This window comes from Haliotis asinina, chromosome 5 (genome assembly GCF_037392515.1).
Source record: "Haliotis asinina isolate JCU_RB_2024 chromosome 5, JCU_Hal_asi_v2, whole genome shotgun sequence".
In the NCBI taxonomy this organism is placed as follows: domain Eukaryota; kingdom Metazoa; phylum Mollusca; class Gastropoda; order Lepetellida; family Haliotidae; genus Haliotis; species Haliotis asinina.
In genome coordinates, this window is record NC_090284.1 from 68,493,072 (window position 1) to 69,038,803 (window position 545,732).

At 39.6% G+C, this 545,732-nt stretch overlaps 12 protein-coding genes, 2 long non-coding RNA genes and 3 pseudogenes across 20 annotated transcripts; 11 read left to right on the forward strand and 6 right to left on the reverse strand.

The window, feature by feature from the left end:
- Positions 1 to 4,602: 4,602 nt before the first annotated feature.
- On the forward strand, positions 4,603 to 155,797 carry LOC137285129 (rap guanine nucleotide exchange factor 6-like). 3 transcript variants are annotated; one of them, XM_067817349.1, is made up of 33 exons: positions 4,603 to 4,689; positions 11,021 to 11,456; positions 34,543 to 34,670; positions 40,647 to 40,730; positions 123,047 to 123,122; positions 126,514 to 126,648; positions 131,641 to 131,874; positions 132,034 to 132,138; positions 132,266 to 132,456; positions 132,992 to 133,109; positions 133,320 to 133,424; positions 133,660 to 133,824; positions 134,501 to 134,608; positions 134,739 to 134,756; positions 135,594 to 135,797; positions 136,157 to 136,265; positions 136,542 to 136,788; positions 137,043 to 137,280; positions 137,507 to 137,571; positions 138,012 to 138,119; positions 141,911 to 142,145; positions 142,645 to 142,744; positions 143,034 to 143,161; positions 143,439 to 143,522; positions 143,842 to 143,988; positions 144,800 to 144,931; positions 145,276 to 145,375; positions 145,533 to 145,628; positions 146,383 to 146,604; positions 147,992 to 148,153; positions 149,192 to 149,308; positions 150,436 to 150,612; positions 152,180 to 155,797. In XM_067817349.1, exons 2-33 carry the CDS (start codon positions 11,388 to 11,390, stop codon positions 152,206 to 152,208), a joined length of 4,236 nt encoding a protein of 1,411 aa, XP_067673450.1. In that variant the 5' UTR covers positions 4,603 to 4,689; positions 11,021 to 11,387; the 3' UTR covers positions 152,209 to 155,797. The 3 variants fall into 3 exon arrangements, with proteins under 3 accessions (XP_067673450.1, XP_067673453.1, XP_067673451.1); XM_067817352.1 differs by lacking the exon at positions 146,383 to 146,604; XM_067817350.1 differs by lacking the exon at positions 134,739 to 134,756 and having other exon boundaries at positions 145,536 to 145,628.
- A 1,684-nt stretch (positions 155,798 to 157,481) lies between these two features.
- On the reverse strand, positions 157,482 to 188,996 carry LOC137285130 (phosphoinositide 3-kinase adapter protein 1-like). 5 transcript variants are annotated; one of them, XM_067817353.1, is made up of 16 exons: positions 188,878 to 188,996; positions 178,440 to 178,510; positions 176,970 to 177,529; positions 176,295 to 176,424; positions 175,551 to 175,796; positions 173,462 to 173,664; positions 172,766 to 172,853; positions 170,698 to 170,868; positions 169,593 to 169,646; positions 167,805 to 167,978; positions 167,020 to 167,186; positions 164,885 to 165,040; positions 164,645 to 164,723; positions 163,997 to 164,073; positions 162,748 to 162,816; positions 157,482 to 160,413 (listed from the first exon to the last, which is right to left on the reverse strand). In XM_067817353.1, the coding sequence occupies exons 3-16, from the start codon at positions 177,504 to 177,506 to the stop codon at positions 160,288 to 160,290; spliced, it is 2,277 nt and encodes a 758-aa protein (XP_067673454.1). In that variant the 5' UTR covers positions 177,507 to 177,529; positions 178,440 to 178,510; positions 188,878 to 188,996; the 3' UTR covers positions 157,482 to 160,287. The 5 variants fall into 5 exon arrangements, with proteins under 5 accessions (XP_067673454.1, XP_067673456.1, XP_067673457.1 ...); XM_067817355.1 differs by lacking the exon at positions 162,748 to 162,816 and having other exon boundaries at positions 188,878 to 188,989; XM_067817354.1 differs by lacking the exon at positions 169,593 to 169,646 and having other exon boundaries at positions 160,197 to 160,413; positions 188,878 to 188,989.
- Positions 178,228 to 198,946, forward strand: LOC137284001 (beta-1,3-galactosyltransferase 5-like). The gene is made up of 2 exons (XM_067815666.1): positions 178,228 to 178,319; positions 197,800 to 198,946. Exons 1-2 carry the CDS (start codon positions 178,228 to 178,230, stop codon positions 198,944 to 198,946), a joined length of 1,239 nt encoding a protein of 412 aa, XP_067671767.1.
- An 8,075-nt stretch (positions 198,947 to 207,021) lies between these two features.
- LOC137285131 (N-acetylneuraminate lyase-like) lies at positions 207,022 to 216,842 on the reverse strand. The gene is made up of 11 exons (XM_067817358.1): positions 216,751 to 216,842; positions 216,189 to 216,253; positions 215,232 to 215,302; positions 212,057 to 212,144; positions 211,777 to 211,834; positions 210,965 to 211,040; positions 209,762 to 209,854; positions 209,475 to 209,620; positions 209,091 to 209,216; positions 208,073 to 208,112; positions 207,022 to 207,960 (listed from the first exon to the last, which is right to left on the reverse strand). Exons 1-11 carry the CDS (start codon positions 216,754 to 216,756, stop codon positions 207,821 to 207,823), a joined length of 909 nt encoding a protein of 302 aa, XP_067673459.1. The 5' UTR covers positions 216,757 to 216,842; the 3' UTR covers positions 207,022 to 207,820.
- A 20,735-nt stretch (positions 216,843 to 237,577) lies between these two features.
- LOC137285132 (calmodulin-like) lies at positions 237,578 to 277,082 on the forward strand. Its single transcript, XM_067817359.1, has 5 exons — positions 237,578 to 238,204; positions 249,461 to 249,500; positions 263,155 to 263,298; positions 267,173 to 267,415; positions 276,474 to 277,082. Exons 1-5 carry the CDS (start codon positions 238,202 to 238,204, stop codon positions 276,521 to 276,523), a joined length of 480 nt encoding a protein of 159 aa, XP_067673460.1. The 5' UTR covers positions 237,578 to 238,201; the 3' UTR covers positions 276,524 to 277,082.
- Positions 277,083 to 294,329: 17,247 nt separating this feature from the next.
- On the reverse strand, positions 294,330 to 295,319 carry LOC137284002 (uncharacterized). The gene has a single exon (XM_067815667.1). It carries the CDS (start codon positions 295,317 to 295,319, stop codon positions 294,330 to 294,332), a length of 990 nt encoding a protein of 329 aa, XP_067671768.1.
- Positions 295,320 to 305,166: 9,847 nt separating this feature from the next.
- Positions 305,167 to 363,090, reverse strand: LOC137284127 (beta-1,3-galactosyl-O-glycosyl-glycoprotein beta-1,6-N-acetylglucosaminyltransferase-like). The gene is made up of 3 exons (XM_067815807.1): positions 362,324 to 363,090; positions 307,076 to 307,302; positions 305,167 to 305,462 (listed from the first exon to the last, which is right to left on the reverse strand). Exons 1-3 carry the CDS (start codon positions 363,088 to 363,090, stop codon positions 305,167 to 305,169), a joined length of 1,290 nt encoding a protein of 429 aa, XP_067671908.1.
- LOC137283245 (uncharacterized) lies at positions 335,698 to 337,137 on the forward strand. The gene has a single exon (XM_067814672.1). It carries the CDS (start codon positions 335,698 to 335,700, stop codon positions 337,135 to 337,137), a length of 1,440 nt encoding a protein of 479 aa, XP_067670773.1.
- Positions 351,523 to 353,777, forward strand: LOC137283247 (uncharacterized; annotated as a pseudogene).
- Positions 363,091 to 431,026: 67,936 nt separating the features above from the next.
- On the forward strand, positions 431,027 to 438,793 carry LOC137284392 (arrestin domain-containing protein 3-like). The gene is made up of 7 exons (XM_067816178.1): positions 431,027 to 431,339; positions 432,507 to 432,653; positions 434,330 to 434,556; positions 434,829 to 435,011; positions 435,294 to 435,476; positions 436,107 to 436,290; positions 436,921 to 438,793. The coding sequence occupies exons 1-7, from the start codon at positions 431,222 to 431,224 to the stop codon at positions 437,070 to 437,072; spliced, it is 1,194 nt and encodes a 397-aa protein (XP_067672279.1). The 5' UTR covers positions 431,027 to 431,221; the 3' UTR covers positions 437,073 to 438,793.
- Positions 438,794 to 462,909: 24,116 nt separating this feature from the next.
- LOC137284003 (arrestin domain-containing protein 2-like) lies at positions 462,910 to 469,269 on the reverse strand (annotated as a pseudogene).
- Positions 469,270 to 496,649: 27,380 nt separating this feature from the next.
- On the forward strand, positions 496,650 to 499,991 carry LOC137284124 (uncharacterized). Its single transcript, XM_067815805.1, has 5 exons — positions 496,650 to 497,045; positions 497,841 to 497,972; positions 498,113 to 498,217; positions 499,005 to 499,199; positions 499,381 to 499,991. Exons 1-5 carry the CDS (start codon positions 496,841 to 496,843, stop codon positions 499,455 to 499,457), a joined length of 714 nt encoding a protein of 237 aa, XP_067671906.1. The 5' UTR covers positions 496,650 to 496,840; the 3' UTR covers positions 499,458 to 499,991.
- A 3,028-nt stretch (positions 499,992 to 503,019) lies between these two features.
- On the reverse strand, positions 503,020 to 508,571 carry LOC137284125 (uncharacterized). Its single transcript, XR_010956885.1, has 3 exons — positions 507,456 to 508,571; positions 504,639 to 504,723; positions 503,020 to 504,136 (listed from the first exon to the last, which is right to left on the reverse strand). It is a non-coding gene; the product is annotated as an uncharacterized lncRNA (long non-coding RNA).
- A 4,102-nt stretch (positions 508,572 to 512,673) lies between these two features.
- On the forward strand, positions 512,674 to 515,535 carry LOC137284126 (uncharacterized). The gene is made up of 5 exons (XM_067815806.1): positions 512,674 to 513,092; positions 513,478 to 513,621; positions 513,917 to 514,015; positions 514,215 to 514,400; positions 514,809 to 515,535. Exons 1-5 carry the CDS (start codon positions 512,897 to 512,899, stop codon positions 514,859 to 514,861), a joined length of 678 nt encoding a protein of 225 aa, XP_067671907.1. The 5' UTR covers positions 512,674 to 512,896; the 3' UTR covers positions 514,862 to 515,535.
- Positions 515,536 to 517,327: 1,792 nt separating this feature from the next.
- LOC137284128 (uncharacterized) lies at positions 517,328 to 520,331 on the forward strand. The gene is made up of 4 exons (XR_010956886.1): positions 517,328 to 517,380; positions 518,764 to 518,910; positions 519,163 to 519,258; positions 519,861 to 520,331. It is a non-coding gene; the product is annotated as an uncharacterized lncRNA (long non-coding RNA).
- A 708-nt stretch (positions 520,332 to 521,039) lies between these two features.
- On the forward strand, positions 521,040 to 522,804 carry LOC137284132 (uncharacterized). The gene is made up of 5 exons (XM_067815816.1): positions 521,040 to 521,465; positions 521,701 to 521,856; positions 521,980 to 522,054; positions 522,236 to 522,361; positions 522,677 to 522,804. Exons 1-5 carry the CDS (start codon positions 521,237 to 521,239, stop codon positions 522,760 to 522,762), a joined length of 672 nt encoding a protein of 223 aa, XP_067671917.1. The 5' UTR covers positions 521,040 to 521,236; the 3' UTR covers positions 522,763 to 522,804.
- A 2,138-nt stretch (positions 522,805 to 524,942) lies between these two features.
- On the forward strand, positions 524,943 to 528,674 carry LOC137284004 (uncharacterized; annotated as a pseudogene).
- Positions 528,675 to 545,732: the final 17,058 nt, after the last annotated feature.

Sequence of the window (545,732 nt, forward strand, 5' to 3'; positions counted from 1 at the left end):
GTTGCATATAAGGTCTTTTGTTGTCTTTAATTGTTGTCTTTTATGATCTAATAATTGCCTTTTGCCTTTTAGACATTGGGTTCCCTGAAATATCCAGGAAATATTTCTTTTCATTGCATAGAAACCCACTAGAATACATTTTTATGCTTTGTTATTATCATGGGTTGTTTTTTCTTTTTAATCTGTGTGAATGTCCTCCAAGGTTGAAGCACTTCATGTAATTAACAGTCCACAGAATGTTTTAGAGAAATAGCTTCATTAGGTAAATCAATTTCATATTTGGGAAAAGACACATTTACTTGTTTAGTTTACTGGTTAGTTGTTCTCAAAAGGTAAATTACACATTTCTTGAAAATCACATCTTGAGATTCTGCTCTGTCAGTTTAAGCAACTTGTACATGGATCTCGGAGATTTACTTTGTCAGTTTAAGCAACTTGCCATTTATACATGGTCAGTCCATCCTGTCACTCTTGCACACTCAAGTAGTGTGTTTTTGAGTTGGTTTGACCACACTCAGCAATATTTCAATTATATGGCGGCAGTCTGTAAGGAATCAAATCTGGACCAGACAATCCAGTGATCAACACCACGGGCATCGATCTGCGCAATTGGGAACTGATGACATGTGTCAACCAAATCAGCGAACCTGACCACCCAATCCTAAGCATTCCCTTGGCTTAAGTCCCATCTCGAGTATGGATGGTTTCATTACCAGAGAAAAGCTGTCTGTAACCCAGTAAGAACACCAGCTTCAGGGGTCAGTCCTAAATGGGTGATGTAAGTTTAGTTGGGAGAAAACAATATGCCTTTCTAAGCCCAGTACGGAGAGGTCTACATTATCAGGTCCTTATTGTTCAGTTTTACACATTAAGATATAAATGCCACATAGAGGGCACAGTCAGGCTGGTAAGGCTCATCATCAGCTTAGGGCTCTTGCCCCTTCTACACAAGGCCAGGTAGTGAATATTATTGCATCATGAAAGGTGATGAGTAGTCAGTGCATAGGGTTTTGCAATAAACAGTACATTTTTAAACATGTACAGATATTCCCTTTTCTTTTTATGCAGCGATGTTTGTATAAGTTGCATGCCGGTATAAAATCATAAAATCATTCAGGATATGTCAAAGTTAAGATGCAGTTATCTCCCTTTGTAATACTGGTTTGTTTGTCTTTTTGTGTCTAAATAAACTAAACAAATAACATTGCTAGTGTGTTTAAATAAAACCACAACCTTTGCTCAATATACATTAGCATATATATGTATAATTACATATGAAACAGTTTCATTTCATACATTTATTTTTAAAGAAAATCAAAATAGGTTTATGATGCAGCTTATTTCCATTGAATTTATGGTAACAAGCCCATCAACTTTCAACTTTACAAGTTAACATGATTTTAATATTTCTATTTTTGACAGCATGATTCCGATAATCATGCATAAAAGATCTCAAAGAATAGTAATTAGAAGATAATAGATAGGGGAAAATGTCATTAAATAAGAAATTCTACACAGAATTGAACCAGATTGATATATACTGGACTTCTCATTTGATGTGCAAGATGCTAGCCTTCTGATGAACCAGTATGAGTCGCGACCTGACAAATGACCCCAGTTTGCATACATGGGAAGGCCCTCCAGAACATGCCATTTGAAAAATGAGTGAAACTGGTTGTTGCCTACAGCTTGACAAATTCAATTTCCTCATGCGAATCATGTCTGCTGGAAACATGTTAAACAGAAGTGGTATCAAGTTCATGCAACAATCAGCGTGTACTGCATGTGCTTAATCCCCGATCTACCTCATGTACCTGTAACAACCAAATGTATTCGTCTACATGTCCTGCCCCACCTACTTGTCACAAACATGTTTACTGCGCAGGCTGATCTAATATGCATGAAGCACTAGCATGAACTACCCAAGGGAAACACTCTAGGGTTTAGTACCTCGTTGTACCTTCCAGAACTCTGTCTAAATAAGGGACGTCAGAGCCCATCATTGACTATCTACATATAAAATGCAGCACATGTGGAACATAGTTATATGGTAAATAAAACTGACCTAGAACACAGATTTGAAAATATTGAATAATAACAATAACAAAGACATATTTATTTGTTGAACTGGCCTCCATTTCTTGAAAGGTAAATCACACATTTCCTCCTTCAGAGATTTTGGGACTAATTGCCTCTATGCAGGAAGAGTTTGCATCAGAAAGAGGAAAGAATTTGACATGGACGTCCATCAGATGTTTTGGGTGTGCTGCCACATAAGCATTTTGCTCATGCAAAGGTTTCAGATGGGTTCCTGTTGTTAGTTCATGATCAACTGGCTCATGGTGCGTGTGAAATTTTAAGTTGCTGAAGCTGATCTTGGAGGTTTTGCTCTGTCAGTCAGAGTTTGTCAGTCCATCCTGTCACTTTTGCACACTCCAGTAATGTATTTTTGAGTTGGTTTGACTAAGATATTCTTGGTCAGGTTCTGTGCATTCCCTTGGGGTAAGTCCCATCTCTAGTATGGCTGGTTTCATTACTGGAGGAAGGATGACTGGGCTGCGGAAGTGAAAGAAAATGTTCTTCTAAGCTGTACGCGACCCAGTAAGAAAACCAGCTTCGGGGGTCACTCCTAACTGGGTGATGTACATTTAGTTAGGAGAATACAATTTGCCTTTCTAAGCCCAGTACGGAGAGGTGTACATTATCAGGTCCTTATTGTTCAGTTTTGCACATTCAGATATAAATGCCACAGAGAGGGCACAGTCAGGCTGTTATGGCTCATTGTCAGCTTAGGGCCCTTGTTAGGGCCTAGTTAATGAATGTTATTGCATCATGAAAGGTAATGAGTAGTTCATAGGGTTTTGCATAAAACAACATGTTTTTTTAACATGTACAGATATTCCTTATTCTTTTTATGCACATGTTTGTGTAAGTTGTGCGTAGAGATCATAAAATCATTTTGTGATGTGTCAAAGTTAAGATGCAGTTGTCTCCCTTTGTAAAACTGGTTTGTCTTCATTTTTTGCATTATTAATTGCACAAATAACATTCTTATTACATTTGAATAAAACCACAACGTTTGTTAAAAATATTTTAGTATATGTAAATAATTACACATGAAACACTTTAATTTTATGTATTTATTTTTAAGGAAAATCACAATAGGTTCATGATGCAGCTTATTTCCGTTGAATGTATGGAAATAAGATAACCAATTCTTCACTCCACGTTTGTGTAAGGCCAAATTGGCCTAGGATGATTAGTAAATATTAAATTTTGGCAGCATGATACCGTTAATCATGCTTAAAACAAATAATGTTGATCTAGGGAGAACATAGGGGTGGAGGACTTGCCCTTTGCAACAGAGTATCTGACAAGTTAGAACTAGTATGATAATTACTGGACATTCGGGCTTGCCTTGAGTAAGCTTTATATACCCAACATACCCAAAGAAAACACTCCAGGGTTTTAGTACTCCATATGTAGTACCCTCCAGAACTCTGTCTAAATATAGCACATCATAGACCCCCATGGATTATCCACAATATACAATGCAGGACACTTGGAACATTGTTGTACAGTAAATAACACAGACATTAAACACATAATACAACAGATTTGAAAATACTGAATAATAACATTAAATGGGTTAGCTGTGAAAAGGAAACTGAAATAAGAATAATTCAAAATACTCTGAATTAGGGAATATTTTCCTGAGTATCATCAGTGTCTGCACATGCTATACTTCAATAATGGTGGCAAGAAAATGAAACTGAGCAAATTTAATCATCAAACTGAAGCACATGTGATACATGTGGTTTCAAGTTACAATAGTGATATCTACCAAATTTGGCTAATACTCCATTATTTGACATGGATAATGTTTGCAAACACATAAATGTACTTTTTCCAGTTCTTCCATATTATTAAGCCCCGAAATTTCCAACCAGTTGAGGAAACCTTGTTCTGTGTTTGTATTATCAAATAATATGAAGCACACATGTGGGGATTTTTGTTTCAAAGGATGTATACTACTCTGAGTGAGTGAGTGAGTGAGTGAGTGAGTGAGTGAGTGAGTGAGTGAGTGAGTGAGTGAGTGAGTGGGTTTTACGCCACACTCAGCCATATGCCACCTATATCCTGTTAGTCGCCTTTTACGACAAGCATAATCGCCTTTTTGTGGGCAGCATGGGTTGGTGATGACCTATTCTACCCCAGATCTTCAAGGGTCACACTACTAAGAAGTAATGGCTGGCTAGAATAGGAATATTATCAAATGCTTTCAACCACTGTCACCTAGTATTGAAATCCAAGATGCGTTTAATATTTCACAAATGAACCCTTAAAACAATTATGATTCTAATGCTATTATTTAACCATAGTTAAAACATTTGTTTAACCATAAATGATGTAATCTAAAATAAATCAAGAATTCTTCCTAAAAATCGGATTATTCATAGTTTTGTTTCAAAATATAATCGGGACGTACACTTACGATCGTCGGTCACTCTACCGAAGAAAGAATTAACTTTCTATTCGTCTCCCTACACGTGTGAAATCGATATGGGTCACAGTGACACAGGTGCGCCGGATGTGCGCCTCGCTTTGGCTGTAAACATGACAGGCCATCGAAATGGAGTGTGACACCTTGGTGACTTGGATGTACTGTTTTCAAAGATAACCTCTGAGGTAAAACTGTTTGTAAGTTATAGAAACTTGTTTTTGAATGCTTGTATTTTCAAACTATCCAACAAAATCGCTGATAAGCAATTTGCCGCTTTCACTGACCTAGAGGACGGTCGGAAAGTTCGTACCAGTCTCAGCTGTAGCTTTAGTCACAAATTGGTATTCCATTGCGTGATTGATATCATGAATTAATTATGACTGGGCTCCTAAAGATTCCTGTCTTTCGTTTTCTAGCTACTTCCTCTTTTCACTTAGGAGAATATTTCTCCTTGTAGCAACTGACAAATCTCTCTTTGTGTTCAACGATGTTGAAAAGGCGGAGGGCTCAGTCCTTTTAAACAAATTAAGTACGTTCACCATTCAAATAACATTGCCGATTCTGGTGTGAAGATTATTTTGACGTCGTTTTTCTCGATTCTTTGGAAGTTTTATCATTTCCACAATTGTAATGAATTGTAAGAGGGTAAGAGTCCCACTTATGTGAGTGTCAGGTTTAAATTATACGTAAAATTTTGTTTAAACACTGTATTCCCTCAATTCACACAATTGTTCTTAGCTTGCCATGCCCGCAACGTAAACTTTATATGTTTCTTGTACGATAGAAGGAAATGTGATTGATTTGGGGCTGCAATACTTGAAGGTTGTTTGTTTGTGGCATCAACCACTAGTTTGTCAGGGCTACAAATGATAACTTACAGACTGACTTATGTATGTGTTGCTTTATTCACCATTCACTCATTAACAGTGAATACATTTTATTATTTTTAAAATATATTTTACATTCAAAGAAGGTTCATTACAATGTATGAAGATATTGACACCTAGTCCAGCTGTTGATATTCTTGGTATGAAAAACATGGAAAATTCATCATCTTCTTAACTAGATGTCTCTCTAAAAGCATCAAATGATGTATTAACTTGGAGAATATAGGTCAAAAGTTAAATGTTTGATATGAAAAGATACAAATATGTGCAGCAAAATCACATCATGATGCACTATACTACAATATACTTATATAGGTGTTTATAGGTAATTAGTAATCAGTGACAGTAATTGACAATTATTTTTGTTATAAATATCTGGATATTAATAAATTAGACCAGTGTGTATAAGATCATTGTATGTCTCTTCAAATAGCTGTTTATGCTGCCTTATCATGCTTGTACAAGTCTGTCATACAGAGCCTGAAGCAATATATCCAAGAAAGCCAACACAAGTCCCGAACATTTGGCAAGTCTAGATTTCCACAGCTTTTGAAAATGATTTTTTAAGACATTGTGTCTACTTTACATAGATTGAACACTTAACCAGCAAACATCAAGGCCTCTGTCATGTTTAGTGCCTTCATACACAATGTATAAGCAGTTGTATCATCACTACATGATATGTCTGCTGGGTGGAAATTGATGAAAATCAAATCAGCTTCCTGACCCCTCTTGTGACATAATGGCCAGCTAAAGCTGATTGGTCTGTAGGTCAGAGCACCTTACTGTTGAGTTACTGCTGGGAGTAATTAACTGGCGTCTAGAGTGTATACAGGATGTGTATTGACTGCTGTCTGCACTGATATATGCAGGTGACAGCATACATGGGATTATCTGACTTCATGAAAGACAAACCAATTTTGACATCACAATATGTGCAGTGCGAACCGGTAGATGTATATTCTAATTTCTCTTCATATTTTCATCAGTAAGAGGTATCCACAGATATGTTCATAAGATTGCATTTAAGGCTGGTATTTGTAATCAGAGGTCATATTTGTTTGTTTTTGTCCTTTGGTATTCAGGTTGTTAAGGTGTTAAGAATTTACTGGAGTCACTACTTTGTTGTCATTGAAATGTAAAAACTTTCCTTGAAATTGTGCTTACCAGTCTTACAGGTTGTTTGAAGCACAAACCTGAAGTAGATAAACTGTATCATGAAGAGAAGTCCGACCAGGCTAACAATTAGTCTTTGAAATGAACATACTTTGCTGAAAAAAGTTCATAGTGAACAAAAATGATATAATGAAATGGAGCCCTTAGACTTTCTTCATTTCTTTAAGCTAAGGAAATTCTAGACTTGCTACATTTTCTAGACTTGCATGGGCTTTCTTGGATATATTTGCTTCAGGCTCTGTATGACAGACTAAAGTCCAACTAAACAGTGGGTTTTCATGTTCACCTACATGATATTTAAGGGCCCTAACAGGAAATATGAGGGTCATGTAATTTAATCAAATGGTGTAATGTTCTGTATTGTAAGATGAAATACTTCCTGTAATCACAGGACCTGGGTATTTCATGGCCAGCCTTTTTTATGGTGAATATTATTGTGCATACCTCTGAATTCAATGCATATTTTTTGTGTGTGTCTATTCTGCAAATATTTGTGTACTGGACCGTATTCCTGTGCTACATAAAACCCCTGTCATTAGGTTATCTACAACACAAACTCACAATAAGTTTACAGTCTTGGATTTGTACACTTTACATAAAACCAAACAAAGAATGCAGAAGTCTGAACAAGGCATTCCAGTAAGCAGACTGGTAGTGGTCACTGTTTTCAGACAAATGCATAAAAAGAAAGAATTGTTTTCTTTGTGCTGGAAAATACACGTTTCCTACTGAATGCCCATGTACAGTTTGGCAGCAGTGTATCTATGTCATGACTCTTCCATGGCTGGCTTGTGGTGCCTAGCTCAGCATCAAGTTGCATTTTCTTTGTCTCAACTTGGTCAGTGCTTCAGAGGTCTTTCTTTAATAGAAACATTACTGAAGATTCAAGTATGGCATTGAACATGTATACTTCCTTTTTGCTTTTCTCTTTGTTCATTTGATGTAGGGTACAATCTTAAGAAAATTTCTCCGTTTATGCTTTCTTGTCATTGTGAAAATAATATTTTTTCTTACTTTTGTTACTTGAAAATGCAAGACATCCTACATTAGTTGCTTGGGTCAGTGCTCATGGTGTCAAATACTGGAATATTGTTGAGTTATGTGTTAGACAGTAAAGAAACATATTTCTGTGCACAATGGTACTGAGTGAGTGAGTGAGTTCAGTTTTATGCCACACTCAGCAATATTTCAGCTATCTGGCGGCGTCTGTAAATATTTGCGTCTGGACCAGACAATCCAGTGATCAACAACATGAGCATCGATCTGTGCAGTTGGGAACCAATGACATTTGTCAACCAAGTCAGCGATTCTGACCACCCGATCCCATTTTTTCATGGATGTTATTGAAACTTGACATTTTAATGTATATGATTTTCTTATCAAAAACAGACATCAGGCTTTTATGGATAGACAACTTCTCTCTTGCAGTAGATACAACATTTTGGTGTACATTCTAACACTGTTATCAAGCGTTATCATTTTCTTGATAACAGTGTTAGAATCTACACCGAAATGTCACATCCACTGCAAGGAAGAAGTTGTCTATCCATAAAAGTCATCATCCTCATCATACCAACTTCTAAAATGCCACTTAAAGAAAACAGGCATTATAAACATGAATAAGGAAGTTATAGAAGCGACACACAGTCAGATGATGTAGAGGGTCAGTTAGATGCCACTATTTTGTGATTCATACAATATATTTACCCAGTTCTTTATCGTTATGGTGTGAATTTGATGTCCTGAAATTTGCATCAGCTTGTTTTTAGTACTTTTTATGTTTCATATTTAGGTTTTAATAGAATTTTATGTCTTGACAGAAATGCTTTTTTTCTGGAATTTTACAGTACTGATAATTCCAAACCTGAATAGTGGTAACATTCTGATAATTTGGTTTAAGCTATGAGACCCCTGCTTGTATCACACAGACCACTCAGAGTGTGCTGTCCAAGAAGTTACCAGCTCACAGTAATCCCCTTGTTATCATATTCTTTATGAATTCCATTTGGCCTCTATACATCCAGGGTTTTAAGCCATATTAAGGCTCAGTGTCATTCACAATAGTCAAGTAATGCTGGCAAAGAGCACTGACTAGGCTGTGTTGTTTGATGGACACCTTGATGGCCAGGAGAGACATCCTCACTCCTGTCTTTGTGCCTTCACAGCACAGACAATTGTTCAAATCAGCTTCTTGTATTGTTTTCCCCATCACCATGGTTACTGGGGAGATAATTAGAATAGAATTACTCCTCTCTATGGTATCCCTTGTTCTTGACCTTTGACCTTGCTAAATACATGTACATCAAGAGATGTTTTGGGGTTACACTGTGTTCTTGATTGAAGAGAGTTTCTCATTACTGGAGTTATCAATAGCTGTCTGTGAACGTTTTTAAAGATGAAAGGTTTTGTGAAAAACAGTTAATTGTTCATTCTGTGTGTTCAGTATCCTTGATAAGTATCGACAGTTAAATGATCTTACAGAACTAGTCCCTCAGAACTGACATAAGAAAATTGGTTTATGTTGTTTGTGACAGACTAGCTCAATGGAAGAACTGAGGCATGGTTTAGAAATAACTGCTGGACTTAAAGACAAAGTGTTATTACAGTGTTCAAAATGCCCTCTTGCCCTGGCCCTGATTTCTCAAAACAAACAGCCGTTTCTACTCAAATTTGAAACTGAGTTTTACAAATTGAAATGCCTGAATTTCTAACTAAACTGTATTTTTAAAACAAACTTAAGTAATCTATTCAAGCTCAAATTTTCTACTATGTTTGAGTTTCAAATCGATTTCAGTTCATTCTTAGAAATGCATTTACATGTGTTTTCTCAAATTTGAGTAAAATCTCTAACTTAAGTCAGAACTCAGTCGAAAGTTTGTATTTAGAAATGAGGGCTGGAACAGGATATTTTCAACACAGACTGCCAGATTGTCAAATTTACCTGCCCAACAGCGAGGTTAAAGTTTGTGTGTGAAGGTAATTATGGTGTCCTGGTTTTACAGCTAGAATATTAATTAAAGCAGTGGAAAAGTGAACTGAAACCAAACCAAAACTCTTCCCTGCAGTGTGACCAACAGGTGATATCACCTGACATTGTGCATGATGTTATCTAGGGTGTAGACTTGTTGTGTTATCATCATCTATCATTGACACAGTCTTTGTGATGTGACAGTTCTGACAGTCAGGCTGTATGACAAGTGATGCACGGATGGAACGTTCCTGTTTGAACGTAATGATATTGGAAACAGTTTGAAAGACTGAACGATATGTTTCATTATGACATTATGCACGAACATAATCTCATCGAACCGATTTTGAGAATAAGGCACATAAAAATGTTATCTGACCTCCCATGTCTATGGAAGGAGGGCAAAAGATGTGATTGTTACAAGAGAATATTTATGTTTTTCAGATTAAAAATACATGTAATTATGACAGAATTATGCTTGCCTGGTTGTTTAGTTTTATCAGAGACTGTATAACAGACGTTCTTGGTTTTATTCATCAAAGTTCTCATTTGTTGTCCCCATTTTCTGGTGTCCCCTGCCGTGATATCACTGGAATATTGCTAATAGCGGCATAAAACCAAACTCACTCACTCACTCACTCACTCACTCATTTGTTGTCAGCAACCTGAGAAGTGAAAAAGTTATTTTTAGTGGAAGATGACTTTTTTTCTGATGCTTGGTAAATTCTCAGTTCGGGTCATGCATGCAATAACTGACCAGTGTAAGGTACATAGCACAAAGCTCAAGGAAAGATGCAGAAATGTTTGCATCAGTTTGTAATGTGATGAATCAGGATCAGACACTATTGATTGATGAATCATTTAGTCTTCTGTATTTTCTGAAAGTTGTGCACTGAAACATTTTTTAATTTGTTTGGAGCCTTTGCGATTGTGGTTCCACATCTTGAACATAGTTAAAAACTTTGAGTTCTTGCTTTCTGGGAATATCTCTTACAAATATATACACAACAGATAATTCAACTGGAAACATGGTTTACCCGTGCTTGAAATCAATTTGCATATAAAGCTCCAGGACTCCTCTGTGGAAAATATAGTCCTAACTTTAGACATTTATCTTCATTTAATGATTAGATGTGTTGATGTTTTGCCTGAAATTCAAAGGAAAGTCTCCATGGATTTTAGTTTAAAATGTTTGAACAAAAATACATGTTCACCTTTGAGTCATTTTGAATGCGTGGTATTTTTTAGGATATAATGTAATTAACTAAAGACAAAACATCCAGAGTCCCTGCACAGTCTTATTGATGGTGCATATTAAAGAAATCACATTAATAATAGTGTTTGAAATGGCAAGCCTGAAAATTGCTGCAGTGATGTATGCAACTGTACTGCTGCCAACTCTATGCTAAGTGCTGCGTGTATCGATGCAATGTTCACAGCCTAACTAGCATGACATTCACAGTCTCTCATCTCTCCATCTCTCAGATACCCACAATGATGGCTGCAGACCGGACCAGCACTAGCAGACAGCGCCCAGCTCGGTACCAGGATGAAGTGGCTTCTGACCACTTCACTGCAGCAGTCTTCATGTAATGTGCTGCTTCGTATGATGCCATTTTTTACAAGGATTATTGGATATTACAATCGCGGAAAATGTGTCATGTGTTTCATTTGTGGGATGGCAGTCTCTTGCTGTGGAAGATGATCCGGATTACGTAAGCTGTGTAGAATAATTGATGAACTGTATTCCAAGACTTAACGAATATACCCTTGCCAAATGAGATGAGTGCTTGATTTCTACAATGTAGTTGGATTTTTTGAGGAGGACTTGGTGACTAGACAGCCAGCAACAATGTCGTCATACGGAGACAGGCAGTTTATCCTTTGTCTGAAGAAACATCCTTATCAAAGAAACGAACAGGTACTGTGTTGAATATTGTTAAACTAGATTTCTGATGACTTTCTTATAACAAGTTATCCTCACCGATTAAGTCATGTATTACCTGTATGAAATATCTTATAAAACATGGAAACATTTTTGACGAGGAAGGTTTACTCAAACGTGTTTATTATGGTGACAACACACTTATTTTGGTTTAGTGATAGAAATATCAATAAATTAACTCTCCTAATATGCACTATTCTTAAAATTTGTTGAAACAATGCCAGGTATATATTGTAGTGTGATGTATTTATTTATTTTGAAAGATATTTGAAGTGATAGTATAGAAGTAGGGTTGATTTATGTGTAAAATGCTGAAAAGATGATTTACACAACCTATATGTTCTTCAGCCTGTTGAATGTTATACTATGGGAACTGATAGACCAGCGGCCCCTCGTGCGTATGTTTCTCAATAAGTGTTTGTTAATGTTTAGCCTGTTACTATTTTGCAAACATTTTGAAGCAATGATTGAGACAAAAGAGGAGAATATAGGCTTGGAGGTAGGTGATTACAGAAAGCAGTGTAGGTATCGGAATATCTCCCCTGGGGGTCTCAGCTGGTGGAGTTCACGCTGTGATCAACACTATCTGTAGCAGATCAGAGCCAAGCGTTGCTACCTGTACACACTTCTCTCCTTGTTTTTGTATGTCTGGCTGAAATATTATGCTGTTGCATGCAAATTCTGCCTTTGAAACAACCATTCTGATATTCCAAGGACTGGGGATTACAATTAGGGCAGTAGAGTGGTTTTCCTTCAGACCTGGAACTACAAATTGAATTTCAACACCCTGATGCCCACTTGTATGTAGTTGCCCAGTAATTTGTCCTGATGTGTTAATCTTTCCAATGGGAGGCACTGTTAGAATGCTGCCCTGTTTAAAGTCATTAACAGAAGTAAGGCAGTTTAGTGATAGGTTTGGTATGATGTAGTCTGATGTGTTCTTGTTCTCATTAAAATACATGTATATATTTTTTGAATATTTAATATTAATTTCAACACATTTTGTTCTTTCTGTATAATAAATTGCTTTTCACACTGCTAAAGAAATTATGTCTCAGGCCCACCCTGTTACATTTCTGACTTTGTCAGCTTCACACTTGTGGGTTTTTCAACATTGGTACATGTGTGAGATCTGTACCTCATGGGGCTCTCCTTTCACATTAAGCTCACATGCTATGATGTAATTCTATCCTTATGTAACAGTATGTCTTTGCAAGGTCAGCCTTTCAACTTAGATGATGTGAACCTTGTATTGGTATGCATGAGAGGTTATTTTCATGAATGTATGTGTTCATATGACTATTTCAAACCTGTTTAATCATCAGACTCCCATACCTCCACTGTGACCAGTTATTTAAGCCAGACTCTCTGTCCATAAGGCATGGTGTTAATGTCAATCTTGGATTTGGACATGGGTACTTTATCACTGGCAGATTTGAAAATAAGCAAGACTGTTTTTAAATTGAGGACTAGCGACAGGTCCACGTAAGCTACAGCTTTTTACGTACCATTAAGATTATTGCAGCTCTGCAATAGATCAGTTTTGAAGTTTATTGGAAAAATATGATTTTTTCTAAGTCTGATAGGTTGTACAGTTCAGGGACAGATAGTTTTTCTACCAGCTTATATCATACTTGTAATATGATTCTCAGGTTACTTACCATGATTAGATATTGAGACATTTGTGAAGTTTGAAGGAAAGTTCAGTAAACAAGGCTGTTACTTGTAAGTAAAAAAACAACCATTCCAGAAAATGCTGAAAATGAGACACAGTGCTATAGTTTGAATGGCCGTGGTTTGTATTTTAGGTATGGGTCACATAAGAAATGTTATTTTTGATTAATTCTAGTGTATGTAAAGTCATTGTAAACTACTAAAAAGCTGACTTTAAGTTGACTTAACTTATCCTGTAATGGCCATTATCACTAAGCAATAGTAAAGTAAAAAACAGAATTTCATATTATATATGATTTTTGCAACTTTTGAAAGTGATTGTTTATTTATACATGTGACTCAATGATTTTTTTGAATGCCCATACAGAAGAGTTATATTCTTTGTTGTGAAGGATTGTTTCAGCTTTGCTCTTGTTACAGATCAGTCATTATATCTGCTTTAGGCTTTTTCTTCTGTTCATCAATGCCCATGATAGAAAGTCGTCAGTTTGTGTACTTATTGTATCATGAAAGCTTTCTTGTGTTAATACAAGAGAAAGGCTTAGTTAGCCATTGCAAACAGGTCTATGGAGGAGACAGGAAAGATAGGGATACCCCATGTTAGTGTAAACTCTAAGGGCTTCGGACTAAATGGCTATTCTTCTTTTAAATCAGCTGTATAGCTTTAAGCCAGATAGAGCTAACTTTAGGCAGGTTGACATTGCTTAACTGAATTGACACAGATTTGAAGTCAAATTTATAGAAACACACAGAAAGTCTTGAAATTCTTTTGATCATTTCGTCAAGTTTGGCGGTGCTCCTGTGTTCCCTTTCGATATAGATTTCTCAGAAAGCACGCCAGTCTTATGCTTTGGACAGTTTCATTGCTGTTTTTTCTTTAAAAAGGCTGCTTGTTTGAACTCTTCGTGTGTTTTGAGCTTGTGGTTTGGTTTAATCCTGCAGGGAAGGCTGGATCAATTTGTCTGGACATGTTAGATCTTGGTAGATGGAACCATTAGGTCATACGTTTTGAAGTGTGAGGCTTAAGTTGTTCGCTAATTAAATTGAAATTAGTGAGAATGAACTACAAAGCTAGATGAGAAAGTTGAACTGTTTCTGGTGATGGTTTGTAGAAGAGGTCAAAGCAAAATGACACCATAGCTTTAACTGACATTCCTTTGAAATAAGAACCAACTGTTATGTTTGTTTCTCAAGTTATTTCTGTCAAATATTAAACAATGAATCTCATTCCATTGGGTGAAATATTTGCAAAATTCATACGCCAGGCACCAGTGAAGTTTGTTATTGAAATGAGTCCAAGACTAATGCTTAGGCTCTGAATATACATAACTTTGATAAAAATGCATTTCTCTATTAAAATGGAAAACAGGAATCAGAGAGATGAGAATTCAAAACCATAGGAAATCGAGACTGCCTTCTAATGGTAGATAAGAAATGTGGTACGACCAATTGCTTTTGATAGATTTTGTGTAAATTTATCAATTTACTAAATGATGCTGGAGTGGGTATGATTTTATGCTGTTTTAGCAGTATTCCAGCAGTATCATGGCGGTGGACACCACAAATCTGGGTTTGATCGCCCTCATGGGTACAATATATATAGCCCATTTCTGGTGTACCCCGCTGTTACATTGCTGGAATATTGTGTAAAACAACTCACGGAACATTTGCAAAGTAATACTTTCAGATGGTGTCTACAATTTGAAAGATCTTTTGGAGCAAATGTTTCTATCACAGTAGAAGTTCAAATGCACCTGTCTAAGAATACAATTTTGTCAAGTCTCTTGAACCATGTAATGATAGGATCTGGATGATGCGTTGAGTTTGGAGGTGACTATCTTTTCATGCCCCTCATTATATTAGTGTCTTGTCAATTACATGGCAGTGTCAATGTCAGAGGTTTGATTGGGTTGCAAGTAGATAAGGTTGGTTAAGTCTATTGACACAAGTTGCCTTTGAGGTATCTATTACCAGTGGACTATTGTGAACCTGTCAATAAGGCAAATGTGTATCTTGTAAACTGTGACAGTATCTGTGTGTGTCTTTTGTTGAGGATTTGTCTGTTGCATTGCTCTTTAACCTTGAATATTGAAAGCCAAAAGATGATGGCCCTGTTGGAGGTTTACTGCATTGAATAAACCATTCTTCCACAGTCAAAAGGTAACAACTGCTGTTGGTTCTTCCTAAGAGTTTATATCATCTTGAATAAGCGTCAGCACACCTTTGAACAGCAGTTTTAGTAGGGTGTACATGTATATGTAACAGTGCCGGTGGTTTCTTTATCGGGATTTTATACAGTGGAAACAATGAAACTGTTAGAATGTATTACGTACAAGCCACTGATGTATTTCGTTACTTTTAGACCTGAAGGTCTTGCCATGGACCAAATAGTTTGAAGTAATGACCATTCTGTTTGAAACTGATTTCTGCCATGTCACTACAAATCAGCACTTGTTCAGCAGAATGGCTGTTTCCAGATATGAATGAGGATTAGCAGGAAGTATAAGGTATGGAGGTGACTATTGAAGGGGAAACGACTAATGTGATAGTGAGTGTCTATTGCAAGATGCTGGTGCGACTGATAATGTTGCAATAGTTTTTTTTCCCTTGAGTTGCCTCATTTGGAGTCATTTCACAAATGAATGTATAGTCTCTTTTAATAACAGACAAGAATCTTGAAACCCAGATCAGATGAATCGTTAAAACATGAAGTTATTTTTATTCACAATTTTATGCCGTATTTGCTGCCATGTTTGTTTAGGTGGCAACAGGGCAGATAACTCTAAATCAAAGCGAATGAATCTGGTATTTCCTGTATTTTGAGCTGTGCATTTATCAACAGAAGTCAATAACTATACTATCGATAGTCACATGTATTGTCAATGTATTAATAGTTTTTAGTTTCTGATTAATTGCTATCAGAGACTCAACAGCCATCGATAGGTTGATATCGTCGTTACAGCACAAGTCAAGATCAAGCTACTAAAGTTGCATGCTATTTGTTACAATTCTACCTTCGACAAGTCAGTATGTATAGTATGATGACTGAAGGTACAGGAACTCTGACAATTCTCATCATTTTGACATCAATGTCTTCGACAAAATCCGTAGATCCTGGATGCTCATGATGCTGCCTGAGCAAAGGTATGGGTGGTATTTTTTGGGAAAATGTGAAGCAAGTAGAATCAGTGGACATGTATATTCTATGCAGAATGAAGGGATATTGAAGTTCTGAAAGAATTTTGCACAACTGGTTGATCAGTTAAGGTGTGGAATCTTGAGATTTTAATACAATTAGAATATCTGATGCATGTAGAGTTTAAGCTGTCAGGGTCTGACTGGGATCATGGTTGAAAATATGCATCCATGGTTCTTGTAGAAGTTTTTAGAAGGTCAGTTCTTGTGTATAATTTGTGGTACAGTTACAGACTACTGGATACCTTATGTCATATCACCCTAACCCTAATGCAAACCCAAAATCTTACCCTAACTCTAAACCAAACCTGAACCCTAACCCCAAACCTTACCCTAACCCTAACCAAACATAGACTTGCTCGCTTTCAAAGATGGCAGGAGGTATCCTGTATGCTGTAATCTTGCCGAATTTGTTTTTAAAATGTGTCCCAATTACTCTTGCTTGTTAAGTTTTGACTTCTGTGACTTGACTGATCAAATGTTTGTTAAACAAAACTCCCTCATTCACAAAGTTTGGCTAACTATTGACTATTCAGCATCATTTTAGTGGAGGTGGGACAAGTGTCAGTTTGTACCAAGAGGGAAGGGGACCAAATTTTGGAAGCTACAACAAACTTTTGTCTTTTGGATGTAATGTTTGCTTTTTGCTGCAGAAATTGTTCTCATTGTGTGTGAGACTTTGATAATGTTTTGCAAGTTAACCGCAATCTATTGTCTCTTTATTTTAACTGATCAGTTAAAGATACTTTAGGATAGATGCTTTGAAATGTATGACAATCGTAAAATGTGTAAAACTGAAAAAGTTTAATGATTACCCTCTTTGTTCATGTTAATATAGTTAATCTGTCATGCCATCTTGAAATTATTATAGTGATATGATAAAACAATCAGCGTAAATATGTATGTAACTATGGAAACATAAGGGAATTGAAAGCTACCAATCATCTGGGAGTATGATGTTTCCAGTATTTTATCTTATTGCAAAAAATAACTGGAGGTATCCTTGCGTTCCACTGATTGAACTAGATCAAAACTCTCATTTAATTTTCAGAACCTTTCTTTTGTTACACTATTCCTAGTTTCTAGTGTTAATCTATTGTTATATAATTATAGGATATTTATATAGTGCACATATCAATGGAAGTCGTACATGCTCAAGGTGCTGAAATACTTTCCCCTCAATCATTGGATGTCAATCTCAACTGCACATCTACTCAAACGTATAAATGGGTTAGAAATTGTGTAATTTAGGAGAAAATTAATTTAATGATTTCCTTTTGTGTCGCCGATAAACAAAGCACTCAATCTGTTATAGTGTATCTATATATACTGCACATGTGTTTGATGATATTTTCATGAGAGGAAGTTCTTAGCCCTTGCAGGCTGTTACCTCATTATCCACATTTAATATATCCTGTTGTCATTCAAATCAATTACCCCTTGTGAAGTTTATATGTCAGGATGACGATCTGTAAAATTTCCGGAGTATTAGGTCACCAAGGTAACTCCTTACATGGATGTGACAGAGGTTCATGCAGCAACCGATGGGGACGTGTATAATACTGCTGTCTCTGTGTCGTGAGAAAGCTTTTGTCACTGAAAAACACAACCGAGATCAATGAGGTATTTTCCACACAGACATTGTGACTGTGCCACAAAGCTGGTGAATTGGTTGACAATGTTTGAGTTACACGTTGTCACTGCTGATTCGGAGCCATTAGCCGGAGTACACTGCACCTTCACTCTGTGTTGTGTTGAGTAATGACACTGTTGCAATTTAGTGTATGTGGAAAATAAAGGTTAGGCAGGGATAAGCTTTTTGACGTACAGGATTGATGCTGGTTCTAGGATACTCAGGAGAAAAGAGCTTGAATTTAGACAGTGTGGAGCTGGGCTAGGCGTGTTTGGCTCTCTGCTGTAGATGACCTGGTTATTTGCTGTTTAGGTCATGTTGATGTTATGCTGATGCCTGTGTTGGGAACAATGGGATTACTTACAGTGCTGTGTGGGTGTTAGTAAGCTTATTTTGGTTTTATAGCTGAAGCCTATTGTATTCAGTTGGTGCTAATGTTGGTACTGCTTATATTGGTTATGTGTATGTGTTACTACCAGTAGCATATATTGTGTGAGTGTGTGTGTGGTGGGGGTGGGGAGGGGGAGGGTAGCAGGAGGGTTGGCTGTGGGAATTGGTGTCAGTGATATCAGCAGTTGGCTTATTGAACTGAAAAAACACTGACTAGTAAAAAGAATTCACTGAGGAGTGACTGTTAAAAGTTCTTTTTTTTATTTGACTGTTTAAACTACTTTTACCTAAAGTTTCACCAAGGTATGAGCCTTCCTGGGAATAACAACTCGATTGTTTGTGGCACTTGAGTGTGTTAAATAGTTTTCTGTAAGATATTATTTTAAGCCACAATCTGAACATTTTAAAATTCTTACAGAATATTATAAGAGTTCTAATCTAGTATTACTAACCAGTGACTTGCAGCAATCTGTGTTTCCAAAGCAAATACAAACACTTTCCTTTTTATGGAATTGTTTTTTCCGTTTTTTGAAGGTAAAGACCTTCATTTTCCTGTTTTGTGTGAAAAGGAAAATCACGAACCGGAAGGTTTTTGAGCATGTTTAACATCGTCCCTGACACTTCAGGAACTTGATGTTGCATGTCTCCCAGATGGGCAAGCACTGTGGCCAGGTAAAATATGCATGCCTTGTCACCACCTACAAACAAACTCACTGTTGATTGCAGCCATCATTCTGATGTGTAGTTCACGTTCACCCAGTTACAACATGTAAGCTGACACATTCATTATGTTTTAAAAAAAAACACAATCATTTCCACATCCCTGACCTGTCTACCCTATTTTCAGCCAATGGATACACCCAGTGTGTTATTTAGTCTAGCTGAAGTTTACATAGAGTGGCCGAGGGTTGTCTGACACAGGGCAGGCAATGTGTCTGTAGGTCGAGACTGTGGGCCCTGTATTTGCCTAGTTGAGAGGAGAGATGTACAGACCTGGCTTTGTACACTGTATTTGATTAGGATCAGGAGACACCTGATAACGGCAGCTGAAAGAAGCTGTGACAAGGGATGTTGGTGTACACACCCAGAGTCTTGCGATGCTTTGTCCAGCATATCTACACTTATATCACTGTTGTTGCTTCAGGTGCTCGTACTTAGTGTGGGACCTAGTTCACACAGTTAAAGGTGTGAGGTGTGAGTATGCAGTCAGATGCCTTTTAGGTGTGCCAGCTTTGGATAGTCAGCATTCACAAAATTGTTGTTTGATGAAAGGTCTCCAAACGGACTTGTTTTCACTCTCATTTACCTTGGGAACTACCAAAACTGGAGAAACAGAATTTACTATGCTAAAAAAGATGCTACAGAAAGTGTTGTAATGTTATTCATTTATATAGAGGGTGTTATTTGGGATCAGTGTGGTTAACCCTCCTAAAAGTGCTCTTGATACTATCAAATGCTTTCATGTAATTCCAGTATACATGATGCAAGTAAGGAAAGTGAAAAGGAACTTATGAAATTTGTCAGTTGTAAATCCAGCTAGGGTCCATTCAGGTAGCAAACGTACTGTAAGTCCCCATGGTCCCTAGTATGGTGATCTACCTTCAGTTGTTGGCAATCTTTAGGCCATTTTTTTATTGTATTGTCCTCTGTAGTCAAACTGTTTTAGATTTAGTTACTAATCTTAAATGGATATCTGTGATATATACTAGTGGTTTTACTGTTCTTTGTCAACAGGGTTTTAGTTTCTTATATTCATTCATTCTATAATAAGTTCTCATTATTACTTGTTCTTGTCACGATATGGCTGCAATATTGCCGATGTGATGATAAATATTAACTCACTCACACTCACTCATTGTCAGTTATATTTATGTAATACGGTCAAGAGAATCAGCGTCATACATCGAGTAGAATTGATGTTTGCATCCACTCTTTCGCTTGAATCAGGGATTATTTTGGGAGTCTGTGTATACATAAAGTGTCAGTGGCAGGCAAATTTGGAAATAGGGTCATTATTTTGTTCCAAATGTGGTTGTTTTGAAGGCTCTTTCCTCAATTTGAGCTATTTATACACTGCTATAATGTAAAAAATTAGTATTAACGCCTCTTTCAATGTCCCTGATAAACAGTTACTTCTACAAGGCAGTAACACTTTTTATAACTTTATTAATAGGAATTATGAAATGTTTTAATTCATTGTGGCAATATGACTGACGTTTCCATCAGGCTTGAAAATATCTGCTTCTGAGCAGGTCAGGGGCATTTGGGTAGGCTATTGGTAAAGTGGTTGCCTGTCACATCGAAGATACAGGTTTGATTCCCCACATGGGTGCAATACAAATAGCCCTTTCCTGGCGTACCCCTGCCATGATATTGCTGGGATGTTGCTGGGATATTCACTCACCCACCCAGGTCTAGCTGAATCAGTATGACAATTTATCATGAAATATGTATGTAAAATTGTCATTGCATATTGATGACATTGCATATCGTAACTTAATTGAAATGTGTGCTTCAGTATGTTCAGAAAATGTCACCCCTGGAATATTTCACAGAACCAAGTATCATGATATAGTTGTGTCAGAATCACAGTGAAGGTGTTCAGGGTTGGAACAGGGCCCCAGCCTCTGAAGCTGGCTGTCAGAGAGATGCAGATAGATACGGTCAAGCTTTAGACTAACCCTTAGCCCCTGAATATACATGATTTTGATTGTGACAAATAGACAAATTTACATTGTAAAGGAGACTCAGTGACTTGGTAGGTTCAGGCCTGAACCTGGGAAAATCTAGACTTACTTCATGTAGGGTGTTAGCATTGCAGGAAAAGCTTGGCAGTGGGGAAAATACAGTGGAAGCTGTCAAACCCTGCATCTGTCCAATCCGGCAAGTTGGTATAAAATGTCAGTCCTGTCCATGACAAGTACATTTATCACCAGCTCTACAATCTGGCATGTAACCAGATCATTTCTCCAGTCACAATGAGTGCCGGTTTAGACAGCTTCCACTGTAACATGGTTCAGAGACTGTGAGACAGGCTAGGTCAGGCTTTGATGATAGCATGACCTTGTTCTCAGTTTGCAGGACTAGCTGGAATATTGCAAACAGAATGAGTTCATTCTGGTCCCCCCACTTCTGTCTTCCGTAGAGGTAACACAATATTGAATACCGGTATATTGTAATTATTGTTTAGATGATCAGTATTTTTTGTGAGTTCTCTAGAAATTGTTGTTTTTTTTATATATTTTGTTAATAATTTTGGTATATATTGATAACTCTTACCCTGCAGACTAACAATACCACATAAACATTGTTTTACCAAGAAGTCAGGTTAAGAAACTGCATGAATCAAGAAGGTCAGAGGCCCAGTGTTGTTATGGCGATGTCTTCAAACAAATGATGTCATCCAGTACCCAGTGAACAATGACAATTAGGCTGGAATAGCATAGCAACACATTTATCATGTAATGCTTTACTCATTAAGAACAAATGTTTCTTCACAGCTTCATTGCAGTTTCAATACCTCTTGCTAAAGTGACACTTTCTTCACCAGGTTTCAGAAATATGTGGGCTGGAAACTATTTGCTTTGAAATTGTGAGGTTTCAGTGGCCACCTGGCTTTATTGAAGACCTGTGCTTTCTAAATTGTGAAACACTTTAGATGCTTCCTTAATATGTTTTTAAAGAGTATTTTAAATCATGGTCGTAAAGTAAGACCTTTTCTGTGAAACTGGAATTGCCACCCTAAGTAGTGTCATGTTAATTCAAGCAGACCTTTCATCCTCTATATATTACTTTCATTCCTGTATGATGTAGTGGTTAGAGTGTTAACCCGAAGTGAAAAGGTCAGTGGTTTGATCCCCAAGCTGTTTCACTCATAGATATTGAATGATAGTACTTGTTGTCACCCTGCCTTGGACTCAGTAAATCAACAACAGGCACAGTTAGCACTCTGTGTTGGACCTTCCTCCACATTGCAGTATAAGTAAAATAAACTTGAGTGAGACTCCATTTTCCCACGTCTCTCCTCTCTTCCATCGACATGTATTAGTCCTTCCTGTCAGTGATTGATGATTTGATTCTGATTATTTCTAAAACTCATCATGTTATCATATGGCAAAATACAAAAATAATACCTAGGTGAGAATCATATGTCTTCATTGAGTTAACAGGCCTTGTCCAACTAGGAACTTAGTATTGACCTGTGAATGAACAAGTCATGCTGCGACCTCAACCCCCACAACAAATTTGACAGGTCACAACTGATAAAATACCGATTGATTGTGGTCTTTCAAGTGCGTGGACACACAGACTTTGGGCTGGAGTGTAAACAATAGGGCATTCCGGAAAATTACAACACATTGTCTGAGGGTGTTTTCCATATTCATAACCCTCACCTTGTTCTAAGGTTCCCATAAGCCCAACAATCGCTGGAGCCTACAGCATTCAGTCTGTTGACTGAACAGCTGATCCATTTTCATGATATGTGACTGTATAAATGCTTGGGAGATGTGGAAACATATTGACAGTGGCCTTGCTTCATCCACGATAGGTGCCTGCAAATATGTGTCCGCCTGGGGTTGCAGTGGCTCTTGTCCACAGTGGAGATTTGCCAATATCTGACAATTTGTGTGGCAACTTCTTTATTGTGGATAACAGTGTTTCGGAGTGTATGCTTGCTCCTTCATCAGGTGAAGGAACAAGCATACATTCTGAAATGTTGAGTTTTATCCACAATAAAAAAGTTGACATCCATAAATCTGGCATTTCTTATGCTTTCCACTTCTAATGCAGTTCAAAGATTTAACTTGTGTGGCACAGTTAATAATTTTGTTGGTGTGGATGTTCAGAGAAGGATATGTATACAGTTCAACTTTTGATCATGGAAATCAGATATACAGTTAACTTATGATCAATGATAAGTTATGATAATGCATAACGTTTGGGGAACTAATTATATAGCATTGGATACAGTCTCTGCCAACTGCTTTCCATTTTAGCATAACAAACTGTGGTTACAAAAATCTAGAATGGGTGGTCCCTTTGAGTTTGTTATAATTATAGTTTTCTGTATTCAGGGGTTCAAACACCCATCGCCTGACGCCCGGGACAAGTCAGTTTTCATTTCGGGCAATCAAATAATGGTATCTTACTTGTCCATGGACTACTAGATAATTTCCACTAATGGTTTCAAACAGCAAATAATCTTGGATTTCATTTCATTTCTGCCCATAATGAAGCTATTAAAGTTAGCACTAGTAATAAAGTAGAGCTAGTAGAGATTGCAATTTTCGATATATAGTCCAGTAAACATCAACATTACACATTGTTTCATAAAATCAGGGCAAGTGGAAAATTAGTCTTTCTTGACTTGGCCCTTGGCTTTTCAAAATATTTTTGAACCTCTGGTATTCTATTTACATCTATATATATCCTCTGAAAAGTAAGGGAATTTAATTATTATTTTACAGTTAACAAAATTGACAGATATATTGGAGTCAGTCAATGCAGATATGACAATAATGAATGTTTTGAGAGTGCATCACCTCTTGCACTTTCTTATGACCATTGTTGTTTGCAGAGTAGTCAATACTGAAAGAGGATTGGCATACAACATGAAATTTGCAAGTGAATGATTTTTCATTTCCATGGCTAGAACAAACACTAATAACTGTGTGATGCAAGATGCTTCTCAGAATTAATTGTCTACCATGATTTATCAACCCTCTTGAAAACCATCAAAATCAAAAAGGACACCCCATGCATGTGTGTGGGACTAATGCCGTGTGTACATGTATCCCATATGTTGTGTTTAGGGGTAGTGGTAGTGCATTCTTAAGATCTCTGTCTTTGATACATAATTTACCAATGAGAGTTTTTCTATATCATGGAAAGCTAAAAATTGTTCCCTCAAGAGTAGAGATGTATATCGTATAAATTCTTTTACCGTATATGTTGAGAAGAATCATTGTTGGTGGTATAGTTTAATGTGTTAGTGATGAACATGTGATAAACATTATGTAGATTCTATTTTTGGCAAGAATACAGAATGCCGAACACCTTCTACCATATTTGAAAGCAAGCAAGTTTACATTTGGCTTGGGTATGGGTGAGGGTTATGGCAAGATTTTGGGTTTGTGTTAGGGTTAGGGTGATGTGACATAAGGTTTCTGTTTTTCTGTAATATATACCCTATTTTGCAGTCGATATTTGGAGGTATCATTATTGACAATTGTGATTTATTTTGAAAGCTTTGAAACAAAGAGATTGATCATTATACATGTTACCCTCCGTCACTTGTGCGGAATCGTCCCTGGTTCTTGTCCGAGTATGAATATTCATTCACACAACCCTGTCATATTATGGTTTATGAGAAGTCTAGCCAATATTTGGCCATTGGGCTAATGTACAGACAAACAGATTCAGTAAAGAGACACAAGATATGCTTCACATTTAACCAGACACAACGGCAGATGATATAATGAGGTAGCTACTGCACTGTTTGCTATACTTTTGTCTACATTTACTAGCATATAATCCTCAGCAAGTCGAGACAACACACCTGATTCACATTAATGGTACTGAATCTATTCTAACAGAATTCCATCATCAATTCCACTATGTCAAGGTCTGCATATTTTGTACTTTGTTTTCGGTCCCATCTTTCTTGGCATCAAAAGAACATCAATGTTGTTCAGTAATCCCCCTGTCAGTAACACCTGTTGTTTTGACCATATCTTGTGTGCTGTGTTTCATGTCCTTGTAGTGCGCTAGCAATAAATACGTCGTTATTGAAATTCTTATGCTCCTTGCAGTCATGAGTGTATGTCCAAATGTTTGTTTTTTTTCAACTGATATATTTTTTTTTATGAATTTGTTTGGCTTTGCTGTCTTAAAAATGGCTTTTTTTAATGATGATATTTAACACACATTGTTTTAGTGATGACTCTAAAGAGAAGGATAATTGCAAGACTTGGCTTCAAACATGTCAAGGTGATTGTTTAGAAATCAGACTGGTGTAAGATGCTGTCAAACATTTATGATATCATTAAAGACATGACTTCCTTTCCTTGGTGTTAACCTAACCATATTACAACAAACAATCTCAGTGTGGCACTTGGTGATATATAAGTTCTCTGTGCTGGTAGCCTTGAGAGATGACAGTTGTTGGGTTACATTGGAAAACTGTAGCCTGTCATTGTACAAGTACTAGCAGACTAAGTGAGATCTGAAAGCAGCAAGATGTAGTTTGATGGATGACAATTTGATGGTGAGTGCTCAAGACGTTCATGAACATTTTGCAACAAGTAGCCGCTGTTGCTTGTTGATGCCGCAGTGGAACGTCTATTCTGATTTTGTGTACAGTTTGTGGAACCTCATGTTGATGAACCAGCCATCACATCACTTAGGTAATGCTAGGAACAGTTCACTCACTCATATTTGAGTCATTTATTAATATCAGTATTAATCTGAAAGTTTTAATGATTAATCTCAAGAATTCTTTTCATCAGATTGTAGAATAATGTTTTTTTTGTAATTTGCCTTAGCATGAAAATGATGGAAAACGTGTGGAATGATTTGAATCCTAAAGCAGCCCTTGTACATCACCTGCACTTCATCTCTACCTTTGTGATCAGTGTTGCATATGTCCATCGTGTGTTGTTTGGATGAATTATACTGTTAATGCCTCTGGCAAGGTTTTGTGTTTTCTCCATAAAGGGAGATGAGCTCAACAGTGTGCGAAATTTACATTGATCATGTGGTCCCTGACCAGTAAATATTCACGAGGACCACTGAATGATAAGTTTGCAGTGGTCCTGGAGGCTAGTGAATCTTGTTATGATAGTTCCATAAATCTGCAAATGTTATTTTGGGCCATTGAAGTACAGACAGGACCCCTAATTGTTGTCCACTGACTGGTCTTGTGGTTTAGTGGTCAATTTTCTTTTCCTGCCTCAATGCTTTTGTTGTCAAATATTTCAGTGGATTACTGTCCCTCCTTTGCAAAGAGTACAATGGCCAGACTTAGATCATTTTTTAATCAAAGAAACAGTTTGCTTGTATGCTCCAAACTGATAATATTCATTATTCTAGAACGTCAGAATGATGCAGCTGCAGTATATTTGGTTATGACACAAACCCCATTCACATGACCATCCCTAAGATGTCTATGTACAAATATCTGTGAGCCTCTTGATCTTAGTTTTGGATTTCCCAAAGTTTTTCTTTGGTCATGGCACTTTTGAGATAATTGGACCTGGTTTTACCTTTGTAGTGAAGCTTGTGCTACTTACACTAATCACAGTGTAGCTTGGTTGTCTGAGCTGGCTGATGATCCTGACTGGGGCAGCCATCAGGTGTTCTACTATAGTAAATAGATAAGTGGAGATTAGTCTAACCAGTTAGGAACTGCTTTGTAGTGTAAAGAACAAAGTTCATCTGTTGCCCAGCTTGGTGTAGCCTTGAGGAATGTACAGCAGACGTGGTTGCAACCATATTAATGTGTGTGATACATGAGTGGGCAGACGTTCTGATAGGAATCTTAATGATGACAAGATTGGAATGGGGATTTGGGTGAAGAATAGGTTTAGAGACAATGATGCTGGTTGAAGATTCGACTTACCACAGAACTGGTTGGTTATGACCTGCCTGATTGTTGACATGCCTCTGTCATGTGGTATGCTTGTCAACTTTCAGTCCTTGAGTCTGTGCACTAATAGCATATTGCTGGGATATTAAAGACTGCAGATGCTGCCAATTGCTATGCAGGGGCCCATTTTACAAAGCTCTCGTAGCTTAAGATCTTATAAGTTTCCTTGTAGCATCACTACCTCCTATACCGTAACACATTTCACTTTTGGCTCTCCTCCCATATTAAATTGACATCATAGCAATGGAATACTCATACTGTCACTGACCCCCACCTGTCACATCTACCTGACATTGACCCTAACCCAATCAGGGCCCCAATCTACATCAACCACCAGTACAAATTTCAACCTTAAGTCCATCACCCCTTTCTACCCCTCATGTTCCTCCTCTCTTCCCCATGTCAAGTTCATCTCCCATTCTCCCACCCCAAGCTCCTTCCTTCAATCCGAGGTCCCTATCCCACCCCTTCTCCAAGTTCCTCACCCCTACCCCCACCTCGAGTTCTTATTCCCTTCCTCCACCACCATCCCCACCCCAAGTTCCCCTCCATCCCTTCTCCCATCTTGAACTCCTTATCCGTTCTCCCACCTAAAGTTCTTCACCCTTTCTTTCCCCTTTCCCCCACACCTCGAGTTTTCAGCCCCTACCCTACACCCATCTTGTTCCTAACACATTCCCTACCCCCCACCTCGAGTTCCTCACCCCTTACCCCATACCCATATTGAGTTCCTCATTCCCCACCCCCTACCATGAGTTCCTCACCCCTTTCCTTCACCCCTACCTTGACTCGAGATCCTTACCCCTTCTTCCACCTGGAGTTTCTTTCCCCACCTCAAGTTGTCACCCTTCATACTATGCCTACCTCCCTAGTGCACCCCCACAGGATAAAAATTGAGGGTGTCCTTGCTAAGCACTGGTCGATAATATTGCAGACAATATTAGCTGTTGTTTGTCTGCATCAATGTTAACTGCTTGATCTATGTCAACTACATGCATGTTGTCATTGGCAGTTCCATCCAAATCACAAGGAGTCATGCCAGAATCTCCAATCCATCTCCAAGTGTACTCATCGACATCTCTGCAAAGTGCCAAATTTGAAACAAAATTGAATCCTGCACACTCAGCCTCTGTAATCTACTAATGGTTGCAATGCTGGAATGTTTTAGTATTTGCTGACCAGACAGCACAAATATTGAAATATTGGCAGCATTTTATGTTTTGATGGGGATAAAGGACTTGATTACATATGTAATGTTCTAAAGAGCAGAATCAGTCATGAATTAATGCCCTCAATTTCAGCCAGTTGCACCAATTTTTATTAAATCATAGCATGATTCATGGTAAATGGCTCATCAAGGAACTGTTTCCATATCACAAATGATATTTGTTTACTTCTAAAGTGAATAACGACTTGAAATACGCTTTCCAAGTTGACTTTCATCTTAGGAGAATATTTGATTTTTGAGAGGTGCCAATGGAAATCAATGCCAAGCCAATCAGGAAGTGTTGAAATGTGATTCTCATCTTTACACTGGTTGTTGGTTGTTTAACTTTATTCAGGGCAAAGCTAGTGTCAACAGCCAGGGCTAACATGCGCCATCCCCAAGCTGCAGTGACTTTAGGAGCTTCTGCATCATGTCCACACATGACGCAATGGACTTCTCAGATGTTGCACATTCTTTCAACTATGATGACTTTCAAGGTTAATTGGGGAGATGTTTTTGTGATTGTGATGTGGTTTTGCAATTCATGTCACTAAAATATTTGGAGGATAAAATGATTTTTGGGTACATTGTGGTTAGTGTTAGTTTTTAAACATAAAAAATTACATGGGGAAACAAAAACATTTTCCTTGCAAAATGTGCAATTTTAATGCTACGAAGAAACTGATACATATTGTTCAAGAAAGAAGTATTGAGGTGTTATAAATGTGTTTAAAAGATTTTACCTCAGGCATTCAAGTTAATATTAACAAATTAATATTACTTAAGGATTGACTGTGTATTTCTTTCGTTGCATTGAAGTATGAAACTAAAAACCAATGTGCAAACTGTATGAATCCACGTAGCGGATTCTTACAAAAGTTTGCACATTGGTTTTTAGTTTCATACTTCAATGCAACGAAAGAAATACAAAGTCAATCCTTATAATTAAATTCAGCAACAAATACTATACCCTGTCAACAATATTTTCTTTAAACATAATCATATTCATCGAAACAGATATCTTTGTTACCACCGATTAACATTTTCGGTGTAAGAATTCGGTAATGGCGTGACATGGCTCAGGTGATTCATTTACATAAAATGACACGCCTGCCAAACCATTAGCCAATCAGCATAGAGCACCCCCAAACAGCTGTCAATCAACCAAGCTAACATCGGTCGGCGAATCAGAGTGGAACAACTCAACGTGACGCGTCCCGGTATCGGCAAAGTTTCAAGTTCAAACGTTTGAATTACTACCTGCGAACGGAAAGAAACAGTTTGAAAAGTGAGAAATGGAAATGAAACCCGATGATATGAAGTTAGTGGAACTGAGATTGTTAGTGGCAGCAGTATTTGTGCAAGTAGAAAGAGGTTGTGATGTGACTGGGATTGCGATGCCATGAGCTGATGTTCCAACGTATGCATGCTCTTGTCGAGGCGTTGCAACGTTATTAACGTTCACGGATAATTTTGAGTTGTTTGTTTATGTTAACCACAATGCATCACTTCAGTGGTTACCCAAAGTTGATTAAGGTACCCGGGTACAAGGGAATTCCCTCGCTGTGTAAAGGTATTCCCCGTCGTTCCTCAGGTCCGAAAGTAGCCTGGTTCGGGGGGCGTGGCTTATTTTTTTCAGATTCATTGGGAAATGAAATCAAAAGAAATGCTCCCAGTTAACCAATCAGATTGCCAGAATTTTAATGAACACAATAAAAATTTAATTATACTGTCTTGAAGGTTGAGGTGTATTGGTTGAAGCTCAGTGAGTAAAAGTGACAATTCTGTATTTATATAAATGCCCATGGTATGGTTTCATAAGCATATGTTTATGACTCCCTATCAAATAGTGATGGTAACAGGTTTTTCAGGAAAGATAACCAGCCCCATCAGAGGCACCTTCACAAAAACATGCTGAGCCAAGTCAGTTGTTCACCTATAAAAACACAGGGAAGCTTGATGCATTACATTTGGAAATGTCATCTTCATGTCTTTCATAAACATTTTGAAAGCTTTACAGACACCGTGAATTGGGAACCACCTCTGTCTTGCTGACCACTCAGCATTCTCAAGGGTAACAGTGAAAAGGAAACCACATTTTCTAATTACAGTGTAACCAAAATCATTTTCTATTAAAAATGGCTCTTGTTTCCATGTCAAAAGCATACCATAATGTTTTCTCCGGAGGTGATATTTGGAGGAACCTAATTGAATGGTTAATAATCGATTCCAAAATTGATGATGTGACAGAATTGTGAATGTGATAAAGATATGGATGTTTGATCAATACATGATGGATGTATTTTCGATACATTTAGTGTAAAATCTTTTAATTTCATCTAAGATGAAACAGTCATTTTTCGTCAGTGAAAGTCAGCATTGCTGTAGTGTGGGTTTAGTGTTGCTGCAGCTGGTTAAATGATGCTGAAAGAATGAGTCGGCGACCTCACAGGTTTGCCATACAGAAAATTCAATTTGTTTTCAGTAAATGAATAGAAATGGTTCTTTGAGATTCCGATCAGTTCTTGTTAAGATTTATGGTTTGATGAAATGAAAGCAATAATTTGAAATGATCGTTTGAAGAGCAGGTTGTATTGACTTAAAGCTGGAATATCTGCCATGTCAAGTTATCCTTGAGCAGGGTGGCAATGGAAGAACCAAATTGTGATAGCAGGAAGAGGGCTGACTTGGTTATTGATTTCTAGACGCATTTCATTGAGGGATGAATGATTGCATACCAGAAATAGACCTTATTTCATAATTCTCATATTGTATAAGCATTGTAAGCGACCAAAGTTATCACATGTATCTGTTGTATTGAGATACTTTGGTACTGAGTTGCAGGAGCATGTCTGTGTGCAAGGTAACAAGGACAGACATAGTGTTCAGTGACAACAGAGTTGGATGGGTAGACAAATATAGACAGGCCCTGCCTGGTTTGGTAGATGAAGAAACTCAGTGTTTGAGAGACAAATATAGCCAGGCAGGGTAGATTGGTAGACCAAGAAACACATTGAAGGGTGTTGGGAAGACAAATATGGACAGGCCCTGCCTGGTTGGGTAGACCTAGAAACTCATTGAAAAGTGTTTGAGAAACAAATATATAGACAGGAAGGGTAGACTGATAGACCTAGAAACTCACTGAACACTGTCGGGTAAACAAATATAGACAGGCAGGGTTGATTGGTAGACCAAGAAACTCACTGAATGTTGGGTAGGCTTAGAAATAGTCAGATTTCTTAGGTTGACACTGAAAAATCAGTGAAGGTTTTGTAGTTGACATAGAACAGTTTTGGGGAAGACATGGAGATATATTTAGTAGAGATAGAGACAGTTTTTTTTTTGTGCTGGTTTTAGGTTCAGCATGGAGAAGGATGGTTTTAGGTCAAGCATGGATAGGGAAAGTCTTATGTTCAACAGGGGCAAGGACAGTTTTGAACTGAGCATTAAGAAGGAAGGTTTAGGACAGGGCTTGATGAAAGTTAGAAATGGAAAATGAAACTTTTAATTTGGGTTTGTAGAATGATGGTTTTAGTTTTCTGCATGGAGAAAGATGGTTTTAGTTTGGGCATGGAGAATGAAGGTTCAAGATTAGGCATCCAGAATTGATGTTTTGGTTTGGACTTGTCCAAAATATCTGATTGATCATCTCTGCTAACTTTCGTCACTATGTTGTCCTCAGTAGCAAAGTATACAACGCCTCAGACAGGCAGATTGTGTGTACATAAACTCAGTTTACATGCACAGGTTACATGGAAGGGGATTGGGCAAATGTGATTGGTGCTGTTTTTGGATGGGAGCTTATCTGGTGGATGAATGTTATTAGTGTGTTTACTAGCTTGCGTTACACTGTGATAGGCTGTATGGTTTTGAGTGGGTGCTAGCCGTGTGTTAAAGGGATTGATGTCAGCATGGCTTACGTTTCAAAGTATCACCCAAACCAGTATGTATAACTAACTCTGATGCAGAGTTGACGTTTGTACATGTGGTTGTCCTAAATATGAAGTTTTCCTTTTCTAAATACAAAGTATTTCCTGACCAGTGCTCCAAATTTGAAAGGGCTCCTCGTTGTAGACCTTGAGGTTTTTCATGGTAAGGGGGTTCGTATAGATATTGAAGGTTTTCATGTTAAGGGGGTTGTTATAGACCTTGAAGGTTTTCATGGTAAAGGGGTTCATATAGATCTTGAGGGTTTCCATGGTAAGGGGGTTGCTATAGACCTGAAGCATTTTATGGTAAGGGGGTTCCTGTAGATCTTGAGGGTTTCCATGGTAAGGGGGTTGCTATAGTTGAGTTGCATGAATGTTCAGTATTCAGCCCAGTTAGGACTTCTTCCTCCCTTGATTGATGACCGTGGTGTTGTGTTAACACTCTGGAATGACTTCACCTGACCTAACACAGCTTCATTGACTGCAGTGTAATCATGCTGGGTGCTTGTTTGCTTCAAGCATTCAGTATGCTCAGATGGTATGGTTTAACAGTGTCAACACTTATAAACGCTTTCATCAATAAAGTCAACATTTACTATCATAAATGCCCTGTTGGTCAGAATTGTTGACAGTGATTATGAAACTGCACAATTGCAATGATTTATGAAATATTCATTATCCCAACATATGGTGTATGAGCCTGTCTTAAATGTCCATCAACAACTTCTAGAGTGTTCATCAACATCTGTAGAGATAATAAAGGGCATGATGATAAATCAGGCATTTATGACCAATCAGCTGTTTAGATTCTCTTACCAGAAATAGTTCATATGATTACAGTATACGACAATTATAACTACAACAACATATGTACAAGTACTCCATGGGGCGTGTAGTATGATTTGTGTGTTTTTGCTGCACAAATTGAATAGCGGATAACAAAAATCTGACACAACAGACTGGATAATTGATTTATGTATTTTGTGTTACCCTGCTGTTGTTGATTGCTAAATAGCAACACTTTTCAGATGCTGTTTCAATGTTGTTACACTTGATGCATACAGGGAATTAGTTCGGTTTCCTTTATTGATATTTAATTATTTAGTTTTGTGGAGATTGCAATCAGTTGTAACATGAAAGCTGTAGGTGTATATGCCCCCTCGAGTTATCTCCCCTTGATTGTTCCACCAATCCAGCTCTGAGGTAGAGGGTAATGTGAAGCTGCAGAGCACTTGCAAATATTTACATATACCTAGCTAATTATCGTGTTGATTAGTTGTGTATGTATAGTGATTTTATATTTATTCAGTGTTTTGTTGTAGCAACTACTTTGGAAGTTTTCACAATGAGTAGCTGCCACCATAAAGATTTTCTGAATATCTTCATGCTTTTGATTCAGCATGTTCAAAGGATCATCTGATTGGGAACCTGTAGAGTTTTATAAAATTTGAATTTAAGACTTGCCTTGTATTATTTTATATTATTTATATAACATACAGGAATTGAAGTCTGAAAGACTTTGGCTTCAGAACAATTAGAAGACTTTGTGTTTCCATTCTGTCAATAAATTCTTTCAAATTTTATAGTCTGTACCAATATGGCAGTTTTTTAGGCCTAAACTGGACATTGCCACTGAGCAAGTATTTTGCATAGTACTCTTTGTATTAATTTAGCTGACAGCTTGATTTGATACTAGTCAGCAATTATTGGAGGTGTTTTTTGTGAAAGGTCAAACTTCCCTGTCAGGAAGTGCTGGTTTGTAGTAACATGTATAAGATGTGCATCTACATTGACATCAGTGTTAAACCATAGAACATATGTGTGATTACATTTCTTTGTGTGTTGTACACAATATGTTGACATGTACATGCTGTTAGGCACAGGGAGTTTTTTTTATCTCCATTGGAGACAAACAATACATCCCACATGGCTGCAAGAAAAGTTTGATTTTTATTATTTCGATGTTGCTGAAATGTTTCTTGAAGCAAAATCAAACAACAGAACTCAATATTTTTCATGAGTGATTAACCAACATACTAAAATTCTTCGTCATGCATGTCTTGATGTCAAGGGGGATACTATTCGCTGTGAATTGAATCCATTTTGGACTGCCAGAATCGTTGATCATAGATTGTAATTGCAGATTTTTCTAGACTATAATTCTTTGTTCACAAGCACATTACCCATGCTTACGCGTTTATGATTTCATATTTGCATTACTGACATTGGAAACTGACACGTAATATTACTGAAATATTTTCAAAGCAGATTTATACAACCTTGTCTTTCACACTTTACTGAAATTGTTCACATGCAATGATGATTTTTTCAAGACATATCCAAGACAGCAGGCATGTTTTATTGATCATTGTACTTTTGTATTCCAGGACTGCAACATCATCTATGCCTACCTCCATGGCATGGAGGCCCTGTCAACTCTACGTGAACCAGCACTCCGATCGCTCTGTCACACCGTCAGATATGAATTCCATGATGCAAATGATATACTATACTGGTATGTATATTTCAGCTGTGCATTTGTGATCAATCGTTTGTATTTTCTAGGGTAGAATTTTTAATGTTGATGTTAATGATGTTAATGTTCTTCAATAACTCATGTGTTGTATGAGGCCACTAATAGGATCAGATGGACGGGCACAGTGATATATTTCTTAATATCCCTGTTGTGTAGATTGATAATCATGATGTGAATCACTGAATTGTCTTGCATAGATTTGATTATTTACAGATTGCAATAATCAAGCTGTAAAATTGCTCTATGCACAACCAACCAAACAAGCAGTCAAATAAATGACTGTAAATAATCAACTATGCTTGTTGTAAGAGGCGACTAACGGGATTGGATGGTCGCTGACTTGGTTGACACATCTCATCGGTTCCCAGTTGTGCAGATCGATACTCATGTCGTTGATCACTGAATTGTTTGGTCCAGACTCGATTATTTACAGACCACCGCCATGGAGCTGGAATATTGCTGAGTGGGGTGTAAAAGTAAACTCATTCACTCACTCAATTACAGGCTGCCATGTAGTGGCGAGTGTATTGCTGACTAAAGGGTTACCTCCCTTAGGGACCCTTGGTTGTGTTGGTCCCCAGCAACCTGTACTGCTTGTAAGAGGCGACTTACAGATAGCATGGATCATTGTTCACAGTATCCATCACTGAATTGTTGGGATCTACAAACTGGTGGTACATTGCACAAATACTGCACTGTTAACGACACGTAAGCTTAAAACAACATTTACTCTTGCACACACATGATTTGCCAGACTGAAAAAAAACGTGGGTGTTCCCTGAAGGAGGACCAATTCACAGTGATCGACACTATCAGTATCCCAGAGTTTAGCTCCTAATGTCACAACACAGATTTTCTGTCAATAACCAGAGCTGGTTATCGCTGATCACGGAATGCAATAACTGAGTCCTGATAATAGGGCTATAAGTGGCTTGTGTGGCATGTAGCCAAATCAAGCTTTCTAGCCACCGCACAAACAATTAAGTGGAGTTGTTGACATCGAAACATCAACAGACAAATTAAGTTGGGGATGCTGCCAAGTAGGTTCCCAAAATAAACCTGGAAAGATAATCCGAGATTAGCCGTGCGTGTTCCTGGTAAAAGGAGACGGATCCTTCACCACATGGCAGTTCATTATCATTTCTAATTCATTATTGATGCTACATGATCTATGGCCATTTCCCCTTTTAAACGAGATGCAATATTCAGTGCACTTAACGACGTATTCAATATCATTATAAATTTGTCTCGGTGACAGGTAGAATGGCATCACACTCAAATGAACTTCAGGTATCATTGTATACATCAAGTAGATCAGGTGTAATTCGTGAAGTACTGAATCTGCTAATAGCATTGTTACTGTAAGCTTTAAAGAGATGTACGAGACGCCAAAGTGTGGATTCAATCCCACTCTGGAATCTATTCAGAGCATGGTGAAGATATTCCTGGTAACACAAAAACTCCCCTTGGCTGTTTCTCATATTTTGGTTCGAGAATAGAGGAATAACATGATCCCAGGTCTTTTATGACGTTTCTTACGCACATGTTGCACTGTTTGACGTGGGCCGTGAGCATGTGTATGACGAACTACAATGCACATGCACACATGCAGGGCACTGGGTATCAGCTGATAGTGGGATGCTACCTTTGAGCAGTTACTGACAGTATTTTGGTATAACAGAGGTGAAGAAACTGAAGAAAGGAGCAAGTTCATCTAAGACTACGAGTAATGTCTGACAGCTAGTTACATAGCCCAGCCTCATACATACGCATAACTTGCTTAGTTTGGTCTTCTGATAACTTGTGGTATTATGCATAGAGAATATATCTCGTGACGTGACACTGTTGATATTTGTATAAAGGTTATGAGGAAATGTTATTTGCAAGAAAAATAATTCAAAGATGCCTTTGCATTCCAGTAGAATTTAGGGTTTGAGGGTAGATTGTAGTAAAGTGGGTTCACTGGATTTGACAGAATTTTACCAGACAAATGGCAGTACATGAAAATGAAACTTCGTTTTGCCTCAAGTAATATATGTATATGAGAATTAGGCAGTCCTTGACTTGTTCATCATATGATTTTATCTGTTGTATACTGAATGTTGTATGTATTAAGTCTAATTAGAAACATGTAAGATGGGGGCTTCAGGCTACTGGCTAAAGAATAACAAGTAATATTCAAAAACAAACCCACATGGATCCATAGTATATGTTTGAGTGAAAAATGGCTAAAACTAAAAGTTGAAGTTTTGCATTTTCAGCAAAGAACCACTATGGACAGATGTGACAGCTGAAACTGTTTAGTGTGTGACTAACAGTCCTGTTGAACAGTTTGCTCCATGTGTGTTAGACTATTCTTGGTTCCTGGTGTAGCACACCATTTCTTCCCTCAGAGAATCTGCCCTGGGCCAAACTTTCCTTGGAGAAGATTTGTCTTAGGATATTCTTTCCCATGGAAGGTTTGGCCTAGGCTACAGTTTACCCGCCTAGACCAAAGTTTTCCCCGTTATTTTGTTATTTGTTTTGTGTTGTTTTCTGTGAAAAGGATGGAAATTCTGGCTTAGTGAGGCTACTTCTTCCCCACCTTTGGTTTTATGATTCAAAAAAAAGGGGGAGATTCTGGTCTAGCCATGCCATGTTGACATCTTTGATTGACATTCTAGAAGTTGGGTAGATGAAGGATGAGGACTGTTTTCATGGATATGCAACTTCTCTATTCTGTATAGGTGAGGTTTCGATATAGGTTCTAATGCCATCACTTGCTTCACAATGTGCCACAGTTGTTTCTTATATCAAAATAGCAAGACCACTTCTTCCCCAACCTTATTTTTTATATCAGAAGGGGGAGATTCTGGTGTAGCTAAGCCATTTCTTCCCCACCCTTATTTTTTATATTGACCCTTGTTTTTATATCAGATGGTCAGATTCTGGCCAAGCTAGGCTACTTCTGTCCCACAGTTGTTGTTATTTCAAAAGGAGGAGATTGTGGCCTAACTTGGCCACGTCTTTGCCACTGTTGCTCTTATGTCAAAAGGGGGAGAAAAAGTTAAAGTAAACATTAAACTGGCAGTATTTTGACTTCAGTGGTGTAGAGATTTGAGTGCATACAAGTTTGATTGGCATATATCTCTAAAACCATCCTGCTGCTGCCAACATTCCTATGAAGACACATTGCATGAGTTATTCAACTGGCCGAATAGTGTCACCAGAAAATTTTAACATGCAATTCCACATTGATGTGTATATAAGATGTAACATACACAGGTTGCTTGGTCTCTTATCATGCTGTTTATGATCTAGTATTTGCTCTATTTATGTATAAATATAATGGAACAATATCACATAAGCCTGTTTACTGATCTATAATCACTTTCGGTGAAGGAAATATGTTTCAGATATCTATGGGTCAAGTATACCCTTATCAAACTTTGTCTTTTTAATTTAGAAAAAGGCACTATAGTGGACTGATAAATAATACATTATTTGATATAGATATTGTGTTGTGTTCATGGGTTGATGTTTACATCTGCTTCCAGCTGTAATATGCCATATTTAAAGCCAAGAGTGAAGGAATAAAATTTTGAATGCATATGGACTTCCAAGTGAAAACTGGATATTTAGTTAAAGTTTCAAATATAGTAATGATTTTGAGATGAGCCAATTTGGATTATGTAGGAAAAAGTAAATTATTGAAAGATAAAGATAAGTAAATGATAATATAAAACAATAGTAATGACGTAATATGTAATAAAGTAAGGGTGAATTTTGTAACATTAAGTTGTGTTTGATAATTTGAAATTAGGGTTTGTATTTCAGTACCCATGTCACAGAGACACATATTGATTCAAAACTCAATTACTAATTTCCTGTTAAGCAAAAGGGCCTACTACATACATGACAATCAGGTTGATGTTTCACGCTTAAATGTTTGGTACCGATGGAAAGAAATATTCCATTTATCTTGCTCATATACCTTAAAAATATTTCCAGATTTAGTTTTCCATTAATACAGTATTGACAATGTCCAAACATACACATGAAAACAAGGCTGGGAAGAAATAGCCTAGCTGGGACGGAATCTTTCCCTTTTGATACTAAAACAAGGCTTGGAAAGAAGTAGCCTTGAAAGTTGATTTAAGGGTGGGGAAAGTTTGGCCTAGGCGAAAGTTATCATGGGGAAGATCATGTCTTGCGGGGTAGGGGTAGGGGTAGGGGTAGGGGTAGGGGAACTTTGGCCTAGGTGAAAGCTTCCACAGGAAAAGTTTGTCCAAGGTCAGAGTTTTCCCAGGGAAGGTTTGTTACATTGGTATCTTTCTCCAAGTTTCACATGTTAAATGTGTGAAGCTTGAAAGGCTAAGGTATTGTAGTTTGATCTTGACATGTCTTCCTAAATTTAAGGGATTATTTTTCAATTCACCTTATAGCCTTCAAAAGCTGTGGTAACCATGGTAGTGGTTAATGTTTTTTTTCATGTTTTGGAGCTGTGTCCAAATCATTGATTTATCAGCTAAACTGAACCTGGTGTTACACAAATTGTTATTACAAGATGCACTGCAATAATTGAATACTTGGGAGACTTTGTTTTTATGAAGTGTTGTCCTTGAAGCTGCATTTACTTGAAAGTCATTTGCAAGGACACATTCATGATCTGCATGGTGTGTGAGAGAGTTAGTCAAGATAATACAAGTGTTAGATGGAGAAAATTGATGATGTAAGTAACTCTGGAGGCGGTGTGACTTTGGCTTAAATGCTGGTAAATTTGTGTAAAGAACTCCCGGGATGAGATGCATTTTACTCCCAGACAATTTCTAGTGAATTCTTTTTGTAATCAGAGGGAAGTATGGAATTATATACCAGACCTTTAGCATGATAAAACATCTTGAGCAGTGCAAGACAGGCAGACTGGAGAGAGAGAGAGCAGCTGCCATAAATATTGTATGGAATGTTCAAGGCATTTGCGGTATAAATATACAAAGCCATTATGGGAATTCATTTTGGTTTCAGTCAGTGAATTGAGGTTGTGTTGAAAACTTCATGAAACTCTTTTATTGTGGTATTTTTTCTCATTATCTTACCTTTCCCTGAAAGCTTCCAAACTCACCACACAATTATATTAGTGGAATGACATTGAGCTCGAAACATATTTCTTCAACCATTACAAACACCTTCTGAAGTTTATAATAGTATCAAGCATGCAATGACCAGGCTATGTTGCCACTGTTGTCTAGTTACAGCCCACATCTAGACACTTCTACCATATCTAGACGGGCGGCAGCTGACATCATAGACTATATACTTCCAGACTTTTATGCCAGTATATATGGAAGTGGAGTGGGTTGTGTCTCTAGAACAAGTTCTTTCAGTAAACACGAAGGTGGAAACTTACTTATGCAAGCGATTGTAGTTTCCAATTGCATTTTGATGCACTTTAATATCCAAGTTAGATTCCATTGGATTTTTGCCGATCTCTAACACACAAAATCTTTCTTGCATATTTTGTTTCCTGAAGTTTGTGATGCATTTACTGCAGGTTTAGTTTCAACCAGAATGGGAATTGTCAGGATGAAACATAGCAGATCTAATATGCTAGAGTTGACAGATAATATGTAGAAAAATATATTGTGAAATCACTGTGTTTGGAGAATTTTCTAAATGAAGATGACTGCTTTTTTGTTTTGAACACCCTTCTTATGTCAGAATGGTGGTTTGCAATTTTCTCCGTTCATACTTGTTTATGTGGCCATTTATATGATAAGAGGACCAATATATAAAACGTGTCTTTAATACCAAAAGGAAAGTTACTGTTTTTAAAGCAGTGGAAAGATTTGATGTTGAAACACCCGTTACATGTTTTCCTCGATTTGCCTAAAGTAGGTACTTAGTTTGTAATCTCAGTTAAGTGTTGATCAGATCCTCATGCTTACACTGATAACTAACAGAAGCTGTGTGTTTCAGCCAAGGGGAGCTGGCCATCTGCTGGTACATCCTGCTGTCAGGGTCTGTGTTCATTGAGGGAGCCATGTTCCTGCCCAGAGCCAGGTAGGTGCTTCATTACACTGATGCTGTTGCTCCTGCAGGTGTTCATTGTTGTCTTCCGACCACTTGCTCTGATCATACAGACCTCCAACTCCTCCCAGCGACCATCATTGTCCCGTTTTACAATCCTCTTATAAGCTTGAGATTCGTAACTATTTTCGTACCATCCATACTTCCTATGTTAGAGTATATGGGGTACAAATGCTATGAGGAAGGTTATGAGATCTTAGGCTTATGAGAGGTTTGTGAAACAGGGCCAAGGGTCATATTTGTTCTAGTACTACTACAAGTAGGAGTTGTAGCTGATACTGAGCCTGAAGAAACAGCTAGGCATTCCTTCCAGCAACCATTTGCCTTGTGATAGTACCCAGTACCAGCAGTTGATACTGAGGAAATGGCTAGGCACTCCTTCTAGCGACCATTTGCCTTGTGATAGTACTCAGTACCAGCAGTTGATTCTGAGGAAATGGTTAGGCACTCCTTCCAGCGACCATTTGCCTTGTGATAGTACTCAGTACCAGCAGTTGATTCTGAGGAAATGGCTAGGCATTCCTTCCAGCGACCATTTGCCTTGTGGTAGTACTAATTATAACTAATTAGTTGCTGAGTCAGCGATACAACAGCGTTATGGGCCCTGAAAGTAAATGGTGCATGTGTCATGAAACTCGTAAACCTGCTGATGTGCAGGACTATATGCGGACATAATATCATATATTTCCAACAAGACATGCTTGTCACCCTGTTTACAGAATTAAGACGCAGTGAGATAGCCCAGTGGATATGTTTGCAGTCTTGTTTTCACTGATGATCAAGTTCAAATCAAAGCGTGATGTTATTCATTATCAGCAAAAGAGAGCTCTGATAAATGCAAGATGTTGTAAAAAGGGGGACAACTCTTATAACCTTATTTGAATTAGTGCTCATCTGAAAATTTGTGTCACGATTGAATGAATGAAGTTGCAGTATAATACCTTCAAATCTTGCCAGGTTTACCATACTGATGGAACCAATCGTTGGAGGATGCTATCATGTGCCTGTTAAATAGTCCATTCATGGTTACATGTTGCCGAATTGAATGTTTCTGGTAACAGAGAGTGGACGGTGATCTCTTATCAAGTTCAGGGGTCAGTGCATCTGTTAGTCCTTTGGCTTGTGGCCATCAGAAACAGCAAACTAGCTGTCATTAGAAGTCTGTGGTCCATGGTGTTCTGTCATGCAATTTTCAAATCCTGATTGTGTTTCTCCTCACAGCTGGTTAAAAGTACAGAGTACCGTTACATGTCATCATCGGATAGACAGCAAGCATTTTACGGAACACAACTTGATATACTGTAAACTAACACCTAGTCTCTGAAGAGAATACTTATTAAAAAAAAATCATAATAAAAGAAATACGATGTAATGAAAAGGATCCCAGAAGCTGTGGAAATCTGGACTTGCCACATTTTCTAGACTTGTTTTGGATTTCTTGAGTATGTGTACTTCAGGGTCTGTATGACCGACTAGATATGTTAATAAGTCAGTGTTCAGGTATAGATCCCTGCTTGATAATGATTTAAGGAGCTGTACCAATGCATTGCTACAATAGAAGTTGGCTTCCATAAATTGTGTCCTCTTTGTCATTTGTCAGTGTCTAAGCATTGACTGTTCAACAATTTATCATTCAGTTCTTTATTGGGTTGATGGTATGTTTCAGCCATCATATAATACTGATAAGGAAATGTGTATTTGCCAGTCATTTAATAGATTTGGCCAGCAGTAATCTTGGCTAGTTAAGGTTTTGGTTGGTCATTTACTTTACAATCTACATTGCAAGTTATACATTTATTGCATATTTTTCTTTGACATGTCACTATTTATGATATTTGTTGCTCTCAGAGCAGTTCAACGAATGTTTGGATAAACCTGACTTAGAGGCATCAAGGCATTTACCTCACATATATTGATGTGTTACTCAGGAAGTATCTGGCCTAAGCTTTATGTTTACATTTTCATAACAGGTATATTGTCATTTTACCTAGGTGTAACGTGTGAAGCCCAAGGTGTCATGACCATGTTACATAGCAGGAATGTTGCTTCAGTTATTTGAAACCCAATTCATTCTCACTGAAAAAATATTGCCAAAAGTGAATCAGATGGTATGTTTTAATTTCATTTTGTCAATTTTACTTGCCGCTGAAACTGTACAAGCATATCATGTCAAAGGAACATGTTTCATTAATGTTGCATCACTTGATGAGTTGTTTTAATCATGTTCCCTCTTATTGCCTCCAGTGATAAACGTTATTCTTAAGATGACGTCTTTGTAAGTTCACTCGCATCAGTTACCAGGATTTATTTGTAACACATCTTGAAAACTACAAGATTGTTAATGCCATGGACAAATGGCAGTTAAACGCTGAATAATTCCTTCATTGTTTTGACACTGTTATTGATGTGTGAAAAGAGGACCTGCCATCATGGCTACTTCCTGTATTTATAAACATAAAATATCGAAGTCGCCTCCAATCCCAAACATAAATGACATGGGAATTTGATAATAACGATGTCACATGTGTTTTTATATCTGTTTTCTACACTTGAGATCTTGTTACAAGAACTCGTTTGAATTACCAAAGTGTGTGTTAGCATGGCATCAAGCGTGAGTCATCGTGTCTCCAAGAGCTGAACCAGGCCACTGCTCTCTCTCCCTCTCATGTTATGAGACCCACATTGGTAATCTTAGCCTTGCTCCTCGGCCCAAGGCTCTATTGAGCATATAACTCACTCTCAGCTGTCAACGCATTAGCTGTGAGATCACCTACTTCAAACTCTTGTGCAAACATACATTAAAACCCTTTCTCAAATACATGATTATTTTTGCATTATTTGAAATGATTATAGTGTTTTATTTACTTTTTAAAGTATAGAGGCTAGCTGATAGTCTTGGGGGATTCCTGTAGCTGAAATTAGCTGGAGAATTTGATCGGAGCTGAGACAGTTTGGCTGAGAGGCCAATATGGCGGCCTTTGTGTTGGTATTTTTTGTCCTGATTTTGGTGATTTTCATTGAATTATTGAATGGTTTACGAATAAATTTTCATTACTGGGTGATTGAAATTGACTGCTTTGTTAGTAATTACATTATGTTTAATGTAAAATGATGATTTTTAGTTTCTTTAAAATGAATACTAATATCATTCCTCTTTTGGTTTTTATCAAGTTTAGGTTTGAGTAATACCCGAATTAGATCTTAATCATAGCATTATTCATTATGCTGAAAATAATATGTGAGTGATTATTATTCGTCTCAAGCAATAATCCCCACTTTGACTTGTCAGACCTTCACAGTGAGTGTATGGGAGAGAAAACAGCATAATTGGGATTGTTCCTGTCATCATGAGACTTGGCCATGGGTAGACTGAAATTGAAGATTGATGTTGGATTCAAAGTATATGATCAATAGATGCATGTAATTGGTTTATTTGTCTTCATCCATGTTTGTGACACTTGACATTGTAAATTTCCATGTTTGTATTCAATATTTATTGTTAGAACACTCGGTGCAGTAATGATGTTCTGTGTATTTGATGTTGACTTTTGCTTAATGGAGGCTAGACTGGACAGTCTGTTGACTGACATCGTGAACACTGATATTTGCAGGTAGAATATGATGAAACGGTCACCAAATCACAGTTCTCATTTATACAAGTTTCACAAACTGTTCTTGAAGGATTTTGTGTGACACTTTCTGCCGAAATGGAGCCTCAGTATACAGGTCTTGGATTGGAGTGGACACACATTTTTAAAGTGAATCTGTCATTGCCTCGTCCAATTAACTATTGTCATGAACCAAATCATATGTTCTTTACTTTTCAGTATTGTACATTTGGTAAAAGTCTTTCATTGTAAAGTCACTGTAGTTTCCAGTAGAATAAATATCCAGTATCCATAGTAGTGTAGGATGAGGTTGTCGCAGTGTTGACTCAGCTGACAGTATCTCATGATGTTGCATCATTGGTGTTCATAGTATCAACCATCAGTTCACAGGCTTGGGCAGGTTTTCAGTGGAAAAGAACATTGTTTATGTCCTCTTAGTCTGCAGATCATGTTAGAGTAGTTATGTGTAATATGTAGATTCTCTCTAGATTTTCCCTTGTCTTGGACTCTCAGACTAGTGGCCATGTCTATCCATAGATAGTCTGATATATGCAGGGATGGTAAACTGTATGTACAATACATGACCATGACAGTATTTGTTAGATAGGGGAATCGGTGGACATTGTAACACTTGAATCAAGATACCTCTAACTTTTCACTTTCAGGCCTAGATAAGGTTGTATCACGTCTCATGCTTACATTTGAACATTGTAATGATTGCAGCTTATCTAAACTTTGTTTAGTCCTATTTCTCTGCAGCAGTTTTGAATAAGACTGTGTTATCAGACTCATTGTAATTGTGAAAAGGTTGCTGGTAACACCATTCTGTGAACATGCTCCAGAGAGTCGTAAGTGTAACACTTCTGATACTATGTTTGATAACTTGTTTTTGAAAGACATTTTTGGGATTATGTTTTTCACATGAAACATATCATTTTCTTTGAGGGGATAGGTTTTATTTCAAGTCAACAATATCTCACTTTTGTAAAGAACAATGTCTGTGTCTCCTGGACAGGTCCTGTGTCCTGGAGTAACCTTGTGTGGTCCCTCCACTGGGGGTTAGACGGGACATATGGATGTGGTTCTACAGGGAGGGGACATGATGATGTGGTTCTATAGGGAGGGGACATGATGTGGCTGTACTGGGACAGGACATGATGATGTGGCTGTACAGTGAGGGGACATAATGTTGTGGCTGTACTGAGTGAGGGGACATGATGATGTGGCTGTACAGTGAGGGGACATGATGATGTGGCTGTACAGGGAGTGGACATGATGATGTGGCTGTACAGTGAGGGGACATGATGTTGTGGCTGTACTGAGGGAGAGGACATGATGATATGGCTGTACAGGGAGTGGACATGATGTTGTGGCTGTATAGGGAGTGGACATGATGTGGCTGTACAGGGAGGGGACATGATGATGTGGCTGTACAGGGAGGGGATGTGATGATGTGGCTGTACTGAGGGAGGGGACATGATGATGTGGCTGTACAGAGAGTGGACATGATGATGTGGCTGTACAGGGAGTGGACATCATGATGTGGCTGTAAAGGGAGTGGACATGATGATGTGGCTGTACAGGGAGGGGACATGATGATGTGGCTGTACAGGGAGGGGACGTGATGATGTGGCTGTACTGAGGGAGGGGACATGATGATGTGGCTGTACAGTGAGGGGACATGATGATGTGGCTGTACAGGGAGTGGACATGATGATGTGGCTGTACAGTGAGGGGACATGATGGTGTGGCTGTAAAGAGAGTGGACATGATGTTGTGGCTGTACATGGAGTGGACATGATGATGTGGCTGTACTGAGGGAGGGGACATGATGATGTGGCTGTACAGAGAGGGGACATGATGATGTGGCTGTACAGTGAGGGGACATGATGATGTGGCTGTACAGGGAGTGGACATGATGATGTGGCTGTAAAGGGAGTGGACATGATGATGTGGCTGTACAGTGAGTGGACATGATGATGTGGCTGTACAGAGAGTGGACATGATGATGTGGCTGTACAGTGAGGGGACATGATGGTGTGGCTGTAAAGGGAGTGGACATGATGATGTGGCTGTACAGTGAGGGGACATGATGATGTGGCTGTACAGTGAGTGGACATGATGATGTGGCTGTACAGGGAGTGGACATGATGATGTGGCTGTACAGGGAGTGGACATGATGATGTGGCTGTACAGTGAGGGGACATGATGGTGTGGCTGTAAAGGGAGTGGACATGATGATGTGGCTGTACATGGAGTGGACATGATGATGTGGCTGTACTGAGGGAGGGGACATGATGATGTGGCTGTACAGAGAGGGGACATGATGATGTGGCTGTACAGGGAGTGGACATGATGATGTGGCTGTACAGAGAGTGGACATGATGATGTGGCTGTACAGGGAGTGGACATGATGATGTGGCTGTACAGTGAGGGGACATGATGATGTGGCTGTACAGGGAGTGGACATGATGATGTGGCTGTACAGGGAGTGGACATGATGATGTGGCTGTACAGTGAGGGGACATGATGATGTGGCTGTACAGTGAGTGGACATGATGATGTGGCTGTACAGAGAGTGGACATGATGATGTGGCTGTACAGTGAGGGGACATGATGGTGTGGGTGTAAAGGGAGTGGACATGATGATGTGGCTATACAGTGAGGGGACATGATGATGTGGCTGTACAGGGAGTGGACATGATGATGTGGCTGTACAGGGAGTGGACATGATGATGTGGCTGTACAGTGAGGGGACATGATGGTGTGGCTGTAAAGGGAGTGGACATAATGTTGTGGCTGTACATGGAGTGGACATGATGATGTGGCTGTACAGTGAGGGGACATGATGGTGTGGCTGTAAAGGGAGTGGACATGATGTTGTAGCTGTACAAGGAGGGGACATGATGATGTGGCTGTACAGGGAGGAGACATGCTTCTTGTAGACCATGACCAGTACACCAATTGTAGACGGTAAACATCCATATGACAACATGAAAGATATGAATCCAGATTTTATGACATTGTTGCACTAACCCTGATGTATTTCACATAACATCTTGAGATAAAACACACCCACAACAAAAACATGACATTTGAATTTTGTTAGAGATGATTTTTCAGATCTTTTTAGAATGTTAAAGTCATAATACAAAACTGGCTTATCAGGCATATTTGGAATGATTTGGACAGTAAAATATAAAGTTATGGACGATATGAAGGAAAGTGGTTTCATCCGAGTTTATCCCTTGAAAGATTTGATTTGTTGGTTTGAGGTTTAGGTGAAGTATATTGCATGTATCTGCAGAGGTAAGTAGCTTAGCCAGACTCAGGTTGTGGAGGAAGTGTTTGGCCACCGTTACATGTGGTACACACAGATCACTTCGGTCCATTTCCTGACCATGTTGGTCTGGGCCTTACCCCAGATGTGAGGCGCAGTCACCACACATCTGTCTGTCACACTGTCCCATAACCACTTTATCTTACCTTCCACACATTCTGCATTTCAAAACCCAAAATTGAGCAAGTGGATGTTTCTTCAAGTTCTGGTTCTGAATCACCCATCTTGGGCTCCTTCAGTTTAGATGGAATTCCAAAATTCATAATTCAGAGACTAAACGTTAGTCCAGGTCCACAGGTACATGTGCACCCGTGAAGATCTTGGTTAGAATTGATCTTCAGCAGCCCATGCTTGTTGTAAGAGGTGACTAACAAGATCGGTTGGTTGGAGTTGCTGGCTTGGTTAACAGTCATTTCATCAGTTCCCAATTGCACAGATCGATGCCCATGCTGTCGATCTCTATATTGTCTGGTCCAGTCTGAATCATCTACAGACTTCCACCATTTAGCTGGAATATTGCTGAGTGTGGTGTTAAAGTAACTCCCTCACTCCCTCGCCATACTGTTGACGTAGGGTGTCACTCTGCTGTGGTATTGCTGGAAAATTTGCTTAAAACTATACTCACTCACTTACAGCAGGACGTTCTCAACACTTGCAGTCTTGGCCATTTAGCGGAGAGCCTGACAAGATAAAATTGAAACATGGTATCTACTTTTTCTGACTATAGTTGCTGTTACTGAGCCTGTTTGTTAAACCGTGTAATTCGTTTGTTGGGCTGGCTGGTGTGGATTCCCTCAGCCAGTTGCATGTCCAGTCTAGTGGTGAAGTGATGCAACCTATGTAAATGGAATATGTCATAATTGCATGATGTGTGTCATTGCCATGCCATGTAGCTTTGTGTCTTGATAATGTTAGAAGATACATTTTAATGTCGTTAATGTGCCATAATCCCTGAAAGAAATGTCCTGGGCCCTTATACAGACTTGACAAATAGATGCTTTGTAAAACCGTTCAATGGGAATAAATATTTTTTCAGAGATCAACTAGTGGGCAAACTTCGTAAGAATTATTTGCCCCTTCTACACTTTGACTGTCTTTCAAAAATTGATAATGCACTTAAAGAAATACAGAATTGTCATGCGAATGTCTGGTGTTCGGTTATGTGTTGAGAGAGCAACCTACCCTTAACAGGATACATGTATATTATAGTTAGCCCCAAAGGTCCTGTTATCCACGTTGGTGAAATGTGGTGCTGTGATGTGACATGGCTCAAATGTTGAAGAAGCTGTGTAAAACTATACTCACTCATTCTCTAACTTGCTTAGTTTGCATAGTAATCAAAACCAATTGTGATACAGAAATGTGATTACTTTTTCATGATGCAGTCTCTGTAGACACACGATGGTGACTGTTGCATCACATCAGCACTTCCTCACTGTCATGCTGAACAATGGACAACAGCTAGTCCCTGGAGTTACAGAATCAAAGCTCATACTTAAAAAAAAAAAAAATATGACCAGAGACATTCTGGACTTGATGCATTTTCTAGACTTGCGTAGGCTTTCTTGGATATATTTGCATCAGGGTCATTATGACAGACTAGCTGAACAACATTTTCAGAAGAAAAGGCCGTAGCTAAAGAGTGGCTGACAAAAATGTCTCATATTGTCAACATTGGACACCAAGCCCTTGACCTGGCCTGGTATCAGAGGTCAGTCCAGCAGCCATGGTAGAACTGATAGGCCCTGGGCACTCGTGTTGTGGACCAGACAGGTTCTAGTTGGTCAATATCAGTTCCCAATAGCGCAAATACTTGCCTATTAATTAGTGTCACAGTTGTAGATTAATTGGCATATGGAATTTGCCCTTTAGCTCTTGAATGTTTTCAGTCCACCGATTCATGTCAACATATAAACATTTATGACAGGTTTCTAGTTTTGTAATTGTAATGCTTTCCAGAATCAAGCCAGGAAAGTGTGTATTATTCTCAGTTTCACCTACTGGTGACTTCTAACTGATGATGCATTTTGCTGTATTAAATTTCATGTGTACAATTCCATCAGAACAGTCTTCATGAGATTAGCATAACCAGATACATGTTTTTGTCTAGACTAATGCTTAGTCTCTGGATATATTTAATTTTGACTGAAACAAACAAACTCATTATAATTGAAAAGGAGCCCATTGAAGAACAGCCTGAGGAAATCTAGACTTGTAAAGTGAGGTTGCATGGTTTATGTTGAGGTTCTGATGTACATTAAAACACGTCTCTCCAAGAAACTCATTACAATGTATGTTGGTTATGAAAAAACTATATACATGTATATTGGCTTGGCAATTCTATTTTCTTTGAAAGTTTGCAAGGTAACTTATTATTTCTGCATCAAAATTCACTTCTTGAAGTGTTCTTTGATACCAAAATAGACCAAGGTTGGACAAAGAGTGATTTCTTGTCAGTTGCAACATGCATTTGTGAGCACATTCTGCACAATTTTTGGAGCATTCCCCTGCCCAGCGTGTTGAGCATTCTCCCCAGTGGCTTGAACATACAAGTCTCAGTGGCCTTACAATGAATCGCTGTGATGAAGGATTATTCTCACAGTTTGGGCAATATTCAAGGCCAGGGAAAACTTGTACAAAATGTTCTGTAAACTCTCTGACCATCCGAGAAATGAAGAAATAGTTCTAGCTGTTCTCAGACACTTCTAAATCTTCCTATTGGATGTCAGGGAGTCTTCCTAAGTCCTATTTGAACATTTGTCACGTTTTGTTTGAGGCAGACTAGCAGTGGTTTGAGATGAGGATGAATTCTGTGGGATCCCAATTTGCCACACCTAAAAGTGATTGCTGAGAATGTTATAGTTGAGACTGGTATTGGGAACTGGTTGAAATCTCACAAATGATAATTGGTTCGTTACCAATGAGCAATCATGAAAAAAATTGGCATCATTTTTCAGATTTTCATCTTCAGGTTGTTTTTGCAGGCAAGTGTAATATGGTTCTGTGTTGTTACATTTAGAAACTGAGCAAATTGCATTTGCAAATTTCACATCCAATATAAAATTATGCAACTTTCTGCTTTAATGTGATGACTAACATATAAACATGAACTTCCTGTAGGCTTCAAGAAATATTCAATCATGACTTTTCAGTATGTGAAGTCAGTTATCAAACAATGAAATATGTTTTATGAGAAAATGTGATCAATGGTTTGGTTGTTTGGTCACTGCGACCAATCTTTGATTCTTTCAATGATTCAGAACACCACTAGTTGAGACATGGCGATATTTTGTATTCTTACCACTTTGTGTCTGGGATTCCCATCTCTTTAGGTATACATTGTATATGAGCGTTTATATGACTGCAAATAATATATGGATATATACCATAGAACATTTTTTGAACAGAATTCACCCAATTCTTTAAAATAACAACTCACAGCCTCCTAGTTGTGGGTGTTGTCAAACTTGTTTTCAGTTTCTTATGTGAAAATAAATGATCTTAATTGAAATGGATGGAGTTGAGTATGAGGAGAAAGACTATTTAATGTTAAGTAAAGGTGATTTTGTTGGTTGATGATTTTCTTATATTTTGCCATAACACTTGAGTTTTGTTTTTACATTCTAAGTCGCTTATCTGACAAACAAAACCTTTTCATTAATTTCAGCCATATTTTATTCTAATATGCTTTTCATAAAGCAACAGTCAATATTAGAAAGCCTGACTTCACCAAAAGACTTGTTAACAAAGGCTTGCTCATTTTCATACAGTTAAAAAAGCGGCATAAAACTAATCTCACTCACTCAAGCACTTAAAAACTCTAAAAGGATCTTTGCTTGTAATGTTTTTTATGTGTAAAAGATGTCCCTTATGACTCTTAAGCTAACAATTCAGGAGGCAATGAACACATGTAATTCACCCACTGTATATCATGTTAACATAAGAATATTGACAGCATCCTGTCAGCTGAATGTTTTACTTGTGGTTGTTTTTCAGGTGTAATCAATGAAACTCTGTTGTAAATGATGAGTGAAAATGACCTATTTATGTTTATATTTCATCAAGGCTGTCATTATAAAGGTTATCAGGGCAGACAGACCAGAAGTTGCTTGAGTTAGGATTAGAGTGCTTGATTTGGAAACTCCCAATTCTGGAGAAACTCAAGGTCCAACGATTTAGCAAGCTGATGTAATATGTTCCCCGTGTACTGCAACTTTATGGCACAGGGGCAGTGTTTGCCCTCTGTTGATTGTGGAAGATATTTTGTAACAAAATTCAAGATTCTGTTTTTAACTGTCACAGAACAAAACGATTACAAGTGTAGAATAGTTCACTTTTGTTATGGATATAATGGTTAGATTTTAAATATCTTCTTTAAATGAAGTTGCATTATGAATTATTCGGTTGGAACCAGTCACAAGTGGGTTTTGGACATCTCTAGGTATGCGATTTTTCAGAATAGTTTTAAGATGCCTATGAAAAGAAAAGCAAAAATTTGTATAAGAAATGTATAGGTACTGAATTTGTCCACACCACAAAAAAACCCAGATGATTGATAGGATGCTGTGTAAAGTATATATCTTTTTGTTCAAAGTTAATGTTGCATAGAAAGTTAAACAACTATCCCTTTGTCATAATTATGCTATGATTAGCTGATAGAGATGTGACAACTGCCATGAACTCATTTTGTTTTCACACATTTATTCTGACACATTATTTTGATAATATAAGTATGTGCCTGCACATCAATAGTGGGGATGACACAGGTAGACCTCAGCACACGTTAGTGGTACTTTCGATCGTACACCTCAGCATATTGTTAATGGGACTTTTTTAGTTACACCTCAGCACATTGTTAGTGGGATTTTTGTCGGCACATCAGCACACCATTTTAAGTGCAACACAGTTACATTAATGGCCATTTTTGATTATGGCAACATTTCCACATCGTTTACTTCCTTGTTCAAAGATTAATGAGGATGTCGTCAATTATGTAATTCAGAATTTCACTAATTATTTCTCTCTTCATTCACCTTCACGATTGTCACCTCTCTACTATAGCTCTGATTGTGATGTGAGGGTTTCAACATGTTTCCTGGCATCTAGCTATCTGTGTGTGCCAGTATCTAATCTTGCTACAGTTGATAGCCTAGGCAAATACAGGTTAGTCTGTTCCAACCAACACCTTCCTTCCGAGTGGCACCCTATTCAGGGAAGGCTTGATGAAGCACACATGGCTAAATGTTACTGTACCCCATCTGCAGGTAATGAAAACCACTGTGTGCAGGATATGCAATTTTGTCAGCAATTCATGTTACATGATTGTTTAGTGGGCTGGGTCAAATGGTTGCCAAGGACATTTTAAAATTGATGATTTTTTTTGGTAAGATTTTTCTTCATGTTGTGTTCAAAATTTTGTGAATACTGTTCAAGTCATGTAGCATAGTTTCAAAATACATAATTTGAGTCTTTTTCTAATGAGTGATGTAGAGTAGTTTTAATTATAAATAAATGCGTTTTGAAGTTGATTCTTGGGAAAGTACAATTTTCAATTAATGAACTTTTAGAAATCATCATGGGACTTCTATATGTCAGCTGTGATTGACATAGCCTTCATGTTGTAACACGTGACCAAAAAAATCATTCGGCTTATTCTGACCTCTTGCTTAATCCAAGTTCCTTCACACTGACTGGGAAGTGGAGCTCGGACATCCAGCAGAAAAAGGTGCATGTGGTAGTTTGTTAATTGACTTTCTGTTGCACAAATAAAGGCCTGTTATTTGCTCACATGACCCATGATGAGTTTACTGGAGACGAACTGTAGACGAACACCCCAGTACCTAGATTACAACACGACATGAGCTTAAGACGATATGTGTTTGTCGATGCTCAGTTTGAAGTTTGATGTAGCTTGGGGAAGTTTGCTGATCACGACACATATCTGTAGTGGCACTACCTTTTGAGGGTAACGACTGAGTCAACAGTCAGGGGTCGTTCCTCTCTTGAGTCAAGGGGCGCTTAAGATGAGATTAAAGGCGTGTATCTGGAAATCCTGTCCTAGCTTCATACTATGATAATTTGTCCATTCTAGTGTCTGGTGAAAAATGTATTCCTGGAGGTGTGAAATTTAAGAGGTTAAATCAAGCCTCTCTGAAATGTATTTGAAATGGACAACTCAATCGCTGGTACAATGATTGGACAATTGGAGCTGTTTTATTTGTGAAAGCATCGCCGTGTGTTTGAAATGGTGCCAGTCAGTCAACATTGAACAGAAGAGCAGCTCGTACTCGACCAAATGATCCATGCACTTTGTAGCCTCTAAGGGAACATGGTATTGTGCATTTCAGACTGGACATTCTACCAATAGACATGGAGAGAAATATCAGGATGCATACTGATATTACACCTGTATGATAATAGGGATGTGTATTTGATGAACGGTTGCAGAGATACAAAGTAGGGTGGACATGGATTATATGTGACACAAGTGTTTACTGGGATGAGATTTGAATCAATTATGTGAGGTTTGGAGCAGCAGGGATGAGGACCCAACATTTGCTCTGCACATTGTTGTCACATTTCAGCTCTTCCCTGCTATCTCTGTATTGAAGAGTGAAAAGGAACAGATTTGTGCACAAAGTGTCAAAGTTTCAAGGTTTGGGTTTTACGAGAGTGACAAACATGATGGATGGTGGCTTGCTCAAGTCAGAGCTCTGATGAATTCCTTACACTTTGTGCTTGTGAATATGACTGATAGAGGTGACAGCTTGGCACATTCTATGGAGGGCTTGAATACAAGTTTTAACACTTGAAATCTTGCCATACAGAATGCATGTTTGACTTGCTGGTGATTGTTTTGGAGAATGTTTATGATTTTTAAAACCACAGAATGTAACCCTGTTGTGATACTGATTCCTGTGAGGATTGCAAATGGTGGTTGTGATTGATGATCGGGGCTGCAGCTGACTCTGATTACATCAACATCACAGACTTCACAAAAACGTGCTGCATTTCCAGGAATATTGATTGTTGTCATGTTCAAGAACCTGACCTCATTAATAAGCCAATCAATTTGCCTGTTTGGAAGAAGTTTCCAGCCGGAACTGCTCCTTTAATGACAGAATCAGGTGGGAAAGCCAGAAATGACAAGTGACAGTAAGTGTGATGTCTGTTGCTGGTAACATGTGTTGTTTATCGGGGACAATAACTGTCATTGAGGAACACATGTATTATGAATGAAACTGAGAAGCCTGTGTATAGGTAGAGGTGCACACTGGATTCTTTATTCATTCATGAGATGAAAGGCTAGAGTGTGTATCAAGCAAGACTGATATAACCTTGACTATTCTTGTACAGTATTCTGTGTGGTATATTAACCTGAAAGGCACTGAACCTTAAAATGTGAATGTATTGGTGAATGAAGAGATTGAAGGTAGTGGAGCAAGAACAAGACTCTGAACATGGAACAGTGTCCAGAGATACCTGGAATTTGATCTGTTCTATCAGTTGTGTCTTTAATCAAGATCTTTGTACTCTTGGTCTGATGCCATCTTTCGAGATGAACTGGGACGAAGGAGTCTCCGAGGAGATTGTAGACATTATGTACAAGTACTGGTAGGTACATTAATAATGCATATTCATACATAACATGAGACATTGACAGTACATGCAGATTGTATATTGTATACCACTGATTATATAAACATGATTTGGTAGAAGCAGTAAGAACTGGAACTGATTGCTTGAGATACCACAACACTTTGACAGGTAAGAGTCATATCAAATAATTCTGTTTCACACATATGGTCCCTCCAGCCTTGCAGACATGCTGGTTTGTAACATGAATATGGAGATGTAAGATATCCAGGCATGTTTACAATCTGATACGGTTATTAGAGTGATTATTCCTGGAGATGTGAAGTGTTTTGTCAACAGGATGTGTCCCTATGCAGCAAGTATCAAATGTATGTCAACCAAAATCAGTGACACTGTAAACAAATCAGCAGTGTGTAGTCAATGACTGGTCTCTGGTTTGTGTGGGAGCATATGGCAGATATGCAGCTTACGCACAGATACCCTGGCATCCCCTAGCTGTGTGTATGGTGGATGAATTATGCAGCATGTTGACACATGTTTCACTTGTTTGATTAATGATGATTTTAATCTGTAAATCAAAGCTCATACATGTGTTTGGTTAATCAATCTTTCATTTACAAACAAAACTGGGATTACTGGAGGGGTGTGTGTGTGATGGGTCACATACCCCTTGAGCAATTTGATCAAAAGATTTGAAGTATGATAATTTACTGAGGGAAAAAAAGGGATCACATGAAAGCACTGTAGTGTTCCCTTAGTCTCTTCCAGGTTTCTTCACCAGCTACGCGATACAAAGCTAATTGTGAATAAACCTTTGGAAAAAAATCATTTTGTTTCTGGAGCATAACTCAGAAACAGCTCAATATTTTTAGACCAAACTTGATAGATATAGTAATCTCAGCCTATAGTTGTGCCTTTTGCTATTTACAGATTTTTGGCATTTATATTTTTTTTGTTTTTCCATGGAACATTTTGGTCTTAGTCTTATGGTGGGGTGGGCTTCGTTTCCGGAGCAGAACTCAAAAGCCGTTCAATATTTTGCTGCAAAACTTAGTAGATATATCAGTCAGAAGCTGAGATGGTGCCTTTTGCTATATATAGGATCTTGTGATGTATTATTTTCTCGGTTTCCATGGAAACGTTTTGGACATAGTCTCAAAATGGAGGGATGTACTTCGTTTTCAGAGCAAAACTTCAAAACCGTTGAATATTTTTCTGCAAAACTTAGTAGATATATCAGTCAGAAGCTGAAGTGGTGCCTTTTGCTATATATAGGATCTTGTGATGTATTATTTTCTTGGTTTCCATGGAAACGTTTCGGACATAGTCTCAAAATGGAGGGATGTACTTCGTTTCCGGAGCAGAACTCCAAAACTGTTGAATATTTTTCTGCAAAACTTAGTAGATATATCAGTCAGAAGCTGAAGTGGTGCCTTTTGCTATATATAGGATCTTGTGATGTATTATTTTCTCGGTTTCCATGGAAACGTTTTGGACATAGTCTCAAAATGGAGGGATGTACTTCGTTTCCGGAGCAGAACTCCAAAACTGTTGAATATTTTTCTGCAAAACTTAGTAGATATATCAGTCAGAAGCTGAAGTGGTGCCTTTTGCTATATATAGGATCTTGTGATGTATTATTTTCTCGGTTTCCATGGAAACGTTTTGGACATAGTCTCAAAATGGAGGGATGTACTTCGTTTCCGGAGCAGAACTCCAAAACTGTTGAATATTTTTCTGCAAAACTTAGTAGATATATCAGTCAGAAGCTGAAGTGGTGCCTTTTGCTATATATAGGATCTTGTGATGTATTATTTTCTTGGTTTCCATGGAAACGTTTCGGACATAGTCTCAAAATGGAGGGATGTACTTCGTTTCCGGAGCAGAACTCCAAAACTGTTGAATATTTTTCTGCAAAACTTAGTAGATGTATCAGTCAGAAGCTGAAGTGGTGCCTTTTGCTATATATAGGATCTTGTGATGTATTATTTTCTCGGTTTCCATGGAAACGTTTTGGACCTAGTCTGAAAAGTGAGGGGTGTGTTTCGTTTCCAGAGCAGAACTCAAAACTTCTTAATATGTGTTAGTAAAACTTTCTAGATATGTGTGGCAGATCCCAAAGTGGTGCCTTTTGGTTTTTAAAGGTTTTTGTGATGTATCATTTTCTTGGTTTCCATGGAAACGTTTCGGACTTAGTCTGGAGGGATGGGCTTCGTTCCCAGAGCACAGCTCGCAAACCATTTCATATCTTTCAACAGATCTTGGTAGATATATGAGACATCTTGAAATTGTGACTTTGCTGGTTACAGATATATGGCATTTATAATTTTCAGGAATATCATGGCAACAATTAACAAAACTTAGTCTGAAAAAACAATGAGAAACTCTCAGATTATTTGTCCTTTCAAACATGTGGGGGCTGGGGAGATTTGTCATCTTCTGATAACTCTTGTTATTTTATTTCCTCTAGATATTTAATATGAAAAGCCAATGAATTTATGTCACTTGCATCTTTAATTCCGAAATTATTGTAATTTGGTAACAACATTGTAGAAGCTGAACTTGTAATTGTATGTAAAAACAAATGAACTGTTTATTGTATGACACTGACATTGTATGTTTACATTCTGATATGTAGTTGATGATAAGTATTGAGTAGACATGATGTGCTCTACTTTTTGTGAACACCAGGTGTCATCACTATTGGAGAGGGATTCATAACACATGTTCATGATGTAATCTGCATATTAATTCAGCTCTACTTTCAGCAGAGAATTTTTGTGAGCATGGTAAGGAGTTCATGCTTATGAACATTTTTCAGTAAGTCTGTCCTCTTGTGCATCATTCTCATGAAAAATTATTCAGACATTATGCTTCTATAAGGGTTTTTCATTCTCATATGATGCTCATTTTGTATGAATGATAGCACACATCACTCAATTGAAAACGGTGTGTGTAACATCTATATGATCTTGGCATCAGTGTTTTAAATCTGGCAGCAAATTTCACATCACAGACACAGAAAGGTGTTCACAGTGATTCACTTTGTATGCCAAACAGTGAGACATATTTTTCCAGGAAAAACATTATTTTGGCTCCTCATTTCAACACACTAGACCCTCGTTATAACACTCTTGACCTAAGAAGGACTGTTTGCACATGCTCAGTTGGCCTTTCATGAAAACATGGGAGAACTTGGCAAGTTGTTGTACGGGATAGTGGGTGGCCACTGGTTTACATAGACTGTGAACCAAATGATAGGAAATCCATGTTACAGTGAGATTTGGGTGGTCGTAGCAGAGGACCATGTGCTTTGCTTAGCTTGCTGACAGTAACTATCTACCTGTGTTGTTACAGGGAGGGCCACAGGTGGAAAATGACGGGAGAGGCTCACCAGTTGGTTTAGATGTTACTTGTTTATTGTGACAGCTACTCTTGTATACTGTAAGCTTTTGTGTGAAAGTATATACAAATATTATGGCAGTGGTTTTGTTGTATGTCACGAAATGTTGGAGATGGTGTGTTGGGGGGAGGGTTGGGGGGATTTAAGTGTCTTCGTCTTGTGGACTTGGGTTACCTGAACATACAGTTGGATCTGTTGAATCATGAAGTCAAAGATTCACTGGGTGCAGGCATTAATGTAGAGACGTTGTGCATACATTTTCGCTAAGTAAAATGTCAATAAAGGTCTGCAATAGGGAGCTCTACTGTTTCTATTTCTATTGATGGAACTCACTTCGGAATCTTCTAGTCCCTCATAATCCCATTTCCGTTTTAAAAGGATAAGATTTTTTTTAAATTTACAGATTAACATATCATGGATTTGTGTATTTACCATCCATATTTTCGAATAGTTTGTTGTCCTCATACTTTTATCTAAGCCAGTTGATGAACAAAGGAATTCTTTTGCTGAATATTGAGAAAAATCATGTCTGTTAGAAAATAGGAATAGAATGCCTTCAGTGCCAATATGACCCATTTTTTCTGCTGTGATCTTGTGTTAAGACAAATAAATGAGTTAAAAAAATTAAGTTGAAAGAATGAAGTCAGTGTTAAATTTCAAAACGTGCAGTTAAAAGTGATAAAGAAATTGTGATGATGTCACTTCCCCTTACGCAAGTTGGACTTATAGTATTAAAATTCTTCTGTAGCAGAATATATATATACCGTTAGAATCACAAAGTTCATGAAACAAACCGTCTCATATCTTACAAGCTGCTACTTGGTGGCGATAACAGTTCTTAAACTTTGAAGAAGATACAAGAAAAATGCTTGAATATCAGTGAAGAAATCATCAAAGAGAAGATAAATCCGCAAGGTTGTGGGAGTACAGTGTGAATTATGAGTGTAATACATGAGAGCAACATTGTACACTGAACCATCACTGTATTACTATCTCATCTTCTTGCAGTGTATATTGGCAGAGATTTGCCCTGAGTCCTGTTTTTGAGGGTCCCTGGGACTCTTAAAATTCTGGGGTCCACAGACTACAAAATGGGGGTCACAGACACTTAAATATTATTATCAATACCATGTTATAATATTGTTGCAATTCAGTTACTGTTTTTGTATTGTGTATCATGATCATCACTGTATTTAAAACACAAATGGTACCATAATCTGGCAAGTAGCAGACTCAGTGATAACTTATTGTTACTTGATCAACATTTAAGAAAAAGTATTTGGACTTTTTCTGCATTCCTGTGGATGCGCTTATCTATATTGTTATGTCCATTGTCAATTTTTATGCGAATAGGAAGCAGGAATGTGTGTCCTGTAAATCCTTGTGTTGGGCTAGTGTTATGACTTATTGAAATAATTGAATACTTTTTAGAGGCACTTGATGAGTTTCAATATTTCAAGTTTTTCTTTGGCCTGATTATGTGAAATATGAAGTGATGAGACTTAATGGAATGTACTGACATGAAAGAAGTGTGAATAAGTCATGATTTTTTACATGAAAACATGATAAAATAAAGATATCATGTGAATAAATGTTCATATTATGAACAGAGGTGATATACAAGTAGGATATATAAATACTTTTCAGGCTTTGTTAGAATTAAGATATTTATTTGTGCCCAAACATAATAACTGAAAACCTTGACCTTATTTATTCTTAGGGGCATTTTGAGATAATCCTTCATGGCTGTTGGAGTGCAGGTGAAGTAGATGTACGTGTGACTAGGTTAGGTGCTAATTAGGGGTGCTCAAGGGGATGCAGGATGTGCTGTAGGGAAGGCTTAGGAAGAAGGATGTTGAATATGGTTGGATCATTTAGTCAGTTACAAAACTAGCTGCCATCATCAGGTATTGCATTGGGATAATTTTGTCGCTCATTTGTCACAGATGGGAGAATTGGTTTGAAAGTTGTCTTGTTGTATGACTGGCCATTATGTCTATGTGTAAGAAAAGCTGAAAGTACTGCAGTTGTTACACATTCACAACTTTGGTGTAACCCACCAGTATGGGTATGGTGACCCCCTCAAGCATGGTGTATGGGAAACCTTCCAGCATGGATATATGATACCCTCCAGTATGGATATGGTGAAACCCTCTAGTAAAGGTATGCGTAGGGTGAAACCCTGTAGCATGGATATGGTGAAACCGACCAGCATGGGTTGGGTGAAACCCAAATTGATGAAGCCCTTCGGCATGGGTATGGTGAAACCATCCAACATGAGTACCAGCATGGGTATATATATGGTGAAATCCTCTAGCAGTGGTATGGTCAAACCCTCTAGTAAAGGTATGGTGACCCCCTCAAGCATGCATTGGGTGAAACCCAAATTGATGAAACCCTCCGGCTTGGGTATGGTGAAACCATCCAACATGAGTACCAGCATGGGTATATATGGTGAAATCCTCTAGCAGTGGTATGGTCAAACCCTCTAGTAAAGGTATGGTGACCCCCTCAAGCATGCATTGGGTGAAACCCAAATTGATGAAACCCTCCGGCTTGGGTATGGTGAAACCATCCAACATGAGTACCAGCATGGGTATATATGGTGAAATCCTCTAGCAGTGGTATGGTCAAACCCTCTAGTAAAGGTATGGTGACCCCCTCAAGCATGCATTGGGTGAAACCCAAATTGATGAAACCCTCCGGCTTGGGTATGGTGAAACCATCCAACATGAGTACCATGGGTATGGTGGAAGACTCACATACTGACAAACAAGGAACATAATTGAGGCAAGCCAGGGTTGGAACTGACAGTCAAAAGTGGACACAACTCTGCACATCTGGTTCCCCCATACCCCCAATGAGTATACACCACTGTGTCAACTATTTCGTTTGGCATAGAGAGAGAACATATAATTGTGGGTTTGATTCTCTGTATGCCATGCTTTTGTTCCTCATGTGTATCATTCAAGTAATTACCTTAAACATGCATCACAAGGGTCTCACCTACCACTAGGCTGATATGCTGGAATACAATTTTAATATTGTCACAATTATTTTAAACCTGATTCATGCTCGAAATGGGTCAGATTGTACGTCTTCCAGGGGGATAGCAAAACATGGAACGAAAATATTTCAGAAAGTCCTTCATTTTAAAATGTTTTATTGAAATTCATGTTGTGATTTTAAACATAAGTGCCTTTTCACTTACGGTGTTAGTATTGATGGCATTCATTATTTAACAATGCATTGAGGGTCAGCTGTTTTTGTTCATGAAGGAAGTATAGCTGTTTTGTGGCATGGATTTTTTCAACAATCTGATAAGAGAAATAAATGCTTGGATTTCAAGCATTAACTACTTGTTAACAAATTTCATTCTCTCAAATATAATATTTTAATGAATCCCTCAAGGCACTTGTCAGATGTTAATATGGTTAGTTTATCATTGGGAAGTATGCATTTTGACTTTCAGTTCCAATCATTTACAGAACATGCATTCCTAAAATGCCTGCATGGGCTTGTTCATTTCATATCCATTGGTAGACATGATCAGGCTGGCAGATAGTGTCTTGGGAAGGTGAATATGCCACCATGTAGAGGGCAGCCATGGCTGATAACTGATGGTCTGTAATTGCCTTTCTCTCCACATCTACAGGAATGTTTGTTCAGTTAAATGAATGTGCATATACCTGTCAGTCACTTTGAGTGACAGCTGAAGCACCTGCATGTTACCTTTCTCTCTCACACATAAAGCCAGACATGTTGTGGCTCCTGTCATACTTACATGCTGTTTTTTTCTGAAAGTCAAATATATCATCAGAATTTTATGAATTTCTTAGAACAGATCAGATATGTGTGTTCTTTTTATGGATTGTCATAATCAATATAACAAGTAAGAGGGAGAAAAATATTTGAAAGCAGGTTGTCTTGGTTGATGGAATTAAAGAATTACACTTAAGTTTAGTCAAGACTTACGTAGATACTAAATTATCTTCAATTGGCACTTTTTTCTATCAAACATAAAATTTGTATTTTATTTTCACTACGTTTTTGCAAAGTCATCCTTAAAGAAATCATCTCTTTTTCCAAAATCATTGTGTATGCTTTTTGTGTTCTGTGAGTGTTTAAATATTTGTTTTTCTCTTTCAATCAATGGATGTTCTCTAGGGTGTATTAGACTTTTTCACTGAACATTGTACTCAAGCATTAACTCATATTTAGAAAGTCACAAGAATGTGTTACCATGGTTACTGGAGAGATACGATGGGAAATCACATACCATACATTATGGCATCTTGTGTGTTGGTATTTGACCTTTCAAGGTGTGTTCAGCACAGAGAAAAAAATCTTATTAATATAAGTAAATTGGAATAATTTGTGCCTCTAATTAAGTGCATGCATGTGTACATGCATGTGTACATGCATGTGTACATGCAGCAGTGTGCATCATTGTGTTGGCTAAACCATACCAAAAGATTCCCATAAAATGTCATTGTTAACACCCAGATTGTGGTGTTTATAATTCAACCGATTTTATAAACAGTTACAAATTATATGTTGTGACCTTTTGGAGTAATTCTTAATCATAATGAAAAATCAAGTAATATTTTCTTTTTAAATTTGTATGTATTTATTGAATGTGTTAAGGTTTCCTTTAAACCTTCTTTTAAAATGGTTCAGATTGGCCATTGTCTGTTTTGATTGGATGTTTAACAAAACCTTTCCAAGTAAATTGATTTACTGTTAATGTACATGGCTAGACATGATATACGAGGTAATATCACCAGGCTTGGTTATGTCCGTAGGTGTGGTTTCTAATATACAGTCAGGTATTCTGTGATGTAGATTGCGAGGGTAATCAATCATAGGTAAGGCACAAGTGTTTGAGGTATGCCAAGCACTGTGATTTTATGTCACTTTGTTGAGAGGTTTGTATAGAAGTTGTCAAATGTCTAGTTTCAGAGGTTTTATTGATGATCTATGGCTTGACATTAGTGGTAGCAAGTAGGAGAAGTGCAAATTAAAAATCTGCTTTGCTGCCTAAAAACTTGTATGTTGCTTGTGTTTGTCAATCTGCTTTTATAGAAGTGCATTACTCATAACATATCTTTTAGGATTTCAGATGTATAATCATTTAAATGTGTTTAAGATGTAACATCAGGGGGCTTCTACAAATGTTTAGCATTGAAACGTAAGCAAATAAATGAATTTAAATTCTGTTTCGCAATTTGTTTTCTTAGCAAAGGCTAGCATGAAATGTTCCCAGTTACTAGTTCAACAATACTTGAAGTTAAATTCAAGGGTTTGAAGGGTTTGCTTTCTGTCATTCCCAAACACATTTATTAGTGTCAAACAAACCTTTACTGTGTCAGTAGTTAATGAATAGCACTGATTCTTACTGTGTGTATGATCATAATATTGTCAGTAAATCCAATTTGGGCACAATTATTTTGTGTTTTGAGTTAGTAAGGTAAAGTGATTTTCTGATATCACTTCTTTTTACCAGTTGCTGATTATCAGACTGGGGTAATCAATATAATGAAAACTGCTGTAAGGCAACTTCAAGTTTAACAGATAAATGAGGTTGTTTGGTTTGAAAATTGTTTCAGCATTTTGGCTGTTATTGTGAGTTGAGAAAACGTGAGCAGGAAATTGTTTGTATTTATTAATTGTATATTTCTATATTATTCAAGCAAGAAACACTAACCTTTATGCTAGCACCTGGCATTGTCACTATGTGATAGTTAGTCATAATATTAGCACATGGCATTGTCACTATGTGATAGTTATTCATAAATGCATACACATAAAAACACTCAATTCTGTATTTAGCAGAGATTTCTTGGTACTGTGGACAGGTAAATCAATGTGATTGATTATTATCATGTGAAGATATGTGAAAAAAAATCATTTTAACAAATGAAATGTAAGATTCTTGAAGTTTAAAAGTTCAGGCAAGTTTACCCACATAGAAATTGGGTGTATTATATAGACATTAATATGTCTTTATTTAGGCCCATGTAATACACCCAATTTCTATGTTATTACAAAACTGACACATTGTAAGATCATTGTAAGGAAGTAAAATTAACAATTCAAGTCAAAATGAATACAAGAGCTATATTCTGCCAGTGTGGTCTCAAGTTATCTCTTCCCCATGATATGTACATAAAACAATAACAAAGCATACATGAGCTCCAGCTGTTCCTCCTGTTAATAACAGACCACCATGAAGACACGATGAGAACACTGAAACATTGCTTTCCCCAGCTATAACTTGACTTGAGATCCACCTGGATGACAGCACCTCATGACAGATGTTAGTTAGTTTGTGATGTAAGTGATATAAGAAGGAAGTCTTGGACAATTATTGGTTGAGGAAATGTATGGCCTTGTCTGTGGGATACGGAGACCACATCTTTATTACAAGATGAATAATTGCTGTCTGAATAGAATACTAAGTGTTTTCATATATTTGTCATCTTTCCTTACGTGCTGAAGATGTAGGCATACTATAATGAATGTGTGGATAACTGAAGATAATATGTTTTGCTGTCCAAACCCCAGGACATATAATTATGGATGTTGTGTCACAGTGCACAAGGATAGCATGATCTGATGTTTAGCCTTCCTTTTGCAGGGAATACTAAAATAGAACAGGGTTGGGGAGCCCTCTAGCTGTAAATGTGGCATTTTAGGCACAACAATAACTGCTCGTAAGTGAAGCTTGTCACATTACACCTCGCACCTGGGCTAAATCACTGATGTAAACACACACATGTGCCAGTCATACCGTAATTAATGCACTCACTGCCACTTGGGAACTTAAACTGAAAATAAGTTGATGCTTGTCAAGTTAAAGTAAATACACTGCAGTCTCGGCAAGCTGTTGTAGGGTGACAAGATGTGTGTATATGTATAGCATGGTTTATATGTTGGCATTTCATTCACTCTCTCTGGACTTACGGTCATGGTTTATTTGCAGACAATAAGAAGCATGCTTGGTTCATGCAGTGAATAGTATAAAATGTGTTCTTGATTCATTCAGTCAGCTGTACAAGACGCATTCTTGGTTCATTCACTAGATTATGCAAGAAGTTTTCTTGGTTCATTTAGTGAAATGAACAAGAAACACTCTTGGTTCATTCAGTGGACTGTACAAGAAGTTTTCTTCGATAATTCACTAGACTGTATAAAAAGTTTTCTTCGTCTCGATAGAGACTGTATGAGACTTTCTATACTAAGGTACAGCACTGTACAAGAAGCATTCATTCATTTCAGAATTGTTTTGCAGTATGGAGTAACCTGCTGATCATTAACATTGTTTTATGTAATTAATGAAGGGGAATCTGAGAAACCCTTTGTTCAAATGCTTACAGTCTTAAAGCTCTGTTATACAAGTACTGCCTGTTTCAAAATCTGGCTCAGCATTTGCCTTACCAACCCATCCCTTTACCAAATGGCGATTAACAGGATCTGGTGATCAGATTCATTTACTTGGCTGATGTCATTGAATTTCAATCACACTGATCAATGCTGAGGATGTCGATCACAGTGGAATTTGGCTGATCTTGACCATTTACAGAGCATTACTGAATGAGACATAAAGCATTAAACATTATAACAACTAAACCGTCATGCTTGTTTCACATATTGTTAAAGATATCTGTTGGTGAACTGCATGGTCCTGAATCGATTTAAAATCAAATACATCCTCTGAGATGGTCTTTTGTTGCATTAGGGCAGTGGGGTAGCCTAGTGGTTAAAGTGTTCATTCACCATGCCAATAATGGTACATTGAGTGAAGGACAAGTCAAATATTGCTGAAACATTGCAAAAGGCAGCTTAAGAACATACTCACTCACTCACTCACTCTTGTTGCACAGTAAGAATGTGAAATGTATTGAAAATGAAGGATTATGGAACTTACAGGATCTAATGCGGTACCTTTTTTGAGCCTTTGCTGTGTAAGGAGATAAGCATGTGTGTGTATGTTTAGTCAAGTCACTTGATACCGTTACCACAGGTATCCCTTTCTTGTCTTTTATCTGTACTGAAGTGTATTCCAAACACTTTATCGACAGCAAATCTAGTTGTTTGTTCCTACCAATGAATTGGCTGTTAAATAATCTGTTAAAGACTGATGAACACCACTGAACTATGGAATCCACTGAAATATCTGCTGCCAAGACATTGTTATCAAGGTTTATTGAAATCTGTGTCAGGATGATACATGTGAGGTGTATCACAAAGTATCAAGATGTGTTCCTCTTGTTCTGTCATTGCTTCCTAATACTAAGGCATACATGACATAGAACCATATATGTATCTCGTAATGGCAAGATATGAATGTGTGTGGCGTGATATTAAAACATGTGTCCCCAGGTTATTAGATATGCATGGTCAGCAGCGTCACTTCTGTGTGAAGTGTGTACAGTTGAAGTCATCCTGTATAAATCTGAAGTTGGGTTACCATGGTTTTGGATTGCATCATCGTGACAAACAGGTCGCGGCCAAAAGTTTACAAGTTCTTTTGACTCTGTGGCTTTCTTACCAAGTTGTTAGACTGTGACTGTCTTGGAACTTGTTAGTGGTAGTGAAATATGTCATGACCTGTTTGAATCACCCACAAACACTTAATAGCAACCCTTACATATTCTTCATTAAAATCAGCCATATAGATGGAATATTGTTCAGTGCCGCATGAAACTAAACTCACTTCATTAGGAGTTGAGTTTATGGATCTTTCGATAAGCATTGATCTTCTTAATGATGTTACTTTGCTTTTTCTGGTAGCAGCTCCTGCAGACAGAACAGACTGAGTCTCTATATCTCCAGACTACTGGTAGCTGATGTGGATATCAAGTGTGATGTAGAAATTCATTAGTGGGGAAGTTTAACACTATCAGCGTGTCACATTACAGTCATTGAGGTGTCAGTATTGGTTAATTGTGACCAAGGTGTGATTTGATTGGTTAATTGTTGTAAAGCTGTGAACTGATTTGTTAATCACATGTCAGATACTGAAGTCGACAGGATTAATGACCCACACCTTCAAGAAAAGGCCCTGTGTTCTAAATGTTCAAGCAGTTATTAAATGGAGAGGATTTATACAGCCTGTCAATCAGGATTGTAGTTATTTCTCTATGTACAGTGATGAGGAAAAAGGACTGTCCTGGAAGATGGACTATATGCTAGATCTGTCACCCTTGTGGTGATAATACGCCTCTGAATCATTTGTTTAATGACATCATGATCTGAAAATGAATAATCACCTGACACTGGAGCCTCTTGATTAACAATGACACAGTTTTCAAATTGATTAAAGAAACATACTGTTTCTTTTATGTCAAAGATACAACATTTTTTACTGAAATCATAGCTAAAATATCCCTAAAGCTGTGTGTTTCATGCATTTTACAAAAAAGCATCATAAATGACTGAGTTTTTAATCATTAATATCAATATTACAGTTGAACACTTTAATGTCAAAGATCTCCCACCACAAAAATATTTTAAGTAGTTAGAACAGAGAGTAATGGGATGTAACATCTATATCTTAAAGAATAGTGACCACATGTGACATGTACATTTTATAGCTTGAGAAAGGAACAGTTTTAAGTTTACCCCAAGAAATAAATTCAAGTTATATTTCTAAATAACTGCAAATGTATGAAAGTAAAATATCAAATTTTGGGTTCAGTTCTCATTGTGTTTCACTAATAATATATAATTAGATAGTTCTATGTGAAGGTCATCTCTTAAACAGCATTTTTTCTGTCATGAACCTTGTCATCCTGTTTGTTCCAAGATGGGAAGGAGTTGATCGTGTTTGACGATAAGTGACAAGAACATTTGTTGATCCCTTATTCAAACTATGCTAACAATCAGATGAACTGATGGACCATGTTTTCAAGCCCAGTGACCTGTCCCTCACAGGTATGAGTTAATATTTTGTGTGTAAATCACTGAAATGTGTGCTAAGATATAAGACCATGTCATCACTGTGTCCATGATGTGTTTGTTCAAACATCATCTCTGTTGGACCATATTGTCTCACACTATGGTTTTCTGCTGGGGTAGCACCAGGCAGGCATCAGTCTACGACTCAGCTGTTCCCTATCTCTGTAAGACCACCTCTCCATCATTCATACAGGCCTGCAGATGTTCAACTCCTTTTTTTACTCCCCAGTTTTAGAACAAAATCAATGACTCCTGAAAAGCCACAGCTTTGTCAACTTGACATTTGATTAGAGCTTTGATTTGTTTTCAATTTCATATATTTTTGAGGTGATTTAAAAAATGTTTCTGCTTGTCCAGCCTTTTCTTTCATGATTCCAACTGTATTATTTCAAGCATGGTCTTAGGATGAAAGTACATGAGACTGAAGTACAGCTGAGTGACTCTTGAATGCTCAAGTCTTAAGGCAATAGTGTATGACTCAAGGTGAAGTGTCTCATGAGATTATGGTGCATTTGATGGGTAGCAAAGTACTTCCACATGGTATCTTCAGTGTGAAGACATATAGAATCTCCAGACATATAATTTTCTAGTAGACATACTTTATGTTTAAATCCCATATAAAATGTCTTATTTGTAGCCATGTTTATTGAGGGAATGAAGTTAAGTGTTTCCTGTTTGTATTTTGTAGGTATGTGATATTGGAATATTCAGGTCTGTATTTGCTTTGAAGATAATTGGAGAAAGGTCAATATGAGCTTGATTTGTAGCATTATCAGAACATGGAATGAAAAGCGTCAACAAAATATGATTGTTCGTTTGTAAGCAACTGTGTAATGGATTATTTTAAGCCTGATTTGTATCTAATTTGTATATTTATGGAAATTCATGAAATGGATCCCAGACTTGGGAGTGATGCTTCATAAAAGTTATATCAATCTGTCATTATTTTTTGTGTGGGACACTGTTTCCTTAAATTGCAACTGACTACTTCTGGCTGAATGCTGCACCCTGCCTTGAACTAGACTAACACTTGGTCTCTGAATGTATATAATTTTTAAAGTAGCAAACAAACCCATTAAAATTGAAAAGGAACCGGTGTGAGACCTGAGATTCTGAACCTGAGGAAATCTAGACTTGCATAATTCCTATGTAACGTCTTACTTTATACAGTAGTAACCCTCTGGAATCTGTGGTCATTTCATCCGTAACCTACTGCCATATGCTGTTATATCCTATTGTAACCTACTGCCATGTCCTGTTGTTGCCTCTAGTACCCTGCCCTATCCTGTGTAACCCCTTACTTTATCCAGTTGTAACCTATAGTAGTAACCTACTGCCATATCTAGTTGTAACTTCCTGTAACCTATCCCATGTAACCTCTTACTTTTATCATATTATAACCTGTTGTAACCTACTGGCATATCCAGTAGTAACCTCCTGTAACCTATCCTGTCCCATGTAACCACTTATGATATCATGTTGTAATCTGCCATAACCATTAGTAGCCTACCCTATCCAATGTAACTTCATACTTTATCATGTTGTAATCTGCCATAACCTACTGCCATATCCATTAGTAGCCTACCCTATCCAATGTAACCTCATACTTTATCATGTTGTAATCTGCCATAACCTACTGCCATATCCATTATATCCATTAGTAGCCTACCCTATCCAATGTAACCTCATACTTTATCATGTTGTAATCTGCCATATCCATTAGTAGCCTACCCTGTCCAATGTAACCTCATACTTTATCATGTTGTAATCTGCCATAAGCTACTGCCATATCCATTAGTAGCCTACCTTATCCAATGTAACCTCATACTTTATCATATTGTAATCTGCCATAAGCTACTGCCATATCCATTAGTAGTCTACCCTATCCAATGTAACCTCATACTTTATCATGTTGTAATCTGCCATAAGCTACAGCCATATCCATTAGTAGCCTACCCTATCCAATGTAACCTCTTACTTTATCATGTTGTAATCTGCCATAACCTACTGCTATATCCAGTTGTAATCTACCCTATGCCATGTAAGCTCTTACTTTATCATGTTGTTATCTGCTGTAACCTACTGCCATATCCAGTAGTAACCTACCCTATGCCATGTAACCTCTTACTTTATAATGTTGTAATCTGCCATAACCTACTGCTATATCCAGTTGTAACCTACCCTATGCCATGTAAGCTCTTACTTTATCATGTTGTTATCTGCTGTAACCTACTGCCATATCCAGTAGTAACCTACCCTATCCCATGTAACCTTTTACTTTATCATACTGAAACCTGCTGTAACCTACTGCCCTAATCCTTGTCTCCTGCTGTGTATGTGTACAGCTCTAGCAAGTGACTGATGCTGCAATAATAGATGCTGAAAAGCCTGTGGACCGGGCTCACAGCTTGGGCCTAATGTTCAGTGGCAAAGCATTAATATTTCACAGTTTGTCCCTGAAATCACTGCTGGGGTAATACATTCCCACGCGTTGTACCTTGCATGTTTTGATGAGGGTGTTTTTTGTTGCACGGGTCATAAAAAATGTTGCATGTTTCCAAATAGCAGATACAGGAGTTTTCAGAGAGGAGAGAAATGAGGTTAAGAAACTTGATGATGACTCATATCTATTATTGGAGAGGGATACAGGAATTGTTTCAACAGACCTTGGTGTCTTGCATTTCTGTTGAATTCTGCTTTGGTGTTATATTTGGTACTTTGGTTCAGTCACAGAAACTGAATGTTAAGAACCTTTATATTTCTGTAAGTAAAGATTTTGCGAGGTGCAGCATTAAACATCAAAAAATCATTTATGAAAGTTGTTTCACTGTGAAAGAAAGGTTTCCAGAGAATGCTTCAACATTATCTAAAACGTTGAATAAATGTACATTGATAACAGTGGAAAGATGGGACCTTGATCAATGCGACATGTGAATGTAATTGACTGTGCTGTATGATGGAGGACTTATGGGGATGAAACTGTTAAAGTAAACACCATGTCAGCAAAGTTTTCTATTCCTATTTGCAAATATTTAGACTGTAACTGCTTTGTTTCACATGGTCAACCCCAAATCCTTGGTGGAGTAGCCTGGTGGTTTAAAGCATTGGTTCTTCACACCCATAACATGGATGTGTTTCCAGCGAAGCCTTTTTCTGGTGTCCCCTACCATTATGTTGCTGGAATAGTGTTATAAAGTGGCATAAAACTAAACTCACACTCATATAATGCAGAGAGATTAGTAAAATGCAGTATGAAGCAGGTTTACTTCAAGAAGGTAACTTGTCCTGACTAATTTTCCACTTGCCCTGATTTTGTGACACCATTCTTGATGTTAGTGTTCATTGGTTATTTATCGAAGAGTGATAATTTCACTCTCTATTAGCCCTACTTTATTATTATTGCGAAAGTTAGTAGCTTCATTATGAGCAGATATGAAATGAAATCCAAGATTATTTGCTGTTAAGTGGAAATTATCTAGTAGTCCATGGACAAGTAAAATACCATTATTTGATTGCCTGAAATGAAAACTGATTTTTCATGGGTGGTGGGATTTTTGAACTCCTGTAAAGAGCTTATCTTGCTTTGTGAGGTGTTAATTCTGTGTATCACGAGAAAGTGAGTTAGCTGATAAACATCAATTTGACCAGCTGTATGTGATCTGATTGGTTGTTAACTGGTTAAGGAACTGGTTGCCTACTGTTGTGAATCTGTCAGTGATTTGTCACCTTCCTGTTGTCACTGTGGATTACATCCTGATTTTCACATCTGTTGCCTGTCAGTTTCATGCAATCACAACTGTGTCTTCTCTGTTCATTAAGTTCGACTTTATTTAGGGATATCCTTGTTTGGAAACCTACAGGCAATCCTTGTTGTCATTGAAATTTCTTGAATTATAGTGTAGACATTCCCTCTGGATTATGGTAACTTTATTCCTGTGGTTCCATAAATACATGCAGAAAGGAACATGAAATTTTAAACACTAAGTCACAGTTGTTGCTAGTGTTATGCCTAACTTAGAACTGAATTATCTCCCTTGACCATGCTGTTACAGCAGTGTCTTTTTCTAAATCTTTCCACAGTTTGTTTGTATGGTCCATGTGCAAGATGTATAGAAGTGAAAGTGAAATGCTCTTAGAATATTTAAAGTGTTCTTCTTATTACTTTTTTTCTGCCCACTTTGCCTTTGAACGTGACACCTTTCTGTTCTGTTAAAGGCTGGGAAAGATTAATATGTTTGAAAAAAGATATGAATCTCTGTTCAGTAATCTGTCAAAATCCATTACCACAAATGTAGGATGTTCCATTAATGGCAAAGTTGACACATAAGGCCACACAGGCAGGTATACAACAACCATGGTGAATATCATTGTCAAGGTTTAAGGAGCCTCACCTTTATGTCCAGAGTTCTTTCCCTTCAGCTGTGCAAGGATCCACTGGTCCTGTAGTTTTCCAGGTTATGTGTCCAGGTTTGTTTGTACTCAGTCACAAGTACACAAGCTACATGTTTTAGTTAGTTAGTTAGTTAGTTAGTTAGTTAGTTAGTTAGTTAGTTAGTTAGTTAGTTAGTTAGTTAGTTAGTTAGTTAGTTTTGTTTAATTGGAAATTGTAAGAATAATTTCAACAAGATGGCACTGCAAAAATATTTTATCATTCAATAACTGGAAGTGATGACTTGTATATTTACTTATGACTTAGAGGTGTGATGATACAGAAAATTCACGATATGATATATATCGCAATATCTTGAAATGATGAAACGATTCTATCTTATGTTATGTTCTTTAGCACCATATATTTTGATATCAAGTAATAGTGTAAATATTGACATAACCATCAATTTCTAGTGATAATTAACAATTTGGAGGTCAACGATACGTATCACGATATGAAAAAAGGTATCAATATATTTATGATTTGACAAAGTGTCATGATTATCGATGCTACGATATATCATCACAGCTCTACTTTCGACTAAGATAAAAAGCAAAGTAATATGACCTTCTGTAGGTTTACTGGAGCAAGTAGTCATTTCCCCTCCACACACAGATGATGGCAGGGTATTTATTGTCCCAAGACAGGAGAGCACCATGAGATGGCTTGGAATTCACTACTGAGGTATGACTCAGTAGTTCTTTCTGTGTTCATCTCCTCATTCTTTGATGCCTGTTTTTACTCTACTAAGTATGATGGCATTCTATTTAGTTAGCATTTTCAAGACTCAGCAAAATTGTTTTCTCTTTGTCATTGGCCGGCCACTATAAAACATGTAAGACAAACACCATAATGATAATGAAACAACTTGATTACTTGTAAATGATTAATAGGTTTGAATGTATGTGGGAAATATTTGACCTTTGTAGCAAATAATGGTAATCTGGATATGTAAATTCCAAATGAAGATTATGTAAATATAGTCTGGTTCATAATTATTGAGAATTTTTCTTCTTACTTTGAGCTATCCTAACACCTCAACTGATTCACTGATACTTAAAACTAAGTAATGGTATAAGGGAGGTAACTCATCTTGGCCTACTGAGTATAGTACAATTAGAGTTACCTCCCCTGAATTTGTAGCAGACGTCATTTTCCTCAGCACTGTCAACAATGTCTGCTGAAGATAAAAGAAGGTTGATTTTTGAGTTGTGTAATCAAGAAATTGATGATGTAAATACATTGGCAGAGAGAACAGGAACTCCTCTTTCTACTGTGTATAGGATTAGGAAGAATTTTAAAGAGGGAAAGGATTTGGGGCATCAGAAAGGAGCAGGGAGACCCAGAAAATTGGACTTCTCAGATCGCGTCCGGCTGGGAATTTTAGCGTCTAAAAAGCAAAGGGCAAGCATCTCCAACATCAGGTATGAAATGATAGAAAGGGGATCAACAGTTGTATCAAAATCTACAGTTAGAAGAAATTTGATTGATCTTGGATGGGAGAAAAAGACTGGAATTCTTTCTCCTCTCATGAAACAAGAACATAAAGACAGGCGTGTTGAGTGGTGTTTGGCACATGAAAACTTTGACTGGGAAAATGTGATTTTTACTGATGAAAGCTCAATATGGGTATATCCCAATTATGTGAAAATATTGACAAAGTCTGCGTCAGCACCGTTGTATCGACGACCTAAATACAGCCCAAAGGTTCATGTATGGGGAGGGATATCCTTATCAGGAACGACCCCGCTGTGTGTGTTTGAGGGAAATCTGACAAGTCAACGCTACACTAACATATTAGATAATTTTCTGCTTCCAAGTGCACATGTGTTTTATGGAAATGACTGGATTTTGCAGCAAGATAATGATCCTAAACACACCGCAAAACATGCCAAGCAGTGGTTTCAGGAGAAAAATGTGACTGCATTACCATTTCCTGCATATAGTCCTGACTTAAATCCCATTGAGAACATTTGGGGGATGATGAAGGAATGTGTGAATCAAAAGGGGTTGACAAAAATTGAAGACATGAAGAGAGAAGTGGTCCGATACTGGGACAGCATAACTCACGAGACACTAACCTCTCTGATAGGAAGTATGCCTACCCGTCTTAGACTGTGCCGTGAAGCTCAAGGAGACTTGATAAAATATTAAATTGTTACCTACACAACATGAAAAGGTCAGTTCACTTTCACAATACATTCAATTTTATCTGATTTGTTCTCGTTTAATAATATGAAATGCTTTAGCTATTCTCAATAATTTTGAACCATACTGTATATCTTGCACATGCTCAACGGATAGCTTGTGGAGTCCAGACTGACAGCAGCACTGCTGAGGCAGGTGTGAAGAATCTCCAGTTCACTGACGTCATGGTGCCACAGTATTGAATTATGACATGTTGCGGATAACTGTATGTATGTGCTGGTCAGGTCTCCTCCTTAGAATGTCATCTGGCTCGTCACTTAGACAGTTAGATAATATCAGAAAGGTTGACATTAACATTGCCTGCATTTTGTGGTCACATCACAGTGTTAGATTTATGACTGAGGACATAAAGATTGTTTAGGCGTAATTCTTGTTATGAAGATTATTGGGTTCATAAACTAGTATTTTGGGAGTAATTAGGCATGATTCTAGTGATTTATGAGCAAATAATTTGTGTAAGAAGAGTTATGTTAATAGCTGACAGGAATATTTCCAAATTTGGCAGAAACAAGAAGTGGATAAATTTGTTGATTGCCTAGATCCCTGATTTGCAAGGGGATAACAATTAGAGTGGGATTATATCACAAAACTGTTGGAAAAAATGGCACAACTGTTGGAATGTTAAATAATCAGTTATGCAAATATGTTTGTTGCTTAAAACTAAACACAGCACCATTATTGTACTTTAAATAATCAGTGTGGTATGGGTATGACACTTTCATACACATACATAATGTTTTGGTACTTTATTCATCGCTTCCTGTCATGATAGAAATCTCAGTGGTTCCAGGTCCTAACAGGCTTGGGTGGTCAGGCACACTGACTTGGTTGACACATGTCATTGGTTCCCAATTACTCAGCTCCTACTGTTCATCACTGGATTGTCTGGTCCAGACTTGATTATTTACACACCACGGCCATATAGCTGTAATATTGCTGAGTGCAGCGTATCACTAAACTCACTCTGAGCACAATTGAAATACTAACTGCTGTTCTTGTTGTAGATCTATGCATTGAAGCTTAACACCTGAACTGAATTGTTAGGATACATTAACTATAGTAATGGCAAATGTTGGTGTCCTCTAACTTTGAGTAGAACACAAGACTTGGATTCTTTTGTGTTATACTGGGGTGTATGATGGCACAACCTCAGTTTCTATGAACACACCCTTTACCTGCATGCATGCATGTTCACATATTAACTTACTGACTGTTGCAAGTTATATTGATCTATTAGGGATAAAAGCTCTCATGCTGGTAGCCATGGCATCTTCAGTATACCATACATAATACATGAGATCATGTGAAGAAGGCAGCTGACAAAAATGAACTGATTTCTAGACATTACGAATATGAGTGTTTTGACAGGATGTTTGATGTCTGTCTGTCAGTCATAGGAACTAATGCAGTCGAGACTCATTATTGTGTGGTAAAATGTGGCCAAGTTGTGGCATTAATATCAAAAGTCAGTCCATCAGTTCTGTCTCTCTGTCTGTCTCACACATGATCTTTATTTGTTTACACACGATCTCCCTCACTCATGAAAAGTATTTTTAATGGAATTGTTTTCTATGGGGCCTCATCATGAAATTGTCATGTGTGAGATTATAACCATCAATTTGAAGAAAAATCTGTACAAGGCCCAGTCCAACATTCATCCTTTCACAGCCTTCCTGGGGTTTATCCAACAGAACTTAATAGACGAAGGATGTCCATTTCATGGTGACAGATACAGTGACTAAAGCCTAGAGAAGGAAGTGGGAAGTGCTGCAACAGATGCAGGATGTAGATATCACATGTAATCCACACCGTGACAGATCATCTTGCCTGTGAGTGTTAGATGGAATAATCATGGATATGGTTCTTATGACAGCTGTTTCTGTAATGGTATAAATAAGATCTCTCTGTCTCGGGACACTATTATACTGCACAAATTTCTTTGTTTACCAGGGAAAGAGGCAGTATTATTGTCTGTCTCACAGTCCCTGAACCACATTATTTTCCTGCATTATTATCAAGCCCTCTCACCATTGTTAAAACCCTAAATAAAGCAAGTCTAGATAGATTACCTCAGGTTCAGGCCTTGATTCTCTGGTCTCCGTAGTGCTCAGTTTTAATTTATATGGGTTAGTTTGTTACAATCAAAATCATATTTTCTGAAGCTAAGAATTAGTCTGGTAGTATGGAGGATTCTGAACTGGACTGTTTGTGAGCAGTGAGGCTGTTACTTGATTGTATTCATTGGTGTTCATAATATCAGACACTAGTTTGTCTTGCTCAGACATGTGGAATATTGGTGACCGCAGTGTAAGAAAACAGACAGAAGCAATTAAATGTTATTTCTGTGGGTATCGTTGGTTATCAGTAGTGATCTGTGTGTTGTGAAGGTGTAGACATTTAGACAGAATGCACAGTCGAAACACAAACCTGGTTACTTGTTAAGTAAGGATGATTGGACAGAGGTGTAATGGTTACAATGTGTTATCAAATTTCTAGTCACGCCATGTTTGTCAGATTTTGATCAGTTACTATTGATTGCCCTCCTACCCACTGTGACGTTACGCGGCAAGTGTTGTGGTCACGACAGGAGCTGGTCACCCTGCAGAGACTGACATGCCATCTCATCAAAGCCTATTTAGCCAGTGTTCCTCCTGGTAGCCCTCGTAATGTTCTTTACACCAAGCTTCATCTAGGTGTCTGTACATCCTCCTTGGCAGCTTCTGACACTACTGCAGGAAGCTAACATTCTGTCTATCCAACTTCATCTGGCTGTCAGTACATCTACCTTGGCAGGATCTGACACTACTGCAGGAAGCTAACATTCTGTCTATGCAACTTCATCTGGGTGTCAGTACATCTACCTTGGCAGGATCTGACACTACTGCAGGAAGCTAACATTCTGTCTATGCAACTTCATCTGGGTGTCAGTGCATCTACCTTGGCAGGATCTGACACTACTGCAGGAAGCTAACATTCTGTCTATGCAACTGCATCTGGGTGTCTGTACATCCACCTTGGCAGGATCTGATACCACTGCAGGAAGCTAACATTCTGTCCATCCAACTTCATCTGGGTGTCAGTACATACACCTTTGCAGGAACTGATACTACTGCAGGAAGCTATCACTCTGCCCACTAAGATTCATCTGGGTGTCTGTGTACATCCACCTTGGGAGGATCTGATGTCACTGCAGGAAGCTATCACTCTGTCTATCCTAATTTATTTGGGTGTCTCTGGAAGTCCACCGAGGTAGAATATGAAATCATCCTTGTAGAGTCCATGCTACTATGCATAGGTGGTTTGGACTTTCCTGAGAGCTTACTTAGTATCAAATCAAATTCATTTGGAGTGTTTAACATTTTAGCTGAGGTAGATTCTGAGAGTTGTGCTACAATTAAGACTAAAACTATGTCAATCGTGTGAGAATCTGATAATCTGGCTTGAACAGAATTCTTCTCACGTTTCTCTGGTAAATAAACAGAAAGAATCTTAAATTGGAGTAGCCATGCATGTTTAGGTATTCAGTGTTAAATTTAAGCTTGCTTGCTTGCAGTGAATCGAAGTATCAAGTTTAGGTAAGGGACACTGAATTGACCATGTGCGAAAGGTGTACTGATTGTTCAACCTATTGGTAGGTACATCTGAGGGTGAACCATCACAGAACACTGAATCGACATTCTGCAGGTATACCAATTGTTCAAGAGTGGACCTATGCCTGTTGAAGCTTGCGGTGTATTTGCTATGAAGCATCTGGAGGTTTCATACCCAGGAAGGAGGTAGACGCCCATGATAACTGACCACTGTACACAGGACTAGCTGCAGGGAGATGATACGTATTTAGTATTATAACCTGAGATAGGGATTTGTTTACACTGTCCAGCCAGTCCACTGTAGTGCTTGCATCCAATGTATCTTACAGTGAGTGGAGTATTTGTATTTGCTGTTGGGTTATAGGAATACGGGGTTATCAACTGTCCCACCCATGGTAGCATGGTTTGGTGAGGATGTGGAGATTGGAATTGAATGAAAGAAATGTGGTCTTGGTAACATGTCAACATACATCTAGTTTAGTGTTCACCTGCCACCTGCACACAGTTATTTGAGATGATTGAAATTTACATGTAATGAAAAATTTAAGACAAGATCCATAAAGTTTGGTCTTTCTATGAACACATACATAGCACCAATACATGGCAGAGAGTGACACTGTTAGGCAATGTTCAGGGCCACTATACACCTACAACAACCACACCCAGGCAGCTGGTTAGTTCAGTCCTACTTTGTAGCTTTGAGCTTGATAAACAAAAGAAACAGTGTTTCTCAGTTTGATTTATGCTTAACAATATTCAAGTGCAAGACCATCCCATCTTCTGTGTCATTATTGTCAAATCTATTTCTCACTATGCAAACATAGATCAGTTTTTCTGTATAACACAGGTATGTTTACCCAAAAACTTACCTTGTTTGTGCAGATATAAATTTAGCTTTCTGTGGCTAAGCACACTTGCAGACCAACACAAGTAAGTGAAATGTACTGCATATCATGTCTATGTCAATGTTTAATGACAAGCACATTTCATGGAGCACACTCGGTCATGTCTGACATCTTTGTTTACATATATCTGGTTGTAATACACATCATGTCTTTTCCTCACTGTTTAAAGATAGATAACAAAGAAGCATTAACATTGGGTTGTTTCAAGTTTGCAGGGTTAAGAACAAGAATAATTTCATGGAGAAACTCTATGACAGTTTGCTAATTACAGAGTAAGGGACAGCCTAACAATTTATGACAAGTTCAGACCGATTTTATTTCTTGTTTTACATATTCTTCTCCTCAGAAAATGTAAAGGCAGAAGGAGGGGAAAAATCACTAGTCAAAGTAATACTCCTTTTAAGAGTATTTTTCTTTTAGCAATTTATGATGGATATCTGTTGCTAAAAACATATTTCTTGTAAGTGTACATTTTTGGTCAATACAATCATTGGGATTGTATTTTTTTTATCAGGGATAATTACTTTTTATATTTTGTAATTATAATGAAAAAAAATGACAGACAGGATCCATAAAACATGAAATAAAATTGCTCAGGCCTAATAACTACAACCATTCTCTGAAATATTAACAGGGCAAGTGTAATACAAAGTGAGGTGAAATGAAAATTAATTATTTCCAGGAAGTTGCGTTTCTACAAGTGTACAATTTCAGAATGGTGTCAGAATCAGTGACAAATGAAGGATGGCCTAATATGTTCAGAACTAATATAGATGTCATGGACAAATCTGCACTGTGTTAATGTCAGAAATGAACTTGTAACAAACACCTTTATTTCTGAACATGCCCTAGCTGTATGACTTGTTTTGTATTGCTACTTCATGTAGAATCCCAGACATTTTTGGACACTGAACTATCCCCCAGATCTGTTGGCTTTGTAACCATATTTGTCATGGTTGAATTACTCTGAAAACGACATTCAAAACACCTAACCCCTCTGGAGAGTTAGCAGTGACTCTTTCCTATTGTGAGACATTGTCAGTGCCTGGAAACTCCTGCAAAGTTTATCAGCTGATCACCATTGGTAGCTCTGTTCACGCACTTGCCACCAGTGAAGTGTTTGCCATGTCCAGTACGAAGAGGCGACCATGCAAGGATGATGGACATGTCACATTATTATCACCTTAATAGAAACTTGGACTTCTTGACTACGCAAAACTTAATTATGTTCAGTGTACTTACTTTGGTACCCATGAGGAAACTGTGAGGGCCAGAGGGTTTGAATCTGTGTTTTCTGTTATATATGAATTGTTTTCAGGTGGAGTGTAGGGAGACATTTTATCATTTTTGTAGACTGAAGTATATCTCTATGTTTTAAACGGTATTGTAATTTCTGGATCGTTATGGCTTTTTCATAATTGTTGTAATTACAGGTCTAAAATTTTTGCTGGATGTCAAATTATGAACACACAGATTGAAGTATGTGATGTATTTCTTTATGATTTGTCATTCATTTATTACACTAAATTTTCAAGTACTACTGTGTTATGTCATCTAAGGTTTGTATTTGAGCATTCCCTTTTACGATCTGTTAGAAGGTGCTGAAGAGGGATTCAGTCCCATTTAAGTAAACAATGAATTTCACACCCCAGGCACAAATCCCAAGCATAAATATTTCCGCTAGGTAAATTACACAACAAAGTAAGCCAGCCACACTTCAATAGGCACCTTGTGTTTATTGAGACACTTTAGCCCTCTGGTCCCATATTTTCACCATGCAGAGACCCAGCTTCACACATGGCTGATTTTGAGAAAGTTAGGTCACCACAGTGTCCACTACCCTTTAAGTCAGGAGTAAGGAGCTTGCCATGTTTTACATTCCATCTCTGCCTCTAGGCCATGTTCCCCTCATTGATTGAAGAGTGTCACAAGCCAGTGTAGTGGATAGTAAGAAATGAGAGAGTCCATTACACGACTAGGGGGGGAAATATTGATTTTCCATATGAGTCAGACCCCAACTGATTCTCCTAATCACCTGGCAGTCCTTTGTTCATGCGAATATCTAATTAAGCAACCTCGCTTCGGAGTATCATTTTACCAGTCCATTGCTGAGTCTGTGGCATAGTGCTGTCATATCCCTGCCCACCTGTAGGGATAATGAACTGTTCCTTAGGACTGCTGCTTCAAGATCAGTGGAGTGTTACATATGGAAAAACAGGATAGTAGGCATTCCTTCACATGTTGTAGCATCTAGAAGCCCTGATCAGACTGAGAGCTGGACTGTGGCTATTGTTTGTCCACTCTGACCTAGTTGGGGTCAGTCAATACCGTAGTGCATAGAGACTCAGAGTGTTGACTGGACTGCGGGTGCTCCACTGTCAACCATTGTTGTCACTGAACAGACCTACATCTGCCGTAGCTAGGATATACTATATAGGAGCAGGGTGAGCAGACGTCAAGGAAAGCAAGTGACACAGGCATATCTAGGACAGTCAGTGGTTGAGACATGCCCTCCTTTTTCCTCCACACAGTGCATTAGGGATGGTGACTGTCATTACTGCACCAGAGCAGAAGTCGATATCGGTGACAGATTTATGTGTTGTCACTAGGCGACCAGATGCTGGATTGTCCTCTTCATTCCAGGATCAGTGATACCATTAATGGATTCTTGTGTGTGAAAGAGCAGATACTTCGGGATTAAAAGAAGACTAACCACATCAGCTACCAATTACTTTTCTGTCTATATACAATATTTGGATTTATTAGTGGTAAGTATGGCGTACAGTGTATTGAATTGTTAACTGTGATAGAGAGTACGCCTGTCTCATGTGTGGATCTGTTTGGAATATAAACGTTTACAAATGTCTTCTTGTTTTGTGGGATGTGTGGAAGTTAGAGTTTGACCCAATTTTACTCCAATTCGATTGAAAAATACATGAGAGAAAGGTAAAATTATTTAATAAGAACATTCACATTCATGACAGTGTGCAATCACTTTAAGGACAATAACAAAAGATAGCTGGGTTTGTGATGGGAAACACGATGATCAAGTCCAACCAATCCACAATCTCACATGTGATTATAGACCAAGGAACTGAACCTTTGCATTTGATTTGTCAAACATAATGATCCATTTCTATGAATATCCACTTCTAATGAATAAATATCAAATCATCCTGTGTCAATGATGGGGTCATTCTTGAGGCATTTTGACAAAAAACATACTTTCCGATTGATTTTACAAGTCTGGGAAACATGCGGGATACGGGATACGTAAATGTCAAACTCCTGGGGTGATGACAGTTGATTTGGTCATATTATCTAGCAGATTTAGACTTTCTGTTCTTATCTCATTCCTGACACCCACTGAAGTGTAAAGATAAAAATAGGGGATGACCCTGATACCATCTTTGCACTGATAAATCTCCTCCTCAGCTGTCACAACTTCAAACAAACATGCGTACTGTCTCTTCTTTTGAAAACACTTGAACACCTGAAAGTTTGCAGGTAGATAATGGTAGAAGTCTGAACAGATACACATGCGGGTGGACAGTGGTAGTGATAGAAATTGGAACAGATACACTTGCAGGTTGACAGTGGGAGTGATAGAGGACAGGAACAGATACACTTGCAGGTAGACAGTGGTAGTGATAGAGGACTGGAACAACTACACTTTCAATAAGTTACAGGTTTTTGTTGTGTCTCACTATGTACCTCACGTATGTAGCATATAGCTTCTAACTGTTATGATAAGGATAAGGATATATTTTGATAGTTCATAGAATATTGCCACTGATCCTTAATGGAACATCATGTAATAAAATATCTTATCGTATCTTATCTTATCATGTGGAAAGTGGTTCACATCCGGAACAGATATACTTTCACATAGACAGTGGTAGTGATAGAGGACTGGAACAGATACAGTGATGTGTAGACAGTAGTAGAGGTCCAAGACATATACTCTTGCATATACAGTGATAGAGGACTACTGGAACAGATACAGTTATATGTAGATAATGGTAGAGGTCCAGAACATATACACTTGCATATACAGTGATAGAGGATGACTGGAACAGATACAGTCATATGTAGATAGTGATAGAGGTCCAGAACATATACACTTGCATATACAGTGATAGAGAACTACTGGAAAAGACAGTCATATGTAGATAGTGGTAGAGGTCCGGAACATGTACAATTGCTGGTGGATATGCTGAAAGAGTGACCTTACTTGTACATCCTGTCATGATTGAACAGAAACAACCACCTGGGCTGCTGTTCTGTTGTGTGTCAACAGTTGACTGAGACTTACTGTTTGAAATTTATCTTGGAAGTGCAGGGGGTCCTTGTCAATACCCAAATGTATGGAATCAGATTTCTTTGGATCCCTTGTGTCAAATACATTGGCAGTGAGTAAGACACAACACTTGTTTCACCGGATTACTCTTAATGAAAGCTCATTGTTCATTAATGTTAGTACAAGCGTCTTTGTAACAGTAGGCATGTGGAGGTGGTTTGTTATGATGTTTTTTGACAGTTCCAGAGAATATGAATCCAGTGATCCTGAGATTAGTTTTAACTCTTTATTTGCTTATTACAAGTAACAGTTACTGCTGTTGCAACATGTCCATGGCTTAGCTAATTTCTTCTGGAGCTATGCTGATTCTGAACTATGTCAAGTTGGCACAGGTTTTGTTGCTATTTTTGGTTCCACTAGTTAGCTACTATGAAAGCAATAAACTTCAGTTCCTACAACTTAAATGGTCTTAACACATGAATGGGATTTACTCAGGAAAAGTAAATATTTGTATTCCTGGTTGGACATATGCTCACAGCTGTCATTTCAGTTCCTTGTCCTTTCCTCAAACAGATGGAAACAAAGAAGTTACACAAAAACAGCATTAACTCAAGGTATACAGTGGTAGTGATAGAGGATTATGTGAAGAAGCAATTGTTGGGACTTTCCCTCGGTCATTTATGTCATCAAACTGACATCAAAGTTTAGTCCAAAGCAGATCAATAATCTTAATGAGTATGAGATCTTGGTTAGGATTCTCCTTATCACTCATTGGGTGTTTGCCTCCCAAGTGGCAAAATGGAGAGCATTTCAGTGGAACTTGTCCCAGACATATGTGAAGTGATTGATCTGAAGGCCACTGGGTCTTGACATTTCAATCACAGCCTGCCACTGTAGCCAGAATACCTTCAATCCTGGACAGATGCTGACTATATCACTTAACAAGACAACATGTTCTTTTCCTAATGAGTTCAGTGACTATATATAAAGAAAATACCATTTTCAAATAACAAGACAATTCTTTTCAATAGGCACACCGACTTCTTTGCCATATGTTTATCCATTGATTCCAACTTAATACCGTGTGTCGAAGTCAAATATCAGTTGGGTGTGAATGCTACTGAGCAGTACTTTGGAATGGAACTGGCGCTTTATAATTGATGATGATGATGATGATGATGATGATGATGATGATGATGATGATGGTTTATGAGATCAGCTGTGAAGCGGACTTAGCTCTTTATATGTCAGTATGTCAAACTTTATGTCTTCATCTTTTTTCTTTTTTTTTTTGTGTGTGTATCCCAGTATTTGTCTAGTAGCATCCTTTAAAAGTACCACTAATTATTCTCACCAAATGTACTGATCAACATTTTTCCTAAAAAGGTTCACAGCAGTTTGGTCAGCAATGTCTAAAGGTTAGCCTACTAGAGACATGTTTGCTCTGTATTTAGCCTGGTCAGGAAGCTAAAGGAGAACGTGTGTGTTTAGCACTTACTTGCTTGGGCATTCTTCCCATCCAGGCCTTACCTACATGGTAGAAGTTTGTGTCCTCACACCTAGGGTACGACTAACAACAGCCCCTTTATTCTCACATTTACTAAAGACAGAAGGCATTTCACTGTTGTTTGTTTTTCAAACTTTTTCATGTCTGTCTCAGTAAAGAATTCAGTCCAGCAAAGTTGTAGGGTTTGTGGAGTTTTCGAAAGTTTACCTATCTGTTTGTTCATTGCTGCTAAGCTTTACATGTTTTTGACCTTTGGCCTTCTCAGTGTTTTTTTGTGTCTCTGACTTTTGGAGATATTGTAAAAGGTAATAACATGATACTTAAAACAATACATGACCTGGAGTGTATCTGCTTAGCTTATCACTTCATTTGTGGGTTTTATAGACAGTGGGATACTTTGCTTTTGTATTTGGATGTTGATGAGTGTAAAACCATCTTGTATTGCATTAGGTTCAATATGATGAACTAAATATTCCATTGTTATGAGTTTGATATCATCATCATAGTCAGTGTGTAGCTAAAGGAGTCTTCAGAAGATAAGCTTCTTAGAAGTATTTAGATTTAGGACTGTTCTAGAAACATTGACTCATGGAGAGCAAAGTCAGCTGCAGTTGTATTGCTAACTGAAGTGGGAACTAGAAACAGGAAATGTTGCATTATTGCCTGAATCTGACATTAACTGTTCATCTAATCTAGAAATTATGAAGTGTGCCCTTCACCAAGTGTTACCTCCCATAGGCTCTCGTCTATATCCACAACGAGTCTCACCAAATACTGATGCTATTAATCCTCACAGTATGCTGGTCAGCAGACCAGAGCCTGAGTCCAGGCGAACCTACCAGATCTGGGCAAGCCTGATGTAGATGACTCTTGTCTTAGACTTCCTATTATCCTTCTACACAAGATTAATTGAAATGTTTAAGACAGAGACGTGATTAAGGAGATAATAGTGGGGCATTAGTTGTGATAGAAGACTGTTGGGGACCAGGAGGCTGGAGATGGGTGGTATCTCTCAATCTGGTGTCGTCATGGTGAGGCACATCAGGTGATAACACAATTTGATGATGCTCAGTGCAGGCCTTTGCACATCCCCACCAACAGCCTGTTGAGGTTCCCATAAGGGTGGGATCCATTGTTTTTTAACTGTTTTGAAATCAAGACCATAGACCAATGTCAATCAGTTTGCCGATAAAACTTGATAAACTAACAAGGAGGAGCATGTTTTGCCCTTATCAGACGATAATGAACACAAAACAGACATTATAAACTGCTGATAGACATTAAGATATTTTATATTATAGTGGTGTCAACTGGTTGTGTTTGTATAATAAAGCTGTCATTTTGTGATACCGGTAAATATTGTGCACCACATGCCAACAGAATATTGAGAAAGCTGCACTCAGTTTCTCTCTGAAATTTTTGCATACATTGCAGCATTCTTCATTCAGCATGGAAGTCAAGCTGTTGTGGCACTTGCAAAATTTTACAAATTTATGATTTAGGGATCTCAGATTTCAAATGCAACTGCAGCAAGTGTGGGAACTCAAAAGTCATCCTCCACCCCTGCCCCCCTTAATCTATAACACACTGCCAACAGATTACAAGTGGCAGTATTCACATGATCATTTGACAAATGCTTTTTTTTCTATTGAAGTAGAGACTTCATTTACAGATGGAGTGGTTATTGGTCATGCTTGGTAAAGAGAATCAATTCTTTCAGCTTGCGCAATCTTTATGGCTCATATAACCTCATGACTTCATATGAAGATTAATAGGCCTTATGAACAGATGGACATGACCTTTCATGGTCTGTTAAATACCTGTCAAAACGAACACATTTCTAACTGTAATATTTCTACATGCAAATAGTAGCCTCTCCTTAGGCTATGTGCTTTGTTTTTCTACCAGTTGTGAAGTTTAAACCAGTTAATGGTATTTAGGTCAGAGGTAATAAAACACTTCCAAGTGCGTGTTGGCAGGGGTTCACACATGTCAGTGGTTTTAATTGCTGGATCACTAATCAAACGATTTTTGGAAAGATAAGCCTGGTCACGTGATAACTGTTTGATATGATCTGGTGGCAAGTGGTCAAACCGCAGCTGTTTGTAGTGACTTAATCACAGAGTTTATGTCTCAGGCAATGAATCAATACCTGAACTGAAATGAGTTGAACATTGCAGAGCAGTGTTTTGTAACCATGTTGTAGTATCAGTGATAGACATGTGTACTGCTTTGAATGGCTCATCAGATATACTGGATGACAGCAACGAGTCAGTTGATTTCTGCATGTCATGAGATCATAGGTCTGCTTTGGTTGCAAATTGATTTCCTTCAATTTTTCTTTAACTTGAATAATGAATAATTCAGTATGTTACATTATTTATTGTTTGGGATTTTATAGGGGCTTGTGTCATATAAAGGGAAATATAATCTTCAATTTGGATTTGATTACGGTGTGGCAATCTATACCACTCTAAAAAAGTTTGGAAAAATGCAATTTTTCATGTACTACAGACATGATTGCAAATGGGGGACATTAACATTGGTGATATGAAAGAACTGGATGTTCGTTATCGATTGCATATTTTTAGTACAAAAGTCAATTTCCAGAAAACAGCAACATTCTGTTCGTTTAAGTAGCAAATGTCAGGTGAAGCAAATTTCTTTCACATATATGAAACAAGTGATTTAAACTGGGCATTGTGGCTTAGAGATTACTGGACTGTAGCATCTGTGAATGTGCTGGTTTCTCCCTGTACTGATGACAAGTTCAGGTGCTATTGGGAAAACACAAGTAGAGGTGTATACAGACAGGGGTAGCCAATACATTCAAGGGGAGACATAAATCTTGCTGGTGGAGATTTATGTTCCAGTCAGGATAGCAGTGTTGGTGTGAAGTTCAAAGAGAAATTGTCCATTTTGGTCTCTTTTGACCTGCCAGTGGACCCGGGATTACAATGTTTGACTACAGATTTACTGAAGGGAGCTCACACAGTTGAACCAGGAGGGGAGAAGGTCCCTGAAGGTGAAGGTCAGCAGCCACTGGCTAGATCTGCAAGTTTCTCTCAGTAGGTGACACCTGTTATAATTGTCCTGTTGCTGGGGATATATAATGTATAGCGTAAACGTATCTTGAGATGGAATTTTGGTTACCATGTAAACAATCAACAGGTCATCTGAACTGTGGTAATTTAACAATGTATGCTACAGTGACGATTGTAGGTATTTCTGTGTAGCAGTAAATGCTTTCTGGTTCATGCCCAGCTTTCAAATTGTCAATAGATGGGCTGGGTGGAGTTAATGCAGATAGCAAGCTTACATGAATAGCTAGCTGGCGTCAGTGTAGCTTGGGAGATGTGTCTGCTTTTTCCTCTACAGATTGAATACAGTAGTAAACATAGGCACGACTTGTCATATGTACATAGATACTGACATGTATGTGTTGATACAGGGGCTAGATCTGATCCACTGATCCAGTAGCCTTTTCTCTCATTAAAATCATTCAACTGACGAAGAGGGAAGGAAAATGACAGAAACATGTTTACAGTAAAGGAGAACATGATCCTTAATTTTTATATTTTAATTAAATACATGTAAAAATCAATGAAACATTTAAATTCTCTTCAAGGCATATGATTATCTTTTTTTCCATATGCACTTGTATGCATTCATCATGAACTGGGAGACTGATACAGTGGTAGTCCATCTATATTGTGCGAGATGAGATAGTTGTTGTGTAACATTCCACAGACAAGCACTGGCTGGATTCTTTGAACTTTGAACAGTATGCACTCCAAGTACAAAACATAGGAATCTTCCACATACAGCTGCAAAACATTATAACCGTTTCATTTAGGAACAGATGTAAAAGAATGATATTAGATATTTAAATGCATGTATCCATGAATACTGGAGCTGATTTCTAGATAGATAAGTGGTACTGATTGTAATAATCCAGTGCTTCATCTGTAAGTACATTTTGCAGTTAAAATGGTAAAATTGTTTGCTCATGTGTAAGACGTGATTTGATAAATATTGATTTTGAAACTTTCCTTGAAGAATAGTATCCATACTCTCTTCTAATCTTATGAAACATAGGCATGAGTATAAAACGCATGCAGGATGTACATTCTAAAACATAATGATGATCTGGTCACATTAAAGCGTTATGGTGAGACATCAGTAGTAAACATATTTATATTTGTATGATATAACAGATCCTCGAAATTATTTCTGGATAATGGCTTGTAGCAATTACTGAAAATTGTTTCGTTTTGCAAATTTGACTAAAGGAAATCTCAAATACCTTTGCAAACCTAAAGAAGATGCTACTACATCAAATAAAAACCACCACTGTTTAAGTACGTGAAATCATCAGTTAGGTTTGGATTCAAGGCTTGTTCAAGATGTAAACATGCTTGCATTAAGTTCAGTGTGTGACATGACCATGAACTGTGTCCAGGTTGTTACAAGGGGGTACTTTGTTGGGAGTGGTATAGTGAGGTGGCTGGCTACTGGCCATGTCAACAGGTAAGGGCCACCAGGTATGATATATGTGAAGGAGCAGAATATTTGTCATTCAGTGGCCACACACAACTCGTCAATACTTGCGACATTTACAAATTGTATCAGTCAGTGCTACTTACAAAAACTTTGCTTCATGCTCAGTCATGTTGTATCTGGCTGGGAGTCAAATTCTATGGAATATTTTGTTTCCTGTTTTTAGTTTAGTTTTTATCAGATGATTTTATCAACCCACTCAATGTAGTTCAGAGATTTGCAAGTATATCCAAGCCTTCAGGTGTAGTACACAGTGGATGAATACAGTATATTGTTGCATAAGCAAGCACACATCCTAGTAATGTTGACAGGATTTCTTCTGAACCATGTTTCTCTCTTAGCCATGGATCATACTCACGGACGAATAATCTCTTTGTTGCAAGTTTCAATGCCATGAACATTTCTGCAGCTATGATTGTATGGACAGATTTCACAGGCTTCTCTTTATGAGAATTATCTAGTGGCAATAATTTGTTTGGGCTCACCCACTTTGAGTGCACTCAGTTCAGTTGTTTATTTAGGCTATTCGAATTGGTTGTTACTTTATACAAAGGCATACACTTGCAGTTTCAATGAAGAAAAAAGGGATTTATGTAGGGTCCCAATAGAAAGGGCCAGACCTGATGTTTGTGTATACAATGAAAATATTATTACTATGCATGTCAGGGTCCTTATCATAGCCCAAATGTTAAAACAGAAGACATCCATATGTTAAAGTATGTGGCTTGAAATTTACATAAATTTCTCGACTAGGACCAGTACAATTTTATGGTTACATTACGGTTACGGTTATGGTTACATTATCATCCTTATCATTTAGAAGAAGCATCATATCTTTTGTAGACTAGTGAATAAAAGAATTTGACTGTGCCTGTGAGATATTGTTGCAGCAAATCTGACATTACCAAGGACATTCTTGTATTGCGGGCACAGGGTATGAAGGCTGATGTACCATACTACTTATGGATGGTGTATCTCAAACTGGATGCCCTTCCTTGTTGGTTCAGTACACGGGAGATGATGCATCAGGTTCAACCACAGGAAGGACTTGAGAGGTGGGGCAGGAGGACTCCTCTACTGCTGGTCATAGTGGCCTCTCTGTCTCCATCATGGAGGTGGTGGTTGGCCATCATTGGAAAGCCAAGATCTGACTGTTCCCCTGGAATATTGCTTAGAGCTGTGATATATTTTTGATCTTCTACTATTTTGAATGATTTTAATGCTATCAGTTTAGGATCAGGAAGGTGAATTATTCCTGAGTTTCCTAGGTTGTGAGATCTGGTGTCTTTGTTCATTGGTTCTTATACCTCTGAGGAAAGTGTCCCACACGGTTACAGTGTATGAAGCCCATATTGCTAAAAGCAGCGTTATAGCTCACTCACTCACACACTCTCTCACTCTAACGAAAGCTACATTTTATCAAACATCAGTTTCTTCTCACTGGAATATTGATTGGTCCAGCATTCACTCATTCAGCTAGATACTGAATGTTTTTCAAGTTCAGTTTCTTAATCTAAACTAAGTTTAACAAGTAATGCCTGCAAAAGTCTTTGTTAATGTTGTATACTTTAAAATTCTACATCAAAGCTGTGAAAATATATTTTAGTTCACAGCTTTGAAGTGACACTTTCAAATTATTCAAAAAGTTGACCAGGTTACCTTATAGTCTCTACTGAATGCTCCCTTTCATCTCTTGACATTAATGCAATGTGTATGGTTCCAAGCTGCAATGGCTTTCAGAGCTGCGTTATGGACTATTTTCACCAAGGGGAATGTATAGTTTTTGGGCAATTAAATAGCAAATGGAAGCATGTTCACATCGCTCTCATTCCCTCTCTCAGTGTAATGATGGAAGCACATGTGAAAAATACATGCTATCAACAAGCTGTAGTTAGCATCTGTTGGAAACAAAACCTCTGTTGCACTGAATGACATTTCACACTTTGTGTGAACATATGGCTTTTGCTTGATGTTTCAATTTATTGGTATGGCACTTGGAATAAGTTGACGTTGTATGTTGTATTTTTACGTGTTTTATAAAGTAGCAGCTATTCTTGGTAATGTTTGAGTATAAGAATTAATCTATCTGATGAGGTTTGCATGAAAGACAATTCATAAATAAAAACTGTACTGACTTTGAAGCAGGACTTTTCCAATAATCATGATAAATAGCACAGCTTGGTGAGCCTGTTGGTAAAGATATAAAACATTATTTTGAATGATAACCAAATTCTTGGATACATTGTCACAAGAAGGTGTTTGTATTGGCCTTGCTTGTACATTTGATGGGGTACCCCACTGCAGTATCCTAAGCTTATGCTTAATGTGGATATTGATTATTGGAGAATGTGGATGTGCCGTTTGTACTTGATGTCAAAGGGCCATCCATTTGTCTACCAGGATAACCTTCCTGTCTGTACTACCTGCACTACATCGATGCTGGTAAGATGTAAAGATTTATGTCTTTAATGCCTAGTGCATGTATGATTTTGCCTTTTTTTAAAGTATCTAGTATTTTGTAAATCAATCTCTTGTAACACTTTTGGATGGCATTTGTACATTTATATTTTCTATTCAAAATGCTGTATTTTAGGTGTTGTTGTACAAATGGTGAGACTTTGATAAGCTATACTGTTTTGTATTGTGGTTTATTGGAATTATAGGGTCTTGACAAGTAATATGACACACAGTACTGTTTTCAATACACACACAATACTGGCATAGTCCTACTTACGGCTGAATAAACATTAAAATGTCTCTGTTGTCATCAACTTAACTAAAATACTATAAACACTTCCAGATGTTCACAACACTAGGTAACATTCTAAATTGTATTGATTGATTGGCTCATCAGCACATGAGTACTTGAGTTAATCCCTGTGAATATTGTATTGTGTGGTGTAGGCTATCTCAAGTGTGGGGAGTCTGACACCATAGCAGAGGTTTCTGGGATCTTGTCTGTCTTTGACAGCGTCCAAAGGTCAAGTCTAGTGCTGCCACAGAATTGCTTGTGACTTTAAGAGGTGATGCTGGCCACAGATGGATCTAGCTCCAGACATATGTATGGAGGTGTTATTCATACCAGACAAATTACCAATAGGTAAAGGGTGGTATTTATCATGCCTTCCATTATGTGGAATGTCAAGTGGACCAGTATTCATCAGCTGTATGTTATCGTCAAGAAAACTTAGATGTATCATTGTTCGAAGTCCATTGTCAACATACTTTTGGTTGCTCGTTACATTGTGTTTCAACGTGGCTAATGTACTCTGTAGGCTCATGTCATTTCAGGGAAGTATTCAAGGAGTGTACTTTGCGTAGGGCACACACTATCGCACCAGTCATAAAGACTGCACCTATCCTGTTGACTTTGACAGGAGCTTATTATGAATTTATTTTAGAACTGTCGTCAGGTGTAATGGTTAGCAGAGGATTGGGTCATACCCTGAATAGACAAGAAAAATATCTCAGGTTTTCTTTTGGTTGAAAAGGACCTGTTTTCATTAACATCTGCATGAGACTGAGTTTTTGTAGGTTAGTAGAGGTTTCGGCAAAACGTCGTCGTCATACAGACTCTGAAGAAATCCCACACAAGTCTAGAAAATGTGACAAGTCCAGATTTCCACAGCTTGAAACTGAAGAATGCCTCAGGGCTACTTTTCATTATATCTTGTTTGTTTACTATGAACTTATTTTTTTTTCTGTAAAACAATGTTCATTTCAGAGACTAGTTGTTAGTCTAGGCCAGATGATGAATAGAAGAGATGGATATATGTAATGTTTTGTTTTGGGTTGAAATGGACCTTTTTCCTTGGATATCTGCTTGATATTGAGTGTTTGCAGGTTTTTGGTATTGGTATGATAGTTAGTGTTTCTCTGTCTTCAAAGTTTGGACATGGTCTCATCCTAGAACAGCTGAAGATTTGGAAGGACTAAGTGTCTTCTCCAATATTCAACAGGGATTTATCTAGACGTGAGGCTGGTATGGCGCTGGTATGGCACAGAGTTGTCAGCAAATGTCAGTGCAGTTCCCACAGAGTCCATGTTTGTGTTGACATAGGCTAAACTAATGTTCCTGTCTTGGTGATTCCTATTTCACCAATAACAGGGCCAGTCAGTGGAAGGGACTTAAGCACTTAATTTTACATGGTGACTCGGGCGGCAGTGTTACTTTACAATGTTAAATCTTTTTAGAAATTTGAAAAATAACCAAAATATTTAACAAAATATCAGTATATTTCCAATTATTTATCTCCTTTCAGTTCTTTGTTTAGAATGTTTTGAAAGCGTAAAATATTCAGCAATGTTTTTATCCTTGGACAGACCACTGTTGTGGTTCAAGGTGATGGTTTCACACTGCATTGAAATTGGTTTCCATTTAAAAGCTGTTAGTCAGGAAAATTACTCCAAATCTTGTGAATGTCTTGTCACCAAGGGACTCCACTGAAAACAGTAAACACAACACATGCTAAATTTCATGGCTGAATGTTGTCAGTGATTCAACAAAAACTGGTCTTGAGTGATGTATGCAGATTTGAGGCTCAGAAGCATTTCAATGATTGAGTTCAGTGCTCTCTTGGTTGTGAAAACTATGGAGAAAATTGGCCAGGGAAGACTCAAGTGCCTTGACAGCAGCAATGATTCATTTCACAGACTTTCTCTGTTCCATCAGCTATTCAGTGTTGTAACCAGCTGGCCAGGATCATGGTTTCCAGTGACGTGGAACTGAGTGAACTGGTCAAGATGGTTACCATTTGTACTGGCACTCAAAATCCTTAGTAGTTATACGGGTGACTCATGTTGTTCCACATGATCATGCCAAATCCTGACTCATGGCGACAGGATATGGTAGTGTTTGTACACAACTTGCATAAATCTTTTGGGAATTCTTGGAAAGCGTAGTTTTCTAACTGAATGTATAACTTCTTTTAATGTTTTTCTGATAGCTCCGATTTTGATGAAATATTTACATACTAGAAGGTTGAAAATTTGATTTGAAAAAATGAAATATTTACATATTTTTTTTCTGTAAGGTGTTAATCAGTTTAAATTGCTGTCAAGTGGGTCACATCAGGAATATTTTCATACACAAGCAGCATTCCACCAATTTCACATTGTCAGGCAAGATAGACCTAGACTTGATGTGAAGTTTATAACTGCATTAAGAATTGCTTTCTTTTGATCATCAGTGAAACACCTAGCAAATTGTGTAACTGGGGAAGCATTGGAGGCCATGTTTCACAGGAGGATGAGGAGTATTATATGGATATACTACTCCTTTATTTGGTATTAGGGATGCTTTCAAGTCTTGCTTGAATCTATGTCCACCAATACAAAATAAAGAAGTTGTATGTCCATAAAATACTCCTCATCCTCAGAATGCCAATCAAAGAACTCATGTTTTATATGAGTTTGAGGTGGGAATGGGCTTGTTATTTCACTGAGTTAGACTTGGTGGTAGATGAGGAGCTTAGATAAACATCTCAATGAGGTGGAAGGAAGTGAACTGACTTTCGACTGGAGTAGCAAGCACACTGTTGTAGGATAGGGAGTATCAGATCATTGTGTTTATAGGTTGCATTGTCAGGGACATGTAATGAGACAGAACAAAAGGAAAATTATATTTTGTGGCAAGAGAATGACTTTGATACTGAGAACTCTCAGTAATGTTAACAAGGTTCTTGGGCTCACTGGGGTTATGACAGAGACCACCTCAAATGTTGATGTATGAAACATAAGGTCCATGGCAAGGGTCCCATTGACCTGACTGATTTCAAATACTGATTGTTTGAACAATAAATATCCTTTGTTCTAATTTGTTCATGGGCACAACCTTAATTTATTTTCTTGGGTCTAAGAATGTAGTTTCACAGAAATGTACACCTTGTTGGGATTGCCCCTATTTTGTAAATTGTGCTTATTTAAGGAAGTGACAGCTTCTATGGTTTGTCTCCACCAGGTCTGATATAGTAGTTTACCTAAGATGTCAACATCTATTATCATGTGTCCCCGGCTGTGATATCGCTGGAATATTGATAAAAGCAGTGCAAAACCTAACTCACTCACTCACTCTCTCCCTCTTGTGAACAGAATACTTTTGTAATATATCCACCATGTCTTTTTGTAAGGAGGAAAAAGTAATCACATGTAAACGTTCGCATTGTCATCTGAAATTTGTCACAAAATATTCCGTAGCAGATAAATCTGCATTTGAGTCATTGGCATGATAGCTAATTGTCAAGGGAGTAAACCAAGCTCAAGAAATAGTTAGGCAATTTATAGAAGGAAATGCCCATTAAATTTAGATTTGATAGAAATGAATGGAGCAGTGAGTCCAGCATGTATGTACAGCTCTCCAAGGAAATTATGATATACTAAGTTGAGCACAAGAACACACTTCTACATACTGTGTTTCGTTACTTATCTAGTAACTAGCAAGGGATAGTTGCTTCAGATGAAAAGTGATAAAACATGTATATATGGGCTGGCAGTGAGACAGATCAATACATCAGCCCAAAGTTGACATTTCTTGAATGTAAAATCTAGTTTCTCTTAATAGCAGCATTTATAAACAATGATTTGCAACTTAATTATGTATTCCTAATCTTGTGGATAAACTGTCTTGACTCTGCTGTCCAAGGCCAAATGATAAATAGCTGATGAAGGTTTTTGTCCTTCTCAGTGAAGAATTACTCAGTCTAGTGAATGGATCAGTTGCTCCATTCCCTACGGACGTGGACTCCTAGACTTGATATGACCAGCTGGAGCGAACACTTCCACATGCAGACCAGAGAGTGAGAACTGATCTGTTTCTGGTGGAGTGTCTTGGAAAGACATGCACCTTTATGAATCTATTTACAGTTCTGCATAGCTTGTCCTTTCACAAACTCGCCATAGATCATCACGCCACAGGCCCAAACAACAACTCTGTTGATGACTGAACGTATATGCTGATAGATATATGGGTCTGCTTTCTAGAGCTGTGTTGATGGCCAGATGCTCTCCTGGTCCTCTCTGTGAGTCTGGCAGAAAGTATCAGCTCACAGTGATGCTGCTGTTCAGAAAATGAAAATGCTTCTCCACTGTCAGTCTTTCCATCTTGTTTGTCCATCTAGCTGTCTGTCTGAGGACTGGAGCATTTTCGTTCTGTGCTCTGGAGTACTTGCTCATCAGAACGATCATAAAACTTGATAGATAACGTAGGTAAAGGTTGAACCTACTAGTATGCTGGCAAAATGAATGTTTATGTTAATATTCATTGCAAATGATATGCATACACACATCTGAAAGGTATGCAGTATATGTTTTTATTGTCTAGCAATACTTGAAATCTCACTTACACAATTAAGTTGACCATAACTTTGAGTTTACATCGTGTTAGATGTAGAAGTGCATATGATGTAATTGATGCAAAGTTTCACTTTTGATTATCTTTCTGTCACTGAAAGAATGAATGAGTTTGTGTGAAACTAAATTGATATAAGAAATGTTAATGTTTCTTCAAGCAAAGCATGAAAATGTCTTCTGAAATTTAACACCTCTGCAATGCTCATTCACTTCAATTATAACATGATAGCAGATGCGGTATCAAGTTCACTGTGGAAGATGGTTTGAGAGGAACATATGATGCCAGGCAGTGATCAAATCAGGGGGTAATAAAGACACACTGACGCAAGTCAACCGTGATGATCTCAACTGATGGCCTTCAGAACCTTCTCTTCTGATGATTTTTAATAATCTATGATAAACAAATTTTGTTTTGTACGTAAGACTGAAATCTAAACAGGATTCTACTTTCACAGATGATTCCTTATGTTACAAGTATTCTAACAACTCAAGGCCAAGTTGTACTCAATGAAAAATGTGAAACAGTTACGTCCCTCTCTTTCCCAGCCCTGTACACTTCAGATTTCATGAACTTCATCTATTATTTAAGATAAACACTTTTTCAGACTGATTTGTGTGTACATCTGGTATGGTGTTTTATACCCATCGCAAATGTCGGGAGAGGGAAAGTTATCAGGTGAAACCAAAAGCATTCCATGGCCTGACCAAGTTTTGCACATCCCGATAACCTATAACACCCTAACCTCTTTTGTGAGATAACCTGAGAAATGATAGTTTGATTTGGTAAGAGGAGGTGGTTGATCTCGCAAGAGAGGAAAGCCAGTCACCAGCTTGTAGATAAATGTTCTTAATCACAGTTTCAAGTACGGATGAAAGTAATGCAATCTTGGAGTGATTCTAAAACAAACTGTGGCCTCATTACTTGGCAAATAAAACATAGAATGGACTCATCATTTTCAGCTTGGATCAGAGTTGAATTTTTGTTTATCAAAAACAACCTAGGAGGTCTTTTCATGGTGAAACCAAACTGATTGGCCATATTATTTCTACTTTTTGATACTGTCTGATTCAGTTGTGTGAATGTTTTACATATCAGGTGAATGCCAGTATAGGAGGTTAATTTGATTCTACTACACAGACGCCGAAGTGTTATTACCTCTCAAATCAATAGGAGTTGGCAATATTTGTGGCAGTCCAGTGATAAACCTATGACATAGCCTGTTTCTGCTTGGCCTAGCTTAGAGATTGTTACAGCTGTGTGATACTGTTGTGTATCAGGATGAATGATTTCACCAATTGATGTGGGTCGATATTGTCAGTGGCAGGTACAAGCTGAAGATACTGAATGATTTCTCTGGGGAAACTTGCAACAAATGTTCATTTCACTTGTAATGGACATTTGTGGCAACATGGAACAGCATTACGGCAGCCCTGTGGAGAATGTTTACTTGTGAAATGGACCATCTAAAAACGATCGTAGTACTGGCATGATTTCATCTAACGTGATAGTTGATGCTAATTTTAATGCACAGTTCCACTAAACAGGAGACTATCGTTTTCTTAACAAGACATTATAACATTCTACTGTATGCATATTGTCTATTATTCACCTCTAGATACATTTGCAGTTAGCTTCAGTCCAGAATGTATCTAAAGATTGAAAAATGAACTGTCAGTATTATCAGTCTACACAAGTTCCAACAAGCCTGCCTCCAGGAAGTGACAAGTCAGCAAGATTGTTGCTTGTTAAATAGCATCTCTTGCAGCTCCTAGTGGATTATGGGTAATTAGTAGATTGTCTCAAATGACGTGTGCATGCAACAAATTGATTTGAATGATCGTATATGCCAGGTCACAATAACATGTCATAGATGTTTGAGAAGGTCAGATAGCGGGTTGTGTTCAGTACCTACGAGCTGGGTTTTAATCCCACATTGTGTGTCAGGGTTCTCAAGTTTTAGCCAACACTTACATATACAGTAAACTACATTTATAACAAACATGCTCATAACAAAATAGTGGATATAACAACCTATATTGTTGTCGTTGTCCTAAATACTTGTGTATTTTAGACAAAATGTGTACGTAACAAAAGATGGTGAACACAAACTAAAATTAGTGGTCCCTTTGACTGTTGTCTGTGAAATCTTTATTCCACAATATATATCTTTTAAATAGAGAATACAGCTGGTATGACTTGCTTTTACATATCATGCAATTGTTTTGTTTTCATAAAATACATACATTCCACAGTATTAGGGCAAGACTTGCTTAGTCATACTATTATATTGTTGCTACTGACTCTCGTGTACTTCATTGCATATGACGACTAGAATTGCATCTCCGATTGTCTCTGACTACAATGTAATTGGAAGGATCAATACTATCATTACAACTCAGTGGATATTGTATAAAGACAGAGGGTTGCTCAGAGATGTGGTTGAACAGCCTACAGTAATGATTAGTTCCTTGGCACAGAGGATGAACGTCTTGGCCCAGATCCCTCAAGGGTACAGTTTGTAAGCTGGATATTACTGTCTGTAATAATGAAGTCAGTATCGAAAGATGAACCTTAATTTGTTTATGCCTTTCACACACCAGTGTGAAGGTTTGATTAAATATGTGTCTTTGCTTTATCAGGAGAACAGAATTGGTTCCAAGTATCATCTTGGCAGTAAATAAATTCCGAGTTGTTTACCTATGCTCTATGGTAAAGAAGAATGGACAGTTGTATGCATCATCTTAGCATGGAGAGGCTGAGAAGGTTCCCCCTTGGCTTACACAAAGGGGAAGTCTAGTCTGTCTCACAGTCCCTAAGCCGTATTATTTTCTCTACAGCCTAGCCCTCTCTGCATTGCGAAGACCCTAAATGAAGCAAGTGTAGGTTTCTCCAGGTTCTTAATCTCAGGTCTCTCTGGCACTCCTTTTCAAGTTAAATGGGTTTATTTGTTACAATCAAAATTTTGGTTATTCAGAGACTAAGCATAGTGAGTGGGGAAGGTCAGAGGTCCTTGTTATCATAGCCTAGGATCAGACACATATAGATGTGGAAGTACAGGACATCTTGATCTTGGTATGTGGACAGGAAGCTGTCAGTAAGTGGCCAGAGCTGTGCCAGAGCAGCAGATGTCGATAAGGAGTATACAATGTATGTCATTGCCATCCAATTGGGGAGGGTTGTTGACTGAAAAATGTGTATAGAAATTTGCAGGTTGAAGTCCTGTTTCATGTATCCTTTGGGTTTAATGAGCATTTCTAAAATTGTGTGTCATCAATAACTTTACTGGTATGTGTTATATTTTTGGTTCAGTTTGAATGTCTTGCTCTAGGATTGCTTGAAACTAGTCACTCCCAAGCATACCAGAATAAGCCAAGACTTTTTTCAACCCTGTTGCTTCAGAAAATTCATGCACATGCAAGCTCAGAGAGAAACAGATGCTTTACTGATGTTTAAATCTTGTCACTGCTTTTTGCCAAATCTTATTCCGTCCTCCTGGTATAGCCATGTTGCTTCTTTGCCTTGACCTGGGTTTGTCCGGGAAGATGATGTGCTGAGTGTTTTACATAAGAAGTATTGATCCCTGTGTCTGTTGCCTGGCTTGCAGCTATTGTCTATCACAGATCAGAGAATACTACCATTTAGCACTGAACAGCTTCGTACTTGCACGAGTTGGAGACACATCTGATATGGTGACTGTCAGACATCGGAAAGGTCATTGTCTCTGTGCTAATGCTTGCTTCTATTTGTGGTGTCCTGGAAGTCGTGGTATGCAAATATTGATGTTAGAGAAATTTTAGGTAAGTAATAAATGTAAAAGGTTACAAAAATAAGTTGAAATTAACAAAAAAACATATTAGTTCATGTGTATTTGTCCACTGGTAACAGAATCTGCTTGAAAACATATGTCATCTGTGAGAAGAGCTTACCAATAAGTAGAATCCTGAAATTAACTTGTCACTCTTTATCTGATGGCTCACTTCATTGCTCAAAAATGTACTTGTTTGTGAAAGTATACCTGCCCAGAGAAGATTTCTTGATGATGTACTTCCAGAACCCTTGCTACATCATACCACTTCATCAAACAAATATAAGTCAAGATGTATTGTGTTTCACACTCCTGAAAACATATTCTTCTTTGAATGGTTGGAGATTAATGTTGATACTGAGTGTGCTTTGACCAAGAGGGAAAGCCATTGGTGAATATTTGACATGTTAACAACTTCAGTTGTGAAGTGATATTGTAGTGACAACTCTCCCTCACTGCAGCAGCTAATGGTGCTGGGGAATATTTCCTCTGAGACATGGAACACAAGTCTTTACACTTATGTCTACACCACGCGATACTGAGCTGAATAAGGGTGCAGTTGTTACTTGATCACCTTGTGTTGGATCTAGGGCTTTTCAAGTACCATGTGGTTTTGCACGGAATTCAGTTTGCCATTTTGGGGAGGGAGGGAAATAGTCCACTTGATATTAAGTCTTAACAGAGAAGCCTTGAGAAGCCATCTATGGGGATGGTGCAATTTTGTTAACATTATTACCGGTGTGGGGGATTACATTGTATTCAATTTTTGACCTGTTAGATGTACTGTGTGTGGAACTCATTTATCTGGCATGACTTAAAAGAACAACGTGTTCTCTCATGTTCATGCTTAATGTGTCAAATCTTTGAAAAGTGTGATATGGTTTTGGTTAGACTAATAATTCTTAGTATTGGTGAGAAAAAGTAAGATTCAGGAGCATTTTCTTTAGAAAAAAGGTTTAAATGGTTAGATTGTACCATTTATTTTTTAAAGTTTATTTGTGAACCCTTGATATTTGTGTAACCGATCAGGAAAATGTTTGTGCATAATCACTTTTGTATACCCAGACAAAATACGAGCCCACGAAAACCAGGAGCTGTAAGTAACACAGGAAGCAATCATATCAATATCAGAAGCAACAGTAATTCATCCGTCAGAATTTCACCCAGAGAAACATTGATTTTCCATTGAAATTCCCCCAAATTGAAGTAAGGAGACAATTAATGGAGCTGTGTCCAGCCAGCGGGTGTGAAGAGAGTGAGCTATCAGATGTGAGTGATGACTCAGCCATGGTAGCTCACAGCTCCTCACAATCCCCCCTACAGCTGGCACTGGCCATGTTGAGATGCAGGCAGCAGGAGGCCAAGGGGAGGCAACTCTCAACAACACTACTGCCTTTGTTGCTGGCAGTGAAAGTTGGATGGAACTGTTGGCCATGTGTGTATTGTGACATTTCAGGGATTTGATGCACCTTTTTCTCTTTGGATTGTACCTGAATTTGTGTGTCAAGGTTTTTGTTCGGATATCCTTCAGTTCTCAAGGTTAGTTTTGCCTGTTCTGATTCAAAACGGTCAGGATTTTGACAGCATATTTTCACACATTGTTATCCAGGCCTGGCATGCCTTCAGTGCCAGGCACAGGCTGTGAAAGCATCTGGCACCGATCAGGTTCACTGAAGTCTAGATCTGGAGAAATGACTTTCAATAACTTGATGTATAGAGCTGCATACTACAGTCTACACTCCTCCATGTAGTCCTGTATTGAGCATGCATTGTTTTTGTGGAAGGTATTATTGGAGCATTAAACTCCTTCACTTAAGTCCATATGCTCCTCAGCAAGGCAGGCCATTTGAGGGATGCTGGCTTCCTGTTTCCTCAACTTAATTATACCAGGCTCTTCGAATTCGAATTTGAGCTGCCTGAATGCTTTAGCTGAAAGTTTCTTGTGATAATTGTTTCAGTATGGAAAACAGGACAAATCTAATATTGCTTGTCTTTGACTGATGTTAATGTAGCCATGAGGATTGGGTGGATGCATATCTAATTTTCAGATATTTTGATATGAAATATGTTCTAATGAATATTTTAATATAATTTTCCAACTTCATGCAAAATATACAGGGATCCAGAATGCAGTTATTGAAAGTGGTATTTGTAAGATATAGAAAAAATAACTGCTTGAAAGATTTTCTCTGACCAATATAAGTTCTCAGTACATAGAAAACTTATCAAGCAATGATTTTATGAATAAATTTGAAAAATGATTGACATCAATGTTCCTTCTGCTGAGAGAACTTATGCTTCTGTTCTGCCGACAGGCTCTATGTTCTTGGGTCATATATGTTCTGTCATACTTTCATTATCAGTAATGAAAGAAAGAAAATGATATTCACTTGTTACTTGATGCTGACCAATTTACTTAAAGCTGCAGTATATTTGATTTCAAATGTCATGTATTTCTTTCTGAGTAATCTCCCTTTGGATGATGAGATTAAATTAGAGGTTTAGGGTAGGATGGCCTCTTTGATTTTTCCACATCAAACTACTGTTCCAACGTGTTTGAAGAAACTGCTTTCCAGCAAACAGGGTTCTAATATGATTACCTGTAATGAATGTCTTTTCAATACATATTGTCAATTTGTCATCAAAGGATAGCATATTGCTGTGATTTACTGTTTTTGTAAACCTCTGTTCATGATTTTACCATGATGGATTTGTGTGTAAGGACATCAACTGGTTTGTGGCATTGTAGTTATCACAGTTTTCATTTTCAATCAAAAACTTAAAGACATAATGTACAACCAGTGTAACTACCATAAAATTCTGATGTCAGATAAATAAGATCACAAGCAGACTTGAAAGTGAGAATGTTGATTTGAGATGACTTTTGTTTGAACATTTCACAACTTGTTTTTATAACAGACTTTCATTTTATTTTGGCATTTCAAACGTCAAAGAATTTCCTTTCCTGGATTATCAAGGTTAATGGTACTGCTCTCATGAAACTAGTCAGATGGGCATGCTCTGGTAACTGTGATGCAAGGTACGTGTATAAGAATTGGACATGGATGATTTGTTTTCTATAAAATATGCTTATGTACATATTTAATTATGGATTTTATAAGGGGAATATTGTCTTGCAGGGATAGGAGCATTTCTATCATACAGATCTGAGTTTTGTGGACGATAGCATTCATACATTAAGAACTATAAAACTGGTTGATTAATTAGCAGTTCTGAAAAACATTCATGGTGTCTGTTCTCTACCTCCATCTGAGGTAAGACCTTTGTTCACAGGTTGTAATAATCTGAACTATCTTGGCCATGCTGGCAATTCATTAACAAACTATCATGGAATGGTTGCTCAGACTAAGTGAGTGTGAAGCCCATTTTCTGGTGTCCCCCATCATGATATTGCTTGAATATTGCTAAAAGCGGTGTAAAACTAAACTCACTCACCCCAGACTAAGTGAAAATGTCCCAGATAGAACTGACCATGGTGTCACCTTGTTATGCATGGGTATTTGCTTGGCTGAGATGATTGAGTGTCTTATGGGGAGAGGATGACTGAGGGGTCTGAGAGCAGGGGTACCAGAGCAAGTTAGGGGTGACATGGAGAGGTATGTGTGTCTATGTTTATGGGTGGGATGTCTTGTGCCATGGGAGGTGATGTTGACTGAGGGGGTCAGAAAGCAGTCTTGGGGTGGCATGGTAGGGTGTGTGTGCTGTATGTCTGTGTATAGGGGTAGGATGTCTTGTGCAATGGGAGGTGATGTTGACTGAAGGCATCTGAGAGGGTGTCATGGAAGGTTCAGAGATAATACATGAATGTCTGAGTATGTGGATGGGATGGGGAAGAAACATGAAAGGCACAGATTGGAGATGAAAGGTGCCACCAAATTTGGGAGAAAATATGTGTGATGACAGAACTGTGAACCCAGGGACTGTCCATTGTGGATATAGTATAAATGTAGAAACAGATTTAGTTTTGCACCTTAAACATTCTTATAAGTCCTTTGAGATTCGCAGAAACAAAAAATTACTTTTAAATTAGATTGTAGTTCTCGAATTACATGAATGGTGAACATCCATATAGCATGAAAGAATTACATTCAGTACATTTCTTTCCCAAAGCATTTCAAATGTGATTCAATGCTTCAAAGATAATTGATGCTGAAGTAGGGCCCTGAGTGTCTCCATTTCCACTACAGGGTCCTTTGAAGCTGTCCCTAGGTGCCACTGATACTGCTTCCCTGCTACTACTGATGTTGGCAGACATGGACTGGGTCATTCTGTTAACTACACATGTCTTAATCACGAACTGTCAGGGCAGAGTTGTTCGCACCATCCTGATGGCTGCAAGCCTTTGGAGACATGGGGCTTTAAATACCTGGTACAAAATATGTGCTTTTCACTAGCTTTGATAGAAGGAACTAGGTGATACAATAAATTCTACCATGACTTCAGTAAATACTGGAGTGTGATTGGTTACTGATACAAGGAACTAGGTGATGCAATGAAATATGTTTTCTGGCCCTCCTCGAATGTTATCAGTAGGAGAGGAATTAAGTTCACTTACAAGGTGATTTTCCTGAAACAAATAGAGACATAAGTAATTTAAAATTCTGAAAATGTCAGACTGTGTTTGAATAGACTCAATACTCTCCATATCTGAATACTGATCGGTCATGAGAAATGTAGCTAGTGTACTTTAATTGCTTTAATACATACATTGATATCAATGCTGCTCAGTTGGAGAAGCTGTTATAAATGTTGCTGCTCCAACCTGATAATGGTTATATTTGTATACACTAATGATAATGGTGATAATGGCCAACATTTCTAATCCAATGTGGAATGTTATAAGAACGGTATATGTTGATTAAGTAATATAGCCTGTCATCCACAGACCATCGAGACAGATATATTACATGGCAGTTGGAAATGTTGTACTGTATATACTGTTGTATGAATAAAATATATTACCAGAATCCAATGCTTTCCAAACACAAACTGCTCGTTTTCCAACTTGAATAAGATGCAAACATTCACTGAAAGCAGTTTTTGAATCATATGGAGAACTGTAAGCCAATCCCGAGATTCAGGCATGAATTATGGTTATTATGAATTGCATCACATGACAAAATTTCTACCATACATCTTGTCATGTATTTAGACAGATCGATTTTGATGTAGTTTTGAGGTGCTAACCAACTTTATGGCATTCCTGTCTCAGAATCTGTAATGTATTTTACCGTTATCCTCTCTGTGAACACCGTCTGTAGAGGATCGACACTGCAAAGAAAGCTATTTGTACATGCATTGTCCTTCAAGGGAGACAACCATCGCTTGCGTTTATGATGTTTGGTCAGTCACTGATGTGGGACATGGTATTCAGTTTCAGACATTCTAAAGACTTATCTTCTCCAGACAGAATAAGGTATGCAAGGATTCATCTAGACCTGTTCAGAAGTTGATTTTTGGTACCAAGTCTGGAGCTAGTGTCAGTAAATATTCCCAAATTCGAGATAATTATTTCCCAATCTGTTATTCAGAATTAGCTTTGCAGACGTCATATGCATTTCACTGATAGCTGGGCCAGGAGAAGGAAGAGGCATTAAAAGTTCAATGTTAGTTTTTAGATTGTTTCTGGAAATGAAATAACCCCAAAATTAAGAACCAAAAACTTATATTAAAATTCCAATTTTGAAGAAAATCTCTGCCTTTTCTTATGTTGTCTGCCCTTTGGACACCCAAACAAATCCTTCACCTTTATAACATTGTGGAAGCATTGTTAGAATGTGGAACATCAATTCATTATTAAACAATTATTCAGTCGGCTGTGGCAAATTACAAGAAGTTTCTGTGGTAGATGTGGCATCTTATCTTAAAAAGTATTTTGGGTAGATGTGAAGGTGTAAGTATACTTGGCAGATAAAAGGCTAAAATCTGATTTTTTGGTGTGTGTGTGAGAGAGAGAGAGAGAGAGAGAGAGCGAGTGAATAACTATTTTTATAGATATGAAGGTTTAAGTTAGGAGGTATGTTTGGAGGGCGTTATCACATAATTCAAATAGTTTCTCTTTTCGGTAGTCAAGGTCTAACAGTCTAGCAACTCACCAGTCATTAGTTGAGTACAATGTCGTCCCACGCATTGCTGACAGGAATTAGGATGTGAGTTTGTTTTTATCATTTGAGAAGTGTGACAGTGGAGAGGTTCAGCACTGGAAGTATTGTTAATGTCAGGAAGGAAAAAATTATCTTGAGAAATGTTACCAGACGTGTTATCCTTAAGGAGACTGGAGTAATGTGCCCCCTGACATTTCAGGCTTAATCATATACTGAACATGCCCATCTCTGATTTGACGTGATCATTGTGTATTGCCACTGTGCTGCACAAGCCTTTACGTTTGATGTCAGAGATGGTCGTTACCTCCCAAGGGCTGGTGAACCGAAAACAACTGTGGAGTAGACCCTACAGCGCCACGATTCTCTTCCCACCTCAAACTTTAAACTTTGACTTTAATCAAGGCAAGACTCCCCCAGCAGTCCTTTAAGCCTACGTGTGATTTTGTCCTTCGATGCCATTTGGTGCTGATGGAAAATAAATGTCTGCCTTGCCATTTAATAGGGTAAGCATACAGTCGACAGTGGAATGCCTGTGAGGGTTATGGATATCTTGGTGTATGAACCTGGGAAGTCGGTGCCAGTACACAATAAGGCAGCTTTTGGGAATATTCCCTTTCCTTTCCATTACCAACCTTAATTAGCTTAGCAGTACTTCATGCCTGAGCACTGGTAGTATTTGAATTATTGTTTTTAGAGGACTGAAATGCACTGGCTGAGTATACATACTTTCTGTAGCATTACCACCAACTCAAGTCACATTTCAGCCACCATGTTTTTATGGCTCTGCAAGTGTAATATCACTAGAGTTACCTCCCTTTGACTGTTTTGATTTTTGTATGACCAGTAGTGTTCAAATAGAAGTGTATGTAGTAATGAAATTGAACATATTGGCCAGTTACCTCTTGCTGTGAAGAGTAATGAAATAATTATGACTGTAATTGTGATTACACAGTGTTTAATGGCTTTGACATATGTGGTTATGATAATAGTGGATCTTAATTAGTTTGACATTTAGTTGTGACTGTTGCCATTTTGAATTCATTTGAGTATGAAATTGGTAGGCATGGGTCTATAAATCTGTAATGTGAATGTCATGAGATTAATGCATGAATGTGTTGAAAATCTTTATTTCTGTTGGCATGCCATCCTTGTAGAACATAACCTCAATCTTGAGAGGAATCTCAAGTACCGGTACATGTCAATACATCTAGCCATCAAAATAACATCCAGGTCCATTCATCAAATGAGAAATGTCCTTCAGTCACTCATGCTCTTCAAACACCTCATCCTTCAGAATAAAGACATTCATAACAGTATAGACACATGGACTTTTGACCCCTTTCTTCCATATGTCTTGTTTTGTGTTGGTCACAAACTGTTGATTTTTCCCCATTCTGTGTTGAGCATTATCACTGTATGTGCGTTATCTAAATATTCTCCTGAGATGGGAGGGAGAGGGGAATGTGGAGGCAACCTTTCATTCCATTTACAGTAGGACATCACACATACCTGCATCTCTGGACAGGAAGGCAGCCATGGCATGTTGCAGCTCAAGATAATGGCCTACATGTTTTCGGGGAAATTGACACTCTCAGATGGCATCTAAGCAAGTTAGTGTTGTTTATACTCTGAGGTGTGTTTGTATGGGATACTGGTACTAATATGACATTGTCTCCTACATGAGATATATTGTGCATAGCGTTGAAATCTGGATCCACCTTGACAATAGTCAGGTAAGGAGAACAACAGAGACAGGTATGCTGATGATAAGTTAACCTGGTTAAAGGTGGGCTAATTTTATCCAACTTTGTAGTGTGTAAGTTGTTTTGAATAATTGTTTATCTTACTTTCAGATAAGCACTGGTTAATTTTTCAGATCAATCTTGTCAGCCTCAAATGTTTGTTGATCAGTGAGTGTAATATTAATGTTATAAGTTAATTGAGTTAGGGTTTAAGTTCAAACATTTTCTGTTAGTACTCAACTTTTGGTACTGGTACTGTTCCTATGATTATGACTGGGATTATTTTCTGTGTAAGCTGTACTACAGTTGTGTTGGTGTCATCTCTCTGTGATCTAAATGTGCTGTTAGGGGGTGTCATGGCAACAGCCATCTATTAACACACAGTTTCTAAATGCAGCAAATCAATAAGATACATCAAACAATCTGTTTTCAGAAACAGTAATTACTGATAAGGACAAACCGGAATATATCTGACTTCAAATGATTTAAGTGTGCACTTGCGTGTCGGCAGGAAACTTTGTGTGGCTCATCCTTGGCATTGTCTTCCTAATGGGATGGGTGGGTCCCTTTGACTAGATCTTCATTGAGTCACTATCTTCCTTGTTGGGCAAGATGGTCCTACCCACAGGCAAACTGTAGCACAAATGGGACAGTGCTGCAGAAAGAAACTGACCAGTCTTCATGGATGCAAGCAAAGGTTGGCAGCGTACTTCCTCCACTTCACATGAAATATAATTTTCATGTCAAAATAAAATACCACCACTATTAACAGTATATACTGATTTCTTCACTGGGTTGTGCTCTCAGATTTCCAACACCATGATTAATAATTACTCACATGAAATATGTTTTATTCAGCATTATAATCGCAACTTGTGGTATATCAGATCATTCTTCACCATCATTCTCCTTGCAAGCTGTCAGTTTGCGCTACAGATTGCCTGTGTCCTACCACATGTGACACTCCACACATGTCCTCACTGACCATGACATCCTAGCTTCACAATATTCTGTTTTTGTGCTTATCACAAAATTAAACCATTCCTGAAGATAAATCCAATATCACTATCCATGCGACCCATCTGATTAGTGTTAAGAGTGTTGGCTTGCCACTAGGTAAACCTTGGTTTGATTTGGAACATTGAGTAGCCTTGATGTGATAACTGTTGGAATATCACTCGCTCACTCACTCACTCACTCACCCACTCACTCATTCACTCAGGACCACAAAGTCTGAGCAAGTCACGTCATATTGGATATCTTCACATCCCATATTCTTGCTTGTATGTTTTATTTCATACTACAGTCGCCCAAAACTAAATATGTCTGACCCTTTGGACACTGCGGTACATACCATTGTTGAAAGCAGGGAAATAGATACACTGCATCAAATCTGGGTCTTGACATGTAGTGCTCTGTCTTCATTAGCCCTTGCTTGTGATAATGTGGTTGATTACTGTTTCTGTAGGTTAGTATAATGTATCATTAGAGAGGTTTCTCTTTGTCAGTAATAGCTTGTTTTGCTGATATGCTAAGGAACTACAAGGAAACACATCATATCAAGGCTTATAAACGTTTGATAGCTTTGGAAATGAACTCTTTGTCCTGAAAATGAAAGTTTCACACTCTCACAGTAGAGCTGATTGTAATAGTCTTGGATTAATACAGCTGATCACAGGTCATCATACAGATTGATGAACATTTCATTCAGAGCTGGAGGGACATCCATGTCCATGCATTTTTCTTTACCAAATCTTTGATTGTTTGTCCGGCTTGCTTCATTTCAATGGTGTGTATTTATCCAAGCAATTTTTTACTTCCTACCTTGCCCATCCGCCTTGCCATCTTTGTAAAGATTCTCTTGACTAATATCCTAATCTTCCTCCTGATCCTATGTTAGCTGCCTCTATGTATACACTTGGCACCAAGGGCCCAGGACAGCTACCAGCACACACAGTTTTGTAACACACCAGGAGTACTGTATAGGACGTCTGGTAATCAATATCTCTAGCTGATTCGAAAGGGGAGTTCCCCTTTGTGAAGTGTCGTTGATGAGGGAGAAACACTTCAGGACCACATTCAGGCTTACTGTATGAGTTTTACAGACATTATAAACATCTCTCATCACTTGGCAATGATGCAGTTTTGCACTGATAATTTCGTATAAATCTTTGTGCTCATATTGTGGAGAGGAAATTTGCTATTTTCAAATCACTTTTATCCATTTTCTCAACTTTGCTTATCCATTCTGTCCTTAGGTGTTTATTGTGCTATTGAGTATAGTACTCAAAACAAGTTGAACAAAAACACTTATTTATCTCATGTTTCAAGATGAACCATAATCTGTATGTGAAAGATAATGTAAGTTCTTTTGAGGAACATTTGTTGAATGCCTTTTAGATCAGTGGTCTGTATATTATTAACTTTATGTTGGTTTTTTGTGAAGATAAAAAGTAGTTTTTAGAGAAATAGTGTTAATGGAAGAACTCAAATGTGAAGAATGAATGTAGACACCATGAAACAAACACAAACATTTTCTATCAGACTTTGTTGTTGCGTGAACCCCTTGAAGGGTAGGGGTTGGTGCAGATGGAGCCAGGTACTGAAATACAGTGTCTCTGCTTCTTAATCATGTTGATTCAAAAGTGTTGTCGATCGTGCATTGTGTGAAAATGTGCAGTGTAAACATGTCTCTCGCTAGGGTGTACACCCCATGGGTTTATGTTAAGACAGAATTAGCATTAGCTGGATACAACTTCCTAACGACCAAAAATTAAAAAGGCAAATTTTATTTTCGTTGATCCTGAGTGAAAGTCAGATGAAGTGGTTGATGACAAAATCTTGGTACTGTGGTTATTATTCTACCATAGGGAAACTATAGAAATTTTGACACACTACTATAGATATTTTGACAGTGTGTTTGATAGTTCATGGATGGGTGGATGGATGGTTAGATGGATGGAGTTCTGCAGGTTCAATGGCTAATAGTGCACATTTCACAAAACCAATGTGTGACAAGGGTGACATGAAAGACCTGTGGAGTGGTAATGTTCTTGTAATGATCTGGCTACCAATAGCTGTTGTAAACAACAACTTAAGTGATTGGGTGGTCAGGTGGGCTCACTTTGTTGGTAGATGTCACTGTATCCCAAATGTGTAACTGGAAGCGTATGTGTTTGCTGGAATATTTCTGAGTGTCTAACTCAAATACATTTCTTCACTAAAGCTGTAATCCAGACCTGACCAGAATCCACAAAATGTCATTTTTTTCTTCATGTATATTGGATAAAATTAATCATTTTGATATCCTAATTGCATGAAAACTGTTGTGAAATAAGACTGAATATAACTTTATATTGAATGCATGTGACTATTTTGAATGCATGATGTCTATCTGTAACATGTAACATGCCAGTGCTAGACCATATGCAACTATGTGTCATAATCTGTTGTTTGGGTATACTATCGACAACAGATGATAAACAGCTTTTATACACCACACCATTGAGGGAACTTGTTTATTTGATGTCCTTTGTGTGCAGTTATCTGTCTATCTGATACTGCTGGAAACCATTGATGTAGAAAAATATCCCTTTGTGAGAACCCACACACCCTGCTGGGTTTGATGGAGTCATGGTTTGATGGTTACACATCAACTTTGTGATTGTGTTATTAACATCAGGAAAATTAAGTTTTGTAGTCAGGTAATGCTAATTTTTTTGTGTAATTTAATAGTGTTTTGCTTCATGCTTATCTTTGTTGATGTGTACTCACACAGATTGAAAATTACTGGTTTGAAGGTTTGCAGTCTGTGATTTTAGCCTCTATTCACTTGAGTCTAGTCAAACTGTTATTAGTCCACTAGAGTCAGCTGATAATTTGATGATAACATTGAACTACTACAAATGATGTTTAGAACTATGTTTATACTTTTGGATGTATCTGTTTCCTGACAGGGCCATGAAACATATTTTGTGTTATTGCTATGACAACGTGTGATGTAATTGTTACAGTTCTTATTACTTGATCAGGAGATGTAATCAGCAATGGTGAATACATTGATACATTACGTACTCTTTGGTACCTTTTTGTACAATGTTCTTGCAAAGTAATGTGTGTACAATGTATGAAACCCATTCTTGTTTCCTTAACAGATATGCCTAAAAGTTTGCTATAAGACCCTACAGCTCTCTCACTCACTCACTCACTCACTCACTCACTCACTCACTCACTCACTCACTCACTCACTCACTCACTCACTCACTCACTCGAGAAGGTCTTCATCAATGTATCTGGGTTGTAAGAAGTGGCTTAAATGATCAGGTGGTCAGGTTCAGTGATTTGTTTGATAGCTTGTCATTGGACAAGTGGGGTATGGATCGTTGACCCTAGTGTCAGTCAGTGCACTGTCTAGTCCAGATTTGCTAATTACAGGTCACTGCCATGTATCTGAAAAATTGTAAAGTACTGCACACACGCAAGCAAACACATGGAGGCTGTATTGAGGGATAACATCCTGAAGCCATTTTCATGTTCTGGCACTACTTGATATTCCTCAGAGGCCTTTAATGATTTGTAAATGTATATTACAGGCCAAATACTTATGGCAGGCCCAATGCTGAGCATGACATTACCTGTAATCTGGTTCAGCAGGACCAGGCATGTGCACTTGACAACCCTCCGAGTCTCTCAGTGCTTACCCTATAGATAAATACATAGATTAGTATAAGGTACAACTGACTCCAGCACATCACTACGGATGAAGGGGAGAAGCTACCTGTCAACACCAATGCACATCAAAGCTGTAAAACAATACTTTAAGTGTGACAGCTGATACCATGCAGCATAACAGGTCTGCTAGAGTTGCAAGAAACATCAAATATTGAAACTCTCTTGCCTGTGGTGCCTATTGTCCCAGTCCTTGTTATCACTCTGTACAATAGTAATGGCTCTCAGAAATCAATATTTTGTCAGGAATTAGTGGATTAAGTCATTGTAATGGACTAGCCTTTGGTCAAGGCAGGGCTGTCTGATTGGTGGTACACATACTGGTACAGAGGTAAATGGACAAAAGATCTGTTGATGGGTGATGCATACAGTGGTACAATGGTAAAGAGACACAAGATCTATTGATGGATGGTGTATACTCTTGATGGGTGGTGTATACTCTTGATGGGTGGTGTATACTCTTGGTGGGTGGTGTATACTCTTGATGGGTGGTGTATACTTGTGTACAGAGGTAAAGAGACTGAAGATCTATTGGTGGATGATGCACACACTGGTACAGAGGTAAAGAGACACAAGATCTATTGATGGATGGTGTATACTCTTGATGGGTGGTGTATACTTGTGTACAGAGGTAAAGAGACTGAAGATCTATTGGTGGATGATGCACACACTGGTACAGAGGTAAAGAGACACAAGATCTATTGATGGATGGTGTATACTCTTGATGGGTGGTGTATACTTGTGTACAGAGGTAAAGAGACTGAAGATCTATTGGTGGATGATGCACACACTGGTACAGAGGTAAAGAGACACAAGATCTATTGATGCGTGGTGCTTGTGATGTACCTTTGCTAATACAAATGTTAAGACTTGCAAGATCGATATGATAGGTTAGCCTGCAAAGATCTGGAGTAGAATAGGTACCTTGCTCACTTGGTGTCATTGGTTACCAATTGTGTTGATCGATGCTCAAGCTGTCGATCACTGGATTGTCTGATCCAGACTCGGTTATTTACAGAGTACCACCACATAACTTGAATATTGCTGAGTTTGGTGTAAACCTCACTCAGTCACTCACTATTGATATGTGGTGGCCGGGTGATGACGACATGCGAGACCTATTTGATGACTGGTGTTCTACCATCACTGGTATGAATGTAAAGAGACGCAAGGGCAGTTAGATGGCAGGATGCTGTGCTACGCGACCCTGTGTGTAGAGGCAAAGACATATGGGCTAGCATCTTAACAGAAACCTCCATTACGTTCCACAGTGGATATGTCTTTATGAAATATATGGCTGCCTTTTGACTCAGCCTTGTGGGGGACATGTGAAGGGTGACTTGGACATTATGGATAGGCTTTCAGGCAGAACAAGGTTTATTGTGTAGAAAGATAACATTTTGTATGTATGCTTTATGGAGTCAGTTCAACCAACATTATCAAAAATTGCAAGATAATAACTTGTGTATACACGGTACAGGCTGTTCACCTGGTAATATCATGTGCTGTGAGGTGATGTCTGGAATATTCATAACTGTGCATTCTACCATATCATGGTGTTCTGACTCATGCTGTTGAATAAAGAAAGCAATATTATCTTGGATGATAGCAGGAAAAATTTGGGTTGATGTGTTGTGTGTTGATAGTTGAAATCATTTATGGATGTGAAACTGTTTCAAGTGTTAAGCATACTACTTGACAAACTGTGAGGATTGAGGATAGTGGACAATGTTTTGTATCATTATGTTTTTCTATTGTTGTGTGTTTCTTGTTGTGAATTTCATGCACCAGTGTGAATATGCTGCTGAATTGATTCAACAATAATTTCTACCCTCCAAGACAACATTTTAAAGTAAAGTTGTAAAGAGGGAACGGCTATACAGGTGACACTATTACTGATCTGAAGTAACAGGCATTTAATTGATTGGTTTCAGTCATGAATAACCTGTGATGTTGGTTTTCAAATCAGCTCAACTGTTCTCTCATATGGCATGAAGTCTGCGCTATGTAGGCAATAAATTTCACCTTCGCATGATTTGTCCAGTTTGTGTCAGTCAAGTCCTAAGCCATTAAGCCACAGTCAGCAGTAATCTGATGTTCTCTAAGGGGTGTGAGCAGGGCGGATTTGAAACAAATATCTCTGTATGTGTAGATAAAGATGACTGTGTGGGTTAATTGGGTTTGAAAGTTCATTGTTAGGGTACACCATGGCAGAGATACAATGTCATCCATTCTGTGAGGTCATAGTCAATTAGTCCAATCCGCCCACCACCCCCTCAGGCCAAGTGAGTCAGCCCTTCATGTATGAATGGCTCAGTCTGTCAGGTGGCAAACGACAGCCAGGTATTGAAGAAGGCAGAGCTCGCCCCCATTTCAACCTTCGATCCTGATTCAGTCAGTACTAGCACCTGGGTCTACTGAGTCGGTGACCACTGACTGACCGGTGTGTCATCATCCACCTGCATGATCGATATGGAGAGCTCTGTGTGTGTGCCCACTGTAGCATTGTAATTGGTCACTGCAGTTTGTGACTCATTACTAGAGTGAGGTGTTGTCACATGGCGCGTGGCGCCCTATCAGATAATTAGTAAACATGAAGAATGATTCATAATATTGTGCAGTATGGAGGTCTGTTTGCACATATGCTATTCATTTCATGTTGTTTTGTCACCAATTCATGACAATATTCGAGGGATGTCACGGGACAGGATTCTTCGGACATACAGTCATGTTTATAAACATTGAACAGCCTGGCCTTTGTTGTGAAGGGTAAAGGCAGTCTTTTCTCAACACTGGATGCACTTGAGTAATACTGCAGGGATATTTGTCACCAGAGCAGCATTTGGTCTGCAACATTTGTGCCCCACTGTGTTGTGTGAGTGGGTTTGAACTGACAGATCCTAATTACCAAGGCTGATTGTAGTTAATGTTTATCACATTGTGCTCACAGTCACAACTGTGTTCTGAAGGGCTGTATATTTTCACAGTGCAAGTTCTGGTGCGTGATTTGGCAACATTCGAGGATCAGATTTGGGAGCATGGATATGGCAAAAAGTTGTGAGACTTCATCCTTGTTTATAGTGGCTCTTTGTGTCAGAGGGTAATCCAGGTATATACAACAACTCTGTTGTCAACCTACAAACTGAGTTAACAGTTAAGCACATGACACAGGCAGTGCTAGTGCCCATGGCTTGACAACATTGCCTTTGCACAAACTTTCCTGAAATAAAAACAAAGCAAATTTATCCTGTCATCAAGCATTGGGATTTTGTCTTGAGGATCACACAGCCTGGATTAGTCCACAAGAAAAGTTGTAGTTTTTGAGCATCAGGATCTCATCAGGGATGGACAATGATGACATTTGGTGCATAATGCTCATATAGATTGTTGTCCTGAGTATGCTCATTTATCTAGTTGGCCATTCAGGGCAGGAGGATGAAGAGGTGTTGGTGCATCCCCTTGGGGGTGCACATGACCATAGTGACCCAGGTGGTACACGTGACACTGGTGGACTTGAGGGTGAACCAGGGTTGGAGGGAAGGGAGGGCCAGGGACAGGGGTGTTTGGAGTGTGCAGACCCTTGCAGTGGGCATGGATACCTGCAGGATGAGAACAAGGATGAGGACAGGTTGGTATAGCAGGCATTTATCTAATATAAAAGTGCGTTGGACTGTCAGTTAGAGGAAAATCTTTATTAATTCAAAATTGGGTTTTTTAATGTTCATTTTTCCTAAACTAAGAGGTATTTATTGAGTAATACATGAATTCAATGTAATAATGTAAACTCTTGCCTTAAAGCTGCTTACTATAAATTTGTCCTGTTATCAGGAAAATTCACGTCCATCAGTGAAATTTAAGTTATTATAGTTGATGATATGGGGAAAGTGTAAAACAGTATGTTGATTTTTACTGACATTTGATGGCTTCTTTGTTTTAAATATGTCCTAGATTCAGGTCCCTGGTAACTGTCCTCGAACAGAGAGGACTAGTTGGTTGTTGATCCATGGCTATTGTCCGCAGTGTAGTGATATTGCCTGAGTTTGGGACTCAGTATTCTTGGTTATGTTCAGTATAACAGTATCTTGTTTGGTTAGGAATTTCTAATTCATTCTAATACATGACACCACAAATTTGCTAAACATTATGCTCACTGTGTACATTGTTATAAATCACTTGTTAATCTTTTATTCAAAAATAATTCTGGAATATGACTGGTGATTCATAGTTAAACTTTCCGATTTTGACAGTAGAGATTGATAAATGGTTGAGAAGCTCATTACTTTGTCTCAAACTAATGTCATTGTTTTCTAATGTCTGTTTAAATAGGGCCATATACCATGGAGTATCTGAACTGCAAAATCATGAACAAACATTTGACGTATGACACGACACAAAATGCCGTATAATGTCACCAGGGTCACCTCCTCCGAGACATTAAGTGGAATTCTATTGCTTTCTGTTGTTTAAAAATACTGAACCGTGCGGGACGAACCTTGCACTGATTTTCTCCTCATCACCTGTAAGGAGGGAAGCTCACGTATATATTGGAAGTGTTTGGCCAACTTGACCAGATGGTATAGGTGATTCCTGAGGCGTGACACTAAGCTGGTGTCAAGTATGCCTCGCCATGACTCATGTTCAGCTCATGACATGTACATGACAACTGACATGGCGGTCGGATGAAGCTTAGTATTTAGTACACTGGAATCAACAAGCTCCTAAACCTTAAATAGTGAAAACAAACACTGCGTCTTTTATTGGATATCAGGATATTTGTTTTGGTGTCTTGTTAGACCTCAGCGAAAAAATACTTTGCTGTCCGATTTCCTGTCAAAAGAATAGGTAACAGTAAAATGTTCTGATAAATGAATATGTACATAGAACATGATATGAACGTTACACAAATTAATGATGACATATTTTTCCATAATTGATATGAATAATTGTTGTTAGGCAACAATCACTTATGTTTCCAATAGTAACTAGTGTGATGTTTGCAATGCCTTACTTGAAATTACTGTCTATGGTGATAAATGTTATTCAGATTTATGGTCTTTTGTTCAGTGATATCACTGTTATCATCTCAGACCATGCCTGAGTTAGTCAACTGTTCAAACTGTTTGTTTTTATAGTAAAACTTTAGAAATTCATTCTTGTCCCCTTGTCTATGATTTACTGGAGCATTATAAATGGAGATTAAAATGGTCAGTCACTTCCAAAGTCTTTCGGTCACAGTACCGTACCATCTACTGACTATGAGATAACTTGAATATTGTTTTAAGCCGCATCAGACTGATCAATTGGGTTAATCGCTTGTCTGCTTTCTCTTATGTCGTAAGGACACATTTTAATTGCCACTACAGCTTTTTAATCTGACATATTCCTTTGTAGATATAAATAATCAGAGGTATTTGCGCTTTGTGGGCTTGACAATTTATTTAATCCTGCCATGTCGCTTGATTAGAATGTCAATAAAGACCAATTCGTGGCTCATTTGATTAATGTTGATGAAGTGGACCCAAGTGAACTTGTAACCTTTGTCCTTCCTTCTGATCGATTTTCAGCCAACCCACTTACCTACTAGATATACATCTGAGCATATCAAATCAAGGTATATATCGTTTCAAGAAATGATCCAGGTTGTGAGTGATAATCTCAGCTTGAACCCCAGGGTGTTGGCACATTATCCCAAGATAACCAGATAACCAGGTGGGCCTGGTATTGAACCATGCAGGGTACATAGTGGAAACAGTTCACACAATGCTAGCCTGTAACCTACACCATAATGATAGAGGGGAATCTAGACCCTTCTTTACTTACACATTCCTTTACATGCCAGCTCAATGTGGAGATAATGTGACAATTTCTAGGGTTGGGTGGTATAATCAGCAGTGACCATCTTTGTTGGTTTATTTCCAGTACAAACATCAGTTAAAGCAGTTGTTGTGATCCTGACTTTATTACACTGTAAAGAAATAAAGATCAAATTCTTACCTTTCCTGACGATGTTTGACAAAAACATGACTTTGTGTTGCTGGGTGTGTCATTATGCCTTAAGTTATCATTTCAAATGTTATGTTGCTGTTTAGGCAGTAATCCTTCACATATTTCATCGTTCCTGCCACCTGGGGGATTGAGGCTGAAGGCTTTTTACAGTTGCTATTTTGATATTTCTCTTGTTATTTTGAGAATGCAGATGTGGAAACCATGATGAATGCAAATGGACAGATAGGAGTCACAAAGATGTTAAAGGTGTCTCCACTTTGGGCAGTTGCCAACATTTCTTGCCATATTTCATGTATATATTCCAACCAGAACATGATTTACATGAAACATGGCTTTGTTTCAAGATGAGTGATGATTTGGAGATTTAATGTGTTCCTTGTTACTATTTTCTCACATGGTAGAAAATGGGCTGAAGCAAAATATTTATATAATGTTTAATTCTGGCCTTGTGTAGAAATTAGAATCAAGGATATTGCTTTAAGGTCATAGTGAGGATAGGTCAGCACAACAACTGTCTTTATTGGGGCCAAATTAACTTGGTAGATGTCATGCTTGTGTTACTTCATTACAACACAATACCACAGTTACACAATAGTGATTAGCACGTTGGTGGACACTGGAGACAGAGCCAGTCTTGTTTTATCAGGCATGGCATCCCCCCTTCATCCCACCACACACCCCCCTGACCAATATCATCCTCCCTCCTCCTCCTCCCCCCCCCACACCCCCTCCTCTTTGATGTGCTTGTGGGGGACCCTGGTGGGTGTATTTAGCCATTATCGACACATATCTGCAGCTCATGACTGGGACAAACAAGTCTAGCAATAGCTTGACCATCTAACACAAACGTTGACTTAACTTGTAGCATGTGGGTCACACAAACAGATATGGGGGATAACAGCAGGTTTCGATGACTAGGGCAAGGGGATAAGGGTTTGAAGTATGAGTTCATGAACACTAAAGTGGGTAGATTTGGTTGGGGTGGATTCTGTTCTGAATTCAGGTGTGAGACATAAGATTTTGAGAAAGGACTTGTGTGTACCTTGGATGAAGCTGTGGAATACTTGAGGATTTAACACCACCCGGGTGTATGTTATATGTATGTTGTCTTCTTAATTTGAAACAAGATCTTGGTCTATGGTTGTAAAGATGTATATCCTTCTAGGACATGCTTAGTGAATGGAAGAAGGATTTTATGATTTGTGGATATTTTATTTTATTTTTGACTGAAACCACCGAAAATACCAGACATTGTATTCTGTACTGAAATACCATGAATAATATCGTGTTATTTTAGGCAGTAAATGTGGCAACGTTTCACATAAACCAGATAGTATGGGTCAACAAGAAAGAGTCCTCAACCAGATTCCCAGCTTGATGTATCTCGTGGGAATAAAACTGTCAGCCTTTCCCCCAGGGACTGAATATTGTTCAGCCAGCCAGTTCAGAGCTGAATAAGCATTAAACTTACTTGGCATTTTCAGTCAGGTGTACAGTGAGTGCTGGCATGGTGTACGCTGTCTGTATTGTTGCTTGCTGGTCCTATCTGTTACATATAATATTGCCAATAGCAGCTTCTGTGGGAAAGTCACACATGAACCTGCTGGCTCACACTCCTCGCAACGGTTCATGCAGTAGATGATCTAGACACTGTTCATCATGTTGCTGAAGAGAATTTTGTTGAAGGAGTTTTGTATTTACATTTAGAATTGAAGTTCTTGAAAAGAGTAAAGGATTATTTCTTGTACTTACACACTTGGTACTTGTTAAAAGTTTAGAGTGTTTATAGGAGATGGCAAGATGTTTCAAAAGGATATATTTACAAAGTGAAACTTTCTGTTTGACTGGCCTGTACCAAAAATCACATTATAAAAAATAAATCAATTGTTATCAATAAAGTAATATATTTTTCTTATTTTCTTGGAAAGGAAGTATCCATAAACTACCTATCTGCAGTACACTGAAATTCATGGTTTTGATTTCCGAAGTGCTAGTCAGTCTAATCATCTTGCCATCTTGCAGTAAATATTAGTATGATTCCTCTTTTCCTTCATTCTTAGAATACAGGACACAGTAGGATACTGTTGCAGTGAAATACTATTTTTATTCTGTCTGATGTCTGCTTCCTGTGAAGTGGGCGTGCACTTGGAGTCGGAAGTAAGCTTAGGGAGGTTAATCCTCAGGGCATTGCAAGGGTCAGAAAACAGTATGTTGTCGCATGTACGCTTAAGTAAGATCAGGCTTTATACACACAAGCCTGGCTTTGCTGGATGATCAGAAATCAGAAATAAATAGTCTTGGGAAGGACGATCTGTTTGCCTGGTTTTATCAGTGCATAGCTAGGTAACCTAAAGTCATGTATTGTGAAACTGAGGATGTTCGTGTGTAGATGTCTAGGCATGGCAACTTCTGACCATGAAATGGAGGCAAATGTGAAATAAACGTCATGCAATTTGAAATGCAATTTTGATGAGTGTTAAAATAGTTGTCAGCAAGCCATTACTTTGTTATGGATCTTCCAGGGCCAACATATGATCGCAGTCAGATCGTAAAGTCCAAGTAGAACCTGTACAATCACATCCCAAACAAACAACTAACTTGTGTGTTTTTAACTGCCTGGCAGTTTTGCAGACCTTGCCCAACTTGTCAGTGTTTGATCATATATTTCGTGTATGTCGTTTGCTAAAATATTTCTTATGGCTCTTTGATAAAGTCATACACTTGATAATATTTAATATATTTTGCCAACAATCATATAAACAACCATGATAATATTCTTGTCAATACTTTCCCTAAAATGAACTGAACAGGTGTTTTTACAATTTTTAAAAAAAATTCAGTCATGAAAAATGTTCATAAAGAGATTAAAATGTTTTTCCCTACCAGTCTGTATGTGATATGTTGTGTACTTTGTGTAAGCTGTTTTTCAGTCATGGTCATTGATCTAGGTACTGTAACAGTAAACAGTCATGATATTTACCTATCATGAGCCCTTTCCTGTTGATAACAGTATGTAGTGGCTTACACACCCTGTAGGATGAAGAGGGATATGTGATTCCCCATCGTTTGTACTCTGTCATGTGGGATTGTTAATTGTGCTAATTGCATCATTGTTTGTTGCAGTTTTGGCAAGAGGACACAAGGATGTGCCCGCCGAACCAGCGAGTGCCTCACTCTCGAGCCCTCAGAGATGATAGCAGTGAGTAAAAGTTCTACATACTCTTCTGTAGTGTGTTATATAGACCCTGGTACAAATATACCCAAGAAAGCCCATGCAAGTCTACAATTTCACTGTTTCAGGATGAAAAAAGTGTCAGGGCTCTTTTTCATCATACTTTATTATTATCTTTTTATGACCAGTGTTTTTTCCATAAAATGTGTCGATTTCAGGCATGAGATATTAGTCTAACTGTTCTCTTGTTTCATTCAATGTTAATGGACTAACTAAATATGTGTCATGAACATGATGTGTGAACATCATTTCAGCATGTAGTTGAAGGTAAATTGTTATGTTGAAGGTACCGCAGGTATTATATTGAAAATCAAGGTAATCCACAGGAAAAGTTATATTGAAACCAACGTATATATTCTGGTGAATTTGAATCCATAACAGTGAGTCATTTGGTAAGACAGCTTGGTTGGTAGCCCAGTCTGTGGAGGATGTATGATCATTAAAACCCGAGGTGTGTGGATCTGTTGGTATCTCTAAACTTGCCGTGCTGTGCTTCCTGGTATAGTCTTCCTCCTTTGACATGTAAATCCACAGGGGTTATGCACAGTATTTACATCTGTTGTAGTTACGTCAGGTCAAAGATTTAAGTTTCATTATGGCAGTTTGACATAGAGATAACTGACTGATTTTGAATTGGAGAAATTTTGTGAAAGTGACAAATATGAGGAAAGGCTCATTCCAAAAGTGTTACGAGTACTACATCTGTCACGTGGAGCATTCTGTGGGAGACCTATGATATTTACCAACATGTATCACATTCTGACAGGGATGCTTTACAGATTGACCTAGGTATGATTTCACAAATTACAATCAGTAGGTGGTAAGAGTAAGAGGTGTTTTTAGATGTGTGCATGGCTTAATGATATATGACTGTCCAGAGGCTCATTTCACAAAACTCTTGTAAGCCTAAGATCTTGTAACTTTTCTCATAGCATTTGTACCTGGCATACTGTAACATAGAAGGTGCTAATGCTACGCTGTCTAAGGGGCTTACAAGAGTTTTGTGAAACGAGCTCTAATCTTGATTTGTGGAGGACCATGGAAGGCCTGCAGCATGAGACAATGCAATTGGAAAAGGCAGGGTTGAGACCAGATAGTTACACATCTAGAGATAAACGCTCATCTGGCAGTGTAGTGAAGAGCATACCTCCGGGGAAACACATTCCATAGCACCATGATTAACTTAACAGTCAAGACCTTCTCTATTCTTGTGTATATGTTAAACCATTAATGAGAAAGTGAAAGTATTGTGGGAATTTGTCTTCTGAAAATTTAATAAATAAGATGGTCTTGGTTGATGGATCAGTTCTTGTGTGTGGCAGGAGGGATGAAGGGACGATATACTGACTGAAAGATAGACTGACAGAGCACCAAGTAGATGCCTTATTAAAGACATTAAGTTTGTTCTTATTACACTCAGCATCCTAATACCTCCAAAATGGATTCATGTTTTAGTGGAGCCATGGGTTTTTCTCTGCCTAATTACCAGCAGTATGTAATAAAGCTTGCATCAGACATTCTTCTTCCATCAAACAAAACAGAACTGGCTCCAGGCTTGATAGAAAAACGCAACAAGAAAATGAAGTTGACATTTACAGCTGACATTTTGAAAGATCTTCTTTGTAGCAGATCCATTCTTTATTAACCAGCATGTTGTCTCTCCAGTGACATTTGATTTGGGGAGATAAGTTTTGCCCAACTGATTGAACATGTTGTTATGTCAGGGTTTGGGAAGCTACAGTGTTGTGTGATCAGTGTTTGAAAACTTGAGTTGATGAAGAAATTAGAAGGTTGCTCCAAAGAGTCCTTGAAGTGTCGTATTTAAACTTTATATAGATTTTGATCCTACTGATATGTTTGGATTAGGTTGTCTTGATTCAAACCCTTCATTTCCAAATTTAGCTCCTTGTCAGGGATGTATACTGTATATTTCACAACAGTGTGTTAATTTGTGTATTCTTTAGGAGAGAGTTCTTGAGAATGTTATTTTCTGTTTATCACAGCTTGTGATATGCTTTTCTTCAATTGTGTTACTGATTTTTTCAAGTGAAGATATTTCTTCGAAAGATAACGAGGCAACTGTATATCTGATATGTTACAGGATATTTATCAATTGCATTTCCTCGAAGTCTGTCCTTGATGTGTGCCTGTAAGTTAATCTTCGTTAATTTTCACATTCAAACTTTGTGACGTCAGACTTCATTTAAGTGCACACAATGCCTATGTATGGATGGACCAACTTCCTTTAGTTCCGTTGCGGATCTGAAGTGACAGATTGTATGAAATAGACTTAATAGTGAGTTCATCCTAGGCGTCTTCCTTGGTAGGCAGGGGGCTGTTTCCTTCGTCCATGTCACCGCACAATCCTAGATGCCTACTTACAATAGCCTAGTTTTACATCCTCTTACTGGTGTAAGTTGGATTGTTTCGGGGATGCTCTCCTCTCAAACTTGAGTCAAGTCTTAGTATGTGGTAATCTCTGATTACTGCATAATGTGATGTGTTTGGAATTCCATTTGTGGTAAAGAATTGTTTCTTTTGGATTTACCTCTGGATTGTTCTTGTGTTGGCTTTCTGAAAGATGTTACGTTATGCAAGAAGGGGGTCGAAGGTTGGTAGAAAGTTGTATGGCTTTGTTGAACATTCATATATGTGATATATGGAACACAGTAGTTAGGATGGCTGTTTAGTCATTGAAGGAAAAGCCAAAGGATCAGTAATACAGCTAGAAGTGAAACCATGTTGGTTTTTATGACATGTAGTTAATTGGTGTATGTATTTGATATTTTAGCAATAATTGGAAATAATGAGAGAAGACATTCCTTTCTTCTTTCGTTTTGAAGAAATATTTTTCAGCAACATACTTTGTTATTATTTGTTATTATGAAGTATATCAAGCAGTTATTTTGTTATGTTGGAACAGTTAACATATTAATTATTAAATGTATTAAAATATTGCAGTAATATAATATATATATATGTAATATAACATTATAAATATATGATCAAGATATAATACTATATTCATGTTTGTTTACCCCAATTAGACAAAAACTTCCTCCTATTCTGACAACATATGATGAATGGCATCAACTTGAAATATAGATATAGTAAATATATATAATAACTATATTATATATATATATTATACATATACTGGTTTATGAGTTTAAAAAAACATGAACATTATCTATTAGATTCAGTTATATCCCCAATGGAGGACTGAACAGTATATTCCCTTGTCTATAACATGGTCCAGTCACTGAACAAGACTGGGCCAGCGTAGTGGGAAGCGTTGTGTGTCACATCCATGCTTAACATAGAGTCATTTGTGAGAAATTGGCTGCCTTCTTTTCAGATTGATTACCCTGATGTCCAGTTGATGAAGTCTGGGCATCGCCTGCCCTGCCCCACGGCTAGCTTGGACAGACTCTTAGCTCTAGATCCCCACGAAGACAGTCGCATCCGAAGAATGGACAGTGGCATTGAACAGGTAGGGTATTTCTTCAGTCCTCAGTGGAGGCTTCCTGTGAAGTTTCTTCAGCTAAAATGGTCTCTTTGAGGAAAGGAAAACGCTGTCAAAAGAACATTTCAGTGGTCCTAGATTATTTGTGAGTTCTTATGTATTTGTGGCTGATGGTACCAGTTAAAATATTTCTGCTCTCAACATTCATGCATTGTTGGATAAACATCTGCTTTTTATCCCCCACAACACGTTTTGCAGGGGGTATTAAAATGCACCCTGTCCGTCCGTCCGTGCACATGAATCTTTTCTGGAACAGAACTTTAAAACCATTCAATATTTCTTCACCAAACTTTGCACATAGATAGATCTGGTGATGTATTAGTGCCTTTTGGTAGTTTGGGTATCCTTAATAAAATATTTTTCGCGTTTCCATGGCAACAAGTGTGACTTAGACTGAATTTGGAGGTAATGCTGGGGATATTGATGACTGTGTCTTCTCGATATTTTTGTGTACAGTGTTCTAGGTTTTGTTGCTGTTGAATTTTACCTGATGATGGGGCCAGAACAAGCCCTTTGCACTCAAGAATATCTGTTCTTTAGTTAGCATCTTCTAAAATGCCAGTCAAGCATCTAGTTGTTGGATAGTTTTGGAATGGTTTATACATGGATGGTTCTCAATCTTGTTTGTAATGCCAGATATGGTTTGAATCTTTGAATGCTGAATGTTTCAGTCAGTACTGGCACTTGTATTCTGCATTAAACAATGCATTATCAGCATTTTGATCAACTTTGATATTGAGCTAAAAGTGTGAGAGTGAGCGATTTTAGTTTTACCCCACACTCGGCAATATTGGTGCTATATGGTGGCAGTCTGTAAAAAATCGAGTCTGGACCAGACAACCAGTTATCAACAGCATGAGCATCGATCTGTGCAACTGAGAACCGATGACATGTGTCGATCAATCCTAATCCTGGTAGTCACTTCTTATGACAAACATGGGTTACTGAAGACCTATTCTACCCTGGATCTTCACGGGTCGTGAGATGTATGTTGGATGAGTTGAGTGTATCATGTTGTACATTACTTGATTGTGCAATGTTTTACATGGATGAGTTGAGTGTGAGATGTTCTATACAGAATGAGTTGAGTGTGAGATGTTGTACGTGGGATGAGTTGAGTATGAGATGTTGTACGTGGGATTAGTTGAGTGTGAGATGTTGTACATGGGATGAGTTGAGTATGAGATGTTGTACGTGGGATGAGTTGAGTGTGAGATGTTGTACATTACTTGATTGTGCAATGTTTTACATTGATGAGTTGAGTGTGAGATGTTGTATACAGAATGAGTTGAGTATGAGATGTTGTACGTTGGATGAGTTGAGTGTGAGATGTTGCACATGGGATGAGTTGAGTGTGAGATGTAGTACGTGGGATGAGTTGAGTATGAGATGTTGTACATGGGATGAGTTGAGTATGAGATGTTGTACGTGGGATGAGTTGAGTGTGAGATGTTGTACGTGGGATGAGTTGAGTGTGAGATGTTGTACGTGGGATGAGTTGAGTGTGAGATGTTGTACGTTGGATGAGTTGAGTGTGAGATGTTGTACATGGGATGAGTTGAGTGTGAGATGTTGTACATTGGATGAGTTGAGTGTGAGATGTTGTATATGGGATGAGTTGAGTATGAGATGTTGTACATGGGATGAGTTGAGTATGAGATGTTGTACGTGGGATGAGTTGAGTGTGAGATGTTGTACATGGGATGAGTTGAGTATGAGATGTTGTACGTGGGATGAGTTGAGTGTGAGATGTTGTACGTTGGATGAGTTGAGTATGAGATGTTGTACGTGGGATGAGTTGAGTGTGAGATGTTGTACGTTGGATGAGTTGAGTGTGAGATGTTGTACGTGGGATGAGTTGAGTGTGAGATGTTGTACGTGGGATGAGTTGAGTGTGAGATGTTGTACGTGGGATGAGTTGAGTGTGAGATGTTGTACATGGGATGAGTTGAGTGTGAGATGTACGTGGGATGAGTTGAGTATGAGATGTTGTACGTGGGATGAGTTGAGTGTGAGATGTTGTACATGGGATGAGTTGAGTGTGAGATGTTGTACATGGGATGAGTTGAGTGTGAGATGTTGTACATGGGATGAGTTGAGTATGAGATGTACGTGGGATGAGTTGAGTATGAGATGTTGTACGTGGGATGAGTTGAGTGTGAGATGTTGTACATGGGATGAGTTGAGTATGAGATGTTGTACGTGGGATGAGTTGAGTGTGAGATGTTGTACGTGGGATGAGTTGAGTATGAGATGTTGTACATGGAATGAAATGAGTGTGAGATGTTGTATGTGGGATTAGTTGTTTATGACATATGCATGTGGTAAGAGGGCAATAACATTTTTAGTAGGAAATTTAAGACCAAAATGTTCTTATCGATTGTGAAATGTACACATACTGACAGAACAGTCAAACAAATTTATTTTCACTCGAAAATTGTCCGGATAGCAAGACATCTGGTTCACTGAGTCAAACAAGCAAAACGTGAAAATTAAGTGTGAAAAAAAAAAAAAAATTCATGTACTTATGTGAACAAGTCAACAGTCAATAGTAATAACAGTGAATCATTGTAACATATAAGTGTAGCGATAATACATGGAAGGGGGAATGCAGGTTACTGTTTGTCATGTTGTCTCAGACGTAAACATGTAGCATATTTTGCCAATTGCATATTCTTTTTTTTTAATTTTAAATGCTCTAAAAACATATGACATCGTGTTTCTGTAGAAAGTAAACTTCTGGACGGGATCATGTGACTTAGATCATGTGGCAGGCTATTTTTAACTTGCACCCGCGACACATAGCAGGAGTCAATTTATAAGTGTTATATACAGTACAATTACAGTGTAGTTCACCTTAATCCTACTTAATATGTGTTTTCGTTACTGATGATACGTTCTCACATGCGCCAAATCCTAATGAACAACCCGAGTGACATGCGTCACTAGTGTTTTGATGGCTAATTAGATTTCTCCGTCCGGATAACCGGATCATTTTTCAATGGAAATCTATGGAAATGGTTGTAAAATTCACTGTCCGGGTCTGTCTGGGTCAGGTTAAGCGAGTACAATTAATGAACATACGTTTTTCGGATATGTGGGATCCGAGTAAACAGGGTTCGACTGTATATATCTGAAAACTCCCATTGTGTGGTGCGTAGCATGAATCATATGTAAGTCACAGTTTAGGATCCTGGTACAGGAACCAAAAGGACGTAAGCATAGCCACTGTTACTGAATGTAAATATTGGAGTGACATACAATACTTGTTTTAAAGGATTTCAGGAAAAATATGCAAACATATGAATAGAATGATAGAGTTATTAGTTTCATTGCAAGGCATTTCCAAAAACATGATTGGGTTGAGGTCTGGGTCTTGAATAACTTTAACTCCATGTCATTGTCATAAACTGAAATATCGATAATCTATGAAAATGTTTTGTCCTTATATACCTTTCAGTTAAATCAGGAGGTGATAAGGTAGCCTAGTGGAAGACATGCATTTGATTCCCCACATAGGTACAATGTGTGAGGCCAGTTCTGGTGTCCTGCTGTTATATGGCTGGAATAAACCCAAACTCACACATGTCCAGTTAAATCAATTAAATATTAATAGACTTCTTTTGTACAGACAAACAGGATTAAGCAATTGTTTTTAGTACATATATCATTTTAATTTTGATTTCATTTAGTAACTCTAAGAACTGATTTCCTAAAATATCACACCTGTCATTTGAGAAATACAATGTAGCTAAACAATGTAAGAGCAGACAAATGTGTTCGAGTTTTGTTATCTGATGTGATTGTTAGTGATGTAGACTACCCATGACCAGGAAGAGGAAGTGAAAGCAGGGTCAGTGATGATTTTGGGGTAAGCATCCTTCATAGATCTGTAGAGTTATTCATGATGCTACTTTGTGTTTTGAAGAAACCATGGCAGGAGGATATGCCCATTATGTAATATTGATTTGGAAGTGAAGACTGGAACACAGTCTTCTGTTGACATGCTGTAAAGTATTGTTTTTGTCTGTGGTTATGAAGTGGAACATGATCCACTTTTAATATGTCACTAGTGCAAGCTTTGTTTGGGATAGTGTTACAGGGAAAGGAAGTGTGAAAGTGGGTGGACTTGAGTTACGCCATGGACGTAACCAGTAATCACATCCTGTTTCTAAACTCACACTTACAGTAATAATCAGACTGCAACAGTTGAATGTTATAAAACATTCTACTTACAAAGCTAAGCTTGTCAAGGAAGTTGTGTTTTTGTTGTGTTTGTTGCTTAATGCTGCACAGTGCAATTTTCAAGCTGTGTGACAGAGGTCTGTAAATATTCAAATCTGGACTAGACAACCCAGTGGTTGATATAATGAGTATCAATCTACACAATTGATATATGGTGACATGTATCAAGCTAGTCAGAGGTCCTGACCACCAGATCCTTTTAGTTGTTTTTTGGTTGGATTTCTGAAGATCAGTGAAGATCTTCACAGGTTTTGTGTGTCTGTAACACAGTTGACACACATTGGATATTGACACAAGCAAGATGGAAAAAATGTTATAAACTATCCTTCAAATATGTGTGACTAATTTTTACTACTGATATTGAACATGTGTAATGACAAATAGTACTGTGTTTTCCAGTTGTGTGGTTAGAGCATCCACCCTGAGTGCGAATGGTTGCGGGTTCAATCCCCGTCTGTGTCATACCAAAAGATTTTTAAATATGGTACTTGTTGGTCCATGCCTGACACTTGGCATTAATGGGTAAAACAAAGACTTGTTGGCTCGGAGTCAGCGAGCTTGCACTATAAAACCAGCTTAAATCTTGGTTAGTACAAGCAGCCACACATTTTATAATATTCTTATGTATGATGTTAAACCCTCTTTCATCTGACCTCCAGTTGTACATGTTGCTGTCTGTGTTGCAGTTGTAGATGTGATGTTTTTGTGTTCCAGTTGGCTGGAGACCTGCAAGTGCCCAATGCCATGTACAGGATGGAGCAGTATCCCCGAAATGAGCAGTTCTACAAACGCAGTTCCCGGGCCAGCGACACTTCCAGTGCATATTCTGGTTCCGACATGATGCAGTCGTCCATTGATGACCAGGATGCAGGAGAGATGGACTACAGTGGGCTGCAGGAGAGCCTTGTGGACTCCGACGAAGAAGAGGGATATGCCGAATCCACTGAGGTGAGTGTAAACATGCTGGACATATTACTGCTGCTTGTCTTGTACCAGAAACTGATCTGCTATGGTAAATTGCCATTCATGAAAGTTCATCAGGTAATATCAGTATGTGTGTAATTATTTAATTTGTCTGAATTTTTTTGCTGTTATTCCTTGTTTCAGTCATTGACTGTTCGAGACACTGTACGAGAATGTCTAGAGAAGGAACCAGCAGACAGAAAAGAAGATGATATAGAAATACTCTTAGATTTTATGCAGCATTTCAGAGTGAGTATTGCTTCATAATGTCATGAGAATGTTTTTTGTCATTTTACAATACAGTTATTAACTTGAATATTCAAATAAGTACTTTGTGAGATTTTTCAGAAAAGTTTATTGTGCTTATCTGTCGCAGGCATTTGCAAACATGACACTGGCCACCAGGCGGGCCCTGACGGCAGTCATGGTATTTGCAGTGATTGAGAAGGCAGGCACTATTGTGATGAAAGACGGAGAGGAGCTGGACTCATGGTCCGTCATTGTCAACGGCGAGGTGAAGGTCTCGCACATGAGCGGGGAGGTAGAAGTGCTACACATGGGAGACAGGTAATCGGTGCTCTATATGTCCTTTGTTAAGTGCTCTTCAGGCAGAGATAATGTCAAAGGAAACCACTAAGTGTAGATATTTGGTATTGCAGCTCTAATGAATGAAAGTACTTCCAAGTACAGGCGGAGGTGGGGTAGCCTAATGGTTAAAGTGTTCCCTTGACCCACAGAAGACACGGGTTTGATTCCCAACATGGGTACAATTTGTGAAGCCCATTTCTTGTGTCCCTCACCATGGTATAGCTCGAATATTGCTAAAACCAGTGTAAAATCATAGTCACCCACTCACTCACCCATACATATGAGGTTGTATATACGCCCCATTGTCCTTGTATAGAGGTACAGGATGTAACCAGGACGTGTTTGTTGTGGGGTATATTCCATTTATACAGAAATTATGGATGAACCTCAGTCACTTCAGCTTTCCACACCCTATCAATCAAGCTGATATGTCAAGTGGTCTTTGATATTTTGAGTGTGACCACAGACCTCTCTCTTTCCCTGTTTCCTACACTTTCCACTTGTTCTGTTCCAGCTTTGGAATCACTCCAACCATGCAGAAGATGTACCACCAAGGTGTGATGCAGACCCTTGTAGATGACTGTCAGTTTGTCTGTATAGAACAACAGGCCTACTACAGAATCCTAAGCCAGGTAACTGTTGTCGTAGATACATAAAATTTGCAGGAAATATCTCTCAGTCTTCTCAACACATGCATTCCACTTTGAAGTCACTCAGTCAGCATTGAATTTGCTTTATATGTAATTGTATTGGATAAATTTTGTTGTTTTCCAAATGTCACTCAGTACTTTTGAAGAAGGTAACATAATTCCAGGTATAAATTAGTGGTGTTGATGTTTTAGGGAGAAGAGAACACAAAGCGACATGAAGAGGAAGGTCATGTAGTGATGTTGACAGAGCATCGGGAACTGGATGGCGGCAACAGGAGGGGGCATATAGTCATTAGGGTGAGTATAGACAGATACAGATCCAGATCCTCTCCAGTGTTTAACCAGTAGAAACTAGTCTGACCACATGTTCTAATGGATATTTCCTGATCAAGACCAGCCCTTGAGATCCCAGGAGTAGAACCAAAGTGGTAATTTTCTGATCTGTTGTTACATGATGTTAACACTGTATATATTCAGTGGTAAGTATTCTTCTATTTCCATGATGGTTATCTCTCCTGTTTTGTTTTGTCAGGGCACATCGGAGAGGTTGATGCTTCACCTGGTAGAGGACCACTCGGCTATCGACCCTACCTATGTAGAGGACTTCCTGCTCACATACAGAACATTTCTAGAAACTCCCTTCTATCTTGCACATAAACTCCTGGAGTGGTTTAGTCAACCAATCCTCCGATCAAAGGTAAGACACAGGGTGAGGGGAGGTAACTCAGCCATGCACACGTCTGATTCAACTCAGCAGTGTAAATCTAAGTGTAAAACCTAATGTAAGTGAATGTTGCTTGGTTAATTGTTGTTGGTAATATCCTTGTTGTTTTTTGCTGAAATAACACCAAAGTTAGCTATCAAAATATTTTTTTTCTGGGCTTATTACTTGAAACAGTACTTAACTTCATGACCCTGTCTGTAGAGATATACATTACTAATAGTATATCAAGGTATGAAATATTAATGAGTATATGGTACACTACGTTTTGAAAATACAGTCAAGTCTTGTTAATCCAACATCATTGTCGGATTAACAAGGATGTCGGCCTAAGTAAACGAGACTACATGATGACTATGTTATGTTTATCCAGTTTGTTATCAACAAAACCGTCAGATAAAGCTGATTGTTGGATAAACAGAGGTCGTTTAATGAGACTTGACTGTACTGGTTTGTTTCAAACTAATGTACATTTTCATCTTTTAGACAAAGTTTACATGAGTTACGTGCCCAGCTGAAATTATGTAATAAAATTAATAACTCTTAAATTATTATTAAATTTCAATGTTTTAAATATTGTCCTAAAGGTAGACCAAGGCTCATCACTGTTTCATTATGATGTGCAAATACATGATCATATTGCTTCTTGCAGGTTACCAGAGTGGTACTGTTGTGGGTAAACAATCATTTCAACGACTTCGAAACTGACACATCAATGTGTGAATTCCTAGAGGAGTTTGAAACTCTGTTGGAGAAAGAGGTGAGTAGTGTTCCCTTTATTTTATGTTAATTCCTACACAACTGGTGGGAGAACTAAGTCAAAGAGTACCTTGCTCTTTGTTAAAGTACTTCTCACGGACAAATGACGGATAATGTTTGATGTTTTACAGCCTGATGCTCTCACTGAGGTAAGACATTCTTATGGGACATATTGGGTCAACTTCAACTTTTCACTGTTCTAAACCTTCACTCCTATAGGTCGGGATCACCTCTGTGCAAAATAAGCTAAAAGAGTCTGTCTTTGAATTTTACTTCAGCAGGCAGGTATTGATCATGTCAATATCTGTTGTTATAATTGCTTTTTGAATATTACTTGTAGCACTGCTTTAATATATATCTTAATGCAAGCTTTTGAGCTACTTATGAAACACTATGTACTCCTTCCTTTGTGCCTATGCAAACATCTTTTAAAAACATGATGAATGGAGTTCATGGAAACAGCTTCTCCTGTGTGCAAAAGTGTGTCATAGAGAAATTTTTAAAGGATAAGTCATTTACAAAATAATCCTCTATGTACAGAACAGATCTCTATAATATGACACTGTATGCAACTAAAACTTCCTTGTTTACATAATATAAATCTTGTATGTCAGCACTGTAATTCTTAATATCATTTACAGAACAACTTAATAGTATAGTATTCTAAGCAAACTGAACATGTTCCTATATGCACAGTTAGAAATTTATCTATATTTTCACAAAAATTATATGGTCATTGCATCTGCCATATGGAACTTGTGATAGCCAAAGGGAAATGCAATTGGTCCATCCTGAATGTTCCTAACCTCCAAGTTGAAGACTTATGTTAATGTTGAACCCTGGGAAACACAGCCAATGACATGACATCCGCTGCTAAGCGCTGCACAGTGCATCCCGACCTGTAATGGCTACATGTAACTAACCTTATATCTGCCCACTAATATACTAACCTGGCTAACCTTTCCGCTCATCTTGCCTCCTTCCAGAAAATGATTGGTCAAATGCGTCTACTGAACATAGCATGTGCTGCTAAGGCACGTGTTCGAACAATCACGCTTACCCGAGCCACACGGGAAGAGATCCTGCGATTCCAGATCCTGGGAGGCTGTGAGCGAGGTCACGGCATATTTATTACTAAAGTTGAGAGAGGTTCTAAAGCTTTTGAAGCTGGTCTCAAAAGAGGTGATCAGGTGAGTATTGGTGAGGGGTTAACTCCTTCAGTTTGTTACTTAATTTTTGTTTACTTCTTTCTGTACAAATTCATGGGTTACCTGTAGGGTTAACACTGAACTAATGACTTTGTTGGAGGTAATCGGTTCTCTAGCTGTACGTCTTGTTATGTTAAATGTCTTCCCTTCACTCTTTTGATTCAAGCTTGTTAAATGTTTTGCAAATATATTATATTAAGAATATTTTAATACATGCTGTCTTAGCATGGCTGATTGTATTTTGAAATTTGAATATGGAATTGACCACTGACAAGTGTAACACTACCCTCAGGTTATATTGTGAGACTGGTTGAGTTACCTCCCTTGTTTTGTTATTCCAGATACTGGAGGTGAATGGACATAACTTCCATCAGATCTCCCACAACAAGGCTCTAGAGATCCTACGTGGGACTACCCACCTGTCCATCACAGTCAAGTCCAATCTACATGGTTAGTGAATGTAGTCTTCCTGGTATATTCTTAAGCAGACTCAATTTAAAGCAAGTAGCTTTGCTAATATATATTGCAGTTCATAATTACTCATTAGAAATTACTTTCAGATAAAAAGCCTTTTTGAAAGTTGTAATGTCATAGCAAGAAACCCAAACAATTGCACAGATAAAGAGGTACAAATGATTTTTAAGTTAAAATATCTTTTTCTCAGACTAATAGCTGTTATACTATTATATGCATTACGATAAAGTCTTCTTTCAATCTTTTCTTCAGAATTTAAGGAAATGCTGCAGGCAGCTGACAAGAATACACCTAGGAAATTAAAAGCTGACTTTATCATGCCTTCAATGAAACAGAGGTTATCTGCCCCTGATCTGGATGCATCAGTGCCAGTGATAGTGAATACCAAGGATAACAAGCATGACAAAAAGGACAAAGGTTTTATGGCTCTTGGAAATAGGCCTCGATTAAAGAAAGCACTTATGAAGATGAATTTAATACCCAGAAATTTAAATAACAGGTATGTAAGATCAGTTTGTTTAATTTACATAGTAACATATTAGATCTTTTTTAACATCCAGTCACTGGAAAGGTAGTTTTGAGAAACTATGTTGTCATTGGGATTGAAATATTTAATAAATATTTTCATTTTATTTTTGAAATCCTGATGCGTATGGTAATATTTATATTGTTGACTTAAGGTTGATAACATCAGTGAAGTTTTTGGCACCACTGACTAAGATGACATGTTTTTATCTATTTTTGACTTTTCAGTAATAATGGTAGCATGAACCACTCTGATGAGAGCCTGTACCCAAACCCTTCCCGCAAGTCCTCGACGTCCTCTACCTCGTCCTCCAACACAGGCACCATGACAAACCATCTCAGTGCCAGCAATCCTGACCTCTCACTGGCTGGGCTCACTGTCAACGATGCTGCCAGTGACTTTCCCGAACATGTCGTCAAAGTCTACAAGGCTGACCAGTCATTCAAATACTTGCCAATTCACAGGGTAAACACAATTTACAATTTGATATGTATGTTGTTTTACAGTTATCAGTTTGTGACCAGCATTGAATTTTGTTGCTAATTGAGAACACTACTACAGACATATTAGTGGACTTTTAACAACTTTGGTTATTCAAGTGAAGTAAACAAAATTTTATTGAAAACATTTTACCCTGAATATGATATGATTTTTCTCTGTACCATGGAATAATTGGATATTTGTATTGCAGGAAACCACTTCCAAAGAAGTGGTGATGTTAGCTCTGCAGGAGTTTGGAATCACAGATCCCAGCTGGTGAGTTGATCGAGTCGATCTGACATTATCCATGCTTAATGGGGAGCCCCATCACTAAATATGGGCAATACTTTGTCTTTGTCACGTGTCATTTGGACACTCTCTGAGTACATGTAATTGGTAATTCAAATGATGATGATATCTGGAGTATTGTTCACAGAAGAGAGATAATTAAATCACAGTATGTATAATCAGTCTGATTGTATATCAGTGGACAGAATGTGAAATATGACAGAAATGTTTACATATGAAAGTCAGTTGTATGTTCAAGTGCTATATATCAGTGAGGTGAATAAAATACTTTCTATGTTGGGTTACACCTAGCTTATTCAATCCAGAACTTCATATACAAGCTGGACTCTGCCAGGTATCACATTGCTATGATAATATCGAGTGCAGCATTACACAGCAAACTTTACATACCTAATTAATGTTTTCAGCAACTACTCTTTATGTGAGGTAACAGTGCAGAATGAGGAAGTGATCAAACAGAAACGACTGCCAGACACACTGCCGAACCTGCCTGACCGACTTGGCCTGAATGGAAGGTGAGGGAGATTCTGTCATCTGTCAGTTCAGACAGAACTTGGTCCTGTTTCTAGAAGCAATCCGAGCAGGATCACTATTGAAGGTTGATGTCAACATAGTGGGGTAGCCATTGTTGTAGTGTTAACATTGCTTTGTGGAACAGGGCTTCGATATATAGGAGTGCTGTTTCAGGGTCTTTGTGTTCTAGAAGTGTGAGGAGGTAGATGTAAGGGGTTTGTGTGTACAGTGGACGGCTGCTTGTTTGTGTAGCAGTTACAACCAGACTGCAACATGGCCATTGTGCAGTTCTGTGTGGATAACCTTTGACTGGATTTCCAGACTATTTTTATATTTTTGTTGAAACCATCGTCACTATGCTGATGCACATCTTAACCTGATAAACATTTGAATGAAATTTATTATGCCCCTTTTTGGGGGGGTTGTATTTTTTCTTTTTTAGAGAAATATGTTTAATGTTCTTGGGTTGTGGGTTTGGTTTGACTGCTACAGATCGTGTGCACTGCAGGGTTACAGTATGTTTAGACGTGTTTTAACCTTTCTTCACTACATACTGTCTTCAGCATTCAATCTCACCTATGTATAATCAAGCACAGACCTCCTATCACCACACTGCGTGCTGTTCACCATAGGGGTGGGAGTTTAGCTTCTTCTGCCACGTCTGTGGGGAGTTCAGCCTGGGAACCAACATTAGAGTCTGTCACATTGTTACCAAATAAGATTACAGTTCATCTTAAGTCACATTTCAAAACGTATTATTTGAGCATTTTGCAGAATCCATGAAAGCCCCGAGCAGAGAGTCGAAGTGACTGGTAGTTTTGAAATTGACAACCAAAATTTTGCCTCCAAGCGTGCTTCTTGATGTTGTATGTACATGTGTACAACTTTGTACAACGTTCGGCATGCACCTGGCTACAATTTTGATTTTCGCTGCTTTTAAAGAAAAATTTTCTGCTGTGTGCATGGACTACCCTTGATCCCAATCATTCCTGCCATCTTTCATCGTGTACCTCCAAATCATCATCAGTCATCTGCCCATTAATCATCATTACACCCTCTACACCATAATCATCATTGACACGCTAAACATGGTTACCATGGAAACGGGAGTAGAATCTTACCAGGTCTGGCTAACCTCTTCCACTACACTTAGTTCTGTTAAAACATGTAATGTGGTTCTTCGGGTTATTTTAAACTTGTGGGAGGCGCACCACTGAAAATTTGTACATTGAAAATGGTTATAAGATTTTAAAATATAAGTTCTCAGTCCCTTAATGAATGGGTGATCATGCTTAACAGAAATTGCAACAGTCTTCTTACAAAAGTTAAACATGTGAAAATGGTACTCTGAAAATGGACAACCTGTGCCTCCTTACAAGATGATAACATGCCCTAAGTATTGGTGTTATTCCCAGGGAGACAGTACTATTGACAATATTAAACATAATCCAGGCTTACAAAATGCATGATGCTGGCTAAAACAATGTAAAGATTAAATGTAAAAGGTAAAACCACAACATCAGTTATCCTGCTCCATAAAAGATTTGACTTAATGTTCGGTTAATTCAGAATTCATGCATTTTGTAGAGTAATCCTTCCTTAAGTGTCTGTATAATGCAAGTCTTGTGATTATGTATCTTCTCAATGGGTTTATACAAACATTGTCAGTTTTACAGTTTGCTTTGCTCTATAAGAATATGCTTTGGCATGTAGACAGGTCCATAGAATAGTGTATAAATATATATCTGTGATTGTTGAAAACAGACTAGTAGCTTGCTATGAATGGGATTGTGTGTTGTATTCATGTAGCTGGATGTGATAAGCTGTGTTAGTGTAGATGGCAGCCTTGAAGGTGGTCAAGATGTTGATAGTAATCTATAGACTTGCATGGATGCTAGGACAGTGACAGGATTGTACTGCATGTATGTTGGAATGTTTAGCTCTGTGTTTTGCACGGATGTGGTTTTGCACGCAGTGTTTGCAATCCTAATATGTTGTGAAATAACCTTGGTCATTCCCAGCAAGTTTGGATACATTTGTATTATTTCTTTTACCGTTTCTCATATTAATGACAGTACTTTTAGTATGGTATTTTACAACCATATCTGAGATGGCAGTATTGTGCAGATCTGTGGAAACTGGGGGATTAATCTAGATAGCAATATGCCCACCTCAACCCATCCAATCCCATCATACAAGTCTAGTGCCCGACTCTGCCATATAAGTCCAATCACCCACCCTCCTGCCATACAAGTCTGAAATCTCTCTAAACCTTTTCAGTCAAACAAACCACCCCACCCAGCTATGTAAGATTAAAATACCCTTTCCTGTACAAGTGCAATACTTCACCCCACATTACGCGCCTAATGTTCCAAACCAGCCACTGTACAAGTCCAGTTCCCTGGCCACTATCTTACGTCCAGCTCCATCATGTATCCACAGTTCATTCAGCCTTCACCCTCAGTTTCCAGGAGGTACCTATTTGCCATTTCCCAAGCATGCACAGATGGTTGTATTCAGTCTTCATGGATTCTTGTTGAATAATGCAAGTATTTCATAATTATGCACCATATTAAAGAAATATATGCCTCTTATCTGATTGAAGTCAAGCTGTCTTTGAAGACTGAATAATCCCAGTTTCCAGTAGTTTCTGTAGACTAGTATCAGGTTCTGTTCTCATTGCATGTCATCATTCATAACGTTATTGGAAGAGCAACAACTGACTGCTTAATGATCCTATTGTAGACTGTAAGTTTGCAGGCACTTCAGAATTTTACCTTGTCTAACTTGTGTGACAAACACTTTAAATATCTGACAATAAGAGAAATAGTTTGAATCTATTTTCACATTGTTGTATGCACAAGAAATTACATATGGTACATAAACTTTTCACATTATTTGCACACAAGGTAATTGGGACTATTTTAGACAGTGGTACATTTTGTGTGCATATGTTTCTAATGGCACAGCATTGAACTCTGTGTCTAGTCTTGAAGCAGTTCACTTATTACTCTTCCCTTATTCATTCCCAGGACTAAGATATGAGAGATTAAATTCTTTTTCTTTCCAAACTGAAATTTGAAAAAAACCCAAAAAAACAAAAACTAGATAATGAATGCAAATTTATTTTTATTTCTCAGGGTTTTAGATTCACAATGTCATCCAAATGGTCTTCAAGAAATATAGCTAATTTAGTGGTGATATTGAAGAATATCTTCACAGGAGTTCACAAACTCATGACATGTCCTACAGACTCAAACAAAATCACTGATCTCTCACGTCTTGAATCATTGTGGCTGTGGGCATTTGTGCATGCATTAAGCTTGTATAAGTTTGTGTCAGAGAAGTTCACTCCCAAATATTGGCTTCTGGACACAGGGATCTTTGCCTTGTGACTGACACAAGTCTGTGGTCATCCTTGGAAGTCACTAGCTGACATTTCTTGGTGAAATAGACCCCTGGCCATTTTACTTTATGTGACCAGTTGGTTTGAAAATATTGGTCCTGATACAAAGAGAAAATGTGGTTAACACTCTAATAAAGTATTATGTGATAAGTGGATTGAGTGTGATTGAAACAAGGCATTACATGTGTATCGGAGTGTGTGACAACTGACACAAATTTGTACAAAGCAACAACCAACATCCAAGCTGGGTCGCACAAAGCTTGATGCCACAGGCACCATATTGGAGACTGGTAGGTAGCGTTACCATGACAACAGGCCGTTGCTCGGGGCTAACTCTCTCCCCTTTCCCCCATACTCATCCAGGCGTACTTGTCCACGTGTACTCAGGTACTATTTAAAGAACAACATGAGTACAGACTCTCTAGTCCCTGATGAGCTGCGTGGTGAGCTGATAAAGGAAAGCCAGATCAGCCTGCTGCAGCTCAATTCTGCGGAGGTGGCATCACAACTCACTCTCGAGGATTTCAAGGTGTTCCGTGAAATAGAACCCACAGAGTACATTGACGAACTCTTCGGACTTGAGTCAAAGTATGGTTGCCCCTCTCTCAAGAAGTTTGCTGAGGTGAGTGTAGCTTGGAAGATGTGAGCCTTCAAGGGCTGCATGCACATCGTCAAAGGTTTTAGGATCAAGTTTTCGCTTCATTGACTGTTTACAGCAAATACGTCATTTCACTGCAGATGGAGAGCACATTCAAGTGAAAATGTTTTAGAAACGTTTACACAACAAATGAAGTTAGGGATGTACTAATTCTGTCCTTTTACTGAAAAATATGGTAGATCAGTCATGGCATATTTGGGCTGCAGAAGTGTCAGAGCATTGTGGTCCAAAGCATTATCGTCACATAATTTTGTTGGAGTAAAGGACGTGGGTCATGCAGGGATATAGAAAGATGCCATATGGTTTTAGAGTACATTCAACTTCACCGGAGTATTGATGTCATATCAATAGTAGTATTGCATGTCTCACATCAACGCCTGTGAAGGAGCGTATTCCTACGGTATCTCAAACCAACTCTGTTTCTTGTGTTGGTTTTATCAAGGTTAGTCTGGTCTTGTTTCAGCTGGTGAACCGGGAAATGTTCTGGGTGGTGACAGAGATCTGTAGTGAGGGGAGTCTAGTCAAGAGATCAAAGCTCCTCAAACACTTCATCAAGATAGCGAGTGAGTACTACTTGCAGGCAGCATGGTAAATTTGGATTACACTTTCTCAGTAAAACACAGAATCTGGTATGTTTGTTAAGTGATATGCAGATTTTGAAGGTGTTTATGTCAGCCTTTTATATTTGTACCTCTGAAAGAAACATTGAAGTGAATTCTTGCATGAATTAGATATTCATACAGAAGATGTTTGTATTTGGTCATTGCTATATCAACCTTATATACCCAGTTATATTGGTAAACCAATGTTGAATGATGAAACAACAGTAATACTGAGGTTATGATGTTTCAGAGCATTGTAAAGATTGCAAGAACTTCAACTCTATGTTTGCAATATTAAGTGGTTTGGGTCACCAGTCTGTGACTCGGCTTCGTAACACATGGGAGAGACTGCCCAGCAAGTACTACAAGATGTTCGAGGTAAGTTCATAACAACTCACAACAAACGGTACCCAACAAACACTGTTTGTGCTGTGTGTGTAAATTTACCTTCTCTGTAAAATCAGGGTGGTAAGGTGACCAAATGGTTTAAGTGTTAACTTGTTACATCAAGCCCAGAGTTTGATTCTCCACATGGATACAAGCTTTGAAGCTCATTTCTTGTGACCCCATATGTATTAGTTCTGGATTATTGCTGTGAGTGGCATAAATATCAACTCTTTCAAAACCAAACTTCATATTTCATGTTACTTTCCAGGATCTTCAAAATTTGATGGATCCATCTCGGAACATGGCTAAATATAGAAATCTCATTAACAGCGAGCACATACAACCTCCCATGGTAAGTAGTGGTTTGGACATGTCTGTGAATGCAATTATACAAGAAGTACAATTAAATGATGGTATGTGTGATAGTCTGTATAGCACTGAATGATAGACATGGAAACAAACTTACTTAAAAATAATTGGGTCAATAATTGTGTTTTAGACAAACCAAGACAACATGAGCCACAGTGATGGATGAAATTTTCTGATGATCATCATCACGAAGAATTGACTTGACGGAGACATAAACATACAAACACTTTGCACATTGTGTAAAATCTGTATTGACAGCTCTTGTTGATTACTGTGACAATTGTTGACATTATTGTTTTCAGCTGCCCTTCTTCCCAGTGGTGAAGAAGGACCTGACATTTATCCACCTGGGCAATGACACAATGGTGGATGGACTGGTGAACTTCGAGAAGCTCCGCATGATTGCCAAAGAAATAAGACATATATGCAACATGTCGTCAGCAAGATATGTAAGTGTTGGGCATGTTTGATTAAACACTGTTCTTCCTTTAGAAAGTTTTAAGAAACTAGGTTCTGTCCCTACATTGGTACAGTGTGAAACATTGGTAAAGGTAGCATCTTGTCCATCTGACACTGCCCTATTTCAGAAGGTGTGAAGGAGGAGGATGTTGTTATTGATATGTAATATATGCTACAGTTACTTTACCTCTTGATGCTTTCCCAGTGCCCCTTCCTCCCTGACCATCATTGCCCTGTGATGACCACACCCTATTCAATTCTGACCATGCCCTCCCATGTACTGACCATGCTGTTTTAATGTTGACCCTGGCTGACCATACTGGCCAAGTCCCAACTTGTGACGACCACATTCCCTATTGTGTGACCTCGCCCCCTCCTTGTGGTGACCTCACCCCCTCCTTGTGGTGACCTCACCCCCTCCTTGTGGTGACCTCACCCCCTACTGTGATGACCTCCCCCACCCCCTACTTTGATGACCTCACCCCCCACTGTGATTACCACACACACTACTTTGATGACAACACTTGCTGTGATGACCGCACCCTCCCTGTGATGACCACACCCCCTATTATGAAGACCACATCTCTCCCTGTGATGACGACACTCCCTAACATGATGACCATACACCCTTCTAGGATGACCACACCCTCCCTGTAATGACGACACTCCCTAACATGACCACACCCCCTACGAGGATGACCACAACCCCTAATATGATGACCACGCCCTTCCCTGTGATGATCACCATACCCCTACTGTGATGGATGACTTCACATCCTGACAACTTGTCTCTCACTGCAGGATGTTAGCACCATGTACCTGGGCACTGGTTCCATGTTCTCCAGCACGCTGGTGTCCGGAGTGGCCACACTGAAACGCACCAAGAACCGCCGGGGCTCAACACTTCCCAACCTGAAGAAGATGTATGAAGAGGTATGCCAAGTGCTCATTATGAGCTTCATAAACAGTTTGATAAAGGTGTACTTCACCATCTAAAGTTGCATCAGGCATGGCCCTGAATGTTATGTTTCAACTATTGTCATTCCAATGATTAAAGGCCAAGGCCTTACCTTCTAACTGTTTAATGCACCAGACTCAGCAGGTGTAACATGATATTGCTAACAATAACTTTATACCTCAGTTACATGGTAGGCATGGGAATCCCAATCATCTTTGTTCCTGCAATGCCTATGCAGAGTTGTGTCCCTTGGGCAGATTCACCCGCTGTGATGAAAAGAATATATGAAGATAAGATATAACAATGAATGTTATTGCAGGCCCAGATGGTGAGACGAGTCAAGTCGTACCTGAGTAATATGCAGATTATCACAGATGAGGAGAAACTGAAGGATCTATCAAACCACTGTGAAATACCTGGTGAGAATATTTTACGATGACCTGTTTAATGGAAATGGTTCCACAAAGGAATTGTAGATAGTTATAACTCCCTTAACATAGTTTGACAACAATTGTAGCACTAGGATTCTTCTGTACAAGTGGCTAGATCCTAAGCATTACACCCCTTCATCCTCAGCAGCTCGAAAACGAGACCCTTCACCTGGGGTGAACACTGGTTCCCCGAACCACACAGCAGAGAACAAGGTTCCAGTACATACAGGGCCCAAGTTTGGTAAGTCTGCATCCCCTTGTCTCATTGGTGCATCCCTATAATCACATTCATCGCATCAAAGTGTATACTGCCTTGTGTTTAACACGTTGATATGAAATATCCAACGTTTTTAGTTTCTTACTAGTTCATTTTAATCATTTATCCACAAGACCTCTTCTGGGACTGGGAATGGCATATTGTTATGATTTCACTACATCGCATGAGTTCTATGATCTATGCTAAAGTTTGATTATAATCAATGTTCACGTTAAGTTGAGTTAGTATATTTCTGTGACCATCTCTATCTTTTTAGTTTCACTCACTGAAGTATTTTTTGAATGACCTTGACATTCTTTGACTTCCTCAGCTGCCTCCGTTTTGTCACAATCGGAAGGGAAAAGAAGTTTTTATTTTATATAAAGTTCCATGATTTCATTTCACTGCACTACCGTATGAGTTTCTGTTAGTTGTGGAGGTGCCTTTATGAATTTCATATCACTTAAAACAGATACTTTAGATTATTGCACTTAGCTACCCTAATCAATCCTATACCAGTTATTTTGAAAAAAGAATTAATGAATATAAATTCACAAAATTGTTTGCAGTTTTCACAAAATGTTCAGATTTTTATTTTGTTACAACTGGATTCTTAGTGATTTTACAACATCTTGGTGGCAGCTTAGGGTCATGCATGTTTGGCTAGCAAGTCTGTGCGTACGTTCGTGCGTCGTATGTCAGTGCGTACGTACGTCATAGTTAATGTGTTCTCCATCAGGTGCTGAATCTCCGGGGGCTGTACGAAAGATCATGGCACTAACCGACAAAGTTCGTCCTCATAACCCCAAAATTCCTCTCCCGCCTGTCACTAGTCCATTGTCTGGTCGTCGGCAAACGTCGCCGCGCCATGCTCGGGCTATGCAGCACGTCCACCTATCGTCTGAGAGCTCCTCTGTTGTCAGTCTCAGTAATATGCATATACGCAAGCCCAGTCGGACGGGTAAGGATGAGTCAGTCGTCTGCCTGCCCATTGCCTTGTCAGTCAGCGCTTTAACTATTCATGGCCAGTGTTGCTTTAGTTTCTGTATGTGAAGAGTGCTGCTACTTGTACTGTATACATATATACATAGGCGGTAGTTTTGCCACTTAATATTTTTGCGTATATGTGCAGCCAAATTGGCTGATGTTGTGCGCTGATGTTATGTCCATTGGCACTTTGTTGAAAAAAACATCATGTATGTTTGATCAGACAATTTTGTCAAATTTCATTGCATTCTGAATTTTCACATATTCAAATCACATCATTTCCCCTTTTTTAATCATATATGTATATAAATATCATCCATGAATCATTATTGGTCTATATTGCAATAGTCTCCAATTTAATTCTGTATTAATTTCACCATGTACATGCAGATTTCGTTCACCTAACCTGGCCATAATTAGTTGAGTTGCTGTGATGGGTGTGGGCGTGGCATGCATGTGATACACGGCTTCTGTGTGGCTTTCTATTGGCTTTGTATGTCTGCTTTTGTCTGTAGTTGTCCTGTGTCATGTCCTTGTTATGGTCCTGTCATGTCATGATTGTTTGTGCTGACATGCTTCAACTGAATCCTAATATCGACCATTCTCTTGCAGATTTAATGTGATATCAGATGGAATGAACAATACAATTGCTGGAATCTCAGTAGTCAGAATTGTCCATGTTGAGATTTGTTCTTTCACAAATGTAACAAAAGGGTAGATTTCAAGTTCTTTCATGATTTTGAAGCTGTATATAAAAAATTGTTTGGCATTGAAACGAGTCTGCAGTTAGTGTTTTGTGTCTGAGTTGTGTTTCTTGGCATATTCTTTTCCATATGGCATATCAAGTTTCTTCTCTGAACAGAACCAACAAAGTTCAGTGAATATTCTTGACATTTCTTTATGTTTTATCTACTGTGTCAACAAGGGTGATGACCATGTCTTATCTTCCAAATGCTAACTATACTTGATGCTTTTACTGACTGGAGACACCCAGAAGAACTGCTAGTCCGATGTGGGGATCCATACCAGTGTCCTCAATATACCCACAACAGGAGATATGTACTACATGTTCAGTCCAAAGCCTATGGACATTTAATGGATATGTCACCATAAGTGTGTCTACTTCACATATTAAATATTCGTCTATGATGAATATGCAAATGAAATTTGTTGACAAGCACAACACCTAATTCACATATAACAAAGTATGCTTCTAGACACTGTCCATTTTACTCTCTGTCTGGTAAATATATATCAGTGTATCAAGCTCGTTCAGGCTATTTTGTGAGCACTTTATATGCCCTGTGTATGCTGAAGCTGCTGATGCAGCCAAATAACCTTGTACTGACTTTCCTCCAAAGGTTCAATAGGGTCCACAGACTCTGCCAGCCCTACCAGTAGTGTCAACAGTTACCAGCACCAGAGTTCCTCTGAGACTGATTCCGGACACTGCTTTGACAGCCATAGTAGCAGCTCTGTTGGATCATACAACTCGCCGCCTGTACTCAGGAAGGGGCAGCAAGGTGAGGCTTTGGATGGAGATGTAGGTAAAGCTCCACAGTGAGATGGAGACTGTGGGACAGGATTCAGGTTAAAACACCACAGTAAGACTGAGACTGTGGTCAGGATACAGGTGAAAGCACCATGCTGGGATGGGATTTAGGGATTAATTCATTGAATAGTTAAAGCACAATGGTAAGATGACTTTTGTGGGTGGGTATAGCTGAATAGTTAAAGCACCATGGTGAGGCAGAGATTGTGAAGTAATGTAGTTAAGCTACAAATTTGACATGACGTCAGTGAGTGGGGTTATTTCTGAATAGTCAGTGCGCCAGTGTGACGCAGAGATTGTATAGTTATATAGTTGAAATGCCAAGGTGAGATGGCTTCAGTGAGTGGGCGTATAACTGAAGAGTCAGTGCACCAGTGTGAGGCAGAGATTGTATAATTATGTAGTTGAAGTATCAAGGTGAGATGGCATCAGTGAGTGGGGGTATTTCTGAATAGTCAGTGCGCTAGTGTGAGATGGAAACTGAATGAAGGTCTCTACTGGGTTCCCTGGCTGGAATAGGTCCACCTTAGCTTCTAACAGAATAAGTGATCGTAACAGTGACTGAATTGATCTTGGTTTCGTGCTTGTCGTAATACATCAACAGCAAAGGATGTAGGTGATATGACTATTACTCCATAGCTTACTATGTGTGGGATACCATTTATAGCTGAATGTTGCTGTGTTTGGTAGATGGATGTCAGTAGTTATTTACTTTTGTATGAACATGTATTCATAAAGGAATGCCTAATGAAACCATTGCCATTCATGAATTGTGTCATGTTGTATTCTCAAGAGTAAAACTCAGGCTTCAGTTCACAAACTTGCTGATCTGTCAGAAGTGTGTCCATCCCACAAACCCCAATGCAGTGTACTACAGGATGTTACTAACATATTTTGTTAAATTATACATCGAATTCTCAGACATTGTCCATCGGGCAGCATGCATATGAATCTTCTATCTGTACTTTTCCAACTTTAACTAACACCATGCTCGCCTGTCTGATTCCAGCGCCGCTGAACTCTCTCCACCCCCATCATGTTTCCTACCCCCAGGCCCAGATGCCCCGCCCCCCTCTCCCCTCCTACCACTCCGTCATGCAGAATGCTCCACAGTCAGCCCCTGCAGGTGAGTCCCAGGCCATGTACAGACACACCAACCAATCATGCAGCCTGCATGTGCTGGAGGGATATTAACATTTCACACTCTATATAACAAACATGCATGGTATAGTCAGTCATAATGTATACACGTGTGTGGTCAGATGATTGTTAGCAAATGATATGCTGTACACTGATAGAACTTTATTGTGTTTATTGGTAATTTACAAATTAAAATGAAAACTTAAAAGAAATTAAAGAACACAATTTCCCCTTTGTTTGTAATTAATGTTTCATGGTCATTAGCATATGAAAATTTTGTGTGTTCTTTAACTCTTTTTAAGTTGTGTATATTAAATTCATAACATTTTTATGAGGCATTTTTATGAGGTTGAAAAAGAAATATATGTACTTCCAGAATGGATTTCAATGAGTTACCTCCATAGATGAGCACCCCATAGATGATCTGTGATTTTCATTTCAAATAATAGTCACTGATGTTTTCTTATTTGTAAACACATGGAAGTTTGTGTAGAGATGTTGTTTTGCAAGACCATTGTTTTCCTGGTGTACTAGATGTAGTGTGCCATGCCAAGTGTGTAGTGTTGCCCCTGTGAGTGTGCTGTAACACCCTGCATGACTGGTATAGACACGTGTGTGCGCCACCCCATGCATGCAGGTGTCGTAGACACCCAGATGGCACCTGACACAGTACAGAGAGCTTACTTGTATACCACCATAGAACCAGGCTGGCTGCTGGCTTCCACTTACGTATACACCTTCTGTAGTATGTCCTACTACCAGTGTTTGGTTTGATCTACTCGTAACATCGGAAATTGGCTTACCCAGCATCCATTTGCATCTTTCATACTTCATTTTGAATCTTGCTTTTTAAAAATTATGTTGGAAGTATGAATGTGATTAACAATAATGGAGTTTACGATAACTGTAAATTGGTGAAACCATTGTTTTCTTTCTTTATGGGAACAAGGAAGTTTTAAACAATATATGTAAAGAAAGGAATGATTACGTTAATGATATGAGGCTCTCTACACTGTGGGTGTTCGTCTATCACTGCTTATGTATGTCTTGTATATGAAACAAGCATGAGATATGTAATAACATCGTGCCTTTTCTCTCCTCTTGTCCTGTCAGCGTCTTGCCATTACAATCCCCCAGCGTATCCCAGCCGGCGGCTGCCACTTCCAGACTACCAGGCGGCTACTCAAATGGCACTTGCACGGCAGAAACAATTATGGCAGGCAGAACGCTCCCGCTCTCATGAGGGGGTAGGGTTCTACCAGGAGGGGGATTATGATAACACAGTAGCGGGTATGTGTCCTAGTTGAACACGGGTTATGTGTCCCATGGCTGTGAGAGTGTGGATCATGTTCTGGTGGAGTTCTTCTGGCATCTAAGGATGGGTTCTAGCAATAACAGGATGTGTTTCTAGCAAACAGTGAAGATGTGTAACCATATTTCACTAGGCCCATAAGAAGGGTTTTATACTTGGATCAGAGGAAATGATCTTGCAATAACTGAGGACATGTTACTGGCATTTGATCATGTTCTGAAGAAGGTCTTTATGTTGGCATCAGAGAAAATAGGTTTGAACTACAATTGTGGTCTTGTTGTTGGAACTGGCCTTGTGTTTAGGGAGGGCTTTACTTTGGCATCAGAAAATACTAGCAATGATAGAAATGTGTGATTGTGTTTCATGTGACTGTATTCTAAAGAAAGTCTTTCATTTTGGCATTAGATAAAAAATAAATGTTCCAGCACTAAAGGATCTGTGTTCTGTGTTGTGGGGATTCAGGGACATGTCTTTCTCATGGAATTTGAGAGGACAGAAGGCATCTTCTTGTTTAGAATAAGGTCATCTGTGGCCAGGTTTACTTTTATTGTGAGGTTTACCTGAGAGCAGTGTTCAATTTGGATCAGTTTTGTCATATTTCGTTCCAAGAAGGATGTAGAAAGTATTTTGTTGTATGTAAGAATGAAAAGGTAAATATTTATGTTTTATTGTGTACCAGGTTTGAGACAATAAGAGGTAGGAACAGTACCTGTAGTAATGATGTTTTAATGCTTGGAATTGATGTTTAAAGGTTACACATAAAGGGACACGGTCAACGGGAGATAATACAGAATATCTCTATTGCTGTTTGTGTTGAAGTGGTGATTGCAGTTGTTTGAGCTGCTTGTTATCTGTGTATTGAATGTTTGGTTGAGGGTCACTCCACAGATGTTTATGTGTGTGCTTTGATGTTTGTCCCAACATGTGTTATTATTTCTGTAAACATGTTCAAGTGTTTCTGCTTTTTTGGTCAGTTTTTAAAATCTGTTTGTAATATGAATGAAAAGTTATGACTTTGATAAATCAAAGAACATTTGCTCCATCATAGATCCTATATGATTGTTATGTATGTGTGATTGAGTCAGTGACTGCTGAAATTGACTGATGGATTTAAGGATTTTTAGAGTACTTCTGGCTATTGCTGATTTTGTATGCAAAGTACTGTCGAACAATTTACCACTGAGTGGACATTTTTGTGGATGCATGATGGTTGTGAATGTTGAGGCTTATTGGTGGTGGATGTGTTGTGAAACCTGTACTAGATGAGCCTCACTGTTACAGATAGGTGTCATGGCATGCTGGTAATGTCAGTTATGTTATAGTGCTGTGATGAGCATTTCATGCCAACAACTTCAGATTACTCAGTTTCTTTTTATTCTTCCATGTTGAATGCGATATGTCAGTGTTGTTGAACGTCCTTTTGGAATGAAATGATCTTTTAGTTTTGATTTTAGAATTTTGTCTAAGAAGTATATGTGGGTATATGATGGGATGGTGCCTGTAAGTAGTTTAAGTTTTATGTGTGTGTTTTGTTTCTGTTTTCAGATGGAGATGAACAAGTGTCCGCTGTATGAAGACCAGGCCAGTGTATATCACAACCCAAATGGTGCAATTCTTTTAAATCTGTGATATAACTGGCATGGCTGACAGGTTCCAGCTCTTAAAGGTGACTTGATCTGATCAGCCACAGCCATGGAGCCTGAATGTCAAACCCATGTGGTTGGGTGGGGACGTATGGTCTACCCTTCTTTGTGGGTAGGGACAGTCTTCAGTTTACCCATCCTAATGGGCAGGGATGCTAGAATTAACCCATTTCATGGGCAGATGACAGACTATACTTTGCCCATCCATTTGGGCAGGGAAATGTGATTTACCCATGCTGGAAGGTCGGGTAAGACAACAGTTTTTCTGCCTGAAAGGTGTGAGGGACAAGAATTTACCTGCCAGAAAGGTGGGGAGAGACAAGAATTTACCCCCCTGGAAGGTGGGGAGACAACAATTTACTTGCCTGGATAGGAGGGGACATACCATGGTGCTATGTACAGTTCTCTCAGCCTGCAACTCATCGCAAGCAGCTGACCTTGTAGGAATGTTTCTATACGGAATTTGTGTCGGCGTGGGGAAACTTTGTGTGTTTAAATATGTGAACAGAGAAACCTGTTCAAGAAATATCTATACTCATCATAGACTCTTAGCCCAAGGATTGTGACGTGTCAGTGGACAGTGTTTTGTGCTATGTGTGGGCTTATAACCTTTAAGGATCTCGGGACTAATACTGTTTTCAATGGACTCCACCTATCTAAAGTGCTGACAGTTTTCTCATTGGAGCATCCTGTTGTTCACTAACAGGTCTAAAAACAGCAAATGGCCATGTTTGCAGTCTCAATGCGCAAATAGTAAATTTGCAACAGTTAATTAAAATAATCACTCTTCGAGCCACTGACTCCCGTCTGGCTGTAGGACAAGCAAAATGGCCGCTTGAGACAGTATTTGAAAGAGTTATCTCCCTTGGAACACTTTGAAAATCAAAATCTTTGATGAACATTGGTATGAATCTCACAGCTTTGGACATGGTCCAGACTGATCAGTGACAATACAAGTGGGAGATGACCAGGAACAACTGTTGACCTAGGGCAGTGCATTATGTACAGATTTACTGTCTGCTCGCTAAGTGTAGTCATTTCACATAACAGACTGGATATTGCATTTGTTTGTTACAGTGTAGCAAACGGCATTACACTTGCAAATCTATGCAAGATATCAAGGAGGGCTGGGCCACACCTATAGGCAAAGTTGATCAGAGTTTTAAAATTGTTTTTATATCAGTGATATTATAGAGACTAATCCTGTACTGGAAACTGTTCAGATTGCTATATGTCAGATGAAACACCAACTGAGTATTCATCATATCCCTCTGGACTGAAGCAAACAAGCGTTGGTAACACTCAAAATAATTTGAGAATATACATTTTAAACATGCTAACTTTATAACTTAATTGCGCAGATACATTTTATACAAGTTCCAACTGTGCCACTGAATCATGCTCAGTACAGCTGCCTTACTTTTAGGTGAACATCACGATGGCTGTTGATCTTGAATGTCCCCGTATCTGAGTTTGAAATGATTTAACAAATGTGATTTGAAACTATTATCAACACAATTTATGGATAGTATCAATAAAATCCTGGATGGTGATCTGAACAGTTGCCTTTGCTGGGAAAGTACATCACTTTCTGACATTACGGGATCAAATTAGTTTGATTATCATGACAGTGAGATATCGTTTTATATTCTCATTATTTGATCAGGATGAAATATGTGTGTAGACTAATACCATTCCCACCAAAAGGACAGTTTCCAGTCATGGAAGGTGAACTAGTTTTGACTGACTGTTTCTTGCGTTTCAGCTATCCCAACATGGTTATGCATATAATGTATAAAAATAGCAATATTTGATTGACAAGGAAATCATGATTCACCCAGACAGATATTCCACTATGAAAATGTCTAACAGTATGTGCCATTGGACATAGAAGAAGAGTTTCGTTAATCATGTGTTTGTTTTTGTCTTCCTTTCTTTGTGTCAACCTCATCTGTTCTTGGAATGAAAACTGTTGCTTAGCTTCTGTAGCTCACCTTCAGATATGTAGGCAATATTATGAGACCATTCTCATTGGTTCTTACTACAATTCTTGTAGCTTGATTAGAACTGCATTTCTTCAGCATTTAATGAGTTGTATATGACAAATGTGCGCAATAATGCCTATGTTGTTCAGTCATAACATATACTTGACTGCATGATCTTGTGTTAACTATATAAGCATGAATGGTTGATTATCTAGTCTATCAAGGGGTTAAACTAGGCATGTGGTTGTACTTTTTATAAGAGTAATTAAAAGTAAGTCAGAAATTATGATAAAATAATGCAAATTGTTTCTTTGCTTCAAAATGTTTTAATATAATAGAGCTATATCTGTATATTCAGTTTTCATGGAAATAGGTTTAAGTCTTATTGTATCTTGTCACTGTTGTCATTAATGGTCAGGAGGTGGTACTCTCGACAAAAAGTGCCTCAATTTTGTACTAAGGACGAGAATTACAAATTGCATGACTTCAAGGTGTACATTAGGTTGATGCAAAAGGTGTGCTTCAGAACTTTACGTCTTCAATTTGGTTGATGCAAAAAGTGTCTCAGAATGTGTCCCATTTGATTCTTTACCATCATTTTGAACTCATACAGGCAGGTCTGTCAGGATACATGAGCTGAACTTTTCTCTACTTGTAATTACTCAACCATTGAAATGTTGCTGAAGATGATAAGCGGTTTGACATTGTACCATAATATTTCATAAAGTTTGATCTCAAGATTTCAGGAAAAGTGTTCAGGTTTGTGAAACACTTCTGTTTCTGTTTTAAGGGACCTATGTATCTTTGAAGAATGGGGAAGTTTTTCAGTTGGTAGATGCAGTACGTAAGGCAGTTCCCTAAACTGTGTATAGCGTGGAGGGTTGTTGGAGAAAGAGAAGCTCGTTTCATTGTTTCTTACAATGTGCCAAAAGTTCACAATAGCATACGCTGTTTGAAAATGTTAAGTTTGGTTGTTTTAAAGTTTATGATCTCCCTGTAATGGCTGCTGATGCAGTGGGATGCTTTAGTGCGGGACACTGATGTTTTTATGATAAATCATCAAGTCTATGATATATTAAATACCGTTCACTTAGTCTTAAGGTTGATAAAAAACATGAAGGACATTGATGTCATCATGTTTTCTTATCATTATTGAATAATGTTTAAATCTAAACCATTTATTGTTTTTAAGTTAAATCGATACACTCCTTTGCAGGTTACTGTAAGGTTTCCTTCATTTACTTGATACTTTAAAAAATCCCAGCCTGAATAATTAATGAATTAGTGTACATGAGATGCATCCCACTGTATTTCAGTGTCAAAGGGAGACAACTACCATAGGTATGGCCTAGCTCCAGTTGTATGTGTTCAAGCAATTCTCCTTCACCCAGTCTGATCTAGCAATTGTGTAGTATAATTTCATGTACATTCTCATTTGTTCAAGGCATATTACACATTGTCTTTTTTATCAGTGTCTTGTACAGAATTTACGTATGCTTTAACTGTGAATAAAACACTCAAGGTAGAGAAATATACTCTTTGTCTGCGTGCTTCATTTAAATGAGTGCATATATTTTATGGACTTTTAGCTCAGTATGGTAATTAAAACTTAGAGGACATGAGTCCTATTGTGCCCAAGTGGAGAATCCAATCGATGTCATGACAATAAAAAATGCACGAATCACTTGCCAAAAAACGACCTTACTCCATAATGACTTGCCCCAGCACCACACTCTCTCTCCTAGAATTTTGTTCCACACCAATGCCTTGGAGTTTCTCGCCAGAATAACTTCCAAATTCTACCAATTCATCGTTGAAAATCCCTTCCATTGTAAATGTACATGATTTCATGGTTTTGTGGAACACGGTCAGATGATGCATATATTCAACTTAGTGTGGACCGACACATTACAAAATATGACCTTACATCATGATCTGAACTAATTTGACATGGCAACAGGACCTGCCTTATCCCGTAACAATGAGCAATTATGTGACACGCTCATTTGATGACATTCAGCTTTGAGTTGCCCTGGTCACAATAGTGACATGTCAACTCCAAGTTAGAATTGGGAAGAGACACCAAGTAAAATGATACATGCAAATGTATGTTTATGTTTGTGTTTGGAAGTGGGGCGAAGGAGGTGAAATCGAAAATATCTGGCGATCAGTGAAATAATTAGGAGTATCCACAGATGGTAACGGGTGGACATTAAGACCATAACAGGACAAGGTGTATGAAAACAATAAAACATGTTGGTCGAGTACTCTAAGAAAGACCACTTTTGAGATGTCTTCATTTTCCTACAGTGGCGTAGCCACCATTACAAAGTAAAAGTCCGGACTTACACTTGATCTTTGCTGAAAAAAAACAAACTATAATTCTTACCCCGAATACCTCAATATGAAACGTTCGTTGTAACCTATCGGGCTCCACGAAAAATGGCTTGCTACGCGCCTGCCCTCGATTGATCAAACATTCACATATACGGGGTTGCATGTTTCCAGTGAATTTAAGGGATAAAACGTAGGCCTGTATAGTCGGCAGAATATCTGCACACGTAAGTTGTCTTGGTATGGCTGTTAATATCTTCCACTCACCTGGACTTGGAAACCGAATCACCATGATCTGTACAGACCCACCCCCAGATCTGGCAACTCACATGGTCTTTACGCTCGTCAGATCACCCCCAGATATCTTACGCCCGGGTCTGGCAACTCACTTTGCCTGTACGCTCGTCAGAACACTCCAATATTCGACTTTACTTTTAACACAATTTACTTTTTCATATTCGATTTGTTGAAGTCTTTTTCTGTTGATTCCGTACCTTCTACGGTGCCGACCATTAACATTTTTGTGTCTGGAGATACTCTTTTAAACTACAGTCAGTTTCCCTATGAACATTTAGGATACCGATCTGTCCACCGTGCAAAATATATTCTAAGTCTTCATCCCGCTGAAGATCACGCTTTCCCGACCTGATCATGTCTACTGCATTGAAGATTAAACGCCACTGTTACTATGATGAAATCATCTATAGCTATGGCTCGCAGCGATTTGACGACCTTTCACCATACTGTCTACAATATGAATGACACTATGTAAAACGTGAACAGAAATGGTCCATGCCAATGTTTCGGGCGTGTTTCACAGTTTCTCGTGTCGACCAGTCATTGCATTTCTATGTTATGATCTCTACATACAAGAGAAAAGATATCTTGATTGCAATCAGCCCGTAAAGCTTTTATTCATATCACATTTTATCACACAAGTGTAGTAGAGGCCAAAGTGATGCCTACAAAATGATCATCATTCATGGGAACTAAAGAGCAAGATGCTATCCTACTTCTGCAGAACAATGAACATGAGTATTGTACGCGCCAGGACGAAAGGATCAGCTTATAACAGGAAGTTCTATTTGTTCAAGATCTGTGAATCACAAAAGAGTTGCCCATATACATCAAGTTTTGCTCAGTTACATACAAAACATGAACAATAGTATGCAAATTGTTGTTTTTTAAGCAGATTAACATAAAACAATGCTTGATGTACATGATGCTCAAATCTCTCTCTCTTTTTTTCAAATATTGTGGCACATACACCACACTCAAAAAAGGAATGAAAACTGGAATATAATCAATAAAAAAAGTTCTAAGGCGCAAAACAAACACACACACACACAAACACACACACAACACACATATTCCTAACTTTGTTACTGTATCCCCTCCTAACTTTGTTACTGTAACCTATTGCTACGCCTGTAACTGTATCCCCTTGCTAAGTCGGTTACTGTAGCCTACTGCCACATGTGTTACTGTATATCATAAGTGTGTTACTGTAACCCCTTGGTGAGTCTGTTATTGTATCCCCTTGCTAAGTCTGTTAGCCCCAGGTGAATCTGTCTACTGTTAAATCAGTTACTGTAGCCCCAAGCGAAGTCTACTGCTAAGTCTGTTACTGTACCCCCTGGATACTGTACCCTGTGCTGTCTATTACTATAGCCCCAAGCGAAGTCTACTGCTAAGTCTGGTACTGTATCCCCATTGGTGGGTGTGTTACTGTATCCATTCACTACTGTGTGCACAGAATCATGAGTGTATGGCTTTCCCGTGTTGACAGGCACGGGCATGAAGCATGAAGCACTGGCATGAAGACCCTGTCACACTGTTTCGAACTGACAGAACTCGAGGGGAATCAGAAAACAATGTTTCCAAAAGTCGGTGGTGAATGTCAAAATAAACATTTTAAAAAGCTTTATAAGCATGCGACTCCCAAATGCTATCAGTCGTTTCAAGTGACAGGTGGACACGTTATTGTGAGATTCGGCCGAGTTCTGACGACGCCAGAGGTCATTTGAAGAGTATTCGGGACCCTCTGACTGTATTCAAAGTACATTCGAGCTGTGTTCAAACTTAAGTCGAAATATTCCGATACATTTGAAGCATATTCCTCCTGAAGTCCAGGGAAAATCGAGATACATTCCGACTTAGTCGAGGCGCATTCAAGACATTCTGACAGGATTTGGAAGTGACTTGTCTTTACTGTTCTTCAGCGAATGTATTGAGAATGCTTTGGACGCAGTTGAATGCAGTAAGGATACTTAGAATGCAGTTCAAATGCACCTCATATGCCGTTCAATATTCTTCCACTTCTAATGTACTGGAAAGTTTTGAACATGTTCAAAACGTTCGGGCATGTCACAAGAATTGACACAAATAGTTGGAATGCATTCGGAATGCAGTCAGAAGATTTAGAATTCAGTTCAAATTAAATTTCCAGGAATCTCCAGAAATTTTAATTCCGACAGCATTCCTGCTCATTCCGACTCAAGTGTGAAAGGGGTATGAGGATTAAGGACATTGGTCTGACAAGTGACGTGGTTTCTGTACACAAGACTATCTAGAAACACAGGTTTACCATAAGTACAAACGATTCTAACCATTTAACATTTACAATCTATTTTTCTCTTAAAGTAGAAAAAGTACTAATATCATAAGATATAATTCTGGCTTCTCATGGTTGAAGTTATGGCTGGAATACTGACACGAGAAATCTGCTGATCTATGAACACAACCACTCGGTCAATAATACCTGTTTACCTTGAGATAAAACAATTACTGATGTGTCCTCACACCATTGTCATTTCCGTCCGTACACTGTGTGAGTACACTGGTAGATCTTGTTGACAAGTGGAGAAATATAGAGTGTTTACTGATATCAACAAGATCAACACAGTTTGATAAAGTTACAAATATCCGAGGCTTGCCGAGGATACATTTACTTTTATCATCGTGTTGATATAATTCATATAAGTAGACCACAGGATAATATACTGTTTATCACCCAAAATTCACACTTCATACTTTTCAATGAAAAATGTACGTCTCTGAACACTGTACTACCATTTAACTTGCAGTGAAGCGATGTCATGGCATTGTGACGCCCTCACTTTTTTGACGTCATAGCATTGTGAGTCATGTAAGGAATGATGTCAGGACATCGTACAAAATATTCTGTCAAAACGATGTCTCCAAGGAGATATAATTTAATCCCACACAAGCAATATCTCCACTGGAACACACATTTAGATGATAAATCAACATTTCGCAAAATATATTTGGATACGTTTCTGCATCAAACTCATTACACGCCAAACTGACAGTTTCCTCATCTTTCAAGTTATAACTCGACATCATTAGATTTCCTTACCCACGAGAAGTTGATTTTTGGCGTAACTATTACTTTCAGTTATGAGTGCAACTTTACATACTTTGTACAAACATATACATTGTATACACAAAACTTCTATACAGAATTCCCCCATATTTTCCCTTGCATTCCTTTCGTGCATAGGTTTTGTTGACCATTTAATGTTGTCTTTCACTGATTATGAATTTAGAAACAATATATATTTACATCTGTCTGTAAAATATACACGGCCAGTGTTCGTATTTACACTCCATGTCTGACATGGAGATGTGACATAAGTTAGGTGGGCAAGGAGGAGGAGCGATGATTGGATCATCTGGGTGGGCGTGGCTGGGGGACTGGGCGTGCCATGTTGGTGCGGGTGTAGGTGCGAGGCGGTATGGGGGGCGCCTCCATGTTGTCCGTCTGGGCCAGAAACTCCATCCGGTGCGATTCACGCTGGAAAAGGGGAAATCATCATCATCATCATCATCATCATCATCATCGTTGTCACCACCACCACCATCATCATGACCACTACCACCACCATCATCATCAATAAGGACAATAACGTCTTTGTATTTTGCAACTTAAAAAAGTAAGAACAGTAGTTTGTGAGTTCACATAAACACCTCTGCTACAAGTTTAAGACAAAAATTAGTACACTGAGTTGAAATAATCTAGAAACAATAACTTATTCATAACCGTGTTCTACGATCAGCCTCGTACTGACATAACGTTTGTTCAACCAATGAATGATAAAGGTTACTATCTGGATCTTCAAGTGATCACCAACACAGGCTACTATCTATACGTTCAAGTGATGAATAACGTAGGTTTAGTATCTATAGGTTCAAGTGATGAATAACATAAGTTACTATCTATACGTTCAAGTGATAAATAACATAAGTTACTATCTATACGTTCAAGTGATAAATAACATAAGTTACTATCTATACGTTCAAGTGATAAATAACATAAGTTACTATCTATACGTTCAAGTGATAAATAACATAAGTTACTATCTATACGTTCAAGTGATGAATAACATAAGTTACTATCTATACGTTCAAGTGATGAATAACATAAGTTACTATCTATACGTTCAAGTGATAAATAACATAAGTTACTATCTATATGTTCAAGTGATGAATAATGAAACTACCATCTACACCTTCAGTCAGTGACTGAGTAAGGCGCAACGCCGCGTTCACGTCTTAGCCTTATCCTTTAACCACAAGCACTGACCACTTACTAGGAAGGCCACTCTGCATCTTCAGGTGATGAATAACACAGGTTACTATCTTTTATACGTTCAATTGCTAATTAATAAACGTTACTATCAATACGTTAAGCCATGAACACATGGGTTCCCAAAGTTGTACAGGCCAGAAGGGAGATTAGCATAATGTACTGATTGGTACGTTCGTTATTCAGAGATGCTATGTAGGATTGCAGTTCAAGCTATGCACAAAAGAAAGCGATGTGCACCATGTAGTGTCATAGGGAAACTATGACCTCCATGCTATCAGTACTGATAAAGGATTCATCTATTTCTGACCTCACGAGGTCAAGTGTTGACGATCTGTTTGTGAAACAAAGAGATAGCACAACACTGTCTGACAGCATGAATTACATCGATAAAGGAAACCTAAATTCAAATACAGCGAAAGCTATCTAAACCGGCACTCATTGGGACTGAAGGAGGAAAAATCCGGTTTAGACAAGGTGTGATGGATTGTAGAGCTGAAGGTAAATGTACAAGCCATGGATGGGGCTGAGGTTTTGACAACTTCCACTGTAAGCACAATTCATAGTAAGGTCTGTTTATTTGAGAATAAACCCGATAAAGATGGAATTTAGGTTACTCGAACCGGACTTGGGCGATTTGTATGATAAATAAGCAATGGAGATGACATTTGCCCTGAATACGAAGATGATATTGTTCATGTCTGCATTAGTATAACTAGATACAAGGTATTATTTGTTAGGAGTATTTGTTTGAGAGATCAAATGTTTGGTAAACCATTCATAAAGGAAATTTACAAAGTGCTATTGTTTCAAGATAGCGTAAGGCTGATGAGTCAGATATACAGGTGATGAAACCAAAGAACAGACACAAGTTGAAGCATAAAAGCAGTTATTGTAAGCGTGCTTTGATAAAATGAAAAATGTTAATTTGCATTCCTTTAATAATTGAAGGAAGGTAGCTGTTGCGATAAGATACTGTACAAAAGTGTGCGTTTCATGTGCCTCTGACGAATTTACGGCCATAGAAAGGAACATAGGTGCCATGATCATTGCTCTGATACCGGATGGTGGGTATACAGTGAGAAGATATGGACACTGACATGTGAGAGGTAACAGTAACAGAGGGGAACAGGTGGACACACACCGACATTTACAACCCCTCGTCCCAGGGGTCACACACGGGTAAACAAAGGTCATTCCAGATATTTCTGAACCTCCCTTCAATCCAAAGCATCGGAACTGTATTTTTGTTCGAAATTTCAATTTAATTCTAAGATCAATTCAATTACATGTGATGGCCCAGTAGTACTACGTATGATCTTGGAGCAGTATCACATATTAGTGAACATGCTGAATTCGTATTCAATCTGCGAACAGGAAGATGTTTCCAAAACAGACAAAATAACCGAGACTGACAATAGTTCTCATGACTGGTTTGCAAAAACAGATTTCGAACACAAATGTAAGTAAAATATTAGTTTTGCCTATAAGTTCTAGTTGTGTGACACCTGTTTCTAGGAAGTCCTTTGTCTGCCCCCTCACCTTGGCTTGTTTAAGAGACCTCGTTGAGCTGGTTTGTCTCCGATATACTACATCGTGTCTTTGTTCAGACTGTAGGTAAAGTGGGAATGGGTTTGATACATTCAGAGACTTATACCAAATTATCTGATTATTGACAGATATGACTCAGATTTACATACATATTCCAAGTCACCTCGTGAGATCTTGGTGGCATGAGTATATGTCAAGTTATTGACAAACACATTTCTCTCTGTGATCTTACTTATGAGACATTACAGGAATATCGGGTCCATTGATCTCATTACACAAAGTAGTCTAAACGTTAATCTGACCATACCTCACATCCCGTAGCGGTAATTGTAGCTCAAGACCGGTTTGCGGAATGGACCCAGTTTACGAATTTTGTTTCAAGAGCCATAGTGTATGATGGATGAACTGCATGACCAGGCTTATTGAATGCCCAATCGCTTATACTATCAACCACTTGTTTGTTTTGCCGGAATAGTGCAAACCACTACCTTCCTAGAAATGGGATATGTCCCCACAGCATTCTGACAGTCAAAGTACGAGAGAAGTTGATTCTTCCTTATTTCTGTATTTGAGCGACAACATGTTGCCCTAACATGCAACAACGGGACAGGATATTGCTAGGTTGGATCTGGGTTGATGTCAATGTTACCTCGGGCATATCAAACGGCATTTTGCAAAATTCACCACTTAGTAAAATACAGCTGAGCTGTTTGAACATGCAGGTTTTTTCTGTGCATGTGTACCAAATAAATAGTTACTAGAATGCGTCAGTGTGTCACTATTATTGGAAGCAAAATACTCCGAAAGTATATTAACTAACATGCACATGCTCCACCAAAAACCTCCAGTTTAGTTACTTCGAAGTAAAATAACGTAAAAAAAAGAAAAAAAACCATGAAAATAAAGTCATTGTGATTGTACGATAACTGTATCGATCCACTGTTTTACAATACCCCTACAATACCCAAACAAGACGCATCCATTCTTAACACAACTGTCATTTGCGGATGCCATAAAGTGTTCTTGTTTTTAAAGCTGCTGTGACATTAACACATGACACGTTTTATGGATCAATACTGTTTTATCATTTATCACGTTTCAGAACTTATTCTTGCTCTTGATTAACCTGGTGTAGGAGTAAACAATAGCTCGGAAATGTGATGAAAAAGAATAAAAGTGTCTTGTTATCCGTAAAACGGGTCATGGATGAAATATGCAAATGTTCAAATGAATATATTACATCACTCTCGTCACTGCTGCTCATATGGTCATTGGCAAAGCTGGCGGCGCTATCTCTGGACGAAGAACTGGATGAACCTATGGACGAAAATATAGAGCATGAAGCATATCACAGACGGGAGTTCAAATCTGAGATTGTGAAGTAAAGTTCAAAATAACCGAAAACTACTTGATATGCTATGACAATGTTGTTCATGATATGTCTTTCTACTTAGCAATGTGGAAAGTATTACCTATGATTTCACCCCATCAAATGATCCACTGAAGTACACCTGTACAGAATACATCAGGTAAGTTCGGGATCTCAGTATGCTGGAATGATTGCCTGGTCATGCAAACACCCCGGAGATTAACACAAGGAATGGTGATGCAGGGTTTCAGGTGTCATTTTCATCTTCAGGTGAATTGACTTGCCTCTGCATGTGTTTGATACTAATGCCAGGAGTGGGACAGGACACGATTATGTGTATATGTTCAGTATGCTTCCAAATGGAACACTGCACACAAATGGACTTTACCCTAACATTGTGACACAAGTTTGAACGCTTGATGTATTTGGAGTGTAAGGATACTTAAATCGCATTCTCATATTTTATTAATTGTTATATATCCAACACGAGACGTCTAAATGATAACATTTTGTACTCACTCGTAGTGCTAAGGTTGCTGATTCTAAGACTGGACGAATCGTGGTTTCCACCTCGGACCGACCTAGTGGCTATAGGATCCTGCAACATGAGAAGGAGTACAAATAGAGAGAGAGAGAGAGAGAGAGAGAGAGAGAGAGAGAGAGAGAGGGGGGGGACGAGGGAGAAATCACACTGCCGCACTAGCTCAGGATGTAGCCTGTCGTTTAGGTATGTCAAACATCAAGAACACAGATACGTACAGATATCTGGAGGACATGTTTGGGAGGCTTCTGGCGCTTGCTGATAAGTCTGGCAAAGAATCCGGGTTTACTGGTCTTCTTAGATATCTGGTCCGCCGTTGTTGTGACTGTCGTAATGACAGTGTTGTACTCTTCTCGCATCTGCCGCAGGGTGTTCTGATAAAGAAATTATACAAACTCGGAACTATCTCATAACATATCTCATTTATGTCAGACATCAATTGTACGATTTCGATTATATGAAACGCACGTGATTAGGAATCACTTGCAAACAAAGAGGCCTTTCTTCCCCATCGTTTGCGAACGTCACAAACACAAGCAAAGTGAAGTCAATTGTTCACAGGATAAACAAACACATGAGACCATATGGTACAACTATCCTCCACATTTCTACCATTCAATGCTGTGGAAGCCTTACTGAAAGCTGGGATGACCTGACCCCCACCCCCCACCCCCCGTTGCCTCTCGTGACATGCATTTGGGATTCTAACGAAGATCTTCATCATGTAATCATGATCAATTGACTTGTCAGCATGTTGCGAGGTGACAATAATCGGGCGCTGATCTGTTTCTCTCCCTAACCTCACGTAAATAGACTAAAACATCGAGAATAGGAGAGAAAATGCAGATTCCGCGCCTTTGACTGGCTCTCCGGTTCCTTTGTCAGACACATCTCTTCAAGTTATTGGCCAGTCTTTGAGAGTAAGAACCAGCGACACACACAAGTCACCACGCCGACCTACATCATGAACGCCACAGAGAAGGCAGGCATAAAATGGTTGATCGAAAATGCTTTGAAAGAACCGACCACGAAGATAATGTGTTGAATGTACAAAATGGCCACGAGACAAAACAGCTTGACCAGATATCTTCGGATATTGTAGCCTTAGCGAGCTGTCTATGAAAACACACTTGAAACCAATCTCCTACTAAGGGGTTATATTCTAGGAAGAATATCCTCATGTGTGTTTTCCCGACGAAAACGACCAGGAATAGTTCATCTATGTGACGAATCTAGCCTGAACCAAGGCCATCAAGTGACTCACATCATTTATGTCAGTCTACTGTTGATGAAGGTATGATGCTCTTCATCAAGCAGTACAACCAAACTCACTACCTGACCCCCTCCGTGGCCTCTAGTGACATGCATTTGGGATTCTAACGAAGGTCTTCTCGGGTAACATTGAAATGAACCTTGAAAGAGGACCTGATCTTGGAGGCAACCACATATCCCGGGGGTATTAGATCCCGATGGTATCCTTGTTATCGACTGACTGATCCTACGCTCTGATAACAGCTCGATACACAAGGATTTACTGCCTTGGGGTTATGGAGATAACACGAGGATAGCAACTGAATAATAATTGTTTAGTTTTCCTTATGAGCGTAATCTATTTGCAGAAAATGACAAACTTAAGTACGGTGTACTTTGAGCGTCCTCCTGTACGGGGAAACTGAATGAGCTGATTTTCAGATAAACCAGTACACGAGGGAATTGACGTGAAGGCGTCTTCGACTGAGATGGACAGGAAGAACATTGAGTTAAAATAAAAAAAATAATCAATGAACGGCCTGCAGACACATGTACACTCTCTATACGTAACATAACTAACATTGAGAAATATGTAGTGTTAGAGGTATGTGACACATGTCACACACCATGCACGGCAGTATCCACACATACAATCATAGTTGTTTTGGCATTAATCATAGAGAACCACAGACCTCTGAAACACACTCTTCAGTCATTCCTGTAGTGATACTGTTGGACCATTTCCGATCTGACCATATTCGTTGCCTCCTGGTTTAATAAGTCTACAGCGTCAGAATCAAACTTTCAGTCTGTAACATCCTGTCTCCAACTCCCATCATCCAGCCTCAAATCCCCTACCTCCACCCTCCAACCTAAACCCCAATCCCCTATCTCTAAACCCCCTTCCCCCAACCTCCAACCCAAACTCCAATCCCCAATCCTAATCTCATTCCCCAACATATCTCCCACACCCTACACTCCTATCAACAACCCTAAACACCCATCTCCCAACCCATCCCCCAGCTCTCAACATCCAGCCGCCATTGCCAGCCGTCAGCGCCCCAATCCCCTAGACCCTCAACCCACTTCAGTACGCGGTTACCTGTCTTTCTTTGAAGGACCTTGACTGTCCTTCCCCGTTCCTTTGTTGCCAGGCTTTGAACAGCATGAGGGCTTCGTGGGGATTAAAGTTTCCTTCTTTCACGCCGTCCATTATCTCTAGTAGTTCATTTTGACTCGTGGAACCCATTGCAACTCGTGGTAGGGTTTCTGCAAACATCAATGAAACATTCGCACTTCAAATCCTCTTGCCATTCGTATAGGATTATTATAACTGGACCATGCTATCTGAGTGATTAGATTCAGAGGGCTGTGATATAATGAGTATCGAAGAGGATGTAACGATGCATTCTTTGGGTACATGCATGATGCATGAAATGTTGGATAAACTTCATAAATGAGCATGGTCAAACGTAAAAACAAACCAGACAAGTCAGGAATGAGTGGCTCGATTATATACATGTATATCGCATCTCTACAAAGAAGCGAAAGACATACATGTATCGACAGCAATACAGTCAAGCACGCTTGCCTCGACCTCTGATGTGTCGCACTGACGGGTGCCTCGCTCTTTGTTGTCAGTATGATGTGGTTCTTTCGAAAATCGCACAACTCGAAATGTTTACGGAAACCCCTTTAACTTCGGCAGAACGGCGTATGGGTGAAGTTTCTACATGCTTGTCCAGGCGCATTTGTCAATGGAAATCAGGACAGGAACATAATGTTTTCACGAATTGTTCAGATGCAGGAGATCAGACGTATAACACCACCTTACTCAAACAAACCTTTATGTGAGAAAGTGGCAGTAAGACAATAATGGGTACGTACGTTCGTCCTCTACTATACCCATAAAAACAGAGGGTGTTAATCCCGCATGCAGTGTCTTGGACTTGGCCTCAGAATCATCAGAAATACGTGGTTGTCTTGGAGCTCGTTCAGATTTCACTCTCGTCAAATTGGAAGCGGCCGGGGACCGGGGCCTTGATGCTGGGGCACACGCCGCTAGAGGAGAAGAATGACGTTGACATCGTCCAGAGAAGTATACGTCAGGTGCTTATACAGTGCAGGATGAGGCATGACGTGTCGGTGAGTTTGTGTAGACATGTGTGAAGAACACACGGTAAGAAGTGCAGATACCGGATAGGAATACTCACAAGCAAACGTAACTATGATCGTATACAATTATTGTAAACTGATAATAGTAATAGTGATGGTATTAATATGGCCGGACTAGATGAGCAATAATTTAATGCAACTACAAACCTCTAGGTGAGACAGACTAACTTAGGGACCGTTCATAGTGACTATTTGGTGACTACAAGAGCTAGGTGAGACAGGCCAACTTATTGATCGTTCATATTTCATGGCTGGTCTGTGTCTCTCTCTCTCTCTCTCTCTGTGTGTGTGTGTGTGTGTGTGTGAGGGAGAGAGAGAGAGAGGGAGAGAGAGTGGATTTTAAGGGGGTCACCTATTTTGTTCTAGGAAGGTGGGGTGATCAGCTTACACATATACTAGGCTATGGATCAGCATTTGTGTACATGACATTCGGTGAAGGTTGTGTATTCACTTACTTTGTACAATCATTTTAGTAGGTAGGTCATTCGCATTGTTCGTGCTTCTCCATAACATTCATCAATACTCCCCTGGCCATTAATTATAAACGGACCCTAATGGAAAGCTACACCAATGTGTTCATTCTTGATCAGTTATATTTGCTTTTGAATATATAGAAACTTGGCATTTAATGAAACACAAAAACAGGCGAAGGTGAGGACAGGTTTTTAAGTCACTAAGACACTTGACATGCATTGTATGACAGGTAAGATAAGCTAGAACAGCATGGAAGAACAATGCACGAACAACGAACGCAGTGAACACATGCACATGTGTGAAATATGAAAGTGAAGAAGCATTCAGTGCTAGTATGCTCACTGTGAAAACATATCGTCATGCAGGTTATGGGAAAAACTGCTTGACTGTCATGACGAACCATGTCGTGGCCAGACTACAGGTACTGCATCAAAGAAGGAAATGAACATGTGTTCCCTGAAGGCACATCAGCTACCCCCATGACAGTAAGAAGCAGGAACAGGACACAGGCGCGTGTAATTAATCGGTTCTTCAAATTATGAAAAGGTATTGTTTCAGATTGTGACATGAAAATTTTTCTGAGATAATATTTATAGTTGAAAAACTCTCCAAATGTTGTTTCAGCGGAAGAGGAAGTGACATCACCATGCTCTGAAGACCATTTTAACATCATCGAATAGTATGACGTCACAATTAAATGACATCACTAATCTCTCCTACTGGAGTTGAAGCAGTAAGTGTACAGTTGATACTCATGTAATCGGACTTTACTGTCCGCATAGACAGGTTGGAAGAAAAGTTTGGATAAAGAGAATCACACCCTCGTGTCTGCTAAGCTCAAATATATTAAGATCAATTTTTTTTTATGATGAAAGTATATTACTTATATATAATCACCATGACTGAAATCAGGTGATTTGCATGAACACATCTCGATATATTCGATCTTAGAGGACACTATGTGAGATTCCTCAGACCTATTTGGGAAAGTCATCTTGAATGTTGAAATGCAGAAAAATGTCCTACCACGACCTGTGTTAGCTGCAACAACAGTCGAACTTAGATTTGTCGTCTGTTTTACTGAAACACACGTGATGTCTGGTTCAAGGCATATCCTACAGTTCATGATGTAAGGTATGTTTGGAGAAAAACTAACTTGCCACGTCGTTGCAGATGCTGATTGAAACAAGGTGTCGTTCAAGCCGATTCAGATATACTTAATAAATATTATCATAAACATCTTTAAGGATAAAGTTGGAAAAATCTTCTGCTCAGTCTTAAATTCTCAAAAGTATTAAAGATAGTTCACAATTCATTGCATATTCATTATATTATTCCCCTTTAGCCACAAGTGTCCGCTACGATAACTTCGAATTGATCACGCCGCCATATAGCTGGAATATTGCTGAGTGCGGCGTAAAACTAAACTAAACTCACTCACTCACTGGAATTGATCAGCCCTGTCTTTGTGACCAACAGGCTTTCTCTTAATAACAAATTTACTTAGAAAACATACGCGAAAGTGCTTTGTCAAGCGTGCTAGATTTAATAATAATTAATAATTTGATAATTAATAATTATGGTATGATGGTGTTCAGTTTCATGAGACAGGGTTTCTTCAATAGCTATGATGTTACATGACTTCTCTGAGTTAGAGAACAAGCACTATTACCGGGCCCCAGGTGTAGTCTGGTGTGGTGTAAGCATAATCAACAATCAGCAAACAGACAAATACCAGAAGCAACTGTGCGTGCACTGGTAAACACAAATGTGCGTATATATGTGCAAAGCGTTACATTCTACACGTGTCTACAATACATACCATGTCATACTAGGAATACAGAGCAACAATACCTTGAAGGTTCACACCTTTTGTGCTGTACGTAGTTTCGAGACAGTATCATGCTATGTATCTCTGAAAGCCATGTCCCTATAGATCCTAACTATGCACTGATTTGCATCGATTGAGCATAAGTCATTACTTGTGTTGGACACAGCACAGAACTTCATTGCATGTTACTTGTCATACTTCTTGACTCGGCTTTTATTAGAGATACCTCAAGGATGTGGAAAGAGATTTGCCGATTGTATTTACATGGCGAGTACACGGTATTAATGTGTGAATACGTACCATCTGCAGACTGTCGTCTCGGCTTGTTGGGTACTGGGGGTAGTTTGGATGCCCGGGGCTGTAGAGGGGGAGGTGGGGCAGTGCCGAGGTCGGGGGGTAGGGCAAAGGAATATGGGTCCTCCGGTTCTTCAGGAATGGAAGGGCCCCGACCCTGCATATCCATGTAGTAACCTTGAGAAAAGAAACAAAAAGTCAAAAAAGTTTTTGAAAGACATTATTTATGTCTTTCTATGTAGGACGAACAACTCCTGTTCTATTCTTTACATGATGTTTCAGAGCTCATTCTTGCTCCTTCATCAGGTCATCGGGTGAACTATCAGAGCTCATTCATGCTCCTTCATCAGGTGAACTATCAGAGCTCATTCCTGCTCCCTCATCAGGTGAACTATCAGAGCTCATTCTTGCTCCTTCATCAGGTGAACTATCAGAGCTCATTCTTGCTCCTTCATCAGGTGAACTATCAGAGCTCATTCCTGCTCCCTCATCAGGTGAACTATCAGAGCTCATTCTTGCTCCTTCATCAGGTGAACTATCAGAGCTCATTCCTGCTCCCTCATCAGGTGAACTATCAGAGCTCATGCTTGCTCCTTCATCAGGTGAACTATCAGAGCTCATTCATGCTTCTTCATCAGGTGAACTATCAGAGCTCATTCTTGCTCCCTCATCAGGTGAACTATCAGAGCTCATTCCTGCTCCCTCATCAGATGAACTATCAGAGCTCATTCATGCTCCCTCATCAGGTGAACTATCAGAGCTCAATCCTGCTCCCTCATCAGGTGAACTATCAGAGCTCATTCTTGCTCCTTCATCAGGTGAACTATCAGAGCTCATTCCTGCTCCCTCATCAGGTGAACTATCAGAGCTCATTCTTGCTCCTTCATCAGGTGAACTATCAGAGCTCATTCATGCTCCCTCATCAGGTGAACTATCAGAGCTCATTCATGCTTCTTCATCAGGTGAACTATCAGAGCTCATTCTGGCTCCCTCATCAGGTGAACAATCAGAGCTCATTCTTGCTCCCTCATCAGGTGAACTATCAGAGCTCATTCCTGCTCCCTCATCAGATGAACTATCAGAGCTCATTCATGCTCCCTCATCAGGTGAACTATCAGAGCTCATTCTTGCTCCTTCATCAGGTGAACTATCAGAGCTCATTCATGCTCCCTCATCAGGTGAACTATCAGAGCTCATTCATGCTTCTTCATCAGGTGAACTATCAGAGCTCATTCTTGCTCCCTCATCAGGTGAACTATCAGAGCTCATTCTTGCTCCCTCATCAGGTGAACTATCAGAGCTCATTCCTGCTCCCTCATCAGATGAACTATCAGAGCTCATTCATGCTCCCTCATCAGGTGAACTATCAGAGCTCAATCCTGCTCCCTCATCAGGTGAACTATCAGAGCTCATTCTTGCTCCTTCATCAGGTGAACTATCAGAGCTCATTCCTGCTCCCTCATCAGGTGAACTATCAGAGCTCATTCCTGCTCCTTCATCAGGTGAACTATGAGGAAGAAGGAATAAGCTCTGAAACGTCGTGTAAGAATAAACAAGATGTTGTTATCCCGTAAAACGTGTAATGTATAAATGAAAAGTCTTTATAAGTTACATCTTACAACAGTCTTGGAATGTTAGAAATTATTTTATTTTTACAACTTAAATATAGTTCTACGCCGCTTTTAGCAATATTCCAGTAATATCACGGCGGGGGACACCATAAATGTTGTACCCATGTGGATAATCGAACCCTGATATTCGATGTGACTAGCGGACACTTTAACCGATAGGCGACCCCACCGCCCAATTATGTTTTAGACCTAGGTTATGTAAGAGCAATGCGACAACTTCTCCCCATAGTTCCCGAATGTGTTTAGAGGGGTATTTCAGTTACGCCATGGCGAGTCTGCTTAGTATGGTGAGTGAGTTTAATTTCATGTTGTTTTTACCAATATTCCAGTCACATCACAGCGGAGGACACCAGAAATAGCTTTCACACAAGTGAGATATTATCATGACAATAGGAATCTCCGATTTGTAGTAAAGGGAGGTAATTGATAATGTAAGTACTTACTTTCAGTCTCAACCCCGGAGCTCGTGTTTTTATACCCTGCCGCCATATGGGTGTAGAGATCACACGCGTCGGCGAGGTAGGCCGTCTCCTGCATATAGACATGCTCATCTAATCACCAAATTAAATCAACCCCCCGCCCTCCCTACACACGCGGACACACGTACATACAAATACACGCACGGACGCAAGTATATACACACACGCACGAACGCACGTACACACACAGACGCACACACATGAACACGCACATGCATGCACACACACGTACGTACGTACGTACATACATACATACATACATACATGCACACACATGTGCACACACACACGTACGCACGTACATACATACATACATACATACATACATACATACATACATACATACATACATACATACATACATACATACATACATACATACATACATACATGTTCACAGAATGCTAGAATACATTAAAGTAGAATACTATATATTATTTGACATATAAGAAATTTCACATTCTTTGTGAACAAACAAAATACGTTGTCCACAAAGAGAAATTTATTTGGAAAGGAAATCAGATCGTTTCGTTTTAGTAACTTCTAGCTGAAGAGCCGATAGTCAGAGACATAGTGACATTGTAAATTAAATATAATCTGCCCATTCAATTTGTTTTAGGGATGACGCATCACAACTTCGCGAATAGCCAATTTCCTTACCATGAAATCTCGTATATACTGAGCCAGTTCCGGATGATTGTAGACATCTGCGAGGTCAGCTGGATCTCGGCCATCGCAGTTCTCCACCTGGAAGGCTATCAGGGATCCCGGAACATCCAGCAGGCAGGAACAAAACTCCGTCAGACCGTTTGCTGCTGCGAAATGCAGCATGGTTGGGTACTGGCTCTTGCTCTTCGTGACTCCTGAAAGACGAGAGCGACCTCTTATATTAACACAGGCTTTACTGCTATTACACTGTGATCATCACTGACTGTACTGCTATTACCACTACTGTCATCACTGACTTTACTGCTATTATCACTACTATCGATCATCACTGACTTCTACTATCATCACTGACTTTGGTGCTATTATCACTACTATCATCACTGACTTTACTGCTGTTATCACTACTATCATCACTGACGTCACCGCTATTACCACTATTATCATCACTTTCTTTGCGGCTATTACACTGTGACCATCCTTGCCTATACTGCTATTACCACTACTATCATCACTGACTTTAATGTTGTTACGCTGTGATCATCACTGTCTTTCTGCTATTACCTCTATTATCATCACCGACTTCACCGCTATTACCTCTATTATCATCACTGACTTCATTGCTATTGTCACTATTAGCATCAGTGACTTCACTGCCATTACCACTATTATCCCACGTTGCCTAGGAAAACAGGAACATGTTTAAGTGTCCTTCAGTTTTCCAACTGATAACTTTGATATATTTCATGCTTTCATCGTTTTCATACTCATGCAGCCTGAAGCAAAACCTGCTAGCCTAGATTACCGATGTATTGAACAAACTGGTGTGTTTTCATAACGTCAATGGATTTAAACAAGCATCAGGAAGGATGTCACCAGATGTACCCGAGGAAACACGACCACACTTAACATCAAGTGTAAACATAATGTGATTCGGTTTTCACACTGAAAGGAAACGGCTTTGTGTTAGTATTTCCTCAAAAGATAACATATAAATGGCCACAGAGCTATGTAAATCTCTGAAATAGAGTGCATCCTGTATACTTTCTGAGGAATGGAAAAAGCGAGAAGAAAATTTCAAAATCACAAACATGGTCCTAGTTTCTGGTAGCAGGAAATACGCTTTAGATGAAGCTTGAGATTTCTGGGACATCACAACATTTAGCCCTTTGTCTCCATTGATGGTTTTGTCTTGCCTTAAACGGATCTTTGATCATAATCTCTTGGTTTCCATATTTTAGGTTATTACGAAGATCGCCACTAGTGGTTCCTTGTCATGTGACGGCGATACTGATTACGGATCTATGGTGACTGAGTCATTGTTTATTCCCGGGTTTGTACAGCAGTGAATGGGATGTGTTTAACACCACCATGAACATGACACGCTATATCATGGATTGAAGCTTAACGTTGGCTGAAAACCCGAGATGATACTGACAGTAATTATGTATACCATCATGACAGTAATTATGTATACCATAAGCCAACCATATACACTGCCCTGAAGAGTATGTCCAGGGTAGATATAGGACCGATTGTACAGTCACTAATATTCATCGTTGCAACTATGCTTTTGGGTGAGCGAATTTACAGTCACATCGGCAGTATTCCAGCCACATCTTGACTAAGACCGTTGTGTATTAAACATAAACTTGACAAATATAGGTATCTGTCAACGAATGACAAACTCTTTACATTATCACAGATGTAAACTCAAAACTAGCATGTTATCATATAACAATGTTTCTACAGAACAAAACAACATGAAAAAGGGCTTTACAACAACAACTGAAGGTAGATGACCATACGAGTCACCATAGGGACTTACAGTGCTTTTGCTACCTTCATGGATACTATCTGGATTTACATCATATCTCAGTCGCTGGCGCGGCGATTCTGTCAAGCAGAGAAGACTTGAGGTCTTTTTAAAGACATGCAACACTGGCTCCATCATACATAAACCTTTGGGTTTCATATAACTTAAACATGTGAAAGTTCATGTTGGAGCTTAAGGTCCTAATTGTCTTGAAGTCATGAACACATAACACATTATTTGGCTATAATTGGCAATAACGTAAATTACCCGCAGCAAGGTTGGTCTTCAGTTTTTCAAACAAGAATTCCAGACTATCGTCCTCTGGAATGCTCTTTTCCAGAGCATCCACCAGCTTCCGGTCCAACGCTGCCCTAGTTTCACATTGCAGAGCCTGAGACAGATACTCCACTGAGTGGAACGCGCTTTCCTGCGGTGCCGTGTAATAAAATGGTACCTTACAAATTTCTTTGGCATCTTGAAAAACATGAAGGATGTAGTTCCCGGGTGCAAGATCTGGGAGGAAGGAAATGCAATGGTTTCATTGAAGGTTTTTTAATGTGTTACATGTTTCCAAGTAGGAAACGAGTCATCTGTTATTGACATGAAAGATACTATCTGTACTTTACGTGGACATATTTACAACACATAACCACATTCAGCATCATCGTTACCTCTTAAAACAAACTGGAATTAAGACATTAATAAGGGTCGGGTGGGCATTGGTTGATGTTTAAACCTGCCCTCATGACCTAAATAATGCTTCACGGTATCAACCACTGATTGGGCTGAAGCTCTGATACAGCGAAAATAGGACTTCCTGTGGCGTCAAACAAGATTACAATAAACAGAGAATGTTATGCAAAATTTCAGAACACTTTCATCTGAAGAGACAATGCCTGGGTTAAAGTATCGTAGAAAACATGAAGGACAAAGGCAGATATCAGCAACTTTAACGATTGTGGTTGACTTTACAAAACAAAACCCCCCCAAAACCCAAACAAACAAACAAACCTGGTGCTTTTAACTTGACTGTATACGGATTCAGTGCCTTGGTGTCGTATTTGGTTTTAAGATCAGTGAAACTGACTTGAATAGTTCCCCTTTTCTCTTCCTTGAAGGCGATCACAATGTCATCTTGTGGCTGGAATATGGACAAGAATAGCCAGCTTAGTGATGTTGGGTATTATAAACTGTCTTGTTGTTGTTGATTGCGGACAGATTAAACTGTTTTGAAAGTTTTCTGGCCTTTGGTAAGATCGTCTGTCTTGAAAACTTGTATCTAAAGGGTATAGACGATTACACTTGGATCAAGACAGGGAAACTGTAAAATATACATACTGTCAATTCAGTTGATCCAATCCATGACACTGTTTGTGCAATATCATATTATATTACCAGTTTGGAGGAATGCAAATATATACACAGGACTTCTTGGAAAAGGGCAGTCTAGTAGTTAACGTGTTCGTTCGTCAAACCGAAGGTCCGGGTTCGATTCCCAATATGAGTACAATGCATGAAGCTACGCTACGGATATTCTGGTGAATTTTATAAATTCAACAAGACGCAATCTTTTGACTTTAATATTATTTCAAATCTATCAAACACCGATGAACTTATTTCACTGATGGAGCTTATAACATTTGTAACGATTCCCACATCAGGCTAATCCTGAACTGAAATACATACCCCATGGACACGATTGGGGATCACTTTCAGCTTCACATCAGCATGGCCCTTGGAATCCTTCTTGTGTCTCCGCTGTGATCTGGAAGGGACACATGGAGGCGGTGCGTCACTCTTGTCAACAATGTCCATCATGTCAGCCACCATGTTCCTGTTTTCATTGTAATCACTGCTTATCACATAATGCTTCCATGTCGACGACCTTGAATAATTGTCAGAGACAGCATCATCAAACTGTCCGCTGTCCACATAACACAACACTGCTACCACTGTGGTTTTGCCCTGCAACTGTTTGAACGGCTCCCTGAACCAGGCCTTCTCGGCCATAAAGTGAAGCATGTCAGGAGATGCCAAAATGACGATGAGATAGGAGTCTTTGGCCGCCTTAGCTACCTCGGGAGGATTTTCATACTCCAGTGAATCCAAGTCCATTGATTTGATTCTGAGGCTTTTATTCACTCTAAACAGCCCCATCAGGTATGCACACCACTCAGCTGCATCCGGAACGTGGAACACTACTATGTCATTCGATTTGGACATCGTGTATGCCTAGTCGTCACGTTCTGCAAGAACAAAAGGCCTTTTTGTAACGTCAGTTTAAGTGCTACGGTTTACATGGACCTTCTACCATTCCAGTGCTAATATGTACCATTACTGAACTGTTACGTACAAATACTACTATATATCATGACAGTACTACTATATACCGAGGCAGTACTACTATATACCATGGCAATACTACTGTTTACAATAATTATAGTACTATATAAAATGAACAAAACTTTACATTTGGAGACATATATACTGCAAGATAGTTGATGTGGGCGTATACTATGATGGTGAATTCACTTTTAAGTCTCATCAGTTTAAACATTTTAAAAACAACAACATATTGCTGCTTGAAAAGAAAAGAAAAAGACACCTTTACTTGACAGTTTTCTGCAAATATGTGAGAGAAGTCTCATATAATTAATCTGAGAAAAACATACTACAACTAAGAAAGGATAGGATGAACGTCATTAGTAGACTGTGGATGCGGATGTGGGTGAGAGTGTGGGTGTGGGTGTGGGTGTGGGTGTGGGTGTGGGTGTGGGTGTGGGTGTGGGTGTGGGTGTGGGTGTGGGTGTGGGTGTGGGTGTGGGTGTGGGTGTGGGTGTGGGTGCGGGTGCGGGTGCGGGTGCGGATGCGGGTGCGGGTGCGGGTGCGGGTGCGGGTGCGGGTGCGGGTGCGGGTGCGGGTGCGGGTGCGGGTGCGGGTGCGGATGCGGATGCGGGCGTGGGCGTGGGCGTGGGCGTGGGCGTGGGCGTGGGCGTGGGCGTGGGCGTGGGCGTGGGCGTGGGTGTGGGTGCGGATGTGGGTGAGAGTGTGGGTGTGGGTGCGGTTGCGGTTGCGGTTGCGGGTGTGGAATGTAGTACTGTATTTCCGGTTACATAGTCGTTACAGGTGACACGGAAAATGTCATTGTAAACTTGCCTTCGTACTAGTCACAACGACGCGTTATCGTACATCTACCACGGGCCGGTGTCATCACACGCCTTCATAACCTGAAACATAACCAACCTTCAGTAATGAAACAGGACACATACATTTGACATGAAGTCATCAACATGTCAGAGAGTTTCACTTCCCCTAGTCGCGGGTATCATATTACGTCTCTCACATATAATTACACAGTCGATATATACAATGATAAACCACTATCTGTCTCAGTGTGACCTACATGATTTGAAACATTCAGCATATTGTAACGGATACAATATATAATTTACAAAGGCACCCATCTTTTATTATACGGGAGAGGGATGAAACGGTGATGTTTTTTGTCTTAAAAATGGGTATATTTGGAAATACAAAGCAAAACAACGACACCCCCACCCCCACCACACACACACACACACACACACACACACACACACACACACACACACACACACACACACATCCACCCCCAAAATAAACTGAAGACAAACAAAAAACCAAACCAGACAACCAAACGAACAAAAGACAACAACCCCAAACCCTAACAAACAAACAAAACAGAGCCGAGTGGATTTTGTTTACATTCATTTCGCAAGAAAGTATATTTGTGGTAGTCTTGTGATTAAAGTCCACAAGTCAGTATTGTCTTTCAGACTCTTTTCTCATTTCTACCTTCCCAGTTGTCGAACTGAATTATTTACATATAATCAGTTGCATATTATCGTCACCAGGGCGTGGATTGTTATTATGTAACAGACCCCACCAGTTATATCCTGCCTCAATACAACTGTCAATATGAAACAGACCCAACCAGTTATAGCCTGTCTCAAACCACCTGTAAATATAACACAGATCCAACCAGCTATATCCTGTCTCAGTACAACTGCCAATGTGAAACAGACCCAACCAGCTATAGTCTGTCTGAATACAACTGTCAGTATGAAACAGACCCAATCAGCTATATCCCGTCACAGTACAACTGTCAGTATGAAGCAGATCCTGGCGTTTGGTTGACATGCACGACATGGCCATGGCGCACGGTGATGGCACCGACTGCCACCAAATGACTCACCCAGGCTCGACAAGTATGTCTGCAACCGCAGGCTGTAATTACACGGCAGCCTGGCATTATTTGAATGTCTGATACGATATGCCTTCCCGATGGTTCGGAAAGTACAAAGGTAGAGATTGAATCACAGCATGGACGCTTTCATATCTGCAGATAATCTATAGGGGGTTAGCCAAGGTGGCTACCCGTGTTTGCTATGTAGGTTAACATAGGAGGGCAAATACATTACCGCATTTCAACCATTTGCTGTTCATTAAATGGGAACGTACTGACTCGCCAAATGAGAGACAACCCTTGAGCTCTTACAGTTTCCAGTTACTGACGAGTGAGAGAGTGAGTTATAGTGTTACACCGCTTTGAATTTCCGATTGCCCAGCAAGATTACGGCGGGGGACACCAGAAATGAGCTTCACGCATTACACCCGGGGGTACGATGCCCCAGCTAGTGAAGAATTGCACAATGTCGACTTCTCAGACAGGGGCGAAGCTACCATCATAATAAACGGCAGATGTTCCACATGGCTGTTTCTAAAAAGGCTGGGCCAGCCCTCAAGACTATGTAAATACAAGCTTTGCAACCTATCGGTCAGCCAGACCTCGTACTCACGCACTGTATGAAAAGTTGAATTTGACGTTGGGGCACTGCGTTCCAATCTTGGTGGAGGGCTTGTTTCAAAGCATCTTGTTTCCCACCTGAGTACAAAATACTTCACGGTGGCCCTTACTGTGACGTCATGCATGATAAGGGTATGATTAAGACGAAGTGTAAACGAATTCAAAGCCTATTGCTCTTACTTTTTACACCAAGGAAGGTTTATGTAAGGATTGGTATTCAGTAACACGTGCGTGCTGTAAAAGGCGACTGATGGGATCGGATGGTCAGGCTCACTGTCTTGACTGGGGCAGCGTATGCCCATTGTGCATGTCGATGTTAATAATGTCAGTCACTGGATTGTTTGGTCAAGATTGTATTATTATATCATGGATGACAGCAAATAAGCTTAAACTCAACCAGAGGCCTTATAGGTCTTAAGCAACAGTTGGCCAGAGTAGAAGAACAATCCATTCTGATATCAGCTTCAGAAATAGTTCTCAGCGACCACCGTAAAGACCTGGCAGTATATCTGGACTCACATCTCTCCATGGAGAAACAGGTTACCCACATCAGTCAAACATGTTACCATCATGATGTCTTACAGCGGCATTTAGAAGTTGTATATATGACCAAGATCTTTCATCGATAAATCTTCTTTTTAATTCTTTGAAACACAACGTTTCAGGGTCACTTCAAATGCCAAATGGAGAAGTCTGAAATGTCCGCGAAACGTTATGTTTCAAAGAATGAAAAAGAGGATGTATCTATAAAATATCATTGTCATGTTACTAGCATCTCCGGCCCATCGGCAACATCAGACACTTAATAACCACAGAAGCTGCAAAAGTACATGGCCACAGTCTACCAACATCAAGACTCGATGATTTGCTTCAGGGCATCAGTGGAAAAGCGCTATACAAGTTACAGGTGTTATAAAATGCTGCAGCTCGGGCCATCACTCAGTAAAGCTAGAAGAGAGTTCAAGCCTCTTTGTGTCATCTACCGATGCCTCCATAACACCAACCCATGAGTATTTCATTTCTAAAGACTTTAGGCCCGTATGTTCTCCGTGTATCATAGTGACGTATACATCCACTGAACACTTCCTCCTACTTGTATCTGTATATATCGCCCTTGTAGCGCCTTCAGCAGGCAGAGCAGTCTAGAAGGACTTGCTTTACATATATGTATACCGTTGAGTGCGGTGTTAAATGACAAAGAAAAGCAAACATAATTTGTTTCCAAATATAAAATATATAGTTAGAACGGAAATCACAACTTGGTATAGATATCGTGCTTTCATCGACATAACCTTAAAACACATCCGTTATGAAGAACTGATCGACAGAAGCCTACGACTGTTTGCTCATGATGACCTACTCTCAGCTATAGGTTATGTATGTGTTGACGTGTAGCGAATGAACAGATTAACAATCACAGTGTATCTTTTACATGTGTCAGAGGTCCATCGGGGCCTCGCTTCACAAACCTATAGTAGTGCTACGTCTGTAGTAACTCTTATACTGTAACAGACTTACGACAGTCGTAGCGCTACGATAGCTTTGTGAAACCGGGCCCAGGCTTATGAATAATTGATTATGTCTGTCTCTTTGTCCTTCTGTATATCTATTTGTCGATTCTGAAATATTTGATATATCTTATGAGTAGGAATGTATGATACGACCTCTTAAACTTCTGAAGCTGTATCTCTCACTGTTTGTCTCTGCTGACAGAATTAGACTTCTCGGATACTTAAAGCGACAACAACATAGATGTGACAGATGAATGCCACTTTTATACGACATCACAACGGAATTCACATGATCCAAACTAATATGTTGTACGTGCGCGTGACGTGCATGAATGAAAAATGCTATGATGACTATTCACACCGGAATTCTCGCGTGCCCGATATTCACTTATCAACAAACCCAAGGCTGGTATCGCCTCATTGGTTCACTATATTTCTTCCTGGTGAGTAGTTCTGCACCCGGATGGAATGCATGATATATAGTTTCGTAGGCATATAGGTCACAATGGTAAGGCGATAACAGAATAAGAAAATATAAAAATAATAACTGTCATCTTCACATCCTTGGCACTCCTTGGTATTAATGTGATAAAAAAAGGAAGAACAAGGTGGAACACACTCGCACGCACGCACGCACTGCATACACACACGCGCATGCACAGACACACGCACGCACACACATGCGCACACACACGCACGCGCACACACACGTGCACTCGAAAACGCGCACACGCGCTCACTCTAGCACACTCTTACAGACACGTGGATACACGTCGCTTCGTAAGTTGAATACACTTACTTTTCCTCTCTGTCTCTCTCTCTCTCTCTCTCCGTGCCTCTGTCTCTCTCTCTCTCTCTCTCTCACACACACACCATCTACACACCTGATTTCACATACTGGTGCTGTTTACGTCTTGTACCCCGGCATATGTCCTTCAAGCAACTGGGGCGGCGGGATAGCCCAGTGGTTTAGCTCGTGACGTCAAATACTGGAGTTCAATTCTCCATAAGAATACAATGTCTTCTCATTGTGACCCCGTGTCCCTAGCCGTTCTGGGATACTGGTAAAGGCGTTGTAAAACAACAAGCATTCAAATAGCAGACCCTAAGAACAGACCCCAAGCATCCTGTACAGGTCGTTGGAAGCGACAATCGCGTGGTCTAGCTAGGCCGATAACGTGTCGACATTGCCCTGTCTGCGCTCACACTATCAGTCATTGGTCTCGAGCATTTACAAATCGATATCCTATAGCTACTGCTAAACGCAGTAATATACATTAAACAGGCAATACGAACTAGCTGGACGGTCACCTACAAGACTTAAGTGCATTGAATATATATGACTCATCTGACATATTGCGTAACAGAATGCTCCAACATCAAGCAGTCTACTCTGCCTTGGTCCCCTGAACATTCCCATGCTTTCATAGGGACGTAATACCATCACACGCCTATGTTAGCCTCGTTAATGACAGATTCAACAAAACAAACACAACACTCGGAGTTTGAACCCTAATTATGTTCCAAATGAATTATGTTAGATGCCCCTAGCATGCCATACATATGCCCTTAATCTTTGGAAAATGTCATAGGTATGTTACTTGATGAACGAGCAGTTCCTGAGCATTTACCCACACTATGTGCATCTGTTTTCGATTCGTGTGAAAATGACCTTTAGATCCCCAGCAATAAGTATCGCCTGCACAGTCAAATGACTGTAAAGGATAGAATAGATTAAATTATTTTTTTCCCGATTTCTACATCCAAAAAAGGTTTAAACGCATCCGTTCCCCGGGTTTGTTATGACTATATTTTATGAGTATATAAGATTCATGTTTTATTGAAATCAATACCATCGAACATTATGGCGCTTGCTCCTAATCCATGGGTTGGGTAAACAAACAGCGTGTTCCGAATCTAACCTTGACTCCATGTCATCCGACTTAAAAAGGTGCCTGGAGTTGGTTTGTGCTTCAGCACATGTTTAATTTACGTGAACCGATAACGTTCGATGTTGAATAGTGCAGTACACAGTTCTGTGACACCAGTCTGGAGTCTTAGAATAGTGTTAGTAATAACGTCTTTGTCTAGCACGGGTGGAGAGACTCCGTATTCAGCGTTTGTATGTACTTTTACCCGTGGTACTGGTTGACAGACAAGATATGAGACCTCGACTTTTTAAGGGGAATGATTTATGTTTATTGGATTGAACACTCCCTTTTATTGTCATGCTATACCGAACACATATTACCCCCCTCTCTTTAAACAAACGTAAAATAACAATGAATTAATTTTCGTGCGACTTTAATTGTCCTCTCGCATTAAATTCCCTTATTATGATTCTCAGAATATAGGATATGGGTGTCAAAACCAAAACCGACACATTAAAACGCTAATTCCTCATTTGTCATTTCTATTGCCAGAAAACAGCAATTGCAAATGAATAACAAATTTTCTAACCGGATCTCTGGGCACATGTCGTTGTGCTATCTAGGAGTGAATGCTTTCTAACAACCACAGTGAGCAAACCTAATTTTGTGTGCAATGCTTAGTGTGACATGTGTTGTGTCTGTGCACTGTTTGAAGTGACTCGTGTGATGCACGTGGAGTGTTTGGTGAGACATGTGTTGTGTCTGTGCAGTGTTTAGTGTGGCATACTTTATGTCTGTGCCGTGTTTGATGTGTTATGTGTGATGCACGTGCAGTATTTGATGTGACATATGTTATGTCTGTGTGCTATGTAATGTGACGTGTTATGTTTGTGCAATATTTGGTGTGACGTGTGTTATGTCAGTGCAATGTTTGATGTCTCACGTGTGATGCACGTGCAGCATTTGGTATGCCACGCGTTATGTCTGTGCAGTGTTTGGTTTGCCACGTGTTATGTCTGTGCAATGTTTGATGTGTCATGTGTGATGCACGTGGTGTATTTGGTATGACATGTGTTATGTGTGTGCAGTATTTGATGTGATACGTGTTATGTCTGTGCCGTGTTTGATGTGACATGTGCGATGCACGTGCAGTGTTTCATGTGACGTATGATGGACATAGAGTATTTGAGGTGACGTGTTCTGTCTGTACAGTGTTTGGTGTGACATGTGTTATATCTGTACAGTGTTTACGTACGTTTACATGGAATACGTAGTGTGACATGTGCTATGTCTGCGCAGTATCTGATGTGACATTTGTAATGTATGTTTGATGTAACATGCGTGTAGTGTTTAATGTGTAGTGTTTAATGTGATATCTGTGATGTCATTGCAGTGTTTCATTTAACATGACTGTGTGATACACGTGGAATGTTTGGCACGATATGTGTTATGTCTGTGCTGTGTTTCATGCTCTAACTCTAAGAACTACATTTTTAAGGAGGTTAAGTGCTTGACATCCTGTATCAAATTATCTTTCCCAGATAAAGCCGCCCTAGGTACGTTTAAACGGCTTGCACTTGCTAGTAAGAAGTGATGGGGACAACTTCATCCGTGGCATATCTGTTGGATATGTCAAACTGACATTGCACCCATTACTGTTCAGATAAATCTCTGTTATGCTACAGATCTTCTATCTCTATTTGTGTGGATGTGAACTGTGTAGGGGAAATATTCACCATCGCTATGATGTGGATCTGAACGTGTTCAGTTCTAAAGGCCGGATGAAATACTTATCTTGAAGATTCGCAGTTTGATGGAACCATGGAGGAGGAGTAACGTGTATTCAATGTAGAAGGAGTATCAGTTGTGTTGAGTGTGGGAGAAGTATCAGTTGTGTTGAGTGTGGGAGGAGTAAAAACTGTGTTGAGTGTGGAAGGAGTACCAGCTGTGGTGGGTGTGGGAGGAGTAACAGCTGTGGTGGGTGCGGGATGAGTAACAGCTGTGTTGAGTGTGACAGGAGTAACAGCTGTGTTGAGTGTGGGAGGAGTAACAGCTGTGTTGAGTGTGACAAGAGTAACAGCTGTTTTGAATACAGGGGAGTAACAGCTGTGTTGAGTATGAGGGGAGTAACAGCTGTGTTGAGTATGCGGGGAGTAACAACTGTGTTATGTGTGGGAGGAGCAACAGCTTTTTTAAGTTTGGGAGAAGTATCCCCTATGTTGAACACAGGGGGAGTAACAGCTCTGTTGAATGTTGGAGGAGTAACAGCTGTGTTGAAAATGGGGGCAGTGACAACTGTGTTGAGTATGCGGGGTGTAACAACTGTGTTGTGTGTGGGAGGAGCAACAGCTTTTTTAATTGTGGGAGGAGTATCAGCTGTGTTGAACACAGGGGAAGTAACAGCTCTGTTGAATGTTGGAGGAGTAACAGCTGTGTTGAGCGTGGGAGGAGTAACAGGTGCGTTGTGTGTGGGAGGAGTAACAGCCGTGTTGAGTATGAGGGGAGTAACAGCTGTGTTGAGTGTGGGAGGAGTAACAGCTGTGTCGGGTGTGGGAGAAGTAACATGTGTTCAATGTAGAAGGAGTATCAGTTGTGTTGAGTGTGGGAGAGGTATCAGTTGTGTTGAGTGTGGTAGGAGTAAAAACTGTGTTGAGTGTGGGAGGTGTACCAGCTGTGGTGAGCGTGGGAGGAGTATTAGCTTGTTGAGTGTTGGAGGAGTATCAGCTGTGTTGAGTGTGGAAGGAGTAACGGCTGTGGTGGGTGTGGGGGGAGTATCAGTTGTGTTGAGTATGGAAGGATTATCAGTTGTGTTGAGTATGGGAGGAGTATCAGTTGTGTTGAGTGTGACAGGAGTATGAGCTGTGTTGAGTGCAGGAGGAGTAACAGCTATAGTGGGTGTGGGAGGAGTAATAGCTGTGTTGAGCGTGACAGGAGTAACAGCTGTGCTGACATAGGGAAGTGACAGCTGTGTTAAGTGCGGGGCGAGTAACGGTTCTGTGGTTAGAGCGTTTTATGTTTGATGAATGAATTTCCTAAATAGAGGAAAATGTTACTTGATCAATCACCGGAAACAGCATGAAAATACATATATACCTGTATATTTTTAACAGAATTTTTTTTTAAATTCATATAGCCAGCATACCTGTTTTAAGGCATTACAAACATATTTATAAATGTCTAGCGACGTCATTCTATTGTCTCGGAAGATTGTCCTTTAACCGAGTAAACATCTACAGATGGTTTCGTTGACATTTTTCAAGCGATCCTGGTGATTTCTTCAGAATGCCTGGTTCCCGAATATTTTCTGCAGGAATATATATTTTATGAGGAACACCCCTTGACTTTGAATTCTTGAACTTGAGTTTGAAAAATTGATACCACTTAGTTTTTCTATTACCGAATACGATGGTGAAATATGACAGTATATTATGCCGATGCATGATTTCGAACTTGCAACCCTTCGCCTACTTGTTGAGAGTTGAGTTGGCAGTTGTATCCAGTGTGTAGAATGTTATTGTTCGTCAGTGTGAACGATGTGTGCCTCACAAGAAGGGTTGTGCGTGCAGTGCTGTAAATACCATTAATCAAAATTATATCCCACGTATATCCTTGATCGGTTCATAACTTGAATCAAAACCTCTCCTCGGTTTTATTTGAAAGAGTAAGCTCCTCACCTCGGGAAATTGGTGGAGGGCCGAAAAAGGAAGGGTAAAAAATGAGAGGAAATCAACCATGGCCAATGAAGTATTTTCCGTCAGCGGCACGTGAGCTAGATAAGAGTCTTGTGTTTAATGTGTTTTGTCGGACAACCCACGTACCCAGTGAGCACGTCAGTACCTGGCGCTGAATGTTAGTGGTACAATTATAGTAACACACCTCGCTCTGTCGATCTGATATGAACGAACACACGTCCTGACTAAATAACTTCACAAACACTGTTGCTGTCGTTCAGATCCACATTCAACCTGTTCCTGTGTCAGTTGAATTTGATACTAGCTTACCGATGAGCTATGGGGAACATCCAGCCTTTGTACTTGAATCTATTCGTTGTATACATAATGCCTACAATACCACCTGTGTGCCAGACATACATGAGGCTACGTTAACACTAAACATGCCTGTCTGTTCAATAGACATGGAACACGCAATCACTTCTCCGCCTTACTCCTAGTTACCAACATACCCAGAACAGCACAAGTTGCTCGAGGCATGCGCTAGACCAGTCGACGTTAGCGAAATGCCACTAGTAGAGTGTACAGTGCACCCTTCTTATAATGCCACCCTGGGTATACTGTACGTTTTTCATTGAACGTATTTTCTACCCCGAAAATACCCTGGTTATAACTGAACCCACGTGATACCTGTTACGTTATATGTAGGCTATAGGCTGTACCCATTATACCGATAACAACAGCAACGAGTGCGAACACAGAGACAGAGGAAACGACGTACAAACCGATGTACAGATACAGACACACGCATATACATACATAACACGCACACACACACACACACACACACACACCACAAACACACACACACACACACACACACCACACACACACACACACACACACACCACACACACACACACCACACACACACACACCACACACACCACACACACACACACACCACACACACACACACCACACACACACACCAACCACACACACACACCACACACACACACACCACACACACACACACATACATACATACATACATACATACATACATACATACATACATACATACATACATACATACATACATACATACATACATACATACATACATACATACATACATACATACATACATACATACATACATACATACGTAGGTCTGTACCTACGTACGGGCAGACGGACAGACGTTCCCACATACGTACGGAGAGAGAGAGGCAGACACTTCCCCATACGTACGTACTGACAGCGAGACGCACGGACACACCCTCATACGGACATATACATATAGACAGAGAGACAGACATTCCCACATACGTGAGTACGTACAGTAAAAGGACAGGCACACACACACAGACGCTCCCACACACGTACATACGTACGTATACACAGACAGACAAACACTCACTACATACGTAATACGTATGTACAGACCATACGTGCATACGTAGGTATTGCCGGACAAACAGACAGACAGACACTTCCACAGAGAGAGAGGGAGACCGACTTAACAAAAGACAAACAGAAAAAAGTTTGTCGTACTGACTGATGCAGGGTACATATACGTGACATATCTAGTTGAACTGTAACCTTAACAACGTTGCGTATTAACTGACTGACCTAGAGGTATAGTTATGTTACATATAAGCGGTACATATTCAGCTGTTGGACACTCACCATCACCTCCATGCACAAGTACAATCCCGACGACAGAGTGAACATACTTCCCGTCCTGACATAACACGTACACTGATCTGGGACAGTAGAACAGAGCAGGAAGTAAAATGATCAGTGTTGTCTCGGCCAGCGACAGATTTGATTTCATTGGTTGAATGTCTGTGAAAGGAAGTATTGTATTTATAGCATGTTTTGCGGACCTCGCTATTACGTGTACACTCTATAGCTGGGGTTTTCCATGTGGTGTATCCAGGTCTTGTTTTCTTTTAATGCCTAGAACATGGATGGTTACAATGTACCTGCTACAGACGAGTGTCAGGGCGTGATTGATATTTCAGTCATGCTGTCTGATTATTATCTTGTAATATAGACAATTTGAGCATCAGCTGTAAACATAGCTTTCACAGGTTACAGCAGAACATATAACGGAACTGATATATAACCACGGGGGTATAGACTATTAACATGTAAATGGATATAAGTGTCACGAAAATGAATAGCATAACAGGTGAGGTAATTTGAGTTTGTAGTTCAATATTTCAATGTTATTTCGAATAGTTTCAAGAATAGTCACAGAGCTGTTTCCCTACATCTACCAACAAGAAATCACATGACATCACTATTTTATATTTGAAACTTTGTTTTCACGAATAAAACTTGGGTCTCCTCAAAACAAGGGGCAATGGAGCTAATTCCCTTTCCCAATAGTGGAGACTTTGAAAAGTTTCTTATCTTGACACATCACTGACCAAAATGAGTGAGTGAACTTTTACGTCGCATTTAGCAGTATTCCATAAATATCACGGCGGCGAACAGCAGAAATGGGCTTCATACGATCAAGATGGTGTCACAGAAAATTTGCAGAAAATATATTTAGTAAGCACACAGAGTTAAGCAACAAAGACAAGACTACAGGGATGTTAAACAAAACGTTTATTGTGCTGGCACGTACCGTTGTACCGAGTGTCATGGTTTAAGTAGAGTCTAGGCTCTATATGTTTCGCGTCGGAAAGCTGACCTTCCCGGTGTCTCATGTCACGTCACATATGTTTTACCTACAGTCTGTCAAGCTGTGACCTTGAAGAGAAAGAAACGTTTTCTTTGTGTTGTTGAAAGGCTATTATGCAGCTCACACATGATGGCTCACGAAGAATGGGAACTCTCCGTGAGCAAATACATATAAAAACAAAGGTATTAAACAAAAATGATCTGTGCCTTTAAACGTAAGTGTAACTGGTGACAGGGAGACTACATAGATTGTCCCTGCTGGTGGCTTTACGAAGATGAGTACAGTTTAGGCGATGGAAGATGATGATGCAGGTGGTAACATAACGGGGATACAGGTGGGGTATGGGATCAACGAGTATGGACTGGGATACGTGTAGTCGCGGGTTACATGTAGTGAAAGCTATCGGGGTTGTGACAGCATGATAAAGTGGTGACGAGGATGAGGTGGTGTCGAGGATAAGGCGGTGTCGAGAATAAGTGGGTCTTGGTGGTTTCGGGGATAACAGGGTGTAAATGATTCGGATGGTGTCAAGAACAATATATCCGATTGGACAATATTGAGTCGATGATAGGGTGGTGTCGAAGGGAAGGGGTGTCGAGGAGAAAGTGTGTGTCAAGAATATAGGGGTGTCAGGAATAATGTGGTGTCGACGTGGTGTGTCAAGAATATAGGGGTGTCAGGAATAATGTGGTGTCGAAGATAAGTAGGTGTATCGGGGATAATGTGTGTGTCGAGAATAAGGAGGTGTCGAGGATAAGGTATGTGTCGAGGATAAGGGGGTGTCGCGGTGTATGAGGTGTGTGTCGAGGATAAGGTGGTGTCGAGGAGATGGTGTGTGTCAAGAATATAGGGGTGTCAGGAATAATGTGGTGTCGACGTGGTTTGTCAAGAATATAGGGGTGTCAGGAATAATGTGGTGTCGAAGATAAGTAGGTGTATCGGGGATAATGTGTGTGTCGAGAATAAGGAGGTGTCGAGGATAAGGTATGTGTCGAGGATAAGGGGGTGTCGCGGTGTATGAGGTGTGTGTCGAGGATAAGGTGGTGTCGAGGAGATGGTGTGTGTCAAGAATATAGGGGTGTCAGGAATAATGTGGTGTCGACGTGGTTTGTCGAGGATAAGGGGTTTCGGGGATAGGGTGGTGTCGAGAACAAGTTAGTGTCGAGGTGGTTTCGTGAGGGATGAGGGGTGTGTCGAGGATAATGTGCTTACGAGGATAAGTGGTGTCAAGGTGGTGTGTCAGGTGTGAGGTGTGTGTCGAGGATAATGAGGGGTCGAAGATAAGTAGGTGTATCGGGGATAATGTGTGTGTCGAGAATAAGGAGGTGTCGAGGATAAGGTATGTGTCGAGGATAAGGGGGTGTCGCGGGGTATGGGGTGTGTGTCGAGGATAAGGTGGTGTCGAGGAGATGGTGTATCGTGACAAATGTAACGGTTGTGATATTACAGTGACAGTGCAACACGCAGTAGAAGTGTTGATGGTACTAACGTCAATCATAATAAATCGGTAATGGGCAGACCACCAAGAAGCCCAGACCTAGATAACCCAGGTATGAATAATGATACTGACATACTTTAGTTTGTCACGCAGATGGTTTTGATATAATAATATATGATAACCATGTAGTTACGGGGTTTAGCATGTGAAATGTTTTAGAATAATTTTATTAACCAATCTCTTTAAGTCGGTGCTTGCTGCATGTGCAGATGCGTGAACAAGACACACAGCGTTTTTAGAAAACCTGATGATTTGAAACTAGCTATGACTGAGGTTGACATAAAGATCCTGATGATTTGAAAGTACAAAGAATGTAGCTATGACTGAGGTTGACATAAAGATCCTGATGATTTGAAAGTAGCTTTGACTGAGGTTGACATAAAGATCCTGATGATTTGAAAGTAACTATGACTGAGGTTGACGTAAAGATCCTGATGATTTGAAAGTACAAAGAATGTAGCTATGACTGAGGTTGACATAAAGATCCTGATGATTTGAAAGTAACTATCACTGAGGTTGACATAAAGCAATACATAATCACAATAATGATGGACAAAATACCTTATTGTAGGAACGATAAAGTGGAGTTTGAGGAGCGTCAATAGGCAAAGTTTCTCGTATGTTTTTGCACAAAAAAAGAGAAAATTCCTCTTCTGACCAAACAGCAAGTGACGGAGCAGAATAGATAGTTGGAGAATGACAGAGTAGAGCAGATATCTGGAATTTCGCAGAGTAGATGGATAGTTGCAGGTTAACAGCTCCATGCAGATAAAACTTCTGTAACATATAAACAATGCTACGATAAAAGGCATATATATATATAAGGCTAGGCTACATCCATGGATTCAAAGTACTACGTACGGTGGTGTCTATGTCTGATACTAGTTTAAAATGTTGAAGGGCATAGGTGTTTCATGAGGAAAGTATCAACTGCCAACTTATTTCCGTTGAACATCTCTGTGTGTGATGTTCTGCATATGTCGATGATGTTAATTTCGTTCTTTGTCTCCCATGCATGTCCCTTCCATTGGGAAGAGCAGATTGGTTCATTATTAAGGGTTCTATTACCTGGGTGGTATTAACTTTTTAAAATGAATACTTCGCCTCGCTGAACGCAGCCGCAATTTCTCTTTTTAAGTAGCCTATAACATGATGCTGACTGCTGAATCATCAATACTGATTCCACAATTTAAGCTATTGATATTACGGGCGAGGTGATTCACGAAGACAGTTACCAGCGTTGGTGAGACCATATTTTAAACCAATATGTTTATAGTTCGTGGACGTTATGTTAAAGTTATACCCATGCAAACTTATGTAAGTAAAAGTTGCAGCTTCCATGTACCTGATGATACTGAAAACCATGGCGATGGATTTTATAAAACCGATTCGTATCTGAACAGGTCAGCTCCAAATTTAGTGGGACGCTACTCCATAAAAGGGACCCATTACATAAAAATCATCAAGTATTGTCTAATCTTGGGAAGTACAAATTTCTTGCATTTAAATTGCGGAATAGCTTTCAATCACCATGACCTCTTGGCAGGTTGACTTTGGCCAGTGACTGCCGTTGCCTCTGTTGTCATTTGTATTTCTGATTTTACAGACGCTTCCTTTTTTCCTTATAAATGACCTTTGGCCCTTCGCCAAAGAGAGCCATTCATCAATAGTTCGTGGATACCCTGAACACAGCACCGATAAATACATTTGTGTACGATATCTTTCATGCATCATTTTGAGTACTTCTGCAGGTGTATCGAACACTCCAACAGTTAATCCAAGCTTAGTCCTGAAAGTATCAGACTGCATTACTCCGATAGGCTGTCATTCATTGGGTGCCTTAACATCGAAACTGAATGGAACAAACTTGTTTGGATCAAACATTGCCTGACCGATTTCAAATGATTATCCGTAAACTAATCAAGCACAAAAGTCAGATTTGACCAAATCTGTTGTGTTGTGTGATTTTGCTCGTCCAGATTAATGTATTCTGGCATTTCATTTAGTATGAGGGTGACGGTATGACAATTGAGTCTGTCAGCAGGTTTTCTGTAGAGACAATATTAGTCTTGCATGCTGTTGTCTTTGTCTCGTCCCTTGCGTCCCTCCGCTGGAGTTCTATTTAACAGACCTTATCAGGTTCAGACTACCAGTATTGACTGCAGTGGAAATTACTTCTTCTCATTCCTAATGTGAAGGTAGTGTACAGGCAATTCCCCACTAGGACAATTTCCCATCAGGACAATGACCCATCTGACATTTCTCTGCACCTATTTTGTAGCAGTCCCCCGACCCATCACAAATAAAGAAGAAATATTATGCGCAGAATACTTACTAGCATCGACTGTACTACAATTTTAAGATGAGTGGGGAATTGCCTTATTGGTTACAAAAAGGTGTGGGGAAATGTCAAGTTGAAGGAATATCCTGTGAGGAATCATCCCGACGGGGAATTCCTGATGGGGAAATTCCCAACACTCTATGCAGATACCCACCCTTGTTAATAGCTTCAGTACTATCCAAAGTCTTTTTGACCGACAAAAACAAGGCTTGCAGGTTTGATTGACGTCGTATGTGGCATTAAGACTGTACTTTATTATCCAAATAGTTGAAAATAAACGAGTTAATATTTCAAATATAAGCACATGTGCACAGATCACTTCGGCCGTACCATATTGGTCGAAATATCCCCGCGTCACTATTCTGATAGCGTGTATCAATCCTCAGCGCCACATACTTTAATTTGTCAAGTCAGTTGTCATAGCAATGTCGATATATTCTTTTGTAAACATATACAGATAAAATTTCCATATCATAAGCTTCGCATATTCCATAGTCAGAAGTTAGGGTCGTAATTGTGCACTATTATGAACCTACTCACAGGTCTCCTTTGCGAGTATTATTGCACCATTGTTCTGCTTGCGTTGTTTTCGTTACCGTAAAACTTCATATTTTCTGATGGACCTTCACATAACCAACTGGAAAATAAATAAATTACTATATTCATAATAGTGTCATATGACTTATACGAAACATACATGCAAACTTTTGCATGAAACAATAACTCACACTCGTGAGTTTCGTGTAAGTCATAAGACATATTGTTTGTTTAATAATCTGTATAAATCCTTTCAGTGGTAGCTGTAATCGTCCGTGTTATATTACAGTTGAAGCCAGGTCCTATCGACACCTATCAAACGTCGAGCATATACACAGTCTCCAAACAACTGTGTGAATAAACACCATCGAAGTCCTCCTTACGTGACAAATGATCATAATCACATTGTCACAAACACACTATATATTGTCCTTTTTCCAAGCACTGGAACATGCGTGAGTTTGTTCCACCTTTGCTCCACCTTTGTTCCACAGTCTATACCCATTTAACTTGGTCCGATTAGTCATTGGGGAAAACTGTAACAAAAACTGTTCTTGCGTGGATTTTATCGATGCTTTACACGTAACCGTAGCGTTGAACTTCTCCAAATTAGATAACTGTTCAGTCTTTTGGGATGACTTTGGAGACACACCAAAGTATGACACATTCCACATAAACCTGAAGTAGTTCCAAGGTTAGCAACAAATGGTTCATACACAAATCAGTGAGTGAGTTAAATATTTTAGTCACCTCGTCAATATTTCCGCCAAAGAAACAATATAATAGCAAATGATAACACTTAACAAAGTGAGTGAATGGCTTTAGGTTTACGCCGCACCCAGCAGCATACCTTTCAAAGTAGAAGATAATAAGGTTTATTGTCTTAGTAAATAAACAAATAAACGCATTACCGAGCTTTGAATATTTTTTTCAACTGAACTGACATGTCGACAGTTTTCATCCCCTATACCATGTACATTTGTAAAGGATTATGCCGATCGTAAATTAATACCTTTGACAAGCATTTCAATACCCACTATTTAAGCTAAAAGTTCGCAGTCGAAGTCAATATTGTCGATCTCGCATAAACGTCACAGGTGTTACAGTGTAGGGCGAGCAATTACACACTGACTGCCTCGAGAACTGGAATGCTTGCAACAGAAATAGAAAGCCTATAATACTTTCACAGTGGATGGTTGCAATCGGCTTCAATGAAGACCATCAGGTAACCCTTGCAAAATATTTTATTAATGTATGTGTGTGTGTGTGTGTGTGTGTGTGTGTGTGTGTGTGTGTGTTATCTGATATGGACGCTTAATACATATCACGAATCGTAACAATGAAGTGTTTGCGAGGTAACATTTAATTTCAAGACGTCAGTATATGCTTCCTGACTATCAAGAATTCAGCGAGGTAAACATTTCCGGATTCTAGGTTCAATGATTTCCTTTTAACTCCAGTTACTTTTTGAAACACAGAAAAAGAAGTAAGACAAGATAGTTTAGTATTGTTCATTATCGTTTTCGTAAAACATTTGTAATTTGTAATACAATTAGACATGCATATGTGTCACACTTCTAATATAGATCTTATTGCTTCAACAGATGTGGTTATGTGTTCATAGATTATTTCAGACCGTGTTAACACACTGGGAGAGTCTAAGTTCATTTATTAAGGGGTCGACTTGTATTGGATTTTAGACTGCATGAAGCAAGGCCCTATTTCTTGTCCCTATTTTCTGATTTAGTGAAAAAAGAATATAATTGTTTATCAGATCATTACTTACCATGAAAAACTATTTATCTCAAATTGATATTATAAACAATAGGATAGCCTTGACACACTGACGATTATCTTTTCATTTCATTTTATTGAATGCATGTATAGGTATAATATCCTTGTATCCGTATAATATAATTCTCCTTATGAATGCATGTTAGTTAATCAGTGCAACAATTTCCATATTGTACAAAAGGACAAAATAGAATAAAAAATTCTTTATTCAATGCATCGGTTTCTCATCTTATCATACGAGTAGGCAAATATACGTACAAAAGTACAAAAATAAAGAGAGTCAAACCACCCAATACCCCTTGCGTGTTTTTGTGTTATGATCCAATGTTTTGATGACCAATTAACAGCTAAGATCAAAGTGCTCATCCGTCGAAAACATTTTACTACTCTGAATTCAGAAATTCGACGGATCGGTTCGTGACCATTTTGTTTCGATCAAACACTTTTTTAAAAGAAAGATACAGTCTTAAGAGTTGATTCATATTCGTATAATTTCGTCACGTTTTACTTTGCAGTTTCCTTAAACTTTATCAGACTTCATGCATTTACCAGAATTATTACGTACCATTGTTACGTCTGACTGCGGATATCAAAATGCGGGAATTTTACGTATGATTATATAGCACACCCGACTGTGATATATTAACCTTGGTAAGTTTAAAACTGGGGACCGTGGTCATTAATCGGTGATGTTTCCAGCAACATATGTTATAATAAAAATATTTCTGTAACTTTCCTCTTTTTCTCATTTAATACAGATATCCGTCCAAAGGTTACTGCTACAATAATATATTACGCACTACGTACGTATGTCAGGTTCATTCTTGGACGGAGTCACGTGTGACGTCATCGTCTTGAGCCCCTCAGTTTGTCCGGCGGATGTCTATGATCAATGGTTCAAATCTGTGTTCTCCTCCGTGTATTGCTTCGTTTGTCAGCACCATACCCGTGGGCTGCATCTGAGACCTGACTCTGTTCATAGTTTCCTAACTTATCAGGAAGACTCTCCATGACAGAAGTGAAACACAGCCCGAAGTCACTCACTCAGTCACTCACTCACCCACTGTTAGACAAACGTCTGTATTAAGTCATATCTTGAGTACGGAGTTAGTTCATTGTTTGACTGACGTCATTATCAAGCTATACTCTGTCTACGGGGTAGGTTCATTGTTTGACTGACTTCTGTATCCATCCATACTCTGACTACGGGACAGTTTCATTGTTTGACTAACGTCATAATCAAGCCATACTCTGACAACGGTTGTTTGACCGACGTCTGTATCAAGTCCTAACCCAACTACCGGGTAAGTTCATTCCTTGATTGGCTCGTATCGACATCGATTTTAAATGCATGATTACATGATGCTTCCCTGAAGAAAGTGCCATCCGGGTTTTACGTTATATTAAAAAACAACAACAACAACAACAAAACCGACAAGAACAGGGTTTATTTCACTCCTCCATCTATGAGTCAACGAAAGCCAAGCAAATATTCCCATAAGCATAATTAATGTTCATTGTGGAAGAGGTTATTGAGTCTGTGTAATACTGCGTATAGGCATATGTGAACTATCTTTCGTGATTCACCTTACTTTGTCTTTTCAGGTTCAGAACAAACTGCCGCTTTATTGTAAGCATTGGAATTTTTCTAACTACTATTTACATATTTGTATGGATATTCTGGCTTTTGGCGGAAGATCCAAACTGGCATACTCAAGATGCAAAACACGTGTATGTCAGCAGCCGAGAAACCAGCAAGAAACTCATCTTTAATGAGAGCCACATATTGGCTGTAGGAGAAAAGAAAACTTTAAACTTAACCAACAAAGGACGACGATCTGATAAGTTCAAACTGACACAGAAAGCACCGAAGCGGAAGAGAAAAGACAGAACCACATTGATTAAGAAAGCACTGAAACAGAAGCACAAACGAAAGGAAAAAACGAAAGTTGTTGAAGCCGTTGGAAAAAGAATCCGAAGAAGAGAGCGCCTGTTATCCAGTTTCAGATATGTAAAGGTCTTCCGCGAATATACATCACGCATTGCATGGTCATATTTTGAAAACAGGGAGGTCATAATGAAAGAACATTCAACATCGTTTAACATACTACCAATATCGGATGAACAGGATAATCCTTTTCTAATCATCATGGTGTTATCAGTGGCACTGAAACACAGAACGGCTATTAGAAGGACGTATGGCAGTGTCGCTTATGGACAAAGGTGGCCTGGAAGCAATCTGTCATGGAACATAAAACTCATATTTGTATTTGGATATACAGGGAGTAAGGAATGTGACGCTATTCTAAAGGAAGAAAGCAAAATGTATGGGGACATTTTGCAAGGTAACTTTCACGACTCATACAAGAATCTTACACTGAAAGTGTTATCTGGTTTAGAATACGTGGCGAAGTATTACCCTGGTACGCAGTACGTCCTGAAGGCTGACGATGACACTTTCACTGATGTTGACCGTCTTGGTAGATTACTGACACAACTAAAGCCGGTGAACACTGTGCTTGGGTTCGTTTACATGCATCCAGTTGTTTTCCGTCAAGGCAAATGGGGCTTACCAAAGGTTGTCTACCCTTTCGATCTGTATCCTCGATATACAGCAGGAAATACCTATGTCATGACCATGGATTATGTGAGGTGTGTACTCGCAAATGCCAAGTACTTTCCGTATGTCTTTATAGAGGATGCATTTATAACGGGAATAATGTGTGTTTCTTGCAACGCAACACTGATACATGTGGAAGGGTTTACACACTGGAGAGAAAAGTCAGCTTCTCCAATAACATTTGTAAGAGGTATGAGGATTTCAGGAAACAAAGCAACAAACGAAGCAAAACATAATATATGGAACCAGTTGGTAGATTTTTATGGTTAGATTTTCCAAGTAGTCCATGAGAAAATTTCCACAGAATGTTCGTTGTCACTGTATGGTGACTTTAGGGGTCTGAGTCTAAATCAACCATTACTTCTCAGACCCGCTACCGTGTGATAAAAGAGAGCGAGGAAATTGTTGTGAGCAGACATACCAGTGGTACCCTCGCTCGGACAAGGCTCACTCACCGGATGGACATATGCGATAACTTAGATAACTTTAATTTCAAACACTTCTGCAATTTTGATAATCAACCTGAAGTTCAATGTTGAAAAGATGTCTTCCGTAGTAATATATTTGGTAAGGGGGTGGCGGGTATAAATTGCTTTGTTTTGCTTTGTGTGCAGATATATAATCGTCAGGAGTATTTGAATGGAGATGTCTGTTCTGTGCACGTCGTAGATAAATGTGTTATCATGCTTGTCTCCTAGCGATGGCTTGTATTCTCTGAATTACTTTTGGTTGAAATGTTTTGGTGCTGGATTTTCTTCTTTAATAAACTTGACGTTGTTGTAACATCATGCTGTCTTATTCAAGTTCCCGATATAATCATTTATTCACGTCATACAACTGAATATAAAAAAAATGTATTATTTTCTCAGCAGGGTTTTTAAAGTGTTGAAAAAAACAATTTGATACAGCAGTTAATTTTTGTTCCTTGTATGAAATGGAAATTAAATTAAATGGAAACTCATTTCTATGAAACTGTGTTTTCGGAAGATAGCATTTCTGTCACAATGCACACCCCGCATAACACTAAACAGTGGTCCAGTTCATCCACGATTCGATGAAATATTTACAAGTCAAATGGTCAAACATTTTGGTAAGCACTAGCATGTCCCCTTTAATAAAAAGTCAAACTTCATTTTGCTGTGCGTGAAAAAAAATAAGATTTTATATTTTGTCGGTGGTTGTAGACTCTAGATGGGAGGTTTATAATTTATCACGGCCGAAATATGGTCATGGGTTGGAGAAATGATCAGAAGCAATGCATTACTCGTACTGTCCACCCATTCGTTAACACAACACAGTTTTGTTTTAATCTGGCTTATCTTTCTGTTTTTTCGGCACATTAAAGACTGCTTGCAAATGTCTTACACATGCAGTTCTTCTGTGTGTGAGAAATGTCCAAGAACGTGCACTTCATGAATGACATCAGCTGGCTTTTATTTGTACTTTCCCCGGACTTCTTGAAAATGAGCTTAGTATTAAACCGACTTTGATCAGTTATATCCTGTCGTGTGTGATTTTTTATGACCATGTGACATTAGACCCAGAGTTCAATGTAGATGTCACTGACTGGCACAATGTGAACATGTGGGAAACATTCCTGGAGTTATGTCCCCCTGCCCACCTCGCACCATCAAAGCCATGTGGTAAAAGGGGACAATTTAAGGTTTAAAATAGTTAACGAGCCCTGCTCTTGTGGTTCTGAGCCATACGCAATATTCCTTCTGTCTTGTACAGCGTCTGCAGACCCAAAAATGTGTTATAAATTCATCAATATAATGGACATTGCGGAATTTTACTCGAAAGCACATTCATGCAATTGAATCCAACACAACTCATTCTATCCTTCTCATTTGTTTACCGTTTCACTGTAACACTCAGACGAAACAAATGTTACTTATTTTAGTTAATCTTCATTGATACGACTTCCAAATGTTGCCGTGAAATTCAATCATATTGTCCTCAACAAAAGTGCTATGTTATTGTGAATGATAGCGAAGCTGTGACAGATGATGACTGACACTTGCGGGCCATTCTACCTTAACTTGCATCAGATATCTGCATATATATTTCAAGATGTTTAGCAAATAAAACGACAGTCCTCTTACAAGTTCCTGCTTGTTAGTACAGTTACATCAATGTTTGATTCTCGCAAAGAAATAATTATGGTAAACAAATATCTTTCCCCTGAGAGCACTTGGATATTGCTGGGATCTGGTAGCGTAGTAGTGTTGCTCGAGTTTATGTGGTGTTCTCGTGTTGCCTTAGTCGTATGCTGGAACAAATAACTCAGTTTACTTTAAGAACATGTGTATAAAGGTTTTGTCTTGCAGACAACTGTTGGGATGAACACCCAGATTTCTTTGCACACTGGAATAGGTGCCATTTCACTTTCCAATACTGGTTTCCGAAGAATTGTTTTGAAAGCTGTGTGACCGTCTCGTGCATATATATGTGTTTTGTGTTTAGACCTACGCATATGTCAGAAAAGGAATGAAATCAACTTTCGAATTGTTAATTTTCTTTTAATGTCAAGCAATATTCCAACACTTGCCGTGTTTACACAACCTGTCACTGAGGCGTTGGTGACACGCCTGCATGCCACACAAACTTCCGTGTCACTAGTTTTAAGTAGTAGTTAAAGGGGCACTGATGCCGAGCGAATAACGTTTCTCACCAACGGTATAATTACGAAACCAAGCAGCAAATTGGTCAGTACCCGCTCCCTCGACCGTGACGGACAGAGGGATTGGGCTCCTGTCCACATTAGCAGAATTTCTTCACCTTAAAAAGTGAGGATCCCGGATGCCCATTTTATGCCATTATTTAAAAATATCCATGATATTCCTTGTCTGAATGTGACAAAATATCCCAGCAGTGTATTTTTTTTATGCCTGGTTGGTACAGTGACTGATCCAATTTGATCCTATTTCTGGTGTTTGGGTTTTTTTTACCTCGATATTTAATCATGTCATACGAAAATATGATGTCTACATACTCGTAGCAAGCCATTTGTTTCATATCAGTCCGAAAGATTGCAAAGCTTTATATTTAGATAGTTTTTAGGGTTGGCCCAGCTGTCATAGCAAACATCATGCGTAAATTGTGGTAGCTACGACCCTGGTTTATTACCTTTGATAATGAAAAACACAGAGTTGATTTATCTGAATCCGTAAATTAATGGCAACGACTTTGCCATCGGTAGAGAAATCTGAAAATTTTCTTACGTAAAAGAAACCTGATTATACCCATTTACCCAAGTACACAGCAAATACCTATGTACATTTCTTATGTCACAACGAAGTTCCGCTGGTATCCTCAAAACAGTTTCTGCCCAAAAGTGTTTTCAGGCATCATGCGACACAGAGATTACATCTTCCTTGCTGTAACTCGCGTTTGATGGTATAAACCTACACGTGTTATTTGTCATCATTCAAAAAATACTCAAGTAAATACTCAACATTATAAATTAAGGTCTGTAGTGGCAAATGTATTGCATGTCATGTAATATGTGCATGTAAGTGATGCAAGAGGGTGAGTTACAAAAACAAACATCGATCAAAGGATTAACCGATAACACACTGATTGATTAATTCCTTCCACAGCGGATTTGTGAAAAAAGGCAGTGTTTAGGAGGGTAGATTTACGTAATCTATACTGAATACACCCTGTCGTAAAGTACAAGTGTAAAACAACATCCTTCCTACAAAGAATTAACCGCCACTGCCTTGATTGATTGTTGCTGATTATTGGCTAACTCATGGCGGACATCATACAGTTAGTTGCCAGGTGTGCTGTCCTGGGTGACCAGTGAGACTACGTATACACCAGTGTGAAAATTTCTCAAACGATGTGTCGCATATTAGACTGTTGAAAGACACAAGACATACAGGAGGATTACTTACAGCTGCAGATGAATGGAATATCGTTCTTTTATGTGGACATTGATGATACATTCCTGAACGAGGTAATAGCCTGACATTGTTGCTATAACTTTCGTCTGTTAGGTTTATAAGACAATTTATAAAGACCTACACTGACTTCGTTATTTTTCAGTCCTAACGTTTTTTTTTAGATCACTGGCAGATGAGTAAACTTCAAGGTGTTTGATTTGTCTTCGTAATAACGAAGTAAAATGACTTCATCTTTGTTGATCAGTGTACACATAAACTATCAATTGCGCATATGGGAATCGCAACAGAGATCACTAACCAGTCACGAATTCTGGGATGTCATCCGGGTACTCACGGGAGAAAAATAGTAACAAAAGAAACCACCAGTCCACGGAAATTGCTCCGCATCAGTGCCCCTTTAAGAGCGAATTTAGTTTTACGTCGCAGTCAGCATTATTTCAGCTAAATGACAGCGGTCTTTAAGCAATCGAGTTTGCACCAGACAATCCAGTGATCAACATATATATGTAGACTTCGGTGTGCATTGTATTGCCTCCATTATATAGACTTCAGTATGTACAGGAGCCCATTACACACATTCCAGTACACACTAGACCCACTCATATAGACTTCAGTATGTATTGTACGGTCTCCATTATATAGACTTCAGTATGTATTGTACGGACGCCATTATATAGACTTGAGTACACACAAGACCCACTCATATAGACTTCAGTATGTATTGTACGGACACCATTATATAGACTTGAGTACACACAAGACCCACTCATATAGACTTCAGTATGTATTGTACGGATACCATTATATAGACTTGAGTATGTATTGTACGGACACCATTATATAGACTTGAGTACACACTAGAACCACTCATATAGACTTCAGTATGTATTGTGCGGTCTCCATTATAAAGACTTCAGTATGTATTGTACGGTCTCCATTATATAGTCTTGAGTACACACAAGACCCACTCACATAGACTTCAGTATGTATTGTACGGACACCATTATATAGACTTGAGTACACACAAGACCCACTCATATAGACTTTAGTATGTATTGTGCGGCCTCCATTATAAAGACTTCAGTATGTATTGTACGGTCTCCATTATATAGACTTCAGTATGTATTGTACGGACGCCATTATATAGACTTGAGTACACACAAGACCCACTCATATAGACTTCATTATGTATTGTACGGACACTATTATATAGACTTGAGTACACACAAGACCCACTCATATAGACTTCAGTATGTATTGTACGGATACCATTATATAGACCTGAGTACACACTAGACCCACTCATATAGACTTCAGTATGTATTGTACTGATACCATTATATAGACTTGAGTAGACACAAGACCCACTCATATAGACTTCAGTATGTATTGTACGGATACCATTACATAGACTTGACTACACACTAGACCCACCCATATAGACTTCAGTATGTATTGTGCGGTCTCCATTATAAAGACTTCAGTATGTATTGTACGGTCTCCATTATATAGACTTCAGTATGTATTGTACGGATACCATTATATAGACTTGAGTGCACACTAGGCCCACTCACAAAGACTTCATTATGTATTGTACGGATACCATTATATAGACTTGAGTACACACAAGACCCACTCATATAGACTTCAGTATGCTTTGTATGACCTTCATTATGTGGAGTTGAGTATGTACAGACACCATGATATAGAATTCGGTATGTACGGACAACATTTATTAGACTTCAGTATACACTAGACCACTTAGAGACCAGTATGTATTGTACGGCCTCCTTTTTATAGACTAGAGCACACACACAGACCTACTTATACAGACTTCAGTATGTACTGCACACCACACAGACCTCAGTATGTAATTACCCCTCCCTTCATAGCCTTCATTGTGCACTGCGGTCCGCTATGTAGATATTATATATTAAATTATATATTATTATATTATATTATGCATACATTCCTCAGACTTCTAGAGGACTAGCTATAGTTTGCCTGTGATTATGGAGGAGTCCTGAAGTGACAGTACTGCCAGGCCTCTGTGTAGATAACACTGGATGGCACAGTGTGGAGTTTCGGGAAACGTTCCTGGAGTTACGCCCCCTTGCTCACTTCGCGCCATCTATAAGCGAAGTGGCAAAGGGGGATAACTTCTGAATGTTGCCATTGCCGCTCATAAACAAATCTGTGAACGAAAACAATTAAACTGATGGAATCTAAATGCTTAAATATAGAACATCAAGGACAGAGAATAACCTGCCTGAATTATCCGCAGAAACAGACTTCATTGGTCATAATGGAAATAACCACACTATCATTGCCAGTGACAAAACCAGGAGACCGCCAAAACTGATCACCAAGCGCTGCTTCAGCTGTATCATCCCACACTCCCATAGTGTTGCTCTGACCGACAGCTGCCTGTAGACATACCAGTATGTCACATCATACATCAATACATTCATACTAAACACAAGTGACTGGATCGAACACAGCTCACTAAATGATTTGCTATTGTAAGTTTCGCAAAACCGGGTGGTGTTTGTGTTCGACACTTGCAGGTCACAAGCAGCTTAATAAGGACTACATCAACTTGCATTAGATATCTGCACACACATTTTTCAAAACAAGACAACGATTGTAAGTTACCAATGCAAGAAGTCAAAGAGTAACCTTGCTCAGCAAAATGCCCATGACAGCTCACATATATAATAGTGTTTTATTACAGCAAAACAAAAGGGCCAGATGGCCCATGGATATTCCACAAATAGGCAAACCAAGAGATGACCCATGATGATGTTCACACATATGCTGGATGTTGCGGGCATTGTGTCTGATAGATCCTGGAGAGTCAAGTTTCCTCAGTGGAGACTTGAGTTCCTTCAAGTCATAGCTGAAGCACTCACGCGTCCACCTGTCAACACGAGAAAGGAAATGCCAATATCCCGTCTGCTTCAAAACCATATGCAGGGTATTCTGTCTGATGATTCACTGCCAGGAAAACTTCGCAGATGTTGTGTCTGCAGTACAATGAAAGACAAGAAATCTCAACAGACTCCTTTCACGAAGTTACCTTTACTAAGGTTAACCTTAGCTCCCAATGTTAAATGTTAAAAATTACACTAAGGTTACCGTAGTGTCTTACGATCACCACAGTGATTCGTGAAAGAAGGCCCCGAAGCATGTGCACTCGCAATGTTGGCAGAGACGCTAAATCAGTTATCCGCGTTGACTGTTTTGAATAAGGACAGAGTGTAAAGTCTTAGTTTAGTGCAGCCGATACAACACTTGTATCTTGTTGACTCTTTGTTCTGGACCGATTTGACCTTGATGTTTGCATTCTCTGTTTTGATTTGTACCATACCTTTCAGTTTTTATCAGGGGAACAATTAACCAGCCTCACATATGTAACTGACAGCGTCCGCGGTCATGTAGGATACGCTGCCCTTTTGGCGAACACTTGGTATCATCGTCATTCAATAGTGATCCGTGAACACAGGCTCTGTCATCGTATATCATGTCAACATCAAATCTGGCCCAGAATGAATAATTTACAGCCGTCACACAATAGTGACATTGGTGAGGGAAGCGTTAAACTCGCAAACATATATTCTCCATCTCTGGCTTGTCCAAGGTGTTGAGTCAACCCGCTGTTTCGAAAGCGCGAATGTTTAAAGCCAAACTTTTCTTTAACACTTTTGTGGTATGTTTTGGACTTAAAGTATGGCTGGAATGTGCGAATGTGCAAAGAGTGAGTTTTGTACCACCCATTTGTGTCGACTGTGTTTCAAAAGAAGTTTAGATTTTGTTATGCACTCCAATATACTTTAAGAAATATTTTTTCTGGTTGGCTAAAAAGTCTTGTACAAGTAGAGACACCAAGGCAGTACATATTGTCAGTGAAAAGGCCACTGAGGAGATAGCGTATTGGCATCAATAGTGCTGATTCAGCACGATGCTTGTATACAGTTTGTCTTTGATAGTGATTATGTTCATGTCCACCGTGCAGGTGTTATAAATAACTCCAATCAGTAGGAGAATACACCGCCATCTTGTCGTCAGATAAACAGGTCGCATATTTTTCATTCCGATGTTTGTACGATAGGGAGTGAGCAAGGGTAGTTTTCAGCAATTGTCCAGCAATATCACTGCCAGAAATAGGATAAAAAAAGTTGTATGTCATCATGTTGTATGTCGGAATAGCACATTCATGTCTAAATGTTAGGCGACTAACGGGATATGTATGTATGTATGTATGTATGTATGTATGTATGTATGTATGTATGTATGTATGTGTGTATGTGTGTATGTGTGTGTGTGTGTGTTTGTGTGTGTGTGTATGTATGTATGTAAGTATTGATGGATGGGTGGATGGATGGGTGCGTGTATAAGTAGATAACCTTAACTAGGAATAGAACAGACAAGGGCTTAATAAGCATAATATAAAAGGCCTGTAAAACCTCGTTTATTTGACTGACAACTCAAATTTCTGGAATCACATTTCTATACCACTAAGAATATAGCATAACACCGTTTCCAGAGTTAAAGGACATCTGTTTCGTAATCTGATCCGGTTAAGCGAGTCCGATCGTGATCGTGTAGGTGAATTATGACCAACCAACAGATAGAATGAAACGTTGTGTAAGGTTTTCACAAAACGGTGACAGTATACTGCCCTTGAGTTGGCTCAAGACAAACACACGCTAAGGCAAGTCACTGTGACCTGGAACCATGGAGCATAACTCCTTATTATTGTGATGTTTGTAGATTTATTCCTGATGCATCGGTAATGAGGAAAAAAGTTGTTTTTGAGACAAGGAAAAACAATTTTACTCTCCTGCTTTTAACAATATAGAGTGGATGATGATTAGTGTAAGAAATACACATGACGTTTAACCAGTATGCTGACAATACCTTCATTTCATATTTCTCTACCACATACTATTGGAGATATTATGTTACACTCCAAAAGGCAATACTCGAAAGGTTTTGGTTTATATGAAATACTTTGATTTTGTATAACACCGTAAACTGCCTTAATATCGAACCGGAAGCTTCCACATATTTTAGTTCGTTTAAACCGTAGTTCCTGATAAAAAATTTCGTCTAAATCATACAAGTGGCGGTGACTAAAACAAAATTCGTTATATCCGTCAGTTCGTTATAAACGTTATAAGCATGACCAAATGTCAGGGTATGACGTAACGTGCATTTCTCTTAATGCCAGTTACAGGAGACCAAGTTTTTGCAGATCTCTCTTAAGTCCTTCCTTCTGTTGTGCTGTGATTGGTAGAAGCGGTAGACGGACAGGCCCAAGATCCAATCCTAACAGTTCCATTATGCTTTTTATAGCAGGAATCCCGCCTCCTTAAAGAGAAGATAGAGGGAATACTAGTTATTAGAATTTGCACGGTTACAAATCTGATATGTTAACAGATATAACTGTCTCTGTTTGTACATTTGATGCTGTGGCACTTACCATGTTTCGCAGTTATCAGTACAATCTCCCTTGCAATTTTCTGAAACACCAATGGTTTACATATCGTTAATGTACTGTCTAGGGGAATAAAAACGTTGTGCTACATTCTCGCCACAAAGACAAACGGATAGACGTTGGCAGTTATGTATTGATGTCAGTTTTACAAGAATCTAACCTAGATATGGCCAGGATTAGAAATTACGTTCAAATCAAAATACACATGTACATTTGTTCTTTCTCTAGCTATGTAAGCAATATTGAAACATTTAAGCCATGACAGACTTCTCATTTAGTTAAGCTAAATCGAACGTTGTGTTCTAAATTCTGTTCAAAATCAGTTGACGAATAGTTACTAAAAGGGTCGGAAGAAAACTACATGCAGTAACACTTTCCATTAGCTATGAGGTATGTTATATAGTTTAGTTAAAGTTAAAAAGAAAAATAATCAGCTCAAATTAAGAAATGTAATTGTTGCTATAGGTAGATATCCTAAGTATTACGTTGAGGGTTCGCTTGTTGTTTTCTCCCTGCCTATTCACAGGGGCCTGCTGATATTTGCCACTTTGCCAGGCCAGTGACGAATGATCAGCGTCGAATGGCATTGTCGAACAAAGATCTTTCATTTTCACAGACCTAACCACCAAATCATTCAGACAGCTCTCATAACAAGTGCACTGGAGATATGTTTTCAGCAGAAACCCAGCCAAAGGTGTGTATCGTCTATGTATTCAATGCTGTTCATGGCCTATTCGGGTTAAACGGCTTTTAAAAACATATAGCACGCTGCTGAATGTGATGTCTGCGGATAATATTGTCTCTCTGACATTAAATGTGCGTAAGAAAGATTTGTGTTGAAATTCGTGGACATGTGAAGCAAACGAAAGCCTTGTCTCCATTTTGTTGCAAAAAGTAATGAATAATGAAATGTTAATCCTAGGTAATACCATTTGTCCATCTAATATGTCATACATTAGCACATTAAAATGTAAATGAAAATGAATTGTCGAGCATTCCAAACCTGTTGCCGTTGAGCCTCGTCCAGATCTCCTTTCCGAAAAGCGGTACGGAGTTTGTCAAATGTTGGTCCAACGAAGCCATTGAGCACAGGAACGTCCACACCAATAGACAGCGCTGTGAGGAGTTGCTATAATGTATAACCAAAGGAGCGTCCACTTAGATGTGCGCGTAATAAGCGAAATTCGAAATATTGTTTTACGTCGCACTGGCAACTATCGGCAGGCTTTGATATCTCTCTCTCTCTCTCTCTCTCTCTCTCTCTCTCACACACACACACACTTACGCACGCACTCGCATGAATGCACACACACACACACACACACACACACACACACACACACACACACACACACACACACACACACAAACTCAAACACGTGTTTACCTCGTCAGAGCCAAGCATCACTTGGTACTTTCCGCCGCAGCAATTTTTACAGTCCAATAATTTTGGTAACTCCTTGCACGAATATTTTAGTCCTCGGAGATTGGGAATCCGACTGCCTGCTTTCTCAAGGAACTCGACACTGTCCACTGAAAATAAATCTTGCTGTTTTTATGCAGGTCCATATCCATCTTTTCCATCATCTCATTTTGAATCAGGAATCTGTGATGCTTATTGAAATTAGAACGTGACCATTCTCGTTACTATTGTCATCAATTAGTTGTATTTACGGTATATTCCGGTCATGAAGTTGATATCATAGAGATAGAACGGAATGTCAGGAGCAGCTGCAGCTACTTGTTCCATGTAGTCAACCAGAGCATCTGAAACACGTGAATGCATGTACATGAACAGGGAATCTAAACACACGTGAAAACATGTACATAAACAGACATTCCAAACACACGTGAGTGCATGTATATACAAACGGAATTTAAACAGACGTGAATGCATGTACATGAACAGGGAATCTAAACAGACGTGAATGCATTTACATGAAATGGAATCTAAACAGACGTGGATGCATGTACATGAACAGGGAATCTAAACACACGTGAATGCATGTACATGAAAAGGGAATCTAAACACACTTTATTACATGTACATAAATAGGGATATCTGAAACACACGTGAACAAGGGTACATAAACATGGAATCTGAAAGACTTGAATACATGTATATGAACAGAGAATCTGAAATATGTGGATAAATGTACATGGACAGAGAATCTGAAACACACGTGAACACATGCACATAAACAGGGAATATGAAACACGTAAATATATACACATGAACAAAGAACCGGAAATATTTGCAAAGTGAGTGAGTGTAGTTTTACGCCGCATCCAGCAATATTCCAGCAATATGGCAGCGGTCTGTGAATAATCTAGTCTGGACCAAACAATCCAGTGATCAGCAGCATGAGGATCGATCTGCGCAATTGGGAACCCATGACATGTGTCAACCATGTCAGCCAACCTGACCACCCGATCCTGTTAGTTTCCTCTTACGAGGAAGCATAGTCACCTTTTATGACAAGCATGGGTTGCTCAAGGCCTATTCTGTCCCGAACCTTCACGTGTCTGTACTAAGTAAATATATGCACATGAACAGAGAACCAGAAACATGTGAATAGCACCTGACACATGTATGGAGTGAGTGTAGCACCTGCGACACATAAATACCTTTAAACATGTGAAACGAGTGAATTGTATCAGAATAATATGAACGGGGCATCTGACATATTGGTTGTATTCTGTACAGGTGTACATTGTACGTCCATACGCGTGAAGTACGCACATGTAGACGTACAGGTGAACGTTTCTTTATAAACAGTGTTAAGTGACAAACAATTACAATGTCTTATTTGAAACTTTTATTTGAGCACCGTTGTACGGAGAAAGGGGTGGGGTTCGTGTGAAAGCAGGTCTTACCAACAGAGGTTGGCTTCATGTACGATGGGGCTAGACATGCAATGGCGGTAGCACCAATCTGCTGGCAGTGCTGAGCCTGTGAAAGGAGCGATTCACAAACTGACATTTACTGTAACTGTGATATGATGACATGTATGACTCATGTTAGCGAACCTAATCATCCGATCCCGCTGGAACCCTCTAACGACATGTATGGGTTGCTGAAGGAAATTTTTACCGAAAGAAATTATCCATCGCATAATAGGTAAAGTATTGATAAAACGTAGATAGTGATAGTGATGGAATAAGGAGATTACCATTTTACTTAAATACTGTGCTAAAACTCACCGAAAACATGCTAAAAGGGTAAAAAAGGTAAAAAAAAGCATTACTCGATGTAAGGCGCAAATTAGAGACCCGTGAACTCATCGAGTTAAAGTGAAAAGCAACATTATCAAGACAGTGAACAACAAGGATGCTGAAAGGCACTAGCACGATGTTTGATTCAACACAACAGTCTAGTGCAAGAGAGACAGATGGGTGTTTGAATCAAACATGGTGCGGTGTTGGTGTGTTTCAACATCCTTGTTTTTCGCTGTTTCAACAATGTCTCATTTCACTCATTGAATATTGAATCAGTTGCTTCACTGCATGTTCCAACATGTCGTTTTAAGTGTTTTAAGCACACAAAAAATCATTTATCGTACAGTACAAATGAGCTCACCACACGTTTGTACATGACTATCACATGTTAGGGTGTTCCCATACTTTTCGTTTGTGATATAAATTCATATCTAGTTAGATAGATGCATATACAATAGTCAAAAACTTACCAGTTCCTTGCTCGATCGTAGATTTTCCGTTCCAACTTGTATTATGACGTACTTTAGCCTGCATTAAGACAATCAGTAACTAGACATGTATCAGTGAATGAATGAGTGAGTTAAAAAGCTTAACACCGTTCAGCAATGTATCAGAAAAAGGACGTTGGACAACAGTACACCAATTCTGTTTTAGTTATTAAAAGGAAGACTCTCGAACAATATTATTCAGGTAGCTATAGACATCGTAAAGCGTTTAAAAGAGAAATGTAGAATCATGAAGGTCACTCACTTGTTTTTGCAGGCACGAACCCAGGACTCCGCCGCCTGCTTTCTCTCTGCTACGGTGAGGGACATGCCCTCCCCCATAGTGCCAATGGCTGGAATCATTGAAAGAAAGAATGGCACTTATCACAGTTGACAGATGACGATACTTGCACATAAGCAAGTTTGCGATTGTCAAAGTTGATTGGTCATCTACAGGAACATGACATCTTTGAATAACACACAATACATACTCATAATAAAGTTTTGATTAGATTAGCGTCATATCATAATTGCTGTAGACTAATGTAAGACTAATTGTGGCAAATTGGGGCATTGATACGCAAACAAGAAAAGTGAGTGTTTGCTTTTAGCAATATCACAGCAGGGGACACCGGAAATGAGCTTCACGCATTGTACTCACGTAGGGAATCGAACACGGCGTGACAGGCGACCGCTTTAACCACTAGACTACCCCACCGCCCCTGAACGAGCAAGAAAAGGGTCAGGTCGCTTAAGGTTAATCCGTTCGGTCTTTATAGCTAATGCCAGGTTTCATTCCCTACATAGACACAGTGAATGCAACCAATTTCTGGTGAAACGCTTGAATATTACCACTGACCGCTGAACCCCGACTTACCCACACACTCACTCACTCACTCACACAACTCACTCACTCAGTAAGCGTTCTTACTCCACATGCCCAAGCTTCATATGAGATGGAGGCAGCCAAATTTTCATAAATCAAGACTTGGGAAGTGTTAGAGAATAAATGTAGAAGACCGAAGAACAACCGTTTATCAAAGACGTGTTTCCACGTCCACAACGTGGTCTTGTGTCTTCATGTCTATACATTTATGCAAATGCATTTCTCAGTGTTGATAGATAAACTCGGAGCTATAACTGACTTTAGTTTTATGTCGTTTTTAGCAATATTCGCAGAGGAGGACATCAGAAATGACCTTCACACATTGTACACATTTAGCGAATTGTACCCGTCGTGAGTAGGGAACGCTTTAACCACCATCAAGATGTCCCACAGCCTCCAGGGCCTGTACGCCTAGGTTGCAGCAAACGCGTCGGATCGGATACTTTGGGTAGTACATAGAGAATACCACACTCTGTCTCATTACATACGAAATATGCGAAACTAGTGATCTTCCAGTGGTATCTAACCTCGCTTTTCGCTACCATGGAAGATCACGAGTTTCGTAGGAAGATCACGGTTTCGCATAATTCGTATGCAGTGAGACTGAGTGTGATATTTTATTCATTACCCACTTCTTACATGCATTAAATGAACAAAATAGGCTATGTGCATTTTTGTAATTTTTATGTTTTCAAATTGAAACCAGTTCCATTAAGACTGCGGAAGAATTATGTACTCTTTTACACCTTTTGTATGACGTCACACAATAACGACGTCACTACGTCTGTCCCCTTGGTAACCGACGTTTTTACGCATGTCAGTTGTCATCGCTTCCTTCAGCCGCCTACAGTAACGTACTCCGTAGCACCGCGTTTCTTGGTTTGTAGCTACGTAATTCGGGTAACATCACTGGTTGAAACATTGCATTTGTGTTTTTTTCAACTGATATAATGTCACAGTTCGAGTAACAATTAAACAACGACACGGCGACGATCGCAACGTTTACATTCCCACGTTGCATATAAGGTTCAGAATGAATGAATTCACGTGATTGTTATGAATGAAAACATCGTTCCGTCACAACGTGACCTAATTGAGAGGTCATCGGTTATCCAATCAAATCGTTAGAATTTTAGGTCAACTTGTTACGAAACAGGTCAAAGGTATATGGCACACTGTGACATACGAGATTAGTATGCAACTACCCATGCGTTGTCTACGTGGTTAATAAATGAGTGTAGATATTGTGAAACCAATATCTTACTGGCCCCTCGCAGTGACATGTTGGCTAATATATCTAAATCAGGAGTGAATCCACAGCTACCATTCCCTGAAGAAGACCTATTTTTTTCATTTTCTCGTTGAGTCGGACGTAAAATGTGCAGCACAGAACACTGCCCACATTAACAATTGTGAATTGCGATTCTGGTAAAGCTCAAAGCAGACTGACTATGGAAAAGAAAATATCCCGTGAGCATTTTTGCAGTCGGTCATGGGACTAGAGTACACATTTCAGGGTACTGTGGGAATTTCAAGTGTTTCAATATTTCATTGTGAAACTGGGAATCGGTATTCTTAGGGAGGGAGAGCAATGTCGTTAGGAAACCCCTGTGTGATAGGAACAACTAGGGATATGAGTAGACTGGCTGACCCAATACCTTTGTAGTCGATTACAGTGACATCTTCAGTTGTCTATATCACGGAATCTACAGCGGGAATTAGGCCGTTGTTCGGGGGCTGTAAGTGCCCCGTCGTTGAAAGAAAGTTACTTACCTTCAACTATCGATGTAAAGGTGAATTTCTACTGCTAATTATGGATTGTAGGCTGCATGGCGTATGCACGTATTTTTATTATAGAATGGAACAATATCGGGTGTTTGGAGAGTGACTGACAAATTCTCACGAACACACACATGGTCAGGTTATACAGTATGCCAAGTAATGATACTGCTATACCAGAGTGACAAATCGGTAGGTTGCACACAAGGATCAACTCGACCTGGTCATAGTGACACAGCTACATGTAACAAATTTCTTATGACTATTCGCAATCGCAGTGTCGGCAATCAGTGTCAGGGAGCGTTATCATTATAACCATTCTTCATGTCAAGAAAAAAATGTGTCTGTCCAGTGATGACCTATCCAGTGCCAGCCGCCATTTTAAAACAATATGCCAATACGTGGTGTCAAACAAAGTTGTACGTTTTAAAGGTTTGCAATTTGATGTTGCAACAAAAATATATAGAGCGTGAAAGCGTACGTGATACATAGGTAGATGGCCTATTCCTTAAAGTGCCTTTGGGTCATCCCTTGCACCGGGCTTATATTCCCAATATGTCTAGAAACATATGAATCCAATGTCTTGATATGATGAATAACGTTCTCACATACCTCAAACATGCACGTATGCACGCACGCACGCACGCAAGCACGGACACATGTACACACAGTCAGCACATTCATCTCTGTGCCCGAGTGTGTAAGTACAGTGTATATGACGACAGAGACAGTTTCAGTACAACATCGTACAAGATATGACGAAATATGAACTCACCAAAAACCCCATCGATTTTATTCTTGACAAGAAAATCCACATATTCGTCCAGTATGTCTGGATTGAGATCGCTGTTAAACAAAAGACATTGTCGTAAATTAGGATCTGTCAGCAAGTTACTTGCATGTATTCAGTTGGAAACGTTAAATACCATCTACAAGAATCATATGTTGAGTTGAGTGAGCTTTACGTCACATTGGCATTATTTCAACCATATAGCCACGAAATTATGTCTGCATCCATCAGCATTTTAAGTGTATGGTCCAAAAGAGTTTGGCTTTAAAAACATATTATTTTCATTTCAGCACCATTTAAAAACAGAAGATGCTCTAGCGTCGAATACAGGATGTATGTATGTGTGTATGCGTGCGTGCGTGCGTGCGTGCGTGCGTGCGTGCGTGCGTGCGTGCGTGCGTGCGTATGTATGTATGTGTAAACCTTCATCTATTCAACATCTATACATCCATCCCCGTGAATGTTCAAGCTGTACTTAGCTGACAACAAATGGAAGTTGAGTAACAGCAATAGCTTGGCCCTTTGTACCTTTTCAAGGAAGATATAACAAAGTGTTCAGTTTCAATGTCTATAGTATTTAGGGAGGGGTGTGCCATAACGGTATTTAATAATACTTAAATTGAATGTACTCCGTCAGCTCTGCGTGAGCAAGGTGCTTTGTCCTCCAGTTTTCTTCTAATGTGAGGCGCACATATGCAGACTATGTGAATAATTATGATTTTATCAAGGAGTAAAACATTTAAACTGGTCTAACATCAACCTGCTTGTTACAATTTTACATTTTGTAAAGGACAGTTAATCTACCACGATTAAACGGTTCTTGGGCTTGTTGTGTGATATGCGTATGTTATGTATGGAGTCCATATTGTGGATTCACTCGTAAATCAATGTAAGACACCAGATGTTCTTGATATGACCGAGCAATCAGATGTGCTACTGTACCCATTCTTTTTAAACGGTGATAGGGGAGCAGCAATTGTTCCCTCGACCCAGAAATCTTGAAGTTTCTGAAAGGATACGTATTTCTTAAGAATTCAATCATGTAAAGATCATTGTTTTCGATCACGCAACTAATGGAATGTGCCTAATTGCACAAATTAATTATCAAACATAACTTGTGTACATGTTACAGAAAGGTAACCCCCATGAAGGTTGTTAAAGAAGATTCTGTTGAAATTTTTATGTTGTTGACAACGGAAATGTCCAGCTGTGGTCGTGATAGCAAATCTCTGTGATCATATGTGTTTGTAGGAATAACATGACAAGGCTCAGGTCTAATCCCAGAGAAACGTTAGATGCCAACAGTAAGAAACAGAAGCGATGCCACAGAAGACCCGTAAAATGTCTGGACACTTGACCTAAGCAAAGTTTGCCATGTGACATACTTCTATGCAACGGTCTTTAGGATTTTCCCGTTGAAGCAGAATATATCATACACTTGATGATCTCAGCCTACACGTTTAACACATCACAACTTGGAGTTCATTTGAAGCTATCTACTTACGGACATGATGACTATTCGATGCCAGTGCAGTGTAGTATGCTGTAATGAGGGCACACAACACAAATGCTCTCGACACAAATGCAAAGTCAGGCGTCGATGATAAGAATAGATACCAGCGTTGTGATATAGGTCATGGTTAAACGAACAGATGTGTTTCGTGCATTTGTACCTTTCCAACAGCACATTTAGGGTTGAGAGGGGGAATGAGTGCGGTTATTTTTGCGCCGCACTCAGCAATATTCCAGCTATATGGCAACGGTATGTGCATAATGGAGTTTACCAGACAAACAAGTGATCGACAGCATGAGCGTCGATCTACACAGCTGGGAACGGATGACATGTGTCAAGCAAGTCAGCGAGTCTGACTATCCGATAACGTTAGACGCCTGTTAGGGCTATAGATACATTCAGATACTGATTTGCCAATAAAATGTACTCTTCGTAGTACTCATTTGCCCCTTAAATGTTAATTTACACTTCGTAGTACTGATTTGTCCCTAACATGTTAATTTACACTTCGTAGTACAACTTGAAATACGTTTTGGGTTGAATTACACCAGGGATTCGATCCCACACTCATTGGGTGAGAAAAGAAATTGCCAGCACACAAAGTCAGCCATCTAACCCACTGACCCATCACGGCCTGGATCACGTACTTTAGGCAAATGTGAATTGTGCGAAAGCTTTCAGTGCACAGCACCTGTTTCAGGGAATGCATAGTACACGTCTTACACAAACGCCCCTGGTTCCATTTATTAACGAGAACTTTACACCGACCCCTGGCATATGCAGATAATCCTATTTCACCTTACATGACAGAAACCTATCCAACCAACGCGTTGTTAAAGCTATACCTGAGAAGACAATGTTCACACGCTTACAGGCCAAGGTGAGTGAGTGAGTTTAACGCTATTATTTTACTCCAGTGTGAGAGATTTGCTCCGGTTGGTGATAATACATGGATGCCATTGTGTTTTGTGTATAATTATCATTACTAATGGATACAGTCTTTTAGCTACACAAATAAAAGATTATTTGCAGCATTTTTGTTTCATTTAGAACCTTTGTTTCATTTTCTTAGTAACTGCTGTACAAAGAAAAATGTGTCAAATAAAGCGTGTGTTTCAGATCAACTCTAGACACCAAGAACATATTTCAATCGATCGAGACACTGCATGATTCTTTGCTGGATGTAAGGTGTGTCGGCTATGGCTGGATGTAGACGGCATCAGTACTCACAGAACATTCTACGTTAATCACTATACATCTATGTACACGAGTCCTAACAATCACATCACTACACGTACAATTTATATGATATTGATATTCACGATGTTAATAAGGCCTGTTCGGTTTTTTTATTAAGCTAGCAACAAAACCACGCAATCTCAACTTATTTAACACAAATTTTCAAGCAATTGGTTTTTGCCTGAATTAGTTTAACACGTCTCATCTTTAACCCCAGCATTTGTAAAAATGTTCCGTGGCCAGTGTTCGTGAATGGTACAAACATATGTTAACATTCTTTTTCTCATGTGAAGATGCTGAGGATGACAATATTTAGAAAGTGCTACCACAGTTTAAAGACGTAATCTTTGAGGACATGCGCTCATAAAAGCCGAAGCAAACATCTACAAGGGACATAACTCTATGGGATTAAGCTCGGGTGATGCATTGTCGGAGAAGTCCCTTTACATATGTAACTCGGGCATATTGTCGCACTGAGACTTGCTGACTGTTGCTGACTATGTTCACATAGATAAAAACCCGGATGAAACCATATCATCTGCTGTGGCGGTGGCTCTTGGTCCACCACTCATAGGTCGATGTTGAGGAGGATATACTAATCCCATAAACTGGACGACGCCGCCGCCGTATGTTGAACCACAGGCAAACTGTAACGCAAATGGATTTGCGCAGCATGGAGAAAATCACCAGTCTTCTTACATGCGCGCGAAGCAAGCAAAGGTTGGCAACTTACTTTCCTCGCTTAAGTTCGAAAAATATTTGTCATGTCAAAATAAAATATCGCCACCACCAAAAGTATACACCTGTTTCTTCACACGGTTGTGCTCTCATATTTCCAACCCCATGTTGAACAATTACTCACGTATTTATTCAACATTTTAAGCGCAACTCAAGGCAGATCTGACCGTTCTTCGTCTCTATTCCCCTTCCAGCTTCCGGTTCAAAGGAGTGAATGAACTGGAGGGTATTATTCCACATGGAATACTTACAGTTACCTCCCCTGCTTCATTCGCCAAATACGCCAGAATTGTTTTTATGTAGAATAAATGTTACGAAAATTCTAACAAAAGTGACGACAGATAAGACAAATAAACCCCAACAGGTACTTTGCCAACCTTTGCTCGCTTTGCTTGCATATATGAAGACTTGTCATATTATCTATGCTGCGCAACCCCATTAGCGCTACAGTTCGCCTGTCGTTGAACCCATGCTAAACTGCAGACGGGGACGATTCTACTTCATGACGATTTTGCGATTTGCAGTGTTCTCACTACAAAATGTTAACTGACAATTGGGGAATCAGGATAAACAAAAACATGACAGAATATGAGATCTAGGGCAACAGATTGAAAGAACACATAATCCTCACGTCGGAACATGTGCGATGCTCCATGTAAAATGCCGTCTCGCGATGCGTCCAATCTCCGACTCAGTAAATCCAGTCACCATTTTAGTCGACAATTTCTGATCCTGCACCTATCACATGTTCTACTGCAAACACGAGATGCCCAGAACAGTCATCCTTCAAGATGTGATTCAAGACATGTCGTGGTAAATCGCGTTTAAACCAGACAAGGACGAAGTATGCTGCCTGCATAAAGTGATGACGTCATCCATGTCACGTCTCTTTCGAACATATAAAAGTTATATTGTCTGCATGATGTAGTCTGCCCATATTGCTCCAGGCTGTTTGGAATGCTCTCGTGCAAACACATAAATCATCATCAGACAAGAACGACCACCGATGCTGTCGGTACTCCTGTAGAAAGTCATGATTACATTCACTCTCAAGAGGCGCCTACATATCCCCAGTTGTTGATGGATGGATGTAGATGATACGTATCGACTAACGATATGTAAGATGTTGGTGTCACAAACTGGCCTTAGGAAATGTCCAACAGAAAACGCTGTGTATTTCCTTATGATACTCCGTATTAATGGGATGACATTGATTTCCCTTGGGTTAGCGCAAGTACTTCGAGAGTGGAGAAACTTCAAGAAGCTTTCCACTGCGTATGTGGAACGACGTAGATGTTGATCTGGCAGATGAATGGTCAAAGACGTAGATGTTGAACTGCTTGATGAATGGTCAACGACGTAGATGTTGAACTGCTTGATGAATGGTCAACGACGTAGATGTTGAACTGCTTGATGAATGGTCAACGACGTAGATGTTGAACTGCTTGATGAATGGTCAACGACGTAGATGTTGAACTGCTTGATGAATGGTCAACGACGTAGATGTTGAACTGCTTGATGAATGGTCAACGACGTAGATGTTCACTGCTTGATGAATGGTCAACGACGTAGATGTTGAACTGCTTGATGAATGGTCAGCGACGTAGATGTTGATCTGGCAGATGAAAGGTCACTTCAGCACACTTCAATTGCAGCAGAATATGTGTATATTTTAGACGAATTTAGATGCAGTAATTCTATTTTGTGGGAAACTTCAACACTTATTAGTCAATTTCAGGTTAACACGTGTTGATAGTGCTTAACACCGTTTGGTTGGACTCAACGTTAACGTTCCGATAATTCATTTTGTGACAGCGCGGCAGTTCTACTGCTGTAACGGAAACTTTATGGATGCCTTGAACACAGAGGCTTTGAACATGACAGTCACTGGGACTTTGATCCATGCCAGCAGTCGTGGAAGCTCTGAGATAAATATACAGGTGATAAAACAATGCAAAAGTGTAAACAAATCTTAAACATCTAAACTACCAAATATTGAAGATATTGTGTGTTCGCAATGCGTCAACACTAAGTTACTTTGAAAAACACACACCTGAACGACTCTTTGAACAATATTGACAAACACACGTCACTTTGAACAATATTGACAATATTGACAAACACACACGTGGACGACACTGAAAAATATTGACAAACACACACCTGAACGCCACTTATTTACCTGTGACGTTTGAGTTGAAACAAACGTCGCACATGATGCAGATCTGAGACGTTTACCACTTTCTTTTGAAACAAAAGACCATAGGTTTGAAACCAGTAGTCAAGAGTTTCTGGTGGGCCAGTGAGCACAACCGTATACAGCAAATTACAGTATCTCAAATGATTATGCAGTCCGTGCCATTTTTGAAATGTGAAACAGGCACCGACTGATTAGGTGTGGAAATGGTACACGCAAATGTCAAGCTTCAGAGAAAGGGAGTCCCTTTGTCTCATTTGCTGTAGACAGTCAAATGAGGTGATGCACTGCCCACGCACTTATAAGTCTCAGTCACTCACACTTATTGCTGTCATACAACACGCACATACAACATTCTATCCGCAACCTACATTTACCAATATGACAACCTTTCAGATTCTTGTTTAAGTAGAGTCTTCAACGCCAGTGCGCGTTCTTATTGAGAAACAATACTCAACTTTTGAGCTCAGGTTACAGTTAGTGTTATTGCTTGCAGTCATCGTCAGTGGTACTCAGACCGAGGTATTTGTTTAAAAAGTGGTGAAAAGGTGTTGGGGTATAAGGGTTTGAATATAACAATTTCTTTGCCAGTCATAACATTCGTTTCATTACTGGACGTTCAAGCAGCTGGGTGGCATAACTCAATGGACCATCCTGCAGATCAAACTTGACCACACAGAAAGAGTCGAGCTACACGAACATGTGTAGTGGAAAAGCTCGGAATCTCTCGTAGACTATATTTGACCGAAAATATCTGATTGTATTATATAAAAGTATTATATAAAAGTTCTAGCACAAAAACTTAATCCCTCTGCATACAGAATGGCATTTGTATTGAAAAATCAGTAAGCCTCTGAACTGTATGCTTTGTTAGAAATTGAGGGTAATAAAAGATATTATTTATGAACGATATGTATTGTAACGGTTAAAAATTTGCTGTGATCGAGGTATAAGAAATCCTCTTAGAACCAGAAAAATATAGCACGGACAAGTCTAAAATATTCAGTAATATGTATTGACCAAAGAGCAAGATACAATGATTCAGAATAGAGATTTCTAGTACAATGCAGCTGACTCAGATCTAAAGTACTGGGTCAGTTATACTGAACCAGCAAGCTTTCTTCAATGTAGGTCAAGCGTTGGCGAAGAGGGAGACAGATGTGCGTAGGACGAATTGTGACACAACTCCAGTAAATCCGCGCACGCGCGCGCGTGTGTGTCCACTCAACACAACAACCAACTTTATATATACACATGCACTGATTCTTGAACGTTCGAGCACTGTGCCACAACATCGCCATCGACTGATTCTTTTCTCGTTCTCGTTAATTTACCAACATTCAAAATACGTTCCCATTAGCAGAAGAGCGTCTATAGGGAGGCAACTCTAAAGCGCTACCTTAAAGGTGTGCCGCTAAAATACTATTACCGTGATACGAAATGTGACCTATAATAAGTATCACTTAATCACTAACAATGCAAATTACTGAAAGTACCCTCTCTTAACACTATATCCTATTCTTTAATCTAGTTTAGGATAGATTCTTATACATTCATTCACAACATCCCCTTAGTTTCACAGTACAACGGATATACAGGCTAAAGAAATGGCATAAACAAACCCAAATACTTTCGATTGATCCCGAAGAGGCGTCGGCGTCCCATAAACGGTGGTCTGCGGCAAGATTCCATCAGGCTATCTTAAGAGTACGAGTATCGGGTCAGTGGTTAGAAATCTCTCATGCAGCTCATCTTTGTGCTGAAAGGGCACGTTTGGTGCCAACCGTCCAAAACAGAAAATGGATGCTGAACAGAGACGTAGAAAAAAACTGCGATAATGGTCGCTTTTTCACGTGTTATAATTTCGAATTCACAATTCAAATGGTCTTTTGAATAGGGAATATCAAGTCATGAAGTGAGTACCGCAGCGTACACCCTTAGAAGTGGAAAAGTTATGTTGCGGAGTTACATCACTTTGACTGAGCGAACGTCCTTCCAAATGGGGCAAAGAACAATGTCTGGACAGTCGTATGGGAATAGCTAACGTATTGTCACCCTTTTGTTGTATCGTTTGGAAGGTCATTGAGCTCACATTTTCATGACGACAGCGCCCATGCTCGAAGTGCACGAATCGTTAGTTCTGTCCTCCAGCAGCTAAACACCCTTTGAATACTGTAGTTAGCAATGAATCCAGGCCTATCGCCAATTAAAGGAGTCTGAGACATGAAAGTGAAATCTAGGCGTCAATGTTACTAGCTACCGACCATCTGTTTACTGCCACACGCTGAAAGTGGATCGAGGCAGAGTCTCTAAAGCTGAAGTGAATTATAATATAAATAAATGTTGTCAAATAGTGGCGGTATTAAGCAAAACACTATTTTTGGTCCGTCCATCAGTGTGCCAGTATCTATGTGTCGTATTGATTGCTTGAAAAGATGTTAGTATCGACTTCCAAGCGTCACACACATTATAATAAACATCAGTGGAAGCATCTCCTTTGTACATGATACCAACGTGATAATGCCGGTTAAAGAATGCATGTCTATTAGACTACGCCCCGATTTGATTTGTGTTGGTGGTTTGTATTAAGAATACAGTCGACAGGAAGGCATGTCTATTAGACTACGCCCCGATTTGATTTGTGTTGGTGGTTTGTATTAAGAATACAGTCGACAGGAAGGCATGTCTATTAGACTACGCCCCGATTTGATTTGTGTTGGTGGTTTGTATTAAGAATACAGTCGACAGGAAGGCATGTCTATTAGACTACGCCCCGATTTGATTTGTGTTGGTGGTTTGTATTAAGAATACAGTCGACAGGAAGGCATAAGAGTTGGTTAATTGGTGACGCAATTGGAAGGCACTACTAAACGACATACCAACACAGGAGAGTCAATGTAAAGAAAATTTCATCTTTACATTAAACAAATATATCCCGATATTCGTATTACTACAGTACAGCTGCAACACTCGAATCGATGCCAGCCGTATACCTTGAAGACGTGAGATGTTGTGATGACGAGTACATCAACGACGAGTGTGCCCTGGTACCAGCGCTATCATTAGCAACACGACAAACGTTCTCTCAACGCCAGATCCAACATCGAGCACCTGACCGTAGCATACCTTCATCGTGGTACATCACGATGCAATGCAGTATAGCCTAGAAGATATATTTTCCACGTTCGAGTTTTGATACAAGCTTTCCCAAGGCTGAACATTTGCACCTCTCATTTTATCAACCATTTTCCGATATCAGCGCCAACGGACAGATGTCCAGTCTGGTATCTAAACGAAAATCAATCATAAAGAGAGATATGCAGGAGGGCGTCTAAAGTCGACCTAGATATCGTGAGCAACAGCCTACACAGTCGGGCAAACATTGTGAAATTTACCGGGTCGGCAAAGACAATCGACATACTGTCAATGGCCCTCTGTTTCTCTCCTTACCCCATCATACTCTCCCTCTTTCTCTCATTCGCCTTCACTCTCTTTCCCCACTCTCTGTCTCTAATGCAGTGAAGTATATATTATTGCACAATTTATCAATTTCGGAAAGACAAACTGTTAAAAGGTTATGTCTTATGTGTACCATAAGTCCGTATGTATTCCAGAAATATTTCAATCAACACTTACATAATTAATTTAATATTCAATGACTATTTCTAGTTTGACAAAATGAAATTAGTTTGAAGTCAAAGAACAACAAAGCAGACTCGGTTTCTTCATAGTTAAAAATATGACATGTTTGTATGAGCTAAATCGGATTGCTAGTCCACAGATTAAAAGCACTGTTCATGTGCCCTAATGCAACATACTCACTCTGTTCAAGGACACGATAAGGAATGTAATTACTGGTCAGATCAAAAGCTTCATATATTGCAAATGACTACTTCATGCGTGAACAGAGGATCCCTCAGTAACTGCTATGAGCTGTTCATGGGTAGTTACATCCTCTACAATATTGGATGGTCACAGTCAACCTGCCGACTGATGTTCACTCAAATAAACTGCGCATCTATTTTTTGTCCGTTAATAACATTTTGTTATTGGAATAATGACTGGTTTTCATCTGGGTACAAGCAGCCCTGATTCTTGCATGTCTTTACATGGTATTACATGAACACTATTCCATTGAGACACCACTTCGTGTTTCTGCCTTTGTATCTGACGACTGAAGGTTACAATGAATGGCATGTCAAGCTCACTGACAATGGACCCATTAAGCTTCTAGTACATGATTGTGTTTCATTGCCAGTAGCAAAATGGCACTTTATTTATCACTTTTACTATTCCTGGAGGAAACAAGGCTATATTTAGTCGCTGTTATGAACTTGTTTGTCTGAAACATATATACATGTATATAAATAAAGAGGCATATGAGAGTGGTATCCATGTTGCTGACGTCATGATCAGTTGTTGTCTCTATGAGCTTATTGAATCACTCTTGTTTGGGGGTCAGGTTGCATAAGTACATTGTTATGATGGTGTCCTTATAGAAGCATCCAAACCTATTTCAGATGTACATATGTCATAAAGACATATAAGAATGCAGAATGCTTGCAGGCAGATGAAAACCACAATTCCAAAAACAAAATGTTATGAACTGACATACAAAGAGATAAGCAGTGTATTTGGGAGAAAACCAATCCGTAGGGTGACTGAGCCAAAACATAAAGCTATTTCATCAAAGCCAAAGGATGTAGACTGCCGTCAAAAAGTACATGACCAAGCGTCATGTCATATCGGGATGTAAAGGTACGTCCGGATGATGGTGGAAACGGTAACGGCGGATACCTCGACGGTAAGCCGCGGTGTAACGTCATGCAACCAGATACTCAAGATGCCTGGTTGTATAATCACATAGATGCTTAATATGGATACCCCACTTAGAAACATTTGACTGATTCCAGCCCACAGACCTTGTAGTCTTTTAACTGGCTGATCAAAGAAATACTCATCAAGTAAGTCGAGGTAACTGAAGATTTTCGAACCACCGGTCCTCTAGGAGGACGCTTAATCCACGGACCACGGACCACGGACCACGGACCACGGACCTCCTCCAAGGCGGCTATGTTCTTACGGCGCCTGTCGTTGCTGTTTATATCATTCACTAGTCTGTTTGTCATATGCATACAACGTCGCCAAGATACTGGAATATACCCGACTGCAGCGTTTAACATTTTTCTTTGCTACACAGGAGATATTGCTGCTAGGAGACATCGTTTTGTCAGCAGATTTTGTACAAAACTCTGACAATGCATCATGAACTTGATGACGTCACAATGCTATGACATCGCTGCACTGCAAGTCTGATGGCAGTATCGTTCTCAGAGATCGAAAACTAATGAAAAGTTATTTCAGTGCCAAACAGAATCTCCCACTCGTGCTTGCCGATATCATATATATCAACACTCGTTGATAAAAGCAAAACTATCCTAGGGCATTTGTAAACTTTATTAACTTGCGTTGATAATATGATTGATACCAGATTAGGCTTGGGGTCAGATTCTCTCTCTCTATATGGTCCATATATGTAGTCCTTCATCACAACTCAGAGATATATTTGCTGTCACATAATCTGGTTCTATCTACCTTTGAAACACTCACTGTAAACCATGTACACGTGTGTGTGTGTGTGTGTGTGTGTGTGTGTGTGTGTATGTGTGTGTTTGAGTGCGACCATGTATAGATACAGCATCAGGGATGGCGCATAAAATACTGCTTACTTACTTAGCTTCGACAAACATATCGTAGCGCGTCAGTCAGCAAACCAGCTATTCCCTGTGGATGCCATTACAAGATGTCATTACGATGTGCGCTAAACCGATTATGCGGATTAAAGCAAAGTGCTTACTGTGCGCCTACCCTCCATGACTGAGATTGCAGACAGTAATGAGCCTCACAGCTTCATCTCACGTTATAATCATTAACCCTGTTGTGTCAGCAATATATAAAACAGTGTACGGTATACTGACACACTGTAGACGGTAACTATATTATACTTTGTCACAGAGCAATATGTATCTTGAAAGTAATGTGCGCCATGCCAATGATTCGGTCCACCATTGTATTGTGAGCCCTGCCTCTATGATGTAAGATCCTTACTACTGTAGAGAACAATACTAACACTCATTCTAAGACTCAACTGCATAAACCATGAGTATTTCTGTTACATTTGTCGTTGGTAAACTGAACAGCGAGTCAAATTTCTATCTGACGTCATCGTTATTGAAACAAGGAGCCTCTTGCTTGACAACGACATTAGAGTCTATGTAGAAAAGCCACCAATACAGACTAAAGTTGTATACTCTACTCAACTTGTATAATGCCAGTCATGATTATTATTATCATCAGAAGTATTATGATGATTGACTTTTTCATGATGTATTGGAACATTAATGATTGTCCGACATATCACATTTACACGTTACATGTTCATGGTATTGTTATCTCCAAAAGGTTATCATACACATACTTGTGAGTTAAACCACAAGATCACAGATTAAGACAACGTCACCACTGATTAACCTTTGACGTAAGCTCCGTGTTTGTCAGAAAAAAACTACTTCCCTTCCATACCTAGGCTTTTTGTCAAACGCATCATGTGTGTTGACGTGTACATATATAAGGCAGCAGGTCGCGTCACTCGTGTTAACTCTATCAACGTCAGGTGTGCTGCTATCACCATGGCAGCGGGTTGTGTGCTATACTGCAGGAGAGTCTTGTGCACTATATCCACAGTATAATGGAACACGTAATGATTCCATTAGGCGATAAAAGCCGACAACAGAGGGGAATACAGTGTTACACAGCTCTCGTTTCATCAAGTATACTTATTCTCCGTAAGGGAATATATGTAGATCAGGACAAGTACCAATCAGGTGATTCGCTGTCTTGTATGCAAAAATAAATAAACATATCGTTTCGCCATGGTTATTAGATATATAGTGTTAATTACCTTGCATCGTAACGATTAAAAACCATCTTATGTCCTCGCATTTTTCAGGTGAGAAGACATTTCTTACAGACCTACATGTCTGCATTTCTTGCATTGAGTGATTACACGCTGAATATAGCGCGTGCATATGTAGAAAAAACCTCTTTTGATCGGTGATAACTGAACTGTTTAACAGTTATGGCAGTTAACTAAACTAGCAGTGATGCTCATTATCACCTGACCACATGCGGTCACGATGCTGGATGGTGTGAGCGTGAGGTGTTCGATATACAGTGGCATGCATGCATGCGCATGTGCACGCGTTTCACTTTACCGGTCTAGCACATTTTTTCACAGTGCTAGGCTACTAAGATACCTTGTAGGATGCATACCTCACCAAGGGACAGAACAGCCCTAGTCGACCAGTGCCTGTTATATACCCTGGAAGTCAGTTTGAAGTCAGATGCTGAAAACAGTATCTTGGTTAGGCATGGCCAGGTGATCAAACTCCGTACCTTCCGGTCTCGGCCCAGTGTGATCAGACGTTAAACACTGGTTACTGTATCGTTATGGCAGGTAGCATTAGCCCCATTTGAAGTAATAAAGTAGTCATTAAATTAAAACTTGGAAACATACTGCACATAAGTTGACAAATGCACACACATGACAAGGCAAGCGCACACGTTAACATGCTAATAGGTTCCAGAATTCGGTAAGCACAACGTACTTTTGATGACAATGTTCACATTGTGTAACAAGAGTTCGTGATTTTCAGACAGACTGGATTTTGGCCTGGTTTGGTGGAAACCAAGCGTGCCTGATATCCTCCCTCTGATTCAACCTATATATGAACATCATTGGTTCTATAAGTATTACACATTTAAAGACAGAGTGAATGAAGAGTTCATAGTGTTTGCTTGGTGGCAGTCGAGACGAATCTCGGAATCCGTGTTAACTGTCTGGGTGATGCATGAATAGTAATGTCAAAGTTCATTTGTTATAAACTGGTATTGCACTCGGTTTATGCCCCGATCGCGCCATGTATTCGCTTGTGGCAATATTCTCAGAAATAAAATTGATAAACAATTATACAGATTTCAAGAGCATTCCGACAATGAACTGCAGCTGGGTGAGCGGCCCAGACAGAAAGTAAAGAACTAGGTCTTTTAATTGCTGCTGCTGGTATCCATATGTTTTACAAATTTATATTATTCCTAGTGTATGCCCGTTTCAACATATGTAACTGCTATTTGTGGTACCAAAGAGCCCACCAATATTAATAATATTCGGTATCAAACCTCTAGATGTTCCCGCTCCTATTGATGCCATAAACGGCGAGGTAAGTTTGCACTCCTTTTGAAATATAGGCATGAGTTTGTAAAGGACAAATGTAAATGTAACAGACAAATCATACATGTGTATGAAACAGATAACACATCAGGATGAATGTGGCAGAAAACATAAAGATGCTTGTAACAAGTAACAAATACAGGTGCTTGTAACAGATAACACATACACACGTGTATATAACAGGCAGTACATACGCATGCATATAGCAGACAGTACATACACATGTATATAGGAGACAGTACATACACATGTATATAGCAGACAGTACATACACGTGTATATAACAGACAGTACATACACATTCATATAGCAGACAGTACATACACGTGTATATAGCAGACAGTACATACACATGTATATAGCAGACAGTACATACACACTGGAAAATAGAAACGTACACATTACGTTTTTAAGGTTCTTAAATCGGCCAGACAAACGCCTCGCTTCAGCCCAAGTGAATGTACTTCTGCAGGACAAAGAAAAACTTGAAGATGCTTCCTTTTGGCCTGAACATATCGTGGTTAAACCATGGCTGTCCAGAGATCAGTTCTGGCAGAAGATCCACAGTAGAGGAAAGACATCACCAAACTCTGCTCATGAACAAAAGTAACATGTTAAATCTGATGTGTTGGAATGCAAGAGGCATCATGTCTAGTGCACCATACCTGAACAGGTGCTTAGAAGAACACTGGATAGACATATGCGCTATAGCAGATCACCAACTCAGGGGGTATAACCTGGCTTTTATTGATGTCCTGAATGAAAACTACCACGCCAGTGCTAGCCCTGCCCCAGAACCAACTCACAACATACATAGTGCATGTGCAAGTGGAGGGACAGCATTACAGCGGTATGTCTGTGATTTAAAACTGGACTGTGAAAGTGGCCGTATATCAGGAATAGAAATCGACAATCAAGACAACACTTATACATACTTCATATGTGTTTACTTACCTCCGTCCAACCGATCACTTGATGTGTTCATATATTATCTCCAACAGTTACAAGATACATATGATGCCTACTCACTCAGAGGACGAGTTTATTTCCTTGGGGATTTCAACACAGGTCTCTGTGGACCCAGACACAGCAGAACACGAGACAGTAGAGGAGTTGCTCTCACTGCATTCATTAAGAAGAACAGACTAATCCCGGTTAACATGCTGAACAATTGCAGAGGACCAACATCTACTTTCCAAGCTTATGAAGGTGGTCCTAGAACAGTTTTAGACTATATTCTAGTCCCAGAAGACATAGCCAGTGTTACCCAGAGTATTCAGGTAAAGGACGACAACCGATACAACATATCAGACCACCACCCAGTTATATGTTCAGTACCCAACGTCATCAATGGAGATGTTCCTCCAGAGTACAGCTTCTCCAGACCATCCTGGGACAAGGCAATACGTGATGGCACACTGACTGACTACACCTGCAGTGTTTCCAATCTACTCTGGACGATTCAACTTCCTTCAAGTGAGTGCGACTCAGAAGACATCGAAATGTTCTACACTGAAATTGTTAGCTGCTTAAAGAGATCGTCCGACGAATTCACCCCACAATCCCACTTCTCAAAACATTTAAAGCCATATTGGAAAGGCGTGGTTAAGATCATCATCGCACTATGATGAGGGCAAGAGACACGTGGATCAAGAGTGGGCGTCCTTGGGGAATGCACCACGAAGTGTTTCGTCAGTATAAGAGGAACAAGGATGCTTTTAGAACTGCTCTCAAGACGGCGGTCCTGCAGTTTGAGACTGATGAGTACAGCAAGCTGGACAAGCTTAGCGATGTCGACCAAAAACGTTTCTGGTCCCTGCTGCGGCGAGGTAGCACAAGACACCAAATAAAAAGTTTAATGTCCAAGGAGAAGCATGTTCGTAATCCAAAAGAGATATGCAACGTCCTTGCAGATCACCTTAAAAACGTCTTCATGGACAAGTCAGAACCACATTTCTGTGAAACCTTCAAGCTAAACATTGTAAAAGAAGTCGAAGCTATACGTCAGAAAATAGAGACAGAAAAGAATCTGTCAGACATTGTTCTCACCACTCAAGAGGAAATAACTCAACTATCCCGATCCCGTAAAAACAACAAGGCTGCTGGAGAAGATGGAGTTACTTATGAACACTTAAAATATGGCGGTAAATACTTATCCAAATGTCTCTCGGTACTTTTTAACCTTATCTTGCAAACGGGCTATATACCGACGGCTTGGAAGAATGGAGTAATAGTACCAATTTACAAAGGAGGAGATAAATCTAGAATGAACCCAGACTCTTATAGGGGTATCACTCTGCCACCAGCGATACTTAAGCTTTTTGAACTCGTCATCTCTAGAAGACTTCCCCAAATAACTGAATCAGACAGCTTTCCGTCCAACCAACAGTTTGGATTCCAGAAAGGCATGTCATCTATTCACACACCGTTTGTAGTACAGGAAACTGCACACCACTATTCAGAGCGCTCGGACTCCGTACATGTAGCCTTTCTGGATAGTTCTAAGGCTTTTGACACTGTGTACCAGCCTGGTCTCCTGCTGAAGCTCCATCGGATGAACGTACCTCATCACTTATGGTCAGTACTAGATCACATCTACCAGAACATGAAGAGTTGTGCCCTAGCAAACAACGAGAAATCTGACTGGTTCCAGCTTCATAGAGGAGTCCGCCAAGGAAGCGTTTTATCTGCCAAATTGTATCTACTGTATATAGATGAACTTCTGAGAAACCTCCACAAGAGCGGAAAAGGATCAATCATAATGGACGTCAGTGTAACCCTGATATCACCAATCAAATCCCATCTACATGACATGATATCTGTGTGCGAATCTTACAGTAGACAGTGGCGATTTACATTTTCTCCATCAAAAAGCAGAGTTCTAACTTTTGGACCAGTCAGCCATTCTAACCTGGACATTAAGTTATATGGTCAAAAAATCCCAATTACCAGAGAAATAAAACACGTTGGAATAACTCTTTCAGCAGAATACAACTCCTGGAATAGAACCATCGATGCCTGCTCGAAGATGAGATCAACAACAATGTCACTGATAAAAACAGGGCTAAACGTCAGAGTATTAAATCCTTTTGTCAGCTCTAAAATCATTAAATCTATCTGTGTCCCAAGATCCCTTTTTGGGTATGAACTGTGGAACAACTTAAGCAAAGCACAAGTGTTGGCGCTGGAACGCGTCCCAGAGAGCAGCCCTCAAGATAGCACAAGGCCTACCTCGTTCTACGAGAACAGATATCTGCAACGCACTGCTCGGCTGGACATCACTGGAGTCTGAAATAGACAAGCGAAAGCTGCTGTTCCTTGGAAACCTGTGTAAAGGCAAAACAGACTTCCTCCCCATGCGTATCTTGTCAATAAGACTGGTTTTGTCTAAGTACAAGTATTCAAAAAATCCTCTTGGCTTTGTCCCGGACATCAAACGGATTGCAGAGAAATACAACCTCACAAGTTTCCTTAACGCCTTCAGTACCCATGGAACATTCCCTAATAGACTAACCTGGAAGAGGATTGTAAAACATGCTATTAAAGGGAGAGAGCTCGACACATGGAAAAAACGAATAGAAACCAAACCAGACCTGAGACACCTCCTCATCCAGTTATCTCCCCCCACAAAGCGTGGGTAACGGCGAAGCGAGTTCCAGGTATGAAGGAAGCTGCAGTCTTTGTGATCCAGATGTGCGCCATGTGGAGGCCAGGAAACCTCCAGGGTGTGTGCAGGCTGTGCAGGAACAGTCACACAGACTTACTGGTACACATTGTGTGCATGTGTCATGAAACAGAAAAACAGAGAGACAGCCTCTGGTGCAACATAGTGGACAGGTGTTCTGTGGAGGTCAGTGCAGCTCTACAACAGAAGCCTGATGTGGAATTAGTATGCTGTTTACTGTCCCGCCATTCTCCTGTGCCAAATCCGGACATTGAACACACATTCTCTGAAGTGGTAATGAAAGGCTTACTCGAGTTTAAAAAAATAACTGTCCTCGAAAAGGAGTATTATAATCACCGTTTTTAAATCTACAAATTACTAAAATTTCAGATGCCGATATAATGTAAAGCTGTTATAAGCTGGAATAAAGAATATATATATATATAGCAGACAGTACATACACGTGTATATAGCAGACAGTACATACACGTGTATATAGCAGACATTACATACACGTGTATATAGCAGACAGTAGACACACGTGTAAATAGCAGACAATACATACACGTGTATATAGCAGACAGTACATACACGTGTATATAGCAGACAGTACACACACGTGTATATAGCAGACAATACATACACGTGTATATAGCAGACAGTACATACACGTGTATATAGCAGACAGTACACACACGTGTATATAGCAGACAGTACATACACGTGTATATAGCAGACAGTACATACACGTGTAGATAGCAGACAGTACATACACGTGTATATAGCAGACAGTAGACACACGTGTAAATAGCAGACATTACATACATGTGTATATAGCAGACAGTACATACACGTGTATATAGCAGACAGCACACACACGTGTATATAGCAGACAGTACACACACATGTATATAGCAGACAGTACACACACGTATACGTAAAGTACACAACACTCAAAAACGTACATATGAGATGTGATTTTCCCAATGGAACTCAGTAATGCTCCCCAATGCTCCAAATTCATGACTGATCTGAACCCAAGCTTATCCAAGTATTTTAGGCTGAACACATTTGTATAACCCCTGGTGGCAAGCTGATTTACATAAATTAACACATAAAGCACACCACACATATACGTGTGCACCAAAGTTGATACATACCTGTTAACATGGCAGCCACAATACACACACGTGTGCATTGTAGCGTTGTATCACATGACATTTTATGATTGAACATTGTCTTAATGTATAACAGTGTTCCATTTAAGATTCAGTAATTCATGACATTGTATGTTGGCTGTAATTACTTTTTGGGAATGTATTATCAAATGTAAGCGGTGATGTATCGAAGTTTTTAGAGAAGAAAAGAAGAAGAATCTTGAAGAACAGCTGCAGATTAATTCAGCGTAAAACACAATTTCTATGCAGTTGTTTGAAGATAATTAGTTTCACCACAGGTACCCATCCTGAGTCTGTGTTGGAGGCTTCCCCAATATCGCTGGATGAACGATATTATGACTGACGTCATAGCTCTTACCACCGCTGCTATATGTTATGTTGCTATTAGAATATTAGAATTTAGGAAATCAGTCTTAGTGGCACGTAGAATTAATACACAAGGGGGAAAATATACGGATATCATTTTCTCTATTTTAAGACACACAGTGTTTCGGAGATGAACTGATAAAGGAAATATTATTCTGAAATGCTGTGTTCCCCATAATTTGGTACTGCCATGTTTAGCAGTAAATCGTAATATAATTGTGAATTGCAGGACACGCATGTGTGGATATTAACTGTAAACAGGAAACATATACATACATATACGTGGACAAACAATAAATACATGTATTATGCCGGACACAACACACATGCACAGATGTTCATGGAAGTGATGTGAGGACAAATACAGCTGAAACACGTAACTAAACACAACACATAACTATATGCAAACACGCTTGTTAAACCTTTCAGTTGCTTTACAATGAGGTGATTTCTTGCTTGACACTGATTTTATCTTTCTTGAGAGAAGATACACCTACAGCAACATATCGTAGCCTAATAGATTTTGTAAAGATGGTCAACTTCTTTTTTCTGCCTTGTTTATTACATCCTGTGAACATTCATTCTCTCTATGATATTTTCCTTTTCACGTTCTTGATACCAACACATTGACCAAGTGCCCTTCGTATAGACACGGATCATTCCATTGTGCTTTCTTTGCAAAAGCAAACCTGTCATCATCTGAGTTATTTTGAGGGTGACCAAAACACTTTGAGCATGAGCATGAAGTAACTGGCTGTTCTTGAAACAAATAGTCAAAGAGTCATCATGTTTATAGAAGCTTCAAAGAGACTAGGTGTTCTTGTTGACGAAAATGGACACCAGGTACCGTGCAGTCGTAAAGTCACCGCCTCATGCAAGGGGTAACCCCCAGCATTCGCCTTTGCCAATACGGTGTCAACTGCAGGGGACGGGGTGATGATCCGTTCTGTGCTACTGATGGGGGCCAGTCGTAGAGGTGAAGACGGCCTCGGACACCCAAGATCAGGAATTTCATCATGATACAATACGTGCCATAATTAGGGATGATAGAGACTCTCCACACGTCATATAGACAATGCAAAAGACATCTGTCATGTTGTGAATATTTTGAAAACACACTGGGCATGACAAAACCCCTAATATGCTGACGGAGTTTCATGGATTTGGACTTTTAAAAGTTAATATTCCAGACACACCCAATGGATTATAGTTAGTCTGTATCAAGGGGTGAGTCTTGAGTAAGACAAAACGCTTGGGACACAATTTGAAGTATGTTCTGTCGGGTGGTAATCTGATGGCTTCGGGTGTCTGAAATTTCAAAGGTAAAATATCGGTGAACTACCTCTTAAAAAGTCCGATCATTATTGGTCAGTATTATTCTAATCGGTGAGGCAGTCACGCGAGAATATCAAGGATGAAGTCATTATAAGTGTTTTGTTCCACCAGAACAATGCATCTGTAGTCAAGTCTGTTGTTACCTTTGCTGCAATGCATGACTGTTGCTTTAATCCTATTGCACACCTTTCGTCTATATCCCATTTGACACCGTGATATCACTACTTCTAGCCAAACGTTATGGAAATAATTTTGGAAATGATAATGTCTTTATTTATTGATGTTGAGGACTTTGACACCAGCAGCAGGAAGCCTCATACACAAATGGCACCAAGCACTCCATCATCGTTGACCTCTGTGGACCTCAAACGTGATTTTCCTGGAAAATAATTAGCACCGACTTCATCAACGAACATCGTCATTGTTGTTCTCAATGCTACTCTGTCATCCCACGTGTGATCATGGGGGCGCCAAATTTTAGAGCTAGATACTATTTCAAAACGCAGTTGTTTATCATCAGAAAATATGTAACGAAGAACATTGTTTGGAAGGTAATGACATGAGTGATTATCAAGACTGCCACAATGCGTCAGCTGGAGATATATCAGCTTCATAGATGACTCATACAACTTTAGACCATGTCTGCGGTTTGTCGTTGCTATGCGATTCGTCATTATACAATGAAATGTACACCTGTCGTAATGAAATCTCTTCAAAACAAGTTGTTCCCTTTCAGTCAGCGTCACCATGTCGTACTATCATGCCAAAAGGAAACGAATGAAAGTTATAAAGACTCATAACAAGTATATCTGTTTACAAACGCCCTCTTCATCAACCTCTGTTTTTCACCAAGAACATTTTTTGAAAGATTTTCCATTAAGTTTTATTATCATGTGATCAGAGGAAACAGCTGTGGATTATTGATTAGTTTCAAGTACAAACTGTAACGTTGATGACATACCAGCACTGTGATAGATAGAAACTGTGCTTCAGGTCACATATATCATAACTGCTATTTAAAATCCCATATTTTTTCATTAGACAGCAAATGGACATATTGTTTAAGCATTCAGTTTGAAAGAAGTGTTAAAGGGCAATTAGGCTAACATGTCCTCTGAAATGAACACACACACACACATACACACACACACGCACGCACGCACGCACGTACACACACACATATATATATACATATACATATATACATATATATATATATATTTGCCCAAAAGTTCATTGTAAAAATAATTTATAATGAAAAGGAGACCCGATTTTATAGAATAGCGTGGGGTTTCTTGGATATATTTGTTTCAGGGTCTATATGGCAGACCGAATGAAGGGCAATCTATTGATATGGCACATGTTTCTATTGTACTGCAATCCAGTAGTTTACAAATTACTTCGTACATGTAGAGCATAATGGTACCAGAGTAATGAAAACATGAAAAATACGATCTTTAGATATACTCTTACCGCATGAAGGTAGCATCTGTTGTGTGCTTCCAGAATACCACAAAATATCAAGTGAAACTTTATTCTCAGTATTGGTCCGTATCGGTTTCGTTGCATCTGAAACCTTACAATGTCCGAACACCAAATTCCGTCCATGAAAGCTCATTTGCTTCTTTAGATAAAGAGAAATTCCAAAGGTTAAGTCGGCGTATCGTACACCTTTCGGCAGTGGACATATTTTAGCATTTGCTCTGGCGGAAAATAGGCGCTATGCTTTTACATCTCTCCGACGTGAGTATTGATTTTGGATTTAATGATGCCATAGTGGAAGCCTGGCCCTTCTTAGGAACGCGCAAGCCAGTGGGGACAGAGTAACTAGGAAGTTTGGATGCAAGATAACAAACCGGCGTTCCATTGCTGCCGCAAGTGACTTGGAACCAATGCTGCGACAGACACTTGCCGTGAGATGGTGGCGTGTAGTTATGTCAGTGGCCGATATCTTTTCCAGGAACAACGGATGGAAGGTATGCACCGACTTGGCAGACGGGAGCTCGGAAATATAGCTTCCCGTTGCAGTTGTAACCTGAGATCCCAATGACCCCAGTTCTGTGTTTACCCGTGACTTGCTCGTGATAATAATGCAGAATATGTTGGCGTCGACGTGTGCATGCTCATTGCTGTGCGGCATGTGTGACATGAACTAACCATGGCTTGTATTAGATGCGTATTACACAGGTGGTGAAATTAACATGTTGTGGTGATATTGTGCAAGTGGTAATTATTGCACGTTCTACCAAATTCACAAAGAACTCTGTGGAAATATTCAGCCAAGCTGAAACGATTATCGGATTATCCCTTCAGTACCTGGAGTGAGTACCGCCAGTTCGTGTTTGATGATATATGCACACAATTGACACGCTCTTCTGGACAGTTTGATTCTATAGAGAAACAGCAATTAGCCAAGGCCCTAAGCACAGCATAGTATGGTAAGTATAATCAATGTATAATTCATCCATGCAATGACTAAATTATTATTGAGTTAACTGATTGCATCCAGGATTCTATTAGACACCCAGAGTGAATGAAACTATTCAGAGATCGATTTTTGTTCTCGCATCTAGTCTCAAATATATTGATTCAACGTGCAACTTTTGTCCAGTCAGTGTATAATGTATCCATGTGCTATGTCTGATGGTAGTTGCAGCAACTGGAATATTTGTATAGGCGATTGAACACCTAGTTAGTGTCAGTCATGCTTCTTTCATTACCAACATGAAATTGGATCGTGGGTCGACTCACTAGAAGGTCATACACCAAGATGCTCAGACCGTACTACTCTGGACAGGACGTTAATCGGACATGTAAATATTCACCTATTTCGTCTGGACGTATTAGAATGCATCGCTTGTCAAGTTTTCGCCATGGTATAAGAGCAGAATAACGCATATCAACAGACCATTAAATTTGATTTGTATCGTAAAGGTTTGTATTAGAAGAGGTCCTGTATACCAGAATAGAGCATTCATTCTTAACTGATATTTCGAATTAATTACTCTTTTTATTAATTCACTGATATGTTCAGCCATATATCTAGACATCTAATTATTTCATAGTGATGGGTCGGTGGGGTAGCTTAGTGGTTAGGGCGTTTGCTCGACACACCGACGACGGGGATCGATTCCCTCTATGGGCACAGTGTGTGAAGCCCATTTCTGGTGTCCCTCGCCGTGATATTGCTGGAATATTGCTACAGGTGGCGCAAAACTGAGCACACTCACTCACTAATAATGACAATGGGAGCAGCCAAATTAATTAGTGTTGTCTGGATGGAAAAATATAGAAGTGATGCGTCATCTTTGATGCACCAAGCTGGACATAAGCCACAACAACTTGGATATTGATCATCTGCAGATAGAATGTCCATTTTTATTACATTAATATGTTATACCACTCACAGATAATGTTGATCTGTCTATGATGTTATTAACCTGCGTCGTGAAAATGCGTAGTAGGGTCTCAAAAGGTCGCCTTGTCTAATTAGTGATACAGATGAATGGATAAACGAGATTTTCACTGTCCATTAAAAGCCATTGTCAACAACTGTATCAGACGTTTCCTTCCTTGTCAGAGCAGGGAATGGTATCCAGAAGGTGCCCATGTGTACTATAGGAAGTTTATATCAGTAGGGGTCGCCGCGACATCAGCAGCTGCGCACTCAGTATGTACGTTAACAAGATATAGGGTACACGGTAAATGTGTACATTAAAAGGTACGTGGTATAAGGTTATATGGTCATACACTCGTTTGCAAGGCATAACGGCAAAAGGTGACTCAGTACGTTAACAAGCTATATAGTGGAAGGTTATAAGCTAATGTGTACTTTAAAAAGGTATATGCTAAAAAGGTTATAAGCTAGTACTGTATGTACTTTAACAAGGTGTATGCATAGTATTATGTACGTAGCCAATATATTACATTATGCCATACACGTATGCATTATGGTACGCGTATGTGGTGATAAACACGTTAACAAGGGATATAGCTATAGGGTTATGAGGTAATATGTATGTTGACCAGGGAGATGGTAGAAGGTTATAAGGTAATACCTACGTTAACAATGTAAATGGTATATGGTAAAATGTACGTTAACTAGGTATAAGGTTATAAGATGATATGTATGTCGACCAAGTATATGGTAGAAGCTTGTAAGGTAACATTAACTACGTTAAGAATGTAAATGGTATGTGGTAAAGTGTAGGTTAAGTACGTATATGGCATCAGGCTATAAGGTAATACGTATGCTGACCTAGTGTATGGTAGAAGGAGATAAGATAACGTTAACTATGTTAAGAATGTAAATGGTGTCTGGTAAAGTGTAGGTTAAGTACGTATATGGCATAAGGCTATAAGGTAATACGTATGCTGACCTAGTGTATGGTAGAAGGACATAAGATAACGTTAACTATGTTAAGAATGTAAATGGTATGTGGTAAAGTGTAGGTTAAGTACGTATATGGCATAAGGCTATAAGGTAATACGTATGCTGACCTAGTGTATGGTAGAAGGAGATAAGATAACGTTAACTATGTTAAGAATGTAAATGGTGTCTGGTAAAGTGTAGGTTAAGTACGTATATGGCATAAGGCTATAAGGTAATACGTATGCTGACCTAGTGTATGGTAGAAGGAGATAAGATAACGTTAACTATGTTAACAATGTAAATGATGCATGGTAAAATGCACGCTAATGAGTTATATGGTGTTGGTTTATAAGGTATAAGGTAATGTGTCTTACTGTCTCTTACTGTCCACAAAACCACTATTCAGATACTTGTATACAGACTGTTGCAAGTAAATCGTCAGCTGGATATGCAATGGCTGCTGACAGTGACATGCCAACACGTGCTTAGACAAGGTCGTTACCCTGAAAATACATAAGTTAACTAGTGCCTCACGAAACTGACCCGATCCATAGTTTGATAGTATGTGGTGAAATACATGCCAGCTTCCTTATCTTTTTCGCCGCAAAGGATATCTCATTAATTGGCACGTAGAACGTTGACCTGATGAATTATATGTACATAGTATTAACTATTCAACTGAAAAACATGATACCTTTCTCCAGGTTGAAATGTTTTTCAAACTCATTGAAATGAATGACGAAAATGCCATTTAAAGCATAATTACATAAGATGATGACAGATGTTGAAATAACTGCAAGAGTTGATCCAAGAGCGTGTGATCTTCTACAAATGATTAAGAAATGTGATATAGACATTAAGCATCAGTAAGAATTGTGTTATACAAGTGGGCATTTTCACCACGAGAGTAAGCAATATTTTCCCAATCATCATGGCTTTATCTGACTAGGGTGTCAGGAATGAGACTCCGCTATCCACATTTAGCCGCTGTCGTAGATCAACCTGTATGAACAAAACGGTGCCCCAACTTGACAGGTTACTGAGGAAAAAAATCATCGTTTATTCAGACCATTGCTAAATAATTATTGCCTTTGTTTCATATTTCAAATGTGTGTCGTAAATTTGACCATAGCGTGAGTGGAATGTGTTCAGATAAATATACAGCACTATATTAATGAGAGTACATATCACGCGTAATGTTTGCATTGATGTCAAGGTTCTAAACAACCACACTCACCTGAATAGGCTGAATGCTTACAAAACGCGCACACTGAACCACCCCCAGTTTGTCTGTTGAAAAGAACGAGTGTATTAATGAGGGTAGAAACTGCTATATTGATGTAAAATTAGTGGTGTTAATGGAAAGGTGAGCTTCAGTTCCGATCAGTCCGTTATGGAGAACATTCGCTGTATTAATAAATCATCCGAACCCAAGTCTAGAATGATTAGGGTAGCTCCAGACATGGTTCATGTTCGATTAAATGTTCTATGTTGTAATAATATACATGATTATAAAATGTAACATATATGTTTGTAGTGCCCAGTCTCTCTATGTAGCATAATTCCGCAACTGAATAGAAGCACCATTTTACTTCAGCTGAACCTCGCGGATTTTGTAAGTCATATTGTTATATTCCCCTTTTTACCCCGAGGCAACATGTACTTTCATGTCTACAAGGGCAGCCACGGATACTACGTACAGTTAACTGTATCGGTGACAAAATATATATTTACATGCGTGTGAGCATTCTCATGTACTTCTACAGAAAAAAGGTTTTAGTTTGGTTACAAGGAATAAGTAGTTATATCTACATCAGGTAAAAAATATTTGAATTAATGAAAAGATCAGAGACAGAGCATCGTCTCGATGTCAAAATGGCAAATGACGCCATCATTGGGACTTCCGAAATTATCAATGAGCCTCTGGGGATGAAGTGTAAGTCATCATCGATCTACCGGCCAACCATTCAGATGTAATTATATAGATGTGTAGCACAGATGCTGAAGTAGATACATTGGTTGCTTTAGACTGTTGGTGACTGTCTGTCCCTGCTATTGCATTGTTCGAGTCTTCTGTTCACGTTTCTCGAAATGGAGAACATTCGTTAACGTGCATTCCAGTCGAACAATCTGTTTTGTCAAGTGTATACAATAATTAGAAATAACATTTTTGTGTTTTTCAGTCTGTGAGTTTTGAGCTCACGCTGTCTCGCACTGTCTCACGCTGTAGTAGTATTTCAAAGAACTGAGTTTTTTCACCATGGTTTGATGAGGATTGTGACCGTTTAAAGCGCAGAAAGTATTGTTGGATAGTTTTAGAATTAATGGTGATTTTGCCAGTTTAACAAGTTTTCACAAGGCTCGTAACAGGTTTAGGGAGTTATGTCGCCGCAAACGGGAAGCATTTCAAGAAACGACAGTAGTTAAAATTTTAGATTCGTGTAATGATAAAAGAAATGCAAAAGCTTTCTGGGCAGAAGTGCAATCTCATATCAGAAAGCCGCCAGTAACATTTTCAGCTATTAGTGTTGCATAATGGATTGAATATTTTAAGTTTGTGATGAATATTACCGAAAATGTAATAGATGAGGACTTTATTGCATTTTGTAGCTGTGTCGTCACAGAACATGAAACTGTGAATTGTAATGTGTGTAATTATGTTGATATCAACAGTTTGTTGAACAGTGATTTTACCGCAGATGAGGTCTTAACTGCAATCGATTCCTTCAAACGTGGCAAAGCAGCTGGTCCAGATGGTATCGTGCCCGAAATGTTAAAGTGTGGTAAAATGTCTTACTTCCTTATTTCCCTACTGTTTTCAATAACATATTTAGAAGTGGTAACTTTCCAGATCAGTGGTCCAGAAATATTATCTTTCCACTCCACAAGAAAGGAAGCGTTCATAATGTTAACAACTATCGAGGTATTTCACTTATGGACATTTGTGGCAAAGTTTTTACACAAATTCTGATTAAAGCCTTTGAAGAATTGTATGATAAATACCCAGAGTGTCAAGCTGGCTTACGGAAGGGATATTCCACGGTTGATAACATGTTTATTCTCCAGTCTTTAGTACAGAAGTACTTATCTAAATCAAAAGGAAGGTTTTATTGTCTATTTGTCGATTTTCAAAAGGCGTTTGATTCTGTCAACAGAGTATTCACGTGATATTCATGGTAAAATTTTTACCATCATTAAGGATATGTATTCAAAAACTTTTGCCTCTGTAAAATATCCAGGAGCAATATCACGGATTATTTCAATTGTTTCAGTGGTGTTCGACAGGGATGCATTTTAAGTCCTGTCTTATTTTCATTTTTCATAAACCAGCTGGAAAATGATATACAGCACTTCGGTGGTAAGGGGATCTTTGTTCGTGAAGATGTATGCATGTTCTTCATGCTTCTCTACGCTGATGACTTGTGTATTCTGTTCTCGAGTTACAAAAGAAAATAGACGTTTTGCATACGTTTTGTAACAAATGGGGCTTAAGAGTGAATTTAGATAAGATTGAAATACTGTTTTTTCGAAACGGCGGTACATTAAGGAAATATGAAAAATGGAAACTGGGCCATGTTCCTATCAAAATATGAACAAACTATTGTTATCTTGGTATCATTTTTTGAAGTGTTGGTCCAAAGCTGTACAAACATTAGTCCAGAAAGCTGCCAAAGCTGTCGTTTCCATTCGCCAAGTAAGTTATAAACTTCGTAACATTTCTCCAAAGGTTTTGTTTAAAATGTTTGATTTGCAAATCAAACCAATAATTCTGTATGGTTCAGAGATCTGGGGTGTCCACCAGTGGTTGTTTCTTGAACGCTTTCAAGCTAAATTTTGTAAATTTGTTTGGGCGTTGGCTCCAAATCTACCAATGTTGCTGTAGTGGGCGAATGTGGCCGTTATGTTATTTATGTAGATACATATGACAGATGTATAAGATACTGGCTCAGACTTCTAAACATGTCTCAAAACAGGTACCCGAAACAGTGTTACAAGATGTTAGTAGGTTTAGATGCAGCTAGTAGAGAATGTTGGGCTACTCATATTTATTGTATTCTCTATCTCTAGGTGTAGCAATGCCAAGGTCTTGGTGATGTGGATTGCTTTGTGTTTGAATTTACGCGTAGGGTTAAAGATTGTTATACACAAACATGGTATTCTGAGGTGTCAAACTGTTCCAAACTAAATTTTTATGCAGAGTTCAAAGTGTCACTCTTTCCTGAGCTATATCTAAGCAGTTTACGTAAAGAATACGCACGCATGCTTACCTTGTTTAGAACTGGAAAACTCGATATTATGCAAAATACAGGTAGAAGGCAGGGTATGGCCAGAAATATTCCTTTTTATCCCACTATGTAGTTTAAATGCTATTGAAAATGAAATTCATTTTATTTTTGTTTGTCCTGTCGATCATGATATACGTCTTAAATATTTTCCTTGCTTACACGTGCGTACTATTAACCACTCTTGTAAGAATGGTACAGGCCTCTGATATCTCACTGTTAAAAAACCACTACGATCGTCATATCTTTAAAATGTATGAAATGCAGCACCGATTGTAAATATTTGTAATATGTATGTGGGCCTGAGGCCTTATTAGTGAAATAAATGAATATAATTGAGAAAATAATATAACTAACCTCATTTCACGTCTCCAGAAAACCGTTGAACGTTAAAATATGATTACTATTCGATTACGAATCACCTGAGCACCCACTCGTACAAAACAATGAAAAACATAACATTAAACTTTATCAATACAGAAATATAACTCATCGTAAGGAACGCTTGTTTGAATTTTTACATTAGAAGGTACCAAGTCCAACGTAAATTGATAACGAGTGCAAACTATTTGATGTTGTTCGTGTATGTGAATGCATGTTCTCGAGGGGTGTGAATGCACACATGAATACATACTGCGCCGGTAAATAATGTATAGGTAGTTGAATACACCTACATGAATGTGTATTATTATGGAAGTGGATCTGTATTTACAAACATGTACACGTACAAGGAGCCAACTTGCATAAAATGTCTGTCCTCCATGGTTGCACATAGTTGCACCAAATAATGCCAAATATACAATCAGCATGTTATGTGAGGAACTACCCATGTATCAGTACCCATTTACTCACATCCCCACCCACCCACAAACTCACTCACTCACATCCCCCACCCCCAGCTCACTCACTCACTCACTCACTCACGCATTTACTCACATCCCCCACCCCCAGCTCACTCACTCACTCACTCACTCACGCATTTACTCACATCCCCCACCCCCAGCTCACTCACTCACTCACTCACTCACTCACTCACGCATTTACTCACATCCCCACCCATCAACCCGCCAACTCACTCATATCCCCACCCACCCACCAACTCACTCACTCACATCCCCCACCCCCAGCTCACTCACTCACTCACTCACGCATTTACTCACATCCCCCACCCCCAGCTCACTCACTCACTCACTCACTCACTCACTCACGCATTTACTCACATCCCCACCCATCAACCCGCCAACTCACTCATATCCCCACCCACCCACCAACTCACTCACTCACATCCCCCACCCCCAGCTCACTCACTCACTCACTCACGCATTTACTCACATCCCCCACCCCCAGCTCACTCACTCACTCACTCACTCACTCACTCACGCATTTACTCACATCCCCACCCATCAACCCGCCAACTCACTCATATCCCCACCCACCCACCAACTCACTCACTCACATTCTCACCCACCCACAAACTCACTCACTCAAATCCCCCACCAACCAAACCACTCACCCACATTCCCACCCACCCACCAACTCACTCACCCACTCACACATTTAGTCAGATCCCCACCCACCAACTCACCCACTCACATCAACACCCACCCATCAACTCACTCACTCACTTTAGAGAGCGAATCTCTCCTTGTCCACTCTATACTACGTTTAGGAAATCTCAAGACTGCCATTATGATAAGTGTTAACGTTTAGTTCGACACTTACCGTACACCGAAGTAAGACACGGTGCCACATTGAACTACAGACGTTAGGAGGGTCTCGGGATGTATCGTACTCGTTTGATATGTGATAATCAAGAACTGCAGTTCTCCTGTTTCAACACTACATATCCTTCGTAACCTGGCTATTTGGAACACAAAGTGCTCTCAATTCTTCTGATTGGAGGGTGAGTTATACTTCAGCACCAGCGTCTCCTAGCAACGTCCTGTTATAGCTTTTGAAGAAAGAGTACGTATATACGAGAAGTAAGATATGATTAGTGGGTACAGCCGACGACACTTCTTTGGCCAGTGCTTTGTTTGACAGACTGTTTGCCATCCTCGTAGAGTGGTTTTTCGTGTATTGTGCATAATAATGAATTACAATGGTTCAGATTCCAAAAGCATCAGACGGAACATCTCTAGGGATAGAGGAGAAGATCTAACACAACATGGTTTTTGCATTGGTAGAGAGTTCGGAATAACTTTCGGCGTATCGTTGTCACGATACCGTTCTGCAATGACGTGATGGGGGAACATTTTGTTCTGTACGTTATGCCGTCGACAAACATTCTTGAATGTTTGCTTTTTGAAAGGTCAATAGCCTTCGCAGATATATTGTTTCTGGATAGGACCGTACACCGATAGCAGTGCTCATATCACATTTTCCGCCTATATGCTTCCTGTTGTGCCTTTGTAGTGCTTATGTATTGACTTGGAGAGAGTGTTTTGCCAATAAGGCACAATGCTGGTGGTTCCTGACCGCGTCCAAAAACATTAATATGCATGTGAGATATTACTTGATGTTACCCTGCCTGGAGCTTGGCATTAACGAGATAAAACAAGAACATGATGAGAAGATGCTAAACGTCACTTTGGAAGCATAAACCCAGCTCGAGTTCGGCCTGTATCATGCACCCACGCTGTACGCACATTTCGCGTTTCATATGAGAGATCGTTCAGATCTTTTACATTTAGATAAATGCGTCTTTACAAAGAATATCCAGTCTTGACTCTAGTCGAAAACAGTTGAAATCTGACGTGCATCTGACTATTTGAATGTACTACCTAAAATCGAAAAGGATAGACCCGGGGCATGCCCCGCCATAACGATAGCCCCCCCTGGCACACAATTATCATAAGAAACAGGAATTACAGACCGATGCCGCTCATCAGTACACTGACAAAACGACGTTCACATATTTGCACCAGTTCATTCATATTTTATTGATTCCGGTCGATCCTTATGTTTATCACACCCGGGGTGAGTAATGATTTATTCAGACTGAACACGTGTTGGGCACACGTGGCATAATAAAATAATGAAAAATGAAAAATAATGAAACCTGATGACATATTTGGAAACAGACTATGAGTTTGAAAACATATACATTTAAACGAGGCAAAACTTAAGAAAGAGAATCGAATCTGATCTGGGTCCATTTGCACAAAGCGATCTTAGTGGTGCAATGATCGTAAGCCCATGTTTAAGTCTGTTAGTTACGGTCGTTTTAGTGCTAAGCTGCCTCGTGCAAGTGGACCCACAATGTATCATACACGTGTACCAACACATATCTTCAAGTACCACAGAGTACAAGTATGCAAGCGAGTTACTCCGTTCAGATTTTAAATGACATGGCCAATATTTCAGAAATATCGTGACTAAATAAACAGTTTTAAAAAAGATGTAGGTAAACTACAAAATGCCCGTGAACGGAGGACAGTAAAAACAACCGGACTATCACAGTTATGAATACAGAACTAGTATGTAAATTAACACATTTTAATTATAGAAGACAATACAACACAGACTGTAGATCAGTATAGGTAGATCACCATGCGGGCCATGTGGACATTTATTTGCTTCCTGTGTGGACCCAAGCTGGATTTACACCATCCCTTCAGCTGTCATCAATGTTAGATAAAACAGTCATAAATAGCCTACGTTTAAAAAAGAAAGGTATGTTTGAATTAACTTTAAATGTTTTCGTACGTACGTATCTCCATATGGATGGGATTTGGATGGGATTTGTCAATGAACATAAAACTGAGTTCATGATATCAGAGCGCGCCTGTGTAGCTCAATGTTGGAGAAGGTAGACAGCACTTACACCATTACAGAAATCAACGATCATGACAGTGTGATCACCTGAAACATGGCACCACATAGCTTCTTACATTTACATTGCTACACAGACCTTTCCCCACTGGTATGAGTACATGAATGCATTACCATACATGCATGGAAACCAAGTTAATGCTTATACGTGCATATACCAATTTACATATTTGTTGTCTCTTCCAGTATAGGCTGTCCATCTTTCATAACTGATGTTGCTTTCCTGATGCACAACTTGTTTTATTGACACTGCACACATTTACACGCTGTACTGTTAGCCCAACGGCAGGCATTGTCAGTCTCTGGAGGTCTTCGGTGTTGTCACGGGTAATACAAGACAATAACAATAAGATCAGGTTGTACATTAGTTTGATGGTAACGATGCGGGAATCTGATTGAATCGTGTGACCACATGTTGTGTTGGAATAAACGTACCAATTAGATGTGGGGTGACAGGAGGTTGCTTCAATGAGTCGGATGCCATTGTTTCGTTTGTTCTGAAAGCAGGGACGGTAATGTACATAAAACCCCGTCACTGCTGGTGTCTATAACTATATCCCGACCTTTACCTCCCACAAGCACAACTAAACGCGCATCCAATGAGAGATTGTAATATCATATGGAAAATTACATATTTATCCTGATATCTAGCACGGTTTGATACTAATATATGCTAACTATTAGTGAGGTAGAAAACCTATGGTTTTGCACAAAGGGATACAAATAGATCGAAAACAGAGCATAACACATGCAATGCCTTCTAGTGTTTTGATTTTCGTGCTTTTCGTGTCATCTAAAAATATCTGTCTTAAAGGAAAACACTCTCCGACCAAAGAAGTGCCAAGACACTTCAAGTTCACAGGAGTGCCAGTGGTAATGTCCTTTGAGGCCTCAAATAAGAACTGGCATTGAGCTGTTCGGGGAACGGGGAAAAACCTCTTCATATTATGTCGTGTTTATCACCATGTACTACATGGACACCTTAAGCGACGTGGCAGTAACATTTAACACATGGGAACACACGCTGGAAAAAGTCGTTGTCGGGATTAATTAGTTTATCGATACTCGGAACCTGCTCTCGGGAACTTCGCAATCATTTGACAAATAGCTGTCTAATTTTCAGGACGCCGTCTTTTACGACAGTTTTCGCTTAAATGCAGTGTTACCAGAAATAGCCTGAAAATATTGATCTTCTATTCTTTCAGAACCCAGAACCCATACCATTATCAGAAGAACAGATAGCTGGTAAGTGTTGTAGTTTGAAGGTACATTTATGTTCTTTATTCATTCCATCAAAATATTTGGCCTCATTTTCAATCTGAGATGATATCGAACATATTCACTCGATACTGATTTGTCCTCACGACAAGCATCGTCTTTAAACAGTGATCTTAGGACCTTGGCAATGACGTAAATGCCATAGCCATATCACATTACCGATCTAATCTGATCATAGAATGTGTCGTTCTTGTAAGTTTCTTATTTAATTTTAAATTCCAGCTACATGACCACTGGTGGAATTAACATGTATCAGGTCAGCTACATGCAGAAGTATTATATATTTATCTGTAATGAATTGCTGATGTTTTGTGTTTGATCAGTGCACAAAGCCGTGCTGTTAATTCGATTAGCTTACGCAGGGACACTGGTGCCTCACGCACGAGTCTTTGTTGTTTCTCATCTTCGTGTCACTCGCCAGGCAAGGTAATCACTCGGTCACATTTCTTCACACAGGTCCAATTGACATCTAATTTTGTGCCGACTTTAGCTAGCTGCCGTCAAACACTGTTGACACTACAACAACCTACGTAAATACTTCGAGTTATCGAAGATAGGACTCGACCGCAAAATGATGATAAATGGGAAGCCGTCATAATCGCACGTATTTACTCGAATACACCCATTAAGGTTTATGCAGAACGTTCTTATTGCATAAAACCAATACAAGTCATGTATGTGTGTGTGTGTGTGTGTGTGTGTGTGTGTGTGAGTGTGTGTGCATTCATGCGAGTGCGTGCGTAAGTGCTTTCTTCCGACGTTAAAGTTTACTTAAACCGTGACTGACATGTCGGATATAACTGAAATGGTGTTCCAAATGGCCTGTAACTCTCCACAATTCATTCATTTCCACCTTAACCACAGCATCGGAATCAAAGCAAGGGATGAATTAGTGAACGAGAACGTCTTGAGTTTTTTAATTCTTCTTTCAGGTTTATTCTATCCATATCACTTTGAACTTTAATGTTAACATTTTGCTCCATCACATATTGAAGGCATATGCTATGTACAAATATCCGTGTTTACGTTCTCCTTTAATCGTCTTCACGTATACACATATTTTCTTCATATGGTTGTTACACAACATATATCGAAGGATTATCAGCCAATGAAACCATCACCTTTTGCTTCCCTATGTTAAAAATTATAAAGGAACCACGCCTGTATTTGGCTATCGGTGAAGAATCATGCATAGAAAAAGTTAAAGACAACGGGTATTCATGCGTTATTTTTGTCCATTGTTTATTAAACGGAATCCGTTGAGTGTCATAACGCAACAACGAGCTATCCCGGAAGGCGCATTTTCTTTATTACAAATTAGATGGGATTTGTGCTGATGTTTTTGACATTTATTTCTTAACCCGATCGGTTGGTACCTAATTCTGTTGAGGCAATGTGCATCTACAGGATGTATATTCAAAACCTGTTTCACTTTTGCTCAGGTACTTTAACATTTACAAGATGTTAAAATAGGGAATTTCTCTATATACTAAAGTGAGGTGTTTGTAACGATAACGTATACAGTGTGTTTGAGGAAAAATCGAAAGAAATGGCATTGGTGTTAGATATATATATACGGACTGAACGGAATCACACTTGAATTGAATATCGTATTCAGTATCTGTCTAAGCTCCTGTTCAATGACAGCACATGACCTGTGTTTCCGTTAATGTCCAACATTAGAGGGCGGACAAATATCATGAGATTATGTTACAAGGCTGCCGTTATGGAAATATTCGGACTTTTCTGATCGATTTGATATCCCTCCTCATATTGTAACATGACGGGGAAATATTAGCCTACACCGAAAGTCGTGAGTCCTGTATGACAATACATAGCATTTCCTACAAATCACGCTTATATGTTTATGCTATGTGATAATATTAGTGATGAAGACAGTCTTCAGACCTACAAAAGGAGGCGCACTGGTTAGTGTCTGGGTCAGACTGACATCAGGTAATATGAGGAGCTGTCGCAGTGGATCAGATTGCCAATTACAGTTCGCCACTACCTTAATGATCACAAAGGATCTGGCAGTTATTGTTTTTAGGGATTTGGTTTCTATTCGGAGTCCAAGCTAGTGTCAATTCAGAGAAAATGATTGTGTGAGAAATTAATTAAAATCGAAGTTTTTCACTTGTTGAAACGTGTTCATATTTCTTCACAGATGATGAGACCTAATTTTGCGCAAACCTTAACTAGCTAATGCTAAGATCTTTGATTCAAAGCAACACTAATGTACTTAAATACTTCGAGTAATCTGAGATACGAAGGATACCAAATGACAAAGCTTTCAATGTAAGCATGTATTTATGCATGCAATGTAATGCCTTCAGACTCAGTTAATCGAGACTGTTCCAGACTGTCGGGCAACGTTGCCATGCCATCAACCACGCCACCGTGCCTGACCACCCATCCACTATATCAACCTTTAATTGGCTGTTAACATCAAATCCTGTTCTTAATTCTATACGGCCGAGATGATAGTAACGATGTCACCCAGCAGGTTCAAAATGTTCAAACCCATCAAACGAGAATCATGTCGATTAAGATATCCTACTCGGATTTCTTGGTAGTTTTTTCAAAGCGCCTCGTGTCTTAGAATAGATAGTAACATTTACCACTTTATTAATACGTTGCCATGACTATATTTCTGCAAACTGTAACACCAAATAATTGATTCACGGCACGTGTTATACAACGATACAGGAATGGCATTGCTACCATAGCTCTACATTCAAAGGACAAATACCTCACTGTCTGTACATCACTGACAGATATATTTGCTAACATACATTACTTAACACTTATTCAGTGACAAAAAAAACCAAGCTCTATCCAAGATTGCGAAGTAGACACTACAACAGAATGAAACAGAACGTATGTTATAATGCACTTATATCCCACAACTTACATAAACATCCATACACCCTTACATTTCTGTGTGCTTCTTTTCTAAAAATTAGTTTAATTTCCATTGCATCTACACATACACAACAACTGACACGCGAGTATGGTGGTATAGTGCCTCTACGGGAGATTTTATCATGCCTGTGTATAAACGTGCTCTTTAATGACAGAAACTATATTTTTGTAGGTCCAACCAAGTCTAGTTATCTAAGCGGATTAAACCTCTTTCCTACTCTTCATGAAACATGCCGAAGATATAATATTGTCTGATTTTGCTAAATAGAATTAAGCCTCTTATGCTGAGTACTAGTGCCAATAGTTGTTTCTGAACGTGAATACGCCCTAGATTATGTTTGGTGCTGGTACATGATTTCGAAGTATGATGTAACTTAGATGACCTTCGTCTCCTAAAACCTGCAGATCCTAATATGATAAAGGAATAGTGAGAGATGTATCGAAATGGCTCCAGTCAGTCTGTTAAATCCTAATCGATTCTGATGCTGGTTGTCCAACAGAAGGGCAGATGTATGAGGGCCGTGTCCCAAATGTCTTTGTACGGGGATATATAATTGCTTTTGCGCCTTTGAGTGCGGAAGCCAATCAAAAGTGCTACATTAGATTATTGCCGATTTGAGATAGTCTGGCCGTCTTTTTAAAGCATCGACACTTTTCGATGAAGAACACACACTAGAATTGGATATGATTCTTTTTTCAGCTACGGTTGTGTGTGAATGCGAGTAAGTGCCCATTACTTCATTGGCAAGCGTACAACGTTTCAAAAACGCAGCCACCATGCAAATTCCCATCGAATGTTTCAGAATGTTAGTGTGTTGGAGGTCTGGGCAGATGTGAGCAATGTTAGCGCTGGATCTGTGTTTAAGTATGAGAGTGAGATGTCGTTTTCCAGGTGTATTTTATTTAATTTGAAATTGGGAACAGGATGAGGATGTTACTTAGGCAATAAAGGAATCACCAGCTAGGATATATTAATAGGTGCTTCTTACATCATTACAAAGAGTGAAGTGCAGTATGTGTGACTCTGTATTCTAATCTAAAAGGCGACGTGTATAATTATCCATGCATTCATGGTTTCATAGTAACGTTCATCGTATCGACGACGGTATGAGCATCTTGCCTGAGCATTAATTTATCATTTACTGAAAGTATTTATCACACAAACCTATGGTATGAAAACATGTATGTCATACCATGTGACACAAGCAAACAAGCTGACAATCGGAAATTAAGGCTTAGTACATTTGAACGAGACTTTATACTATATACACTGTGTATAACGTTGGTGCAAACGAATAACTTGAATATACTCATAAACGGACTGTCTTTGGTGTAAGGGGGAAAAAGCTGTGAAAGTCATATGAATGCAAAACCTAAAACAGTGATGGCATGAGGTGTTCGCGAAACGGTAAACATGCCCTGTTCATCCAATAGCAAATAAAGGGATTCACTGACTTCTTCGATCACCCGGATGTTGACGTTATTGCCAATAGGGATACCATATGGTTAGAGACTGAAAGTGTTGATAATGAAGGTGACTGGCACATATAGCCCTGTAAATAACACAGATTAAATTCTTCACGAATTCTTCACTCACGTCTATCGAATATTTGCAAATATTCGTTTATCAAAACTCACAGGGAGAATTCATAAATATATGCAAGCATGCATACGTTCGAGTAAATACGGGGCGGCGGGGTAGCCTAGTGGTTAAAGCGTTCGCTCGTCACGCCGACGACCCGGGTTCGATTCCCCAGATGGGTACAATGTGTGAAGCCCATTTTCTGGTGTCCCCCGTCGTGATATTGCTGGAATATTGCTAAAAGCGGCGTAAAACTAAACTCACTCACTCACTCACACTCGAGTAAATACACCGAAATATGAAAAAAACAAACAAAAGTAAATACCGACATCTTCCTGATAATCGGTATTTGCCGTACCTTTAACTTTACCGGCGGTGGTTGATGAGAAATACAATGAACTGACGAGTTAATAAACTTGACACAGCATGATGACAGCTCTATGAACACCACAGTTGTATCTGAACAAAATGAATCTTCAGGATTGCAACGAACATTGATAATTTCTTAATGAATGGTTCTGCATCTATAAACTTGATCATATTTGGCAAATAATAACTTGTATGTACCCATGATGATCCGAGGTACAACAGGCCTTCAGCAACCCATGCTTGCTATAAAAGGCGAGAATGCTTGTCGTAAGAGGCGACTAATGGGATCGGATGGTCAAGCTCGCTGACTTGGTTGACACATGTCATCGGTGCCCCATTGCTCAGATCGATCCTCATGCTTTTGATCACTTCATTGTCTGGTCCAGACTCTATTATTTATAGACCGCCACCATATTGCTGAGGGCGGCGTAAAACTAAACACACTCACTCACTAACTCACTCACTCTTATTGGTAAGCGATTTGCGACGGAACATGTAGTAGGCGTTGCCACCTCGTTTGCTTGTCAGCTGAACTTTCTAGGACTCTTCGTTGATGTTTCAGGAAAACAGACAATCTTTTATGCTTGCATTCTGTACTTTCACTTTATCATACATTGCAGTTGTATACATACCGGTAGGTATGTTATGCTATCGCCGATAAGTCTGTGTGCAGCATCAAGGTAACCTTGGACGCATTACATGTGAAAGCCAGGATGATGTGAATTTTGCAAGCAACAAAAGCATATCATAAGTATATTCCCCCCAAAAGGAAAGAAAGCAATTTCAGCAAATTGTTAAACACAATTTATGTGATCGATTTCAAATCGACTAAAATGCATAAAACTCACAAAATATAGTTTAAAAACAAGAAGAAATTCAAACACCAGAATCCATTCGAAATCCATGATAATGGATATTTGGAACAGATATGGAATGTTGGTGGATGTCTATTGCTAAGTACTACAACATCTAAGTTGTCATTTGAGAAAGATATATAAAACATGTGATTTCTTCAGATATGTAAATACAGTATTAAGAAGGTATTTAGATGTAACTTTCCACTCATATATCAAACCAAATAACTGTGTCTACTTTCTATCTTTGAATAAGGGCATAATACCTTTATAACATGTTACACATACCTGACTTAAAGTGTCTACATCCTCTTTATATTGACAGTGATTACATGATTACAATAGATATTAAATGTCATCAGGTCGTCCATCCAGTATTTTTGTTTGTGTCTCAAATCTAAAATGTCAAGTCCTCTCAGTACAATCAATAATGCTATTCCATTTTTCTTCCAGTAGATATGTTCACCGTACAATGCCATGATATTATAAATAGTAAGTTTACTTGATGGTTTTGTAAAGAGTTTGTACATACATTTCATCACACATGAGTGACTTTTAAGGAGTATGCACTATAGACATAATCTGATCATATATCTAAGGAATTTTGTTTCAGTTGCCTTTATGTCGTGAGAAATATTATTTGAATGTAAAAGTACAATAATGAACACTTTTCAAATCACATTTGCAAAATCCCGACTAAATCCCGTCTCCCCTTCTCCTCATCTTTGTTTTCTCCTCGTTATTTGTACATGACAGTTGTCTTGAAGTCTGTTTCAACAAAACTAGTAGGATATTGAATGTGTTGTTAGACAACACAGACATGTCACTAATACAAAGAGAACTACACACATGAAATATAGCAAGTGTGCTAACGTAAGAAACGCAAGTCTGTATTGTTTCATGTATGCTGGTACATATGTCTTCAAGTTTCTACTGTGTTAAGGGCCCAAGTATCAAAACATTGTCAGTAATGGATCAGTGAACAGCACATGTAATGACGCATAAAGCTGAAACACGTATTATACACATTTCATGAAAGAAACAGTGACACAATGTGACTCACGGAATCTTACTTTCCGTGATAGACATTCCTGGCAATACAGTCTTTCGTGACGTTTTTCTTGTCGCCTTCGTGTGAGTTCAAAGCATAGCTGCTGACAGAAGAAATGGAAATTGATCTTTCGGGGTTTTCTTGATACGTGCGTACCATTTTGACGTGGCTGTATGTTTTCGTGTCCTTGGCCAACGGGGGGCCCAGCTGCATCACTTTGGAGGTAAGTCTATGCCATTATAGAAGCGTGACAATAATCGGAAACCATACAATCAACGATTGGGATCCACAAGATGGATTGACATACTGAAAACTTAGGCTTAGATATTGAAAAACAAATTTGACCCCACATCCTAGTTCGCTGCTGAATCCTAGATTTGATCCTTGGCAAAGTATAATAGTATTTTTTATCGTGTCCGGGTAAACGTTTTAACTCTTTGTTTGTAAGCACCTTAAGCGGTCAGATCTTTCGTCATCGCATCAGATTTCGGCTACTAGATATTTACATTACGTAATTCTACATGACGTATTTGATAATCTCCGTAACCTGGCTAGCTCTCATTTTACATGCATACGCCACACGTGTATTCGGCCTACTTTCATAATGACGCCCCCATATGTGAACGTTTTACGTTGTGTAGCGTTATATTCATTTTTGTGCGATCAAAGCAATAAAGCATTGTTTATTTAGTTGTCGAATTATTGATCCTACACGTACATGCATATATAATCATGGTAAATTGGACATACCGCCCACGGTCTAAGTAATGAGTTTCGTTATTACTAAATACCTTTTCGCATTGTCAAATTATTGGCTTCATTTCCATGAACGGGCTTCTCAGCACTCATTACTGGAATAGCTCATGTCATGAGCTATTTCCTGTGTGTCATTCAAACCTGTTAAAAACCTGTCTGTACCCAATTCTGTTTGTGCTTTGTCACAATATGACACACATGCGCATGAAAAGCGTTAGAATATCTCTCATATGCATGAAAAGGTTAAGAACGAAAGATTCTGTCACTGTTTGATTACAACTCTGGTTTCTTGTTCAATTCTAATGCTAGTATGCACACACACACACACACACACACACACACACACACACACACACATACATTAGACTGCATTTGTCATGGATCAAGTGCCAGTTTCTGATTCCCAAAAAGGAACTAGAAGATTATTGGCCACAAAACAACTTGGTAATTAAAGATCTTGATAAAATTGGAAATATATAAAATATGATGACCATGAGCAAGAAAAAGATTTGTACCATTTTCGAATATATGTTCATAATTATTCATATATTATGATGTGAAAGTCACTTACATTCATATCTATCAGCTGTGGTTTAGGTCTCCTATAATAGGTTACACTCTTCGGCGATTGATAATCATATACTAGCATATTTGAGCATGCTCATCGAATGACTTGGACACTGAGATATACATAACACGGAAAGAAATGGTGAGACATTCAGTAAGCCGTGGATAAGATGGTGTGAAAACGCATCGACTAGTAACATTTCGCTCGTTTATTTGTCTGTTGTTTGACTCTGCAGTCAGCAATATGTAAGCTATACGGCAGCTATATGTGAATAAACGAGTCTGGACCAGGCAATACAGTGATCAACAACATGAGCATCGATCTACACAACTGGGACGGGATTACTCATGACAACAAATCAGCGAGCCTGACACGACACATTCCTTGATTAGCGTACTGACTAATGGTGGTACAAATATGATGTGTATCGTACGGGTTATCTCCATTAAACGTTCGCACTATTGCAACAGCCACACTCATATCTGTGCACACATGTCACCATATCAGTGCTGTGATTTTCAATGTGATGTTTATTTCCCTTTTACCCCAGGTTTTTATAGTTCTGGGCCTAGATTTTCGAAACTCTCTTAGTGCTAAGATAGTCGTAAGTGCCATACACTAACATTAACTTACGACTTAGCGCTATGAGAACTTCTAAAATCTAGGCCCTGCATGATTCATGTGGATGATCATATATGATCATATATTAATAAAAATTATAGGTAAAATTTATAGAACTGTCAAGGGCTCGTAGAAAAGATCATTCTTGCAAATGAGTGGTCGATTTCAACACTTTCAACATTTCAAACCCACACTGGAAAATTGCATGTATTCATGGCTTTCGTTCACAGAAGAGATACCGGGAACATTTATTTTAGCTAAGAATCCAAAAATATGAAGAAAACTCACAACTTGTCCCAGCTTCAGATGGGATGCCCTTAATATAATAACAATCGACAACTTCATATATTGACTTATTGGAATACTAAACGTTGCATGTTAGTTCAGTGTCTGATTAGGTCATATGCAATATCACGTTACTTATGACAGTGTCCCAAACAAAACACTGATAGTATGACATGGGCCCACTAAATGTGTTTATAAGCACTTGATCGGCATGGAACTGAACATTGAACCGGACATTAACTAATACATGAAGGTATGGTAGTCCAGTGGTTAAGGTGTTCACTCATCACACCGAAAGTCTGGGTTTGATTCTCCACATGGCTGCAAAGTGTGAATCCCATTTCTGGTGTCCCCCGAGGGATAAACTATTGCAAATCACGGTGTAAACCTATATATTGTCATATTGTCACTCACGAACTCATGTTGGAACAAGGCGCAGAACTATAACGTCTTGATAAAGCAGTAAAAAGTGACGCTATACATAAAATGATTCAGACCTTCATGTAAAGGAGTATGTTTGATACAGCAGCCGTAACATATAAGCCTCCCTGGGTGTCTGTGGTATGTTAGCATTAACAGCTCGGCATCCTCAACGTCACTACAACATTAAACACGGTCAATTTCTGACTGATGAAATGTGCCAGCCCTATTATAAATTCCGCGGCCTTTCGTCCAACTGAGCGTTGGTCAACCCACGTTATATCCTCCAAATACACAGAATTGTATATCTATATATTTTTAGACATGAAATATGATAACTGCGCTCCCTTTTAAGAATCTTGACCTGTGTCGTAGATCCATGTATGGTATAATCAGTGTTTAACCTTATACAGATATAACCCTGAGATGGAAATGGAGTTGTGTCTTATATTGTACACGCCAATGAAACGCAAACATTTATTGCGCTGTTGTGAAGGAATTGTATCTTCCCTGCTCTGTTTCAGCGCTTGGAGATTAGGGCTGATGAGGCTGACCTTTAAACAAGGAAACATTGGATGAATTTAACGTATTAGCGTCAGACTATGCGAACAGTTTTAGTCCTTTTATAAGGATATAATGTCAGGACTTTATTTGACAAATGGTCATGCAATTCCACGAATAGATTCCCGATTTAATCCGAACATAAGCCGAATATCACGCCGTTCCAGCGTGTTATCTCCGTCACTTTTTTCACATATTTGCTGGCGAAGCTGTTTATAGAATTGCGTCGTGGTTGGCCAAATGTTAAGGAACTAAGAGGGGTATTTTAAGCAGAGGTTTGTTGAGAGTGAGTGGGTGAGTGAGTGAGTTAATATTTAACGTCATATAGCAATGTTTCGGCCATATTGTGACGAGAACAATTTTGTCTTTTAAAAAGAATATGCACAAATAATATAAACCAGACGTCAAGGACAGTAAAACAACTAGACTAGTAAAACACTATCACAGTTTGAATATAAAACCAGCATGCGAAATTAAAACTAATAATACGTAATATAAAAACCCCTAACAATTGAAGGTAGATCATTATACAATGGATCATGGGGACTTACTGTACTTTTGTTTCCTGCATGGACCCTAAACTAAAAATAAATGTATAGAAAGGCTAAAATGTACATATGAGTATCAACAAATTGGCATGTATCTAGTCTCTAACAGCGTCTTTGAGCTCCTATGGTATATTACTATCCCGATCTTCACTCACAAATAATAATAATGTGACCAATGTTCGCATATACAGCCGCGACAGACGTGTTCTTACTGTCAAATCAAATGACAGGGTCATGGAAAGCCATCATCTATAGCTGTCATGTCGTGAGATGTTATTTCAATTCATGTCTCTAAAATTATTTTTTGACAATCAGTCATCATTGAGGAGTTTCGAAAGGACGTCAACCAATTGGATTTTCAGCTAACGAGAAAGAATGGGTTCTTTTTAAAAAGTAATATGAAATTGATATTTTCCAATTTCGTTATGAAAGCACAGACACTAAATCAGATTATCTGACGTTATGTAGTAGTCTCGTGGACGCACTATGACTGATTGAGCGGAGAATTTAATCTCTCCTCGTCAGTTATACGTCCTTCGCCAGGAAAGGACAATCGTTAAACTACCATTGAAATTCACTTAATCACACACTGACAATACCTTTGCACTCAATAAAAACACACCTGTCAGAGCGCCGTTTAGCGAGAACGGGACACAGAAACTGAAAGAATTTCACTGCTTTGAGCGTCGAGCGAGTGTAGTGTTACGCCGCCTTTAGCAATATTCCTGCAATATCATTGCGGGGAACATCACAAATAGGCTTCAGATAATGTGCCCATGCTGGGAGTCGAATTATGCGTGACAAGCGACACCAGGCGACACCAGGCGACACCAGGCGACACCACAACCGTTTACAGTGGGTGAGTGAGTTAAAATTTATCGTCACGTCAGCAATATTTCATCCACATCGTGACGAGAGAACTTTATACATCAATAGAAAAGTACGAAATGTATTTACAGGTTATAAGTTTTTAAAGATGATTTCGCCAAAGGATAGTAAAACAACTAGTACATCATATTTTATTTAAACTAATTAGGGAGCATATAAAATAGTTAAATCGTAAGTGGCAACACAATATAAAAATGAGATATCACCACAACCACAATCCTTTACAGAAATACTGTAACATTTATATAGATTGTTTCCCCCCACCTAAACTGAAAGTAAAGGAAGTCATAGAAACCGGATCATTAAGATACATCCTTAAAGAATCTCACTGACAAAAGTTGGGTAGATAATTATCCATACGACACATATTGATATCGGAGCTACTATCGCACTGTACCGTCTTGCCGTGTTTAAGATAAGCGATTACCGTGCCGTTGCATGTATCTGATGCCACCCATAGAGCTGGATACGCTTCCTTTGTCGGGAACCCACTGAATCATCACTTTTGCGTGGTGATTCTTGAACATGTGATTGTAATCGGTCGGAATGAAACGAGGCTGAATGTTAAATGCTCTCAAGAGAAATTCACCTGTTACAGTTCGCGCGTATGGTTGTCTGTCCGAGTGCGTAAGCGTGGTCAATGTCTGTGAAATATTTTAAAACCTCGCAGTTTTCACGAGTCACGGCTAGTTCCAGTTTTATAGTGATAGCTAACTGAGAACCTCCACTCTCACCCAGTATACTGATCTTCATCAGAAATCATCTTTTGACGTTTTGGCTGTGGTGCGGCCTTGGGTAGAACTACCGGCCACCCGATCTCTAGGCTGATAGTACAAACGGAAGAGTGTTTTTGTATGCTCTCCACACACACGCTACCTTTGAAATCATAATTTTTATGACGTTACCTCATAAAACGTTTTTTTCTGTACTTGATCTTGTATATCAACAAGATAATTAACTTTGGAAATAATTGTAAATTGTTCTGTTTTTTAATAATTGTGCAACATACACCTGCCCACTATACACACTATATAATACTTTATAGTTGATATGATTCAGCTGGATGGAATGGATCTGAACAATTAATATCCTCACATTGCAACTGACTGTGTTTATCTGCAATTTCTTAGGACTGTGGAATAGTTTCCAGCGACGTTTTGCATCTGAGTGAGTGAGTGAGTGAGTGAGTGAGTGAGTTAATACTTATCGTCACATCGGCAATATTGCAGCCATATCGTGACGAGAACAAGTAATAATGACATTGTAGAATGAACGAATATAAGAAACTAAAACCCTGTTGACGAACAGTAAAACCACTAGCATATATCACAGATGTCCATTTAAGACTAGTAATCAAATCTAAAACAATTTAACTATAGTGGACAATACAATATAAAAATGGGCTATAGATTGCCAGCAACTGAAAGTAGGTCACCACACTAGGGGCCCGCATGGACCCTAGCTGGATTTACACCAGACCCTCAGTCGTTAGCAATTTAGGCACAGCTGACCATATATGTAAAAGGACACATATGCTACGATTAAAATAGCGGAGAGTGAGTTGTGAGTGAGTGAGTGAGTAAGTTAATATTTAACGTCACATCGGCAATATCCCAGCCATATCTTGACCGGGAAAAACACTGAAATGGAATGCATGTGTATTATAAAACGTGTCAACAAAGGACAGTAAAACAACTAGAATATCACAGACAAGAATGTGAAACTAGTAACTATACCTAAAACAATTTATCTATAGAGGACACTACAATATCAAAATGGGCTATAGATTGCCAACAACTGAAGGTAGATCACCACACTAGGGACCATGGGGATTTACAGTACTTTTGCTACCTGCATGGACACTAGCTGGATTTACATCATCCCCTCAGCCGTCAGCAATTTGGGAAATCTAGCCATACAATAAGAAGACACTTATTCTACGATTAAAAACCTAGAAATTTAGAATTTACTTTGAATGTTTGTGGACTTACGTACCCTATCAGGAGGACAATAATTTTACAGTACTTTAACCCCCTTTGAGGATACAGCCACTAACAATCCTGTTTTGCATCCACACATCAAACCTCTTCAAGACTAACTCATGTGAATGAATGTTCCCGAGGGTCGTCTTTGTGTTTTGACACAACTAGAAACAATGTCATTGACGAGATGGTGATATCTTAATCTTTTCAGAATTTAAAGAGGCGTTTTCTCTGTTTGACAAAGACGGGGATGGCACTATATCCCACAAGGAGCTAGGTGTTGTCATGCGGTCACTGGGCCAGAACCCTACAGAAGAAGAGCTACAGGAGATGATCAATGAGGTGGATGCTGATGGTAGGAATCTCAATCAGTTCAATGTAGTCCGTCCCTTGACATGCAAAGGTGACGCTGCTCTGTGATGTGACTGTCCTGTGCAAGGATAACTAAATTTCCTCATTTTGACCCGCTCCACTTAAGGTAAAGGCATTAAATTTGTACTGGCAAATTCATAGCTCCCATCGTGAATCTGAAAACATTTAAAAACAACAATTTGTGTTAAATGCCAATCCGTTTAATGACTCATCTTCGTTGACTTTACGTGCATTGTTAAGAATAATTATTATTCTCATCAAGAACACAGTAACTTTAAAGTGGAAAGAGTAGTTCTGATTTTGTTTTCGTTGGTGGCGAGTGCAAAAAGGATTTTAACATCAATCATAGACACAGGGACCTGTGAAGTTTCGGGGTAGAAAAGGTCTTTTGTGGTAACCCATGCTTGCCACAAAAGGCGACCATGCGGACTGGGATTGGGTGGTCTGGCACGCTGACTTGTTTGATATATGTCATCCATTTCCAGTTGCGTAGATCGATGCTCATGCTGTTAATCAATGGATTGTTTGGTCCGGGCAAGATTACTTACAGACCGCCGCCATATAGCTGGAATATTGCTGAATGCGGGGTAAAATTAAACTGACCCACTGATTCATAGACATAGGTCGATGTACCTCTGCAAAAGTTTTGGATGCTGTTGAACCTGGATTCTCACAGCAGCAATGACATTACCATTTGCAAAATGTCCCCCATTTAAGAGTACATATACTAGGAAATTAACGATACCACATCTGGGAATACAAGGGTTGTTTATAACCACATGCTCATCTCACCTTAGCAACTGTTGTTAGAGACTTTACCTACTTTGGAGGAAACGTAAGATGCTTCGTTTGCTTGACCCCAGTCACGCTCTTTCTGGCTAAATGATGAAACCCAAAATTATGCATTGTTACGAATCGGCTGAGAGATGAAGCCCCTGGAGGTTTTAGAACCTAGCTTATTGCAATATTTTTCATGGTTCATTCAACCGAATACCCTCATATCTTTGAGATGCCCATTGTATTGGTAAAATGACCATCGTTGTGAGTGAGTTGTACATCAGCCACTAACACATTACATAGTCTATCACCATTGTCCTTAGCAGTAATGTTTGAAGGCTTTCCTTTGCCTTAGCAGTAGTGTTTGAAGACTTTCCTTTGCCTTAGCAGTAGTGTTTGAAGGCTTTCCTTTGCCCTAGCAGTAGTGTTTGAAGACTTTCCTTTGCCTTAGCAGTAGTGTTTGAAGGCTTTCCTTTGCCTTAGCAGTAGTGTTTGAAGACTTTCCTTTGCCCTAGCAGTAGTGTTTGAAGATTTTCCTTTGCCTTAGCAGTAGCGTTTGAAGGCTTTCCGTTGCCTTAGCAGTAGTGTTTGAAGACCTTCCTTTGCCTTAGCAGTAGTGTTTGACGACTTTCCTTTGCCTTAGCAGTAGTGTTTGAAGGCTTTCCTTTGCCTTAGCAGTAGTGTTTGAAGACTTTCCTTTGCCTTAGCAGTAGTGTTTGAAGACTTTCCTTTGCCTTAGCAGTAGTGTTTGAAGGCTTTCCTTTGCCTTAGCAGTAGTGTTTGAAGACTTTCCTTTGCCTTAGCAGTAGTGTTTGAAGGCTTTGATCAAAACATCCAGGGTCAGTCGTCCCCTCTTGAACAGAAGACTTTACAGTGACAAAGAAAGGTGCATTATTCTGCAGTAGACACCTCTCTGACATGGATGGCTGTTGTTGTGGGGCCTACCAGTTTGCATGATAGCTTGGTAGCCAGTTTTGTGCATATTCATCCTTGTCACTTTCATGTCTGTAGAGATACGCTCTCTATTTTTTCTAAGTCTTCCATCTCAGCTTAACAGTATTACCATGAAATACGTTCACAAAATATACATTTACAGGGGAGGTGGTGAATAATTAATATTTTAAGATGGTTTGCTGATAGCTCATGAGACTGGTTTAGTGAGTTTGCATTTAATTAACGCACTACACACATACCCACTTTGTGTCATGCGACGCCATACAGTTAATTTCTAAAACTACTTCCCTCAAGCTGTTTCAGTTCACACAAGAAACTACACATGACAATCGGGGACGTAACTGCAGCATATCCCAAGAGATATGTAGATATTTGTTCACAAACAGAATGGTTAACCGTGTGCGCGAGGTGGCACAATAGCAATTTTCAGTATTTTTGGCCATACATAAGTTCACTGGAAATTTAGAAGTGAAGTCCATATATACATTTATCAATCCAAAAATGGAAGAACATTTAGTTCCTCGTAAAAATCGTTAGACATCGTTTATTAACAAATGTGAAACATATCACAACAGATACTGAATTATGACGGTGAATATTATGTTTGCAAACGATCTTAAAAATCCATAATCGTAAGACAAAAAAAGTCATGTTTCTCGTTCGTAATGCCGCCACGATTTGTCAACTTTCCTTCGCTTTGCTACCTTTGGGTGCTGGCGATCTACAGCCTATTTTTGTAGTGAGCAGTTATGAGTAGAACTATTTCAACATTAGATACTAGTTATAAATTATATATCTATGATACCCTGGGTATTTTACTGTCTCTTGAGAACAGGTTTTATATACTCTGCACTATGTGTTCATAATCAGTACTAATGTTACGACCACAATTTGGCTGTAATATTACGTTAAAAATTACGTTAATTGAAATATTGACTGACTCACTCTCTTACTTCGTATAAGTCTCCAACTGGCGTGTGTTCAGTGAGTGTGTCTCGTTCCTCTGCCAAGCGTCCTCTCAGGTTGACATTGGCTTGACGTCATTTCGAGGTGACTCTTTGTAGGGGGAACACCTTTTGGCAGCTACGCAAGTGAACAGCTTTTAGAACATTCCTTTTCCTTTGACTCGTCATTCGTATTCCATTAGCCTAATGAAAGTTGCAGCAATTTGTTATGCCGTTTGAGCTCGATTTTGGAGTAATCGATTATATGCACTTGTCTTTGACTAAATGTCGACCTTCCTTGGAAGTGTCAAAACCAGAAATGATACCTCAAGTACGTGTATGGTGCTACTGCTTGCGGCACATACAAACTATCTGTTTATGTACTAGTGTTCCGTATTTCAGACATGAACGTTCTAGCATCGGATTATTGTCGTCAACAGTTTAATACCTGGTATTGGTAATATCTTTACTTTGTGATGCTCAAGTTTTCTTTAATAGTACACGTTATTGTACTTGGATCTCTCACTGCATATTCCTATATCCTAAATCATAATTCTACCATGACGTCAGTAAATACTGGATTGTGGTTGGTTAATCAACGTCATTCAGAGGTATATAATCACGTTATGTACCTCTGATTTTCCAATACATTAAGTATTTGTTTAAAATTTGAATAACGCAGTTATGGTGGAATGGAGATAAACGTAATGTGTTGGAAAATCAGAGCTTTATAACAAAATTATAATAGCTCTAAATTTGATTTAAAACCGAACGCGCAGCAGTATGTTTATCTCCTAAATATAGTTAGGGAAAACAACACCTCACATGACCACTGAATATGCGTGTGTCTTTGTTTTGATGTCTGATTCAGATTAAATCTCTTGTCCATTAAATTTTATTCGTAAGCATTTTCAATGTGGAATATCAGATGCCGCTCTAGACTACTAGTGAATGTTCTTTTTTTGTTGGTTTGACGTCATAAATAATGTCTTTTCCATTGGCAATCAGTTTAAACGTGTTCAGTTAAATGTCATCGTCGTAAGTTGATCCGAATTATGTGCATAATAAACACTTTGTCAAATCTGCTGTCATTCTGTTGGAATTGTGTCACATTTGTCCGTGTAATCCGATGGGAAATCGTATGAAAACCAAACGTATCCTCTTCCCATCACATTTCCACAGGTAATGGCACCATCGACTTTGAGGAATTTCTCCAAATGATGGCGAAGAAGATGAAGGAGACAGATAATGATGAGGAGTTACGGGAGGCGTTCCGTGTGTTCGATCAAGATGGAAATGGTTTCATCAGCGCTGCTGAGTTGCGGCACGTCATGACAAATCTAGGAGAGAAGTTAACCGATGAAGAAGTTGATGAAATGATTAAAGAGGCTGACGTTGACGGCGATGGAATTATCAGCTTCGACGGTAACTGCATCCATTGTTATCATCTTCGACCCATACATAGTTCCATATTCACTGTTTGGTAATTTATGTCATTATTGACCAAAAGCAGGGTCGTTATTTTCCACTCCCGCTGAGAGTGCCAAAGCGTTATATTCACCGATCGGTATCAAACTGTTAATTATATAATGGTGTAATATTTGTCTGAATTGCACATTGCGATCTATTTCCACGAAGTCGTGATAACAGCATTGCATTTTGCAATGAAGATTTTAAATGATATACAGGCTGTGTTGTCATTCATGCGCACCGCAAGGAAAGACAATTGAACAACAGATTTAGTTGTGAAAGAATATAATAACGCAATAGATGAAAACGAAGATGGTCCCAATGACCTAATGATTAATATTTAACACACAACTTACAGAAATCCTTTGTACTCTGATATAACATTTCTTTCTAGAATACCCCAGCAATTCATTTTAATATGTAAATAATCGAGAGTCAGGGCTATACAAATATGTGGTTGATAGCACGAACAACAATCAAATCAGTCGGGGCACGGTGACACATTACCAGTCAGGTCACATTTGCATATCACCCTATTCTCCATTGCATGGTGAGTGAGTGAGTTAATATTTAACGTCACATCGGCAATATCTCACCCATATCGTGACGAGAACCATTAAATGAAATGTATGCATGTGGTAAAATCTGTCAACGAAGTACAGTAAAACAATTAGAATATCACAATTTCAATTAAAACCAGCATGGAAAGTTAAAACTAACATTACTATTTGGACAATACAATATAAAAACAGACTATAGATCGCCAACAACAGATGGTAGATCACCACACTAGGGACCATGGGGACTTACAGTACCTTTGCTACCTACATGGACCCTAGTTGGATTTACACCATCCCTTCAGCTGCTGGCGATTGTACGAAAAGTTCTCTATTGCATGGATCCTCGTAGAAGTCGTATTTGCAGACATATTTCCAAATGGTTTGTTTAAGGTGTTTGGGGAATTGTATGTTTTACCTGTCAAAAGAAACGTACTTATTTCCTTGACAGTATACCAGAAAGGAATAAACTTCTATTTTTTGTATTTTGATTTGCTGTCCATGCTGTCCCAATACCGGACCACCTCTTCTTTCATTTCAGCAATATTGTCAGATTTTTACTGACACTTTCCTCCAAAAGCCCCCAAACGCTTTCCCACTGAATGTAGGTCAGGGCTACAGTTTGGCCAATCGAATAATTTTGGGTCCGAAATCAGGCTTGTGAATGCTTTGAACGATGTTTTGGGTCGTGTTCATGACTTTTCTGCCAACGCGTTGCATGCAGCTCAGTTCTCCTTACAGATAGCCTCAGTTCCTCTATCAATCATATCCAGCCTTAACCTTTCTAAACTATTTCGTTTGTTTTTAGAAACGAGAATACCAATCCGCCCCTGTTACTGACAGTCATTTTTCTGGGCCTACCTGCGCCTCCCTGGTGCTCAGTGCCATACCCATGCACTATTTTTTTCAAAACACGATAAACAGTGGGCAAAGGGATGCCTGTTTTACTTTAGCTGATCTGATGTCCTTGTAATAGTACTCTAAAATCAACTTCCTCTTCTCTAAATCATCCATACTGAAGATCATTAAAAATATCGTCTGCTAGGAAGTAAACGAAGGAGACAACTGTTCAACTAATGACAAAGGATCAACGTTGTTGTCTCTCTTGAATGAAACCAAGCGCTTGTGACGCTTTAATACAATCAAACACAGCGAAACTAATATTTTATTATTTCTATATTACTTTATTTGGGTTTTGTTGGATAACGCCGCAATATTCCAGCTATATGACGGCGGGCTGTAAATAATCGAGTCTGAAACTGAATCAAGCGAACAACAGCATGGACTTCGATACGCACAATGGCAATACTATGACTTGTGTCATTCATTAGAGTCAGCTACTATGACCAACCAATTCCCTCAGCCGCCTTTTACGACAAGCATGGGTTGCTGACGACCAATTTTAACAATGATCTTCACGGAACGTATAACGAAATGTCATGTGCAACTTGGTGTCAACAACTGCACTCGGTGTGTACTTGTGACAGGTGTCGCTGATGGATCGGGACACTATAGTTTTATCACCTGGTGTAATAACTAATGCCTGTGATGTATTTATCTACAGTATATTAACAAACCAGTGTACCTCCTGGAAGATATCTCCTGAAAATATGCCACAGTGTATGCACAAATTGCCCCATAGTAACTTCTGATGCGGTCCGGTTAAAACAAGCGCATAGGAAAACCACTGTCTGTGGATGCGCGATTTGTGTTCCGAGCTCCTTAACTTCGTCATTAACAGTGAGAGTGTTGACATGGAGTAGGTGAAAAACTCGCCGACACGGACTCAGGAATACTGTCACAGAGCGTGTGCAAAAGCCGTACCTCATCATGTCAATAGTATCACGAGGAGGCCAATCCTTATTGGTGATTAGATGGAATTGGGTGATTAGGTCGAGGAGTGCTTAGATGAAATCGTAGGCGTGCCTGTCACTGACAGTGTGCCTGTCAGTGGTACAGAGTCAATCATTTGCTGCGACACTGTCTTCGTTTCGTTCGTTGTTGGTACTGTGAAGATATATCAGTCCAAAGAAAGTAAAATTTAATACTTTTTCCCAGAGAATGTTCGTGCAATATAAAAGCATATAAAAATTCTGGAGAAAAAGAAGGGTTAAAAATGATTCAAACTGTTACATATATTTGGTTTCTTGTTTCCAGTCGACGTGGGCATACTTTGTCTACACATGTATTCACGGACCGTATAGCCCTTTGAAATGAACTGTAAAGGATGTTGGGCCCAGTGTTGCAGCAATGGAAAATATATCACTTTTCTCGAGCACGATGTATCTGACATGTTGTCTTATGTTAATATACCGGTGATATTCTAAAACACGATGCCGAACTGTTTCACCACACCCGACACATACACATACAGGTGATACTTCATCAAGAACTCTTATGCAGTCATTTACTGCCCAGAGACCAAGAATAGGTCTGCTTAAAATAGCTTCACCACCTCTCTTACTTTGACATACGTATTGCATCTCGACAATAGTGTGACATACTGTGTTGTTGTCAAAAGGTCTTCTGTCAGCAGCGTGGCAATATTTTTGTACCACCCCCGAGATGATGCACACCTGACGCTAATCATGATAAGTATGATGACGATGAAGATGCGTTTCTCGTTATTGACTGACAGTCCTGCCTCTGCTGCCATTAACACAACAAGAACCCTGCTGTATTCCGCGTTACGATGGATCCCAATTGCATCTGGTCATGACATATACAGTGCAAAGGTTGTGTGATGACTTCGGTGAAAGACAAATAACGCTGTAGAGATATCTAATTCTTCCTTCACCATATCCTAAAGTGTAAAGTGACACGGTTTAGTGTACGCACACTCAGTGACCGATGTACAACGTTCATTTTTTTATTTTGTTTTGAACCTAATAATATTTGTTGAAAATACATATTCATCAGTCTTGGGGTTGTCATGCCCTAGAAAAATGAATGTTATTATATGATACTAGTACTCTGAAAGTGGTTAGTGAGTGAGTTAAGGTTTATTGACACAGCGGCAACAGCGTAACGTAAAATAGTTATTTATTCATGATAAATGCGCCAATTATTTAAAAAAACGAAGGACAGTAAAACCAATAGTTATTAGAAATAAAACTAGCTATATCTCCAAATCAGGATTTCAAATGGGGACAATACAATATACAAGAGGGCTGAGGATCGTCAACAACTGAACGTAGACCACCACGTAAGGGACCAAGGGTACTTACAGTACTTTGGCTACCAGCATGGACCCTAGATGGAATTATACCGTCCTTCAACCATTAGCGATTGCACTGATATTTTGCCATAAAAAAGAACAAATATTCACTGAACGATATCTAGGATGTTACGTCAGTCTTATGGAAATTTCATTGGTTGATCGTGTTACAAGCGACCAGGTACTTGGGTGAGGGTGGAGGGAGTCTGATAGGCATGACATGTGGCAAATCGGAAACTAATCGTCTTAAGAAGAATGAATGATATAGTAGTGCAGGCATGTCTTTCCAGGAAATTATATTGCAAACACAATGGTCAGACTATTAACATGGAAATCAAAGTGAGTGAGTGAGTTAATATTTAACGTCACATTGGCAATATCTCGGCTATATCGTGACGAGAACATTTACCACTTAAATGGCATATATGCATATTATAGATAATCTGTCAACAAACAACAATAAAACAACTAGAATATCACAATTTGAATTAAAACTAGCATGAACAGTTAAAAATAATATCACTATTTAGACAATACAATATAAAACAGGTTATAGATCTCCAACAGCCAAAGGTAGATCACCCTACTAGGGACCATGGGGACTTACAGTACCTTTGCTACCTGCATGGACCCTAGTTGGATTTACACCATCCCTTCAGCTGCTGGAGAGTGTACAGAATGCTAGCCAAAATTAAAAACCTGATAGACTTTAATTTACTTTGAATGTTTTGGGACTTACGTACCCTCTCAGAAGGACAATAATTTTACAGAGCTTCACCTCCTTTGAGGATACAGCCACTAACAATTCTAGTTACAAATTTAAACTTCCAATCATTAAAATACATCTATCTACAGAATATGTTATTCAAATCTCAACCATGAAATCAGTTTCCATTAAAAAAAACATGATTAAATGACAACTGACAGTGGTAAAAGGGTCCTTGACAGTTTTGCCATTAAAATATTTATCCCTTGTGATGGTGAATTCAACACAGTCAAGCAGGATATGCTTGATCGTTACTCTATCATCACAAGGGATACAAAACGGAGGATCCTCACCTTTTAACGAGTATGCATGTGTATATCTTGTATGACCAATACGACATCGTCGCATGATTACCTCCTCAAATCTGGACTGACAACTCAAGTAGGTATAACCAATGTAGGGTTTTATTTCATGTAGTTTATTTATACCTACTGGGTGTTCCACTTCTTCTGCATCAGATCACGGGTGTAAGCTCTAATGTTAGCTGTGTAGTCAGAATAAGGAATAAGAAGTGGTGTCACAGATTTGTTGAGTGCTGCTTTAGCAGCAAGGTCATCCAGTGTGTTCCCACAAAATGCCCACGTGGCTGGGTAATCAACAAAAGACGATGTCGTACTGGCCTGTAGCAAGATCATTATACAGTTCGATAATGTCGATTAAAAGTGGATGTTTACATGATAAGTTTTTAATAGCCTGAAGACAAGAAAGAAAGTCTGAATAGATTATGTACTGTTTGTGTTTAGGATGTTTCTGAATATATTTAAGAGCCGTTAATATTGCGTTAGCTTCCGCAGTGAAAATAGAGCTATTATCCAGTAATCTAGAATATACTGTTCTGGATCCAATGACAGTGGCACAAGCCACTGCGCCACCGTCCTTGGACCCATCCGTAAATAAGGATTTATAATTGCTATATTTATGTTTTAATTGATTATATTCTTGTTTATATTATAAGTCATTAGTTTCTGATTTGTTGAATGCGGTTAATGTTAGGTCAACTTGTGGCCTAACCAATTGCCAAGGAGGAGAAGAAAGATGTCGGGAAGGAGCTATGTTTTCCAGGTCAATGCAAGAAGCAGCAAGAAATAGCTTAATTCTGAGCCAAAGAGGCGGAACAAGAGAAGACTTTTTGTTATACAAATCCTCATAGAGAGGATTGAAGACACAGGTAGGGTTAGATTCGTTAGAGTATAGGTTTGTGATATATTGTAAAGATAATTTTATACGGCGTTGTGTAAGAGATGGTTCGTCGGCCTCAACTTAGAGACTGTCAACAGGAGATGTTCTAAAGGAGCCAAGACAAAGTCTTAGACCTTGGTGATGGACAGAATCAAATAGTTTTAAGTTGCATTTGCAAGCTCCACCATAAACAATGGAGCCATAATCAAGCTTTGAGCGGACAAGTGATCTGTATAGATGTAGGAGAGTAGCTTTATCTCCTCCCCACCTTAAATTAGAAACGACTTTCAATAAATCAAGTGCCTTCAGGAATTTCGATTTTAGGGATATGATGTGGGCGAGACACGTTAAATGTGAGTCAAACATCAATCCCAAGAACTTGGCCTCTTTTACAACTTTGATCGGAGTTGAGTTGAGTTTAAAAAGAGTTTCGGGTCTTTATGCGGTTTGTATTTTTGTACAGAAATGTATACAATTGGTTTTCGACTTAGAAAATGTGAAGCCGTATTCCAGACACCAGTTATTTATTTTCTTTAAGCACAACTGCAGTTGCCGTTCAATAGTATGCATATTTTTACCTCGACAAGAAATATTAAAATCATCCACAAAAGGTGATCCATCAATTGAATCATTTAAAACCTTGGATAAACTGTTTATCGTGATACTAAAAAGTGTTACAGACAAAATACTGCCTTGTGGAACACCCTGATCCTGATTATAATGGTCAGACAGGGTTGAACCCACTCGAACTTGTAACTGCCCGTCTTGTAAAAACTGTAACATAAAAAGAGGTAAACGACCCCTTAAACCGAAGTCATGTAAATCCTTTAAAATGCCACGCTTCCAGGTGGTATCATATGCTTTCCCGAGATCAAAGAAGATCGATACTGCATGTTGTTTATTTACCAGAGCATTTTTGACAAAGGATTCTATTCGTACCAGGTGATCAATGGTAATACGATTTTTCCGGAAACCACACTGAATATTTGCTATAAGATTATTGGTTTCAAGAAACCATGTTAATCGATTGTTTACCATTCGCTCCATGGTTTTACAGGCACAACTTGTTAAGGAGATTGGTCTGTAGTTAGACGGATCAGTATGATTCCGACCAGGCTTCGGAATAGGGACTACACCTGCATTACGCTAGGAAGGTGGGAAATCATCTGAAGTCCATATTTGATCAAAAATTTCTAAAAGGATTTCTAAACACGATTCAGGCAAATGCTTTAAGAGCTGATAATGTATGTTATCAGCCCCTGTTGCTGTATCATTAGCTTGCTCAAGGGCGGTATGGAGCTCATGTAACGAAAATAATTCGTTATAATCTTCACTGTTGTCTGAGTTAAAATTGATTCTTTTCTGCTTATGTTGTTTCTGATACTTTTGAAACTCAGGGACATAATTGGATGATAAAGAATGTTTGGCAAGTGTTTCACCAATTTTATTTGCTATGTCATCTTTATTAGTTAATACCATCACCATCCTTTAGATGATGTACAGAAGATTTTGATCCTTTACCTTTTTATCCTTTGGATCATGTTCCACACCTTTGAAATTGGCGTGCGAGAATTTATTTGGGAAATATAGTTCCTCCAATACTGACGCTTATTCTGTTTAAAGGCACGTCTAGCCTTGGCATTGAAGATTTTAACTTTGTTTAAATTATGGACTGTCGGATGTTTGCGAAAATATTTTTCAGCTTGGAAATCAAAGAGCTCGAAACAAACATCTGTACGCCTGGACAATGATCCATCAACTGATGTCTCTGCATTTCAGTGCCTCTCAAATAGTCCGAAAAATCACGGTTATTTATTGGTTAGTTTTAGTCAATATTTCGTATCGACAAACGATAAGGCAATTCTTTAATACGATCTTGCTTGCCACTTCAGAGCACTTCAGAAACTCACGTATTCTCCTTTGCACAAATCAACTGTTGTATTATCGTTCAGTTTTATCGCTGGTCGATTCACTGATGGGAACAGGCGACTGATGAATGTCCCTTAATGAAAAGGCACATTACCGCGTTAGAAAATCGGCAGTTAAACCATTGACGAGAGTCATTAATATATTGTGTATGTGACACCCTGGGACATTAAAATCCCGGTAAAGGAGCACGTAATTCAAGAATCAAAATGCTTCATGAAAATACATTAAACTGTGACTAGAAATAAATGTGACTCGAGTTTAAAAAATAGTTACTTCCAGTCATGACAATAATAGAAAACTTAAAAATGAGTTGTTATGGGGATGGAACTTCAAACATCAGCTTCAGTACCTGCTCCCTTTTTCGGGTCATTAATGTGTTTGGTTATGTCAATACTCCCAACGAATAATGTTCATTGCTGAGGTGAGGTGACAGAACGTGTTTATGAGCATTGCACTCACACAGCACATCGCTACTATGTATGTGTTTGTGTGCATGTGTGTCTGCGTGCTTGCGTGCGAGTTTGACAACATGTGTTGTCAAGCTTTAGTTTGTCTTGCGAAGGCAACTTTATAATCCTATTCTATACGAGATGGATGTTCTATAAACACCCGATTGTTATTTATGTTGTTGCGACCAGTATTCCAGCCATATAGATACTCCCCATAGCCGTGGGTTATTATTTAATCAAGTCAGACAATTGCATTCTGTGGAGTCTTGGAATTCTACTTGAACATGATGAGACTTTTGTAGATTATATTTTTTTATTATTCCATTTCAATACTCAGATACATTTACACACGGAATGGCAATGTGTATCACACCTCTTAAGTGAAGTATATAGATATATATGCACATTCATATAGATGCACAGAATACTGTGACAGTTTCTGTAGAGGATATATACTATTAAAGAATTAAGGTTACTTAAAGCAAATACACTGGGAACAGATTGGAAATATCAATTGATATTATATTATATTTAAAAACGTTAAAGGTACAACCGACCTTACCAATTCCACGATTTCAAAGACGACATTTGCTTAGTAGGTGTTCGATTAAGGTTGTAGTATTCAAGATTTTAGAAAAAAAACTTCAAAACATGTATTGTTGCCGCTGTATCATTCAAAAGACTCACCTTTCAGTGAACACCTTGTCACATGATAGGTAGTTGATAGGGGATAGTTGATGACATGGGAATGGTTGTGGACGGTTTCTGTTTAATGACGATTGTAGAAAGGTCAAAATTAAGAGTACTTGGTCCGCATGCATACATTCCTAGCAGTCACCCCAGAGTACAGCCCACGCATCGTTTTAGATCCATTGCCAAATACAAAGAATAAGAGACTGTATTATTTATTTTCCAGATTTCATGACTTTCGCCAACCAGCTTTTGTTTTCGTATGGGCCGTTTTGATGTCGAGAAAGAGGGTTTCCCAAGTTCCTGTCCAGACTACGACTGTACCCAGCTCCTAGATAACATATTACGGTGTGCATCTCCAAGAGACTCAGGGGCTAAGAATACAGCAGAGTCATACGACCCATATGCAAAAACATGAATATGCCCGGGACTGTGTGAGGACTCGCGCTTTGATGCCAAGTATATCAGTTACGTTTGGATGTGTGCCAGCCTGTTGTTCTGCTGCAGAAGTCACTGCAGGCCACCATCCCATCGTCGCCTGCAGCAGCGCTTGCGTTCCGTGTTGTACTCACTACCACCCGGTGTCTTTGCTTTGGTGCACACAGTAGGTTGTAGTTACCATGAAGTTGGTGTGCGCCATGTGTGGTAGCAGAATGTAAGTAACGCCAGAATAGACATGGCTGTGCGAACTAAACACGGCTTTGCCTTCAACTCGGATGAACGAATACGTGCATGTAATTAAAACGATGCTATATTCTTATAAATGACAAGACACCTGTGCCCTTAGTCTAGTGTATGTGTGTATTTCAAAACGTAAGTAAAGTTTTCAAATCGGTAAGTTTGTCAAGGTGTTTATAGGCGCATGTTATTTGAAGCCTTTTACGAAGAAGCCTTTTACCAAAGTAATTATACTCTGAAGACAGATTGGTAACTTGAAAGTTAAACTAATAGTTACTGGTCAAGGTTTTCGGAACGTGTGTGAGCATGGTTTAAACTCAATTCCGTAAGTGTAAATGTTAACTAAACCGAGAGACGGAAGTTAAAATTTGTCATGACAATGTAATCATGACATGCTGTACTGTATAATCATCACAAAGTTATGGTGAAAATCCACATTGGGTGTTTTGGTAATATTGTTTCGCAAAAGGCCATGTTGGGCGAAAGAAGGAACGAAAGTGGTCGCCTGATCAAGTTCTCTTGGATAATAATGTGTCATCCTACCCTGATTGTGCAAATTGTATGACCTTCCGAACTCATTTTAACCATTTTCTTACCATTAAACTCCTCTGTAAAATATTTTTCGGAAACTGAAACAGTGGACAGTTTTTGTCGAGCAAATGGCATTAGGAACATATAACTGTTTCCTACTCAGACCACTCCATGTTAAAAAACACAATTGTCACAAAGGAATGGTATTCTTTGTTTGTAATGCGTTTAGATTATTGAAACATTTTTTATTGGATTGTTCTTATCAAAAGAATCTATGTTCGTAATTAGGTCAGTAATGTAGTGTATATTCAGCTCAATGTACGCAGTTACTATTATTGTAAAATATATTAATGATATGCTCAGAGTTCGAAATTACACACTCTATAACTCAATAATACATACTGGACAAAATAAGTGTGAGATATTGGTATTTTCATAACTGATATCTTATCATTATGTCAATGAATAAATGCATCATTATTATTTGTGATTTTAAAATTTACATATATCCTAGCTATTTTTGTCCACGTGAATCAAGGATTCGGCATGATGATTTTGTGCGTACCGTGTCTTCAGCTTTCACAAAACTGGTGGATGTTCAAGACTTCCTCCGAGACTGTCCCCTCAGACCAAGCTGGCAAATCGTAATATGACTCCATAATGTAGTAGACATGACTCCAAAATCCAGGAGGATATAACTCACCCCACAATTCAGTAAAGATATGACTCAATCAATAATGCAGTTAAGATATGACTTACTCCATAATGTAGTAGATATGACTCACTCCAAAATGCACAAAAGATATGACTCACTCCATATAGCAGTAGATATGACTCACTCCATAAAGCAGTAAATATATGACACCCGCAATTAAGTAAAGATATGACTCACTCCACAATGCAGTAAAGATATGACTCAGTCCACAAAGCAGTAAAGATATGACTTACCCCATAATAGGTAAAGGTATGACTCACTCCATAATGCAGTAAAGATATGTCTCACACCGTAATTCTCCTGTATTGCTAGTAATGCTCACTGATTAGCTGTACTTGAAGGAAATCTGTTCATACCAGGTAGGCTGCACACTAAAATGCTGCTTTTGTCAAAAATAGACAAATACTCAGACGAAAGTATCCAGAACAGCCTCCACAAAGGAGAAACCAAACTATTCAATGACGCTAACATTACAGTGTCTAGATTTGGAACACCATTCCATGCGAGTATAACGGTATAGGCGGGACAGGATTTCGTTGGATATATGTTTTATGTTACTTTTTGCAAACAAAACTAACGGCATATCTTTTTCATAGATTAATTTGTGACTATTCTGTCTTCTGTTGTTAAAGACATAAACGCAATTGAGAACATCTTTGAACCAAGATACCGTGTCACGTGCTGGAACAAACGTCCAATCGCTAGTTTATCACCCTGGGAGGAAACCCAAGCCAAATATTTCGGAGTTTCGCTGTCAAGTCTGAAAACGAATTCGTAACGGTTGCATCTATGCAGATGCTAAAATGTTTCATTTTCCGACTCATGACACTTGATATTCTTGCTGTGGTGGTAATGGTTACTCAGTCAACTAATAATCAACGTGTTGTGTAATAGTTAACTAACTAAGGAATATCAACAGGTCTTAATGGAAATCTGGTTAGGTATCTGGTCTCAATACCTATTACAGGAACACAAAGTGGGATGTTCAACAACAAATGTATAGAAACCATTTTAGCGTTAGCGAAATACTGAAAGACATCATAACTTAATATCGTAAGGCAAACATCATTCTATGAGAGTTTGAGACAAGAATATAAACTCAAACATATTAGTCATATTGTGATCCTTTGATGGTTTGATGGCGTATAACATGTACACCTTATGGACATGCATATATTTTCTATGGACAAACATACTCTTTTATTTTAGGATGCATATAAATATATGTACATACGGCTTACATATTATGTATTTATGTATGTGAAAAAGTGTTATATTTACCTGATTGTACCCAGTTGATTGTTGTTTGTATATTTATAGCAAATTTATTATCCTATTTTATCGTATGTAAATATTGTTATCAAGTATGAGGATATAAAAACAACGCTACATTCACGCTTGATGAAGATGAATGTAGTCTGTTTCACTTGTGTTACACAGTCTGTGAACATTGAAGTCATTACAATAACGAAGTTTTCATAATCTTTCAGAAGGAAGTGTTATAGTTTAATGTGACTGAAAAACTATATCCTAAGACTGTTTGAGCATGAGCGACCAGCGCTGGTACAGAAAACTAGTTCAAGCGGTGCTGTAACTTGATGCATCTGATGCACAGGCCACTGTGTCGATGTTTAAAACGTTTCAGATATAAGTGTAACCAGAAGTGTTAAATATACACCACCCAAGATATCTTTACACAAAGCAAGACACGTGGAGCAGAGAATGTATGGAGTAGCATATTTCTGACAATCGTTAAGTTAAGTTCTGCATTCACAAATGCTCATACACTTCTGGAGTCACATGGCGTATCATTGCATTTTGTGTAAGGACTGACAGCATGCACGCCCTCATGACATGGGCCATTACTGAAGCAAACAATTCATCATGTTCAGTCACATGAATACTAAATATAAATAACATTATCAATACAGTTCAATAACGTATGAGTGATGTGTTTATCATGTACTAAAGGAAAGGCAAAGTTCATGCTATTGACATTTTTAAGTTCACGTAAATGTTCCGACCTTTAGATTCTAAAAATCAATAAAGAATACTTAATCTCTTTGTTGTCTTTTCGTCTGATGTGTTTGTCTTCATTTGGGGTTATCGTTGTCAAACTTCATGTTGTCATCTGAAAGTATCCACGAGTGACAGTCGTGATACAGTGGAGTAAAGAGGACATTATTTATGCCACATCAACGTAGACGCCATCCAGTACCGAGGGACATTCTATTCCTAGTATGATGTAATTGATGACAGCAATGCAAAGGTAGTGATCACATACCTCGATCCCACATGAATCCACATTATAAATGGATACTACATCACTCCATAAAATAGATGAGTGAGTGAGGTAGTTTAGACTTTAAGTCACATCGGCAATATTTCAGCCATATCCTGAATAAAACAAGGTATGGATTTATAAAGATTAAAAATTAAATTAGAAACACGTGTCAACAAAGGACGGTAAAACAACTAGATTATCACAGATAAATATTTAAAACTAGTAACTAACTCCAGAACAGTTTAACTATAGAGGACGTCACAATGTAAAAACGGGCTATAGATCGCCAACAACTGAAGGTAGATCACCATACCAGTGACCATGGGGACTTACACTACCTTTGGTACCTGCATGGGCCCTGGCTGGATTTACACCATCCCTTCATCCCCTGGCGACTGTTGGAAAATGTAGCCTCGATGAAAAAGAACATATATACAGTGGCACCTAAACCGTCACTCATTGGGACTGAAGAAATAATCCGGTTTAGACAAAGTGCTGGATTGTAGAGCTGATGGCAAGCCATGCACAAGCAATGGATGGGGCTGAAATTGCATGCCGGTGTTAACATCTTGCCGGATTGGACAGGTATGCCGGTTCCACTGTACTAGGATTAAAAAAATAGGAGGTTTACAGTGACCTTGAATGTTTTCAGAGGGACAATAATTTTACAATACTTCAACCCCCTTTGAGGCTACAGCTACTAACTTTCTAAACTACCTACCAATAAAAGATATCTATCTACATAACATATTGATCAGACATCATTAGTGAAATCAATTTCTTTAAGAAAAAATAATCAGCTGAGAACAGTTGTAAAAGACCCTTAACTGGTTTACTTTAAAATGTTATCCCTTGTGATGGAAAATTCAACATAGTCAAGCAGGATATGCTTGACCGTGACTCTCTCATCACAAGGGATACAAAACCATTTAATAGGTATATGTGAGTATAACACGTATGGACAATGCCACATCATCGCATAATGACCTCCTCAAATCTGGACTGACAACCCAAGTAGGTGTAACCAATAAAAGATTTTACTGCGTGTAATGTATTGATACCTACTTCGATGCCCCATATCTGCATAAAATCACGGATATAAGATCTAATTGTAGCTTTATAATCTGAATATGGAATAAGAATCGATTTGGTGAGTGCTACCTTAGCAGCAAAACCGGCCATTGCGTTCCCAGAAATGCCAACGTTGATGGTAACCATAATGTTTTAAATAAGGACCAGTCTGCCATGGAAAATTTTCATCTTGTATAAGATAGAGAATCAGATGGATTAATCTCTGATAGGATAATAGGAAAGTTGTCACTTCCACTGAGGTCAGTTGAACTTGGTAAGAGGCAAGAGACAAATCTACATAAGAGTAGATGCCGGTTGCAAGATGCAGATAAGTGCTGGAATCGTCATTGTAACAAACTACATGAATCCTTCAGGATACTAGGGGTACGTGCAAGAGACGTAGACCAACCAGAGCTGAAGGCTTCCAGAATATTCCTATACTGATTCTGGCTGACCGCATTAACCCACTATTTACGTTGACCGCCATTGTCCTAGCTTATCTGGCAATATCTGAGAACAATTCAAAGTTTAATATGTCAACACTATAAAACCTGTATCTAAAGTACAGTTAAATAAAGACATAGGAGCGTAGGTGGGATCTTGAAAGGATGAAAGAAGAGAACAGTTCTACTATTCCCAAGACTAAAGCCACAGAACATATGGAGGATTTAGAGTAGAAATATATTTGAATGCATTCCTTCATGTTTTAAATAACTAACTAGTTCCTACAGGTGGTTTGATTTCTGCAGTGAAAAAAGTACAATATGTTTACACGTTAATTGGTGTAGTGTGATTCGATTTAATCGAAATAGATATATTCATATGAAAAATGAAAATGGTCAGCAATGACCTTGCTATTACACGTGGAACATATTCCATCAACACAGGGAATACTGTTCATCCTCTACACTGGTTTGCTATTACACGTGGAACATATTCCATCCACTCAGGGAATAATGTTCATATTCTACACTGGTTTGCTATTACACGTGGAACATATTCTATCCACTCAGGGAATAATGTTCATCCTTTACACTTAAATGCTATTACACGTGGAACACATTCTATCCACTCAGGGAATAATGTTCATATTCTACACTGGTTTGCTATTACACGTGGAACATATTCTATCCACACAGGGAATAATGTTCATCCTCTACACTGGTTTGCTATTACACGTGGAACATATTCTATCCACTCAGGGAATAATGTTCATATTCTACACTGGTTCATGTATTAACAGTACCTTTAAACAGTAAGGACTCATTTGCAAACTTTGGAAATTTTAGAACAATTGACTGGAGTCGTGAGTCTTATCTGACGTTTGGCTGAAATGTTCAGGTGAGGTTTTTAGCTGACCTATAGATGCACATGATCGCATACGTACACACAGAAGACATTCATCTTCATGTCAACATCTTTGAACGCTTTCTCATAGCACAGAGACAATTTACCTTATGTTTCTGCATGCGTAGCTAACAGTAAATGAACAGGGCACCCGAGGAAAATTAAGCTATCACATGTTCTCCTGCAGTAGCAACAAATTAGTAAGCTGTGAGCTATCTCCATTACCCAGGATAACATCACAATTTGTAATCTGAAAAATTGGTTTCTTGATCATCTGATTGCTTGAAGGTGCTTGGTGACTGATACGTAAATTCAATACAAAAAACGTCGACTGTTGATTCGTTAAATTATACCCGAGCGTGGAGCATGTGTGTTTGTAATATTTCAAAGTGAAACCAAGTTTATGTTAAATAAAAGGTTTCCCCGTATTCCACTTACGCCACTCTCATAAACACGGCAGTTGCAAAACCTTGTATGGGTCCATCAGTGAATACCGGATCCTGGCGCCTGACAACAGAACTGTGCATAAAGCTTTCCGCTGTGACCTTGGCATAACATTTTGTGGCTCTGACTGACGTTGAAATAAACGTCTGTGCTAAAATGGTTGGTAGTGCTGTGGCCTTGGCCGCTAATGTATATGTATATGTTTCTCACAAGGTTGCCGTCATTCACATTCTGAAACATAGTGACAGGACAACCGGAGGAATTTTTGCCTGCGTCACGAAAACGCACACATACCCAGATGCGCTTGCCTTTTTCTCGGCTCAGAGATGCCCCGATATTAATACAATTCCTCAGTCGTCCTCATCTTCATTTTCATGTTTTCCTGTAAAGAGCGAAAGCATGCCGAACGGTACTTGCTCCAATTCCGTTGAGTATATGCAGTATTCCTGTGGCGTCAAACACGAAATTGGCTGTCTCGTCAAACCACTGGGCCCTTCCCCATGACGTCAAAGTCCACATGAGGTTAGTCGTGTTGTTTTGTGCTCTGAGAATAGCAGCTAACGTCCAATAAGTCTATGGTTCTATATCCAGGCATTATAGGCGATGACGTAAGTGACTTAATCTCTTTAAAACACATCACGTGCCGTGAACAATTTTAAATGGAGTAGGCCTATTATTTGCTTGTCAAAAATGAAATTAATTGATTTTCCAAGTTATCGAACTGTAAGAACAGTTTACCGAAACTTGATATTTGCTTAATGGAAATACTGTTATATGGTGGCGGTCTGTAAATAATCGAGTCTGGACCAAGACAATCCAGTGATTAGCAACTTGAACATCGATCTGATTAAATGGGAACCGATGACATGTGTCAACCAAGTCAGCAAGCCTGACAACTCGATCGCGTTAATCGCCTCTTACGACAAGCAGAATCGCCTTTTGTGGCAAGCATGGGTTGCTGAAGACCTACTCTAGGGGAACCAATGTATGGCGATACATACAATGAAACATATCTCAAGCATACACAGAAACAGTTTTGACACGAATATAATTGGTTATGTGGGAGGTAAACCTCATAGGGGTTACTTTGTCCTTATGTTAGGTGCTTTATGAAATCATGTATTTCATGAACTTGTGAAAATAGAAACTCCTTTTCAGTTTCCCAAGAAAATGCATCATCCATATGTCACCGCAACATCATTTTCAGCAAACACAATAAAACAATTTTGTTAAACTTCATCCGAATCTGAGATGATGCAGGCTATGCATTTTTATGCTCCACTGGAACACGGGATAATTTCCACCCGCACACACAAATGCATTTGCTATACACAGCCAAATACAGACATACTTAAAGTGTGTGTGTATGTGTCGCTTATCTGCGTAATCGTGGTCATTACAGTTGTGCGTAAATAGTCCAGTCTCTGATGTGATATTGCCAGCGACAATCCACACCATTTGGCAACAGTTGGAGCATCATCCAACAAAGCGAACCTGAACCATTTAGGGAAATGTGAAGGTTTTACCTTGCATAAGGGCATTTGCTGTACACATAAATGGTCCGAGAATCCATTGTTGTTTCAGGTTGCTGACAAGATGAACTAATGAACAAAACATTATAACAAGGATATCAGCACCAGTAAGCTTAAAGACGTAGAAGTTACATTTTGTTCGAGTGAGTTATTATTTAACATCACGTCGGCAATATTGCAGCCATATTTTGACGAGAACATACGTGACATAAAAAGGAATATATAGGCATATTATGAAGAACCTGTCGACGAAGGACAGTAAAACCACTCGACTATCACACTTAAAAGCTAATATTATCACTATTTGGACAGTACAATATAAAAACAGGCCATAGATCGCCAACAACCGAAGGTAGATCACCATACTATGGACCATGGGGACTTGCAGTACCTCAGCTACCTGCATGGTTCCTACTTGGATTTACACCATCCCCTCAGCTGCTGGCGACTGTATGCCACAATTTAAAATGACACATATTCTACGACTAAAAAAGTGAAAGATTAAATCTGACTTCGACTGTTTTGGGACTTACGTACTCTCCCTGGAGGACAATAATTTTACGGTACTTCAACCCCCTTCGAGGATACAGCCACTAACAATTTTAGCTGCTAATTCAACTTCCAATCATAAAATATCTATCTATGTACAAGTCATGTAACAGGTCTAATTCTTTTAAAAACCCAATGATTAAATGAGCACTAACATTACTAAACAGATCCTTCATAGTTCTTGATTTAAAAAAAGTTATTCTTTCATCACAAGGGATACAAGACGGAGGATCCTCACCTTTAAGCAAATATTCATGTGTGTATCGTGTGTGGCCAATACGACATCGTCGCATGATAACCTCTTCAAATCTGGACTGACAACCCAAGTACTTGTAACGAACGTAGAGTTTTATTTCATGTAATTTGTTCATACCTACTTGTGTGTCCCACCTTTTCTGCATCAGATCACGGATGTAAGACCTAATTATAGCTTTATAGTCAGTGTATGGAATACGACGTGGCGTCACAGATTGGTTGAGTGCTGCGTCAGCAGCAAGGTCTGCCATTGTGTTAGAAATGCCTACGTGACTTGGTAACCAACAAAAGACGATATCGTATTGGCCAGTAGCAAGATTATTATACAATTCAATAATGTCAATTAAATGTGGATGTTTACAAGAAATATTTTTAATTGCCTGAAGGCAAGAAAGAGAGTCGGATCAGATTATATACTGTTTATGTTTAGGGTGTCTTTGAATATATTTAAGAGCTGTTAATATGGCGTTAGTTTCTGCTGTAAAAATAGAACTATTATCTGGTAATCCAGAAGATATTGTTCTGGATCCAATGACCACTGCGCCACCATCCTTGGACCCATCTGTAAATAATGATTTATAATTGCTATATTTATGTTTTAATTGATTATATTCTTGTTTATATTGTAATTCATTTGTTTCTGATTTTTTAAATGTAGTTAATGTTAGTTCGACCTGTGGCCTAACCAATTGCCAAGGAGGAGAAGAAAGAAGACGGGAGGGAGCTATATGATCCAGCTCAATGCCGGCTGCAGAAATAGGTGGTTTTATTCTTAAACCAGGAGGCGGAACAAGGGAAGATTTCTTATTGTATAAATCCTCATAGAGAGGATTGAAGACACAGTCATATGCAGGGTTTGACTCATTGGAACATAGTTTTGTGATATACTGTAAAGCAAGTTTTATACGTCGCTGCTCAAGTGGTGGCTCATCAGCCTCGACATAAAGGCTGTCAACAGGTGGAGTTCTGAAAGATCCAAGACAAAGTCGTAGATCTTGGTGGTGGACAGAATCTAAAAGTTTTAGGTTGCTTTTGCAGGCTCCGCCATGAACGATGGAGCCATAATCAAGTTTAGACCATATCAATGATCTATACAAGTGAAGGAGGGTAGTCTGATCCCCTCCCCACTTTCAGTTTGAAACAACCTTTAACAAATCTAGTGCTTTCAGGCATTTAGCTTTAAGAGATCTAATATGAGGCAAGAAGGTTAAGTGAGAATCAAATATTAGAATTTTGCCTCCTTTACGACTTTGACAGGAGTGCCATTTAAATATAGTTCAGGGTCCTTATGCGGTTTATATTTCCTACAAAAGTTTCCTACAATTAGTGTTCGACCTTGAGAATTTAAAACCATTCTCAAGACAACATTTATTTATTTTGTTTAAACACAACTGAGGTTGTCGTTCAATAGTATTCATGTTTTAACCACGACAGGAAATATTAAAATCATCCACAAAAAGTGATCCATCAATCGAATCATTTAAAACCTTGGATAATCTGTTGATTTTAATACTAAATAAAGTGACAGACAAAATACTATCTTGTGGGACACCCTGATCCTGATTGTAATGATCAGACAGGGTTGAACCCTCTCGGACCTGAAATTGCCTGTCTTTTAAAATCTCTGATATAAAAAGAGGCAAACGGCCTCTCAACCCAAACTCATGTAAATCCTTTAAAATGCCATGCTTCCAGGTCGTATCATAAGTTTTCTCAAGATCAAAGAAAATTGATACAGAATGTTGTTTATTGACTGTAGCATTTTTAACGAAGGATTCCAAATGTACCAAATGATCAATGGTACTACGGTTTTTTTCTGAAACCACATTGAATATTTGTTATTAGGTTATTGGTTTCAAGATACCAAACTAATCTGTTATTCACCATACGCTCCATGGATTTGCAGACACAGCTAGTAAGCGATATCGGTCTGTAATTTGATGGATCTGTATGATCCTTACCAGGTTTTGGTATTGGAACTACAATGGCATTACGCCACGAAGGAGGAAATTCTCCAGACGTCCATATTTGGTCAAATATATCTAAAAGTGTCAATAGACATGGTTCAGGTAAGTGTTTCAGTAGCTGGTAATGGATATTATCATCACCCGCTGCTGTGTCATGAGCTTGCTCAAGAGCTGTATGTAGCTCATGTAAGGAAAACACTTCATTGTAATCTTCACCATTATTTGATTCAAAATAAGGTTTTTCTTTTCCTATAACTTCTGGTATCTCTGAAATTCAGGAACATAATTTTCTGATGAAGAATTTTTGGCAAGCGTTTCGCGAAGTTTATTTGCAATTTGAGATGTGTCAGTAATCAAACTATCACAGAAATCTATCAGCAGATTTCGAACCTTTGCTTTTTCTTCTCTGACCCATGTTCCATACCTTGGACACCGGTTTGCGTGAATTAATCCTGGAGACATTGTTCCTCCAGAACTGCCGTTTGTTTTGTTTGAACGTACGACGAGCCTTCGCATTTAGTACTTTAAACTTATTTAAGTTATGGACAGTTGGATGATTTCGAAAATAATTCTGTGCTCTTTTCCTCGCTTTTCTAGCCTGTTTATACTCTGTATTAAACCAAGGCTTCCGTACATGTGGATTTGTAGAGGACTGTGGTATACACACTGCAGCTATCTCATTTAAAGCGTCAGAAAAACGCTGAATTTTATCACGTATTTGACTGAAACATGAAGGTTGGAGTTTAGATGAGCACAATGTTTTAAATAAGGACCAACCTGCCCTAGAAAAATTCCATCTTGTGTAAGATGGAGCGTCAGATGGGGAAATGTCTGATAAAATAGTTGGAAAGTGGTCACTTCCACAGAGGTCATTGTGGACTGTCCAAGCAAATTCATGAAGTAGATTAGAATCTGCAAGAGACAAATCCAGAGAAGAGTAGGTGCCGGTTGCAGGATGCAGATATGTATTTGAGTCATCATTGTATATACAGAGTTCATTATTGGATATAAAATCTTCCAGTATTTTACCTTTACTGTTAGTATTTGTACCACCCCAGAGTGGGTTGTGCCCCAGAGGCACGGTTTCGGAAGCTGATCATAGAGAGATTGTAGATCAGATAGTTGGAGTGCTGAAGAAGACGGAATATACAAAGAGCATAATTGAAATTCAACGTGAAGAGTAAGTCGCACTGCAACGGCTTGGAGATTAGTTGTAAGAGTTACAAGGCTATGAATAACGTCTTGTTTGACAAGTATTGACGATCCCCCAGTGGCTCTGTCACCCGGAGGTGAAAAATAGTGATACGCATCATATTGACGTAACTTAAAAAGATCTGTTTCAGATGCGTTTCCTGAAGACATGTTGCTCGTGGTGCAAAATCGTGGACCAATAGCTGCAGTTCATTAAAATTGGTCCTTATGCCTCTACAATTCCACTGTACTATATTTGGTGAATGATTCATCACTTTGGTGCATTTATTGGTGATCTACCACGCCTTGATCTAGAAGGCGATAAACTCCCTGTCCGGTGATGGATAAGTTCAGACGTGTCCATATCTCCGAGGGACCCAAACTTATTAAAAAGTTGAATCTCATCTTTTGAACCCTTAGCGACTCTATCGCTTTGGTTGATTCTAGTAAGTTTTTGGTTTCCTTTCACAGTTTGTGCGACTTGATTTCCAGGTACAGCTTTTGACTGACACGAATCTGATTTGGAATGAACATTTGGACCAGAGGACTTTCTGTTATCCAAATGAGTCTTTGGACTTCCGGAATCCTGTGACAAAGGCATAGGCTGAGGTTGAGATGGCGTCATGGCTGCAGTCTGAGTAGCAGAATCTAATCGTAGTAATAATTCTTGATTTGTGATGGGTTCAGGAGAAGTAGATTTTATCCATGTCAGCTCTGTCTGGCATTCAACTGAGAGTGTGGTCGTGGGTGGTCTTTTACTAACAGAAGCATAAGAGTCTTTTGGGTAAAGAGAGGGAACAAGCTTCTTAGCCTCAGCATAGCTGATATTTTGAAAATGTTTTATTTTATTCACTTCCTTTTCCCTCTTCCATATCGGACAATCTTTTGATGAGGAAGAATGCGTTCCTGAACAGTTGACACATTTTAAAAGTTATTTGTACAGTCTTCTGTAACATGAGATTGCTCCCCACAATGAGCACAAGTAGTACGGTTGGAGCAAGAATTTATCCCATGACCAAATTTCTGGCATTTAAAGCACCTCAGTGGATTTGGTATATACACGTCAACTGCAAGATTGCAATACCCAGCTTTGATTGACTTTGGTGCCGTTGGAGAATCAAATGACAATAAATATGTGTTTGTGAGAACTACTTCAGAATTTTGACGCCTCGTAAAACGTTTCACGTGCGTGACACCTTGATCTTTCAGTTCAACCATGATGTCAAGCTCCGTCATGTCCTCTAAAAGATGATCTCGATCCCTGACAATGCCTTTACTTGAATTCAGTGTACGATGGGTTGACACTAAAACAGGGCATCCGGCCAACGTATCAATTGACAGCAGGTTGGTTGCTTGTTGTCGTTTACTACATTCTATGAGTAACGACCCAGATCTCAGTCTCCTGATATTTTTCACGTCTCCTGCAATACCATGCACTGCTTTGGAAACAGCAAACGGATTGAGTTTATTTGGTTTTTTATCCACAGATTCTATCACTAGAAATCTCGGCCAATAGTCTACCTGTTTCAATGGTCGATAACTGTCATTTGTGCTTTGGTCATTATCAAGCTGACATTTTTTTCTCAGGGTGGTTTCAGGTTCCATGCTAATGTATATAAGATTCATCATCCCAGCTCCCCACCCACCACCGAGTATCATAAAGACAATGTTATCTATAAGTGGATCTCCGACCTGCAGCACCAAGGATACTGTGATGATATATTCCAGCAGAAGGATTAAACAAGTAATTTAGTACCAGATTGGCCCATGAGCCATCGCCTTCTGGCACCAGCATCTAGGCAAATTTTATCAAATTTGAAAATTCATATATCGTACAATATATACTTAAAACCAATTATGTCAGCATTGTGTCCAAGCCAAATAGTTATTGAGCAACGAAATTTAGTGCTCAGGGCTCGGCATGACCAGCCGATGGGTTGAACCAGGCCCATTCAACCACCAGTCTAGGTGAAGTAAGGGTCGAAGGGGTGTGTTGAGCAAAGGGAGCACGATTACAGGCCCCAGTGCCATCAACCCCCAGACTCCCGTCCTCCACCGACACAGGGCCGCAACCCACGGCAAACGGGTTGGTGGACCAAATATGCCCCCGGGTTCACAACGGGGGCGTTGGCGAGCTCTTGGCGTTACCCAGCACCCACCACGAGGAGGTGCCTCGCCACGGGTGCCTGTGCGTTTAGAATCTTTTGTGAAGAATGCTATGATTAAAAAACAACATGCTGTGTCGATCTGTTTTGATTTAGAAAAAGCCTACGACACAACATGGAAACATGGAATTTTAAAAGATTTACGTGACTTTGGATTACAAGTCCGTTTGCCGCAATTTATATCCAACTTTATAAATGACAGGAAATTTCAGGTCCGAGTGGGTTCTACCCTGTCTGATCATTACCTTCAAGATCAGGGTGTTGCAAGGCAGTATTTTGTCTGTCACATTGTTTAGTTTCAAGATCGACAGTTTATCAACGGTTTTAAGCGATTCAATTGATGGATCACTTTTTGTAGATGATTTTACTATTTCTTATCGTGGTAAGAATATGCATACTATTGAACGACAACTGCAGTTGTGTTTAAACAAAATACATAAATGGTGTCTTGAAAACGGCTTTAAATTTTCTAAATCCAAAACTAATAAAATTATTGTATACATTTCTGCCGTAAATACAAACCCCATAAAGACCCTGAACCATCTCTAAATGGTATACCCATCAAGGTTGTTAAGGAGGCCAAGTTCTTAGGTGTTATGTTCGACTCACATTTAACCTTTCTGCCACATATGAAATTCCTCAAAGCTAAATGCCTGAAGGCACTTGATCTGTTAAAAGTTGTTTCCAACACAAAGTGGGGAGGGGATCAAACTACGCTATTGCACTTATACTGATCACTAATCCGTTCAAAACTTTATCATGGCTCCATTGTATATGGTGGGGCCTGCAAAACAACCTACAGTTATTAGATTCTGTCCACCATCAAGGTCTAAGACTTTGTCTTGAGTCTTTCAGAACTTCTCCCGTTGACAGTCTCTACGTTGAGGCAGATGAACCATCTTTTACACAACGCCGAACAAAGTTAGCATTACAAGATATTACAAAACTATACTCAAACGAATCTAACCCTGCACATAACTGTGTCTTCAATCTCTCTCTGAGGATCTGTACAACAAAAAGTGTTCTCTTGTTCCGCCTTTAGGGCTCAGAATTAAGCCATTTATATCTGCTGCTGGCATTGACCTGGAAAATATAGCTCCTTCACGACTCCTTTCTTCTCCTCCTTGGCAATTGATTAGGCCACAAGTTGATCTAACATTAACTACTTTAAGAAAACAGAAACGAATGAATTGCAATATAAACAAGAATATAATCAATTAAAGAATAAATATAGCAATTACAAATCCTTATTTACAGACGGGGCCAAGGACGGTGGTGCAGTGGCATGTGCCACTGTCATGGGATCCAGAACAATATCTTGTAGATTAACTCGTGACAGTTCTATTTTCACAGCAGAAGCAAACGCCATATTAACGGCTCTTAAATATATTGAAAAACACACTAAACATAAACAGTATATAATCTTTTCAGACTCTCTTTCTTGCCTTCAGGCTATTAGAAATATTTCTTGTAAGCATCCACTTTTGATTGAAATTATTGAGTTGTATAATGATCTTGCCACTGGCCAATGCGACATCGTCTTTTGTTGGTTACCCAGCCACGTAGGCATTTCTGGGAATACGATGGCCGACCTTGCTGCCAAGGCGGCACTCAACAAATCTGTGACACCACTTCTTATTCCATATTCAGATTTTAAACCTACTACTATCTTATATACGTGATCTGATGCAGAAGACGTGGGACACCCAAGTGGGCGTAAATAAATTACATGCAATAAAACCTTACATTGATTACACCTACTTAGGTTGTCAGTCCAGATTTGAAGAGGTCATTATGCGGCGATGTTGTATTGGCCACACCAGATATACACATGCACACCTGTTGAAAGGTGAGGATCCTCAGTTCTGCATCCCTTGTGATGAAAGAATCACAGTCAAGCTCTTAACTATATTGAAAGACACCCTAAACATAAACAGTATATAATCTATTCAGACTCTCTTTCTTGCCTTCAGGCTATTAAAAATATTTCTTGTAAACATCCACTTTTAATTGAAATTATTGAATTGTATAATAATCTTGCTACTGGCAAGTGCGACATTGTCCTTTGTTGGTTACCCAGCCACGTAGGCATTTCTGGTAACACAATGGCCGATCTTGCTGCCAAGGCGGCACTCAACAAATCTGTGACACCACTTCTTATTCCATACTCAGATTATAAAGCTACAATAAGATCTTATATCCGTGATCTGATGCAGAAGAAGTGGGACACCCAGGTAGGTATAAATAAATTACATGCAATAAAACCTTATATCGGTTATACTTACTTGGGTTGTCAGTCCAGATTTGAGGAGGTCATTATGCGACGATGTCGCATTGGCCATACGAGGTATACTCACGAATATTTATTAAAAGGTGAAGATCCCCCGTTTTGTATCCCTTGTGATGAAAGAATCACAGTCAAGCATGTCCAGCTGAATATTCCATCACGAGGGATAATTTTTTTAATTCACGAACTTTGAAGGATCTTTTTAATAATGTTATTGCATTTTTAAAAAAACTTAGATTTGCTAAATGAATTGTAAATAGATAAATATTTCATTCTTGGAAGTTTGAATTAGTAACTTAGAGTGTTAGTGGCTGTACCATCGAGGGGGGGTTAAAGCACTGTAAAATTATTGTCCTCCTGAGAGGGTACGTAAGTCCTAAAACATTTAAAGTACATCAAAACGTTCCACTGTTTCTAATCGTAGAATACCTGTCTTTTATTTGTGGATAGATTTCCTGAATTGCTACCTGCTGAAGGGATGATGTAAATCCAGCTAGGGTCCATGTAGGAAGCAAATGTACTGTAAGTCCCCATGGTCCCTAGTATGGTGATCTTCTGTCGTTGGTGATATATAGCCCGTGTTTTATATTGTGTTGTCCAAACAGTGATATTAGTTTTAACTTTCCACACTAGTTTTAAATTGTAACTGTGATATTCTAGTTGTTTTACTGTCCTTTGCTGACAGGTTTATTTATAAAGTATATATCATCCATTTTAGTGTTAAATGTTACGATATGGCTGAAATATTGCTGATGTGACGTTAAATATTAACTCACTCACTGACTATTGTCAAATACATGTTTGATTTGAATTATGACGTTTAGAACTTTAATACAAGACGCTATTATGGATGACAACTTCTTTAATTCTTTTAACACGACGTTTCAAGGCTAATTCTTGCCCCTTCGTCAGGTGGATAATGAGCATAGGTAACATTGCAGAATATATATAGGTATACATGAAGCCAGAGAGGTAAGATGTATATACAAGCACATAAATGTAGTTAGGTATATACAATCACAGAGGAGAGATGAAAGGGAGGAATGTTTTAACAGTACATGTTTGTTTACACAGCTGATATATTCAGAGTCTGTGAGTCCTTGTTGACACACCAGGCAGAGGGTAGGTACACGCCTTGATCTCTATTGATCTGAGGTTCTAATCTTCTGATGTTGATTGCTTCCCAAAGCTTCCTTCTCCGCCAATCACTGATGTTGGAAGCCAGGATCTCGGTGTTTTTCCAGTCGATGGAGTGGTTTGGATAGTTCACGATGTGTTCAGAGAGGGCCGATTTCACTGAAGTTTTGTGCTCTTTGAGTCTGATGTTGAATGGTCTACAGGTTTCACCTATGTAGCTGCTGCCGCAATCACAGTTTATCTTGTAGATGCAGCCTCTGGGGTTGGGGTTGGTTTGATCACTGCCACCTCTTCCATTTGCTCTAAGGATGTTTTTCAATGTCTTATCAGAATAAAAGGTCGCATCAACACAGGCCGTTTTTCTGAGGAGTCGACTGATTTGATGACTTATCTTGCCTTGGTATGGAATGTTGACTCGGATGGGTGTAGGTTCAGGTTTAGGGAGGCGGTCGTTCTGATGCTGGAGAGTTGTGGCTATAGTCTCGTTAACGAGTTGTTTTGGGTATCCATTGAGGGTGATGAAAGTTCTCTTGGGGTGGTCAATTTCGTCTAGGAGGTAGGCTGGGTCACAGATGGCTTTGGCACGTCTGGCTAGGGTGGTGACTATGGCTTGCTTTATTTGTGGATGGTGGTTGGATAGGTAGTGGATATACTGGTCAGTGTGGATGGGCTTTCGATAGCCAGTGGGAACGATTCTTTCAGATGAGTTTTCAAGGGATACGTCTAGGAATGGCAGCTTGTGTTGGGCTTCTACTTCCATGGTGAACTGGATGTGGGCGTGTTGTTTGATAAGGTGGTCAAGGAGTTCTGCAGGGTTGTGGTTGAGATCGAGGATAGTGAAAGTGTCATCAACTTTTCTATACCAACATAACGGTTGGAATGGCGATGTAGATAGGGCAGATTCTTCAAAGCTGGTCATACGATTCACAAACAACCTGTAAAAACTAGAATCCTTGTGTGTTCCAGAGTCTTCTATAACACTGCCCAATTCCTTGCCAGACTGCTTGCCCCTTTGGGGAAGGAAGGAAGGCAAGAGAGCGGGGTAGATCCCCAGTAAAGATAGTGTATTCCAATAATAAAATTTGAATCAATTTAAAAATTCAAATTCCAAGGGTCGTCGCATATTTAAGCAAAATAAACGACAGTGATGGCAAAACTGTGTTTTTAAAATCAACCCACGAACGTCTATTTCTAAGGTTTGGCATATGATACAGAAAATCAAAGGTAAAGGATCAAAGTGTAGCGTTCACCATCTCAAGGAGAGTGACACTTTTCTCACTGAAACATCTGATATTGCAAATAAAATAGGCGAAACGTTTGCTAAACATTCCCCTGCGTCTAATTATTTACCAGCCTATAAGAAATGTAAAGATCAACAAGACAAAAAGAAATAATTTCAATTCGGACAGTATAATGAAATCTTTTCCATTCATGAGCTCCACACTGCCCTTTGAGCAAGCTCATAATACTGCGACTGGTATAACATATATTAACGGCTCCTTAAACATTTACCTGAGTCGTCTTTAGAAACATTGTTGAATATCTTTGATCATATATGGATGTCTGGTCATTTTTCCTCATCATGGCGAAATGCTATTATCATTCCTGTTCCTAAACCTGGTCGGGATCATACTGATCCCTGTAAGTACCGACCAGGAGCACTTACTAGCTGTGTTTGTAAGACTGTGGAACATATGGTTACTAATCGATTAGGTTACAACCTGGAAACCAACAACCTCATCACTAACATTCAATGTGGTTTCCACAAAAATAGAAGTACCATCGATCACTTGATACGTTTAGGATCTTTTATTAACATTAGTCCTCAGAAGAGGACATTTTCCGCCGGCCTCCATGGTTTGTAGACTAGGTTTGAATCGTTTCCATTGAAATCATGAAAACTAAAAATTCCTGTAAACAGCAAAATGTACCACTTCAAGATCTGTCTGATAATCCTTCCAAGATCTGTTGAAAGATATGAAATGTTTCTCAAGTTGTGCTCCGGAAACGAAGCCCAAGCCTCCATTTTGGAACTAAGTTCGAATTGTTTCCTTGGAAACTTTGTAAATAGCAAAAGGCACCATTTTGTGGTCTGCCTCAAATATCTGCCAAGTTTTGCTGAAAGGTATTAAGAAGTTTCAACAGACACCACTTTAGGTTCTGACTGATAATTACCAAGTTGCCCAGACAAATATTGAACGCTGTTTGAGTTTTGCTCTGGATACGAAGTCCATCCTTCCATTTTGAGTTTTGCTCTGGATACGAAGTCCATCCCTCCATTTTGAGACTAGACCCTACAACGTTTCCATGGAAACCGAGAAAAAAATAAACCACAAAAACCTGTAAATAACAAAAGGCACCACTTTAAGTTGTGATTGGTATATCTATCAAGTTTTACAGAAAAATATTGAGTTCTGCTCCGGAAACGAAGCCAACCCCACCATTTGACTAAGACCAAAACGTTCCATGGCAAAACAAAACAAGCAGAGAAGCAGCCAAAGAAAGAAAGAAAATTAAATAAATAAATGTCAGTACACTGTAAATAGTAAAAGGCACAACCACAGGTCCAGATTTTTGTATCTGTCAAGTTTGGTCTAAAAATATTGAACGGTTTTTGAGTTATACCCCGGAAACGAACTGATTACGGACGCACGGACAGACAGACAGACGGGCCATCGACTATACCCCCCTGCATTACATGCCGGGGTGGGGATAACAATTCTCTGTTAAAGAAACAACATGCTGTATGAATTTCTTTAGACCTTGAAAAGAAATATGATACAACGTGGAAGAATGGAATTCTCAAAGATCTCCATGACACTGGTTTGATGGGCCGTGTTTACCTTAATTTATAGAAGTTCTTGGAAGTGAGTGAGTTTAGTTTTTTGCCGCACTCAGCAATATTCCAGCTATATGGTGGCGGTCTATAGATAATCGAGTCTGGACCAGACAATCCAGTGACCAATATCATGAGCATTTATCGGCGCATTTGGGAACCGATGACATGTGTCATCCAAGTCAAAGACCCTGACCACCCGATCCCGTTAGTCACCAAGCATTGTCGCATTTTATGGCAAGCATGGGTTGCTGAAGGGACCTCCACGGGTCTTTTAGAAGACAGACAATTTCAAGTCCGAGTGGGTTCTTCCCTGTCTGGCCATTAGAGTCAGGATCAGAGTGTCCCTCCAGGCAGTATTTTGTCTGTCACGTTATTAAGCATCAAGATCAACACTTTGTCCAAGGTTTTAAATGAATCAATTGATGGATCACTGCAGTGTGTAAAGCTCCAAAGTTACGTCAAATATGTAATATGAGACAGATTTAAATATTGTTGTTTTTCTGACAAAGGTATGTTCTCAAAAGGCAAGAGTGTAGTGCTACAGAGGTGTGACTCTCAAGGGCCAACAGCAAAGTGAAACAGCAAAATGAAACAGAATGTAAACACGATGTCACCAATAAACATAAACACCAGAGATAAACAGGAAGTATGAAGATTCAAGTAGAATGTAAGCACCGAGATGTCAACACGTTGATGTCAACATCAAGATGTAACCAATATGGGGCAACAATTAATATTGGTGAAGGAACATGAAAACTCAATGTTATCATTCGCGAAAACGCAGGAGGTGAAGAATATCTGTGGTAGTGAGTGAGTTAATATTCAGTGTCACATCAGCAATATTGCAGCCTTATCATGACGAGAACATTTAATTTATATCAATATCCACAGTGGTAGAGAGAACGTGAAAGAAGAACACTAGGAACACTAAGAGAAACAGTCAGCGGAAGAGAAGGTAGGATAGAGAATAAGGTGCAATAAATTTCCCCTTGTACAATAAAATTCATATTTATTTAATTGTTCAAATGACGAAGGAGGCTGTATGGGGTTCAGTCTTTTATTTGTGGGTTCTGGTGATCCAGAGTGAGCTGATAGTATTCAATGCCCTGGAACATTTAGGAAATTATGGCATTTCAAAACATCACATCTGAGTTCAAGACCAACTTAGAACAGTCATTACAGCAGATTTAGGTTACAATGGACTTCATTTAATTTCCTTGCCTTAAGATACAAATGCACATTTAGAATATTACATGGTATATATAGTCTCACAGTACACACAAAAATAATAGAAAAGTAACACAGGCTAATATCATGTACCAAAATTAATACTCAAGCAGACACTGTCGCACATATGGTACACAGCCTATCGAGCATAGGGCGACGCCATTCCCTTCCATGACCACATGGCATACACGCTACCACCTGCAGTACACAAACAGCACAGCAATGCACTCAGTCACAAATCACCCTTGGGAACAGTAATGTGCAGAAAACTATACAATAAAGTAACATTATTCCTTTTAAAAAGTAACTAAGTTTATAACGATAATGCTAAAACTTATTCAACATTTACAAAATCATAAATGTTAATTTATTAACTACAAAAAGTTATAACACAATCACAGGTAAAGTTGCAATAATATTCCACTATGAATTGGATTATAATACTTGTTTTACCCGTACCAACAAGCACTGAGAACACGTCATGCCAACACAAAAAGATGGCTCACCTCTATCTCTGTGTCCTCAATGTGAAGTGAAGGTTTATTGCTCAGGTGCAAGATGCAGGAACAACTGTTGGCCCATCAACCAATCAGAAACGAGCATAGCTGACCACATGATAAACAAATTCCAGTGTCATGACCTGACATGACCACCCCTTGAATTATGATCCTTGACTGACAGCCCTCTCTATATGCAGTGATCTCAAAATACATATGCATTTCTTTAGAAATGCTACTTTTTCATCAAGATAGTTGATGAACTCCTTCCCCACAAAAGAACTGAATAGTTTAAAAGAATACTGCCACCTACAGCCTTTTTATGACCCATTTCTTTAGATATTGTTTTATATGCATCTTATAACATATATTAAAATGACGTCAACCACAACATAATGATATTACTATCAATACAACTTAGAAAGTTATTACACTTTAACTAAGCTCATAATGTAACAAGGGTTCAAACCCCGATATTTCATTACTGCTACTTTTAATTACTATACGAGACACACTACATTCTGAAATTATCATTTACTGAAACAGTGATATCCGAGTTTTAACTGTTACGATATACATTGTTTAAAAATAAAATTTACGAAATTACACATGCGCAATTTATGTATAATTAGATATACATACGATGTTGTTATAGACAATACATACATTGTTGTATAGACAATGTGGAAATAGAAATTTATTCAAAGTTGAAGAAATAGAAATGTGACGAAAATAGTATTTGCTGTAGATACAATTATAAAATGCTTAATGAATAACATATTTTTGAGGATTGGAACAACACAGAACATGCCATGAAAACTGAGTCAATCAAGAGTTCATTCAATATATGTAATCAAAAAGCTCATGGGGCACATATGTGGATGTGTATGAAAGCGAAGTTCTCCATTGATGACTTCAGTTTGTAAGTAAAATGTCCTATCAGCTTGCTGCTGAGCAGCAGTAATATCACAAGGGCTCTCAAGATTACAAGGGCCAACAGAACTTACAGTTTATGGTAAATCACAAATCTATGAAATTGTATGAACACAAATCAAACAATCATCCTCAGAAAAAAGTCAATGGTCCTCCCAACAGAGTTCATCCGTGTAGGCTGATTGCTCACTCCAGATGAAGATGAAAATGGAGGTGAAAGATGTCCATCTTGAGGCAAATTGTAGCCTTGTTTTACTTTTGTGGTTCGACTCTGGCTCAAGACAACAAGGTAATGGTGATGATATGATATTTATTGAAGTGTAGACTTAAGCTGAGTCAATCCTGAGGTATGGAAAAGATGTTTCCATCTCAGTAACAGCAAGTGGAGACATAATAACATATTTAATAAAGTAAATGATTTTAACAAATATGGCATACTTTTAAATATCATGGTAGATAATAATAAATACTATGTTATCAGTGACAGGTTATTAATTTAAATATCAGGTTAAAGATGTTGCTTTGGACAAACATGTAAGTACATGGTTTCAGCCATGTCAGTAATTTACACCAATTGTAAAACTAATATATTTAACTGGTTTTACGTAGTTAAATATATAATATTGATGTCATACTATTATTTTTGTTTTTTAATATCATTTTGCACCCTTTAATATGGAATAAAGGAGTGGACGGAGATGGAAACAGATTAGAATGATGGCCATACTTGAGAAAGGGAAAATATGTTTCCAGTTCGGGAAACAGGTCACCAAAGGAAGTAAGGTCAGAGGACACATTAGCCAATTAATGTGACGTATAAATAGAAAAGGGAAATCTCAAAGAATGGATTACATGGCTAAGAATAGAGAGGAAGTGAAGGGAAATCTTTGTTGACAAAGCTGCAGAAAAAAAGAAGAAAAAAAGTGAAGATGTATAGAGGCGGCATTCAGCGGCAGGATAACTTAGAACAAATGAACATTTAACATAGATTGATGTCTATGAAACATGATGAATTGAGTTGTAATGAGATTTAGTTTTTACACTATTAATAAAAGCAGTGCTACATATGGAAAAATGAAAACATTTCTATGGGATACAGACGATGAAATTGTATCTATTTGTTCATTTTCGGAGACAATGCATGTGTGCATAAAAATTAAATATAGATATTTCATGCCAAATTTAAAGTACAAGCAACTGCAAAGACACTAACATTTGAAAGGGGGAGGGCATGCAACAGAATCGGGAACGTGCAGACGAGAGCACTACCGACGAGCATGCCTTTTAGTTTGGTTAAGAGGTGTTACAGAGTTGCTTCCCTTGTCCAGTTCATTCACACATGGAAACATCGATAAAGATCGGCGCTTCATCAGTGGTGACAAATCGGATTGAGGGCTTGCCTCGTCCTATTTAACATTTGTAAGGAAGAACCTAAGTTTTCTGTTTGGTGACAACGAGGTTAGACCGCGTGCCATCCTGCCTCACGCAGAATATGTATCTGTTGGTCAGTGGGCTATAGCAACTATTGACAAGTTGATGACTTTGACAACTTTGCACAATAGCAGTATGCCCCAATCTAGATATATTCAAGCTTAAGAAACGTGCACAGCTTCTAACGATCATTTAACTTATTACCTTACGACCATAATGAGGCCAGGCACTTAACTGACAACAATTTTCTGAAATTAATGCGAAAAATGAATATATCTAAAATGCTCATGTTAGAACCACGTTCATTTCCAAATTTTACTTTCACCGGGTTGTCAAATAAGGTACAGGTAGTAGAGAGTATTCCAAGAAACCATTTGACCCAACAGTTAAGGGATATGGACACCACGGTGGATAGTGGGGAGACATCTTATTGGAAATACTGTAGTAGTAATGTTGGTAATCATCGTAATAATGGTAGTCGCAGTGGGGTATAAGAAATTCAACAAACCCTGGATAGGCAAAAAGAACAGAGAAAGGAAAACACACTCAGGTTGCTTCCGTGTTACAAATGATGGCGATGAAATCGGTAGGTGCGAGTAACACCTACAGGGGGCTGATAGCCTTTGTGCAACTTTTACTGGGAGTAGAAACTGGCGAAAGCGGTGCAGTACCAGCACAAAAGAATAGAGGGGAAAACACACCCATGCTGCGTCAGTGTTAGTGAGTGAGTTCATATTCATCGTCACACCGCAATATTGCAGCCATATCGTGATGAGATCAAGTAATAATTGTATTGAAATAATAATAATTGTATATCATGAAAACCCTGTTGACGAAGAACAGTAAAACCACTAGTATGCCACAGATATTCTTTAGGACTAGTAATTAAATCTAAAACAGTTTAACTATAACAGACAAAACAATATAAGAATGGGTTATATAGGGACCATGGGGACTTACATTACTTTTGCTACCTGCATGCACGGAACCTAGCTGGATTTAGATGCAGGTGTCAGTGATCCGACAGCTCTACTCAGGGCTTGACATGGACAGACGTGATCTATAAGACCCCTCAAGGAGAGTGCCGCTCACTACAGAGGAAGATAATCAAGAATCTGAACTTAACCAAGAAATGAACGGTTTGCATAATTCCACATATAGATGTACCTTCAGTTGCTGGTATCCTACAGACTGTTTTACATTGTCATGTTATTTCGGGTTATACTGTTTTAGTTCAAATACTAGCTTTATATGGATATCTGTGATACACTGGTGGTTTTACTGTTATTCGTCGACATGGTTTCAGTTTCGTTGATCTACAATGTAATTATTAATTGCTCTTGTCACGATATGACTGAAATATTCGCGATGTGACTATAAATATTATTTCAATCATCCACTCCGACCATACAAAACATGTACCTCCGTTCGTGGCTAAATCGTACCCAGTAAATTGTCAAAGCTCAATTTCTTCATGTAGAAGCGTTCATTGATAAATGAGCGTGGTGTTTATAATGCAGCCTGAAGATCCAATGTTGCCACAAAAATGGATTTGTCCCGCTATTATGAACACTGCTAGGGGTTTTCGAATGCATGAGACTGGTATCAGAGGTCAAGTCGCAGTATGCCCTTTCTATCGGTTTAAAACCTAGAGTAGTCACGACTAACAGGTGCAAGGCAGTTATCTTTCTTTATGGCATCGTGAATAATCATTAAATGAAGACTGCACAGATTCACCACTTGCTAATCGTGCAAGTGGTGAAAGTTAACTCACTCACTCACCCAACCAAGTCAGGAAGCCTGACCACCCGATCCCGTTAGTCGCCTCTTACAACAAGCATCGTCGCCTTTTATGGCAAGCATGGGTTGCTGAAGGCCTTTTCTACCCCGGGACCTTCACAGGTCGGATGACGATCGACATTCCGGCGGTCAGAGGATTTAAAATGGAAGAGAGGGTTTTACTATTCCAATCCAGAGATAACACGCTTGGAAGCAGATAGTTTCCTAGTTTTAGAATTGCCTATGTTCAGATGATATTTTCGCCTTGTTTAGATGGATCCATAGCTTGGCACTTCTTGATTTCGTGACCTTATATCAAGTCGTTGCTTATCGCACAGCCTTATCACCTTCGTCTAGTTTTGTTCGAAGTATGGGAAGAACTGGTTATATATCCATTATTATCACAAGTCATAAAAACGATAATGAAATTATAAGATAAATATAAATAACACAAAAATATAATACTTAGAGATGCCTTGAAAGTAAATATGAAACTATCTGATCACAATATGGGCTTGTTTCATAAATTTAATAACATACAGCAAACCTTTGAAATAATGAACACGATTACATATGATGTATCTGCCATGAATAAAGACATGTTCAAGCATTCATTAAGTGATTTTCCCACATCAAATAACGAATTAACAACCTGCAGATTGCAGTCACCCGTAAACCTTGAGAATTATCTATTTCATGGTAAAAAGTAAGCTCACTGGTCACGAGATTAACAAGACTGTGTAATATTTCTATCAAGTATAGCAAAGAAAGGGGAATTACTTCCACAAGCATTGCATTTCATGATCAAAGGTTTGCTACACTCTTAAGAAAAGAACATTTTTAAAATATTTTTTTTCAAACAGGAAGCCCGAAACTACTTCTAAAATACGTCATGACATTTACAATTTGAAATGTTTTTTGAGTATTACCTCACGTTGTTTCCATGTGATTTTGCTACAAATGGTTTGTAGAAGTGTTGTAACGTTCGTCATTTATGAATCTGCATTCACTACTATGTTCATATTTGTACTTTATAGAATATTGCCCCTGTTTCTTGATGGAATCCGTATCTTTCCTTATCGTATCTTACAGGGCAGGTTTTATCAGTGACCCTTTGACCAAATTTGTGGGTTCGAGCAGTCTCCCCAGGACATAATGATTCCATGGAATTAGTCGATCCGGCTCCATTTTGTGTTTCTTAAGTCGTATCTTTACATACGTCTTAAGATTAACTTTCCACAAGTTCCATACAAAATTCTGCTTCTCCTCCTCCCGTGTCCCTCGGTTAGCTGCTCTTCTTCAGAGTCACACTTACCCCTCACAGGCAGCAGACGAATGCATCCTCCGTACCCGAAAATACATTTACTGATGATACATGGAGGAGACACATCTCTCGTGTTGATGTATCGTTGAGTCCCATTGTGGAGACAGAGAACTCAGTCTAAGTAAACTTAGTCTCAGTGTATTTCGTTACACTCCACCACTGAGTCTAAAAAAACCTAGTGGGAGGTCGCGTCAGGTAACCCTTGAGCAACCAATGACCGTCCAATCAAACGGGAGACAGTTAAATAGATTTAACCAATCACACGACGGCTACTATTTTGGGATCGGAGGTACTTTCAAAATATTCAGGTCACTGACACAGATCTCTCCACGCTTTGGGGGTTCTGTTGACATGGTTACCATTAGCTAATATTTCCTCAAGATGACAACCTTGAATATTGTCAAAAACACCATTTTCAGTGACTGTTTACTCGCCGTTGTCATAGTTGTACGTAAGCCGTGTGCATCACCTGGAAGCGAGCGTAAGCTAAATAGCATTCGGAATCGTTCGGGTATGAACCTTTTCGAGATAAAAAGTTCAAAAGGTATGTGCAAATGTCCACTTTCGTGATTTGGTAAGCTGTGTTCTGATTGGTCAATCAGAAAGATTACCTGACGCGACCTCCCATAAGGTTTTGTTAGACTCAGTGGTGGAGTGTAACGAAAAGTACTGAGACTAAGTTTACTTAGACTGTCAAGTATCTCTCACTGACAGCTTCAACCATTCGAGCAATTGTCTAGAAGTGATGTGTGACCACCCGTTTGTTGCTATAGACTGTAGTGTTGAAGTCAAGACGTCCTTGCAGCTCCTGTACCACCTTGTCCCGATACCAGGCCTCTAGACAGTCGTACGCAAGGTGGTGATAGTCGTAGAAGAATTTATTTGCAAATAAATAGGGAGAGGACGTCATCCGCACTAGATCCCCGACAGAAAAGATGCATATGCCGCGAGTAAACTTCCCGGAACATTTAGTCTGTTCGCCCCAGATCTTGTAGCGAACCATCTCATGGTGGAGCCCATCGTCCACATCTCCTGCATTTGAAAATACACAACTCACTATACAGAAACACAGACAGCTTCACAAAAAGACGGTCAAGGAAAAGGTAACAGTTTGGAATCGTACGTTTAATATATTCAGTAAGAACCTCATTAATTCTTACCAACACGTTAATTGACACGTTTATTTTAATGAGTGCGCGTAGCGGAGCAGGGATACTACAGTGCGGACTCTAAGTTAACTGGGAGTGCCTCCTGGTTAATGCTGACAGTCTTCAGACTCCTAGCACAGTCCATGTGGCCACCTTTACTTATCCTATTTCTTTGAACACCAACTCGACTGCCCACCACAGTGCAGTTGCGATAGAATTATTAAGAAAACAAATGCAAGTTACTGTCAAATGTTGAGGACGCCCTAATCTAGCGCTGATGGAATGTTGTTGTAAAATATGTGTTTGTGTAGCAGTAGTGAGGTAATTATCGTTTTTCATATTTATAACATCGATGTGAAACAAAAATGTTTCCCATTCAATTATCTACAGTTTTGCATCTTGGAAAATGAAATCCACTGTGTTTTCGCAGAGTTGTGACATTTTTAAGAACCCTATGGAAATGCGACCGAAACTATTCAATATATGACTTGCCCTGAGCAGTCTGTGTAGTGAGGAATGTAGGCTTTACAACAATGTATCAAACGCAATGGAATCATTTCCTGTTCAGGAGGATAAGGCTTTTAAACAAAGACCCCGTCAAAACTTGCGGTAATTGGAAAAATTGTAACATTTGTGTTTGTGTCGTAATTGTGACGTAATTACTGACTTTCACATAAGCATAATGTGCAGCAAAAACAATTTCAGGTTTTTCTTCAAAATAGCAGAAACTTTGACCTTCCGGCAAACCTCCACTATGAGGTGATTTTATGGAATATTGTCTAGTCGACATTGGGTGAAATTATGGTCAGTTTATACCTTATAGTTTTGGAGACACTGAGGTTGAAAGATTTTGACATTTTAGGTTGTCTGCCCTTTCCGGAAGTCGGAAGTCGGAGGTCGGATGTTTCATCACTGTATTAATTTCAGCCTACACCCTATCATACGTGAACGTTTCACTGAAATCGTCTGGGTTTTAGTTCAGGATAGCTAGTACAAAATTCGTACAAATAATAAAATTCATAATCATATTCGGTTGATAGTAGTAGGTCTTCCAGGCTTTCGTCTTAAGACGCAAAGATAAAGGCATTTGTAATGCGGTGCTTCTGCACCAAAAGCGCAGGCCAAAAGCGCTGCAATCTGATTATTATTATCCAGGATAAAAGCTGCATGAGATACGCTAGAAGGTTATAACCACATGACCATGCTCCCATTTCCTGCTGGGTGAGCACGACTGAACCTCACTTGCTAAGGTTAGACCACGTGCATCACATGAGCACTTTGTTGTGGGGCAGGAATGACACCTCAGACACTGACGCCTGAGAAAGGCGTTTGGTGAAGCATGATCTTCTAAAACATTCCAGAAACAATCTGCAGCCGTAAAAATGTTTGAGTTTACATATGTGTACAAAATTGTAAGCATCATTTTTTAAATTTCATTTCGCGTTTCTATTTTTTTTGAAGAGTGTATATTTAAGCATTTGAGACATTCAGCTCTACCTTTATAAGATCCTGGGACTTTAAGGTGCGGGTTGTAGTTGAGGGTGGCGAAGTAAGTTTCATCGGGTACACCGGTCTTTTTGACCCACTTCAATAGGTCACGTGACACGTTGTTATGAAGTAGGTAGTCGACATACTCCCGGGTTGCAGCGATGTGAACGCCACCTTTTCTCGGCTGAATTTTGTGTGGTGGGTCTCCACGGCCTTTCCATCTCCCAAGATTAGCCCTGCAAAATGTGGGACTTAAATGTATGTTCTGGATCACTGATAAACATTCACGGACCACATGTGAAACAGGAACGGTTTGGTCAAGCCCACAATTTCGGATCTGAGAAAGACCTTTCGTTTACTTTACAAACGTGCACTGGTAGTGCGCCTTCTATTACAGCCAGGCTGCTGGTTTGCTGCATTCCAGCTTATCACATGATGCTGTGGTATTGTTTCTGGCTGACCTGTTCAGAAATGGCAGTTTTCTAATGTTTACAGTTGATAAATGCCCTTTGACATCGTCTCAAATGTGGAACGGTACGGTACCCTAGTTATATCGTTTTCTCTTCACGCCGAATCGAATCCCCCCATGGGCACACATGCAAAGCCCATTTCTTGTTTTCTCCGCCGAGATGTTAGTGGAATGAAACCAAATTGAAACAGTTGAGTCTGATGTTGAAGTGCCTGTGTGTATTGGTGGCGAAACTCCAAGAACGCCATGCAGTGTTATACTTTACACTTTACGTCTCTTTTATACGAAGAGTGGGTGACTAGAGATTTTTAGTTGCATCGTCAAATTTTCAGTCATATACTCCAACTGCTGAAAACAAGTATCGCTCTTGTAAACGTTACCTATAATACCTATTCTGTACAACTGTTTGATAATACACAATTAATTCTGTTAATTGATAATCACATTAGAGAACAGAATCATCAGCAGAAAAAAAGGTAAAAAAATCAACTCTAAGGGTCTGGTTCAATAAGAATACATTCTAGACGTCCCAGATGTTTTGGAAGAGACTTTAATTCAGAAATGTATGTCCGATATCGGTTTAACAAATAATGGATGACATCGGATATGTTTTGTGATTGGCTACGATCATTTGACAGACAGATGCGATCACGTGGTCGACACGTGATCGTATTTTGTGACAATGCTGCCAGTCACATGTGTGCCAATGTCAAACTGACCAAAGTGAAAGTTCATTTCTTGTCCCCAGACACCACATCGCGTCAAGAATTTCATCCAGTGTGTTGAAGACGACCGGCCACAAACGCTTAATCTCCGAGAAGATTTCTTTCACAAGTGAGTTTTGGAATGTGTATGTGTAATCTATGCAGACATGATTGTATGAGTGAGTTAATATTTAACGTCACATTGGCAATATCTCAACTATATCGTGACGAGAGCATTCAACAATGAAAAATATCATGTGCACATTATAAAAACCTGTCAGCGAAGGACAGTAAAACAACTAGAATACCACAAATGGGATTAAACCTAGCGTGGAAAGTTAACACTAATAGCACTATTCGGACAATACAATATAAAAACAGGCTACAGATTGCCAACAACTGTAGGTAGATCACCATACTAGGGACCATGAGGACTTACAGTACCTTTGCTACCTGCATGGACCCTAGTTGGATTTACATCATCCCCTTCAGCTGCTAGCAATTTAGATATCTCTAGCCAAAAATTAAAAATACAAATATGCAACGATTAAGAACACTGGAAAGTTTAATTTTACTGTGAATGTTTGTGGACTAACGTACCCTTTCAGGAGGACAATAATTTTACAAAACTTAACTCATTAAGCCCTGGAGCCGCTCCACTGCCCAACACCTGGCACCCCTCGCTGACTGCCTGATTGCTGCGACGAGGCTAATTAGTGCTAATCATGCCTGATTTCCCTGGCAGGTCTCGGATATGACAGGAAACTGTCTAGTCTCACAAACAAGTACTGATTATTTAATTGTGTCGTAAAGATGTAAATGGGAAAGAGGCCGATGTGAATACATATATTACAGCATTTCATGTAATTTATTACCTGTGTCTCTCATACCCCTTTGCCAGTGTGTGCTGTATTTTTATCAACGCATACGCGGTCTTTGTACGTACGAGATGAACAAATATACAAATTCCTCCTGTCTCTCTCATCATATGGACTGAATTATAATACATTATTTATAATAGAGTTTAAAAATAGGGGGGCTTGTATTATAATCGTCTAGACTATTTCAAGGAAAGTATCAATAGGTGTGTACGTAACATGGAGCATATAGAGATTTATAGTTTGTCACTTTGTTCATCTTAACTTAACGCTGCAAACATACATCACCATTCATACACATACATACTGCATGATACATTTATCATTACTCGATGCTAAACAAAGCTTCCCGTCATGTGAAGGGATAAAATATCCCGAATGTAACGCATTATATCTCAGTTACTCATTATATTGGCTGATACTTTGACCAATCGTATCGTGAGAACCTGTCACATAGGAAGGGCAAGGTGATGGGGCGTGGCCTAAATTTCTGAAGAGCACGTTTGGACACTCAAAGTGATGTGGTAGAGATTGATTATTGGCTTTATCGTTGACCAATGGCTATGTTGTGTTTCGGCTGTATCAACTATCATGCAACAATTTGTGTATTGTAAACATAACATCAGTTACTGTAATGATGTATGAAAGAAACACATAAGACATATGGGAGTTGAGTTGAGTTCGTAGTTAACGTCACATCGGCAATATTCCAGCCATATCGTGACGAGAACATGTTTGAGATTGAAATGAAATGTGCATATACTATAAAAACCTGTCGTCAAAGGACAGTAAAATAACTAGAATATCACAGTTATCATTTAAAACTAGTGTAGAAAGTTAAAACTAATATCACTATTTGGACAATACAACATAAAATACGGGCTATATATCACCAACCACTGAAGGTAGATCACCACACTAGGGACCATGGGGACTTACTGTACCTTTGCTTCCTGCATGGACCCTAGCTGGATTTACATCATCCCTTCGGTTGTTAGCAATTTAGATATCTCTAGCCAAAAATTAAAAATACAAATATGCAACGATTAAGAACACTGGAAAGTTTAATTTTACTGTGAATGTTTGTGGACTAACGTACCCTTTCAGGAGGACAATAATTTTACAAAACTTAACTCATTAAGCCCTGGAGCCGCTCTAGACATATATTAAAAAGACACTTATTCTACGATTAAAAATATTGACAGTTTGAATTGACTTTGAATGTTTGTGGGCTTACGTACCCTCTTAGGAGGACAATACTTTTACAGTACTTTAACCCCCCTCGAGGATACAGCCACTAGCAAGCACAGTTACGAATTTAAACTTCCAGTACTAAGATATTTATCTATTTACAAGTCATTTAACAAATCTAATTCTTTTAAAAACTGAATGATTAAATGAGGACTTATATTATTAAAAAGATCCTTCATTGTTCGTGATTTGAAATAGGTATCCCTTGTGATGGAATATTCGACACAGTCAAGCAAGACATGCTTGACCGTGATTATTTCATCACAAGGGATGCAGAACGGAGGATCCTCACCTTTCAATAGGTATTCATGAGTATATCTCGTGTGGCCAATACGACATCGCCGCATGATGACCTCTTCAAATCTGGACTGACAACCCAAGTAGGTATAACCAACAGAAGGTTTTATTGCATGTAATTTATTTATGCCCACTTGGGTGTCCCACTTCGTCTGCATCAGATCACGGATATACGATCTAATGGTAGCCTTATAATCAGTGTATGGAATAAGAAGTGGTGTCACAGATTTGTTTAGTGCTGCCTTAGCAGTAAGGTCAGCCAATGTGTTCCCAGAAATGCCTACGTGGCTGGGTAAGCAACAGAAGACGATGTCGTATTGGCCAGTAGCAAGATCATTATACAATTCAATTATTTCAGTTAAAAGTGGATGTTTACAAGAAATATTTTTAATAGCCTGAAGGCACGAAAGAGAGTCTGAATAGATTATATAGTGTTTATGTTTAGGGTGTCTTTGAAGATATTTAAGAGCCGTTAGTATGGCATTAGCTTCAGCTGTAAAAATAGAACTGTTGTCTGGTAATCTAGAAGATATTGTTCTGGATCCAATGGCAGTGGCACAAGCCACTGCGCCAAAGTCCTTGGACCCATCTGTAAATAAGGATTTATAATTGCTATATTTATGTTTTAATTGATTATATTCTTGTTTATATTGTAATTCATTCGTTTCTGATTTTTTAAACGAAGTTAATGTTAGGTCGACTTGTGGCCTAACTATCTGCCAAGGAGGAGAAGAAAGAAGACGGGAGGGAGCTATGTTTTCCAGCTCAATGCCGGCAGAGGAAACAAAGGGTTTAATTCTATGTCCTAGAGGAGGGACAAGCGAAGATTTCTTGTTGTATAAATCCCCATAAAGGGGATTGAAAACACAGTTATAGGCAGGATTAGATTCATCAGAGTATAACTTAGTAATGTACTGTAAAGCTAACTTTATACGCCGCTGCTCAAGAGATGGCTCATCAGCCTCAACGTGGAGACTATCAATAGGTGAAGGTCTGAAGGACCCAAGACAAAGTCTTAGGCCTTGGTGGTGGACAGAATCAAGAAGTTTAAGGTTGCTTTTGCAGGCTCCACCATATACGATGGAGCCATAATCAAGTTTTGAACGGACGAGTGATCGATATAGGTGTAAGAGGGTTGCTTGATCCCCTCCCCACTTTGAGTTGGAAACAACTTTCAACAAGTCAAGAGCCTTCAGGCATTTAGTTTTAAGTAACTTAATATGAGGCAGAAATGTTAAATGGGAGTCAAAGATTAGGCCCAAGAACTTGGCCTCCTTAACAACTCTGATGGGAGTGCCATCTAAAGATAACTCTGGGTCCTTATGTGGCTTATATTTTCTACAAAAATGTATACAATTAGTTTTGGATTTAGAAAACTTAAAGCCGTTTTCAAGACACCATTTATTTATTTTGTTTAAACACAACTGCAGTTGCCTCTCAATGGTATGCATATATTTACCACGGCAAGAAATATTAAAATCATCCACAAATAACGATCCATCAATTGAATCGTTTAAAACTTTAGATAAACTGTGTATCTTTATACTAAAAAGTGTGACAGACAAAATATTGCCTTGTGGAACACCCTGATCCTGATTGTAAGGATCAGACAGGGTAGAACCGACACGGACCTGAAATTGTCTGTTATTTAAAAAGTTGGCTATGAATTCAGGCAAACGACCTCGCAAACCGAAATCATGTAAATCTCTCAGAATGCCATATTTCCATGTTGTGTCATATGCTTTTTCAAGATAAAAAAATATAGACACAGCGAGTTGTTTATTAATCAGGGCGTTTTTTACAAATGATTCCAAACGCACTAAGTGATCGACAGTACTTCTATTTTTACGGAAACCACACTGTATATCTGTTATAAGGTTATTGGTTTCCAAGTACCAAACAAGTCGATTATTTATCATGCGTTCCATGGTCTTGCAAACACATCTAGTTAGTGAAATAGGTCTATAATTGGACGGATCCGTATGATCACGTCCAGGTTTAGGTATTGGTACTACTATGGCGTCACGCCATGAGGGAGGAAAGTTACCCGATGTCCAAATATTATCAAAAATATTTAGAAGAGTTTCGAGGCAGGATTCTGGTGAATGCTTCAGGAGCTGATAATGTATGTTATCAGCTCCTGTAGCAGTATCATGAGCTTGATCAAGAGCAGTATGGAGTTCATGAATAGAAAATAGTTCATTATAATCTTCCCCATTATCTGAATTAAAATTAATAGTTTTCTTTTCTTGTTGTTTTTGATACTGTTGGAATTTAGGCACGTAATTAGAAGAGGAAGAGTGTTTAGCCAAAGTTTCACCCAGTTTATTTGCAATATCAGATTCCTCGGTAAGTAATTGATCTCCATCTTTAAGATGTTGGATACTAGATTTAGTACCTTTACCTTTAATTTTCCGGACCATGTTCCATACCTTGGACATGGGTGTCCGAGAATTTATTTTGGATACATAATTTTGCCAAGATTGACGTCTATTCTGTTTAAAAGTACGTCGCGCTTTAGCATTTAAATTTTTGAATTTATTTAAATTATGCACCATAGGATGGCGACGGAAATAATGTTCTGCTTTTTTCCTTGCCTTCCTAGCTTGTTTGCACTCATCATTGAACCATGGTTTTCTTATGTGGAACTGCAGAAGACTTTGGTATACAGCAATGTCATTGAGTACATCTGAAAAACATTTAATAGTATCAGGAACAGTAATAAAACGTTCAAGTTTAAGTTTGCCAGTACAGAGAGATTCATATAAAGTCCAGTTGGCCTTTTTAAAATTCCATCGTGATGATGGAGGTACATCAGATGGGTTCACAGGCTTTAGTATTGTAGCGAAATGGTCGCTCCCACACAGGTCATCGTGAGCCAACCATTCAAATTCATTTAAAAGACCAGAGTCAGTAACTGATAAATCAAGAGCTGAATATGTTCCTGTGCCAGGATGTAAATATGTATGTGACCCGTCATTGAAAATGCAGAGATCATTGTTTGAAAGAAAATCCTCAAGTAATTTACCTTTGGTGTTCGTAGTAGTACCACCCCAGAGTGGGTTGTGGGCATTTAAATCGCCCATGATTATACAGGGTTTGGGAAGTTCATTGTAAAGAGCTTGTAGACCAGTTGACTGGACAGTAGATGAAGGTGGAATATACAATGAACAAAGTGTAAATGCAACTTGCAATGTAAGTCGCACAGCTACGGCTTGGAGATTTGTTTTAAGCGCTATTGAACTATGTATAACATTTTGCCGTACCAAGATTGACGATCCTCCACTTGCCCTATCACCCGGAGGTGAAAAATAATGATATGCATTGAAATGACGGAGGTCAAGAGTATCTGTGTGTTTTAAATATATTTCCTGTAGACAGATTGCTGACGGTGTAAAATCCTGGATTAAAAGCTGCAATTCATTAAAATTAGTCCTTAGTCCTCTGCAATTCCACTGAATAATATTATTCTGATAACTTATCTTTTGGGGGGATTTATTGGGGATCTACCCCGCACTTTTTTGGTGGGCGACAAGCTGTGTGCCCTAGAGCGGACGTTTTCAGACACGTCCATGTCTTCAAGTGATCCATATTTGTTGAGCAACTGAATTTTGTTTTCTGATCCTTTAGGGGTTCTGCCACCGAGCCTTTTCGAGGAATCTGGCATTTTACTTTTGTTGGTAATAATTTGTTGAGACTTAACTGTTGACTGAGAAGATGGTTCGTGATCAGAGGATGCCTGTGATTGGATTTGGGATGTACTGGGAAGTGGCTCTGCTGTCTGAGTGGATATGGCAGGTGAAATAAGTTGAGGAGTATCTGTTGTCATCCATGTTAAGTTGGTCTGACAACTTACAGACAATTTGGTAACTGTAGGGGTGGCTGCTGACGTTCCGGCAATGGAAGCATAGCTTTGTGTTTGTTCTGAGCTGTGAACCAGTTTCTTTGCGTCTGCAAAGCTAACATTCTGTGTAAATTTTATTCGATTGATGGCCATGTGCTCTTTCCAAACAGGACAGTCTTTTGAGAATGATGGGTGTTCCCCTTTGCAGTTAGCACATTTTTTGACATTACTGTCACAATCTTCTGTTGTGTGTGTCTTTTCACTGCAGTGAGCACACACAACAGACAATGTGCAAGTATTTACACCGTGCCCAAACTTTTGACATTTGAAACACCTAAGAGGGTTAGGAATGTATGTCTCAACACTGAGGTAACAATAACCTGCCTTCAGAGATTTTGGTGCATTAGGTAGAGAAAAGGAAAACAGATAAGTATTAGTTTGGATGGTTGTGCCATTTTTACGGGTAGAGAAACGTTTTACATAAAGTACACCCTGATCCTTCATCTCGGAAACAATATCTAGTTCCGACATGTCAGCCAGCAATCGCTCACGATCTCTAACAATTCCCTTGCTCGTATTGAGGGTCTTGTGAGCTGAGACGTTAACAGAAATGCCAACAAAAGTTTTTGTGTTCAAAAGATTAGTTGACTGTTGTCTCTTGGCACACTCAATCAACAGGGCACCTGAACGCAATCTTCTAATATTCTTCACCTCGCCGGCAATGCCTTGGATACCCTTAGACACAGCAAACGGGTTCAGTTTTAATGGTGTCAAATCCTTTGTCTCCATGACAACAAATCGAGGCCAGTAATCAATTGGTTTGGACATTCTGAGATCGTTGTCAGCAAGGTCAATTTCGAGAGGACGTTTAGTTTTTTTGTTTGGGGTTTCATAAGCCATGGTTTATAGTTTAGATTTCATCATCCGAGCTCCCCACCCACCACGGAGTATCACAAGGACAATGCTAAAAACAAGTGGGTCTCCAACTTGCAGCACCAAGGATACTCGGATGATATTCTCCAGCAGAAGAGTTACAAATAACAAATCCACCAGATTGGCCCATGAGCCACCGCCTTCTGGCATAGGACTCTAGGCAAAGTGCAAAATATCATAGTTCAAAATTATAAACATCGAATATGAACAATTTTGTCAAGACCAAAAGGTGAACATTTACAAATCCAATTCGTGTTATGACAAATAAAATATAGGCCATACACACACGGCTTGGCGTGACCAGCCGATTGATAGAATCGGGCCGATTCTACCACCCGTCTAGGTGAAGTAAGGGCCGAAGTGGTGTGTTGAGCAAAGGGAACAGGATTCAGGCTCCCAGTGCCCTCAACCACCAGACTACCGTCCTCCACCGACACGGGACGCAACCCACGGCGAACAGGTTGCCCAATTTGGTCGCCTCTTACGACCAGCAATGGGGTGCTGTGGACACATTCTGTCCCGGGTCCACACGGGAGAAGAGCACTTAGCGTTACCCAGCACCCACCACGAGGAGGTGGCTCTTCATGGGTGCCTAAGACATATGGGAGTAGACTGACACTATGATGAGTGTATTCGTTCTCAGATGGTGAACACACATGTCTTAGTATTTTGGACATGTAAAAGAATAACAACTGACATGCAACAATTGAAGAGAATGAGTGAATTTAGTTTTGCAGCGATTTTAGCTATATTCCAGCAGTATCGCGCGGGCTTCACACATTGTGCCCAACAACTGACAGGAATGGTATACTGTACCATTTGTACAACACAACTAGTGCATAAAGCGTTATCGTCCTTGGAACAAGTCTTTATGGTAGGCCTCAAAACAGTCAACGCACAAAAACACATCACAGCTTGAACATCTGCATTTGATGTCTCGACGTTTGCCAGTCCGTTTCATTGTATGTAAGACATACTTAAACCAAATGATGTCCCTCTCATATCATTGTGAGAGATTAAATTGTTCAAAACATCTATGTCAATGGCAGTAAAGACGAATTTACGCACATGCATAATAATCTATGAAAGAAGCGTTTTTGCTGACACATTGCTAGTGTATACTGAATATTTTAAGGAAAGTACTAATAAGCTGGTCTGTGACTTACATATAACAGATTCAGTTTGCCGCTTTGGTTCATCTAGATTTAACGCAGAAAATATACGAACATACATGCATACATATTGTATAATGCTATTCCTTGCACATACATAAGACAAAGGGTCATGGGATGGGCGTCATCAAAGTTCCCGAATAGGACGTTTTGTATCTTAACTGTTCAATATAGTCCCTGATTTGTTATCTATGATCAATCGTATCATGAGATACCTGTCACATTGGAAATGACAGGTGATGCGGCGTGGGCTAAATTTCTGAAGAGTACGTTCGGTCACTAGACAGCTTGGATACAGATTGACTAATGGTTAGATCGTTAACCAATCGATATGCTAGATTTCGGCTTTATCAACTCTAGCTATCATGAAAAACTTTGTGTATCGTGAACATACATAATACAAGCACTTTGACGAGTTTATTTTTTTCTGAGCGCTCAAAGCGCTACAATCTGATTATTTTTACCCCGGATAACCCAATCCAATCATTGAGTAGAGATAGTATTTATTTGCGTATACTTTTTGCGCATAATACTTGTACATCAAACATAATGGCTTGCTGAACATTTCAATATAATCTGTACATTGTTATGAATAAATATCAAGTCATATATCATATAATTCAAGTACATGTATTATAGAATTAAAAAAAGTAACACGATACTGATTTATTGTGATGTATACACTTGTAGTTGAATCTCCCCAAATATTTATGAAGATGGGCATACTTATATTTGTTTTGAAAGCAAACGAGGTTCAGAAGATTGGCAATGGGCGCGACTCCACAAAACAGGTTGTCCAATGATGTAACAGCGCATAAGTTTGTTTTACACTTGTCACAGGACAAGTTTACCTGGACATGCATTCGACCAGAGGCTGTTATTTTGAGGTTGAAAGAGGTGTTCATATATTTAGTGTTGTCTGATTGAATGATTATACGCATCAATTCCGTAACTGATATATTCTCCTCCTTTTATTGACGATGGATCTGATACACGTGTTCATTACACAGGATACGATAATTACAGAGATCAAATACAAACGTTTCTTACACAATGCGTCTGTAAATTGCATTGAAAAATCACATTTCAAATAAGCGTGAAACAGCTTGAACAAAATACCCCAGTTACCTTTGTATGGTTTATGTGTACTATATATGTATATTATGAGTAGATGCAAGAGTTATCACTTCATATTCGATTATGTATTATTGTCAACTTTCAAAATCAATAGTCGCAAATGAATTAGGTCTAAATTAGTTACTTGGTTTATTTCAAATCTACACGGACATTCAGAGTTATACGCCCCTTCCAACAAGATCACGAAATCACAGCAGCAGAGAAATATAGGTATTTATCAAAATACATCGGCAGCTAAGACATCGAACTGTCTATACTGTTTTGTAAGGGTATAGAGTGTCTTTATGAAGTAGCTATGATAGACTTAGTGCTCTACAGAGCTCGGATGGGACTGTTTAGACAGCCGAGTGGTACGAGACAGATCAGCCATTGTGACAGGTACACACCATACTCCGCTAGCTCTGATGTGCCCTACAGACTAGCTCTGTGTTCTGTGCTCTTCTCACTACATCTTCTGCTATCATTCACACTAGTTAGTGCACTTGGTTGAAGCTTCTGCAGATACTGGCTCCCCCCATTTTGATCTTGTGGCGAAACGAAATGTTTGTTTACATTTGTGTGACAGTAGTGACGTCACGGACAGCTCAGCTCTGACAAGTGCCGTGAGTTACAAATACCTGAGGGCAGGAGCAGCTTTGCCTCTTAAGAGACTGATCCCGTCTATGCTTCTGCTGTCAGGTGACATAGAACTCAACCCTGGCCCTGTAGATGGTTTAGAGGAGATGATGAGCACCATTTTGGAACAGATTAAGGCTAGTGAGGTCAGATTAGCTACAGACATCAGATCGATTAAAGATGATATCAACAGCATGAAGATTGACATACAGAAGTTGAGAGATGATATTAATTCCAATAAACAAGAGCAGCATGAGTAGTATAGGGAATGGGGGTTTTAAAACACTTTCAAGAAAAGTCTCTACAAAGCCTTATTTACTAAATAAGGCTTTGGTTGGGTCCTTAGCTCTTGCTACTATTACCCCTACTACTTAACGTGTGTTGGAGGTAACACTGTGCCGTACGGTACGATCAATAATTCTTCTCTTACAAACCCCCTACCCGGCCCATCCCTCAAGTAGTATAAGTTAGGTTCGTCGGCTTTCATATCCACTTTATCTATGTTGTAAGTTTTGACTGACCATATAGGATCGGTGGCTCGCTTACGGCTATCACCCTCGTGTTCCCCCGGCTGGTATAGATACCTCACTAGGGCCCTATCTGGTATCTGTTTCTCCTTCCCACGCAATGGAGCGGCCGACTCTGCAACTATTGATTTTAGTTTGATAGCGTCTGCCGGTTTCTTACCAGTGAGACGGGTGACTTCATGGTTGATTGCCGACACCACCTTGGGTAACCTCGTGACCCATTCAGTCGATCGTTTTCCAGGGGTGACCATTTCCCTAGCATACTGATGGCCGAACAAGCGCTCAGCCAAAGTCCTATTAAATCTCTCAACTATGGCTTGGCTGCGATGGGCTCCGGCCGTGCCACGCCTGACCTTTGTATCGTGTTTGGCTAGCAGTTGTGACACGGCACCCATGAACTCCCGTCCGGGGTCAACTTGCAGCTCTGTTGGCCACGTCAGCGGACTGCGTTTGTATATGCGTTCGAATCCTCTGGCTACCTGGGCCGAATCTTTCGTGGTCAAGGGTTCGGCTTCCTTGTAACGACTGGCTACGTCCACTACGGTTAAGGCATACTTGTACCTCTTGTCGTGGGGTAGGAACAGTAGGTCTGCCTGGTGAACGCTATTAGGTATGTTAATACCGAACCTCCTTCTAGGCACGTAGCGTGGTGCCGGCAAATAGATCTGCCACAGGGCTTGTTTTTCAAGCCACGCTTTGGTTTCCTCTGGGGGTACTCGCGCTATTTTAGCTAGCTTATCTACTGCGCTAGCTCCTTTCCAGTACCCACGCGGGCTGTAGTAAATAGCCTCAAATTTTTTCATGTCCATACGCGTATGTGTTTATCCCATCAATAGCTATCCAACGTTTCGTGTCCATAGGCGACAGGGACGTCTTGTTTATAGTCAGTCCGTATATCTTATGTCCATCACTTCTAAGTGTGTTCATTTTATGCCTAAAGGTACGGGTCTTGAACAGGGCTTCCTTGAATCTGGCGTGTTTGATGTGTTGTTTCACCACATACTTCTTAACCCCCTTAGCCTTCCGGATCTCACTATTGTCGGCTTTCAGTATGGAGTACATCTTAGGTCTCAAACCTATGTACTCGGCTATGGGCGTGCCAGCACACTCGTCCTTCATCTTACCTAGGACCTTTTTATTTACCGTACTGTGTATGGCATGGGTCTTAGGGTAGTCGCTGGTGTCGTATAAATCGAGGTGTTTTTTCATGTCTTCGTACACGTCCTCGGTTCGAATCTCCATCAGCAGGGAATCCGTGTCAGTGTACAGCACTTCACACCTGTCACCGTACTGTTTCTTGAGCTCATTGTAGTAAAAGTCGTACATCAGGTGTTTGGATAAATCGAGGATGCTCATCCCCACGTAAACAGGCCGGTTGAATTTTATGTGGCTTTTCTTCATGTGTAGGGCAACCAGGTTGTCTGTGAATATCTTACTACGGTTGAATGCCGGACTGGCTATCAATCTCCTGAGCTTGTCTTCCTCACTCGACCGAACCAGCTTCACGGTCACGCGTTTCCTCAGGTTCTCCATAGTCTTACCAAACACCGAGTTGTTCATGAGCTTGTAGAGATTTTTCTCAAAAACATTGGTGGCTTTTTTTCGTAGGTCTGTGTTCATTCTGATGTAGGGCTCCATCCATGGGCTCTGGTCGAACATGAGCACCCTGTGTATTTTGGTCAGCCTCATACCCAACGACAGGTACAGCTGTAGGTTGCGATAGTGAACGATGTACTTGGTCTTATTCATTAAGTTAGGCACGAGTTTTTCAACGTCTGTCACACGCCCACCTAACAAGTTATGTTGGTACTCAGACATCCAGTCTGGGTTAACCCTCATACGTTCGGGGGCCAGGGGGTAGCTGTTGTGCGATGTGTGTAATTCCTTGGTATACTCTAAGTCAACCTCGAGGATATAACCTTTGTTCGAATCTGGTGCAACCCCCATAACATCAACGTGGGGTACCCATTCGAATCCCCCTGTAGGTAGATACTGGCTCATGGCCCAGCCGTACAGGTTGTTTGCGTCGAGGTAGAGAATGTGATTGGTTGGCTTGTTAGGATCGTAACCTTTCACGTATTGATTATTTGCTTTCGCGTATCGTTTGGATGCCATGGAAATCCCACCTCGCAAGCCTTTCTCAATGAATAGGTGCATGTCGTAATCTGTGAGCAATTCCAAATTAACCCCGGTCTTTTTAAGCAAGGCGTCCCACGACAGACCTGGGCTGGTGTAATACCATGCGGGGTCGAGTTTATACTGCTTGAAACACGTTCGCCTAAACGTCTCAAACACGTCGGCTAACAGCAGTACATCTGTCCTCAAGTACAGGTCGTGATAATCACCCAGGTTCTTACAACCCAGTTTATTCCATACGTTAGTCGCGTGCGAGTAATCATCTCGTGAGACGGACGCCTCATTCAGCTTGCTATAAAAGCAGTCAATAGGGGGTAGTCTGGTCTCGGTGAACTTGGCCCAACTATCCATGTACTCATAGGGGTACACACCCTTCCTCATAAGCAGGGGTCTAGTCTCGGCATCTGTGTATCGATCGGTGATAGGGAAGGTATTGTTGGCCTTGACCAGACTGTCGAGTGACGACAGGAGGAACTGAAACGAGTCAATGAACCTAAGTCCGTTTAAGCTGAAGGAGATGTATCTCTCCATGTTGTTGGGGATGCACGTTATATTACCATCGATTTTCGCGATGGCCTGCATGATCAAGTGTGAGTCGTACCCTCTCAAGTTGTGAAAGACAACGGGGATGTTTATTGTCTTAGGGTTGATTTTAAGCTTGAGGTTGCACGCGCTGTGAGCGGCGCCTCTATACTTACCAGTTATGTGGCAGTGATCTCTCACCGAATCACCGTTAAGTGGTGAGTCACACACGTGACAGTTAGTGCTACTAGCGTGAGCTAGCCTGTCGACTCGGGTCATACGCATGGGAGCGATTCTATACAATGCATTCCTAATAAGTTTTTCTTCCTCCTGCAAACACTTTAGAAACCTTTCAGCCGCGTCAGGGCCCCTATACACTACCGGGGCTTTCGTTTCCCCGTCACAACGGACGACAATGTATCCAAACCCACAGGCTTTATGCTCTTGTGTTTTGTGGGTAAAGCTACCACTGGGAGCCTCGCCGGCGGCACCATTGGGGGGTGTGGGGGAATCCCCCACCACCAAGGCTTCGAAGTCGGCGTATATGATATAAGGCACAGACATTTGGTTCTTGTGGTTACCGAATTTTAGGATATTATCACCTTCCTTAGGCATGTCGACTCGTATGGCCGTCTGCCCCACACCTTGACAATCCTCCCGGTGGGATTCTAATAAATCAGCTCGTGTGAAACCATGTAGGCATCGTTCACAGAAGTGGGTCTTTTCTCTGTGTGCCGATTGGTCATACAACAGCCTGCTAAAGTGTTTTATCCATGTGTAGTGATACTTGTCACCTCGCTGGATCATGAATATATTGATAACTTGGCGATCCTTTACTTCGCTGACCCTGTGTACTATTGTTGTGTTACCTTCGTGCCCAAAGACATTTATAGCCAGATTATTCTGTTTTTCTACTTTAGTGATCTGGGATATGGGGGTGGGTTCATCTATACCATCCCAGTTGAGCCCATCATCCTGAGGATAATTAGAAGACCTTTTCGGATTAGTGTCAGCTGGAAATAAGGCTGACCTGATAGCTAACCTCAGGCAATCGTTTCCTCTATTCTTAACGTTTACTATGGCATGTTTGTTCCTATAGTAGGGGGGCAAGGCTAGGTATGATCCGCCTCTGAATGGTACGTAGTTAGCTATGTCTAGATAGACATTATCGATTTTATCTACAGCCCACCCGGACCCCAAGTGTGTGTAGCGTTCTAGGTATTCTCGTATCTGCTGAAAACTGGTATCGATTGATGTATCAATGGTCTCTGTATGTGTGACGACCTCTTGTTGACCTCGGAAGTAAGGCTGAACATATTCAGTGGTACTCCCAACCTGCTTATCGAGCGACATTTTCACTGTGATCTGAAACTTGATACTTCCTAGGTTATTTAGTTCCTGGTTGACCTTATCAGCTACCAGAGGCTTGATATCTGTAATGTCTATGTTTCTATCAACGTGCATGCGCCAACCTCTCAAATAGTTGCCTACAGCGCGCTCAGTGCGCACGAACTGCAGGTCAATAGCTCTATTCTGTCGTAATAATTCTAAAAGTTGTGGTTTTCTCATACGGGAATACCCGCCTAAACCCAAATCATGTGCCTCGGCTTTCAGTTGTTTTACAGTGGGACGTGCTTCGGGGGCATGTGATAACAATGCTGTTAACCCGGCTCTCCCCAGGTTTGAATAACCCGTGTATCCAAGCTGTTTTGCTTGAGCTTTTAATTGTTTTACTGAAGGAGGGGCTTCTAAACCTAGTAATCTCAACAATGCTGACTTCCGCATTCGAGAATACCCGATCACACCTCTCTGTTTTGCGACCCTCTTCAGCTCGCGTACAGTAGCCATAGTGTTTACACCTAAGAGAACCAATGTCTAATTGGTTCACAGTAAAGGGAGGTAACCCTTAAGTGGCTGTTTCACGCACTGGAGTCTATCTTGAGCAGTCGCCTACGTTCTTTTATGTAGCCCTTTTTATTCTCGTAGATGAGTTGATGTCTGACTACGTTCGCTCCGTGAGCTTTACATAGACAGTAGTGTCCTTTAACCCCGATACCACACACAGAACACGTGTAGTTAGGACTTCCCATATGGAAACAACAGAACCCCTGATTCCTGCATTTCCTACCACAGGCCTCGGTCTTCCCCATAAGTATGTATTCGCATCGGTATGGAGCGGGTCTCATGTTTACTTATATAGGTATTTTAATTTAATTGCTTCGCAACCAACGCAGTAGCTGCTATACCCAACACTATGAAGCCCAGTTCACGATTCATTTGTCCCTTGGATGGTGTGTAGTACTGAGCGAGTGTGGGTTCATTGAGCGGTTCCAATTGTTTACCAGTTAGTAGGTAGTATTCTTTCATTGCTTCATCGACATCGTTGAATGTTTGAACGGCATGGTTTTCACGCTGGAGTTGTTCATTAATGAAATCGATCCTCTGGAGGCGTTTTTTAGCGTACTCAGCCTGTGCTCTTTGTAATTTCTCAGTAGCGAGATCGTGCCGCTTCCTTTCTTCCTGTATTTCAGCCGCGTGATCATCTCGTAGTTTCGAGAAGAGGAAATTACTCCCGGAAAATGCCAGGGCATTCACTAACGCCCCACCGACCATCATAGCTATCGTGGCCATCCCTATATTTATTTCATTATATTATCAGGTATTATTCCTTGTTTTACTAGGATGTCTTTTGTGGCCATCGCCATACCAAGGTTCATTATGAGCATACCCATATCCTGCAGGTTGAAATCTAGCTTGATAGTTGGTTGTTTAAGCACCATTTTAGTCAACCGAGCGTACCCTACGGCTAGACTGGCGACCACTGTGGCGTGGTATGCGTCGTTGACGAACGTTTTCCCCTCAGACATTATGTATATGATATAAAATATTAAAATTATAACATGATATGCGGGTCTACCGTGGGGATGGGGGGCTCACTGTTGGGTGGGGGCTCACTGTGGGAGGGTACCCCCACGTATAACCACGAGATAGCCAAGGCAGCAGTTACACCTACAGCCAACAACAGTCGGGGGTTGGTCACTTTATGTTGGTTACACCACCGTTTTTTACCGGCAGCTACTCTCTTAGGATTCTTCTGTCTGGTTACTGTTTGTGAAGGGGTCACTTCCCTCACTGTTGGGGGTGTGGGGGGTATCACCTCGGGAGGGGTTTCCCTCACTGGTTCCTGTGTCACTTCCGTCACCTCGGGAGCAGCATCCATCTATACTATTATTATTATTCTTTCTCTCAAATTGACAATGTTTTGCTGTGATAATCGCCGCCGTCACTGGAGCCAACAACATACCATATTTGTGGTACAGCCCGCAGCTGATAGAACTCACGGCGTGTTCGATAAAAGGGTCTTTCTCGAGGTCCTCCCACAGGTAAAGTCGGCGCTCTGGTGGAATGGGAAGGAAGTGTGATACAATACCGGTGTATATCTGGGTCATAGCCGATCCTATTGTCTTTGTCATTTCTGCTCCGAGCCGGGACTCGTATCTAGCGTACAGCTTATCGATTTCTACGGCTGACATTTTGTGAATTTTATCCGGAGTGTACTCCCCAAAGTAATGTTTGGCTTTGCCGCCAACAGCCAACGCCACCAGTTTCTCTCGCTTGGGGGAATCCCCCACACCCCCAGTGGGGGAACCCTCCAACGACAATTGTTCGAGCAATTCCTCACACTCCATCTTATAATATAACAAGTAAGATTTAGTTTTAACTATATAATACCCGATGTAGACAAAACACAGAGAAATGAAAGTTAAGTTGCACACAACAAACACTTCAAATATCATAGCTATGCTTAGCATTTGCTTAGCTTTAGCTTAGCTTTGCTTAGCTTTGCTTAGCTTTGCTTAGCTTTGCTTAGCATACTATATATGCTACTGGTTGGTCGGTCTTGAGCACGAGCTTAGCGTGTTTAGTTTCAGCGAGCTGTTTCTTCACCCGTTCCCGTTCTAATTTGCTCATCACATCGTTCTCTCTCAAACACTCCTCGAACGAATCCCTGTCCTTGCAGTGAAATAAGGCCACCCATCGCGTCTGCTCCCTGAGGTCTTTCAACACCGAGTTGAACTTCTGCGTTAGCACCCAGACGCTGTGATTTGCATGCCGGCCGGAGAAGGCCAGGTACGATAGCATGTCTCTCTTTTTTGCTATCTCGCGATTAGCGCTGCAGTCGTCCAGTATAAACAGCGTCGGTTCCCCTTTAAATTTCTCGTGAAGAGCTTTCAACCAGTCCTGCAGGCGTGTTCCAGGGTCGATTTTGTGTACGTCCGGGTCCGTCATCACCCAAGGTCGCGCGTACGTTTTATTCATGCTCAGAGTAGGGCACATGATAACGATGTTATCGAACATATCCTTGTAGTAACCCTCCAACATATCCAACACGAAAACGGTCTTCCCACAGCCAGTCTGCCCGCACACTATGGCACAGTGTGGGTCAGTGGGTAGTTGGGGCAGTGGGGGGGGTACCCCCCATCAGTAGATGGCTTGCACGAATCTCCCATTGTCTATATTAAGTTGCGCATCCATAATAACGTACAGATATAATTTCAACTTACCAGCGGGTTGAGCCTTCTTAGTAATCTGGATGGTTATCCCTTCGCTGCCGTTATCTATACGGCGCCCGCTACCGTGCAGTTTATCATCATCCGTGGATCGCATGTCCAACCATAGGGCGTACTTTGTGGTCAGGTATTCACCGATCTGCACGGAGCCGAGGTCCAGGTCCTTTGTTATATAATCCCCCACTGGTAGCTTTTTTATCTCATCCCACTGCTGGTGTGGTCTCATACCATGACTGAACAGCTGGTTGGGCACGCCCTCGATGGTCACTTCCACCTTTTCAATCTCGGGGTTGAAAAACTTCTCGCTGTCCCTCCGGAATGGATCGTAATACTCCACGGGGACGACCAGGATACCTTTCATCGATCGCGCCGGCACGTTCAGGTTGATATTCCACACAGTGTCGCTCTTATCTCGCACGACTGATCTATGCCTCAGTACGCGATCGTACAGGATAGCCATCTTCCCAGAGTACTGGCTTCGAACCTGCCTGGCCAGCTCCGGGCTAGTGACCATGTCGAACTCCAGAGAGATGTTGTCTATGGTATAACTGGCCTCATCACCGTTCGGCGTACGCACTACTTTGCTATAGTCGTTAAACGTGAGCTCGTATTCGAGCCTATCACCCAGCGCGGCCTGGTAAAACGGCGCGTGTCCCGTGAGCAACTCGAAGTCGAGCGGCACGCAGAATCGATTTCCGTATGCTTGAGCGATGGCCTTTTCACCGTCCGATAGCTTGTCTTGCTGGTCTTGCGTGAAGACATACCCTATGCGCGCCCGGGTTGATTTGCTGATACCCTGGTACACATCATTGACTCGTTCTCCCTCGCTTTTCCAGAGATCCCTGTAGCAGTGAAACACGTCGCTGTCGTCGATGCTCAGCACCTCGTTACCGCTGATCTTGACGGTCGTTTTCTTGATGATAGCTCGACCCATGTTACGCACTAGCTCGTGTTTGTCGTTGTCGGAGGTCAACGTGATATTGAACGCCAGTCGAACAGTGCCTGGTACAATGAGGTCATTCTCACCAAGGTTTGGAAATCTAACCAGCAGAGTTTGATTCTGGTCTATCTTGCTGGGATTGTTGGTGATAGTAACCGACTGGCGCACGGCTCTGGCTCCTAATGGCTCTCTCAATCTTCTGAAAGGATCTAATTTTCTACCGTACATTGTTATATAAATGAAATATATTTTTAATACTAATGGATGAAGACACAGATATGACGGAGATGTCGGGCGATAGTGCCCAGGCATTCGATGATGACCAGGAGACCTCATTCAGTACGGGTCTACAGCCGGCTGTCGACGCAGTTGAGACCTCATTATCGAAGCAAAGGGCCGAACTCATTAAGGGCGCAGTCGACGATTATTACAACAAAGTTGAAAAGAAAGACAACATCAAGGCGCCGGGAAGGTACTATTCCGATTTTACCATCATCGATGGCGCGCTGCGTTTGAAGGCTCACCCGGGGAGCGAGCTCATGCAAAAAAACTCGAGAGAACCGCTTGCCTTATCAACACTGAAAAATCGACATGGGATTGACTTTATCCACGATAAACTAGGCTTCAGAGATTACGGTGGCGCGCGACCTAAGATTCCTCCGAAGTTAGTTCAAGGTCTGGAAGGTATCAGGGACGCCATATCAGATCAAAACATGACTTATGATATTAAAAAAGTGTTGGCCGACTACGAGAACAAACCCTTCCCGGGGCTCGAATTTACCGTTCGGGAACTGCGGGGGTTGGATCTGACGATGCAAACCATTCGCGGACATCTCGCGAAAAGCACGGCCAAAATGAGTGAGATAGACGACACCATCGCCTATGAAAAGAAAAAACTCGGTGAAACTGATGACGAGGCTCTGAAAGCCCACATCGAGAAACAAATACGTAATTTGGAAGAGGAAAGGCAGACCTGGCTGGAGACAGCATCCTCCTTCAAAGAAAAGCTTCGATCCCAGGTCAACCGTATACGGGAAACCATCAATCAAGTCCTCTACCGAGACACCACGTTAGCAGACAGGATTCGGATATTGTTCCGGGAGCAAGGGATCACCATCGCCAGCATTCTGACTGCATTGGGTTTCATCATATCAACCCTGGTGGTGTCACTGGTGGGGGGAACCCCCACACCTGGCGGCGGGGGAACTCCCACAGGCGGTGGTGTTAAAGACTGGATAAAAAAACTCGGGGAAGGCCTAGCTAAACTGGCTGGTAAAGCCGCCGAAGCCCTTCCCGGCATCCTGGGTAGCATCGTCTCGTGGTTGTTGGGCACTCTGGCTAAAACTGCCATGTGGCTCAGTCAAAACATGTGGGCAGCCATCGTCGCCGTGGCGGGTCTGGTGTACGTAGCGGCTAAGAAATCTTTAACCAAATAAGCCCCAAAGTTACCCCACCAACCACTAGGGCTGTTTTATTATCAATATGCTGCTGATAGGAGGCCTGAATATGGGGGGCCACCTCCTGTGGTGTTGGTTGAACTTTAGGCTCCGGGGGTGGCGCCACTATACCCGTTTCACGTGGTGGGATGTGTGGGATATAGGGGGTGTTAATATCGGGGTTGATACCCAACTTTTGATCCGCCGTGGCTATGACTATTTTGTTGTTATAACCCACCACTTTTTTTACTCTTAGTTGCATATCACTCGGAGCCATGTACAGCCCCACACCAAACACGTAATTGACTTTCGATCTGGCATATTCTAACACGTTTTGGTAACGGTCGAAAGCCCGCGGGAGATCAACTGGAGAATTGATAGCATCCTCAACGTTGGAAACGAACTGTTTCTGAGCGTCGTAAGCAGTTCCCTTACCGAGTATGTTGGAACGCGTCATCGACTGCGCACCCAACAGCGCCCACACGTACGTTCGAATCGAGTCGTTCAAGCGTATTGTACCAGCACGAGTGAATTCTTTCGATGTTTTTGAGATCATTTTAGTCCAGGCTGTGGCTGCATCAGGATTGGTTTGCTTTATACAGCTGACATGGATCTGTTCATTCGTTGTGGGGCCTGTAAATGTATGACGGTGTGGGTTGTATGAACCATCTTTAGAACCGGCCTGATATGTTCCGGACCTGTAGAAGTACACGAGAACTATACCGAGACCATGGTTCACACCAGGAAGGCGAAAGTCTTTATTCGTTGGAATCTCAAACTCCCCACAAACACGTTCATAAGCGTGTTTATCATAGGGGTTATTCGTCATACTCCACGCTTTATCTTGGGGAAGAGGAGCACTTATTTCCTTCAATATTCGTCTCATTTGATAATAAATATGAAACCAAATAACCGCCTTACTCAGTTCGTCTATACCGTAGTCTGGTGTCACACCCGACCCTGTCGTCGCACACCACACAGCAAAGTTGAGTTGGTTCTGCCAAAACTGCATTGGGTTTTGATTCCAGTTTACCACCGCCTGCGCGTTATTAACGGACACGATATAGTTTTCAAAGATATTAATAAAGGTTGTTTTAAACCCCGTACTACCTTCCACCACGATTTTCAAGTGTGCTAAATCCATATTATAATATATAAATTATATATTATAATATGTACATAACACTTCCAGGAATAACGAGCGGTGAGGCCGTTCAGCTGACGCACGCGATCGATAACACGTCAGGCCAACTCGAAGTCGCACTCTGTGATATCACCTACCTACCGCAATGGACTAACATCAACGCCAGCAACAATAAGCTGTTCGTCAGTGGAACTCGCAGTCAGATAACTGACGGCTACTACAGCGTGTGCTCTCTAAACGACGAGGTCTTCAAACCCCTGGGAGCCGAACTCAAGATGAACGACTCAAACGGCATAGTGGTGTTAATCAACAACGGAAGAACCTCATTGAGGCTCGGCCGACCATTAGCGAGGATACTCGGTATGTCTCCTGACGAGATAAAACCAACAACAACCGTCACAGGCACGAAGTTACCCGACCTAGTACCGTACCGAGAGCTGTACATTCATCTCGGTCAGGTGAGCACAACGTACAACATTCAAGGAGGTCACCTTTCCACTATACTGAGAGCAGTGCCGGTGAAAACTGAGAAATACAACGACGGTAGAACCGAGTCGTTTTCACCACGGCAGTATAAGAGATTAACCCAGGGCAACATACCTGAGCTGACAATATCAGTGTTAGATATAAATCATAATCCTGTAAATATAGGATACCTCAGCTTAACGCTTCATGTAAAATGACCAGCGCACAAGGGCCCGGAGTGAAAAAATGCGTCAATATCGGGATCTCCGACCTCGGAGACACACGCGGTTTCGATGCTCCCGGAGTAGATGGTAAATCATACGCCTTGCAACTGAAAAACAACATTTACAAACGCGTTGAAATCCCCTCCGGTGGAACCCTAAGTGATATAGTAGATACCACAAGAGCAACAGTCAACACTAAGTACGCCCTTGTCAACACCGGTAATAATAATTGGATAATATACCCATCGTTCGGGGGTAAACTGTTCGACTTAGACGATGTTGAGAGCACTACCGTCGCCCGAAACAAGCCATATATGGTCGTCTTCACCGAAGATGACAAGTGGGTGTTGTTACCCGATAACAACGACTGGTTTCTCAATATTAGACTCGTCTCCCCTTACGTGTTTACGGATAACAAAGACAACCACCTAAACAAAGTCGTGAACAATGGAACCCTGCTCGTGGCTTACGTCCCAACTCAGAGACGTAGCGTAGTCGTCAGCCCACTCAACACTATGGCAGCCCACATGCTATCGAGTAAACCAGCCATACAAAACGTGAAATTGCAGTTGGTGTCTGAATTCGAAGGTGTGGTCACTATACTAGAGGATCTACCGGCAAACTCAACACTGATCATCAAAGTCTACCTAGGGGAACCATCGGGGAATGATGTCGAGATCGTGAAGGGGCTCAAACTCGGGTGGGTGAAACGACACCAGTATCAAGTTTGCAACGTTTACGTGCGGGTGGATGTCGGCTCCAACACCAGTCTGCAGGGGGTCAACGTGATCGTGGAAAACAAGATATCACTAACCAATATCTTCCTGCCTGACAACATACACTTCATGGGTATGAAGTTCACCCCTGAATTATTATCAGAAAACCAGTTGGAAATTATATCGTAATAGTATAATAATGACCAGTCATCATCCCAACACTACGCTTAACGACCTAGGAGATACGGAGGGATTCGATCAGCCTGGTGAGGAAGACGCCTTATATATCCTGCACTTTAAAGACAACGTGTACAGACGGGTGCCGTTATCAGATTTTAAAGAACCTAAATGGAATATCAACTTAACACTCGCCTCACCTTATATAACAATGGACGAAAATGAGTGGGTCTCTAAGATTTGTAACAACGGTAGCTGGATCGGGGATTTCATCATTCCGGAGAGGGGATTCATGATGTCTATTAATTCCGTAAATAGGTTAATGTCTGTAGGAAAAAATAAATTAACATTTAGCAATCGTTTGAGTAATATAGTAAATATTGTTGAGATATATTCCCCTTCCACACTCATCATAGAAGTCTTCTTTTATTTAAGCACTGAAAACAACTCAAGAGTACACCAAATTGTACCCGGGGTGACAGTACGCTGGTATGACGAACACCTAGGTCAACATTGTCGTATTATTATACAACGGGATACCCCGGGTCATATAAACCGCTTAATAAGCCTCAGTGGGGTTTTGATTACAACAGGAAAGTCTATTAACCTCTCACCTATTACCCTGACTAGTGGTATAGACCTTGTAGAATTCAAATTCACTTATGGACTATTAACTGAAACCCAATTAAAATATCTTTCATAATATATATTATAGGATGGGTCTGTACCCAGTCGTAGAGGAAGTAGCTAAGACGTTGGAAACCGTAGATGGGTTCCGCTTGAGGCAGTTATGTGATGTGAAACGTCAACTAGAACAAGACCGTGACACGCGGAAAGCACTATGTAAGAAGTACAATAGAGCTTTCAATATCGTGGACGGGGCTGACACTACCCTTATGGCAACCAGCATGGGACTAGGGGCGGCAGGCGTTGGGTTGTTAGCTACCATCGTGGCCGCACCTATAGTGCTAGGTATTGAAATAACAGCTGGGGTGGCAGGGTTGGCAGGGTTGGCGCTTAAGTTAGTATCACGCAGACTTCATCGTAAGGCATTGAAACACGACGAGATCAGGGTTCTGGCTGAAGCAAAGCTGAACACAGTGAGTGAGCGTATTTCCACGGCACTCTCTGACAGTAAGATCTCAGAAGAGGAGTTTCGTTCAATCCTCTCTGAACTCAAAAAATATAACGGAATGAAACAAGATATTCGATCCAAGTCTCGTAAGTCTGCTATCAGCGAGGACGAGAAAAAAAAGTACATAGAACAGGGGATACAAAAAGCCCAGCAAGCCTTTATTATGAACACCAAAGAGATCGTAGGCGGTTCACGTTAAACTGTTTCATCAATATAAACATGACATAGGCCGCCAACTTTTTATAGTGTGAGGTATCTATACCAGCCGGGGGAACACGAGGGTGATAGCCGTAAGCGAGCCACCGATCCTATATGGTCAGTCAAAACTTACAACATAGATAAAGTGGATATGAAAGCCGACGAACCTAACTTATACTACTTGAGGGATGGGCCGGGTAGGGGGTTTGTAAGAGAAGAATTATTGATCGTACCGTACGGCACAGTGTTACCTCCAACACACGTTAAGTAGTAGGGGTAATAGTAGCAAGAGCTAAGGACCCAACCAAAGCCTTATTTAGTAAATAAGGCTTTGTAGAGACTTTTCTTGAAAGTGTTTTAAAACCCCCATTCCCTATACTACTGCATGTGATCAGACTGGATGTTGACGCACTAGATGAACGGGCGCATAATATGGAGAGTTATCTAGAGGAGTTAGATTATAGGATAGAAGACCAGGAACAGCGTAGCAGACGAAACAACCTAGTTCTGTATAATGTACCTGAGGGTGAGGACCGAGAGACTTACACTGACAGTAAGCAGAAAGTGCTGGACATTCTTAATAAGGCCAGGGAAGGTACTGATCTTCCACCCTTAGTCTCCAGGGATATTGAGAGGGCCCACAGATTGTCTGGTAAAAGGGGGGACAAGCCAAGGCCTATTATAGTGAGAATGTGCAATTGGGAGGACAAATGGCGGTCGGTCAAGCTGAGAAGTGAATTGAAAAGTCAAGGAGTGGGGATCGCTAACGACTTGACCACATTCCAACGTCAGGAGCTACAGCGACGGCGTACAGAGAACCCCAACATGCGTTACTACTTTAAAGGTAACAAGCTGATGGAAGTTCCCTTGAACAACACGGCTCACTCGAACAGGGCTACACGACCACGTTCACGCACACGTAACAACGCTTGGGGTGGAAGTAACCAGGGACTCAGCCGGAGACCCAGGTCTGACTCACGTCACGCGGACATGGACGACACCCACTAGGGGTGTGGCCAGGGCCTTGAGTCTCATAAGGAACATTTTACGGCGCATCGGAAACACTCATATGTACAGCCAATTCCTAACATACACATTACTACTACAAATGACCATGATAACCCGACAGACTCGGTGACTTTTTTGTTTTGGAACATTGGTGGAATTATACACAAATTAGGTGACACCGATTTTATTGACTATTTTAAATCATTTGATGTAATTGGCCTGAGTGAAACTTGGAGTGGTGATGTAGAATTACAGAATATCTTCCCTGATCATGATGTGATAGTGAAAACAGCAGACAAATTATCTACTAGTGGGAGACTATCCGGTGGAATGGTAGTGTTAATACGTCGTCAGTTTTGTAGTTATAAGAAATGGATAAAGCTAACAGATAATGCTATCTTCATATTATTTGATCGAGTTCTATTTGGTTTAGACAGAGACATTCTATACTCATGTGTTTACATTCAACCGGAGAGCTCGACCTGGTATGATAAACTATCACCAAACTGTAAAATCGGAGTGCTTCTGTATCAAGAGTCCTTATTAGATATCATTTCTGGTTTACCCGATGTTTATATCCTCAGTGGCGGAGATTTTAATGCCCGAACTAGTACAAACCCAGATTTTGTAGAAGATGACCTTCTAGATTATACAGAAAACCAAAATGCATCACAGTGGGACTTTTTAACAGACTATTTTAATTTGAAACGTTTTTCCGCCGACAGAACTTTAAATCCTTACTAGATCTTTGTTCTATCATGAATATTCATATTATGAATGGGCGCTGTGGTGGTGATACAGAAGTTGGAGACTTTACTTTTATAGGTAACAACGGGGCAAGTGTAATAGATTACATAATATCATCGTCTGTATTATTTGACCATGTTTGTGACTTTAGCATACAGTCACGTACTGAATCAGATCACCTACCTGTTACCTTATCAGTAAAAGCACAACATGTTAGATCTTTAGATAACACTAAGAGAAATTCAAATAAGGCCTATAGGTTTTATTGGCAACAGGATAAAGTTGAAGTATTTCGAGAAAATCTATTGTCTGAAAACATTCAGTTATTGTTTGACAAGTCAATCGATTCTGCTTTTACAAATATAGACGATAGCATTAGATATGTCACAGACGCACTGTGTTCCGCAGCGGAAGATATGAAACGTAAAGTTGGTATGATACGTAGAATATCAAACAAATGGTATGATGCAACTTGCGAAAAATTGAAAAGAAAACGGTGTAAATTACTAAACAAGTTTAGAAAGGTAAAAGACAAGGAAACGTTTGAAGATTATTGTCAAGTAAGAAATGAATATAATGCAGTTTGTAAACAAAAAAAGCTTGATTATTATAAGAACAAAAAAGCGGATATAGAAAATAATATAGCAGATTCAAAAAAGTTCTGGAATAAACTTAAGTCTTTGAAGAATCCTACCATATCAAACAACAGTATTGACATGAATGACTGGCATCAGCATTTTAGTGGCCTCTTCAATTTCAGAACTGATCAACAGAAAGGAGTAAATGATAAGGTAGAAACATTAAACGCTTCTGAAACCTCTGACTCTAGTTTTGAAATAACAAAGGATATGTTGGATTCTCCGATCAGTAGAGAAGAAATACTTGATGGTATCAATAACTTAAAATGTAATAAATCGCCTGGGGTTGATGATGTTTTACCTGAGATGATTAAGAGCTCAGCAGATATAATAGCGCCCTACCTGGAACTGTTGTTCAATATCATTCTTGAAAGCGGAACTTATCCATCCAGTTGGTCCATCGGTATTATCGTTCCAATTCATAAACAAGGCAGTGTTGACAATCCAAACAACTATAGAGGAATCACACTTTTAAGCATTTTTAGTAAAGTTTTCACTTTTATCATAAATAAAAGACTAGTGACGTGGGGGGAAGCAATGAATAAAATCAGCGAGTCTCAGGCTGGATTTAGACATGGGTATACGACCATAGACAATATGTTTATCCTACATAGTATTATACAACGTTATCTTAATTTCAAGGGTGGTAAATTATATGCTCTTTTTGTTGATTTTGAAAAAGCGTTTGACTCTGTCGACAGGAAGAAACTTTGGGATACATTCAGTACTCATGGACTTAGCCCGAAAATGAAAAATCTGTTACACAATATCTATGAAAATGTAAAAGCTTGCGTCAGAAATAATAATGAATTGTCAGATACACTTAACCTAGAGCTTGGAGTGAGGCAAGGTTGTATACTTAGCCCATTCTTATTTTCGTTTTTCATTAATGAACTAGCAACTCAAATTGAAATGAATTGTGAAAATGGAATCCAATTGCATCCAGATATTGTACACGTATTTCTGCTGCTTTTTGCAGATGACATTGTCCTATTCTCGAGCACTGTGGCAGGTTTACAAAAACTAATAATGGAACTAGAGATATATTGTGATGAGTACAAGTTAAAGGTTAACAGGAATAAAACTAAAGTAGTAGTTTTCAAAAGGGGAGGGCGCCTAGCGAAAAATGAGAAATGGCAGTACAGGGACATAGAACTAGAAACCACCAATTCGTATAAATACTTGGGAATATTTTTTAGTCACTGTCTCTCATGGCTAACACATGCTAAGTACGCAAGTCTGCAAGCTCAGAAGGTCATGATAGGTCTCTATAAGCAACTGAATGTATTTGGAGATTTAAATATAAGTTCGTACTTCAAGATATTTGATGCAAAAATTTACCCTATAATATCATACGGAGCTGAAATTTGGGGGTTAAGTCATCTACCAGATATTGAACGGGTGCAATTACAAGCCTGCAAGAAATTTCTTGGTGTTAAACACAATACAACGAATTTAATGGTTTACGGAGAATGTGGTAGATATCCAATGTCGCTATTTACGAGTATAAAGGTAATTAAATATTGGTTAAAATTATTGAATATGCCCCCGTATCGTTTACCCAAAAAATGCTACAATATGTTGGTACTATTTGATAGAAACGGCCACACTAACTGGGTTACTGCAATTAGAAAATTTCTATTCTCAAAAGGCTTTGGATATGTCTGGAACAATCAATATGTCGATTTTAAGAACTTGTTTATTTCAGAATTAACGAGAAGACTAAAAGATATGTATTTGCAAGAATGGTTTGAAAACATGTCTCTTTCGAGCAAATGTCTTTACTATAGAATGATTAAATATAATTTAGACCAGGAAATGTATCTGTCAGTTATTAATGTCAAAAAGTTTAGAACGGCGTTAAGTAGATTTAGATGTTCCTCGCACAATTTATATATTGAGAGTGGAAGATTTAGAGCGATTGATAGAGAGAATAGGATTTGTAAGCTTTGTGACCAGTGTGCCATTGAAGATGAATATCATTTTCTTTTAATATGCCCGGTGTATACTCGATTGAGAAATCTTTATGTCAACAAATACTACAGTGTGCATGCAAACCAACACAAATTTGTTGCGCTATTGAGTAATAGAAACAAAATTATACTTCAAAACCTGGCAATGTTTGTGTATTATGCAATGAAATTCAGAGCTGAATATATGTTAGAACATAATATTAGTTACATGTAGGTACCCATTTGTCATAACTAATTACGTAACATGTGATGCGCTGAATAAGATATGCTATGGCATGTTGTATCTGTATGCTGTACTTACAATGATTTTTATCTAAAGTTTTGAAGTTGATTGCTTGTACTATAGGCCTGTGGCCTTTCAGTATATTTGAATAAAGAGTGTAATACAGTATTGCTATTTATGTCTACGATTCATTATATGAACTATTACAAAGAATGAATGAATGATTTAATTTAGAAGAAGGTTTCGTAACCTTGTCACCGTTAATTCAATCAATGTGCAAACATAGTATCTTAGTATTCACTCCAAATGACGAGTAACAAACACGTACCTCCTGTAACAACTTCTCATAAACCCTTTTCTCGCAGACATGTCTTCATTTGCCTGTATAAGCCCCCGACATTGCAAGCAATTGTTATCAAAACACATTAATAGTTCTTCTGATTAACACAGAAAGTAATCTCTCTAGTAAGAAAGGCTAATCTTTGATCATTCCTGCTAAATTGATTGAAATTAAAGGTAATGTACGAATATAAAATGTAAAACCCCCAATACGCGTCTCTCGCTGAATGAGAGGTGCTTTTCATAACCCCCAATACGCGGGTCTCGCTGTGAGAAGCTAATTAATTTGCCGCATATATGCGTCTCTCGGCCTTAATGAGTTAAACCCCCCTTGAGGGTACAGCCACGAACAATTCAAGTTACTAATTCAAACTACCAATCATTAAAATACATCTATTTACAGAAACATACTATTCAAAATTCAACCACAAAATCAATTTCTTTTAAAAAACCTATAATTAAATGAGAATTAAGGCTAGTAAAAAGATCCTTAATTGTTTTAACTGTAAAATACTTATCCCTTGTGATGGAGAATTCAACACAGTCAAGCAGAATATGCTTGACTGCGACTCTCTCATCACAAGGGATACAAACTGAGGATCCTCACCTTTTAACAGGTAGGCATGAGTATATATAGTGTGGCCAATACGACATCGTCGTCAAAAAACTCTTCAAATCTGGACTGACAACCCAAGTGGGTATAACCAATCTAAGGTTTTATCTCATGTAATTTATTGACCACGGATATAAGATCTAATGGTGGCTTTGTAATCACTATAAGGAATAAGAAGTGGTGTCAGAGATTTGTTGAGTGTTGCTTTCGCAGCAAGGTCAGCCAATGTGTTACCAGAGATTCCTACATCTTGTTAACCAACAGAAGACGATGTCGTATTGGCCAGTGGCAAGATCATTATACAGTTCAATTATTTCTATGTAAAGTGGATGTTTGCAAGAAATATTTTCAATAGCCTGAAGGCAAGAAAGAGAATCGGAATACATTATATATTGTTTACGTTTAAGGTGTCTTTGAATACATTTAAGAGCTGTTAATATGGCGTTAGCTTCAGCTGTAAAAATAGAACTATTATCTGGTAATCTAGAAGATATTGTTCTGGATCCAATGACAGTGGCACAAGCCACTGCGCCACCGTCCTTGGACCCATCTGTAAATAAGGATTTATAATTGCTATATTTATGTTTTAGTTGATTATATTCTTTATACTGTGATTCATTCGTTGCTGAATTTTTAAATGTAGTTACTGTTAGGTCAGCTTGTGGCCTAATCAACTGCCAAGGAGGAGAAGAAAGAAGACGGGAAGGAGCAATATTTTCCAGCTCAATTCTAGAAGCAGCAAGAAATGGCTTAATTCTGAGCCCAAGAGGCAGAACAAGGGAAGACTTTTTGTTATACAAATCCTCACAGAGAGGATTAAAGACACAATTAGACGCCAGGTTAGACTCATTAGAAGATAATTTAGTAATGTATTGTAAAGATAGTTTTATAGTTGAGAGAAGGCTCATCATCTTCGACGTATGGATTGTCGATAGGAGAGGTTCTAAAAGAACCGAGACAAAGTCTTAGGCCTTGGTGGTGCACAGGATCAAGTAGTTTTAGGTTGCTTTGACAAGCTCCAACATATACGATGGAACCGTAATCAAGTTTAGATCGGACCAGTGATCTATATAAGTGAAGAAGGGTAGTTTGATCCCCTCCCCATTTTGAATTTGAAACAACCTATAATAAATCGCGTGCCTTCAGACATTTGGCTTTAAGGGATTTAACATGCGGCAAAAAGGTCAAACGTGAATCGAAAATAAGTCCCAAGAACTTGGCCTCCTTGACCACTTTGATTGGGGTACCACTGAGAAATAGTTCTCTGTCTTTATGGGGTTTGTATATACGACAGAAGTCTCATATTTCCAGGTTGTGTCATATGCTTTCTCAAGATAAAAAAGATAGACACAGCATGTTGTTTATTAATCAGCGCATTTTTCACAAATGATTTCAAACGCACTAAGTAATCGACTGTACTTCTGTTTTTATGGAAACCACATTGTATATCTGTGATAAGATTATTAGTTTCCAAGTACCAAACAAGTCGATTATTTATCATGCGTTCCATGGTCTTGCAAACACAGCTAATTAGTGAAATAGGTCGATAATTAGACGGATCCGTATGATCACGTCCAGGTTTAGGTACTGGTACTACTATGGCGTCACGCCATGAGGGAGTAAAGTTACCCGATGTCCAAATATCATCAAAAATATTTAGAAGAGTTTCTAGGTAGGATTCTGGTGAATGCTTCAGGAGTTGATAATGTATGTTATCAGCTCCTGTAGCAGTATCATGAGCTTGATCAAGAGCAGTATGGAGCTCATGAATAGAAAAGAAAAAAAATCATTATAATCTTCCCCATTATCTGAGTTGAAATTAATAGTTTTCTTTTCTTGTTGTTTTGATACTGCTGGAATTTAGGTCAATAATTAGAAGAGGAAGAGTGTTTAGCGAGGGTTTCGCCCAGTTTATTTGCTACGTCTGATTTATCCGTAAGTAACTGATCTCCATGTTTAAGATGATGGACAGTAGATTTAGTACCTTTACCTTTAATTTTTTGGACCATGTTCCTTTGGAGGGCGAGAAGCTATGTGCCCTAAAATGGACGTTTTCAGAAACGTCCATGTCCTCGAGAGACCCATATTTATTGAACAACTGAAATATATTTCGTGACCCTTTAGGCGCTCTGCCACTTGATGATGATTTATGATCGGAAGAAGACTTTGATGTACTAGGAAGTGATTCCTCAGTCTGAGGTGACATAGCAGGGGACAAAAGCTGTGGAGAGTCACAATTGGCCAAAGTCAAGGTAGTTTGGCAGCTTGTGGATGATTTTGTTATTTTAGAGCTATACAGGTGATGTGTTTGCTACTGTAGCATTACTTTTTTGTCAGGCCAGATCTCTTCACCAGTTTCTGTCCTTCAGAAAAAGAGATGTTTTGGGTAAGCTTTATTCTGTTAATCGCCATTTGCTCTTTCCAAATTGGACACTGTTTCGAGGAAGATGAACGGTCGGCTGAGCAGTTGGTGCATTTTTTAAAAGCACTGTCACAATCTTCTGTTGTGTCTTCTCACCACAGTGAGCACACACAACAGACAATGTACAGGTAGATACACCGTGTCCATATTTCTGCCATTTAAAACACCTGAGCGGGTTGAGGATGTAGGGTTCAACTTAGATGTTACAGTGGAGCATTTGGAGACGAGAGGGAAAGCAGATAGGTGTTTAATGAGATAGTTTCATTATTTTTCCGGGTTGAAAAACGCTTGACATAAAGCACACCTTGATCTTTCATTTCGCAGGCTATGTCAAGTTATGACATATCAACAAACAGTCGATCACGATCTCTGACAATACCTTTACTTGTGTTTAAGGTCTTGTGAGCAGAGACCGTGACCGGAATGCCCACAAAAGATTTGATACTCATCAGATTTGTTGCTTGCTGTTTTTACGCGCACTCAACAAGCAGTGCACAAGAACGCAATACTTTAAATACCCTTAGATACCGCGAAAGGGTTCAACTGTAATGGTTTCTTGTCAGGAGGTTCAATTGCAAGGGCACCCGTGGCGAGCCACCTCCTCGTGGTGGGTGCTGGGTAACGCTAAGAGCTCGCCGACACCCCCATAGTGGACCCGGGGGGATATTTGGTCCACCAACCCGTTTGCCCTGGGTTGCGGCCCTGTGTCGGCGGAGGAAGGGATCCTGGTGGTTGAGGGCACTGGGGGCCTGTAACCGTGTTCCTGTTGCTCAATATACCACTTTGTCCCTGACTTTGCCTAGACGGGTGGTCGAATGGGCCCGGTTCGACCAATCGGCTGGTCACGCCAAGCCCTGTGCGTGGATTATTCATGTAATTGCACAGATTTGATTTTGTACTGTTTCAATTTTGGCCTTGGCTTTTTCATTCACATAGCACTTTTAGATTTGAAAACTGATGTTGTGAACTTTGCCTAGAGTCTTATACCCAGAAGGCGGTGGCTCATGGGCCAATCTGGTGGATCGATTAATTTTGAATTAATCTTCTGCTGGAGTATACCATTCCAATATCCTTGGTGCTGCCAGTCGGAGAGCCACTTGTATATAACATTGTCCATGTGATACTCGGTGGAGGGTGGGGAGCTGGGATGGTGAACTTTCTATTACTAGCCATGGCTCAACCCAAAAAACATAAACGAGCACTAGATGAGTGTTTGTCCTTTGATGCGGACAGTGCTACAAACAGATAACCGGATACATGGAGTAGATTTTTGGTTGTATCTTGTAATGACGGTGAACGTCTAAAACTCAATCCATTTGCCACATCAAAAGCAATTTATGGACTTGTTGGTGATGTCCAAACTGTTACAAAACTTAGATCTGGGTTTCTCCTCATAGAGTGTAAAACAACGAAACAATCAGCTACCCTCATATCTACAAAACAGCTTGCAAATACTGCAGTATCTGTTTCTCCACACAAGACTCTAAACAGCAGCAAAGGCATCTTGAGAGACAGAGACCGGTGGCTTGCCCACATGAGTGAAACAGAAATCGCCACTGAACTACAAAATCAAGGCGTCACTCATGTCAAACGATTCACTTTTAAGAAAAATGGAGAAACTTTAAATACAAACACTTATTTGATTTCTTTTTCACAACCGAAACACCCAAAGTATATCAAAGCTGGATATTGTAATATCGAAGTGGAGCAATATATTCCAAATCCACTTCGTTGCTACAAGTGTCAAAAGTTTGGTCACGGTGCCCAGTCTTGCAGGAATCGTGCAACATGCTACAGATGTGGTGAAGAAGATCATGAAGGTTCTGACTGTTTGTAATCTCCAAAATGTATCATTTGTCTTGGAGACCATATGTCTTCATCAAAGTCATGTGAAATCTGGAAACGTGAATATGCAATTATCAAAATCAAAACTCAAAAGAATGTCACCTATCCTGAGGGAAAACGTTTAGTAAATGCAGCCTCGCCTCAGTCATCAAGTATAACATACTCTGCTGTTGTAGCTCGCTCTCATGTTAAATCTGTTCGGTCTGTTTCATGTCAGACATATATCACCTGGGTTAAAGCTGACAAACATACTTTAGGTACATCAGTTTCTGCTGTTGATAAGAATCATGCAACATCTGCTTGCCAGACTGACTCACAAACAGTATCTCCTGCAGTGAAAAATCCTTGTCATAAAGTAGATTATAGACAAAAATCTGATAGAGTACAAAAGGGATCACGTGACCCTGTACCCTCGGAAGGGGAAAAGTCGGTCCCCAGCACTACCACCTGCTATAAAATGAACATTAACTCCTTAATCCAATGGAACTGCAGAGGACTTAGGACTAATTTTAATGAAGTACAATTATTAGCACAGGACTTTAAACCATCAGCATTTTGTTTTCAAGAAACCTATTTGAAACAAAATGATAAGTTCGAATTGCGTAAATACCATTCTTATCATTCTTTTTCACTCCCTGGTGACAAAGACACTGGTGGATCTTCCATATTGGTGAGACATGGTATTATTCATAGCCCTGTTCCTCTTAAAAAGAAACTTCATGCTGTTGCTGTTCGTCTCACGATACTACAACAGGACCTGATGATGTCCATTACCAACTCATAAAATACTTGCCTGAATCATGTCTCCAAACGTTACTTGGCATTTTGTTACCAAATTTGGATAACGCAACATTTTCCCCCTTCATAGCGAAAAGTCATAGTTGTTCCTATTCCAAAGCCTGGGAGGATCATACGGATTCATCAAATTACCGACCTATTTCCTTAACTAGCTGCGTTTGCAAAACCATGGAGCGAATGGTAAACAATCGCTTAGTTTGGTTTTTGGAAACAAACCATCTGATTACTGATATACTATGTGGTTTCCGTAGAAACCGAAGCACAATTGACCACTTGGTTCGTTTGGAATCATTTGTTAAAAATTCTTTTATTAGAAAACAACGTTAACATGCAGTATCAGTCTTGGTATTTTAAAATATTTACATTCTTTTGGGTTGAGAGGTCGCTTGCCTCAGTTTATATCTAATTTTTCAAATGACAGACAGTTTCAAGTACTGTAAAATACTTATCCCTTGTGATGGAGAATTCAACACAGTCAAGCAGAATATGCTTGACTGTGACTCTCTCATCACAAGGGATACAAACTGAGGATCCTCACCTTTTAACAGGTACGCATGAGTATATATAGTGTGGCCAATACGACATCGTCGTAAAAAAACTCTTCAAATCTGGACTGACAACCCAAGTGGGTATAACCAATCTAAGGTTTTATCTCATGTAATTTATTGACCACGGATATAAGATCTAATGGTGGCTTTGTAATCACTAGAAGGAATAAGAAGTGGTGTCAGAGATTTGTTGAGTGCTGCTTTCGCAGCAAGGTCAGCCAATGTGTTACCAGAGATTCCTACATCTTGTTAACCAACAGAAGACGATGTCGTATTGACCAGTGGCAAGATCATTATACAGTTCAGTTATTTCTATGTAAAGTGGATGTTTGCAAGAAATATTTTCAATAGCCTGAAGGCAAGAAAGAGAATCGGAATACATTATATATTGTTTACGTTTAAGGTGTCTTTGAACATATTTAAGAGCTGTTAATATGGCGTTAGCTTCAGCTGTAAAAATAGAACTATTATCTGGTAATCTAGAAGATATTGTTCTGGATCCAATGACAGTGGCACAAGCCACTGCGCCACCGTCCTTGGACCCATCTGTAAATAAGGATTTATAATTGCTATATTTATGTTTTAGTTGATTATATTCTTTATACTGTGATTCATTCGTTGCTGAATTTTTAAATGTAGTTACTGTTAGGTCAGCTTGTGGCCTAATCAACTGCCAAGGAGGAGAAGAAAGAAGACGAGAAGGAGCAATATTTTCCAGCTCAATTCTAGAAGCAGCAAGAAATGGCTTAATTCTGAGCCCAAGAGGCAGAACAAGGGAAGACTTTTTGTTATACAAATCCTCACAGAGAGGATTAAAGACACAATTAGACGCCAGGTTAGACTCATTAGAAGATAATTTAGTAATGTATTGTAAAGATAGTTTTATAGTTGAGAGAAGGCTCATCATCTTCGACATATAGACTGTCGATAGGAGAGGTTCTAAAAGAACCGAGACAAAGTCTTAGGCCTTGGTGGTGCACAGGATCAAGTAGTTTTAGGTTGCTTTGACAAGCTCCAACATATACGATGGAACCGTAATCAAGTCCAGTGATCAGTGATCTATATAAGTGAAGAAGGGTAGTTTGATCCCCTCCCCATTTTGAATTTGAAACAACCTATAATAAATCGCGTGCCTTCAGACATTTGGCTTTAAGGGATTTAACATGCGGCAAAAAGGTCAAACGTGAATCGAAAATAAGTCCCAAGAACTTGGCCTCCTTGACCACTTTGATTGGGGTACCACTGAGAAATAGTTCTCGGTCTTTATGGGGTTTGTATTTACGACAGAAGTCTCATATTTCCAGGTTGTGTCATATGCTTTCTCAAGATAAAAAAGATAGACACAGCATGTTGTTTATTAATCAGCGCATTTTTCACAAATGGTTTCAAACGCACTAAGTAATCGACTGTACTTCTGTTTTTATGGAAACCACATTGTATATCTGTGATAAGATTATTAGTTTCCAAGTACCAAACAAGTCGATTATTTATCATGCGTTCCATGGTCTTGCAAACACAGCTAATTAGTGAAATAGGTCGATAATTAGACGGATCCGTATGATCACGTCCAGGTTTAGGTACTGGTACTACTATGGCGTCACGCCATGAGGGAGTAAAGTTACCCGATGTCCAAATATCATCAAAAATATTTAGAAGAGTTTCTAGGTAGGATTCTGGTGAATGCTTCAGGAGTTGATAATGTATGTTATCAGCTCCTGTAGCAGTATCATGAGCTTGATCAAGAGCAGTATGGAGCTCATGAATAGAAAAGAAAAAAATCATTATAATCTTCCCCATTATCTGAGTTGAAATTAATAGTTTTCTTTTCTTGTTGTTTTGATACTGCTGGAATTTAGGTCAATAATTAGAAGAGGAAGAGTGTTTAGCGAGGGTTTCGCCCAGTTTATTTGCTACGTCTGATTTATCCGTAAGTAACTGATCTCCATGTTTAAGATGATGGACAGTAGATTTAGTACCTTTACCTTTAATTTTTTGGACCATGTTCCTTTGGAGGGCGAGAAGCTATGTGCCCTAAAATGGACGTTTTCAGAAACGTCCATGTCCTCGAGAGACCCATATTTATTGAACAACTGAATTATATTTCGTGACCCTTTAGGCGCTCTGCCACTTGATGATGATTTATGATCGGAAGAAGACTTTGATGTACTAGGAAGTGATTCCTCAGTCTGAGGTGACATAGCAGGGGACAAAAGCTGTGGAGAGTCACAATTGGCCAAAGTCAAGGTAGTTTGGCAGCTTGTGGATGATTTTGTTATTTTAGAGCTATACAGGTGATGTGTTTGCTACTGTAGCATTACTTTTTTGTCAGGCCAGATCTCTTCACCAGTTTCTTTCCTTCAGAAAAAGAGATATTTTGGGTAAGCTTTATTCTGTTAATCGCCATTTGCTCTTTCCAAATTGGACACTGTTTCGAGGAAGATGAACGGTCGGCTGAGCAGTTGGTGCATTTTTTAAAAGCACTGTCACAATCTTCTGTTGTGTCTTCTCACCACAGTGAGCACACACAACAGACAATGTACAGGTAGATACACCGTGTCCATATTTCTGCCATTTAAAACACCTGAGCGGGTTGAGGATGTAGGGTTCAACTTGGATGTTACAGTGGAGCATTTGGAGACGAGAGGGAAAACAGATAGGTGTTTGTTTGGATAGTTTCATTATTTTTCCGGGTTGAAAAACGCTTGACATAAAGCACACCTTGATCTTTCATTTCGCAGGCTATGTCAAGTTATGACATATCAACAAACAGTCGATCACGATCTCTGACAATACCTTTACTTGTGTTTAAGGTCTTGTGAGCAGAGACCGTGACCGGAATGCCCACAAAAGATTTGATACTCATCAGATTTGTTGCTTGCTGTTTTTATGCGCACTCAACAAGCAGTGCACAAGAACGCAATACTTTGAATACCCTTAGATACCGCGAAAGGGTTCAACTGTAATGGTTTCTTGTCAGGAGGTTCAATTGCAAGGGCACCCGTGGCGAGCCACCTCCTCGTGGTGGGTGCTGGGTAACGCTAAGAGCTCGCCGACACCCCCATAGTGGACCCGGGGGGATGTTTGGTCCACCAACCCGTTTGCCCTGGGTTGCGGCCCTGTGTCGGCGGAGGAAGGGATCCTGGTGGTTGAGGGCACTGGGGGCCTGTAACCGTGTTCCTGTTGCTCAATATACCACTTTGTCCCTGACTTTGCCTAGACGGGTGGTCGAATGGGCCCGGTTCGACCAATCGGCTGGTCACGCCAAGCCCTGTGCGTGGATTATTCATGTAATTGCACAGATTTGATTTTGTACTGTTTCAATTTTGGCCTTGGCTTTTTCATTCACATAGCACTTTTAGATTTGAAAACTGATGTTATGAACTTTGCATAGAGTCTTATACCCAGAAGGCGGTGGCTCATGGGCCAATCTGGTGGATCGATTAATTTTGAATTAATCTTCTGGAGTATACCATTCCAATATCCTTGGTGCTGCCAGTCGGAGAGCCACTTGTATATAACATTGTCCATGTGTGGAGGGTGGGGAGCTGGGATGGTGAACTTTCTATTACTAGCCATGGCTCAACCCAAAAAACATAAACGAGCACTAGATGAGTGTTTGTCCTTTGATGCGGACAGTGCTACAAACAGATAACCGGATACATGGAGTAGATTTTTGGTTGTATCTTGTAATGACGGTGAACGTCTAAAACTCAATCCATTTGCCACATCAAAAGCAATTTATGGACTTGTTGGTGATGTCCAAACTGTTACAAAACTTAGATCTGGGTTTCTCCTCATAGAGTGTAAAACAACGAAACAATCAGCTACCCTCATATCTACAAAACAGCTTGCAAATACTGTAGTATCTGTTTCTCCACACAAGACTCTAAACAGCAGCAAAGGCATCTTGAGAGACAGAGACCGGTGGCTTGCCCACATGAGTGAAACAGAAATCGCCACTGAACTACAAAATCAAGGCGTCACTCATGTCAAACGATTCACTTTTAAGAAAAATGGAGAAACTTTAAATACAAACATTTATTTGATTTCTTTTTCACAACCGAAACACCCAAAGTATATCAAAGCTGGATATTGTAATATCGAAGTGGAGCAATATATTCCAAATCCACTTCGTTGCTACAAGTGTCAAAAGTTTGGTCACGGTGCCCAGTCTTGCAGGAATCGTGCAACATGCTACAGATGTGGTGAAGAAGATCATGAAGGTTCTGACTGTTTGTAATCTCCAAAATGTATCATTTGTCTTGGAGACCATATGTCTTCATCAAAGTCATGTGAAATCTGGAAACGTGAATATGCAATTATCAAAATCAAAACTCAAAAGAATGTCACCTATCCTGAGGGAAAACGTTTAGTAAATGCAGCCTCGCCTCAGTCATCAAGTATAACATACTCTGCTGTTGTAGCTCGCTCTCATGTTAAATCTGTTCGGTCTGTTTCATGTCAGACATATATCACCTGGGTTAAAGCTGACAAACATACTTTAGGTACATCAGTTTCTGCTGTTGATAAGAATCATGCAACATCTTCTTGCCAGACTGACTCACAAACAGTATCTCCTGCAGTGAAAAATTCTTGTCATAAAGTAGATTATAGACAAAAATCTGATAGAGTACAAAAGGGATCACGTGACCCTGTACCCTCGGAAGGGGAAAAGTCGGTCCCCAGCACTACCACCTGCTATAAAATGAACATTAACTCCTTAATCCAATGGAACTGCAGAGGACTTAGGACTAATTTTAATGAAGTACAATTATTAGCACAGGACTTTAAACCATCAGCATTTTGTTTTCAAGAAACCTATTTGAAACAAAATGATAAGTTCGAATTGCGTAAATACCATTCTTATCATTCTTTTTCACTCCCTGGTGACAAAGACACTGGTGGATCTTCCATATTGGTGAGACATGGTATTATTCATAGCCCTGTTCCTCTTAAAAAGAAACTTCATGCTGTTGCTGTTCGTCTCACGATACTACAACAGGACCTGATGATGTCCATTACCAACTCATAAAATACTTGCCTGAATCATGTCTCCAAACGTTACTTGGCATTTTGTTACCAAATTTGGATAACGCAACATTTTCCCCCTTCATAGCGAAAAGTCATAGTTGTTCCTATTCCAAAGCCTGGGAGGATCATACAGATCCATCAAATTACCGACCTATTTCCTTAACTAGCTGCGTTTGCAAAACCATGGAGCGAATGGTAAACAATCGCTTAGTTTGGTTTTTGGAAACAAACCATCTGATTACTGATATACTATGTGGTTTCCGTAGAAACCGAAGCACAATTGACCACTTGGTTCTTTTGGAATCATTTGTTAAAAATTCTTTTATTAGAAAACAACGTTAACATGCAGTATCAGTCTTGGTATTTTAAAATATTTACATTCTTTTGGGTTGAGAGGTCGCTTGCCTCAGTTTATATCTAATTTTTCAAATGACAGACAGTTTTAAGTACGTGTGGGATCAACCCTCTCAGACTACTTTCAGTGTGTGTGTTCTACAAGGCAGTATTTTGTCTGTGACTTTATTTAGTATTAAAATCAATAGTCTTAGGTTTTAAGTGTTTCAGTAGATGGGTCACTATTTGTGGATGATTTTAATGTTTCTTGTAGATTTAGAAATATGCATACAATAGAGAGGCAAGTACAAATTTGTCTCAGTAAGATTGAAAAATGGTCACTTGAAAACGGGTTTAAATTTTCTTATACAAAAACAAATTGCTTGCATTTCTACAGAGAGTATAAACCGCATAAAGATCCAGAATTATTTCTAAATGGTACCCCCATCAAAATAGCAAAGGAAGCCAAGTTCTTGGGTCTTATTTTCGACTCACAACTAACTTTTCTACCCCACATTAAATCCCTTAAAACTAAATACCTGAAGGCACTTGATTTGTTGTTGTTTCCAATTCAAAGTGGGGAGGAGACCAAACCACCCTACTCCACTTATACAGATCTCTCATCCGTTCGAAACTTGATTACGGCTCCATGGTTTATGGTGGAGCCTGTAAAAACAACCTCAAAATACCTGATTCTATCCACCATCAACGTCTAAGACTATGTCTTGGGCCATTTAGAGCTTCTCCTATTAACAGTCTTTACGTCGAGGCCGATGACCCATCTCTTACTCAACGACGTATAAAACTCTCCTTACAGTATATAACAAAACTGTATTCTAATGAGGCCAATCCTGCATTTAACTGTGTATTTAATCCTCTTTATGAGGATCTATACAATAAAAAGTCCTCTCTTGTTCCGCCTCTGGGACTTATTATGCTACAAGAGTATGACTTTGAGATGGAACACCGAGCAGGTAAGGCAAACACCAATGCAGATGCTCTATCAAGACTTCCATACCCTGAACAGCTCACGGCACCTGTTACGGATGAGTTTTCATCTCCTCCAGTAACTGTCACTAAACCGTCTCTACCATCATCTACTTCCAAAAGACCTTCCTATGCTGAAGTGGTCATGCCTGAAGTACCTCCTAAGATTCATCCAGACATGAAACCTTCTCTTTCTAATTTCGCTATTCATCTTGAAAAGGAATCCAGTCATCCAGACAAACCAGAGTCACAATATCTTTTTGTCAACTTTGTGTATCACAAAGAACCCCCTCGAGCAGGTCCATTCGTACAATCTGTCGACACAGACATTCCCGACAATGACCTAGCTGAGAGGCAAAGAAATTCAACTGACCTCCGACTTATCATTGATTACCTTGAAAAAGGTGAGATACCAGAAAGCTACACAGCATCTCAAATCAGTGGTCAACGAGGACGTTCACAGGAATATGAACTCCTTAATGGCATACTCTATCATTTCTTCATACCAAAATGTAGAGGACAGAGAACCAACCGACCACCAACGGTAACACAACTTGCAGTACCCAAAGCAGACAGAAAGAAACTGTTATATGCATACCATGATTCGAATGCAGGTGGATGCCATTTTGGTCGTGACTCGACACGACAAGCCATTATGACAAAATATTACTGGCCTGGAATGTACCAAGAAATAGAAGACTACATCAAGTCCTGTGAAGCATGCCAAAAGTCCAAACGATTCACTCATTCCAAACCAGCTCCAATGGTGCCAATGCCCATTGACGACAACTTCTCAAGACTTCACGTGGACATTCTTGGACCCCTTCCTACGACCAAAGAAGGACACATGTATATACTTGTGGCTATTGATTCATTTTCACGGTGGATAGAAGCCTTCCCTCTAAAAACCCAGGATGCTGTTGAAGTTGCTAAAGTTCTCTTCAATGAGGTCTTTACGCGGTATGGTGCACCACGAACATTGCTCACAGACAGAGGACGCCAGTTTACCTCCAAATTGGTCAATGCTATCTGTGAGATCTTCGAGGTCCGACACCATTACACGCTCCTATCATCCGCAGACTAATGGTGAGTGAGTTAAGTTTTACGCCGCACTCAGCAATATTCCAGCTATGTGGCGGCGGTCTGTAAATAGTCCAGTCTGGACCAGACAATCCAGTGATCAGCAACATGAGCATCGATCTGCGCAATTGAGAACCGATGACATGTGTCAACCAAGTCAGCGAGTCTGACCACCCGATCCCGTTAGTCGCCTCTTACGACAAGCTGAGTCACCCTTTATGGCAAGCATGGGTTGCTGAAAGCCTATTCTACCCCGGGACCTTCACGGGTCGCAGACTAATGGAATGGTAGAAAGGCGTAATAGCACTATTGCTCAAGTACTGAAAGCATACTGCAAGCCTGACCAGTCAAACTGGGCTGACATACTCCCATGTGTACTAATGGCAATGAGGAACACACCAAGTCAGTCCACCGGTTACTCGCCTCACTATCTCCTCGTTGGTAGAGAAATGTATTTGCCATTTGATATATCACTACTGCCCAAACCGTCACTTGGCAAAGATGCAGAAACGCACTTGAAACATCTACTCGAGAATCTCAAAATGGCCAAAGCAATTGCCCGAGAGAATATGGAGACAAGTCAAGAAATAAACAAGGCATATCAACACCCAAAGTGGCCAACAAGTGTATCTACACAGTCCAGCTCTGACAAAGGGTCTTTCGACTAAACTTGCCCAACCATGGAAAGGTCCATTCTATATCTCAGCAGTTGGACCTAATCATACTTACAAGCTTTATCAATGTTCTGATAACATGGAACATAAATCGATGGTGCATGCTAACAGACTCAAACCAGTCGTTTTAAGACGTAATGATGGCCCTCAGCAACCATTATCAGACGCCCTACCTCGTGCAGACATACCAAACGCCTCAAGCCAGTCTGGCACAAATCAAAACTCAACAACGACCAATGAGCCAGGCCGTGCTCCTCCCGCAATAAGGACGAAGGATAATGCACAGGACCTCACAGGCTCGGATGTCAGCAGGTCCTCTACACACGGACATCGACTAGCTAGTCAGTTCTCACGCGATCAATTGATTCCTCTGTCAACTAATCATTCACTACATGCACAGTCATCACACAAAGCGCATTCTCCGCAACCAACCACGTCTCATCTGTCTCCACCATCACCAGTGCCCAGCACATCATTGTTTTCATCACAACAGACACCAGGTCAAGTATATCCTGTCCAGAAAGTTCTGAAATGCAAAATCATTGATGGTAAACGCCACTATTGTATCAAATGGCGCAACTACAAAACCCCAACTTGGGAACCCGAAGAAAATCTTGGCCAGGGTTTGAAACAAGATTTCCATATTAGAAAAAATCAAGCAGGCAGAAAGCGAAAACGTAGGTCTAAATGTCGCTATTTCCAGTAACTATTCATCTCTGTTGCCTTAGCATACATGTGTGAGAATGATTATCAGTTGGAGTAAGATTGTAGGGATAGCCAAGGTGGTTAATGATCCTGATCACATCATTGCTTTACCTTTTCACGCCCTTGCTTTTGCTTCTACTTCATTCATAGGTCTTCTGCTCTACATAACAACGGTGTCATCAGCCAAGCCCGTCCAGCGACTGAATTATTGAGTGGTTTCCAACCACATATTCCAGTGCATTTCTCAACAGAACATTGGGTTCATACTTACCAGATTAACATCCCTCGTTCACCATCACTTCCGCTTATGCAGGGATGCCATACTGGAAATGCAACTTGTTCATTGATACGGCAGATCCAGACACATCTGAATGCTGTCAAAACTCGGTGTGTGGCGAAACTTGATGCCACCAGGAAGTTATTGTTTAGTGTGATACCCTCTTCTAAACAACATGCCCGTTCACGGTCAAAGCGTGGATTGTTTAATTTTGTCGGAAGCTTTTCCAAACCCTTGTTTGGAACAGCCACCACAAATGATGTAAACATTCTTGCTAAGCATATCAATGCACTGGTCAGTCATGAAAATTTAGTATCAAATAGTTTACAACAACATGCCAAACATTTGTCTTCTTATATGTCTTTAACAGACTCTCGCTTCCATAATGCCATGAAAGCAATCAAAACAAACCATGATGCTATCCATTTTGCAACAATTACTCTTAACAGAGATATCAATTCCTTAAAGTCCTCTTTTGTTGCGTTATCAGCACTTCTTATGGACCAAATAGAGAAGGCATCTGCTATTGACCATCAGCTAGAAGAACTAAAATTGGGCGTTTTCAGTTTGGTTAACAATCGCTTATCCCCTCTCCTTATTTCTGAAGAAACTCTCCGCCAAACTATTCATCATCTCTCAAACCTTCTGTCAGCTAAACATCACAACTTTCTACTTCTACAAAAAGATCCCTCCTTCTACTTCTCTCAAGGTCAGTTTATATATACACGTGCAGATGACCGTCTGTATGTCTCTATCAAATTTCCGCTTTCTTCCTTTGGCAAACCATTGCATCTTTATAGAATGATCTCTCTTCCTGTTCCGGTCAATGAGACATCATGCCATTCGACCCAATTATTATCCGTCCCTTCATACTTTGCGATCAGTGAAGATAACCAATATTATGTTACTCTTTCAGACACCCAGATTTCTACCTGTAAAGGACGCAACATTCTTCATTGTCCCTTCAGGATCTCTTTAACTCTTGTTACTGTCCCATCTTGTGAACTTGCTCTTTTCCAAAACAACAGAGCACAAGTCAAAGAGATCTGTAACTTCCGCTACGTAACAAAACTTCACCCTCCTACTCTACTTGAGATTGACCATTCAACCGTGTTAGTGTACCGTATACCTACCCTATCCTTAACTTGTCCTTCAGCTCAGCGGATGATTACAGGATGTTCCTTCTGCCTTCTAAAATTCCCATGTTCTTGTACGCTCTCAACAGAAACTATTTTCTTCCCCGCACCCTTCAGCGCTTGCACCAATAGTACGACTCATCTGACCCGCTTGCATCCTGTCAATCTTGCACTTCTGCAACATTTCTTTGATGAAAATTCCCTTTCCGCCATTAAACGAGCCATCTCCATCACTAATATTCCTACATTTCGTCTTTACTCTTATAACTTCTCTCACTTCTTGGCACAAGACAATCAGGATCACCTGAGTCTCAAAAGAATGGCCGACAGGGCCAAGAAAGATGAAATTGTCTCTCAAAACCTAGCAGAACCTTTACTTGATAGAGAGATCAACATCCCTAGTTCATGGCCTGACACAAATGCTCTGACTGCCATCGGCAGCACTGTCATGTCATCTATATCTGTCATTCTCGTTATATGGCTGTTCATTACATTACGTTCTATATCTACTGCTTTAGGTCTTGTTACTAACTTCAAACCAATCCATTCCTTACAACCCCCTTCTTTTGATTACAAACAACTCGTAACCACAACGTCAAAACCAGACACTATGATTCTACCCGATTTAACGGAATATCATGTTTCAGTCCTCTTAGGTTTAATATCAGTTCTGCTCTGTCTTGTCATTATCATCCTCATAATTAAACAACGAAAGTCTACTCAAAACTGTCTAGTCTTGGAAATCACCACCGGTACTGATTGTGTTACCATCTCTGTTATTACTCTTTCCCTATGTCCTTCTTAGTGGACCATCAATGCCCCTTCTTATATTCATAATCTTAGGGTCACCGGTTACTTCTTTCCAAGTCTTTCTCTAGAATGGCCAAACTTTTGTATAAAAAATCACCTTACTGACACCTTCCTCCACCTACCTAATGAACTTCGCTTAAGTTTTTTTACCGCCAAGAAACTACGTAGGATGTTAACCCAACCAGTCAATACTTACATATTGTAAATTCATGGTGGCTATTTTAAAGTCCTAGAGGACGATGTAACCAAATCTACGTCTCTGTATCCAAATCTTCCGGTGACATAGTTCTTAGAAGTTAAGTAACCACATGTGTTTCACTCAGGAATGTTTCCGGTACACCAATGTATTACCAGAAATGCTTGTACACCTTTTTGTGTCCATTGTCAATGTAAGAATTATGTCAAGTTTTGCTTTGCTTACCATGTATATTATGACTATTAATTGACTTTGCCTATGTCCATCAATTTGCTTCAGGAAAACGACTGCTTCCTGGCTATTATCCTTTGTATTATCCAGTGTTGCTCAATGTATTTTACCACTGTTTCCCTTTGTACACCTTATCAAGATAACCTATATTAACTTTTATGATTGCCAATTGCTTTTGAGGACAAAAGCTTTCCAGCGCTGAGGGGTATTGTCATAGCTTTCTTTTACTATGTATTTTCTCGCTAGGAACTACACCATATACTTATCTAGTTTAAACACTTCTAAAGTAAAATCAGGGTTGAAATTGCACTACCTGACCACCACGTGCAAGATATATATATTTCACGTATGTGGCTTACTACACTTTCATTCCAACTAGGAGCCTGAAACTATTACGCAAGTCAGTCTGGTCAGGATGGCGTAAACGGTCACGCTCCCTTGGGCAAAACCACGTGTGTTAACCTTCCGTCATAAAGTGGACACACATGGTCGGTCTTACTGTGCGCTAAGGGTTAGTTAGGCAATATGACAAGCGACTTTAACGCAATCGTAAATAATAACACAACCACCCAGGGTGACCATCGTTGTAACCCTGTCAACCTGGAATGTTGTGAAGTAACAGTAGCAGGCCTGAGTCGTATATATACGTCGGTCGGCGAAGGCTACATCACTCTGCCTCCGCCGAATAAACGTACGACTCAGCAGCCTTCTCTGTTGTTTAAGGTAAGACATTTCTTCTTGGTGAACTTAATGGACCTTCATCATCTAAATATGCTAGGTAAACTTAGGAATAGGTCTTCATGGTCGTAGCCTTAAATCTCAGTGACAATATCCCCTGTAGCGATTGTACATATCTGTATATATGTTTTAATGTGTTTGGGCACTGTCTGCACGGCAATATCCCAACTATACATATGGAAATTAATTAAGCAACACCAAATTCAAAGACACATAAAAACTTAACAAAGTTTAACGAAGTAATTTTGATGATTGATTATTCAATTTTGATGTATTGACATACAGCATGAGCTTTTCATGGGTTGATATGACGCGCGTGAAGCTTGCACAGCGCACGTGCATTGCTTTAACCTCAACTTTCGAAAAATGCACTTTTTCCCTGGGGTGTTTACAAGCGCAGGTTGTCGATTGCATTCGGTTTTTCATTCATTTCAATGTCATGGCACGTAGGAAATTATCAGAGGCCACTCGTTGGCAAATAATCGGCATGAGGAATGCTGGTATGTCTCTAAGACAAATCGGGACTCAAATCGGACGACATCATTCCATAATTTCAAAACTTTTGAAAAAATACCGGGCCACTAATGAAGTTAAAGACCTGCCTAGACCAGGAAGACCCAGGAAGACCACAGTCCGGGAGGACAGAGCTTTACTGAGACTTGTACGGCGCAGGTCCTTCGACTCGAGCTCTCGGTTGAGACAGGAGTGGCTTCCAGGGAGACCCATCTCGAACAGGACTGTTCGGAATCGTCTGAAAGCTGCAGGATACCGGGCAAGGAGGCCAATCAAGCGACCCAGACTGTCTCCAGCCCATAAGGCAGCCCGACTGGCCTGGTGTAATGACCGTTTGCACTGGAACATTGCCTCTTGGAGGAAGGTCCATTTCTCAGATGAGAGCCGGTTCTTGCTGCACATGGTGGACGGTCGTACTCGGGTCTGGAGGCAGAGGAACACAGCAATGGCTCCACGGAACATCCAGGAGACTGTGGCCTTTGGGGGAGGTTCCGTTATGGTATGGGGGTGCATTTCCATGAACTGCAAGTTGGATATCATTACCATCCGTGGCAACCTTAACGGTGTTCGTTACCAACAGGAGGTTCTTGACAGGGCTGTGGTACCTCATTTTGAGAACCATCCTCTGGCAACGAGACCCATATTTATGGACGACAATGCTAGACCTCACAGGGCGCATGCTGTAAATGATTTTTTGCGGCAAAATGCAATTGACAGAATTCCATGGCCTGCCATGAGCCCTGACCTCAACCCCATTGAACATTTGTGGGACTTTATTGGCCGTCGTGTGAGGCAGAGAGACCCACCAGTCCATAATCTCAACGAATTGACGGCTGCCCTGCATGAGGAGTGGAACAGGATCCCCCAGAATCAGATCCGGAGACTCATCCAAGGAATGAGGAGGCGTCTGGAATCGGTGGTGCGTGCGCAGGGAGGACACACTAGATATTGATGAAAGTCGGTGTGCAGACTCTCAGATGACTGTTCTTTCTTTCCATGTGACATTTGTGTTAATACACCTGACAACAACGTCTGTGGATGAATAGTAAATTGTGTCCATTTTTTCATGAATTTAAGACAGTTTTAAGAATTTGGATTTCGTTGCAATAAAGCAAAGTCTTGATACTTTTTCCCTTTAAGTTGTTTGTCAGAGATCGTCTGTTGAATAAAAAAGTGTCAAACTATATCAACCCGGCATATTTTGATTGTCAGAACACTTCAAAGTTGCTCCAATAGAAAAAATTGGGGTGTTGCTTGATTAATTTCCAGGTGTATATTAGTATGCGTACCAATGTCAAAAACTACAACGTTACCACATTCAGAGACGCATACTCATAATGTCGGTTTGCCTGCAGACACGTGCCAATAAAAATGAGTTGTATCATCTCTGTAAATTCTAAAACTAAATTCTAAATTTACTAAACATATTATTATTGTGTTTTACACATGCCAGTTTTACTAAGTACATTCTCATAATGATTGAATAATAAGTGCACGTTATTTAATGATTATTGTGAATATGTATACTGCCTCTGTATAACCTCTGTATACTGCCTCTATCTATGTACATGACTCTGCCTCCGCCGAATAAACGTACGACTCAGCAGCCTTCTCTGTTGTTTAAGGTGCCAGCCAGTCGTGACCTGCCTACCGTTGCTAATTCCCCACTGTAGCAACACAGCCCTAAGACAACACTATGTCAGAGCTAGCCAATGTATCACCTTTCCGTCTACTTTCATCTCCTCCTTCGCAGTTAGTTAGACCCGAAGTTGACCTAACATTGACGAGGTCAGAAACAAATGAATTACAATATAAACACGAATATAATCAATTAAAAAGTAACTATAATACATACAAATCTTTATTTACAGATGGGTCCAAGGATGGTGGCGAAGTGGCGTGTGCCACTGTCATTGGATCCAGAACAATATCTTCTAGATTACCAGATAATAGTTCTATTTTCACAGCGGAAGCAAACGCTATATTAACGGCTATTAAATAGATTGAAAGACATCCTAAACATACACAGGATATTATCTATTCCGATTCTCTTTCTTGCCCCCAGGTAATTAAAAACCTGTCATGTAAACATCCACTGTTAATAGAAATAATTGAATTATATGACAATCTTGATACTGGCCAATACGACATCGTTTTTCGTTGGTTACCGAGCCATGTAGGCATTTCTGGCGACACAATGGCCGATCTTGCTGCCAAGGCAGCATTCAACAAATCTGTGACACCACTTCTTATTCCTTACAGTGATTATAAAGCCACCATTAGATCTTATATCCGTGATCGGATGCAGATGAAGTGGGAACCCAAGTGGGCATAAATATATTACATGCAATAAAAGCTTTTGTTCATTATACCTACTTGGGTTGTCAGTCCAGATTTGAAGAGGTAATCATGCGGCGATGTCGTATTGGCCACACAAGATATACACATAAATATTTGCATAAAAGGTGAAGATCCTCTGTTTTGTAACCTTTGTGATGGTAGAACCACAGTGAAGCATATCCTGCTTGAATGTGCTGGGTATTCCATCACAAGGGATTAGTATTTTAATTCCCAAACTATGAAGGATCTTTTTAATAATTGCATTTTTAAAAGAATTAGATTTATTAACTGAATTGTAAATAGATACTAGTAAATATTTTATTATTAGAAGTATACATTCGTAACTGTGCTTGTTTGATGGTTGTATCCTTGAAGGGGATTGAAGTACCGTAAAATTATTGTCCTCCTGAGAGGGTATGTAAGTCCACAAACATTCAAAGTAAATTCTAAATTTCTAGGTTTTTAATCGTAGAATAAGTGTCTTTTTATTGTATGGCTAGATTTCCCAAATTGCTGACGGCTGAGGGGATGATGTAAATCCAGCTAGTGTCCATGCAGGTAGCAAAAGTACTGTAAATCCCCATGGTCCCTAGTGTGGTGATCTACCTTCAGTTGTTGGCAATCTATAGCCCATTTTGATATTGTATTGTCCTCTATAGATAAATTGTTTTAGGTATAGTTACTAGTTTCACATTCTTGTCTGTAATATTCTAGTTGTTTTACTGTCCTTTGTTGACAGGTTTTATAATACACATGCATTCCATTTCAGTGTTTTTTCCCCGTCACGATATGGCTGAGATATTGCCGATGTGACGTTAAATATTAACTTACTCACTCACTCACTCACATACGTCTTAAGATTAACTTTCCACAAGTTCCATACACATTGGCTGACCTTGCTGCTAAAGCAGTACTCAACAAATCTGTGACACCACTTCTTATTCCTTACAGTCATTATAAAGCTACAATTAAATATCCGTGATCTAATGCAAAAGAAGTGAGACGAACAAGTGGGTATAAATAAATTACATGCAATAAAACCTTATATTGGTTATACCCAGTTTGGTTGACAGTCCAGATTTGAGGAGGTTATTTTGCGACGATGTTGTATTGGCCATACGAGATATACTCATGAATACCTTTTGAAAGGTGAGGATCCTCCGTTCTGCATCTCTTGTGATGAAAGAATCACAGTCAAGCATATCTTGCTTGACTGTGTTGAGTATTCCATCACAAGGGATCAGTATTTTAATTCACAAACTATTTTAGCAATATTAGCCCCCTCTTAACTATCACATTTTAAAAGGAATTAGATTTGTTAACTGAATTGTAAGTAGATAAATATTTTAAAATTGGAAGATTAAATTAGTAACTCAAATCGTTAGTGGCTGTACCCTCAAGGGGGGTTGAAGTACTGTAAAATAATTATCCACCTGAGAGGGTGCTTAAATGCCAAAATATTTGAAGTAAATTTCAGTTTTCCAGCTTTTTAGTCGTAGAATAAGTGTGTTTCTATTTTATGGCTAGATTTGTCTAAATTGCTAACAGCTGAAGGGATGATGTAAATCCAACTAGGGTCCATACAGGAAGCAAATGTACTGTAAGTCCCCATGGTCCTTAGTATGGTGATCTACCTTCAGTTGATGGCAACCTATAGCTCATTTTTATATTGTACTGTCCTCTATAGATACATTGTTTTAGGTCTATTCACTAGTTTTACATTCTACTTGTATTCTAGTCAGTTTTACTGCCCTTCGTTGACAGGGTTTTACAATGTATGTGTTATTGATTGTATTTTTATAATTAATCGTTTTCGTCACGATATGGCTGCAATATTGCCGAAGTGACGTTAAATATTAACTCACTCACTCATTCAATTAGGAAGGAAACGTGGCCAATACTCAATCGATGCATACTGTATGTGGTCAGTATCAACAGGGTCAATATGAAGTGGACGTTTTGTTTTCATTGGTTTGATTTCATAAGCCATGATGAGTGTAATACGGTTCGTCATCCGAGCTCCCAACCCACCATGGAGTATCACAAGGACAATGCAAAAGCAAGCGGGCCTCCAGCTTGCAGCACCAAGGATACCCGGATGATATACTCCAGCAGAAGAATTATAAGTAATTAATCTACTAGATTGGCTCATGAGCCACCACCTTCTGGGCATAAGAGTCTAGGCAAAGTTCAGAACTTCAAAAATACATTCCAAAAACCAGAAAAGTTAATGAATAATTCAGCCAAGACCGAAATTAAAAGTCCAAATAAAATTTGTGCAATGACATATTTATAATCCATGCACAGGGCTTGGCATGGTTGAATCGGGCCCATTCGACCACCCGTCTAGGTGAAGTAAGGGCCAAAGTGGTGTGTTGGGCAATGGAACGCAGTTAAAAGCCCAAATGCCCTCAACCACCAGGATCCCTTCCTCCACCGACACGGGACACAACCCACGGCAAACAATGGGGTGCTGTGGACACATTCTGTCCCGGGTCCACACGGGACAAGAGCACTTAGCGTTACCCAGCACCCACCACGAGGAGGTGGCTCTTCATGGGTGCCCATGATTGTATGCATTGGTTGGTTGTTAAATGAATATTCAAGTTGTTATGTCTACAAACTGTAATAAAGTGTTTTAAAACTTGTATATGTTTGTATGGTTTTGCCTTGTCAAAGCGAAGCAACTCTACTGTTCATAAAAGTTCGTTTCAGTAGTCCGTACGTTTCACTATCCGAACGTTTTTGATGAAAAACAGAAATGTCCGGATTAACGCGGCCTGACTGTACCTTTTACATCAAACAGGAGTATATCTTCTTCGACGATGCCAAGGCAGCATTCAACAAATCTGTGACACCACTTGTTTTTCCATAAAGCTACCATTAAAACATATGTCCCTGATCTGATGCAGAAGAAGTGGGTAATAATAAATTACGCGCATTATTGGCCTTAGGAGATATACTCATGAATACCTATTGAAAAGTGAGGATCTTGTATCTGTATCTCTTTTGATGAAAGAAAGTCAGGCATGTCTTGCTTGACTGTGTTGAGTATTTCATCACAAGGATACATTTTTTAAATCGCAAACTATTAAGGATCTTTTTAGTAAAGTAAGCTCTCATATAATTATTGCATTTTTAAAAGAATTAGATTTGTTAATTGACTTTTAAATAAGTCGTTGGTAGTTCACCTTGGTAATTAAGAATGTTAGAGGCTGTACCCTCAAAGGGGGTTGAAGTATTGTAAAACCATTGTCCACCTGGGAGGCAACGGAATTAAATTTAAATTTACCAGGATTTTTAGATGTAAGTAGTAATATAAGGGTCGCGAGACGGTAGTTTTGGTTGATTCTGGCTGCTTCGATGTTGATTGGTTAGTTATTTCTGGAGTTGAGAGCGATGAACACCCACTGGTCGTAGGGAGTTTATGTTCTGTCTTGTTTCTGACAATACCTATTGATTCTTGTTTTTGATGAGAGATTATTAGTTAGGAGAATACCAGCATCTGCAGTTGATTCGGACTGGGGGCTAGGCGTATCACCAAGACGGTATTTAACTTACCCTTTATAACCCCCGCCAATATCGTTGGTTCCATTATAAGCCTCCAGTGCTCTGTATAATTCGTAGTTTGTTTTCAGTGGAAATTCCTGGCCTGTTAGGTTGATGAAATATTTCCAACCAGTTTTATGTTTCCACAAGGCTTCCATACAAAGCAACTCTGGTTCAAGCACTGTATATGTTCCCCACTTGACCTGGACTTGCTTTGGAGGAAAAATGATATTGTTAAAGCATTTACTCATTGATTGTATTGCAGCTTTAAACACGCCACTAGATTTCGAGTCAACATGTATGCAGTATACGTTATGGGGTCGCCATACTGCTCGCAGCAGTCTCTCCACTTGTTCCGCATGTTTATACACCAGAATACTGAAGGCAATGGGAAACTGCCTTTCTCCGGAAGTCATGGTTCTGTTAATGAAGCCTCTTGTTCTCCTATACTGTCCACAGTCACTAGTCAGAGCAGGGTAAATTTCAGGTAAAAAGCTTGAACGAAACTCTTTGGTCATAATCACATTTGCTCTTTTTATTTCATCAGCATCACCCGCCACAATCTTCTTACAGGAAATGTCTTGAGTGTCCCGTGTTTGCCAGTCGGCTGTGTGTTGTGGACGACCTGTTCTGTTAGGTATCCAGTTTGAAATGTTGGAGTGATATCCGTGAGAAAAGAAATCAATATGCGAGCTCATCTGAATAATGGCCATCATCCCGACACCAAGCAGAATAAAAAATATCCGCTTCATCCAGATTTTAGTACAGTAGTCTTCCATGTCACTCTGTGCTTCCCTGTCTTGTCGCACCTAGAGAACAGAGATGTGAGCTGGTTATATAGACAAGCATGGTATGTAACACGGCACAGAGGGCCCCGATATACCCAGTGAACTTAAGATAGGAAATATCCGTAGTCCCGTAGTCCCATCTGATCAACCTTTCAAATATGTATCATATGGTGTGGGTACACACTTAAATCTTGTGAAGGCTGTATATTTGTTAACCCAGATTTCATTCTACTAAATATCCGATTATCAAGGCCTTTGGGGGAAAGGATACTGTAAAGGTATTTGTTATGACGATCAACTTATACCGATACTAAAAGAGTCAGTACACCGTTTCTAAACCCTGTAAAACTTCGTTTGGGTGAGATGGAAACCCAGCACATCCTTGGTACTTACAAATGAAGGGAGATATTTCAAAAATATATTTGCAACATTTCATATAATGAAACCAGCAACATCCTATATTTTTCAGAGGATATATATTGATATTATACTACAATTACTGACCTCTTCTTCATGTTTCATGTTATGATTATTCACATTGTGTACTGGTGATCATTCATGATCTTTCATAGTGATATCGAAGCTGTTAGATATATTTTCATAAATGTTTCATTGAAACATCCATAAACTGATACACGGTCAAACCGAAACGGTGTATTTGAAACAAATAACTTCAGAAACAATACTTCTGAGACGATTTCCTCATGTGTTCGATTTAAAACCTTTCACTAACATGTTCGTTAGTGATATCACAAGATCACTGAACTGTGGAGGCGCTGAACATAATTCAGGTAATGGGTGTTAGTTTTTTATAAGTCCCGTAGACGTAAGTATAAATCGCAAAACACAAACTGATTATGGGTGCCTCGAACATCTTATCTTGTTCTAATCGATATGCTAGGACCCTGTTTGCTGAAAAAAAGTTGTCGCCTGCAAGGTAAATTGTTAAATGGAGGAGCCCATAACGACAACCCCTCTCCACCCTTGACCACCCGGTAGTCGCCTCTTAGGAGAAGCATGGGTCACTGCAGATCAATAATCTAAACCGAACCTTCACAGGTTGTAAGCATGCTCTTATCCGCCTATAATATGTATTTCCTTCTAAATTGTGCTTACTTCAGTTGCATAAAATCCGTTGAGATGATAATTTCTCTGTACTTTTGGGGTCGAGTCGTGGACATATTGCATCGTATTTATCTGCCACGATGTCATGATGACATAAAAACGTTCCGGTTCAAGCCACGAGTTATACAGTTTCACAAATCGTTATTCATGTTGGGAATGGTGGTTATTTGATACAACCATTGTGACCCGACTGCCCCATCGCTAGTTTTATAGCTTGTAATTTGAGAGAGTAAAGCGATATGCGGTCTTTGTACGCAACGTATTGCGAACATGAATTCGTTCCTCGGACGCTTTACAACATCGTTTATAGCATATTCACAGTACGACATAGAAACCCGTTGCAGTTTAACACTGGCATGATGGTGCGATTCCACAGTATTGCAGATATCTCATGCGCATAAGAATATTAAATAATTTAATTACCTTCAGAAGTACGACGTAGAATGTTAATAAATATCCTTCTGTCAGTGATTGCTCAGGGTGTTGCTATGGCTACGGAGCCTGTTGTATCAATTATATATGTATATATCGGGTAGAAATATGATCCGTTTCAAAACTGGCTTTGCAGTCGTTCATGTCGATATGTAAAACGTTAGTACAAATGGTATCGTTTATCGGCATATAGAAGTTATTATATATGACCAAGATCTTTTATGGATAAATGGCACAGGTATGACATCATAAGGTCGACGTCAAATCATTAGCTGTCAGTTCACCTGATGAAGGTTTCTGAAATGACACCGGAACGTTTTGAGTCAAAGACTCTTGGCTAGAACAATTGTTATTCAGTGTCAGCGGATCATGAACACATGATAAAGTTGATATAAAATGATACACGTAAATGTAACAAACCTTTCGCCAGACAAGAGACAACAGAATATACTGAAATAGCATCAAGCAAGACAATACATGTTCACTACTGGAAATGTGAAATGATATACTGACTTCAACGTGTGATGAATAAATGATGTCATCAAAGTCGTGATGGAGTTAAGTTACAAGATAGGTTCAAGCACTGGACAGCGAAAACCCCACACGTCCAGGGGCAGATGAGTGTCAGTTTCAAACCGTCACTGCAGGTTTTCATGGATTCGTTGTTCATCATTTGTTGGGCTTTGCACAGAACGTGGCGGTTTTAGGTGATGGATGGTATCTGGGACTGCTGTGCGGTTCAATGTTTATGGCATATAAACATATATATATGCGTGTAGCCTAGTAATTATCAGTAGCATCTATGGTTTTGTATCTGCTTCAACCTACTGTTGACAGTTAAGATGGTTTATTGCACTTTAGCCTCGGTTTGATAATGCTCTATTTTTGTCAACTGTTTTAATCAATAACGTGAGTGAGTGAGTTAACATTTAACGTCACATCGGCAGTATTGCAGCCATATCAATAACGTGAAAACGCATGTCTCAATAGCATCTCACATTTCATTGAAACCAGCGATTGTACGACTGTATGCAGATTATGTCTTCACTTTGGATACTGAGGTTATTTCCTGAGCTTGCCCACTGTTGTCGCTTTGTGAATGTTATTGTCACTGCTGCTTTTCACACTGCAGTATTCGTGTTTTATCAGCAGAATGACATTGTAACAATAAACAGCTATGTAGTTATGGTCACTGCAGAAGGTTCCTATGATGTGTGGAGGTGGAGGCCAAAGGAGCGATCGGTGGGTCCATATGTCAGCAGCACTAAGTCGCCTTGTCACTCTGAATCGGCTCACCCAATGACCCAGTGATGGGCTGCTGCTGACGTCACGGTAAACATCTGCTTGTGCAGGTGAATAAGCCTCAGATACCGATACTGCTGGGGTGTTGTGACTCTGGGGCGTCCGCTTCCGACTCCATCACATGCCTGGTCTGTCATATTGAAACGGTTTAACAGCCGAATTATGGTTTGTCTTGTGCAACCCAATGACCTTGCAAAATGGCTTTTGGAGGACCTAATTTGTGACATTCCTGTGGCCCGTTCTCGTTGCGCCGACGTCAATCACAGGATTTTTATGAACTGATAGCCCAGTCTTCAGGACAAACTGGTTTGATACCCTCTGGGCGAAAATCGCTAGCTCATAGGGCAATAGTCACAATTTTGCAAAAACTTGTTCAAAACACGTACAATTTATTTTGGTTGCATTTATGCACATGAAACATGATGCTTGCGTTCTACACAACAGTGTCAATAATTTTACTAGTTAGAACGCATTTTGGGATAGCAGCAACAATTACATCTGTGTACATTCTTTTGCTCGTCAGCATTCATGCATACAGGCATCCATCCATCAATCCATCCATCCATCCAAATATATGCATGCATCCATCAATCCATCCATACATCATCAAGCTTCGTCGGGATATAATGTTGGGTCGTATGGATACGTCTCAACTCCACCACTTGCCTGAGTGTCGTAGAAAGAAGTCGTCACACGGTGAGTTCCCAATGTGTTTCCCAGTTTTTCCTTCACGAAACGAATAATCACATTTTGTGTTGATCTGTTGGTAACAATCTCCAGTGGAGAGACACGTCGAGGATATGTTTCTTTTATGAGCATTTGGGCAATGGTTTCAGCTGTCGTGTACTGCGAAAGCTTCAGCGGTCAGTCACAGACGGATCCACAGATCTCACGATACGTTTTCCATGTTAACTGACAATGTGGTTGGGAAAGGTCCAGATAGACAATTTTTACTTATTAGTCCAGTGTTATTGGATCCTTTGTCTTTGATTTTTCAAATCATGTTCCATACTTCAGTGGAGTACGTATATTTATTTTGGAGACAAATGTCAACAGCTCATGCGTTTATTCTGCTTTATAGATCTATGCTTGAATAATTCTGTAACCTTTCAAATTACCTTGTGAATTATATTTGGTGAAAAATTCCTCGACATTTTCCCTAATATTTCGAACCTGTCTGCAATCATTATAGTACCATGGTGTGTTAACTTCCGGTGGCGCTGTCTTCATGAGTTGACGCTAGGTCTGTCGCTCTCTCCCCTAACCAAGTCAAACACTTTAACAAAATGTCCGCGAAGAAAGGAAACAAGTCCAAACATAATACTGAAGCCTCCCAGTGCTCTGCACCTTTAGATATGGAAGAATATATACAGACAAGAGTCCGTACAAACTCAGAGAGACACTCCGACCCAGTCAACATGTCAACAACGCCGTCCGCCATTTGTCTCCCGGTCGACATGGACAGGACTGAACTCAAGAGTCATATTGAGGACGCCCTCATAGAACATACTCACATAGTTGTGAGTAGACTTGATGTGTCATGAGATTAAACTCCACACTCAGTGTATGCTTGAATTTGTACTGTTCAATGCAGAGCAAATAGAAACAAACACAAACGATATTGAGAAGTTAAAGCAGGACATGTCAGACATAAAGAAAAACTTTGAATTTAAGTTCCTGATGCAAGATTTGTATTCAAGGAGAAATAACGTGCTGCTTTATGGCATCCCCGACGATGAGGACCCAGAGTCTTCCGTTGGGGAAGTGTTTTCTTTATTTGGCCTGCAAGACGCTGACATGATGTTATTTGTCAACGTCCAGCGTTTACTCCGCACAAGTACTGACCCAGCCAACTATAGAGCTGATATGCCTAAACCTATTATTATTAAATTTGTTAGTGCAGGAGATCGACAAGCCGTCTTCAACACATCCATCAAGGGAGGGGCCTCTCTGGACGAGAAAAATCAGTATTTGTACTGATCTTCCGGTCCCCCTAAAGAAACAGGGTGGCAAACTAGCAAACCGTGCTTTCCAACTAAGGAAAAGCCACAAAGTTCAGGGCCCGCTTGCACAGAGCAATCTTAGTTACAATCAATCTTAGGTCCCCACAATCAACTTTACAATCACCATACAATTGCCCTAATCCACTTGCACAAAGACGATCATAAGACAGCATGGATTTAAGATCGCGATCTTAACTAAGATCGAACTCTTCAACGTTGGACGTAGAAATTTCCTAAACTCGACTCCTGTCTACAGATGTCTTCAAGTGCACATAGCATGCAGCGCAAATACAACGTGGAACTGGTTACATGCACACAAATGAAATTCCTTCTTTAATCGTGACAACAAAACAAAAAATACAAAAAACAAAACAAAACTAAAAAAACCCGACACAACAAATAATAACGTTGAAGAAGGAAGCGATAACGTAGAAGGTAACATTTATAATCACTCGTACCTCAGGAGTTATTCTCTAATTTTTCTACATTCTAATTTTTTTTTAACTAAACATTTGATATACAAATGTAAAATATTGAAATACAAACAAATACATTAACAGATTGGGTCATGGGTTATTGACCCGATAATCATGAAATTAAGACATAACACGTAAATAAAATTTTGATTGTAACTTACAATGATCTTAGACTACAATCGCTTTGTGCAAGTGGGCCCAGAGCAGGATCCTGGAGAAAGGGGAGGATCTCACCCTACATATCAGGAAAAAGTCTCACGAGCACTGGAGGAGCGTTGAAATAGACAACGATATCAGTGTCAGCACCTAATCCCACAACATAACTGTTGAAACTACATGTATATGTGTAACACCTCTCGGTGTAAAACACCTGTTTTCTTTCCCAGATGTCAAACCCGGTTGTGATTATGCTTCATCTTATATCTGACGATGAGTTGCTGATCCTGAGCTATGATTGTGTAACGGTTAGATCTACCTCTGATAATATTCAGAATATAAGCCTCTGATCACTTTCACAACATGTACCGTAACGTCATTGTTTATAAACAACACGGCCCCAACACATTAACTTCCTTTTGTTTCCATATTTCACTCAAATCGGCTGTAGGGCACTCTGTGCGTTTGCCATGACTAACGAATAGACCTTCCTCCGATAATACTGAAAATATGCCCCCAATTCCTTCAATGCGTAGATGATAACAAACAATAACACGTGTTGTGCTATCTATAGTTCACTGCCACTCATAAAGGCGTGTGTAGACATTTGCTTTGTGACATAAACAATATTTCCTTTTTATGTACTTTTGTTGCTATCTGGACATAAGTTTATCATGTACACGGTGGTACACCTATTTTGCTTGGTTGGGCCACCACAGTCTTGTTAGCATTTGGTATGAGCAATGCTACTCATATAGTTTAGATACTAGAATTCTACTTTGGCCTCGGATTACGAGATCATCAATGCCGTTAACGAATCTTCCAGTGTAAGTGATTGAAACTATGTGTGCTACATTTTTCAGCCCAAACACTTGTTTCTGTTTTTGTTGCCTCATGTTACATGGTACATGGTAGGCTAGTGCGTTGACACGTGGGTAGCCTTTTGCTTTGTGGTATAAATATTACTTCCTTTTCATGAACTTTTGTTGCTTTCTGTACATGGTGGTTCGCCTATCTTGTTTGATTGGGCCACCACAGTGTTATTAGCATTTGATGTGAACAATACATGACTTGTACACATAACAAACGTTGTTATTGTTTTGATACTGGATCTTTATATTTGGCCTCGGACTACGAGGTTGTCAAATGTCAGTAACGAATCTCTCAATGTAAGTGGTTGAAACTATGCGTGGCACCCGTAGCGAGCCACCTCCTCGTGGGGGGTACTGGGTAACGCGAAGAGCTCGCCGACACCCCCGTTGTGGACCCCGGGGATACTTGGTCCACCAACCCGTTAGCCGTGGGTTGCGGCCCTGTGTCGGTGGAGGAAGGGATCCTGGTGGTTGAGGGCAATAGGGGCCTGCAACCGTGAAAAAAAACTGACTTCACCTAGACGTGTGGTAGAACTGGCCCGGTTCTATCAATCGGCTGGTCACGCCATGCCATGTGCATAGAATTTATTTTTGCCCTTTTAACTTATTGGATATTGGTCCCTTTGATCTGAAATGTACACATATATCTTGACTTATTGGGCATTGGTCGTTTTGATTTGAAATGTACAAACATATATTGATGTATTACATTGCCTAGAGTCCTAAGCCAGAAGGCGGTGGCTCATGGGCCAATCTGGTAATAAGGGCCTCTGAAATCTGTGGTTCTTGGGAATGATGTCATGGACCGAACCAGCCTGACATTTATTCTTTTTGTTTTCATAGCTTTTCATGTCCCACTTGCTGGAGTATAACATCCCTGTAACCCTGGTGTTGCAGTTTGGTTTCCACTGCAATGTCGTCCTTGTTGACACTCGATGGCGGGTGGGGAGCAGGTATGTCGAATTTACTTCTTTACAACATAGCAAACCTACAATATGCTGGTTCTCGTTCTACAAATAAACGAACACATGTAGAAACAGACACAATTTCATCATCAGATGATGAATATCCTGAAGTTAACCCTAATTCCTGGCCACGATTTCTGGTTGTGGAGGGAACTAACGGTAGACCACTGAAGATCAATCCGTTTGTTATCTCAAAATCTATAGATGGTATTTGTGGTACTGTGAAAAATGTCACTCGTCTTCGTAGTGGTTGTGCTGGTCGAATGTGCCACGAAACAGCAGTCTGTGAACTTGCTTACTGCTAACTACTTTGCTGATACTGAGGCCACTGTCTCTGCACTGTTGCAGAACTCAAATCTCAAGGTGTTATTTCTGTTAAACGTTTTACAAGGAAAGATCATGATAAAATTGTTTCTACAAATACTTACCTTTTGACATTTGCTCTCTCTAAACTTCCAGATTCTATCAAAGCTGGATATTTCAACCTTGGAGTGGATATATTTATCCCTAATCCACTTCGTTGCTTCAAATGTCAGCAATTTGGACATGGTGCCAGGTTCTGTAAGAATGCTTCAGTGTGCTTCCGTTGTAGTGAACAGCATGACGCCTCTGACTGCACAAATGATGTCAGGTGTGCAAATTGCCATGGCAAGCACATGTCATCTTCGAAGATGAGAGAGTAGTCAAAATCAATAAAATCAAGTACTCAAATAACATCTCTTTTTCAGAAGCGAAAATACTTGTAGCAGATCTTTCAACTGTAACTCCTTCCGCAAAAAATACTCTGCAGCCGTGTCTTCCAGTGCTCGCAAAGTGGATAATGGCTGCCAGATTGCAATATCCTGGGTGTTGAACAAACAAATAAAATTGTATACCTTTTCTGGTGAATCTACATCGGAGACTCAGCCTTAGACATCTCCGAAGCCTGTACCGGAGACACCTGCTGTGTCCCAATCTGCTGAGTCCCAACCAGCAACAACCACAGAACGTTTAACGAAAAAAGAAAGGAAGTCGCTAAAAAAAAAGAATCAAGAAACTCTGAAACATGTTGAGGTCCCACTGCCCTTGACGGTCCCTGTGGAGGTTCATAATCCATTTGAACCTTTAGACATGGATATCACTCCGCAGCTTAGTGAGCGGGGTAGAAACTGCCCCAGATCTCCTGTAGAACCTCCATGAGTTCTCAAAATATAATACAGTAGAACTGTAGAGGCATACGGAATAATTCTAATGATTTACAGACTTTAAACCATCAGCAATATGTTTACAGGGAACATACCTCAAATCCACAGATAATTTTGATTTAAGACACTATGATGCCTACAACTGTTTCTCCCCTCCAGGTGCTAAGGCTACTGGGGGTCCTCTATTTTGGTGAATCATGGAACTATCCACAGCACTGTTCCTCTCAATACCCCTCTTCAGGCAGTTGCAGTGCGTGTTACTCTGCATATTGTTGACACATTGTGTTCATTGTATATTCCGCCATCATCGTCTCTGCAGCACTCTGATATTCAGATGCTTTATGATCAACTCCCAAAACCTTGCATTATCATGGGAGATTTAAATGGTCATGATCCGCTTTGGTGTAGCAATAACATCAATACAAAAGGAAAGATTCTTGAGGATTTCTTCACCAATTCTGATTTATGTATTTTCAATGATAATTCTAACACATATCTTCACCCTGCAACTGGCTCATACTCCTCTCTAGATTTAAGAGTTGCGGATACCAGCTTATACAATGAATTTGAATGGTCAGTCCACGATGATCTTTGTGGAAGTGATCATATTCCCCACTATACTTACAGCCATAAACCAAAGTGATGCTGCACCGTCGTCTAGGTGGAACATTAACAAGGCAGATTGGTCTTTATTCGAGACCTTATGCAAAAACAGATTACAACCCGAAATCTTTTTAAATGCGTCTGATCCTATTCAGCTGTTTTCTGATGAATTAAATATGATTGCTGATGATTGTATTCCCAAAATCCTCTATGGTTCCACACATTCGTAAACCATGGTTTACCACTGACTGCAAACAAGCTCGAAAGGCTAGGAAAAAGGCAGAAAAATATTTTCGGCGGCATCCAACAGACCATAATTTAAACCAATTTAAAATTTCAAACGCCAAGGCTCGACGTACATTTAAACAACATAAACGAGAGTCATGGCAAAACTATGTCTCCAAAATAACCTCACGAACACCTATTTCTAAGGTATGGAATATGGTGAATAAGATTACAGGTAAAGGTTCCAAATGTAGTGTACACCATCTTAAAGAGGGAGAAAGTTTTTTAACAGAAAAATCTGACATTGCTAACAAGTTACGTGAAACATTAGCTAAACATTTCTCCTCATCCAGTTATCCACCAACCTTTCAGAAGTTTAAAAATCAGCAAGAAAAAAAGTCAATTAATTAAAATAGTTCATATAATGGAGGGGATTATAATGATATCTTTTCAATTCATGAGCTCCTTACTGCACTGCAACATCTACCTGACTCGTGTTTAGAAACATTACTGAATATCTTCGACAGTATCTGGACTTCTGGTAATTTCCCACCATCCATCATGGCGCAATGCCATAATCATTCCTATTCCTAAACCTGGCCGGGGTAATACCGATCCATCTAATTACAGACCAATTTCTTTAACTAGCTGTGTTTGCAAGACAATGGAACGTATGGTTAATAATCGTCTAGTTTGGTACCTGGAAACCATCAACCTTATCACTGATATTCAATGTGGTTTCCGGAAAAATCGTAGTACCGTCGATTATTTGGTATGCTTTCATCAAACATTCCATTCTAAATAAACAACATGCTGTATCCATTTTTTTCCGATCTTGAAAAGGCATATGATACGATATGGAAGTATGGCATTTTGAAAGATCTCCATGATTTTGGTTTGAGGGGTCGTTTGCCCCTTTTTATATCACAGTTTTTAGAAGACAGACAATTTCAAGTCCGAGTGGGGTCTACCCTGTCTGATCGTTACAGTCAGGATCAGGGTGTCCCACAAGGCAGTATTTTGTCTGTGACATTGTTAAGTGTTAAGATCAACAGTTTATCAAAAGTTTTAAACGATTCAATTGATGGATCGTTATTTGTGGATGATTTTGATATTTCTTGTCGTGGTAAAATATGCACACCATTGAACGGCAACTGCAGTTGTGTTTAAACAAGATTAATCAATGGTGTCTTGAAAACGGTTTTCAATTTTCTAAAACCAAGACTAATTGTATACATTTTTGTAGAAAGTATAAGCCGCATAAAGACCCTGAACTGTTTCTCAATGAAACTCCCATCAAAGTTTTAAAGGGGGCCAAGTTCTTGGGTTTAATTTTTGACTCACGTTTAACGTTTCTACCACATATCAAATCCCTCAAAACTAAATGCCTGAAGGCACTTGACTTGATGAAAGTTGTTTCACATTCTAAGTGGGAAGGGGGATCAAGCTACCCTCTTACATCTTTATCGATCATTGATCCGTTCAAAACTTCATTATGGCTCCATTATATATGGTGGAGCCTGCAAAAGCAACCTAAAACGTTTAGATTCTGTTCACCATCAAGGTCTCAGACTTTGCCTTGGCTCTTTTCGAACATCCACCTGTCGACAGCCTCTAAGTCGAGGCTGATGAACCATGTCTTAATCGACGCCGTATAATATAAACTTTACAGCATGTAACAAAATTGTGTTTCAACAAATCAAACCCTGCATATAACTGTGTCTTTAATCCTTTGTATGAGGATTTGTATAACAAGCAGTCTTCTCTTGTTCCACCTCTTGACATAAGAGTGAAACCTTTCCTTTCTGCTGCTGGCATGCAACTAGAAAATATAGTTCCTTCCCGTTTACTTGCTTCTCCTCCTTGGCAGTTGGTGAGACCACAAGTTGACCTTACACTGTCAACATTTAGAGACTAATGAATTACAATATAAACAACGATTTAATCAATTAAAAGGTAAATACAATACATATAAATCCTTATTCACAGATGGACCCAAGGTGATGGTGCAGTGGCTTGTGCCACAGTCATTGGGTCCAAAACAATCTCTTCCAGATTACCGGATCACAGCTCTATTTTCACAGCGGAAGCAAACGCCATATTAACAGCTCTTAAATATATTAAAAGACATCCCAAACATAAACAGTATGTAATCTGTTCAAACTCTCTTTCTTACCTTCAGGCTATTAAAAATTTTTCTTGCAAACATCCACTTTTAATAGAAATTATTGAACTGTTTAATAATCTTGCTACCGGCCAATACGACATCGTCTTTTGTTGGTTACCTAGCCATGTTGGCATTTCTGGGAACACAATGGCCGATCTTGCTGCCAAGGCAGCACTCAACAAATCTGTGACACCACTTCTTCTTCCATACAGTGATTTTAAAGCTAACATTAGATCTTATATCCGTGATCAGATGCAGAAGAAGTGGGATACCCTGGTTGGCATCAATAAATTACATGAAATAAAACCCTATATTGGTTATTCATACTTGGGTTGTCAGTCCAGATTCGAAGAGGTAATCATGCGGCGATGTCGTATTGGCCATACGAGATATACTCATTCATACCTGTTGAAAGGTGAAGATCCTCCGTTTTGCATCACTTGTGATGAGAGAACCACGGTCAAGCACCGTAAGTTCTCATTTAATTCTTGGATTTTTAAAAGAAATTGATTTCATCATTGAATTTTGATTATTATGTTCTGTAGATAGCTGCATTTTAATTCATGGTAGTTTAGATTAGTAACTTGAATTGTTAGTGGCTGTAACATCAAAGGGGGTTGAAGTACCGTAAAATTATTGTCCTCCTGAGAGGGTACGTAAGTCCCAAAACATATCCTGTACGTTTAGACTTCCACTGTTTTTTAATTTTTTAATCGTAGTATATGTGTATTTTTAATTTTGGGCTAGATGTGACTAAATTGCTAACAGCTGAGGGGATGATGTAAATCCAACTAGGGTCCATGCAGGTAGCAAAGGTACTGTAAGTCCCCATGGCTCCTAGTATGGTGATCTACCTTCAGTTGTTGGCAATCTATAGCCTGATTTTATGTTGTATTGTCCGAATAGTGATATTAGTTTTAATTTTCCACACTAGTTTTAATTCAAATCGTAATATTCTAGTTGTTTTACTGTCCTTCCTCCTTTGTTGACTGTTCTCGTCACGATATGGCTGGGATATTGCCGATGTGACGTTAAATATTAACTCACTCACTGAGACTATGTGTGTACATATTTTTCAGCTAAAACACTTGTTTCTATTTTTCACTTTATGTTTTACTTAAGCCAACTGTGGTCTACTTCAACAGCTATTGGGCTATCAGTAATTGTGTTATGAGTACACACAGGGTACATCTACTTCCGACAAAATTGAAAATATGCCTGTGATCTCTTTAATAAAATATGCATGGATGTTTATAAAATAATAACATGCGTTGTACCATTTATAGTTATTTCTTACTGCGCAACTCCTTTCGCAAAGTCAGATGTTTTGGCTTGTGGGACTGTTAGCAAGTGCTCTGTACGTTGTCGCGCGAGTAACCCATTTGTTTTGTGTCATAAACAAGAGATCCTTGTTTTCTAGTTACTATGTGGGTGTAATACTATTATGAACTCATTAGTATGCATATTTTACCAGACCTTAGGATCACCTCACTTATAGTACTCATTTTGAACAGTACACACGATGTCCGGCATTGTCTCCCTTCACTCCCTCATATACTGAATACAAATTTGTACTCTTGGCCGCTGAAAATTTCTTATCAATCACTGGTTTGGAAAGGTGAGGGGATAACGTCATCTACTTTGTTGTTTTTATTTTCTTTTGTTGTGTTTGTTTTGTTTTTAGTTTGTAAAGCAAAAATGTTCCCAAGTGTTATGCTTGTTAGACACTACATTTGCCATGCTCATTTCACATGGTATATATGCCACTTCCTTAAAACCTATCGCATCCAATCTACCATACTACTGATCTGTTTACACTCCCATCTTAGAGCCTTTTTGCCCCAGTGTATAACATTAAAGACACATACCTGGACTATTTGTTCTGTTTAAAAGTACGCAGTGCTTTAACATTAACATTTTTAATGTATTTAAGTTATGCACCATAGGATGGCGACGGAAATAATGTTCAGCCTTTTTCCTTGCCTTTCTAGCTTGTTTGCAGTCATCGTTGAACCATGGTTTTCGAATATCTGGAACTGCAGACGACCTTGGAATACACTCATCAGCAATGTTATTTAGTTCATCTGGAAAGCACTTGATAGCATCAGGGACGTCAATAAAATGTTCAGGTTTAAGTTTGTCAGCACATTGTATTCCAAATTCCATCTGGATAATGGAGGAGTATCAGATGGGGTCACACGTTTAAGTATAGTAGGAAAATGGTCACTTCCACAAAGGTCATCGTGGACTGACCATTCAAATTCATTAAGTAAGTTGGAGTCAGGGGCTGAATATGTTCCTGTTCCAGGATGTAAATATGTAGCTGCACCATCATTGTATATACATAAAATATTATTTGAAATAAAATCTTCAATAAATTTACCTTTAGTGTTTGTGGTCGCACTTCCCCAGAGCGCCCATGAGTACACATGGTTTGGGAAGTTCATCATAGAGAGATTGAAGATCAGCCACAATAAGGGTTGATAATGGCGGAATGTACAGTGAACACAGAGTAAGTGTAATGTTCAACGTAAGTCGTACTGCAGCTGCCTGAAGGTTTGTTGTGAGTTTCACATGACTGTGGATAACTCCATTTCTGACAAGAATGGATGATCCTCCAGTGGCCTTATTATCAGCAGGAGAATAATAATGATATGCGCTGAACTGACGAACGTTTAAAGAATCTGTCTGCTTCAGATGCGTTTCTTGTAAGCGGATTGCTGACGGTTGAAGGTCTTGGTCTAATAGATGTAGCTCATGCAAATTATTTTTAAGACCTCTGCAGTTCCACTGTATAATGTTCGAAGAAACTATTTTTTTTTTTGGTTTGGGGGGGGGGGGGGGGGTTATTTGTGATCTACCCCTTGACTTTCGAGAGGGTGACAGACTATGTGCCCTGTGCTGGATGTTTTCAGACATGTCCATGGCTTCAAGGGATCCAAACCTTTTGTATATCTGGATCTCGTCTTCTGCCCCTTTAGAGGCTCTGCCACTCTGATTTTTCTTAGAGGTATCATTGTTTGGCTTCACTTTGGTTTTTGAAACTTGCTTCCCATAATTTCCAATAGAGTGTTGGGGTAGCTTGTGATGATGATTTTTCCTTTGACAATGACCGAGATTGAACTTCAACTGTGACTGGTGTTTTTGATTGTGATTCAATGGTTTGCGTTGACTGGTGAGGTGAGTATACCCCAGGTGTATCCGTGTCAACCCATGTCAGCTCAGTTTGGTACGATGTGGAAAATTTTTCCGGGTCATAAATCGTTTCGCAAAAGTTACTCCTTGGTCCTTCATTTCCGAGGCAATGTCCAGTTCATTCATATCGGCAAACAGTTGGTCCCGGCCTCTCATGATGTCTTTACTTGAGTTCAAAGTTCTATGCGGAGTAACTGATACCGGTATTCCAACGAATAACTCAGTTGACATCAAATTTGTTGCCTGCTGTTTTCTACTACATTCTATGAGCAGAGAGCCTGTACGTAACCGTTTTATGTTAGGAACTTCACCAGCAATACCATGCACACCTTTTGATACAGCAAACGGATTGAGGTTTAGAGGTGATTTGTCAAGTGTCTCGATCACTAGGAATCGTGGCCAATATTCATTTGAGTTTGAAGGTCGTCGATCATCATCATCACTGTCCAGTTGACGCTTGTTTTGTTTCAGGGGGGTTTGTATTCCATAGCAAGTGTATAAGTTTCATCATCCGAGCTCCTCACTCACCACGGAGTATCACAAGGACAATGCTAAAAACAAGCGGATCTCCAGCTTGCAGCACCAAGGATACCCGGATGATATACTCCAGTAGAAAAATTAAATGATTAATGATTCCACCAGACTGGCCCATGAGCCACCGCCTTCTGGCATACAACTCTAAGCAAAAACAGACATTAACTTATGTATTGAAATTCAGTCCAAAAAAATCGCCAAGACTTTAAAACATATCACAGGATAATTTTCAAACTTTGGTGCAACAGCAAATATGTAGCACAGGGCGTGGCGTGACCAGCCGATTGATTGAATCGGGCCTATTCAACCAACCGTCTAGGTGAAGTGGTGTGTTGGGCAACAGGATGTTCCAGTGCCCTCAACCACCAGGATCCCCTCTTCCACCGACACAGGGGCGCAACCCACGGCCAACAGGGTGCCCAGTTTGGTCGCCTCTTAGGACCAGCGATGGGGTGTTGTGGACACATTCTGTCCCGAGTCCACACGGGAGACGAGCACTTAGCGTTACCCAGCGCCCACCACGAGGAGGTGGCTCTTCACGGGTGCCTTTGAGTGAATGACTGAAAACAAATATCAAAAGTAATATGAGTATATTAATACATATGAAGTTTGACAGATGTATGTTCTGAAACTGTTTCCTACATTGGATTGGTGAAATCCAATGGGGAGACCCGTGAAGGTCCCGAGGCAGAAGAGGTCTTCAGCAACCCATTGCATGTAAGAGGTGACTAACGGGATCGGGTGGTCAGGCTCGCTGACTTGGTTGACACATGTCATCGGTTCCCAGTTGCGCAGATCGATGCTCATGTTGGTCACTGGATTATCTGGTCCAGACTCGATTATTTACAGACCGCCGTCATATAGCTGGAATATTGCTGAGAGTGGCGTAAAACAAAACTCACTCTCTCACTCAGTCACAATCGAATGGTGATATAATGCTACTTGACAGATGTTCTGAAGCCGGTTCCCACAACTTCTACCGCTGGGTACTAACACTCCTACATTCTAATCACGATTAAATGACATGTAAAACAGAAAATGCATTTATACAACAACGCATTTTTCAAGTGTAATGGTAGTATCAGGTAGGAGTCCAGCACATGCAGTAGTATAGGGAATAGGGGTTTTGGCTCACTTTCAAGAAATGTCTCTACAAAGCCTTATTTAATAAATAAGGCTTTGGTTGGGACCTTAGATCTTGCTACTATTACCCCTACTACAAAAAGGTTGGGTGTCTATGAAACAGTTTACCGTGTATTGGTTGGAGGTAACACTGTGCCGTACGGTACGATCAATAATTCTTCTCTTACAAACCCCCTACCCGGCCCATCCCTCAAGTAGTACAAGTTAGGTTCGTCGGCTTTCATATCCACTTTATCTATGTTGTAAGTTTTGACTGACCATATAGGATCGGTGGCCCGCTTACGGCTATCACCCTCGTGTTCCCCCGGCTGGTATAGATACCTCACTAGGGCCCTATCTGGTATCTGTTTCTCCTTCCCACGCAATGGAGCGGCCGACTCTGCAACTATTGATTTTAGTTTGATAGCGTCTGCCGGTTTCTTACCGGTGAGACGGGTGACTTCATGGTTGATTGACGACACCACCTTGGGTAACCTCGTGACCCATTCAGTCGATCGTTTTCCAGGGGTGGCCATCTCCCTAGCATACTGATGGCCGAACAAGCGCTCAGCCAAAGTCCTATTGAATCTCTCAACTATGGCTTGGCTGCGATGGGCTCCGGCCGTGCCACGCCTGACCTTTGTATCGTGTTTGGCTAGCAGTTGTGACACGGCACCCATGAATCCTCTGGCTACCTGGGCCGAATCTTTCGTGGTCAAGGGTTCGGCTTCCTTGTAACGACTGGCTACGTCCACTACGGTTAAGGCATACTTGTACCTCTTGTCGTGGGGTAGGAACAGTAGGTCTGCCTGGTGAACGCTATTAGGTATGTTAATACCGAACCTCCTTCTAGGCACGTAGTGTGGTGCCGGCAAATAGATCTGCCACAGGGCTTGTTTTTCAAGCCACGCTTTGGCTTCCTCCGGGGGTACTCGCGCTATTTTAGCTAGCTTATCTACTGCGCTAGCTCCTTTCCAGTACCCACGCGGGCTGTAGTAAATAGCCTCAAATTTTCTCATGTCCATACGCGTATGTGTTTATCCCATCAATAGCTATCCAACGTTTAGTGTCCATAGGCGACAGGGACGTCTTGTTTATAGTCAGTCCGTATATCTTATGTCCATCACTTCTAAGTGTGTTCATTTTATGCCTAAAGGTACGGGTCTTGAACAGGGCTTCCTTGAATCTGGCGTGTTTGATGTGTTGTTTCACCACATACTTCTTAACCCCCTTAGCCTTCCGGATCTCACTATTGTCGGCTTTCAGTATGGAGTACATCTTAGGTCTCAAACCTATGTACTCGGCTATGGGCGTGCCAGCACACTCGTCCTTCATCTTACCTAGGACCTTTTTATTTACCGTACTGTGTATGGCATGGGTCTTAGGGTAGTCGCTGGTGTCGTATAAATCGAGGTGTTTTTTCATGTCCTCGTACACGTCCTCGGTTCGAATCTCCATCAGCAGGGAATCTGTGTCAGTGTACAGCACTTCACACCTGTCGCCGTACTGTTTCTTGAGCTCGTTGTAGTAAAAGTCGTACATCAGGTGTTTGGATAAATCGAGGATGCTCATCCCCACGTAAACAGGCCGGTTGAATTTTATGTGGCTTTTCTTCATGTGTAGGGCAACCAGGTTGTCTGTGAATATCTTACTACGGTTGAATGCCGGACTGGCTATCAATCTCCTGAGCTTGTCTTCCTCACTCGACCGAACCAGCTTCACGGTCACGCGTTTCCTCAGGTTCTCCATAGTCTTACCAAACACCGAGTTGTTCATGAGCTTGTAGAGATTTTTCTCAAAATCACTGGTGGCTTTTTTTCGTAGGTCTGTGTTCATTCTGATGTAGGGCTCCATCCATGGGCTCTGGTCGAACATGAGCACCCTGTGTATTTTGGTCAGCCTCATACCCAACGACAGGTACAGCTGTAGGTTGCGATAGTGAACGATGTACTTGGTCTTATTCATTAAGTTAGGCACGAGTTTTTCAACGTCTGTCACACGCCCACCTAACAAGTTATGTTGGTACTCAGACATCCAGTCTGGGTTAACCCTCATACGTTCGGGGGCCAGGGGGTAGCTGTTGTGTGATGTGTGTAATTCCTTGGTATACTCTAAGTCAACCTCGAGGATATACCCTTTGTTCGAATTTGGTGCAACCCCCATAACATCAACGTGGGGTACCCATTCGAATCCCCCTGTAGGTAGATACTGGCTCATGGCCCAGCCGTACAGGTTGTTTGCGTCGAGGTAGAGAATGTGATTGGTTGGTTTGTTAGGATCGTAACCTTTCACGTATTGATTATTTGCTTTCGCGTATCGTTTGGATGCCATGGAAATCCCACCTCGCAAGCCTTTCTCAATGAATAGGTGCATGTCGTAATCTGTGAGCAATTCTAAATTAACTCCGGTCTTTTTAAGCAAGGCGTCCCACGACAGACCTGGGCTGGTGTAATACCATGCGGGGTCGAGTTTATACTGCTTGAAACATGTCCGCCTAAACGTCTCAAACACGTCGGCTAACAGCAGTACATCTGTCCTCAAGTACAGGTCGTGATAATCACCCAGGTTCTTACAACCCAGTTTATTCCATACGTTTGTCGCGTGCGAGTAATCATCTCGTGAGACGGACGCCTCATTCAGCTTGCTATAAAAGCAGTCAATAGGGGCTAGTCTGGTCTCGGTGAACTTGGCCCAACTATCCATGTACTCATAGGGGTACACACCCTTCCTCATAAGCAGGGGTCTAGTCTCGGCGTCTGTGTATCGATCGGTGATAGGGAAGGTATTGTTGGCCTTGACCAGACTGTCGAGTGACGACAGGAGGAACTGAAACGAGTCAATGAACCTAAGTCCGTTTAAGCTGAAGGAGATGTATCTCTCCATGTTGTTGGGGATGCACGTTATATTACCATCGATTTTCGCGATGGCCTGCATGATCAAGTGTGAGTCGTACCCTCTCAAGTTGTGAAAGACAACGGGGATGTTTATTGTCTTAGGGTTGATTTTAAGCTTGAGGTTGCACGCGTTGTGAGCGGCGCCTCTATACTTACCAGTTATGTGACAGTGATCTCTCACCGAATCACCGTTAAGTGATGATTCACACACGTGACAGTTAGTGCTACTAGCGTGGGCTAGCCTGTCGACTCGGGTCAGACGCATGGGAGCGATTTTATACAATGCATTCCTAATAATTTTTTCTTCCTCCTGCAAACACTTTAGAAACCTTTCAGCCGCGTCAGGGCCCCTATACACTACCGGAGCTTTCGTTTCCCCGTCACAACGGACGACAATGTATCCAAACGAACAGGCTTTATGCTCTTGTGTCTTGTGGGTGATGGGAGCCTCGCCGGCGGCACCACTGGGGGGTGTGGGGGAATCCCCCACAACTAAGGCTTCGAAGTCGGCGTATATGATATAAGGCACAGACATTTGGTTCTTGTGGTTACAGAATTTTAGGATATTATCACCTTTCTTAGGCATGTCGACTCGTATGGCCGTCTGCCCCACACCTTGACAATCATCCCGGTGGGATTCTAATAAATCAGCTCGGGTGAAGCCATGTAGACATCGTTCACAGAAGTGGGTCTTTCCTTTGTATGCTGATTGGTCATACAACAGCCTGCTAAAGTGTTTTATCCATGTGTAGTGATACTTGTCACCTCGCTGGATCATGAATATATTGATAACTTGGCGATCCTTCACCGGGCTGACCCTGTGTACTATTGTTGTGTTACCTTCGTGCCCAAAAACATTTATAGCCAGATTATTCTGTTTTTCTACTTTAGTGATCTGGGATATGGGGGTGGGTTCATCTATACCATTCCAATTGAGCCCATCATCTTGGGGATAGCTAGAAAGCCTATCTGAATTAGCGCCAGCTGGAAATAAGGCTGACCTGATAGCTAACCTCAGGCAATCGTTTCCTCTATTCTTAACGTTTACTATGGCATGTTTGTTCCTATAGTAGGGAGGCAAGGCTAGGTATGACCCGCCTCTGAACGGCACATAGTTAGCTATGTCTAGATAGACATTATCGATTTTATCTACAACCCACCCGGACCCCAAGTGTGTGTAGCGTTCTAGGTATTCTCGTATCTGCTGAAAACTGGTATCGATTGATGCGTCAATGGTCTCTGTATGTGTGACGACCTCTTGTTGACCTCGGAAGTAAGGCTGAACATACTCAGTGGTACTCCCAACCTGCTTATCGAGCGACATTTTCACTGTGATCTGAAACTTGATACTTCCTAAGTTATTTAGTTCCTGGTTGACCTTATCAGCTATCAGAGGCTTGATATCTATAATGTCTATATTTCTATCAACGTGCATGCGCCAACCTCTCAAATAGTTGCCTACAGCGCGCTCAGTGCGCACGAACTGTAGGTCAATAGCTCTATTCTGTCGTAATAATTCTACAAGCTGTGGTTTTCTCATACGGGAATACCCACCTAAACCCAAATCGTGTGCCTCGGCTTTCAGTTGTTTTACAGTGGGTACGGGGGCATGTGATAACAATGCGGTTAACCCGGCTCTCCCCAGGTTTGAATAACCCGTGTATCCAAGCTGTTTTGCTTGAGCTTTTAATTGTTTTACTGAAGGAGGGGCTTCTAAACCTAGTAATCTCAACAATGCTGACTTCCGCATTCGAGAATACCCGATCACACCTCTCTGTTTTGCGACCCTCTTCAGCTCGCGTACAGTAGACATAGTGTTTACACCTAAGAGAACCAATGTCTAATTGCTTCACAGTAAAGGGAGGTAACCCTTTCACGCACTGGAGTCTATCTTGAGCAGTCGCCTACGTTCTTTTATGTAGCCTTTTTTATTCTCGTAGATGAGTTGATGTCTGACTACGTTCGCTCCGTGAGCTTTACATAGACAGTAGTGTCCTTTAACCCCGATACCACACACAGAACACGTGTAGTTAGGACTTCCCATATGGAAACAACAGAACCCCTGATTCCTGCATTTCCTACCACAGGCCTCGGTCTTCCCCATAAGTATGTATTCGCATCGGTATGGAGCGGGTCTCATGTTTACTTATATAGGTATTTTAATTTAATTGCTTCGCAACCAACGCAGTAGCTGCTATACCCAACACTATGAAGCCCAGTTCACGATTCATTTGTCCCTTGGATGGTGTGTAGTACTGAGCGAGTGTGGGTTTATTGAGCGGTTCCAATTGTTTACCAGTTAGTAGGTAGTATTCTTTCATTGCTTCATCAACATCGTTGAATGTTTGAACGGCATGGTTTTCACGCTGGAGTTGTTCGTTAATAAAATCGATCCTCTGGAGGCGTTTTTTAGCGTACTCAGCCTGTGCCCTTTGTAATTTCTCAGTAGCGAGATCGTGCCGCTTCCTTTCTTCCTGTATTTCAGCCGCGTGATCATCTCGTAGTTTCGAGAAGAGGAAATTACTCCCGGAAAATGCCAGGGCATTCACTAACGCCCCACCGACCATCATAGCTATCGTGGCCATCCCTATATTTATTTCATTATATTTTCAGGTATTATTCCTTGTTTTACTAGGATGTCTTTTGTGGCCATCGCCATACCAAGGTTCATTATGAGCATACCCATATCCTGCAGGTTGAAATCTAGCTTGATAGTTGGTTGTTTAAGCACCATTTTAGTCAACCGAGCGTACCCTACGGCTAGACTGGCGACCACTGTGGAGTGGTATGCGTCGTTGACGAACGTTTTCCCCTCAGACATTATGTATATGATATAAAATATTAAAATTATAACATGATATGCGGGTCAATAGTGGGGGTGGGGGGCTCACTGTTGGGTGGTGGCTCACTGTGGGAGGGTACCCCCACGTATAACCATGTTATAACCACGGCAGCAGTTACGCCTACAGCCAACAACAGTCGGGGGTTGGTCACTTTATGTTGGTTACACCACCGTTTTTTACCGGCAGCTACTCTCTTAGGATTCTTCTGCCTGGTTACTGTTGGGGGTACCCCCACTGGGGTCACTTCCCTCACTGGTTCCTGTGAAGGGGTCTCCTCCACTGTTGGGGGTACCTCCACTGGTTCCTGTGCAGCATCCATCTATACTATTATTATTATTCTTTCTCTCAAATTGACAATGTTTTGCTGTGATAATCGCCGCCGTCACTGGAGCCAACAACATACCATATTTGTGGTACAGCCCACAGCTGATAGAGCTCACGGCGTGTTCGATAAAAGGGTCTTTATCTAGGTCCTCCCACAGGTAAAGTCGGCGCTCTGGTGGAATGGGAAGGAAGTGTGATACAATACCGGTGTATATCTGGGTCATAGCCGATCCTATTGTTTTTGTCATTTCTGCTCCGAGCTGGGACTCGTATCTAGCGTACAGCTTATCAATTTCTTCGGCTGACATTTTGTGAATTTTATCGGGAGTGTAGTCTCCAAAGTAATGTTTGGCTTTGCCACCAACAGCCAACGCCGCCAGTTTCTCTCGCTTGGGGGAATCCCCCACAGTGGGGCCTGCCGGCGGCGTGGGGGAATCCCCAGACAATTGTTCGAGCAATTCCTCACACTCCATCTTATAATATAACAAGTAAGATTTAGTTTTAACTATATAATACCCGATGCAGGCAAAACACAGAGAAATGAAGGTTAAGTTGCACACGATAAATACTTCAAATATCATAGCTATATACTTAGCTTTGCTTAGCTTTGCTTAGCTTTGCTTAGCTTTGCTTAGCTTTGCTTAGCTTTGCTTAGCTTTGCTTAGCTTTAGCTTAGCTTTGCTTAGCTTTGCTTAGCATACTATATATGCTACTGGTTGGTCGGTCTTTAGCACGAGCTTAGCGTGTTTAGTTTCAGCGAGCTGTTTCTTCACCCGTTCCCGTTCTAATTTACTCATCACATCGTTCTCTCTCAAACACTCCTTGAACGAATCCCTGTCCTTGCAGTGAAATAAGGCCACCCATCGCGTCTGCTCCCTGAGGTCTTTCAACACCGAGTTGAACTTCTGCGTTAGCACCCAGACGCTGTGATTTGCATGCCGGCCGGAGAAGGCCAGGTACGATAGCATGTCTCTCTTTTTTGTTATCTCGCGATTAGCACTGCAGTCGTCCAGTATGAACAGCGTCGGTTCCCCTTTAAATTTCTCGTGAAGAGCTTTCAACCAGTCCTGCAGGCGTGTTCCAGGGTCGATTTTGTGTACGTCCGGGTCCGTCATCACCCAAGGTCGCGCTTACGTTTTATTCATGCTCAGAGTAGGGCACATGATAACGATGTTATCGAATACATCCTTGTAGTAACCCTCCAACATATCCAACACGAAAACGGTCTTCCCACAGCCAGTCTGCCCGCACACTATGGCGCAGTGTGGGTCAGTGGGCAGTTGTGGGTACCCCTGGGGGTCTCCCCCATCAGTAGATGGCTTGCACGAATCTCCCATTGTCTATATTAAGTTGCGCGTCCATAATAACGTACAGATATAATTTCAACTTACCAGCGGGTTGAGCCTTCTTAGTAATCTGGATGGTTATCCCTTCGCTGCCGTTATCTATACGGCGCCCGCTACCGTGCAGTTTATCATCATCCGTGGATCGCATGTCCAACCATAGGGCGTACTTGGTGGTCAGGTATTCACCGATCTGCACGGAGCCGAGGTCCAGGTCCTTTGTTATATAATCCCCCACTGGTAGCTTTTTTATCTCATCCCACTGCTGGTGTGGTCTCATACCATGACTGAACAGCTGGTTGGGTACACCCTCGATGGTCACTTCCACCTTTTCAATCTCGGGGTTGAAAAACTTCTCGCTGTCCCTCCGGAATGGATCGTAATACTCCACGGGGACGACCAGGATACCTTTCATCGATCGCGCCGGCACGTTCAGGTTGATATTCCACACAGTGTCGCTCTTATCTCGCACGACTGATCTATGCCTCAGTACACGATCGTACAGTATAGCCATCTTCCCAGAGTACTGACTTCGAACCTGCCTGGCCAGCTCCGGGCTAGTGACCATGTCGAACTCCAGAGAGATGTTGTCTATGGCATAACTGGCCTCATCACCGTTCGGCGTACGCACTACTTTGCTATAGTCGTTAAATGTGAGCTCGTATTCGAGCCTATCACCCAGCGCGGCCTGGTAAAACGGCGCGTGTCCCGTGAGCAACTCGAAGTCGAGCGGCACGCAGAATTGATTCCCGTATGCTCGAGCGATGGCCTTTTCACCGTCCGATAGCTTGTCTAGCTGGTCTGGCGTGAAGGCATACCCTATGCGCGACCGGGTTGATTTGCTGATACCCTGGTACACATCATTGACTCGTTCTCCCTCGCTTTTCCATAGATCCCTGTAGCAGTGAAACACGTCGCTGTCGTCGATGCTCAGCACCTCGTTACCGCTGATCTTGACGGTCGTTTTTTTGATGATAGCTCGACCCACGTTCCGCACTAGCTCGCGTTTGTCGTTGTCGGAGGTCAACGTGATATTGAACGCCAGTCGAACAGTGCCTGGTACAATGAGGTCATTCTCACCAAGGTTTGGAAATCTAACCAGCAGAGTTTGATTCTGGTCTATCTTGCTGGGATTGTTGGTGATGGTCACCGACTGTCGCACGGCTCTGGCGCCTAATGGCTCTCTCAATCTTCTGAAAGGATCTAATTTTCTGCCGTACATTGTTATATAAAAGAAATATATTTTTAATACTAATGGATGAAGACATAGATATGACGGAGATGCCGGGCGCTAGTGCCCAGGCATTCGATGATGAGCAGGAGACCTCATTTACTAGTTCACCATTGAACCAAGAACTCTTGGAAACAACGGTAAATGATTATTACGAAAGTTTAAGAAGAGATAAAAACTACGTTGAACCACAGGGTCGATACCATAAGAATGTTTTTATTGATACAAAGGGTGTTCTACGCCTTAAGTCTGACCCAGGGGTTGACCTCTTTAACAAGAGCAATAAAAAACCACTGGCCTTGTCAACTCTAGCCAGCCGCCATGGTGTCGAATTTATCCGTAAAAATCTAAACATGAATGATTACGGTGGTGCAATACCTAAGGCCGTTAAAGAAGATCTGCAAGCTACCAGATCCCACCTCACCACTAGAGATGAAATGACACCACAGCGTGCTACAGAAGCCTCGGACAGCATAGAAAAACTGTTGAGCACCTACTGGGACAAACCGTTACCGGGGTTTGACTTTCCGGTAAGGGAACTGCATGGCTTAGACGAAGCCGTGAAACGCGTGCGTGGAGAACTCGTGAACAACATGGGGAAACTGAACGAAATCGACGAGCACATCGCTAAGGAAAAAACCAAACTCAACGAAACTGAAAATGATGATATGAAGCGTCGTATCAATGAACGACTACGTGATTTAGAAGACGAGAGACGTACACGATTGGAAGCCGCTTCCTCGAATCGTGAACAGCTTCGATCCCAGATCAGTCGCATTCGGGAAACAATCGATAGAATACTGAATGAGGATACAACTTTAGCCAACAGGATTCGGATATTGTTCCGGGAGCAAGGGATCACCATCGTCAGCATTCTAACTGCATTGGGTTTCATCATATCAACCCTGGTGGTGTCACTGGTGGGAGGAACCCCTGTGGGGCCTGCCGGCGGCGGGGGAACTCCAAGTGGCGGTGGTGTTAAAGACTGGATAAAAAAAACTCGGGGAAGGCCTAGCTAAACTGGCTGGTAAAGCCGCCGAAGCCCTTCCCGGCATCCTAGGTAGCATCGTCTCGTGGTTGTTGAGCGCTCTGTCTAAAACTGCCATGTGGCTCAGTCAAAACCTGTGGGCAGCCATCGTCGCCGTGGCGGGTCTGGTGTACGTAGCGGCTAAGAAATCTTTAACCAAATAAGTCCCAAAGTTACCCCACCAACCACCAGGGCCGTTTTATTATCAATATGCTGCTGATAGGGGGGTACCCCCACATGCATATGGGGGTGTGTGGGGGGCACATGAACTTTAGGCTCCGGGGGCGGCGCAACTATACCCGTTTCACGTGGTGGGATGTGTGGGATATAGGGGGTGTTAATATCGGGGTTGATACCCAACTTTTGATCCGCCGTGGCTATGACTATTTTGTTGTTATAACCCACCACTTTTTTTACTCTCAGTTGCATATCACTCGGAGCCATGTACAGCCCCACACCAAACACGTAATTGACTTTCGATCTGGCGTATTCTAACACGTTTTGGTAACGGTCGATGGCCCGCGGGAGATCAACTGGAGAATTTATAGCATCCTCAACGTTGGAAACGAACTGTTTCTGAGCGTCGTAAGCAGTTCCCTTACCGAGGATGTTGGAACGCGTCATCGACTGCGCACCCAACAGTGCCCACACGTACGTTCGAATCGAGTCGTTCAACCTGACTTCCCCGGCACGAGTGAATCCTTTCGACGTGTCCAGCATGAACATTTTCCACCCATCTGCGGTTGACTGCTCCACTTTCTGGATTGTGAAACCAACACCACCTTTTTTAAAGTCCATACGATCATCCCTCCATTCATTACTCGACAAAGCAAAGTCCTGCCTAAGTATACCTAGTGTCAGTAAATCATCACTGGCATCTTTCACTGGTTTTGGTCCAGATTTGTTAGGTTTAGGAACAAGATCAGCTAATGCATGGGAAAGACGTTCCGTACTAAACATTTTTCGTTGCATAAATTTTATTAGTATATGTTTGTCAAATGCTTTTGGCGAGAGCCCATGAGCGTAAGGAATACCCAACCCGTGGTTCAGCCCCGGCAAACGCCAATCCGTCTTCGGGTTTATTTCGAATTCGTTGCAAATACGTTCGTAGGCCCGTCTATCGTACGGGTTGTTTGTTGCGTCCCACGCTTTGTCCTGTGGGAGGGGGGCGCTGATCTCTTTAAGGATACGTCTGACCTGGTAGTACACGTGGAACTTGAACACAGACTGACTCAGCGGCCCACGCCGAGTGTCGGTCAATGTCACACCACACCCTGTTGTAGCGCACCACACGGCAAAGTTGAATTGGTTCTGCCAGAACTGCATAGGGTTGTTGAACCAAGCGTGGACTGCCTCAATGTTAGTCACCGAAAGCTTATACTTATCAGGCATATCTATAAACTTGGCATTGAAATACAACCCAGGAGCAACCACGATCTTCATGGTGGAGAAATCTACGTCCAGTTTAGGGTACAACACACCAGGGGAATACATTTTAAAACTATTATATAATGAGCATATATACTCTAACATGTACATAACACTTCCAGGAATAACGAGCGGTGAGGCCGTTCAGCTGACGCACGCGATCGATAACACGTCAGGTCAACTCGAAGTCGCACTCTGCGATATCACCTACCTACCGCAATGGACTAACATCAATATCAGCAACAATAAGCTGTTCGTCAGTGGAACTCGCAGCCAGATAACTGACGGCTACTACAGCGTGTGCTCTCTAAACGACGAGGTCTTCAAACCCCTGGGAGCCGAACTCAAGATGAACGACTCAAACGGTACAGTGGTGTTAATCAACAACGGAAGAACCTCCTTGAGGCTCGGCCGACCATTACCGAGGATACTCGGTATGTCTCCTGACGAGATAAAACAACAACAACCGTCACAGGCACGAAGTTACCCGACCTAGTGCCGTACCGAGAGCTGTACATTCATCTCGATCAGGTGAGCACAACGTACAACATTCAAGGAGGTCACCCTTCCACTATACTGAGAGCAGTGCCGGTGAAAACTGAGAAATACTACGACGGTAGAACCGAGTCGTTTTCACCACGGCAGTATAAGAGATTAACCCAGGGCAACATACCTGAGCTGACAATATCGGTGTTAGATATAAATCATAATCCTGTAAATATAGGATACCTCAGCTTAACGCTTCATGTAAAATGACCAGCGCACAAGGGCCCGGAGTGAAAAAATGCGTCAATATCGGGATCTCCGACCTCGGAGACACGCGCGGTTTCGACGCTCCCGGAGTAGATGGTAAATCGTACGCCTTGCAACTGAAAAACAACATTTACAAACGCGTTGAAATCCCCTCCGGTGGAACCCTAAGTGATATGATAGATACCACAAGAGCAACAGTCAACACTAAGTACGCCCTTGTCAACACCGGTGATAATAATTGGATAATATACCCATCGTTCGGGGGTAAACTGTTCGACTTAGACGATGTTGAGAGCACTACCGTCGTCCAAAACAAACCATATATGCTCGTCTTCACCGAAGATAAAAAGTGGGTGTTGTTACCCGATAACGACTGGTTTCTCAATATTAGACTGGTCTCCCCTTACGTGTTTACTGATAACAAAGACAACCACCTAAACAAAGTCGTGAACAATGGAACCCTGCTCGTGGCTTACGTCCCAACTCAGAGAGGTAGCGTAGTGGTCAGCCCAGTCAATACTATGGCAGCCCACATGCTATCGAGTAAACTGACCATACAAAACGTGACATTGCAGTTGGTGTCTGAATTCGAAGGCGTGGTTAAGATACTAGAGAGTCTACCGGCAAACTCAACACTGATCATCAAAGTCTACCTAGGGGAACCATCGGGGAATGATGTCGAGATCGTGAAGGGGATCAAACTCGGGTGGGTGAAACAACACCAGTATCAAGTTTGCAACGTTTACGTGCGGGTGGGTGTTGGAGCCGACACCAGTATGGAGGGGGTCAACGTGATCGTGGAAAACAAGATATCACTAACCAAGATCTTCCTGCCTGACAACATACACTTCATGGGTATGAAGTTAACCCCTGAATTATTATCAAAAAACCAGTTGGAAATTATATCGTAATAGTATAATAATGACCAGTCATCGCCCCAACACTACGCTTAACGACCTAGGAGATACGGAGGGATTCGATCAGCCTGGTGAGGAGGATGAATTATACATCCTGCACTTCAAAGACAACGTGTACAGACGGGTACCGTTACCAGATTTAAAAGAGCCCAAATGGCTGATCAACTTAACATTCACCTCACCTTATATCACATTAAATAATGGGGTTGTCTCTAAGATTAAGAACAACGGTATCTGGGCCGGGGATTTCATTCCGGAGAATACATTAGTACACATAGCATCTACTGGTTACGAAAAAAAGGGGTTAAGTGCTTATCCAAACAATAAATTAACATTTATCAGTAATCTTGATAGAATATCCTCCCCTTTCACCCTCATCATAGAAGTCTTCTTTACGGCTTTATTCGATGGAACCCCCCCAATAGTACACCAAATTTTACCCGGGGTGTCAATACGCTGGTCTTACATAGACCAATATTGTCGTATTGTTATACAACGGGATACCACGGGTCCTATAAACCACTTAATAAGCCTCCGTGGGGTTTCTATTACAACAAGAAATTCTATTAGCCTCTCACCTATTGCCCTGACTAGTAGTCTAGAACTTGTAGACTTCAAATTCATTGATAGATTTTTAACTGAAACCCAATTAAAATATCTTTCAAAATATACATTATAGGATGGGTCTGTACCCAGTCGTAGAGGAAGTAGCGAAGACGCTGGAAACCGTAGATGGGTTCCGCTTGAGGCAGTTATGTGATGTGAAACGTCAACTAGAACAAGACCGTGACACGCGGAAAGCACTATGTAAAAAGTACAATAGAGCTTTCAATATCGTGGACGGGGCTGACACTACCCTTATGGCAACCAGCATGGGACTAGGGGCGGCAGGCGTTGGGTTGTTAGCTACCATCGTGGCCGCACCTATAGTGCTAGGTATTGAAATAACAGCTGGGGTGGCAGGGTTGGCAGGGTTGGCGCTTAAGTTAGTATCACGCAGACTTAATCGTAAGGCATTGAAACATGACGAGATCAGGGTTCTGGCCGAAGCAAAGCTGAACACAGTGAGTGAGCGAATTTCCACGGCACTCTCTGATAGTAAGATCTCAGAAGAGGAGTTTCGTTCAATCCTCTCTGAACTCAAAAAATATAACGGAATGAAACAAGATATTCGATCCAAGTCTCGTAAGTCTGCTATCAGCGAGGACGAGAAAAAAAAGTACATAGAACAGGGGATACAAAAAGCCCAGCAAGCCTTTATTATGAACACCAAAGAGATCGTAGGCGGTTCACGTTAAACTGTTTCATCGATATAAACATGACATACGCACAGACGTTAAGTAGTAGGGGGAACACGAGGGTGATAGCCGTAAGCGGGCCACCGATCCTATATGGTCAGTCAAAACTTACAACATAGATAAAGTGGATATGAAAGCCGACGAACCTAACTTGTACTACTTGAGGGATGGGCCGGGTAGGGGGTTTGTAAGAGAAGAATTATTGATCGTACCGTACGGCACAGTGTTACCTCCAACCAATACACGGTAAACTGTTTCATAGACACCCAACCTTTTTGTAGTAGGGGTAATAGTAGCAAGATCTAAGGTCCCAACCAAAGCCTTATTTATTAAATAAGGCTTTGTAGAGACATTTCTTGAAAGTGAGCCAAAACCCCTATTCCCTATACTACTCATGCAAATATAACGAGATGTGTTAACCATGGTCTATGGCGTTATTTGCTTACGTCAGTAATATGCCATTTAAAGTTCATGAATAATTTAACACGGAAGGACAATCACACTCATGATATTCAGTTACAGTCATCAGAAAAGGCCATGGTCGACCTGTAAAGTGATGTTTGTCTATGGCCTGTTGCTATAGGAATGTTATCGAAAATCAGATATCGGATTACTGTGAGAAGAGGAATAATAATGTTATAGATTGTGGGTTGGGATAAAATCATTATGACTCTTTAGATGAATATGGACACTTATGATTGTTTATTACCCGGTGTAAATGAAATGTTTCGTTGGTCGTATTAACAGTATGGGCGACCGTGAGACATTAAAAACCTTTGACAGTGAAATACAACTTACTACCAACTAAAAAACCAACTATTATTTTTACTAACCGATACTTTTATCAAAACATTTTGAGAATGTTTTTTCATACAGGAAGTGGAAATAGATTTGAGTTAGAGATACATTCTACACGGTGGTACTCTCTGACATAACACGTCCCTTAAATATAGTGTCCATGCCGTCAAGAGACGTATTCCTTCGAATATCGATCGATAATCAACATTGAACTCATTGTGTGCCAAACGAAACAGAAGAGAAAGGGAACGGTTCTAGATAAACTCAATAATTTAGCACCTAACAGGATAATAAATTCGCTACACTGCAACTTACAAGGTGTGGTAGGGTCCTTTTGATTCCATGGGCCTGGGGACATACGGACTCAAACGACAAATAGCCGTGTAACTAAAAAGGTTTTTCTATTGTTTCGGTAAAAGGCGAAAAGACAAATGCTTGTGAGGTCCCTTTAAACCAGCAAAATACAAACACAGAGAAGTCAATAATATTCAATTGTATACAGAATAAAGAAGGTTACAGTGCATGACAGTACATATTTTAATACAATAGAATTGTATCACAAATCTGGAATATACAAATAAACAAATGAACGTTAATTAATGTGACATGTTCAGAAGCGTGACAAAGTGTACTCCCTTTATTTGACATGAAAGGAGTGTATTGCATAGTTAATCATGCAACTGATTCATAGTAAACAAATAACAAATCTCTATAGGGGTCGCAGTGAAATTTTAATCAAGGTTATCATACCATACTGACCAGTAATTGTTTGCTTAAAACTATATATCACAGAAACAGTATGTTGAGACAGTATTACGTCTATATAGAACATTTAATGATTATAAATATGGGTTTATGTTGCTAACACTGTCGTACACTCACTGTATTGGAATATTCGTGTTTGTCTACAAATGCATAATTACCTTAATAGAATTTGCAGACAGTTGTGCTCTCATGGTACACTGGTTCACAGAAAACAAGCAGGGCCCTGTTCTTGAAATCGACCCTAGCGCTACAACAGTCGTAAGTGTATGCTAAATATGGGAGTTCCGATCATCTTAGCGCAACGGTCGCGTTGAGGAATGGAGCCCTGAACGATGCATGTGAGGCAACTGTCAAGATTAGGTCTTCATGAAACGTGTTCTGGAGTTTAGGCGGAGTGGCAATTCTGGTGAGACCAACATGGCAATAATGTACGCATTCACCAATCAAATACCGATGACACCAGCTGTTAGAATAGCTCCGCACAGCTGTGAGAAAAGCTATGTTATGTGTTTTTTAAAACCTGGAACTAATAATTCTATAGACGAGTACTCAATAAACAGTGTGTTGGAAACAGCTAATAAACTCAAATGTACTTATACTAACATACTGTGAGACTTCAACTCTGATCTTCGCACACTCGCTTCGATCAAGACTAGTTAAATAACCACTAGTAGAACGTCACATGATAGCATCTTACACAACTCGTGTGGTTGAAGGTAACCTCACACCGTGGAGAAAGAAGGCAAACACACATGACTCACTGTTTGACTATATTTTTAGCCTAGTATGGTTGCGTAATGTAGTCCTGATAGCAAACGTTGTACGTTCGTTGCCATTCGAAGTATCACACCACTTTCCTGCCATCCTGACAGTCCTTGGGGAGACCCGTAAAGGTCCGGGGTAGAATAGGCCTTCAGCAACCCATGCTTGCCATAAAAGGCGACTTTGCTTCTAGTAAGGGGTGACTAACGGGATCGGATGGTCAGACTCGTTGACTTGGTTGATGCTCATGTTGTTGACCTCTGGATTGTCTGGTCCAGACTCAATGATTTACAGACCGCCGCCATATAGCTTGAATATTGCTTCGTGCGGCGTAAAACTCAACTTACTCACTCACCTTGGGGACATGTTACGTAGATGGTAATGTCCGTGCAACTCTCCATTCCTGAAAAATAATGGATCTGAGACCCATTTAAGGAATGGAGAGTTATGATTATATTACCTTGCTTACATTTCATTCAAAGTATTGGTAATATTTTAATTTATCAAAATTAAATGTCAAAATGACAAAATGAAGTCTCAAATTTGAAGCTGGTATACACTTCTCCATTCCTGAAAAGTAACAGAGCGAGCAGACAATGGAATGACGTCACAAATGTAATTTAAGGACTGCTAAGGAAACTAATACCCCTACGATCAGGTGAAACTGTAATGAGATGGTTGGACATTTCTTGATTCGCGATGCTATTATTAGAGTGTTTGTGAGCCCGAGAGTTTTACAGGCTTTACCTGCCGATACGGTTTGCTGAAGAATATCATACATAGGCTTTGTGTGTATATTTGTACGGAATAACTCGCATGTATCCGGCGTGAATCTTCCCGGCGTTTTCGCCGAAGAGGAGTAACCTGTGTATTTGCATGGATTTACAGTCTGGGGTTATTTCGTTTGGAATGTCAAGATTAAGTGAGTGAGTGAGTGAGTTAACGTCACATCGGGAATATTGCAGCAACATAGTGACGGGAAATACTGTAGATGCACAAAAATACAAGTAATTAAAGAACCAGTCATCGACAGACTGTAAAATAACTAGACCAAAAGAGTTAAAACAGGCTAGAATATATTTTTGAAAGCAGAAAACTATGTTAGACAATACCACGTAAGAAACTGGCGATTGATCACCAACAACTTAAGGTAGATCACCATACTAGGTGCTTTGGGGTCAATATTAAATTTTTCAGTCCTTAATTAGAGGAAACGTTTAAATGACTTTGCACGTTTGAGAATAACCGGTTGAAACCATCATTATCATCTCGGAAAGATGTAAAGAGGGCGGGGAAGCTATTACGTACTCTACAACGCTTTTGTCTCTGCACGTCCTCTTGCCCATGAGTCAGTCGTATCCAACTCGGCCGTTACATATGCAACATATGTCATATTTGGGATTTCACTTTCTTAGAAAAGTACAAAATCTGCTACTTTTTTTGGTTGGGTCCCATCCGGGATTCGAACCCGCACCCTCAAAGTCAGGCACATTATCGCCAGCACACAAAGTCAGCCGTCTAGCCCGCTCCGCCACTAAAATGGCATCGTGTACTCATGGCCGTTACATATATATGAACATATTCAAGTCATACAAAGACTGATTAAAGTATTACCCTAATTATTTACCTTACCAGTATGGTCGGTGTGTCTTATGAATGGCAAATCTAAACTCGTAAATACATGTTCAGAGTCAATTTCTTTTCTCATTTCGTCAAGTTTAAATTCATCAATGACATCAAATATACAGTCTTTCAGAATACTTGTTCTTTCGTTGACGTCACCTGGCAATACTACATAGGTGTATTCAGTTTCGCTGATATCACTGTAACATATTTGTTCCTGGTCAGTAAAGAAATATTTGGTAAAGTATTTTGATCTTTCATGGGGTATGTGTTTAACACCTAAAACAATAAGATCACTACTAATGTTAAATAGATGTGTAGAGATTTCGAATCACATAGAATAACCATTTTCATCATCTATAACAGTAATAAAGTCCTTGGATGTGGTTTAACAACCAAACCTAAACCGCCCGATCTGTTCAAACATTACTAAATTTATGCTGTAGATATGGTGTGCCATTTTGGATATCAGGCTCATCTAAATCACTTGTTTTGGTTCCTTGTAAACCTATTTTATAATCTTCCTCCAGCACATGAACAGATTCTGAACAGTCTAATCAGTTTCGTAGTTTACATATGTTTAAGCTTAATAGATTTAACAATTTGTCAGGTCTGCTAGAATTTCCAATAGTGCTTTCAAGGGGAGGAGATTCAACGAACGTATCAGGGTTCTTAGCATGTTAGCACGAATATCACGATTTAAAGATTAGCAGGCCTAGGAAATACACAATACAGTGGTATCGTGTTCGTATGTCAAATGTGGACCAATTCAGTGCTACATACATCAGGCACCCGTGGCGAGCCATCTCCTCGTGATGGGTGCTGGGTAACGCGAAGAGCTCGCCGACACCCCCGTTGTGGACACGGGGGGATATTTGGTCCACCAACCCGTTTGCCGTGGGTTGCGGCCCTGTGTCGGTGGAGTACGGGAGTCTGGGGGTTGAGGGCACTGGGGACCTGTGATCGTGTTCCCTTTGCTCAACATACCCCTTCGACCCTTACTTCACCCAGACGGGTGGTTGAATGGGCCCCGTTCAACCAATCGGCTGGTCATGCCAAGCCCTGTGTATGGACTATATATATGTCAATGCACAAATTTTATTTGGAATTGTTTGATTTTCGGACTTGGCCTTATTATTACAGTGACATTATTTGGATTTTGCAGTATGATAATATGTACTTGAATTTTGCCTAGAGTCTTATGCCCAGAAGGCGGTGGCTCATGGGCCAATCTGGTGGATTAGTTAATCATAATTCTTCCGCTAGAGTATATCATCTGAGTATCCTTGGTGCTGCAAGTCGGAGACCCACTTGCGTTTAGCACTGTATTTGTGATACTCCGTGGTGGTTGGGGAGCTCAGATGATGAAATCTAACCAACAAAACATGGCTTACGAAACTCCTCAAAAAAAGAGCAAACGTCAACTTGATACTGATCCCGTTGAAACTGACCACAGACTGCCCAACTCAATTGATTACTGGCCACGTTTTCTTGTTGTCGAGACTATTGACAAAACCCCTTTAAAGTTGAATCCTTTTGCCGTAGCTAAAGGTATACAAGGCATCGCTGGTGATGTTAAAAACATTAGGCGATTACGTTCCGGTGCCCTTCTGGTTGCGTGTGCAAAAAGGCAGCAAGCCACCAATCTTGTGAGCACTAAATCTTTTGTCGGCATTCCAGTTACGATCTCGGCTCACAAAACACTTAACACGAGCAAAGGAATTGTCAGGGACCCTTAACGTTTGTTTGCTGACATGTCAGAACTTGACATCGCCTCAGAGATGAAGGAGCAAGGTGTCCTTTTTTCAAACGTTTTACAACCCGTAGAAATAATGCTACTGTCAACACAAACACATATTTGTTTTCTTTCTCTTCTCCAAATGTTCCACAATCACTGAAGGCAGGATGCTGTAACATCAACGTTGAAATGTACATTCCAAACCCTCTGCGATGTTTCAAATGCCAAAAGTTCGGCCATGGGGTTAATAACTACACATTGTCTGTTGTTTGTGCTCACTGTGGTGAAAAGACACATACAACAGAAGATTGTGACAGTAACGTTAAGAAATGTACAAACTGCACTGGTGCCCATTCATCCTTTTCTAAAGAATGTCCTGTTTGGAAGTATCACATGGAGATCAACAAACTAAAATTCACCCGAAACATTAGTTTTGCAGATGCCAAAAAACTGGTCCAAAGTTCTGAACCTAAAGAAAGCTAGGCTTCTATAACTAAAACACTGTCGGAAGCTAGTATAACAAAATCAACCACAAGCTGTCAAACTGACTTGACGTGGATTACATCAGAAGCTCCTCTGATTACTTCACCTACAATATCTACACAAACGCCAGAGTCACATTCGTCTCAAATCCAATCAGTAGCTTCCTCTGATCATGAGGCATCTTCTCAGTCAACTTCAAAATCTTCGGAAACCGTTAGAACTAAACCTAAAAGGCCAGATCCTTTGAAAAAAACTAAGTGGCAGAGACCCGAAAGGGTCACAAAACAAAATTCAGTTGTTTAATAAATATGGGTCACTTGAAGACATTGACGTTTCTGAAAGCCTATAACTGTGTGTTCAATCCCGATCCCCTTTATGAGGATTTGTATAACAAAAACGTCTTCTCTTGTTCCAACTCTTGGGCACAGAATTAAACGATTTATTTCTTCTGCCGGTATTGAGCTGGAAAGTATATCGGCTTCCCGTCTTCTTTCTTCTCCTCCTTGGCAATTGGTTAGGCCACAAGTTGACCTAACATTAACATCATTTAAAAACTCAGAAACAAATGACTTACAATATAAACAAGAATATCATCAATTAAAACATAAATATAGCAATTACAAACCCTTATTTACAGATGGGTCCAAGGACGGTGGCGCTGTGGCTTGTGCCACTGTCATTGGAACCAGAACAATATCTTCTAGATTACCAGATAATAGTTCTATTGTTACAGCAGAAGCTAACGCCATATTAACAGCTCTCAAATATATTCAAAGACACCCGAAACGTAAACAATATGTAATCTATTCCGATTCTCTTTCTTGCCTTCAGGCTATTAAACATATTTCTTGCAAACATCCACTTTTAATAGAAATTATTGAATCGTATAATGATCTTGCTACTGGCCAATACGACATCGTCTTCTGTTGGTAACCCAGCCATGTAGGCATTTCCGGTAACACATTGGCTGACCTTGCTGCTAAAGCAGCACTCAACAAATCTGTGACACCACTTCTTGTTCCTTATAGTGATTACAGAGCCACCATTAGATCTTATATCCGTGATCAGATGCAAAAGATGTGGGACACCCAAGTGGGTATCAATAAATTACATGAGATAAAACCTTACACTGGTTATACCCACTTGGGTTGTCAGTCCAGATTTGAAGAGGTTATTTTACGACGATGTCGTATTGGCCACACTAGATATACTCATGCGTACCTGTTAAAAGGTGAGGATCCTCCATTTTGTGTCCCTTGTGATGAGAGAGTCACGGTCAAGCATATTCTGCTTGACTGTGTTGAATTCTCCATCACAAGGGATAAGTATTTTACAGTTAAAACAATTAAGGATCTTTTTACCAGCGTTAATTCTCATGTAATTATAGGTTTTAAAAAGAAATTGAATTGAAAATTGGTTGAATTTTGAATAGTATGTTTCTGTAAATAGATGTATTTTAATGACTGGTAGTTTGAATTAGTAACTTGAATTGTTGGTGGCTGTACCCTCAAAGGGGGTTGAAGTATTATAAAATTATTGTCCTCCTGAGAGGGAACGTAAGTCCACAAACATTCAAAGTAAATTATAAAGTTCCAGGTTTTAATCGTAGTATAAGTGTTTTTTATTGTATGGCTAGATTTCCGAAATTGCTGACGGCTGAGGGGATGATGTAAATCCAGCTAGGGTCCATGCAGGTAGCAAAAGTACTGTAAGTCCCCGTGGTCCCTAGTATAGTGATCTACCTTCAGTCGTTAACAATCTATAGCCCAGTTTTATATTGTATTGTCCTCTATAGATAAATTGTTTTAGGCATAGCTACTAGTTTTACATTCTTTTCTGTGACGTTCTAGTTGTTTTACTGTCCTTTGTCGACAGGCTTTTATAATACTCATATATTCCATTTTAATGTTACGTTCCCGTCACGATATGTCTGAAATATTGCCGATGTGACGTTAAATTGTAACTCACTCACATACATCAAGATGTGTAGGAAAAGGTAGTTGTTAATTATTATGAAAGTCAATTATTTAAGTGATTATTTGATATTTTAAAATTTTGTGATAAGAAACGCCAGTCGGGCTAGTAACTCTCTACTCACTGACACTACTGCCTAGGGGATATTTTTTAAGTGCATCACTCTCTCCCATTCGTTAAATCATAATGCACTTGAATTCTTGCAAGACTGCGGCAAGATAAATCATGATAATGATACTTTAACTTTTTGTAATATATTTCTTAGTTTCCACATTCAGATGTCGGGCTTGTGGAGTATTTCAGTAGCTTTCAGGCATGACTAGCCCGATTGGATAGCAAAATTTGGAAACCATTTGGCCACAAGAAAACCGTTAACCAAAATTCATAAACGAGTTGGTAAAATATACCAAAACAACGGAAATGAAAAAGTGACAAGTATGACGAAGAATACACTAACAATTGTGTGGCTATGCAAAACACGTGACGCTTCCGGAACATTTTTGCACAACGATCTATTTACATCCCCAATGTAGTCATGGTGATAACGGGTAAAACAAAAGAGGAAAATGAAATGTTTTAACGAAAAATAGATTTTCCCGTGGCAAGAAAGACGTTCGTGCCTATGAAAACCCATTTCGTTTCAGACACACTGTTTTCTTTTGATCTACTAACTCTACTAAACATATTCGGCTAGTTAAATGTGTTATCGCATCGTGTCGAGGGAAAGATAAGGTTTTATCAGTCCCGAGTAAGGTTGTATTCCCCGAGCCGGACGCTTTGATGTCGCAATACAACCTTAAGAGGGGCTGATAAAACCCCGCATTTGCGAGACATTATTGGGATTACACTTTCTGAGATTCGAACCCACACCCTCAGAGTAAGGCAATTATCTACAGTACACAAACCAGCCACCTAATCCGCTCCGTCACTGTAATCCCAAATACTTAAGAGCCTTGATATTGGCAGCCAATGAATTGAAAAAGTCTTCCTCTGGAGAAACGCGTGTTCCCCCTGTGTATGAAACCTAGCATTAGAGGCATGTATTGATCCAGTGCCCGGTGTATGATGTCCTCCAGATGAGTCATACCAGGAAGCAAATGCCATATATCCATGAAATGATTGCGCTTTACCACGAAAAACTGCAGGTTTTAAGGTCCCAGAATCAACTGATCAGAATGTGTAGGCTCTGTATTTTAACCACAATATAAATTATTAATTCACAGTAAACAAAAATATGACAACAAAAGAGGTTTATTTAGAAATGTTAACTAGAAGTTACTGAATGATTCTGAAATAAATATTACTCTTGGTTACTGGGGCTGAAAAAGCTGTCGGCCTGCAGTGGGTTTCAGGTCGGAGAGTGACTGTTTCCATCCGTAGTCAGATAGTGACACGCTCTCAGTATCTTTAACCAAAAACGATGGAAATGTGCAAAAAACAGTTTTAATGTTCTAAGGAGACGTCAGTGTCTACTAAATGGAATACACCTCTTTCTATATCCATTTACTTATCCTTTATGTAGTTTACCCTTGTAGTTTATGTGGTGGACTTAATACTTTTACATTGTCGACACAAAAGTCACAAAACTCTTACACAGTGACTCATGTAAGACACGCGTGCTGTCCCAAGTCCGACTCAAATAAACTGTCAACTTTCATTCATTAGTTATGTTCATTTGGCAAATCTCTTGTACGTTTATTATATAATTTCAGTACAGTGTAATCTGTCCGCCGTCAAATTACATCCCGGAAGCTCGTATCGATTTTTCTTAAGATAGTGGCAGATTTCTAAAGGCCTACATTTTATATTTCTGGGTAATTTGTCAGTGTCAGTATCGAGTAACAACCACCGTTCAGCTGTTGCCACACTCCACAATGTACTTTACAAACTCCGGGTGAAAAGCAAAGGTTTGATTTATGTTCCGCTGCCGATATAGTAGTAATGAGCGTCTTTACTGTTGTCGGGCGACTTACATGAAACTATTCCGAAATACCACGGCTTTGAAGAAGATGATATAAACATATGAAATGAAACATTTGAAATAATACTTTCACACCTAATTGTCAGAAATTTTCATGAACAGAATTTCATTCAGGACGCATAAAATCCCCAAACAATGAATTTTGTTTAAATGTGCGTGAATGAGTCTAAACGACGTTTTAAATAATGACTGTTATACTGTTGAATCACAGTGAGTGGCACATTGTGTAATCAGCGCTTATATTCATTAACTTCACTATGATGAAACTAATATAATGACCTTATACCCAATGTTAACATTTGAAGGTGAATGTCTTGCCCAACTGAATCGTATTACGTAGCATGACCTTACACCTCAAGTGAATCACGGAAATTATATCTCATCAGCGTCAACACATCAATGCAGGGTATGGCAAATACATTAGATTCTCCAGTATACCTGTACAACTGAACAACATTCATTCAGTCCTAATTCATATCGACTGATCACCTTGAGAACGAACGCCGGCGTAAATCAACACTGCCTTAAGTAGCATTCTCTTTTGCACACATTTTTGCGCACATTCCATTCAATACGTGAAAACGTACTTACAAAAATACAACGTACCTAGGCACAATGATAATAAGCACATGTCTTACCAGAATGAAAACGGTTATGAAGGTCTTTATATGGGTACTGTTGACTTGTTTGGCAGTGGTATTGACTTGCCCTTGATAAGCTCAACACGATACACCAGTGTACACCAAGAGCCGCGACACGCAACCGGAACAAGATCCTCAGATCACAAAGGCAGGTGTTGTGAAAGAGTTGAATGGCTGTTTAGCGAATCGTAGGGCCGAGAAAGAAAACTGCACTGAACTCCTCTACCACCACCACCACCACCACCACTACTACTACTACTACTACTACTACTACTACTACTACTACTACTACTATTAACATGGCCATGTGAGTACAACGTAAAACCCCATTTCACCTCACCTCACCACTACTGCTGCTGCAACTATACTACTACTACTACTACTACTACCTACCAGTTATAATAAAACGGTAAATTGTAATACTTGCAGCAAATGTAACGTAACGTAACGTAACGGTGACGTAAATTGTAATACAAACGTAAATTGTTATGAAAATTCATAACAATCCGCCTAAATCAACCAGGGCTGGAGTAAATGTTGATGTATACATTCCCAATCCTCTGAGATGTTTCAAATGCCAGGAGTTTGGACATGGTGTTAACAAATGCACATCTCTGTTACATGTGCTCACTGTGCTGGGAATACTCATGTAACAGAAGATTGTGAAAGTATCTAAGAAATGTGCCAACTGCCATGGAAATCACTCAGCCTTTTCTAAGGACTGCCCCACTTGGAAAAAAAACAGATGGAGATCAACACAATTAAATTCACTAATAACATCAGTTTTGCTGAAGCCCAAAAGTTGATGAGTGAGTGAGTGAGTTAATATTTAACGTCACATCGGCAATATTTCAGCCATATCGTGACGAGAACATTTTGATACTAAAATGAAACATGCATACATTATAAACACCTGTCGACAAAGGACAGTAAAACAACTAGAATATCACAGTTATGATGAAAACTAGTGTGGAGAGTTAAAACAAATACCACTATTTGGACAATAAAATATAAAATACGGGCTATAGATCGCCAGCAACTGAAGGTAGATCACCATACTAGGGACCATGAGGACTTACAGTACTTTTGCTACCTGCATGGACCCTAGCTGGATTTACACCATCCATTCAGCCGCTGGTGATTGTAAGAAATCTTAGCCAAAATTAAAAGAACACAAATACTATGCTTAAAAATCCTGAAAAGTATAAAAGTTTTGGACTTACGTACCCTCTCAGGAGGACAATAATTTTACAATACTTCAACCCCTTTGAGGGTACAGCCACCAATGATCAATGTTCCTAATCTATACTACCATCCCTTAAAATACAACTATCTACAGAACATATCAATTATAATTCAACAAGGAAATCAATTTCCTTTAAAAATCCAATAATTAAATGAGCATTTACTGTGTTTTTTCATTAAAATGTTTATCCCTTATGAGGGAGAATTCAACACTAGTCAAGCAGGATATGCTTGACCGTGGTTCTCTCATCACAAGGGATGCAAAACGGAGGATCTTCACCTTTCAACAGTTATGCATGTGTATACCTTGTATGATCAATACGACATCGTCGTAATATGACATCTACAAATCTTGACTGAGAACCCAAGTGGGTATAACCAATGTAGGGTTTTATCTCATGTAATTTATGTACTGTTTATGTTGAGGGTGTCTTTGAATATATTTAAGAGCTGTTAGTATTGCGTTAGCTTCAGCTGAGAAAATAGAACTGTTGTCTGGTAATCTAGAAGATATTGTTCTGGATCCAATGACAGTGGCACAAGCCACTGCGCCACCGTCCTTGGACCCATCTGTAAATAAGGATTTATAATTGCTATATTTATGTTTTAATTGATGATATTCTTGTTTGTATTGTAATTCATTTGTTGCTGATTTTTTATATGTGGTCAATGCTAGGTCCACTTGGGGCCGGACCAACTGCCAAGGAGGAGAAGAAAGGAGACGGGAGGGAGCTATGTTTTCCAGCTCAATGCCGGCCGAAGAAAGAAAGGGTTTAATTCTGTGTCATAGAGGCGGGATAAGCGAGGATTTATCGGTGTATAAATCCTCGTTACGGGGATTGAAAACGCAGTTATAGGCAGGGTTAGATTCATTAGAGTATAACTTAGTAATGTACTGTAAAGCTAACTTTATACGGCGGTGCTCAAGAGATGGTGTTCATCAGCCTCAACGTAGAGACTGTCAATAGGTGAAGTTCTGAAGGACCCAAGACAAAGTCTTAGGCCTTGGTGGTGGACAGAATCAAGAAGTTTAAGGCTGCTTTTGCAGGCTCCGCCATATACGATGGAGCCATAATCAAGTTTTGAACGGACCAGTGATCGATATAGGTGTAACAGGGTCGCTTGATCCCCTCCCCACTTTGAGTTGGAAACAACTTTCAACAAGTCCCAGAGCCTTCAGGCATTTGGTTCTAAGGAACTTAATATGAGGCAGAAATGTTAAGTGGGAGTCAAAGATTAGGCCCAAGAACTTGGCCTCCTTAACAACTCTGATGGGAGTGCCATCTAGAGATAGTTCAGGGTCCTTATGTAGCTTATATTTTCTACAAAAATGTATACAATTAGTTTTGGATTTAGAAAACTTAAAGCCGTTTTCAAGACACCATTTATTTATTCTGTTTAAACACAGCTGCAGTTGCCGTTCAAAAGTATGCATAGCTTTCCCACGACAAGAAATATCAAAATCATCCACAAATAACGACCCATCAACTGAATCATTTAAAACCTTTGATAAACTATTTATCTTTATACTAAAAAGAGTGACAGACAAAATACTGCCTTGTGGAACACCCTGATCCTGATTGTAATGATCAGACAGGGTAGAACCCACTCGGACCTGGAATTGCCTGTCATTTAAAAACTTGGCAATCAATTCAGGCAAACGACCTCGCAAACCGAAATCATGTAAATCTCGTAAAATGCCATATTTCCAGGTAGTGTCATATGCCTTCTCAAGGTCAAAAAAGATAGAGACAGCGTGTTGTTTTTTTATTAGTGCGTTTTTCACAAATGATTCAAATGTTATCAGCTCCTGTAGCAGTATCATGGGCTTGATCAAGAGCAGTATGGAGTTCATGAAGAGAAAAAGCTTCATTATAATCTTCCCCATTATCTGAATGGAAGTTAATAGTTTTCTTTTCTTGTTGTTTTTGATACTGCTTGAATTTAGGTACATAATTAGAAGAGGAAGAATGTTTAGCGAGGGTTTCGCCCAGTTTATTTGCAATATCCGATTTATCCGTTAGTAATTGATCTCCATGTTTAAGATGATGGACAGGAGATTTAGTACCTTTACCTTTGATTTTCTGGACCATGTTCCATACCTTGGACATGGGTGTCCGAGAATTTATTTTGGATACATAATTTTGCCAAGATTGGCGTTTCTTCTGTTTAAAAGTACGCCACGCTTTAGCATTTAAAATTTTAAATTTATTTAAGTTATGCACCATAGGATGGCGACGGAAATAATGTTCTGCTTTTTTCCTTGCCTTCTTAGCTTGTTTGCACTCATCGTTGAACCATGGTTTTCGGATATGTGGAACTGCAGAGGACTTTGGAATACACTCATCAGCAATGTTATTTAGTTCATCAGAAAAGCACTTGATAGCATCAGGAACGTCAATAAAATGTTCAGGTTTAAGTTTGTCAGCACATTGTATGGTATATAAAGGCCAGTTAGCCTTTTTAAAATTCCATCTGGATAATGGAGGAGTATCAGATGGGGTCACACGCTTAAGTATAGTAGGAAAATGGTCACTTCCACAAAGGTAATCGTGGACTGACCATTCAAATTCATTATGTAAGCTAGGGTGGGGGTTATTGGGGATCTACCCCTTGACTTTCGAGAGGGTGACAGACTATGTGCCCTGTGCTGGATGTTTTCGGACACGTCCATGGCTTCAAGGGATCCAAACCTATTGTATATCTGGATCTTATCTTCTGCCCCTTTAGAGGCTCTGCCACTCTGATTTTTCTTACAAGTATCATTGTTTGGTTTAACTTTGGTTTTTGAAACTTGTTTCCCATAATTTCCAATTGAGAGTGTTGGGGTAGACTGTGATGATGATTTATCCTTTGACACTGACCGAGATTGAACTTCAACTGTGACTGGTGTTTTTGATTGTGATTCGATGGTTTGTGTTGGCTGGTGAGGTGAGTATACCTCAGGTGTATCAGTGTCAACCCATGTCAAATCAGTTTGGCACGATGTGGAAAAGGTGGACATAGGTGCAGTTGCTTTTTGACTCGTTCCAGCGGATACTCGAGTAACTGAGGCATATGACTGATTTGGTTCTAGGGTCTGAACAGCAAGCTTTTTGGCATCAGCAAAACTAATATTTATGGTGAATTTAATTTTGTTTATTTCCATCTGTTGTTTCCCTAATGGACAGTCTTTAGAAAAAGATCAATGAGTGCCAGAGCAGTTTGTACATTTTTTAAAGTTACTATCACAATCTTCAGTCACGTGAGTTTTTTCACCGCAGTGAGCGCATGTTATGGAATTTGTGCACCTATTGACACCATGTCCATACTTTTGACTTTTAAAACACCTCAGAGGGTTTGGAATATAAATGTCAATGTTGATATTGCAATATCCTGCTTTAATTGATGTTGGAGCAGTTGGCGAAGTAAAATGGAATAAGTGGGTATTTGTTGGTCTGTTTTCAGAATTTTTCCGGTCATAAATCGTTTCACAAAAGTTACTCCTTGGTCCTTCATTTCCGAGGCAATGTCTAGTTCATATCGGCAAACAGTTGGTCCCGGTCTCGCACAATGCCTTTACTTGAGTTCAAAGTTCTATGCGGAGTAACTGATACCGGTATTCCAACGAATAACTCAGTGGACATCAAATTTGTTGCCTGCTGTTTTCTACTACATTCTATGAGCAGGGAACCTGTACGTAACCTTTTTATGTTAGAAACTTCACCAGCAATACCATGCACACCTTTTGATACCGCAGACGGATTGAGTTTTAGAGGTGATTTGTCAAGTATCTCAATCACGAGAAATCGTGGCCAATATTCATCTGAGTTTGAAGGTCGTCGATCATCATCATCACTGTCCAGTTGACGCTTGTTTCGTTTTAGGGGGGTTTTGTATTCCATAGTAAGTGTATATGTGTTATCATCCGAGCTCCCCACCCACCACGGAGTATCACAAGGACAATGCTAAAAACAAGCGGATCTCCAGCTTGCAGCACCAAGGATACCCGGATGATATACTCCAGTAGAAAAATTAAAAGATTAATGATTCCACCAGATTGGCCCATGAGCCACCGCCTTCTGGCATACAACTCTAGGCAAAAACAGACATTAACTTAGGTATTGAAATTCGGAGTCCAAAAGTTCGCCAAGACTTTACAACACATCAAAGGATAATTTTCAAACTTTGGTGCAACAATACAATATGTAGCACAGGGCTTGGCGTGACCAGCCGATTGATTGAATTGGGCCTATTCAACCACCCGTCTAGGTGAAGTTAGGGCCGAAGTGGTGTGTTGGGCAACAGGATCACCTAGTCCTTGTTCCAGTGCCCTCAACCACCAGGATCCCCTCTTCCACCGACACAGGGGCGCAACCCACGGCCAACAGGTTGCCCAATTTGGTCGCCTCTTACGACCAGCAATGGGGTGCTGTGGACACATTCTGTCCCGGGTCCACACGGGAGAAGAGCACTTAGCGTTACCCAGCACCCACCGCGAGGAGGTGGCTCTTCATGGGTACCCCCAAAAGTTGATACATTCAAGGGACACTAGTGAAACGTACTCGTATGCTTCCATCGCCAGGAAACAATCAGAAATTACCACCAGAGAAAATACTTCTCCAGTCATTACTTTGTCACATGCCTGTCCAACGGACTTGACATGGATAAATACAGGCACTCCTAAAAACCTTTCTCCTGAGCAATCAACACAGACAGGAGAATCGCTTCCTGATCAGCAGAACTTCTCTCAGCAACAATCTCCCGTTTCTCACCTCGATCACAACCAGAGAAAAATGAGAAACAGACAGGTAAAACAAAGATCAAATTAAGATCGGACACTTCGAGAACAAATCGAGCCACTTAAGGAGTCAGGCATGATCAAAATATTTAATAAGTTTGGGTCACTTGAAGATATGGATGTGTCTGATAACATCCATCCTCGGGCACATAGCTCTAAGAAGGGCACATAGCTCTCCCCAATCAACCCACCATAAAGATAGTGAAACCCTTGCCAAAAATTCATCATCGGCAAATTATGTCCCTGAGTTTCAGAGATATCAGAAACAACAGGAAAAGATTAAACTTAATTTCGAATAAAATGAGTGAGTGAGTGAGTTTAGTTTTACGTCGCACTCAGCAATATTCCAGTTATATGGTGGCGGTCTGTAAATAATCGAGTCTAGACCAGACAATCTAGTGATCAACAACATGAGCATCGATCTGCGCAATTGGGAACCGATGACATGTGTCAACCAAGTCAGCGAACCTGACCACCCGATTCCGTTAGTCGCCTCTTACGACAAGCATAGTCGCCCTTTATGGCTCGAATAAAATAATTACAATGAAGTGTTTTCATTGTATGAACTACATACTGCTCTTGAGCTCATGACACTGCAACTGGTGATGATAATATCCATCCAAGAAAGAGAGTCTGAATAGACTATATACTGTTTACGTTTAGGGTGTCTTTGAATATATTTAAGAGCTGTTAATATGGCGTTAGCTTCTGCAGTAAAAATAGAGCTGTTATCTAGAATTCTACCAGATACAGTTCTGGATCCAATGACAGTGGCACAAGCCACTGCACCACCGTCCTTGGACCCATCTGTAAATACTGATTTATAATTGCTATATTTAGTTTTCAATTGATTAAACTCATGGGCAAAAGAAACTTATCACTTTAAAATTTCCATTTACGCTTCTAAACAAAACTGAACTAGGTAAAACATACTGAGAAAACATTCGCTAAAACACATTTTTAAGCTGAGTAGCAAGCAAAAAACCCGAGATATTGTGATTTTCGTGAAAGCACGAAAAACAGTGAAAAAGGTTTTTTGAGTGTAACCAAAAGTTCTCGTGCACATTGGTTGCATAAATACAGCTGTTCGACAGTGCAATCATGCATTATCAAAAAGCATATCAAAGTTATGCCACGACTGTCATCGGAGCAACGCAATAGGGCCATCGGTATGGCCCATATGGGGGCGTCACAACGTCAGATTGCCAGAACATTCCACTGCAGCCAGGCAACAATCAGCAACCTCCTGAGACGTTTTCAGCAGACAGGTCAGACCACTGACCGTCCAAGATCAGGTAGACCAAGGGTTACGACGCCCGCCGAAGACCGCCATATCCGTACGATACACCTACGGAACAGATTCGTCACAGCGACGTCAACGGCGACCACAGCCTTGGGACACCGCATCAGCAGACGAACCGTACTAAGACGTCTCCGTGCTGCTGGTATCAGAGCTCGCCGTCCATTCCGTGGAATGCCCTTGACCCGCCAACATTGTCAACGTCGGCTGCAGTGGGCACGAACAGTACGTCGGTGGCAGCGACGTGACTGGCAGAGAGTGCTCTTCACTGATGAAAGTCGTTTCAACTTGTACAGAAATGATGGCCGAGCCCGTGTATACCGACGTAGAGGTGAGCGATTGGCGAGGAACTGCATTCAAGAGGTGCACCCATTTGGAGGAGGTGGTATCATGGTGTGGGGTGGGATTTGTGCTGATCAGAGGACACAGCTTGTCATCCTGCATGGAAATCTGACAGCCCAAAGGTATAGGGACGAAGTCTTGAGGCCAGTTGTTTTGCCCTTTGTGCGTCAACAGCCAAGAGGTGTTCTTTTGCAACAGGACAATGCACGTCCGCATACTGCCAGAATCGTTGAAGATTACCTCAACAACGCCAACATCAACGTTTTGCCCTGGCCAGCACGTTCCCCAGACATGAATCCCATTGAACACCTCTGGGATCATCTCGACAGACAGCTAAGACAACGACAGCAACCACCAGCAAATCGCCAACAATTGGAGCAAGTTCTCTTGGAACTGTGGCAGAGGATTCCTCCTGACGTCATCAGGCGTTTGACGACATCAATGCGGAGACGTGTACTAGCGTGCATTGATTCAAGGGGTGGACACACTAGGTACTGAGTGCTCAGACACTTCCAAGATTCAGTTTTCCACACACTCTGTGAATGCAATCCTCTGTGTAAACTTTCACGTCCACCCCATGTGTCATCTACCTCACTTCCTGCATGCATGAACATTGACAGGGCATCAACAAATACAGTTTTTGCTGTGTAAATGGCTTATCTTTCTTATATAAACATTCTTTCTGACATTTTTTTGTTTTTGTCGTTTTTAACACAAATAATGTCGGGTGATAAGTTTCTTTTGCCCATGAGTTTATATTCTTGTTTATATTGTCATTCTAACTTTTCTAACTTTTTAATGGTTTTTAATGTTAGGTCGACTTGGGGCCTGACCAAATGCCACAGAGGAGATGAAAGGAGACGGGAGGGGGCTATGTTTTCCAGCTCAATGCCAGCCGAAGAAAGAAATGGTTTAATTCTATGTCATAGAGGCGGGACAAGAGAAGATTTCTTGTTGTATTAATCCTCAAAAAGGGGATTTAAAACACAGTGATAGGCAGAGTTAGATTCATTAGAGTATAATTTAGTAATTTACTCTAAAAGCTAACTTTATACGGCGCTTCTCAAGAGATGGTTCATCAGCCTCAACGTTGAGACTGTCAATAGGTGAAGTTCTTAAAGACCCAAGACAAAGTCTTAGAGCTTGGTGATGGACAGAATCAAGAAGTTTAAGGTTGCTTTTGCAGGCTCCACTATATACGATGGAGCCGTAATCAAGTTTAGATCGCACCAGTGATCTATACAAGTGAAGAAGGGTAGTTTGATCCCCTCCCCATTTTGAATTACAAACAACTTTTAATAAATCGAGTGCCTTCGGGCATTTGGCTTTAAGAGATTTAATGTGCGGCAACAAGGTCAAAAGTCCCATGAACTTAGCCTCCTTGACCGTCTTTATGGGGTTTGTATTTACGACAATTGGTTTTTGATTTAGAAAATTTGAAACCGTTTTCAAGACACCATTTATCTATTTTGTTTAAACACAACTGCAGTTGCCGTTCAATAGTATGCATATTTTTCCTACGACAAGAAATATTAAAATCATCCACAAACAACGATCCATCAATTGAATCGTTTAAAACGTTTGATAAACTATTTATCTCTATACTAAAAAGTGTGAAAGACAAAATACTGCCTTGTGGAACACCCTGATCCTGATTATACTGATCAGACAGGGTTGAACCTACTCCTACTTGAAATTGCCTGTTTTTTAAAAACTCTGATATAAAAAGAGGCAAACGGCCTCTCAATCCAAAGTCATGTAAATCCTTCAAAATACCATGCTTCCAGGTCGTGTCATAACCTTTCTCGAGATCAAAGGAAATCGATACTGCATGTTGTTTATTGACTATAGCATTTTTAACGAAGGATTCTAAAGGTACCAAATGATCAATGGTACTTCGATTTCTCCTGAAACCACATTGAATATTTGTGATCAGGTTATTGGCTTGAAGATACCAAGTTAGTCCCTTATTCACCATACGTTCCATGGTTTTACAGACACTGCTAGTTAGAGATATCGGTCTGTTATTTCTAATATAGAGTGAGGGAGTGATCAGAAAGCCCACCTTAAGCTCTAGCGAGCACTTAAACTCTTCCCATGGACCCTGGTATGGTGATCAACCTTCAGTTGTTGCGGTCTATAGCCCGTTTTTATATTGTATCGTCCTCTATAGTTAAATTGTTTTAGATTTAATTACTCGTTTTAAATATATGTCTGTGATAGTCTAGTTGTTTTACTATTCTTCTTTGGCAGGTTTTTGTCATTTTCTATTATGTATAATACGTTTCTCGTCACGATATTGCTGATGTGACGTTAAATATTAACTTACTCACTTATACCCTCCAAACTGGATTATAACTCCACTATCTATGGTGACGCCTGCAGAAGCGACCTCAACGTTTTAGATTCTATCCATCATCAAACTCTTGTCTTGGATCATTTCGTATTTCTCCAATCGACAGTCCATATTTCAAGGCCCATGAGCCTTAAAAGTGATGAGCCTTTCAACGTATCTTTGCAGTATGCAGTAAACGGATTCAGTCCAGCCCTGCTTATACCTGTGTGTTCAGTCATCTTTTTGAGGATTTGTACCATGAAAAAAGTCCTCTCTTAATCTACCTCTTGGGATAAGAATAAAACCCTTTCTTTCTGCTTCTGACACTTGGTGAGCCCACGAGGAGGCTTAACACTGACCACATTAAAGAATCTGAATAGATAAATCTGAAACAAATGAATTTCAATAATAACAAGAATATAATCAATTAAGAAATAAACATAAAACAAACAAACATGTGGTTGCGACATGGACATTCACTGGAGTTACATCGCCAACGTATCCGTTAATGCCTGAAACTGCTGTCAGACCGCTCGTTGCGTTACATTCCGCATGACTGTTACTCTCTCGCTCTAAGAGTTTTGTGAGTTTGCAATATTGTACTTTGTGATCCATTGCATTAGATTTTGTCTCAGTTGTATTGTATTGAAATCAGTATTCTAAATTTGACCTGTGACATTGTATAACTTGCTCTCTTTGCCAAAATAATACAGAATTTGAACGTTCATGACTTGTCTTTGTTCTGTTTTGCTGGTTCACGGGGGATTTCTTACATCGTTTGTCACGGCAAATTCTTAACGGTAACACTTGGCCCCAATTAAGAGCAGGGACTGTTTTGTAGAATCGCTCACCTGCATTAAACGTATCAGCCATAAAGCTAGTAGACTCCTTCTACCCTCCATCATGATACATGTCTTATGTAAACATTACGCAATAATAAACCCACCATGTGAGTGGACCTCGGTATGATCAGTGAACACCTACAGCTGCATGAGCAATACAGCAATACAAATCATGAAATAGACAATATCTGTATTGTGATCTCGGTAGCAAATGCATGGGCGTGTTGTTCAATGGCAAAACAATGTGAAACGTCATCTAACAGACTTACGCAATGGATTGATGATATATTTACACGATATCAAATACATAACATAATATAACATACAGTATATAGTATTTATCTACTAAGCATAACATGAGATAAGGTTCTTGTGACAGTGCACAATTTATCTTTGTGTTCTTTGTATATCTTTCTGCACGTATGTATTTTGTATATATTTGCCTGAAGGTTCACATTCATTTTTGAAGAGTTGCTAATTTTAAAATGTCACTTTAATTAGCCTTCATGTCATGGTTCAAAGTGATGTAACGCACCTGGCAAGGATAATTAACACAGTCCATATACCATTGAACATGTCACGCTTAAAACTCAAGCTCATTGCACCAGTAAATGTCTTACTGACACGCGGTATAGACATCCAGACCACAACTGTAATAAATCCAGTCTAATCAACCCCAAGCTAATTAGCCCCAACTACTGTTGTCACGACCAGGTGGCATCAGCTGTAGGAAGTTGTAAAACAAACCGTAATTAAGTCGGTGTAATAATCCTGTTACTGTCACGTGACTACCCTTCCAAAAATTCACTTCGGCTTGTCCAATCAGTAGCCAATAGTTAAATATCTTTTCGGCCAATCACAAAAGAATTCCATCATTGATCAGCGATGTTTCGACCATAAAAAGAGGTCAGTGATTTCTTATCTACACACTTGACCTCACAATAAATGTTGAAACATCTCCTTGACTGATCATTGACTTACGCAATTCTACATTCTATTTCAGGTAAGCTTTCTTGTACAACTCTGTTATTATATTATTTAATGCCATGACTAAAATGCTTTATTGTTGAATAGAAAGTGGCAATATCATGTATACAGTATTTTGCATGAACATCGTCATGCATAATATCAAAGTCGTTATTGACTATGTAATAGTGTCTTTGAATGAACATCGTCATGCATAATATCAAAGTCGTTATTGACTATGTAATAGTGTCTTTGAATGAACATCGTCATGCATAATATCAAAGTCGTTATTGACTATGTAATAGTGTCTTTGAATGAACATCGTCATGCATAATATCAAAGTCGTTATTGACTATGTAATAGTGTCTTTGAATGAACATCGTCATGCATAATATCTCAGTCGTTATTTGAACATACAAGTGAACTAGACGTGCTGTCATGGATTAGTTGTGCCTGTGCTGCACATTATTATTATGCTGATAGTGAACTTAAGTGAATATTTGGTTCAATAGCAAATATCATTAATATATGTTTTATATAACGACAGCTGAGGCACAATTGAGATATGTGTTACAAGGATTTGTATGAATATAATTTCCCATTTAGTATTTGATGTTACGTTGAAACAGAAAACGTTATAACTGTTACACGTTTAAACTCGACCATTTTAGATCCGGGGAGGGAGGTGTGGGCGAGTGTGCTTGTTTTGCAACGCAAATAACTTCACTCAATGCACACAGATAGTGCGTGTATGGTGTAGTGTGTTCAACAGCTAAGAGGAACGCGCTGTTCATCCTGCGAGACCGTTCAGAGAGACAGTGAAAATGTCTCTGTTCGTCAGGCCGGCAAATCACAGACACATGTCACAGTGAGTACTTCGTAACTAAATAGTGCCTCATTTGCTCAGCTGCAACATCGCTGTGAGTAGCATTTCACGTTATCATCAACACCAAACACTAAATAAAATCGCGAACAACCTGTGCATTCAGCAGGTAAATTCCAAACTTATTCATAAGTTGCATTTAGCATTTGTTGACACCTTTCCGGTTTGTTGGACCACTAACTATGCATGTCATTCGTTGGGTGGTACATAATGTTTAGCACTATAAATGTGCACAAACCAGTCGATTTAACACATTACCTGGAGAGATAGTTTGATAAGCAAGTTTCGATCTTTTACCGATCCAGATGTTTTTGAAATAATAACATAAAGTTCACATGCAACGCAAAACACAACTTTGCAGATTCTGATACCTTTCGGTATGCACTTACCGAAACAAATCATCAAAAATGCCAATTCAAGTTGAAAAAAAACCGTGATGAAAAAAACCCCGCGAAATCGGAGTTCAAACCATTCACTAAAGTGGTTTCAACAGCTGTGTTGCCCTGGGCCGTTAACGCATGCGCAGTGAGTAGGTACGCGGAGCTTGAAACAGTATGCATGCCCGGAGTATGAGGTCGTGAGCAGTAGTCTAATCTTGGTTGTGTACACAAACAAGTTCCGTTGCTTAAAAACACTTGTTGAATGTGTTAATCAGAGTGTGTCACAGAGATAGCCCAACGTCTGGTTTATTGACGCCTAAATGTCTGCCTGCCTGTCTGCTAAAGAGAATATGCAATAGATTTTAGAATACCAAGCTAGTGGTGAAATACTGTATATATGTGGTGATTTTAACAGTCGGTGTGGGGAGCTGGATGATTACATTGAAGGTGTTGACAAACTACCAAGACAAAATGTGATAGACCTTAACTGTAATTCTCATGGACGGCGATTTATTGAGTTTTTAATTGATGCAAATTACTGTATCCTTAATGGTAGAAATTGTGTACAAAATGATTTTACATGCGTATCATCGAAAGGGCTATCTGTGGTGGATTATTGTATTGTCCCCCATGAATCAATGTCAAAGGTGAGTGACTTTGAAGTACACCGCTCGAAAACAGTGATAGACAAAACAGGTACTATAGGCAAAGTGGATGGACATTTGGTCACCAAGCTTGACCACTCCTTGTTACAGTGGACCTGTACTATTGATGTTGCTGTAGGAACACATGACAAACCTGTAGGGATGCAGCCTGTTAAAGTTACGAAATACTTTACATCAGATATTCCCGGTGATTTCATGAGCTCAACACAGTGCCAAGCTGATCTAAGTGATCTGCTTCACCGCCTGCAGAATTCCCAGCAATCCCAGCTGGACCTTAACGCAGCCTCAGACCATTTGATTGATTTGATAAAGCATGAAATGAATGAAAAGCTTATGAGCAAAGCTTACTTGCTCAATTCCCATTCATCAAACAAGCGTAGGAGAACGAAAAAGCCATGGTGGAACGATTGCCTTACAAAACTGTGGAATTCCGTATGTGAAGCGGAGAGGACATGGTGTAAATGCAAAACCAGGGCCAACAGACAGTCACTCAAACTTGACTATAAGGTCAAACTGAAGTATTTTGATAAAAGAGTTCAGAAGGCTAAACGATTATTCGTAAAGGACTCTCTAAATGACCTGGAAGAATTGTGTGCATCAAAAGACAATGAGTTTTGGAAACGAATCGGACAAATCGGTGTTGGTGGCGAAAGACACAAAAGTATCCCAATGTGCGTAACTATGGAAGATGGTTCGGAGTCTGACGTCATTGATGACGTACTGGAGAAATGGAAACACGACTATAGTGTACTTTTAAATGGTGACTCACGGTAAAACAATGTAACTAATGACAACATACTGACAGCTGGAGGTAACCATGTTTTGTTTAATGACAAAATCAGTATGTTTGAGGTAAGAACTGCTATCTATAACGCTAACAAGGGTAAGGCGCCAGGGTACGACAATATCCCTATGGAAGTGTTAAAATCTGAAAATATTGCTACTGCACTACATAAGGTTTTTAATGTTTGTTTTTCCAGTGGAAAAATACCAAATATCTGGTCTAAGGGAATCATCAACCCGATTCCGAAGAATTCTACGTTGGACCCTAAGGATCCTTTATCATACAGAGCTATTACTCTCACAACTTCAGTATATAAACTCTACTGTGGTGTGTTAAATAACAGGCTGCAGTTATGGACAGAATCAAATAATATACTCAATGACTCCCAAAATGGTTTCCGCAAGAAACGATCAACCGTAGACCATGTACAGACCCTCACATCTATTATAGAAACTCGTAAAGCCCACAAACAGTCAACGTTTGTGGCGTTCATTGACTTCAGAAAAGCTTATGACTGTATCGATAGAAATATCCTCTGGGACAAGGTTGTAACTGCTGGCGTTGGTGGGAAGATGATAAATGCCCTACAATCCCTGTACAAAGACGTACAGTGCTGTGTGAGGCTAAATGGGCATCTAACGCCATGGTTTGGTGTGAATCGAGGATTGAAACAAGGCTGCTTACTCTCCCCTGTGCTTTTTAACTTTTTCATTAATGACCTCCTCAATTTGCTAAATGACAGTGATATCGGCGTTGACATAAATAATGCCAAGATAGCCTCACTAGCATATGCTGATGACTTAGCACTCCTGGCGGAAAATGAAAATGACCTTAATGTGTTATTAGATATTCTTCATACCTGGTGTTTGGAAAATAAACTTAACATTAACAGTGAAAAGTCAAAAATTGTACATTTTAGGAACCCGTCCCAACACAGGACGAAGTTTGTCTTTAATATTGGGCCAGAAATATTAGAAGTTGTCAACCGTTATACCTACCTTGGACTCCTTTTAACTGAAAATTTAGATTTTAAGGCAATGGCAGGTACAGCGGCCAAATCTGCTAGCAGAGCACTCGGCTTACTTATATCAAGGTTTAAGTTATTGGGGGGTATGCACTATGATACATATACCAAACTGTATGACAGTATGGTATGGTCTGTTCTTGATTATGGCTCCGCCATATGGGGTACCTATGATGTTTCTGCTGTTAACGCTGTACAGAATAGAGCCATTAAATTTTTCCTTGGCTTGGGAAAGTTTGCCCCTAATGTAGCCATCAACGGGGATATGGGTTGGATACCACCCAGTGTTAGACAATGGACAAGTGTTGCTAGGCAATGGATTCGTTTTAAATACATGCCTGACAGAATTAACAGCTTTGTTTTTAAGTGGGCTGAAGTTAAAGCGGGAATGAGTATTAGAAATTGGAATTTTAGACTTAGAAAAAAGCTCAGTGACCTTGATATGGGGTATGTTTTAAATCCATCCTATAGCTCAAGTAAAAACCTGATATGTACAGAAGTAAAAACTAAATGTATTGAAGAGTATATTTTAAATTGGAAATATCGGTTAAATCTCGAAGAAGGCCGAAGGGGTTTAAACAAGCTAAGAACATACAGGCTTTTTAAACATGACTTTTACCCTGAACCCTTTGTTACCTGTAATATGCCTAGGTGTTACCGATCAGCTATGGCCAAATTTAGGTGTGGTGTAGCCCCAATAAGAATGGAAACTGGGCGATATGAAAACCTACCTGTTACAGATAGGAAATGTTTCAATTGTGCCGATCGTGTCGAAGACGAGTTTCATGTACTGTTTCACTGTGATGTATATAAGGATATTAGAGAAAAACTTTTCTCGTTTTGCTATTCCCGTGATGAGGACTTTTATGATTTAACAAATACTGCAAAAATGCTGATATGTCAAAGTGCCGATATTTTGTATTATTTTGCCAAAACCTGCTTTTTAATATTACAGAGAAGGAAACGTCTTTTATACTCATAATGTTTTACCAGTTGTATGTTTTCACTACATCTTATATATGCTTATAGGTTTTACGATTTGAAACGACTACTGTCTCTCATAACTCACATTGAGTGGTTCTGTACTTTTACATATGTTTTATATCTGTTGTATATCATGCTGTACAGAAGTGAGACACAAATAAACCATTGTCTGCAATACACAGCTTCAGTCATTGACCACCTGGAATTTGAACTCAACACCTATCATGATGACTATACACCTTAGACAAAATAAATTGATTTATGACTCGTGCACACGAGTCCTGTCTCTGCCACATTATGTAATTAGGCAGGTGCGATGCTTGTACACATGACATGTTTTTATGCTTGCGGGTTGCAAACAAACTACATCCATTTTTCTCGGATGACTGGATCTAATGGAAACTGGTGAAAACATTTGTCAGTTTCAAGCCCCGGTTTGTACTTGGACGAATGACAGTTTCCAGCCACGCAGTAGATCACCATCTCTACTGAGGTGACCTTTGATTGGGTGGAACGCAAATTCAGAGAACATGTATTTACAAAACCCAACATCTCTATATACATTCTTTAAGGATAAAGACTTCTTCTAGTGTATATGATTTTATTTGACAACAGTATATGAATCCATTCTGGAACGACGCATCAAGTACATTCAAGAAGTTATCCATAAAGAATCTTACTTTCTTGTAACACGCCATACTTCTAAAATGCCCATCAAACAGATCATCTTTCTGAACATACAATAAAGCCCTCAGCGTATCAGCAAATGAACCAGCCAATCGGAAGCCGTCGTTACACTTGAGTGCATTGCCACCCGCTATGACTGGGTTCGGTCTCCCGAGGACTTCGTTTTGAGGGAAGTAAGTCGAAGTACAAAATATTACACTTTTGAAACGCGATTGTGCGCTTGTAATTTTGTTTATTTATGCAACACTGTATTTTGTATGAATCCCCGAGTGAGTAACACACACGGAGAGAGAGAGAGAGAGAGAGAGAGAGAGAGAGAGAGAGAGAGAGAGAGAGAGAATTAACTTAGGTGATGTGGGGTATACTCCTTACTTACGTGTTGTGCCAAGACAATGCCTTGTAGGTGGTTGGCACTGCCTCAGCTGCTGATCACGTTGTCACGTGAGGAAGGTCTGTGTGTTATGAATAGGCCAGTGGTGTTTATTATACTGCTGTAAACCAGTATTGAGGCAGGTTTACAAGGTAGCTTCATACAGTGGTAACTCAATTTTCACAGTTGTCTCTAATATTTCCCAGGACTGCAGCAGCATAATTGTCAATAAAGCATGCTGTTTTATGAATAACTACGTCCTGTTAATTGCATAGAGCAACGTTTCTGTGTAGGTTCTTACACCATGTTCAAATTAACAGTGACAGTCTATAGCTAGGACAGCTCTTCGAAAGCAATAGAATGTAGTACCCTTCGTATGTCACAACTTTCACAGCACTCCTTACACGTTGCCTTATGGAGTGAACAAAACGTTGCTATTAAGAATGCAATAATGTGGACTCACCAACTGCTAGAATGCCAATGAAACATGCAGACATAATTTCTGATGTATTTCATATGTAGCAAACTTTATGGGTACCAACGTCTTTTTGTCTTGAGAGCGACGTTCCGATTTGTGTACCGCTGTCAAGCAAGCATTCTAGAAGATGCTCGTGTAGAGATGACACAACTTTATGGATGATCAACTTCTCTAGTTTGTCAATGGCGACGTTTTGATATAGGTTCTTATGCTTGAAAATGGTATAAGAACCTATGCCGAAACGGTTGTAATTGTTAAAATAAAGAAATAGATCATCCATAAAGGTGTGTCATCTGAATCATAATTGCTGTTCAAAACTATTGCCTCTTTACATGTAATGTCATAATGGTATGAATTTCTCAAAGCGGTCTTGGAGGTCTAAACAAAAGTGTACATATTTTCAGTTTCCCGATCATGAGTCAGTTCTAGTATTCTCATGGTGGATGGTGGTATTAGGCTAACTGCTCCCGGGACAACTGCCCCCAGGACAACTGCCCCCCCCCCCCCCCAACTGCCCCCTGGCTATCTGCCCCCCCATCCATTGTGCCCCCCCCCAAAAAAAAACAAAAAAACCACACAAACTAAATGTTAAATGTTATGATGTTATTTTTATTTATAGCACTATATAATACCACAACACATCATCTTTAGATTCAATACGAGTATCAATTCATTTAAAAGGACAGATTTTGGGATAGTTTTTTACAAATTCCAAAATGTGCATGGACTCATAACAACATGACAACAAGCTGGGAGGCGGAAGCTTCATCTATGGCTGTTACGCTCTGTGTGAAAATCTGTTGGGGTGTTTCTGAAGTGTCACTTGCGTTACGTTTAATGTCATTTCTCACTTTAGCCACTGCTGCTTCTCTCAAGTCTGGTGCATGTGTGTGATCATGCAGACGACTAACTACTTCCCCGTCTTTAACTTTAACCTTAGCTGTACGTATATAGGGCTATCAATTACATGTGTTAGTTGGTGTGTTGATATTATGGGGGGGGGGGGGGGGGGGTGCACTTGTCCCAGGCAATTAGCTTAGGGGTCAGTTGTCCAGGGGGGACAATGAACGGGGGGCAGATAGTCTAGACCCATTCTGATTACCCCAAACCCAGCAAATCAGATCCAGATTAGTTGATCGCACTGATTGCTAAATACTTAAACAAGATGCCACAACATATCTGATACTGGTGAAAGGATGGTCAAATGCACATATCTGTGCAAATATCTTGTCACTACGAGTACTTACACAGAATGGTACTTGTCAGGGCAGTTTTAGTACTACATGTTCCCAAGAAAATTTAAACTATGTGTATTTTGAATTTATGGCCAGCGTGTCTAAAATGCTAACAGCTGAAGGGATGATGTAAAGCCAGCTAGGGACCATGCAGAGAGCTAATGTACTGGACGTCCCCATGGTCCCTTACATGGTCATCCACCTTCAGTTGTTGGCAGTCTATAGCCGGGTTTTACATTGAATTGTCATATATAGTCATGTATTATAGACTCAATTACTAGTTTTGAATGGATATCTGCGATACACTAGTTATTTAACTTTTCTTCGTCAACAGGCTTTTCATTTCTAATTATAATGATGTAGGATATTGAAAAGGCCACATGGTACATATGGCATGGGTTACTAAAAAAAATGTATATAATCAGTGTGGTCTGTAAGTTGCAGATAGCAGAAACTGATTTTATGTCTGCTACCTCACATCAGCATCCTTGTTCCTCGGTCCTGGAGTATGCTCAATGGAAAGGTGAGTGAGTGAATTAATTTTTAATGTCACATCAGCAATATCTCAGCCATATCGTGACGAAAACAATTTTATATGAGAAAAATGAAAACATTTTAAAGAATACAATACAATACCATATAATAGACGGGCTATAGATCGCCAACAACTGAAGGTAGTTCACCATACCAGGAACCACCTCAATGGAAAAGACATAGGCACCGAGGACATCGGGTCAGCAATGGCCACAGGCATCCAACTTTGCAGGGGTCAGAACGTAAGTCGGGGGGAAAGGTGAGGGTGTTAGGGGTGGACAGTACTCGGTTAGTATAGGCTATCACTCGTTTCTTACCCTCTTGTATCTCATATAGAATCGCACCAAAGCTTTCACTGCTAACATCACTATGCAGTTCTCACAAATTCATTGAAGTCACTCTGCTGTTCTGCATCCCAATCCCAAGAACCAGTAGCTAGACCAGTAGAGGGACTAGGTGGACCGGAATAGGAACTAGAAGAGGAATTCCCACTGTGGAATCGATGTGATGAGGAGTTCCTTGCTTCAGGTCATCCCAAGAGATCCCCATCCAAAAACGGTTTTGACGCAAACCAGAAGCATCAGTAGGAGGGAGTATGCCTCTGAATTATTGATATGAACTCACAGAGACGACAAGTCCTCTCAGCCACTGACTTGCTCCTAGCTTAGCGGGCAGTATAAAACTTCTCCAGGCATTACGTTAGCAAATACCACATTCAGCTGCTTAAGGGCAGAGTCCAGGGAGACAGATTCTGATAGCCCACAATGCTAACTAATCAGCTGCTGAGCCCTTGGCGGATCTCTTCATGGCATTGAGACTTGGGATGTCAGAACAGGATTTCTCCCTCAGACAACAAACAGTTTCCAGATGCCATTGTGAATACCTAACCTCACATTCCGAAATTTATAATGGGCATATATGTTGGTTGGATAAGTTTAGAGGGGATAGACACTGTGCTCATAAGATCCATTTTGAACTGGTGTCGGAGTTGGCACAGAAAGGTGACCAGTTTGTATTCATCACAGTAATCTAACATGTACATCGTTGTCGAATTCATTCATAGATAACGTGTATCGAATACCTGCAACTATATACGGAACTACTTTAGAAGTGCATAACCCAAATATTTTCATAAGAGTTGCTCATGAAGGCCAATGGCCGAACACTAACATTAAGGCGCACTATGGGCAGTTTTGGACTCGACAGAATATCGATTTCCGCAGAATAGTTCTTATTGAACACATGGCTGGTGAAATTTGTCTATGAATTGCAACAGGACCCCGTATCAGTCAACGTCCCTCAACTCGACTGGTCATTACAACGTGTATGGTTGGTCATTAATCCTGCATGGACAAAAGACTTTTTTCTAAACTGCACCGCCTTTATTTTTGGGACAACAAGCAGGTTCTTATCCCAAGAGCAGTGCGATCGGCGTGTACACAACTACAAGAACATAACAGTTAGATAAGAAGGTGCAATTCCAATGAGACAATGGAAAACAATACATAACTGATTTAACGGCGGCGTTATGCACTCTCTCTAGTTTGACAATCTGGGTCCTTGATGCACCGGACAGTAAACAGTTAGGTGGGTTGGGCGGATGACTTTGTGTGCTACCGATTCTGAGAGTGTTGGCTCGAATCCCGGATGGGACTCAACTCAAAAAAGAATTTGTACTTTACTAAGAAAGTGTAATCCCAAATATAACATGTTACAATAACCAGTTGCAATAAATAAAGTTATTCACTACAAGTGACAAGTGTTTTTAAGGTGCCTGTAAAAGTGAGATTCATTACTTCTCAAGAGACCGCATTCACGATATCGCCAGGGTACACGTTCCACTGACTCTCCACTATGTCCTGGATGCATCTACGGGTCGGCCAGGTAATTTTAGTGCCTCCCTTTGCTGGGTCCACTTTCTCACGTCTCACGGTAGCTAATCAGTCAAGCCGCCCTTACAACTGACCTTGCCAGTGTCAACAAACATAGCGTTCGCAACATAGAATGTTTGTTAGCAGTGCGGCTCAGATTTTTGGGGAAATCATGAAGACAAATTGAAAGCTCCGAAACTATGAAATAATATAGTTATATATATAAGCACTCTTTCTACCTCTTTCAGAGAACCACTGCACGGTTTGTGTTGCGAAGTTTAATCGGTTACATAGTTGAAAAAGTGAGTTGTGATTGGTTCGCTGAACTTCCCACCGTAGACACCTGATTGGAGAAAAAGGCTCACAAGTGAGGCAATAAAATTTTCAGACTGAAGCGTAGATGCGTCCAGTGTATAGTGGTATACCCTGGAGATACCGAGGATGAAGAGAGTGCGGCGTAAAACTAAACCCAGTCTAAAGAGTTTGTTTTGTGTATTAAAGTGGTTGTTCACTTCTCAGTGTTTCTTTCTGCCCAAACGTTTACTTTACGTGCCAATTTGGAGAAGTAGCTTTCCTTTAGTTGTCTTATATTGCAATAATTTTAACTTTCTCTGAACTGACTTTTGCCTTTTCGACATTAAGGCATAACTCTATCTAGGGAATAGTGCTTCCAGTTTCGTCAAGTCTTACTAGAAACCAGCTTTTCTCTGGTCTTTCTTTGTTTTACAGGGTGTTTTTTTCTTATGAAGTAACGTTCCTCCAAAGTTCGGGCAACAACACAGACACAGCAATTAACTTCATGTAACGGTAAGTCCGTAGAAAGTTTTAGTGAAATTTTCCCATTAAGTAAATGAGTTTCTGTTTGGGGAAAAGACACGTTTAGTTGTTTAATTATCCATATTCGTCCTCGTGGATTGAATTGAACAACATGTAAACATGATTTTCAGAAAGATTTGCAACTGTTGAAAACCGAGAATCAGAAATTTCGGGGCCAGATGGCAAATCTTGATGCGACAACAGGTAGTCTACTGCGCTGAATTATTCCAGTAATGCTAAATGGATAGATGGGCAGATGAAAAGACAAATTAGCAAACACACAAATGGGAAACAGTTACTGAAGCCATTTCGGGAAGACGGAGCACCTATCAAGCAACAGCATTTTAGACGAGTACCAATCAGCTTATCGGCAACACCACTCTAATGAGACTCTGCTTCTAAGAGTAATAAATGACCCGAGATGCCTGGTTGATAAAGGTGATTCTGACACTCTTAGATCAGAGTGCGGCATCTGACACTGTAGACCACAAAATGCTTCTCCATACGCTTGAACATCACTCTGGAATCGGTGGACAAGCACTGGCCTGGTTCACTTCATACCTATCTGTTAGACACCAGTCAGTCGCAGTATCAGGCAGCATCTCACAAAAGATTACTCTGACATGTGGAGTACCACAAGGATCCGTTCTGGGCCCAGTGCTCTTCTTGATTTACATCAACCAATTCTCTAGGATCAGCGACAAGTTCTCCACTTCACACTTTTCCTATGCAGATGATCACCAACTAATGACAAAGCTTAAACCAAACCATGCCCAGTCAACGTTCAAACAGATTGAGATGTGTACCTCAGAAATCAAGACATGGGTGACGGGCAGAAAAATAAAAATGAATGAGACTAAAACAGAGGTTCTCGTTGTTGGAAAACATGGGAATCTGGAGAAATTAAACACTGGTAGTGTGAAGATTGGCTTAGCTAACATCACGCCGTCAGAGATGCTAAAAGATCTTGGTGTGTATATAGATTCAGGCCTGGCTGTAGATTCGTAGATAAGTTGTGCCATACCTGCTATTACCCCCTCCTACTCATTAGGACGGCCCGGAAGCACATCACAATGGAAAACGCCCACACCCTTGTTAGATGCCTTGTAACATCAAGATTGGATTACTGTAATACGAACTCACCAACAGACATCTACATAAATTACAAAAAGTCCAAAATAGAGCAGCAAGTATTATATCCCTACTACTAAAAGGGACCATATCACCCCTGTGCTCTCATCATTACACTGGCTTCCAATCAAGTTCCGGGTTGACTTCAAACTTCTTTGCATTGTGTATAAATGTTTACAGAATCAAGCTCCTTCGTATCTCTCTCTACTTCACAGTGATTACTCCCCTACCAGAACTCTCAGATCTTAAGACCAATGTGTCCTCTCACTTCCAAAAGTTCTTCTTGCTTCTTTTGGTAAGAGGTCTTTCCAGTATGCTGGCCCTAATCTGTTTGTAGTATCATTCCTTTTGTTACCAATTTTAGTATATACTTATTTTGTTATGTTTTTCTTTTGCATGCATTGTGTGTATGCTTCTATGTAGCGCCTTGAGCATGTACCGGTGGGTGGGTAATATCGCGTTAAAATATCCATTATTATTATTTATTATAAGAAAACAATTATTTCTCACAAATAGTTATTGGTGGTCAATACTGATAATTCCACGTTGGCTTTCGTGTAAAAAGGATTTAAACACCATCCACGGATGTCCCTCAGAATTTCACTTTGACTACACGTCTACACTCGTTAGTGTGACTCTCGTCTAATATTTTTATAGTCGACGCCTCGTCTGTCTGTCCGTCCGCCCGTCCGTGATCATTTTGCTTCCGGAGCATAACTCAGAAACCGTTTAATATTTTTAAACCGAACTTGATAGATATAATAATCTCAACGTAAAAACCGTTCTATATTTCGTGGCAGATATATCAATCAGAACCTGAAGTGGTGCCTTTTGGTATTTATAGGTATTTGTGATTTATTATTTCAGACTTTGTCTCAAAAGTCACATCTGAAGAAGTTCCTAATATCTGTCTGCAAAAGTTGGTAGATACTAGTATATGTGGCAAACCCAGCGTGGTGCCTTTTGCTATTTACAGGCTTTTGTGGTTTATACTGTTCTGGTTTCCATGGAAACGATTCTGGCATAGTCTCAAAATGGAGGGATGGCTTCGTTTCCGGAGCAAAACTCGAAAACTATTCAATATCTCACAGCAAAACTTGGCAGATATTTGAAGGAGGCAGATAATAAAGTGGTGGCTTTCGCTATTTACAGTGTTTTTCCATATTTGTTTCCCTGGTTTCCATTGACACAATTCTGACGTAGTCTCAAAATGGAGGGATAGGCTTCGTTTCCAGAGCATAACTCGAAAACCATTTCATATCTTTCAACAGATCCTGGCAGATATATGAGACAGATCATGAAGTGGTGCCTTTTGCTATTTACAGATATATGTCATTTATACTTTTCATGACTTTCATGGAAACTTAATATAAGAAAACATCAAATAACTGTCAGATGATTTGTCCTTTCAAACATGTGGGGGCCGTGAGATATGTCATCTTCTGATGACCCTTGTTTTAGATAGTTATGAGTAGTCAAACATCTAAAACTAAGCTGAGAGGTATAAGATGTATACCTTTACTTTCTACATCATTAATGAATCTTACTTGTAGGGCTTTGTATATTTCAGATCAGGATTCAGCGACCCGCATCAAGACATCTGAAACTTAATCATTTCTAGTAATAGTTGCATGGCAATAATGAAAAACTTGAAAACACAACACAACCAATATCAGTAGATGGAGGGCGTGTATGACCTCTAGTGAGCTTCATAAGCGATAAGAAAATTTATAAATTGACGTATTTTCATTTGTAATGAATCGCTATGATTTGTCAAGCACATATTCACTCGACCAGTGAGTGCATGATTGACTTACTATTTAAAAACCCGTCAGCAATATTAGTGATAAAATTCGATCATTTGACCAGATGTATTGTGTGTGAATCTCCTTTGCAATACCTGAATCAGTTCATCAGCGTGGACGATGGCCTATAACGTCGAGACATCTCCCTTTCGTGTACTACACGTGTCGATTCGGGGAACTATCTCGATCCATTACTGGCCATCACTCATACTGCCAGTGAGACTGACAATTTGGGTATTAATTCCCCGCGTTATCTTGATGAAAGACAATCAATACGTCGACCCAAAGAAAAAGTGCAGACCATTTGAACTTTGGGGGGTTTGTTTAGTCAAAGAGACGCTACCCTACATAATAAAATATTCAGAGGCAGGTTGACATAACCCATAAAAGAAGTTCAGTTTGACATTTGAAATATGATCAGCGATGATTGCTACAGTTTCGACATTTAGTACCCTCCTTGGCATCCACAGAGCAATAAAGCAATAAAGCAAACATGAGAATATAGCGTAGGCAGAATTCTGTGAATAACTAACTATGCACAGATATCAATAGGCCATCCTTAACAGTGACAGCCTGCACACCGCTCTACCGCTGTTAAATGCATAGAACAGGAAGTGCATTGGTATTTAGTTGTTTAGACTTAAAGGCACGATGTCATGCATTTTCACTATTCTGGTAGAATTAAAGACTTATTATCCCATATGACCAACCTGAAATAGATAATTGAACCTTCGAGGCGAACACCTCCCAAACAGTAAGCACTTCCTATAAATGGAATAGAAACAATCGACAACTGTCGCGCGTGGTGTTGTCGCTGTTTGAAGTTTGAACGTACAGTGTAGGGTATTAATAAGGGCGCTCCAAGGGACATAACTCTATGCGGTTCGCTTGAAATATAGTTAGAGCCGGTGGAGGACGCGAGAGTAGAATTAATGCAAACTTGCATTACTTCATTCGAATTAACATTGTACCAATCTAAATACGCAATATGCTTGGCATAAATTATATGGTAGCCTCCCTGAGGGCTGATATATGCTATAACAGTGTTATTGAGAGTAAAGCATCATATATAGAGGGAAGTGTTGTTTGAAATAATGCCTTTAAACATTCTTGATTGGAATGTTGGATGTCGACACTTTTCTGTGTTTTTATAATTGTTATTAACACATTCATGATCCCAAATAATTGGAAAGAGAGTATAAAGGCCACAGAGCACACACCAGCTTATCCTAATGGTGTACCATTGAAGAGACTGATATGCTCGCCTGTGTGACCCCGTTGCCAACGATCCACCCAAACAACAGAGCGGCACAGGGTTGTGAAACAGCGCGACACGATCGCGGACGCTAGTGATTGGAATAGTGTATGCTGTGTTTGTACCCTTCAGTGGTATGTCGCAATAGCATAATGAATATTTGCCCACATATCTACAACTTCAGATCGAAGACCAACACCTAACCTGATACACAAGCTTCCTAACCATGGGTAAACTGAAGCTATTTTCCATAAGTTTAAACAATCCTCAAGCCGTGTATTACCCGGGCCAGTTCCTTGAGGGCCATGTCACGGTGGAATTGACCGAGGAAATGAAAATGAGAGGTAGGTAATGGATAACACGTATACATCTGGCCAATTGTGAAGTTACGTACATAAATGTCAAGCAGAACAGCAGCTGATTCCCTACTAAGAATTCTATACCACAAAAAGTTGCTAAAGTGAGAATTCGGGGGTAGGGGGAGGGAAAGGAGGGTTGTGGGGAAGGGTAGTGGGCAGGGAGAACGGTGAGTTGTCTGAGGTACAGACTTCTATTTCCACCAAATCACATTTCTCAGGTGCAAAAGTATTGTGCCTGGTATATTGTGTAACAAAGCACCCAGCAACATTACGGCGGTCTGTAGATAATCGAGTCTAGACATGTATGACACGTGTCAGCCAAGTCACTGAGCCGAAGCCGTTAGTCTCACAACGAGCATGGTCGATGGGGGTAGTGTGTGAGTGAGTGAGTATGGTTTTACGCCGCTTTTAGCAATATTCCAGCAACATCAAGGCGGGGGAAACCAGAAATGGGCCTCACACATTGTACCCATGTAGAAATTCGAACCCGAGCCTTCGGCGTAACGAGCGAACGCTTGAACCATTAGGTTACCCCACCACCCTTCTGGTAGCTAGATCTCTAAACAAGTTGCAAACGTTTCATAAAAGCATATATATCAGAATTACAGTAATCGTAAATGGATGTAGCTTTTGAGGGCTCGTTGAGGGGAGATGAGGATCACAACCTTACCCAACCTAAACTGTTTCAATGTACCTATCAGAACATTCGTTAATACAACCGTTCCCTCGGTCATATGTTTGCATGTTCAAAGAAATCACAACGCTTTAATATATTTCACCAAAAGAAATTACATGTATAGCTGAAATGAGTTTCAGGTAAAAGTAGGTCTTTCTACGATTTAATGAAACTGCGACTGTTAATGTAACGAGAAATGCTTGAAAAGGCAGATTGCTCAGCTGCACAAGCTCGTAAATGCATGTACACTGGACTTGACTTTAAGAATGTCGACACGATGCTTTACTACCTGGTGCGGCTGTATTCGAGTCCTATATTATTTGTGAATGTTTACATGTGAGAGTGTTCTAGCAACCCACTGACTGAAAGTACGTGCGTCACAGTTATGGGTACTGCAACGTGTTCAGGCAGGCTGTGTAAAAGTCAGCTAATATACCCCTTTGATAAGAGATTAGAACATTTGCTCTTTTGGACAGGGATAAGGCTTCAATTCTACGGTGGCGCTATTGTGAGATGGTCGGAGACTCGTACGACGGGATCGGGGAAACACAGACACACGACTGTTATTCACTATTCGGCGCACGAGACCTACTTCAATTCTGAACTGGTTTTATTTGGGAAAGGTAGGAAAAACAATTAAAGGTAAAATACCTTTCACAAATGTGTTTATATTATGAAGCAAGTAGTTTAATTACGTGTACAGGTGAAAAGTGGAGCGGTCGGATGACTAGATTGCGTGACAAGGTTCAGTTTTAGATCTTTATCTTATTCTCCAGTTCAGACACAAGAAACCATACTTCTGCATGCTTATAAATAATTTGGAGCAATTCTTTTCTAACAAAATAATACTCACGGAAAGGTCTTTGTGCAGCTAGAAACATTAACCGTTCACTCTGAACATAAACCTTTCCGTTGGTCGAGGATACAGGGCCCCAAAAGTGAGTTCGCTATATCCAATAGTTCAATTATAGACACAAAACATAGTGGCAGACAGTATATACCATATTTTATACATGTACAAAACGGCCTGGATCAAAAGAACACTTACACAATCAACCCGTCATAACCCTGATCCTTGTATTCGGAGTATATATGTCTCGATTGTCGTTCCAGATGAAATTTCCAATTGTAAGTGTACAGGTAGATAAGAGGGACTCTTGCTATCCTCGGATCATTATAAAGGGGGAGTTAAGATTTTCAATGACATCGGCAATACTTTAGCCATATCGTGACTACAAACATGTTCTAATTTTATAATAAATACCAGAAAATTATAAAACTTTAACACAGTGTCAGCAAATGACAGTAAAACAACTAGTATATTACAGACTTAAATTTAAAACTAGTAATTTACACTGAAACTATTAAACTGTAGATAAAAACACAACATAAGAAAAGGCTATCTTGCCAGTAACATCACCAACTTGGGACCTACGTACCCTCTTAGGAGGTTCTTGATTATCAACTACGTCAGTCCCCTTTGAAGGTACAACCACTAGCAATCGAAGTTATTAATTTCAAGTACCAATCATTAAAACACATCTGTCTACAGAACATCAAAATTCATCAATGAAATCAATTGCTTTATTGCCACCCCCACCCCCCACCCTCCCACCCCCCCCCCCACCCCCACCCACACACACACACACACACTAAACAATAATTGAATGAGAATTAACAGCGGTAAAATGGTACTTAACTGTTTTCATTTCACCTTATAAAAATATTCGTCGCATGATGACCTGCAAGTCATTATGGGATGAAAACAAAAGTAAAATATGAAAGTGCGTATCAGACATTGTAATCATGCTGATATGCAGTCAATGCGGGTTGCATATTGTGCGGGAACGGGAGATGTAGCAATGTGAACATCAGTGTTCAAAGAGTGGCCCAAATGGGATAACATTCCCATGATTAATATTATAATATTTTCCAGTCGGTATGTTGTATGAACACATATTTACACAAGACTAAAATTCGTTATTGTAAGGGACATAACATGTATGTCATGATGATAATGAAAGGCAAACAGATACTGAGAGGAGGTGAAAACAGAAGTCACAGTATGAGTGATGTAGTTGTTTTCCACAATATGTCAGTGCGCATGTTGAGTCAAACACTATTAAGCTGAAAATGAAACCACATATCTACTAGAAATACATGTACACTGATCTTGAAAGTATGCTATAAAGTGCTTCAAAATGACACACTTAAATGTAAGAAAGAGATTTGTTGTCCTTCGTCATGCCATGTGTATAAACCTTAAGAAGAGTAAATAGATATTGTTGGCGTTTTGCAGCGTCGGGACAAGGGGGAGACAACCCTACTCTGCGTGCAGGAAGTTATACATACCCTTTCCGATACCAGCTGCGAAATGGAATACCGTCCTCGTTTGAGGGTACATTCGGGAGGATAAGATACTACCTCAATGCTACCATTGACAAACCTTGGAAGTTTGACCACACAACGAAAAGAGCTTTTACAGTTGTCAATCTGCTCGACCTCAACTCAGAACCTGGAGCTGCGGTAGGAGAAAGTTGTTTTCTGAAATTATTTCATCTGAAACGATTTCAATTTAGTAAAGACAAAAAAAATTATCCCCATACCGCTTGTGTTATCCATCTTTATAGGCTACGACATATGGTCATACAGGTTCAAAGCTTTAAGTACTATGCAAGGATACTAAAAGTCCTTCAGAGTGGTTGTAAAGTCACGAAGATCCTGATATTGGTTCACCAAAAGTGTTTAACCATATCGAGATGTTGCAGTATTAACTAACTGCTGCTTTTTGTCTGTAGGTTGGTTCACGGGGAGACAATGAAAAGACCCTTTGTTGCTTGTGCTGCAAATCTGGACCAATCAGCGGCACGTTTCAGATTGACCGATGTGGCTACGTTCCAGGGGAATCTATCCCCATCAAAGCTGAGGTCATCAACCACAGCAACAGGAGGATGAAGAGATCATACGCTGAGTTATTCATGGTATGTAAGAACACAGTTTGACAACAGAACTTTACTTTACTTGTATATTTTCTATGAGGCTTATTGTGATAAGAGATGACGAAGCCAGTGGGCAAGGTTGGGTTATTCTTGATTAGGTTTTATTAGTTGATCTACTGCAAGAAATGATCATTGTTACATTCAGGTTCATTATTATTGTGACGTAGTAATAGTAATGCTCCGTGTCCACATTTTGTTCATTTTTGATCTGGGTATTACATTGACTCATGTAATTCTCTTGAGAAACCACAAACTATGTTGTAGGTAGTCATCTATCACTCAACAAGGAAGTCACGCACAGACTACCGTAAAATAGGGGAAATATCCCACGGGGAAGTCCTTCCTGGGGACTCTGATACATGGCATGGAGACCTTCTACCGATACCACCATTGCCTCCATCCAAACTCCATGGATGCAGAATCATTGTAATTGATTACTATGTGAAGGTAATTGTTCTTGCATTGATATAACTTTACGTTATATAGTCCATAGACCTGAAAACCAACACAGATCTTGAAGCCTTTCCGACTATTGTGCTTCCTTGTTAAAGGGACCCATGAAGGTCCGGAGTAGAATAGGCCTTCAGCAACCCATGCTTGCCACAAAAGGTGACTATGCTTGTCGCAAGAGGCGACGTAAGACCTGTGTAGATTCGGGTTAGAGATGGTCTTCAGTCATCCATGCTTGCCACAAAATGTGACTATCCTTCTCGCAAAAAGCAACTAACGGGATAAGGTGCTCAGACTCACAGATTTGGCTGACGCATATCATCGGTTCCCAGTTGCGCAGATCGATGTTCATGTTGTTTATCACTGGAATATCTGGTCCAAACTTGATTATTCACAGACCAGCGCCATATCACTGGAATATTACTGGGCGCGGTGTAAAACTAAACCCACTCAGCCCTTGTTACAAACCATGAACCATGCAATCAAAGGTGTCAATCACAGTGATTAGAATTTTAGCTCTGTCGCTTGTAAGTGAGCACTTTGTTGTTGCGCAATCAATATTCATGCTGCCTTCGTGGCTTACACATGCCACCGTGAGATCTGTGGATTTTCGTTCTTATGTTTCAGTTCTGTGTAGCTCCTGCTGGACCCGCATTCCAGTTGGAAATACCGATGAAACTGATTATCGGATCCATTCCACTCAAGTCCACAGTCCAGCAGTTCGGGTTTCCCCCTCCGCTGCCAGGTCCTAGTCAATCTCAGCTCTACCAGGGAGGGGCACAAGCTTCTGCTCCACCCGAAGCTTCCATGCGTGAGTTTCATCTGTTACCAGTTTTATTCCTCAAATATATAATCTATTCGTGTACAGCCCTATCAGGGTTGATGGGGGGTAACCCAGTGGGTACAGCGTTCGATCGTCATGCCGAAGGCACGTATTCGAATCCGTACATGGGTACAATGTGTGAAACCCATTTCTGGTGTCCCCCGCCATGATATTTTTGGAATATGACTACAAAGCCCGACTCACCCACTGTACCGGCAGAACATCGATAAATCAATTTTGCAAAAGAAACAGAAAATATTACCTAGTTGTTATTCCCGAGTCATTTGTGGCGGTTGGTTGGAAAGGTAGCTCATTACGCCGCATCCCGTGCTCGAACCCTACTAGTGCTCACCCATCCCGCTCATTCATACAGATGCCCTTTATGAAAATCGTTCATAAGGAGCCGTGACGTATGGGAACTCAAAGATGTTCATTCCGTCTCTCGATGTTTTGCCCATTCAGATATAAGGGCAGTGTTCAATCTTCCCTGTTTTGTACCACTGAACCATATGTATCTACACGTGGTTCATGCCTGCTGCATGCTGCATCTGGATCTTCTTTCGTGTCGTCAATGGCATTCACGTTCGTAAAGAGTTAGAGCATTGTTTTCCATTTCAGCACCACCGACCTATGCCGACAGTGCGTTTGGAACAGTGAACATAAAGGACGAGGATGACTCAGAGTATACCAAAGGAGAAATGGACTATACTCCAGTGTATGCTTACTACAACTGGGGAACAGCAACCCAGCCTTCAGCTCCTACGATGTAAATACATCTCCATCACTGGTGTCTGTGACACCAGGCAACAGCCAAGCTTCCGGCTCAACCACTTACGATGAATTGTCATATCAATGCAATATTTACCATCCTAATGGAAAACATCTGCATGCAGCTATGCCAGATTATCAGTGATTGGGTAATGTTGATAACGTTGTGCAATCCATGTTCCTGCATAAGATTTGTTGGGTTTTTCTTTGCTCGTTAACGCCACACTGAACAATTTGTCGCCTGTTAGGCGTTCATCTATGAATTATCCAATCTGAAGAAGACAATCCAGTGATTGACAACATGAGCCTCGATCTACGCTATTCTTGCATGAAAATAGATATAAGCGTTATAATTTAGAAGTGATGCTGGCCATGAACCGTTTTATTTAATTATCCATGTATATCATGATATCCAATCGATTCCAGTATTACCACTAGCCTTCCTTTTGTTCATTGATCAGCGCCCTATATGGCCACAATTATGCCCTGAATTGCTCCTGCACTGGCATGTTGAGTGGTAGACTGGTGGTTAAAGCTGACGTTCGTCACGGTAAAGACACGTGGTAGATTGCCCTCTTGGATACATTGATAAATAAGCAGCGATTTTCTGTGGCCTTCTACTGATAGGTGGTCACCTTCGTACTGATCTTCCTAATTTCACTAACCTAAAATATGGAGAAAGAAAATACACCACGTTCCTCATGATACAGTCGGTGACATCCATAAATTACGTCTCTGTACATATAAGTTGTAGCATTAGCATTCAGGGTACAGGGATTTTTTTTGTGTGTAGAAATCCCGTATGCTCGGTAGATAAAAGCTTAAGACGGGACGCATAAAACTCCGTTAACTCCAAATAACAAGGTTACAACGAATTTATGTTTCCTTACATCAAATCTCTCATTATGTAAATATAACTTTAAGACAAACTGAAATCCAATCACATATTTTACTAACATGGTACCGACTAATCGACGGTCCGCTGACTGATGTGGATGCATGCTTTTTCCATGAGGCGGGGTATAAATGATTTATTTACCACTTTGGCGGTGCACGGGCATACGTAATTTGTTCAAGATCACGTGAACCATTTAGACATGGACATTCTTGCATGAGGCGGGACATAACGTGATACACCGTGTATGGTTACACAGGTTACCATCAGTCCAAATTTGAAAGAACCCATTGACGTTTAAATCGTAAACAAACATTTCAGAATAAACAATAATAACATGGACCTTGACAACCTGACGACAGGGGAAGACATATGTTACGGCTAAGAATTTAGCATTGTAGCTGAATCAGCATTGGGCCGATTCTACACGCTTGAATGTTTTTGAAGCCGTACTGAGAAAAATCGAGTCTTGACCAGACAATTCAGTGATAAACATCATGATCTACACACTATTTAAGAGGACGTATTGTTGAATCGTAATGAACATATCATAGCTGATAATGTCATACTTGCCAATATTCATTTACCTTCATTCAGATGCAAGACGTCGTGTCTATCTTGTGTCTTTTAATGTGTATCCAAACACTTGTGTTTGCGTGTTCTTGCATGCCAATGATTTCATCACTACCACATTTGTTCACATGTATGTAACATTTTAGATATTCATTCTAAAGGGTATAACAGTGTACATGTCTAATGGAACTAAAAATCATATGTTTGCAGACATTATTATGAATACCCGACCATTAATAAATATTATATATTATATATCTTCACTCGTTTTCGAGCTGATGTTATGACAGATAAAGGGGAAAGAAACCCCGTTCTTCTCTAGACTCATATCAAGGCGTTACTCTGCTACCAGTGGTGTAGAAAGCTTTTGAAATGGAGATCAAGAAAAAGGATACCGCAACTCACAGACAGTAAGGTGTTCTTATCTATCAACAGTGCAACTATATGAAGGGATTGTCCTCTGTGACATTTCATAGTGTTCAGCAAGGCAACTCTTCACTAAACCAAGTCCTCCAATAATTGTCCATCAGTAACAAATCTGTCTTTGTTTTTGACCTGCAGATCTCGTCCCTAACTCAAGCAATTCTCGTCCCTAACTCAAGCAGATCTCGTCCCTAACTCAAGCAGATCTCGTCCCTAACGGCATAGCTATCATGAACCTGGTTTCAATGTGTGTGCAAGCACATGCTATCAGTATGTGAGAGTTATAGTGCGAGTTGGCGATTTCCATTCTCGCCATGTCGCAATCTGATGAGGTTCTCAAAAAAAAACCCAGACTCTGTGAGGAGGGTAGCCTTGTTGTTAAAGTGTTTGCTGGTTACACCAAGTGCCCGGGTTCGATTCCCCACATGGGTAAAAACAATGTTTTAAGCCTATTTCTGGTATCCCCCTATATTGCTGGTATACTGCTAAAAGCGGCGCAAAACTAAACTCACTCACTCACTCACTCACTCGTGCTTCCGGACATGCTTGTCTGCCTCTCGAAACTCATTGAAACCCTAACATAGCCTCGGGATACACCTTTCTGGTCCATGATTTAGTAGATTCTGTCTGGAAATATCGAACTTCCTTGTTAAAGAGTACACGTATCAAAAGCACTCTAGCGAACTTAAACGAAGATGACCTCATTGTAATGAAAGGACGACAATTTGGGACGGATAGATTGCTTTCGAAATGTCCGTGGAACGCTTTGGAGCCATTTCAGATAAACGTTTATGCCTGTAAGAAACTCTCCCACTCTCAGGATGTCCTCACGAGTAACCGCGTTTGTTTTTTGGACCGAAGTGTTTCTCATTGCATTATCTGTCTTAGAGGAGATACTTTGCAAAAAAACGAATACGATCTGTTTCATATTATCCTCTTTTCTATCAACGCTGACACGACAATTCTCCCCATCATCTAAACAACAAATATCTGTAAATACAGAATTACACATTGGCACCAGGAAGACAGATCCGTACGTTCCAGCGACAAACAACATTAGGGGAGGCAATTTCCGATTACTTCAAAATATTCCATGAAATGTCCGCATTGTTAATAAACAACAGTACTATGTCCTCCTACCCACCACATAAGGGCCATTGGAAACATATTTCTACTTTCACTGATAATGATTCTACTACCAGCATGAGGGTTATATGGCCAAAGGGAAATAACTCTCGCTCTGAGTCACGAGTAGCTTTAACCCGCATATATGCGAATTCTTGCGTTTCGAAATGTATTTATGGAAGACTCGTAAAAGCAATTTGGATAATTATCAACTTATCCATTTAACGTTTTGAATATCCATACCCATCCTGTTTGTACATTCAGAGGAAGCGAACCCATAACATATCACGCTAACAATTCTGTAACGATACCGCAACCTAGGTCGTTGCCTTGGTGTTCCCAATGCATTGTCAACCCAGATAAAATTTATAGTCCCGATTTTTGTCTTAGGGTTTGTTTGGGAAGGATATCTATGACGAGTGTGCCGTATAAGCCTGGAATACATAAACGCATTTCAGAGTGGTAATCAGGAGGTAAGTGTCTCCTATATCAGCAACCTTGACGTTGGAACGGTGACTGGCCATTGTTTATATACTATTACAAAATAGTTTCCAATTATTACAAAATAGTTTTTTCTGACAACCTCTCAGGAGTGCACTTCAACCCCTTGATGTGTATGTTCATGGTGACATTTTTGTGTGAATCAACACCCACCCACACGTAAACAGAGCAAATGTGATACTGGTGTTGTTTGGCTCATTGGAGTTTAACTCGCTTCACGACGTCGCACTGTGATGGTTCGCCCAGGTAGACTTGGATGATTGACATATAATTTGTTGGTAGGTCTTCCATGATTTTGGTCACGCCTTCGAGTTCAGATACCAACTGCAATTCCACGTGTTGAACCCAAGGTGATATTGCAGAGTGCGACTCCGAGTTGACAAGACGTGTTATCGATCGCGAGCGTCAGCTTAACGGCCTCACTGCTTGTTGTGGCTTGAAGCATCAAGTACATACTGAGAAGTATATATCATGTATTATATAATAATATAAACATGTCTGATTTCACACACGTGAAGATCGTGGTGGATGCAGATGGCAGAAGTTTTCAAACATATTTTACCGATATTTTCAAAAACATGATTGTGACCATCAGCAATGCCCAGGTGGTGGTAAACTGGAATCAAAACCCAATGCAGTGTTGGCAAATCCAACAATCCAGTGTCACCTTGTGGTGGGTGTGACACTAGGCTATGGCACAGACGAACTCAGTAAGGCAGTCACCTCATTCATCATCAGACGAGACGGATTTTGAAGAAAAGAGGTGCTCCTCTTCCACAAGAGACAGTGTGGAGTATGTTTGATAACCTGTACGATCGCTTATACTGACAGTAATACCCGGATAGGATACATTTACGGGCTACCGTAAACCACGAGAGGATGCTACCCGAGTGATTTTTTTGACCCAGTCTCTTACGTTACCACGGCTTGGGGGTGTGGGTGTACCTCCACCCCAAGTCACCGATATGACCAGGGTTGATATGATGACGCCCAATGCCATCAGAATATTGGCTATGGTGATCTCTTGCACAAAGCAAAAATCGGATCCTGTCGGCCAATGTGGTGTCGTCTTGGTATAGCACAATCGATGGTTTCCCACATGCGACTGATCTGGGATTGAAGCTGTTCTCGAATCAAGGAAGCTGATTCCCACCGTGTCCATCTTGTCCTCGTCTTGCAAGGTGTGAAATAGTTTTTAGATGACGGTTTTCATAGACTCATCATCTTGGACTTGCCTGAGTTTTATTTTCTTGCGAGCGATGTGGTAATTGAGTTCATTCAGTTTTCCCATTTCACAAGTTATCCACGAACAGTTTGCAATGACCTGTCTAACCCTTACAAAAGGTAATTCAAAACTCTTCATTGCTGAGCTCGGCCCTGGAAGCTTGCAGATCTTGGATAATCTTCAGGGGGAAGCTTAAGCCATGCGCCACCGTAATCTCACATGTTGGAATAGTATATGTACTGTGGTCCAACGTATTTTTTATCACGTTTTTAACCGTCGTAATAATTGTTGACAGTTTGGTGAATTCGTTGCTCAGGTTGGTATACGAAATGTCTGCATCACAATCAACGTCAGTGGGCGCACCAGCACCCAAACCATCCATCGGAATATCATCCACATTAAATTATTAAACTGATATATTTTATATACATAACAATGTCATACGGAAGGAAGCTAGTCCATTTCCGGAGATCAAGGCAGCCTCTAGGTATTAGAGCCATGCGCCAGTCGGTGACCACCACCAACAATCCCAGTATGATAGACCAGAACCAAACGTTCCTGTTTCGATTCCCTAATCTGGGTGAGAATGACCACATCGTATCCGGCATGGCCCAACTGGCATTCAGCCTCACGTCGACCTCCAACAACGACAAACATGAGCTGGTGCGGAACGTTGGCCGTGTCATCGTTAAGAAAAGCAACATCAAGATCAACAGTAACGAGGTGCATCGACGACAGCGACATGTTTCACTGTCATATGAACCTCTGGAAAAGCGCGTGAATGACGTGCACCAAGGTATCGGTAAGTCAACTAGGTTGCGTGTGGGGTATGGCTTCACGCAAGACCAGTTTGACAAGCTCCCGGCGGGTGAAAAGATCACCGCCAAAGCATACGGGAACAGGCTCTGCATGCCACGCGACGCGCCGTTCTACCAGGCCACGATGGGTGATAAACGTGAGCTCGTATTCAAGGTTTCGAAACCAGTACTTGGGGAAGGTGGCCATTATGAGCGATAGGGTCTTGTGACATAGAGCGATAATACAGGACAAGAGAGACACGGTATGGAATATTAACATGAACGTGAGTGGGTTAATATTTAACGTCACGTCGGCAATATTTCAGCCATATCGTGACGAGAATATTTAACAATGAAAGGGACTACATGTATATTGTAAAACCTGTCGACGAAGGACAGTAAAACCATAGAATGTCACAATCAGAATTACAGCTAGCGTGGTAAGTTAAAACTAATATCACTATTCGGACAATACAATATAAACAACAGGCTATAGATTGCCAACAAATGAAGGTAGATCACCATACTAGGGACCATGGGGACTTACAGTACATTTGCTTCCTCCATGGACCATAGCTGGATTTATACCATACCTTCAGGTGTTAGCAATTTAGTCACATCTAGCCACAAATTAAAAATGCACATATACTACGATTAAAAACAGTGGAAATTCTAAATATACTTTGGAATGTTTTGGGACTTACGTACCCTCTCAGGAGGAGAATAATGTTACAATACTTCAACCCCATTTGAGGGTACAGCCACTAACAATTCAAGTTACTAATCTAAACTACCGATCATTAAAAGACATCTATTTACAGAACATATTTAATTTACTTATAATTCAACCAAGAAATCAATTTCCTTTAAAAATCCAATAACTAAATGAACACTGACTGTGTTAAAAATATCCTTAATGGTTTTTACAGTAAAATACAGTACAGTTACAATATTGTAACCGATATACGGTTTTATTCCATGTAATTTATTTATACCTGTTTGGGTGTCCCACTTCTGTTCCATCAGATGACGGATGTCTAGCTTTGTAACCAGTGTAAGGGATAAGAAGTGGTGGTACAGATTTGTTGAGTGCTGCCTCGGCAGCAAGATCTGACATTGTGTTACCAGAAATGCCCACGTGGCTGGGTAACCAACAGAAGACGATGTCGCATTGGCCAGTGGCAAGATTATTATACAATAATATTTCAATTAAAAGTGGATGTTTACAAGACATATTTTTAATAGTCTGAAGGCAAGAAAGAGAGTCCGAATAGATTATATACTGTTTATGTTTAGGGTGTGTTTGAATATATTTAAGAGCTGTTAATATGGCGTTTGCTCCTGCAGTAAAAAAGAGCTTTTATCTGGTATTCTAGAAGATAATGTTTTAGACCCAATGACAGTGGCACAAGCTACGGCACCACCGTCCTTTGAACCATCTTTAAATAAAGGTTTGTAATTGCTATATTTAGTTTTTATTTGATTATATTCGTGTTTATATTGTGATTCATTAGTTTCTAATTTTTAAAATGAAGTTAATGTGAGGTCGACTTGTGGCCTAACCAGCTGGCAAGGAGGAGAAGAAAGAAGACGGAAGAGAGCAATGTTTTCCAGCTCAATGCCGGCGGAAGAAAGGAAGGGTTTAATTTTTTTGGACCCACAGACGATTTCCTGTTGTAAAAATCTCCATAAAAGGGATTGATGACACAATTAAATGCTGGGTTAGATTCATTAGAATATAATTAGGTAATGTATTGTACTGACAACACATTGCTTAGGCCTTGGTGGAGGACAGAATCAAGAAGTTTAAGGTTACTTTTGCAGGCTCCACCATATACGATGGAACCATAATAGAATTTTGAACGGACCAGTGATCGATATAAGTGCGAGAGGGTAGCTTGATCCCCTCCCCACTTTGAGTTGGAAACAACTTTCAACAAATCGAGTGCCTTTAGGCATTTGGCTTTAAGGGTTTAAGGGTTTCGCTTTAATATATGGCAGAAATGTTAAGTGGGAATCAAACACTAGACCCAAGAACTTGGCCTCCTTAACAACTTTGATGGGTGTGGCATTTAAAAATAGTTCTGGGTCCTTATGGGGTTTATATACTCTACAAAAAATGTATACAGTTGGTTTTGGATTTAGACAATTCAAAGCCGTTTTCAAGACACGATTTATATATTTTGGTCAAACATAACTGTAGTTGTCGTTCAATTGTATGCATATTTTTTCCGCGACAGGAAATATTGAAATCATCCACAAAAAGTGAACCATCGACTGAATCATTTAAAACTTTAGCTAAACTGTTAATTTTAATGCTATATAAAGTGACAGACAAAATACTGCCTTGTGGGACAGCCTGATCCTGATGATAGTGATCAGACAGGGTTGAGCCCACTCGGACTTGAAATTGCCTGTCAGAAAAAAAGTTGGATATGAAGTGGGGCAAACGGCCTCGTAATCCAAAATCGTGTAAATCCTTTCAAATACCATATTTCCATGTATGCATTTTCTAAATCGAAAAAGATGGACACTGCATGTTGGTTGTTAATATTAGCATTTTTAACAAATGACTCCAAGCGGACTAAATGTCCAACAGTGCTACGATTTTTCCGAAATCCACACTGAATATTTGTGAGTAAATCATTGGATTCCAATTACCATATTAATCTATTGTTGATCATCCGTTCCATAGTTTAACAAACAGTCAGGGAAGTAGGACGATAATTTGAGGGATCAGTATCAAATACATTTAACAAGGTGTGTAAGCATGGTTCTGGTAAATGTTTCAGGAGTTGGTAGTAGGATGTTATCAGCTCCTGTAGCAGTGTTATGAGCTTGGTCGAGAGCATCCTGGAGTTCATGAATAGAAAAGATTTCATTATAATCCTCTCCAATATCTGAATTGAAATTAATACGTTTCTTTTCCTGTTGTTTTTGATATTATTGAAATTGAGGCGCATAGTTAGAAGAGGAAGAGTGTTGACCAAGAGGTTCGCCCAATTTATTTGTAATATCGGACTTGTCTGTCAATAATTGATCTCCATTGTGAAGATGGTGGATACTCGGTTTAGTACCTTTACCTTTCATTCTCTGTATCATGTTCCACATCGTGGACATAGGCGTTCGTGAATTGATTTTCGACACATAATTTCACCAGGATTTGGCGTTTATTGTGCTTAATTTACGTTGGGCTTTACCATTTAAAATTTCATATTTATTCAAATTATGCACCGTTGGATGGCGACGGTAATAGTGTTCAGCTTTTTTCCCTGGATTCCTAGTTTGTTTACAGTCATTGTTAAACCACGGTTTACGTACTCGTATGTGAGGATTTGTAGAGGACTTTGGAATACATTCGTCAGCCGAAAACAATCGCACAGGGTCAGAAACATCTCTGAAGAGTTCAGGTTGTAATATGTTTCAAACAAAGGTCAGTCGGCCTTTGAGAAATTCCATCTGGAACACGGAAGAACATCAGACGGAGTTACAGCTTTTAGAATAGTTGGAAAATGTTCACTTTCACACAGGTCATCATGGACTGACCAATCAAACTCATTCAGGAGACCAGAGTCTGTTATGGATAGATCGAGCGAAGAATATGTACCCGTTCCAGGATGTAAATATGTGTTAGAGTTATCATTAAAGAGAAACAAATTGTTGTTAGAAATAAATTCTTCAATTACTTTCCCTTTACAGTATGTGTACTTCCCTATAAGGGATTGTGACCATTCAAGTCACACACACACACACACACACACACACACGCACACGCACACGCACACACACGCACACGCACACACACACACACACATGACTTTGGACGTTGGTCGTAGAGTTCTTGAAGATCAGCATGAAAGAGAGAAGAAGATGGGGGCACATAGAGTGAGCACAAAGTAAAACACAATATGCATGGTCACAAGAACCGCAACAGCTTGAAGTGCAGTATTCAAAGGAACAGGACTATGTATTATGTATTGTCTCACTAATATCGAAGACCCTCCAGTGACCTTTGACCCTGGTGGTGAATAATAACTGTATGAATTATACTGTTTTACGTCAAATTAATCGTTTTCTTTAAAATAGGTTTCCTGTAAGCAAAATGATGATGGTTTAAAAATCTTGTACAAGTAAGTGTAAGTCATTACAATTATTCCTTAGTCCTCTACAATTCCACTGAATAATGACATTTGAGCTCATGGAGGCTTAACTGGAGTTTTTGATTTGGAGTGGGGTCTATTCCCATGGCTTGGGACTGTGGGACTGACCTCCATTTCTAAAGGTTCGAACGGACTGCGAACATCTACAAAAGATTACCCAGAAGGCACATCGACGTGTTGGAGAGCCTTGGCGTTACTCTTTATTTTTGTGTTTTCACTCTTTGACAATTGTTTATGGCTACTGGCATCTTTACCGTTTGGAAAATCTGGTTCAGACAAAAGTCATCTTAAAGGCATTGATCTGCAACCCAAGAAATTGATGTCTGACACATGACGGAAGTGGTGGCAACTTTAACGACTGGAGGTAGGGAAGAAATGGCAGTTGAATATTTAATGGTAGGAGTTTCAGAAGGATTTAGAACCATTTTTTTTGCTTCAAGAAAAGAAATATTTTGAGTATATTTGAGTTTAAGAATTTGGGATTCTCGTTGGAAAAAAGCACAAGTCTTAGATGAGGCCAAATGTCCTCCTTCGTAGTTAGCGCGCTTGATAGCATTTGTACCCGCAGTGCTTTCATGGTTACCACTGCAATGAGAGCACATCGTGTCATTTCGACAAGTTTTTGTTCCGTGTCCAAATCGCTGGCATTTATAGCATCGGAAGAAATTTGGAACATGATATTGAAACAACCAGCTTTGATTGATGTTGGACGGACTGCAAGACCAAAGATAAAGAGATAAGTGTTTGTTTTGACAACTTCATCATTTTTTGTTTTTGGTAAAGCGTTTAACAGCCGTAACTCCAGGCTTGATTCTTTAGTTCAACTACAATTTCTTCCTCGCTCATGTCTGACAGACAACGAGCTCGGTCCCTGATTATCCCTCGAAATGGGTTAAGCGTCTTATGCTCCGAGACAACGACTTTAGTGTTAACAAACTATTTTAAGGACAGAAGATTAACTGATTGTTGTCTTTAATGCCTTTAGCAATGACAAGTGGATTGGGTTTTAATGGAGTGTCATCTTCAGACGCGTGAGATGAGTGCTCAGCGTTACCCAGCACCCACCACGAGGAAGTGGCTCTTCATGGATGCCTGAGCAGGTTATGAATTTTTACCAGCTTTATACCAAGTGACAGGTACAGCTGCAGGTTGCGCTAGTGAGCGATGTACTTAGTTTTGTTCATCAAGTTAATTTATTCTTCCCCAGCATACGTTGGTAGTCGTACATCCAGTCCGGATCCACCATTAACCGTTCGGGGGCCAGGGGGTAGCTGTTGTGGGCAGCGTGCAGTGCTACCGGTTACTCCAAGTCCACTTCGAGTATGTAACCTATCGCAGAATCCAGCGGTATGTTCATGACATATCAGGTCTCAGATGTCCACTCGAATCCCCCGGTGGGTAGATACTGGGTCATGGCCCTGCCATACAGGTTGTTGGTCAAGGTAGAGGATGTGGGTGGTGGGCTTGCTTGAGTCGTAGTTCACGTACTTATTGTTGGCTTTTGCTTAGCGTTTGGAGACCGTGGAGGTCCCGCCTCACAAGCCTTTCTCGATGAACAGGTGCATGAGGAGTTTCAGTTTGACCCAGTCTTTTTAAGTAAGGCATCCCACAAAAGGCAGACGATGCTGTAGTACCATGCACAGTCGAGTTGATACTGCTTAAAACACAACCTCCATAACGTTTTGAACACATCGGCCAGCAGGAGCAGGTCCGGTCTCAAGTACAGGTCGTGGTAAGCGCCCAGGTTCCAGCAGCCCAGGTTCTCCCATACGTTCTGGGCGTGGTCGTAATCGTCCTTGGTGATGGTCGAGTCAGTCAGGCTGCTGTAAACTCGGTCTATGGTGGGTTGTCGGGTCTTGTCGAACTTGGCCCAGCTGTCCATGTTCTCGTACAGGTACACTTCCTTCCCCATCAGCAGTGTCGAGCCTTTGCGTGGGTGTAACTAATAGTGATGTGAAGGTATCGTTGGCCTTGACCAGACTGGCAAGTGATGACAAACTGAACTGAGTCGATGACCCTCAGGCCATTCAGAGAGGAGATGTATCTCTCGATGTTGTTGGGGATGCACATTAGGTTGATGTATACAGTATATATATTGATCGTCTTGGGCCCTCCATGGGGCTGATCCTTTGCACGATCGTTTTGTTGTCTTTGTGCCCGAAGACATTGATGGCTATGTTGTTCTGATTTCGATTTTAGTTATCTCAGATATTTGGTGGGTTCGTCTACCCAGTCCCAGTTGAGTACGTCATCTTTGGGATAGCTGGAAGGTCTGTCTGAATGTACATTGCCCGGAAACAGTGCGGATCTAATTGCCCCCCTCATGCAGTCGTCTCCTTTGTTTTTAACATTGATCATTGCATTTTTTTCTTGTAGTAGGCATGTAAGGCCAGGTACGATCCGCCTCTTAACGGTATTTAGTTGGCTATGTCCAGGTAGACCTTATCAAGCTTATCCACAACCCATCCGGAAACCCTTTGCGTGTAGCGTTCCAGGTATTCTCGTATTTAAGAATGAAGATTTTATGGATATCAACTTCTTTATTATGGGAACACAACGTTTCGGAGTTAATGCTTACTCCTTCATCAGGTGAATGAGAATGGGGTTCAGAGCTATATTTATATGTACAGGTATTACACTGAGTTTCTGAGTCCATCGTCCTCAGTCCACTGAGTCCTCAGTATACCGCAAGCCGCACACCGACCAGTATATCCACTGCAACTCCTGCCATCATCCTCAGATCAAGCAAGCTATCATTGCCACCCTTACCTGACGTGCCAAAGTCCTCTGCCATCCTTATGCCCTAAACAGTGAACTGGACCACATCAGAGAGACATTCACTACACTCAACGGTTACCCTGCCCAACTCGTCACAGCCACCATCAACAAGACCCTCAAGGACCGAGAGCCCCGCCTCAAGCCCTCTCCATCACCCATCAGAGTAACCATACCCTACCTTGGCCCCCATCAGTCATCAGTTATCACGCCTCATCAAAACCAAAACCGGCATCGATGTCACCTTCTCCAGCGGCAAGACCATCAAGACCTACCTAAAAGCCAACGGTAAAGGACCCAGCTGTGAACACCCTAACCCGAGAGGATACATCTACCAGATCTCTTCAGTTTATTTGGATTTTACGTGGGCTTCTAACACTTAGCCAAAGTCGCCGACGGGGTAGGTGGGGGTAATTTAGATGAGGAATAGTGGTAATAATTTTAACCACCTACCCCAAAAATGATATATGAAGGGAATAAACCTATGGAATTTGGATAGACCGTTATGGTTGGTTGCCGAGAGGAAAGTGGGGGGGGGGGGGGGGGGGGGGGGAGGGGGGGAGTATTTAGCTTGGTATAGGTTGTAGACAGTTTGGGATAATAGATAGATGGGTGTAAAATTGGGTTGGGTGGGGGGCGAGCAGTGTGGGGGTGGGGGATGGATATGGGAGAGGGGGTGGTATAACTTTATGATTAACGACATCTTCACCGAAAAATGGCCCGAAATAACCACAGCTAAATTTGCAGGCGATATTTCCTTTTGGATTTCCTCGATCTCAATTATGCAAGCAACCTCTAAAGCTCAACGAACGCTAAACCACCTTCAAAATTGGGCCCATAAGTGGGGGTTCCGTATTAATGTAAAAAAAACCCGTGGGCATTCTATTAAAAAAACAGCATATGCAAAATTATACACCCAAACTGCACCTAAACAATCAAAGAATCATTTTCGAAAAAGAAGCAAAATTCTTAGGAGTAACGTTTGACCAACACCTAACATGGACTCCCATATTAATAATTTGGTCAACATCTGTCAAAAAGATCTAAATTTAATGAAATGTATCCCTGGCACTACATGGGGAGCCGACAAACAAATAAGTATAAACATCTACCATTGCCTCATACAGTCGAAATTGGACTCAAACTAGCCCTAGGGGTCAGGACTGGCACCCCCACCTACCCACACTCCTCCTACTTACAGGCTTCCCTTCAATCAGTACACGAAGAAATCAAACCGCACTCAATTACTGGGCTGGGGCCCAACACAACCCCATTTACAACACTTTTAAAACAAAATACACCAACACTAAAAAATCCACCTTAAAAAAATCAAAAATAATATAAATTTATATTGCACCATTCTACTCACACCTATCCAGTCTGCTGCATGCACATCAACTTGACACAATACAACACTCACCTCCCATAGCAAGCTACATACACCACCTACCACCACCCAAAACAGATACCACACTCCTAAACCAGACACCCACACCAAAACAAACATCATCCAAACCCACTTAGAAACCCACTACCCAAACCATACACACATATATACAGAAGCAGCTATCTCAACAAACAAAACAACAGGAATAGACATACATGTACAAACAACCCCACCCATTACCACAAATTTCCACCTCACAAACCACTTAAACAACACAACTGCAGAACTACTAGCTATTCTTACAGCCCTCCACACTATTCCCACCCTCACAGCCTCCCACTTCCTTATTATAACCGACTCCCTCCCAGCCATAAAACAGCCACAAAACAAATACTCTAAATCCCGTCCTGACCTTAACCACCAAATCACCCTACAAATCAGCTCTCTTCACAAATACAATAAAAATATAACTCTACTCTGGATAGCAGCACATACACACAACATAGGCAACAATACAGCAGACTTAACAGCAAAACTAGCAACCACCCATCCGTCTCCACACATACCATTTCACACCTCCAAAACAGAAACCAAACAACTCATCAAATCAAACACATCTACACTCAATTACACACAAAACATTAACTCAAGCAAGTCCATCTGGGTCAAATCCATCATTAGAAAACCCATCACCAAAACACCTACATTCTCAGACACCCCATACTTAGACACCCTCATCACACGACTCATTACAGGCAACACTAACCTCAGCTACAACCTCTACAGACAGAACAGACACCCAGATGGACTCTGCCCACACTGCAAAACAAAAGAAACAATAATACACCTATTCACCGAATGTAAACAACAACACATCAATATCATCTTCAACGCTGTAGCAACCTTTATTCTAAATTCCTCCATAGCCCATAAAATTAAAAACCTACAACTCTCCCCAACAACATTCCGCCACCATGTCCGCCTTGTTACCTCTCGCCTGTACTGTAAGCCACCTAATTGTCCCACAAGCCGGTGCGCGGTCGTCTTCTTCGACGTCCGCGCCCGGCTACACGCTTTCCGCCACACTCAATCCCTCCTACCACAGGCAAAGTGTAGCGCAAAATGGGTTGCGCAGCAGAACGAAACTGACTAGTCTTCGTATATGCGAGCGAAGCGAGCAAAGGTTGGCAACAAACTTCCCTCGCTTCGGTCCGAAAAATATTTTTCATGTCAAAATAAAATATCGCCACCATCAAAAATAGACACACATCTACTCACAGGGTTGTGCTCTCAGATTTCCAACCTCATACTTAACAATTACTCACGTGAAATATATTGGTGCTCTCACAGAGCGTTCTTCGCCTCCATTACCCCTGCCAGCTTCCGGTTCAGCGGAATGAAGGAACAGGTTAGGTAACTCTGAAAACACTTGTCGAGTCGCATGTCCTCCGCAAAGTTCGCAGATGACAGTCGTCGTGCAGATTAACCATGAATGAGGAGCAAAGGAACTGCATTGCTGTTGCTGAGGCAGGCCACAATCTCCTTATATTAACAGGACAATGCGGGACAGGAAAGACATTTACTTTGAGGTATGGATGTTTTGTTTTTAAATTTCAAGTCATCAAGTGGATTTGTCGTGAGGTGTCACGGTTTTCGTTTACAGTGAAAACGATCTTTTGCTTTGTAATAGAACTATTTTGTATTGATAAGAATAAGAATAGCTTTTCGTCAAATCGGTACTTAGATCACATCGAACACTTTTTCTTAACAAGAAAAGAAATAAGTTTAATTTTACTTCATATTACGTACCAGCTGACGGCATCTGTCCCAGGGTATGGCCACATTTTACTGCGTTTGTATTTCCCGCAAAAATAACTACTTGCGCAATTACCTCCCTTGCATTCATCCACTCCTTACGTCAGGAGTGAGCCTTTTTAGAATAACTGTTACTAAAATTCTAACAATAACCACAACATATCAGATAAATAATCTGGAACAGTTTAATGAGAAATTTGGGCAATATGATGTGTCCTCTTAATTTCTGCTTATTCTTGTTCCTTCATTCCGCTGAACCGGAAGCTGGCAGGGGTAATGGAGGCGAAGAACGCTCTGTGAGAGCACCAGCGGCGCATAAAACGTTGATTAAAATATATTTCACGTGAGTAATTGTTAAGTATGAGGTTGGAAATCTGTGAGCACAACCCTGTGAGTAAATGTGTGTCTATATTTGATGGTGGCGATATTTTTCGGACCGAAGCGAGGGAAGTTTGTTGCCAACCTTTGCTCGCTTCGCTCGCATATACGAAGACTAGTCAGTTTCGTTCTGCTGCGCAACCCATTTTGCGCTACACTTTGCCTGTGCTCCTACCTGCAACTCACTCATCCCCTTCCGCAGCCCTGTAAATATCAAGCTCAGTTTTAACCTTTTACACCAATTAAATCCTTCCTTTTACAACATATTTTACCATATACAAAGAATAAGTTCATAGCCAAAAATATATTTTATCCCACAGCACCATGTATAAAAACAACACAACTTTATCACCCCCACGACTTACCTTACTTTATTTTTGTTTTTCCCCCTTATCTAAACTACATACAGCTTAGCTGTATTACACTACCAGATCCCTTGCAACTGTGGCGACCTATATATTGGAGAAACGCTGAGACCAATCAACACCAGAATGAAGGAACACCAGACCTCCGTCAGCAAACTCGACCAGAAATCGGCTATCTCTGAACACAATCTCAAGAACCCTGGACATTCAATTCGATGGGAGGACACTAGGATACTACCTACCAACAACAGCAACTGGCACCAAAGGAAACTACAGGAGGCCATCGAGATCCGGAGACAGAAACCAGCTATCAACCGTGACCAAGGAGTGTACCTACCAAGTGCCTAGGACTTGTTGATAAATTAATCTTATCTATCTGTGTACATTCTATCTATGTAATTCATTAGTGTTTACACAATAGTGTACCAATATATAGTCAGCTTGTGTTTGTACATCATCCCCTTATGTAGTTGTGTTTGTACATCATCCCCTTATCTACTTGTGTTTGTACATCATCATCCCTAATCCCCTATCATGTAAATCATGTACATCATGTGTTATGTAAACATCATCCAATCATGTGTCATGTAATGGCCATTGGCTTCCATCCTTAATCCCCAATCATGTACATCGTCCTTCATCCCCAATCTGTGTTATGTAAACATAATCCACTTCACTTCTAAATGCCCTTTAAAGAATTCTCGTATTTGTTGAAGCAAGGTGTTGATAGGCTCGTCTGCCGTCTCGGGTTGAGTCACGACTTCTTGTTTACTCCTAAGTAAGGCTTAACGTGCTCCTGTTGTGTATCTAGTGACATTTTCACCTTGATTTTAAATTTCAGGCTCCCCAAGTGGGTCAGCTCCTCATTGACTTTGGCAGCGATCGTGCATTTGACGTCGTCGATATCTGTGTTCTAGTCTACATTCATCCACCAGCCCCTCAGATAATTACCTATAGCCTGTTTAGTCCGCAGGACCATATACCCGGGACAGTAAACACCATTACACACAGATGCGAAACAGTTACTCCTCCAGCCTTATCTAAAAAAAAGAATAAAGGAGGCGCCCATAAAACCCTTAATGAAACCTTGCCTTGAGCAGGTGGAGGACTGCCACCAGCAGATCCACTTCAGCCGTACTTAAGCACACCTTTTTGATTCTGTACGCGACCTGGAGGAAGCGTTCCAGGTGTTCTTGTATATTTTGTAATGAGGTGTTAAGGTACTTAGTTGATGTCCATATCTGTGATAGTCTGGTGTTTTTACTGTCATTCGACGACAGGTCTTTGAGTTCTCAATTCATTGATTCTAATATTGATATAAATTAAATTGTTCTCGTCACGATATGACTCCAATATCGCCGTTGTGACGCTAAATATTAACTCACTCACTCACTATATACAAATTCAAAACAACAAAATCTGACAACACAAAAATTCCACTATAAAAAATTCAAACTACTTCCGTAACAAAGCACCCTACCTAACTTATCTCATCAGTCTGCTACTAACTACTATGTTGATATTTTATAGAATAGTTTATAGAATATTGCTATTTTTTATGCACTGAATTCTATACAATAAATAATTATCACATCTTACCTTATCTAACCGACTCTCTCGGAACCAAACAGATGAACAACGTGCATTCCAAATCTCGAAACAACGTCATTCACAACATTATCCAACGATTACATATACTCAAGGCCTTAAAATGTAAACATCACATTTCTCTAGTTACCCACCCACACCCACAACACTGGAAACAACATAGCAGCCTCTGCAGCAAAGCTCGTCACCACACATACCTCACCATCCATCAACTTCCACATATCCAAATAAAGTCAAAACTCACACACCTCATACAAAATGTTCAACTATTCCTAAATTATTCACCTAAGGTAATTCACCGCACACACAGTCGCTAACAGCTATTTACGACCGGCCACGAGCCCTTCCGTACTGTCTATTGATTGGTGAAGTAATTTTCATGTAACCCTGGCCAACCATTGTACATTACCCCACGTGTCCTTCACCTCACTACTGGCTTCCCAATAATATATTTGTCACTTACGTAAACGCACATGTAGATCACTCCCTACTTCATCCTGTATAGCATCTGTGTTGTGAAGCTCTTCTATTGTATAAACAATACATTTTCACCTCATCCTTCATCTATTGTCCAAAAACCCGTGAAGGTCCCGGGGCAGAATAGGCCTTCAGCAACCCATGCTGGCCATAGAAGGCGATTCAGCGTGTCGTAAGAGGCGACTAACGGGATCGGGTGGTCAGACTCGCTGACTTGGTTGACACATGTCATCGGTTCCCAGTTGCACAGATCGATGCTCATGTTGTTGATCACTGGATTGTCTGGTCCAGACTCGATTATTTACAGACCGCCACCATATAGCTGGAATATTGCTGAGTGCGGCGTAAAACTCAACTCACTCACTCACTATTGTCCAAACATCTCACTTATATAACCAAAATTACTTCTCATGTATCGTTTGCTTGACAACGACATTAACGTCGCCTATACGGAACAAGAAGTTGCATATCCATAAAAACAGTCATCATTCGTCAGGGTCTATGATTTATTACACCCATTCATCGTTGTTTGATGTCTTCAAAATTAATGCTTTCAAAATGTCTGATCTTCAATACGCAGTAATCCCCAATATTCGGAATTGTTATTGGTTAGTTCCATGAATTGTGAGTTTGGAATTCTGTTTCGGAAAAGAGCATAACTCCCTTTGTAAGTAGAAGTTCCACTTGTCATGAAATTGAATTAAACAAAACATAATAATAGAAAAGAATTCAAATACATATAGGCACCCGTTCACACGATCGGAGATCTGTTCCTTAAACAGAATGCTAACATGGCATGTTGTATTTTACTATTCTAGCAATTGTCCAAATGTGAGATATGCAAAAACTTACCTCTCATTTTCATTTTGTCTGTCGATTCCACCTTTACATGACCCTGGAGATAATCACACGGCGAGTACACCTCCGTAGGATTAGCTAAAGTTATTGTAAATAATTTCAGTTTGCCCATGGTGAGGACCGTTGCTCGTTCGCTTATAAAGGAAGATTGTGGATACATGGTTTAATGTGCACATATCACGTGACTGCAGAACGCTACACTGTTGATATGCATGAAAAACACCGTACCTATTGAATGCATGAACACATGAATGCGTCTTTTCACAAATACACAGCGAGCTGTTTCTTATGCGTATTTTCGGCGAAGAGCTCAAGTAGTTGACATCTGAACTGGGGAATATTTCCAAAACCATTTGTGTACACCCGTTATATTTACCCTCCTTGTGTATAAGCCTGCACCTGTATGCAGAATTATTCAATTCATCCCGACACATAGCAAAATTCGGTGTTTTACAGGCATTCTGTGGGAAGGGTAACAACACTGACAACAACAGAACATCCATGCATGCAAACGCGAAGCATTACGCCAATGTAAGTTACATGGAAACGAGAATGAAGGCGAACGTTATACTCCCTTCTCACAATGCCATCACAATGTTTACTTCCGGTATATTTCCACCCCGTGAATCAATCGTCTGCTAGAGAAATGTCATCTCACCGCCACGGTGGACAAAAAGTCTCCCTACCAAATGTCGAATCTTTTACTTTTCATCATTTCTTTGAAACCGATGTGCAATATTACATGTTGATTATACATGAGGATATACTTTGAAAGGCCTGATTATGATAAGCATTATCATGGATAAATGATGCAGTTCATATGATTATGTCAGATTCACTTCATATGACAACAACTTGATGAGGTATCACCTTTTATGTTTCTTATATAATTGTGAAATATCGCTTAAGGTTGACCTTAAAGCATTAAATCTGGGACATACAAAGTGATGATGACGTGCATCTTCGCGCACGCATGCATGCATGTATGTGTATGGCTGTATGGTAAATTGAATGCCCCAAGCAATACCAAATATTTTGTTTCCTGAAAGATAAAGTTCAAACTGTCACGCAGTTTACAACCACAAATACCAACTTTGCTTTGATTTCTATTTTGGCTCAAACATCTTCCTTATCCTTTTCATTATCTTGGGGTGAACCCTGATACGTTCGAGACAAATCCATTACTGCATCCCACACAATAATATCACCGCAGGGACAGTGGCAGCATATTTTCGGATACAGTCCGGAACTGTAGTGGGGAATCTCAACTGTATGTGAGCACTGAAGATCTTTCCTCTCAAACACAATCTTGTGTTTCTTTGATATCTGTCAAACATGATCCATAAGTAAAATGCACCTGTCAAGTTCTGAAAGTTCCTTCTCGTTAAATTTTCTGGCATCATGCAGAAACCTACGGCTGTTGCCTTCTTGACACACAATAGTTGTACGCACTCTGGGTGTCGTTTGAGCATAAGGATTGAAAGGCGTATCATGCCCATCATCAGTCTTCACAGGTTTTAACGATGGTCTTTGTGGTGATTACCCCATACACCTCCTGAAACGTTATACATTGAGTGCCTTCTCTTGTATTCACTATAACCAGAACTTGGGCAGGCAAAACATTAATCTTGTGAGTGCGTCTGATTCACGTGGGATTTGCGATCCCTGTCACTGCATATTTGTTTTGACACCAAAGGAACAGTGTCTTTCTTGGCAATGTTTTTACATAAATTGAAGGAACTGGGTTAACTTCTGGGCCATTTCCTTTGTCCATGTGAGGTCATAATGTAGCATGTGTCACATTCAGAATACCAACAAATTATTTCAGGTCTTCATCAGATGCACTTCGGTAGATTTCAACTCAACGGGGATCTTCTTTCAGAGACACATTCTTAACCACTTCTGTCAACAAAAGAATTGGCTGTTGAACTCTATAACACTATAGGAGCAGTTTTGAGTGTGGAAACGTTTTTGCGACATCCCTGATGTTTTGCAACTGAAGCCGTGACCACTTAGTCATGGTATTAAGCAGGTAAAACAAACTTGTCACAGGTCGAACAAAGCCGTTTTCCTCAGTAGCTCGTATAATTCACGACACATCCAGACTACATTCCACAAGGCCAAAACGGCTTTATAACATTACCCCTGCACTCTATTTGAACTGAAACAAGTGCCGTTTTGGATTTCACTGCTGCACGTTTTCCCCAGTTACGACGATCCAGCGTTACCTTTGTCCCATTTAAAATCATTTAAAAATGAGCTTGACTTACTGGGTTGAAACTGACAGGACGTAGACCAGAAACAAGACACTATTCTTTTAGGCCCAAGACTAAATACATTTTATTGGCTTTTCATTAGAACAAGTTTATACGAGACGTCTTCCATGAACCCACGAACTCCATCATTTGCTCGCTGACGTTGTTAGAATCTACACCGAATCGCATCCACTGCGATGAAGAACTTGTACATCCATAGATCCTCTTCATCATACCAGCTCCTTAAATAAGTTAACATATGATGGTGGTCTGTTAGTATTCGAGTGTGATAATCAATGGATGACATCATGATCACCGATCTACGCAGTTTGAAAACGATGAAATACATCAACCAAATTCAAGGAGCTTGGTGTTCAAGATTATACTTAATAGCCATATACCTTGTGGGTGGGTGCACGTGTGTGTACTCGGCGTCATTAATGAAGGGTAAATATATTGGCCAAAATATTTCTTAAATGTTGTAAACTATCAGTTTATGTTTGAAATATAAACAACCGAATGTTTTTCACACTTTCTTAGAAGCATGGAAAACACATCAGACCTTTGAAATGTTTCTATTACGTTATTTAATGTGCGATAAATTCTTTTTTGCATTTAAACGATTGTTTAAATAAAAATTGAAAGGCTAATCTCCATAACTGTTTATACCACGAGGTACTGGCACTTCTGTTGAAGCCATCAATTCAATTTAAAGAACAGGTTGATATGTATATAACGGTGTATAATGGCAACTAAAACAGGAACTTCAGTACCTGAGAGGCTACAACAATAGCTATAATATAAGACAGATCATGGGCAGGACTAGAAGTAGGAACTAGAACGAGACTGGAACAGAAACTTAGGTATCGGTGAGACCATGATATCGAACCTAAATTAGGAACTTCAGTGTTCTAGTTCCAGTAAACGTTTAAAGATCGCATGCATTATATGTAGTGAACTGTCACATATTGTGATCGAGGTGACTGAGAAGGGCAATTCAAGGTAACACCTAAACACCTGTTTTGCTGGAGGAAGTCTTGTCAAACACCTGCAACGTGAGGTCGAGCATTGCCATGCTCCAAAAATCAACCTTGACGTTGATGTAGGGAACGACGTGACGTTGAACAGGTCTTCTGGCAGAAAGCCAGTTGCTCAATGTCTGGTCGGAGATTCGTCGTAGTCAAGGATTGGATTGTTGTGGATGACGCGGCCGTGGTTTTTGGACGAAGATGTCTCAACCAGATGGAGGATCATGTCGATCTGATCTCATGACCTGGGTCTGTCATTAACATTCCCAGTATTGCTGTGACGGATCCACAGGTTTGAGACGGTCTGTCTAGACACGCTGAAGTGCCATGCCACCCCATGCTGTTATGGGGTGCTTGTAAATGCCCGATGACCTTGTGTCTAGGACTTTCTGTCAGATTTTTATTCACTAATCGTCTATAGTGACTCAAATCAATGCGTGTGGAATACCGTTGATGTGTCATTTTAAAGCCTACAGTCATAGACTTCAGCTGAGGGTGATACACAATTTCATGATGCACGTGGGATGCGTCTTAGCAAATCACTTGAATTGTGAGTGAAACGTTACGTTTTTGTTCCAAGTTTCTTTTTATTCAAACGTTTTGTCGTCAACTACCATCCCCTACATGTCGGGATTCAGCTTATGCCAACTATTTTCCGGAAATTAAATTTTTTCCTGTGTAAAGTTTCTTACATTTTGAAAGGTATTTACCATGACGACCAATTGTTTGTCAAGGTTATCAACAGAAGAACATAGGTATAAGGGCTATCCCTTTCTCCAACGTACTGTGCGATTTATAAGACGCACGTTTATTTTATATCCTGTTTTAAAAAAAGCTCTTCACTGAAGATTTAATCGTGTTACTCTCCAGAGAGAAACAGACAGTCACACAATATTGTTTTCCTAAGAGAAATATATAGGCTATAGGCTTTAGGATGGAAGGCGAAGGAACGTAGTTGATGCAAGTTCTTTATTTCTCTATATATGTCCTCTAATGAAATGTAAATTGTTTCCCGCACAAAAATGTGCGGAACGTGAAAATATGCATGAAATAGTTAAAATCAAAATAGCCTAACATTTAAAAAAACATCGATACATATACATACTGATATTTACAACAAGAAGCCACTGTGATCAACATCCTCAGCCACAGTGTTTTGTTCTTATTCAATAGAAAAACCCTTTTCATTTTTGGATAACGTGTCAAGAAACGGATGACAAGGGCCATAACCCTGTAACACCGTGTCCGTTTTCTGAACTCCTTCAAGAAATTCATGTCCTGAAAACACATAACAAATTTAGATTCCCTTACTTTGAGAATATCAGTACTCATCATCACGGATGGAAAGTCAGACCGACGGACGGGAGATAATTAAAGGAGCAGTTAACAAATCAAGAATGCTTTATGTAAGTGTCAGTCACTTTTAGTGTCAGTTCAGTACAGGTAAGTTCAGTTTGTAAAGTTCATATTTACAAACTTGTAAATCTTTTGGAAAGATGATGTTTACAATACAGTTACAATTTGGAAAGATGATATTTACAAGATATTTACAATTAGTGAAGATGTTGTTTACACGACATTTACAATTTTGTAATTATCCACTAGGGAGATAACTGGTGAGTGATGGTAAATGACTGTAAGACGGTTCGCAAGGCCTCAAATTCACACCTAATAAATCCCAAAGGCTAATTCCATTTTGCCCATATGGCATATGTTATGTGATTATCAGTGGTAATCAGATAACAGAATAATAAACTGCTGACTGCAAGGTTTACCCTTCCTTAACGTTTGGATACAATGGATATATCCTAAAATTAAGTTACTTTGTCCGATTCAAGTTCCAGATAGTCTCGAAAAAACATTGAGAAATTCAGGATTGTCTGGAAGTCGCTGTTTGCTTACTTCAAAATATGTGAAGAACCTTTCCCATATCTCCATATCTCAATATATATTTACATATCTCTGTAGCAGAATTACAAGACATTCGCTAAAGAGGTCAGTCAAACATGTGCAAAGGCAAGTCAACTGTTAACCCGAAAACTCATTGGATCATCCGGTGCATGGGATTTATGGAATTTTACAGTACATCATTTCATGAGTCAAATTATATCATTTCAAAATATGATCTTAACGTTAAGAAACTGGAAACAACTTCACAATAACAATGTGCTAATATCGAGCGACGTTATGGTCGGCTTTTTAACATAGACACCATGAAGAAGGTCAAGCGAATGTTGGAGATTTTTCAACAAACATGTTTGGAGACAATGACATTATTTCATTTTGAAACTTCCTGCGTGTCGCAGATATATGTTTTCTCTCCTGTGTAAAACGGAAATGAAGCTTTAAACTGAAAAAAAACATAACATTCGTTTTTCAGAGACATGAAACGTTTTGAGACAATATTCTACAACTGAAACTTTGCCAGTGTTTGAACTGAATTGGTGCTTTTGGCTTTCTGTGAGAACTAATGATATGTGATCTTTTTCAAGTTAACACGTGAAGTCATAATTATGACAGTGTTTCTCAGACAACCCTGCCTTGTTTTGTTTTCAAGAAAATTGATTGAAATAATATAACTGTCCGTTGTTAAGCACTAAACCTTGTGGTGGTGTTGCCTGTACCATCTGAAGGCAATCCGGGAGACACGTCATCTTGTACCTCGAACACGTGAGGAGTTTATAGCTGGCTCTTTGTTTCTTAAGGAGACATTTGTTTTTGTTTACAGGCATTGCATCTCTACACGAGTATAATGAGATAGTAGTAAGGCTGGACTGGTGAAGTCTAAGCTGTGTACATTGTAACAGATACTACTTATGAATGTTCATGATGATGCATTTACTGAGACGTTTTTAGTGAGCTATACTGAGAAATAGCTGAAATTAAATCTGCGCACATTTTGACAGATACCACAATGTAGTTATACGTCCAGATGAATATGCATCTGTTGAGAAGCAACTTAAGTCTAAGGTGTCCACGTTGTTATAGATACTAATTATGCATCAGGATAAAGATGCGTCTGCTGAGAAGTAGCTCGAGTCTTGGCTGTACACATTGATACAGATACTACTTATGCACGAAGACGCAAATACTGAGAGGTAGCTGGAGATGGACTGATGCATTTGTTATGAACTCTTTTGTTAAAGAAGTTTAAGCTCTGCATGTTGCTATACATACTAGCAATGAAGAAGCATCTATTGGGGAGTGCCTGAGGGCTGGAGTGTCGTTACTGGCGATGTGGATGCATCTATGTACTGCGAAGCTGAAAGCTCACCTCTTGATCCCTCGTTGTACTCATACATTGGAGCATGGTCCCTGGCTCCTTTGGTACACGCAGTGTCGTCGCCATCGTTCATGTTCACTTTGCCAAACGTTCTTGCGGCATACAATGGTGTTGCTGAAGCAAATCATTCAATGGTTACTTTTGTGGCTTGGAGAAACGCATGAATTACACTTAGAAAGAACTCGTGTTAGCATATTTGAAACTTATTAATACGGTCAAATCGCTTGTTTTCATAATGGTTATTTAAAAAGCTGGGTCATGCAAAATCATTTTGGTCATATTTAACTACGAGTAGGAAGACGTTTTGATCATTTCATCTTGATTAAAACAAACCAAACAAACTGAGTTTAGACCGTGATGCCACGATTTAAAAGACTGGCGGCGCCCTGTCGCGAACCTTCGGTACTTTTTTCGGTTGAGTCCCATCCGGGTTCGAACCCGCACCCTCAGAGTCAGGCACCTAATCGCCAGCACACAAAGTCAGCCGCCTAGCCTGCTCAGCCACCGCGACTTCCACAAAATGAAAGTCGGACAACTGGTAGTCTAGATTGCGTACTTTGTGTACCCCTCTGATAAGTGTGGCTGAGCAGGCGGCTGACTTTGTGTGCTTGCGATTAGGTGCCTGACTTTGAGAGTGCGGGTTCGAACCCGGATGGGACTCGACCGAAAAAAGTACTAGAATTTGTACTTTACTAAGAAAGTGAAATCCCAAATATGACATATGTTGCATTTGACCACTTTCTAAATGGCATCGTGTAATCATGTGTTTTTAGCGAGTTACAAAATCTAAGCTACTTTCTACTGGTAGTACAATATGTATTTGGTTGATATTCAGTAGGAATTTGCGTGACATTACTTATGACATAACAGTTTCACCCTTGGAAATTGTGAGTGGGTGTCAATATGATACTATTTACAGTATTATTGTCACTTCGACCACAACCTCGATCGCTACCAAGGAAGAAATCGTTACGTTATAAGTTATGTCATTCAAAATCCGTTTGGTTATATCTCATTTACTCATCATAAGGCACAAATATTTTACTGTAAAGCCCGTTAAGGATCTTTTTAACACAGTATTCATTTAATTAATGGTTGTTAAAGGAAATTGATTTTATTGTTGAATTTTGAGTAATATATTCTGTACATAGATGTATTGTCTTGATTGGCAGTTAAGATTAGTAGAACTAGAATTGTTAGTGGCTGTACCCTCAAAGGGGATATCCTCAAAGTATTGTAAAATTATTGTCCTCCTGAGAAAGGGTGCTTAAGTCCGAGTGAGTGAGTGAGTGAGTTAATATTTATCGTCACATCGGCAATCTTGCAGCCATATCGTGACGAGAACAAGTAATACTGACATTGTAGAATGAATGAATATAAGAAAATAAAACCCTGTGGACAACGAACAGTAAACACACTAGTAAATATCACAGATATCCATTTAAGACTAGTAATTAAATCTAAAACAGTTTAACTATAGTGAACAATACAATATAAAAATGGGCTATGGATTGCCAACAACTAAAGGTAGATCACCATACTAGGGACCATGGGGACTTACATTACTTTTGCAAGGACCCCAGCTGGATTTACACCATCCCCTCGGTGTTAGCAATTTAGGCACATATAGCCATAAATTAACAAGGACACGTATACTACGATTAAAATAGTGGAGTGTTTGAATTAACTTTGAACGTTTGTGGACTTACGTACCCTCTCAGGAGGACTGCTTAAGTCCGAAGTCAATGTAAACTAACCAGGCTTTTTAAACGTAGTATTTTTGTTATTTTAATTTTGGCTAGCATTCTGTACACTCACCGGCGGCTAAGGGGATGACATTGTAAATCCAACTAGGGTCCATGCAGACAGTAACGGTTCTGTAAGTCCGCATGGTCCCAGGTTGGTGATCTACCTTCAGTTGTTGGCGGTCTATAGCCTGTTTTTATATTGTATTGTCGATATAATGATATTAGCTTAACTTTCCACGCTAGTTTAAATGTAAATTGTCATATTCTAGTGGTTGCCCTTTGTCGACAGGTTTTTACAATATACATACATTCTATTTCAGTGTTTTGTTCTCGTCACGATATGGCTGAAATATTGCCGATGTGACGTTAAATATCAACTCACTCACTCATTCACTCTCATATACTACAACTAGTAGGTAGTTTTGTTTTTATAACTCAGTGAAAACAAATCTAAATAGCATCTTCTATCTTGGAAGTGGTGTAGGTGTCGAATCACCCTATTTAATATGTACGGGCTTCCACTACCTTCGCTTACAACATATTTAGCACGAACTAAGGGGTCCGCATTTGAATCTAACGATTCGGCGTGTCATAGCTGACATCGAGGAATCAGCAAATTGACATGCTTGTTACGCATTTTATATACAGCTAACTGAAAACCCTTCCTTCCTCTTATGACGTCACTGCAGTGCTCTGAGGAAAGAGTTACCCTACCTGTCTGTTGTTTTCTTGGCGGGCAAGAGCGAAGCAGACGACTTTTTGGCAACTTTAAATCGCTCGGTATTAATTAACTACGCGTTTATAAAGTTATAAAGAATGACTTTGGTGTTCCGCTTAAAACTAACCACAAGTCTTTCATATGTAATTGTTAAAAGAGTAAAAAAAATATGAGTTTTTTCGTTCTTTAAGTACCAGGGATGGTTGACTGGTTTAACGCCGCACTCAGGAATCTTCGAACTATATGGCGGCGGCCTGTAAATAACCAGACAATGCCCGGTCATGAATTTCACCATTATCGATCTACGCAACTGGGATGCGATACCACGTGTGTACCAAATCAGGTCCATCCGATCCCGTTAGTCGCCTCTTACGACAAGCACGGGTTGCTGAAGATCTATTTTTACCCGGGTTTTCACGGGTCAACTACCTGAATGAACAAAGCGTGGCGAAGAGGATGACTGAAAATTTGGCATTGCTAATAATCTTTGTTTCCTATTTTAGCCAGCTTAAGATAAAGTGCATCCCACACTGAGTTCGACTGCTTGGTTTAACGATGATTAAATACATAGTAGGGTTATAACAGCACCAAACAGCACAATTCGTCTTCGATATACAGCGTTTAGTGTAGTTTTACAGGACCTGGTTGAACATTTGAAGAAGTGTCACAGTAGCAAGAAGACTCACGCTGTGATGTTGTGGATGGCTCAAAGGCCTGTGCCCTCCCCTGATGAAGCTGCCACTGGCTTGGACCGTATATTGGAGGCGCAGAATCTCCGATGCGGGGCAAGAGAGGAATGGTTCAAATGAGTATTTCCAGTCTTATATATAACTCTCTTGAACATCCTGCGGGAACTACAGAGCACTGGAACATAACGTACAATAGTCCACAGATCGATGATAAAAACGTTTTTACCTTTCCCACACAACGATGGGTAAACTATGTGCTGTAAACAACATTGCACGTTTATTAGCAATTTGGAGCTAAAAAGGTGCGCTATTTCCTATAACTAACAATTATAACTGTCATATAAATCTGATTTATTTTTACCTGCACATAATACTCAATCCCAACCATCTGACACCCCCTTAGTTCAGATGGCGGCAGTGGTGGTATCGGTAAAAGGTCTCCATTCCATGTGTCAGAGTCTCCAGGAAGAATACTTCTGTGGGATATTTGCCCTATTATCCTGTAGCCTCTTTTTGACTTTCCCATTGCGAAATAGGAGACCACCTAGAATATCTAAGCCTTGAGATAATGGGACCAAACACATGCAGGCTTTAATCTACTTTATAAACGGGTTCATAATAACTATACAACATGATTCTCTACATTGAAATGACATCCATCCGTTACATGTTTTCATTATGCAGCTTCAAGAAGTGATCTATAGAATAGGGAATCTCCGTCCTCTGTTGACACAGATACTAATAGGAGTAAAAGGCTCAGCAGTGACACACCGTACGTAATTGGATCCCTGAACACCAGGTGTTCTATTAGTACCATCACTCTCACAATGTTGATACCAGACTCATGTTTGTTATTGCCTGAGCTACCGCAAGCAAGAGGATATGTCGAGTTGAAGAGTAAACGTCTTTCAAGGTAAACACATTAAGATATGAGCTATAAGATAAGATATCTCATAAGATATGAGATATGATATTTTTCTGTGTCACACTGTTCTTACATACAGAAGATAATTCTGCGCGTGATCCCCTAATCCTCCTGTTACTGTGGTTGATGATCTCCGCTTTGATAGGAATACATTCCCCAGGAACGTAGCCACTTTGGTCAAGTTCTAACGTACAGCTAATTGGTCCTGATTCGCAGCACAGACCACGTGCGTCGATGTCGTCTTCACCCCGCAACACTTCTGCAATCATACACAAGCAAATATGCCGGCAACTCTGTTTGTTAAACGGTTCAAACATATCTTCCCTCTCCAAAACAAGCAAGTGTCAAACAACCCTAAATTACCACATGCGTCGATGTCGTCTTCACCCCGCAACACTTCTGCAATCATACACAAGCAAATATGCCGACAACTGTCTTTGTTAAACGGTTCAAACATATCTTCCCTCTCCAAAACAAGCAAGTGTCAAACAACCCTAAATTACCACATGCGTCGATGTCGTCTTCACCCCGCAACACTTCTGCAATCATACACAAGCAAATATGCCGGCAACTCTGTTTGTTAAACGGTTCAAACATATCTTCCCTCTCCAAAACAAGCAAGTGTCAAACAACCCTAAATTACCACATGCGTCGATGTCGTCTTCACCCCGCAACAATTCTGCAATCATACACAAGCAAATATGCCGGCAACTCTGTTTGTTAAACGGTTCAAACATATCTTCCCTCTCCAAAACAAGCAAGTGTCAAACAACCCTAAATTACCACATGCGTCGATGTCGTCTTCACCCCGCAACACTTCTGCAATCATACACAAGCAAATATGCCGGCAACTGTCTTTGTTAAACGGTTCAAACATATCTTCCCTCTCCAAAACAAGCAAGTGTCAAACAACCCTAAATTACCACATGCGTCGATGTCGTCTTCACCCCGCAACACTTCTGCAATCATACACAAGCAAATATGCCGGCAACTGTCTTTGTTAAACGGTTCAAACATATCTTCCCTCTCCAAAACAAGCAAGTGTCAAACAACCCTAAATTACCACATGCGTCGATGTCGTCTTCACCCCGCAACACTTCTGCAATCATACACAAGCAAATATGCCGGCAACTGTCTTTGTTAAACGGTTCAAACATATCTTCCCTCTCCAAAACAAGCAAGTGTCAAACAACCCTAAATTACCACATGCGTCGATGTCGTCTTCACCCCGCAACACTTCTGCAATCATACACAAGCAAATATGCCGGCAACTGTCTTTGTTAAACGGTTCAAACATATCTTCCCTCTCCAAAACAAGCAAGTGTCAAACAACCCTAAATTACCACATGCGTCGATGTCGTCTTCACCCCGCAACACTTCTGCAATCATACACAAGCAAATATGCCGGCAACTGTCTTTGTTAAACGGTTCAAACATATCTTCCCTCTCCAAAACAAGCAAGTGTCAAACAACCCTAAATTATCATTACATGGTTAACAATTATATGGAATCATTCTTGCTCAGCATCTATTGCCTACTATTACTTCTGGGCGCTGGTTGAGGTCGAGTTGACGGACAACTGTAAACACCTTTATCGTTGTGTCGTCAAACCTCCATGGCTTGTCAATGGTACCTTCGATCCAGTAACTTATTCTCCCAGCCGAACCCTCAAACGAGGGAGGTAGAGTATATGGAAGCTGGTATCGGAAAGGAAATGTATAACATCCTGCAGGCAGAGTTGGTTTCCCTCTCCTTTGTTCCGACGGAATGGTAAAATATTGAGTCCTTTGAGATTTAAACTACATTATAACAGGGAGAACGAATTGTAATTTTGTCGAGACAGGGATTTGCTTTCAGGCGGACGTTTTGTGAATTATAGCTGAAATGCACTCCTTATTTTCCGACCTGTAAAGGTCCCTGGGTAGAATAGGCCTTCAGCAACCCATGCTTGCCATAAAAGGCGACTCAGCTTGTCATAAGAGGCGATTGACGGGATCAGGTGGTCAGACTCGCTGACTTGGTTGACACATGTCATCGGTTCTCAGTTGTGAAGATCGATGCTCATGTTGTTGATCACTGGATTGTCTGGTCCAGACTCGATTATTTACAGACCGCCGCCACATAGCTGGAATATTGCTGATTGTGGCGTAAAACTCAACTCACTCACTCACTCCTTCTTTTCCCGCTCCATTTCGTGTGCTAAAGCCTTAAGACAATAGCTTTACCACATAGATATATTGTCAGTACGAATTCGATGATTTACCTTTACCTTGTTACTACATACGGTGGTCACATATTCTGATGTGTATTGGAATAAGGACATAAGTGTAACCTTCACAACAACAAAGACACTGTTACATATGACATATTTAATGTCTTCGTGCAAGAATCCCAATTATATAATGTGGTCACCATTGGATATGTAAAGATTGTATATCGTCCTGTATTCGCCCAATTTCTCTGTTGAACCTCTGATTAATATACGTGTAAGAAGAATTGAATGCAGTGTAATCATCATCAACAAATATCCGATAACTGAATCTTATTTAAACAACGCATACAAGTTTGACACGCACCGCTATATTCCAGACAGACAAAGAGACATATATATTTATTCACGTCTCACCTCTTAATCCAAAGTACGAACATAGATTTTACATATAAACTTACAGCGAGTCATAAAAAAGATGGCTTATCAGAGACTACGTAAACGAAATGACGTAAGATATTTACAGAAACTAATCAATACGTTGCTTATAACAAAATGCATAGGATAATTGAACATATATTGTAAAAGTATTTGTTACAAATGAATTGGATGGAAGGATGGCAAAACACACATTTAAAAAAATAAAATATGGTACAAAGAGTAGATGTTTCCTTAAGATTAAACGATTAGCTAAGGAACAAGAAATGCGTATTGCTAGGAAATAACAGTTCTGTTACAGGTACCCCTCATGGCCTGTCAGTAGACTCAGATGTTGACTGCGCAAGGTTGACTTTAGCTAATGTCTATGGACCATATAAGGATGATCTATTCTATAATTCCATAATAGCCTTTTTGAAGAAACTGATGAATTTGAGTATGAATCAATGGTGCTGTGTGGTGACTGGACCATAGTTACGGATCCAACGATTGATTTTAGAGAACAATAAACTTGTAAATACTCCTAATGCTAGGAAAATGATCAGGGAGAAGGTAGATGAATCTTTTGGATATCTGGCATGACCTCAATATTGATGCAAAGACATTTACTTTGTGGAAAGAGAATCCACGGCATCAAGACAGACTTAATTACTTCTTGATCTCTGAAGATATTTCTAAGGTAACTGTAGACTCTACAGTTGTACCAGGATATAAATCTGCTCATTCAGCTATTACTTTAAACTTTTCAAACATACTCCCTAAGTTTGGACTCACTAGTGTAATGTAGCCACTTTCTGTTCTAAACTAAAAGTCTGCATATATCTGCATATGTGCAAATTCGTAACGTTGAAAAGGTTATTGTCATAATGATGGCACTCAGTAAAAATTGGTGAATTCTTAACAAAACTTTACACCAAAATGCAGCGGTTCACATGCACGATATTTTCACATGCTTTTCAGCAATGTGATGCTTGATCCTCTTGCAGTTCAACTGCATAAGGCTTGCAGACTAGCAAAAAATAATATTTATTGAATTCATAAAAAAACAAACAATTAATCAATATACTATTGATGACAGGGATTTGTCGCCAAATTATCAAATTTTAATTACAATTACAATTATTTGTCGCGCTATAAATACATTGACCCCCACACTAGTCCTTCCTGAATAAATAGCAGTTCTCATAATCTAATAAAACGTAAGAGGAAGGAAACGTTTTTTGTTCACACAAAAAGCCATACTGTCAGTCACCATAAAACCCCAAAAAACCAAACAAAACAATCAACGATATCAAAGATATCAAACTCCTTGTTTGATATGCTTTGGCAAACTGGTGCAGTGGGGTAGCCTAGTGTATAATCCATTCACTTGTTGCACTAAAGGCCCAATCCCCTCCTCCCCCCCTCCAAATTTCAAAGAACATAATTACTCATAAAATATGAAACATTCTTAGCATTTCCCAGATGCCAAGCCTGAAAAAAACACTGAAACAGTATGAATTGGAATATTTTCATGGTCACTCATCTGAATTCTCATTGAGTTGCCTTAGAGTACTATGATGTCTGTCAAAAATTCCACAAAACCATGCTCATGATAAGTCCAAATTACATAATACATTTGTGAGTGAGTGACACCAGTTTTCAGAGCTATTTACACCAATCAATGTGTGTATATTGTCATCGTTTTGTACACGCCAATAACTCATTACTTTTTTCTTTAGAATTGAAACTAGAATTTCATTGCACATTATATTATCTTCTGGGAAATTTACTTTATTTATTAACACACTAACCTGTAAAACATCTAGCAGAACACGATTACTTTATTAGTAACTTCCAAATAGTAACCAAGTAACCAAAAATATTCACAAAACCACAATGATTCATGTTTTCCCCCCACGTCTGGTCATAAAACAATATTTTTGTTAGGTTCCAAAGAACTTTATATTGTTATATACAGGATAAACTAATGGACCTTTGCCATGATGAATAACTGCAAAGTCCTACCATAAAATACGACTGCAATAAAATGATTCACCGATCTTCACACATGTTAACACATTATTGTGCATTCCATGATGATACCTTTTAAGAACAACAAACAAATAAATGTAACGAGAAATCTTATCTCGACTAATGAATGGGTCAGACTGAAAAGATGACGCTTTGACACCATTGCAAGTGATTTGACAGATATACGCGCTCTATTCATGCAACCTAATCCAAGTGATTTTGTAGTTTGTTACATGTCATGATTTTCTGAGTCACGAGTGTGGAATATGATTATCCAGGGCATGTCCCTTGTAACAGTGATATCGCCACAGTACCGTGAAACGTTGTTTGTCACCGGAAGTACTAAACAACGTAAGGTCTCGCGAGGTGCCGTGACCTACTTACGGGCATTATAGATACTCATTTCAATGACTACAGTAGTCATTTACGCAGCCAACGTGGGCAGCTATACCATAACATTTTGTAGAAGTTCAATATGAATGGATCCAGAGCTGGATAGAAGCCGTACTCAGGAATATTAGCCGTCTTGTACGATCGTGTGCTAAGTCATCGGAAGCTCTTCAAGGATAAAAGTGATAAAATTGTGGAACATCAATCTTATCATACCTTCTTAATCCAGCAAGAGCATTTCGGAAGAAGAACATACCCCTTTTCGAAAAGTAAACGAAAAGTATTAGAACCCTGAGATCACCAAAGAGGAAGTGATTATGGAGGAAATGCCCAATCAGCTGTTCAGTACCTGGTGACCAAGCACGTGTTCTGGTTGGATATGCCGTCAACGAACGACGATCAGCTTCATGGCATGACTGGAAAAGAAAGCAAGGCTATCATGATCCAAATCTCTGAGAATGCTCGAACATCCAGTTAATTAAACCTATATTTCTGCGTGATTATGGATGAGCAAACAGATGTACAAAACGGAAGATTCGTACAGGTCAGACGACAAGGCTTGTGTTCACTCTATACGACGTGAGCATGCTCGTCTAAAATCTGGGACTGGTGCGGCCTCAAAAGAATCATCTTGGAGAACATAATGAAGTAGTGCAGCTTTTATTATAATAATAATAGCTGCAAATGCCATGATGTGTGATGGAACCACAGTAAAACCATCATATTTTCGGGCAGGAGTTATCTTTTTTCCACATTAGGATAATCCAAACGCTAAAGGCACAATATCACAATCGAAAAAGTTCAATCCGCACAGTCTGTTTACGCTGGAAGAATTGGTCAATGAACACCTCAGACGAGATGGTCACGCAATGTCGGTGGAGTTGGAAGGTGGTCAATATTGACGTTGGCAGCGTTGAATCAATCATAGCGTGCAGTTGGACGATTTGAAAAGTATGAAATACCAGTTGACACTCAAAATGTCACTGAACAAACAAACGAATCATTGTCCTCCTGAGAGGGTACGTAAGCTCTTAAACATTCAGAAACATCCCAGTGTCAAGACCGAGCCACCGTCAGCAGGCCCAGAGCAACACAAATGACACGTCAGATCATTGGAACTCATCAAACCCATCATTTTCAACAATCGACAGTGGAGAACTGTGCTTTATTCTCATGAAAGCTGATATTGTGTTCCGGCAGTCAGTGGTAGAGTGAGAATATGGTAAAGGCATGGGGAAGTGTTTACTAGTGAGTGTATTACTGACAGAGATTCATGGGGTGGTCCAAACATCATGGAGTGCTGTGCAATCGGTCTGAACAAGGCACCGTGGTGTTCCAGCATCTCGGTCTAGGATGAGGAAATGATCTGAGATTTGTTCGCTATATTGACAAAGTCATAAAACCCCACATTGTACCACATTTTGTACGTTACAGAAATCACATCTTCCAGTCTGACAACGCTCGTGCCCACACTGCTAGAGTAACATTGACTTCCTACAACAAACACGGCATCTAAACTCTTCAATACCCTGCAGGCACACTTGATTTGAGTCCACTAGAACACATTTGGGACTAGACTTTAAGAAGACGGAATGACCGGCACCCACGGCCGACAACTTCCGCAGTACTTGATCAGGTATATCAAGTTGGGACCCAAGTGTATATGATATTCACCAATCGGCTAGTTCATTCCATGTAAAGAATATGCCACGCTTTCATCGATGTCCATAGAGGCCACACACAAAACTGACTTTTGGGTATCTTACTGGTACCATTGTTGGTGAATTTGTTTGTGTTGACACAAAGTTTGATTTCCAAAAATGTGTTAACCATAATTATTGAGAAAAAGAACTCTCCCCCCTTGTTAAACAGAGTGACTTGAAGTGTATGCTTTAAGAAACCGCTATCGGAGCTACATTTCCGTTGTGGTTCAGCATATATCATTGGTAGTGTAAATATCATCATCATAAGCATATTAATAACACATATCTTTATTTCGCGTACATCACTTCCTAACTTAAAGCACTAGTATTTGCACGTAAGAGAGTGTATGAATTATTAATCAGAATATATATCTACAGTACACCAAATCATCAATTTTATGCAATTCTGACTGATCGCTAAGGCGTGACGTCACATCCGTTGTAAATGTCCTGGACCAAGCGCTCATGCGTCATATATATTTTATCGCTAATACAGCTATAGCATAACTGTTATATATCAAACTCATATCTATTATTGTACTGTTTATTGCCTATGTATTCATATAATAACATAGATACAACACGGCAACCGTGGCGAGCCACCTCCTCGTGGTGGGTGCTGGGTAACGCCAAGAGCTCGCCAACACCCCGGTTGTGGACCCGGGGGGATATTTGGTCCATCAACCCGTTTACCGTGGGTTGCGGCCCTGTGTCGGTGGAGGAAGAGATCCTGGTGGTTGAGGGTGACAGGGACCTGCAATCGCGTTCCTATTGCGAAGTACACCACTTTGGCCCTTACTTCACCTAGACGGGTGGTTGAATGTGCCCGATTCAACCAATCGGCTGGTCATGCCAAGCCCAGTGCATGAATTGTGTCTATTTCATCGCACAAATTTGATTTTGGACTTGGTTTAATTTCGGTCTTGACTCTGTTGTTCATCAAAAACCTTTCTGATTTTGCAATATGTTGTAGTGAACTTTGCCAAGAGTCTTATGCCCAGAGGGCGGTGGCTCATGGGCCAATCTGGTGGACTAATTATTTATATTTTTCTACTGGAGTATATCATCCGGGTATCCTTGATGCTGCAAGCAAGAGATCCGCTTGTTTTTAGCATCGTCCTTGTGATACTCCGTGGTGGGTGGGGAGCTCTGATAATGAAACCTAAATAACTCACCATGGCTTACGAAACCTCCACTTATAAGAGCAAACGTCCTCTTGAAAATGACCCTGTTGATGACCTCAGACCGCCTAAACACACTGACTACTGGCCACGTCTTATTGTCATCGAGACCAAAGAAAATACACCTTTGAAGTTAAAGACATTTGCGGCGTCTAAGGATATCCAAGATATTGCCGATGATGAAAAGAACATTAGAAAATTACGTTCTGGTGCGCTGTTGATTGAGTGCTTCAAAAGGCAACGGTCAACCAACCATTTGAACACTGACACTTTCGTTGGCACTCACGGCCCACAAAACACTGAACACGAGTATGGGAATCGTACGTGATTGAGATCGATTGCTGGCAGACATGTCTGAACTCGATATCGCTTCCGAGATGAAAGATCAGGGTGTATTATATGTCAAACGTTTCACAACAACACAACTATTCAAACTAATATCTTTCTGTTTTCTCTCTCATCACCTACTGCTCCAACATCACTTAAGGCTGGATACTGTAATATCAGTGTGGAAAAGTACATTCCGAATCCCCTTCGGTGTTTCAAATGCCAAAAGTTCGGCCATGGTGTCAATACTTGCACATTGTCTGTTGTGTGTGCTCACTATAGTGAAAGGACACACACACAAGAAGATTGTGACAGTAATGTAAACAAATGCACCAACTGTGCAGGGAATCACCCATCTTACTCTAAGGACTGCCCCGTATGGAAACAGCAAATGGCAATCAAAATAAAATCCACGCAAAATATTAGTTTTGCAGAGGCCAAGAAGCTAGTACACAGCTCAGACCAGACAGCAAGCTATGTTTCCATTGCCCGAAGAACGGCTGATGCAACATCTAGCATAACTAAAGTTTCAGCAAGTTGTCAGACAAACTTAACGTGGATCAAAACCGATTCTCCTGCAATTTTCGCGACCGCTGCTACATCTACCCAAAAAGGTGACTCACGTCCTGATACATCTGGAAAACAAACAGAGAAATCCCCTAATCACGACGTCTCTTCTCAGTCATCAGCAAAGTCACAACAAGATCTTGTTAAGGTAACCAAAAGTAAAAAGGTGGATTCTTCAAAAGTGTTCAGTGGCAGAGTAAGAAAGGGTCAGAAAAAAGAATTCAGTTATTCAACAGATACGGATCTCGTGAGGATATGGACGTATCCGAAAACGTCCGTTGTAGGGCACACAGCTTGTCGCCCACCTAAAAGGTGCGGGGTAGATCCCCAATAAATCCCCCTAAAAGATAGCTTATAAGAATGACATTATTCAATGGAATTGAAGAGGACAATCAATACTACTTTTGATAAATTGCAGCTTCTAATCCAGGATTTTACGCCGTCAGCAATCTGTCTACAGGAACATTATTTTTTAAAACAGACAGATACTCTTCACCTTTTCGTCATTTCAACGTGTATCAATATTTTTTACCTCCAGGGCAAGTGGAGGATAATCAATCTTATAACGATAAAACGTTATACATAGCTCAATAGCGCTTAAAACAAATCTCCAAGCAGTAGCTGTGCGACTTGCATTACAAGTTGCATTTACACTTTGTTTATTGTATATTCCACCTTCATCCACTGTCCAGTTAACTGATCTACAAGCTCTTTACAATGAATTACCTAAACCCTGTATAATCATGGGCGATTTAAATGGCCACAACCCACTCTGGGGTGGTACCACTACGAACACCAGAAGTAAATTAATCGAGGATTTTCTTTCAAATAATGATCTCTGTATTTACAATGTAACATACATATTTACATCCTGGCACAGGAACATATTCAGATCTTGGGAGCGACCATTTCCCCACAATCGTAAAACCTGTGAACCCATCTGATGTACCTCCATCATCACGATGGAATTTTAAATAGGCCAACTGGACTCTATATGAACCTGTCTGTATTGGCAAACTTAGTCGTTTTATTACTGTTCCTGATTCTATTAAATGGTTTTCAGATGTACTCAACGATATTGAAGACGAGTGTATCCCAAAGGCCTCTGCAGTTCCACACACACGAAAACCATGGGTCACTGGTGAATGCAAACAAAGCTAGGAAGGCACGTAAGAAAGCTGAGCATTATTTCCGTCGCCATCCTATGTTGCATAATTTAAACAAATTTAAAGTTTTAAAAGCTAAATCTCGACGTACATTTAAACAGAATAAACGCCAATCTTGGAAAAATTATGTGTCCATAAATTCTCGAAAGCCGACGTGCAAGGTATGGAACATCGTCCAGAAAATTAAAGGTAAAGATACTAAATCTAGCATCCAACATCTTAAACATGGAGAGCAATTACTTACCGAGGAATCAGATATTGCAAATAAACTAGACGAAACCCTCGCTTAACACTCTTCCTCTTCTAATTATGTACCTAAATTCCAGCCGTATCAAAAACAACAAGAAAAGAAAACTATTAATTTCAATTCAGATAATGGGGAAGATTATAATGAAAAAATATGCACACTTTTGAACGGCAACTACAGTTGTGTTTAAACAAAATAGATAAATGGTGTCTTGAAAACGGCTTCAAATTTTCTAAATTGTATACACTTCTGTCTTTTCTTTTAAACATATTTATTCCAGAGAATGGATTGGGTACAAGTTATCCCAACTTAGTGAAACCCTCTTCTATATACATTGTACAAATGCTTACATGTGTGGTAGTTTAGGGTTGGATATAGTTCAATATGGGCTATTATTGTGTTCCTGGCTATGCTGATATGCATAGCCACAACACACCCGGCAGGTTAGTGTGGTCTGCCTGGCATGTGCAGCCCATGCACTGCCTGTCTCTAGCCCTATAAAAGGAGTAGCTACATAGCACTCCTTGTCTTTAGTCCACTGGTCCACCAGAGGTGAGGACATTTATTTTAGTTGTTTGAGTCCTGGTGATCCAGACCAAGTAGATAAGTTTTTCTTAGTTTACCACAGGAAGTTAATATATTTATTTGTTTTTAGGCATAGGCATTGAAATCAGAGCCATGTCTTGGTAGGATTTGGGGTCAACTTTGGTTGTTAGTTATAAGTTAGGTATAGGTTAGGTTAGGTGGTTAGGTTAGGTATAGATTAGGTTAGGTTGATGGGTGGGTAAGGATAGGTGCAGGAATTTTGTTATAAATAAATTATTGAGTTTACCAGCAATGAGGCCTGATTCATAGAGCCTACTTGAAGTTGGTTAAGTTATTATCACTGCATAAAAAAATACACAACGCAAGGTCCAAAACCAGAGAATAGCCAACTTCAGCTGTCACTGGGCAGAAAAGCCTATTACACATGCATGAAGTGAAACACACTATGTACAGGAATAGAAAGATATATACAAAAGGAGAATAAGCCATATAAAACAAATAATTATAGGGAATACATCATTTCCTTACATGAGTGACATTATAAATCTTCCCTTGTTCCGCCTCTTGGGCTCAGAATTAAGCCATTTCTTGATGCTTCTAGCATTGAGCTGGAAAATATAGCAGTTGGTTAGGCCCCAAGTGGGGATAACTTTGACCACTACTAGAAAATCAAAAACGTATCAATTGCAATATAAACATGAATGTACTCAATTAAAGCTTAAATATAGCAATTATAAATCCTTATTTACAGATGGGTCCAAGGACGGTGGCGCAGTGGCTTGTGCCACTGTCGTTGGATCCAGAACAATATCTTCTAGATTACCAGACAACAGTTCTATTGTTTCGGCTGAAGCTAACGCCATATTAACGGCTCTTAAATTTGTTCAAAGACACAATGTACATAAACAGTATATACTATATTCCGACTCTCTTTCTTGCTTTCAGGCTATTAAACATATTTCTTGAAAACATCCACTTTTAGTAGAAATAATTGAATTGTACAATGATCTTGCTACTGGCCAATACGACATCGTCTTAAGTTGGTTACCGAGCTATGTGGGCATTTCTGGTAACACAATGGCTGATGTTGCTGCCTAGGCAGCACTCAACAAATCTGTGACACCACCTCTTATTCCATACTCTGATTATAAAGCTACAATTAGATCGTATATCCGTGATCTGATGCAAAAGAAGTGGGGCACCGAAGTGGGTGTAAATAAATTACATGCAATAAAACCTTATATTGGGTATACCCACTTGGGTTGTCAGTCTAGATTTGAAGTGGTCATTTTGCGGCGATGTCGTATTTGCCATACGAGATATACTCATGAATACCTTATGAAAGGTGAGGATCCTCCGTTCTGGATCCCTGTGATGAAAGAATCACAGACAAGCACATCCTGCTTGACTGTGTTGAGTATTCCATCACAAGGGATCAGTATTTTAATTCACGAACTATGAATGATCTTTTTAGCAATACTAGGCCTCGCTTAATTATTGCTTATTTAAAGGGGTTAGATTTGTTGAAAGGATTGTCAATAGCTAAATATTTTATAATTGGAAGATTGAATAAATAACGCAAATCGTTAGTGGCTGTAACCTCAAAGGGGGTTGAAGAACTGTAAAATAATTGTCATCCTCAGAAGGTACAAAAGTCCCAAAACATTCTATGTATATTTAAGTCTACCGGGTTTTTAATCGTATTATTCGGGTTATTTTAGTTTGGGCTATCATTTCATACAATCTCCAGCAGCTGAAGGGATGGTGTAAATCCAACTAGGGTCCATGCAGGTAGCAAAGGCACTGTAAGTCCCCATAGTCCCTAGTATGGTGACGTACCTCCGGTTGTTGGAGATAGCTTGTTTGTTATATTGTTTTGTCCAGATAGTGATATTATTTTTAACTTTCTATGCTGTTTTAATTCGGATTGTGATATTCTAGTTGTTTTACTGTCCTTCGTTGACAGATTTTTATAATACACATACAATCTATTTCAGTGTTTTGTTCTCGTCACGATATGGCTGAGATATTGCCGATGTGACGTTATATATTAACTCACTCATTTCATTTAAATGTTAAATGTTCTCGTCACGTCACGTCACGTCTCGCTAATTGTGATATTCTAGTTGCTTTACTGTCCTTTGTCGAAAGTTTTTTTTATAATACACATACAATCTATTTCAGTGTTTCGTTCTCGTCACGATATGGCTGAGATATTGCCGATATGACGTTAAACTCACTCACTCACTCACTAGATACGACACTTTCCTGTCACATTCGATAATGACAGACGTACAACCTTTTTCTTATATTGTGATCACATGGTAATCTACCTTCAGTCCTTGGTAATCTCTAATCGGTTTATATCTATAGTCGTGTATAGTTCAAATATTTTAGGTTCAGTTACTATTTTTATAATTATATCTGTGATAGTCTAGTTGTTTTACTGTCCTTCGCTGGCAGATGTTTATAATTTATGATTCTGTAATTGTTGATATAAATATAACTTGATTTAGTCACAATATGGCTGAAATATTGCCTATGTGACTCAAAATCTTAACTCACTCACTCACTCAAACTGTAACCAGGCAATAAACTGGTAACATCTTAAGCGAACTGTTTTGAGACTGCTATTGTTAGAGTATGTACCATTCATTTTAAAATAGCCATGTGCGATTTTTACCGGCTACTGTTGGTAGTACGAGGGGCTTGATAACGGCGGTAGTACCTACACCGTCGAACTCATTGCAATAAAGAAGGGGAATATCCACTGCACTTTACCGTTGAGAAAAGCACCAATCTCACATTGGCAATGCTCAGGCGTACACGCAAACATTGGGAGTGCAAGTGAAGAGAAGAACGGCTGGGAAAAGATAATGAACAGATATCAACTATGAAAACAAGTGCTAGTAATAAGGTAAGCATGTCCTCTCCTTCCAATAGAATTGGTGTTTCACACAATACACATGACATTATAAGTGTTTGTTTGTTGTGATTCGTCGCTTAGCAAACTTTCTGAAGCAGAGACCTCAAACAAGCAGTTAAAAACAAACCAGACAACGAAATGTACAGTTGTGTCAATTTATGTATGTGGCGAGACGACTCGTATGTCAGAAGTAGTTCATGAATACAATGATCACGACAAAGTGATTCAAGAAGCACTATGGTAATCTTTAACACAGAGTTACTACAGTCATAGCGTTCCTATCGCTTAGGGGAATGGGGTGTGAAATGTTCACCATTTCATTATCCTATCTTGCCATTCAACACCTGGTCATCATAAGTAAACCATTATCTGAAATGTAACACATTTGAATGACGGTATTACTGAGTAAAGCAGGTTTTCATACCTTTACCAAATAGAACCATTTTCTCGTTAAGGTAGGTTCCACTTGCTCGGTACCACCGTGTGTGCGTTTCTTCATCTTCACTATCTTCTTCACTCCATTTCACTTCAGCGCCGCCGTAGATATGAAGTCTGATGCCTGGTAAGAAGAGTAAAGTCTGATATTATATTATAAAATGCCGTTTTTGTATAATTACAAAGATACAATATATTGAAAAGAGTTTTCAGATAACCCCTAATCCTGATCTGGATAATTAGATCACTAATCTAGCATGGTGTGAACAGGATACATATCTAAACTCAATGGCATTTCACTGTAATTTTGCTCAGCGATATATGTTTATTACTGTTAAAATTATGAAACCTATTGCACTGACCATACTGCGTGCGAGTAAATATTGAAACTGTTAGGGCAATGATATACGCTTACTATGTTTACAGCGTGTAACGTGTTGCACTGTGGACTGAGATCTATGTACCATGGAGCGATGGGCTACATGTGCCCTTGCAAGTAAACAATACAATAGGAAATCGATATATGGATATGAAAAAGGTTTCTTCACTTATGTCATCAATCACTATGAAATAATGGTGTTACGAGTTGTTCTAGACACCGTGAGGAAATGCTGCCATACTGGTAGCCCAAACACATGCAAAGGCAAGGCAAAACAACCGAAACAAAAAGAAAAAAAACAAAAAAACACTCAAACACACAAACAAAATGCACACAGACTGACATTTGTAACTGACATAAATGCTGTTTGTGATGAGTTAAAATTTGGAAATGGCCTCTATAGACAAATGGCATATATTCAACTCCTTCAACACTCATTCCGTATGACTGATTTCTGTCAAGTCCAATGTCCAAGCCTGTTTAAAGAATGGCGATAAAGGCCAACTTGTCAATCCTAAGATCGGCAATGCATACTTCACACAACTTGTGGATGTGGATAGCCAGGATTCTATAGTATCTCCTGCTGCAAGAAAACACTGTCAATTCCGTGGACTTCATGCTTGAAGCAGCAGTAAATGGAAGCCCTTTTGAACCTATATATATATATAGGATATTAAACGAGCTTCCCCTTTCATATCAAGTATAAAGCTCGTGACAAACCAAAGTTATTTCACTCGGGACATAAACTTGATATGAAAGGGGAACGAGTTTTGTATCCTATTTATTACCCACGTCCTAAAAAGTGAAAATATCGTTAAAATACAGCAGAATTTTCTTTCCTATATAGAACCATGTAACGCGGATTAATACATCATATTGGTCATTGGAATGTCAACCGCTTCACTCCAGGAAAACGTACGCTGCGTAGAGACAATGTATTTCCTATACGGCGCCTAATCACAAGAAAATAAACAAATTAAGACAGAATCAAGTCGTAATCAAAATTTTGCAGCTGAGGATTTGTTTTCAAAAGCAATAATGTAATTAATCAAAACACTTGCGAAGTGTAAATATTTTTAACTTGACTACGTGGCCTAAATCTTGCCTGAACGTCAGTCGGCCATCACTGTCGGGCTAGTCGTCATGTTGAGAAGTGTTCACAAAGAAGAAGATTATATATAGGGAGCATTTAATTAGGAACGGCAAACTCAACAGCAAAGATGAATGTGAATAATAGTGAACTGCATGTCTCAAATAGTTTAGCTAAATGTTCTTCATCGGAGGACGAGTTACTGTAAATAATTCGGCGTCGCTTTGCGCAGGATGCCAGTGACGACTTCTCATCTTGGAATTCCCACTTGTCGAGATTCGATGTTTATGTTGAAGACCCCACCGAAAATTGGGTCTGAAAACACAGCCTACAACCTCGAACGATGACGATTTCAAGCCTGTTGTGTTCAGATTCTGGGTAGAGCTTTTGACCCCTACATAAGAAACCACGGAGGCATGGCAGTGACAATATGTTTGCGAGGGAGCACGCGAATGGATGCGGCTGACAGTGACAGAGATACAACAGCGCCGCTCTTTTGATGTGTGTTACTGTGCAGTCCTGACAACTACACGCAGAAGGTATTCAATCTCATGATTATATTCACAACTCTTCCAACCAATTGTCCGTCATTTTTGACGATATCAAGAACTGTACGGGCCACGCCACATTTGTTTACACTCATGACAGACCCACTAGATGCATTTGTTTACTTATTTTTATAGATTGTTTTATTTTCGTTTTTATTACAGAAACTTGAGTTATTATAGAATTGAAAATAATGCTAGTAACCACTCTAAATGAAATAAATGTTATCTAATTCCATAGAAGTGTTTTCGTTTTACATGCTCTCAGGTGTGAAAACTTTTGAATGAAAATCATGAATGGAATGAGTGATGAAAGTAGTACCAGTAATGTCAAAGTTCATGTATTAGCCAATCAAATCACTCGAAGGTGTTATGACACATATGTGTCATAACACGTTATGAAACACCTTTACGAAGTACCACGTGGGTAATAAATGGTCACTCGTTACTCGTCACTCACATAAACGGGTGCTGGAGAAAGACCATGGGCTTATATAAACCGGTGAGAGCTATCAATTCTCATCCTTCTTCTTCGAGAACAGTTTACATGAGAAGGCAGTTCAACGATTGGTCGGTTGGTCTCTGTACAGCAGCAACAGTCTCATCCCAGACGTCACCAGTTTCAGTCTAGAGGTCGCCCAGGTCACAGGATCTGGAGACACGAGTAAATATGTGAATGGTTCAGAGTATCACCAATCTTTTTTTTCAGAAAGAGAGAGAATTGCAAATTGTTGGGAGGGGTGAAAACTAGAACCACCTCTCTCCGAGCTCAGGCAAATGACCGAGTCGAGTGTTTCAATCGTACCTTAGCTGCCATGTTGAGTATTTACACAGACGAGAGACCACGGTTTGGGGACAAACACCATCTCTTTGTGATGGCTGCATACAGAAGCTCAAAGCATGAGTCAACTTGGGAAGTGCGCATGTCCTCCCACCTGGTTACTGGTGATCCTAATGAACAGCAGCTCACCAGGGATGAGTATGTTGATGAGTTCATCAGCATTTGGAAAAAGAGTTCGAATCAGCACGGAAAGTACTCTTCTGAGGGGCGAAATAAATGTTATGATGTTGAAACGAGAGAACCAAGACTTAACATTAAGTACCAACGTAATATATAAACTGACTCCAAAATGGTCGAAAGGTTGGGCTGTCACCAAGGAGATTGATGACATCACCTGCTCCATCCAAAACGTCATCAACAATCCTTCTCGTGTGGTTCATGTAGACCGTCTACTGCAATACCTAGAGAAGGACCCACCAAACTGGTCACATTCGAAGCAGAATACTTGATTTCACTGCCTCTATGGCATCTTATAGTGTCTAAGTCAGGACGGCCATCACCCGAATATTTCCAAAAATCCCAAACTATGTAACCAAGTCATATGGGACTTACTTGTTATTATTTAATCTGCATTCGTAATGTTTATCACTACCACATCGAACATTGTCCTGTCAGCTACCCTGTTCCTCCTTGTCACTTCCATTAATTACTATAAATGACTTTTATGCATATGATCTTTATTGGTCACTTGAACTGTTTGAGGCATAAGCTTGAAAACAGTTACACCAATTACTCCTAAAATCAGGCACACGTTTGGTGCAGATAAAAAGCCATAAAACAAAAAAAAAAAACCAAAAAAACAAAAACAAAATTTAAAATTCAAGACAAAAAAAATAAACGGCAAGCAAAAAGGAACTGGTGTTGATCTAGCCCTTAACTGTACTTAAGTTAGAGTTTGAAGGAGGACCTGAATAACAGTGTTGTACTGATAAACGCTTTCAAGACACGTACCTACTCACACAAGTCTTCTGAAAATCAATGTCCTAATTTTGATACATTGATCCATACAGAAGATTTCGTATAACACAACACGAGGAATGAATTCTCCAAAAGCTCCTTGTGATACAAAGGGACATAACTCACGTTCGTCATACAAACTTGACAGATTCATACTTCTTATAACAGTTCAGCAAAACACTGCATTCTTTGCAATTATATGTCACCAATCGTTAGCTTTTTGTGAATTTAAATGGATTTTGAACATTTTAAATCAGGACATTATTTTTTAAGATGTGTGTGAGTAGGTAAGTATTTACAATTCACAAGTGTTTGGGTGAATTACAATTTTGCATTTGAAACCAAATGTAAAGAATTGGACTTTTGAACTTTTGATTCCGACTTGCTTTGTCCTAATCTTTACGTTTTCTTGATCAAAAATACAAATAGATAAATATTTTATGATTGGAAGTTTAAATCGTCAACTAAGATTGTTATGGGCTATATCCTCGAAGGGGTTACAGTACTGTCATAACTATGTGTTCAGAAGGTTCCGTGTCTAGTGTTTACGTCACAATACAAAATAACGGAGATCAGGTATTCTTCGGTCACGGTTGAAGAGAGATGATCTATTTTTGAGATGTGTTTTCGAGAAAACCATGAATAACCTGTACGTTTTGCACCCGGCTTGTCGGAGGCACAATACTCAAAGAAGCTCGTGTAAAATCTTGCATTTTCCCTCTGTTTATCAATATAATTGTCCAGTTAATATATTAGCTGGAGTACCACTTTGGACAATCTGAAGGTAAAGTGTAATTACTGTTAGAAGTTCTATTGTATGTAATAAATGTTATTATTGGCAACGTAAGTACCTGTTTAATTATTTACTATTTAAAACTGTTGTGCTGCTATAATTACTTCCACCTCTGAAGCGCCCGAGCGCACGCACACAAGCATACATTTATGTACCAGTCATCAACAGGTGCTATTCCGCAAGTAGCAAAAAGAACTGGAAATTGGTTCCAGAACTTTGATTCATTGTCGTTGGATACAATCAGCTCAAAGAAGACAACATTAATGCTTCCAACATTTTTCATCACCTCTAATCTTCAAAAGACACAAATCCCCAGTAGACCCGTGAAGGTCCCGGGGTAGAATAGGCCTTCAGCAACCCATGCTTGCCATAAAAGGTGACTATGCTTGTCGTAAGAGGCGACTAACGGGATCGGGTGGTCAGACTAGCTGACTTGGTTGACACATGTCATCGGTTCCCCATTGCAGATCGATGCTCATGTTGTTGATCACTGGATTGTCTGGTCCAGACTCGATTATTTACAGACCGTCGCCATATAGCTGGAATATTGCTAAGTGCGACGTAAAACTAAACTCACTCACTCACAAATCCCCAGTAGTCGAATTTGAAATTGATAACTTACATTACATAAGATTCAGAGTTTGGAATTATGTTTCGGAAAGAGCACAACGCTCCTTGTATGATCAACTTGTCATGAAAACGAATCAAACAAAATATTAATAATAGGAAAAAAATCAAATCGGTAAAAAGCACACCTTCTCAAAGTCCGTATAAAGACAACGGACATGGCATATATTCTTTTATTATTCTAGCAATTGTCCAAATGTGTGATAATGAAAAACTTACCTCTCCTTTTCATTTTGTCTGTCAATTCCACCTGTACATGACCCTGGAGATACTCGCATGGTGAGTACACCCCCGTAGGATTGTCTAACGTTATTGTAAACAATTTCAGTTTGCCCATGATTGGGAACGTTGCTTGTTGGCTTATACAAGAAGATTGTGACTACTTGGTTTCAAGTATGATCATTGCAACATATCACGAGGCGGCAGAATACTTCACTGATGATATGCAAAAAAAACACTGCCCAGATTCATAAAGCTACTGACATATGAATAGGCCTTTTCCACAATCGTACCGCGTCTCTTTCACAAATACACAGCGACTTGTCTGTTGGACGTATTTTTGGCAACGTCTGGGCTGTTGCAATTTCCTAAACCCTTTGTGTACGCCCGTTACCCTACCCAGTGTGCCTGCCTGCACGTTTGTATAGACTTACGGTCATCCAGACATATAGCAAAATTCAATGTTTTACGGGTGTTGTTTTGGAAGCTGAACAACAAGAGAGACAACAACAAAGCATCCATGTCTGCAGACATGTTCATAACGAACCAACCACAAAACATCATTGCATGCAAACATGTTATTATCGCAACAACAACGAAACATTCATTCTTGCAAGCACGTTCATAGTGCCACAACAGACCAGTAATGCCTGCAAACACGTTTGCAGAGCAACAACAAAACACCCATGCCTGCAAATACTGCCATGCCTGCAAACACGTTCACTGAGCAACCCGAAGGATTACTGTCAATCGATGAGTGACCAAATTGAAAGTAGATAACAACAACCATAATCCCTTTTCAATCGTTTGAAACATACTCTTAATAAAAATCGAACCTTTCAAAGAATTCGTGAAAAGAATTTAGTATACAGTATATTAAATTATTTCGCTCTGATGTTGTTCGCGTTTGAGGATACACAAAACGAAAGTACCTATGGCCTCAGATAATAATGGCCTTCTACTTGATAAGGGTAGACATTCTGAATGTATGAAATTTCTCGACAATGGGTGAAAATTAATATTGCTAGAGACATTCGTCGTTATCCGACACATGATTCCATTTTCGTTTGTAGTTGTGAGACGATTCATCGATACGCATCGATGTGTCGATCCATGGGCCGCCGATACAGTGAATTGATACACAGTTTTACATTCCACGATACATCCACGTTAGATGACTTGCGATAGCTGTGACGAAAAAAAGACTTTGTTTTCATGAATAACTATATGCTTAGTTGTTTCCCTTTACAAGTACACGTTTCCTGTCTAATTCATGCACACTATGTCAGACATAGCACTCGCATGTTATTAACATTCACAATGTACGTGTAAATGTAAACTTAATTTTCTCGTTTTCGAATGAACATTGAAAAACGCTGGCATAAATATGACGAAATACTTTTTGTTTTGGTTTTGTTTTGATTTTAAGGTGTTTTATAGTTGGTGTTAGAATTAGGTGTTGTTAGTATCGTGATTCGTGTCGTATAATCACCTTTATATCGGGGTTCGTATCGTATCACAGCTTCAGTGCACCGTACTTTGGCTATATTTGGTCGTGATTAAAATTCCTCGATGTACTGTATGTCAATACCAGCACTATTTGCTTGTTCCTTTCCAAACCAATCCTTATCAAAACCACTCCAGCTTAAAAAAAACCAAAAACAATTTTTAAAAAAACGGAACGGGAGAGTAGTCCATTTCTAGTTTTCATTGCAGTGATTTGTTGCATATCTATTACATATTACAGTGATAAGTGTGATTGTGGCATGATGTACATTGCGGACATTAATACTTGGAACTATGCCATTGAGCTAAACGAGGTGTGTGCAACCAGACAGACATTCATTAACAAAAAGGAATCGTACATGCTGTATGTGGAAGAACTATTGTGAAGTATTCCCTGATATACCCTGCCTGCTTGTGTATATGGTTTAAATGCAGCCTGTAAGCATGGAGAGGGGAGAATTTCACACCTGAAACTGTGAAAGATGACATGTATGTTACGCTCTTTCATAGTTAACCATCTTGTCACAATCCAAAATTGAGCTAAAATCCATCTGCTTCTGATCTTTTAAATTTCATTCTTTCTCAGGGGACATAATGCGCTATTTATGAGTACCAATCTATATTGTAGCTGGGAATCCATGACCCACTTTAATGAGTCACTGATGGCCGTCTTAGACCTGAATCACTATGGACTTCCTACCAGAAACCAATCATCACACTGAACTCAGTACCCACTGAGGTCTTATCAATACCAGTGATTCTTAAGTTTCCTTAAAACAAGGGATGCTTCTTCATCAGTATCGGAACTGATATGTGCAATAGCATAGGATGAGCATACAACAATGCTTACTACTTTGCTGAAAGGAACAGCTGGGCGTCTTAATGTTGCTCCCCAATATTGGCAGTGTAACTGCGCCAAAACCAAATAATTCATATGCTCTTTTCTTTGCAAGATCCACCAGTCATTGTTTACCAAAACAACGACGAAAAGACTGGGTAATAATTGATACACAAGCTGCCATGTATGGTATCCCTGTGGTACATGAGTGAATGCTAAATTATAAATCGTTTTATATAATCAAGGAATGGATTTTGTTTGGTCCATTTACTAGCATCTTTGAGAGGAAGTTTTCGAACTTTCTCGTCACGATATGGCTGCAATATTGCCGATGTGACGGTAAATATTAACTAACTCACTCATGTTAGAAGTTGTACCAAAGAAGGAAAAACACGTTCTGTGAATAGTCAACTTCTGCATTGCAGTGAGTGCGACGTTTCGGTGTAGGTACTGACTCCGTTATCAAGCAAGCTGACTATCCATGGAACTGGATTTTCTCCTTTACTAACAGTTCTCCACACGTGCTCCAATAACCAAATCACGCGAAGTGTCATAAAATTTCCCACCTTGTTTAAGATCGTCCTTCAAACAAAAAGTTGTATGGTCATCGAAGGAGGTTAATGTACTGTAAAATGATTGTCCTCCTGAGAGGGTGCATACGTCCCAAACCATTCACAGTAAATTTAAACTTTCCACTTATGTAATCGTAGCAAGTGTGTAGTTTAGATTTATGTCTAGATTTGTCTAAATTGCTGAATGGGGATTTACCTTCTGTTGTCGGTAATCTATAGCCTGTTTTGTAATTGTTTTGGCATATGAGTTAAAGTTTTAACATTGCATTACCCAGTTTTCAAATGAATCGAGAACAATCGTCACGATATGGCTGAAATAATACCGATGTGACGGTATATATTAATTCACTCAATAATATTGATAATTTCTTTCAAAAGGGGAATGAGATGTATTGACTGGCCAAACATTAATTCAACAGGATTTTCATTTCTTCTTATGTTTCCGAAAGACTTAGTGTACTTATAAACACACTGTTAGATGCTACATTAAGGAACATGGGCATTTCTAGTACAATAATAATAATGGACGTATATAACATAGCATGAGTCACAGGTTTGTGAATTATCTATACCTATATACCTTATGTTGATGAACCCGATGTTAACCGGCTTATCAGAGTGAAGGCTTTCTGTCTAGACAAGAGTGGTTGTCCCCGTGTACCGTACGTTGCGTAACATTGCACGATCCTTCATCGTGAGAAGTTGGATGTATGCATGTAATGAGCCCTTGCTCAACGTCGTCTTATTTGTTTTTATTTTTCAAAATCTTTATACAAAGACAATTTATAAAACATATTGCAAAGGTAATTCGTTATAGGTTGTGTTTGATTTGGTAAACGTAAACAAACTGCGTCTCCTTTAACCTCAGCCATTAAATTGACAACATAATAAAGCTGAAGCATGTGTTGGATGAAAACATTATGACAAGGCCTGTATATCTTTAGTTATGACGTCATTAGTAACGACACAGGGGAACATTCCGTTCACGGTTTGTGAATCATAATGGAGTACAGTGATTATTCACAATATTATGAGCAGCGGTGTGAAGGTCTGACGCCCGAGAACCGGGCTCGATTCCCTGGATGGGTACAATGTGTGAAGCTCATTTACCGTGTCCCCTGCTGTCATAATGCTGGAATACAGCTGACAGCAGTCACGACGTGTAAACAGCACTCTCTCATCCACTCACATGATCATACAATGCATTTCGACACCGACAATATATACAATACAATATATATAACACGACACAGCATATATATATTATATATATATATATATATGTGTGTGTGTGTGTGTGTGTGTGTGTGTGTGTGTGTGTGTGTGTGTGTGTGTGTGTGTGTGTGTGTGTGTGTGTGTGTATCATACATGTTACATGTTATGAGAGCGGCCTGGTAGCCAAATAATGTATACAATCTTACCGCTACTATGGGTATGATGGCTGTTTTGTTTTGAACCTGACGTTTGTTGTTTTGTACCTGATGTTTGCTGTTTAGGACCTGATGTTTGTTGTTTTCTTTGTCAGTTCATTTGTTACCATCCATCTTTTTCTAAAATCTCCAAAGATTTGAGAGCTGACCACTGCTATGGTAAAGGAAAGTATATTGTCTTATGGTTAAGATCATGGTACGAGATCGCAAATTGAGTTAAATAGTGAAGAAGTGTACAGTGTGAACGTTCTATTCTATGAAGTCATGAAGAAAGTGCACAAATTTATTGACATTTCATATTTACTAACCCACTGGGAAAAAGACTAGTTGGATCGCATGAGTTACACATCCGTGCATCACCTGACTATATAGTACTGTTAGGTAAAACGCTACTAGAAACAGCTGTACCAAGGTAAAACAATTCATATTCTTTATATGAACACATCTGTGACCCCAAACACAGCCACACAAGGTAACACAATGGCACAGTCGGGTTTGCTTCAAACACTCAGTACGATCTGGCTAGAATGTTGCGCTGATTGACGATACAGTATACTCATATGCGCCTGTGTGTTTTCCAGGCCGTTTTGAACAGTAGTCGGTTCTTCCCCAACTTCTTTGATAGAACAAGATGACCAGGGCCGCCAGAGACACCAGGACGATGACCACGCCTAGTGTAATTGCTAACACCTCTGGCATCTGGTATCCATCTGTAAGAGACGATTTATAAGAAATCAAAATGTCAAGTTGTTCAAAAGAATTATCAGATAAATCAGCCACACCCCTGGCTCAGTTTGGACGTGTTTCACTGAGATGAAGTAGAGGCCACGTTGTTGTTCCAGAGGACGGACAACTGACAACCCTTACAACCACAGGGTCGGTTTGATGTTCTGCCGTCATCCAAACCCATACAATCAAACTTCCTCCCAAAGCGATCATGTTCCGCAATGATATAGTTGACATTTCGGTCACCCCTGTTTCTCCTACATTCTAGCCTTTACGATAATAGAATTGGTCTTCAGCATCCTATGGTTGTCGTAAGAGGCGACTAACAGGATTGGGTGGTGAAGCTCGATGACTTGGTTGACATGTTGGTTGTCATCATATCTCAGTTACGTAGATTGATGCTCATGCACTTGACCACCGCCACATAGCTGGGATATTGCTGAGCACGGAGTTAAGCAACAAATAAAACAGCATCTCGACTCATCTGTGACGATGACACTGCAGTGTATGCGTACTGTATGCTTACCGTATTGCAATGACAAAGGTGTTGTTCCCGCTACACTGGCAATAGTTGTTGGCGCTCCAGTTTGTTTCTCCGTGTAAGTGTCATGTAAAGAGACTGAAACACATTCACAAAATGTGTCACACACCCAGAAATGCTACGTTTTGTCTCATGTTGATGATACACATGCTTAAAACATGAATGAACCATTGATAAAGTACAAAATGTGAAGTGCTAAATGTTGTACCTGGACAATATCTGCTGCAGAGGTCGCCGGTTCCTCTAGCCTTGGCTTGATGGCACAACTCAGCGCAAGACTGACACATCCCAGATTCTTCGTCCCTGTAGAAATCCTTCGAACACATCGTCGTTTTCTTTGCCGTTCCGCTGAAGAAGTTCTACACCAATAATGTATCATTAGAAAATACACACACTGACAACTGCTATTAGATGTTAAAACATTATGGAGATAAGTACCATGAAATACATGTACAATAATAATCATATTATCGATATCACTTAGCCGGAATCTAAGCATCAATTTCAGATTCATCACGATAATACAGATTTCTTATGACTTTGCAAAAACAATTCTCATTTAATTATACTGTAAATATAAACAAATATTCAGATGGTAATGTATTCAAGCCACACGCTCTTTAAGAATGACCGATTTTCTAAGAAACCTTTAGTCATCCGTGTCCCTGTAGGCAGCCTCATCGGGATTTCGATCATTATAATTATGGGTTTTTTTTTAAATATGGGGGTCGTAGTGTTGCGAACCTTATGTGGATTGGTACTGTGTATGGTAATATAAATGTCCTGCCAATGTATTGCTGTCCTCTTGATGATACTTCACTTCACGGACAATAACTGTTGCAAATATAATGTTTGAAAATTTCACTTGAGTGATGCCGCTGTGCTGTCGATCGATCACTGCCTTCCATGATTCAACTGGTGCATGCAGTCCTTGGTAGCGTACACAATTACATAAAGCTTCATTGACATAATGACGTAACCACGTGGCCATGGCGTCGGCATTGAAATAATTTATTTTAAAGATGAAAAATAGTCCGTGGACTTACACAGACATTATAATTGATGGCGGTATTTCCATGTATTTCTGGATTCCTTCTTCTTCTCTCAGGAATTCTGAAGATAGCATTTTGTTATGTTTTATGTATGTAGACATGCACAATGTATCGTGTTGTTTTAGTTCTGATTGAATGTTTTGACGAGGAATAAAAACAGTAAAGAAAGACAGGTTTGCTTGTCAACAGTCACGTATAAAGTATTTGATTCACATCCCACTTGATGCTTTCAGTGTCCTCTGTAAGTCTTTCAGTCTCCCTTCTTCTCTTGCGCAGAGATTCTGTTCGACTTCTACCTGATCGATAGATAGGTTTCTCTCTGGTTCTCTGTCTGTCATGCTCATTGGATTATGCTATGTTTGGTAACGGATTTGTGGATCTTGCAAACAATGAGTCTCATGCATGGCCAAGAAGCAACTGTTTACAGAGAATCGTTACCAGACGGACTAGATCAAAACGTACACCAACAATCAAACACTGGAATTTGGGCTGGCAGGCTGAAAGACAAATCAAAATGACCTTTTTCAATTGAGGAGTATGATATATATGCTTAGGGTGGTGACAATTAACAAAGTCAAGATAAATATTCTTATCGTGCGAACTGACAGTCATAAGGTGATGATATGGTGTTTACTGAACTTAGTCCTTGGGTGAGGTAGACTGAAGGACGTGCCTGAGTGAGACAGACACAATGTAGTGCCGAGGTGTGGCAGACTGAACATAGAGCCGGGGTGAGACAAACTGAACGTACTGCCAGGTAGAGGCAGACTGAAGGTAGTGCCGGGGTGAGACAGAGTGAACGTAGTGCCGGGGTGTTATTAAATTTGAAAAATATATCAAATATAAGAGAGATACAGTATATCATCACTTTATACATGTTAATGCCTAAAGTATGAGCAGCGAGAAATGGATGAAGTTAATTCACAGAGGCACGACATATGGGCCATATGCATTCACTCGCTCATTCACCAAATGTAGAACCTTGCCTTACAAGTAGAACATGCTACGTGGTAAATAGTGACATTGCAGTAATTCTGCCAATCCAAAAAGACAATATTGTGTACAGTATTTTTATCAAAACATCGAAGATGTGTAAATGGCCACATGGTCACATGCAACGTAAAACACAACTTTGCAGATTCTGATATCTTTTGGTATGCCCATACCGAAACAAATCATCAAAAATGTCAATTCAACCTATAAAGTTGAAAAAAATGCGATGAAAAAAAGCTCCCGAAATCGGAGTTCAAACGATTCACTAAATTTCCCCCAGCGTTGGGGGAAAAGTGGTTTCAACAGCTGTGCTGCACTGCGCCCATACGCATGCGCAGTGAATAGGTTCGCGGAGCTTGAAACAGTATGCATTGCGGGAGTATGAGGTCATGGGCAGTAGTCTAATCTTGGTTGTGTACACAAACAAGTAAATAGTCTACTCGTTACATACAAAACATGTTGATTGTGGTAAGCAGTCTCTATCACCGAGACAGATCAATGTCTGGTTTATTGACACCTATATGTCTACCTGCCTGTCTAAACACAATGTGCAATACACAGTTTCATTAACCACATGCAATTTGAACTTAACACCTATCAGGCTATACGCCATAAACAAAATAAATTGATTTATGACTCGTACACTCAAGTCCTGTCTCTGCCACATTATGTTATTAGGCAAACATACATACACATTTACACATGACACGTTTTTATGTCTGTGGGTTGCAAACTACATTCATTTTTTCTAGATCTAGATTTTGACTAGATCTGAAACTGGTGTAAACTCTCGTCAGTTTTGAAGTCTTGCTTTGCATTTGAACGAATGACAGTTTCCTGCCACGTAGTAGTTCACCATCTCTACTGAGATGATTTTTGATTGGATCGAACGCAAGTTCAGAGAACATGTATTTACAAAACCCAACATCTCTATATGTTCTTTATGGATAACAACATTTTCTAGTGTATATTTTTTTGTTTCACAACGGTATATGAATCCATACTGAAACGACGCGTCAACTACAATAAAAGAATCTATTATCCATAAAGAATCTTACTTTCTTGTGACTCGCCATACTTCTAAAATGCCAATCAAACAGATCATTTTTCGGTACACACAATGAACCCTCAGCATATGAGCAAATGAACCAGCCAATCGGAAGCCGTCGTTACACTTGAGTGCACATCCACCCGCTACGACTAGGTTCCGAGGACTTCGTTTGGAGGGAAGTAAGCCCACGTCCAAAATATTGCACTTTGAATCGCGATTGTACGCATATAATTTTGTTTATTTGGTTTTTTTACAAGCAGCAATGTATACTATATGTCATGAATAAGTGATAATTGTGTTTTAATTATATTTAAATATATTTTTGGGTTGCATGTGACCTTTAAAGAACACTTTATTAATCTAAATGTCCGTTATTTTTTATACAAAGCTCCTGTTGACCCCTGTTTATACATAAAATATACTACATGGATAGATGTTAGTACAATACACTTCAACAAATATCTGCCACGTAGAATCCCTCAGTTAATTTTACGTTCATAAATATAACTTTTCTAAGAGACCTTATTCAACCTGTTTGGTGTTACTCTGTCAGAAAACGAATGTATTGTTTTTCGACACAACTTGGTGCCGCATAGATACTTGCATGTAGATTATTTCTACAGAATCTCTGACCCCATCATATTTCGATGCACATGGAATCTGTTTCGGTGAAAAGTCACCCCAGACTGTGTAGTTTTCTGCTACATTTACATACTGAATTGCAGAAACCATGACGTTGAAACTTATGCAATATATATAACAATATCTTCACACTACAGAAAATATAGCTTTGACAATCAAAATATTATGTGCACAAAATTTGGATACTTCATGGAGTTTTCATTTCCTATCAGAGAAAGGATGTACATGAAATCAAAAGATTTGTGAAATAAGAACTACCATAATTTACGACCCAAATATTTATATCACACAATGAGAAACAAGAATAGTGTTTAATGTTGTCTTATCAGCCTGAATGGCTCAAAGACCTTCACCTGGTAGGTGAGCATATTCATGTTTACAATGATGTCAAGTAAACACGTGTTTGGCTAGCGAGGCTCTGATATGCCTGGTGAGACAATGGTGACATTGTAGAAAGCGTACCCTCGCGACTGAACGCTTATACACACATTCACAAAAGGAGATTGCGACACATGTATACCCAGCGCCACTGACTGTCGTTAACTGCAGTACACGGTGTTATGATCGATAAGGGCAGGGGAATTCCTTCCTAAAAATAGTGACTATTTCACAACATCTGGTGACGTCACGTGTTTTCGAGTAAGGTTCTGGAACCTTCGATAGGATTTCGTCACTATTTAACAAATTTACCTATACGAAATGAATCAGTATAGGCAAGGTTCGCTGTGGCTGACAGGAGTGTCTAGTTGCTTATTCTATAGCAGCTTCTGTAAAAGGAAGAAAACAATCCACCGACTTGGCTTGTATTCACCATGTTTGTAACCTACAGTTCAACAGTTAAAGGATGTGTTTTGGTATTTGTTGGACTTGCATTACCATCGGTGTTGACAAGTAACGTTTGTGACCCAGGTGTGAGCTACCTGGACCCAGCCACAGGTAACTGTGATCCCTGCAGTGACATCTGTGAGTTTTCTCGGGCACAGAGAACAGCGACAAAATGTCGGGATATGTGTCCCGGTAAGTGCAATAATAATACGTTCTTTTCACATGATGGTGTTTCAGATATTGCTGACGCGTATGAGACAATCCACACCGTTCGGATGGCGTTTGATAATGAATTTTTACCTGGTTTTATTAAATTTGTTGGAGTGAAAATAAGCAATTTCGTTGAAACAGTTATACGGCCTTAGTCTCATACATGTGCCTTAGTTACAGGATACCGTCTTTGTATCGATGTTTGAATACTATGCCAGAGTTATCGTTCTTGAATGAATATTCGAGAAGGTATGACGTTTGTAGTCAAACAGAACAATATACCACTAGTTGAAGAATCTACACATCGATCCTCATTCTCATCGATCCTCACCATTTAACTTTAGTCTATTTAACAGAAATCAAATTATATGACAAAATATAGAATGTTATCGCAATAGTCAGGCGTTGTCTCTGAATGTGATATTTCCCTGGGAATATGTAGTGAATTCCACGATCATTCTTGTTAAATTTTGTATCCTCTATATGAAGTATTAAATAAGGCATTTCTCGCCGTGAATAGCTGCAAAATTGCTGATGCGCGTAAAGCATTTTAAAGCTCACTCACTCATAGCATTTTGACCACAGACATCATCACAAATAGGGCTACATCAGCTCTGTTGCTTGAGTGATGATTTAGAATATCTGTTTGACAGCTTGTCCACACACATAATATTTCTCAGTCAATCATATGGTCTCAACCGATCCACAAAGATTGTGATCTACATCCTACTAAATTTTATTACATATACAAATAACTCAATTCTGATGTTATTTCAGGGTACAAACCCATCCATCGCCAGTGTCATCCGCAACATTACTACGATGTCAATGTGGACAGATGTGAACCTTGTGGATCTCTCTGCCTCCCTCCACATGCACGTCGAGGCGATTGTCAAAGGCTTTGTCCTGGTAAGACGTCATTGTATTCACCTTAACAGTAATTCAGAGATACTATTTATATCTGTTCAACATTCCTCATTCAGGCTGTCATACATGTACATTTTCAAAAGTCATAAATGGACCATGTATGTGATTCTACCATGTTTCAGACTGGTCCGACCTGAATTCATCCTCGACAAGTTCTCACACAGAGCCGAAGATGATCTTTCCAGCAAATTCCTCAGCCTACACACCCGAGAGAAGCCAAGAAACAGGTAAATAGAAATACATTACACCCTATCCCAATATTCTTTTATATCACTCTATCCCCCTAGGTCCATTTCGCTCAGACTTTACGAATCCTACCGAAAACATAAAACATTTTTTGCATGGATGTTTGATCCTCATTTTTATATCCATTGTGATTTCAGAAAGGTATGAGTAAAAATCGTTATTCTAAAGCAACAACAATCAACTATCTGAGTATGGTAGTCTCTGTCTCTGATATACACCCTGGAGCAAATATATCCAGGAAAGCCAACTGAAGTCTACAAAATGTGGCAAGTCTAGATTTCTACAGTTTCTGAAAATGAATAAATTCTAAGGGGTCCTTTTAATTATATTCCATTCTTTTTATTGTGATTTTTCTGTAAAATATGTTCATCTCAGAGACTAGTTGTTGGTCTACTTGAACCTTGTCTGTCTTTAGCAGCAGCATAAATTTTGAATTATCATTTTAATAACTATTCTAGACCACTCACATTGAAACATTAGAACTGTATAAGGGTTAAACCAGCTAGTACATATATTCTGGGTAACAGGATGATGTGAGTAAGAGTAAGGGGATGTGTTTCAGTTGGCATGTTGCTCCCGTAAGTGTTTGAAAACATGCAATGATTCCTCAATACATTGTGTTAAAGCTGTCATAGTTCACATAGCCATTACAGAATGATGTCAGTATATTTTAGATAGACCCAGAACCCCTTATACCACAACTTTTTATAGTTTCGCCTCATGATGATGCAAAGGCTCAGTATTGCCATTTGTATTTCTTTCTTCCAGAAAACTATGGATCCTTAACAACTGGTGTTTGGATAGGAGTTGGGTTCCTGGCAGCATGTGCCTTGGGACTGGTTGCCATGACGGCTGTGTTTGGCAGAGGTTGCGCTGGCAGCATTAAGTCTTTTGTATCCAGAAACCTGTTTACTAGGCACCCTACACAGGTCCAAGAAGACCCCGAGACCAGGGAGAGCCTCAGTAAGTATTCTCAGGGAAGATTCAGTAGTATGTAAATCATATATATTCATTTTAAAATTCAATAAACAATCACCCTTGTTTATACACATATACTGTAAGTCTTGTTCGGTTTGATACTAAACCATGAAAAATGTATATAATAGTGCACAAAGCTAATGTCATCTCATATTCTTAATTTCAGATCCCATATACAGACCGGGACGCGGCCCATTGGAGACGTGTGATGGCATGGACGAGGAGAAATTTACATACAGATAAAAAAGTTTGAATGGAAGAAGACAATCTAAGAACAGATCATTTGAAATGCATGTTGGAAAGAGCCACAGTGGCAAAATAATCACGTCGAAAGGTCGGGAAGCCGAAACTTCCGCAAGGGACGCGTTCCCACGAAGACGGGCAGCTGCGCCCGAGGAGAGACGAAGAATCAGACGCTCAAATTGGAGAACTGACAGAAAGGACAGTTTGAAAGCATGCATTATATCCATTGGTGCATGTTCAGGAAGAAAGTGGCAGTATTCTAAAAGTGCACACTGCGAATATAAACAGTAAAAAATTGTATGGCTTTGGTGTGGCCCTAACTACAGTCGTGCGATGTTGGCTGCCGAAATGTTTCGCACAGAGCAGTGCTACATAACCTTTATGTCATGAATCAAATCGATAGATGTATACATGTGTGTTTTATCAACAATTGTATTTGTGGCTTCTTAGAGTTTAGACTACATAAAGTTTGTATTCTGTTTGTATGTGATTATGATAGTACTCTGGTAGAATAAAATATACATGTTCTCTCAATATGTGTGTTGCTTTTCCAATTCCAGATAAAGTAGCCCAGGGAATCGTGCTATTTGAAGTGGCGGTTCGGGTAGCTTAGTGATTACAGTTAAAGTTATTTTCTTTCTGTTGTCCAAATTGTCGGAGGGAAATAGACATGGCAGAAGATCCGTTGTTAACGCCACACTCAGGCATTGTCTAGCTGTATGGCGGTGGTTTGTTCATAATCACTGCTGCACCAGACATTTAAGAAACTGACGTCATGAGCATCAAGCTATGTAATTGGGATGAATCAACAGAGACCTATTACACGATTCCATAAGTCTCTACTAGCTGAAGTCATGAATGATGTTGAAGAACTAGTTCTGTCCTGGGGTATAAATCAATGAGATGTTCGCGAAAACCAGTAGAACCCTGCACTAACAGATAAAAAGGCAAATCAAATAGTCACGTGAAAAGACATGGACACATACAGTGCACGTAACGACAGGGAGTTGCATCTGGCGTTAATTTTAGGGAGGGAGGGAAGCCAAATAGTTTAAAGCGTTCTCTTGACAAGCCGAAGGCCGGGTTCGACTCCTCACATGGGTAAAAAGTATGAAGCTCATATCTTGTGTGTAACACTTATATACTCTTCAATACAGTAGGGAATAATGAACTTTCGATTTGGATAGGAAGTGTAAACGGTAACAAACGTTTCAAGGACAGACATCTTAGGAACGCACCATCACTTCCCTCTATTACCAACTGTAAACACAACGCATAATATGCACGTACACAAGGCAGTAGCCTCATACACGTGCATGGGGTACCATTCTTAATTTTGACGAGAAATCACTTAGAACATTAATTTTGACACTTATCTTGCGTCACACATTTGTTAGTGTTTGTTTCTAGTCGTTTGTTTTAAAATGAAAATCGTATATATGAAAATTACATGCCATACACCAATCATCTTTCAAATGCTACTACATTCCAAATAACTATGGTTGTAAGGAAGTGCAAATGGTGATGCCCGCTCAAAACATTCAATAATATCCTGTCAACATTGATGGACTCCGATAAATCTCCTAAATATTTTTAATCGTAAATGAAAAAATGAAGATCCCCTACCTTTTTTAAGGACATAGTATGATATTAACGAAGTTTATAAATTATTACATGTAGAGGACTTTTTATGGGAGTTTTTATGGGTTTTTCCTGTGACTTAAACTTCCTTATCGTGTAGGCGTTAAACTTTTCGACGAAATACCAAAGACACTGATAGGTGTTTTGATAATACAACTGACATACTGGTAAGTGGCAAACTGTTTTATACGTTCCAATTATCAGACATTAACTGATACTTTGTCTCAGTTTTAACCTATTGTATTTAATATGAAGTGTACCAGGTACAAGTCATGACAACGGAAAATAAAAGTACAACTAGGATCCACATATATAATACAGTACAGACTGTGGAGGTTCACATCTGTAATACTACAAAAGTGGTTTGTGATTTGGGCGAAGTACTGATATAGAAAGTCGATTCCACGACGTTCCAAAATGATTTATCTTATTACTTTTGAAATACATGATAATTGCGACCACACATCTGTCTCTCTATTCGTTCGAAAGAATGACAAAACAGTAAGAGTGGTGACGTCACCAGGGTATCCTGGTTGAAATAGACAGATAATCCACTAAATTAGCTCGGAGTGTGTTTGCTTGTTTGCTTGTTGTTCTGTTTGGCGTGTGTCAGTTGTTCTGCAGTCTTTGTAGTACATGTACATTTTATGAAAATTTCCTATAGTAATGTTATTAATAAGAATCAGTTGTTGTTCAGACTTTGTGAGCAGTACATATATAGTTATTAATAATGAATATTAACTATAGCATTACATGTATATGAGAATCAGTTGTTCCGCAGACTTCGCGAGTAAGTACATATTGTCCACTTTCAATAACCACCCGTGTAATTCTATCGGCTATACTTAACAAAAGAAAAATGGCGTATATGTTTGATAGGCATTAAGAATTTGGTATTATGCGAGGCACTTGATATATGGGTGTGCAGCTATCTAATAATTTACACATAACGTTTCTGGGCTAACTCTTGGCCTTTCATCTTTAGGTGGTGTAGGGGTTAGTATTGGCCCAGAGACGGCGTGTGTAAATAATGAGGAAGTTGCACATCTTGTATGAAAGGGAATATGATTATAGTTTCACGGGACACTTATGAACATTGTTACAGAGTATTTTTTTTGTATTAAGATACAATAAGTTTGAAAGAACCAACCATAGCGTTTCTTATCTAAAGTCCGTCGTTATTCAGCAGTGTGAACCAGAAGAGTTATGTCAAGGATGTCGACGTGCTCAAAAGACTTTTACTTGGAACCAGTGTCTGGGACATGCAAACCTTGCGATGAATTATGCCACCAGGCTACTGTCAGAGGAACGGTCGAACTCTGTCAACGATCTTGTCCAGGTATTGTTACAATGTGATTGAAAGAATGATCCCACTGAAAATGACAGACGAGTGGATAATGACTTGTGATTACAGTCATATAACGTATAACGTATAATTTATTTCCCGTGTGTTTAAAGCAAAACAGACTAGCGAGTGAGTTTAGTGTTATGCCGCAGTGAGCAATATTCAATATTCCAGCTATATGGCGGCGGTCTGTAAAGAAGGGAATCTGGACCAGACAGAAAATGATCATCAGTATGAGCATCGGTGTGTTTGTTAGTGTCTGTTGACAAAGGTGAGACAGGATACACTCACCTTTTCGCTGACACCTGGTATAATCACCGCATGGTTTTAATAGTGCTCCACTGGACATTGGAGTTTCAGTATAAACGTTAGTTGATGACGTGTATAGTTTTATTTGAGGGACACATGCGTACATGCAGGTATACAATAAAATGTATTTCCATTTCAGTTACACAAAGGTATTTAAATGTAGCAAATGAATCTATTTCTACAGTAATTAGGCATCTTATGGTACATGCATTTCATGCATCATCCAATATAAACTTGACTTCTAGAGGATAGGACTTCACCTGGTTCCGTATTTCATTGAGTACAGTCATTCCTTGAGTGCCTCATGCTTTTCAGTCGGCGTCGAAACACCTGTCACGGAGGTACTGATTGATCGGGTAACAGACTTTGTGACATCCACTTACGAGCAATCAACCATGAACCTCAGTAGTGGTAAGTTAAACAGTCTTTAAAGAAAACGACCATTTCGATCCTTCAGTACCTGTTATGTACAAATATGGCAACAAATATTTTCTGTCAGTGTTTCCGACGAAAGTACAGCTTTAAAAAATGAAACAATAGCATAGCATCAATGATGATACTACCTCGAATTGCTGTTTATTAGTTTGACATAAACATACACGTGCTACAATGATCAAATGTGGGTGTAGAAAGTAAGTGTGTTTTGTAGTTGTGTATACACATTATTGAGGCAGTTTTGTCAACTGGTATGCATTCAAAAAAGATTGTGATTACTAGTAATAAAGCTGTGTCTAATGCATATGTTTCCTATATGAAAAGGTTTGTCAGAAAGTGTTACTTAGAGTTAAGCGACTACGATTCATTGAAACATGTTGTTCTTAAACAAAACTAGGGAGAATTTGCTCTTTTTTGCATTTCAAGTACGAAGGACAATTCATATGCATTATAACTGAACAACATGTGTCCATAAGGGTAGTGCAGAAGAATCCTGATCCTATGGCCGCAAGTGATATTCACTCTATTCAAAATATTCACAATGCCAGGTTATTTGACATTACTAAAATGCCAAGAGTTGATTACAAATCACTCCCTTTGAATGCAAGGGTGTTTACCTGAATGAGATACACACCGTCTTCTCAATTTTAAATACCAAGTTACGCCGTTGAGTCGAAGTTTAATGGCACTATGTAATTATTCCAAGCTTCGACACAACAGTAGATAAAGTGTATATTGGGAATACGCAGATCGGCACATCAAAACTCGATACTATGGTATTCGACTAACTTTGAGTAATCGGTGACATTTGAGGGTTTTCCATATCTGGAATTTAATCATTCTAATTTTCTTTCTTTTCAGATAGTCCTCTGAAGCACAATACGCGGTCATTTCTCTGGCTGTTCTGATCATCTTGTTTTCACTCATGGTGATTGTACTGCATGGTCTCCTGAAAAGATCAATTACACACTTCCTACAAGAACGAAATATAAGGAAACACAACGAAGCCCCAGCGGAATATGGCGTATTACTAATCTATGAAAAACACCATGAAATGCCAAACTCAGATTTCAAGACCTTCGACGACAGCCTGCAAATCGTCTGTACTAAACAATCGAGGGGCTGATATCATAAACATCATCCCATACAGAAGGGATGCACTACAAAACAAGTCACAAGGCTATGACTACTTGGGATGGGGTTAGTTCCTTTCGAAATATTGATGATTCAAGCATGGCTGTGATTGCTATCAATGTATATATTGCTATGCGATACACTATAAGAATTGTAGATTGACACTGGCTACATACAAGCGCAATTAAAGAATTTTGATGAGAAATTACAAAAGAATGTTTGGTCACTGCATGCAATCAAAATATATGAATCCTTTCTATTTCGCAAATAGATCATTAAAAAATTCAGTTATGACACAAAAGGTGGGATAAACTTACTCGAATGTGCTTGTTATCCACTGTTTTTCGTCGGATGAGTCGAGATTATCACCCTCCCTTTTCTGTATGTTGTCACGTGATGACACTGGATAAGATATGGAAAAGGGAATGTCATAATAGTTTATCACTTAATACTAACCAAGCAAGAATCTATCATTTTAGATAAAACATTTACTCTCTATAAAAAAGAATTACACTAAAACACACAAAACACACAGCTTTTCTTATGTCTCTATTTTCCTTCTCCAATAGCAGCCAGTTGTTAAGCAACTGCACATCATATTCCGCGAACGGGCCTAGTTGCCCGAACACCTATTAAATTTTAAATTATCTATCTATCTATCTATCTATCTATCTATCTATCTATCTATCTATCTATCTATCTATCTATCTATCTATCTATCTATATATCTATCTATCTGTCTGTCTGTCTGTCTGTCTGTCATATTCCGCTTTTCGTTTTCCATACTTTCAACAGACTTCAGTGTCTCAGTTTCTTCCCGTTCTTCTTACTCATCTACTTATTGGCGATAAAATCTGAATCACTTTTCATGACGTCATTCTGTTGTGTTACATTCCATGACGTCGCACACAAAACTGAGGGATCAGAAATCGGTTACCTTTTCCTCTCGGTGCAGGAAAGATATGGGTTACGTTGACGGGTCCACACGATTTCACCACAGCACAAATGCATACACGGAGTTATAATAACTAATTTTGTAATAAGTGAAATTTTAACTCAAATGTATTTTCCAGATAAAAAATACCAAACAACGTAACCTATTCATCCATCAAACTTATTTTTCCACTATGCTTGAGTTTAATATCAATTTCAGTCGATTCTGGGAAATGCATGTTCCTGCAGGTTTTTTTCCAAATTTGAGTGAAACCTGTAACTTAAGTCAAAACTCAGACTTAGATTGTTTCGAAAAATCGGGGTCTGGTATCAACACTGATTTTCAGTTGTGTATTCATAAACCTTTAACATCAATATTGACATCAAGAATAATCTGTTTCTCGGGACAGTCACGGCGGTTGCATTGAATATTAGAAGATTTTGAAAATATTTGGAAATGTCTGCTTACATTTGCAGGCCGGGGGCAAAAGTTCCATGTTAGTTACAATGTGTCTGGTACATTACAAACCATTATAGAACATCCGTAAAAGAGACCCAGTATTAGAAACTAAATATTTCGCCAAACTGCCACGAAACTGTACTAACTGTCCCAACACAGAACATACCAATAAACATATGTATGTGTGCAAACATTGTAATCAGTCACACTGCTCATTCAGCTCGGGTCACATTTTTCAAATTGTGTTACACATGGATAACATTTGAACAGTCATTTCTACTCTAATGCGCGTATTACGTTTGACCATGAACATGTTGCAATTTATCTTGATTTCAGTAAATATGTATGTGTGCATTGATCATATATATTTGATCATGCTGGTCACACATATTGAATGTAACATATATTAAACGAAATAAAAACTTGCATTATAATGCACTTTTGGGGTTGCGCATCTTTTCATTCATTCTTTGAAATTTTAAGCATATTTTGCATTGAAACTTTATTTTGACGCTATGACGTTAAGGTTACATTCACTCAGTGTTGACATTCACGCATGAAAAAGACACATCAGCTGATTCCTCGAGGGACTCTTTATGAATACATTGAAAGGGGTTTAATGTCGAGTGGCTTGCTCAGTGACAGAACATGTGCACAGACCCGGACATAGCAACAGAGCTGAGTGAGTGTCCGACCGACCTCTCTTGTTTAACCGTGACGTCATATGTAATAACCAATCGGTGAGTTTAGTGGGTTATTTAAATAAGGCGGAAATAAGTGAATCATGAAAGGTACTGAACACATTTCTAGTACGCTAGCTTTGTATTATTTCTCGTAACACTATGTCCGTATTTCAATGTTCAACATACATACATGTTGCCTCAAGCGATGCTCAGTGTTGGGGTTTGTTTCCAGAAACAAACGTCTTGTGTATGCAAGTGATTTATGAATGTGTACAGACTGCTCTCAGTCAACCAGCTACACATATACAATCAACAGCAGGGGTCTTATCAAGTCTTATCACGAATAGCAAAAAGATTCCTGATCCATCAATGGGCAATTGCCACGTTTATAGTGATCATATCAATGTTACAAAACCCAATACACTGTGCACTGACGATCCACTGTCACCAACCTGTGTAAAATGTTTATTCTGTTCTACAGCCTGCCAAAGAGATTATTATTACGATGCTGAAACAAATGACTGTCGTAGCTGTGCTTCTCTCTGTCACCAGGCTGAGGCGCAAGGGAGGTTGAAGAAATGTGAAGATTTATGTCCCGGTAAATTAACATAGCTGTGTGCCGAAATGGAATGTCATTCTTACGCGCTTCTGCCTTTTTGTATGTATGTATGTATGTATGTATGTATGTATGTATGTATGTGTGTGTGTGTGTGTATGTGTGTGTGTGTATGTGTGTGTATGTATGTATGTACGCATGCATGCAGGCATGTATGCATGCATACATGTATGTGCGTTTATGTCTGTATGCATCCATACCTATCTCTATGTATAACACTGAAGCAAATGGTGAAAAGAATAGGATACGATGTATGCTTTACTCATTGCGTTGATGAAGGCGTAACGATATTGATCACATATTCAAGTTGAGGATGCAAACGAGAAAGCAGTCCCGGCTGCTGTGACTTTCAAGTCTTCGTCTTCCACTGTGGCGATTCAGGATGAGATACCAGTGCAAGATGGTAACTACCATATTCAGCATTTGTAAAGATTTTACTCACATGTTGCAATGAGATCGCGCTGTTGCGATGACATCGAGTCATGAAGTGGTGTTTGTGTCTTCAAAAAGTATCTATGTTCCTAATTCTTTGCAAGTAGTATCAAAATGTTGTGCAAATGACAATGGAAACTTTGCAAATTTGATGACATCTCTGTTAACACAAGCTTCTCCGCATGCGGTTGCTGTCGTCTGTTTGATGTCACTTTCCCTGGCCGTGGTACTGTTGGTAGCCGTTGTCACCTTCTGGAGATGGAAAAAGAGACAGACACCACAAGGACCAGTTAGATATGACAACAGGGACAGACAAACGGCCGAAGGTGGTATATATGAAGTATTATTGTTGGTATATATTAAAGTATTCAAACACTGATTCATTCGAAAGGCCGATCTTATATCAGACACATTTGGAGCCATGTGAAGAATTAGACATGCTATTGATATGAATGTTTGTGCAACATCGGTGAAACTGAAAATCAGAACTTATACGTGCATTTGCGTGATTGCATATAATCATAACTGTATCATCATATACTTTGTTTGGTGAATACGAGATATGTTAGTGATAAATGTTACAGTTCAAATGTATATATTAAAGCTACAAAATACTGTTGTGGTATGTACATAACTGGTTGGAAACAGCTACCTTATGTCAACGATGAATGTGAAATGTTTTAATCATCGCTAGCCTGAGTATGTGTCAATTACTGGTACATTATTTAACATGTTAACAACCAGCTAAATTAGAATTGAAACTGAGTCGAGTTGACTATTACGATGGCACTTGTTTCGAATTATAATTAAGTAATTCTATTGTAGCTGTTGGTGGTTTTGGTCTTATCATACGCTGTCAACACCTCCAAACTAGAAGCACATTAAACCTGATATAACTCCTGGTAAACGTCTTGCATTGCTTTCAGACACAGTACAGACCTTGAGGGGAGACACGGCATCCAGTGTTTAGGCATTCATCTTTCAGTATTGGCTATGGATATATCTTCATCTTCCATAAACCGTGGTTTGCTGCAATATGCATCAATAAAGCCAACCCTTTCATTTTCAAGGTCAGTGACGCCATCATGTCAACAACTAGTGTCAGTTTAACATTTAATCAACTCATCATTCCCATCAATGGCAATCACATCTTCATGTTGACATGTACATACTGTCATAATCATTCATCAGTATATTTCTCATGTCCATCTTTAATCTGTGTTAATATATGATAAACATTCAACTCAATGTTGATATTCATACCCCACATCCAGTGATGTATCCAAATGAAGGTTTGCCACCAACAACTGTTTTTCTCATGCTTGCAACGTTAATTACAATTTCAAGTGATATTTTAATATTTGCTTGTTCAGTCGACAAAACCGGACACAAGGTGATGTTGATATGTGTTTTAACGAGTTGGTGTCTTTTTGCCAATATGTGTTCAAAGAAGGCAAGAACAATGCTCGGCGATTTTGTAACGTTCTTTTATGAGATGTGAATTCAGGCATGTACAATATTGTCAGCTAGTATGCAAAAGTCAGACAGTGTCGATCTTAGAATAGCTGGTTCAGTTTAGCATTCCTTCATTTTAGGCATGATATGCTAGCGTCAAAATGGGTTGGGTGCATGAATTGTTCAGTTTAATATTGTGTTAATCTAAACGAAAGTACTAAAACCTCTGAAAATGAGAAAATCAGTAACTGCTCGATGGGAACCTTCACGAGAGACCAACCAAAACAGGAATACCACCTCATGTAAACGGATTTTGTGTCTAACTCCCCTCCTTGCCCCACTTTATAGGCATGAGGCACCACACTAACACATTCGTGTGTATCTGAAGATATCTCCATTTAAGTTTGTACCGCAGTGCATTTTCAGTAATTTGTATTAATGTGTAAACTTAGCTAATTGTAGAATTCAAGATTACAATTGTTAATTACACCACATTGTTTTGCTGTATGCTGGTTTCACACATGGTATCTTTACGGATTGATTCCTGGTTAAGAACCACAACAGTGAAGAATCAACACTGAGCATTATCGGGTTGCTCCAAAGTAGTAATTATACTACATTAGTAAATAGCACAATTATTAAGTGTTACTTGCATATTTAATGCAAGGCTTGAGTGGCAGTTTCAGTATTCCTTGTGGTATGTATTATTTTGATTTCGACGTAAACAGATGTATTCAATTAAAAGTTTACTATAAAAATAAGAGAGAAAAAAAGAAGAAAAAGCGCACAGACGCACAATTTGTTGGGAGAATGTATTACATCAAACATGTATTACTCGTCTATAGACTTTAGTGCATGGAATTTTACACCAGTATAGAAGATGGTAATGTCTATATAACCAAGTGGATACGTTTAGATAACGGACACTACTGGCTCTCAGACCAATCTCTTTCAACCTGTTCCGTACCGGATATCTCTGAAGTCCAGGAACCCTGGCTGCTGTGCTCTCACCCGTGGCAGTGCGATCATCCTACTCTACTACCCTAATGTACCGATCTTGGGCTGCAGTGGTAACGCGAGGTCTGCCTGTACGAGGACAGTCATTTGTTTTACCTGATTTAAAATTTGGTTGCGACGAGCTGCAAGCCATGAGATTTTGCTCAGACTAACATTCAGACGGCTGGCAACAGAAGATTGGTAATCTCCAGTATGCATTCTTTCAATGGCGATGTAGAGTCAAGACGTGGCGTAGTGATTTGACCTTGAAACTCCTTTAAAACGAATGCCATTTGCTGAAGGTAATCTGGATTTTTATTGCCAGACGGTGAGTGCTCTTTGCTGCACAATTTCAAATGGAAGGTGATTTCTGTTGAGTTGTTGTGGTGTCTTTCTAAGTTTTGTGACAAAGGTTTGCATGTTTGAACACAATAGGTAATTAATAGACATACATACATACATACATACATACATTCATACATACATACATACATACATACATACATACATACATGTGTGCGCGCGTGTGTAACCTTATATACTGTTCATAACACACACAGGCATAATCTGTATTAGTGTGTGTATTAGGACATTATTTAAGTCAGTAGTAGTATTGTTAGTAACTAGTAACTACTACTAACTACATTAGTTAGTTGGGTAGGTACATTTATAATTAGTTTAGTCCTGTGTAGTTATTGGAGTTTAATTATATTGTAAAGGAAGGAATAAAGTTTAAAAATAGCTTATTCTTCTGTTGTGGTTACTTTGGTATGTGACACATACTTAGAATCATTAATGATCATTTCTACACACAGTTTTTAAAAAATGGACCAGTTACTTACGTAATGTTTCGCTGCCAAAAACAGGTCAGGTGATATTTTTGTCACTTAAGTATTTGGTAGTATAATTGCCGTTGATTTTTACCACCATTTTTTACAAAATATTTGAATACACATATACTGCTCCTTTGGAAGTTTTACAGAGAAAGTGATGAAGTTAACAGGTAGATTTATTTCCAAATCGGTAAAACGAGATGTGTATTTAAAACATATATCTTTCATATGCTTGTGTGAGTATTAACAAGTAATAATGAAAGGTTTATAAACAGTGGAGAATCATGACATAATTTCCACCATTTAACTTGTGAAAGTGGTTTGTACAAGGACGGACCTGTATAGAGGAATTCGTTCAATTTATATACAAGCTTGATGTTTACAAACAGTACGTGTCGAGATAGCCATCCCTAGACCTACTTCCAGGTAACAACTGAGAACATTTCTATAAATAATGCATTGCGTGACGTCAGCCAGTAAGGTGAATCATAATATGATGATGCACTATTGTACAGAAATTGTTTTGAATGTAATGCATGGGTAATACTGGTCATGAAAAAGCGTAAGATTTCATGACTATTACGTGTTGTTTAGATAACATGAATATTATGTGCTTAACACGACGCGTGCTCACAACTTGATACAATTGTACTAATTAACAAAGCAGACAAACAATTTGTCCACTCAGCATTCCCATGACCTTTATGTTTACGAACAGGTTGATGTCATATGACCTACTTACACGTTTCAGCCAATGAGAATGTGACAATTTCTCAGGCCAAACCTGAGCAAAGCCTCACTTTGGTGTGATGTAATACGCAGAGACGATGTTGTAACATTTCAAAAACCGCATAAAAATATTCTTATTTACACAACAACATTATTAAATCGTTGTTACATCGACAGTCACTGTTAGACGAAAGTGCCGTGGGATTGGCATGATGTATCACACCAACATATCTGTGTGTGGAAATACAAACGCACGCGCGCACACACACACACGCACACACACACACACACACATGTATATATATATGTATATATATATATATATAGGTAGGTAGGTGTCGCGAAAAAAACATAAATAGACGCATATTTTGTTGAAGTTTATTAGAAAAAGTACACGTCTTGAATTGTGTCAATATGGCAATAGTGCAGTAACTACTTATATTTTTTACATTTGTCTTCAACTCAAGTAACTTTGATTTGTATCCCTAAATATTACTGCAGTCTTTGCTGTCGTTTGCCTTCGTGACTAGCTGTTGGTACACAATATCCCTAAACAATCACATCTGAGTAACTGCAGCTTTCATACAACGTGTTGATATTTGCAATTTGCAAAATTGGTATCCTAGTAAATGTATGATTTTCGTGGAAACATTGTGATAGTTTTCCGCATTAGGAATTTAAATTGTTTTGATTTTCTTTCCACTGTTTCAGTTATTCATAAAATATTTGCCAAATCTTAGTACATGTTCAAGGTGGATGTTTAATGAGTTAAGACTAGCTAGGTATCGACGGAATACATTTTCGCTGGCAAGAAATGAAACACACACAAGAAATTACACACACACACAGGGGCACACACAAACACACTCACTCACTAACACACACACTAACACACACACAGGCTTTTAATTCATATGCATTTCATAGAATCCATGGACATATATGTGTCAACAACAATAAATCATACAAGGCAGGTCTTATATCCGGGTGCATCATAATGTTCAAATGACATACATGTTTCACTATTTTGTTTTTATATGTGCACACACTGCCATAAGTAAGTACAGGTCTCTGGATTATAATATCGCAGAACCCAAATGACAATACGCTTATTTTCATTGATCAGTCGTATATCGGTCATGCATGCACATATACACTTGGCAGACGAGGATTGGTCAAAGGGTATCGCTCTTTATTATGCGCATGCGCCGTAACGTGCCACATCAATGCTCCGGGTAAAACCCACCCCGATATTGCGTATTAGGTCTAGATAAAACTTCCTTGCCAGAATGACGTCTTGTCAATCCCGTTCTACCGTCCATGAAGTCAACATCTTCGTCATTGACACCGTCTCCATTCTGGCTGACACAGAGGGCGTGAGCGTCATCAGTTGTTCTGCATCTTTTTGGAGCAAGTTTGAAAACGGATAGAATACAACATGGCTGGTTACCTTTCTTTCCTTGGTTCTGTTTCTCTTCTTTTCATTTGCTTCATTGCCGAGTCGATCTGTAAGCCGAGTTGTGGAAACGAGTTTTACCTTGATGCCGCCACGGGGAATTGTGACCACTGTAGCGACATCTGTCAACACGTTATGATCCAAAAGACCGTTGACATGTGTCATGACAAGTGTCCAGGTCAGTCTGACATTTCGTTGTATATATAGTTACGTGAGCAAACTATGACTGTGTCTGATATTTGTATATTCTGTAAGTGTTGGTGTCAGTAGGATATATTTCTCACTTATAGATTATGAAATGAGCGTAAATTACTACCATTTAAAAGATTCTTCACACCAACGCCGACTGTTATGACTTATGACTGACGCATTAATTTTGCTGTTTGGCTTACAATTAGAATACTGGGACACAGATTACTATATACTGTATAATGACTTTTCGAAGTGGAGCTTCAAATATCACCATAGAAGTCACATCTTTTCTATACTGAAGGTAAATGTGTTAAACTAGTTTACAGATAAGTGACATAATATTTCTATGAATGTTGTCATTTTATCCACAGGTTACCTCGAGGCTGTCAGAGGGGAACAGTGTCTACCCACACAGTACTATGACGACGTAGTGAGGCGGTGCGAGGACTGTGACTCTTTGTGTAGACACGCCCAGAAGACAGGCCAACAAGAACAGTGCAACCAACATTGCCCCGGTAAATAATTCATGCCTCCCTCTGTAATAGTTGTGTTCTTACAGGTGGAAGGACGAAGTTATTTTTTTAGCCAATATTAATAACAGATTCTTCATATGAACTCTGCGATTAAGAAAATGAGTGAGCATACATCATGGAGCGGTCGTTTGTTTCACGACAAAGTGTGTCTGAAGTCGAGAATATTTGTTTTCGGTTTCTTGAAGCATTGTTTTAAGTCATATACTTAATCTATCGAGATATTTAACAGACGAAATGAAACGTGTATATTATGTTGTTGTCGTGCATTTCATTACAGAATGGACAACAGCAACCGTGTATGGTACTGGTGCTGTTACTGTCGCATCCTCAAATGGATCAAGAAAGGAGGAAAGGCATACTTCAATGGACAGTAAACGTAAGAGTCACTGTTATTACAGTATCTAGAGCTCCTCAACCGGTCGGTAACTGTTTTGCTTAATAGCTTTTGACTATAGAAGTAGGTATACTGCTGACTGTGGATGTTGTTCAAAAGGATGCCTGCGCTAGCAACGGGGCAACGTAGCATATGTTTCTGATAATCCTTGGGCTTAAGAATTGAGTATTTTCAATTTCAGGTAATATACCCCTGATTGTCCTTGGAAGTATTGCTGGGGTAGTTGCTGTTGTAATTCTGGCATTTGTGGCCTTCAAGGCAAAACGTGAGCTGTGCAGAGGAATCGGCCGGAGACTGACCAAAGCAAAATGCACCAAGAGTGGCACTCAAGAGTGTGGGCAGGCACAGGAAGAAATGCAGAGATTAAGTAAGGGAAACTATTTCTACAGCCCTTATCAAGAACATAACCATCGAAATTAACTACACACGAGATTGTATTGTTCATAGGGTTATCAGGGATATTTCGTCATCTATGTACCATGGTCCAATGTTGTAATGTCCTATATTTTAAGTTAAAGGATAGTTTTGAATCTCTGTCATTTTAAAGTGCTTTGGCGACAGATTTCTCAGAATAAACTTAAAAGAAGTTACTGTTTCAGTCACGATATGGCTGAAGGATTGCCTGATTTTCTCTCACTCTATTACTATGTAACAGAAGAACATGGGGTAGAAAGGACACCTGGATATGAAGACTTAAACAGTATCTCTCTACTTGACATCATTTTATCTTTCTACAATGTTTTGACATTTATACTAAAAAGTATGTATTCTGTAGGTGTTCCTGAGACAGAAAGACCACCACCTTCTGCGCCTGTCCTAGACACGTAGTTCCTGCACTTGTCCTCTACTTTCAACGAATTTCAAATGTGGATGTGCTGGTCAAGAAACTGGAAATTGATGTCAGTGAGCACATTGATGACAATGGTATAGGGGAGGGTATATAACGCAGTGATGGCGATAAAAAAAGAAAAGGTTCAACACCAGCTTGGCTGTGGCGCAGAAGCAGAAGCATGCCCACTATGAGGACTGGCAAAAAGGTCATAACTCTGGATACAGGACCAGCTGGGGTCCAAGACTATCCAAAATCGAAATACTTCTAGTACACTGGAGAACACCTGAGTGTTTTCTTTGGTACCATGGCGAACCATGCGAAAGTCTTCAAAGTGAGGGCAGTCAAACGATGTAAATGTTCATGGCTTATCCGTAGTGACAGTGCAGAATCATTGTACTTTTGACACGATGGGTGGGACAAACGGTCTAAAATACCATGTATAATTATATATCAACATTACATTCCCTTTTAATATATCTTTCATGCGTGATTAATGTGTTTTATATAATTTGCAATTATACGGTATGTGGTTGACATGAAAAATATTGACGTTGACTTGTTCAGCAGTCACTATGGTGGATTAGAATGTAGTTTGAAGTTAATGGAATATTCCACTTCTCTAGAGCAGTTTTTGTCATTTTTTTCTAAGAATAAAATGTATCTGTCATTATTTTCGATTTGTTCTGCTTGTCCTTGTTTGGTGGTCTGGATCTCTGACTTGGTTTACACATTTGCGTAGATCGATGCTCACGCCCTTGATCACTTGAGACTTGATTATTTACAGACCACCGCCGTATAGTTTGAATATTGCTAAAATGTACGCTAAAACCACTCACGCCCCCTAAATGTCTGACACCAAAGGCACAACTATCGAATGTCCTGATTTTACAACACAACATGCACAGGTTCAGATGGTAATAGAAACTATGAAAAGTACTAAACAGCCCACAGACCCCATCCCTCCAGGTCGATCCTGGGGTCAGATTACATCAGAAACAAAAGCAAATTCTGACTACATTAAGTAGATAATTCTTGGCAGATTACATAGTGTCAATAGTGTATTTTGGTTCTTTTTCCAATCATATAGAAGATACCTGGAAACTTATATACTGACTTTGGGGTATAGACATTCAAGATATGTCGTTGTAATTCATGTTGAACATCATTGCTGCAAAAGAACCATGACAAATTTACTTAAGTATTCTTGGAAATGGAAATATACTGTTTTGGTGGGTTATTTGTCTATCACTGCATTAAAATAACAAATACAGAACATAGGCCTAATGTTCCTTACTAGTCTTTTAATTTGATCCTCTTATCACCATCCAAAATACCATAAGAAATAGCATATTTTGTATGTGATCAACACCTTTTGAAACATAGGTACAATAATTTTTATGAATGAACTCATAAAAATAGCACACTTTGAACAAGAATATTGGCATAAGAATGTTCTTATCATAAAAGAAATAAAGGATATATGACACATGATGTTTGTCATAAAATATATTATGTAAACGAAGTTATGGAGATCACATTTGCATAATACAGCTTGTATCAGGAACATACATTTTGATTTTGATGACATTTCAAAGGGTGAAAATGGCACGATTTGCTCTCCTGTATATTCATCTGTTTCGGATGATTTTGCAAAAAATGTTTGCAAGAAACGAAAGTTGGGATAAACGAGAGGCATAGAATATTTAACAGTCAGACTTAAATTGTGTTCAACGATGAAATAAACGCCAAAACATATATTATTACTTTTTCCGTCCATACTGTGAGGTAACTCGTCGGATGAAATAAAAAGAACACTAAAACATATCACAACCTGAAGGAAAAAAATATTCCCACTGTACGAATCCGTTCATACCACAAGCAGATCTGAGTCAGCTTAGGCACAAAGCGGCTTTCTAGGGACATGATCAAGCGACGTGAATGCACATTGACATTTAGAAACTGGTCAAATGTAACATATGGTATATTTGGGATTACACTTTCACAATAAAGTACTGATTCTAGTAGAAGGTAATTTTGATAGGTTGAGAGCAAGCATATCCCTCACGTACTGTAACCAGAATACTCAAGATTAAAAGTATGTATGGTAGCTGCTGGGATTCCACGTCACTACCTAGCTTTAGTTCTTACTTTCCATCCTGCCTTGTACAGAGGTAAGGGGGAAATATATGTAAAGAACATAGGCCTAATGGAAATATATGTAAAGGTGCGTTTCTATGCATAGATAGCATAAGAACTGATCACACTAGAAATAACTCCTGACAACTAATCATAGGAAGAAGTGCTGCTATAACATTGTAACCATAGGGACTAGTTGTCCAACTAAATTCGTCTCAGAATTTCAGAGACGAGATGCATAGCAGAGGTCATGTGGTTAGGAAAAAGGTCACGTCCTGCTGTTGACCTGCCAGTGGTTGTAATATGCTATGATTAAACCGCCAGATTAGATTACTCCGCCAGGCCCCCGAAAGAGAGAGAATTACGACTGAATAAAGAGGTAAACTGTTCTTCTGTTTATTTAATCATTAGCCACGTAGAGACGTTGTAGTGTTTGCTATGGGCTCACTTTAAAACGGATTTTCCGGATTTCTGAGCCGATATCTTAGACAAGACTCAACACATAAATTCATTTTAATACATCTGTAATGAGCTATTGTATCGTCATCAGTTACAAGCTTTGGTGATACCAAGGACAAACATTCCCTGCAATGTCATTGACCGATATGCAAATGGGAATGTAATAGTACGCATAAACAGATGGGACTATTTTTTATAGGGCGTGTGTTGACCTGTTTCGACCTGCCTTCCGTGTCATTTATTAATAATGATCCCACAGTTACATGGTGGTTTCGTTCCTACACATTTCAGAGACGCCACGTTTCCTCGTGACAATCTCATTATAACATGAGAAATGTGTAGCCATACTGTGTGCCTTTTTGTAACAGATTATTTTATTTGCAGTAGAATTACCATTACATATTTTTAATGAAGTGCACATTTGGGTTATTTTTAGTGTATGTATATGCATATATTCTGTTCTGTTTATCATAATAAGGGTAGGGAGAAATAATACACAAATACGTGAAGAAAAATGAAAATATACTGCGGGAAACAAATAAGGAAACATCACTTCCTGGCAGGTGTTTGACTGAATTTTCTCAGATTTCCTCTATTCCAGCGCTATTCAAAACTGGTGATGAAAACTTGAAAATATTAAAGGAACACTTGAATTTCCCTGCGTTTGTGTGTTTGTTTCTTTCAGTATATATGGCAGAAAATCAGTAACCATATATACGTCGGCATGTAATGATTGGAAGAGTACATTGCACATCTTGCCTTCAACAGTATATAAACAGAATCATGTTCATTCACTATTGACACAGTAGATTGGTCGAGTGGTTGGTTGTTTAAAGCCACAGTCAGCAATATCCCAGCTATATGAACCCGTGAAGGTCCCATTTGAATGTGTGCTTGTCGTAAGAGGCGACTAACGGGATCGGGTGGTCAGGCTCGGTGACTTGGTTGACAGATGTCATCGGTTCCCAAGCCGGTAGATCGATGGTCATGGTGTTGATGACTGCACTGTCCGGTCCAGCATCGATTATTTACCGCCGCCATATAGTTGGTACATGGCTGAGAGCGGTGTAAAACTTACTCACTAACTCACTGCAGATTATAAGGCGGCGTTCTGTAAAAATCGAGTCTGGACCAGACAATCCAGTGATAAACAGTACAACCATCGATCTACGCAATTGCGATGACGTGTGTCAGCCAGGTAAGCCTGTCTGACATGCCATTTCTTCAATATATCTATGTTACCAAACATACATGTGAAATGTTATTATCCACCAAATTATCATTTTGTTTCGGTACAATACAGATCGCACAACCACTTGGAACTACATGGGTAGCTGCTCGACGGATTTCTACTGGGAATCGACCTCTGGCACATGTCAGCCTTGCAATGAACTCTGCCACCAAGCGGAGGTCAGAGGGACAGTCTCACGCTGCAGAAGCTTATGTCCAGGTAACATGGACATCATGTGTTGACATATACACTTACATGACATGTGCAGCAACATGATTCAAAACAACTATCGGTGGACGTTTTGATTACGGTCTGTCCGCTGACATCTATTCAATTCAGCCGATAGTACAGCGAAAATATATTTGAAATTTGAAGGACATTTAATAACAGTAATTCGTTTTAATGATTTGATCTCATTTAATACGATATTGGAACATTATTAAAGCTGTTGTAATACTCTGTGTATTTTAGTATCGCGACCGGAGGCTACGACAGAAACACTCACTGATGAGTCTACAACCCTACCACTAGACCGTATATCAGACGATATCTCAAGCAATGGACACTGTAAGTTTCCAATGTGGGATCAAGTAAGCATAATACGAAAAGTAGTTAGTGTGTTGTCTCAGTACAAACGCACTGGATATCACTAGCATTGTCTCAAAATAATTGTCACAGTGACACAAATTATTGGTTGCACGTCAGGGAATTGATGAGCAGTCCATTGTCACAAAATGTCTATCCCTGTGGGAATGCCTGTTATGATTGTTGGTGGCCAGACTAAAAATCATTCACTCATGGCATCAATCACTGGACTGTTTACAAGCCGCTTCGAGGTAGCTGGATTGCTACGTTAAGTGAAACACCAACCATCACATTACCTGATTTATATGTAATTTGAGTAAATGAATGCAACAAACTCGAAAATAAATGAACATTTAAGCCGCAATGAGCAAATAAATTTGAATCCCCATAACGTTAGTTACTTCCAACTTTGTGGATAAAACAAACATCAGATAGATAGATCTGAAATCTAGCACTAGCACTACTTATCAATTGCATTAATTTAGCTAATTTTATAAATGGCAACAGATGGTTTGAATTTATGTAAGGGGTCCTGCTGTGCTTTAATACTTATGAAACGAATAAATACAAATGTATTTTTTCAGATTGGTATTCTGCGGCAGAATATGCTGTCATTCTACTTGCTGCTGGCATCGTCTTGATTACTCTTGTTTCCTTGACAATTCTACTGAGGAAAGAAATTCAGTCGCTCCTTTCCAAAAATAAATCTGCGACCAATCTGAGAAAGCCCCGTTCAGTTACGTCTCAATCAATGTGCGCAGTATGTTGACTTAAGTCTCAAACAATGTCCTCAGTATGAAATTATAACGGAGAAATATGTTCTCAAATGTTCAACCATAAACAAATACCCATATGCATATGTGTAATACTTGTATATAGGAATATACATGCATTGCTTCATATTGAATCTCAGCTCCTGATGAGTTTCCAAAACATCTCGCGTATCATTTGAATAAATTCTGCATATCGTTTTAGATGAATGCAATATGATAATGAAATAAATTTAATATGTACGTTGCATTTCGCTTGTGAAGAATAAAAAAATAATAATGTCATTTTGCGTTGCTTTTTACGATTCAATGAACATTCGCTGAGCAGTATGGCGAGTTAATTGCATATAGTATACCTACTTGCTGGGACCATGTATTCCACTGAACATGTGCATTGGTTTAATCTTTGAGATTCCAACGAGTTTACTACATAACACACAACCCAATCAGTTGATATTTGAAGTAGCAATGAATGGCCTAGACCGATAACTACAGTCTGTAGACCTGGTCCTGGGATATTGTAAGCACTATCTGTCTCACGCATATATAGATTATCACTCGAGTGTGTTTTGGGATGGTTTATATTCTGCATTAGGAATAAACACTATGTATTTAGGTCCCCAAGGCTCTCTAAATACGATGTTTATTTTGGGATGGTTAATACCCTGCACTGGGAATAAGCATTGCATACATAGTGTTTATTCCTAATGAAGGATATTAACCATCCCAAAACACACGAGTGTGATAACCTATTTATCATACAATGTCATTCTTTCATTAATGTTTTTTTTAAAATGTGGTTTCATTTGCCACAGATCATGAAACTCAGCTTATTGAGGTGTGCACGCAAATCAATGACTTCAGACATATGTGCGTAGTAATACGTGACGTCACATAGTTGTGTGATAAAGAATGTGCTCTTTACCTCCCGTTAACAGGAAATTACATAAGATTAGAGAGCGAAATGTTGGGTATTCCCATTCACGTCACGTGACTATATGCTCTTGGTGGCGTGAGCAACAGAGGTCATACCGAAATCCAGGTATAAAGCATGGTGATATTCTCCCAAAGCATCAGAATGTTCGTCCCAACCACCAGACACAGGAGGGTCCCCACACACCTCCTAAATCAAAGTTGGGGTGAAGTGACACTGGAAAAAATACTTCATTTGGACAGGAGTTATCATTCTCATGTCCGACTCAGTCGAAACAGATATTTGGAGGGCATTGGTTAAGCCTAATACAAAAATGGTACGATTCGTGTTGGCCTCTGTGTTCCTATGCACAGTACTGGGAAAGCCCATATGTGAAGGAGGGACGTACTATGATACTGGGACCGACAACTGTGACCCTTGCAGTGATATATGTGACTACTCCGAGGTACAAAAAACGATAACGGAATGCGAAACTAAATGTCCAGGTGAGCTTGACTCTATCTCTTTTGCATTGCGTTATGATGTAATAACCGGTCTGTATGTTGTTGAAAAATGTATACACAGTATTGCACAAATGATATCTTGACATCGTATCTGTAACTGTGATACAGTGAAAAAGCATTGAAACGTGCATTTGTATTTCGTGCGTGGTATCCCAGTGTGCTTTCAGCATCTGTCCAACTAAGGCCTTTTGATAATAAAACCCTTATTTGATTTTAGGATATGGTCGTAGAGGATCTCCAGACGGGCCGAAGTGTCCACATCTACAATATTATGATGCCGTTGTATCTCGATGTGATTCCTGTGAGGGTCTCTGTCTCCAAGAAAAAACACAACAACGGGACATTGAAAACAAATGTCAACGTCTCTGTCCAGGTCAGTTGTCCTTCATAGATATTCGATCTTTTGAAAGTGAACATAATATTTCCGGTCACCTATTTAGGTTAATGTCATATGATATTGTTAAAATTGGTAAAGGATGTTGTTGCTTTGTTGCAGAGTGGTCTGGTAAAAACAAAACTGTCTCCGCACAAGATACAACCATGAAGAACAACACCAATCTTCCCTACTCATGTACGTGCATTGTAAAATGTCGTGTTTCTGTGATATCTGTTTCGAATAAACATATGTCACTGCCCTAACCGAATCATTGAATTTTTGTATATGAAAAATTTGTACAGACAATTAATTTCGGATAGTATGATTGCTATATGATTGTATGATTACAAAGTGTAATCTTAATGGTTTTACACAGTGGTCATCATTGTTATCATCCTGTTTGCGACGTGTGTGGTCGCGGTTGCTGCAGTTGGCGGTCTGTGGGTGTTCTTGATCAGGAAGAAGAAGTGTTTCTGTCAGCGTCCATCTAAACCCAAACCAGGTATTTATCAGCCCCACCTCTCCAACGTCAACTAACACCAATACACACAGAGTATGAACCACAGACATCTGATCCTGTTAACCTTCGATAACTCGCATAACGTGTGGTGTGAACGTTTATTGCATGTGATGCAGCTTGTTTCGTTTTTTCACATGTTTGATTATAGCAAAATGGAAAATTTAGTTACAAAAAGATGACATAATTAGTACAGTTAGGACTTATTGTACATTTAAAGTAAGAGCCATCGAAGATATGAATCATAAATGTTAATACCAAGTATGTCTGCTTCATCAATTTTCAATTTTCAACCTTCAGAACTCCTGACTGGCGAGGGAAACCCTCTCACACAGCCCGAGGATGAAAATCACTGTGATGGAAAATGTGCAAGTCATTCAGTGTAATATATAATAGGTTACAGTTTTTAATAAACAAGTTTACAAATTCACCTTCTTTGCTTGTGAATATGATACGTGTTACTGGGCAAGAAAGCACGTTTGTACTCTGCATGGAATGTATAGTCTTGGTCTGTTTGGGATCCTGTGTATAACGATCCACACTCGGAGGTCTTGAATTACCTCCCTTTACATTGGACAGTCACCATGCAAGCTTATTCCATTAGAACTGCATTATGGCTTTTTAAGGCCTTGGAATGGCTCTCATGGAGATGATGCCGAAATATGTATCAGCAAGTACAACGCTCCATTCCTCCAATCATAATGATTGTGAGCAATGTCTTCTTAATATATTCTTCTTATATATCATTTGCATCATTCACTTGCAAACAAGCATTTATCATTGTACCAACTATTTGTTAGTACGTGAGTATGGCAGTGAAACTTTTATACATTTCAACAAGAAAATTTGAGATTACATAATTATTTATATGTCACAATCCCAGCAGCAAAACTCCCGCCCCACGATTGAGATGTTATCGAATATATGTAACACTGAGCATCAATGACATTAACACTAAAGTTACTCTTGCATATATATATGATACCATTCATTTTGAATGATTGATGGTCGCGTGGGTGTTACTTATAACAGTGCTTGACGCAATCAGTCCTAACTAGGTCACTTGTTATCAGACACGTGCATCTGAAACCAAGATAAACAATCCGCGCACAGTGAACACGCGCGGTGTAATATTTGTGAGTGAGTTAGTGAGTTACAATTTATCGTCACATCGGCAATATTTCAGCCATATCGTGACGAGAACAATTAATTATAAAAAAAAAAAACATATTAATTAATGGTGCATTGTAAAAGCCTGCCATCGAAGGACAGTAAAACTAACTAGAATATTACAGAGAAGAATGTTAAACTAGTAATAAACTAGTACTATAAAGAACAATACAATATAAAAATGGGCTACAGATTGCCAACAGCTGAAGATAGATCAGCACACTAGGGACCATAGGGACTTTTGCTTCCTGCATAGACTCCAGCTGGATTTACATCATCCTTTCTGCTGTCAGCAATTTAGATATATCTAGCCATGCATTGTAATAAATGTCACTGGTATACTTGAAATATATAGCATTATACTTCCGTAGTCATTAACAAGAAACTGTTTTGCAAACATTTTCACCATTTCAGAAAAAATAGATATGCTGTCAAATATGGTAACATACATAATATATTGATTTCATTTTGGATTGACCACGCTTTACAGAAACGTCCCCTTTAAACCAAATTCAGTTGTTACGCCCGTGCAAGTTTTCATGGTGGCCGACTTGGGATAAGTAAGAACTGACTTTTGTTTAAAGGGTGCGTCTGTACGACTGTGGTCAATTCAATATGAAATCAATACCAGCATCTTTGACAATATATCTATATTTTCGGAAATGGTGGAAATGTCTGAAACTATTTCTTCTTATACAACAGATGTGTATACCTTCTACCCGGTATACGTGGGAATAAGTTTTTTTGAATGAAATTTGCATGATCGTGTTCCACTAAACACTCAGTGCATACCTCTTACGAGCATGTTATATTGGCAGCTTGGACACGTTGCAACTGGTTAAATAGATTGTTCTGAATACATGCATGGTAACACCCACTGACTTCCTGGTATCGTGAAGCATACCGGTGGTAAAACATTGCGTCTAGTGGGGATCGCTTCAGGTTACAAAACACCAAATGTTTTTCCACAGACTTCTATAGAACCCTTATATTTCTAAAATAACACCCCGGCTAACGACAGCCACTCTATGTGCACATGGGTATAGTCTGGATTTTCAACTACAACAGAACACAATTTCTGGAGAACTTGTTCGACTAATTTTCCGAGCGCACGACGCTGAACACCCCAACCCAAACTCCGCACCAAATGTCACCTACTTGAACATATTTGTACATGCATAGGCATCCGTCATAGCATAAAAAATATATCAGTAATTGTTTAAAATTGTGGTCAGTTTTAGTTACTGAATGGGTGTGCTTTTAAATAACATAACCATCCTACACTATTTCATCCAGTCACAGCTGTCACATGTCTTCTTGGCTCATTACTGGACAAACGGACTGTTTATAACGGTTCAAAGAGATGTCTTACTCAAATAAAATAATTTTCCAGATGATGCCGACTGGAGTTAACATGAAATGTTTGCTGGGAATCCTTGTGATAACCGTTTTATTGTTTGCAGTCAGCAGAAAGCCGGTGTGTAAAACAAAAATATTATGATAGCGTCACCCACAACTGCGATCCTCACAGTGATATATGTGAATACTCTGAAGCACTAAAACCAACAAGGAATCCAGATTTTAAACGTCTAGGTGAAATTTGCATCTTATTATATACAACCGTCTGTAAATAAACGTTGTAATATTTGTAAACAACTACATGTGCTCTATTATGTTTTAAAAATCTACTGCAGTATATAGTCACTACGTGGTATATAATGTCTACTCGCTGTTACCCTGACATGACCACATGGTGTATTTGCAATGATATATTAATACAGGAGAGGTTCATGGCACCCAGTTGACGTTATCTGTGCAATCTCAATGGCAGCTAAAATCAGTGAGTAAAAAAATGATATCATCGCATAAAAATTCATACATTATTCAATCCAGTTGCAAGGAAAAAAATATATTTCTTTAATTCTCATTATGGATCAGATAGTTAATACCCGTCAATATGCACCATCCAAAAAATCACTATTGGGGAAAGATTCATCCTCTGCGGGTCCGTCTTCGTGGCTTATACGGCTGGGACGAGAATCAGATTAAGGTGGCTCACATGCTACACGGTGTAGAAAATAGATGGGTTATATAGCTGAAGTACAAGTGAAATATATGCAGTAACACACGTGGGGCCATACGTATATACGGTGTTGGTATCAAATCTGTACTACACTGGATCCTATACAGTGTTAAGTTTGTGTCGTATTAAAGACCATGGACATGTACGCGTCTGATGACACCTCGTCTTTATATAAATGTAACTGGAACTTGAAACGTTAAAGATACGAGTAGCACAATATATACACTTCTATTTTAGCTGTAGGATATGACAAAGAAGGAAACTGAAGAGGAAAGGAAAAAGGAGAAAAGCCCTGTCCTCCGCAACAAACTTTTGATGAATCTATGAACCGATCTGACCTGTGTCCTTCTGCCTGTATCAATGCAGATACAAATTATAACATATGCTAGTATTCTTTGATTACAGAATGACCAGGTATTATTTGTACAGGAATCCTACAAGGCATATTTCACTTAGATATCACTTGCCAACGGTAATCAACGGTTATTCCATATTTTGTCGAACCATGTGTTTGGTCTGTGTACTAGATATAGGTATTCACGATGTTTGTTACTGGCTCAAGTCAAGACTTTCTTGTCATCCCACTTTCAGACTAAAACGTTTGCATGAATGTGTCCTGTTCACGTGTCAGGTCTCAACGACATTAACGCTGGTAATTCAAACAGCGCCTATGTATGTTGAAAGAAATATTCCTGTTTTATAGTGGTCGCCCACCACGGACTGGTACTGATGTGGCATTCATTGCAGCCTTCCCTGGGACAGATGGCTTTTGTGTTTTGATCATTCATCTGACAAAGTAGGTCATGTGTTTCTGGCAGTAACCGGAGGCCCAACTAGGTGGGAATATCAGTATATGTCATAGACTAATACCTTGTACAGAACATATACTGAATGTGAACCGTTATTCTGCCTAAGGTGTTTAAACGATGAGTCTCAGGTTAACACTGTCAAGACAAGCTTAACATGCTCGTTCATATTTTAAAGAAACGCCTATCCTGACTGCCTGAAACCACAAAAGTTGCATCTATTTCTCAAACAAACAACGTAGTGTGGAGAGGTGTCATGAATAAAATGAATGAGTATGTGCTTGTGTTCTTTCTTCTGAAACTCAACACATGCACACCACAGAAAAAATATGTAATCATATTTTGTGCAAATTTAGCAAATATTACTTTGCATGAACACAGATTAAAAAGCAACTTAACATCATATACAGTAATGAGTAACCACCGAGTTACTTCCCTTTCGGAGGACAGATCTCAATGCAAATGTATCGCACAGGGTCTGACATAGTTCCAAGTTCTGTTTGCTTTGTGCTCATGATGGAGTTTTTTTTAGATGATAATCTTGCGTAGAGGTGTCATATTATCACAATTCGATGCATTGTTTGCGAATATCAGATCTAGAAGTAGCTCTGTTGAGTATTTCATCGAAACTGCACACCGGACATTTTGTTGCACTTTTTTTAACTGATAGCAAATAGAATAATTCATTTCGTTAACTCATCAATATTTTACAAATAATTATTGATCTTATTCTTTCATTTGTGAGAAATCAAGGAACTTTGCATGAAGTATATTATTTCATGCCAAATTGAAAATCTCGTCATCATGTGACAATTTCGTTGTAAACAATGCAGTGCAGGGGATTACACAGAGCCTGCATAGGTAGGCAGTATACTTTTGTATCTGATCAAAATATTCCGAGCTGAAAATAGTTTCACAGCAGATTTCTCCACCGCATGAGGCTTAAAGTGCATTCATCTAGATCTGACTTAATGCAACTGTTAATAGTTCACATTTTGAAGATGTTGTTGCATGGTCGTGACTGAACTGTGCACGCTGCAACGACCTTGACCCAGATATTGCAACAATTTGCTAGCTGCCTTTTCTTTTCACAGCCAATAGTAGCGTATTATGCAGACCGTAATGTAGTGAGAGATTGTGTTAAACATCGATCTATGATTAGTGCAGTTTAGACTGTATTTACGGTGTCGTGCACTCGGCAAATTGACAGATATCCCAGTTATATAGCGGCGTCTTTTTGAGTGTTGGACGGGATTAAAAATGCGTGTTGGTTCACAGTTTAAAGTGTCTCCTGAGAGCTGCTGGCGACAAAGTTTACTTCCGATGAAACCTCGTTATCGCGAAAGCATCTCCCTCATTAGTTGTACTTAAGGCCCTCTGACGTTACATCCTTTAAAGCCATTCCAGTCACACAAAGGTGGTCCATTTCACGATTTCGTGGCTGACGTCTGATGTTGATAAGAATGAATATTTTATTTAAGTACATAAAATAGACACATGCAATCATTTCACACTAGACTACAACTCCTTATAGGTATCCAATATATCGATTTTAATCATTAGCTTATTGCAATGATATGAGTAGTCAGTCAGTGGCAAATTACTACGTGACCTTAAAATTACGATGTTCTTTAAAAGAAACGTGACTTCTCTAAAGTCTCCCGTATTCCATAATTTTGTTACTTTCTAGAAAGTTGGTGGAGCTCGATGGCATGTTTTAAAAGAATAATGCTTGAATAATGAGTGTGGAAAAGAACAGCAAAATATGGATTTGTTCGTATTTACTGTTTCCCTTAAAACATCTAAGAATGGTCAAATTCGTAGTCTTGTTACAATATTTATACTCTTTTGTAATACACATACATACCCAGCCTACCTTCACTGAACATGTGCAAATTATATCATTTAATAAATTAAACATATTTTATTTCAGGACTATTCAAAGATTTTAATGGCTTTGGAATTGTAATATAACTTACAACGTTTGAAATATGTATGTCAACGTGAGCGTCTAAAGCATTATGGAATATATTCGTTAACTCCTCTTTTAACATAAATGATTATTTACACTGAAGTTGTTACCAACACGCTAGGTACCCCGATGAAACGGATGCGGACATTGCCCCATACTGATGACTAAGAAATGTATATAACAGCCGCTACAGTCAACAACCTCCCCGTAGTGTGTAACCTTGTATGTCTGGGAGTGCCAATGACTTTTGTAAACCTTGCGGAGTAATGACAAACAAACAGTATGAAACTGTATTAATACCAACTTAAGTGTAAGGAAGGAACACACTAAAACACATGGTATACACCATAGAGCAGCGGTTGCATTGTATTATAAGTCTGTGACGTGGTTAGAGTATTACAAACGTATGGACGTAAGTCATCATGACATGAATAATGCTATGTCACGGGAACATAAGATAAATATAGATAATGACCTAATGTCCTTCCTGGTTACCTTGACCTGGTATGGGTGTACTGGCAATGTTCCTGTCATTTCAGATAAGAAATGCCCTTCTGCAAATGAAGGGGCAACATTCTGTTTTGTTTCGTGTGTGTGTGTGTGTGCGTGCGTGCGTGCGTGCGTGCGTGTGTGTGTGTGTGTGTGTGTGTGTGTGTGTGTGCTAATTCATAGTCTTTGACCTTCCCTTCATACCATACGTATTTCCACCGAGGTCATTTACTTTCTTGTATGATTTACCCCCATTAATCATTATTTAACAAAAGTGATCTTTTCTCGAAAGACAACGTTAACATAAACTGGATATACAGTGGAAAACACTACTACCACTGGTTTGTAAAGTGTTATGGCATATTCCTAACGACTGTTCAGACCTGATTTCCCAGTGAAATCACAGTTTTAGAATATTGGCCCCAGTAATCCATACTTGAACATATGAGGCGCCTAACCATTAGCGACTGAGGGTCATGGTCATGGTCAAGCTAGCTGACTTGGTTGACACACGTCATCGGTTTGAGTGTGGGGTTAAACTAAACTCACTCACTCAGACTAAATTTATCCAAGCTCCTCCCACAGCCTAACCACTTTGTTTCTGCCCTATGACAGTCTCGTTGTCTGCCAATTATATAACACAATACTCCAAAGTATATTTCAATAATATGCTGTAGGTTTTCATATATGTGTTAAACATCGTATTCTGTTATTTGTGAATGACAACAGGACAGCTTTAACCTTCCACAGCTTAAGTAAGCATAAGTATGTATGTGTGAATGATGTTTGAATTGTAATCAACTATCCTCCAGCCTTAATTGTCGGTCTCGAGAGTAGCATCTTATAGGACGGGTGTTATCCGAAGGTTTATACTATGTTTCAACTTGCTGAGCTGTACAAGTAAGTATGCTCGTCCGCATAAATGTTCTGAAATGCGATGAATCACAAAGATAATCACTGCACTGGTTGTTCCTATCTCGTTGTGACTGACACAAGTGGTTAACAAATACTTACTGTTGTATGTAAATACAACCGAAAGCAACATATGCGTATATATCCTGGCATAAGTATCCTGGAGATACACAAGCTGCTACTTAAATATACCCTGAGTCTATACTCGCGAAAACAATTCTTCACTTTTTAATCGTCTAAAACCGTCAGATGGTTTCTTGCTAAAAGAAGTAATTGATGCGTATTTTAAGGGTTAAAGGAAGACAGATTTCAAATCTTATTATCTCTAGCAAGCTATAGAACATGGCAGGTTATTGTAAGAAAAAAAATGTTTGTTAAGGTTTTGTTGTATGAAATTCGGAAGTATATTTCAGCATTATGATATAGGTTTTCAGTGATATGTTATGTTAAGTGAACCATATAGGCCCACATTACGTCTCGTCCACAATGATAGCTAAACCCTTGAATGCAAGTAGATCTGTTCATAAAAAATATATTCCTGTTTTGTAACACCTGTTTTTCCATAGCTAAGGAAGTTTTAACGAGAGTTGAAAACAATAGAACCATCCTTCTGCTAAAGTGCCAGTTTTTTCAAGTTTCGAAGGTAACCTTAACTGCCTATCTCTGAAAGATAAGTATAGTGCTGCTGTCAGTCATCTTGACACAACGTCAGCTGATGTTCAGATGAGTAATGATAATATGATAAGCAGATTATCTTAATGCATGAGTCGCTTGATGGATGCTATTGACATGGCTGTTCCCAGATTCAGGTAAATATTACTATCTATCTGTATGTTAACATGGTTTGGGATGGGAGTGTTCAAAATATACAGGGGGCATAGCATTTTGGGTTGTAAAATGTATTCGGCGAACATCGATCGGTGAGCTTGTGTATTTATGTCAAATGCTTCGAAAATTAAATATGCACTCAATAATTCTGAATAGATGCTGAAAATGAGATGTATAGACAGACACGAAATGCATCAGGTTTAGTTTGTACAGATGAGGCGATATTTAGTGTAATAGTTTCACTCGTATGTATATCCAAATTGTGGATAGATTCTGTTAAATCTAAGAATATACATGCTTACTGCTTGCTCGTGAATTTCAGAATCACAATGTGTTTAAACGCCAAGAAAGTCAATAAGTTAACAGGAGCATGGATTTTGTTCTCATACCAGCATTTTACAATGCAACAGGATGTCGCTGTCATTGTCGAAGACATGGTTCTCTGGAAAGTTTATTGCGTGATGTGACTTTCATACAAAGTTGTTAAGCATACGTGTAGCTTAATGCAGCATGATTGGTGATTATACTGTGTTTATGATAAATCTACTTCAGTCGACAATAACAAACATTGACTATTTCAAATAAGTATTAAACGTCAACTCTGGAGATCAGTCAGTAATCTCTCGAAATCCTGACTATAAAAAGAATGCCAACAAGATTTTTAACGATTAGAATAAGCAGTTGCTTCAGTCAGTAGAACCTATTCTGAAAAAAATCAGTTCTGTCCCAGTTCTACCTAGCTATATTTTAGTCAAATAATACATAAGAGAATATCAATCACTCTGAGGCTCAATTAAAATGCAGTTTTCTTGTGATAAGCATTTTGAGTGAGTGAGTGAGTGAGTGAGTTAATATTCAACGTCACATCGGCAGTATTTAAGCCATATCGTGACGAGAACATGTTTCATATTGAAATGAAATATGTATATATTATAGAAACCTGTCATCAAAGGACAGTAAAACAACTAGAATATCCCAGTTACAGTTAAAACTAGTGTGGAAAGTTAAAACTAGTCGCACTATTTGGACAAAACAATATAAAATACGAGCTATGGATCACCAACACCTGAAAGTAGATCACCACACTAGGGACCATGGGGACCATTTTATTGAACATAATAACTTCTTGTATACACCTGGAGCATTGGTTGAGCTTTTTCACGCTGTTTGTTTCTTCTGAAAGCTTACTTCTCAGGATAAATGTTCGGGCGTGGGCATGGGCGTTGGCGTGGGCGTGAGTTGCAGGATTAACCTTGTCTACAATGGTTCTTGACAATTATAATTCTTATGCGCGGTTCTTAGCAATATACAGGCAACAGCACAGTCGGTAAAATCCTGTCTTAGCTGCACACATCTACGTGCATACAGGGAAGGAAATCAGGGTCTGGCCTCTAATTTCCTACAGTAACTTTCGTTGTACTCATTCTAATATCTCAACAGGGCATTAAATGGGCACCACTTATTTGTGCGTGTTTCACTACCTTTGGGTCTTTCAAATAAGCATATTTATTGCAAAGAGCTTTAATAATTCAATTATTACCCAATTGTTACCGTTAATAAAATATAATCACAACATAGAAAAAAAATCATTTCTGGAGACAATACCAAATTTACAGAAAAATGGGCCGTCTTACATATATATATAATGTTCCAATGTTTGATCATACCTTCCTCTCTCCTCTTTTACTCTCCTAAATCTCCAGTCCTTTTTCTTTAACCTTATTCACACATTCATTTAACTTATGGTGTCTCCCATTTTTTCCGCAGTTTAAATATATGTTCTTTCTGTATTTCCCAGCCAATGACCAATCGACATGACACTGAGACGCCCTTTGTGTGTTTTCCTCCGGGACCTATGCTATACGTGTGTTACACAAATGTGCGGAAAAACACTGCTTCAAGATCGGAAAAAAACTTGTTACTCTTTTTCTGTTTATCTAATAGGAACATATGCAGAAAATTTTCATGCGAAATACTCTGTGATAATTGTGTTGACCTAAATACTTATACATATATTGTTTAATTGCTCCGCCTAGGACACCGACTCGCTGTCTAGAATGTGCACGTGCCATCCCAAAAGTACCATGGTTATTTCAGTCAAAGTAATATATTTCTTGTTAAATCGACATCGACCAGATCAATCCATTAGGATCATCTCTCACAAAAGAACAAAAACGAAATATTTAGTGAAAACACTTTTGATTTATGATGATGATGTCGAGGATTATTTCCTACTGGATTTACCATAAGCTCTGACGTGCACGTCACACTGTTAAAATCTGCTTAAAATTGCTGTACTATGACCATCTCAAAGATTTTATGCTATAAAAGTCAAATGACGATGGATATACCTAAGTATAATTGTGTAGGCATATGCGAATGACATTTTTAATCAACGATTCTACAGCCTTTATTGTCCGTGTCGACGGCAATATCATACAGGTCGGTGCTTTGTTCCAAAGTGTTCACCATCTGTTGACTCGTTGAGCTGTACATGTACGTATGCACGTCCGCATAAATGGTCTGCCATGCGCTGAATCACAAGGATAATCACTGCATGTGGCTGTTCATATCCTAATTTCGTTGGTACTGGCACAAATACTGCTTACTGCGTTCGAACTTAAAGAACATTCCGGTTTATACAACCGAGAGGACTGCAGTGACTGGAAGCGACAAGCGTCTGATCTCCTTGCCGTTTAAAGCGAACAATACTGGTGGTCGTGTACATTTTCCTGGTTTAAATAAAACAGTTCATTCACAACATTTCCAAAATGAAAAAATCCACCCAGCAACTTTGGTTCAGATTATATATCACGAATCAAATATGGAAGGGTAATAAAAACTTTAGCTTTTCTTTCCTAGGTCTTTGATATATATTGAACTGTTTCTCAGCGAGAGACATATTTGTAGTCGATTCTAGTCTTAGGACGCTTCAGAAAAAGTACGATACAGAAGGCGACTGATTAAGATAAATGTTAATTAAAAAGTATTCTAAGATATTTCACTGACGCAGTTTCTTAACAATTATGACAAACTGTTACTCTTGCCACTTATCAAATTCTATTATCCAAAAGAGACACAAGGGTATTTTTTGTTATTGTTCCAGGGTACACTTCAGAGACATATTACATGCTACCAATTCACCCAAAGACATGTGCTATGCATCTCACTTAATGTTAGCCAAAGACTACTTGTCAGTAGGGGAATAGAATAGAATCAATGGTATTATGTTACCAACTTTACTATGAAAGTTAAACCCTTCCTTTCTATTTTGCTTTTATGGACACAATTATTGCGCCTTTTGATGAATTATATGTCAAGCTCGAGTTTGTGATTAAACGTGTGACAAATGCCGTTTGTGTGAATTGTTGACCTCTAATGGGATATTGGAAAACACGATCTTTATATAATCACGATGTAACCTGAGGTGTGGTGGACATGCACTTGCATGATGTTGTTTTCTGAACCCTCTCTAAAAATGTTTACCATGATGGATTAATCTATATTGAAATGTGCTGGGAGGCACATCATGTAGGTTGCTTTTTTATTCTTGCAGTCTGATAACTCGTCAGCTGGTGTAATACCATCGCATTTTGACAAATACTTACACCGTGTTCATCGCATGATGAAGTTTAACCAACTTCAGGAATTTGCTGTCACGAGCGTATACTGCCATGTGTGTCTGTGTCTTTGTGTGTCTGTCATTGTAGAGAGTGCCATACGCCTATGAAATTGATCGTTTCCCGTCTGTTTTAACGTTCAAACTGCAACAGATCAGTATGCAAACAGTAACCAATTTCTAAAGGGTTCCACAATCAATTCAGGTTTTAATTTATCTGTTTATTCATGAAATCAATTATGACGTGAAATGAATGATAAGTCATGACTAAACGTACACTCCTTTTATGGGCTATAATCAGATCTGGCTGTCATGATTTCATAGTGTGGAGTCACGTGAGTTGCTCGCATAACTGCGTGGGCGTGTCCTTGTAAACGGAACATCCGTACTAGTCCAGGAAGCACAGGACGTTCACTGTAACTTAATAATACGCTCATGCAAACGAATAAGAGAAGACATGAAAGTACAAATGATCCTTTAAATTATCATTTTCAAGACTTTTACCAACATCGCAGTGCAATGTATACATTGTGGGGGAACCTGGAAAAGAATAAAGGGACATTTTCACGCGCTAAACCAATATAGAATAGATGAAAGTGCAACAGGCACGATGTCTTCATCTGAATCTATGTGTGAATGATACCGCTAATATGAACAGTTCCATTCGTTTCCAAATGAAATTACTGCTGTATAACAGAAAGTGTGTTGTCTTCTCTACGTTTGGGTGTCTTCTTTGGAAGGCATTTTAAGGTTTTAGAACCTTCATCGAATCGTCGCTTCTCACTGTAATATTGCAGGGTCAACGTGGGCAAAACAACTACCAATACTCGGTTGGATGTGAGGCTGATTATTTCGGCCTGAGGAGTATAATTGGTAAACGACACCCTGTAACAATGAATACAACAATATATAACATACATCATACCTGATTCATACAAGACAAACATAATTCCATGTGCGGGTAATGCATAGGGATATATACCAGAACAGTGCAGTAACCCATAGCATGAATAACGTTACGTATTACACATACAGAACATTAGAATTATATATTAAATATTACACTTAGGATAGGTAATAATACATCATTATGCATTAGTCGTAATAATAGCATATACATGATTCTTCATTTATTGCGTGATGATACTATATACATGTACAACACAGGTATGAAATAAACATGTGCACATACCCTGTAGTGGTACAAGGGTGTACACCAGTCGGGCATAAAACCGGTATTATGGACGGGGATGTACCTGTTATAAATAATACTAACTGCTAAATCGATAACAATGTACTGTGGAGTAGACTTAGGGCCACAGTCAAGAACGTGAAAGTACTTCCATACATGGATAATTACTCTTATATTTCCCATAGTTAAAACATAGCAACTTATATCAAGACACATTCTCTCATCTCACACATTTAGGGCCACAGTCAGGAACATGAAAGGTTTTCCACACATGGATACTTACCCTTATATTTCCCATAGTTAAAACATAGCAACTTATATCAAGACACACTCTATCATCTCACACATTCAGGATAGTGAAGATAAAACTATATCAGTGGTACTTACTTATGTTTATAGCCTAGGATTGGAAGCTTAACATAATTACATATATAGCACACTTACATGCTACAGTGTAATTCCTATTTTATAATACATAATCTTATTCTAAATATACTCCAAGGATTAAATGCAATATTACTTTAATTAAATGAATACTAACCTTGATACTAACACTGTGTCTGTCCAAGCTGTCTTTACATGTAAAAGAGTCAGTGCAGAATGAATGAAACTGTGCATGGTAACAGTGAGTATGACAATGTGATTTTCTAACTCCATCTCAAAAGTTAAAACGATTTAAGTAACCTATCTATCAACTCAGATTGTATGCTTAATGCTAAATTGAAGTTCAACATCAATTAACTCTGGGAAATGCATTTCCTATGCTTTCTCAAATTTTAGTAAAACTCTTAACTGAAAACTTAGAGTTTCGTGAAATCGGAGCTAGATGATATCTAGTTTGCACATACAGGTATATGAGATAATCAGTTAATGTTTCTTTGTGTGCATTTGAAATACATTTCTTTTGAAAAATATCTACACAGATCCAATCGAATGACATCGACTAAACCACATGTGGCAGCTAAAGCTGAATTGTAGCAGCTCTTCGTCATCCCTATACTATGTCATGCGTAACGTTTCCATTCATGACAACAGCAGGTCATGATGCCCTTCCCGCAAACACCTGGTGTCATCACCTATTGCAAGTGATCAGTGCACATAAATTTCACCAAAGGGAATCTGTATCACGAAACATTCTTGGCTTCTTAATCACTCACCGTGACGTTTTAACTTAAAAGGTGTCTTAAACAAGGCACATTGACTGCTATGACGATGGCTTGCTGGCAGACACCATGTGTCCAATGCAATGTTAATATCTAAGTAATTGAATCTTAAAATTCAATTTGCCTTAACTTCTTTGCAGAAACTCTGCGTTTATTGTTATGCTACCAGGAATGGATTTCCTCTAAAGATGCTCTGTCATCATGAGTAGTTAGAAAGATTTGAATGAGTTGTCTCCCCAAATACAGTCTGTTTTCCCTTCTCATAAATTCATGGGTGACAATGGTTCCACACACAAACAGGATGTGGGGTAACGATCACTAGTGCGGTAACAACATGCATCACTCAACATAACAGACACAATCTGCAAAGCATTTATCACTTCCAAACAGGCATTTAGGCAACTGGGCTACAAAAGCAATTGGGCTAGATATACAAGTGTATGGTATTGGGGCACAAATATCAAATATTCACTATATTCATTTTACAGTGAGACCTTAAATACTAAATGAAGTTTGCTTACACAGATAACATACTACTTACTGCCATTAAACATATATGATACGAAATGTGACCCATAACAAATATGACCTAATCAATGATGACACAAATGGGAAACACACACACACACTCACGTAGCAATGTTTTATAAATGTTAGGAAAATCAATACTTCTGCCAGGTACACAGAGACATACACAGTTGTTGGAAATAGGGAATGTCTATGACATATTAACAATTCGAAGAAAGACTTTGATATAATTTAGCAAACTTGTTGGATACATTGTACATCAGTCTATACAATATTTGAAACTGAAAATAATGTACTGTTAACTTTCCCAGTGCATGATTTACATTTCGAAACGCATGCATACGTAATGACAATAAACAGATCCTTTGCTGATAGTATCCATTTCAGGAATGAGTAATGTGTTTACAATGTCAAATTTGTATGTAAAAACTGGAAAGGGGATGTATTAAATTATGTCGTTTCTAATATGTTGGTTCTTTGTACAAAAACGTCCTGCACCTCCAAAGCCAGCCATCAAATGAGTCATGCCACGTCCTGTTGATCTAGTGTAGATGGTTACAAACCTTCACGAAGCATACTCTTTTATCCTTCAAGTGACCTACATAGTAGACGTTTCATGTATCAGAATGGCATTCCGAATCAACACTCCCCACCTGGTAGCTAGTCATAACCTCATGATGTCAATGAGAATTTTGCTGTATTTGCACCAGGACGTTACAACCTATATTTACAATTCTAACATTCAGTTGTAATCAGTTGCACGTTTCTGGTCATGTCACGATCACGTATTGACGAATTACTGTAAAATAGCGGCGGAAGCAGATGCCGTCCATTTGTCACATGTCAATCGTTAACCTAAAATGACAGTGGATAATATTGATCAAGTCAGAATATTTATAGCATCTCACCTTCAAAATCCATTATAGTCGATGAATAATTAATAACTGGTTGCGTTTCGTGTTGGTGAATATGTCTAGACAAAACTAGTACAAAGAAACACCGAAATCTGCATTCAGTTTAAATATGGGAAAATCTCGAAGACGACGTTTCTACGGAAGCGTATTAGGGCCACGGTGAAAAATTTAGTTGGTGTCACTATCTCCTACGGAGGACATACTATCTCCTACGGAGGACTTACTATCTCCTACGGAGGACTTACTATCTCCTACGCAGGAATTAAGAATAGTATCTTCTACGTAAGACCTACTATCTCCTACGTCCTACTTATTATACCCTACGTAGGAGATACTATTTCCTACGTAGGAGATAGTAAGTCCTACGTAGGTGATAGTAAGTCCTACGTAGGTGATAGTAAGTCCTACGTAGGAGATAGTGACACCAAAAACATTTTTCACCGTGGCCCTAATATGCCGCCGTACGTTTCATCCCATGGTAGCTCAACGTTGTGATTTCATAGTTTATCGTTGAGTGTCCTAAGGTGTGGTTGTGTAAAGTTTATTAAAAACTGTTGTCAGTATTATTCCTGAAAATATAACCGCAGGTTCAGTTTTCAGGGACAAACCACACACAATGCATGTCGTGCACGTGGGGTTGGCTTTAACGTTCGTTACATGGACTTTGCAACATTTGAGGGAACGCTCCAGAACAACTGTGTCTCTGCTTAAGCCGACCCAACAGCATTTATACCAGTTAAGTATAGATCAGTGACGTCAGATTACAATGTATGCCAGCTGCCCCGGGAGACAGTCAGGTCTGACAGCAGGTCCCAGATACATTATAACAGGAAACTGCTCGTTGTACATTAAGTGAAATATTCGGCTGAGGAGACATTAAACGAGTTTGTATCGTTGTAAACCGCAAATATTTTCAACTACACTGGAGGACACCCCCAATCCAAAATACATCTACCCCTACCGCCACCCATCAATACATCTACATGAAATACGATACCCTAATGTAAATTCATTAAAAAACACAGAATCTTTATTTATCGTTCAAGTCACGTCTGCATACTATGATCGTTGTCACTGTATTTTACACTCAGTCTGTATAATAGCACATGCCTGGAGTTTTTTTATCAAAGATTGTTGGTTCTTGATTGTGCTTTGATTTCATCAAATATACCACACATATAGTACCTGGGAGAATAATCGGCATGAATGAATGAGGAAATGGGATAATTTTATGCCACAGTCCAGAAAAGTAAGAGACAGCAATGCTATGCAGTAGGTTTGTAATTTAGAGGCATTTGTAATAGCGATAACGTCCCTATTGAACAAACAGTTGTTATGGGAGATGAATATTACACTACTCGTCATGAACATAATGGTTCAGCCTCATGCGGGGACGTAATTATTTCAAGCACTTTCAGTCATGAAATCGTTGAATCGTGCATCGACATTCACCATCACGAGAAAAGTAAACGTTCGCGTAGGGAGAAAGTCACTCTCCTCTTTCACCAGATCTAATGTCGCGATTGAAATAAGACTTCACCGCGAGCGATACATGAACAGGAACATTGACATATATGAACGATACATGAACAGGAACATTGACATATATCAAACACCATTATACTGGACATTCCACATCTATGGAAGCGTATTATGGCCACGGTGAAAACTGTTTTCAGTCTCTAGGTGATAGTAACTCCTACGTTGGACTTAGTACTTAATATCTCCTACGTAGGACTTAGTATCTCCGACGTAGGAGATAGTAAGTCCTACGTAGGACTTAGTATCTCCTACTTAGGACTTAGTATCACCTACGTAGGACTTATTATCACCTACGTTGAACTTACTATCTTCTACGTAGGACTCAGTATCTCCTGTAGGAAAGAGTCTACTGTTTCCCTCACCATTAGACTCGTGTGTTCAACTATACTACCCATCAAAAGTTTAGGCACACTAGTGTAGCCGCATACTTCAGTCAACTGTTCTAAACTAGATTTTGCAAAATAGTCTATACTGTTTAAAGGTACTGTTTACACATGAACTGATGTATAGTAAAACAAATTCTTAACGCTGACAAGATTATTGTCATGCGTTCAATAAATGATTATCTCGGTGAAAATGGCAAATTCTTATAAAAACTTTACACCAAGACGCAGCAGTTCACATGCACAATATTTGCACATGCATTATCCTATTATGCGCTCAATATTTCAGAGGCCGCATTCAACACTTTTCCACTCCAGTCAAGTCAACTTGTAAACAATTACGAAAAACAAACCGCAAACGAGCGTTATATCTGAATCTAGCTTCTTATATAGACAAGCAAAATAACCTCTATGAAATAATGATACCAGCTGTTCGAGCCTAACCCGCCCCATCGATGGAACTCGTCCTAACCGCATACAAAATCTAGTCATTTGTTCAACTGAAACAAATCGGGATTGTATGGTACGAGTCAAACTGGAGTTGCATTAGGAAGCATTTTTGTGTCTGATGCGTCTAATTTCGAAAGTTTCCTCCACATGTCCTCTGTAAGTCTGAACACGTGATGGCTGACTCATGGTTTGTCCATCCGAGAACTCCCATGGTCCATAGTATGGTGATCAACCTTCTGTTGTTGGCGATCTATAGCCTGTTTTTTTTATATTATACTGTCTAAACTAGTGATACTAGTCTTAAGTTCCCATGCTAGTTTTAATTCAAATTGTGATATTCTAGTTGTTTTACTGTCCTTCGTTGACAGATTTGCACAATATGCATATGTTCCATTTAGATTTTAAACGTTCGTGTCACAACATGGCTGAGATATTGCCGATGTGACGTTAAATATTAACTCACTCATCCACTCCCATCCGAGAACCCACCTCGATTGTTTCAATCAACCTGCCTTGATTGTTTCAATCAACCTACCGAAATTGTTTCAATCAACCTACCGAAATTGTTTCAAGCAACCTACCGAAATTGTTTCAATCAACTTACCGAAAATGTTTCAATCAACCTACCGAAATTGTTTCAATCAACCTACCGAAAATGTTTCAAGCAACCTACCGAAATTGTTTCAAGCAACCTACCGAAATTGTTTCAATCAACCTACCGAAAATGTTTCAATCAACCTACCGAAAATGTATCCACTTTAATACGAGGATCATCGCTGAAACTACGTTATTAGAAACGTGACATTCTGAAGTACAGTCTGAAAGTGATGCATCATTTACCATAATGATCCATTATCAGGACTCGTTAAAGCTGCTTTCAAAATCAGTCGTTTAAATTCCTCGTTTTCGCGTTTATTTGCGTTGATGATGGCGTTTATTTGCGTAGGTTCTGTTTGATGAAAGTACAGGTGACAAAACCCTTCCTATGAGACATTTCTTCTGAAAGAGGTGCCAACTGCATCAGAGTACGTTCACACTGGCCTTTATGCTAACTGCAACAGCAACAAGCTGTTTTGTATGCAGGGAATTCAGCTTAAAGTATTCAATGTAACATACTTTGTCGCGGTTTCTCAGACGGTGCGCCCAGATTATCTTAACTTAAGTGTCGTATAAAATGATCAACACTCCATCTCGTAACTAACTATATCATGCATATTTTATCCTTGAATGACATTTAGAAGTGGTACAGAGATGAAGAGAGTTTTATGGATGTATGCTTACTTGTTCATGAAGAACACAATGTTTCGGAGTATATACATACTCATGAAGGATCTTTGAATGTTAATCATCATTCAATCATTGAATTTTTAAAGGAAATTGAATTATTAGATAAATTTTGAATAATATTATTTGTAATTAGCAAGTTGAAATATTAAACATGGTGGTATGAATTGTTAACTGCCTGGAATTGTTAGTGGCTCTATCCTCAAATGGGTTTAAAATAGTGTAAAATTATTGTCCCTCTGAGAGGGTACGTAAGTCCCAAGCCATTCAAAGTCAAATTTAAACTTACCTATAGTTTAAAAGTAGTATATTTGTCATTTTAAATTTCGGATACATTTTCCAACAATCGCCAGCGCCTGAGGGGATGGTGTGAATCCAGCTAGGGTCCATGCATGTAGCAAAAGTAATGTAAGTGTCCTTGGTCCCCAGTTTGGTGATCTACCTTCAGTTGTTGGTGACCTATAGCCCGTGTTTTATATTGTGGTGTCTTCTCTGATTGCCGTGTTTTAGTGACATTTATATCCATTTAATTCATAAATTTGGTCAGATCATCAAATCGTCCGAAGCATGAAATATGCAATCACGCCACATTCTTCAGCCAATGAGCAAACGGCTATGATAATTTGGGGGTTCACCTTGAAAGCTATTTTTAGCGCTCACGCAATCGCTTGTCTTTCTTCAACTTTCGACCAAACACATTAGTACACACACTTATAACACTTTTGTGTATACTTTATCGAGCGTGATTGAATTATCAACATAGCTACAGTAATATAATACATGCTATGAAGAATTACTTTTCGAAATCGTGTTACCAACAGTGCAAAAAGCGCCTGACATTTATTGAAAGCCTATTGCTAATTATGTGCTATACGCTCACAAATCGTGACTTCAGTGAGCCCCATAAAGCGTACTGGGCCTTGACCTTGACACAAAACTCAGGATACTATACAGTGCATATCCAATGCAGAGTGTGTTTAGCAAACTACGTTTTATCCGTACAATGAATATATTTTCAGAGAAAGATTTCAGAAGACATTCGGTTAGAATACATGTGGCTCACGTGGTACTTCAGGTCTACCAGTCATAAAGAATAACTCGATGACTACCTTTTAACATTTCACCTGCGAGATCTCTTGGATACAGTGTTATACTCGGGTGCATGTTATACATTTAAGAAAACGTTTTCTGCGAATCCGGTTACTTATATAGTTCCTTAGTCTGAAAGCATTTGACTAAACACGAAAAACTCGACATAGTTTCCACTTACTATTCCAGGGGGAGGTCAACAAATGAATGCTAATTCTGTTCCAAAACTATGGCATGAACAATCCACATGTAATCTATTTCTACACTGACAACAGTAAGTACTAATATATTTATTAAATGGAAACTCATGACGAAGGTAACCTCTCTTTATTGTGTCTAGAACTCAAGCATTACAAACTTCAGGAAGTCGGTCGTGGTAGGAATGGGGTTGATTCTAGAAATTCCACTTTTCAAGAACAGGGAATATATTTCCATCTCGACGGCTTGTGGTGTGAGATAAAATAAGCAATCAATGCAGTTCATTATGTACGTCATTTAGTCGTTATGTGACACGTCGTCTGCTGCCCCTTTCTTTGATTTGACTAATATCACGGTTAGCTCCGGTAGGGGTAAAGAGATGAGGAGGTTGTCCCTAATAGTTATGTTGATCAAAGACTGCCAAGCAACTCTACCTTCAGTCTATTGGTAGCTCTTACATACTCCCGTGTACCCCTGAGACTAATATTGTGACTGTCATCAAGGCAACGGTGGCATTAAAAAGTGTTCAGCATTCTTTTTGTAGAAACAACATGTACAATTAACGCCTTCATACTTTCAACATATTGAACTGTAGGATGTGGCTGAAAGATTACAGTGGTGTTTCAGTGCTAATTGGTTGTGTATTCATTTTGGCTGTGTGGAATCGTGCACTTTCATACTATTGACGAAGAACCTTGAATTATCCATAATATATAATCAGTCTATATTTTAGTTCAATGTTTACTGTTAAAAGTTTTGGGTATTTGTTTATAGAGGCATCATATATTTTAGTCATGTGTATGTTGGATTGAGTAACATTTTGTCATTAAAACCGGAAATATCTGTCAGACATCAATGCAGTTTCCTTTAGGGTATGCCTATGCGAATCTGGGGGTTCACCTACAAAGGCTATTTCAAAAGTACACGCCATTGTCTTTCTAATTAAGGCAATTGTGACACATGATTTTGTTACCGTGTGTGAAAGACTACGTCATCATTAATACGCCAAGATAACGTCATGATATGAAACAATATTTAAGTAATCGTATACAGGGTGACGGCATGGACAGCTAAGGAATCTGTGCCATGAATAATTTTTTTCGGTGTGTATGTGCGTGTGTGTCTGAATGTGCGTGTGCGTGATATATATGTTCGAGCACATTTCCAGCTGTTCAATCTTTTGATGTCTAAATTTCCGACAAGAAGCACGTGTCCATTGAATCACCATAAAACAATGACGATATCAATCATCCTTAAGACGCTCATGGTTAGCGTATCTTATCCAACCAGTGACAACTGACGCAGTAAGTCATTGTAGCTCCTTCTTCCTATAGGTACGAGTACATAAAGACTAGGCATAAATACAACACAGTTATCCTACTGGATGACATAAAAAAGACACACAGAGTGGTTAAGGAGCAAATATTATATTTTGCCCACAAATCATATTTACAAATCTCTGTCTCAACGTTTGGTATATTGTGTAAATATCAACGAAACCGATCCCAAACATTATAATGTAACAACTGAGCGAGCATATTTACAAATGTACAGAAGAAATAACGCAGAGGTGTCAGCTGCGTCTAAACGATTTAAATATATGCAACCATCCTACATCAAACACAATCATTGTCATGTACAACCAAGCTAAGATATAGTTGTAAAATCAGTGTTAAAATACTCAAGGTTTACATACAACTTGAAGCAAGTGTGTGTGTGTGTGTGTGTGTGTGTGTGTGTGTGTGTGTGTGTGTGTGTGTGTGTGTGTGTGTGTGTGCCTTTTTTCTGAAGCTGTGTATGTCTGGTTCGCCTTTATTACAACTCTTTCTGCCTGAGCTGAGGTTTTTGTTCAAATCTGATCATTTAGCCGATAGATCAAAATAGTGCAGCTCGATACAGCCATTCCATTCGCATTTGACCAATCCAACCTGGCTAGAGGTCATCTAGTTTCAGGGGACTGGTCTGCGAACCGTCACCTTGACATGCCAGAGACACGGTCAGCCTGACATGTTTCACTGGGGTTTGACTGGTGTTGATTAGTGTATAACAACATCCATTGAACTATGTCGAGCCTGTGCATGTAAATAAGGAAACCCCTCTTGTTCTTTCATGACAACTACAGCGGCATCAGTTACTTGCGGATGAACGTCACCTGAAAAGATCATTAGGCTGTAAACTAGTCCCATACAGAAGGTAACGGTAATACAATCAGTTGATGTAGAGACCATCTGTTATCAATGTGCTCTCTACCCTCGTAATTTACAAGGGGAAACGATTCGGCTGCTGAGCTGACACAGCTAACAGCTGATCGAGGTCCGGGAATGTTTGTGTTTGTTTTCTTTTAACTAGGACAAGCTGTGGAGTCTTTACAACTAGAGATGAAATATGGGGAGCAATGTTGAAGCATGGGGATGGGGCTGAAGTACGGGGATGATAGTGAAGTATGGGGAATGATGCAGAGGTACGGGGGTGAGGCTGAAGTTAGGGAATGATGCAGAGGTATGGGGAATCATGCTGAAGTTTGGGGAATGAGAATGAAGTACGAGAATGAAGCTGGTGCATGGGGGATGAAGCTTAAGTATTGGGGTTGAGGCTGAAGCCTTGGGATTAGGATTAAATATCGGTGATGAGGATGAAATATGAAGATTAAGAACACGCTTAAGTATCTGGGCTTTAAGGACAGTGAGCATGATGTGAATGAGACTGAGTGATTAATACTGACACATTACTTTGG

Bases quoted from the DNA above. Each gene is read 5' to 3' on its own strand.
- LOC137285129 (XM_067817349.1), top strand. From the start codon at position 11,388: ATGTCGTCATACGGAGACAGGCAGTTTATCCTTTGTCTGAAGAAACAT. The intron at 136,266-136,541 runs GTTAGTGAATGT...TCTTTTCTTCAG, and splicing joins AGTCAAGTCCAATCTACATG to AATTTAAGGAAATGCTGCAG. The intron at 136,789-137,042 runs GTATGTAAGATC...TTGACTTTTCAG, and splicing joins CCCAGAAATTTAAATAACAG to TAATAATGGTAGCATGAACC.
- LOC137285130 (XM_067817353.1), bottom strand. From the start codon at position 177,506: ATGTCCAAATCGAATGACATAGTAGTGTTCCACGTTCCGGATGCAGCT. The intron at 175,797-176,294 runs GTTTGTTTGTTT...CCTTCCTCCCAG, and splicing joins AGTCAAGTTAAAAGCACCAG to ATCTTGCACCCGGGAACTAC. The intron at 173,665-175,550 runs GTAATTTACGTT...CTCGTCTTTCAG, and splicing joins GAAGACCAACCTTGCTGCGG to GAGTCACGAAGAGCAAGAGC.
- LOC137284001 (XM_067815666.1), top strand. From the start codon at position 178,228: ATGCGGATGCGGGCGTGGGCGTGGGCGTGGGCGTGGGCGTGGGCGTGG. The intron at 178,320-197,799 runs GTGGGTGAGAGT...GTATGTCAGCAG, and splicing joins GCGTGGGTGTGGGTGCGGAT to CCGAGAAACCAGCAAGAAAC.
- LOC137285131 (XM_067817358.1), bottom strand. The intron at 209,855-210,964 runs GTAAGACCTGCT...CACGTGTTTCAG, and splicing joins CATGAAGCCAACCTCTGTTG to ATGCTCTGGTTGACTACATG. The intron at 209,621-209,761 runs GTAAATACAACT...ATTTATTTTCAG, and splicing joins CTTCATGACCGGAATATACC to TGGACAGTGTCGAGTTCCTT.
- LOC137285132 (XM_067817359.1), top strand. The intron at 249,501-263,154 runs GTAAGTGTTGTA...TAATCTTTTCAG, and splicing joins ATCAGAAGAACAGATAGCTG to AATTTAAAGAGGCGTTTTCT. The intron at 267,416-276,473 runs GTAACTGCATCC...TTTATTTTCCAG, and splicing joins TGGAATTATCAGCTTCGACG to ATTTCATGACTTTCGCCAAC.
- LOC137284002 (XM_067815667.1), bottom strand. From the start codon at position 295,319: ATGACCAGCTTTGAAGAATCTGCCCTATCTACATCGCCATTCCAACCG.
- LOC137283245 (XM_067814672.1), top strand. From the start codon at position 335,698: ATGAAAAATCTGTTACACAATATCTATGAAAATGTAAAAGCTTGCGTC.
- LOC137284127 (XM_067815807.1), bottom strand. From the start codon at position 363,090: ATGGAAGACTACTGTACTAAAATCTGGATGAAGCGGATATTTTTTATT. The intron at 307,303-362,323 runs GTAAGTTAAATA...CACATTTTGCAG, and splicing joins ATTGGCGGGGGTTATAAAGG to GGCTAATCTTGGGAGATGGA. The intron at 305,463-307,075 runs GTAGAGCTGAAT...TTTCAAATGCAG, and splicing joins AGTCCCAGGATCTTATAAAG to GAGATGTGGACGATGGGCTC.
- LOC137284392 (XM_067816178.1), top strand. From the start codon at position 431,222: ATGGGTAAACTGAAGCTATTTTCCATAAGTTTAAACAATCCTCAAGCC. The intron at 431,340-432,506 runs GTAGGTAATGGA...TCTTTTGGACAG, and splicing joins CGAGGAAATGAAAATGAGAG to GGATAAGGCTTCAATTCTAC. The intron at 435,477-436,106 runs GTAATTGTTCTT...CTTATGTTTCAG, and splicing joins TAATTGATTACTATGTGAAG to TTCTGTGTAGCTCCTGCTGG.
- LOC137284124 (XM_067815805.1), top strand. From the start codon at position 496,841: ATGTTTGTAACCTACAGTTCAACAGTTAAAGGATGTGTTTTGGTATTT. The intron at 497,973-498,112 runs GTAAGACGTCAT...ACCATGTTTCAG, and splicing joins TTGTCAAAGGCTTTGTCCTG to ACTGGTCCGACCTGAATTCA. The intron at 499,200-499,380 runs GTAAGTATTCTC...TCTTAATTTCAG, and splicing joins CGAGACCAGGGAGAGCCTCA to ATCCCATATACAGACCGGGA.
- LOC137284126 (XM_067815806.1), top strand. From the start codon at position 512,897: ATGGCTGGTTACCTTTCTTTCCTTGGTTCTGTTTCTCTTCTTTTCATT. The intron at 513,093-513,477 runs GTCAGTCTGACA...TTTTATCCACAG, and splicing joins GTGTCATGACAAGTGTCCAG to GTTACCTCGAGGCTGTCAGA. The intron at 514,016-514,214 runs GTAAGAGTCACT...TTTCAATTTCAG, and splicing joins TACTTCAATGGACAGTAAAC to GTAATATACCCCTGATTGTC.
- LOC137284132 (XM_067815816.1), top strand. From the start codon at position 521,237: ATGTCCGACTCAGTCGAAACAGATATTTGGAGGGCATTGGTTAAGCCT. The intron at 521,857-521,979 runs GTCAGTTGTCCT...GCTTTGTTGCAG, and splicing joins ATGTCAACGTCTCTGTCCAG to AGTGGTCTGGTAAAAACAAA. The intron at 522,362-522,676 runs GTATTTATCAGC...TTCAACCTTCAG, and splicing joins TCCATCTAAACCCAAACCAG to AACTCCTGACTGGCGAGGGA.